The 459,750-nt window shown below is 41.2% G+C and overlaps 8 protein-coding genes across 20 annotated transcripts; 3 read left to right on the top strand and 5 right to left on the bottom strand.

Annotated features, from left to right (window-relative positions):
• Nucleotides 1-1,833: 1,833 nt before the first annotated feature.
• Nucleotides 1,834-28,656, top strand: LOC141740971 (uncharacterized). The gene is made up of 14 exons (XM_074580630.1): nucleotides 1,834-2,151; nucleotides 5,245-5,364; nucleotides 6,318-6,437; nucleotides 7,528-7,647; nucleotides 13,029-13,151; nucleotides 14,219-14,301; nucleotides 15,510-15,635; nucleotides 16,485-16,530; nucleotides 17,707-17,840; nucleotides 21,857-21,985; nucleotides 23,693-23,807; nucleotides 24,794-24,928; nucleotides 26,188-26,313; nucleotides 27,195-28,656. The coding sequence occupies exons 1-14, from the start codon at nucleotides 1,926-1,928 to the stop codon at nucleotides 27,314-27,316; spliced, it is 1,725 nt and encodes a 574-aa protein (XP_074436731.1). The 5' UTR covers nucleotides 1,834-1,925; the 3' UTR covers nucleotides 27,317-28,656.
• A 2,610-nt stretch (nucleotides 28,657-31,266) lies between these two features.
• On the bottom strand, nucleotides 31,267-150,780 carry MAP7 (microtubule associated protein 7). Of its 10 annotated transcripts, none has more exons than XM_074580625.1 (18): nucleotides 150,468-150,780; nucleotides 83,884-83,952; nucleotides 78,502-78,579; nucleotides 66,571-66,734; nucleotides 65,609-65,720; nucleotides 62,067-62,177; nucleotides 56,475-56,588; nucleotides 52,933-53,081; nucleotides 50,897-51,012; nucleotides 50,215-50,495; nucleotides 46,360-46,537; nucleotides 44,261-44,456; nucleotides 42,633-42,734; nucleotides 42,295-42,345; nucleotides 42,149-42,206; nucleotides 39,593-39,731; nucleotides 32,760-32,986; nucleotides 31,267-32,072 (listed from the first exon to the last, which is right to left on the bottom strand). In XM_074580625.1, the coding sequence occupies exons 1-18, from the start codon at nucleotides 150,511-150,513 to the stop codon at nucleotides 32,062-32,064; spliced, it is 2,202 nt and encodes a 733-aa protein (XP_074436726.1). In that variant the 5' UTR covers nucleotides 150,514-150,780; the 3' UTR covers nucleotides 31,267-32,061. The 10 variants fall into 10 exon arrangements, with proteins under 10 accessions (XP_074436726.1, XP_074436727.1, XP_074436730.1 ...); XM_074580626.1 differs by having other exon boundaries at nucleotides 46,360-46,534; XM_074580629.1 differs by having other exon boundaries at nucleotides 39,593-39,695; nucleotides 46,360-46,534.
• Nucleotides 150,781-153,362: 2,582 nt separating this feature from the next.
• On the bottom strand, nucleotides 153,363-259,955 carry MAP3K5 (mitogen-activated protein kinase kinase kinase 5). The gene is made up of 30 exons (XM_074580618.1): nucleotides 259,194-259,955; nucleotides 226,399-226,538; nucleotides 223,594-223,617; nucleotides 214,112-214,305; nucleotides 213,674-213,842; nucleotides 212,541-212,647; nucleotides 209,862-210,032; nucleotides 204,800-204,912; nucleotides 198,125-198,284; nucleotides 195,827-195,980; nucleotides 192,782-192,889; nucleotides 187,527-187,576; nucleotides 182,393-182,488; nucleotides 180,952-181,033; nucleotides 178,863-178,996; nucleotides 175,093-175,220; nucleotides 174,152-174,288; nucleotides 173,398-173,503; nucleotides 172,300-172,457; nucleotides 171,636-171,813; nucleotides 170,837-170,857; nucleotides 169,591-169,768; nucleotides 169,322-169,490; nucleotides 166,151-166,336; nucleotides 162,440-162,545; nucleotides 159,833-160,076; nucleotides 156,941-157,053; nucleotides 155,929-156,041; nucleotides 154,987-155,063; nucleotides 153,363-154,156 (listed from the first exon to the last, which is right to left on the bottom strand). Exons 1-30 carry the CDS (start codon nucleotides 259,600-259,602, stop codon nucleotides 154,096-154,098), a joined length of 4,086 nt encoding a protein of 1,361 aa, XP_074436719.1. The 5' UTR covers nucleotides 259,603-259,955; the 3' UTR covers nucleotides 153,363-154,095.
• A 5,835-nt stretch (nucleotides 259,956-265,790) lies between these two features.
• Nucleotides 265,791-311,006, top strand: PEX7 (peroxisomal biogenesis factor 7). Its single transcript, XM_074580617.1, has 10 exons — nucleotides 265,791-266,299; nucleotides 267,923-267,980; nucleotides 269,498-269,648; nucleotides 274,100-274,177; nucleotides 274,482-274,590; nucleotides 284,344-284,450; nucleotides 284,853-284,966; nucleotides 288,222-288,277; nucleotides 298,703-298,802; nucleotides 310,369-311,006. The coding sequence occupies exons 1-10, from the start codon at nucleotides 266,167-266,169 to the stop codon at nucleotides 310,435-310,437; spliced, it is 975 nt and encodes a 324-aa protein (XP_074436718.1). The 5' UTR covers nucleotides 265,791-266,166; the 3' UTR covers nucleotides 310,438-311,006.
• A 6,951-nt stretch (nucleotides 311,007-317,957) lies between these two features.
• On the top strand, nucleotides 317,958-323,131 carry SLC35D3 (solute carrier family 35 member D3). The gene is made up of 2 exons (XM_074578288.1): nucleotides 317,958-318,393; nucleotides 319,588-323,131. Exons 1-2 carry the CDS (start codon nucleotides 317,958-317,960, stop codon nucleotides 320,415-320,417), a joined length of 1,266 nt encoding a protein of 421 aa, XP_074434389.1. The 3' UTR covers nucleotides 320,418-323,131.
• A 33,458-nt stretch (nucleotides 323,132-356,589) lies between these two features.
• On the bottom strand, nucleotides 356,590-382,651 carry IL20RA (interleukin 20 receptor subunit alpha). Of its 2 annotated transcripts, none has more exons than XM_074578286.1 (7): nucleotides 381,798-382,651; nucleotides 366,950-367,079; nucleotides 364,918-365,096; nucleotides 364,061-364,236; nucleotides 362,330-362,474; nucleotides 361,641-361,780; nucleotides 356,590-359,120 (listed from the first exon to the last, which is right to left on the bottom strand). In XM_074578286.1, the coding sequence occupies exons 1-7, from the start codon at nucleotides 381,880-381,882 to the stop codon at nucleotides 358,185-358,187; spliced, it is 1,791 nt and encodes a 596-aa protein (XP_074434387.1). In that variant the 5' UTR covers nucleotides 381,883-382,651; the 3' UTR covers nucleotides 356,590-358,184. The 2 variants fall into 2 exon arrangements, with proteins under 2 accessions (XP_074434387.1, XP_074434388.1); XM_074578287.1 differs by having other exon boundaries at nucleotides 366,950-367,048.
• A 27,786-nt stretch (nucleotides 382,652-410,437) lies between these two features.
• IL22RA2 (interleukin 22 receptor subunit alpha 2) lies at nucleotides 410,438-415,801 on the bottom strand. The gene is made up of 6 exons (XM_074578284.1): nucleotides 415,705-415,801; nucleotides 414,609-414,759; nucleotides 413,616-413,794; nucleotides 412,213-412,382; nucleotides 411,592-411,770; nucleotides 410,438-410,514 (listed from the first exon to the last, which is right to left on the bottom strand). Exons 1-5 carry the CDS (start codon nucleotides 415,799-415,801, stop codon nucleotides 411,615-411,617), a joined length of 753 nt encoding a protein of 250 aa, XP_074434385.1. The 3' UTR covers nucleotides 410,438-410,514; nucleotides 411,592-411,614.
• A 6,626-nt stretch (nucleotides 415,802-422,427) lies between these two features.
• Nucleotides 422,428-452,418, bottom strand: IFNGR1 (interferon gamma receptor 1). 3 transcript variants are annotated; one of them, XM_074580615.1, is made up of 8 exons: nucleotides 452,310-452,418; nucleotides 452,124-452,279; nucleotides 440,789-440,903; nucleotides 439,426-439,598; nucleotides 437,859-438,019; nucleotides 436,955-437,132; nucleotides 435,969-436,087; nucleotides 424,728-426,224 (listed from the first exon to the last, which is right to left on the bottom strand). In XM_074580615.1, exons 2-8 carry the CDS (start codon nucleotides 452,206-452,208, stop codon nucleotides 425,727-425,729), a joined length of 1,329 nt encoding a protein of 442 aa, XP_074436716.1. In that variant the 5' UTR covers nucleotides 452,209-452,279; nucleotides 452,310-452,418; the 3' UTR covers nucleotides 424,728-425,726. The 3 variants fall into 3 exon arrangements, with proteins under 3 accessions (XP_074436715.1, XP_074436716.1, XP_074436717.1); XM_074580614.1 differs by having other exon boundaries at nucleotides 422,428-426,224; nucleotides 452,124-452,353; XM_074580616.1 differs by lacking the exon at nucleotides 424,728-426,224 and adding an exon at nucleotides 428,519-429,610 and having other exon boundaries at nucleotides 452,124-452,339.
• Between the last annotated feature and the right edge of the window lie 7,332 nt (nucleotides 452,419-459,750).

Genomic DNA, 459,750 nt, shown 5'->3' with positions numbered 1-459,750 from the left:
ATCAGGTCTGGTGCATTTCTTTGAACTCCCGTTTATTTCAAATAGAGTTACAAGAGCTCAGCACCTTTGAAACTTGTTTTTTAAACCATTTTGGGAATATCTTCTTTATAGATACATAGCAAAGCTGTTTTAATGTTTGTAATACATTTTGAAATGCTTAATAAGAACATGTTACAGAAATGCAGTCATTACTAACAAGTGTCTCATTGAAACATCCCTGTTTTTTCTCATCTCAGTGCAGTACAGTTCAAATTACCTTCTATAGACAGGACAGAGCAAGAGACAGAAAGCACATGCGATGAGTTCCCGGGGATCTGTCACCCCACTGCTTTTAGGATGGAAGCTGAAGGGTGGAAGATCACGAGCAAAAGGCGAAGAGCAAGTGGTCATCCCAGCCTAAACCACAACAGATGGCAGAAGCAGAACCTGATGATCACATGGGTTCCCTGTGCTTTAGAAGATCCCTGCTGAAAGGATCCAGAAGACAGGGTGAGAAAACAGGCATATTAGCCTCACTTTTGGCAGTATTAAGAAGCCAGACAGAGATCAAAACTCATTGGGCTTGCAGAGCTGGTCAAGCAAGTAGCCAGAAAAATCAGAGTCTTGGTTTTTGGTAATGGATTGCTTTGTGTAATAGAGGTCTCATACCTTTTGGTTTATGGGTGTAGGTGGGTTTATCTGTGCCACGTGGTATTTGTATTTAGGAAAATTACATCATATGTAAGTAAGAGAAGAAATCGCAGTAGCTGGACAGACCAGTGAGATTTGTGTGAGCCTGTTCATCGGTGTTTGGAGATGGACGCAGAGGAAAGGGTTGATTTTCAAGCATGATTTATTTAGGAACTTCAGATCTATTAAAGGACAGTGAGGCTAAAACTTACCAATAAATGTATCAAATGCAACGGTTAGAATAAATCCATCAAATCCATGGATAAAGAGAAGTTAATAAAAGTGATCAACACTCAGCACACCAGTTCCTACTGGTTTCCTAATGAAGGTGATCTTGAATCAAACCAGATTTTACTGGAAACCTCAAGAATATTACAAATGTCACTTCATGCTACATTAATTAGACCAAGTTCATTTGTAAAGCTGTTCAACCAAGGGTGAGCACATGCACCCGATTGGTGAATTAAGCAAAAGGATGGAGCAAAAGAACAGCTGTTTTTGACTTTTGCTACCTTTTTCTGCATGAAAACTGCACATGACTTTTGCATCTTCCCATTGCTAGCTCATCCAGGCCACTCTGCAGGATTTGCCTGACAGGAAGAAAATATAATTCTAAATTCCACTGTATTTTTTTTTTAGTTTTGCAAAGTCTCAGTTGACTGAGTTATGAGCTGTTTGCCCAGCAGGACCTTTGTTCTGGTCTGTGCTTCAGGAAAAACTGGAAAAACCTGTTCGCGTGCTCCCTTTTTTTTTTTTTTTTTTTTTGGTCCTCCTCTCCCATTGGCAGCTGCGGCTTGAACACATGCAGACAAGGTGGTGCCTACCTTTCATGTGGAAAACTGCTATACAAAAACTGAGGTTGCTTTTTCCATTATCCCAGAGCTTTTCTAGCCTCATGAAGGCTTTGGTGGCTGCTCCAGGAATTAAACTCTGTTTGTTCTCCACAAAATGAGTTTCGGTCATCATTTTCTTCAAGCAAAAGGAAGGTGTTTGTATGTGGCTCCTGTCCAGCCTTTTAAATAACATTTTGTAGACTCTGGGAGATCTGCAGAAACCAGCCTTCTCATGCAGTGTAGCTTTTTGGATGCAGGAGTTTGTCTGCTTTACAGCAGCTGCACACAGTGTAGCGTTAACATCTGTAAGGCAGGACAAACACTGAGGCAGCAAGCTAGTACAAAACGTGGACAAGTTGAGAAGAAACTCTTCTTTCCATCTCCTTCCTTTTCCTCTTGCTTTGTGCTGCTGTTGGAACAAGAATGGGTCAACTGTGTGGACGATGCATGCAGCTGCTGCAGGGCTTCGTGGCCTTTGTTCAGAGGATGTCCTCCGAGTTGGTGCACTGTATCAAGGAATGCTTGACTCTGATAAGCAAATGCTGCTGCTTAAAACAAAACAGTTCTAAAGTCAGACAGCTGTACAAGCCCATCCTGCAACCTCATGAGAGGGTGACAGCACAGGAGTTTCTGCAGCACATTGAGGCAGGTAAGAGGGCTTGTTTTTTTTCTAAAGGGTTGTGAAAGAACAAGGAGATTTGTTTGTGGGTTGAAAACAGATTGCTGCCTGAACTGCTCTGGTGTGGCATGGACCAGCTTGGTGATGTAGGAAAGGCCAGAGCTACAGAGCTTTGTGTATGGGACACCATACATGGGACATTCTTTGTGTATGGGACACAGTTGCGTAACAGTTGGATCTACATAGAAATGTTCAGTCACTTTGTTGCTCTGCCATCACTGTTAATATATAATGCATGTAAATATGTTTCATAAAAGTGAGTCCTTCTAGTAATTGAAGTTATGTTTTTCAAGTCAGTCACTGAGATCACAAAGCTGGAAACAGGCTGTACCAATACTGGATGCTACATGAGTGCCGAGCTGTGAGCAGGCAAATGGCAGTGTGGTCCTGGCTGAGTTGTGCACATCCACGCTGGCCGGCTGCAGAACACCTGGACTTGCACTGAGGGTGTCTGGGCTGTACATGGAGAAGGTCAAAGTCACACTGGAACAAGCACTGTTGCGCTCCCAGGACTTCTCAGATTCCAAGCAACTGGTCTGCCTAGATGCTTTTGTGCAAACTTTTTAGACACAAGGCTTGAACACAGTCATGGGATTCTGCTTGAATCAAAGTAGATCCATAACTCTTTGTGTATCTCCTCTGCTTTACAGGCTGCCTCCCTAATTCAACTGTTTATCTACTCATGATGTCCTCTCTGTCCGGTCCTAGGATACGACAATATCACTAGGAAAACTTTTATTTTGCTCCTGCAGTCACAGAATATCCTCTTGGATGAGTGTGTTTTGTCTGTTGGCCAACCTAAAATCATTTCTTGTCTCAGGCTTGGGCAGGGGTTGTTGCTTGTTTGGTTTTGCGTTGTCTCACAGCTAATTGGCTATATTGCTTTAAGTTTAACAACCTTGGGCTAAAGCTACTACACAAAATTGCATAGCCTTCTACTTTCATTTGTGGGAAGGGTGTGGAACACAAACTACTATTTCCTTGCTTGCCTTTTTAGGGACATAAAACCGTCTTGTCAGGGGGGCCAGGAGACACATTTTTCAAACAGTCAACACTGTTTGAAATGATCTGTCATGGAACAACCTTTGGAATAATTGCTATGACGCTGGTTGTTGGGAACATACGTGAATTAGCTGCAGCTGGTATTAGCTGGTGTCATCATGCTATGAATGTGGCTAAATTCTGAAGTCTATATCTAGAACAGGACCAGACATTTCAGGTTGACGTACAGTGGTCCAGGGCTGAACTTTTTCTTCCGAAGGCTAGCATGCTCCTGACTGTATCAGAGACTGTCTTGGCAGTATCCCAATTCAGTTGGTGGATCAGGTGCAATGAAGTGGTGGTCTGGAAAAAATGGTGAGGCCCTTAGCACCCACTGGTGCTTCCTGAAAAGAATAAGTGTATATTTTCTTGAGAAATCCTTTCCTCTCTCAGCTGGGTCTTCAAAAGGCCGATCTGTCTTGGATCCTCAGGAACTGGGATACAGCAGCAGTGAGCCCAGAGCTTCTGTGACAGCAGTGCACAGATGGCGATGTGTGCTCTCAGGGAGGTCCCCATGTCTGTGAGCGGAGATACACAGCACTCAGAAAGAAGAACCAAAGTTAATTCTTTGAGTGGCCAGCTCCTTCCGCCAAGACATGTGGAGGCAGGGAAGCCTCACAAAGAGAACCAAGACACATGCCTCTTTAGCGCCTGCTTGTGTATTTTATTCCTAGATGGAAAAAGCCCATCCTCAGTTCTGGACAAATTATAACAAGCAGGGAGCCAACATTTGGACAGTTTGGGTGCAATGAGAGATTTCATGGTTGATCATCATACTCAGCTGTTAGCTAGGGCAGCAAATGCTTGATATTATAAGCAGGTGAAGATTTTGAGTGGCTTCTGCTTTATCAGTTCCAAACAAAAACACACAGATGTGTGGGAGATTCAGATAGTCAGTGTGAACGGAACAGGATTAAAACACGTGATTTTTGTTTTTTCTCTAAAACCTTGCACACACTGGCTAGTCCTTCCTTTGTGTGTATTGTTAATTATTAAAAAAAAAAAAAGATATTTATATGAAGCAGTTCTGTGAAGCCCACTTACCTAATCCTGAAGGTAGGAGTTTGCTACTTTTGACATGTCAGCACCTTTTATGGGTTGAGATGCTGTCTGTTGAGATGAGTTTTGCACTGGCATGAAACCTCACACCCCTCACATCCCTCTCATCTCTTTATCCAATGGGAGATAAAGTACCTAGATTGTGTTCATAGAGATATTTCAATCTTTAATGCACTGCTTCAATCTATTGTCTGAAAGTATAATTGTGCGCTCCACCAGTCAATTTATACTACATTACCTTTTCAACAGTTTATACTATTGAGCAGTTGTTCGATGGCCCATTTTTTGGTTGGTTTTTTTCGTGTCTGCTGCTCCATTCAACACATTAGAAGTACATTATGGAGTGACTTACAGAAGTCATGCATGACTGCTACTGCTTGATAGCTATTGCTGAACATCTGGTTTATTCATAGGGGAACTATCATATTCGAGAACAGGTAGACTCATGCTAGAAATTTGAGCCTGAGGCAAACCCATTTGCAATCTATGTTGCTATTCCCTGAAATCTTCCATTGCAATACCCAGGACAGGAAACACAGTGAACTTAAAATGTAGTAAATTAAAAATATATACTCTTTCTCTAGCTCATAACTAAGAACACCATGTTCAGTAGATATATTTTAACAAAGATCTTCTATGAATCAGGAAAAAATAAAGATTTTTTTGGAGAACCAGAACACCTGCATTTATATTGGATAGCATAAAAGTGTCTACAGGTTATAATTTATCTTGCTTCCAATCACTAGTTTTGTGAGCTTCACAAGAGCCATTGCCAAGGACAGGTTATTCCAGATTCATTTATTGCTTCTGCTCATGGAAACATGAACGAGGATAGATGGGATCTATGGAGTGTTGCAGTACAAAAATCCTTTTGTGTTTGGTTGACTGTAAATTTTAATTACTTTTTGTAAACTAACCCTTTTAAGGTATAGTTGAGTCTGTGCTGTCATTGTACATCTTCAGGTTTTGAAATGTCACCACTTGGAAAGGACCCTCTGGAAGCCTTGAGGACCTTAGCCTTTTCAGAAAACCCAGGTTTACAGCAGTCTGCTGCCCTCTATTACTTGCATATGAGTCAGCACAGTAAGTTATCTCAGCACATTAGAAAATTTTCATGTAATTATAAATAAAAGTATTTTTTTGAACTGTGAAACTCCCTTTGATTCATGAATCAAAGTTCTTTTTTTTTCTTTCATGCTGTGTTGTTTGTTAAGGAAAATGGAAATGCTGTCATTGCCTTGTAGGCAGAGTTATTCTGGGTTTTGCTGAGAGGAGGTATCTCTCATTAGATATATAATTGTAATATTTATGGAATTGTAATAATTCTGGAAAAACTCAGCAGAACCCAAAGTAGAGTCAATGTACACCGAGTTTCGTGAGAGCAATTTAGTCAAAACTATGGTGGAAGGAAACGGACATAGTGATCATTTAAGGTTTTATATTACATAATTTTTTGGAAGAGGACAAACCCCTAGAGGCCAGATTGTAGTGGAAGTTTATGAAGGAAATGTTCTTCTTTGTCCCAACTATTCCATGGGAGCACTTGGCTCCTGAAGTAATTTGTAAACAGTTAGAAGTCAGCCTAGATATGCCAAATAAGCTTCCAGCAAGAGTTTGAATCATACAAAAAGGTAGAAATACCAGCAACAAGCAGTCTGTGATTTATTTATTTATTTGTTTGTTTTAAATTTACTTCAAGGATAATATTCTGGCACTCGGCTTGGTAGCTTTATCCCATGTATTTTTTTGCTGGTTAAAAAGCATGGATAGCCACAACATGAGGACCTGCTATGAGGTGGAATGACTTGTTTGGTAGTGACACATATTGCTTCCCTTCCCATGATGTTTTTGAAGTACTTGATTATTCAAAACCTTTTCTGGAAACTTGCTCTGTTTTGCTGGTAGCAATGGAATTTAAATGAAGGGGAATATCACTCAGCCTATGTATGGTAGCACCTGAGGCTTAAGACCAACAAGATCAAAATATGACTGCGGTGAACGATGAGACTCCTGAATATTTCCTCTCATTCCTGCAGTGAACACCCCCCTGCCTGTGGAGCATCTGGAACCCTTCTATGCCTTATTACGGTCTGCTGACCTGGAGGTGCAGCAGATGTCTTCCTTGTCCCTTGTCAGCTTCTTGCTGGAAGGAAATAGTGAGTAATTTACAACGCATCTCTGTTCGGGTGAAAAAGTATCTCTGCAGCCAGACTCAGACAGGAGGAGGGCACATCTACACACCCAGGTCTACACAAATCCAAATTCCATTTTTTGTGTTCCTGATAGGAGAGGTGTGAGTCTTTTTCTGTCTGCAAGTCGCACAGATTCTGGTGGCACCAGGATGTGTCAGATCCCTCCAGCTAGATTGTATCATGTGTCAAGAGATCTTGGATCTGTGTGCAAAGGCTGATAAATTATTCCCAGACTGATGTGGGAACAGATACACTATTCTCATTCTTGTATTGAGAGCCCGCTACTTACTCACCCTTTCAAGCAACAGATACAGCTCTCAGAAATAAACACTGCGTATGAGAGAGTGCTCATTTTCTTGTTATTTATTAACTGGACCTTGGTCTTAAATTGCAGATTTAAAAAAAAATCAAAACGTTTAATAGAATTCACTTTCTTCTGTAGCTGACAGGGCAAATGTAATTGAGATAGGATCTGGGAGCTGCAGATGAAAAACTTCCCAGTAAGTTTATGTTGATAGAGAGGGCATGAGCACCCCACACCTCATCAATGGAGTCCTTGTTGCATCTACTACTGTGCTCCCTGGCACCTGGGCCACAACAGGTATTCCATCATGCTATCCCATTACAGCAGAAGACAGAGTCAGTCTTCAATGACTGAGCTTTTTTATCATGGCGCTATTTACAAGTAAAAAATAATATTTAAAGGGTAGACTTCAGAAGAAAAAGAGGGAGCAGCTGATTAAATTGTGAACCTATTGGAAAGCTGCAGTTGCACTTTCCAAAATGAACCTTATGTTTGAAAACAGAATTGCTGGCAGAAATATTTGGGACCTTCTGAACTAGAACCTTTGAACATCTCTTACACAAGTCTGAAGAGGAATCAAGCAAATAAAGCTCAGAACTGAGAGTGCTTTTCAGGCTGTTGCCACCTTAGGTCTGTTTTGCATAATCATAATATAGACCCCCAAAGCAGTCAAAGGACAACATATTCTTTTTACGAAGGCATTAACTGTTTACTTTCTGTTTGTCCATTTGTTCTTGAATTTATGAATAGTTGACAAAGAATTAGTTGTCCAAATGGGTTTACTTGAGCCAATTCTGGATCTCCTTGAGTCAGAGGATCCCACTGTCCAGTGTAATTCCTGTGCCTGCATCATGACTTTGGCTGTTTCAGGTGAGTGTGCTGTTCTTTCCCTTTATCCTCTGCAGTGAATTCATCCAACCCTTACATTGTATTTCAAGGTGAAACAACCTATTTGCAATTGGTTTGAGAGTCATAAGATGCAGCAGCAAATTTTGGTATTCCTACATCATAAATTCAACTTCTTAAGATTCCAGTTAAGATCTTTTTCTCAGTGTTTTTGATCTTCATTCTCTTATGATTAAAAACCTTCTTATTTCCAACTTAGATATATTCATGACCAGCTTATCTTAATTAGTGTCTACATTGGCTTGTGCTTCAGTAGTTCTCCCTCTCTGATTTCTCTGCTGATGACCCTCCTTCTCCTTCATTTTAGTAGAGTGAAAAAGCCAAGCTCGTTTAAGACTCCTCTTGTAAGCGAGGCTCTCCATTCATCTTCATAGCTCTTCTGGTTGTAAATTATATGTTCCAGAAATGGAACATAGTAATTGCATCTGCGTTTTTGTGATACCACAGACCTCAGACATTGTTACAGTCCCGAGATGTACATAAATGCTGCAGGAGTTCCATTTTGAATTAATCTCTTCTGAAAGAGAGGTCACCAGAAATGTGCAGTATTTCATCTGAGGTCTCATCTGTGTCTTTTATTGTGGCATCCAGGGAAGTATGTTTTGTGGTACATCTCATGATAATACCTGGGGTTTTTTTTTGTGATTGCATCATGGTGATGTTGTTATCCCACAGCTGACTTAATCACTCAGTCTTTCTCCTCTGCTGCTATTTCCAGCCGACAAGGATTAGTTAGGGGTCTGCAACAAATGTTTCCAAGTGCATGTCCCTGCGCTATAAGGTTTCATTCTGTTCCTGTTGCTTCAGTCTTTTAACTTCTCTGTTATTTTTAAAATATTCCAGTCTACCACCCCATTGACAGTGCTGCACTCACACCTTTGTATCAACTTTCTGGTTCAAAACCAACAACAGAGCAGTCCCTGTGGAATTCCACTTCCAGATGGTCATTCCCATTCAGTAAAACCTGCTGCCAGCTTGCTTTTAGTCATTTCCTTATCCCCCATGCACTGCTTGCATTTATCACTGTCTTCTCTTGCTTAACTATGCATATTTCATATCATGATATAGATATTTTCCTGGCATCCAGGCAGATAAGCTCAACCACAGTTAGGAAAAGAAAGGTTATCAGGTTAGTCTGGCTTATTCTACCTTTCGCAAATTGTGTGATTCTGCCATACGAATTGTATAAAGCCCTGTATAAAAGCCATGAATAATATGTATTTCCCTTTCTCTAGTGCTTATTCCACCAGCTTCCCTCTCCAGCATGGGAAGTTGCAATCAGATCTCCCAGAGGGCTGGGAGAAGCATGGTGAAAGTGTTACTTCCTCATTAAAGTATTTATGTTGCAAAGGAGGAGTGGACAAGCAGGATCCAACAACATGAAAGTGCTGATTTACGTTTTATCCCATCTTTTATTTATCTGCAGGTTTTGAAATACTTTGCCCTTTGAAACCCTTTTTAAGAATTGCATACTATTATGGTGAGGTTTAAAACTCTGTATATTACATTACTTTGTGTAGAATGCAAATTGCCTCATTTAAATGTCTAAATTAGGCATGGCATCACTAAAATTTTAGGTGCTTGGCTCTAGGAGGGCTTTCTTTGTGCATGGTCAGTGGAGTTATGTACCTGGAGATCTACAGAGGGGTATCTGTTTTAAGCTGTTTTAAGCAGCCCACAGAGAAAGCGACTTCTTTGGTCACCTAAGGTTGTTCCTTAGTCTGAAAGGCACTCTGGCCCTCCTAGATGTCTCTGTCTTTAATCTGCAGTATAGTGAACCCTGAGCCACTCCAGCTCCAGTCCACCTTCACTCTCTGTTGAGGGTGATCATGTAATGCCATTGCAGACTCCCCTAAGCGTCAGTGTACTTCTGAGCACAAGTAGTTCGAATTAAGCACTCAAGGAACTTCCAAACTACATAGGAAGGTATCTGCTGAACATAGAGGTAGGTAGTCCTGCAAGTGCGTAGGCTGGGATGCTGTCTGGGATTTAGATCAGTTTTGAGGCTCTCTGTCCCAGTTTAACTGGCATTTAGACCGACTGGACCCATTTATTTCTTTTTCAGACTATGTTTAGCTACCACAGCAAAGAAACTAAAGCAAGAGGCAATCCTCTAGAGTTTATTTTAATTTTAACTTGCAGGCTGTGATATCTTAAAGGGCCTACTTGGGAAAAGGAATCTGTTCAACCATGTCCTTGAAGTAAGCCATTCATGCTTCAGAGTGATTTAAAAAAAAACAATTATGGAAGCACAAGCAAATTAGGAAGATCCTTTGGATAGCTTTAAGGTGACTAAAATTCCAAATCCAAGAATGGTAATGTGTCTTAACTCTGCTGCAATAAACATCCAAGACTGTGTACAGAGTGAAGCTGTTTAGCAATGTGACTGCAAGGGATATGTAAGCTGGGTTGTCTGGTACTTACCCACTGCAATAGGGAGCCAAAACCAAAAACAGCAAAGAAACCCATTCAGATGAAAAGTAATTGAAGGTCAGTTTGTTCCAACACTAGCATTTGTCCACGCAGCAAGAGGACACATACATGTTTGCAGTTATCTGCAGCTTTTCAATCTGTGGGTAAAAGTAACCGGTTCTGGGACAAGAACTCTTCTCGGAGTACGTAGGAACAGAACTAAACATTCACAGCAAGGGTTTAAGGAGGCATGAACATCGGCATTAAGGTAAACAGGGAAGATGCACTGAGCGCAGTGCACATTCAAAGTTGTACTGACAGGAGAATTTTCAAGCACACAAATGTCAGAGAGCAGAAAGAAAGAATTTATAAATCCAGGTTTCAAGGTGAGTTATTCAAACCCAGCTTGAGTACATGTAATTGATTTCCCCACTTTAGAGTAGCATCTGAATATGTGGTTCCCTTCTAAAAGCACTAAAAGGGCGTCAGTGATTGCTATGTCATCAGTGGGGGGATTGCATTACTTAGATAAACAGATGGTCCAGCAGAGAAACATAGTCTAGCCTGCCACATCTCTTACAGAGGTGACAGTACAGTTACACATCTTGGTGTGATAGGTATCTCCATCCATTCTGATAAAGTTGACAAAACAGATAGTGTTCAGCCACATTATCTGACGAAAACTAGAATGAAAATGCAGCAAAGGATAAGGGAAAATGACATATATAAAAATAAATCCAGCAAACCCACAATAATGAGCAGTAACAAAGATTGCAGAGAACTTTGTCAGCTAGTGACTGACCCAAGGGAAAATAATCAAAAAAGTAATTTATTTTGGTCACAGAGGTTTCCATCGTGTGGGTACCTGTTGTGGTCTCTCCACCCTCCCACCATGAGAGCAGGTGCTCCAATCCTTCCCAGGCAGGATTGGGGTGCCTGGGTCTCCATGTGCCACCTCCCTCCGAAGCAGGCTGTGAGAGCTCATCCTGCCACTGTAGGCTTCCAGCGTTGACCACTACATCTGAGAACTCAGGTAGAAAAATTGTTTGAGCTGTTATGGATGTGAAGCCTTTCCAGATCAAGCCAGTTATGTTTCTTTAAGGAAGAAAAACCTTTGAAGCACCCAATGGCTCATATTCTGTCATATTTTGCCCAAGTTTTGTCTGAACGTTTGTAATCCCTTTGCCCAAATGTGAGGTTCTCTTCCACATTCAGAAGCATTCATGGAGTGTATTGTGTGAAAGAATGAAGGAAGCAGCAATATCTGAATTCTCAATCTTTTTACCTCTCTTCTTTACTCAACTAATTAGAGTTTACATCACAGCAGCCTGGTTTCCATCAGTTGGAGCTGCACAAAAGAATTTCTGCTTCTGCTGAGGGAAACAAAAGAACAATATGCAGGCAGATTAGATTGGAGAAAGGCTTGCCTACAAAATTGGCCAGAAAATTTCACCAGAATAACAGCTTCTCACGTGGAAAAGTTATTTTTAAATACATGACTCTTCCCAGAACAATTATTTTGCTCAAAAAGGAGAGTATTTTTTTTTTCAGAATAAAGGGTATTTCCTTGAATATAAAATATTCATATGAAGGCAGAAAGGGACTTGTCCTGGAATACTAAACTGTACTGGCTGAACTTGAATAGATATCCTGGGTTATCTATGTGAGTCAGTTCCGTGGTAAAGGTAGGCTCCAGGTATAGAAATAATGTCATTGTTCTGTTAACTCTCTGAGTTAGTTGGCACCTGAAGAGTTGATCTTATCCAAATACCTTCACATTTCTTGCTTCTTCTGCTTCATGTTTCTCTCCGCAAACTCCCAGAGACTGGCCATTGTTTAAACTGTCTAGAACTGTAAATGAAGAAATACTCAACAAAAACTCCTGTGGTTTTCAGTTGCAGTTTGGCTCATATAAACTATGAAAGATTTAGACTATAGATTTTGTGTAGATATAAATAAGACAGTAAAGGGGAGAGAACCGTAGCTATCTGAGTGTGGCAGCAGGTTATTTGTTGCAAATGTTTTGATGGCCTCATGGTAGAGGGGTAGGGAAGAGCATAATGGAAGGATTCTCTTCTATACGGCACAGCCGAGGCTACCTTCAATAAATTCAAAACAAAAGGAGTAGAACTAAAAGCAGATTATTTTTTTTCTAAATTGTATTATATTTTATAGCACAGTATAACTTTATCATATGTAGTATGTATATATATATACACACAGTATATAAATATGTTATATAGTATTTTATAGTATATAACTAATTTTATAGCATTATTTAAGTATTATAGTTATTTCCCCCCCCAGTTCTTCATCTATGAGTCTTAAGGGACTCTGCAGATCTTTTTTGAATTCTCCATGTACTCCAGGATGTTAAATACAACTGTACGACTTAATACACTGACATGTAAGGACAGAGAAGAAACATTTTTTCAAATTCCAGTGGTTAAGTCAAATTCTGTCTTTAGAAACCTCTGCATTGTTTGTAGCTATCAAAGGAGTGACACAGGCACATTTAAAGGAAGAAATTGGCCCTGAATATACCCTGCTAAATTAATTCAGTCTTAATCTACAGTTAATTATGTAGGATTTGGTTGGGACACTGTGAATAGCTTGATCAGATATACCAAGGGTACAAGGCAAGTGCGATACCTTGCTAACCTGTTTAAGAGGAGTTACGGTCCTTTTATTGTAATCATCCCAGACAAAAAACCAAAAGCATTGAACCAGCTGTGATCATGAATTAGTTTCTTTCCCATTGAGCTCTTGGAATTTTTAACAAGTTCCTTTGAGCATGCAGAAAAATTTTTATATATACTAAAGAATCAGAGAGGTGAACACCAAGGAAATCTAGTCCTGCTAGTTCTCCTGCTCCTGGCTTACAGTAAGATGGCAATGTCTTCTCTCTTTCTTTCTCTGGTTCTTTTCTCTAGAGTCCAACCGAGAGGCTATTGGCGCAGCTCAAGGAGTTACACCCCTACTGTCTCTTGCCAATTCCTATGATCCTAGAGTCCAACAAAATGCAGTTGGTGCTATTCTCAACCTCACACAATCAGGTACCTTCTGACTAATGATTTATCTAAGATTGCTGAAAGAATATTTCTCACTGATAAAAAAATAATTCAAAAGGGTTAGGGCAAGAATAAAAGCGTATCTGAGCAATAAATTATTTCCTTTGCATATGGCACTCATGTTGATACCATAGGCTGATGATTTAAGTTTGGCCTCTCTTTAGCTAATATAGGCTCTTTTTTGCCTGGTGCTGAAATAGGAAGGCTTGATTTTCAACCCCAAGGGGCTAATGTACAAGCACTTAAATCATCAGTCAAAGAAACAGAGAAAGAATAATCATTTGTTACAGAAATAACTTAATCTAAAAAGTTAGCAGCACATTTAGCACTTTGAAGCAATCTTAGAAGTTTATCCAACAAGGACAAGCTCTAGGAACGTTTGATTTGTATCCCTAGCTTGGTGTTGGAAGATGCAAAATACAACTATTATGGCCCAGACATTAAAGGCTCCTGGGATATCTGCCAACAGCTCTAGCAAAAGCAATATTGGGTGCTCTGCAATAATATGTGCAGTACTGAACATTAACTCTGCAACAAACCAGCATTAAATCTCATCTATCTAGATGACAGCATTATCCCACACAGCTAAATGATACAGTCATGAGCAATGTCTTTTAACTCTATATGGTGGAAGCGAATGGTTGGCAAGGACTTCTACAGTTGGCTATTACAATTCTGTCGCTTCTGTTACGATTCAGAATTTTTTAATTTTTTTTTTTAACACAGAAATCATGGTGAATATCGTACCTGAGGTTTTTCAGCTTCTCCAGTGATTCAGATCCTCAGAACAGTCTTTAGCATAAAACCAGCAAAGGCTTAATCGATCACAGAGCCTGATAGTCATTTTGCTAAAATGTCTGTGTACTGCTATATTGCACAAACTCTAAATTATACACTCTCCAGTCACACAGGTTGGCATATATTTGGACAACCTCACCACTTTCTAGAATCCAGTGATTGTGCAGATTCCTTTTGAATGGTGCCTCCAGATGAGAGGGAGGGAAGGGAAAAGACAAGCTAACAGCGCTTTTTCTTTTTTTTTTAAATGGCAGAGAAAATCCAACAGGTCCTATGCAAGGAAGGAGCCCTACCAGTTCTTGCTTTGCTGCTGGAATCTCCTGACTCAGAAGTGCAGGTATGGCTCAAACAGGTCAGATTTTTAAATAGTAACAGTGTGACTGTAAGGAGAGCACAAACCACAGCGCCTGTAAATAAAAAGGCAGAGAGGAGGGAAGGTTGCTCTAGAGAATACGGGAAACACCTGACAGCATCTTGGTGAAACTCAGTCAGATAATGTATATTCAAACCACTCAATTTGTTTAGCTCCACAGAAGAAAGTTTATGACACAGAAGGGCATCTGCCAGCAAACACCAACACATGCACACAGTTGTTATGTCGTTACCTTCCTGTGTCTTTCAGATCATCAGAAAAGTTGCAGATAAGCCTCTCCTCTTGTTTTTTTTTGCATCCTAACTTTGATCTTCCACTCTAAGCAATTTTGCTAAGTGTTCTGAGCAGGCGTAATTTGCAAAGATTGTTTTCTTCTTATTGTAAATGTCTGGGAAATCTCCCTTTTTTATGTCTACCACAGACACCTCTGTGATTCTGCATACTTAACAGAGAGCTGGTGTTGGTTCAAAAGTACGCTAATGAAAAACTATGAATCAGAGTTGTAAACCTTAAAATCCACTAGTTCATTCATTCGGTCCTCTGAGTAGTACAGGATTGTTTCCTCCATCAATTTTGTTATCTCTATTCAATCTCTTTTAAATGTCTGAAGTGATGGAGCCTCTGGAATTGCTTTCTCATCATCAGCTTTCTCTGAGATTCATCTTAAAATTTCCTTCTCTGCAGTTCAACCTGTTTCTTCTAATTATACCTCTTTAGTAATACATGCTTATATATATAATCCTCCCTAGCATTAATGTTTAAATCCTTTGAAAATGATCTCTTGGTATGCTAGGGCAATGACTACATCCAGCCTGAGTAAATCAATGTAAACATATAATACGGGAGATGCAGATGAGCTAACTTATGTGCCAGCAGCAGTGTCGTTGCAGCAGCACAGTGCATTCCTGAATACCCAGGGTCCTAATGGGTTTGTACCACATGCAGTGCCACAGCATGGCTGCTGTTGTAGTGACAGCAGATTATATCACTTCTCCTGGAAGAAGGCCACTCAGGCTGTTGTCACATCTACCCAATAAAACACCCTTAAGATGAAAAAGCACTTTATTTTCATCAGCTCTAAATTTGAGCATTTCTGCAATTTATTTTTATTCTCTTCAACATGTCACCACTGTGACCCTCTCCCTCTCTGCTTTTTTCTTGGTTCTCTGCAGTATTACAGCTGTGCTGCCCTAAGCAACGTGGCAGCCAATGCTCAGCACCATGAAGCCATGCTGAGACCTGGCAACAGATTCCTGCTGCGGACACTCATCTCTCTCCTATCCTCTTCTGTGGACAAGGTAAAGCTCTAGCTTTATCTTTGTGTAAAGGCTTAGCATCAGAGTAGAGCTATAAACTTGGGCATCCAGTTTCAGCCTTGCACAATTTTGCACATCAACTGTACGGGTGCCTATGTGGCATCTTTCCCATGAGAAAAGACACATATGTTAGAAGACACACATGTTTTACAAGGTCAGTGTATGGAGAAAAAGAAGTGAAATCATTAAAGTTGTTCCACAGCCCTGGACACTTTCTTCAGACTAGGATGGCCTGTATTCTTTAAACTTGAAACTATGGGTGTGAAGTGCTCTGTCCAGGCTCTCAACTATCTTTGATCATTGTGGCTGCGACAGAAGGTATCTGGAGCATCTATTATGCTACTATTTTTTTTCTTTTTGGTATCCATAACTTTGACTATATGACTTCAAAGAATAACATCTTCAAAATTTTGCTTTGTTGTGAGCCACACCAAAGAAACTTCAATAAGCTACAGTTCAGGATTTAAAGGGGGAACCTTAAATTCTCTGTAAGAGGGAGGTGAAAAAAAGGCAAATCAAATTAGACAAATTCACTCCCTTTATTTTCCTATACTTTATCTGACATTCCTAAAATAAACCAACATCTGAACCCCATTGGTTCTTCCTCATCAACAGCAGGATCACTGATATTAGAGGAGGTTGAAAAAAATTCATCAAAACTTTGAAAAGAAATCATGTCCCAGACTTTGTTATCTGAAGATAATGTAATAGCTTGCTAGTGTTGTCACATTTATTTTGCGTACGATAGGCAAGAACATGCATTACTGAAACCTCTCTTTTTTTCCCTCTCTCTTTTTCTTTTATTTTTTTTTCCTTCTTTGGCACAAGCAGGTTTCAAGCCAGGCATGTGTTTGCCTAAGAAATTTGGCTACCAGTGGTAAGCAATATATTGGAGATAAACAAACCATACTATTTCTTTTTCTTTCTCTCTCTGCCTTTCAGAGTGAGCACAGTGGGCTGGGAACCTTTCACATTAAAAGCAAAGAGATACACTATTTTGTACATTTTAATTGAATGTTGAGGGAAGAGGGAGGTGCAGATTTACTAACTAAACCAGCCTCACAGCTCCTAGGAAGTGAGGGGAAGTATGTGGACAAAGTGAGAGAGACAGCAAAGTTCTTATGCACAGAACCTTTGCAATTGTATTAAGTTTTTCTCCCTTACGTGTTTCCTAAGCAGTAAACCTGATTAAGACAGAATGTCTCCTGAAATTTCTGCTGAGTGGGGGACCTGCCTTCTCCCAAGGCATGAATCTGTCTGTCATTAAATATAATTTTCTGCCAAGCATTTGTCATCTTCTTAAAAAATCATGTCCCATTAAATGCCCAAGATCCGTTTCTACAGCATACTTGGGAGATGAAAGCAGAGGACTGGCATGCTCAACACTAGAGCCCTAGGGTCCAAGGTAGATTTGTTCATCTACAAAACGTAGAGGTGCTTCATTTTCAAGCAATCACAGTTATAGTGGAGCTGGAAGTAAAGGAACTGCTGTGCTGCTCCCTGACATGGTTGAAAACCCCTGGTTTGCTTGGACTTTTAGGACTGCCGCTCCATCTGCTGGCTGCTCTGGCATTACCTTTAGTGTCCAAAAGCACTCGCTGAGGTTGCAGGGACAAGTGCATAAGCATTGAGTGATGAATAAGGATTCAGCCAGGATGGCTGATCTCTCCCTTGGCTAACCATAACTCTACGGAACAGGTAGTGCTTGGGGAGGTCTTTCTGTCTGTGCAGCAGAAGCTGCCACCTTCTTACCGCACCTTAGCCAACAGAGCACTCAGAAAATTCCCCTCCTTTCTACTCGCTGAGGTTCAGACACAAACCGAAGGGTGCCCAAAGCTACATTCAGCTCTGAAGCCTGTATTAATCCTTTGGCAAGCTGAGCCAGAACAAACTGGGCTTTATTTTTATAACCAAACATTGTTGATCCCATAGAGGTGGGGAGGTCCCCTCTAATTTCATCACTGAGGCAGTCAAATGCTTATGAGTCAGGGCCTGAACATCTCTCCTTGCGGTGCTCTGAAGCTCCCTGACCTCAGTCATTTTCCCAAACCAGCAGACATCCAGGCCGAGATGGTTGCTGAGGATGTCCTGCCCAAGCTGCGCTCTCTCCTGGCATCCCGCAATGAGGATGTGCATCGTGCCTCCATCGCCCTGCTCTGGATACTGTCCCAGCACACACACAACCAGGTAGGGGAGATCATTTCCCAAGGTCAGAGGGGAAAGAGTAGTTCTGGTCCCTGCCCTGGGGTAATGCTCTGTTATGGCAAAACTGCAAACGAAAGGCATTTTGTGAAGGACCGATAGACTCCGTGAGGCTTCACGACCCTTCTCCTTCCCATACAAATTGACAAGGTTTTGTCTACTGCATCTGCACTGTCCCTAACTACCCGAAGAGCCTGTCTGTTGTGGTGAGTGGGATCCAAAGGTTCCCATAGTTAATCAGATTACCTGTAATGGGACCAAGGGGAGTGCACTGGGGGAGATGGGTGTCCGATTCCTTGGATGCACGGATACTACCCTGCACTCCCTGCAACTGCCTATGGTCCCCTCCGGTCCCCGGACTGTAGGTCTCCAGGTGGGTGTAACAAGGGGCAGGAAAAATGCTTAGCACCACGAGACTGCAACCATGGAGGCAGCTGAGGAAGTTATTCCTTGGCTATAGAGCTTCCTCACACATTGAAAAGCAAAGTAATTTAGAGTGTGCACTTAAAATGCATCAGTGCAAAACAAAGTGCAAAAATAGTTTACTTCCTTATATGGACAGTTATTCTAAAATACATTTACATAAGTGTAATACCAATTGAATTAGGATAAAGGCAGAGAGGGAGATTAATAAAATTTGAAATACTGTCTATCTTTACCTAATTCACTAGAACTTTCCTGTCTCCTCATGTCCTTAGTTACATTAGTAATTAAAGGCATCCTTAGGAACATGGACATGAAAGGTTTTTGATAGGTGTCTTAAGCTAACAACAATCTTTTAAGAAAGTCAGTTTGGGCAGTTAAAGCAAAAAAAAAAAAGTGGGAACCTTTCCTGCCACATTGCTTTAAGCAGTAGTAACAGACAATCTGAGGAACCACAGCTGGGCTTAGGTGCTTCTCATGGCTGAAATACACTCCGTCTGATTTGAAATGTCCTCCGGGTACTGCAGGCCTGGTGCCTCACACCTCGGTTGCACGTACACAGCACAGTACGAACCAAATTGCGCCTCCTTTAACTCCGAGACACGATGGGAAAAATGGGTAAGCTCAGCGCCTGGGAAGCAGCAAGTAGAGCACAGAGCTTTTCAAAGGCACCGTGGCTTCACAGGCTTTGTGCTGGCTGCACTGGCACCGAATGTCCTCATTGCCTGTCAAACTGCCTCATGCAGTCAAAACACAATTTGCTCTCAAGGAGCTTACAACTGAAATACATTAAGTTAGTTGGAGGGTATTTACACAGTGAAAACGTTACTCAGTGTGAGGCATTAGGCTGGAACGCTGTGGTGTTTGCTTTTCTTGCCCCCAAACACCATTTAGCCTTTTTGTTCTCCCAGAAAGGAGTATCTGCAGCTCCATTCCTCCCTGATCCTGAAATGTGTCTTTACCAGTGCCTTCAAACCCCCAGCTACAAAGGGCACGGCACGGTGTCAGTGGGAACAGAAAAAAGCACCAGGGGCTCACACTTGTTACACCAGCAGTGAAACAGCCCGTCCTTCATGGGGGACACGGGTCAGCGGCAGGAGGCTGGAGAGGAAAGCATCGCCCTGGAGGGTTTATTCTGCAGTGAGAAGTATCTACATCTCTGCATCTCAAAATTTGTTTTAGTGAGCAAACACGGCTGTCCCTGACTACTGAATGTTGCTGCTTTGTGCGAGCGAGCCCTGGGCACTCTGAGAAGCAGCTGACCTCTCCTTACTCATATCCTGCCTCCCCACCTCCGTGCCTTTTCTGGTCTGTTTTTCAAATCTTTTCAAGGTTTCTTTCTCTAACCCAGGCTGAATTCTCAGTGAGTGAAAGAGGGACTTCTCCATGGGAACAGCTGTTGGAAAACAAACCACCGAACAAAGCTAACCTTTACAACCAAGTCAAGTGATGCTTGAATTATTACAAATACTACCCAGGATACAATAGGGCAGAATTCATCTGCCCTTTCGTTACCATGAAGCAAACCCCTGGGAATGCTTCACAGGAGCTCCTCTCTCTGCTTAAACCCCTGTTTTGTGATCCCCTGGCCAGGCTGTTGACAGTGATTCCCAGCAAGTGCTGGAAAACTTCCCTCTTGCAGGGGGAATTTTATTCAGTTCTCCCAAGGACAGCTCAACCCTGAAACACTAAAGAAAGAGCCAGGCTTTGTGAGAAAACAGCCTTTTAAATCACATTCCTTTGAGCAAGGACCTGGAAGTCAGGGTAGCGGGATCCGTTTACTCCAGATGATGCCACTGACTTTCCACTCCAGGTACAAAATAACTTTGCCTTCCCATCTTGCTACCTGATAAACAGGATAATATTTATCTTGTCAAGAAATCCCTGAAGAAGGGGTACAAGGGCAGCATTACAATTGTAAGCACAGTTGCTGCTGGAATGCTTTTCCTTGCCTTTTTTTTTTTTTTTAACTCTTAGGAGAAGATAGATCAATATCCATCTGAACCACGCAATCCATTTTTACTCAGAGTTTTCTCGTGATTCCCTCGTGCTGTGCAGGATTGAGCCAGAAAACAAAGTCTGGATCCCAGCCATATGCCAGCCAAAAAAGAAGTTCAGGAAAATTTAAAGTACTGTCACTTGGTAACGTAGGTCCTAAATAAACAGAAGAGCTTGGCAGGGAAGTTATTATATATTAGAAAGTTCATTGATAGTCTGTAGACAATTTCTTCCTCCCAGGCTGTAGCAAATCAAATAAGGGTACCATAGCTGATGGAATTAAATAGAAAAGAGGAGACTTGGTCCAAAAGCACAGAAAACAGTCACCAATGGTAATTTAATCGGATTATCTAAAATTATATTTTATCTGCCTTTGAAGAGAAATAAAAATAAAACTAGAGAAAATTTATAGCCATTATCTGCATATAGGATTCTTTAAATGCCCTGAGCTTAGGCATAGCACTGCCCTTTGTATCTGTTTTCTTGTTTCATTTTAGGATTGCTGGTTGTGTCAGTGCTTAAAACGAATGTAAGTGAAGATGTCAGTTGATATTAAAAGAAAATAAGATACACTTTAGCAATTTAACCTAAGTAAAAGAAAGACGCAAGTTAAACTAATCTTTAAAGACATCTGTCTTTCAACGCTGCTTCAGTGATCGTGACATTTCACACGTTTCAGAACTATGTGATTTTTCTCAGCTGTATATAGGACCAATGATTTGTTTTATATCGAATACTCTTGCTAATGTGTCTCAATTTCTAAGTAGCGCAAATAATATAGTTCATTACTAGCAAACATAAGAATGCGTAAAGAACTCAAATTCCTAAGGAAAAGAGACTGAAAGAAGAAACGCTCCCAAGAGGAAATCTTTTGCTTTTAACTGTAGATCTAACCCAAAGCCTGCTGAGATCAGGTTTCTCTTATAAACATCACTGTCCTCTTAATCCATACTGTTATTGAGGAAACTACCTGGGCAGTAATCCAAACTCAGGAGATCCGATTCAATTAGTATTAGTGGCAATTGGAGGAAGACTGCACTAAGGGAGAGAGGGACTCGGTAAAGTCCCTCTAAAATATCCATCAGGCAGCAGAGAAACACGTATAAACTCAGAATATGCTGTTCGGAACATGTTACTAAAGTGATGCTGATCACAAACTGATCTAAACATAGAGTCCATTACTGTAGGTGAGATAAATTGCTGAGGTACTGAAGGACACGCTGCTGCTGCAACTTCACCACGTACTTTTGCCTTTCACACCTATCCTGACCACTTCGCCTTCCAGTCAGGATCACACGTCCTTCCCCTGGCTACCAGCAACCTCTGGGAAGTGTTTGATGCCAACAAAAATAAACTACCAGACCTTAAAACTCCAGCTTTCCGCAGCAAGTGCTCTGTAGATCAGTGCCAGTAAGCAGACCATATTTTAAGAGAAAAAGCACTGGACCCAGCTGCTACACTGTTGGTTTAAATGAGCGGAATAATGCTCTTTCGGCGCTAAGATCTATCTAAAGCTTGCTGCAAATTTGCACTTTGTTGTCTGTACTGGATGTAATTGAGATACTGGTTTCTCTTCTCAGGACACGCTGGCATGTGCTGAGCTAATACAGAGCCTGGGAATGCTACTGTCAGTGCATAAAGCAGACCCTGTGATTGTTGGTCATGCTGCTTGTATCATCAAAAACTTGAGCCTTTCCAAAAACAGACAGGTAGGTAGCCAATTTTTTTCACTGAATTATACCCTGGGAGGTTGCAGTTATGTTTATGTGAAGTCAGCATTACCCACAGAAAGAATTTTTTAATGAAACATATGCCAAGGATACTCCACACAAAATTGCGTGTATGAGTAAAAGGACCTGATGTGCCATAATGAACGTTTGGGGTTTTTTTTTCATATTTTTTCCAATACAATACAAAAACGCTAACAAAAATAAGAAATGTCTAATATCTTCCTACGAGTGATGTGGTTACCTAGTTTGAATGACTGCATCATAGGTATAAAACGTACTTCTAGCAGACATTTCATACTAATTAAAGGAACCATCCAGGAAAATCTGGGGTTTGTTATAAACGTAGCCAAAAGGAAAACTATTTACAATAACTTTTTTTTCACTTGTACTAACTCAGATAAAAATTACATGAATTTTTGATAGTTGTGAAATCAATTTTTGCAGGGAAATAGATTCCCTCAAACCCGAGACCCACAGTAGGAGTAAAAATGGGCCATACTTTCAAAGTTTGCTTTAAAAAAATAACCATATTTGTCACTTAAATTCTGTGGCTTTATTCCGTTATCAGCAGGGAGCTGGTTCACCTTCATAAAGCTTTATAATGTGCCTTGCAATGTGTTTAGCTCTCACTGCACAATGAATCCACAGACAGGAGTGGGAGTGCCAGGTTTCCAGAGTCAATTCTAAGGAACAATCCCTAAAGCACGGAAGAGTCCTTAGCACAAGAGGAAAAAAAAAGTCTTGGTTTTGTGCCAGGAGGACACAGAGTGTGGGAGCTTGAAAGGCAGCAGTCTTGAATCCAGCTTCAACCTCTAAGCAGCAAGTTAAAAAACTGCAATATAAAATAAGCACACAAAAAAAGATAGAGCCTTCTGTTGATAGACACCTTGAGCTCCCTTATGGAAGTGTGAGCAGCTTCCATTATTAGGACCTCCCAGAGAGCTGATGACTTTGTGATTCATCTTCAATAGTAACCAGTCACCTCCAGGTGACTCATCCAGGACTCATTCCTTGGTCTCAGCTGCTTTTAATCCAGGTCAGCACAGGCTAAGTCTCCTACCTGTTTTCAACTCAGTCTCTAAAATACGCATCTCAGTACAGAGACAAGCTGCTCAACACCACTTTTGGCATAGCAGATTCAACCTAAAAGATAAGGGGTACCCAGAAATGTTTAATTCATAACATTTCTCTCCAGAAACAGAACTCACCTTTGCTAGTGAGACGTCATCTCATATTTCTGCAGATCAGAGCATTTCAACACCAGAAAATTTTCAAAGCCCTGGAGACAAATACAAGAACTTGATAAACTTCCACATTTCCCATTGCTTTGCCCTGGAGCACTCAGCTTATTCACCTCTGCAGCAGGACTCGAGCAAATGTCAGCTTAATGTTAACGTAGAGCCTGGTACAGCAGCAATAGGTCAGGAAATTCTTTGAGCTCAGAGTGATCTGTGATCATGAGAACATCGCACAGTCAGAGCAAGCCCTGGGAAATGTCTAAAATCAGGCGATCTCTGAACAGTCCAAGGTGTTTGTCACCCGGTTGTGATAGATCTGGGAGGAGGCACTTCCGTTATTGATGTCTGAGCCCTCAGTATCACTAAGAGTTATTCAGTACTTCTGAAGTCCTCGGACGCCACTAAAACATAATGGAAGTGCTAAACATGAATCTCTTTCTCGCTGCAGAGAATCATTGAGAGCCCATGTGTTGAAGGTCTCCTTCAGACCATGCTTTCTACTGACATTCAAGAAGACTCCCTTCACTATGTGACATCTTGTCTTGCTGAGCTGGCAAAGGAAGGTAAGGAAGCAACCCCGCCATAAATGGCTTAATCTGAGAAGTGTACGTATCCGTTATTAATCCGAATGGGCGGTGAAGCACAGGCAGGCATACAGAACACGCAACCCAGGTCTTTCCCTTTAAATTCACTGGGAGTTTTGTCATAAGCTTCAAGAAGAACAAGATCTGACTCACTGGCAGGAGACATGGGCTCCGTTGTTTGCACTTTTTTTTTGTTGAACTGCTTAAAATTTTTTACTGAAAATTCTTTGTGATGAACTTTATTGCTGTACGTGGCCTGCCTACTTTTATTTGTAATGTCACCCAGTTTCTCCAACTGAATTAATTCCACGACAGCAGAAACTAATATAAGAGGAGGAAAAGGCTAAAATACAAAGTGGCTTTTTCTCCTTAAGTTTATTGCATGTAGATTTTACAAGAGATCCCAAATTAGCACCCGTGGAAGGTACAGTACTCCTCATGGCACAGAGGATCAATGTAAATCTTCCCAGCCTGTCCCAGCTCTGGATATTGCCTGTCAAACATTGCACCTCCTGCATCTCTCGTAACCACCTGGCAATGCAACTGGCAACATGTCGCATTTAATTTTGCAAGAGGTGCCCAGCAGCTGCTGGACAGACTGAGCCCACTAGGCAAGAGTGGACGTCATACGTAAAACGATTCATTCTTTCAGAACACAAACCCAACAAAATAAAAATCCATCAGCCTTTCTGTTGTGAATCAAATCCACGGCCCTATCTTACTGAGAGCATAACCTCAGGACGTGACTCTTTTTTACAATCTAAATGTACTTATTGCACAAATTTGGCACTTATTTTCCTTCTCCAGCTGTGTAAAGGATTTCCTATTTAGGCAGTATGTTTTCTGTCAGACCTCTCACCTTTGTTTCTTTGACACTGGAATTTTATGTTTTCTGTCAGACCTCTCACCTTTGTTTCTTTGACACTGGAATTTCTGTTTACTCTCTTTATCTTTCTGTCTTCCAGAAGGAGCCACGTTACGCATGGTCCAACGGATGGATGAGCCCTTGACAAAGTGCTTGGTGAGACTGGCTGGCCAACTGGAACATACTGAGGCATCCTTTCAAGCTGCCTCCATCATCCAGCACATGACAGGTCACGGTAACTGTCACACAGCATTACCTGTGCTTTCAAAGATATTTATGTCTGTCTGGAGTGAAATGAGCCCTTTCCCAAAGGAGCTAACTGTCAGGCACCAACCAACCTTTAACGTTCCTATAGCATCCTCTAGCTGGTCTCTACAAATCTATTATTTAACATAAAAGTGCCTACAGTCGCCCTTTAAATACACATAAAACGGTGCTTGAGTGCATGAGAAAGCCAAGGGATGAAGATGCATCATAGATGAAAGATCTGGTTCAGGTGTTTGTTGCCTTCTTCAAGCACTGCCATTCTACAGGGCTAGTCTGTAGCCAAGTCTGAGGTCCTTAAAAACAACTTAAGTAGGTAAATGGGATAGTGTAAAACACTCCTTACCAAGAGAAAGGTGAGAACATGTTTGAGATAAGAGGCATCATTGCAGCTTTCTGTTTGGCCCGCCTTCTCAGTGTATACAACGTGATGGCGTTCCCCACAGATAGGAGCAGAGGTTGGGAGAGACAATTGCAAGAGGATGGTTGTGTTCCAAAATTTTAGATTAACTCTGCTCCCTGACCAGCAAGAGGAAAGCCTCTTACTGAACCAAACACTGCTGTTGTAATTCTGGACTAGATTAGCAGGAGCAGTGAAATAAAGTGGCTTTTAAGAATGTAACCTCTATGTTTTTAAGTTTTAGAGAGAATGAAAAGATCATTATTTTTACCTGCAGGAAACAAACAGCTGTATGCCTAATACACTTGTCCCATGCAGCTGAGAGCCTTTAAGACTCGTGTCCTGGTTTGACAAGAAAACGGTGTTCAGGTGATCCTTGCCACGATCTCTGTAAAAGCACATTTAGATTTTAATCCTTGGATGTGAGAGAAACTGAAGTCTATTGTGAATCTCTAATGAGGGAAAATGCAAAGCTCTTTCAATCTGACCATTGAGGAGTTACAGCAGAGCAGACTCTCAGGTAGTGAATAGAGTCCACGAGCATAATGGCTTCATGGATGGGTTAGCATGACAGGCTGATCAGTCTGTAAATCATCACGCACCTCGCACAAGGACCAGCTTCCCAGCGCAGCAGCCCACTCTGTATTTTATTTACCTGAAACAACAGTGATACCGTTAGAGGCCGTAGTACATGGAAGTCCTCTGCCATTCTTTGCAGTAACATTGGTTGTAGCTGAAGTTAAATGAGTCATTAACAATCTTAAATGTTGTTACAAAAATCAGTTTTCAAAAGCTCCTGTTGACCTCCAGTGGTTCTTCCATTTTTGCAGAAAAAATTATGCTTTTGTTGAAGCGCCACGTCAGAGAGATTCAGGCCTACCTCAAGAACTTTCTTGCTCACCGAGAGATCCGCTTTCAGCAGCTGGGCATCTCTACGTTCTGCAGACTGCAAGAAGGTACGTTCTGCCTGCTGGGCCGAGCCGCCAGGGCGCTGCCAGACCCTGCCTGCTCCTGTCACCAGCAAACAGGCACTGCCTTATGCCAGAAGTGACAGTGCCGGGCAACCTCCTGTGGGGACTAGCTCTGCTCACTTCAGCAAACAGAGCAATCTCAAGGGTAGCTGTTACCTTCCCTGTTTTTAAGTAACTAACAGTATCCTATGATGAAGGCAGGGATGGTTTTTTTTGTTTGTGTGTTTGCTTTAAAACTAAAGGCTTTCTGATCAGCGGGGAAACAGGACTTCAGCTACAGATGTTTTTATCCAGTACGAGAATGTTTGGCACCAGAGGCAACCTAAAAACTTGAAATATTAATTTAGTTTCTTTTGATAAAGCAAGCAAACAAGCAAATTGCACGATTAGCTGGTATTAAAGCTGGGAAGTCTCACATCTTTTTCATACTCTAAATTCTGTTTGTTGATTTTTTTTTTTTACATTTTTCGGTAGTTTTTTCGGTTTTGGGTAGAAGTTGAGTACAGATGAGAGTTACAATATGGTAATAAATATATACAGTGTATATCTTTGCATATGTAGAACCAGAGCCAAGACCCTCTTATGTCTTGATATGCACCTGCTGCATAAGGCTGAATTTGGCAACTGAGCTTTAGACACCTGGATCAGGAGAAATCAGCAGCCAACGATCTTGAATGGTCGTAGAAATGAAAACTGAATTTGTATCTGCTTTGTGTGGTAGAAGAATATTGTTCTGCCTTCTCTATACTTTACACTGTAATTAGAACCATCAACTGTATCTAACCTGAAATATAAGCTTTCTAAGCATCTGCATTAAAATACAGGGAAGACCAGCAGGTTGCCTAACACTTGTTTTTCCTGTTCAGATCCAGAATTCTCATTAGCATTCAGAAAAAGCCAAATGGCCAAACTCCTTGAGCAAGTCCGTCAACAAACAGAAGAAACTCAAGAGCTCCTCAGGGCAGCTATTTGCCACGAAGACAGTTAATATTTAAGCCAGGTGGCTTATGAAGACTTAACAGATCCAAGAGCCTGGACTTTCAGAGAAGACAACTGTAGTTACAAGTTTTCCTGCTACTCGCAGTTTCATCATAGAAAAGAGATGTTCCGATGACAAGAATCGGAGCAGGTCAAAAGACAGTCCCCTTGAACACTTTGGCTGGCTGCTTAAGTGTGCTTGAGGACTACAGCTACATTCCTTCCAACAGTTTGGAAAACACCTGATATGCTTGGGTAGCTTCCCATGGTTTGTTTTTTGTTTCCTCACCTCCCCTCTCCAAAAGAACAGCGCTGTATTCCTGAAGTTTTATTCACGTAACAGGCCAATTCTACTGAAGAGCCATCTCTCAAGTACACAGGTTACTCCGCGTTCATCCTTGTTTCTGTTCCACGTCCCTTACTTCAGAGCAGGCTCCAGGGATGTGACTTCAGAAAATAATTGAATTAACATGTAGTATAAAGGTAGCAAACCACTAACAGGTTACTACAGGAAGTAACTGCTGAGGGACAACTCAGAAGTTGCAAGAAATTTGTAAGAAACAAGAATAGGACAAGCCTTAAAGCTGATCCTTGCCTACACTGTAGGCACTGCTCGCCAGCAGAAGAGCAAAGGCACATTGAGGCAGGTAAATGGTGCACAGAGCACATTCAGAAAGTAGCAGCTACCGTGAAAGATTTGGGCGAGATGTGTTTGAATGCTGAAATCTGTATTCTGCAAGTGGTAAATTATTTCCAAAAGTACTTGCAACAGGGAAAAAGTGAACATATTTGGCAAAATTAGGAACTGACCTTATATTTTGATATTGATATTTCATTTTAAATGCACAAAAAAGTAGTAATATGTTTAAATTCAACTAATTTTCTTACGTGTACATAGGATACTGAACAACCTCCCCTTCCCTCTCCTCCAGAGGGAAAGAGTCTGTCTCGCAGACCTTTTAGCCAATCTAAACCATATTTTTCCAGGAAAAAAAAAGTAGCACAGAGCCTTAAAGCAGCACTAGTTTTTTAATGTAGGTTTTAATTCATAAGAGAGTAGTAATCTAATAATCATCATCATCTATTTGTAATCCAGTTCCACCTTTCATCAATACATTTGTTTTTAAATACCAGTATCCTCCTAGAACTCCATATTGAACTGGCTGGAATACTGAAATTTTGGAACCACTCTTAGGGCAAACATCTGCTCCCAGATTGCACAGTTTCTTATGAAAACAGTTCAGAAGAGTTTCCTGTCTTTTGAGGTACTTCTGACCATGGTATAACTCTTACACGCATGTAGAGCTTTAGAGCTGCTATTGGCTACAAACATGGAATAAAAATGAGATTAAAAAAAAATAAAAAAAAATAAAAAAATCGTTCTGTCAACTAAGAGCTCAACATTATATTTTACTGTGGCCCAAATCTCTAAGCTTAGTTTTGGTGCTTGGGGGAGGTATTTTTGTTAATGATTCGTTTTAATAACTGCAAATTCTCTCCAGTAGTACTGTTTGAAAAAACCCCACACTCAAAAGCCTCTCTGCAGCACAGTAAAAAGACCTGTTAAAAAACAGGTCAGACAGAGACTTCAGGTAAAGCAGTGTGGCATTTTCAATATTCATGTGTGACAGGAATTTTCTTTTGAAATCTCATGTGAAAGACCCACGTGCTCAGCTGTGGGCAGTGGAGCTTATTAAAACAGAGGCCTACAGAGAGCTGAACGACACAGCTAGGAACAAAATCAGAAAATCTCAAACTTCGCGCCACCTGCTTGGGTGACTTTAGATCATTTTCCACAACGAAAATCAGTGCAATATTAAGTAACAACATTAGAATCTGTCCTGTATCTGTATTCTTAGGTATTTCATTACAAATATTATTTCAAGGTTTTAGCAAGAAAGAAAACAACAAAGCATTCTTCATCTGGAACGAGGAGATAAGAGACCTGTGAAACAAGCAAAGCTAGTGGTGAATAACATTGTAACGCACTGAACTAATCTCGCTGAACATCCCCCCTGTAAGCATTTATGTTGTGCCGTTAAGATGTGAGCAAGGACTGAGTCCTTCCAGAGGCCAGCCTAGCTGCTCTGGGAGGTTTCTGCTCCCTACCTTCAGAACAGCTGTCTGCCGCTTCTGCAATTGCTGCTTCTACCTCACTGAATAGTTAACTGTGCCTTCCCGTAATACAAACAAGAACAGTTGCAAGAGCCGGCAAAGGAGCTGGCCTTCATTTGATACTGTATTTGATGGTCAGGAACAACATTCAACAGAAGAGAAACAATTTTTCCCTGCATTTAAAGAAATGGGCTTAACCAAAGACTTAAAAGTTTCCATCCTTTTCATGTTTTTTAGTTCTGGTTTTTGTTTTGTTTGGTTTTTGGTTTTTTTTGCGTGTGTTTTGTTTGTTTTTTTTGTTTTGGTTTTTATTTTTTTTTTAATTCATACACCTAGTTCTACTCCCAATTCCCTAGTTTTTTGTTTGCATGTTGGGCCCTTGGCCAGGAGGAAATTTTCTCTCTCATTTGAAGCAAACCTGGAATGAATATAATTATAAATTTGTTTTACTGCAGTCCTGTTCAAAAAACCAACCAACCAAAACACACATGAGAAATGAAGCATGTTCTTCACCTGTGCTGCAAACAGTGAAGCAAGCGTTCTGAAGTCTCACAAACACCAGATCAGCATAATTTATACCCGAGCCTAAATAGATCAAAATCAACATCATTTAAACCTGAGCCTAAAGGAATCGTCAACTTAAAATTGAAGCAAAATCTTACTGGCTTTTTCTTTGCTCTGTTTCTAGCTGCAAATGAGGCTGTATTAATTTTCTAGTAAAGAGGTTAGAGGAAACCTGAAGAAAAGTTTTAAGCAGAGCAGGAGTAGCAAGAAGAGTTTTCCATCACAGATTGACTCCTGCTTCAGCTATGCAAGAAAATGAAAATATAAATAGAAATAAATATTTCAAACAAGTTTTATTTGGTACTTACATGCTATATATAAGTTTAAAGAAAAACTACATACTTTGGACACTTCAAAATATTGTGGCTATGTACACGGAAAACTAAAGAAAGCACAAAAGGAACCCATTTCATTGTACTGTGTCACAAGCTACTATTGAAAGCATTCTGGCTGAATGGCTGTTTTTCCCCTTCCATACATGTTCTGGCAGATGAAGTCTCTTTCATTGCGTTTCCATTGCTTTTATGCCATCTCCTGTATAAGATGAACACTTGGCAGCAGCAGCAAGTAATTTCTTCAAAAAATTCTTCAGCTTTTCTCTCAGAGGATTTCTTCTGCTAGCACAGACTTTCTGCACAGCTTCCTACAGGCCCAGCTCGGCGCTCACTAAAGGCCAGTGCCGGAATCTTAACAGTACGTTCTTTGGTAGCGTGAACTGAAACCCCATAAACCTCCATTTCCCCTAGCCAAGGATCTTCCCACTGACTTCAGTGAGCAATGCATCAAGCCCTGGTTGGCGCTTCAAACTCAAATCAGCTCTACCTGTAACAGCATTGTTTATCGCAGCACAAAAAGGTACAAGATTTTGCAGTTCTGCCCAGCAGCAACCAAAAGTGAGGGATGGAACGATGACAGTAGAAATCAGCATCAAACTAAAAAGAAAGCAACCTGCATTGCTCCTCTTGTCACTCAAACTGTACTGCTTTATAAAAGTCACACACTACATAAAAAGCACAATGACCATTTCCCCTTTGCTCTGAAACGAGCAAAACCAAAAAAATCTCCAAACAAACCTGCTTCATCATCCAAAAAAATCAAATATTTCAGGTTTCACAGTCTTTAGTCTGATAAGGCAAAGGAAAAGTCTTCCATCATTGGGAACAGCAGCAATTTACAGGACTCAGAACAAGGTATTTCCTCGTGAGTGTGTGCGTATGTGTACACACCTTTTATAGTATTGTGAACATGGATGTAACTAAAAAAAAAATCAAGTTTGCAGTATCATTTTAACACATTTTTCTAATTTATTCAATTAAATGATTTATTTCCGTACTGAACAAAATTCATAAATACATCATCTAGGAGAACAATAGGTTTTCCTCTTGTCCATGAAAAAATAACGCTTTCAAATGTTCACATTTTAAAACCTGCCTCGTTTTGTGTTTTTAGAGAAAATGCGAGAAAATCATAGTGACATCTCAATTTACAGAATGTCCCTGTAGGAATTACATTTACAAGAACCTGATACAGAAGCCTATACTTTGCCCCCATAATTAGAGTTCTCTGCAATAATATTTAAACCAACAGGTTTAAATAAAACACCCCATTAACTCTACTTGTAGAGCAACGAGGTATTCATTTTTCAAGTATTAGAACCACAAAGTGTAAAAGATTCTTTGCCAATTTTACAATTATGCCTTCTAAACCAACACCCACCTTTTAAAAAAAGAATCAGTCCCACCACCCAAATCAGCCCATTGCTTTCAGATTCCAGTGTCTTGTGTCTTAAGGAATGCAGAAATATCCATTTACTAACAGAAAAAGCTTGTTGGAAAAAGCCATATTAAGTAATGCACGTGAAGCATGATTTTTCTAGTGATGAAAGCTAATAGAAAGGTGATCCAAGTCTATTCCCATCATTTCTTCTGCTGGTTTTACTAAAGTCCTTCCAAAAAAGATATTCAAGAAATCTTTAAAAAACTGGAGAGAAAAAATAAAACACTCCTTCATAGCATGGAAGAAACTCCACTGACTGCAGAGATGCTCATATCACCTTTGGTCCTTCAGAAGAAACAATCAGATCACTTCTACAACAGAAGGTATCGAAAGTGACAGGTCAGCAAAGAGCAACAACGCTTACTTCAAAATGCTACGCAATTATGCAATTATTTTCTTGTAAGATGATTTTTCCTTACATTTTCTAGCCACGGAAAGAGAAAGTGGCAGTCCAATTTAGTTTGCTAAATTAGTATTTATTTACCTAACATCCTTTAAAAGTTGTGATGTAATTCAGAAAAACCTCATGTGTAGCAAACCATCCCTCAATATTAATGTCAGTGAGAACGTGGTGAGGGAAGTACATCCAGAGTTTTTACAAAGGAGGTAGGTACCAGCTCTCCTGCCACGTGTGCGAATCAGATATTACATGTGCAGAACTGGAACGCAATTGCTGATCGTAAGCCAGGAACAGCAGTTGTCCCTGTTAGCGCTTCTGTTTGAAAGCACAGGGCAAACATTTTCAAGCAACTTCAAATGGCACAAGAGCACAGCGTAACTGAGACCCCCCTCGAACAAAAGATAAGGCCTCGTCATAATTTGCACAGCATCTCTATGTACTTGGCACGTATAGATTTACAGAGAGGAGATACGCTCCTTTCCCCAAATAATATGGTGTTTAAAAACGCTTAAATGAATCAAGTCTCATCAATTTAGAGCTCTAGGTCCTCTGTCAATTACCTCACTTTACAAGCGTTAATGAATCAGGAGAAACCTACCTGCTGTTTGATGTGTTTGAACACTATCTACCTGAGGCAAAAGAGTCCCCTTGTCTTCAAAGGCTAGAATTGGATTCAAAGGAATTTCAGGACTATTGCTTCCGTCATTGTTCATGGCATCCAGCCGGGATGGTTTAGAACCAATAGGCAGGTTTATGATCTCTTCAAAGTTATCATTCTGCATAGACATTCCATTTTCGTTTGCATTTTTCTCTGGATTGAGATTGCTGAAAGAGAAATGGGTATTTCCTCATAGATCTCATCTAGAACAGAAATTTAGTCGTCCTCAAAGTGATATTACAAATGAGAAAGACTGCATTAATCCAGAGCATTCTTTTAGCCTGTAAAAACAAAACTGTGCCTACTGCAGTAGAAAAACTGTTTCTGTATACAAGTACTAGATATGCCTTCTCTCAAATCCATGGGATAGTTGTTACCATTTGGCTACTCTGTACCCAGAACTACAGAGAGCTTTATGGACACTGCAGTTCCGAGAAGTGAGGACAATGGGAAGTAGTAAGAAAAATCCCTGCAGCGCCACCACTGCTATCTTGAGCCATCCACCTAATGGAATTTACAGCCTCTAACACCTTTTTGAGCTCTTGTAGCCTTTGCCATACCCTTCCTCTTATTGCAAGTCAATGTAATTGCCCTTAGATAAGACCACTGTCATTTCTGTTATTCCTTGGATCACCTCCAGCCTCTGGTTTTGCAACAGCCTCTTCTACCTGCCACTCAGCCAGAGAAAAAACTCCCATATGAATGCAGATCTCCTTTCAGCCCCTCCTCCCCTACAAGTTCTTAGGCCTGATTTCCAAGGTGCTACCTGACCCTGCAACTCCTCCCGTTGATCATGCCCAAGCCAAAAGAAACACCTCCCAGCATCCCTCACGTCAATCTGTGCTTTCTTTCCTTTTCTATTTCCCAGCTGACAGAGATGGCTTATGAGCGGTACAAGCACAGACGCACTCTCCAATTACACGTACTCTCCTGAGAAGACGCGTCATCGTGTTGCATGGTGTTGCCCCTCTCCTCCCCTCCCAACCCTTTCGTTATGCCCCGTGTTGTCAAATCCTGCTGTCTTTGCAGACGGCATGCGCTCTCTTGCCAGAGGGGAGAAACTAAGGTGCTACTTTAGCGAGCAGGATGACAGGAATGGGACCACAAGCTCCTCCAGAAGTACTCAACTGACAGTCAACAATCATGTGATCTTTCACTGGTGCTTCTTAAGGCCCTCAACAGTTAGATCCTGACAGCACTGAGTGCCTTATTCCCTGTTCAGACCACATCACGACTGTTCGGGTTGTCTGGAAATGCTTCAGCCTCAAAGGCTCAGATGCAATTTTCCTAGATTTAAACTAGGCTATCAATTTCCTCAGGCCATTTCTGAGCAGGTGGCTTGGTTTCACAGGCTAATTTTCTCCTGACAGTACATTTACTAGTCTTAAATCCCCAAATCTGCTTGTAATTGGCATATGATTTATTTTAATTTGCTGGCTTCTTTGGGTGTCTAACTCTTCACAAACAATAACAGAATTGTTTTACAGTACTTCGCAAGAGACAGAAAATAATCATTGCTCTTTTGAAAGTGGCAACGCTTTATCCCAAGCCCAGATTTCCTGTGAGAGTGACAGGCCGGTTTTTATATCAAGCCTTTCCCAGTTTTTTAAAGCACCGCCAGTTCTTTTTCAGAAAGGCATTCCCCTTTTTTTTTTTTTTCCCATCTGTGGATATGCTGAGCGAATTTCAAAGTGAAAAGTATGTTTCAGTGCACCGAGTTTGAGAGCAGACACAGAAATCCTGCTGGCTGCCTGGGAGAGGTCACAAGTCACGTCACCCTTTTGTGCCAGAGATGCACATCTGTAAGATGAGGAGCAGAATCTGTGAAATGCTTTAGGACTAATAAAACCTGCTCTATAATGTATAGTTATTAAGTTATTATTCCTTACAAGGCTTCCTATTACTTCCTCATCTACTACCACTAACCTTACCAGAGCTAGGATAACGCGGCAAGTTTGATGGATGGGGTAAGAAAGAGGGGGGAGGAGAGCAACTGCTCATTCATAGGGGAGCAAGTTTAGAAGAAATAAAGGGAAAAACAGAACTGTGGAATTAATTCTACTGGACATCTTGGAGGCCATAAGCTCAAAAGATTAGACAAATTCCTAGGAGATTGGTAAACCCTCCAGCTTCTGGTAATTAGCAGCTTAGGGACTACTTGAACCTATGGTTGCATTTGGACCACAATACTTTAGGTAACTCTTCATTGACCAGAGGATCTCCTGGTACTCACCTTTTTTTCCTTTACACTCTCTCCCTAAGTGACTGCTACAGGCCATTAAAGCAAAGAACACAAAGAAGTAATGGATTTTTGATCTGCTACAGCCATTCTTACTGTCTTACGTTACATTCCTGGCAATGTCTAGGTATCCAGCACACTGGAGATATCCTTTTCAGGCATACAATATTGCACGTCTGTCTCTAAGAAATGGGTAATTTTGGCATTTTAACATATTCCATAAGGGTGCTTGTGGCAAGACACCTATATAATAAAAAAATATAAAAATTAAAAAAAAAGCTGCCTGAGTTATTCAGAGTGCACTTCCAAACATAACAGTCTTGCAAGCACCTGAAGGACAGCATTATGGTAGCTGAAAAAAAAAAAAAAAAAAAGCATCTGCGCAGCTTCGCATTTTGAACTGGACGCATCAATACTAACAGGACAGACTAGAGGAAGTTGAGAGAAGAGCAGCTAATGTAATTAAAGGAACTACAACATCCAAAAAGTTAAAAGTGACTGAATATTACATCTCATGTAGATAATTTTAGCTAAAGCTCTGTGTAAACATAATCTATATGTAAAGAGTTTGAAGAGAGTAAAGAAAAAAGACCAGAATTTAGTATGTCTGTCTTTCTGATCACCCATCTGAAATCTACACTGAGTAAGAAAAAAAAATAATACTGATTTGTAGGCCTTTGAAATGTGCCAGAATACTACCACGCCGCACCCGCTATTCCTGACCTGAAGGACAATGCCATGACTTTAGCAGAGATGTCACAGACAGATATTAACAGGGAAATGGACCCCAGACTTTTGGATGATTTAAATAAAGCCGTGTTCATGTTTAATCTGCTGAGACAACAGCACTGAAATCAGCCAGCAATGAGGAGCTGGAGGCCTAAAAAAGGGAAGGCGGCGCTAAAGCAAATTTCGAGTGTGCTGTCCTACAGACCGAGCAATGAACACTACATAAGAATTTGAACTCAGTAACATTCTTTTCCAGGGACAAGATATTGAGACAATCACCTTGTCTAACTGTATATTTCTAACAACTGGTTATCTAATCTATCCAACCCAGCTCCCTTTACAGGGGGATGGAGACACAGATGCGGTGAACCGCTCTCACTGAGGCCCACTGCGGCCCACTGCAGGCATTTATAGAACGCAGCACAGGGGGGAAAAAAAAATAGGGGGAATTACAGGATAAGAATAAGTATCATAAGAAAAATAACGTCAAAACAAACCACTGTACTGAAATAACTTTCTGAGAAGTAGCAGGCAGGATCTAACTTGAGTAAAGAATTAGAAAGCAGAGGAGAAGCAGTAATCTGCAAGTGGGAGATGGATTAGGCAGCTGTACTGGTTATCCAGCTCCTGTCATTGTCTTTCTTCCAGGATTCTACTGTTCGGTAAAGAGTCCAGAAAAAAACCTTGTTGGAATCTTTTATAATTTACAACAGTTTGAAAATACTTTAACATTACATCGTATTTTCAAACTACTGTTTCATATTCATTTTTTCCATTTGTTGGAAAAAAACCAACCCAGAATCTAGCCAGAAGCTAGCATACTGTTAAAAACATTGTAGCATCCATGAACTACCAGTTTTATTGGTAACTGTAGACACTTGACTAACTGGAAAATTTCCATGGTACGCTCCATTTTAAAATATATTTAGTGTTGCCCTTTCCATCATACTACACCTGGATGAGAAGTGTCTCCATTTAAGTTCAATTGTGGGTCTCCTCACCACAGACTTACAGGTCAGATATAAGGTCACTCCCAAGAATTCACTATTCTTCATTAGCATTCAAGCATGAAATTGTTTAACCCAATTTACTTGTGGAGAAGATACTCAGAGCAAGCATAGGTGGCAAAATCAGAACCCTTGCATCACCACGTAGAACTACATACCACAAAAATCATGTTCATGTTCAGACATGTCATTTTAACTCAGACAACTATGAAAAAAGAAATTGTTTTTATGAACCGAGAACTCCTGTAAGATCTATTTGAAAACCTTGAGTGCTAACATGGTAAACCAGCTCAATTCACATGCAAATATATCTGTTTTTTTTTCTTTCACGATGCAAAGTGCAGAAGCTTTAAGCCTAACAAAAATTGATTAAAATTGATTAAAAAAAATTTATTTATTTAAATCACAGGAGTAGGAATACCAATAAAAATTCTGACAAACTTATTAGGTGGGATAGATGATTGTGTCAACCTATCATCTGCAACAAATGTCTATTAATAAAGCTAATAATTGTTGACAACAGATAATGGTAAATAATGCAGCAGATCACAGCCTTTTCATTAGGGCCTATGAAGATCAATTGTTATGATCTTCATGCTAATGAAGTTCCAGTACAACAATGAGATCTGCATTGCTGATCAAAAGCAGCAACAGAGAATGGTGAAATATTTAAATCAATTGCCCTAGCTCCACCAGAATTCTTTCCATTTTTCTCAGTTGCGTTGTATTCGTGACCATGGAAGCAAGCGTGCTATTTCTAACTGAATCCCTGCCACAGAGCCAACACGGGATGGATGACGTGACGGGGGGGGAACAGGGATGAAGGTTCAGCACAGTAAGCAGTCGGGCAACTTCCTACTGAGCCCCCCAGAGTAGAACTCCTTAACTTCACACAAACCTCTAGTAGGCTTCCGAGTCATCCTCCTTCAACACTACGGGTGCAAGGGACAGAGCACCTGCAGTGCCTGGGGAGTGACCCCAAATACAGGTTTCTGGGTTTGGTTGAACACCAACCACTGGTCCTGTTCAAAGACATGCATTCAGGCTAGACCCCAGTGCTGTAGAAAGCAGACTCACTGACCCAATGAAACTTCCCACACTGTAAGAGGAGAACAAGACCGACTGTTGCTCTAGGCCTCCTCTCCTTTACTCCCTCCTCTGGCCTGTACAAGCACATGCCACAAGTTCCCCACGAGTTCAGAAAATCTGGTCAGAAATTGAACTATCTGGTCAGAAATCTGAACTATCTTTCCCTTAAAACATGCTCAAGTCTTTTCCAGACAAAACCCAAATCTTTCTTGGGACTGGAGTGAGGTGCTCACACAAGAGACCACCTCCACCTGTTGCTGTTTTGTGTGCTACGATATCAGGTACATCTAGATGCCAGACAACCACAGCACGTGAGATGCAGTAGCAGCGGTGTTGGCACCTGGGGCTTTCACTACATGTTAAAATCTAAAAGCTACGTATTTCGTACAACAGGTTTTCAGTCTACCGGGGCTAAGTTTACATTGGGATGCTATTAAGCACTTCAGCCTTTGCCTTCCCCGTCAGCGTGGATGTCCCTCTAAAGTAGAGTCCCTCCACACCCAAACTTGGCACACCAGCTTCCCCTGCCACAGCCTTATACACACTTCCTACTTTTGTCGCTCTTCTTCAGTCTCATTTATTCATTCTTCACTTTGTCCATTCCAAGGTTCCTTCCACACGGATTCTAATGCTACATGACAGCATTCATTAGCGCGGCACATTTTGTATTACAAACATCAAGGTGCATGTAAGGCTGCGAGTGATTAACATTTAATAGCTGCCCGAGACAATTATGAGGCAGCTCTGTACAGCTCATCCAGTGTAGCTCAGTACTCAGTGTCACTGACAGACCTTCTCTCAGCAGGAGCATCCTTGTCAGCATGACAGCAGACTAAGATCCCCCAGGCATACGGAGGGACCGAGAGAGGGCAAATTCCTCTGTCAATTAGTGCCAATCACACCCTGAAGCATACCGCCCATTACAGACTGCATGACGGCTTCCCACATTCAAGTTTTTCCCTGCATATTCTGGCACTACCTGCATAAAACATGAAAGGACTAAGGGATTATTTGGCTTTCTGCATTACTAAAATGGAAATAACTGACAGCTCATGCTTATGTAAAAGACTTCACTCGGTTCAACACCGAGGTTTCAAGCATTTCAACAATTTCTCAAAGTCTGAGTGACTTGCTTCATGGCTACAGAGAGCTCCCAATGTTAAATATCTGCCTCCCCAAATTCTCCTTATAGAGGACAAAGATTTTTTTTTTTTTTTTAATGCAAAGCCAAAAATGAGTGGCTTTTTGTCTCACATGAGGGACTTTCGCTTAGTAAGCAAGACTTCCTAATGCTTCAAGCAGTTCAGAAATCCAAACATCTAGGCTGAAAGCATGGTGTTCATTATTCCAAACAAGAAAATTGGCACTGCAAATCCAGAGTGGTTTTTATGAAGCTTAATTCCTGGAAAGGAACAGAAAAAAATTGCCCTCTCCATTAAGTTTCAATTTACATAATAATTGCTGGCAAGCAACAAATTGTTCGAAACACTGCAAAGAACTTGCTGTATTTTTACAAAATTCTTCCCTATCAGTTGGCAAAAGTGCTAAGTGAAAGATGAACACAGGATAAGATAAAAATAAACGGGAAACAAGACAAATTGACCAGCTGTATCTCGTTTTAGTTAATGACTACATGGATCTGAAAACAATTTACTACTCTAGTAACCCTCATCCCCTAAACGCCCTCCAATACCTAGCAGCCTTCTTACCTGTCCATATTTACGGGGGGTTGATGTGAAACAATCACACGCGTGCAGGTGACGGGTTGCCCGTTGTGCGGAGACGGCGCTGCCTGCTGAAGCTGAGGCCCTCCTGCAGATTCCAGGGGAGACGCAGGACTGGTTAGGACTAGAGACAGAAAACAGGTTTTCATAAAACTAAGCCACACCATCAACCTGCAGATTAGGATAAAACATTTCCTACAACAGACAGCACAGTCAAGGCAAGCTACAGTTTTAAAAAATAGAGCTCCCACACACCCCTCCTTCCCCCACCGGGCCTCCTTTGTCAAGGTTTTGAGCACACAAGCCCTGTTTCGGGTCTGAAGTAAATGCCAGAGATTTAAAAGATATAGCTTTACAGACAAGAATAAAGATTTTACAGTGATATACACTATGCCAAGACGTAAGCCAGTGGTCAAAACAGGCTGATCTCTGACAGGGTATTATGCTGGTACTTTTCAAGCAGCAATAGAGAATGGAATAGCAGAACACTGGGACACATCATCATTTCCATACACTGGTCTTTCTTGGTTCCTATGTTGATCACTGGCTGTAACCCAAAAGGAAATCAAGAGGAAAAAAACTCCATGGGAAGGATACTTCTTTCAACAAGTGCTAAATCACTATTATAGATGATGTAAAGAGCAATAAAAAAGTAGAGTATCCTTGTGCCTCATCCAAAGACCGTATGATAGATATTACTGGCCTGTCTTGGGATGTTCTCTTAAAGTACTACAGCCTCCTGCGTTGTACCTACAGTCACACCAATTCACATACAGCTCACTAAAAGGAAGCAATTGCACCCCACCCATACTAGCATCTGTTACCATAATCACAAGGATAATTTAGGATTCATTGGCTTGGACACATTTATCTCTGTTACCCAAAACCTCATCTGAGGAGACTCTCCTTCAGCCGCTCTTGTTTTGCTATGCTCAAAATGCTTGGGCTGAAGTCTTTTACACCAAGTGTCTTAGTCTGATCTTTGGCAAGCTTTTACACAAAAGGTGTTAGCAATACAGGTTTTGGTGCTTCTGCAAGTGGACTAAGAGGAGAATACATTGGCTTTAACGTTTAAAAGAGAAAAGCAGAAGAAAGTTGTTCTGCTTTGGAAAGGGAGAGTTATCTTCTATTTTGAAGCAGAGGCCAAACAAATGACAAAAAGGTGATGGATTTTGTTTCATTGTGTGATTTGACCATTCCCACAAAGGTCTTCTCATATTTTGCCAAACAGTCAGACTGAAAAAAAGGAGAAAAGTCACCATTTGTATATAATCAGAAGTCTGCTAGAGCATAATATGTAAAGTTAGATTTGGCTGAAATATGCCCATTCATTCATACCTTTAACTCAATAGCACATCTAGATAAAGCAAAGCCAAACAGTAGAGCAGTCCTGAAGGTGACAGCAGTTTTCTCTTTATCCAGTCACTCAAGGACTCCAGCTTTCCCTTGGGCTTGGGGAAATGAAGGTCCAAATTCTCATATGCCTTAGGAAACTGTCTTCTACCTCGGGCAGGAAAGCGCTAGCCACAGGTCATAGAGCCATTTATAGTTTCAAGAACTGTTTAAGTGGCTTATAGCACCTTCAACAGTGCTATAACTCCCCCCCCCCCGCAACGCCCCGAGACATGTAAACAAATAGCTTCCAAACAGATGTAATGAAATCTGTGTCAAAACGTTCCCTGGCAGTGCTAATTACAGCATTCACTTTGAACATTAAAAAAAAAAAAAAGGCAGTACGTGCCGCCAGTGCTGTTATTTGTCTCCTACGTTACCCTACGTTACTCAACTCGAAGACAAAAGAGAAATGTGTTATGCTACAATAGGATAAGCCACTTGATAGCTTGATTTCTGTATCTTTAAATACTGCTAATTCTTACTTGATGATTGTTGAATATGAGCTACATTTTATTTTGCTTCCTTCATTGTAAGTATTGAAATCTTATACAAAACTACCTAAAATGACCAGAAAAAAAAAATAAATATAAAGGTAACAGAACAGGAGGGAAGAACAAGAGTGTGGACATGACAGGGAGACTCTAAGCTTTTGTAGGAGCTGAATTTTGAAAGAAACAGAAATTAAGACCAAGTGAATAAGGCAGCAGGTGTGGAAGAGAAATCACAGGGAGATGTTTGGATAACAAACAGTTTGGTTTTGTGACTGAGATGAAATAACCCTTTAAGGAAATGGAGTAAGTCTGCAACAACCGCATCTGTAATACTATGCAAAAGAAACTATAGAATCAGTTTCTTTTGTGATCAGAATTAGAAAACAATTTGTTTCTTTTCACTTAATTACACTTTGTAAGCAACTCCCTCTCGTTAAACAATGTGACAAAGTTGCTAAAACAGCTGACTCATTTAGTAATGGCTAACTACCTACACGGAAAGGCCAAGTAATGTTTGCTAAGACTTCAGTTATACTCCTCTCATGGTTTTCTTTACTGCAGTTAGTGTGCCAAGTTTCAGAACTGTATCTCAAATCATTGTGCTTAGTAGGCATTTATTCACCGGCTGCGCTCAGGGCACAGTTAAACACAATACCTGCTTCTCCAGTAATATTTGCCTTTGATATGTGTCCATTCTGCTGGTCATTGGGTTTCTACAAAGGAAGCACAGCTTTGTAAATTAAGAATGGCACTAAAGTGAAACATGCCCAATATTTACACACGTTAAGTAGCAGCACTGACCTTATCCACAGCTTCTACACGCCTCGTTCTCTTCATGATCTCTTCAAGCCTCTACAATGAAATGTAAAGGGGTAAAATAATGTTTGCCAGCATTAGTTTAAAAATCTCTCTCCCAAACCACAACTGTTTGTCATTTATCAGTTGCATCTGTTTATTGCAAAAAGATGAATTATTTATTCCTGTTGGCAATATTCCCTTCACTTTCACATCAGGCTACACAGATGAAGACCGCAGCTTTTCTGAGCCACATTTATATCATGGATAACTTTCTACAGCTGAGGTGGAAGCAAATTGCCAAGGCAAAACTAATTACAGTTTCTCTGCATGTACTGAGTTACCTTTTTCCTTTCCAAGCGCTCTTGCTCTTCTCTTTGGAAATGCTTTTCGCGTTCTAATCGAATCCGCTCTGCCTCTTCCCTTAGGCGAGCTTCCTCTTCTTTCTGAGTTGATGGTAAAAGAAGTGAAGAATAATTTAATATTTAAGGACAGATTTATACGATATCTGCTTAACTATGCATATCTACAACACCCTGAAAAGACTCTTTTAGGGTCTACAAGTCACCAACGATCTTTTCAGACTGAATTGCATGTTTCTTGATTAATCTCCATGTTTTGCGTATCATTAAGAGATGTGTAACTAAACAACAGACATCATATTTGGTTCTGTGCCTTTTCTGAGGCATGTGGATGAAAGCACACCAGATGATAAACAAGGAATACATTTCCTAACCTTCACCATTAAAACAGCAGCCAGGAAAGTATTCAAGAGATTCATGTTTTGAGTGGTGGATGTTTTTGAGAGTCAAACAAAAGCAGCAGAATGCTTTATTTGGCCAATAGAGTCATTGCTTAATGAGATCAAGAGCAAACAGCCACAAGTATATTTGCACAAGCATTCCATTCCATTCCTAATTAAATGTAACCTTGTCTGGAATATACCGTAGAGAGGCTGGGCTCCCTGACAGTGACAGTGCTGTATGATGGAACTGCTACAACAGTTCATTTGTTAAGGCTGTAACATCCAAAAAAACCTGGCCATGCATTATTTGAGTGCTAAACTGGGGATGTACCCCAGTTTAGCATTTCAAAGAAAGCAGCATACATCTGAAAAAATAAACTGTATCTTCTAAGCTATATTCACTAACACAATCCTTTAAACATTTATTTTCAGAAGCATACATGCAATTATATACCAGAAGAAAAAAACCCAACAAACTAATGTCTACAAGGCAGACTGAAGTGCTGAATTTGGGGGTGAGAAAGTGAGTGCAAAAAGAGCATGTGCGAGAAGAGAAGAATACTATCCAAAATGCTTACCACAGGCACTGCTGAAGCCAGTAAAGCAACATTACGCCCACCAAAAATGAGAGCACTTGAAAAATTGTATTTTGATTTATTTACTTTCATGTCTTTTGAGTAGCTGCTCTGATTTCAGGAGGACTGCAGCAGGTAAAGGTTCTCCTTGGCTTGATTAAAGGGATCAAAACCCACCCCTTCCCACTAGCCCCACACAAAAGCAATATTTGGCATAGGATTAGAAGTCAGCAGTGCTATGTCTCCAATACTCTGAATAGTTAGTTATCTTGGCATCTGAACTTTCTAGAACTGTGGGGACAAAGAGTTCTCTGGTATAACATCACGCATTAAAATCCCCCAATACAACTCTATTGATTTTTTCATCACAATTTATCAGAAACAGGAAAGGATTTGTTCTAAATAAATAAATTCTACAAGGGAGAACCAAAACAAAACAAAACTCAACTCCCTACCACATGTTTTTGCCGAGAAGAAATATCTTTGCTCTTTGAACCACTCTATGGAATGAACTCTGCCACAACCCTATTCGCTTTATACATAGCACTGAAATTTTAGATATCCCTCTAATCTAGGTGCTGCATAAGAGGTGTTGCTTCACCCATTTTGCTGCCAACCAGACCGGCATAGAAATTCCAGGAGGGCACCATACTTGTTTCTGAATGCGCTCCATCTCTTCTTTTTCCTTCTGTTCTCTTTCTTCTGCCTGTCGGCGCAGCCGTTCTTCCTTTTCCCGCTCCTCTTCTGCATTCCTTCGTTTTTTTTCCGCTTCCTGCCTGCGAGCTTCTTCCTCTTCTCGGCGAGCTCTTTCTTCAGCTATCCTCTGTGACAGCTCCTCCTTCTTTTGCCTGCAATCATGAAATGAGCACAAGAAAAATAAGTTAAAAAAGGATGGAAAAACCCCAAATCACCAGATTCCTGACCTAAGAGACCAGCACTGCAGAACACCTGGATAAAGCTTGCACTGCTCTCCCATTCATATAAGCATCAAAACAGCGGAACTGGGTCAAGCCAAGTTGTCTGTTCTGCTTCCAGCAGAGGCCAAAGGTGAAGCCCTACGGAACATAACAACTTTGCAAGGCAATACCAATACTTCTCCAGCATATGCCTGGCTTCCACTGATCTATGACTTGGGTACTTTCTGAATCAGAAACAGTATCATTGACTTTAATGCATCTTGCAAAACACTTCTTTTTGTAATTTGATTTGATCATATTTTGAAATAGCATACATTTTCAGCGCCTACCTTATCTTGTGGCAATAACTTCTGGATTTCAAAAAAAAGTACCTAATTTGGCTCATTTTTGAATGCTACCTCCTAACCTTACTCGATACCCCGTCATCCTTGTGTTATGGGAGTGAATAACTTTTCCCCTTCACCTTTGATGTTACCCAAACTATTTAGGGCTCTGCAGTTCAGCATATCCCCACTCAGAAGTCGAGGGCAGATGGTCTTCCCAGCTGAAGAATCCTCACCTGTTTAGCAGATTTTCATATGGGAGCTGTTCTATACTTGCGATCTTCCTTGATGTCTGCAGTTATTTTCCCAGTTTTACTGAATTTACTATCTCAAAATATATAAAACTCAACATTCAAGAAACGGATTCACGTTGGATAGTTCAGAATGATATTTTCATTTTGTTCTCCTTTTCCAGTAACTCATAACAGTTAATTTATCTTGTTGACCATGACTCACCTGATACTTTCATACACTCAATTCCAAACAAGATTTCTTCCCTCAGAAATAATTACCCCAGAGACCACCACCACATAAATTGTTAGGATTATTTCCTTATATGCATTCCTTTATGCTTGGCAGTATTGCAATTCAGCTTCCATTTTGTATTTCAGCAATACAAGATACATCTAAAACTTCACAACTGCGTTATCTCACCGAAGCCCAGCATTATATCACCAGCCACAACTCCTTTCAAGTTCATTTATGAAAGCGCTGAGCAGAGACTGAAAACTCCTTTCAGTGTGAAAGCTGATTATTCTTTACCTTTTGTTTTCGATCTTTCGGTCCTACTATTTATTCACCATGTTACTCTTATGCCACAGCAGCTTGTTTTCTTTACAACCCTTTTTGAGAGGGACCATGTTGTGAACCTTTTGGAAAGCCAGGCTATTTTAACTAGCTCTGCCTTGTTCCTATGTTCACGATATTGTTAAAGAACTCCAACAAATTGCAGAGCCATGGCATCCCTCTAAAAAGATGTTCAACTTGTGTTATAGCGACAGTCGTAAGCATCCAGATGGGCTACTCATTTTCTAGTAGAAAATGAGATGCAGCATCAGTTACCCTCCCAAATTGTTGGGGGTCTCGATTTTAAATGAGAAAACAAACCACCCCTGGTAGGGATCTTACAATTCAAAGCAAGAGACGTTGTCCCATATCACAAAGTTGAAAATGTCTGACCAGAGTTCTCTAGCTGGAATAAACAAGTATAGCTTTGTTAATCTCTAAACAATGAATCATCAGAGCAAGAATTTGCTCCCTCCTCCTGTCCTATTTTAAAGCACTACTTGGGATAAGTTTTAACCTTACAGATCTGCTTAGGTACGTATGTATTGGTCCTATATAAAAATCACAGCAGGAAGATTTGTTTTCGGGGAGGAACTTTTGGGGAAGTGCCTCCTGCACTTCAGTACTGTGCTTCATGTATCACAATATAACAACAAAATATACACAAGAAGCTGCTAGGAAGCTGCTAAAAACATATCTTCTCCACTCCAGAGGTCTAGAATCACCTTTCAAGCTCTTCTCTCTCCCTCCTTTCTTGCTCCTCCCGTTCCCGCTGCTCACGGGCAAGGCGCCTCTTCTCAGTCAGCAGCCTTGTTGCTTCTTCAGGGTCAGTTGTACCTGCAGAGGTCTTTGTGGGGGCTGGAGAAAGAGCTGGTGGAGCAGGAGATAGGGATGGGCTGGCTGCTAAAACAGAAGGGAAGGAAAACTAGTTTGTACAGACACAGAAGCCAAGACGACACTCTTGAAAGGAACAGAAAATAGTTCCAAATACTCTGTAAAATATTTTCAAGCTTATGTGGTTTTATAAACGATTCAGAGGAGGAACACATTTCTAGATTCTAGGGGTTCATATTCCTTAAGGGAAATTTGTTTTTACAGGATATGTGAAAACAGCTGAATTGAAAGGTTAAGCCAACTTTTCTGCCAAAAGAATAAACGCTGACAGGTGCTCAGCAGGAGTTACGCTCAATCAGCAAGTCCCTACCATCACATCTTAAGTTTGCCCAATTCTATTCAGAGAGCAGAAGTGAACCACTGCAATATTGTATTTTCTTTGTCTGATAGCCTACATCTGAAGAGCAGAGCCAGACTTTTTGGTGACAGGTCAGTCACTTCTGGTGACTTCGTGATCTCAACCATCAACTGTCTGAAGTGATCTGCAATAACTGTAGGACACCAACCTGTGGCAACTCGTGAGACCACAACACAGCTTCTTAACAAGCTTTGCCCCTACTGGTGAACTATGGTTTATGTTCAAATTAAGATTTGAATAGTGCCATCGTATAAATTCTTTACCCAGGCCCAGCTTTGGCCACCTGGTAGAGAAGGTATTACAAGTTTTTCTCAAGTAAAACACGTTCGCATTTTTATAAGTTTGCCTTGCATTTTCTAGCACAGGCACAGAGTGCCTCAAGTTCACTTTTTCCTAGAGGCCAGGGACCGTCACCAACACACAAGCTAACTGAAGGGAGCATTCCCAGGGTAATCACAGCTGGTAATGCAGGCGAACATGGATAGGGAAGACTTTGAACTGTTAATGGAATCAGATTCCAATCCTGGGAAGGTAGATGTAAAATAAGTCATCAGGAACAGGAGATGATTTTAAATCTACATTTAGAATCTACATCCTGATAAATCTACATAAATCTACATCCAGAGCATCTTCAGGAGATGATTTTAAATCTATATTTCTAGTCACCCTTTTGGATGTTACAGCATGTTCCTCACCTCACTAACAACTTCGTAGAGAGGTTTCCTCCCCACTTCCCCCCTCCTACACCCCATCATGTACACAGACTCAAGTTCACCTACTTTGTCTGTGCTGAATGCTCACATCCGCTGACCTCTCTGCTGTCTTCTTCTGTCAAGTGAAAACTATGCAGGTCTTTCTATAACTGCTTCAGGGCTTTCACCTTGAATTCAAACGATACATGTACACCAGTAATTTAAAGAGTGCCAGGGCCTGTTCTCTAGCCCTGGGGGAAGCTGGCACAGTTTAGCCTCAGCCAGAGGCCTCTCTCACATTACCAAAACAGGTATTCAGTCCACCCCTAGGGAACAGTCCAGGCCTGGGCTAATCTCCAAGACATAGCTGGGAACTCAGAAAGTTCTGAGATGGTCAAATATAAAAAGGTATGTCATTTGATCACTACAGATCTTGGGAGCCCTTTAGAGCTATGCTCTTAGTAGCCTTGGGGACAGAAGGTAAGAAAATGTGAGGCCACAATTACAACCTGGTTTAGAAACATACCAGAGCGCCTTTGTAATAGTTAAACAGTGTAAATGACAGAGTTCCTGCACCTCAGCCCTTTTTAATTTACTAACGTGGACCAAGGCAGGGCGGTCACTCTTGAAGGGAGCACAGCTTTGTGCTCAGGTGCTGAAGCTGGCCAGTGGAACAAGTAGCTGTTTAATGCACACCTGCCCTGCTGTCAGCAAAGATGACAACATCTTGCACAGGCACACCCAAAATACCTTTAAAACTTCATTGGCATCCATAAAGTCATGTAAGATTTGCCTGAAAAAGCTTGAATAGCTCCATCAGTGGCCATTACTTGCTGACCTCCTGGAGGAGTTACCTCCTAGCAGGTAGCTGAGCCAGGCAGGTGAAAGGCAGGTTCAGTCAACTGGCAGAAATCAGCTATGTTCACCTGCAACAGAGACCTAGGAGACATCAGCAATGTCCAAATGCTGCACTCACCCCTCTCTAAATTCTTGCATTCAACCAGTGGCTAAGTTTTGGCACTTTGAGCCTCCATCAGCAGTACAAAAGCTGTCCTCTAACCTCACACACAAAATGCTTAGCCTGAGGTCTCAATCTTTGGTCCCGATCGTCACTTCCTCCGGCTTTAGCAAAAGACATCCAATTTGAAGTCCTGCTCACCACTTTGACTATAGTATCCTTCGCTTTCCCCACTCTCCACTACTTGTTGCTTTGCTGTGAATACAGACTACTTCACTTTTGAATATCTTTATCACACATAACCCATTTCCATACTAAGTGATCTTGTCACAAACTCAAGTATTGACTGACTCTGCAAAGAAATCAAGCCTCTCTTCCTCCTGAGCTAAACTGTCAAATAAGCATGATGATGTTCCTCTGGTCCGCACCTTGTACTGGGGAACTACAACTTGTAAACATTTGCAAAGTTATCTCCGTGGTATCCTCAAAATCCTTTTAAAAGGAAGCTTTCTCCTTAAGAGGAAGCAGGCAAAAGGTTATCAGAAGAGCAGTGAAGACACATGCTAACATGGCAATTAGCTCGTATCTTCTTCACATGCCCATGGCCAACAGGTGCATCCATTTATTATAGTGAATCTCTACATTTTTGTGTGGTTGCACCTTGCGTGGTAGGACCTGGGCATCAGGCTGGCACTACTGTAACAGAACTTATTAGTACAAAAGAAATCAATTCACATCAGGTCTTCTCACAGAAGAACAACCCCCAACTACACATCTTGCAGTTAAATGTAGGATTATTAATACTTAAAACTGTTTTCTGAAGGACAATCACTCACTGGGGAATCTATGTCTTTTAAATTCAGAGTCCTAAGTAATCCGTCCTGGGAATCCTAGTGGTCACAATGGCCATTCTGTCCCATCTGCGAGACAGACAGCTTATGCCATATTTAAAATGGACGAAAACCTCTGCTAGAACACTTACATTTTTCATTTTCAGATTTACCTTTTGCCCTTCCTATGCTTTATGATCATTGCTTTATTTTGTGTGTACATCCTTTTTTGCCTTGCTGCTTTCCATGGTTGGTGTGGGGTTTTTTTGTTTGTTGGGTAATATTTTTTTTAAAATAACTCGTTTTCCCTGAAAAGTGTTGCCTATTCCTCTTTACTCTTCTCCTTGATTCTCCTCCGCATTTCACTTTATCCTGGTAATCTCTCCCATGGTGTGGTACTCTTGCAGTATTACAGGTAAGCTGCTCGTGTTATCAGCACAACTGTACTGTGTATGTCTACTAGAGTTATACATTCTCACTGCTCACACTACCTTATGCGATGGCTTCCTGTACCATTAGTCTTCAGATCATTATTATTCTACTTCAACAGTTTGAAAAGAAGCTGTGTTGTGATGTGGGGGGACAAAATCCCAGTCTGAAAGGGCAGAAAAGGGGCTGTGAAGCTCCACCGCGGGAGGCAGGTCTACCTGTTGACTGTTACAAGTAGGAGGGCTTTGACCTGTTTACAGTTTCCTCATAACGCACATACATCTGCAGGAACATTCTGAAAAATTTAGACTAACGCTTGACAGAAAACTACTGAAAGATACACTGTTTCAGAGAAAGACAGGGAAAGAACATGAGAGATGCTCGGACATTCCTTAACCGAAAGGAGAACCTCTCCTTACCTTGAGCGAGCTCTTCCTGGACAGTGAGCTCTTCCTGACTTGCAGATTCTCCAGCACCTGCTGAAGTTCCTTTACTCTCTTCTGTCCTCTCTTCATTGACCTTTTCAGCTTCCTTTTCTGGTCTTTTTTTCTCACTCTCTGGTTTGATCTCTTTTTTGACTGGCCGGATGTTGCCAGGAGAAGGAGGACGTGCCTGAGCAGAGGAAACTTTGGAGGAACCAGGTGGGGAAGTTATCTGCTTGGGTGTGCCAGGCAAAAAAGGCAAAGACTTTGATGCATGCCTGTGTAATCACAAAGAGCGACAATCACTATCAGCCACGGTCTGCTGGACACAACCTACCGATCACCTCTGCAACTACAACAGCCAAAAATAAAATAACTTCTTTATCAAGCAGGACTGCTGGAGCAACTGATTAGCTTTCGTGCAAAATGCTTCTCTTTGCAACCCTCCAGATGCGTGAGCACTGAGCCCAGACAAGAGGGAAGAAACCAGGTAACTTCCTCCTCCTTCCCCTTCCTCAAAGCAGTAGCAACATTTTTCTAAAAGCAGGACTGTCTTTCCTTTGTTGCAGAGAGAAAACATCTTCATCACCAAATAAATTTGCACTGTTTCACATTTAAGTAATAGAACAATCAGAGCTGCCTATAGCTCAACCTCCAGCTAAGCGTGTACTTGGCTTACCAAACTGGAGAGGGAGCTGGTGATCTAGCTTTGGGGTTGGAAGAGAAATGACCTCCTTTAAAACTGGCCGAGAAGCTGGATGACAAATGGCCTCTTTCCTTTTCTTTTTTGTCAGTCTATAGTTCAGCAAACAAAAAGACAAAGTCAAGCCAGAGTCCACACGGCTAAAGAAAGCAAAGCAAGCTCAGTTAAGGATGAGGGGTTGAGGGGCTGAGAAAAGCAGTGCTGAGTCAGTCCTTTCTACAGTCTGTTTTACAAGTTCATTAATATAGTCCCCGTAACCTGCCACCACCTTTGTCAGGAAACATGCATTTGACAACAAGAATCCTTCTTAATCATGCTCGCTACTGTCTTAAGATGTAATGGGCTAATTTGGAGAGGCTTATTTTTACACAGGTAAAAAATTACCTTTTAAGGTTTGATCTTTAAGGATTGCCACACAGTACCCTTCCACTGCTGCCCATAAAACCTGGATTTCATTTAAAGAAAGAACAAAACACTCCTCCCTGCCCCACACTCCTCCCCTAGACTCACACTTAGTCACGGTCCCTATATAGCACAAGCTTTTTGCTTTCATGCTTATATGTAAACACCACAGATGCCCTCAAAGCCCTCAAATGTACAACCATTATCCTATTCTTTTTTTCTTGGATGATTCCACAGTGCATACTTTTTTTGCCATTGATTCTTAATATCAGTAAAGTAAAAAACTGAATTCCTATAAAAGTTTACAGAACAATAAAAGACTTTCCACATCACACAGGCTACTGCAAACAGCTCCTAACTCAGTCAATTTTGTATTAATTGTCTCCTCCACCAAAATGCATCAACCTTTCTTCTTTTTAATTTAAAAAAACCCACACACAAATAAAAAACAACCCACAAACCAAAAACAAAACTCAAAACATTCGCGATGAGAAAGACCCAATAGGTGCCAAACTGATAGTCCCGGAGATTACAATGCACTACGCGCATACTATGAGATTTCTCTACTGATATATCCCAGTGCTGTGCCTTAACTTAAACTTCAATATACTACCATCTGCCTGAAAGACTAAGTACTGGCTATGATTCACGCGACTTTCATTAATACTGCTTCCAACAAGGACGTCAATAGCAGCACTGCCTCTTGATATTTTGCCCATCAGGCCAAATGAAAACGTAAGCACCTCTTACACAATCGTTTGCAGAGATGACTTCACTCTTCTCGCACTCCAAACAAACTCAGGCTGTAGAGCACAAGGCAAAATATAACTACTCTGGTTCAGCAAACAACACCTGAAGTGGAGCTGAGTGCATCCCGTGGGCTTGGAGCACAGTCAACATGAGCTTGGTCTGCCTGCATCACACTGTTCTGATTTTTCTCTGAAAGCTCAGATCGGCCACAGTGCTGCTACCAAATCATTCAGAATGAACGGGTGATCTGTGGGAAGCCTCGCTTACAAACTGTGCTCTTAAACCAAGACCTCTTCCTTCTCAACGAGGAAAACTTTACTAGCCTAGTATCCTAAGAAAGTGAAACTGATGTGACAGTGCTCCGTGTGCTTATGCCTACGGACTTGTGTGAGTGCATGCCTTCCCCTCTCTTTATCCCAGAGGCTCCGCTCAATTTGCTAGAGGCCTCAGATACAAAGTTCTACAGGCTTTGTGAAAACAGCTTCCTGGTAAAAACAGATTCCCCACAGAGGGAAAAGGTGCAACACACCAGCTTGGGCCTTAAAAGGCAGCAAAGAATCCACTTGAGAAGAGAGGACCCACCCTGCCTCTGTGCCTCTTGAGAAGCTAAGGCAGCCACTCTGCAAACACAGGTGTTTTTCTATGCGGATTTTTTTGTGCATAATCAGGCCACATCACCACGTGATAATATTTCAGTTAAAATCCAGCCAATTATGAATCAAATTGGAGGGGGTGGGGACAGCGCGGAGGGGAGGATCAGACTTCGTCAAGTATCCTTGCAACTATTCCTGTCCTGACAAGCAATGCGATCAGGTGGTCATGGCACCGGGCACTAGCTTACCTACAACTGGCATGCTTACCCCTCCGAGATGCATTGTTCTCCTACGTCCAACAGCATCAGTAGAGGCGTAAAGTTTTGCTCGGTCTCCCGGATATCTACAGTTCATGGACTTGTACGACAGAGGACTGATGGGGCTGCAAGATGCTGAACGGGGACAAATGGGGATAACTACGGTGTTGGTTGGTTTTGTTAGTTATTAATTTTAATTACAGAGGAGCATTGGAGAATTGACAGAGGAAAGCCAGCAGGAACAGAAACAGCCGAGAAAGACAGAAAAGAAAGAAGGTATTAATACATAGAGGAATGAGTAATTCTCAAGTCAGAACCAACATTTGACACATTAGCTTGGCCACACATATAGTAATGAGACAATTTCAATAGGCACTCATGTACTTTCCCATTTCTAAACCAATAATTTCTTTTAAATAAGTTAAGAAGTATGCCATATAACTGGCATAGTTAGTAACAATAGAAAGTAACAATTTTCTGGTAAGTTTTTATACAACCGGTGGTTCTGAAAAAGCAGTGGATACAACAACTGGTCTGACTGACAAGCTTAGTATATGCACTGCCATGAGTTTCAGTTACATTCGGAACAGAAAATAATCAAATTAAATCAGATGGCCTATTAATCGGTCTTGGAAGTTGAGGAAAATAAAAGGAGACATACACACAAAGATCAAAACACATTAACAATAAAAACCAGCTTCATCTAGGAAATCAAAATTGCTATTTACAATTTTCAGCAAGTGATGTGTTTTTAAAAATCCCTCATTTAGGAATATTTGAAGACCGTCCATTTAACAACTTTTAATATTTCTTGATAAAGCTAGAATAACAACTGACTCAAATACATTCTCGACTGCAAACTATTTTACACATTACAAAAACTAACAGCAGCAACGGGCTAACAACAACAAATCAACTTGGAAATTAATATTTGTATGAGTAACCAGGATGGCAGTTTTCCTCAGTTTGCACAAGGACAAAGACTATTACCAAATGGCAGTTCATCAGGCATACGGTGTTCCAATTACATATTCAGAGAGAACTGTAACACTACAAAACGTATCATGATGAACTTCTTGAGCAAAGTACTCTTGCGCCTTCTCTTGATTTAACTGAAGGAGAAGACTGGGGAAAACAACGTAATTACTGCAGAGTTTTATTTGCCTGCTCCTGTTTGTCTTTCCTGGGCATTTAATACAGTCTTAGCATAATTATTATTCAGCATGTTACTTGAAGGAAAAGTAGAGCTTCTATATGGTATCTTCCCTATCCTTTTTTTTTTTAATAAAAAAATAAATTTTAAAAAAAATTTAAAAAAAGGGGGAAAAGAAAATTTCTTGCTAAAAAAACCCCCAGCCTCCTTGCCTGTAGATCCCCCTCTCAGCACACTTGAAAGAATGCAGTTCTACATACAGTAGAACAGAACAGCTGCTGTTACAGGAAGAGCTCATAGACTTAACAGTACTAACGCTGCAAATTCTCCTGCACTGAGATTAACATTATGAATAAAGAGAGTCTCGTGTAAGTGTTACAGCAAGGGAATTCATGCTTGCCTTATCATTTATAGGGATTTATATTTAATGAGGTATTTTCAGATGACTGGCTTAAAAAATAAATTTAAAAAAATAAAAAATAAATAAATCAAGAAACAAGAAAACAGGGGGTTTTGTTTGTTTTAAACATCTTATAATCTGTGTGGCTCCCACCCTCTGTGAATTAATTCTCTTGCTGCATGTCAATTATCTGAAGTTGCCACCAAGGATGACATCATAAGCACTAAAAGACAAGCAGTTCATTTTCATTTGCGATGTTGCCAAACAATGCTTTAGGAAGCACTCCCAGTGAATCTTGTACCAACAAGATTACATCTATTCAGAGGAGCTTTTGGAGAGTCCTTTAAACACACATTTTGGTTTTACAGGGTTATTTTAAAAAGATCCAGGTGTACTCTTATGCTGGATGTCCCTAATAGCTCACTTAAAATTTAAGGACGTGAATCCATATTTAATTTGATTTTGATTTTTTGCATTGTAATTTATCTTTACAGCCAAAGGGCAGGGTAATTTTCTAGGGAATAATGACAGGCTGGGATGAGCGGAGTGCTCAGAGCACAGCTGTGAGCCATTACCACCACCTGATCATTAATCTCCAGGAAGTGTCCTGCATGAAGGGATTGCAGTTATTGCTCCTAGAGAATAATACCTGGAAAACAATGAGCAGTTGGATTATTCTTCTGGGTGGTACAGTTCCAGTTAGCATAGGGAAGGCATTCCAGGGGGAATTACCTCAGACTGATGACTGACAAATCAGCCATTTCTGCTATTTGCAATTTTTCTCAATATTCCGCTCAGATTAGAGTTTATTGCACAGCACAAACAATAGGAGTCACAAAAAATAAAAAATCTTCATACTTGCTCCAGTAAAGTAACCACTTACAAAATTAAGTGGTAACCCCTTACAAAATTAAGTCACTGATTTTTCAACTATTCCCTAATGAAGAGCTGAATTTCCAGTATTCTGCTTGGTAGATGATATTAAGCACTCATTTTTAAAACTGCTGTTCGTGAAGAGCAAAAAGGAATTTTGTACATGTTAATTCCACTGTTTGCAGAATATCATCCACATTTTTTCTCCTACGGTGCTACCCTTGTGGAAATGTACTGCAGCCTAATTAGTTATAAGAGTTCTTAAGTGAAAGCTTCTTTAAGAGTAATCTTAGCAGATCTCTATTCCTTCTTACCTTCTACATGCTTTAATTAGAATAAAAATCCTGTCCATATCAGACAGGAAAGACCTGCCTAGACTAGATATTCAGCATGTGCAGCAGCATACTATTGTAATGCTAAAGTCCCTAGTGCATCCTATGATAAGAGGAGAGGCAGCTGTCACCTGCCTAAAACACATGAGAGGCAGGTACAGCCTGGTTGTCTCTGGAATACAGTTTTGCCTATGCTTTAAGTTACCACCTAGCAATATTTTCATATTTCTAGATGTTAATTTTCCCCTTTTGTTAATTTTAGTACATCACAGAGCCGTTCTGGGGTTGGCAGAGTTTACAATTATCGTAACCTCACTAAACCTGCACATTTAACTTCACGTGTATTAAGTCCACTGGACCCAGCGCCTATCTTTCTGCAAGTCGAATTTGTTCCATGTGGGAAGTCTCGTGGTACAGAGTGAAACTATTTTTTGCAGCAAGCAGCTCACAGCCTTAGCATTGGGTGTGCTGAATCAGCTCTTTACAGCATTGTGGGCATTTCCTTAAACAGCCATGGACAGCATGACACTGTCACCCTGTGTGTGTGTTGTATTCATGTATTGCACCTATGACAAGGCAAGAGAAATTCAGAAAGAGGTGGTGAGATAAAGAGACATAGCGAACAAGTGTACAAACAAGTTTTCATGCTGTCACACAATGTAATCACGGACATTCAAGCGCATTCTGGGATGCTACCGTACATTCATAATTAGATCAATAACTTTACAACATCCCACAGGGAATCTGGAAAAATAAGCGTCTGAGACACGAAGGCCCTGTTCTTATAGTTTTACCTGCATCTCCAGACAATGCAGCTGTGCTTTTACTTCGGGCCAGGAATGAGTGAGTGGGCGTCAGAAGCCTGCTAACGATGCTGCTCTCCCATGGACTGAGCTGTAGACGGCGAGCTGAACATGCACCATACAAGCAAGATGTTAGATCAAACTCATCACAAATAACTACATGCTGCAGAAGTATTAGTATTATCTCCTCACTACTACATACCATGAAACTCTTGGCACTGTCCTTCAGAGAACAAAAACATACAATCATTCAGCGTTTTGCATTTTATTCTTACTCCATTTTAGTAGAGGAATTCCTATAGGAACATATATATATATATATATGAACATTTAATTTGTGTTACTGTCTGTGGCATTATGGCAAAGTGTTATCAAAATTCATGTGATATTTTGCACATATGCCACATTCCCTATTAGGAATGATAGGATAACTTCTGTACTAAGAGAGCGGTTGCCACTCCTAAATACAGATTTTGACAGAGATGTTTGTGTCCCAAGCTCTTTCTACACATAAGGTATATAGTCTTGTAGTAACAAGACAGACCAATTAGTAAAACACTTTCCACAGTCTGCCAGCCTAGCAAGAAAAAAACCAAAGATTGCTTACTACTATACAAAGAATGGTGCCAAAGAAAAGAGGTTTTGTCAAAGCATCGCAAAAGGTTACAATGCGCCTCAACTGCAGATACCAAGCCCAGCAGCTACAGTTGTCTCAGTAATACATTAAGGCACAGAATACAGTAAGTACATTTGATCATTAATTCTGTCAAAAATCCTACTAGCGATAATTTTCAATTTAGAACAGCAACAAGAGCCAACTTTTGGCACTGTTAGTCTGTTTTGAAAACACACTACACATTGACCTGCCTGCAATCACTCCCATGCCTTGCTTTTCTCAATATTGCCTAATGCAAATTTAGGTTGTCTTTTTGCCTTGTAAAATTTCTTTACTTTTTAAAAAACACTATTTAAACATTGTTCATGGTGAAGTAGTAACCAAAAGAGCCCTCTAAGTTATTTTTCACATTGGACTAGATGTTTCTTTGACGGTCTGATGCAACAAATTGTATTATAGCATCACAAATTGTATAGCAAAACAAATTGCATTAAGCATCACAAAAAACGTTCAACTAGTTCCCATAGCAGTTCATTGTAATCAGCTTAGACCATAGCAATAATCTTGATGTTGCAAGTGAAATCAAGACTTCTTGCATCTCAGCATTCATTGGCCTTAGTTTGGTGTTTACAGCAACAAAACTGCAGCTTGAATTTATGAGGCTCAGTCTCTAAAACATTCACTGAAACGACTGGCTGTAATAAACCTGAGATTAATTTGCATTTTTAAAGGTAGAGATCCATCACTTTGAATAGCCATAAACGCTGAATCTGTCTTTAATCTACTCCATGCTGAGCCCCATGAAAAGAGGGGCCGATCTCAATCTCATCCTATGAAGATATAATTGCCTAATCTGCCCTCAGTGCTGTTTTTCACTTCTCGAATTGCTCCCCTAAATCCTGCTAACTCAATAAGGGGCATTACTATAGAAATATAGGACTCTCAAACACAGCAGGCTCTCTGGATAAGTGTCCTTACACAATGTACAACTGCCAGAGCTCTTTGTGATTAATGGTTCCATTCTGCACTGGTACAGATTATAGAGAGACACAAAACACCCTACAGAGACCTCCATTACAGCACACACATTATCATTAAGCTTGTAATTTAACAATGAAGAAAAATCACAGAACTGCCATTAAACTGGATGCAATAATGGTAAAATCTTTGCTTCCTTTCTTCTGCAGGCACCATGCTCAGTATGATCACTGTTCAAAGCTACTGTTGCGAGACAACAGATTCTTTTTTTGTGGTCTCAGGCTAGGCGAGGCTCACAGGCATGAGCATGGATGAGTCTGAAGAGACTCTTCCACCGTAGTTTAACACAAAGATCATACAGCTTCAGAAAGCAATCCCTGAAATTTCAGGCCACTAAATCAGTACTATGGATACTATCAGTTTCTTGGAGTTCATCTGTACAGCTGCGGACAGCTGATAAGTAAATGTCACACTGTAACATGGCCCTGTGGGCCAGCCGCAGACCTTACACATAAGGCCCCAGAGATGAAGTAGTCTCAAGAGGACACAGATAAGAGCCTGATGACTTGAAACACTAAGTTTCCATGTCTCACCTATCCCCTGTCATTTACCCCTATGAGCATGGTTTAATACTCTTATCTTTGCCCCTAACACAGGGGAGCTTGTACCCACATCACCTCCTGGAAGCAATTGTGTGCCCACAGCAGCCAGCCAACAGCAGCGAGGCAGCGTCTGGGGGAAAGCTAGCTGATACACACCAACAGTGAGCAAAGAGACACCATCAAAAAATCCACTCTCCATAAAAGCAATGGGCCTGATTCAGAGGTGTCAAAGTAGCTTTGGCCAGGAGCTTGGTGTGAAGTCTCCCTCAATCTCTAAAATGGGTTTAGAGTTCATTTAAATACACCCTGACTTCGCGGATCAAGGTCATCACAAACTGAATTTTCCAAATGCACAGCTCCCTGAAAGCACCATATTTGACACTTTCAATACATACTCTATCAGCATCACCATTAACCTAGAAAAGCCAAATAAGCTTTTGCCCACTGAGTTCCAAGTACAAGAGTACTTGGTACAAGTACACCTAAACGCTTTGAACAACTTAACTTTGGTGTCCAATTCACACTGAAGCACACCTTGTGAACAGAATACAAAACAAAGAGCATCACAAAATAATAAGATTGACTTTGAAACAATGGGGTCAACTTTTTTTCTTGCTCTTTTTGCTTTTAATGCCTTATGGTGATGTTTCCAAGATTTAGTTCTTCAGACCATCTGACAGACAAAGGGAAACGATATTTTTTGTTCTCATGCTGTGTTAGGTTATCATTCTTAGGTCTGTCTGCTCTTTATTTCCACACAGGAAACACATTCCTGATAAGGTTGCTGGTGCGAGAACCCCTATCCCCAGCTACAAGCAGGTTACACAGATCGAAGAAGATCTTTATAGCCTAACTTGTAACAAAGTCCCAGGGAGCTGGCAACAGTGGATTGAATCATCTGTATTTGTCTTCAGGATAGACAAACTGAACACTGTAAAATTGTCTTAGCAGCAGCAGAATAAATTGCAAGTAAGCAAACAGCAGCATCTGATTAAGTTCTAGGAACAGATGGGAGACAGGGATTTAAGAGGTCTCCTGATGAGCACCACAGAGGAGACTCTCACTGGTAACAGTGGTGTGTTGCTCATACAGAGCCACAAACATGGTGAGGAGTAGATGGGGAAAACTACTCCATGCTCAGATTCCCCTTCAACAGGAACCAAGAGTGGAGCCCACAAATTTCTTCTATAAAGGTGGTGGAAAAGGTGATGCAGTGATTGAGACCATCACTTGTTTGCGAGAAAAAGCACTGCAGAGAGGAGGAGGAACACAACTGTGGTGCATGTTTTGCTTTTCAAAACTAAGGAAGTGTGTAACTCATACCTCATCTAAAGTATTATCCACTTGCTAAACTTTCCTTAAAGAGCACAATTACCAAAATTTATTGGTCAACAGCAGCTTTCTCCACCTGAATGTGTGTGTTCATGTTTTGTCAGTTTCAACTACTCAGATCTGTACCATTAACATAAAAGCATAACGAGAGGCCAGTTCTAGCTGCCCAACTGTAGAACTGTGATAAAGAGCCAGATAGCTATACTATACTTGAGTAGGAGTTAACCAGTCTTTTAGGCAATTAGTTAATGAAAACTTTTGTCTTTTGCTGGGGGAAGAAAAAAAAAATAAATAAAAAAATCCTGTCCTTCAAATGGTAAAAAGGTGCTGCTTAACAGAAGGCGTTTTCTTGATGACAGCTATAAGCCACTTAGGGTAAGCTTATCATCCTCATCTCCAGCTCGCTGCTTTGCAGGTAGGAGTATGCATCACAGGCAAAGTGTGATTGGGTGCCCTCTGGAAGGTGAGATAGGGAGCAAACAGTTAGAGCCTTCCTTAAAGCATTTGCCTTAAGATGTCAAGGCCGCCGGAGAGACCAGTAGCACTTCTCCAGATACATGCTCAACTAGATTTAGGTATATGACTTTGCACAAGAAAGCACCTACAGTGTTTGGATTTGCTTTCTGTCTTGGGAGTCTGTGAAAGACATAGGAGACTTCTGAAGAGTTCTGTGCAGTTTTAATGAAAACGCCAAGCAAGGAATGCCTCAACATTTAACGTTTTTGACATGTGGCCGTCACTTGCATATTTCTTTCCCCACCGTTGGGCTGCCTACCGTTCAGCCTAACTTCTCCTGAATTTGAAATGGGTGGCAGAAACTGTCACACAACGAGTTACAGTCCATAAGAGACTATCCTTCATATTTACTGCCTGATGCTGTTTCGCCCCTCCCCCCGCAAGATCCTTCCTCAAAGAAGCATCCCCTGTCAAAGAACAGCAACCACCTGGAAAAATATATATACACGTGAAAAACTAATAAGATTAAAACTGACTGGATTTCAACATTCAGAGCAAAAAATTATTGGAGTTTTGGAATAAATTATTTCCTAATATAATGCTGTATTTTTTTGCAAGTTATCAGACTCTACAGCTAGGTTTGCCCACTAGGATTAACATGGCTCATCAAATCAACCAGATACACATGTACAAGCATGCACGTAAAACACAGCACTTAGTTAAGACACACAAATAATGATGTCTACTGATCAGTTCTGCAACACAATCAAAGTTCCGTTCTAAAAACTGTTTTTGAAAACATGCATTTATCTGGACTGAAATGGGACAGAACTTCTCATTCTCAGTAGAGGACAAAAAGTCCCTACCAAGTACTTTTCTGTAAAGCTCTTTGCACAAGTTATACAAGAGACATTCTTTTCTAAAACTCCTTTAAGCTCAATGCTTCAATCTTATAAATCCTCAGAACAGAGGCAGCAATTCAGCTACATTAATTTTTAAAAGATTGATTGTTTATCATCTGTGCAGAGTCATAAACATCAAAAACATACACTGAAATCAAGCAATCTTTGAAAAGTAACTGGACACAAAAAGTCAATAAACAGACCATATGAAAAATACCCATACCTCTTCAGTAAAAATAATGAGAAATGGTAATAAAATAACTGCTTGAAAGCTTCATGCAACATATTCTTAGATATTCAAGAACTACTACCAAAGAAGAAAGGAAAACAAAATAATGACAAAATGGCCTAACGCAAATAAAAGGTCACACATGGTTGCATGTACTATGGAGCGATGTACTCGTTCAATAGTTGTACCTCATTTACTAAAAACCTGACAGAAGCACTGCTTTTATCATTTGCTAAAGTAAGATTGTTTAGGTAAGTTCTCTTGTTTTAAAAAACAAGAAATATATATTTATTCTCACAGGAAAAAATGTTCAACCATTTACTTTTCACATTTGAAGTCTTTTTGCTCCCACTTAGATGAAGTACAGAAAATGACTTCAGAAGCTTGGTTTATGTGCAAAGTAATACATCAATATAGAACATTCTTTCTTGCTCTTCCTTTTTTTTTTTTTTTCCTTTGAAACTGTACCTCTGTCTGGAGAATTTAGTAATGTTGCAGATGAGGAGGAGAGCCGCTTGTTAATGACTGGATCAACATGTTTCGAAAGGTTCATTGTTGAAACAGATCGCCTGTCTGGATCTAAAACAAATGGAGATAATGCTAATTGACAGCCACATGCAGTAGTGCAAGTTCCTAGCTCGCTAGTGGGAGGAGGAAAACATGACTAAGTCACTCCTGCTCTACCACAAGAACTTTCAAAATAGAATGGACTTCTCAGCAGACGTTGTACAGGCGACTCAAAGACTGGGCACAAAACCATTTAATTGCAGATTCAAATGTCTAAAATTATAGTCTGTTCATTGATTATCATTCAATCAGGTTGCAATCCAAGGACTTAATGGAGGATTTAAAGTGGACACTAGTAGACAAGATGATATTTCCTTGTTCCTTTCAATATTTTCAGAAAAACCTTACTCATGACTTACAACAGAAAGTTTCAGGGAAGGACCAACATGCTTGGTAATGTCAGGTTATTCATAAAAAAACCCCTTAGTACCCAAATAAAAGGTGATATTAGACAGGGCACTGTTACTAGGCAAAAGGTCAATATCGTGACACTACAATGCTGACAGATTATGGGAAGACTAGTGCACAAGGGAAGCAAGCGTAAATACGAAAAGAATTAAATGATTGAGTCAAAAACCACGTAGTTATGTGTAAGTGATAAAATCCCCACCACAGAGTCATTTTCTACCTGCTGTGAATGAAGTTGTAGTTAGTCAATCCAAAACTGCACACAGTTTCGCAGGTAAAAAAAATGAGTCTCTGTGGAAGGCTAGAGACTACTTGTAATGCACATGCTTCGTATATAATACTAAAGGGTCCTATTTTTCTTTTATGTTCTGTACATTTTAGAGCAGTATTACATTATGTGCCTGAGCAACTGCATCTGCACCCTACTGAGGGGTGGTGGTTATTTCAAGAGTGCAGATCGCACACACTTTGTGTACGTGTGTGTGTCACATGAAGATTGCTAGCAATGACAGAAGAGGAAGAACAAGCTGAACAGGCCAGCTACATGATTTCTTTGCTCTAAAAAAACCCAAACAACTACAAAAAACCCTAACAAAGCTACCTGCATCAACTACATGTCCTCCATTGCAAATTTCCATTTGGAAATCTGACATTCGTAAGAGAGGGTCAGTTCTGGAAGAGTCAGTTCTGCTTCCGCTTACATTTTAGCATGTACCGAACCTCAGCGCTACCCAGCAAAGCATTCAACCATGCTGAAATGTAATGAGGCTTGAGCATATGCCTAAATGCTCTGCTGATTCATATTCTCTGTGTGCAAAAATACGTTCACATACTGTTTTGGAAGCAGATACAAACTCAGGACACTGACAGTGTTAAGGAAGATGTTGCTGAAATATTATCTACGATTGTTTATCTATAACAAGTACATCAACATTGTATTTACCTGTTCTGATCTACTGGATTAAAGTATACGCACTGTGTACAAAAAAAATTCATAGAAATACAGCGCATGAAAAATACCTTTACCCTCCCCAGGTCGATGAACTATACAGGAGTCACTATAACCGGTTGGGGTGAAGAAAGATTCTCCCCTACCCCATGCGATTATTTGCTCACTTTGTCTAAGGTTACAACGACTCAGTGAGGGTACAGAAACAGCAAACTGGGTACTGGAAGGGGGATAAAACTCAGGAAAGGATTTTAAGGAGAAACCTAAATGGCTAAGAACAAGACCTCTGTAGGCTGGCAAGATTATCCCACACTGATCTATGGGGTAACACTGAAGTGTGCTGTGTGCGAGTCGGTACTGGAGACAGGATACTCGGGCTTCATGTGGCACAGATCTTTGTCAGAACAGTATTTGCGGGAATGGGATGGGGATTTTGATCTCTTATATCTAACCTATAGCTGAGAGAATGTATAGTATATCAGTATACCAAAAAAGTTTCTGCGTTTGGCATAAAGGGTGTACTGCCTAAAATAGGTTTCTGAAGATGACAAATGACAAAATGAAAAATCACCTCTTGTATTTGGCATGCCAACACTTCTTTTGTGTCCATGAACATTGTTTAAATAAATGAAATTCAGCATGAGGATTTGTGTGTAAGTGTTGGCAATGTGAATCCTATAAACGTAGAATAGGCCAAATGCAATCCATTGCCTGGTAGATTGCCAGTTTCGTTGTTCTAAAAAAATAATTAAAGTATCCACGAGCAACACATCACCCAGTGCAACTGGTTATATTTCTGTGTTCATGTGCAAAATAATTGTAAGTCCTGTGTACATGTAGTATTGGGTCTCCTTGAATTCCAGTAGACAGAATATTATGCTTCATTTCAGAATTGTGCCAAATCTTTAGAGTCAGCCAGTAGTAACTCTCCATAGTAAAAATAAATAATAATGAAAAAATCTGGTACTAACAACAGTTCTAATCTATCAGCATGGTGTTAAGCATGCATTGCAACTACATGAGGGTGGTTTAGTTACTGATGATCTCATTTCCTGAGAACTAGCTATGGGTAAAGGAATCAACAAACCACAGCAATTATGTACCAGGTTTTCTAGCACCACCCAGAGATCTGAAGTGGTGCTCCAGGCCTGCTAAATCGAGAAAGGTGAATGATGATTCAAAAAAATAACCTAGGGACAGAATGCAAGACAATGATTTTTCACAGTAAAGAAAATAAAAATCAAATAAGTTATACAGAGTTAAGCAAAAAAGTAACCTTTTATGAAAAGTAACTGTTTATTGAACTTATTTATGACAAAGATTTCAGAGCATTCTTTTCTAAACCTTTTTTTTTCCTCCTTGATGAAAGGTTGGACACATTGAAATCCACACATTAGAGTAGGAAGGGAATAATTCTAAGTACCACTTGCTGGTGAAAGAAATAAAGGATAAGTGCTCTTTTTTGGGTTCAAGTCATATTTAACAGGGCATATACACATTAACGATTGACAGATTAAGTTAGAGGTAATAATTGGGGGGAAAAAGCATATAGCTAAAATTCACTTAAACTTAATTTGCCCATCTTTACATTTTTCTAGGGAAAAAAAGGGACTTCATCTCCCAAAACATCTGTACCTTGTACAGATAACTTATTACAAAGAACAATTTTTCTTCCTTGTGTCTGTTTTAATCTCTGTATTTGGTCATTTCCACCAGACCTATTTTTTGAGCACAGTACTTAGCATTTGCACACAGTAGCTTGGATCACAAGATTGACACAGCACAAGCACACCCACATATACGCACACAAACAACAGCAAAGCAGCAGAAGCGAGAAGCTGTAGCAAGATAGTTACAGTTAGTCAACTCCTGAAACAAGTTTTAGCTTTTGTTCAGATTTCTTCTTGTTATCTTTTTGCTACGCGAGAATGTCAGAAACATGCCATTGCTAGCAATAATAAGATCAAGAGCAAAGAATTTAAACCAGCATACACTGAATCATCCTTCCTTTTAACAGAAGCAAAGTAAATTCCAGTTAACTGGTAGGGCAGGGAAACTGGCTAGCAAACGAAGCCTCCCTCTTTACCTGTGTTATTAATGCGGTTATGTAGTGCTCCTCCCCAGGACCACCTGTTTTGCTTTTGTTTTGGCTTCTGGCTTCTTTCAATTGTGCGACGTACAACAGCTTCATGTCGTTCCTTAAGTACAACAGGATAATATATTTGCATACTATTGGGTTTTTAAACTTAATCTTCTCATCAAACCCTGCTACCCTCCACATGGACACAACCTAGCAGGCATCTTGGAGTTGTTTTTAAGCTTATGTGCTGCCTACTAAGACACACACTCAGATGAATCATCCTAACTCTAGAACAGGATTAAGCAGTAATTAAGCTATAAATAAGTTAGCTTTATTTAATAAATGTATATTAAATATTTACTGTAATTTTGAAAAGGTAAGATCTGTTTGAGTCCTGCAGAGAAAAAACAGCGGCCCTGTTATGGTAGCCACTACAGAAACACACCCTAAGGCTACTTCACACCTTTTATCTCCCACCTACTAATTACTAGAACCGTGGGAAAGAGGAACCAAAAAACCTACAAGGATGAGCTGACTTTCGTAGAATCACGCTGCATGTAGTTCCCAGCTTAAGTGAGACAAATCAGCCAAGAGCATATTTCCTTACACACTCACTTTCTTAAAGGTTTTGTTAGGGCAACTAATATTTAGCTACCCTTATACTGAATAGCTAAGAATTAACAGACAACCATATAAAACTGACCCAATTTGCATTTTTCTGCATGAGTTTGTGCAGTGCCATATGCTCGAATCCAGACACACTCTACTTAATTCGGTTTGATGCATAAAGGGCACTTCAGAAGCAGTATCTGTGCAAGTAAGGCTTAAAATCCTCTTTCACACACTCTCTCATGCTGACCATGGCTTATGTTGCATCCTTTCCATCAACTCGTAAAGAAACAGTTTGATAGTACCGTATCTTATGGTAAAAGTAAGTTGAAAAGTGTTTTCATGACATTCATTCTTACCTTATCTTCTTCTATTCTCTGCCTTCGCTTTTCTTCTACGGCAGCTCGCCTTCTCTCTTCCTTTAGTCTCTGCTCTTCTAGCTTCTTTCTGCGTTCCTCTAGGTGTTTTTCATAATGTTGCCGGGCTCTCTCTTCTCTTTCTAACCAGATGGATTCTCTTGCAGCTGAGAGAAAAATCAGAAATAAAAATATTAACATACTATACGTGGTGAAATCTTTAATACAATTTGAATAACCAAGCTAAATGGAAAAGCTTTTGAACTAATTTTCTTAAGAAGACATACATAATACCCTACTCTCTCCTCACATATTAAAAGTTGTCTACCCTGGTCACACATTCATTTCATCTCAATTTACTTACTATGAGCTACTGTCAGAAATAGTTATTTGAGCATACAGTTTCTATGTGGAACAAAGGAATTTTCTTAGTTTAAAATACATAAATCCTGAAGTCAGATATATGTGAACACAGCTCTGTTGTACAAACCATTATAATTCTCTGCAATATTTTACTGTAAAGAGAAAGATAATAAAAAGAAAGATAAAACTATTACCACTATATACCTTTAGTGATCAATACATATCTCTTATGACAGAAGCGGCTGGGATGAAAATTCTAGCACCTGGACCATTAGGCTTACCAACAGCTGACCAGAAGGAAACAGGTTACCCACCAAAGAAGTCAGTCTAAAGGTGAGCTTTAATCTGTCCCACTGCTACAGAGCTTCGAACAACATGTTTCAGAAGTGCTAATCAAGACAAACGAGGAAGCACTACACAACACAGATTTTGCTCCCCCATGAGGGTCTGAATTTTCATGAAGGTATTACCTGGAACATGGGCTCAAATTGTAGTCCACATGAAACCACTTACATATAATACCCTGGACCTCTCCCCATTGCTGTCTTAAAAGCTTCAGGTACCAGAAATTTATGCATTCTAAAAAAAACTGTTACTTGCTGTTTAAAAATCCCAGACATTAGATAACTCTGGATGTTCACAAACTGAGCGATGGAAGTGCAGGAACAGATGCATGTGAAGGTCGCAAGACAAACATCATTGAAAATCACATTAGAAAACCATACACAGAAGGAGCTCATTGATAACACAGCAGCAACAGGGAGCCAGGACAGCAAAGTGTCAAGGGAGAGAAAAAGAGAGGAAAAAAAAAAAAGAGAGGAAAAAAAGAGAAAAAAGAGAGCCTATTGTTATAATCACAGCAACTCCAGCCTTCAATTAGCAGAGATATTTGTGTTGACACAACCACATACCAACATCAAAAAACCCAAATGCTTCTAGGTGTTCAGAGCAGACATTGCACTCACTTCTTAGATCACTAGGACTCATCTTCACCAAACTGCTCATCTGCACTTTCCTGCCTACTCAACCAAATCCCACGTCGCCTAATAAAGCACTTAGATTGCACTGTAAACCTTATGTACTTGCATATGCAGTCTCACAAAAAGTCTCTACCCTGAGTAGACCAGTTATATGTAGAGTACCTCCCTTAAGAAAACAGCTCTCTACCATTTCAGATGTCAAATACTTTGCCGAGAAATGCAGAGAGCGTGTTGAGCTTTGCTGTGGTATGCAAACCATATGAGAGATGTTTGTTCAGCAGCTACAAGCAACCATAAGACGCTCTCTTTGCAAGATGGGTGAAAGCTAAACAAAATGTTTGCAGGAAATTTAACTATCATAGCTAGAATACTTACAACAAGAAGGAACAGTACAGTTGCTTAGATAATTACTGACAATAGGTGTGAGACGTGACACCTACAAATATGAAATACTAATGCAAGAGTCACCGGAAAATTTACGGCGATGCTTCTCTATGCTGACTTAGTTAAGTGACTTGAGAGAAAAATGTGAACTGCAGATTAAGGCAAAAAATAGCAGAATATGGCAGAAAAAGCAGCTTCCAGGCCAACTGAAATCTGCAAAGGCTCCTTCTGAAGTCTTACAACATAACAAAGTAGGGCCAAAATTGCTGTTCCAAACGCAAGACTAATTTGTAAACAACATGCACCTTCTGCCCTTTCTTGGGAGCCAATAGCTAACCAAGAGAACGGATGGACAGAGAGATGACTCTCACTATGGCCTACCCTTCTCCTGGGACTACAAGACCCCTCACGATGCTGTCTTTCTATTGCCCAGGTCCAGAGAAGACTGAGCAAGGGCCCTTAAGACTGAGCCCACCTTTTCCAACAATTTGGATTACATCCTGAACAACAGAAGCGTAAGACATGTCACCTCTGAGGTACCATCCCCTCTCTTTTTGTCTTTGCCTTCTGCTTAACAATCCGGCTTCGCTAACCAATGCCTTGGGCAGAACCACTGTCAGCCTGTCACCAGAAAGGTAGTTTTGCAAAAGCTTGCTCTTCCTATTAGCTTCTGCCCAGTTGGATTGCAGAATAGGGTCAGCCCAAGAATAGGCAGCCACGTCAGTGAACTGTACTGTTCTTTCCACTTACTCTATGTGCGTTTGTCTTGTTTCCTTCAGCAGATGAGGATAACGTTCTCTAAAAGCAGCAACTCAGTTAATTTCAACCAACAACTTTTTCAAAAAGAGAAAATATACTTATCTTTAACACCATCTAAAAACTGGCAAAATACATTTCTGAAGTGCTTACACTTAAAGGGAAAAAGAATAAAGGGTATCATTACTTTTTGAATTCTGCACTGCAAATATTTCACGTTAACTCCTTTCTCCTCAATCTTTGATAAAAATTTCAGACAAAGTTAATACTTATTATTACAGGATAGGACCACTTCAGATCTCCCTATTCAAAACAGACACATTTAAAAATTGTATTAACTTTTACCCATTTTGGCAAGGTTTCATGACCATTTTCACCGAAGTGCGGGCTGACACCAAGACGAGCAGCCTTTGCCCTCCTCTAGGCCCTCCTCCCCATGCTGACAATGTTGCTCATGAGACTGAGATCAGATGGACCAAGGAAACAATCTGGTTAAAACCACATTGCTTCCATGCTTTTTTTCTTCCCATACTTTTAGCTGCAACTGGTGCTAGTGGAGATTGATCAGCCTGGGCCGATGGATAAGCAGACACGCTGCTGAGGGGGTTTAGGGGGTTCTGGAACCAGAGGAAGCCTCGGGGCAGACACAGGACTGCTGGGCAGTGCAGCACGGGCTGCCTGAGCTCTCCTGAAGCGAGACAGGGCTCCATAGTTTGCTGAATTTGACAGCAGGTCAGTGAACTACATGCAGAGAAGCTGATTTGATTTTGTTCAATATATTCATTAATGACCTAGATGAGGGGACAGAGTGTATCCTCAGCAAGTTTGCTGATGATACCAAGCTGGGAGGGGTGGCCGACACTCCAGAGGGCCGTGCTGCCATCCAGCGTGACCTGGACAGGCTGGAGAGCTGGGCAGAGAAGAACCAAATGAGGTTCAACAAAAGCAAGTGTAGGGTCCTGCACCTGGGAAGGAAGAATGCCAAACACCAGTATATGTTAGGGGCGGACATGCTGGGAAGCAGCTCTGAGGAGAAGGACCTGGGGGTCCTGGTAGACAGCAAATTATCCATGAGCCAGCAGTGTGCCCTTGTCGCCAAGAAGGCCAATGGCATCCTGGGCTGCATAGGGAAGACTGTGGCCAGTAGGTCGAGGGAGGTCATTCTCCCCCTCTACTCTGCACTGGTGAGGCCACAACTGGAGTACTGTGTCCAGTTTTGGGCTCCCCAGTTCAAGAGGGACAGGGAACTACTGGAGCGAGTCCAGCGTAGGGCAACCAAGATGATTATGGGACTGGAGCACCTCCCTTATGAGGAAAGGCTGAAAGAGCTGGGACTCTTCAGCCTAGAGAAGAGAAGGTTGAGGGGAGACCTGATTAATGTTTACAAGTACCTAAAAGGGTGGGTTGAAGGAGGATGGTGACAGACTCTTTTCAGTGGTTCCCAGTGACAGGACAAGGGGCAATGGGCACAAGTTGGAACATAGGAAGTTCCATTCAAATACACGGAAAAACTTCTTTATGGTTAGGGTGACAGAGCACTGGAAGAGGCTGCCCAGGGAGGCTGTGGAGTCCCCTTCTCTGGAGATTTTCAAGACCCGCCTGGATGCAGCCCTGAGGGATGTGCTTTAGGTAATCCTGCTTTAGCAGGGGAGTTGGACTAGATGATCTCTAGAGGTCCCTTCCAACTCTGAAGATTCCGTGATTCCACCTTGTTGACACCAGACTCATTCAAACCCACCCTACACCTTTTTCCTCAAATAATTGTTCATTAGAGCTATACTGCAGTAATGCTAAATAACTGCTAAATACCATTCCTGGGGCATATGGTATTACTTTCTCGTTCTGTAGAATTGCTTCCTGTGAAGCTTCACCTGCTAGTTTTCATCTTCAGAATTGTCTCCTATTTGAGTTTACTGTTATGTTTCATTTCTGATACAGAAATGTTTAGAGGGTTTGTTTCAGTTCTGAGGACAGCATTGCACAGATACATAGAGATGCAGAGCTTGTAATACTTTAAAACAGTATATGATTTTATGGATTTATTTTATTCTAAAATGCACAAGCTATAACAATTAGATTTAATTTACAATCTTTATTACTTGTCTGTGTGCAGATGTCACGGAAATAGATCTTGAAAAAAACCGAGAATCATTCCCTACCCTCCTCTTAAAAGAGGGAAGTCTGGAGTCCATTTCATTTATTGCATGCAAAATTTGCATATTTGGTCTTTGTTATAAACTTTAGATTCCCTAGCTAACCATTAAAAAGTGGAACCAAGTTGTTCCCTTATGCAATATCATATGTTTGCAATCTAAGTTAGCCCTACCTTCACATAGGAAATGCTCTAGTTAGAGTCTTACAGCGTCCTGTCACCATGGTGCTACACAAATGAATTAAAAAAAAAAAAAGTAAGAGTACACAAACACTGTTACACAGACCCCGAACACACTAAGTAACCCAAACAATGTAGTTGTTCAAAACTAGAATTCAATCAAACCATTTTGCAGAGGGTTTGAAACATCCATTCTCTTAGAAAAAGCTAAGAGCACCTAAGGAGCTTAGTAGCACATATCTGATGAAAGTCCATCTAGCTGCAGCATGCTGGCTTTTACTCAATACTCACTTACGTACATACTCTAATGATCACATCAAGACAAGCTGCTGCTGTGAGCCAAAAGACTTCCACAGATCATCTGGATCTTTTGTGCCTGGAATCTGCTTACAATGGCAACCCAGCACAAAAAGCCTCTGGTTTTCTACTAAAAATAAAGCACTTTCTTGGAGGATACAAAAAACGAAGAAAAGCAAAGAATAAAAAAACACCACACAATTTTCTTAACTGATGTTACTGGAATATTAGTTTGCCTATAAAAGCCATAGAGATTGTTTGTTCTTTCTGCCATTAATGTAAATGGTTAGACCTCTTTGGGGCATTATTTGTGGTGGTTTCCATAGGCTTCAGCCTGTCATGTTTTTTAGAAAAAGGAATGAAAATAGTATATTTGAACCTCCAAAACTAAATTTAGGAAGAGAAAGGCTGAAAACACTTTTATGCTTTGGTATGTAAAAGAATTAACTTTCACATGCACTCTCACTACTGGGAAGACAATCAGAATGCTAAACCTCTGGAGAGAACACCAATCTTCAACTTCTGCTCCTCAAGAGAAGGGATGATAAAAATCACACTTCTTGGTAAGGGAAGACAGCTGAATAACAGAAATACATATTAGTGATGGATTACCAAGGCAAATAGAAGTGTTAGGCTGGAATAAATTCTAACAAAAGAAATTTATCTGATTTCAAACAAATATAAAAGCTGTGTCTTTCCATCACCTTTAATTTACAGCCAAAAGGCAGCAGAAAATATACACCCATTTTAACATGAGGAAGCTACTAATTTTATGCTTGGACCAAGCATTTAACTAGTACATAAACGCATGATTTACGATACATCTGTTTTCTGAGAAAAAGTGTAATATCTATTTTCATGAATTTAACTTTTTCCACAGATAGAGAAATAATCTTTCCTGCTTTTAAGTTTTAATTTTTTAAATTCATACATTTTTCTCTTATTAGGGAGTCAAAGGAGAAGACGTCCTTCTTTTTCGCTGCTTCCTGTAGGCACTACTGGCATTCTTACATGAACTAATGTGCTCAGTTTTCACCATCTACAAGGTAGGTACATACAGTGACATAATTAATGACCTTATGGTGATATCCTTCAGGAAAAATATAAAGTTTAAAATAACATCTTTTTATTTCATTCTCATGCCCCTGTTTATAAATTTGCAGAAACTTTTTTTCTGCTACCCCAGACACAGTGTAACAAATTGTAGTCTAGGGTAAAAATTGAAGTTTACTCAAGGGTTAAAAAAGCCTTGCCTAGGGTAAAAATTAGGGATATTAAGCCCTATTCTGAGTACATAGGTGGGCTTCTAGAGCACAACGAGCTGTGTTTCATACCACACAAATACATCAAATGCGTGCTGATAGAAGGATTCAGCAGATGAGCCTACAGGAAATAGATGATACCTCTAAAAAGTCTGATCAACTGGGAAGTGCAGCCGATTTGCAGGATGTGGAAGGAGAAAATAACCCACTTTCATGAAGGCTCCTCCAGAAGCTATGCTAAGAGCTATGCCTGGTGCTGAGCCAATGCTGGACTCCAGTACAGGTATGGTCCAACACAAAGGCTTTGTCTTGGTGGTGAGCATTACCAACTTTGTATTCCTCTCCCTCGTAATAACACACATTGCCTGATAATATGTGAGACTCATTCAAAGAAAGCTTGGTCATTGTTCAAATAGTACACCTGCATGGTGAAAGCTTAAATGACATAGGAACATTTACATTAAAGCTGAAAAATACAAAGAAAAGTCACAACCAGCCCGTTGCTCTACCTCGTTACTTTGTACAATCTATAAATTTGAACACAGTCATGTGATACAAGGACACAAAATTAAAGCATAAAAACAAGATTTAAAAATTGAGCCCTGGACATGTCATTAACACTTCTGCTCGTTTGCAAACTACTAATGCTAGATTATATTACAAAGCAACATAATAACGGCTATACTTCTGGCACCTCTGAAGTAACAGAGCAAAAGAATAAAAAGGTCAATCAAGAAAGAAACATTCCAATATTAAGAGACACATAAGACTTGAAGCCATTCAGCTTTACATTAGAATTAACTAATTTAATCTGGGAGATGTTAACTGCCAACCATACATGTTTCTTTTGTGGAATTCATTTTGTAGCTTCTTTCGCCAGTCACGCACACAGACAGAGAGCCATTCTTTGCAGGGGTTTTAGGCTGTCAGGGAAGAGGGAGCGTGCTTTAAGTGTCAAAGCCTCTCTTTTCTGTTTATCCATGTGGAGCAAGGGGAGGTCCCCCCAGCTCCTCTTTTGCCGTCCCTTCTGCTGTCTCTCGCTTTAGTCCTTTTCCTTCTGGTTTCCTGCCTACCTAAAGGCAGATCAGTCTAGCACCGCCCTTTCTCAATCTGCCTTGTGCGTCCACCTTGGACAGACAGCTTACCTGAATAAAGATCCTATAGCCTTTGTCAGTCTTCCCAGCCTTTATTTTTCTGACTTTACAGCACTGACCTCAGCCATAGCTTTCTCATCTGTCGTTTCACCTTTCCTCACTGCCAGCTCCGCAACGAGACTGTGATCGCCTCCTTGCTGCATTAGCAGAAAAATGGATCAGTGATGCTTTAACCGTACCTAAAAATGGGGACGTTCCATTAGGCCATAGAAACGGCTGACTGAATGAATTAAAAGGTGAACTTCAGAGCTGTAATTAAAGCTGAAGTTAGATTCTCTAAGCCAACCTTTTGCCAGAAACCATGCTGAGGGACATTTAGCACAGAAAATTTTAAACTAATCTTCCTTAAAAAAAATGTTTTCTTGTCTTATAAAACCTTCTGACACTCAAGTCCTCTGAGAACATCCCAAAATGATTCATACGCTAGGTTCACTGATTTCCAGTTTCTGTGGGGCTTCCGACTGCAGAAATGTCAGATAAAGGTCTGTCCCCAACTGCCAGAGAACAGAATAAGCCAGAAGGAATTTTCACTGACAGAAAAAAATTGTAACTTCTATTAATGTGATGTTTTGCCAATGATCGCTTTCAAATGGGAGAGGAATTTGTATCATAATGTGATCTTCAAAATACTATTTTAATACTTACACATTGTAAGAATTAAGAATTTAATGGATTTAGTCAACCTGAAACTCACACACACTCTAAAGAACTAAGATTAATAACGCATTTCCTTAAATGAAGAGTTAAGTCAGAGGGCGGGATTACTATCTTTTGTTCACAATGCCAGAAACTAAATGAGCCATGTGTCCTTGTCAGGACCATCACTCTGATAAAAAAAGGTCAATCTTCAAGCAGGATTAGTGTAGATAAAACATGCGCAGATGTAAGACTTAAAATGGTTTTCTCAAGTATCAGGGACTGAGATACTGTGAAGTGAAAAACAAGAAATCCCCAGCTCTTCCTCTTTGCTAGGCCACTACCTAAGGCTATGTGAACGAAACCCATTTTAAAATCCCCATAACTTTCCCTGTTGAAAAACACATTTTGATTTTTCTTTCCAGTTATGGAGAACCAGGTCGATGCCATCTACCATGTTTGTTTTCACAAACAACTCAGTTCTGACATGCGTCTCTCACACAGCCTCCAGTGCCAGAGGCGGCTGGTCAGCCTGACACACGCGAGAGAACCCTAGTCTGAGCTGGAGCCAGAAGTGTGACAGCTCCCTTCGCTCTGTCCTCTAAGAACAGCCCCATTTGAGAGCTATCACCCTCACCTACCACCGCCTCTCTTGGCATTCCTGTCTTGCACGACGCAAGAGCGTTGGTCTCACACAGAGAGATCTGATATTCATATTTGGAGGACAGACGTTAACTGCCTGCATAGGCACTGTGGGAAAGAGTACTAGCAGAAACAGCACAAAATGAAAATGCGATTACTAAAGATCAAGTGACACATTGGAAGCATTATTGATGGCATCAAGTAAAGATTACCCTAACAACCCTTTAAAGGTCTGAATGCACATATCAACAAGTAATACACGCATTAGCAAATGGTCAGGGGAATAAAAAACTGGAAGCACAGCTGCTAAGCAATTCCTTTATTTCTGTCCACGTGAAAAAGCAAGTCTAAGAGAATAAAGCTAAAACCCCCCAACCTGATACAACTCATTAGTCATGGAAAACATAAGTTGCACAGAAACACACCCCCCTGCCCCAAAGAATTCATCTTTCAGAAGTGCTGGTATGGAATTTCAAAAGCAATGCCTTTCCTACGGTGAAGGAATTAAAAAAACCCTCCTGCTTGCTAGGGGGATTAGCCAAAATAACATACATGTCCCCATGTGCCTTCTACATTTTCTAAAAGTTCCAAAACTAGACATGAATATACAGAGGTGAAAGGGGCATTTTTGCAGAAGCCTTTTCATTCTTTTCAATTAGGTAGCATAACATGATCCTCAAGAAACAGCAGATAGCGACAGTCCCACCACACATACGCTACATGTAGCCAGACAATAAAAATGACAGCACTCATCTTTTCTACTCTTTAAACTCTCATTAAAGAGAGGTAGACACCCAAGCACCCAAGCGTGTTAAGTAAAATAAGACTGCCAAATTACCATTGCCAGGTGCAAGCAAATCCTCAAGAGTGCAGAGCACATACTGACCCATTATACCACAATGAAAGCCACATCTATCACAGCACAGTGGAACTTGAAAAATTAAAGCTTGAGAGTAAACTAAAGGGCGGGGGGGGGGGGGGGGGGAACAAGTCTTAAATCAACCCTTCTGTAGCATCAGGATATTGCCCAATAAAGGAATATAATCATTATTAAACTGATACCCCCCATGATCTCAACAGAAGGTTTGAAAAACTTAATTTTCATGAAAAGATAAATAGTGTGAACTCCTGCCTTTCAAGCTGCTGAAAGTACAAAACAAAATTGTTACAGATTACTACCGGCTCTACACTTACAGAACTGAACACTCTTTTTTTTGGCAGCAGAGAATAATTTCACTTGAAGTATGACTGTAATTTTCAACTTTGTCTTAAAAAAGAAGCCTTTGCTAAACTTGACAGATCCTCTGGATCAAAAGGAGAGGAATGAAGTTTAAATCCAACTTAATTCTAAAAAAAAAAATAAATAAAAAATTCTTTCCTTCGGTTGCTTTACTGTTGCATGACTGATGTCCCAGTTTTAACAAAATCCAACTCTAATTTTCATCAAGACACATTTATGTAATGACATTATACAACTTGATGTTTAAGATAGACAGCTTAGGCATTTCTTTGCTATGGATCACATGACATGAATGACTGATTATCTAGGTTCTGCATTAAAAAAAAAAAGAAGCTTAGATGCCATTGTAAAAGTCATTGCTTTGCTGTACTGGAACACAAATCTCAAGAGACAGCTCCTAAATCATAATGTTGGAAGACAAATATACAGATGAAAGTACAACGCGACTTTCAATTTTCTTGTTAGTTCAAAATAATTCTTCATGCAAGAACACACAATACACTCGTACATCACAAGGACATGCAGAACTCTCCCATTAAGGAATGAAGGATTCCACGTCAACCTAAAAACACCCTACAGTTTGATGCTGCTTTTAAAATAAGTCACACAAAATGACACATTTCTCAACAGAAGTCGTGTCCTTCCAGTAACAGATACTCATTTACCAATAGCCAGAAAAATCAGAGGTCAGGAAAACTTAAAGAAAGCATCTCTCTCTGCACTTGAGTAAAGCATTGTTACTATACAAGGATCAAACCTGAAAAAGAATAAAATCAAGACATGGAAGTATCATCTATGACAGATTAATTCAAAAGGGCCAGTAACCTTCATTTGGTCTGGAACCCGAAGAAACTAAGGCTATGCATACCACCAACCTCAACTGCAGAAGCAGCTTTTTAGGGATTGGCAAACATCCTGTCATGTTATCCCCTTAAACAAGCCCAAACCAAAGCTTTCTTTTCCTCCTCCAAAGTAACCCTAGTGGTTCACGCACAGCCAGTGCAATAAGGTGCTGTAAAGAAGAAAGGATACTAATGCATATACTGTCTGGAGTTATGATATAGTTCTATAAACTTACAGAAGCTAGAAAACAGAAATAAAGAACTTCTGTTTCTCAAGCCATAAGAACAATGCGGCATCTAAAAAAATCAGTGTGAACGTGTAAAAATAAGAAGAAATACTTCTGGTCCCTAACCTCCCAATTGCCACAGAATGTTGTGGCAGCCAAACATATAGTTTTCAGAAAGCCATCAATTTGGCTTTGCATAATTCTGTAATCCTCACTACCACACTCAGTATACTGTCTATCGCTAGCCACTTAAGTAACCTTCACCTTCCCTATTCACTTGAATCGTGTTATGTGTGCTCATGCACAGGTGACATTTTGTAAGATACTGAGCACATCTATTTGACACCTACTAAAGATTTCACCTGACAAAAATTCAAGTTTATGTAGAAAAATTCAAACCGTACATTGGCAACATATTCTGCAACTCTATTTTATGGCAATAAAGGATGCCTTCAACACATTAAGAAGTCTAATCTTAACTGGTAAAAAAAAAATAAAAATCTAAAACTTGAAAATTCCATTTACGTCAGTGAAGCTTCCTTGAATGATTTCAGAAATCAACCCATTTTTCATTCATATTCACAAAAGTAAGTAATAGGTATGCAACAGGTATAGCAATGATGAATCCCAAGACGTGCTGAATTAAGATCTACTTTAAAGATGTAATAGTGTATCTAGAATTACATTACTGCATATCTAGCACAAACAGTTTGCTGAATGCTCCTAAAAGCAAACTGGCAAAAACACTGCATGCAGATGATAGTCTACTAAAAAATAATAAAAAACCAAACAATAAAAAGCAAACAGAGTAGGACTTACCTAGCTGTTTTTCTCGTTCTTCTCTCCGTTCTCTAGCAAGCCGTTGCCTGTCATCAACCTTTAGTATTGTTGGATGATCTGAAAACGGAGGGAGGGGGAAAAATATTAGATATATAGCATAAAATCAAATAGTGACACAGACAAGCTTTTAGGGTAATGACCATTAAACAGCTCTAGTTATTCTACTTTCAAAATAGATCGCGTTTCCAGAAATCCATCTTATGAGAAAGAGATGAAACAATAAAAAAAAAGAATGTTTTCTAATTATCAATATGTAAAAACACTCCTAAAGAATGGATCAAGTTGTAACTCTGAATTCCAAGCTTGACTACTGCCTGTGAAAACCCAGGAAGAAGTTCTGTTTTGTTTCCGAGCCTGTAACAACTCGATTGCTTGAGAGCACTCTGACAAAATACTGTCTGTTGTTCCATAACCTCTCTCCAAAATGTATCCACAGGAAATCCTATTATAACGCAACACCCTCTTCCCACCAGTACTGCCTCAAAAAACCAACAAGCTCTATTTCAGGAGACTGAAGAAGCTCAATATCCAAGCAAAACAGGTTGGATCAAAACACTGTAGCAGTTCTGGTTGAGCTTCTGAAGACAGCGTGATACCGATCTCCACAGATGTTTGTGTGTTCAACACTCTGGTGAACACGTTAAGACAGTACATCACATGCGTAGACTGGTATAATACCAGATAGTTTCCTCAAGTATCCTTGTAGATTAAAAGTTAGCTATACAATTTCTGCAAAAATATGTGCAACTGGCCACTTGGATCACAGCAGTAAGACTAAGAATAATATAAAAAAAAAAATATCTGTGTCACAGCCCAGGCTTGACTATAGAAATTCAGGGTTGGTTGGAAAAACATCACTTAGTGAGTTCTCTGGAAAACAACAAAATGCTAATCAGCTAGCATCCTACTTCCAGCCTCAGCAGTGGAGCTGTTCCAGACAAAAAGGGAACAAAATCCAAGTTCATCTCAGCACGCTGCCAAAACTAATTTCCTACTCATCCTTAGCCTGTTCTGTTAAACCTGGAAAGCTGTTCATTTTATGCTTTTCAACAAGCACTGAAAAAACCTGCTTTGAATAAAAACACGAGTAAACAAAAAACTCCTCAGAAATATCAAAAAGAGTTCTGGTTATAAAGAAACGGTCTCACTTATTTCAGTATTGAGGGGAAGTCAGTTTTAAAAGTATTTTAAGATAAAGAACTACCTAAAATACTGTCACCATGGAAGTGCACCTAAAAACAAGACAACAGATCCTTTTCAGTATTCAGCGTGAATGAACAAGTAAGCAATTTGTAAAAACATGTAAAGCCAGCCTATTTGTGTATAGACTGCATGCCTATGAAGAAAGTTACTAGCAAAACAATACAATAGGTCATAAAAATAAGGCTAAAGATATTTGCAAAAATAAATCCCTGAAGCGAGGATGTGCCAGACAGATTTTGAATAGTTATATGAATTAGACAAAAAAACCCCAAACAGTAATGCGCATTTTGTACTCTAACAGAAGTTTCTGCATCAGGATGACAGGATTTCTTGGATGAAAGAGTTCACTGACAACTCGCTTCACTTTCATTGTTCCTGAACTCTCGTCAGTGAAAAACTATCATCTCAACAACGGTCAGAGACTACAGCCCCAATTACTGGCATTAATGGTGATGCCAAGTAAGAGCTGCAAGGAGGAAAAGCATTGCATAGCTGGTAGGAAGAAGAACACTCAAACATGAGAGCCCCAATGAAAGGTGCAACAAGTGAACAAGTCACCAGCAAAGACAAAGGTAACCCAGCACACGGTTACAGATCAAACCATTAATGTTGGTTGAATAGCACACAGTGCTGCCGTTTATGAAACTATGCCTAGCCACAGATTTGTCCAATGTACAGTGTAGATTAACATCTGGCTGATGTTAAAGAGTGTGCTGACTTGCATGCAGCCTCTTTAGCATGCAGACACAGGTCAAAAGGGTAATAATATTCTTTCTCTCTCATGGCTGGCACATGAGATTCACAAAACATGAATTTCTATAGCATGAGTAATTAGTGCTAGTGGAATAATGCACAGTCAATATGAATTCCCTTGGAAAACAAGGATTCCCTTCAAGGGCTGTCAGCCAAGTCAATGTAACACCGAGCTGACAGAGAATGATGAGACACTGGGGAATAACATAAAATCCTGCTTCTTTCAGAATGTACTATTCTCCTTCCAGCTTTTTTTTCCTTTCTTGAGAGGAGAGATTTCCCTATTGGGGAGAAGCAGGAATTCTTCAAAGAGGCAGGAGGGTTACATGGACAGGCAAACTGAAAAGGCCTCCCTTAAGAATTCCTAATTATAAGCAACGGAAGGAATAAAATACATTTTTAAAGCTGCCCTCTGCCATTCTTTTTGAAGATATCCAATTATTTTTCTATATCACACACCTGATAGTGTTCACACATGCACACAGCCTCTCTCCCAACACTCCAGGATACTAGAACAATCCTAAAGAAGTCACATTAAGTTGCAGGCTATGCAGACTGTAAGCATGTCTTCAGTAACAAGCTATTTTGCATACATTTAGGAGCACAAAGAACAAAATCAATATTGGCACAAAGACGGGGCTAACACCTTTGTAGCAGACCAGCACAGCCTTTGCTCTGCTAGAAAGAAGCTGGAGCATACGTTACTGGTGAAAATCTTACGCTGTTAATTAAAATGTCTTTTCTAAGCCTTGAAAATGATTCTTCATAGTTTGGCTACAAGCCCAACCTCCAACAATTACATTCTGAATCCAGCTGATCTGCTGACAGCCCCAGTACACAGCTTCAAATTGTGGCAAAACAAGAAAGTTCACTGGACCTGCTCCCCATTTATTTTATTTCTCATGTCTCTGTTCATTAACAACCCGCCAGGCAAATACCTGGGGACTGGCATTTCTTCTTATTCAGTAGGAATACCAGGACAAACACACAAGGTACTTTGTACTCTCTCTCGTTCATATTCATCATCAGGCAATAGCTTTAACTTACTGCACAAGAAGATGGGAAATGTGTCCTTTGCAACAAATCCTGCAAGAACTTGCCAGTTCTTACAGAAATAATTGATAACTGGGCATATGCAAAGCCTTAGAGAGACGCACATGCTGCTGTAGAAGCTGCAGTCTGGTTATGATGCATTGTGTGTGATCTCACACTCAGCAATCGATTTCATTATATTTACATAACATACAAACGCTTAATATTATGCCCGAGAGGGATGTTTGGAGATTAAATAAGCTATAGTTCTATACAGGGGAAATTAATTTTGTACTAATTGCTGGAAATTAAGCCTCTATACTACATATGAAAACAGTATTTTTCACGAACTTACAACACTTACTGTGAGTTCAAAATAATTTTTAAGAATTTACTAGTTCATCTAAAAGAGCTTAGAAGCCATGAACGGTATTTTACAGGCATTCAGCACTGCGATGTCAATCATTTTTGGTCCCTAATTATATTAGCAAAACTAAATGCAAGGTTTTCAAGCCTTCTATGTGATTAATACCCACTGAACTCTTAAGCACTGTTGACATTTGTAGAAATTAGGTTTTAATTTTGCTAAATGAGTAATTGTCGTATATACTTAACTACATATGGCCACTTTCTGTGGCTCAGGTAACTATCAGCTGCACTCAGTGTGACTTCAAGAGTCCAACTACTACTATTCTTCAGTTCCATCTATAATCCTCTCAATCTCTTCTCACAAATGTCTGTTTCCCTTCTGCCCTTGACTCCAAAGGTGCTAATTTCTGGCACTAAAGAAACTGAAAGGGATGTCAAGCAGAAAACAACAGCCAGTTTGTATTGTTAGTTCACAGGGGTGCTGTGGGGAGAAAGAAACGTAAGCCACAGTGCTATTTGAAAAGATGCATTACTTGAATGTCAAACTCTCTTCCCTTTGTCTACCTCTGTTTGCACTGTCATGCACGCATTTGGAGCTACCTTGGACTCCTAATATTTGTTCATCCTGTAGACACAGTGTTAAAAGTGACAGCTGTCACTCCTACTGCAAACTCTTTGGTTTGGTTTTTGACAAAAACACTGCTTGACATAAAATTCATAGGTAGCCTAAAGAAAAACAAAACAAAAAAACAATGACAAAAACCCCCAAACAAAAACCACAAAGCACCAGCTCTCAGGAACATTTTCTTCAGCACGGACTCTCACCAGCTGGGCGCAGGGCTAAACTCTGCACATGTCCCTGTGCCCTCCCTCCCTCCAGCCCCAGGAATTTTGCATTCCTTTCTACACACCAGCATAGATGAAGGGAACATAGGAGTAGCTAGGACATTCTCCTTAGAAATGAAAACTGGGGTTGAATGACTCCGGGATAAAGTAGATATTGAATGCTGTCCAACGCCAAGAGTTCTGTTTTTGCTGTGGAAGGGAGTAATGTTATCTCCATTCTCTCCCCTCTTTTTCCCACTGCCTTTCTGATTGAGAGCAGCCAAGAATGCTGCGTTTTGTGCTGGACTCAGCACTGCCTGCCAGAGCATGTGAGGTGAGATCTCAACACAGCACCGGGACTGCTTCCCCCTGGGGACATCAGCCAAAGGTACCCAAGTTTGGGGACAGAGAAGAGTCTGTCAGTACAAAACAGCCACTGAGCTGCCTGACTGTCAAGCAGTTGAAAAGGGTGTGCTTACTGTGTGCCTAGTCCTCAGCGACACAAGCACCTATGCTTTCTCAGGCGTCTATACAAGATTATTATTGATTGCATATTTTAAGCTTGGGTACCTGAATTGCAATACAGGCAGAATTTAGATATTTAAGTGCTCTTCTGCATCTTGGTCTAAGCATGCAAGTGGAACTGACTCTTGGCATCAAGGACTACATTAAGCATTTTAGTACACAGACTTTCAACAACGTAAGAGAACAGTGAATTAAATCCACACAATGTACCAATCAGGTACGGTGAAATAATGACAAACATCTGCTCACTGCATAGAGTATATTACAGAATATGGCATGCTTTGTGATAAGTGAAGAAATGACTGAACAGAAGCACATTTATATAAAGCTGCAAATCCTTGCCTGCAGCAGGTAATTCTCATGAAAGCACATTTGCAAATACAGTAGCTTCTGTTGCCTTATCTTACGTCCCAGCCCTCATTCCTAAACTATACTGAAAGTAGATTTTTTTCAGTTTTTCTTCTTTGCAAACAATCAGAGATTCCAGCCTAACTAAATATGAAATATCAGTATCTCACTGATACCAGTTTTGACCGAAACAGTGAGAGAGGTAGAAGAGCACGAAACATTTCAAAAGTTCCTAAGACAACAACTGTTTTTCATACACCATTGAGGCAGACACTATTATAACATGAAGCATGTGGAATGACGTACCTGGTTTAGTTCCGGTGTTGCTTTGTCCTGAAGTGACTTTCTTGTCTTGTATTTTAGACCCTTCGGCTGCTAAAATAAGGAAAAAAGGAAAGCGATTAATTAATCATATTACTAAACATCAGCTCAACCACTCTTTTATAATGCAACTTAAGTGTCACTGAATTCCCTTTAAAACCAGAGTGTTCTGAAATGCCACTTTAATACCACTCTATACCATTTTGCATAGGAAAAAAAACCTGCAGGTTACACAGAAAACATTGAAGCCACAATACAAGTTTCCCATTCAAGTTGAGGAAAGAACCACAAGAAGATTCTATTTCAACAATGCTGGTTTTAATAAGGTCTATGATTTTTTTTTCCATGCTATGCTAATGCTGTACACGTAGCAAATTTTTCCTCTTCCTTCTCAGTGATGCTTTGGAAAAAACTACTTCCAAAGAACAGCAGCCTTTATTTTTTTTTTTATTTTTTTTAAATTTAATTTCCATTGGAGGAAGCTGAATTAATCACACTGATAATAGCAAGTTAGTGGAATAACAGAATGAAACTGCAGAGTGACTTTGAAGAAGCAAACATCCAAACACATTGCAATGTTTGGATGCAATGAGGAAACTATTGCTAAAGGTGACTTGCAGATCCTGGCTTTCTAAAGGTATGGTACAAGATACGGGTAAAAACCTCATAGACTCTTTACAAATTATTAACACACTCATTATGCAGAACTGAAGAGAGGACAATTTATGACCTGAATGAAATCTAATAGAGGAGATGATCCCATTATTTTCAATAGACTTTTGATCAGATCCTGTCAGTCGAGAAAGAGATAATTTTGTGGTTCTGAGTGCCCTTTCAATAACCCTTTATAAAGAAAACCCAAAAGATTCATTATTATACTTCAAATCACAACCATATCTGTGGCTCAGCATCTATTTATAATTAAAAGCCAAGTCAGGAAATTGGATTCCATGATTTTCTCAGGTTACTAATCTTCGTTTCCAGCAGTTCCACTATAGGAGTGTTTGAGTCCAGAAAACAGCAATCTGGGAAGACTCTAAAGACAAATAGTAAGAATTCTAAGAACCCTTCCACAAATAGCTAGAAAGTTTTTGTGAGCAAGGATAAAGAGACAGTTGTATCAATAAAGCTTAGGGGAGGGGAAAAAAAAAAAAAACAACACACATGCCACAATTCATTTAAATTAAAATATCACTAGACATTAAAGTTGGGGAAAAAAATAATACTCCAGCTTTAAACAGGCATTACTGTATTAGACCCACTTTAGAAAACATACTTTTAAAAGTTTTTTTTCAGAAGGCTGCAAGCAATTTCTTACGCTTGTCAGCTTTAACAATACACACTCAAGCCTTAGTGCCTCAGTGAGTTCATTCCTTTCATTGCCTGACAAAAGTCTGTTTTCCCCCCTTTTTCCCTTCCATAGGCATGTTCCAGGATGAACATAAAGGATAAAAGGTAGCAGAAGGAGCCTATGTGACACTTACTGTAGTCCCTTTTTGCAGGGAGGAAGCAGGTGAGTGAAATAGAAAATCGCATTGATCAAATGTTTAGTGCTCATAAGCAAAGTTTTGCTGAGAGCATTGTTCAAAAATCACATCATCTCAGCACAAAAAAAAAAAATCATGTGGGAAATTTTAAATAATTGTCAAAAAACACACTCCCCTCCCTGATGACTGTATTGATCACTCTTGTGATCAATAGAAGAAACTACTGTTGAACCTAACAAATGTTGATTCCAAATCACAATAAGAATTGTCACACCTTAAAGGCAGCCCTATAAAAGATTTTAGTATTTTGCCATTTTAAAGGCCTCATACAAAGGATTAGTTTACTCTATAGGTAGATGGACTGATTTTTGGCAAGATAATCTGAGCAACACTGAACACTTGAACCTCCAGGCTTTGTAGAATCTATCATTATCAGTGTCCCAAATGGGTAATACTAAGCCTGGAAAAAAGTGTTTTATTCACCAGAGTAAGTGCATTTAAACTCTTTATATCTTACTACTACCTTAACTTGGGGGGGGAGCCAGGGGGCAGGTAGAACAGACTTTCCTCCTGCCTGAATCAGCCATTTAGAACTTTCTCAGAAAAATTCCTGCTGTAACACACGGGGAACCTACATCATGATTCCCATCAGCCTGGCCTGGGACATCACATAGAAGAGGAAACTGTTATAAAAGTGTAAGAAATAGTTTCTGAGCATTAGTGAGAGCACTGATGTTCCGATAGCTTCAGCAGAAGCTTCTTTGCATATCTTATACAGTGCACGTGCATTATTTTCTTCAAGCATTGCACCATGGGATTATGCAATGGATTTAAATGTCATCCAGATAATATGCTTGTAACAGAGCCTAGGTACAAAAAGTAATACTTTCTTCCATATTTCCTCTTGTCTGACATTTCCTTGGAATATTTTGTTTGAATACACATTCATATGACCACCCATATAACAAGTGATGGAGAAAAGAACAGATGGCACAATCATGAGTTTTAATGATGCTGGGTATCAAATAAGAATTGGCACAAGTATCTAGTGTAGGTGTGCTCCCACATAAAACACCTCTTGCTCTAAGATACAAACAGATTAATCAGACAACTAAACATCTAAAATCCAAACCTAAATATTGACAATACTGGTTCCAGCAAGACTCAATAACCTAACACATGCCAGAAGAGACATCATTCAACTACCTAAAACTTGCTCTGCTGCTTATCTTGAACCGCTATCTTTGCATGGAAGGAATAAAAGTTGCATAAAGAAGTGTTAGAAATGAGAGGATATTTTTCTGTGAAGCATTCTGGAAACTCAAAAGGCTGAAGACAGCCTGGGTAAGAGTGTAGATATATTGGGGAAGACAATCACAGAATCAGAGTTGTTGAGGCTGGAAGGGATCTCTGGAGATCATCTAGTTCATCCCCTCTGCTCAAAGTTGGGTTGCCTTGAGCAGGCCATGCCCGCTTGGGTTTTCAATATCTCTAAGGATGGAGACTCCACAACCGCTCTGAGCCACCTGTGCCAGTCTTTGACCACTCTTCACAGTGGACAAGTTGTTCTTATGTCGGAACAGTAGTTTCTGTACTGCAGTTTTGTGCCCATCATCTCCTGTGTTGTCACTGTGCTATGAAGAGAAGCCTGGCTCTTTTATTCAACCCCATCAGGTATTTTCTGGTATGTGGTTCTACTGATGGTTGTGGAGTTTTTTTTCTTCTAGTGTTTTTGATGTTGATGAAACACTAAGTGATTTGCCCAGAGCTACACAAGAACCACACTGCCCACCCATCCCAATTGAAAGACAGATCATACAGATAAACACCCCAACCCAACCTTCCACAGAAAAGCTGTAAAGAGCTGCACCACCCCACCTTCACTTTGCAAGGACCTGTTTCAGTGAATGGTCTTCCAACAGCCATCCACAAATGAATTCTCTGAACCAGGATGCTCTGGTCAGTTATTAAACTTTTCTCTTTGGCCTTCCTCCCCAGGTGAGAATCTAACATCCATCCTGCATAGAAATCGTCCACTGACTAAAGCACTGGCAGAATCAAAACCTTGTTTTCTTTCTAAACACATCTATGCAACGTTGTATTATGGTTGGAAGCTCCTCCCCACACCATTTTTTAAAGTTAATAGTAATTTTAAAATTGAGCTGGATTATCCATCTTCAGCTATGCCTGTTAAGTGCTCAGTAACTGGGTAGCAGCTGATGGTGATAGAGGATTGGCCTGATGAAAGGATTGCTCTGAACTTTCTACTTTTATTGACTAAAGCCACATCCCTACTACCATATAATCACAACTGTATGCTCAACATTATCTAGCATGTCATCCAAAGTCACTGATGTAAAAACCTGCAGCAGCTCACTACAGGTTAGCAAAACTCCAATTTGCCATGAGATGAACTTTGACAAAGCTGCTTCAAATTTACGGAATAATCTGCTCCAGCTGCCAGAAATACAGATTCTGTAAAAAAGTCACATACTTTCTCCCCTTAATTTTCAACCAGTTCTCCCTCCCTCCCTTCACCACACACTTCTCCTCTAGTGTTAGTTACACAGCCTTGCATGAAATACCTAACTGCAACTGTGTAAAAGTAAATTTACCTAAGCAATAAAAGCCCAGACACACATCTATTAGATGATTTTAAGATATGTGCAACCATTAATTGCTTAAAAGGACAGAACAGTGTAGGACTTCAAATTTAAGGCAGCTTTTGGGGATTAAAATACAAGTGTGAAACAATAATGTGAACAATACAGGTTCTTTGTCAATACGAGTTAAATACCTGGGTTAAAATGGATTTTGTGTTGCCTAAATACTTAAGTATATACTTCTATCAAGTACCTAACTGAATCAGAGAAAAAAAATGGAAAGAATACAGACTAAGTTACCGTATCTTCATTTTGTAATAGTAAATAAAGAAATGTCACATGTGAAATTTTATCACTTTAGGTCATTCACTTGTGAATTTAGAAGAATCAAAGGATCATTTAGGTTGGAAAACACCTTTAGGATCACTGAGTACAACCATTAACCTAGCACTGACAAAACCACCATTAAACCATGCCCTTAAGCACCACATCTCCATGTCTTTAAATACCTCCAGGGATGGTGACTCCATCACTTCCCTGGGCAGCCTGTTCCCATGTTTGAAAACCCTTTCGGTGAACAAATTATTCCCAATAGCCATCCTAAACCTCCCCTGGTGCAACTTGAGGCTGTTTCCTCTTGTCCTGTCGCCTGTTACTTGGGAGAAGAGACCGACCCCCACCTCACTACACCCACCTTTCAGGTAGCTGTAGAGAGCAATAACGTCTCCCCCCTCAGCCTCCTTTTCTCCACGCTAAACCACCCCAGCTCCCTCAGACACTCCTCGTAAGAATTGTGCTCCAGACCCCTCACCAACTTCCTTGCCCTTCTCTGGACACGCTCCAGCACCTCAGTGTCTTTCTTGTCATGAGGGGCCCAAAAGGGAACACAGTACTGGAGGTGGGGCCCCACCAGTGCTGAGTACCGGGGGATGATCACTTCCCTAGTCCCGGATGATGTTGGCCTTCTTGGCCACCTGGACACTCTGCTGGCTCATATTCAGCCGGCTGTTGACCAACACCCCCAGGTCCTTTTCCACCAGGCAGCTCTCCAGACTCTCTTCCCCAAGCCTGTTGCTGCATGGGGTTGTTGAGACCCAGGTGTAGGACCCGGCACTTGGCCTTGTTGAACTTCATGCCATTGGCCTCAGCCCATCGATCCAGCCTGTGCAGATCCCTCTGTGGAGCCTTCCTACCCTCAAGCAGATCAATGCTCCCGCTCAACTTGGTGATGCCTGCAGCCTTACTGAGGGTGCACACAATCCCCTCACCCAGGTTGTTGATAAAGATATTAAACAGAACTGGCCCTGTACTGAGCCCTAGGGGACACCATTTGTGACTGGCCGCCAACTGGATTTAACCCCATTCACCACCACTCTTTGGGCCTGGCCATTCAGCCAGTTTTTTACCCAGCAAAGAGTACACCTGTCCAAGCCATGAGCAGCCAGTTTCTTCTGGAGAATGCTGTGAGAAAGGGTGTTAAAGGCTTTACTAAAGTCCAGGTAAAACAACATCTACAGCCTTTCCCTCATCCACTAAGCAGGTCACCTTGTCACAGAAGGAGATCAGGTTAGTCAAGACCTACCTGCCTTTCATAAACCTAAGAAGTTACATCTGCAAGATAAACTGCAGGACTACATCTCCAAAGCAACACAAAGGGTTCTGCTGCCATCCTGATATGTTCACTACATTTTTGTATTTTGGTCTTTTAAGGATGTAGCATGGTCTATAATAAGACCCTGAACGGGAATCAGAGCTACTTAGCTCCTCTCTCCCAGCTCTGCCGTTACTATATGACACAGTACAAAACAAAAAACTAGACCTCATTTTCTCTGTCTGGAAGGGGAGAAAAAAGGGAGAAAAAAATTCAGTATGTACTGCTACCAAATACATATGCATTTGTAAATACTGAGCTGTAAATTAAAGCCAGTTGCAGCAGCACAGAGTTCAGTATTTAAACATTCCAGAGGCAGGGCTGAAAGAAAAGGATGCATAAGGCTGACCCGTGCTAGGGAAGATCTCTGTAGGTTTAGCTTTTAATTTTACCTTGAACTAGTAAGTAGTTTTACCTTGCCAGTAAGAAAGTTAACTCTATCCCAGATGAAACCATGACACAAGACAAGTGCAAAACTGGGAGGTTATTCCTCAAAAAGCAGATTTGTGATGAAAATTAATTCTATTTACAAATCTATTATCAGTTACGATATGCCTACGTGTTCACATTCAGACAGGTTCAATCAATGCTTCTATTACCAGGATGAGTACAAGCTTCAGAAAGTTTTTCTACTAAGCAATTTCATACAGGATGACAATTTACCCCATTTCTCATACAGCCATTATAATTACACTCAGTCACTTCCCACAGAGGCTAAGATTCCCTGTCCCAAGTACTTGTACCAAAGCTTACTTTCTAAAAGGGAAAAAACCCCACATTTTATAACAGCAAGAAGTACTTAAAAAAAAGCTGTTCCATGGTCAGTATCAGTCAGACAGACCATAAGGTTATTAAAAGTCATTTTTTCTAAGGTGTTTCTTTTGAAGTAAAGAAACACCAGCTCTCTCCAGCTTCTCCAAAAAAGGTCTTTGTGAGCAGAAATAAAAATTACTAGCAGTGGGAAGCAAAACAAGTGCAAAGAGAAATTCTATCTTAAAAGATGCAAAGCTGAGGAAAAATCTCATAGGAAACCTTGAAAAAGGAGGAAACTATAAACTTTTAGTGCTTCTTTACCTGCCAGGAAGCTCTGGTCAAAGGAGACTAGCCTGAGAGACTAAGCAAGACAGCACATCTAAGGGGAAAAGCCTGACTGAGACACCCTGGGAAGGTGCCCTGGAAAACAGGAGGAACATTTGCCCAGACCCTGGAAAAATCACAGAATCCCAAGGAAACACTGAGCTGGGAAGTGCCACACTGGCATTTTGACAGTTTTTTTCAAAAACACAAGAGCTGTGCAGATTACAAGCATTTGCTCTTCAGACCGTGACAAATCAAGTGCGTGTCTGCACAACATGGACCAGCTATCCCCAGTGAGGTGCATGGTAAACCGGAGCCCCCACAGCAAGGCTGGAGACCTGGAAAGATGATGTTAAAGCTCTGTTCAGTTGAGGTAGGACATAATCAGTGGGAGGGAGCGCTTGGGGACCACAAGCAAAAAACGCTTACTGCAGGGGGGTTGGACTAGATGGCCTTTAAAGGTCCCTTCCAACCCAACAAGTTCTATGATTCTATGGTGCTCGGACCCATGTCAGAGCCCCCACAGGACTGCACCCTAGAAAATATCTGAAAAGGGGAAGTATACAAGGGCTGCACAACTGTGGATGGGAGCACATGCACAGGCAAGCCTAAGGCATGCATGCAGACATCTCCATGTGCCTGACAGTTCAGATACGCCTCCGGGTAAAGGGGGCACTGAGCAGCAAAGAGGAAATAGTGTCTTCCAGTTTCTTGTTCTAATTCCACAAGTGAGAGACAGAAGTACTGAAAAACAGCCAGGAGAAAAAAAGAAATAGCTAGAACAGAAGAGGAGGGACTAAGGGAACAAAAATGACAAAAATCTAGCAATTCTGTCCCTGTCACTTGTCAGCTAATCCCCCAGTTAGACTGAACAGCTACTTAACTGTCAAAGAGTGCCAGAGGGTGTGTGTTGGGAGACAGGTAAGGCATCAGAAGTGACAACTGGAACAAACTAGTGCCTCATTCAAAAAGTGTTGCCACTATGTAGCAGAGGAAACCCTGTCTTAAAGTGGGAAATTTAGAACAGAGTTAACTGAGAACTGATATATTCTTTACTCCTTAGCATCCAGTTCCGCTATCACCGATTACTTCCTTGTGAACAGTACTCCAAAAACAAACCAACCCCTCCACTCTTTGGTTCACATGCTTATTTTATATAGCATCTTATGCTTGATATGCACAATGTAAAAAGCATAGTTTGAACTAGTCAGAATTAAGCAGAGAACAGAACCTCCTAGGACTGTATAAGCAAGCATGAAGAAGTGGGGCTAGTCTAGGCAGTTTTATCTACCCACCGGGAACAGTGGCTGACTAGCAAGTCAATCAAATCAGAGGTATTGCTCTGCTGGGTGGGCTGAAAAAGTTTATTAGCTTAGATGCAGAATGACATTAAGACCGAAATCCCGAATACCTGACTTGGAATAAGAGTCTAAGCATTCAGCAACTGTCTGTTCTATTCTAAAGCAACAGCATTGAACTTTAAGACTAAAGAGCAAGTTTGGGTGTGAAATTTTCTCTAATGGTAAAATTGAAGTGTTTACCCTACTAACAAATTCATGTGAGCTGTGATCCAGGGGCTGGATACAGGGAAAACAAAGTTCAACACAAATAAAAGTTTTCCCACTGCTTGTAACTTTTGCCTCTTCTTACATCCATAGCTTATGAATAAGACTTTGGCAATATGTACACATGTAAAAGCTACGCCCCATATTTACAGTAAAATATATCTTGCAAATCTTTATAATTTCGTCTTGTTTGCATTATCAATAGTGTCCATACATATACTTAGACAAACAACATAGAATCGCCTAGGTTGGAAGGGACCTTTAAGATCATCAAGTCCAACCATTAACCTAACACTGACAAAACCACCATTAAACCATGCCCTTAAGCACCACATCAGCCCATCTTTTAAATACCTCCAGGGACGGTGATTCAACCACTTCCCTGGGCAGCCTGTTCCCATGTTTGATAACCCTTTCGGTGAACAAATTTTTCCCAATAGCCATCCTAAACCTCCCCTGGTGCAACTTGAGGCTGTTTCCTCTTGTCCTGTCGCCTGTTACTTGGGAGAAGAGACCGACCCCCACCTCACTACACCCTCCTTTCAGGTAGCTGTAGAGAGCAATAACGTCTCCCCCCTCAGCCTCCTTTTCTCCACGCTAAACCACCCCAGCTCCCTCAGACACTCCTCGTAAGAATTGTGCTCCAGACCCCTCACGTGCTCTGGACACGCTCCAGCACCTCAGTGTCTTTCTTGTCATGAGGGGCCCAAAAGGGAACACAGTACTGGAGGTGGGGCCTCACCAGTGCTGAGTACCGGGGGATGATCACTTCCCTAGTCCCGGATGATGTTGGCCTTCTTGGCCACCTGGACACTTTGCTGGCTCATATTCAGCCGGCTGTTGACCAACACCCCCAGGTCCTTTTCCACCAGGCAGCTCTCCAGACTCTCTTCCCCAAGCCGGTTGCTGCATGGGGTTGTTGAGACCCAGGTGTAGGACCCGGCACTTGGCCTTGTTGAACTTCATGCCATTGGCCTCAGCCCATCGATCCAGCCTGTGCAGATCCCTCTGTGGAGCCTTCCTACCCTCAAGCAGATCAATGCTCCCGCTCAACTTGGTGATGCCTGCAGCCTTACTGAGGGTGCACACAATCCCCTCATCCAGGTTGTTGATAAAGATATTAAAAAGAACTGGCCCTGTACTGAGCCCTGGACACCACTTGCTACCGGCTGCCAACCGGATTTAACTCCATTCACCACCACTCTTTGGGACCAACCATCCAGACATTTTTTTTACCCAGCAAAGGGTACACCCGTCCCAGCCACGAGCAGCCAGTTTCTTCTGGAGAATGCTGTGGGAAACGGTGTCAGTTTTATGCTAAGTAATATTTTGTGCTGTTTTTTGCTCTAGAGTTAAGTACCACATTCATTCCATACTTGCACTCCACACTTAATCCGTCACTTGTATTTTCAGATTGGAAGCGTGGGAACAAAGGACAACAATCTCTCCAGAGATAAATATGTCTGAAAGTCCTATGTCTGGCCAAAAATTACCAAGATGCATGCAGCTCAGCTGAGAGATAAAAAGAAAAAAACCAAGCAGCTGGATGTCTAATATTAAAATCTTCAGAGTAAGTCAGGAAAAAGTTATGTTCCACTCTCCTCTTCAGAAATGTGGGAGGCAATAAGTCTTTAAAGAAAAAACCCACATGTGCACTTGTTAAAGACCATAGCTTTCACAAAATCCATCTGTCAATAACAACTCTGAAACTAACACTCAAGAGGGGCTTGGGAGAAGCAGTCTCACAATCTGTTCTAGCACAGCCGGAGACAATATTTTCTGGCATTGCTGCACTGTACTGGAAGTCGGACTGACCTTGGACAGACCAACTTCCTTACACTGCTGCTTCTACCAGCTGTGTCTGGGCTGAGTCAAGGCTACTCCTTGCTTTCATTTATTCGCTGTGTAAGCACACTCTGGAGCCCTAATCTTGTTCAGGACCTGATGTGCTTTTTTTAATAAGATTGTTATAAAACAGTCCTTTGAGTGTACCAAAACTACCCCGCAACCAGCGCTAGCTTTGCTTTTGTAAGCTCTTATGCAAACACATAACAGTTATCAGAGGAAAGTCCTTCAAAATGAGATAGCAAGAAAATTCTTACTTTGAACTAACACGTTACAATACAACCCTGCTGCGAAGCATGGAGATGGATCAAGCAGAGACACTCAAACACAAAAGCTTGAACACAAAACCAAACCACCTCCTTCTCTCATCACTGAAATTCATTTCTACGTAGTGCTCAGAGCAGTCATGTTAGAGATGTTTACTCTGACACCTGAACCTTGCAGGAACACAGGAACTAAGCATCAGCATTTTATTAATATAAAACATCTCCTCTGCAACAACAATTTCAAACTTCCCTTCCCTGAAGGAAGTAAAAGATGGTGGTTTGTGTGTTGCTGCTGGCCTCCAAAGAGCAAGTAGCCTGCCAGCAGTCAGCTTCTATCCACAGACCATTCTGAAGCAAACTTCATCCCTTAAAAATCTTGCTGCAGGGACCTTTCTGTGCAGTGGATGTGCTGTCCTGGTAGCCAGCAGATGCCCCCTGAGCAGCTGCTGAGGTCAGGCGCGAACCAGCACAGTACAAAACCTCTGCTCTCAGTCACTATGGACAAAGAGCTTCCTGACTTCTCCAGGAAGGCTCAGGGACTGATTCAGTGCTGGGGCTGAGCTCAGAAATCAAGATTTTTTTTTTAGCACAACAGGATGGGAAAGCAAGGGAAACATCTGGGGATGGGAGGACTGCAGGACAGAGACAGGTTGTGGGAGGGACAAGGAGAGGATTCAGATAGGATCTCTTAGCCTTTGGAGACATAAATTTCACATTTTTTTCCCCTCCAGTCTTCAGGATTCAGATAGGAAGGGAGGCCTGCATGACATTAATGTGCATTTTGGAGCAACTTGGTCACAAGAGATGTGTGCTTTTTAGGGAAGGGGGGAAGCAAGACACTGACAGTGCACTAGCTTTATTTCAGGTTAATCCTTTTGGGGAAGAGCATGCAGGTAGGAACAGAACTGAAGCATCAGGATGGAAAGCCTATGCTGTGCACACTTACTGTCAAACACCCTCCCCTCCACCCAGAAAAACCCAAGCCCTCTTAAAAGCCCTGGTTTAAATGGTTCATAAAAAGACACTGGAAAGATTTTCCTAACAGAGCTACCACTTTGGAAGAAAAACAGAAGCACATCCAAACCAATACCCTCAGGCTTCTTAAATGCTTCGGAAAACTGATAGCAGAACAGGTATGGTTATGCCATTAGAGCTCCAATCAAAACCCTTTTGTAACAAGACGTTCTAATTAGAAACACTAATAAAATTATTTAAAAGAGATTTACAAGGTTCTGCCCAATACTATATCAGTGAGGCAGTAAGAATGGCAATGCACATGAATTCCCTAAAAGGCTTAGATCTACTGAACTCTAGTGATTTAAAACCAAGATCTAGATTTCCATTTTAAAAGAATAGAGAGGTGTGCCTAATTTTGGTTAGACGTCAACAACCTAGATTCTCTTGTTAAGGGAAGTAGGTCAAAGGAACTGTTGAGGGAACTAGGGTGAAGCAAAGAGTACTTGCAGACTATAGACTGGTTTGCTATTTTTAGTACAGGTAACACAAGTCTTCGCAATTTCAGATATAAACTTTTTGAAATTTCCATCTTTAGCAAATGTAAAATGCTTATTCTTTTAAAGTCTAAATAGCAGTACTTACAGAGTACATTTGCAAGTTAGAGTTTTGATGCACAAGAGTGACAGGGTATCTGTGTTGCGTTTCTAGTCACTGAAACAGTAAAGCAAAGAAAAATTCCTGTCTTATTTAAACACACCTATGAATTAATTTTTCATTAAAATATTTTAAATTCTTAGAAGCTTGAACCTGAAGTACATATTTTCACACTTCCAACACCGTGGAACTTAAAGGTCTAGTTTGCAAATATAAATACATTAAGAGACACCAATTAAGAGACCATCCCAGTTCTTTCTGGTCTGGCACTTATCACACAAGTCTACCACCAGACTTGCCATACAAAGCACTGTTACTGATGTTCTTCATCTCTGGTGTCCTGTGTGAGCTAAGTAGAAACGAAAACTCACCAGCATTAGTGTTTAATACTCATAGAATAGTATAGAAGTTACCATTGTTTTCATCATATTGCAGACTAGGAAGATAAACAGATGATTTAAAATTGCCACAGCTAATTCAGCACTAAACTGTAAAACACTAAAAACAGAAGCATAACTAGATTTCTTTGGAAACAATCCACAGACATAAAACTGGATGACGGAAATAACTACAAGGGCCACTTTTTTTTTAGATTAAAATTGTGTAACTACTCTATTGGGAAATGCATATTTATAAAAGATTACTTTTGGCTGACGATGCTGGCTTTAAAACACATTGCATCCTAAAATATTAAATAAAGTAGGAGAACATTCCAAATTGAATGCCTTTGTAGGGACAGCCCTTCTGCTGCTTAGAGTCTCTTAAAGTTGATAAAAGAAACACAATAACTGTAACAGCATTTACAAAAAAAAAGCTGACACATTATTTCCTCTGGATAATTATATTGCATCATTACACTGCAATATAAAACAACGATGTTGACATAAAAGGACCACTGGAAAAAAGATCCTTGTTATGTGCTGAAAAAGCCTGTGATATGAAGCAGTGGTTCTGCATCTTATCAGGCAGCTGGCAAGCTCCGCCAGATACAGATAAGAAACACAAAAAGAAGCTTTTTAATTACATTTCACCAAAATAAAAGCTAAAATGCTACCACCTGAGGGCATGCATGGCAACGTCACCTCCCGACTCCACACATTTTGTGCTGTGCAACCTGTCTTAGGCCGCGTGCTCCTCAAACACCAAGACTGGGCAATATGCAACCTGCAGTGATTTATTTGTGAGCCCATTGCTCAAGGGCGAAACACTTTCAGTGAAGGTGCAAGAGTACTACCTGCCTCTCCTCCTCAGACTTCCAACTGCTGCAGGCATTTGTGACCACAATATCAGACAGATCCTCACATCCAGGATCTGTGTCAGTGTATTGTTGTAATAGTTGCACATAGAAGGTCACCTCAGAGATTATGAAATGGAGCACCTGTACATTTTTCTAGATGAAAAACATTTCTGGACTTCAACTAGAGACCTTGCTCCAAACTGTGAGGTAATTCCTGTAAGTATTTCCAAGTCACGATGATGCTTATACCTACCACTGAGAACCGGATAATTAGGCACAGACTAGCCTGCGTTCAGTATCACACTGATCCCAAGGTCAGATCACTTGAGCTGGGGAGAGCAACTTGAGTATTCATTATTTGATGTCCTTGTTCAGAGGGCACAACGATCAAAGCATATTGCAGCCTTTGAGTTCTAGAAAAACACAGATAGCAACTCCAGTAAAGTAAATATGGGGATGGAGAGAAGGGGAAAATGAATACTCTGCTATACATTGCTCTATTAAGCAATTTGATCTTGAGATCTTAACATTCTTAAAAACAAAGCAATCTCTTTGGTCTCAGCTTTGCAGTAAGAGAAGGTCATGTTCCCCCCCCCGCCCCCCGACAAAAAAAATAAAACAAAAACATTCTTTTGATGCAATATGTATTTTTAACTAAAATTAATATTTCATAAAACGAGCAATATCTACTGATTAATTCAGGAGACTCCCACAAGCTCGTGGACCAACACAGTGCTTTCTTCCTGCCATCCCACTGACATTCACAAGCCATCACATCCCTGCTGAGCTCAGCGCATACCCATGCTTTCCTCTGTGCTTTCAACTCTTCCCAAATTTGTTCAGGCTGCACTAGTCTGACAGGACTTAATGCCACATCCACCGAGGTTCATAGCTACCATCCCAGTGACTTCACGTTTAAGACAGAGAACAGGCCTGTAACAGTGCTACTTCTGCCATGGCAACATACTGATCACTCAAAAGCAAAGCACAACTGTTTTTCTGCCTCATTAATCTCTTTCTATAGAAACAGAGTCATCCTGTTGCCATATGGGGACATCCCCATATGCGCATACCATGTTCAGGTGCAGGTGCCCTAGGTAAGAACAAACACTTGTTATCTTTACTGACATCTCAGTCTGCTGAGCTTTGCTCTTGACAGGTGAGGTTTAGACCATGGAAGCCAGATGAGTCTTTGGAACCGCTTTTTTTCTCTATACGGAGTAAACTCAGATAGGTACAGGCTTTCTGGACATTATATAGAAAAGACAGATTTCAGCAGCTTATTTTTCTGCTTTAATAATCCTTCTCTGCTGTGTGTATAACTGCAGGGATACTCTGAATTCTAGGGTGTTTCTAGCATTCTCCCCCCTGCCCCAAGAAGGGCTGCAAGAGTTTTAAAGAGGCAAAAAAACATGCAAAAGTGAAGTGATATGAACTTTGTAAGGAGAAGAAAGCTCAAAAATAGGACTATTCCCCCTCAAAGCCTTCTTTCTAGGTAAGTTACTCTGCACTGTCACCTTACATAACTATTCAAGTGAGACCTACAACACAGCTCTCCCACTGCATTACTTTCAGGACACTGACCAACTCCTTGACCTTCTCATTACCCCCAACCACTTTCTTTCCACAGAGCTTCTACCAGTAACACAGCAGCTCTCACTGGAGTCCAAGTTACTAGCCTGCCACATGAAGGACAATTCCCTCACTTCCCATCCCTGTTAAAAGACACCTACAATAAAGCTTAAGAGATTTCCATTATCCAAGATTTCTGCTTTCAATTACTTTAAACTCAGCATCTCTGTATCAACTGAACTAAGTGGACTCCTGGCCTTCATCCCGTAATTGCTTTAAACCATCTTCAGTCTCATCCTATTGCTTCAATGAAGAAAACTGGGTTGCAAAAGAAATTCTGCTGAATTACTTTATTTGTAATATAAGTAAATAATTACTTATTTACTTAATAAATGGGGGCCCATCGCAAGAAGAGAAATAGGATAACTTCAACCTAGCCTATAGATTTAGCAGCTATTTTCATCCTAGTCAGCAATAGGAGAAATACATTTGCAAAAACAAACAAGTAAGTGACTTAAGACTGAGATTGCCCTGCACAGGCCCTGACAACTGCCTTTAGTGAGATCTTATCAAATATTTTACCAAAGAATCAGTAAAAATAAGGATGTTCAAAACACAAGAAGGGAGGATGTGGGGGGAAAAAAAAGCAGTAGTACTGTTTAACACTAACAGTCTAAGGCATTTAGTGCTCTATGCAAAGGAGCATGGGGTAAAATTGACTATAATTGGCTATAGAAGCTGCAGAGATTTCTGCAAGATGCAACTTCTTAAATAATGAAGTACCATGACCTTGTTTGCTGAGGAAAGAGTTCATTACCGTGTGGATTTCATTCTCCTGCCTCAGCACCCGAAGCTAACTGAATGTAGGAGAGCCTCGTCCACACCAGACTCCAAACACAGGAGCTCATCTTGGCTGAAAAGCCAAGTTAAACATTATGCTGAGATAGCTGCGCTGCTCCTGGCACCTAATTATCTTCACACAATACCACATTAGGCCACTTAGATTTATGCCTGGGACATCTGCTGGGATTTCTCTTCCAGAGAGGGGTAAATTCTAGACCACCTGCAGCTTAGTGGGACCAATACAAGTAATGTAGGTAATTGTTTCACCGCTGCAGGGTTTCCTGGGCGAAGCTCTGCAGCTCACAAATTTTGCAGAGATGTTCAGAGTCCTCCTTCCAGCCTTAGAAGCATAAAACATGAATAATGCCTGCCAGTCGCTATAGCAACAACAACCTCTCAACTAAAGTCAGCAGGAAGATTCAGAGAAGCCATGCTTTGTTTATATAACCTACTCTGTGCAGACAATTATTTCTGAAACAGTTAAAACTACAAAGACTGTATGCTGTTATTTAGCAGTTAAGTTCCTAGATGCACACATTCAAGCCATTACTCTAATCGAGAGTACACTTGCCTGAGGAAAACAAGCAGTTTTCTGCTAGCCTGCCTCTACCTCGCTAGAAGGGATGCTGTAACCACTTAGAGCAAGTGCAACACTCCATTTTCTAATTCTTCTCCCATTCTTCATATAAAAGATATATCCTATTACTGTAAACTAAATAAAACAAGCATTTAATGTGGTGCAAAGTGCATATATTCAGAAAGAGTGAAGCAAAAAGGAATGTTTCCTACCATTGCTGGGCAGGGAACAAAGCTGAAACACTGACTTAAGAAAATATATTTCTGTTGCATGACTTATCCTTAGTTACTTCAATCACTGTAAAAAATAAAAACCGTGCCAGGACGACACTGTCATATTCAAGGAGGCACAAGACAAATAGTTACTACCAGCCAAGAGCTCAACTAAATTCTCAAGACACCATTTGTTGGAAAACTTATGTTTCAAAGTGAACATCACAGGAAACTCGAAAATGCTATTTTCAATTCAGGGACCAGTTCTTTACTGATATCCAGCTGCCAGGAAACAGGACTTCCTGGCGAGTAAGGTATTGCTTGGTATAAGGGCAGCAGACCCTAATAGCTAATTACAACACTGCATATGCAGAACTGAGGCTGCACAAACAACCTTAATTATTTCTGAGTTCCATATCTTTAGAAAAACTATATAAATGACTATGTGTTTAGAAAGGCAAAGTTATATATTTGAACAGGAAGGTACTCACATACAATCTTTAAATAACACCAACATTTACTTTTAAAGTCTCTTTAATATGAATACATCAAATGGTTACTAGAGCTCTTTGGCCTTCATTTTATAAGAATAATTCATCAGTTCAGGTACACGAGCAAAACCAAAGTATATTTTTTTCCCTAGGGATCTTAGGCTGAGTGTCACACCACTAAAATGGGGAGCTTATCTCTATATGCTGCCAGCCCCCCACTCTTCCATCCCCCCACCACCATGTGCATAAGCTTTTAAGAAAAGCAAAACTTCTTTCTCTATAGAATCTCCATGGGCAGTTGATTTCTCTTAGGCACAGCCACAGACTACTCTACTGTAAGCACAAACATTTGCCCTATGTCCAGTACTATGGCAACTCTTTATACATCATAAAAACCAAAAATCATTCCAAGTCCATGCAGGTTTTCATTTAGTTCCTCAAGCATTGATGTCGTTGGCTTTCCAAGCACTTGCTTGTTAGCTCTCTTGGTGATTGCATTGCCTGACTGCCATAACTCGCAGCTCTTAGCCTTTGGAGACATAAATTTCACATTTTTTTCCTCTCCAGTCTTCAGGGAAACCTTTTGTTTCCGACTAACTTTTATTTTAAGCAAGTTCCATGATTTCAAAACCAGTCTGAGAGGATCCAGTTGTATTCAGGTTTTAACCCCTGAAAATTAAGTCTTCTAGAGAAATAACGTAAGTAACAACAGGTTGCTACAGAAAATGAATCAAAAATAACATTTCTTAGTCTACCTTTCTAACAGGAGCAACAAAAATCTTACCTTACCTCATCCCATTGCTTTCATAGTCTGATATACATAGGTAGTCTGTCTATCCACCAAATCAAACAGGGTGTTAAAAAACCCCTGTTATTGGCATTGCATTTGGTGCCTTGGTTACCTGAGGAAAATCCACCATGATGCTGGTTGGATTGTGTCTAACAGACAGAACAAAGAATAGGATAAGCGTTAAACACTTTGCTTTGTTCCTTATCATTTTCTACGTTTTTTATTCTATTTTTTAAATGTTTTATAAGGATGACATGACAGAATATGTAATGTAAAACATCTGACTATGCACTGCATCATGTCATAATCAAAATAAAGCTATTTATTCTTATTCAAGAATAAAAACCAAACCTCTAAGTTATTTTAAGCCAAAACCCTTAAATGTTCAGTATTTTGCAACAAATGCCTCTCACTGTTGATACAATGATTTGTGCAAGTCTTAGTATTTGGACTAATGTTTCTAGTAACTGAACTACAAACTGTTTCAAATCCCAGAAAGTTTTTAGACACTGACCTAGAAGAAAGTTGCAGTGAAGTTTCCACTAAGTTGTATCTTTACAACTTTAGGTATGCAGTACTGCTGAGGCAGATCAAAGCCTCACTGTTGTTTAGACTTGCTAATGAGAGGGCTATTAACTTCCAAGAGCACAATCACATGCTTAATTATTTGATAGTATGTACATGCATAGGTTACGTTGAACCAAGTTGCATGGGCAAGTTTCACTCTGAGATTTCCTAACTTTTCAGTACTTGAACTTGGAACCTTAAAAGTTAACAAGAAGCTTGCATTATGTCCTGACATGTACCAGTCATCACCTAAAATTAAAAAACATACAAGCATAAAAAATAGGTAACTTTACACACCACCACCATCCCTCACCCACCAACCCCCCATTATTAAATCAGTTCAAAAAATCTGGGTGCTGTATTCTCTGGGATAACAGAATTGATTTGGCAAACTTACCACCCTGCCACTAGGTGGGGAGAACAATGTGTTTTGCCAATATTTTCCATTCCTTTCCACCAGCTGCACTCCCGTTCCTCTTTTCCCTATTGAATCGCATCCTTTGCTCCTTTCCTGATCTTACATCCCCCTCCGCAGCTCCTCAGGCACTGCCTCAGCCTCCTTCTCTTGTTCCTGAACCTGCTTACCCTGCAACTCTCTTCTCTTGCCTTTCTACTTTTTACCCTTGTAGTTTTCTGGCCAGCATTGTTCCAACCCAAATGCCACCTCCTCCCCCCCACATCTCTCTAGTGGCATCAGGTCACTTTTCCTGCACTCCCAGCAGCAGGTACCTGGGCAGCACAGGAGGAGCGGACACCTCTATGCCAGCAGTCGATGTGCCTGGTGCCAAAGCAGCCTGCAGAGACTGGAAGCAGCCAGGGAAAGAAAGTCCCGCTCAGCCCTGGGAGCTCCAGGGAGGAGCGTGCTCATTCATTCCACGGGGATGGCAAATCACGCAAACGCTGATGAGCCCGAAGTGACTGAGAGGAAAGGCTGCTGCCTCAGTTCAGCCAAAAAACCTGGATAGAAATATAGCACTCCAATGCTGACTGCATCCCCGTCAGGCATGAGCTGTCACTATTTTATGCGGCTAATTTGGATGGCTGTTCATAGGAAGAGAATGAGGTGTAGCTCTAAAACCAAATTCATACCATTCTCAGTTTCAAATCTTTCCTTTAAAGCATAGTGGTCTTAAGCCATCCTTATGAGACTGAAATTATGGGTTTTTTTTTTTCAAGGTGCAAAAGTCCCCATTACTCCCCATGTCTCATTCTTCAGCAATTGGTCCATTTGCTGAAGATGAACAAAATAAAAAAAGAAGGGAGAGAACCTGGCAAAAGAGAAGCAGAGGCCAAACCATTTAAATCTAGCAAAGTTATAAAGAGACTGAAACAAGGCTCTTTTAATGGGAAATGTTATGCAACCTTAATTATTTGCCATCTGCCTTGTAAAATTCAAATCAAGCGTGAGAAGGATAAAATTCTCACTTGGGGTTATTTTATTATGCAAAACATTTTGGTTTTACAACAACATCACTGAAATGCTTCATGGAATTACAGCTCTCTAATTCACAGTGGCTTCCTCTTTATTGTGGATGGAGAAAAAGAATTTACACCTCTAAGCCACATACTTCATTGTAGCAACCTAACAATGACAGACTGGTATCAACAAAAAATGAAACAAATACCACTCTCTATGATAGCAGAACTAAACATTTAATTTCGTGAAGGGTGTTTGAATTCACCCCCCGAAGCAATGAGAACACGTTAGCGATATTTTACCTAGTAGTTGGGTCCCTGCCTTTAAAGTTTTAAATGTTTCACAAGGATTGCTAGACTAAAATATAGTATACCATGTATAACTCTAGAACTTTTTATAGAACATGTTCTTGGTGCCGATTCTTTTGTTTGGTCAACCAAAATAGAGAAAAACTGGACTGTCAAGTGTAAGTGTTTGTTGCGTGTGACTTAACTATGTCACTGCAATAATTCAAAATCCAACCTATTGCTCTGTAATGTACACTAAATATTCCACTTCAACACAGAAAAAAACCAAGCATCATATAAAAATATATACATTACATAAATGGTGCAAAAAAGAGAAGAGGGATGAACAACATAACGTTGAAATCATAGTATCTGACTCCACACAATAATGCATTGTTTGCCATGTTTGAGTCATATTTCTGAGAAAACAGGCAGCCTGTGCCAATGCCTGGTAGCCAGTGGTAACAGGTCAAGTAACTTCAGAGAAGGTGACCAGGCTTCCCCTCTTTGTCCTTAATATGGGAGGTGGGGATGGAAAAGTGCTCAAGACTGTTTCACCTTCAGGCAAGTCCTTCCAGCACTGTCCTCCAGCCCCACCCTTTGCCCACGGAGACTGAGGTGGAGAGGCTGGTTGCCAGAGTCATTACTTAATGACAATACATTTCTTGCATGCAACCTCCAAATGGAACTGTCTCCATACCAATAATGCAGTGGTTCTCACAAATTACGTTCAGTATCCCCACACAGACAATTTCCCTGTTTGACTAAATACTTTAAAGTTTTTACTCAAGTGGGAGACAGACACCAGGTCTGGTTACACAGAACTCAGGGCCACATAAATCAGTTACTGCTGGCAGCAGGACAGGTACTAACTGCTTCCTGGGTTCCCTGTATTGCACCGGTGGAAATTATTTTTAAGGATGCAAATGGCCTTACCAACAAGGCTATTCTTTGAGCCTTGCCCTTTTGATTGCCATTCCACAGAGAGACAGAGACTCATCGAGCCTGCTTAAATCCTTCATAAAAGTATTTTCTATCACAAAGGGCTATAATACAGACTCAAAATGACCAACTCATTGAGATTAAACACTAGCAGACTCCCACTAGAATCTCAGGCAGGGCTCCTGTAATTAATGGACTCTTACCAATTTCAAACAGCTCCAGATCAAGGTATTAGTGCTTTCCATCATTCTTCCAGTCTTCCACAATAAACCAAAGCTAGAATAATTTTCTATGCTGTTTCACTTGAGAGCAGAGCATTACTTCCTCCCAATCATGCTCCATAAATCTACTTACACAGTCCCTGTCTTCCAGATGACCACCAGGTTGTAGTTGCTCATATCCTATCGTTCAGTCAAACTCCCATTTCTGTATGCATATCAGTTGCACTATCCAACCAGACTTGAACACCTGTGCTGCGAGTAAAAAAATTATTTCTTCCAGAGCAGACATCCTATGTTGCCACTTTATCTCAGGACATCCCTTCTTGGCAAACTCACGTCTCATCCATTTCATGTACGAGAGCACAGTATTTTCCACAGGTCTGGGCAGTCAGTAGCTCATCACTAGTGAGGTTCCATGCTACAAAAAGATTAAAACTCTGTGGAATGTGACTAAAATAACATAATGCACGTACACCCTACTGGTTTGTCTTCATTCACACAATATATGTTTCATAGTCGATCACTTTGAAACAGTCACACAGAGTACTGCTGTGTGAGAGAGACCACCTTGCTCCACAGCCCCTTGATCAGCAGTCAGGCAGCTCCAGAAAAGCTTTGTCCATACTCTGGACAATTAGGATTCACATCACAGCTACACAATAGAGGACACAGTAACAAGATGCATGCACTCTGTTTCTGTCCAAGACACTTTAAAACATTGGTTCCAAGAACCGGGGTGCCAGCTAACTTACTTTCATTAGTGCTTACCTACTGCTGTGCCAGCTTTGCAATTAAAAACCAAACACCAAAACAAACTTGTCAGCACTTTTTACTCCCAGCAAGCATTTCTCTTGCTTTTAATAGAACATCAATGCCAGAAGCTGATGCAACTAGATACAAACTCTCTGCAAAACCAAGGTTTGCAAGACAGCAGTTTAAAGGTGCCCTCAACCTTTACATCATTCAAGAGTTCTCATCTGTGAGTAGCAGGTCCTGCAGAGCACGTCCCCTAGTCAGTTCAGTGATCACCTGGATCAAGAATTGTTCTGGAATGTATTGAACTCATCTCCTGGTTTTTAGCACCCAGCTGCACCGCCCTTCCAGAAGGGTGATTGAGACACACATACGACTACAGCCTGTGACTGTCACACTCTCTCCAGCTGCCTAAAGGCACCAGCATCAGCTTAGTCAGGAGGTCTGCAGCACACGTTGACTACAGCAGCATCTGTGCTCCTTACCCACAAGATCTCTGCTGGCTTGTCACCTGCCCAAGGCAAAGCTCCAATCAATCAAGCTATTCCTTTACATAGAGCACAACCCCTCCTCCTTACCTGTCCACCCTATTTTTTCCCCCTTTTTTTACCCAGTAAATTTGTAACATTCACACAGCTTTAAAAACTGTCAGATCTTCAAGCACAGAGATCTTTGCTTGGCATTTCTACGCCGCCTTGAACAACAGGACCTGATTCCAGACAGGACTACACCCGTGCCACCATGCTAAGCCGGATAGAAAGGGCTGAATCACCCCCCATTTTTGAAGTTCCAAAAGTTACTAACAAAACCCAAACCCATGCATTTTCAAACTACATATAATTAATAGTTATTATTGTCACAGTGAACTGATACTTATACCTGCATAATTAGCAGTAAGTAGTCCTAGCTGTCATCTCCTGCTACCCTCCTCCAAATTAAGAGCAGTCTGTGTTTAGCTATGCCAGTTAAACCTCTTGCTATTGCTACATCTAGATAAGGAAGCAACTATAAGTAAGCGATATTAACTTAATTAATTTGAGATCGTAGGGAGAAAATAGATTAATCTTCACCCTATATAAAATTTTTTATTTTGATGACACTAACAGTCTCACAAAGCAGGGAGATTTGATCCTGAGTTGGGAGTTAAAAAATTTTGCAACCTGTTTTCCTGAATCAAAGTCTCCCTGATTTCTGTTGACAAATAACATGAAATAATACTATGAATTAAGGCAATCCATCTTCTTCCCTGACTTCCCCAAAATTAATAAGATTATTTTATTTTTGGTAGAAGACTAGACCTATGCAATTACACTTTGCTAAAGTTAAGCAATTTGTTTCCAGTTGCGCGATGTACATTACTTCATTCTTGTCCCCACAGTTGTGCTCATTATGTACTGGAATAAAGTAATAAAGGGCAAAACAATATCATACCACCTTAAAAGAACAGAAGTTCTAGTTAGAAGGCAGACCCTGTTTGGAAGAAATTCAGGTAGTATACTGAGTTACACATGCCAGTGAATATGACTATTTGAGAAGATAAATCCAATAATATTGTAAAAATAAAAAAATATTCGGGGGGTTTACATGATCTTCCCCTTGGAAGAATTAATGTTATATTTACATGACATGAATTTGTGATGCTCTGAGATCTGTGCTAGAACAATAATCTTCCGTGGATGTTCCAAGGAAATCTCTTAAAGACATGGTAGTGAGTCATTTGGCCTGGAGCTAATGAACACTATGACTAGCTTTGGAAACTGTTCTTCCTCAACATCTAATCTGGGATTAGATATTGTAATGATTAAGAGGCTGTAAGCAACCTGGGAGAAGGACACTGTACTCCAAGTAGTCCACACATCATGCGGTGCTACCGTGAGTCAGGCTATGTGACATATTCAGTAGGAAGCTAAATAGCTTATATATTTACATATGTTTAAAACTTCTCTGCATAGTAGCAGCAATCAAAGCTCCTACCCTGCAAGCACTTCCTCCTATACATAAGCTTAGATCTGCGGCCCTTCTTGAAGCCAAGAGATCTTTACCCATAAATTCAAGCATATTCAGAGTCTTCATCAGAGCTGGATCTGAACTCACTGGGGAATCCCAGTGCGTCTGACAAAACAGGAAAGTGAGGTAAGTCACAGGGACAGACAGAACAGATAACAACTATAGCCTCCTCCGAGCTAGTTACAAATCAGAAAGAACTATAGTAGTTCAGTGTAAACAAAATGTCTCTTCAATTTCAATAATATCATCCAGAAAGCCTTGAATGTGTACCAAATTCACTAGTGTGAAAAACTTGTTAAAACAAGTTTTATGAGAGCTTAAGTTTTTTAAGCACATAAAACATTGGACAAATAATCAATTATAGTGTAACAGGTACACTTTTCAAATTTATTCATAAAACTACTTTCAAAACTATCTTGTATTGTTTTTAACAGATACATTGCACGGCTGATGAGATCTGAAGCTCACTGCATTCCATGGATCATTAACTATTAACAATTCCTACCATGAAACATTCTGGATACAAAGTGCCCAAAATATTCCATCCCATCCCTTAACTCAGGATGCCGCTCATCCTACCATGAAGATATGACACCCCTTCCTCTGCAGCTGCAGTAGCCAGAGGCAGATCTGGCTGTTCCTGCTAAGAGGTGGCCAACCAGCCAACTGCGTGTAATCCAACACCACCAAAAGGCAACACACCACCAAAACTCACTGTAACACAGCAGGCAGTCCAGGTTGTCATGCTCCATCCTACCCTTAAAAGCAAATGGTTGAAAATATTTGCATTTATATTCCTCTCCCTCCTTTTGTCTAAGCCATGCAAGTGACCTGAAGTAATAAGTGTGGGCTGATTAATCGCTGTATGTGTTCTCTTCTGCAGAGCTGAAAGGTCAGTTGGGGTAAAAGCAAAGGGTGACATGACGTACAATACTAAACACTCCTGTTTTTAATCAGCCACCTTGTTCAATGAACCACACACAAACCAAGAAAGAGTTCTTTTCACTACATGCGCTCAGGCTTAAAAGGACCAGCTGAGAAACAGTTGCTGAACTACTAACTCTGAAGATGGAGAAAAAGCCTTATGTGGGCCTCCCCTCCCCAAGGCTAAGCACTTAATGGCGTATTAAAAGTGTACACATCTTAGTGCAGATTTCTAAGGATTTCTCCACATTTACATAACAGCTGGCAGTTCCCTCCTCTGTGGCTGGGTTTTTTTTTTTTTGGTTGGTTGATTTCCCCCCCCCCCCAGTCTTCATAAAACCATGTGCAACAGTGTACTTGCCTTTACAATTTTGTTTGTGGAGATGTCCAACTGCATCTTCTCTTATTAACTGCTACAGATCATAGAATTGCCTAGGTTGGAAAACGTTAGTACGCTGCCAGGTATGAGGCCAGAGATGTAACAAATCACAGCAACCATCACAAAGTGCTTTAATTTGAGATAACATTTAAGAAATATGATTTCAGTACTTTCTGTACTGTATTTCCTTATACTGTTCTATAGAAATGTTGTAAAGAAACACTGCTGTATTTCTTTAGTATTGAAGTGTAGACAAATCTACAGTGTATGTTTTCCAGAAGCACTTCATGTTATGGTCATTGTGGACTAGCTGAAGACGAAGCACAATGAGAATCGAGTAGGGAACACCGAGTTAAATAAGAAAATTCAAGAATTTCAACCAACAAACAAGAAGTATCTTGTTCTCCTACTCAAGTGACCCTCCTTGTTTTCACAAGGTAGAGAAAATTTACTGTGAAGAGCTTCAGCTCCAGCAATCTCTAACAGAGTCCCCAAAGTCCCAAAAGCTAGCACTGAATCCATTTCTAGTTTTGCTGTCAATAATATCATATTCTGTCTTTCCACAAAACTAACTAGAGAGTGAGTAAGAGAGCTTTGAATCTGTCAAGATGATTACAGACATGAGTTTTTCAAGGTACATAATTATCAAATTCTTAAATCACTTATTTCAGAGGCTGTAACAAGAGAAGGCATGTAGGCAGGCAAAACTGTGTAGATTAAGCAATGTAAATGCCATTTAAGAGAGCTGGAGAAAGGAAAGGAAATCATGCAATCCCTCTGCATTTAGCACGTGGAGCCCTGGGCCCATTCACCACATGCTGAGGAAAAGCCTTTCTAAGGGGAAAAAAAAACATGTAGAAAGCAGAGGTCAGGCTTGGGAAGAGGAAAAGAGAGGGTCAAATTTCTTTGTGCTGTTTCCTGCCCTTTGCACATCCTTCTCCATGCCCAGGAGACAGGAGTAGCAGTCTTTAACAAAAAAAAAAAAAAAAAAAAAAAAAAAAGGGCAGATGTTGATGCTAATACACACTTCATACCACACCAGCCCTGAGAGGTTCTGTGGCCATTGCAGCACTCAGCTGCAAGGCTGAAGCAGTGAGGAAAGATCCTGATAAATATAACCTCTATTTCCATGTCTTATTTTTATTTTACAGGTGCTTCTATTATTGCAAATATACACATTTCACCATGACTAGACAGAATAGGTAAAATGTGTTTTTTCCAAGACAGATGAACAGGCTTCATAAATCATGGGTGCACCACCTGCTCCAGGCTGACAAACTGAACAAGGTCACACTAGCACACTTAACGCTCTACATCATGCACAAGTTTGCAGGCCCCTGGGAGTCTGGGGACACAACTTCATTAGGCAAAAAAGAGCTTGCTAACACTGGCTGCAAGGCTTGGGGGACCAACTCTCACTTGGCCACTCTGTGAAAGCCGCAGAAAGTACAGAAAAAGCTTGAGACTCATCGAGCGCTTGGAGTGCCACAGCTTCATTTACAGGTGTGCTGTAGTCCTATGAAATATCACCTTTGCTTCCATGTATGCATTCAAGCTATTAAGGTCTGCAAGATTAAGAGCCACATTTGCATTTCATACAGCTGAGGGAAAGACTTGATTATGATTGAATTAGACAAAGTTGCTAGAGTGCCCCCTCCAAATCTGTCCTCGTAAGACAAGCAGTACCCCTCTGCCTCTGTGTAAGCATAGGTTAAAGCAGCAGAGATGTTGTATTTATCATGGCACAAAACAGCACACTTCAGCAGAAATACACTATTTTCCCCAGCTAAAAGCACACAAATAATTGGTGGCTGCAACAGTACCAAGTTATTTCACAATAACCTAGTTTCTGAACTACTCATCTGGCAGGCCCAGCAGCAATACTTCTTGTTCAGGACATTCCTAATGGATGTAACACATTCAAACCTCCTACTCCCTGTCCCAATATCCTTCTTAACACGCTTGTTGCTTGTTCTGCAGTTCAATGCAGTAGTCCAGCTGAAACAGCATTAAGAAACTGAGAATAGGGGCATGTCACCAAGCTGAAGTGCTCCCTCAGTAAAGTGAGCAGAGTGCGGTGAAAAACCTGTCACATCACCAGCTTTTTAAAGATTAAATCTAGCATGTGCCAACATGCCTAACAGCAACCTGTCACTGAAGTCCAGAGAAACTCAGCTTCTTGAGTGACTGCATCTTCAAGATCAGCTCTCACCTCCTACATGCCCTGTTAAGAATTGCCCAGAGTTATCCTAAATTTTATCAGGAAGCAGAAACACTTCCAGAATACTAAGACATATTTTCATATGGTCTCACTAAGAAGATGCCATATTTTAATGTCATCAATAAACTAGCTATTTATATGCTTGCTGTCTTTTCCAAGTGCTATTTGCGGGTATTAGTGCTCTTAGTTTATTGCTCTAAAGTAGGCTTTGCAATAAGAGCCTTAGAAACACCAGATACTTTGAGCAACCAGCTTCAAGGACTTCTTCAGCTTTCAGTGAAGAATTTCTCTGACATTTCTTGAAAATCTTCCATATTCTCGTATACATTCTGTCCTTCAACTTGCTAGGAAGGACCTACATGAGTTACGATAACTAGGGGCGCATAAGGAAGGTTGGAATGCATCTCCAGAGACGCGCTTCACCACCCCACAGTTCACATCCTTTCTTTAGCTGCTACCAAGCTACATAAGATTTCTCAATCTGTCAATACACAATTTCAGCCCCTTGAGTGCTGCAGTTTGTAACAAAATTGAGTGGAGAAGGCAGGCGCAGATGCTTGAGTACTCCTGCAGGAACTGATGGCAGAGAACACCAGTGTTGCACGTGCATCCTCTGAGTAGCTGGGCAGTACCCACTGAGGCTATAACTAGGTCTGTGCTCTTCCTGTCACTGCTGAACAGAATATATTCCCTTGAAATGTACATATTTTATCCACAAATAGTAGAAGAGTCAGAATAGGTTCTTGTATTTGCTAAGTTTAAATACATTTTGGTGCAAATGAGTTGCTAACCTGAGGAAAGACTGTTACTTCTGCCTCTAGTTGGCTCAAATTAATTTCTGGTGAACTGCTGGAATTCACCAGGGATAAGTTTTAGCTACTGAGTAACTTAACTGTAAAAAATTAAACACGTGTCAACGCTTTAACCTTCCACTCATCTGCCTCCTTTTACCATTAAAAAAGTGCTGTAAACAAGCACACTGAAATAGTATGCCTTTCTTCCATTTATCAACAGCTATATTAAATTATTTCCAGTTATCTGGACAGGAACACCAATGCTTTGTCACCATCTCTTAAAGACACTACTGTAGTTCTATAGATTAAAAAGCCAGCTGTCCTGCTAAAAAAAAAAAAAAAAAAAGCATGCTTTAGACAAAGACCAACATCATCCTTCTCACCTCAGTCCTGTCCCTGGGTTATCCTTACATACAGTTAAAACAAAAACTTCCATTGGAATCAGGTAGCTCAAATATTTAAAGGATTTGAAGTTAAAGAATTTAACTTCCTATCTTTCTTTACTCACAGAGGAAAAGTTTGGGAAGCGTTAGTTAACACCAACTTCCATATTCCGATACAGCCTGGAAAAAGATATGGTATAATGCATAAAGTAAAAGAAATAAAACTAACAGACAACTCAATATCTGGAGAGACTCCACAGTTCCCTGCAGCTTATTTAAAAAAAGGAAAAAAAAAACCCAAAACAACAAACAAAACCAAACCAACCAAACAAAAAAAAAAACACCAAAAAACATCCACCCCACCCCCAAAAAACAAAACCAACAAAAAACCAAACAAAACCCCACCCACAGCTCTGAAAGAGGTTTTTCACCTCCAAATTCAGTGATGCATCCCTGTGTCGTGACATTGGTTTCAGCACCAGGTAAAAGTCCAAATCCTAGCGTGGGATTTTAACTCACTGTAGCCATCTGTTTCAAGAGGATTATATGGATTTTTTTGAAGTGCTGGACACATTAAAAATAGCAGAGAGTCATTTCAAATGCTTTTTCAGCTACCTTGTGTTAAAAATATCACCTAAGCTTGGAAGTCAAAGCTACACGACCCTATAAATCTGCTGTGTCTATTGATGTCCTCTGACATCTTAAAAAATCCAAAACCCATAATACGGTAAAAGTAGAAGTAGCAACCGTATATAAAAATCTCCACATTTGTTTCTCATGACTAAAGGAAGCATGCATAATCATTAGTTAAGTCTCAGCTATCCTCAGGCTTTCATTTAATAGAATAATTACAATTTCCAAAATGGTACAACTTAAAACACCGTGCTATTTTTTTTTTTTTTGACAACTCAATGCTGAAGTTTTCCAAAGAACATTTCTTACCAAATCTCAAAGTCTCATTCTGCTTCACACATTTACTGCATGCTTTCAGAGAACAAGCTGCATAGTCATTTCATGCAGGTGAATAAATGTCTTTTTCCAAGACGTTTTGTTGCTGGGCAACATGACTATTTCAAATCTTTTATCGCTTAGAAAAAAAGACACCGGAATTTTGGTTCTTTTACTTCAGATACCCGAAACAGATGTGCTTTCCGTCTGACCTAGGACTTACTCTGCATACATGACAAGCAGCAATTCAGCAACTGCTCCGTTCGCATTCTGATCTATGGATTTTTATATTTTTTTTTTTGGCTTTTTGCTCAAGGAATCTGCACACCTTTTTGTAGACAAAAAAAGAGACTGAAGGAAAGAAGCATTATCATTCTCAATAACTGAACAACCTATTTGATCAAATGGGAATATATGATGGGCTTCTCATCCTAGTAACATCCCACCTCCCTAACCATAAGCAGGAAGGACACAAGCGAAGTTATACTTCATTACATGACCCCTAGTTTTGAAAAGTCATAACAAACAGCCAAACCTTCTATTTCATAGGAATGGCATCTTTCTGTTAATACAGATCTGCTTTGCAACTAGGCCAGGAGGGCTGGGAAGACAAGTACTTAGCAGACATTTCTATAAGCAAAAGCTACTCCAAGCCTCCTCCCCCTCCCTTTGCATCATTTTGCACAGCCTTGGCCTCTGCTTTTGTTTCCCATTGACAAATGCTGGTCATTGAATGCACATTTTAAAAACTCTAGCAGCTCTGATTTTGTAACACTGTTTACAAGTATATGACAGCACTGGACAACAGCAAGAGAAGTCTAAGAACCTCACTTTGTAGTATTTTCCTCATTATAAGAACTGTATATTATTCTTTTATACTAAAATAGCCCCAAAATATAGGAATTTCCTGTTTGGTAATTCAATCATTATGTTTGTTTATTTTTAAAAATAACCAATTAAAGAAATTATATCAACATAAATTATAACAGCCTAAATGTTTGCCTTGTTTTCTATCAATTCATTCAATCAAGGCCTTATAACGAAACGCTGCCTCTGTTCATATCCTCCAATAATGTTTTTCTTATTACATTATACTTCCATTTCTACTTTGCAACATTATCTGATAGCTGCAGAATTCCACTGCTTTTGCAGCCAATATTAATAATTCAGATTAATTAAATTTCCAAAGGCTTTGGCAATGATACAACAGATTCAAGCAACAGCCTTTCACATCTGAAGTTAAAATTATGTTTGAAATTACAGTGAGGTAGGTGGTCTCACCTTACTTCCACTGCTTGTTCCCCTCACAATTACTCCATAGCTCAGCATCCCCTTCCTTCCTCTCCCTAAATCCTCCACTCCCAAGAGAAAAAGCCTGCAATCTGAGCTCAATAATAAAAAAGGGAGAAATTCTTGTAACCATCGGGGAAAATATTAAAGTGTGCACGTACAGTAGTAAGTCATCAGATAGAGCTAGCAGTCCTTTATTTCCAGGATCACTAAGTTTCACTTGCCCCACTTAAATAATATATTCAAAATACCCAGATCATTTATTGCTGTAACTTTACAACATGATTTGGAGATTAAAGAACTTTCTACTCAGTCCACTTACAGAACAATTCCAGTATGATAGCCGTGATTTAAGCAAATGGCAGTTGCAGACATCAAATCGCGCAACACTTCCTAGGATCTCTGATCGTGCACGGAGTGCAGCTCAGAGGCAGCCCTGTGCTGGGGCTGGGCTCTCTGGAATTGCACTGTGTGATGGGCAAGCACCTCTCCATCACTGCTGTGTGCCAGGGCAGGCACCACAACATCAGGCAACATCTGGAGGTGCTGACCCCTCAGTTTGCAGAGTAATGTCTGGCTTCCACCCCTCCACATTAGCTCTAGAGCCTGACGTGCCAGACACCAATTGTCAAAAGAAAAAACACTGCTGCAGCTGGCATCTGGGATACAGAAGATGGAGAAAAGCCACATCTCTGTACAGGGACTGTGAGCTGCCAACACCATAAGGGGAAATAAGGGTCAAGTGAGGGTGTTGCACATACAAAGCATGATAGCATCAAGCTACTATTCAATATCAGGCTACTTCCAGGTATGTTAATGAGCACTTATAGCAAAGAAAAAAGCATTCATTACTTCAGAGATAGTTCATAGCAAACAAAAAGGACACCCATACAGCATAACCCAAAGTTTACAGAGTAAACATAGCAAACAACCACTAAAGAGAAAAACAGGCATGCTGAATGACAAAATGAGACAGCAAAAGAGCATCTTCATCAGAAAGATTTTTTTTTTTTTTTAACAATTTTTGCTGGGTTTAGTCACCAGAAAATAAATTAAGTGGAGGTAGACGGGAAAACACAAAATAATATTCTTATTTTCATGCTCTGCATGTACAAATTTGAATAACTAAAGAGATTAAGAGCTACAAAAAGCTCCACTAATTCCCCATTTGGGGAATAACTCCTCACACAGAACTTTCACACCACAGAACATCTTACTCCAGTTGTCTGGTCTAGGGTGGATGAAGGAAAGAAAGCATTCTGATATCAAAGTTGCTAAAATGCAACAACCCAATTCCAAAAGTAGTAGCTGTTTTAGCAACTGCAGTCCCCAGTTTATGTAAAAGATTTCATTACAGACAAACAGGCCCTTTTCTGTTCTGCACATTACCATCCTCAGTTTCCATCAGTCTCGCAAATTTGAAGTTAAAACTAATTAGACTGAATGATGTTGTGAGCAAGTAGACACTATATATCAAGAGTATGGCTACTTACAACGAAGAGGTCAACTTAAATAAGTTAAATAAGAAATCTGGTGTTTTGGAAAACAATCAATAGTGAATTACTTCAATAGCAGATACTGAAGAAAGATAAAATCTTCAATTTGACAATGTACCCTAAAAAAAATAAAATCAGAAGACTTGTGTACTCACAGATTACTCTTTTGCAACCCCTTGCATCACGTTATACTCCTTACAATTAATTAGAAAGTGAAAATACAAAGGAAAAACACACTACATGCATCCCATGGCTAGAGATAATAGTGGTTTCCATTTAAAAATTTTAATCGGGAAGCCATTTAGAAGGATTATGTCTGGAAATATGAAGAGCAAGGTGCTTACCTATTTCATCCATTATATTCTGTACTGTACACTCATTTGCATTGCAGAGGTCTACTGTGAATCCATAACATGATCCATCTCACCCCATATGCATTACTTCAGTCTCCCATCCTACATTTAAAAAATTCAGGCCAGCAATTATGCAAACCCTGAGTAGAAAGGAGGTGGTGTCACAGAAGGAAAAGGTGCAGCTTCAGAAAGCCTCAAAAATGCATGCCATCAAAATATCCTTTTGAGGTCAAATCTGACCCGCTCTCACCATTCTGGCCCAACATCTGATGATCAAAATGGAGTTTGTCACATCCACAGCATCCTGAGATTATATGCAAGGATAGGGAGGGGGAGAAGTCCGCCAAGCACTTCCCCGTGCTCTGCGTCAATAGATTTGGGCTTAGCCTGTGTTAAGCAGCTCAAGCCACCGGTTATTGGTGCTGGCAGCTGTCTACCACACTGCCCCACTTCCTATTTCAAAACACACCGCCCGGGAGGGAGGGAGGGAGGCAGGCCGGCCTTGGTCACTCAGCTCCAACCTGCCTCCAAATAAAACAGAGAAGTAGGACAGTAGGGCCTCCATGTTTGCCTTGGACAGTCCTTCAATAGTTTCACACACACCCTTTTCAAATGGCTTAGTACAAACATCGGTTACAGCAATACTGAAAAAGAAAACAAACCCCAACAACATGCATTTCAAGATAAAAAACTAAACTGAGATGGGACCTTGGTTTTAGTGAATGATTTTTGCCCATATGCATAAGCAGATTTTTTTTCTTAGGTACTTCCAAGATTTTAGTATTGGATATACTATTCAGCATTTTAGCATTTCCTGGACATCAGGTAATTCTTGACATGTTTCTATCGGCTTGATAAAAAATAAGCCTCTTCAACAAGCACATTATAGTCATTAATGTCAACACTTTGCCCAATATCATGGTAAATCAGTTACTAGCAGATTAACAGCAACTGCTATATTACTTCCTCCATCCTCAGAAAAAAAAAAGCTAATAGTGCATTCAATCCAGACTTTCAGAAATACCTGCACTATAGTGTCACATTTTCTATGTCACGTTTTACTTTGCATTGTAAGATATAAAACACATCTGTGTAACACGCCCAAACATAATTCCCCTCTGAAATTCCCTCATTACAAATTTTCTTACAAAATAATTAAAATCAGAATTGTCACACCAACAAGATCTGGCATTGCCAGACTTCTCATTTCAATACCAAGATTTTATAAACACTCTGGTTCTATAATAACAATAATTTATTAAGCCATAACAATTACTCTACTCATGTGTGGTACACAAGGGCCTCCCACACCCACTCCACATGCTGGCCAATCCACACAAGCTTAAAAAGGCCCACAGAAGTCAAAGCTCTGTCCTGTCACCACTGTGAAACCTGCACTGAAATTTAAAAAGCAGCCGTCTGGCCATGATATGGTCAGGGAGCCTGGGAGAGTGGGATCGAGCATCTGGTCCCACCAGAGCCTTCCCATATAACCATAGTAACAATAACCCCACTTAACCTCTCACAACTTGCATCTATATCTTTAGATGAAAACATTTCTATTCTCAGCTCTTTTTAGCATCTCTTTTATTCGAATTATCAGTTCTGATGCAAACATTCTCCTCCAGCCCCACAACTGGGCCCAAATTTTTGCTGGGGGACCTGGCGACCCTGAGGTTGAAGCAATAACTAAGGCTTCTTAAGCTCTTCCTGTCAAATTGTGAGCCTGAAGCAACTAGGTTTTATGGACTATTAGGGAGGTAGATTGCTAAACACTGTGTAGTTTGAGTTGCAAACTTAAAACAGACTGTAAGCATTAATTATCTTTGATTACAAATACTAAAGATTAATTATCATTAATTAATTCTATCATCCTTGTTCAGATGATGAGCAGGTAACTTGCTCTGCAAGTGGTCCCCTTGAGGTACAAGCACATAAAGTATGGAAAACACACAAACAAAACCAAACCCAAGCTCATTCAGAACATGTCCAAAACCACACCATTGACACTCACTGTAAAACAGAATTAAAAACCTAAGGAAAGAACAGGTTAAACTAACCTCCCCCCTCCGCTACAATGGTTCTAAAAATAAAAAGCAGTGTTTGTGTATTCTGATACATTCACATTGCAGTTGAGATCACACGGCCCGAGGAGGTAAAAGCTATTCTGTCACTGACATGTAGGGTAAATTAACTTGCTAATTCACTTTCTAATGCACAGTCCACTGAGCATACAATTACATTAAAAAAGGAAAATGAAAACTCATGCAGTCAAGCATATTAAATTTGTATGGGTCATAACATTATACAAAACATTTTTTAAAAAACACTGATAAATACACATTTTATTTTTTTTTTAAACCAAACCACATCATTCACCCTTAAATCAGGCACACGCACAGCATGTACACGCAGAGCATATGCCATCCTTCTCTCGTACTGCCAGACAAAAGCTACACGGCCAAAAATAGCCACACCGTGCTAGAGCTGCTGCAGAATGCCCTAGATACATTCAGGCCATGAAGACTGAGCAGCCCTGCCGCAAGGAAGGGTTAGGCGCCAACCTTCATAATAGGCCAGGGCTGAAAAGAGGGAGGAAGATGAATTGCCATCCTTGCAGTTAATTTTTAATAAACACGATTTAGCTGAGTGTAAAAGGGAGAGTCATCTGAAAGCTGGAATGCACGTGTATACACACAAAACACAACAAGAAAAGGGTGTATTAAAATACTTGCTACATGTTTTCTATGAAAAGGTCAGGTAGAGAAAAAAGGTGCTTTTTTTAAAAAAAAAATAATTTTGAAATACTTTACAGAGTAGACTTTACAAGAGTACAGTCCCAAACTTTGATAGATATTCCCTCCTATTTGGTTTCTCAATTATTTTTTAAATGTGGTTTCTTTCTACTCTCCTCTTTCTGCAGAGATGAGGAAAAGAGAACTGTTGATGTTTTTTATAGATCAGACAAAACACCGTAAGCTGGAAGACCTAAACAAGTAAAGATCAGCATGTCAAGTGTTTAGAGGGATCAAAGATTGTTCACAGCTCAGTGTGCCAGACAGACCCCCTCAAATCCCTCGTCAAATTTCACAGTTTATCTTTCTCCATCATCCCAACTTGACATTCAGCGCATTAGAAGGGGGCATCTTGAAGCAAAGGAGTGTTACAGCACTTCAATAACAAACACAAACCACACTTATCCATGATAAAGTAGATAGCTGTAAGTAATGTAAGGTGTTAAGTGAACTAACAAGCTAGTGATAACCAAGAGTCATCTTTCTAAACTTCAGCCATTTCCTTTCAACAGATTTTTGATACACTGGAACAATGACAAATGTATGTTTCTCAGTAAAATACTGAGAGTGACTAGAGCTAACGTACTTTAATCTCTGCAGTGGAGAGGACGGTGGTTTGTCTTTCTAATGCTGTCCTCCAAGCTACCTCTGAGGAAGAAAGCTCAGTCTGACTGAAGAGATCGTTGCCAATATCAACTGACCGAGACAAAATGGATTTCCCCAGATTAGCAGAGGATTGCCCTACACTGGCAGAGGCAAGGCTTCACCTTCAGCCAGATAAGCAGCAGAAAAAACAGGAGCCATCTCCACTCATGCCCTGCACCCTAACTGGCTTGATTCTGCAGGTGAGCCTTGTTACAGTGCCTGTGAACCACCTGGCATCTGAAAAAGCACACTTACTGCCAGCTTGTTCCTATCACTCAAGACGACACCCTTCTTCCCCCCCGCCCCCCACCCCCGAGATCAATGCGGTGGGGAGCAGAAGGGATGGAGATGCCTCTTTAGCAAAGACAGACTTGGAGTCCCACATGTTAAAGTTCAGTCATCAGCCTTTATAAAGTATAAACACTAGCCTACATCATCACAGTCCTTACAAAATGAGTAACATGATAGCAGTACAGTATTTCTAGTGAGCAAGCTACTGTTATAGCTTGATGTTTAACTTTCTAGACCTATTTCTATGAAGGTTCAGCACAGAAAACATTGAACAGAAAAGAGAAAGAAAAGGAAATAATTCAAGTGGCAGGCAAAGGCAAGACTTGGTGCTCCTGTCACTCTCCATTTCCAACATGGCGATCGTATGCCTAAAGTATGTAAAAGGAGCAAGCTGCTTCTGCTCTAATCTGTCTTCACGAACAGGCAGAGAGCTTGGGGAAAAAATGCAAGTGCCAGAAAAACAAAGAACCCCTGAAAAATTCAAGGATATACTCTGCTACCTATCCTAAGAAGGAAAACTTAGGCAGGTTGGCACTTAATAATATTAAAATTGCCCAAAAAGGGTATAATTCAGTGCTGTCAAACAGCAGTAGAAAAACAGTTTTGGGGGAAGTTTCGTCATCAGTTATATTCCCTGGACTTACCTCTGCTTCATTGTGGCTTTCATTACATTGACCACTGACAGGGAACATGACCCTAAATTTTAATATTAAAAGAGGAATCCACTGCTACAAAAGTTTTTCCAAGTCTTAACAAAGACTTTCACTCCATCTCCTTTTAAAGGAGTATAAAAGGATCTACAAACAGTATCTTAAAAACATTGTAAATGTAGGAAAATGTCCATGTGAAGCTTTCATCATATGTCAGTCTACTAAATCAGAAGACACCGATATATACGTACATATATAGATACTATATATAGCTTAGTATTTAGGAACTTGGCTCCCCAGCCTCCGAGTCAGACACATTTGTGAGAACTGTATAATCCTGTGGAATTAACTGCAAGTAGCAGTGGCACTCGTTCCTTTGTGTCTATAAATGTCTCTATAATAAAATTAACTCATCAGTTATTTATCATATATGTACAGAGTTATTCAATTTTTTTCCCCATTCTTTACATGTCAAAACATAAATGGATGTTTTTCATTGCTTCTTTTTTGGTAGCCTGGATGCAACCACATTTATGGGACTGAAAACTCTTCTGACAAGACTTATGTTTCCACTGTACATTCAATGTCCTCATTAAATTCTTTTAAGTACATTAACAGAAAAAGCTCTTGAAAATCTGAAAAAGTAGTCACTTCCTTTTTTCCCCCCATCCCCTCATAGCAGTAATAACACAACCTACATTTTTTTTCTGAAGAAATCAATATTCACTGTGGTATAAGAATACGCAAAAGTCAGGGCTCCTTGACTGGACTATTGGCTTTGCTTCTGGCCCACTGTGTGAGCTCTGTACTTCCTTCATCCTGTTCCCTAAGAAAAAGTTTAATGCTTTGGTAAAAGTCTCCTTTCTCTGTATCATGCAGGACTTCAAGTGCAAGCACAGGGCGATGCCCTCACACTCAAGAGCAATCTAGTATATAAACACCAAAGAGAACAAGTAAATAACAGCGTTGGTACTCTGAGAGCAGATCTCTCATGTTGAAAACACTCCCCAAACTCCAAAGAGCATTTGCTGAAAACAGCTGAGCGCGACGGCTTAAACCCAAGAAGAACAATGTAAAGATCCCTTCTGCCCTTTTTTAAAGTTTAATCACTTCCACCGCTGTCCTGGAACAACCTGCGAAAGACAAAGTGTAGCCAGAAGAAGGGAACAGCAGGGTAATTGGCTGGCAGCTGAGAGATACCAGAAGTGCTCCGCAGTTCCCATTCCAGGAAGAAGAACAACACATCTTTCTTCGAGTCCTCATGAGCCATTTGCCAGTAAAAAGGCCTGTATGTGACCCAGGTAGTCCAAGAAGTTTCATTATATGCTGAAGAAAGCCCTCTATGCCCAACAATGTGCAGAACAATCTTTATTTTTAACCCATAATTACACATTTAATTACACAGTCTTAGCGAAGGAACTTGCTTCAACTATGCTGTTATGAGTCTTTGGATCCCAGCTTGGTTTCAAGCATTTCTATAGCAAAGTCTTAAATAATTGCAAACATTTGGATTTTTTAGGCCTATATCCTATATATCCCTATGTTGTTTGTTTGTTTGTTTTAAATCAGCTATTTTGATTAATAATATGATTATGAGGGAATTAACTCAAGTCTGAGATTTGCTTCCCTTCTACCCAGCGTGCTAGAGGAGGAGAGAACTTGGAGAGTTATGCCACACATTTATGTCCCTAAGCAATGATGTCTGATACACTCTTTTCAGTAGGAGGCTGTCAGGAGAGTCATGGCTTCCTCTGTTGGGCAAAAATAGGCAAGTTTCAGTTAGAAGAAGTTAGCGTTAAGCAGCAGTGTATGTAGGCTTCATTAATAAGAATGAAAATAGGCAGAATCCATAAGCTTGAAGGGCCATGATTCAGTTAAGTAATGTTAAGAAAAGAAAAATATTTATATTTCTATTTTTGACCATCATTTTGGAGTTCCTACAAATGCAGGCTACAGCAGCTAACACTGGTTTCACTGAGATGTTATTACTGGAAAGACACATGAACTTCAGCTAACGGTTCAGGGGGTAGTCCATTTTCCTTAGGAAACGCAGACATTTTCCAAAATAGTGTTTTAGTGTAGCGTCACAAAATGTTATACGTGTAACTACCGTACTGTATAAATCTATCCTTTTGAAATGTTATCCATTCACTTCTGTTATAAGCACATCTGTATCTAGATGTGACTACACACCTACACATCTTTTCTGCAAAAACTGTGAGGAATTGCATCTTGCAGGCTGGTGGAGCTTTCCTCCAAGCTATTCCCTTTTCTCCTAGTGAACAAAATGCCGGGGAAAGAACAATCCCTTCTGCATTTAGCTAAGCTGTATGTTTGGCAACTCTTAGAGGAAACAGCTCTGAACTAAGGAATTTAGTGAAGATTTAGAAAACAGAGCCACACTATCAAACACAGCAATTAGTGGAACAGTGAATAGAGCCTGAAGAACCATAGAGCAGTTAAGTATTTGATTCAGTAGTGAGAGAAGGTACCTCATTACTCCCCAAAGTGTTATTTCAGGCAGTTCATAAGCTGCAGCCAAAGCCTAGTCTTAAAGCAGCAGCCTCATTAGCAGAAGTTAAAGTACTTGCCACAAAAAAAAAAAAACAACAAAAAAACCCAAAAAAACCCAACAAACCAAACCAAAAAAAAACCCCAAACCCCCAAAAGCCTCCAAAGCTAGCCAATAGCTTTTGGAACCAGTACGCTATTAAATTCTTCAGACTTCAGAGACTACACATGAAAGAACTGAGTGTGCCGCTAAAGGCTTTTTTGTGATACTATCTCTAAGGCACAGGCTAACTGCATCGGTACAGTCCCTTCTAGCTTTTGTGTTTGAAAGTGCTGACTTTATACACACTCAATAACTTTCACGATTCACCATTAAGCAATGCAGCAAATTGACAGTATGGCTGCAAAACAATCTCGACATTTACTGCCAATAGCACAAGAACAAACCCGATGAATCTGGGCCTAGTCCAGCAGGGTGTCTCTCCAGTTCTTGTAAATGCATCTTTGATCTTCGGGAAACTGAAGCACAAAAGAAGTCAGAAGAGCTAGATGGCACACACAAACAGACCCTACTCCAAGTAAGCAGACAGTGCAATCTTCTGGGAAGCACGGTTAAGTAACCGTTTCACCAAGGAAACGTAAAGTGTGAAAAAGCAAGATTTCCAGAATAAAAAAATACAATTAAAGTAGAAATAAACTGTCTTCTTCATAACACCTTTCTTCCGAATGCCAAACACTCTTAACCTATCTTCCCACCAAACCCTACAGAGCCCTGTTGTCTGACGAGTAGCAGGCTGGGTGCTTCAGGACTGAAGCCCTTTGTTTTTCCATACAAGCAATACCAGGCTGCCTGCGGTCCTGCCAGCCTGCCCCAGCCCTGACCGAGGGGAGTAATTATTCCACTGCAAAATTATAAGACTTTTTGAAGTTCTACTATTTTGAGATATGACTGAATGTGACAGCAGGATGTACTGATCCATTATTAATTCAGAAGATAAACAGATCTGGGATTCAAAGGCTGATGAGAAACTTGCACCAATTTCTTCAAGGCAGCTTCAGGTATTACAGCTATATCTATCCTTGGAAGTTTTCTCATTCTTTGAAACGGATACTGTATGGTTATTTCTTTCAAGCAAGAATTAGACCACTAATTGTTTACTTGCAAAATGCCGTTCAGTTCAATAAAGCCACAGAGATCCAGAACAGGACAGTAAGTGCTTTCCGTCCATTACCGAGAGAAAAAGAGAAGTGCTCTAAGCCTGAAAACAGGAGGTCAAATTCACTACTTTGTCATTTACTCTGATACAGAAGAATTACAACTAGGACAAAGTCGGCCAGCCTTTTTAATGGTTTTGCACAAGTCTCATCATGCATCTTCTTGCCAAACACGCTTCTTTAACATTCCCCATGCATAGCACCTTTTCTTATGACAGACTGTGCTCTGCATTACCCCATGAGTTACAACAACATAGGACAGGATTACAGTAGTGCAAAACATTTCCAGCTCTGAAAAGAGCAAACCATTCAGTTGCAACAATCCCATGCAAGTAAAAACTTTAAGGTCAATAAGCTTTGTTTTTCCTCATATACTTTTTAAATTCTCAATTTCTACTCCTATTCAGAGAGGGCTTTATTAAAAGACCTTTGGAAGAGGTTTTAAAGACTATGGCAAAGGAACGCACGTGAAGACTAGCTTTTCAGTGCTCATAAACTGAAGTACTTAAGTCCTTTCAATAGGTGGGCTCCAACTGACGGCACAGGACATCTTTCCAGCTGTGAAAGGAAAGATGTCCCAAAATTCAGCATTCGTCTATTTGTAGAGTTAACTACTGCAGGCAATCATCTAGCAGGGTTTTTCCCACTCTCTTAGAAAGTACTTGACTTAACAGAGCAAGAACAGGATCTAGAATCACTGTCTGCAAGCTTTGTGTTTCATTCTGCCAAAGCTTGCAATGCAATCTATAGTGTAACCTCTTCCCACACTCCAGCTGGCATTAGTAATCTGCCTACATCTGTATTCGTTTAGACATTAGTCCTTTTAAAAAAAAAAAAAAAAAAAGAGAGAGACCCCCATCTATCCCATAGATAAGTGTTCCTACTTTGTTTACTTGGGGGTGGGGGAATGCCTTAGCAATACTTACCGATTTTCTTTCTAAAATGATCAGATTTCAAGTACTCTAATATTTTTCACTGATGCCTTGCAATACACGTCTATTGTAGTATGTGGGTGAAGGGTAGAAGCCTATTTGCGTAAGGCCAGATGGAGGGAGAAAGGCTTCTCTTCATGTCAAAAAAGTCAGCTTTCACCTTACTTTCACCCTAAGCACTTCACCACAGCACTGCTTCCTACTTTGCCACAGAGGCTGGGATTAGAAACATTGCTGCAGTAGCAATCCTTGCTTGTAGAAAGCTTTGGGGATCAGCTGACATTAAGACATCCCCCAAAAGGTACCCACACAGACAGTGGCAGCACTCAGACAAACACCACTGATGAAAAAAAGTTTAACCCCTATACTTCACCAAAAATCACAAGCCACACTATAATATGTTATAATGCCTTACCTGGGCGGGACAGAGAACAGAAATACTTTAAAATTTGTGACTTGTTATTTGTGATTTCCTAGGATGACTGAGCAGCACTGTATCTGCAACATTTACCAAACTGTTTAAAAGACTAACAACTGATGTAGCGAACATCTCATCAAGTCCATGAACAGGCAATCCAATGCAGTGATGGCAGACCTGCACTGCAAATCACCCTGGCAGGCAATCTCCATTGCCGCCTGCTTTGCCACCAGTACCTCAGCACAAACAGCTTTTGGATCTGCTGGCACACAAAAGGCAGAGCTCAGTGGAACACAACCAATATGCTATGCAAGCAGCCCATTAAAACAGCCCAACTCTGCAAGCATCAGTGCCTGAGCAGCTCTGACCAGCTGCAACTCATGCTAACCCTTCCCAACTGGGTCACAGAGTAGAGCATGGGGGAAACAGCAGAAAAGTCGCCAATGATGATTTACATAAGCCTCAATGCTCCCCTTACTCAGCAGTGAGTTGTATCCAACACAAATTAACTCTCTTTCAGCAGAAAGTCCCAATTATTCTGGAAGGCACGTAGGACATCAACATTACCCTTCCTTATTTTCCTGATTGTCTTTTCCCCCCCTTTAAAAAACAAGGTATAACACATAACCCAGCATTGCAGTACTTTACAGCAGCACAAAATAAAGGTGTTTGGCAGGTGGCTTCAGCATTTAGAATTGCATGGCAGTGTGTTATATAACAGGAAAGCCAGAGCTCATTAGATTTTCCCATTTAAAGATCCATGACCGCAATAAAGAGTGAAAGTTTAAACATGTGCAGTGATTTCACAACATCTTTTAATGCCTGCAAGTAGCAAAGTCTCCTCAAAAGGTTTATAGGCAAAACATTTTGCTATCATTTTGTAAAAAAGAATTTTGTGATATATATCCACCTCACAAACACATATGTACATGTTTTACTACATATGAAACCCTTTTGGACTATATAATTAACACTGTTTTAATTTAAAGAACATTCAAGCAAAAGCTCAATCAATCAAACAAGCTGAGATAAACGAAAGGGAGAACATGCTGTGCAAAGAATGGGAAGTAGGTGCACTGTTGCTCAGTCACAAGTAATTAGAGTCTCACTGGCTGGCAGTTTTTCCAGAGTAACATTCAATAATCCCTACACAGCCTGAAATATTTGAGTCAGACAGGAAAGCTCTCATTATAATCGCTATTGTCAGGATGTCCTATGAAAACAAGTTTCCCCTGCCCAGAAAGAGAACCAGAGATTGTTCCTGTAAATGTTACTAGACATGATATTTATCACCAGTTATTCTCTAAATCACAAGACTTTTCATGTGAAAAGGCAGTCCTTGCAATACAGGTCTTGGAAGGGCTGTTAACCAATAACTGGTTTTCCAATAACCAGCGTCAGAAGACACTTGCTTTAAAACTAAAAACCAAACCTTCCTCAAGTGAGGAACATGTTTACATGTCTCCATGTTTACACTGTTATATCTTCTCTTGACTTGTGACTCTCGCTCAATCCCAGCCTCCTATCTCAGTGCACTTTCACACTACACTCCAAAATGAGCAGGTCAGGTCGGATATTCTGTGGCAGAGAACTGGTGGAGAACAGAGAAGGACAAAGGCTTTAAAAATAAGTAAGTGGACCCTCACACAGGCACACATTACAAAAGGTTTTGTAACCAAGAAGAAAAATTCAAAATCTTACTTTGAATTACAGCTGTTGGATCTTGCTTAATCTACAGAACATCCCGTTTATTAGTATGCAGTAACGACTTCAACTATTCTACTGTATCACTATAAGAAATATCTTGGCTCTCTTTAAGGACTGATAAAACAGATGTCACCAACATCACAAACACAAAAGTAAAACTTCCCCTCAGGTTGCTCCCTAGCTTGTTTCTTTCTAAAGCCATGTTAGCTTACATGGTTCCAAGAGCAGGTGCCTGCTTATGCGCCTCGCTGGTTGCAATGTGTCAGACCACACTCTTAGAAGCCACAACAAGGGCAAGCAGGAGTTAAAGGTAACAAACAGATGAGGGTAGCCTCTCTCACTAACACAGACCCCCTTAAAGCTTTTGGTAACTTACTAGGTCAAGTTTACAAGGCCATATTGTGGTTCCCTCCCCTACTTCAAGAAAAAAACAAAACCAAAACCCCAAAAAACCCAAAATCCTAACCAACCAAACAAAAACACAGGTGAAAGCACCTCTGCCTGAGAACTCCATTAAATACTGGCCTGCAGACTTCCACATTTCATCAGCAGAACCATTTACCTTGATTTATTGCAAAGAGCTACAACCATCTTAGTGCTAAGAGCTTGCTACTGGCAATTATCTAGATCTTTTTGATAAGAAGTCCTAGGATAAGTTTAAGAAAACTCCATAATCAGAGCCTAGAGTATAAAGAGAAAGACCAAAGAATGGCACTTCCTCAAAATTTAAGCTAAATCTTCACTGAGTGTTAAAGGGAACTGCTACCAGCAGCAAAATACGCTGAACTCCTGTTAACAGCCAGGCAATGGCAGGTCCTGTTTGCAGAGCTAAGATGAGCATAAATCACCTCTGAAAACCTTGGGGTCAGGAGCCTATTCAGAACTCCCAACACATTGTAATCAGAGATGCCATCTTCATTTCTCAGGAGAGGAAGATCAAACCGTCATACTGTCCCCTTCAGTATTTCAGCACTGGAATGTTGCTCATCACCTGGATGCCACAAACAGGTGAAATCTGTAAGGACAGCGATTAAACAAAAGTCTAACAGAAAAAGGAGGCATCCATAAGCATCACCATCACATGAACAACACAGTCTTCACTGCACTGCTTTCCCGTGCTCTGCATGTTATCGACTGTATTTATTTTAAACATATAACAGTGAAAAGCCAAGCTATTCTGCAAACAATCTTCAATGACACCGAGCATCTGAAACGTGGGTTACAGCAGCAATCCAGGTAACTCACAGGGACAGTGAGGCTCACAGAAACTCCCTGAAACAAACCAGTTGACAGCTGTGCTCCTTCAACTTGGTGAAGAAAAACCCTGGCACAACAGTAAATAAATACATTATGGAATATTTCATAAAAGACAGATTGGAAGTGTAAGGACATACCAAATGCTGATAAACCCAGGCACAAAGACAAGCACAAGCTGCTTGGTCTGCAGCCTGGTTTTATTGCCAATACCTTGCTCAGCAGCTGGTTGTTGCTGTCCTTTTCTGGTTGCAGATGGCAGTTGCAATCTGCTTTTTCTTTACCCCTTTGCCCTCTTGTTTTGCAGTTCAGACTGCAACTAAACACAGCAGTTTAACACAGCCAGATGACTGTAGAAGGTTGTCTTGGATTTTTTTTTGTTTGTGTTTTTGTTTTGTTTTGGTTTTCTTGTGTTTTTTGGGTTTTTTTGGGTTTTTTTGTTGGTTTTTTTTTTTTTTTTTCCTTTGCTGCAGGGAAGCGGAGAGTGAGGTAAACATGTTTTCGTTTTTTCTACTGAAAGGGAATGCACACAAAATGTGAAAGTAGCATTGTCCAGAGTTTGTGTGGACTGCATGTCCAAGATGGGGAACACATTCCTCATTGAAATAGCTATTACAATTACAAAAGAACGACAGGCAAGAAGGTTCAGCAGTTTATTTTCCACCATACTGCCACTGCTGCACTCAGAAGTATAAACAAGTGCAAACTCCACTGATGTAACACCTCTGTGTCTTCAAAAACAGCTCAGACATATTTCATCTCATTCATGCTGTCTTAGCATACAAGCCAAAATTCAGTATTGTAATTTTCATCGGTGCATTAGTCAGCATGCAGGCAATGAGGAAACTGACTTTGAAAAAGGAAAAAAAAAAAACAAAAGCTAGAATTGGCTGCGTAAAAGGATGATTCCTCACGTCAAGGGTGGGTAACTGGATAAACCTGCATTTCCAAAACAGCTTTCTGAAAAGCTCTCTGAAGCAGAATTGAGAAACAGGATAGCTTTGTACACTGAGATACAACAGCGTGAACGAAGTTCTGTCAGCACTTCTGTAATAAACCTTACCTATGCGTGAGTTTAAAATGAAGCTGAAAAAGACCTGGAATTCAACAACAGAAAACCCAAGCCTCTTCAGCACACTTAACAGCATGTTTTAGGATTTTATGAGATTTTAGGTCCAGGACCTTTCACTGGACTTTCAACTAGTCAGATTGCCTCTGCCCACGACATCAGCATTATGATCATATTCACATCAATTAAATTAGAATTTAGGCATCCTGCAGAAATGTTTTGGTTCTGTATGTTACTTCCTCACTCCTTTTCCTCATTGTCCCCCAGCACACAGACAATAAAAATTCTTCTTAACATTTTCTATGTCAGCCACTATCCTCAGATCCTTCAGGAGGCATCCCCATTCCTGATAAGGAAAGAGAGCATGTTTCTAGCACAGCATACCATGCAATAGGAGGTGACTATGGCACTAGGCTGCAGTTCTGAAGACAGAACTCCATCAGCCGGAGTATTTCCTGACTGCAGGGGTCTGCAGCGGCACCAGCCTCATTCCACAACCCTCCCTCCAATGTTAAACAAAAAAAAAATAAATCAGCAGCAGATCACAGAAGAGATCTGTGAGCAGTTGCACTTGGCATGCCAGATTGTGGAAAGACAGCTGTTCCTATGTCTGCTTCAGATGTAAGAGGAAGACCCAGAAGAAAGTTGACTTTAAAAAAAAAAAAAAAAAAAAATCAACCTCCATGTGAAGGACTAGGCCGATTAGTAGGCATGATTGGAGGTTCAGACTGTAGCGGTATTAAACAAGAAAGTTAGACTGAAGAGCAGGTGGCCAGTGACCAAACTACAAATTCAGTCCGTAAGTACGTTGAGTCCCTTCTGGGTCTTCGAGCATGTTGAGTATTTCTCCTGTGTTGTTGAGGTTTTTTTGGTAACTCTCAACTCCTAAGCAAACTGACAGTTTGCCTCCTCTTCCAAACTGATAGTAAATCTGGCCTCCAACACACACTACTGAAAACCACTTACTGAGATTAAGGACGAGTTGTAATTCCACAACTATGACTTCTAACAGGAAACTCCTGGCTTTCTCTGAAGCCAGCTGTATAGACACTAATACCAGAAAAGGAAGAGTGCTTCATCTAACTGGGTTTTTATTCATAAGTGAAGGACATCAACTGGAAGATTTCTATGATTTGGAATCTCTGCTACTTTCCATATTTTGCTTCCCACCAGTCTCAGCATATGCCTGTGCTCCATTTGCTCAAACTCTTGATTCCAAACCCAGCTTCCTGTTGTTGACATCTGCACAGATAAACTCTATAACTCCAATCTACAGAAGCATAGCTAATCCCAGAGAAAAACTGTGTTGCTTCTACAGAGCTAACAAGGAAAAGTAGGTTTCAACAGATCTCAAACAACTAGAAGATAATCTATTTGCCCAGCATTGATAAAAGAGAACAAAAACTTCAATGGACTTTAATCTGGCAAACAATTAGACTGAGAGAATCTTGTACTATCATCCCATTGAAGCTACAGAAGGTATTATTCTAGTTCAAAGTAACTCAAGAGTTCCCCAGCACGGACAAACACACAGGGCAGCTACAGGTCTGTGTCAGTACTGACATAGCAGTTCAGCTTTCCACCGGCACAGCCTGCCCCAAACCCCTTGTCTTCCCCTCTAGTACAGGGACACAGATTCTACTTTCTGGAGAGACCTGCATCCACGTTAAGATGCAGTGACCTGCTTACTGGAACTTTGTTTTTCTAGCCATTACCAGCAAGTTAATCATTTAAACGAGAAAGTGAAGTTAACATCCAAGTGCTTCTCCTCTGAAACTGCTGGTATAAAAAGAAAATTTAAACAACATGCATGCTATCCCTAGTCATTCCTACCTTGAGCCTGCCTAAGCAGTTATGCTACATCTGTACATACAGATCACTAAGATGGGGTTTGAGACAATTTGGATATTCAATGGCTGTCATAGTCAAACCTATAAATCAATGAGATGGGAGTTTTGTGTAGAATTTGGTAAACGTGATTCCACTCCTCTGAAAAATACTTTGCCTTAGGCAACAAGATGCGAAAGCTCAAATTTCAGAGTACTCCCTAATTTCATTTCTGATGTTTCATCTGCATTTTTATTTACTTATTAAACACTGCCCATAGCCTCCCTCACCTTCATTATACAGATTTGACCCACAGATGTCAGCATCTACTCATACCATGCTTCAACTCAATGCAGGTGCAACTCATATGTACGAGTTTTGAGTAGCGCATGGCTGCAAAAACAGTGCACTGTGAGATTCACCTTTAGTGACTGAACATAGTTCATTAAAATAGAGCAAATTGCATCAATCATTGTGGCATTTGTTCTCCTGGCACATTACTGTTGTGGCCTGAGGTTGAGTAGACTGGGTTAAATAATTCCTCAACATGGCTTAAAAAACACAAGTTCTGAAGAGACTTCTGATAACAATAAAAAAAACTCTTTTGAGAAGCTTTCACTTGGAACTCTTAATTCTCAGATACCAGAAAAACAAGTTCTCCAGTTGTAATATACAGATTTAATTTAAAGAAGCAGGGGGGGGTGGGGAAGCACAAGTACTCTTAGTTGAGTAAGCAAAGAACGTACATGTGTGAGTTCGTGCAGAAAGAAAAATGATGTACTCCCACCAATTAAGCTCATCATCAGCACTTGCTCATGGCCAGAAGCAACACTCTAGGCCAGTGATCATTAATTTCTCTGGGGTTCGATATAACAAGCAAAAGGTCTTCTCTTAAATATAAAGCCAGACTTCTATGTACCTGGATACAAAGGCAATGTTGAAGGAGTGAAAGCATACAGCAGTTTCTGAGCAAGCTTGCAAATAGCAGCAAGACTGCCAAGACACTTGGCAAGACCACAATCACAAAAACATCAGGGGTTCTATCTGCAACATATTTCTTTTATTTCTTTTAAAATATGTGCTTGGCTATTGCCTCATTTTTCCACTGCAAAACGAGAACATGGTATGAACCAGGCAGGTGTAACACGGTACAGATAGGGCATAGAAGTCCGTTTCTTCTTGCTGTCATCTTATTCCAATGGCATATTACTATACAAAGCCCTTGAAATAGTATTAATTGCATATTTTCAGGAAAAAAGAATGCAACAAGATCTCAGAGAATTTCAAGATCCTTGGACAGATCTACCACTTTCCAGGTTTCTCTCTCTCACATAAGAAATGACCATAAGCCTACATTTTCTGCGTGGTTGGCATCATATTCCCAATTCAAGGTTTCTAAAGCCACTACTTTTACAGTGGTAACAGTGAATAAGGAAGAAACTCCGCTGCTTGCTATCAGTCTTTCATGAGTGGTGTTTCTTATTACATAAAGCTTTCTTGAGAATTGTCTAAATTAAATTGAACTCCAGCCTTTTTGCAACTGCAACAAGCATTCTGTCCTGCAAGTACAGTAACCAAATACTGCACCCTGTTCTCACATGGACAGCTCTGATGAATACTATGTTATCATTTATGTCTTGGTTGGAATAACCCTGTTTACTTACAACAGTTACTTTGCAAAATTCAATCTTTTCCCTAATTGGGATAAGCCTCAATTCACATGCCAAGTTAACCTGAATTCCTTTTAACAAATATCTTAAAGTCTATCAATGTTGTACTTTTTTGGACTTTTGCCATCCACATACTCAATGTCAAGTATGCTCCCTGAGCACATGAATACAGCACAGGCTGTTCCCCCCACCCCCGCCCCAAAAAAAAAAAAAAAAAAAAAAAAGAGTTGACAAAAATATATGAACACAATCCTCCATAATCAGCACTGGAAGCCTCTTCTCAGAGCTGAGCTAGAAGTGTAAAATGATTCTTACCCAGCATAGATAAGCTCTCAGTAATCCCAGCACACACTTCGATGAACAGACTGGGTTACAACGCAAACCAAGTCCTCAGACCTGGGACGCTCACTCTCAAAGCCAGAGGGACTGAACAAATCAGATTTGCTCCACTGGTCTGCAGACATATTCCCTGCTAACCCTGAGACTTCCAGCACATTCTCTTTGCTTTACTGCAAATAAATTACTTCCTGTTAGGATGTCTTTGCCTTTATTACAAATAAATTGTTTTATGCTATCCAGCACCTACAGCTATGGATGGTGGAATCCTACAGAGGAGACAGCTTTGTAGTAGCTTCCTGAAAAAAAACAACCACAACTTCCTTCTGCACCCCCAACAGCTGCAAATTAGGTAGTGAATATAGGGATTTTTTTAAGACTGTACCTCCCAGATACTTTGGCAGTTGGTCTTAAATAAGCGTTCAGAAAAATCACAGATACTTTTGGATCCCTCTTCTTCTGGCCTTGGCCAGCAGAAAGAAAGAGGAAGTGTAGAGGAACGTTAGCAGATCTCACTGGAAGGTGCAGGATGACAAACCACATTGTCCAGGTTCTCAGCCCTGCCCTTTTACACAACCAGCACTGTAATAAGAATTGGTGCCTTTCCCTCCTTCCACCCACTCTTTCCCCTAACTTTGCCTCAAATGCAGATGGGCACGACAATACTACCAACAGCCATGAAAACCTCCAATACTTGATTTTGGTGAGCCTTTAACAGCTGCTCACTGTCCTGCCCAAACCAAACCGGAGGTCAGCCTACCAATAAGCGTTAAGAGGTCCCACTGGGAGAACCACCATCTCAGGCAGTTTTGCTGGTTTAAAGCGTGGAGGAAGCCAGAGACCAAGCTGTCATTCTGGATCCAGCCGGAGGCACAGACTCCGCAGCGTGGGATAAGATTACACTTCCACACCCCATGCAGTACCTGTTTTGTAGGTATACAGTTTCAGTTTCCAGGACTATCAGTTTAATGCCCTTGAAAACGGCAAATTACCTTTTCTTTCAGGTATCTTAAGTTTGTGTTTGGGTATAGGCACACAGCTACAAAGTAACAACTGAATTAAAAGTTAGACAGTCTAAGTTTAATAAGGAATATCTATTTCCTCAATACATACAAAACACCAAGACTAAGCACATTAACAGTCGTGTTAGAAGAAATCTCCCTCATCTCTCTGGATGAACAAATCTTACATCTGAAATGAGCATTACACAAAAACGTTATCATCCACAAAACAGTAGCAAAATCTGCTGGTAATCACAGACATTACTGCCATGCACCAAAGGACTGGAAAAAGCCCTTTTCTTGTTTTCAAGATGACAAAGAATCAGTGTTACTGTTCAGAGACGTAAAGCATATATGTCTAGCTTTGTATTAGCAGCAATACTCGCTCAGCAGAGTAGAGGTACACTGCCTTGAGCAGTTTTAAATAAGCAAGCAGGTGAAGGATTCCATTGTTAGGTTAGTTGAGACTTCTTTTCATTCATTTGACATAATTCATAAGGTAGTTATTTCAGTTATGACTTATTCATATTTCTAATCCAGAAATATGAGCACTATTTTTCTATACTCTTCAAATGATAATTTTAGAAACAGAACATTATCAATAGTTTGAGAAGTATTCCCCTCCCCTCCAAGAGGAAGGACAGGAGGCATCACTTAGAAATTTCATAAAATTGAGTAAAAGTTATTAAGACTACATCCAGGGTGCATAAAATCAACAAGGCAGGGGAGGGAAATACTAAGGCTAATTGAATTGCTTATGCCTGAATTCAAAGAACGGCTGAGGCTAAATTTCACACAGGATGAATACCTTTAATTAAACACTGATCTACGTGGATATATCTTTGTGATTTACATGAAGAACAACATTCACAAACTATCTTCAGTCACAGAAACAATATTTGTTTTACAACACAAGCTTTAAGGGAACATTGAAGCTGTTAGGCATGTAGTTCTGTGTCTGATCTACCTGGTTTCTTCGCAGATATAGTTGCAGAACTGCTAGAAAACTGGTGAGTAAAACCAAAAGCAATTCAAGTGCAAAATAAGCTTCTGTAAACCCATACACATTGTATTCGAAGAGTGCACTACATAGCAAAAGTCTGTTATGTTGTAACGGGAGAGCAGAATAAAGGATGTTAATAAAACTAAAAAAGGCAGTTCAAAGTAATTTTTATTTGCACTGTTCTACTATGCAACAGCTGGGCTTCAAGACCCTGCAATAGCGGGTGCTATAAAGACATGTTTACAAAAATGCAGGCTTCATCCCAAAGACAAGAGGACGAAAGGAAGTTAAAAGTTAGTGAAAAAGCAGAGAATACAATTCACGTCAAAGGAAAGGCAGTATCAGGAGCACGTGGCTACAAAAATCACTGCAGGCTTTTAATATCTCCAGGTTAGAAAAAAAATCCTTGACAAACATTTTCATTTCATTATTTGTTTACACAGGAGGAAAAAACTCATTGCCTACCAAGACTTCTCAGATTACAATACAGACAGACAAAGACAAGAAAAGAAATGTCTGGTATCAAAATCAATTTGCAGAAAATCTCACAAATGTTAGCCACTTTATGTTCCACATAAATATTTGTTTCCCAGATGACAAAAACAACTCTCATACAAACTCTAATCAAGTCTTAGTATTCTAAGAAGACCTGAGCTACAAAAATGACAGTTACTTTAAAGCTTGTGATAATATTTGAATATTCTTAATGGAGGAACAAGGTGCTTTATTACTTTGGAGTGTTGTACGTATTAAAGGCCTCTTGTGTTTTGAACTGCTGCACAAAGACAGGTCCAGCACGATCATAGAAACTGCAGATGAAGACAACATGTAGCCCACCTCCCATGAAGACAACACTTAGTATGTGCTAGGGGTGGGGGAAAGAAAAAAGAAACAGCTCAGGAGCTGCAGGTGCTTGCTGAACAAGCAGGACAGGTAAAGAACTAAGACGAAGCAAACACTGTAAAGTAGCAACAGAACAACAGACTCCAAAAGACTCAAGGAAGCCTCACACGGGTCAATCACACATCTAACGTTTCTGCTCAGAGCTGCACTGGAGTGGCTTCTTAGTACTGGGAAAGTAAAGGGAGACCACCATCCTTAATACATGCATACTTCATGATAAGGCATTCCAGCTCTAACCCATCTAACCACTGATAATGTATTCAAATGTACAAAAAGGTAAATAACTACGTCTATCAGTATGTAAATGGTGTTCTACAGACAGTATGAGCCATTTTAAGCATTTACGAAATGAAAAACAAGTGAGTATACTTCCAAAATATTTTGTACAGCCTCCTATATTATTTCTCACTAGGAACTTTCAAGGTAAGCCACCAAATTTTTATCTTATTAAAACCACATGCACTTGTTAATTTGCTATCTGTGCTCATGTGCACATTTGTCTACTTACATTTCACGGCAACAAGAGAAAAAAAGGAATAATCAGGAATAGAATCTTAGTTATAACAAGAGAGGCAAAGGATAAGCACATCTGTATAACTGCTGCAAGTAGAGAACACTAGGTAAGTCAACAAGAACTTTTACCCTGGGAAACTATCAGTGTCACTGAACAAAACCTGGAAAATTATTGCTTCTTAGCTTTGTGGACTGTTGACTCTGGAAGTCATCCAGTGGGTGATAAAGGAAAGTAATATGCTTCTTAAAACATTAAAAACTCAATAACCTCACACTAGAGTTTGCATCTCCATTTTATATGGGCAGTTTCAAACATGCAGAAGAGCAGGTAACTATGTACACAAGACCCTAACACGTTAGGCACGTTAACAATGACTAGCTATATATATTTTATCACAATGCTGAAATCTGTCAGGTTCTTTACTATTCTGAGAAAAAAAGTACAAGCTGCAAACTCAAAAAATCTTGAGTTCTGAATTTGTTTGTAACAGCTACCAAGCTACCTTCTTCTTTCAAGAAAAAGAAAATAACCAGTTAGCTGTAAATGATTCAGCTCTAATAAATATACATACTATAAATTTGCTATTTAAATGCTTGCTATGCTAGCCTCTCCTCTTACATGGTAGAATGTTAACATCTGAAATTTGAAACACTCTCTTGAGACTACAAACTAACATTCGTTTTGTAAACAAAAAATCTGGTACAATTTTTTCCCCCAAATACGACCACAGAACGGAGTGCTCACATAAATGGAATCACTTGATCACAAAAAAGAATAAAAATTCTAATGATCAAACTTAAAATTCTAGTCACAATTGTAAGGTGTAGGATCCCTGCCAGACCAACAGAATTAAAACACTAGGATCCATGTGGAAAATATTAATTACATGATATAAGATAAACAGTGGCTACAAAGGCTTGACAGACCCCTGTCATAAATCAATGGCCATCAGCATCCTTCCACCACCACCACTCACTTAGGTTAAACACCATAAATATTTTTCTTTAGCAGTTACAATTTGATGGGATTTGTTTGTTGTTTCTTTTTTTTATTTTGTCAGACTTACCAAAGTCAGCGTATTTGAACACTGTGTATTTTTCTATACTATGCCAAAGGTGTGCTGCCCCTTATGCACACGAATGGAAGTATAGCTAATTTTACATTGTCTTTGGCAAAGCTGTCTTCTGTAACAGGCTGGTATTGCATTCTGCAAGCCTGCAATCACCTTTTTTTAAAAGGAGTGTTTATCCAGACTGTACATGGAAATCAAAGAAAACATACAGAAACTCACTGATATATTTCTCATGCAGGACCCTTATCCCTACTGGAAAAAAATGGGGTTGATAACTAAAAAGTATTTTTTCTTCATATCCAAAGCAGATGATTGCATAACAATCCAGGAGATTTAAATACAGACACTTATCATGCCCAGTGCATTTGTGGGTGCCAGTGTGCATTGCCAAACTGCACCAATCACTTACAGACTCTCTACAGCATGCAGAAGAGCTAATAAAACATTGTGCCTGCTGTGCAGCATATTCTACACACAGCCCTGATCGCGCTGCAGAACCGCCACATACCTTTCAGTCTTTTGGAATTCACGTTCTTTTGCTGCTCATCCTCTTCGTTAATGGTGAATAAACCCAGGGGATTTGGCCTGGCACTTTTCTTCAATCTCTCTTGTCGGAGGGCAGTAGTTGAACCAGGCATGCTGATGTTGCCTCTTGCTTATTAAAAAAAATAAGTAAGAAACTGCAGCCCCTGCTTAGCCGCTAGCTGCAACGCTGCCTGTTCATTTGAGCACTTGTAATAGATCCCCTATGGATAAGCAGTATGCAAACAGCTGACAAATACCAACATCCAGTCGGCCGCGAAAGGCTTGCAGCCTTTCCCCACCTTCAAGAAAAGCCCTAATTAAAGGCACATCGGTTTGGATGCTGCTCTTCGCTGCCTTAACCTGTTCAATCAGATCCCAGCCCACAGCTCCAGGTTCCTTGCTGCAGCACCTTTTCCCCTGCAACCCTCTTCCAGCTAACAGCACACTAAAATATTCAGCACGCCACACAAGAGGAGAAAATATGATACGCCGCTGTTAACAGTTGCCCTGACAACACTGACACATCCTAATCAAAGGGGTTCTGTGAGTGTTGTCTCCTCAGCTGCAGCAAGCCGGCCTCAGGAACGCCGTCTCCCGCACGCTTGTGGAGAGCTGGGAGCGCCTGGGTGAGCAGGGGCTGGTCCTTCCTCCTCGCAGGGTGGCAGGAGGATGGAGCTCTGCTTGCACAAGCAGATGAGCACGGAGGGGAAAGAAGCCTGGAAGGCTCCAGGCATGAACCTGCATTTCGCCAGCTGCTCTGTTTATTCATGTTTAGAAATTTTAGCCTAATCTAAAATAAAAACAATGATGACGAGTCTTCTTCCATATATGCATGTGTTAATCACCTTCCTATGTAGTGCATACCTTTCGCATTAGGAATGCATACACCCACAATTATAGGCAGGTGTTGGAACATTCTTTTCTATGTGTGAGAACTCAAAAATCAGGATTTATAGCTTATATAGACAACATAGGACAATGAAAGGACTTTGGGAGTGAATATGCTGTATCACACCATTAGTTTTACAGCACCAATCATTAACATTCACTTTGCAAAATTAACAAAATGCAAACAACCGGGATGGTTTTAATTAGTTGGATTTCCTTCATATGCTGTCATTCTGGGTTTTCTTTAGCCATTTACAACAGAGCACTTGCTCACAAGGTTTGCAATCTGCACGTTCCATCCTTCACAGCTCCAAATGCCACTATACAACATGCTGGATGTTTTACCTGTGAGACCTTAATGTTCTTTCTCTTCCACCTTTCTAATTCAATGTGTGCTCACATTTCAAAATGCTACTGAAGAAAAACTTTAAGCTAGAACATCTCTATAATGTTAAAATTACAGGATTTTCCCCACTTCGGATTTTTTTTTTTTTTAAAGAGAAACTTGATGTAACACGATCATGTGCCACAAGATGGCACAGACATTAGTTGACAAGTCTGCAGGTGGCTCATATTGAAAATGCAAGATTACACAGACGTATATGATCACCTCAATGACACGGGTAAAATGATACCAAAGAAGAGAGGTCAGAGTTTATGACAGTCAACATGATACATTTCACAGTGGCCTGGGATGCTCTTTACAGAGGAGTCCGGGATTGTGCTCAGCTAGCAGGACAGCTCTGTCCTCACACACTTCAGGATGTGTGAGATCAGCCAGGAAGCCAGTGGATGGAGAAGAACACAGCACCACCTGAAGGCTCAGTTGGACCATTCTTCCTTCTTCTCTAGCATGGGCACAAGACACCCACAAACCAGAAGTATTCTACAGGAGAGCAGCAGTTCTGAACCAAGCCCACAGCCCACCTCTGGTAGGTATTTCCTCCTGGCTCCGTCCTGCTGCTCAGCTACACCTTGGACTCTCTGGGCGTACACGGAAGCAATACATGATGACATTTATCTACGGTTAAAGACGCTTTGTAATAAAGGGTGTGGACAAAAAAAAAAAGTAAGAAAAAAAAGCTCTAACACAAGCTGTTCTTTAGCTCAGCAATTCGCCTTATGGGGTGTATACAGGCTACTACATTGTCCTCTAAGAGAAGCAGCCCCATTCCTCAAATCCCATCCACTTAATGCCTACCACAATCCACTAATCTACCGATACAATCACAGTTCAGCTCTTACCCATGGGTGAGACTCTCAAAAGATGGAATGAGGGCAAATGTGTATCTTAAGGGCACTAGATAATTTTTGTTTTTTCCTTTTTACATCACTTTCAAATGCATTATCAGTTAAACCACTACACTTAAACACACCCACTTTCACCCACTGGATTCTATAGGTATTATTATCTGCACAATACATTATCTGATATGCAACAGTCTTAAACAGCAGTTTGAACAAAGCCTATTAGGATAATTATATTGTGATGTGGGAAATGTAAATACTTATAACAACGTGCTAATTGATGTTTCTGCTTTAACATCATGTATTAAGGCTTGATATCTCTACCTATGAAATGAAAAACAAGTTGAAGCCAGCCACCAGAACAGTCACCATGATACCCACGTGCAGTGTACTATGGGTACTCTGATAATTTTCAATGGCTGAACTCTAGATTTGCTATCTTCTTTCATTCACAGGATTGTTTCAGTCCCTGTAAACTATCCAAACATTACAGGAAGCTCATTACTGTGATTTAGATTATAATGACTTGCACATTATAAGTTCATGTTCTACAGCTACTGTCTTGTGAAGCATTCTGCTTCACTGCAGTAAATTTTTTTCCTCTTTCGGGGGCCTGGGGGAGGAAGACAAAAGGCACTACTCAACACAAGTTAGCTAACTAACAGAAAGGAAAAACTTTGTGAAGACAAGACAATTTGTATCTTTCACAAGAGCTGGCAGGCTGTGATAACTAGGACTGTCTATGTTTTTTTAAAAAAAAAAAACAAACAAAAAACCAAACACAACCAAACACTTGATGTAACAGTAACTGGAAGACATCTTGTATCATTAGGCATGTCAGGTTACATTATAGAAACTCAAACCAACTTAATGCAGAATCATATACAATTGCAAAAGGGACAAAATTTATAGACAATTTGCCTATGAAAAGCCCTGCAAACAGAAGCACTAATAAGATATTGCTGAATCACAACACACAGATTTTTCCTCCCGCTTCACAAGACACCTGTTGTATGTTCACCACACTACATTTTATAGGAATTTCATGTCTTTCTCCTGCTATTTTCTTAGCATAAGAGCAGTTAAATTGCTATTTTAAAGGAACACCGTACACAAAGAGCAAGCAACCAAGAAAGGCAGGGTTTGTCTGGGGAATCTCCCCCCAGAACAACACTGAAAAGCAACAAAAAAACCCACCACCCAACCCCTCAACACTTCCAGGTCTCAATCTGGAAGCTCTCAATCTTAACATGCACAAAAATTTACTGTTTGCCATTATTGTGAATCACAGATATGACCATTCATTGAATAGACGACTAGTTAATCTTCACAGTGTTCAAGCTTCCAAATATTTCCTTCTTGGGAAGAAAGATCAGGAAAATCAAGGTACAGTTAAAAGCTCCCATCCTGTTCTGCAGAAACAGTAAAACAAAAATTTTCAACGTACCTGCCCATCAAAACACATAATCATATTTTGTATGGACATTTTCAATGTTACGCATTTATGTCAAAAGCTTTTTTAACAACTCATTTAAAAATATATAATATAGACAGTGCTAGGTCATAGTCTATCTTGAGTCAGAGGGGACCCATAAGGATCATCAAGTCCAACTCCCTACTCCTCCCAGGACAACGTCGGAATATATGGAGACTAACTAAACTCCAAACTCTATCTCTCCCCAGTTTCCTTCAGGAGGTTCATCTCTGCGCATTTACTTTCTACTTCACTAGGTTTTAATCAGGCCAAAAGAACCAAGAAAGTAGAGCCTTTTTTTCCCCCATCCCCTCATGTGGGAAAATAGCTATTTACTCAGCATCAAAGGACTCGAAACCTTCTTTTAAATGCCATGTAAATCTAGGACAGAGAGAAATAGCCACAAAAAGACAAACAGGATTCCCGCCTGCCCTGCAGTTTAAAAAAAAAAAAAGTTAAGTTGGAAGTAGCAAAAGTAGACACTATATCATAAAAAATGCTTGCTTCCATTAAGCCAACCACTGTCTCAAACATCATGCACATCTAATTTTTTCCACTGCTGCTCTTGTATTGTAGCTTCCTTCTACCTTATTCTCTAAAAAGGACAAAGAATAACCTCATCTTTACAGAGGTTTCTAAGTTTTTCTTCAAAGGTCTCCAAGGCCTCACTTTTATATACACGATAATAAAGGACTGGCAGATTATTTTTACAGCAGATTAATTTTTTTAAACAACTTCAGTATTCAGTGTGTAAACATCTGATATAATAATTGATTTCTTCTTTCCACCTTCTTGGAAGGAAAAAAAGGCCCCTTACATTAATCAGTAAGATTGAATATAAAATGCTAGAGAATAAGGGAAATCTTCATCTTTTTAACTAATGAGAATCCTGCTGTCAAGAGCATAGATGCACTCTGAATATCTTTAAATAAGCAATGAGTTGACTCACTTCTAAAAGTTGAGGCCATAAAACCACAGTAGTTTCATGAACTTATTCTTCATTCATCCATTCAATTAGGTGGTTCAACTCAAGAAAGAGCAGAACCATTCAGCCTTTCTAAGCAAACATCCACTTAAATATGTGCTGGGAGAAAGAGAGTGGAGCAGCAGTGGATTAAGATTCTTCAGAAAACAAACTTGGAAAGGCACATTTGGCTCTTTTCACCTTTCTCTCCTGGAGTTTGAACAAACATGTCTTTATTCTGGTTTCGTATCTCAGTATTTCCCTTTCCAATAAACTGAATTCAGAATTATTATCCATATCTGCCTAAGAGACAATGAATTTTAAATAAGCTAGGTCCAGAAATGAAAAGCAGACACCAGGTCTTTATTTTCCTATCAATTATCCTGACTACTTTGGCTTACCCATTTTTATGGGTCCCATCATATGTGCTGCAAAGACTGAGCACATTCTAGATACTACTTTGATCAGAACAGTAAGATGACCTATTCTTCAGCCACAGAACTGTAGGTGCTAAGAGCAGCCATGGCAATCTTCTCATGTGATTATGGGAGACCTGCTTCTCCAGTCCCCACCACATCCCTACCCAACGCACTTCCGGTGAATCACAGGCAGGCAGCTGTGCCAGCAAGACCCTGAAGCAGGGGGCAGCTCCACCAGGAAACACGCCTCCGCACATCTGCTCAGGCACAGAAGGCTTCTCTTAGATGTGACTTCTTCCCAGTTTCATCTCAGACATGCACAGTGCCACACACTGGACCGAGGGACGTTAAGACTCCTCAGAAGTGACCAAAGAGAAGGTAAGCATTAACTCTTTTCCCCTCCGTCAATTAAAACTGAACGTACGTGCATGCATGCCCAAGCATAGGGAAATTGAGGAGAAGGCTGGGAGCCCTGCCCTGTTCTGACTCAAACTCAGTCATCAAAGCAGAAGACATATGAACGTGGAGGCAAGAGTCTCATCATCCACAAACACTTTGAACACATACACACCAATAAAACAATCAAATACGAGACGTACATTAACAAGTCTTGTTACATTTTTAATTAAATGGATTTGCATAGTATGACTAATTATAAAAATTGCACAATGCATACCATGATGAATAAAAATATATTAGATCATTCTTAGCCAACACTTTTTTTTTATATATAACAGAATGATATTGGATCAGGCCCTATAGTAGAACATACCATTTAACTTCAGCCAATGCTGAGTTAAATAACTAAAGGCAGTGAGGAACAGGATCTTCACAGGGCTATAGGAAACAGGAATTCAGAAGAAGACAGAAGTCAAAGCCATTTACCCTACTAACTAACAGCCTGGGCCATGTTGCCACTGCTTCTCCTGTAAAAAGAGCTTATTTTTTAAATACCTAGTTTGTATACATGTCAACAGAACCACACGCTTGTAAAGAACTCAAAATTAAGAGCACTTATGTACTTAACTAAGCTTTTTGGTAAAAGCGTGAACATACTTCAAAGAAAAGGCACTAAGCTTTTTCATAGAAATGTGAACATACTTGAAAGAAAAGGCAATATGCCAAGACCAAATAAAAATTTTCTCCAGTGTTGTATTACTGGCAGTATCTGATGGATGGAATCCTGTGAACTACTTCATGCTGTGTTAATTAGCAGTGCTCTCCTGATATCTTACTTGCCAACATGTTTCTTAGAAGGTTACCAAGAAGTCCGGGCTTTTGGATTCCATTAACTTTAAGGGAGAATACGTTAGAGTATCAGACACAAACAAAAGAAATATTTGGAGACATCAGTACTTTATTTCTTCCCTCCATAATCTAGTCTTACAGTGACTAGCATTTTGGAGCATAAATCATGCCATCACTTACATCTCTGAAGAATCTCAAAGTCAACAGGAGTCAGAGTTGCTAATTCTGTCCATTTGACTAGTAAGGCAGCCTACCCCCCATACATTAACTTAATAGACAATTTAGGGTCGTTTTCCTTGAACTCTGACAGATCTCCTAGGATATATTATTTTCATGTTTTCTCCAAGGCCACAAAGGGTATAAATACACCTTCTATTTATTTTAATGAAAGCAAAGATTGATTTTAATGAAAGCAAATACGGCATGACTTCAGAATCAATACTCAGGAACTGCTGCAGAATTAAATCTGAACCAGTTTAACAAATGCACCATCTTCTCATGGTCTTTTTCACCTTAAACATGTATAATATGCACATAGCCAGTTCTGCCACAGTTCCTAGCAGGCCACTGCATTTGTTTAACAGAAGTCACATACAGGGGATCTCCTTCCTGAAGGAAAGGTGGGTATGCAAAGAGAGTTACCACAACAGCATTAGCAGCATGCTGTGGCTTGTATTGTGGGTCTAGACGTACGCACATTTTTTCAAATGGAAAAGAAAGTATGTTGTTGCAAGATTATACAGTATTTACATAATTGAGGCAATTTTTGCATATTTAATTACCTTTAATACCACAAATAATTTTCAGCTGTAAAGTATTAAACTTGTTTATCTGTGATAGTAATACACCAGCCATCATACAAATAAAATGGCAGACATCTGAGATTGCTGTAAATTTACAATTTTTACAGTTTGAAATAGCACATACAAAGGAACATCCATTTTCAAAATGAAGCCCAAGCGAAATGCCAATGCATACTACTTTAGCTAGATTAGTAGAAACTCTCTTCCCATAGGGAAAGTAGCACATAAGCCAACTGCTCCAGCATCATTTAACAGGCTTGATTTTTCATGAACTCTGGAGGTTTTTTGGTGGCAGTGTTTGGTTTTGGGGTTTTTGGTTTTATTTTTTGTAGTTAGGGGTTTTTTTTGTTGGTTTTGTGTTTGTTGGTTTTTTTTCTTCACACCCCCCCCCCTTCTTTTATACTAGCAGTGCTGGGAGTAGGTGGGTGGATAAAAACAGCCTGACTCACATTACACAACATGCATATAAAAAGGCTTGTTCAAACTTTTCCACAGTGTGTAGCCCTTGCACAAATATTACCAATGAAAGATACCAAGGAAGTACTTTAGCAGCTTTCTAAGTCTGAGGGATGGCTTCTATAAGGATTTTAACCCTCTCAATCCACACTTTAAAATTTAATTTAGTTGTATCATTTTCATTCTACAAGCTACTGATAAATCAGAGTCTCTCTGCATTCAGAGCTAAAGTACTGACTCAGAAAATTGTCAATGAAGAACCAGTTAAGTAATTGTAAGATCTGGTTTGAATAGGTTTTAATCAGAGAGGGTTGGCAATAAAAGAATTACAGGTCTTCAACCCAACTTATATAGTAAAAGATAGGAAATATTCACAACAGTGCTGATGTTTAAATAATTATGGATGGAAATTAGAGTACTCCAACAACATACACACTTCCAATGTTTATAAGCATATACTATCACAGCAATAAAACATTTTGCTTCAAATAGCCGTTACCTTTATGATGCCTTGCCCTCTCATAACCAGGGTGTAAGTTATGAGGCGGAGCAAAGCACACTTGCCGAAGCTGGGGTGACTCTGGGGCCGTACAGCACACACAGAGCGCGGAGCCAGGCTCTGTCCCTGTACCCCCATCCATGTCATCGTTGTGTCTCCCCCCTCCCTGGGTGCCGGTAGCTGGGCACATGCTGCAGGAGGGACACCCCCTTTCCCCCCCCGCCTGGTGGCGGCTTGCTCCCACACTGAGACAGGAACACTGGTACCTCCCCTGGGAGGTTGCGGGAACCCTCTGTGCCAGGCAGGGATAACACCTGTGTGTCAGAATACCTCATAAATAAATCCTCTCCAGGAAAACACTTCTTCACTGCTGGGAAGGAGATGTGGCGAGTCAGGCAGCATTCTAGCCCCCCACCTACTGTATGCCTTCTGTACCTTTGTGTTTTCCCCTATAATTTATCTATTTGTTTAAAAGAAAATAATAAACCAATAAGCTAAAACTTGATTTATTCTCAGATGGAGAAAATACCAGGAGATAAACAAGCGATAGATGAAAAGTCTCACCAGCTGTTACAGAGAGAACACCTCAGTGTTCAGTGTTAACAAACTACCTGACACTGACATCATTTAAAGTGCAGACTTGCTTTGCTGTAAAAATAACAGAATAATATTAAACTCACTTAGAAGAGAACACTAACTAGAAGAGTATGCAGAGTCATTACATTTGCAACATACCAAGCATATTGCTCTCTCTGGCCTCCCAGCCCTAAGCAAATTGTTACTTGCACATAGGCCTGGACAAAGTGTCCCAACGCGTGAGAGGGGATGTCTCACAGGCAGAGACACTGCGGTGTTCACGGGTTGGCAGCCACACAATGAGGTGCTTCAGAAGCTTCTCTGGTATTCCCCACAAGAGGGCTCCTCTCATCTCAGGAATCACAGAAAAGCTTGTTAGCACTACAAGGTGCTCATGTAACTATGATTAAAATATTTCAACTGGTATAAGTTAGTGTACCCCCTTAGCATTATACTCATTTTGCCATCTAGGCATTTATGAATGGCAGAGGGAAAAAAAAACCACAAACAACCCTCACCCTGGTAATTAAGCTGTTCACTTGAAGAAAGCTAGTTAAGTGCAGCAGACCATCTGCCCAACAATAAAAATAAAAACACTTGTAACATCCCTCTGCAAAGTCCTGGTGGTGGTGTTAAAGCTTTCCCCAAGATCAGCTCTGAAAGTCTGTATATCAAGCCACAGGAGGAAAAAAAATACCAAACACACACCACAACACACAGAGCTATTTAGCTTGTTTGTTTTGGTTTTTAAACAGGAGCAATAAGTCAACCAGTAGGTAATTTCACCAAACCAGGATGGGAGGTTGACTTTCCCGAGGAGCCGGATCCAGACACGGGTGTTCCGCTTGCAGAGCAGAGTGCAGCTGAAGCCATTTGCACAGCGTTCCCTGGGCGCACACATCTTCTCGCTCACGGATGGACCAAAGAAACAGTTCCCTGACATGCTACAAGGGTGTTCCTGTTTGTGAACACCTGGAAAGCAGCCCCTGTGATAACTCAGAGACCTAGAAGAACCTCAACAGACAACAAATAGCTTCACAGAAGTTTAACTCTGATATTTCACACATGACCAAGTTTTGAATGAACTTTGACAGCACAAAGCAATTTAAACTCAAAATACTCAACAATTCATGCAAGCAGATCCACCTCCCGTCTACAAATGTGTCCTAATGAGTAAAAGTTCAACACAGTAACATGAAGCTGCAAAGCAAACTCAGAATAAGTCTAGGCACATAAGTCCTTTTAAAACTATATGTATGTAAAATATGTATCACCTGGCAGCTTGTCTCCAGTTTTGGTAAATGATTAAGAAAAGACTGCTAATACAATTTAAGAAAAAAAAATAATCACATCAACAATGTGCTGTAGAGAACTTGAAGAGTTTGTTGAATGTGGCTTTAGACAACCAGTTCTTCCTGTGGCAAGTGGAGTTAATGTTGTTGCAAACTCTGAAACACATAGGATAACAGTGGCGCATTCTTTCTGAAGGTGAGCTTTGGAGTGATGGCTGGGAGTGATTTGTAGAAAGGTTTTCTGAGAAAAAGCGCTATCCTTCTAGAAAGACAGCATTTGGATGGGTCTGCCCACAGTTGTTGCTTGTGACTGCATGCCCACGTTATATAAAACATGTATTAAAAATATTATACTGTGGAAACACAGTTAATTAACCAACAGCCATATGGCCTATTCATATGCTGTTTTGATGAAAAGCCTCACTCTGTGACTCAGAGATAAACTTGGATGTATGTTAGAGAAGCGAAGGACTGGCAAAGGGTGAGCGGCATTGTACTGTGGAAGGAGGGGAAAAAAAAAAGAGAGGGCTGAGGGCTGGAGTCAGGCTTCACAGTCCAGCAAGCAGCACTCCCAGTCAACATTGCCAAAAAGGCCACCCCTCCACTGCCTGCAAAAGCAAACAGCATCTGCGCCTACAACAGCGATACAGCGGCCGATCCGCTTGCGTAAGCCAAAAAATCTCCTCCCTGCACCCTCCTCGCCCTTAGGGCGAAATAAAAGCGGTTTTAAATGCTCTTGCAGCGTAGACCCCTCCTTAAAGGGGATGTAAAGACAGCTCCCTGTTTGCCCTATAGGAAATACGGGCTCGCAGATGCCCATCGCTTGCACGTTTTTAAGGCGCAGCCAAAACCCCGGGCTCCAGCGGGGCGCAGGCCCCGGCTACCAGGTACCTTACCCCCGTACCTCAACCCCTCCTCCCTCGCCGGGGCGCACCTCGCCCCCGTTCCCGTTAGCCGGGCGCTGCAGGTATTCGCATGAACTGCGGCAGCTCGCCACTACCCTCAGCTCCCCTTCAAAACCCGCAGCCCGCCGGCCGCCCCCGCCAGCCCCATCCCCGCCGGTCGGGCCGGGCCGGACCCGGCCTCCCCCACGTCAGCCCCGTCGCGGCGGAGGCGCCCGGCAGCGCACCGAGCCCCACAAGCCAAGGGTTTCGGAACAACGAACGGTGCCCCGGGGCACGACGGCGCCCACCCGCCGACGTCCCTCCGCGGGTCCCGGAGCTGAGGGGTCTCGCCATTACGGTGGGGCAACGGCCCGGACGCGCCGCCCCCACCGGCACGGCAGGGCTCTGCCCGCCGCCCGAGCGGGCCGCAGCGCCCCGGCCTGGGGCCGCCCCTCCGGGTCGGGTCTGCAGGCGGCGATTCGCGGTGGATGAGGCCCGGGGGAAGGGAGGAAAGCCCCCTCAAAGCCCGGCGCACCGGCGGCCCCGCACCTGTTGCGAGGGGAGGCCGCCGACGGGCCCCGCTGCACTCCCTCCCCTCACGGTCCGCCCGCAGCCGGCCGGGAGCGCAGGGGCGCCCGCGGCCGCCCCCCCAACCGCCAGCAGCGCCTCACCTGCGGGGCGCCGGCACCCGCCGCTCCTGCCCGCGGCCTCCGCCATGTCTCCTCCTCGCCAAGCGCGGCTGCTCCGCCCCGCGGATCCGCGGCCCCGGGCAGGTGAGAGCGCCACGTCCCCCCCTTCCCCGCCGGCGGCGGGATCTGCCCGGCAGCAGGTGAGGGCGGGCCCAGCGCCCGCCGGCGGGGAAGGGCCGCCCCTCACGGGCACCGGAGCCCGCCGCCCTCAGCGCGGGGCTGAGGCGATGCCCAGCCTGACCGCACAGCCGCTGCCCCCTCTCCTCTATATACCGGCATTTCCCCAGCTGTATATATATTTTTTTCCTCAGAGGGGCTCCCGCCGCATTGGCGCAGCTCATTTGGGTACCTGCGCGGAGAGAAACAACAGGTGTTGGGGATGATTACCAATTAATTCCCCGCCGGTGTCTCGACAGCAGGTGGGAGGTGTGGTGGCCACCTCACAAGCCCAGGCAGTGTGCTGCATCGTTTGGGTAAGAGCTGTACTGCTGTAGCCTTGTTATTATGGCACACACTTTTAAACAGATGGGTATGTACCCCAAGCTGCCTGCGATGCCTTGCTTCCAAAAAATGGCTCTGTGAAGAGTTGTCAGTGTATCAACTGACAACAGTTGATTGTCCTTTCTGTACAGGTCACAGTCCTGTTACCTTACCTGTGAGTTCAACTAAACTTGCCCTAAACTGCTTGCCGTAACTGTTTCTCTTAAAATTGTTCTAGGTCTGGATTAAAACATCATTTAATTTTGCATCTGCTCACAGTAGTACCAATCATCAAAGCTACAGTTGAAAGAGGGTGAATGAATGTGAGAACTCATGGTACGCCGCCGCAGCACACGTGCAGGCAAACAGATGGAGAGGTGCAGCTCCCTCGCTCTGGACAAAGCAAACTTCCGCCACCACCGTGCAGAACATCCTCCTTTTGCAAACAGTTAAGTTCAGGGCGTGAGGTCGTCTTCCAGGGGAAGGGAGGATGAATGTTTTGTTGCACTAGGAGCCATCTGTGCTCTAAAACAGAAGGAGCTGGGCCTTGGGTGACAAACGTGCCCTGTGGTTTGTGGGCAGGAGAGTGTTTGTGATACAAGAACAGGCTAGGCTCTACGCTGAAAGGTCCAAGAGACTCCAAAACCAGCACTGACTTGGTCAAGTTTTCACTTCTGCATTCTGCCTGGCTCTCTTAATTGAGGTGCAAAGGCGTCTCTCGTTCAATCTGGGCCCTGGATTACAACACTACACTAGGCGAGGACCAAGAGGTTTTCCAAGATCAAAGGGAGTGGTGTGTCCTATAGTCAAAAGGTTGCCCTTGTCAAAATCCTGCACTAAAATTTAACATGTCCTTACAACTTAATCTCATATCCCTCACTTGTGGTCCATGTAGGCATCCACCAGCATATCCAGGGAACCAGACTGAGGAATCCCAGGCTGACCTGTCTGACACACCCTGTCCCAAAATGTTTCTCCACATTCTGTCCAAGGTTATAAAAAATAACGTGTCTGGCACAATCTATATGAAGTAGCCTGAAGTGGGGATATTACATAAGTTTTTGTGCACAGATCTGGTACACGGACAGATAAGCTGTGCTGTTCAGGGACCCACATTCAGACCAGTTCATGATCTCTCAAGTAGCTTAAGTGTACATGGCCCAGCCTAAGCACGCATCAGACTTGATACAGTCTTACAGTGGAGGATACAGAACTGATTGCTGAGCAGCTCTGCAGAAGCTGGTGAGGCCAGGAGTGAACTACGGGAATTAATTCCCAGCCAGTGCCAGGCTGGGTCTCATGGAGACATTACAATGATTCCTCGATCACACTCCCTTCTATTACACATAGCTGGCATTACTGAGCACCCTGAGTCATAGAGAACAGACTGCACACTTTCAAAGTATCAACACACAATTAAGGCAATGCAATTACATTCTGGTCTAGTCATGCTGCATGAAATCTGAGGTTTTCAAACTGTAGTCGTGGACTGATAAAGGATCATGTTTCAGACAAAAATCAAATTAGGGGAGTTCATTGTCTTAGGGTCAGCTTTTCCATGGGTACTTGGCTTTGGATTTTGCCAAGTCAATCTCCACCACTGGTCTTTCCAGTGCTTAAAACCACCTTTGAAATTTTACTGTTTTCTGCTGTAGTAACAGTAGAAATTTTTAAACAGTAGCTATGTTTCTCCTGAAATGGTAGTTACATTTTTGGAATGGTTTGATTCTGTGCCCAAACTTCACTGGAACCATCTTCAGAGTAAAAAAGCCTGACTAAAATTATTTAATGTTCTTTGTTTAGCCTATTTTTTTAATAAATAATTGTTGGTCTTTAGTCAGCAAAAATTATTACATACATGTTAGGACAAAATGTTTATGTTCAGAAAAAAATATTTAATTTTCTTTGAAAATACTTGCTAGACCTCAAAAACAGAGGGCATAAGCTGTTCACTGAGTACCAAAGCTTATGAAGGAAGCAGCAGCTTCTGTCCAGGCAAGTCTTACGCACAGTGCAAGTTTTTGCAGCTGCCCCATAAGAATCTGATGGTACCCAGTGCTAGAATGATGGAATCAGCATGAGAGTGGATGGACAGGGAATATCCACCATCCTTTTTCATTTTATGTGAGAAAAGTCAGACTGCATAAACAAAGCTGAAGAAAATAACAGGCCACGATGACTATTCAGTGCATGGAGGCTGGATATTAATTTCTCAAGTCAAGTAGAGCAACCAGAGAAGAATTTTGTTTGCCCCTAGATTGCCAGTACGGGACTTAGGCTGAAGAGGAAAACTGAGAAAATATTCAATGCTATGATTATCAAACTCAAATCACAGTAACTTTAACATGTGTCAGAAAGGTTCCCTTGATACTCAGTATGATTTTTTTCTTTTTTTTTATTCCAATATTTTCCAGTTCCACACCTTTATTATTTTAAAAGTCCAAAAATATAGGAAAAAGTAAGTCTTAGGTTCTTTTTATTTTCAACTGTGTATGTCAGAGATAGCTTTAGAACAAGCTAACATTACTGTGGTTCAGGTGTATGCAACTGGTACAGTTCAGTAGTACATAAACAACTCTAAAACAAACGCACCATAGAACTTAAATTACCAAAAATAAACAATATTAAACTATGTAGGGCAGTAGGTAAAAACAATTACCTGTAGGTCTTCACACTAAAAGAAAAATATCTAATTATGATTGAAATTATGAAGTTCTACTACAGATTATTGAGATATATTACAAAGAAAAAGAAACTTGAGAAGCTGTTGTCACATTTTGGTTTTGTTCCAGTGATGTACAGTCACATGAAATCTTACATCAGTTTTTCATGAAATTAACATCTGGTTACTTTAACTACAGTATTTCATGAGTTTATCATGTTTTTTGGTAGTTTTTTTTTAATTTTTGAAAAACTTGCATGTAAAAACATTTAAAGTAAAATAATGTTGCAGGTTGTTTACAGATTCCTTATGGATTGTAGGAGTAAAAGCAGTCAGGAAGCTGCAGTGTTTTCAACATTGGTAAACAAATACTGGATTAAAGTGCAACAGTCCTTCTGACAGCACACCTGCTCTGTGCTGAAAGGAAAACTTTTCCTCTCTGCAGAGAAGCGAAGAAAAATTTCAGTGTCAGGCGTGTTTCTCTCTAAAGTCAGTGATGGCCTTCCAGAGAGTGCATAGCATTCCTCCTCTGTAAAGAAAAATCATAAAGATGCTCAGGTACAAAGATACTCTTCTAGCCTGAAAGCATTCCAATTTAGGTGCCTTCTGATTTTCTTGCTCTGGTTTTGACCAATGAAATTCAGTGGGAAGGCTGATCAAAGGTGAAATTCAACATGCGATACACAAATAGGGAACAGAGTCCTTTTCTGATTACAGTATGGGGCAATGTTTCTACTTTTCAGATGCCTGCTTTCTGGAACTCAGACTTCTGGTCCAAAGGACTTGCATAACTCACAGCAGACTTCCAACATTATAAAAGTGTCAGTTACAAAAATCTTACCACCTGCCACTTTTTAAAATTTTTATTTAGTTATTTATTTTTAAACTGACAGAGCACACACACAGTGTTTAATAACTTCTATTGTTTCTACCTAAACTTGGTTCTGCAGTGACCCACACACCTGGCATGATTAGGTAAAATATAGTGTTAGTTGCAGTCCATAAGCAGTATTTCTGAAGTTTGATGATGATGATAAACTACAGGAAGTTTTGCTATCTCTACCTTTTAAAATAAAAACAAGGCTCTAATGGGATATCCGGTGTCTACATATGTAAGGTAAAAGCTTTACTTTAAAATTTTCCCTTTGCTTTCCTTTACCAGAAAAGCTCATTTTAAAATTAAAACAGTATCAGTTGTTTATCAGGAATGCATCAGTATACGAAGACATACTGGAAAGTGTTACTTATTTTAAATTAATACTGCACAATCCAATAAATAGAAGCTTAGCATCAGTTATTTTCACTTGTAACAAAACACAACCCCTGCTCAGCACAGTTCATTTAACTGTGAACAATTACCTCAGTCTCAAACATTTCAGATCATCTCGTGTAACATAACAGAGGACGTCCATTAATGTATAGTCTTCAGCCAAGAACTAAAAAAAAAATAAATTGAAATGAACATTTTGTTAGAAATATAATCTAACTTTCTTATACTGTCTGCCCTTAAAAATAGAAGTTTATGTTTAGAAGAAACCTAAAATTGGGCCAAAATGTGGTACATGTAACAGGTTGATCCCATTGTTTCTAGAAATATGGTGGAACTACTTAATTAGCATACCAGGCACAAAGGTGTAATGCTTTTACAGCTACTCAAAACTTTTGCCAACTGGCATTTCTATTGTTATTACGGATATCTCAGAGTCACAGACTTCAGTGAACACAAATTAGGGCATAATTAATACCACATTTCATCCACGAGGAAATTAAAAACAGTTAAGACCTACGTTTTCAAAAGTGGCATGTAAATTTGATGCACTTGAATTTTGAGGAACCTTTGATCTGATCTGTAGGAGTGATAACTACATGCAGGTTTTCCTAAGTCATCTGAAATTCTGAGAAGCTCAACACCTCTAAAATTATATAATTTGCTGCAGAGCAGACTGATCTACTTCAGGAGATTTCATTTCAACACAGTTAGCTATGGGTGAACATGTACCCTGTATCCAGGGTATAATCAGCAGTGACTGCTGCAACGTGTAAAGAACACTGAAAAATTATGAACCAAAGCAATACTGACTATTTACCACAACATTTTATTCCCTTATTCCTAATCTGATATAGGGATTACTAACAATAATGTATTTTTATGAAGGCCTTTGTATTCATGGCTTTTTCCTATCCTTTGAAAACAAATTAATCTCTCAAAATCTGCTAAAGCAATTGAAGAGGTTTGGTATCTTCTTGCATTGAGTCACAAAACAGTACTGCAACTGTGTCAGAGAACAGAATCATTGCTACCTTGTTTATCGTGGCCTCATCAGCTCCTTGAACGCTCAGCCAGTTTATAAGATCAGTGTCTTCAGTCCCTGTGCCAGTGGAATGACGATGACACACAGACAATCCAGGAATATCTAGAACAAGCATTTTTGAGATAAGGTTTTGTGTTGCCAAAGCAACCTCTTCTCGTTTTTGATTGCTGAAGCACTTTCTTCAGTGAGCTTTCCTTTGAAGCTTAGAATACCAGTATCCCCATAAATAAAGATAAGTGTGTGCTTTGGGAATTGACATTTAATTCCACTTTATTGACAATTATACACCAATTACTCTACTTGGTTAGAGATAAAGTACTGGGAACATTGATACAGATATGTTTTCTGTCCTCTTCAGAAAATGACTTTACTAGTACAAGGCACGTCAATTTCAATGTAACTGTTTCTACACTAAGGCTGTTGCACCAATTTAACTAAACTGTTCAGTGTAACTCATATAATCGGTGCGTAGGCAATGCCTTAGATTGAGGACCAGCTGCTTTGGGAAAGCAACACTTCTCTGAAGCACATTACACCAAAACATCAAACTGCATTATCACTTCCACCTTCTTCAGGGCAGATACGCATCAAACTCAGTTTCCCTCAGTAAGCTTTAAGTTGTATTTACATGTCACTGATTAAATCCTCTTGAACTTTCAGTGTAACAATTGGAACAGTCTGTAATTCAAAGAACACATACCTAAACATACTAGATTATCCTCTTTAGAAATAATATTTATTCTGTAGGATATGAGCCTTGTACTATTCCATATAATCACAGTCAAAAATATTTAAATCATACTGTTCCTTGTACTGTGATTAACAAATTCAGTAATTTGTTTTCACAACGTACATTCTTACTTCAAAGCAAAACCTACCAGGAGCAGCATAATAAAGCATCTTTGCTGAGACTAGCTCAATAAAACAAACAGAAGTTTAGCTGCCGCTGTCTTCATCTGTACCCAGTATGAAACTTTTCTTTGAAAACTTTTCTCACTTACCTATTGGCTGCGACCTAAGCCGTAGGTTTCTGATCTCTTGATCTTTTTCTTCTATAGCTTGATGTAAGAGGACTTGAAATTCTCTCTCCTTTTGAACCAACTCCTCCAATAACCTGTGAAGTAATGGGAAGGAAGTACACATTTCCTTAAGTACTACACTTAAACTGGAAACCACCTTGACAGAGAGACAAGGACAGACTTCTTCAGCTTTCATAGGAATAGATTTATTATGACCTATATCAAGACATAAACATTCACTGGTTCCTAAATCTATAGCTCTTAAAAAGCCAAAGAGCCCCAAACACACCAGCCTCCCTATACACATCCACCCACTAAACAGGTGGTATGGTACAAAATTTCAGTGAAATTTCTACAGACAGCATTCTGTTTTAAACAAAACTGTGTAACTGAGAAGAACAAATATCAATGTTTTTCATAAACCAAGGTCTAAACTCTGCAACATAATCCTTTGTAAGGAAAAATGCCAGTTCACATCTCTCCAGCAGACATTTTCAAAGGTATGGCAAGCGTGAAGCTGTGATGAAAATGTAGTGAAAGCTTATGGTTGCATTTCTTAAATGTGGAAAGTATGTTCTTATCCACAAAAGGGATGTTCCTTCTTCACGTACTAGGCACTACCCTCCTCCTTCTATATGAAGACTGAGAAAGGAGGAGGCAAACTACCTTGTGTCCTCTCCTAAGCAATTACTTTTGAGAATGTCAAGCAGAAACAAACTGGAACCCATGTCTGTCTTCCTTCATAACACAAATGCAGAGAGAAACCCAGAGAGATTCAGTGGTCAGCATGTTTCAAACCAATCAAAGGAAAATAATCAGAATACAATGGAAAATTAGTACGTGAATCTGCTGCAATTCGTCATTTTAGAAAAGCGTTCTAGTAAAAAGGAGGACTTGTGAACTGTATGTATTCAGGAACTCGGTCAGAGAAATTGGACATGGAGAACACACTCATAAACCTATCATTGATGTTTGACTCTTAGGAAGTTCTGCCTTGAAAGACTTGCAGCACCTTCATCCCTTCCTTGAAGCCTTTGTCAGCCTGAGAACTATGCAATAACTGGTCCATTTTAGTATGATTTTCTTTCCTTTTTTTATTTTTAATTTTATTTATTTATGCCAGTTGAGCACTGCAATTTTTTTCTGGGACACTGAAGGAAAGGGACATTCTGGAATTCATCTAGAGAATGTGCCACATAAACACCTTACCTGTCTTTGCACAGAAGCATCTCATATGGTTGATTTGTAAAAACATCTAGCCCTACTTTTAGCTTGCACGCAGGCCTGCGAGCAGCACAGTTGCATTTGAGTGCTTCCACACCTGAGCTAACAATTCTTAACAAGTCCACCCTGCAGGTGAACGGAGCTGCTTTGTGCCTCTGCACACCCACAGCTTGGTTGATCTCAGTGCAGATTGATATTTCATCCAGACAAATGTGCAGTCACCTTTCAGTTAATTTATTCCTCCTCTATCCATTCTGGTTGAAAAAGGCCTTCAGGGCCAATCAAATAATCCACTATTTTCTGCTGATAATTCCTTGCTGCTTGTGCCAATAAAGCTTTAATTAATACTTAAACAACTGTCCATATTATTTACCTCAAAATTTCTGCATGAATGACAGGATGTGATTATTTGACCAATTTGCATTTGAGAAATTTACAAAAGCAAAGTGCTAAAAACCAGTACCTCTACCAACTGATCACTTCTGATGCTACTCCCCATCATAAACTTGGGAAGTGAGCCAATCTGAATTATTTATGTATGTATTTGAAGTGTATCAATAAGGCCATCAATATATTTCTCAGTGGTCGTGGTCATCACAAGCAAAAAAAATAATTTTAACTTAAAAACTCAAAAATACTGATCCCTTATTAAAAATAGCACTGTCTAATGAATTACTCTAATTAGGTCAAAATTCTTGGACACATCTGAAAGTAAAGTGCCATTTAGTATTTTAATTTAAATTGGAACAATAACTACAAAGAATGTTCTAGCAGCATAACAACTGTCTTATTGAAGATATGTTCTTCTCTTTCTATCAGGGTCATATTCAAAATTTACTGAGGTCAGTAGGAAATTCAATGTCACAAATCAGATGCTGCAAAAGCTAAAATATCTACTTTAAACAGACTATCTGGTATGTTTTAATGAAAATAAAATTACATAGAAAATTATTTGGATAAAATAATGGAGACAGAGATTTGTCTCTGACATTTCTTAAACAAACAAAAAACGCAAAAGAACCACTTCTCGGGTTTAAAGTAGAATACGTGTATTTCTGTGAAAAAAATCCAATATCTGAATTTCTGGCTTATTTCTTCTTTTAAACAACACACCTATTTTTCCCATCTTTCTCTGATTAACATGATTTATTTAATAAAAAGGTAATGCTTGCTGGTAAGCACAGATCCTGCTGCAGAGAATTCTGTGTGCAAATCTGAAGCAGTTTCCTTGTGGAGTTCATGTACGGCTGTCAACTAGCTTGAGTTCATTACCCAAGAATAACTATAGAAAGGAACAGCAAGTTCTACCCTAATGGAAACAAAACATAACACAACACCATTCATCAGCCATACAGAGCATATGAAGGAGAGAAAAAGCAGAAGCTTGGCAGCAGGCTCAATTTTTTCAGACCTTCCTTTAAAGGGCACCTGAAACCAAGACTGACCTTGACTTGCATCACTATTGTTCTGAAATGAATAAAACTAACGTAAGTGATCAGTCACAGCTAAACCATGACCATCATTTAAATAAACAGCTTGCAGTACTGTGGAATTTTGATACTATGACTAGTATTCTAGCACATATAGTTTAAAAGCAAAACAATACATGCTGTCACAAGTAGGCTAGTGTCCCCTGATGTCCAGACTTACCTGTTTGTCTCTAATTTTAGCCTGCCCAGCTGGACGCTCAGTGATCTATGAGCAGCCTGGGAGTCATGGGATACGGTAGAGCTGAGTGTGCTTACACCTGAGGTAGCTACCGCATCTTCCATGACAATGCAAGGCTGTTGGATTGTTTGATTCTGAGGCTGTTCATCTTGATCTTCTTCAACTTCTATATCATCTTGATCTGCTGTGTCACTTTCAGATGCAAGACTAAAATGTGGCCTCAATTCTATTAGTAGCAGTAAAATATAAGCATAAGAAAAAAAACATTAAAGGTGTTAAACATTAAAACAAAAGCAGATCTAAGTGACTATTTACAGATCATTCTACAGCTTTCATTAAACCAGACCTGAAATTTCTGTAGCAAGAGAACAGATATTTTCTGGGTGTTTAAGACAACTCAGAGCATATCAGCATCTTAGTTTATGCTGATTATTATTCAGCCTATCAAATGTTCAAAAGCTCTAAAACCCCCAAAATCTGGATTAATATGATTCCAGCTTCGGCTAGCATTTCATGTCACATTGTGCTGAAGTACTACGTGCAGCAGAAGTACTTTCTTTTCCTCATTCTCAGTGGTTTGTAATTTCTTATGTGTCTGACCTGAAATGCTTTATTAAACAAATAACCATTATTTCTCTTCTATCCAGCTATTCCTGTTGTTGCTATTCTGGCATATTTAGCATTCTCTCATTATAAGAATACCATGTCTACCAAAAAATTGTATCCAAAGATATAGAGAGGAAATAACAAACAGACCCTTTCCCGACAATTAAAAGCAGCACACTTCCCCTCTACTTATCAGAGAGAACACTGCATATTTTGTAATGATGCGCATCCACAAAGATGTGGATGCAAAGCTATACCTGTACTCTGATTTCTGTTATTAAGTGTTTAAATTACCTACCAGAGCTTTTCAGGTATGCAAGATATGTATACAAGATCTTGTAATCCTACAAAACCTATTATTGCAACAACATCTGTTTGTTAATTCTAACTATTTAATATAAATCTTTCTTCCTTCCTTCCTTCAATTGTGGCTTCTGACTGCTGAGCACTCCCTTTAGTCTCCTCACCAGAACATATTTTTTTTTCTGAATCACGCTTGGTTTTTGTCCTTTCTGCTGAAGAACTAACAAGTACATTTCTCTTCTTTACAAAAGAGACATTTGTTCCTTGATCCATTTTGTCTCTTCATTTCAATGCTATATACCTTTTTCAAGGTTGAACATACTAAGATGAACAGAGCTGTGCTTCCTCTAAACTAAAGAAAGCAGTTTTATTACATAGCAGTTACCCAAATATTGCTAGGCCGGTATGTCTGAATTTGCTTTGAACTTCCGCATCACACTAATAAGTTCATTTTGCCATTGTTCACCACCAGGCAGTAGAACTATACAACATCTACTTCTTACTACTCCTAAAACATCGCATAACTTTTAGAAGCGTTAAGGCTAGAGATAAATATTCACATCGTTCTTAAAAGGAAAAAAAAGAGCCAAAGGCAAGGGGAAGCAACCAGAAGCAGGGTAAGGCAATTAGGGAAGAGGCAGATGATCAGTGCCTGAAAGCAGTAGCAGGGCACAGAGGCTTTTGTTCAAGCTTGACCATGTACAATTAAAACGGATACTGAGCTGTATGGGGAAGAACAGTCTACTAAGGAGGAATTCTGCAGTACTCCTATTATACAACAATAAAGTAAATGCCTGTTAAAAGTGTTTGTCATTCTAATCTAAGGACAGGTTTTCCTTATGACTCAAAAGTAATACAGAAACCCTATTTATGCCTTGCTAGTTATGCTGGGGATATGGAAAATACCGAGCAGAACAGGAAGAGCTGTAACTTTTGTCAGAATGTTCAGATCCCCTTGTTGATAATTTAAGACTTAACCTACTGCAGAAAACAGGAAAATAAGGATTCTGACTTCAGACTTAAAGCATTAAATCATATATTTGAAAGTTTCACCATTAATTCCAGTGGAGGGAACAGGAGAATCGGAAGCTTAGAAGTTAAAAGAAGCAGCAGCGAAACTAACTCTGAAAATAGCTAGAGTAATAACAGAATGGAATAGTTTCTTCTACACAGATTCCTTCCCTCAGCTAAGCTGTGCATTCTACTTCCACAACATTCAAAATATAATATTCAAACTGCAGCCATGGCAGATTTTTTTTTTCCTTCCCCCCACCGCTTTGGACAGCTTCTGACCAGGAGCCAGAGAGACTTCTGAGTGCTCCAAAAAGCATACCTTTAATCTGCATTTTGTAAAACACCTTCCAAAAATCGGCATGTGCTGGCAAGTGGTCTGTCCTTTGGATTTCAAGAGGCAGCATTGTGCACCTCAAAAAATTAGGCCCCAGAGCACCTTAGCCTACTACTGCTCACTGTGTTGCAGAATTGTTTAGATTACGCATCTTGGAAAGGTGCTTTCCAAAATAACTTGGACAATACACTGATTAGAGTTGCGAAACAGTGAACAGGAAGAAGGCCACTGCTGGTTTCAAAATCTTAAGAGAAGCATCATAATTACAGCTCTAAAGCACGTTTAAAGAGATCAGCTAACAAATATTTGCTAAGTATTAAGAAATTACTCACCTGGGACCAGAATAGTAATAGCAGTCTGCACAGCTTTTCTGATTATGCTGTCCAATGCAAACATCCAATGTGGCTTGATGTTATGATTTCGGAGAACTTTATTGACCTAGCAACAAAGAATTCAATTCAGATATTATATCCCCCCACAACTTAAAACTATAATGTATGTCAGCATTACATAAAGTGTTTGAAATTATAGATGCTGTATCAACGCAGGTGATTAAAACTATTTCACATTGTCGTTAAATGAAGAAAATAGCAACATTGCCAACTGTCACCATTTTTGTACAAGTCGTGCAATGTTTTGTATTTTTTATCAAGTACTACTTCCTGTGTTAGGTGATTTTTGATGGCTGCGATACTGAAGTTTACTTAACCTTCATAAGCGTGGAGAGAAACTTAAAAAGAATGCGAGCAAAACAAACACCAAGGACCATATTATGAAACACTTGCAACTTAAGCTAATTAATCGTGTTATTTTTTGTCATCATTTTCACCTCTTTTCTCTGAGCAATACTTATCTATTTAAAGTACAATTATAGGTAATATTAAAGAATTAATGTAATGCTGCTTCTTCTTGATTCAGAAAATAGTTAATTTAAATAGTCAGGGGACTTCATTTGTATCCTGTGTCATTTTGTCTTTCCTTCTACTTTTTATTTCATACATTAAGATATTTTTCTACACTGTGTTGCTCCTAATTCCCTACAGGCTTGCTTTCAAACCACTTTTAGCAATATTCCCAGGTGCCTCTATGGATGCTCCATACCATTTGCAAGGATGTCTCTACCTTGGGGAAACTGTTTTCCAACTCCCAAATGACAGGGAAGAAAGCAAGTGGGGTGATAGTGTGAAACACCTAGCCACAGTAAGCAGCAATAGCACAAAATAGACTTGGTGCTGTTTTCCAGGGATGGAAGCAGTCCAAAGCATCAGACTCCATAGGAGCAGACTCGAGAAGTTGCGGGAAGAAACAAATATAACTGCATTTAGAAAATGATGAAGTTACTCAAAGCCTTAGGGAAAAAAAAAAAAAGTAGCAACTACTCATTACTAAAAAATGTGTCAAGAACATACTTTGCTCTTAGGTCTTCCTAAAAAAGGGATTAGTTTAATTCTCTCACATTGTGATAACTTCTCTGTAAAAGGTGATGGAAGTTACACAAATGATAGCTTTAGAAGACGTGTAAAAGTTAATAAATGTTATTAATCACATTATTTTCACTGCCCCAAAGCAACAGCATTCAGTCATGCAGGTACCTGTACTGGGTTTGGCTGGGATAGAGTTAATTTTCATTACAGCAGCCCACATGGTGCTATGTTTCAGAGGGGTGACTACAACAGCCTCGATAACACACCCATGTTTTAGCTATTGCTGAGCAGAGCTCACACAGTGTTGAGGCATTCTCTGTTTTGTACGCTGCCCCAGCAGCGGGGTGGCTGGGGGTGGACTAAAGGCTGGAAGGGGACATGGCCAGCACAGCTGACTCCAACTGCCCTAAGAGATACTCCCTTCCATAGAATGTCATGCTCAGCAATAAAACTAGGGGGGTAGTTTTTCCAAAGGAGCCATTGCTCAGGGACCGGCTGGGCATTAGTCTACTAGTGGTGACTGCTTCTGCGTCACTTACGAGGTTTGAGGTTGGGTTTTTTCCCCCTTCACTTATTAAACAGTCTTTATCTTGACCACAAGTTTTTGCACTTTTTGCCCTTCTGATTCTCTCCCCCACCCCGCCGGGAGGGAGTAAGTGCGCGAATGGGCAGGGAGGGGCTTTGTTGTACGCGCCAGCCAGGGTCAACCCACCACAGTACCTCTGTCTCCCTCAGTTCTCTTGCCAATGGCCACGAGGTGGCACTTGGACACTGTGCTTGGACCTGGAGAGCTGTCGGCAGCGCCAGGGAGCCTGCCCTGTGCCCAGCACCTGGGCAGCAGCTGCCTAAGGGCCCCAAAGGCTTGCCCACAGCCCTCCCAGGCAGCGCAGCTCCTGCCATACTGACTCCTACCAAAACACTGACACACGTTTAGCTAAGTGCAGCCTATTTAAGTACTGGAGAAGCACAATGTCACTTTGTCAAGAACACAACAATCCACAGTAATGTGATTTAGCTATTTACATTACAGCACAAAACTACTTCTCTTGCTTGCTCTGATTCGATTATTAAACATTGTTACCCAAGATTACCTTATTAAGTCCTGAGAACAAGGGAACTACTTTCCCTCGCTTTTAGCAATATCCCAGTCTCTGCAGTATCTGAGGTCTTGATACTGATCTGGATTTCAGTGTTCTACTACAGAAATCTAACACGTGTCCAAAATAATTAACACTGGGCACATATAGAGCAAAGTTTTTCTTTGAACTTTCTGTGGGTTATCTTAGTTAAATAATAGAAAGATAGTAATGAAAGATACATTTATCAGTTAAAAAGCAGCAATTTGTAATGACTAAGTTAGCAGAAGAGGGTAAAAATTCTCTGGAAAAGAACATGACAGTCAATTACCAGTGAACAACTGATGCCCAGCAACATTTCTATCAGAAAATCAAACCAGATATTTGTACTTCCTCCCCGCCCCCCATTTTTTTCTTGACCTTGTATGTTTGATTTTTTTCTTCCACGTGTCAAAACAATATTAATATGAGGCCAAATAGAAAGGAAAGCTGAAGTGTAGTCAAAGTGAAGACTCAAAGAGAAAACTTTGTTTTGTGGAAACCTCTCTTTTAAAGAGTTGCTTCACACACTAGGGTTTTTTTCATAAACAGCATCTAATTCTTGTCAGTGTAGTCTATGCAACAGTTTACATGCTATGCAATCCCTTCCTGACAGCTCTTTTACTTGTCAGAGTGCCCCAGGTTTCAATGTTAACACAATCATCCACCTCAAATGCCTTCTTGGATTGTCATTTCATTTTTACTACATGACTTCAGTCTGGACAAGTGATGCCCAGCACAGCTGTACCCTCCCATGCTGGTTATCAGTCTTAAGCATTAAACCTAATTGCTTGTGAACTGACATTTAAATATATAGCTTAAGAAGAAAAAACATTTGCTTTTGGTAAACTATCTATTTAAAGGATATCCATGTGTGTGCTTGCTCACTGGAGGAAATCATAAATTTGCACTAATTATTGATAGAAAAGTAACCTTTTTCCCTCCTTCTTATCCTGCTTATTATAAATTGAAATGAAAATGTCTAGTTTGGCAGAAATTTGCTGCTAACCAAAAATACTAGAATAAGAACTCAATACAATATTACAAGGTAGACAGACTACTATTGGAGGCATAGGGTGGTTTAATGTATCAGTTTATAAGAGAACTCAAGATCAAAAGATACGCATTTGCATAGGATAAGCCTGACATTCAGTGTTGATCTTATTTACCAAAAAACCCTCCACAATGAGATTTTTTAAAAAGGCTTTGCTGCATTAGTATTATGACGTAATGTTCACACAACTATGCTGTACCTTCTAGATTTTTAAATCAGCAAAATCTCAACAGTTGTGTTCAGGGTCTGTGTCCTGCCAGAGGATCACATGGCAACCCAACCGAGTCACAGCTGTGGGCTGGGGTTTTGTTATTACAGGTTCAAAGCCTTCAAATATTATTGTTTCAGTAACTCTGGATGGAAGTTAAGGAAGTTCTGTTTGCTTCTGGTTTCTAGCTTCTTACTTTAGCAGTTTCATGCACAAAGTTCTTAGTAAAAATGACTACTTACAGCATCTTGAAAACCAAACAGCACGAGCTGCACTTGACTGATACCATGGCTGTCAAAGTCTAACTCCAGTTTCAGTTTTGAAAGAGTGTTTGCGATGATTTTACGATCAGTGGACCGCACAAACTCTCTGAGGCTGGAAACGAGCGTTGTGATATGTTCCCATTTTAGCTTGGGTTCTTCGGCTCCCTGGTAGAAGAGAGAGGAAAAGAAATAGTTTTGATAGCCGTCTTTTGAAACGTACACACAGAGGGACTTTAGCGAGCGACATCAGCTGGCAATACAGATTTTTCAGAAATGCTACTGCTATAGTTAAGAGGAAGGTATAGGTCAGATAACAGTAGCAGTGTAACTACAGCAGCACAGAGCTCTACTGCTGAGCTCCCTGGTAATGCAGATTACCTGACGACCAAGTCGTTGACTTCATTTTAAATCAGTTGCTGAAGTATATGTGCGCACTATAGTTTGCATGTCTTATTGTACAGGAGGGAAAAGATATGAATAAATATACTGTGCACCGAATACTACAAATTACTCTTCATTACAAACAAACACGTGCTTCTAATTTCAGAGTCCCTCAGAGACAAAATGCAAAGTCCCACAGCGGCATTTTAAAGAAGGGATTAGTCCAAGTTACACAATAGGCTCAGAAAGCGACTAGTTCTTTCCCACATAATTTCCCTTGATACAGAACTTCTCCACTTACCTATTCGTAGAGCAGGTTTACAAATCTCTCACCTTTCTAGTATAAATATTAATATGCTTATTTTTTAAAAGCTTTTGTGGTTTTGCATGAGCTACAAAAGTAGCAAAAAGCTCAAAAGCATTCATCAGAACATCAGTGTAAGTAAGTAGGAACTAGAGGACTGTATTTACTCTGTAAAGTTATGCGAACTGAATGCAAATTTCAATTCCAAATCTTAGAATTAAGCCAGAGATAGAAAACCATACTAGTTGTTCAACATGAAGTATTAGATGCTTATTCTGAAGGAAGTTAAGTAATTATTTATATAGACTATAGATATCTAACATTGATTTCCATAACAGAAAGATATACGGTATCTAGTTCTGTTGTATTTTCCAGTTTTATGCCATGAACATTACGGTTGGCCAAACACCAAGAAGTCTGTTTGCCAATAATATTGAGGTTTTAACTATAGTTAATTAATTATGATCCAGATGAAACAAAGACAATTTGATTATTTGAGAGAGAGAGAAACTAAAAAAAAGAAGCAGCTCTAGAGCAGTCAAAAGTTCCACTGACTAAAGCACCCATCTCTGAGGTAAGAGATCCTAGCCTCTCATCCTGATCCGCTTTGATTTGGAGAATTCACCTGATGATTGCCTATAATGAAGTGGATCCCTCACTCTGTCCTGCAGTAGCTGATCTCCTTTTTGTCTAAACAACTAAAAAGACATTGGGGCAGATAGGTGGACACACAATACACTGTAGCCCTGGACTAGAAGATCCAAGTCCATCAAGATATGCTGGCGACAGGGCAACCAGTATGGCTCCCTAATAAGGAATAGTGACCTACTTTGGGAAGGTCGTTCTCCTCCCCTAACCCCCACACCCACAGACTTTTTTGAAATTGTTCTTATGAAAAGTTTTTGTGAAGGGAAAAACCCTATCAAAGCCTACATCCTGATGAGGCCTAACAAGCAAGTCAGGCTTCCATCTATTGGTAACTTCTTGCATTTTAGCAGGACATAACAAGAAGCCAACTCAACTTCCCCTGAACTGCAGTTACTACCACTTTCTGGTGGCTTAAGTAAGTTTCCTGCTCTTTGACCAGGATCCCCCTTTTGAGGGAGAAAATGGTGTTTGGGAGTCACAGTTCTGTATCCTCTTGAAGGGCAGATAGTCCCATGCACGTGTGCTTTGAATTCTTTGGCTCTACAACTCCGTCTCTGCTCCTATCTTGGGCTGTTCCAGCTCCAGCTGAGGAAGCCATGAAACACAAAGTACCCTCTCTGGATCTTGTGATTCAGTTTCAGCCTCTCACAATCACTGATTATTCCTTTCATGCACATGCTAACAACTGTGTCTGTTATAGCAACACTCTAGCAAAGCACAGATCACAGGCATCTCTCTTATTGCCTTCTATTTTAACACTTTCTATAGTTACCAGGACAACCGTGGGTTCCCCGCCTCCCCCCACCAACAGTTAGAAGTTCTTTTTATTGGTATGGCAGCAATTTCCAATTACATTAACTGTAGTACATGCAAAAGAATCATATTGGTTTGCATCAGCTTCTAAACAGTACTATCTTTAGAAGATGAGTTGTCACATTTTATACAAATATGTTTTAGACCAGCAATACTTAGCCTTGAGAATGAGGTGAGTCAATTAAGTACTAACACACATTACAAACAAGAACAAAAAAATCATGTCATCCAATTACAGTGTTGCAACATTTAGCAGTGTGGTGATGACCCGTAATTTATTCAGTGTCATCCTGAACTGATACATCATCATGAATCATCCCCACAAAGGAGTGCCAAAAGGTCATTCTGCAATTATTTTGTTGTTTGCCGTAGCTCCCACTGTTACTCCACCTTCCCTCCCCTCCATATGTGCTCCCAACTACTGTGAGGAATAGCTGTAATTTATGCTCTCCCTAGCCCCCTCTTTCCCCTTTTACGGCTCTTGGCTAGAAGGCAATGGTGTACCGGTCAGCCACATTTTTTTCTACGCAGTAACTTAACATAAGGCCAGTGCAGGCCAAAAGACCTAAACCTCTCTCCATCAAAACAGTCAGCCAGAAAATGGAAGTCTAAAAGTGGGGCACAGTAATCACCTCCTGGGGATGACCTATCTCACATGAGTTGACCTGACAGCCTCGTTAGTCCCAGTTGAAAAGCACTGGCAAAATACAATCTCATGAAAACATGTTTTTCTGTTGCCTGGTCAGCAATAATATCCAGGTATACAAATAGTATTTCCAAACAACACAGAAGGCATATGCAATGCAGCATAAACAATTTTAAACCTATTTTAACAGCCCCAATAAAACAATAAACAATGAAAGGTTACATGGCGTATGCTTTCTAGTTTAAGCAAACTTTATTTTTTTAATTGCTTTACTATGTGTAATTTCAAAAATTCCAGGTAATTGCAGATAAGTCTTCAAATTCCATAAAATTTTTGCTGCCTTCTGAAATTACTTTACCTGAGCCAAAGCTTCCATCAAGTTCCTCACCACCTTCTCTTGGTCCTCAGTTAATATCCTGTGGAGGGTAGCTCTCCTTTCACTATCCTTCTTCAGCATGAAAAACCCAGAATCTTTCTCTTCAGGTGAAGGAGGTGCACTGTGATCCTCAAAATGTTCATCTGGGATGCTGCATGAAAGACACTCAGTGAAAAGAAACTTTATAACAACCACCCCAATGCACACTTTCCTAATCTACTGTGTAACATAAATGCCAGATAGCTCTTTACCTCAGAAAAAGGGACCGGATTCCCTTCCCATCTTTTTCTCCACAGGATTTGGCTCTTGTTTTGAAAGAGAATGGATCAATTTTTAATTCTGTGTCAGGTGACACAGAACCATATTCACTGCTGCTACTTGTATCTTCCACCAGAACAGGGACAGGTAAGGATATACTCCGAAGATACTCTGTTTGTATAGGAATATTCAGAAATTAGGATGTAATAGTGCCATCACAGTTCTGAAGTGAAAAGGTTATTCTTTCAGAGGAAACAGAATCCAGTCTTCCCCCACACCAATACAAAATAGTAAAAACAAAATTGGCAAAAAATTCCTAAAGCTTATTCTTCTGGAATAGGGTTACCTTGCAGTTATGTTTTTATTCAAAAGCTTCCTGAGATACAGAAATGCTGGGCTCTTTGCAAGTTCATTTACAGAACCTTCACCACTGGAGTGAATGTGCATCTCATATCATCAATATGCACTTTCAGCAGTAACAAAATGTTTCCACAGGGTAAGCACCTTCCAAAATGTCAATTTCATGAGTGTACATAAATATGTATTTGTATATACAATACATGAATGTATATATACTATAACACATAAGATACATTTCTTTATCAGATTATTTTATACAAGTTTAATTAGTTCATAGTCTTTAATTAATAATAAACATACATGTTAAGTCAGAACTTTTGTTTTTAAATCCAGAGCACACATTACTGCAGCAAGAAACTATTCATACCTACTTCACATGCGTACATTTCAAAGTGTACTTTGATAGCAACTCAGCATGAAGGTAAGGATGTGTTTGTTCAGTTTCCCTGGCCCGCCCCCGCAGTTCATTTCTTGAAAGAGAAGAGTATCCTGTACCCAGGCCTGACAAGGGGTTTCATGCATTCCATTTTTTTCAGTTGTAGAATTTAGCCTAATAAAAATCTGTGTTACCTTTCTCCACAAACCTTGACTCTATTGCTACTACAAAACAGCCGTTCAGTTTCCTGTTCAGATTTCCACTAAATGGCCCAATGTATTACCCACCTGCCTAGACAATTAAGCCATAGTCTGGCAGGATAACAAATCGTAGTTTAAATTTGCACCATGAATTAGAGGTTCCTAACAGAGAAAGGTCACTTATTTTCATAATTGCGCGCACTTCTCTTTGCAGCATTTTAGTGTGACAAATTGTACCAGAATAAGTGATAGCCACAGGGTCTACACAGTTATGTTTTGATAGAGAAGTACGTTAAAACTCACCGTTTGTGTTAGCTGAAAGAACTGTGGGAGAAACACCAAAAAAAAAGAAAGTTAAATGTGCTGAAATTAACAGAAAATAAGCACAGTCTAAAGAATAACTTCCCTTTTTTATAGACTACACAGACTCTCCTGTCTGTAATCTTTAAAAGCATAATTTATTGCTATTTAAAGTTAATTTTTATCTGGAAACCACTTTAAAAGTGATCATCCAATGCCATCTCCTTTACCTCGTATTTTTATTTCATTTTAGGTATCATGCTAAAAAGGTACAGAAAACATATGTATATATGCACACACATAGAATATGTCATTGATACTATCAAAACTCCTTTCTTACTTTCCATAATTTAGAACGCTGCAGGAAATGAGTCCATGAAACAAAAATAATGCCATGCATGCGCATTTTCTATGGGACAAAGATTATTTTGCTCACGTAGGAAACTCCCCTGAGGCTCAATAGCATGTTCTAACCTTACACAAAATGTACTCCATGCAAACATCCTTTGAATGAAAACATACGCAAATTAAAAAAAAAAAACACAACCGTAAAAGTTGCACGAAACCATAAACAGACTTTTAGAAACCTTATTAGAAATATTTATATAAATCACCTCTGTGACAATATAACAGAATTCTGCTACAACAGTGTTTCTGCAGCAAGCTGCTGGACCAGAAGGTTACAACTGAATGTTCACTGGGATGGGATCTGATGTGTTCATCTTAAAGACTAAATCACCAGTTGCAGGAAACAGTATCATCATCAAGAGAAAAATTCCAGATTGAGTTTAGTAATGCTTACCTGAGAGCTTTGATGGGGTCTTTCTTTTTTTGCTTGAAACCTTCAAGAATTCATCTATAAGTAGCTCATGAGCAAAAGCTCGTTTATCAGGATCTGGTTCAAAGCAACGCAATATGAAAGCCTTGGCTTCTGCAGACATGGATTCAGGAATCTCTGGGTGTATTTTAAACATTCCCACCTGAGACAAATAAAGGGAGAAACAATGGCCTACACTGTTCTTTTCCCAAACATTGAACAGCATCAAAAAAGTGTTTAGATAATAGAAGTCATATATTGTTCTCAAGTTTTTATATTCTCTTTCTGTAACTAGTTTATTAATTCAGAGAAAAAAACCCTAACTATTACAAGCTGTATAAACAATTACATTAAAAAAAACCCACAATTGCAAGTAGAGCCTCTCACAAAGCAGAATGCTTCTCTTTTCTTTTTTTTTTCCTTTTAACACTCAGGCTGCTGAATAGCTGCTATTGCTCCATTACTCTCTTCAAAACTACACAGCACTCCCACTCAGCTGAATCAGCTCATGCTTCTTAACATCCTCACTAACCAAGCATTTCCTTTATCTTCTTTTCCTGCAATCTCTTATTCTAACTTCTCCAAAGCAGTCATAAGATTTCCTGTGTTTACAAATACCGGTCTGAGTCGTACAAGGAAGATGTCTGACCTTAAACATAGCTGCTTGTGGTTCTCCCAGTTCGTAAAACGGGGGCTTCCCTGTAGCCATCTCAATGATCGTGCATCCCAAGGACCAGATGTCTGCAGCCTTCCCATAGCCACGCGGTCCTTTGTCTATGATTTCCGGTGCCATATACTGAAGGGTACCTGTTTAAAACACACTCATTTTTTTATTTAGGTGCACTGATGATGCAAATAGATAGCTACAGGGTAAGAGGAACAAAATCCTTGGGGTGTGAGCAATATTGGGAAATTTAAAAAAATACTCTATTATTCAAAATTCAAAAATTTCCATATGCATTCTACATGACACTCAAAATATTAAAAAATATTACTTGTGCTAAAAGCATCCGATATCATCTAGTGATCTAACGATATAACTTTTCAAAGTCAATGACAATCATTAAGAGGTTTCAATGAGCTTTGGATCAGACATAACTTTAATTTACTGTATTACAGGTTAAGATTAAAATAAGGAAGATCACTCTAAATTGCACACAGAGAGGAAAAGGAAGTGAAACCTGAAATCTGAATCTAAAACAGCAGGTGATATGAACGCTTTTTCTGAATCAACCCGAAACATTATTCTGCAGAAATGGAAGAGCAGAGGATGGAATTAAAATAACAGTCACTTCTCATTTGCCATAATTATTTAATGCAGTGCCACTGCATGATTTAACATCCAAACCAAATTATCAAGCAGAATGAGGATCAAGTTAATGACAGGCTCCGTAGATAAGCAATTTTGCAGATGAAGCCAGGATGTCCAAGCCAGTCACAAAAGAAAAAAGCTAGCCTTCTATTATCAAGATGAAAAAGCCATGCACACAGAAGAGACAGACTCAAATACAACACAGGAAAGACACAGCTCTTCTGCTGGAGAGGACTTTCGTGTCTCAAGTGGAACTTCCAAAACAGCATTCTCTTTGAACAGTGCGTACAAACACAGTGTATAGCGTGTAAAAAATAGTTATTCTTGCAGCAACCTTTCATACTGATTTGAAGTCAATGAAAGTTCAGCAGCTGTGGATTCTGACCCTACACGCACAGTTCGAGTGAGGAAAGAGTCTCTGCTCTGGGAACATACCAGTGAAAGTTTCAGTACATGGGTTGATTCCTGCAAGTCTCTTTGAAGTTCCAAAGTCCGAAATCTTTAACACTCCGCTGTACGTGTTGATAAGTACATTATCACCCTGAGGAACAGAACATTCAGAGCAATTATTTTTTTCTGCTGACTCTTCATCTAAGACTTCTTGCATAGCCTGTTTCTACAATGCACTCTTTAATAAGTAACAATTACCTCCTAAGGCCCTTAAGAGGGAAGATGAAAGAGGAATCAATAGTGTTCTTGCCTTATGTAATCCCGTTATCAGAAACTTCATCTCAAAGAGAACTTCCCCTACTGTAGGAATTCAGTTAAAGATTACTAAGAGACAGAAAAACGTGTGCTTTTTAGCCTTTTTCTTTTTTTTTTTTCATCTGCAATCTCCTTGGAAAAGAACCTGCCAATAACCCGATCCACCATCTTCTTCACTTCTGATAAGCTTTTATGAAAGTTCAATCATGTCACAGAAAACAGGAATAAAAATATCTACTTCATAAAAAATATTCACTTTATCACATCTTAAGTGGGTATGTGTCAATTCTTCTAAAAGAAAAAAATATTTTATTGGTGCAAATTCAAATTAACAATGGTTCACATACCTAATCCAGAGTTCAGAATATCAGGGAGGGTATGTGAAAACGAAGAACATCCAGAAAAATGTTTTTAAATTACAGGACAAATAAATGATTATGCAGTTACATAACACTTTCAGGCTTAATTCTCTGTGAATTCTTACCTTTATGTCTCGATGCACTATTTGATTATCATGGAGGTATTTTAATCCTTCAAGAATCTGCTTGGTATAAAAGCCGATTGTCTGCTCATTATTTTTTAATGGTCCCCATTTTGATCGTAGAAGAGCAGAAAGGCTGCCTATAATTTTGGAGAGCAAAAAAGTGAGAGTGAAAATCTAATTAAATTTTGCCTTCTCCCACAGAGGAAAAAGAAAAAAAAAAAAAAGTAACAACAAACATCAATCCCAAACCAAGTGTAGGCACCCCTTCTATAACCAAAGGCCTCTCCAGGAGAATGCTTACTTGCATCATCACTGGCTGCAGTAATTAAAAAAAGTCTCAGTGCCTCCACTGAGCTGCATCAGATACTGGTGGGTTCTGATCCTCAAGCAGCCAGATCAGAACCCATTTAATCAATGTGCTCATGTCTCTCCTGTGCCTGGAGAGCAGCTGCCCCAGAGGAATGTTGTAAAAGAGTGAAAAAAGGTGGATGCACATACACCAGCTCAACAGTTTCTCAAAACGCTAAACTCTAGAAGTGGGATTTTTGTTCCGTCTGGCTGCTGTGAGTTCTTTGGTCTCAAACAGAAGTAACGATCACCAATTGCCATTCTCTTGTGTTAGGTACCTGAGGAGGGATCAGCCATCTGAGACTAGCTAAAGTCCTTCTAGTAGGATAACCACAGATCATTGCTGATCTGTAGGTAGAAGGAGCTCGCCTGCCACAGCAATGATCTGAGCTGTATCCGCAGCACGTCCTACCTAAATACTGCACGAGAGGACTCAAGCACCTTGAAGACACGGTTTTGCCCATTAATTTAGGAAGGAGATACTAATTACATTTGCATAAAATATATCTTGTTGCAGTGCTATAAGTTTTATGCTTTAAAAATGTTAAAAAACAAACCAAGCAACCACCTAACCAGTCTCCCCCACAACTTACCGCCTGGCACCTGTTCCATGAATATCTTAATGAAGCCATTCTCACTAAGAGAACCTAAATACTGGACAATGTTCTTATGTTTGAGATGCTTATGCAAAGCTATTTCTTCATGCAGAGGTTGCGAGTACCTGGAAAGAAAAGCAGCAGTTTATTCAATATTGACTTTCGGAAAGAAAGTCTTGTGTTTACTGTAGCGGCTGAAGTTCTATTTTAGGTCCTATGAAACACGTTTACACTGAAAATGACTACGTGTTAGATGCATTTAGCAACAGTGGTTGTGACAACCACATACTAAAAAATTATGTAATCATATATAAATACACATAACACACATAAAATTTATATAATATTCTGTATACACACACAAAACCACAAAACGTTGTAAGTGTACATGGACAGACTGAGCAAAACAAAAGTTGTGGAAAAATATCTCCTCTCCAGCCTAATTCAAAGAGAATGAACAGTTGGGCAAGCAGTTGGAGTCAGACTAGTGCCAAAGTGAACTAGTAAACCAGAAAGTTGGTGTATAATTAAAATCACCTCAATAATGAAAACAAATCACCACTTACATTTTAATTAATTAAAGTAGAAGTCTTGTCTGAAAGCAAGAGCGGATAGCTAGCAGAGTAAGAAAAAGGAATAATTTCATGGGGGAATATCCAGAAGAACTGATCAAAACAATTTTATCAAATGTTGTCCAAGATAAAATATTTTTCAGAGATGTAAGCTTTTCAGCAGTCTTTTTGCCAAGAAGGTTTCTGGAGTCTGGATCCTTCTCCAGTGTGGAACACCACCACAGCTCGGCAGCTGATATGCTCCCTAGACCAGGCCTAATGCTCTTCTTTCAACTATAGGCGAGTTGCAGGTCAGATGCCAGATTCTGTGTATTGTCTGGCAAAACGTAGACAATATGCTGAGAGCCTGGTGGCTATTTTCACTAAAGGACTACCATCTGCAGCCAGATTCTCAGGGCAGCTGAATAGATGAAGGACACAGACCTCCTTCCATCAGTCCAGATACAAGAAGGAGCTGCAGAGTCTTGAGCAAGTGGAGAACATATTCAGCTGCTTATACTGCGGGAGTACTAAACATCGCTGCAAACTCAACCTTGCAGCTATTTGCCACCAAAAGGAAAAGTTTTACCGCCATCTTCGTCTTCATGAGGTTGCTCTCAGCATAGACCTCACACCAACACTGGTACATTCTCATCCCCTAATGAACTGGGAAAAAACTTTTATTTTATCTATTTATTGGGAGGAGGGGTAGCTTCCTGCTGTTTCAAGTCCAGGAGTTAGCTCTCCCTGGAGCCAGCGGAGTGCCTGTGCCAGGAATGCAATCAAAGCACAAATGCAACTGAAGTTGTTAGGAGAAAAGTGCCTGTGAGCTCCACTCCCTTTTGGGGTAGGGAGCTCACTCTAACAACAGCATCCAGCTACAAGTGGAGGGGGGAAAAAAAACGCAAACCATTAAAAAACGGGCATCTGAAAACCCCTGTGGAAAACAACTTTGCAGAAAACAAGGAAAGTATTTGGTTAATGAAAAGTGTGATTATGCAACTCCGAGTCTATTTACTAAAACCTAATTTGAGTTTTGGCTTGCCTCTCCACACATGACTATAAAGATTCTGACTATGCTGTTAGTCATTCAGAAATGCAAAATCATCAGAGATTATATTCCTGAGTTATACTAATGGGATATTCGTTCAGAACAGCAGCAGCAAGACAATTACAATTCTTCCCCCTGCACTTTTAAACTGCAAAGTTAATTGAGTCTTGAGCAACTAAAATAATTTAGCTAATAAAATAAAGCTGCAAGAAAATTCTCCAGTAGGATGAAGCATTTATTATTTTAGAACTTAGTCATTAGGAGACTTTAAATGGTTCGAAGAAAGACAAATTCTAAGTCCTAGAACGCTAGATCTTATTATCTACCTAAGATGATTTTACTTTAACTTGGAAAGTTGATACAGCCACTGATACTATTTTGTAGTACCATAGTACTATTTTGCATTTGAGGGCAACAGCATTGCAGGAATGTTTCCTTTTCTTTCTGAACGTGTCGCTGTAGTCTAACATTTCCTAACAGTTAAGTACATTATTCAGTAGCTTATATTTAACATACGGCAGTGTCAAAGACTCGCTACTTTTTGCACAGAAATCATGGCATTTCTGGTCATGCTCTGACTGAGCATTTAATTATTTCTTACAAATTCAAAAGACGGTCATTTTCACTTTGAAAATGCTAAGAATTAACTTCAGAGATTAATCCTTTTCTTTCTATAGACTTCTTTCAAAGTGCTAAAAGATCAGGTTATAAGTAATCAGAAATTAATTAATAACTTTTTCTTACGTTGCCATTAAAAGAGTAATACTTGAAATTTGTCCTGGAAGCCTGCAAATATTTTTTGAAGTCTAGACGAAAGACTAACAGCCTCCTGATAATCTCTTTTCCAGTATGCTTTGCACACTGAATCTGAAACCTTTTCCGTTCAAAATTTTTAAAAAATGTGTATTGGAGAAGAAAAATCTGGAAATTTTTTTTCCTTTAGAGTAGTTACTGGTCTGTTCAGACTATCTTTCTATCAACCACAGTTCTTACAAACAACACATTTCTTCTAAGTACATACAAAACTTGCAACCCTATTTTGAGCCAAAAGATTGTTTTATGTAACGAGGCCATACTTTCTGCAGTTAAATTTGCAATAACAATATAGAAGATGGAAGGATTCCTTTTCCATAATCTACGTTCTAGTATCTTTAAAATGTGAGTATGGAGAAATTATTAGACCACAGACTTCTCCATATCGAACAGCCAATATACATGGATTCAAAGAGATTTAGGAGGATTCATTTTTTAAACATCAAAGAAAAGAACGACTAAGTGGGGACAGAATAACTGAAGGAAGGCCCACAAGAGACCCATGAAAAAGAAACTGAGCTAGGACACCAGGTGGCATTACTGACCTTCCAGTCTGTAAATCACACAAAGAAAACTTTATGAGAGTTATCAAACAGTATCCTGTCAACATCTAGGCTCCAATACAATTTAAATAACACTACTTGATGCTGGATAGGTTGTAGAGAATAATACTCCTTTTCCACAAACGGTGGGTTTTACTCCCAGGGACATACATTCTAGGTAAAAGTGAGAAGAGTAATAGCCACTGTGGTGGGTTAGAATAGCCTCCTTTATCTACTGTTTTGAATACTAGCACTCTCTAAGATGACTGCTTTGTAGGGACGGGTAAAACCAGCTTCCTTCCTGATATTCATTGTAGATTGAGCACTGCACAAACAAGGATACAGTTATTTCCTCCTACAGAGGGGCTTCATAGTAAATGATGCACAAACAGGAAAGGAAAATGTTTTCACCAACAATTCTGGCTCAGAATTTTAAAGAACTCCACAAATCATGAAATTCAATAGTTCTTTATAAAAGACATGCCTGAGCGTGTCTAAGTAGATAGGGTTTATCACTAGGTGTTTGAGTGAGATACTGTACTCCACCAATACTTCTTTTGGAAAGAAAAGGTATTATAAACTACTAGTACCAAACTCAGTAAGCATCTAAATTCTCAGTTGTGATGATAATCTATTTCGCAACTTGGAAACGTCTAGTTACAAAGATAGGGAACACGATTATACCCAACAGACAGGTAATTTATTGGCAGCTTGGTAGAAGAGATACTCCTTAATCAGCAAACTGGTTGATCACATTACCGATGAAATTACGTAATGCACAAACTTTGGAATCAGCCACAGTTACTATACCTGCTGTCTCTCTCTGGGATTTCTTTAATAGCAATTCTGACTTGATTGCTCAAATCTCGTCCAGCATATACAATGCCGTAAGTTCCTTTCCCCAGAATGACTCGCTCGCCATTTTCATCATATTCATAATCATACTGCAAAGCAAACAACAACATGAAATGAAACAGAGGGGTAAGATTTATTCCACCTGACCCCGTGCTCATAACTAAGGCATCTAGGAGGCTAATTGCTTTCTGCAGACCATGGAGAAGGAAAGAAAAACACTTCAAGAAGACAATTTGGATACTGTGCAGACATGCCTATATCTCTCCACTGACTGTACAGGAAGCGCTGGCTTCTAAGGTATCCATTTCACAGGTAAGTGCATAAAGCTAAACTAGCCTCTACCCGTTGTGAGTAGTTACGCTTGCATGTCTTACTCAACAGCATCTGCAATTCTGCTGGCAGGTGCTGCAAAAACAAGAGAAGACGACAGAGGGCACCCTGCACCAAACGGAGAACTTCGGCTCCCACACAGACATAAAAAGCAAGGCAGGATACACTTAATTTGTTCCAGATGCTCTCCTCACCTGACCATGTCTTCCAAAACCAGCACAACCTCAATTTTGCCAGTGCCAGGTCAGCCAGCAGCGTGTGGCAATGGAGGTCAGTCACGATTGCAGTATATTAAGCATGGTTTCGGCTGAATTTGAATTTCAAAGAGTTTAAGGCCAGTCCAGAAACAGTCATTATACAGATTATTTGATCTAGCTTCTTGTGTAACACAGACATGTAATTTCACACGCTCACTCCCATGCTAAACCCAGTATTTTATGTCTAGATAAAGTACTTTTTTATTTTCCTCCAAATAAAGACTGCTATCTTTCTAATGAAAGAGAGGGTCCACTACTTTTAGTACTTTGTTTCAACAATTAATTACTGTCACGGTGAAGTCATGCCTCAATTCAGATTTCTTTGGCGTTACTATTTCATTTAGTTTTTCTTCAACAGATTAAAGAGACCATTAGCACATTGTAATTTTCCCTGTAAAAATACTTACCCACTGTAATCAAGTCACCCACTGCTTTCTTTTTGCTAAAATAAACAAATTAGGCACCCTAAGGTTCTCATTATAGGGTATTTTTCTATCCCACAAGTCACTCTAGTGGTTTCTTTGTCCCATCTTTGATTTCAGATTTATTACAAAATGCCAACATCAGAACTGGGACAGAGGGCTGTCTGTATTCATTATGCAGCGCTGACTCTCTCAGTCAGTTCTGGATGTCTTTAGAGCTTCGGGACACCAGATTTTCATGTGATAGGACATAGGCTTAGGTATTCTTTCCTGTTCCCTGCCACCTAAAAGAAAGCCTAAATACCGTAAATACTGCATTGCAGCTGATGGCCCTGTACTCGCTTTTGAACTCTGTGTTATGTTCAGGGAGAAAGCCAAGGTGAGAATACAGCGTGTAATTGCATACCCAGGCAAGCTATAACTTAGCTAGGAGGGGTGGCAGCAGACGTAGGGCACCCTAAGGTTCAGTGTGAGTTAGTGGGCTAAGGGTATAAACAGACCCCCAGCAGCACCAACATCACCATCTGATTTGAACTTGACGTTCATTGCTGTGCTGCCTACAGATGGCAACTAGCAAGGACAAATCTTCCCCTACAACAAGGATATCCTTGCTTGTGGTGCAGACGACCTGCCAATAATGTAAGTGCCCATGATTCCAGTGATGCATGAAACAGGCAACAAGCAGTCTTTAAAATTTAAACAGATGCTAATTCTGCCTGACTATGATTACACTCTGAAGGAACTGGTACAAAAGTCACTCTGTAATAAGCATGACTGGAGAATTCCAGAGTTTAGTACCTTCTCAAGTGAGTACGCTATCTGAAATACAAGAAATTTAGCTATGCTCCTTATAAAAACTACATGAGGACCATTAAAAAGAATGATTAATCTATAAACAGTCAAGGACAAAATTTTGTAAACAATAACTTGCCTGACTTCTTCCAGAGAAGGGATGAGTAATTTACTCCCTTCAGTGAAATGCTACAATAGAAGCTCAAAATTATGTTGGGGGGAAAAAAAAAATAGTAAAAATACCTCTAGAGAGTCTCCATCACATTCCCCTTCCTCTGTAGTCTTCCCTATTTCTTCAGTGATACTGTTCACCATGTCAAAAAACCTGTTAAAAGGAGAAAAAAAAAAATCAAATACACACTTGAGACAGTATGGTGACAAAGAGAACACTTCTCTAAAGTAATGAATGAACCAGAAGAGGACTTAAGTATAGTAAGTATAACTCAGTGCAAACGTTTGTTTGTCAGCAAAAAGAAAAAGAAATTGTTTACATGGAGAATTAACAGTCAAAATCTGCAGTTCTCATACTTTTTACGTCATCCTTTTATATGTGCAAGACACCAATGGTGCCTGAAATTACTAACGGAATTCATATTTCAAAATCTATGTATCAGGAGAAATTCTCATCCTATATCACCATTTCTTTACGTCCAATGAAAGCACTGAAGCATCTTGAGAAGTGCCTAGAAGAAGCCTTGCCCACATTTGGAGGAATTTTTTGTGGTGCGGCAAGGCTAGCTTCAAGTTTTTGCTTGAATGAAAGGGTCTATTTTACAACTTCCCATTAAAAAAAAATATTACTATTACTATGACACATGACTTCTACTCCTTTGAAAGAATGCAAGTACAAATACCATGTCATGCTAAGGTATTGCTTATTCTTCTAAGTATTCAGATATGAAGGGGAATGAACATGGTAAAAGAACCGATATGAAACAGAATGGATGAGAGAACAAGCTAGGGACTGGGCTGGGAGGTGGCCACAACCATTAATATAGAGTACTGCCGTGCTTTTTTGTAAAGTTGTAGCCTTTTTTAGCATAAAAAGACATGAAATTTCCTCTGGAAATGCCTTCCGGACTACAGCCCTCAAGCATACAGAGCAGAAGCACAGCTTAGAGAAACTGAGACACCCCAAATTTTGTGAAACAAACCTTTGCCAAGTTTCCTGAAGGGATACTGGTACAATCTTACTTAAGGAAACATCGTGATGATAATGCAAAGGAAATCAAGTATGCTTCTTTGTAATCGTAAATAAAATTTTAGTTACAATAGAAGAGAAATTTTGACCAGACCTTGTTGTTACTCCAAATGTTCCCACTTCAGAAGCCCATTTTAAGTTTAGGATGCTTTCTTGGATGGGGGGAAAAAAAAAAACACTTGTAGTAAGCCTTAATATGATAAGTATTAGAGAAGTAATCCCACAAAGTGTGTAAAAAAATAAAATTAAATTTGTAATCATATTTGTTCCTAATGTTTGTCTGAGTTTGCGCTTTGACCCTTCAAAGCTGATAAATCTCTAGGGTACTGTAGTACTAAGCTTTTGCATGAAAGATAGTGATCACTGAGGATGCTCAGATCGACTTTCACCATAGTTCTGAAACAGTCAGTCCCTGTTGCGCATGCAGACACCATCTACCCCATGACAGGTTGTGTTTTTTCTGAAATAACAACAGTGACACACCTTCTGCAGTGAAGTTCTGTGCAGAAGTAGATTTGAAAGTCATCTGAGTTGTGCAGCACGTATAGGAAACAGCATCGTTCTTCAAACTTCGAAATGCTGAAAGAACAGCCAAGCAGAACACGTTATTGGAAAAATGCATTTGGACTTCTACTGGCTATATCAAACCACACAGATCAACCCATTTAATATGGGAAAGGATGAGATTAAACCTAAGCCACCATAGTTCTTCCTTAATGTAAAATTACACTCTTGTGTTGTCCAAAGTTCACATTATGCTCTTTGCTATCATTCAGCTTGCCCCCCTAGTTCACACATTGCCCAAGAAAGAGTAGGAGCAAAGAAGTTAATAGCATTATTTCATTGACCTGAGTCATTTTTGTCTTCAGTGCATTTAGGTAAGGCCCTTAATTTCCCACTCCTGCAGCCAGGATGAAACATCCTTTCAAGATCACATTAGAAAGCTGGACTTTGAACTCAAAGCATGAGTTCCTCCTGCTTTAGAAACCAGCCACGGTTCAATCCTGAACACAAAAAATTCTAATCGGTTCCTTGTGAACTGGTACATTGATAATATGTTGGAAAAATATTTTAAAATTAAGTCAGCATCAAAAAATTAAGTGAATGACTTTACCACCCTTGCCCACCTACGCTTTTCTTCAGTTTTGGTTTTATCTGCTGTAACAGGAGAACAAAGATACTGAAGAAATACGTATGCTATTCTTATGGATGCATAGATGTCCCAACAGAAGACCAGAGGAGGTGCAAACTCTGGTACAGTTGTCAGTTTTCTACCCCAAGTAGGCTGCAGCTCTTGCAAATATATTAATTCACTAGAACTGTTTTATATGCTTGTCATTACTGTGCTCCTTATAGAAAACATTAAACATTATTTGAAATAGTTCTTTCCATAACTTTTTCACATGTTGAGTGCCAGGTGTCAAGCTGATGCAGGAGCACTGATTGTTACTATATTAGATGAGGAGAAAAAGACGGCTAGAGGTGTTACAAGGGAATATAACGCAGTGTTTAAGAAACGAAGACAAACTCATTATCCTTATTAACACTGTTAAGATACTGGACAAAATCCATAGTCCTAGTGACATCAATCTATTTTAGCTGTATCAAGATAGCCATCATGTTTTAAATTAATTTATAGCAGAATAAAGTAGAATGATATTCTATGTGCCAAAAGACTGATTATTTGATTAATGTCACAGTTTTTCTTGAAATATCAGGAAATACTTGTAGTTTTCAACCTTTAATGGGTGTCTAAGGTTGCTTAACTGCTTCCTTTTATGATTCCTCTATTGTACAGCCCTGTAACTCTCTTTACACGAGCTGGGGGGCCTGCCTTTCATAAAGCTACTTATGTGAAGAGCAAACTTCATTATAAGAATATTTGTCTTTGGGTGTGGTGACTCATTTACTTTTATGTTAGGAGAAATTCAGAAGAGCTATGCAATGCCCACATCTGGGAAGACAGTCACTGTCCCCAGTTTATAAACTAACCTTTAACTCAAGTTTCTCAAGCATATAGGTAAATTCTCCAGATATAGAATAACTGATATTAACAGAATTACTCATTCATTTCAGGTTCCATGTGAGTTTAAACATTTTACTGAATAAACTGTCAGTTTAAACCTGACATGCACAGAAGCCACTGACTAACACAGCAGTGAATAAAAGGGTAAGAATGTGGAGTGTACACAGAGGGCAGGCAGATTCATAAATATTTAAGGCCTTTAAGCAAGCATTTACATTGCTTATATGTTGCTTTCCTCCCTGAAAAAAAAAGTTGTTCAAATGAAAAAAGGAAGACTGAAAAACACCAGGTTATAAAAAGAGAGGGGATAATTTGCTCAGGAAATGCCTCATTCTGACAGTTCCTGAGCACCTGTAGGACCCACTGACTTCTACAACAGCAGAATTGGGGTGAATTTGCAAAACTCCGAAGACAAACAGGGAAGCACGGCGTAGCGTGGCCCTTGTGCCCAGCTCGAGTGCATCCAGAACTCCCCTTAGTCCATAAGAAATAAATACTGCAAATGCTGTTAACTACTGCTTACTAATACTTCCAGATGAAGCAGCAGATAAAACAGTTGAGCATTGGCAGCAACCACAGAAAAGCAGCTCCGTGGAACTTGTCTGTTTGCTAGAAGTGCGGCAGTACAGACACCTCCCACTGTCATAATTAAGTGGTCTGATGAGATTCCAAGCTCCAAGAACTTGGCATGGAAGATGAGCACCCTCATTGTCCATTCTCAAGCTATGAAGAATACTGCATGCAGATCTGAATCCAACTTTCTAACACTATATTCATCGGCACGACCTTGGAGGTACTCTCCCATGGAAACAACACAAGCAGCAGTTATTTCATAATCCAAGGCTTGTTTTGAACACTGAGAAAAAGCCAACTTGTAGTCTAGCAACTTCATTTTACTGCTTTATTTTTTATTCCTAAATTGGAAAAATAAAGATGGCATCTTCTTGCTTGTATGATGTCAGCTCTGCAGAACACCAGGGACTTCTGGACACCCTAAGATGCAAAGCACCTTGGGGTAGCAGCCACGTTCCAAAAGCTCTGATGAAGCCTTCGAGATTAACAGCGCTTTTTGGCCCAATTCAATAATAAACATTTGTGTTTAAGGGGTCACAAAGGCATATGACAAAAGCAGAGTTATGTACATCGGCGCACAATCCACTAATCAATGGGGTTTTTAAGCTAAACCCAATTACTACGCCTCCCTGCATACACAGTGTGATTTAGCACTGTGCTGCTCAGAGAGCTCCATACACTTTCCAAATCCCCTTGCAAGTCTTGAGACCTGAACTATTACTCATGAAATAAGATGCTGATTACACAGGCTGATACACAGCACGCAGAGGGGACCCCTCAGTCACTTCCTTGAAGCATTTACCAAAAACATTAGCCATGTCAATGCTAGATGTCTCTTCAGACCTGCCGTCTCCTTATGTAATGCAGTAAATATTTATGGAGGCCTCTGTACATGATCTTGGAGCCTTTCTCAACAAAGACCTGCCTTGTACGTTGAGGCTGCACTTCTGAAGCTGGCTCTTACTAGTCTAGAAAGGCTGAGAATCCTCATAAAGCTGGGAACTCCCCATTCCTAGACCGCTTTAAGTCTAGCAGCTTCAAAGGAGCCAAGAATAGTCTTAATACAAAAATAGATTAGAAGCAGGCCTGGTTCCGAAGGCTGTTCCACTCCAAAGAATACCTGCCTTCAGAAAACAAGAAAAAAAACTGAAAAACACTGAAAATTTAAGTGATCAGAAACTTGCATATATTTGAAAGAAGGGAAGGGAGAAAAAAAAAAAAGGCTTATGCTTGCATAAGATAAAGATTTCCCCCTGCAGCTCCTCATGGAGGCAGCCAGAGTTTTCTAAGAATTCACAGTGACTCTTGGCTCACTGTAAAGTCTCCCAAGTTGCTTTGGACATCTGTCCAGATGAACAGATTGGAAATTTAATTGACAAATTAAATGACAACTGACAGTTTAAATAACAAATGCAGGAGGGTACACCAGACACAGTACTGACCATAGCATGGTTTAATAAGGAGGACAGGAACATAAAAAAAAAAAAAAAAAAAAGAGGACAATAAAGAAATCCTTTTTTTCCTCTTTTTTTAGAAACATACAAAAACATACTGTAACCAAAACCCAAACCAGACTAAACTAAGCGTATCATTGCAATTTTTTGCCTAAAATAAGCTGAATCCCACAGGACTTGAATTTTTGTGCCTATTGATAGTTTGTTTTTTTAAGTCACTTTTTGGAAGGAGAAAGAATCATCCATCTGTGCAAAACGTCCTGCAGACATAGCAACAGCTTTGTGTGTATGGAACAGTTATTATTAGAACAGAGCAACGACTATTTTTAAAAACTGTAAGATTTCTGGACTGCTTTTTTTTTTTTTTTTAATTACATAAAAGCAAACACCAAAGTGGTAAATTGCAGGTTGCCAAAGTATAGATAAATCCTAGGGGGGAAAAAAAAAAAAAGAGAGACTAAGATGAAGAATTGATCCAAAGAGGTCACAGCAGTGGTGAAACCCTACTTTCTTACTATCAGAAGATATCAATTGCAAGGCTGGACCCTGCCAAATAGGATGCACACTACGTTCAACCTTGGCTAGCAGAGCAGAGCAGACCCACAGGCTCGGATTTGGCTGTCCTCTACTGGCAATATGGCACACAATCCAGTAAAGAATTCCCCCTAGATAAGTCTCCCTAGTAGACAGAAAACATTTTGCTGAAATCAAGCAAATAGACGGCAAAGTTTCCCCTGTTGTGCCCTGTCCCAAAGAGGGAAGTGTGCTGAAGAAAAGAGAGGCAACCTTGAGCGTATAACATTGTTCTCTTCTAATCCAGTCAAGCCAGTCCTGCACGTGTCATTCCTGTTCCTGTGATGTATTAATCCATGTTAACCTACTCCACGTGAATCTTTGGGAGGTTAGGAGGGGTTGTTTTTTTCTTTTTTTGTTCTTCTTCTTCTATTGACTCCCTTTTCTGTTCTCTCAAACAATCTTCAATTTTTCACTTTGTGGTCTAACTACCACTCTGTGTTGACAGACTCCTCTCCTTACGGGCCTTCTCTGAAACAATTTTGCTGCCATATCCATAAACAGACACAGAAACAAAACCACCCCAAATGTACACACTCACACCCCAGAACTGGTAATCAATTAGGATATTCCAAGACACCCTGATCTGGTCAGTTCTTCATATCCTCCCGCTCTGCACCCACATGTTACTTTCTGGCTTACATATTCTGTGTACCAGGCAGCTCCTGGCTGTGACAGAACTTGGGTAAAATGACATGAAACATTGGCAGTTACTTTAAGTAAGTGAATACCATTTTCTAGAAAATATTAGTTCTTTAATTCAACGGGCTAGGTTTGCTAATTTTTACATAATGAACTCTGCAAGCAGTCATTTCTGAATCCGGACTAGGATTCCTGGGGCTTCACTTAGAGCAGGGCACCCGGGAAAGTGCCCGCAATACTCTGCTCCAGCTCTGCCTCTGTTACTCCACCAAGGTCCACAGCAGCAGCTTCACACAATACTCATTCAATTGCTCTCTTCTTTTCAAAACATGAAAGGGAAACAACTTACCTTACTCCCCTGATAGAAGCAGCACTGAAGTTCCACTCGTGGATACCTTTCTGTAACAGACAGAAAAAAATAAATAAATCATTTTTATGAATGAAGCACCAGTAGGCGTATCTTCTAGACTGAAACTGAAGAGACGGAAAGAGAAACACTTGAATCACACCAGCCTATTACCTTTTAACAGTTATTTTTCAGGGCTTTTTTTTTTTTTTTTTCACCCAAAACCAGAACAACAGAAGTTTTGGGTTGTTTCTTTGCCGTTTACTGTGCAAACACAATATACAATGTACATTTTAGAAAGCATGCAAAACAGAAGGGCTGCCAGTATAGCCTGGTCTGGGTACTGAACTTGGGGTCACACGCGACCATCTAGGAAGTGTGCGGGGGAGTGGGGGGAAATTCCACTTCTGAGAATAAGAAGAGGCTGCTCTTCACGCTCAATGCCCTGGTGCGTGGGAAGAGCAGGCGGAGAGAGCTACAAGCAGGAAGTCAGATGCTGGAGAGAAAAGTGGGAAATTCTTAAAAAGTAGGAGGAATTGCTCAGGGAAGGAGCAAATCTGAAGGCCAAGTGTCCAAAGAAACAGAAAGGAGGCTATTTCCCTAGGAATCCAGAAGAGAGCAGTAAGAATGTACTGAAACGCCTAAGAGCTGCCGGAGTAATAAACAAGGCTGGAAGAAAGAAGCCACCCTATGAAAACACAAAGGGCCAGGCCTCACTTACTGTCACGTCTTTGAAATTCACATCTGTCACATTCAGCAGAACTGAGTTCTCTCTGTAGGCAGTCATAGTGCCCGATGTTTATGTTCTAATAAAACTTTACTGTAAGAAACAGAAGCCTTTTGTATCTTCTAATGAAAACATTCTCCTTTCAGGAAAAGGTGGAACTAAACCACCTCGAATTCCTGGCGACCTTGGGATCCCACCACAATAAGCAATGTATTTGAAGAATCTCTGCTTTCTAGAGTTTTGGCATTTTAGTGACCTAAGCAATTAAAAGGCACAGAGACATTTCTTGCTGAGAGGTAATTTACAGCATAAGGGCACAGCACCAAACACAATCAAATGTATTCCAAAAGAAGACAGGAAAATGCATAGCTTATAAAACATTTCATGACTAGTGAAATGTACAGAAGTCAGAACAGATACACTGCCAAAATAGTTGCACAATGTGCAGGAAATGATAGAGGAAATTATTCTCCCAGCTATAACAGCTTTCTATAAGGCTTTCTACACCAATTTTCTCCTCCTCTGTAATTCTTTCCTTCCTGCTCAGATGGCATTAAAGGTTGTGATGCTAATATAAAATGCCTAACACAACGTACCAAAAATACAAGCAAACATCTTTCTTGAAGCACAAGCTTCACGCTATTATAATTGTAAAATACAGAGCGGTAATACCAGTATCTCCTCAATGTTAAATGGAGAGAAGGGTTTGTGCGGCGGGGTACAGGGACAGGAGAATAGCCTGATATTAAGAAAATGTGGGATTCCATCTTCAAGTGGAGGTACTAACTGATGCTGGTATGAAGCGTTCATGAAACTGCTATTCGAGTTGCCTGGTTCTCTTGCACAAAGAAAGATCACAAACTCAATCCCTCTGCTAATACAGAGGATGTATCTGCCCTGTCTTTTACTCCTCCCTCTATATACAAACTCTGCTACTTCCCAGTTTTCCATGCTTGGAAACTCTCTTCAGAGCTTAGCTATTGGTACGTGTCCAATTCCCACTATTGGGAATAATCTAAAATCTCACTAAGTTAAAATGTACGTCTTGACAGGCATAAATTCTCAAGAAGCATAACAAGAAGCCTAAGTATTGTGGGTTTTACCTGTCACCTATGTGCAACTAATTTCTCACAGATTCATACATCTTTTATTTACCACACGAAGTTCTCGGGCAATGAAATAACAGAAAAGTGACGTCCCTCATGATCTTGCCAAGTTTTGAATACATTGGAGTAAATACGTCAGGCACGCTATCCAAATTCAGCATCTGTTCTTTGGTTAGGCAAAAAAACCACCAAGCACCCAAAACAAAACTCAAACTGGATTCAGAAGCCAAGGCGAAACAGAGACAGGCTGTTTACTTCAAACTTGCAAACAGCGCTGCTGCAGTCCTCTAACCCCGTGCGAAAAGGGCTGCTAGAATTAGGGAGCTGCAAGGCAAAGGTAACGTGCATTAATACAAAACATAACGCTATCTGATTTTTATAGGCATTTGGTTATGTTAAACTTAGTATTATTAAGGGCATAAATGTTAAGATACGCTGCTAAAAAAGCCACGGAACAGGAAGAGGCCACATTATTTATCCTGGTATTGACTGTCATTTGCCCATTTATTACAAAATTGCTGGCTGCAGGCTCCACTGAGTTCCAGTTTGGATTCAAAATGGAAATTCGGTTTCTTTGTGCATGAAAGGAAGTTCATACACTTTGTAACTCACAATTATTATTCTCAAAGCACTGATTGAATTTTGGCAAATCAGTAGAACAGTGAATTTATGAGCCAAAATGAACTGGAATCCGAAGTGTGAGCTGGTAAAGCTCTGACAGACTGATGGTAGGTAGATTGAAATCAGATAGTTGAAGAAGTTTCCAAACCCAGCTGTCTAACCTGCCCTTGCAGTAGGGATAGGTGGTCTCTGCTTGTTAATCAGCCCCTAAAATGCCTGTTTTCAGCCTAGTAAGGATCAAAGTAAGAGTCCTCCTCTTTGCAGTGGGCTGACAGATAATACATCAATTTCCTTAACAAAATCTCTAATCAAAGACAAATATTATACTGGTCATAGTCAACTGAAAAGGAAGCTGGTGTCTCCAAATTTTTCTAGTCCCTTTTCTCCCTATACAGTTTCTGATGGATTCTAGGGACGTCAACAGACTTGCAACAGCAGACTATAATTGTACAGCTGAAGAGAGAACTACCAAATTGCCCACTGCATTCTTTTGATGGGCATTACGGCTCGCAGGGCAAGGATGCCTGCACTGAGTATCGATCAGGTCCTGGGCTACTCACTAAGCTCACCACGGTAAGGATTCTGGTTAGAGCAAAAGTACTAGGGAGTGCATTTAAAACTGACTTTGTCTAATGCTACTGATTAACACTAGAGCAGCAAAAATAGGAAAATAGCATCTGCAGAAAATACAGAGATACACTCCCCAAATCAGGAAAGGGGAGGGGCGGTGGAGAAAAAGAGGTACAACATACTATAAAGAAACTTTAAAAAGGGAATAACAAAATTACAATAATGGAAAATACTACAAAGCACAGGTTACAAACTCCGCAAAGCCAAATTACCTCTCTACTGAACACCGAACAGGTACAGACTAATACATCCAAGTCCTTCTCCCAGTCACAGGATGACTGGGCAGCCAAGTGACACAGCTATGAAGAAGGCCGTTGCTGAAAGTATCAAGCAAAATATCCCAGCAGCTAAAAGATACGTGAATGTATCATGAAATACCATTTTTGGACTATAAGTGTGCATGCTCAAGTAAGGTAACTCAAACTGGAACATACGAAGTCATGGCAATGAGATACCATGTGCGGCCAGTACACCAAGCCTACTTGTTTTGCCTAAAAAAACCCCTAATACTAAGAGATATTAGGATTCTCCTTAAAAATATTGTAAGGTAAACATCAGAAAGGAACCACTTAACATAAACACTGTGTTAGCAAAAGAACAAATGAGTACGAAATGGCAACAAACATTCACACTGAAACCGTCAACTGTAAAACCTACCCTAGTATTCAGACAGAGCTTGATCACTTCATGCAAAACATGATATGGCCAAGAGTGTCTGCAACAGGGCTGAACAGGACTCAATAGCCCAGAAAATTCTTATTGTACTACAGATAAGCCACTTAACAGAATGGAAAGTATTGTTTGGAGGTGAACTACATGCGCACAAAAAAGAGCCTACAAAACCCAAAGGATTATGCATGTACAAGTAGTTTCTAAATAGACTAAATTCCGAACACAGAAATACTTTCAGAACAGATACATTACAATAGCAAGGTTTACTCTGTAGTACTGGTAAATCATTATTTACTGTGTGACAAATTTTCATTTTGTTCAAGAATGGCATAAATTTATTTTTTACATTATTCCCAGAAGCTGAGCCTACTTGGAAGAACATCAGCCAGAATAAATCACAAATAAACAGAAATTCACTGGTCTAGGTAAACATTTCAGCTTGTCCTCTAAATATGCTATTTCAGCCACTGTCCATTTACATTTTCTCATGAACTCACAACAGAAATTCTACGCAGTACAAGCCTCACGTATTCTGCGAGCAAAAGATGTTTCTCCTTTAACAGACTACAGGTACAAAGGCTGAAGGACGCATCACCTGAAAAAGAGGTGTTCACCGTCCTATCCTGCAGGCAAACAAAATGCTGCCACGGAAGGACAAACAGTGCTAGTTCTTACAAATGGCACCATCTCCAGTGTTGTGCCTCCAGCTGAGTCACCCTCCATTCACGCTTCATCTACTCCCCCCACGTTTCCATGCTCCCGTCCTTCTCCGAGGTTCTACGATGTCCTCCCTGTCTTCACTCTTACCAACACTTTACTTCCTGAGCGTCCCAGAATGCAACAACATTCAAGGCTTTCCTTTCCCCTTGCATCCCTGGATTTTCTAAGCTCCTTTCCAAATACGCCTGACTACCTCACACCTTGGCTTATGGACTTCCCAGATTTTTCAATTTCTAGACCTGCTGAGCATCTATCTGTCTTTTTGCCAAATACTTCTTTGGCTTTTGATTGATTTTGCTCCTATTATAAGACACCAGTCTCAATTGCTTTCATAGGAGTATTTACCACCACTGACAAGAAATACCGCAAGGGAGAAGATAGTTTTGTTTGTATAAGCAATTCTATGCTACATTATTTGTACGATGACAGTGTATTGCAAATTACTGATGAAATCTTAAGCAACAGACCTGTTGTATATGATACACTGGTTTAAAACAACCAGAAAGAAGACGCAAGCTATTTTAAAAAAAAGATGGAGACAAAAGATCCATTGATCAACAGGACAAACAAAGAAAAAATTAAGAATGCCATATTAAATAAAAAAATTTTAAAAATGCACGGCAACATATCTCCACAGCATCTTCCTGTGCATTACTAAAACACTTTTCTCCTTTGCAGAATCCATGACTAGATGCAACTGTGTACGTGTTATATGCCTTGTGTACCATGCATACTTTTAAATTGTGAAAAAAGTTACAACTACAGACAATGTCACGATATACCTTGTCATCAGGCAGCACGTGCCAGATAGATACAGTCTTCTCCTCGGCTTCACTGTTGATGGAGAGATATGAGGGCTGATAGATTTTTGTTGGTTCTAATATTAAAACCTTGTCGGAAAAAAAAATAATTAAGAGTTAGTACAAAATATGTAGAACTTTAAAAAGTATTAAAATCTGTTAAAACTATTTCTATAGTCATACTATATCAGGAAAATAGGGGAAACAGAACAAAAAGTAAAATTTTAGCACCTGGGCTAGTTTAGTATGGCTGACTTAAGATAAAAAAAAAAGCCAAGTTTAATTGAGTTTTTTATATAATGCTATTATGTGTCAATTGGTAGCACATATCATAATTTTCCAAGTGATTTCTCTGACAACTATCAGATCTTGCAATCTTTCTGTCACAATTCATTCTCTTGCAATGCCGTTCAAGAACGTCCATCTCCCATGTGGACAGGACTCATGGTATACCTTTACCATCTTTTGGTAGAAGCGCATTTGGGTAAATCAGAAAAACACATCAACCTAGAGTTAGACTGAACTGCTTTTGATTTAGACCACTGTGAACTGTAGCCACCAGAGCAAATGATTTTCTCAAAAGCAACAAGCACCACTGCAACAGCCTGACAGCTAAAGATTATAGAAAATTTCCTGGAATAAGTGAAACAAAAACTAGAATCGTTATGTAAAAGAGATGGGATGCAATGCAGCAAGATTTAGTCTAACATAACCACTTAGTAAATGAAGCCAGCCACTCTGCCACTTTAATAATGTTCTGCCAGAATTAATTCCAGATCTTTAAAGTTTCCAGCATGCTTTATAGGAAAAAGACAAAGTTTGGATATTTGAAAAAGTGTGGTTTCTCATTAGAACTATTTATTTTAGATTTTCAGTGGTTAAAATCTGATGTATAAAGCTCCAAATCTATATTGGCTGTGTTGAAGGTATTCTCATTCTTCAGAATGTAAAGTATTGACATTAAATCAAGAAAAAGCTACTCTCTTCCACTGCAGCATGTGTACGAAGATTTCTAGCCCTCAGTGTTTAGCTGAAAGACATTTATAACGTAGGACTAAGTTAAAGATGGTTAATAAACTGATAACCTCCTTCCTTTCTTCTGTCCTTCCCCCTCCCATAAAAGCTCCAATCAAACATCATCTTCAAAATATCCAAGGTATAGAATTTCTCATTTGAAAATTTTTGGAGTTCACAGAACTGCTTTAGGAAATAATGACTGACCAGGCCAACTTGGTCTACATCTATTTTAAAAAAAAATACATAAACACTTAAGCAGAAAGTCTTGGAAAGAGCCATGGCTTAGAGTCGAATCTAAGCCACGTCACCTCCTACAGAGTCAATGAGCACACGGATACGCTGGAAGAAGTGAAAGGCCAAATTTTAAAAAAGTACCTTAGCATTTAACTCTGTAAATGATAACCAATGGGATTTCAAATGTGTCGCTTGGCATCTCCAGACACTTACAATTTCTAAAACCTGGTTAAGACCATTTCACAAATCAGGGTGTTTAGCCTACAGCAAGTTACCTGCACGCTGTGTCATTTCTTCCCTCTGAAGGCCGAAAAAAGGATGATAACACTGATGCTACGAGATAAGAGAGTAACTGACAGCTCAGCTAGTACTGATGGACAGTGAAGTCCTTAAGTTCAAGTTCCCCTTATTCACAATAAGGAAATCTGAAAATAACTTATTTTGGATTAAATTATTTGCAAGAATCTGGAAGAAGGGAGTGAAAAGGAAGTTACTATGTTTCATTTTGTTGCCTTGCTGAAAGGTGGGATTTTCGTTCTGAACAGGCACAAATGGCATTTTTGTATTATGAGAGATCATGCCTGTCTGTCTGCAACACCAGAACAGTTTCCTGTACAACACAATCAAACTATGTGGTTACTGAGTTTATCTTTTGGCTCATACTATCGCAACGATCAGTTTCAGTTTGTCTCTTAATAAAAATCCAACTCATTTGACTTGGAAAGTTTTATAAGTCAGAGCCTACTTTAAGTATCTAACTGTGCCATTTCATCATCCAAAAAGAACATGGCCTTGTCTTTTAAAAAAACCCAGAGGATTCAAAATATTTTTTGCTTCCCTGCAAAAGTTTACGCCAATTCTCCTCAGAGAAGGAGAACCAGACTCTCTAGGGAGTCTCATGTTGCTTTCATTTTACTGCCTCAAGCTGTTGCTGTTCAACACGAGAGTCTTCCTTACAGTTTATTATCCCATCCACGCACGGAAGCCAAAAGAACCGTACAAAACAGCCAGTACGCACTTCAAGTATCTGGGAGACAATAGCAACTGCTATTTAAAACAAAATAATGGTTAGCTAAAAGGAATAGCCAAGACATTATTTCCCATACACGTATAGTTAATATATACAGGGAACAAAGATCTTTTGACACTATACTTTCAGGACACTGTACAACACCAGAGTATCTAGAAACAAATTTCAGCAAAGTATTTGTGGAACAAATCAGAAAAGTATATCTATGCTTATAGCGCAATGTTGTTGAAATACATTGTCTAGTAGCTGGCACAATAGATTTCTGACTGCTTGGGCTGATTTTTAACCTCTAACAGAGCACAGGCGTAATTGGCAGTAGGGTATGTAAAGACTGCTGAGCTAGAAAGAGACTGAAATTATGTCTATTTTCTTCAAAACAGAATATGGTTAGTATAGTATAGCCTGGACTACAAGGCAAAGGTTTGCTTTAGAAGTATACTTTGTATACTTCATATACTTAGTAGTTTGGTGGCAAACGCTAAATAGCAAAGTTCTGTCTTGACTTTTTTCCTCATTACTTTCACGTGGAATGCACTGTGCAACCCCATTGTAGACATATGCAATCAATTAAAACCAACCTAATACGGAGGCTAAATAAATTTCTTCCGGACAAGCAGTTTATTGTCTGGCAACCTAAAAACAAGCAGTGTTTTGTGTTCATTTCCTTCGTGTCACGATTTATTGGGGAAAAAAAAGCAACCACCACCGAACAACAAAAACCACCTGAATGACAAACAACCACTTACTGGAAATCGAACAACAGACACATCTGTCTTTGTGGCTTCAACAAGAAAGTCCATCCAGAAGTCCACAAGTTCCTGTTTGGCCGTATGTTGTTCTGGAGTCAGTTTCTTAAAATGCTGATATATCAAAATAGTCTCTACAATAGACTTCAGGTACCTGTGATCATGCAAGCATACACAGATAGTAAATTTAATACAGTTTGTAAGTAATAACATCTCTACCTTTAATCACAACTGAAGCATTCACCATTGCAACACGAGGGCAGCCGGTAAGATTTTGGTTCTCTAGGATTGCTTTTAGTAATAGCAATTCCCCATTTAGAACTGGAAGCGTAGCTGGTATATTAGTAACCTGAAATATAAATGAGCGCTAGGACACTCCTTCCTGCATATATTCCTGATCCCATATCCTGTCTCCTATCCTAAACCATGAAAGCTTCATGAAATAGCTAAATCCTCTACCTATGGATCGAACTGAAACCATGTCAAACTTGTTTCAGTGGCGACCACCCTCAAATAAAAACCCAGGTGAAGAGTCCACTAGTTTAACTTTCTACACTGTTCTGTCTTCTGTATTGTATCCGCACGGGCAATTGTTTAACACAGATTTTTAAAACATGACGCTTGTGGAATTGATTGTCCTAGAAAGAGGAGAACAGCTACGCTAAGCGGCCTTTTGGCACTGCTAGGGAAGGACAAGAGAAGTGCCGAATGTCTCCCCTAACCGCGGCTCGTCCCTCTCTCCACTGTTCTACTTTCTGGGGCTGATTCATGGGGCTCCTCACAAAATATAGCTTTCTCTTGGCATTTCTGACAAAAAGTTGTAAACATAGCCTTTTGCAACTTTTATTAATACTGTAGCAATGAGATATACATGCTTAAAGAGGATTTATCACAGGTACCACCATTAGACTATTCAGACTATTCACAGAAGCTTTGTTTCCAGGCTTATGACAAGAAGGCATAATGTAAACTCAGAGGGCCTTTTGGGAGCAGCTGCACAGCTGTGCATTTTCCAATCATCCTTCTTAGGCCATGGGGATATCTGGCTTAAGGTACTGCATCTACTCCCCTTTGCACCAAGTGGGCTTTGCTGAACAACAGGCAATAGACTGGGAAGGAACTGCTCACAGGAGAAATCCTTCCTGGAGCACAAATGAACACGCTGTATTTGCAGAGTTTAATCCACAGCCTTAAACCCTAAAGGCACCGGGACATAAAATCCTGACAACCAGGCATTCATAAACTCCAGAAAACTCTACCAGGAGACTTCCAGAGAATGCTACCCAGCTTCTCAGTAAGATATGCACATAGTAAAAATGGAAAACCTTGCAGATAAATACACTGCTAACAGCACTTATAAAATATTTGGTCAGAAAATCAGAGTTCTTAATTTGGACAGCTTTCTATATTCGATATAGGAGTTTAGCACTTCCATATTTTAGCCTACATACATACATGTATCTCAGCTTTTAGAGACACTTTCTAGCTTTTATAAAAACAAAAATACATAGGCTGCGACATATGCACTCTTTCAGTTGGTAGAGTGACAACTTTTTTAGTCAGAAAGGGGTCTTGGCTCACCCCAGCTAACAGGATCCCAGCCCTTGATGAGTAGGTGACTGGTCCTTACTTTCTACTTATATCCAAAGCAGGATATAGGTGCCGGGAGCCTGCTGTCAGAGGACACATCTCTTGGCCTTCGCATACAGATGCTGCATTTACAGGGTTGTCTTCAACCCCAGATTTATAACCTTTCTGCTAATTGGACTTTAATCTGCCTTCTTCTCAATCCTGATGAGATGGAACTTGCACCATACAGCTCGTTTGCATCCAGGCTCCTAAACCAGCTGGTGTATGCAATAACCATCACAGTATTCCAAGGTACATCCATGCCTCTCTAGCCAAGCTGTCTGCACTCCCCAAAAAATTCAGGCAGTTACAACTAAACCCACATGCCACTACTGCTTCTCTTCAGCAATGTAAGCGCTGAAGTACGGTGCCTCCAAGCAACTCCTCCTTTCCCCCTTGCCCTCCAGAAGAGCCTGGAGCCAACAGTGAATCTGCTCTTCTCAGACATCAACCTAAAGACCCACATCAAATCTATTCCTGAATAAGGGCAAAAGGGGAAGAAAGTCACTTGTCTGGGTAAAAGTGCAGTAAAACAATGCACAGACAACAAAATCTGTTAAAAAAACAAAACCAATCTCCTGTCAGCTAAATACGACGCCAAACGTGAAAGCTGAAGGAGTCCAATATTTTAATATAAAACAATGTACATGATCTCGTTTATCACCTTACCATGCTGGTGCCTTTAGCTTAAACAGCTTTTCTGAAGCCTGGATCACTCTTATATGGTCATTAGCCAACATACTGGCCCCCAAGAAAGATCCCACTTCCCAATAGCTCTGCAGTTTCTCCAAGCTCCCCTTTTTACCAAGCAGGCTGCTGATCTTTACTCCTGTAGTAAAAAGAATAATAGGTCACAGAAATGTATTAATGCAGTTTTACAAAAATAACCATTTCCCCGAGTTGAAATCTATTAATTGCTTAAATTACTGTAGCCTCTCCATGTCAATAAAGTAAGATAGAAATCATACTTACCAGTTAATGTTATAGGCTTTCCAAACACCCTAAGTGGTACCAGTTTTTTTTTTCCCCTCCCCCTCTTCCTAAAGGCTTCTCAAGAAAGGAACTTTAAGACATCGCTGTCAGGACAAGGCCACAGTCAGATTACCTACGTTCTTGCATGGACCTCATCTGTAAAGGTAAATTGGGGCCTTAGGCTACACAACATAGCTGTAAAAACTTAACAGATGCTGAATAAGGCACCTATTATGTTTTTTTCTGCTTTGTGTTTTTTGATTTACAAGCCCCAAGCCCCAAACTTACCTTTATAGACAAGGTCCCATGCAGAAGGAACAGATGATCCACTGGGCTTCTTCCAGCAGTGATGTTCTTTTAACAAGCCGCAAGTCCTACCCCAATGAAAGACATCTATTAATATTCATAAGTCCCTCAGCAACTCAAGGCTATGGAGAGCCTCAGGTTTTATTTTGACTTGCTAAGTTTTCTGAGAATGACAAGTTTCCCTGTGGCCTTCAGGATGATTTTTAGTTTGTATTAGCTGCTACATATTTATAGCTAACATGAGATATGCTACACCATCCCCCACAAATAAAACCATTTGCAGCCTTGAAGACAAGCCTCTTCACAGCATAGTCTTTTATTCACTTTTCCCACACTACTCCACTATGACAGTTTCCCCTCCCACATCACCTTCCATTGTCCTTGATATTAAGGCTGAGTATTCGCAAGAAATTTCAATGCAACTGTTGATCTTCATTTCTCCTTAACCTTCCTTAAGTAGCTGGCAGACTAAACGGCATGCTGGAAGCAGCAATAAATCTTATCAAAACAGATATCATTACATTAGCCACACTTCAGCCTACAAAATTCATCTTGTTTTCTCATGTTGTTCACATTTTTATATCACCAACAATAGTTTTTAAAATGTGAAATAGTATCCAAGTCGTCTATAGCCTGTTACACATCTATATTTCACACTTTGTGCTCTCTTGCTAACAAGAAATTGTCATGCTTGAGCAACATACAGAACCAAATAATACTTAAATCATACCAAATCATATCATCATTTGTTTGCTTCTTGGGAAAAAAGTTTGTTTAGTTATTCCCAAAGAGAAAAAAATGCAACAGGTTTCACAAAATATCTCAGCTCTACCTGAAACATGATGCAGTGTACATCACCTCCAGCAACTTCACAACGTACAGTGGTGACCGTCTCTACGTATATCACCTCCGCAAGGCTTAAAGGCTTAAAGCCAAGGTGCTATCTACACACACATTGTCAAGAGGATTGCTTGAGGATGTACACCTACGCTTGTCGATGTAGGACAGAAAGAGGGAATTTGTGTTTAACTTGTTCAACTTCCGCAGGGTTCTAGAAACCAAAACCTACCTGTTATCCACACAACACAGCAAACAGAAAAAATTCATCTCCGCCAGGACCCTAGAGTAACACTACTCAGCAATACCCTCAAAGGTTGAAGGGCTCTGCTAGAATGCCTAAAATACCCGCATGCGCATGATAGGAACGTACAAGAGCAGACAGACACCTACGAACTTCCACGGGCTTTGAATGTGACCTCATCACAAGGGAAGTAAGGAATTGGTATCACAGGAATATATAGATCATTTCAAATGTGTATACCTTTGCTGGGAGGAAGGGGAAAGGGAGCAATTTAGCTTTGCGGAGGGTCTTTGCTGAGCACCGGGCGATGGCACTCACAGTTGCAGTGACCGCCGGCAAGCTATCACAAGCTACTTGTCATAGTGAGCAGCAGCACTGGTCTCTGGTTGACGGGTTTGCTTCATTGCGCCTGCAGGAACCTATCCATCACACCCCTCCAGTGCTCCAGAGGTGCAAACAGAGCCAAAGCTGGTACAAACTGAGTGTGTGGTTTTGATGAAAAGTACAACGCATGGGGAGAGGGACTGAGATTACTGGTGTGGCAGGGAGAAGTGTTTGTTAGGAGGGTAAGACTGGCAATAGCAAGGATTTTGAGTTCCAGCTCACGCAATAAGAGAGAGCTATAGGATGATGGTGGGAGGAAGGATGAATGTGTAGCAGCAATGACATCTGAGGACACCAAGTTTGGGCATCAATACTGTTACCTAGCCTGGATGAACTGGAAGTTTTACCCGAGTATTCTGTGAAGTGAATCCTATTACCTTAGAGAAGACAACATCAGCCTCTCATCAATTTCTTCTGAGAAAGACGAGGTCACTCAGTGCTAAAACTCACTCTACTTTGCTGACCTTCCTCTACAAAGCTCACCCACAAACTCACTTATCACCAAAAGGTAAGTTGGAAAAACGCAGTTCCAGTGTGGAGACATTAGCAATAGGTTCAAAAGACTACAAACTCTAATTTATAGAGGTGGGTTTTTTTGGTTTGGTTTTGTTTTCCAGTGGGTTTTATCTTTTTTGGGGGGTGGAGGAATTAAAAAAAAAAAACATCTGAACAACTTTCTATGCAAACATGCAAAGTGAACACCTTCACGAATTTCACTGAGTTTCTGGTCTCCTTGTATAATTTCTCTTCTCTGGTTTATTTTGATTTCACTATCTTTAGAAGTTTTTTTGAGAGTATAAGAAAATCCAGTCAGAGTCAAGAAATTCTCTCTTTCCATTATAAACTTGGCATTGACAGAGGGAGAAAAAAAAAAAAGCAGCAGCTGAATTCCAGTTATTTTATCAAAAATATTTTGCCTTAAAAATAAATGAGCCAAAATAGAGGAACCATTAATGCCAGAAAAGCCATTGTTTTTGTAATGCCAAGAATATACCCACAGCTTGTGAAGAACATAAGATACAGTAAGTAGATATTACCAGTTAAATATTACTATGAAGGCTTTATAAATAAACTGCTTTCCTTGCTCAAATATTGACAGAACCATTCATATTGCAGGATCCTTTGTGCATCAAAGTTGTGCAGCCTGCAGAGATCATTACTGTCAACGCAAAGCACCGCATTTCTGTTTTGGTCTCAAAGTTCGGCAATTTTGTACAGTTCAGAAAACAGAAGGAGGATTTTCATTAATGCTTCACACGATCATTTAGTTGCGAACTATTATCTGACAAGTAGAGGAAGGAATGTTTAGAAGGCAAATTTTCTGATCTGATGCAAATTGGTAAAAATTCTCCCGAATACTGGGCTTCCTCTTAGTTTTACTGGAGTTATTACATTATTGCCAACGTAATCAGATACGCATCTTCTAATTACAGCCTCATGCATCCTCTGAAGTGCTATTAGGGACCATATCTTCCCTTAGCCTTTCCCAACCGACCAATATCATTTCCATATAACCTGGACTGAACTTCAACCAGTTTGCTCTCGCTTCTCTCCTCATCTCCCACCAGAAGACAGACTTCCTCTAATTTCTACGTGCAACTGATAATGTCGTGGGTAGACACCAAACTGAAAGCACTGCCACCGGGCAAATCTAACTACTGCTAATGAATGGTCTTGTACACACAGATCTAAACAAGAGGTGACATCAAAAGAATGACATACATGTAAGAAACTCTTGGGACAGGAAAAAAAAAAATCAAAACATTTTCCCACACAACCTCTGTGGTTTTGCTTATTTTTTTTTCTAAAACATTAGCGTTAGCCCAAGACAAAGAAAATACTAAATTATCCTCAGAATCTAGCACAACTCAAGCCAGCTGACAAACCTTATTGTACAAAGAAAAATGTCAGGTCTTGCACCTGGGAAAACATAATCCAGGAGTGTAGCACTGGCTGGGATCTACCCAGCTGGGGAGCAACTCTGTGGAAAGGGACATGGAGAACCTCAAGCTCAATATGAGTGAACACTGTGCTGCTGTGGCAAAGAAAACCATCAGGATACTGGGTTGCATCTACAAGGGCATCACCAGCAGAGATAAAGAAGTCATTACTCCACTCTATTCCACGCTTGTCAGGCCACATCTGGAATACTGTGTTCAGTTTTGGTCCCCACCACACAAAAAAGATGTGGACAGGCTGGAGACGGTCCAGAGAAGGGCCACCAAGATGATCAAAGGACTGGGAATCCTGTCATATGAGGAAAGGCTGACAGAACTGGGTTTGTTCAGCCTTGAGAAAAAAAGGCTTAGGGGAGACCTTATCACCACGTTGCAGTATTTAAAGGGGGGCTACAAAGAAGATGGAGAATACCTTTTTACAAGGAGTCACATGGAAAAGACGAAGGATAATGGGTACAAGTTACTCCAGGGGAGATTCCAAAAGGAACACAAAAGGACACAAAAGGAAAATTTTTCATGCTGAGAACAATCAGCCATTGGAATAATCTTCCCAGGGAAGTGGTGGATTCCCCAACATTGGGCACTTCTAAGACTCAGCTGGAAAGGGTGCTGGGCCATCTTCTCTAGACCATGCTTTTGCCAAGAACAGTTGAGCCAGATGATCCTTGGAAGCCCTTCCAACCTCATATTCTATGTTTCTATGAACAATGACCACAGTCTTGTCAACAAGAAATTCAGGACCAATGATGCACAATAGGTCTATATTATTATACATGTATTTGAAAGCTTATTTCAAAATAGCTAAGTCAGTAAAGTATTTTGACAATATTTCCCATAACAAAATAAGAAAGACAGACACCAGTAGATAACAGAAGGAGGTTGCTGTATCAAGGGTTTTCAGCATACACCAAGTAAATGTTTACATAAGAGAGAGGCAAACCAACAGCTCAACAAAACTCCACCACCTTCCACCAAACAGCTACTGGATATTTCTCCACTAAATCATTCATCAGCCATGGATGGAACCTTAAATAACAAGGAACCTTAATTTCTGTAATCTTCTCCATACAAACAGTAAGGAAAACAACACTGGACAAACTCACCAGATGATACCAAACATCTGATCCCTACAAATAACACTCAGATTTCATCAGTACAATTAATTTGTCCAAATCTAGTTGGCTGCAGCGTGTGTGCAATTGAGAAGTTTCTTTAAAACGGAAGGATTCAAATTAAACTACACAATAAATATGGCCCACCTTCGCCAAACTATCTAATTTAAAACTGGGCCAGCTCAGTGAATATTTGCAAATGCTATGTAGAAAGCAAAACACAGATTTTTACCTCCTACACTGGCAAGAGAATTCAAATTTCAGGTTAGGAGATGACAGTATTCTATCCGACCCAAAAAGCAAAGTCTCACCCACTCACAGAAGGGCAAACACAGTAGTTGGGGCATCTCTACACAGCCTGTCACATCCAAATGAATACCTTCATTCACACCAGAGAATTTCAATTTCACTTCCATTATCTATGTGAAAGTAACCATCTCATTCTGACCTTCACACCCAAAAACCTTCTCTATCCAGAAAATTACTTACAGACACGCAGTGCACACCTGACTAGATTCTAAACTAGAGCCATGGCTGATTACAGACACATTCCGCGGAGCGAAAAACGTTGTTACTTTCTCACTGGACAACTTCCTCAGGAGACAGAAGGATAAAAAAAAAAAAAAAAAAAGACTTTACAATAAGCAAGAATTATACGAATTCATGGAGAAAAACACCAGTTGCAAACGTGTTACTACATTTTACAACATTCAGTGCTTTCTCTCATACCTTTCCTGAAAGTACTACTGACTAATCTTGACTTTGCACTCTCCTCAAATCCAGCAAAATCACCAGAAAAAAAAAAAAAATCACAAACAAAATGGACACCTTAATTCTTCTTTCTTAAGCAAGAAATTCCTTATGACGAGGATGGTGAGGCATTGGACCAGGTTGCCCAGGGAAGTTGTGCATGCCCCATTGTTGGAAGTGTTGAAGGTCAGGTTGAGCAACCTGATCTAGTGAAAGATGTCCCTGCCCACAGCAGGGGGCTTGGACTAGATGGTCTTTAAAAGGTCCCTTCCAACCCAAACCACTCTGTGATTCTATGAATATAGACATTTGGGAAACCTCAAAGACGGCATTGGAAGAGAAACAGTCTTCTCTCAGCCCATCGCAAGCTCAGGAGAAGTTCATTTTCCCCACTCTTAGGATGGACTTTTTGTCCATATTCCCTCCAGTTCTACAGGGATTTTTGTTTGTTTGTTTGTTTTAAAGAATGCTAGCTGGAACTGGATTTCCCCTTCAGGTGTTCCTGTTTCACACAAACGATACCATCGCAAAGAAGGGCTGTCAGTTTTCACTGAGCTCTGGTAACCAGTTAAGACCTTGAAACTGGAACCAGGTCTTCAATGACAGCACTCACCCAACAATCAGGTGGGATCAGCGGTGGTGAGGGAGACCAACTGAAATATTCACATGGTCACTATCAAAGCATTCGTATACAACCATCAGACTTTTCCCCTATGACAGTGGGTGGTGTCATACTTTCACTAGAATGTGATTTCACTGTGAATTTGCAAGCTATAATTACCAACTTTCCGCAGCTCAAAAGAAGTATCAAAGCAATGTCCAGCTGCCAGGAGGAGTACTGCATAATTAATTCCTGACTGTAATGTTGGCTCGGACTCAAACGCCTTCTTGAACCTAGAAAAAACAAATATACAAGTTTACTTTCTAAATAATGCGATCTAACAGGGACATAATTATACTTTTAGGTACTTTAAGTGCTTATCTTCTGTTTACACAGCAAGAATCCATGGAAGCAAAAAATATTTTACTGTTTTCCACACATGCTTTGTGGTTATTTTTAGGAGTCCGTTATTTATACATCCTCCTCCCATTTCCTTTCCCCTCACACAACAAGCACAGACCCTACTCGTCCATACCAGTAAAGTTATAGTATCTTACTAGATTTCCAATTTTCTTTGAGATTAAAGAAAAAAAATTACTATCAGCTTGTAACAGTCCTGTTTCACAGCTATAATTATTAGTAAACTCATTAGTTTACTTTTAAATATATGAATTTTCACTGACCGGAAACTTTAGATTCTATTGTGGATCTGCTACAGTGACATACAAGCACATCAAAATGCATAAGCACAAAAGCGAGTGATACAAGAACATACTTCGCATTTAGCTACGATTTCAGCTGCTCCAAATTTTGTTCTTTACTGGGTGTCTCATTGACATTGTCCTTATGAGTCTACTCACAGGAAAAAGGACTATATCAGACTTTATTTTCCTCAAGGCAAAGTGAGCAAGCAAGAGGAACAGCAGTGGTATTCACCTAGCCTAAATCTTAAAAGAAGTCAAGGGGCTTCACACAAACACAGCACACGCTTTCCTCAGGCTAACAATGCCAGCTGTGGTGACAACAGCAACAGCAGATCTGCAGTGCTTTAAACTTGTTCTACCGAATAAAAACATGTTTGGTTGCATGTATACATACACATGCACCCAGGTCTGTAAGGAGGAGGCGAACCAGAATACCATATGTGAGTTAAGGAGCACAGCAGATTCGGTCAGCACAACTCCACTACGGTAAAAGAAATGGAGTTTAAAATGACTTTCAAAAGGATGGGAAAAAGCCAGACAGACAAATGGACACCATAAAAAAAAGTTACGCAGGTTGTGAGATTAATACATAAGGAAGGAAAGAAAAATAATCTGTGCAAAACCAAAGGATTTGGCTTCCAGACCACACTTTGACATGTAAGAAAGCTAAAACATTTTGATCCTACCAGGACAAAAATATGTCTGGTTTTTAATTTTGTTTTTCAGTTTTGTTTGGTGATTTTCCTGCTTTAATGATTTAGGACTTTGAATCCTTTAACATAAGTTCTGCTTATGTTAAAACAGGCTCCTCTTCAATCTGCTACATATATACTCTTTCTATACTCCAGTTACGCACCTCCAAAGAACTTAACCATGAGACAAGAGTTTAGTCCTCTAAAAAAAGCATGATGAGCAGAGAAGACTCAATTAATTCTTTTCTTTAATCATCTGCCTTTCCTCTTGTACTGTGCGTTACAACAAAACAAGGATGAAAGTACATACAAACCACTTTCACTCACTTAAAAAAAGCCCAAAACCAACCCACAACAAAAAACCAAACCCCATAAAAACCTGCCAACCAAACAGGACAACACTTTAATTGATTCTAAGCATATATAGCTAGAAGAGACCGGTTGGCTGGCATAATCTGTTTGGAGACAGTGATGTTGAGAACTGGATTCCCTTTTTTGGTTTGGAGATCTTTCATGCTGGAATCCTCATGCAATATCAGGAAAAGGAGAGAGGAAAGACTGACAGAAGAAAAAACCTTGAAAATAAGTATTTTTGTTCCAATACAAGAGACTATACTTTCACTTTTTTGTTTTGCCCCCAAATGCTGAATTTCTGGCATGACTGTCACAATTTCTCTAGTTCTCAGACAGATATGTATAAACCTTCAAAATTTAAAGATAAAATAAGCATCTCTCATGCGTATCAACAGGTGGGCACAGTTGTGCTGTAAACAGTGCTAATCATACAGGCAAAGGAGGTGGAGATGAGCTTAAGTTTGCAAAATAGTTGCTGCTTGCAGAAGCACTGGTGAAACAGCCCCAAAAAACCCTCTTTCTTAAATATGTTACCACAGAGGTGCCACCCGCGTTGCTGATGTGCTCAGTTTTGGCCATCAGAGCTGGCTGGAGTGGGCTGTGTCTGACATAGGGCAGCTCCTCCTCTCTTGTCAGAGGCCACCCCTGCAGTCCCTCTGCTGCCAGGACCTTGCCACCTACCCCCAAGTAGACCAGATGGGACTTCATGGGAAAATTTGTTCCTGGGTTCTGCCTTTCCTTTCCAAATTGCTTCCAAATCTCCCTTTCCGACAGCAGAAATTCATTCTTCTAGACATCTTTACATGCCATTCACACCAAGAAATACTAGTATCTTGGACCTCTGTAGTCCTATTTACCTCTCCTAAATTGATACAACCAAAAGTCTCATTTTATACATGGTGTGATCCTGTGCTGACGTTCTTAAACTGGCCTTATATCCACATAGCCTGGACAGGAAAAATTTACCGACAAAAAAATAAAAATAAAAAACCACCACCTGTAATAATTAATTTTGAACAGATGAAAATACTCGTGGTTTCCCAAACAACTCACAAGTCACGTCTGTTGACTGAATTGACTTAAATTCAAATGGCGCAATTGCTGTACATCGTCATGCCCCAAATATCACTGGAGGAACCTGTGCAGGATCGTAGAAAGGCAGTAAGGTTTAAAAGTCTGCCTATAAAGTAGAGGTTGGCTTAGCTGATGCGATTATAAGTGCCATCAAGAAATTGAAAGCTGACATTTTGGAAAACGTTGCAGTGCAGACACTGAATCAGGGAGGCAGCAGTGAAAAGATTTGAGTAAAGACTTGATAGCTTTGGTAAGTCTGATTTACACTGTCAGTATGCAACAAGAAAGTGACAGTTAATAATTAATCTTTCATCTCTTCTCTCATATTTATATGAAAGATGTCTTTTATTCTGCTTTTTAATTGTCAGGAAAGCACACTGCCTGCCTATCTGGGTTGGTTTTTTGGGCGTTTTTTTTCTTTTGGAATAGACCAAGTACCTTGACATCACATCACTAGTTGTTGCAAAACCAATTCTTCAGTTCTGCTGCCAAATTCTCATTATCTTATGCAATTCACTATACTTCTCCTACATCCTTATTTCTCTAAGATTGAGATAATAACCTTTATCTCAACATAAAGTAACGCTATCGTGGAGGCATTGTTCCCGCACACACCTTCCCTTGTTGTGGCCTGCTGTAGCGCTGGAGTAGCTCTGCTCCTTCCCAAGAGCCTTCTGATGAGGTATGAGTCAACCCTTCAGCCACGTCAAGCCTGCTGTGTGACTAACTCTAGAATCCAAATCAATATCCAGCATAAAGTACAAACCCAAGGCAACTGGCCCATCCGGGATAGCTTCCGGCCAAACTCCACCTCGACCCCATCGAGATCACATTGTTCCATGTCAGCACGGAGCGGTCTCTATTGGCTCTTACCTGCCAGAGACTTCAGGGATTATTTGGGGGCTGGCCAGTCAGCATCCCACCCTGCTGCAGGAGCTGCTGGCCTTTCCCAAACTGGAATGCCTGACTGCAATCACTTCCCCTCCTCAAATGTATGAACACCATGATTGCTAAGATGCATCTATTAAAAGCCTGTTAAAACGCCTACATGAAATATCCTAGAAGTAATTACCACTACTGTACATATAATTGTTCCTAGCTCAATTATGTTTGAAACTCTCAAAGTTTATCTGTTCATAAGGCACTATGAATGAGGAAAAAGCAAGATGCACAACAGCAAAAGTGATTTCTATTTATTCTATTTAGCCTGTGATAATGCCTAGTATTTGTATACAGGACTACTGTTTTCTTTTTATATTAGTTCACGACATTAGCAAAACATATTTTTTTAAAACAGAATATTTAAAGTTTGTTATGGGTTTTGCCTTAGTGGAAATAAGTTTTTTTTTTTAATCCAAAATTATGAAGGGGGGGATGACGACGACAATATGCTGCTGCATTCCTATTATTTCAACATCTTTAAAAAATCCAGTAAGCATTACAAAACTGTAAAGCATGACCACCAATTATAAACTGTACTTCTATTCTGAGGCCATAAATGGTAAACAATTATATCTTATCTTTTACCAAAGACAGTTCTAATCTGAAGTTTACTGAAAACAAGTGATAAATGACGAAGGGAGAAGAAAGCTTTCCATTCTAAGCATTTACTTCAACAGGCAGCTGACAAGCACAAGACCAGAACTAGGATCTGATGTGCAGGACACAAACACAGATTGTCTGTTTTCTCATCCAAATCATAACGGAGAAAAACAGCTCATCCTGACTGAAGTCTTGGATGGTGTCCAGTGCCTTCATTTTTTAGCCTATTCCATATAACAGTGTTCTAGTGCACTACAAAAGCAATAAAAAAACACGATACTTGCCCCTAAAATTAAGATATGAATTTGTCTAGCCTATCACATGCTGCTTTGACTACCTATGGTACTGTAGCCCACTGCACTATGCATATACTATATGGTGACGATGGGGTGATAAAACTTTTGCCAGCGTGAGTTTGGAACAGCCATATTGCTTGTGAGCACAGAAGCCAAAAAAAGACAGAGCGGTACATCCTAAGCATCAGTGCAGAGTTGAACCTCAGCACCTTTAAGCCTAGCTAGCTATCGTCTATCAGACTGCAGATATGCCAACTGCTTCACGGATGACTATTGTCTGGACAGGATTCCTAAGATTAATAAAAAGGAGACTTCACGTTTGGGAAAAGGGAGGAAAATACACTCCGATGAGAGCTACCTAAAATTCCAAGTCTCTGAGGCGCTTCAAGAACTTCGCAGAACCAGATCTGTGAATAACTTAAATCTCTCATTCTTAACAAATAAGTAAAGATTAGAAGACTCAGTGTATCCCTTAAGGATGCCAAACATTTGGAATGAAAACCAGCTGAAATATATTGTTGTTTAAGGAATATTTTCCCAAAGCTAACAAAAGGACATAGAGCAGGAAAACAGCGCTTACCAGAACGTCCCTTTGTCCCTGCTTTCGGTATCTATGAACCCAGATTCCAAAAACATGTCCTTGTAAATTCGACCAACCAGGCAGTACATATCTGAAGCTACTTGGTCTTCCTGTTCTACCAGGGGAATCATAATTTCTAGAGCTTTCTGTCTGTCTCCAGGCAGATTTCGCCTATTAAAAAACAAAAATTTTGATTAAAAACCCCAATAAAGTTAACAGGAAATAAAGTTATCAAGAAATAATTTTTCATGACCGTGTTTGAATATATATATGTATGACTTCATGCCTTTAAAATGTGCTTCCAGACACAATGGGCTATATTATACATACATGCTCCCCCCCTTCTTTTTTTTCTTTTCTTAATATCAAGGGACACCTTTATAAAAGCCCCAAACATGTTTTCTCTCTCTCTCATGAAGCACCAGCTAGAGCAAAGCACTACCAACAGCAACAAGAGCCTCAAGAGCATTTTTCAGAAAGATCCTGTGTTACTTTCTTACAAACCAGGGAGATATGAACCTCTGTTTCATAGCTAATGTTTCTTTCATAGTAATTCATGCTTTAAAGGAAAAAAGATTCTGTCTTGTGTTTGTGATTGTTTTTTTTAAATATACATTTTGAATGTGAAGCAAAAAAGCCCCAAAAGCACAAACCAGTCTGAATTCCCATGATAGGGAAGGTTAGGAAGTGAAGCCAATAAGGTAAAATTAATGAAAGTACTTCAGACAAATAAACCACATAATTGCAAGCATTAGACACTTTCTGGTGACTCACAGTTTGGATACATACATCATTTAGTATCAAGACTTTAGAATTTTTTATGTATTTGTGTACTGAACAAGCAAATGACTTCTTTCTCAGCAAAAACTATTCTCCAGTGGTTTGGGAGAATATTATATTCTTTCAGAGAAATTGCTTGTAATATTTGAGTGGCTACAATTTGAATTGAGGGGAATATATAAAAATGGTTTTGTATCTGGCTTGCAAGCTTTGCACTGAAGAAGGCTGCAAGACAAGGCTGTGTCGGACAGAAAAAAAAAAACACATCAAAAGCCACTGCCATATTAAAGCAGACACTACTACTTGATCAGAGTTTCAGTAATAGAGATTTTTCTTCCTCCTCTACCAGAACATATCAAAGTTTTGATGCATCTGCAGAGGCAGTGTCAGTGTCAAACCTGAGAGATCAGAGCACGTGTCCTCTAAGTGATACCTGAGCTCGTGAGCTCTGAGCTCCTCTGTGCAGCTCCATGAGGGCGCGATGTGGAAGAAAAGGTTTAAGTCAAACACAATGGGTAACACAGGATGAAGAAGTACTTACATCATAACAAAAATAATGAAGAAAACAGAGCAACAGCACTTGTTTAAGCAGACAGTGTAAACCGCTTCCCTGAGCAAAAAGACCAAATAGAGTGTGCAAGCCTACATGCTGGGCCAACCTCTATTGGTGTCTCACCCTGATGAGAAATACAAAGTGAAACTCAGTGCTGTCTCTTCCCAACCTTCAGACCAGTCAAGTTCTAACAAATTCAGAAAAGTCCCCTCAGACTAGAGAGCCGCAGTGGGCTCCTCAAGTACTTCTAGAATGGCACAGCAAGGCTGGTGCACTCATTTGAGAGGGACAAGTGCTCCCAGTCCCAGGTCCCGAGAGAAATCAAGTGCTCCTGGCTGAGCAAGTAACAGGCTCCTTCAGCTCTGTGTTATTTTGGTTCCCCTGCCAATTGATCACTTGCCCAGTTGTTGAAGGTTTGCTTCCTTTTGTTTTCTCTTCTCATATTGACCACGTAAGTAAAGCAACAAGGGTAAGTCTGCAGCTTTATGTTTTTCGGCTGACTTCCATAACAGAAGGGCAATTGTCAGAACGGAGTTTCAGGTGGATAACTATTCCACATCTTGTATCAACTACCACTAATCCAGATCAAACCAATAGCTAGCTGAACTTAATGAGAACAAAACCGGTAAGGCATAATGTGTTGTAATATGAGCCATTTACACCTTGCCGGTCTCCAGAGATAGAGGTCCCTATGCTTCTTTCTACTTACTCCTCCATCATCAGTGCCCTCACACACTTTCTGGATTTAGGTCAGACTAATCCTGACTAATTGAGCCGCTCCATCCTTCCGTACTAGTGACCTGGATTAGAAGCAAGACAGACAGTGTCTTCCACAATAAACATTCAGATCTGCAGAGTATTCCAGACATGCCTTAGCTCAGGAAACATCCTGTATATTCCCACCAAGGAGAAAGCTACAATTAGCCCAAGTAATTCTTTCTTGGCATACACTGAAGCACGAACATTTTCATGGCTGTCATGGATTCCAGTTGAAGGCACGATGCAGAGAAGCAAGAGAGAGGAAAATCTGATCTGAACTCCTATGGAGGTACTGTGTAGACCTTTCGTATGACAGAAACCCTCAAAGGCTAGATCTTACAGTCACATCTATAAAAACAGACCTTTCAGTCTGCAAGAAGCCCCAGTAGAACCAATGAAGTATAAGGATCTTCCTGAAAAGATGATATTGTAGTCTTGCAGGTTTTTCAGTGCCCCAGTGAACTAGCCAAATCCTGTTTTCAAAGGTGACTTTTTTTAGCAAATGGTGACCTTGAGGTCTAAATAACTTGTTTAAACTCCAAGTTCTGATTTAATGTTCAACAGGAGAAGGAAGGGTAGATTCTTACCTGTTCAGAGCAAATGCATAATGAAGCCTCACATGGTGGTGGGAAGCCAAGTCAAAAGTAGGCAGTTTTTCTAAAGTTTTCACCAGTTTCACAATGGAATCGTAATCCTTCCAAAAGAAGGGAATAATGAAGTTTTAGGTGCCTATACTGAGGTATGCCTATATAAACTCCTCTTTGAACTAAGCACCTCTCATTTCATACTAAGAAGTATTTTCGGTTCATTGAAAGTTTTATGGATTTCAGTTTCTTCAGTCTCAAACCGTAAATAGGCTGGCACTCATCAGAAATGTGAACATGCACAGTATTTAGCAGGGAAACACAATTTTGGTCTCCCGTACTGCTTCAGTGTGGACCCACGGAAGTTTTAGTACATCTATTTCATGATGAAAGTTAGCTTCAGGGGCTGAACACGTATCAGAGTTCATATTGTACAGACATTACAATGCTAACTGCCTCTGAATTAAGGCATCCCAAAACTCTGAAGTAGGCATGAGACACAAAAACAAAATTAGAAAGTCTCTCAATATCACAATTTTTAAAGTAGCTTACTCACTGATATATTAAAAAAAAAAAAAAAAAACAAAACAAAACAAAAACCAAACAACCAAAAAAACCAAAAACACAACCAAAAAACAATCCCAAAGAAAACCAAAACCAAACCACTTCAAAATCTTTAAGGAGCAATAGTTGAAATTATGTATAACAAAATAAGTAATTACTATCACCATTCCAGAAGCTGAAATGCATATGAAAATGCTATGTTTCCATGAGAAATGTCACAAGCATGGTGACAAATAATACATATACATGTCAATAGCAGAATGCTACCATAGCCTTTACGGGCAGTTCATCACATAGTAATGCTGAGACAGAGAACAGTTATTATATGTTGTGCACGTTTTAGGTGCTGCTATAAAATAACACCACTTTTCTGCTATGTAAATGCACACTATAAGCAGTGTAATTACAAATTAAAGTAAAAAGCACCAGTGAAGATACTGTAGAAGATTTTTACTAGCATGCATTATTCACATAGTTTGTTGGCAGATCTGTGCAAAATACACTAAAACTTTCACTGAGAATGTGATTTAATTTACTATGTTTAAGATGACCTTAGAGCACTGTATTCGTACCTGGATGTCTCTGTAGGACAGCAGCAAGTTTATGACAATGTCAGCAGACAAGACTTCAACATTATCCACCCGCTGTCGAATCCTTGCCAGCTCTGCTGCAAGCTCTTTGCCCGTGTAGAGGGTACGGGCCTTCCTGATGTCGTTCAGAATGGATTCCCGGAAATACTGGCTGGAGAGGAACAACTTCATGTCAGCAATCTGGAACAGGTCCCTCGCATTTGTTTTTCTGACCCTGCAGCTCACCCACAACGTGTATGTGGAACACACATTTATTGATAGAGCAGTGTCAGTGGAGAGATTTGGTCAAGCCAAATGATTCATTATCGATTTGACTCAACCGAAGGCAAAACATGGCATCGCCCTGAAGCAAGAGTCTGACATTTATATTGCCAGCAGGAACATATGAATTTTACACAGGGGTACAAAAAGACAACTCACCTTGAACTGGCCTGTGCCACCTTCAAGAGCTGAATAAATCGATCCACCAGAGGTAAGCATATCGGCCCAAGCAGAGACTCAAAACTGGGCTGCATCAGTTCTGTTAGTCCCTTCATAAAACTGCTATCACAGCAGTACACCTTGTTATGTGGAGTTATCATATAAGGGACAAATATGTAGTTACCAGTGCACATCTGTAGGGAAACAAGGGCCAATATTTAGGGCAGTTATGGCTTGACAAGCCTAAGCATAAAACAATTGCATATACTATCTGCAGAACTTCACCCGTTAAAGTCAAAGGGAGATCCGCTGCTTACTTCAGCCAAACCAAGATTTTACTGATGAAGCCTACGTAAATTCAGTTTTCATCTCAAATATGATCTACATCTGAAACGTATTCTTTCAGATTCCTGAACCGCTTCTTGTAAGATGAGTCTTTTCAGAAGCATCACGTTGACCTCGAAATAGCCATTGGCTCAACAGCGAAACCTTTTTGAGGGCACACCCCAGTCACCCCAAGGCAGCAGGTGGACTCAAGTGAAGGTGACGTACACTCTTTTCAAGGTGACGGATGTTCAGAAGAGAGCAAGCACTCTGCAATTTAGTATAGTTAGGCTCACAGATGTTGAAAACAGTAACAACAAGCTAGGTGCCTCACAACAGGAAAACTGTAGAGGAAAACTAATCCTCATATGAACTCAAATAGTTTAGCATAACAAAAACAAATTAAATTCCCTGCCACATAGCAAACCTACCTGGCCAGTGGGACTTAAAACCACACTTATTTCAGAATAATCACTTATGGAATGTCTTAGCATTGCCGAACTGTATTGATTTCTATATATCAATGTATGAGAGATACTTTGCAAAAAAAAAAAAAAAAAAAAAAATCATTTATCTTCCTGGAAAGAGGGAGGCAAGATGTCTGGTGGTATGTGTGTGAGTACAAATTTATGCACATAGAAAGCTTGCTGGATATTTGTGGTTCTGAAGGGTCTTAACTATGAGACAGCACACCATCAAAATCAGGAGTTGTGCTGTTTGGTTTTCAAAGCTCAGAGTCCACTCTGAAGTAGCCAGCAGCCCACGAAGAAAAGCCCTAAGAAGCAATTCTTGAGAGCCCCTAAATCACTTCCGAAGTTAATTACTTTCTGGTCAGCTTCTTCTGCTCTCCCAGAAGACAACACAGCAATGAGAACGTCACCTCAGAGACTCTCCTGACAAGCTGAGCTCCATGCATTGAGAAATCAGTGACTGAATAGTTCTCAAGCTGTGTGCTTAAAACATGCATTTTAACATGCATTATTAGATTTTAAAAACATGGAAGGATTGAGGTACTCTAGTCTATATAAATGTATGAGTACAGATATGTCAGTAAACATATGTTTGTGTACAGATCAGAGATTGACTATGAATAGTACAGGAATTGCTTTTTTTTATTTTTTAATTATACTTATCACACTATGACACTATAAGACCTCGCTATAAAGGCAATGCCATCCCCACTTCTGAGGGGTATAGACAAACTGTGTAAAATTTAAAAGTAATTGATGCAGGCATTTACATGAGGTCCACTGAGCTCAACTAACCCAGAACTCGGTTGGAGATTACTGCATATGCAGACTTGCACAAGGATGAATTTAGCCTTCCTCCCCCAACAACTGTAAATTATTACAGCTGAATAGCTAGGACACATTTTTCTGTGCGTGAGCGTAGCAATTACAAAGGAAACTTGAGAACTGAGAAGTGTATGACAATATTTTTAACAAGCAATTAAGGAGTGTGATGCTAGAACCCCAAACTGCTCGTCTTTACAATGGAGAACTGAATGGACACTTCTGCTCAGGAATATGCTAGCATGTAAGGCGATCACACACTTTCAAGAGCGAACGGATGAACCCTTGACCCTACTGAAACCTATCAGGCCCCACAGTAAAAAGCAGAGAGGAAATTATGAATTTGCTGGAACTGGTTTCAGCAATTACAGGACAAAGGTGGGCAGTGACTGGCACAGGAGCCACTATTAAGCATAGGCAGACTATTCTCCAACTTGCCTTTTTTAAATAAAGGAGAAAAAGGTTGGGAAGTAGGAGCCAAGAGAAAGGGTGAAGTAGCTACAGAAATCCTGGGGCAAGCATTTTACTTCCTAATGTTTATTCAGTACATTAAAAATAAATTCAAGACTGCTTGCAGGAAGGCCTGCTCAGACCTCTGGCACACTGTTTCCAAAGCTCGAGTCTTAATTAAAAAAAATCGGCTCCGAAAAAGGATGTTACCAGCTTTTCAAATCCACAGAACCCTAAGTTTATCCCGGCATAATGGCCAGGGCACCTACAGAAACAGTCCTGAAGTCTTCATAAGTAATCCTTCGAGCAGGAAAACTACCCTTCCTGCAGAGGCCAAGTGCCTGAGTCCATTACTGAGCAAGAGCTCTTACAAACTGATCCCAAGTGCACCTTCTGTAGGAACGTGCATCTGTTCAGCGCAACATCTATTTCAGTGGAACAAGAGAGCCAGAAAAAATTAGTTTACATGCATTTTTCCTGTTACCTGAGGTGGGGGGGAAAAGCAGATTATATTATAGAGCCTGCTATAGAAGACAGGCAGACCCAGTAGCCTTTGGGAGTGGTGGAAAAGGAAGAACTTAATGGTAAAAGACAGGAGAAACCACTGGCAAACATGGGAAGAAAACAGACGAAAATAAAATTAGTTTACAGTTGTTCAGAAGGACCCCAGGGTTCTCAGGGAATTGTCTCATCTTGATCCTTGGTGGCAAGTAGTGTGGGAACACAGTGGCCTTTCCCTCAGCCAGGGCATTAATTTGATTGTTAACTTAAGCTAGACAGTTATGTTTTGTGGGGAGCTCTGTATCTCTGAAACCTCTCCAGTTTGGTTGAAATTCATCAGACAAACAGGCAGATACAGAAAGAGGGTGGAGGATGAAAAAACAGTACAAGCTTTTAACTTTCATTTCCTTAGGAAGCAGGCTTTTAAAAAAAAAATAGAAAAAAAACCCACATGCAGTAAAGTTAAGAAATAGTTACCTCGATTTCACTTTCCTAGCTAAAGAATACATTAGATATTTAACAGCTGAACCTGACAAAGGCAGACACGCAGAAGCACTGGCGACAAAAGAAAAAAACCAAACCACCTACAATCAGAAGTTATATATTATTTACTAAAGGTGGTGGTGGAAGAAAGATAAGATAACAATGACAGCAAGACCGCTTTTGTATAATGAAGTCTGTCTCCCACTGTGGAGAAACATATTTTATCATCATCACAAATTCTAACTACAAAGAGCCCAAGCCCGACTGCATTTGGGCAACGATTGGGATGGGAGACCAAGAGGACCAGGCTGTGGGGGCAGCAGCTGAGGAGCTGCTCCACTGTCAGACAGCTCTAAACCCTTTTCCCCAAAGCAGAGTGCATGACTTGCTTCTTTCCCTCATTCCCAGACTACACAACCACTGTCTCAGCTCTTTTACTTCCTTCCTCACCTTTCTTTGTCAAAATATAAGCTACACTAACCTTGGTCAGAAAGGCTCAGGTGGTCTTTCTGACACACACTTCCTATCTGCTCACACACTGCTTTACATTTTGACTTAGTGCACATGATTCCACTTGGAAGTTTAAACATATTCCACCCATCCTATTAAAATCTGCCCCATAACACTCCCCCCCAACTCTGATCTCACAACCTCTGATATTCTTTCCTGACTTCACTTTATATTCTAAGTTTGCTGAGCACTCAAGACAAAATTGTTGTTTTCCTTTGATTCATTCCTCTGACTTGTCATACCATGTACAATGAAAGTAACAGAATCAAGCCATTCAAGAAAAATGGGCAATTTTTGAAGGAGTAACACCTTAAACCCAATTGCAGTATTCTCAGTTACGTCAAAACCCTTTAAAAAAACATGAGTAGCATAACGGGGCTTCAAAAATGGGTGGAATAGACCCTTTCACTCAACAACAGGTGCTAGAATTTTCATTTCCCAACCCTCTTTCATTATAAATCCTGCATTATTTGAGATTCAAAAGCTCAAATTACACTAATGAAAGTTACAAGGTGATTGCAGGCCACCTGAGTTGTAACCTGGAAGGCATTACTGAAAACACCACGGGCTGGGACAGGCCGTGAGTGTGCACGCAGATAGTTACTATGGTTCAGCCTGATGCACAAGAACTCAGGACATTAGATAAGGTAAGCTTGGCCTGAGCTCTCAGATCAGCTGAACTGGTTATATCTCGGAGAAACAAACATACGTATCTTTGAAGGCTTTGGGCCAGCACACTCAGTACCTGGCAACATCAGGCCACCTTCTGAAAGACTATCTGTGTCATAGACCATTTCATCAAATCACTCAGACTAATCAGAAGGCAGAAGTACTGGCTGGAGCCATAAACGCTTACCACAAAGTGACATTTGTAATTAATTTTTGCAAACGTTTTAATTGGTTTGTATTTTTCTAATTTCCCTTTACTTACTGTGCAAAACTAAACAATTCCAAAGCATGTTCAATTTCAGTTTAAATACAGCCGTGTGATTGTCTTAATAGCTCTACCATTAGAGAATTGAAGACTGCGCTGCTCCTAGCTAGACCTACTGGTCACTGCAACATTAAGCACTTCCTTCTTGTTTGATAACCTGTCTCAGCTTCTGAAAAGAAATTAATACAGCACCTATTTGTATTCAAGAGATAATAAACATGTGTGGCATATAGTTATATGTTAATGATCGTAGTAAGAATATAAATCAGCAATTCTTTCAATATCCTCCTCTAATACATAACTGTTACTTGTAAAAGGGGCAGCCTTTAGGGAATTCAGTTTGGAGACCAAGTCTTCCTAGAAAGAGCATCATGCAATAAGATGATCACTATTCTCTGCCCCACAAATACATCTGACATAGTACAGAAGATTTTTCCCTGAAAGTTGTACATATTAAGATGACACGGTGCTATACAAATGAGCATTGGAGTTCTGCTCAATTAGTTCTCAGATCTTGAATTTTACTTCCAAAGGAGAGAGAAAATCTGCAAAACCCCAGGGAGCCAGTGATGTGCAGCCCTCTCGGCTCCCTAAGGCTCTTCGCTAACACTGCTCTGTTGGAATCATTTAACACTCAAATATCCACCAACAGAAGAAAGCTGCCTTCAAAGACAAGAAGTGTCAAAGAAAACAAAAATCCCCCGAAACAAAACCATGATGTTTTACTCAAGGATGGGAGCATCTAGCAGAATTCCATCTACTTGCCTAAGCTTCAGGTCAGCATCCCATTTAACTTTTAAAAATAAACAACCAAATAAATATAAAAATCAGTTGAGGTAATAAAAATAGCCAGTATTTCTCACAGTAGGAACTGTTCTTCCTGCCGACTCTCCTCCAATTAAGATCAGCTTTTTTGCATTTCTGCTACTAGTTCTTCTGAGAAATATCTGCTCCTTTCAATTCTTCTCATGAGATTTTTCTTAAAGGTAATTCTCTGACTGCACATGGTGTTACATGTAGCAGATGGCAAAATCCTAAACCAAGTTATTAAATCGATTCCCTCCATCCCCCAAACACACAGTAAATCAACATGTGCTGATGTTTTAATGAATACAGACTCAGTTTGGGTTTATTTCAAATCCCACTCACACAAATGACAGCCCTGCTATTGATTTGAAAAGGAACATAAGCAAGCCTCACACCTCAAATGAACTGAAGCACAGAGACTGGGTCTACTCTTTTAAACATTTCCCATTTTCTTTGGGAATACATGTTTTCTTTATATGCCCAGCAATAAGGTTCTATTGCAGCCATGCCAGATCCTAAACGCCTGTTGAAAACCATCATACACTCTATGTGGTTCTTTCATCATATCTGCACAGGAAAAAACGTTCTAGCTTTTCTCAAGGAAAGTATGTGCCAAATATATGAGTTAAAGAATTCAAAAAATGAAAGAACGAGCAAGAGATAGTGATGTATCATAAATAACAATAAATACCACAGACGTCATTATCAACGAAATATTTACTGAAGGTTGCTACATAGCATTCTCACATACTTGGATACCAAAAATCGAACTGCCCCAAATTATTTGTCAGCTGGGTGAGGAGTATTAAAAATATTTCCCCCTATTTCCACAGTGAAAGAGACCCCTAGCTAGACACATCCCATGGGATTTACAGTCTTTTAGCAGTACCTAAACGGAGGGTCCAAGCTTGCAGCCGCCTCTGGCACCCCTCATCCAGGGTCGCTCATTCTCCCACTCTCGCTGAAGGAGCGCCACACCAAACTGTCTCCCAAGCTACACCTTAAACAGGAGGCAGTTCGGAAGGGCTGTGGAAAAGCAGCGACATTTACAATCTCTCATCCCTCTGAGTGTCAGGAAAGGAAAACACTAATAGGAGTCCCCAGCCATACAACATTAACCCTGTTGCTTAAGTGCCTGCGAGGCAGCTGCCCGGCAGAATGGGTCCCGTGGCCTCCCCACCGCCCTCCTCATCCGGCCAGCAGCTGGACTATGGTCTCACACCCTGGGCAGGTCCCAAGGCTATCTGTCACCCCAACCTGGTGCGAGCAAGCAGCCCCAAGGGAAAGGTGACCACTGCGCCCAGGTGTTACTTACTGCAGTTGGTTGCAAACCATATGTATAATGCACGCACATTAAACTTCCTCAGATTCAGCAAGAAGTGAAATTTAAAAAAAAAAAACCAAAATAAATTGAATAACTGGCTGTTTTGAACCTGACCTGCAGCTTTTCTCCAAAGTTGGTGAGATTCAAACCGGGGAGAATTAGGATGAAATAAAAACTGGTGAGCTAAAACAAGTAAAGTACAGCCACAAACAGTAACCTTTATACCAACATCTCCTTGTGACTGAAACTCTTTACCAGTCATTTCCAGAATGCCTCTGCTGCTTGGCTGACCTCAAAAATCAGATAACAGCAAAAACTAAACTTAAGCTTTCAAAGTAACTCCCTCCTGTCGAAGTATCGCTCCCTGTAAAAATGTATGGTTTTGGTATTACTGCAACATTTGGAAAAGCTCCAACTAAATAGCAATAAAACCCCATATAACAGGAAATGACCCTATGTTATCTTGCGCTGCTCTGCCCTGACAGGCTCCAGGCAGCTTATCCTCGCTATGCAACATTCTATTGACTATTATTAGGAAGCACAAAAACCCAGTCAGAACAAAGAACAAAACAGTTGGTAATGGATTTTTTCTTTTTTTTTTTTTTTTCACTCCGCACTAGTTTTAGGGATACAAGGTTCAGGAAAAGCAAACACAAGGCATTTCAGTTAGACAGATATATATAGATGCACACACACACGTACTTGTTTTGCGGCCTTTTTAATCCCCTGGTACCAGGGATACCATTGTCCTGTTACGGCTGATGTTTGCGTGCTATTAAAAAACAAGTTCTAGAACAGCAGGACTAAACTCCTGGTTTATTCATATGTGAATTTCATTTTTTCATATTTGCAACCTTCACATAATCAGTTGTATGACTATTTTTGGTGAGGGTGGGCATCACAGCCACAGCCTCTCAAAACCAGCACCTTTATCATACCAATTTATTCAAGAGTCTTACAATTTATGAAGAAACACGATTTTCATGAAGCAGGAATTATATTCAATAGTTAGGCATGCACCAACGCTATGAAAAGCCTACTTCCAGGTAATTTGGCTGACATCATGCCAAAAAATGAGGAAAACGGAGGAAAAAAAATCAGTTGCAGAGATGCTAAGCCAGTTTTACTGACTTCCCTGTTCTAATCCCTGGGAAAATACTTCCTCCTAGAAAAGATGTTATGTGGGTGTGCTTGAAAACATCTGAGACTCTCAAGGAACACTCTTTTTGTGGCACACATTGAAACATTTCTAAAAGTGCTAAATGACAGTTTCACAGCCACCTCTCCAAATTTAAATGGAAAACAGAACAATCCTTTCTCAAACAGATGAAGGCCAAGTTATCATACCTCTCCTTGAGCTTCAGGGACTGTCACTTAAAAATAGGACAAGATGACAACATGTCCCCTTTATTCTACTCTACCAGCCATCTCCTGCTGGTTTCCTGCTAACAGAGCTCTTACCCCTACCCTCCCAGGGACATTACATTAGTCACACGTCATTCTCCCTAGATCCTGGGCCACCAGAGCAAAAATACAGCATGCAATACATTCATTTACACTTTTATTAAAGAAAGGCGAGAGATTTTTAGTCTAGCACGTCATTCACAGCATTCTGTGAGTCTCTGAAAAGCACTTTTTAAGAGTTCTACAGAAACTCTATTAAAAAGCCTCTATATAAAAAAACCCCAACCACCAAACAAACAAAACCCAACCAACCAACCAAAAAAAAAAACAACACAATCTTAAAATGCAGCATTAGGGCCAACGCTTGCACTGGTTTTGAAGACATCTTTAGAAACTCTACCAGTAATAGTAGATAACTGCATCTTTTTCAAAGAATCATGTTTCATACTAGCAGAAAAGTCAGCACTTAATCCATTAATTGCACTGTTAAATAAAAAAGTAAAACCAGGAATACTGCAGTTTTTATGGCAGTTTTAACACTGTGGGAAATAAAACCTCACCAATTTCTAAAATTAAATACTTCGTACGCCCCTTAGAAAAGTTTATTCAAATACATGGAATTGTACAGCACACACATAGCACCTCAGGATATCTACACACCACTGCCTAACCACTATAAAATTATATCTTAGCATATATGGCTACCAGTAAGTCCCGAAGGGAAGCCAAGAACAACTCAACATGCCAGATATATATTCTGACGTGACTGGCCCAGCTGCTCCAGAGCAAACCGCACAGAGAAAGCCGTGCTCTCACTCCCAGGTCTCTGCCTCCCTTGAACTTGGGAGTGAAAAAGGGAAGGGGGATTTGCAAGGCCAACCTCAGAAAGCAGAGGGATGCCAAGGTGCAGAAACCTACAGTTTAATGACTGGCAGTCACAGACAGACTACGGGGATCTGCGCTGCACTGGGACTAACAGCCTCCAAGACTTAACTTCCAGAAATAAATACACACACACTCGCTCTTTATAAATATATATATTTTCATAGCTGTAGCCATGGGTTTCTAAAATGAGCATCAGTTTCCAAATAACTCTCCTTTTCAATAGAGTATTTTTTAAAAACACTAAAGAACACTGTACAGAAAAAGGCAACAGAAAAAAAAAACCAAAATGACAGATGTAAATATTATGTGAAAAAATATGACAGACAAGTAAAGGCAGCAAGGAAAATACCACTGATAGATGGAGGCAAGGTAAAAAGTGAGCCTGGAACCTAGCAACAAAGTGATATACACAGATTTGCTGCTAGGATTTCCAGAATTCTGCATCTAACTCTGCAAAATACAGTAGGAGAGTGTTAAAGGATTCAAGTAGAAACAAGATAAACAACATTACATAGAACACAAGTTTGGAATGCCTAGAATTCAACAGGCACCCAGAAATCATACTTACATTATTCTTCTGGCAAATAATTTCCTGGAATGAAAAAGAAGAAAAAAAAATAATGTTGATAGCACTGCACAACTATTAGAAAAGATATCTGATCAGTATGACTTGCTAATATTAACATTTACACACACATGACAGGAAAAGGCTGGTTGGCAGATGTTTTCTATGCCTGTCAAATCAATATAAATCAAATATTGTCTCAGGAGACACAAAATTACTATGGAACCAAGTAAATACATACATCCTATAGATATACATAGGATTATATGTATGTATTATATATACGTATATACAGATGCGCACATATACATACCCCTCCCTATATTAATTTTCCTAAAGGGATGCTGCCCAAAAGTTGACTGTTAATACACATCTACTCATACTTGAGAAGTTAAAAGTAGGAAGTAACATTCTGCTGCCAGCAGAAGAAACAGTGAAGAAGGGTAAGTGCAGTATTTCTATGAGGTTTTAAAATATTCCAAAACTGGTTGAAATTCATGTTGCTCTAATAAGTCTGATGCAAAGAATGTATCTTCACAGTTCAAACGTAAAGTTTCAGAGAACAAGAAGCTAGAGCACACACGGATGGAAAAAGCTGGTTCTTGCACACCAGTGTGGGTGGTACAGCCCAAGTGTGAACCACTTGTGGACACTGACCTTGCTTTCAGGAAGATTTGTCAGTAATTTCTGATCGCAGCAACTGATAACCCTGCCAGATTTATCAGGCAGCATTGCTACACCCGTGCTGCTGGGACTGCTGAGCATCTTCACCTACACCACAGCATTAAAAACCACACACAGTGCCAAACGAAGGCACCTCATACTTTCCACGTTGCATAAGTCAGGCTTCCATAAAACCACTCTTCCCCCTCTTGAGGGGGCATATTTCACACACTACTGTTGCTAGCTTTCCAAGCGTGGGACATAAACATCTCCCCTGGCACAGGCAGGGACATCCTTCACTAGATCGGGTTGCTCAAAGCCCCATCCAGCCTGACCTGGATCTTCATACAGAGGAACATTCCACCAGCAAGGTTTTACCTACATTGCTTTGTATCCCAGTTACCATGTGCTGCAGTTTTGCATTTCTTACATTTTCATGATCATTTTTAGTTTTTGAATTCACCACCTTCTCTATACAAGGTTAAAACCGCAGTGACACTCCCGCATTGCTTCTACTCTGTCTGATGGCTGGACCTAAGACAGGAACAAACATTGCCTCAGAAGATGCCCGGGCACGCCCATAACTACTTTTTTCAGGCAGTTACTAAATATTACAGAAAGGGTCTTGCTCTTCGATGACTTTCCTGCAAACAGACAAAAGCAGAAACATGGGCCCAGCTCAAAGCTAAAGGAAACTGAAGACAGTCTTCCAGTGGGCACTGTTCCAGTGGCAACTGGGACATCCAAGTCTCCCTGCGCAGAAATGGGCTTCCACCGACGTCAGTGGGAACCCTGCACACAACCCGTTTGCAAATCCAGCTCCTAAACTAGTAAAAAGTTCCCTTAATTGCCCAAGGAAGCCTGGTGCCTCATTCTAAGCGATTTTCAGTAGGAGTTGGGTATTTGGCTCCTTACTCAGTACAATGAAATTCTGCTCTGCTTATACTGTAGATCATTGTACTGGCACAATTGAATTCAATCCACAGATAGGTCTTTTGTCATTAGCAGCTTTATTTTTAGGGCTTTTATCCGGATACTCTTTGTTTTGCAAAAAGAAAGGAAATAATTGGATTGCAAGCAGTCCAGTTGGCCAAGAAAATCTGGAGGGAAGAAGAGGGGGAAGAAACTGAGTTACTCCAGGTATGTTCCTCCCAATAGAGGGCCAAGCTGCAAATAATGGTACAGAATCAAAACCAAATATCCTGCACTAGCCAGACGCAGTAGAAGCAAACCCTTCCTGAGAGGCGGCAGTGCCCAGATTGCAGCCTGACTCACCAAGCTGCTTACTAAAATGCTTCTTTTCAGCAATGCCTAGAATGGAAGTGCAATAGCATAAACCACCTCCTGATCAGAGCCAATGCATCTGAGGGAGGGGAAGTAACTGAAAAGACTGCCATCCAAGTTGTCTGCCCTCCCCCATCCCCACTGAAGTTGGTAAGCCTTTAGTAGAGTTAGCAGGAGGAAGCAAGTATCAACCCCTTGGCTGATACAATTCACAGCCCCATAGATTATCTGAAACCACCATCTTGCCTTAAACCAACCTACCGTACTGTGAACTGTGGCCCTGAGAACCAGGCACAAGTTTTGTTTTTACTAATTCTACTACCCTGATGGTAATCTCCAGCACAGCAATCCTGCAGGTACCTGATGCCAACAGCTGTAACTCAGCCAGACGCACCAGAGACCAACTGGGGCCCCACCAGGTTTGGCCACAAAGCTGCTAACTTTACACGGGAGCTAAAACTTAAGAATTATTTTGCCGCCCCCTACACACTACTGTTCTCCACCATTGTTATTACTGTAACAATTTACCCCAAACACCAGTAATTCCCTTGAATGATAAAACCACTTATTTCATTTCTCATCTGAAATTTCTCAGACCTCTGTTTCCATAAAAAGCCGTTTAACACCTAGGTATTTAACTGACCATGATAAGGTCATCTAAATCTTTCTCTAGGGAAAAGTAAACTGAGTTTTTCAGCGCTTCACTGTGGCCTTGTTTTCCAGGCCTCAGGATATTTTTGACACACTTTTGTGAACCACAAGCAGCATCTGTATTTCCTACGAAAACAGACAACCCATTTCAGGAGTTGGACCGACTGCGACTTCCGCCCTAACACACCATGTTTTTCCATCGAAAAGTACCTTCAGGGACTGCAGAGACTCCGCATTTGTGTCACAGTAGAGGATGATGTTGTTAGCCATGCTGAAGCTCTCCCTGACTCCCAGGTGGTAGAAGAGAGACGGCTGACGGAAGGCATCACTCATCTCTACGACAGCAATATCTGCGGAAAGAAAGGAAAAATTGTCAACGCCACACGTTTCTGACAGCCAAATACTTCTACACCATATCTCTTCAAACAATTTGCTTCGATAAGAAGATTTTAAGTAGGAAATAAGACATTTAGAGGGATTTCCCCATTTTAGCTGTTACAACTGAATTTTGAATATAGTCAGCAGGATGTGGTTTAATTTTTTCTCATTTCTTTCTTCCTTCCTTCCTCCCCCCTTTTTTTTCTTTAAATGAGACCTTCATTTCCTCAGGTAAAAAGGGGTAAAACATCGCTAATCAAGAAAAGGCAAAAAGTTCATTTAGTGCCTTGCAGAACAAGATTTGTTTGGTTAATTGATGACCTCATGGAAAAAAAGAAAAAAAATTACATTTGAGATGTATTTTCACACTCTGTGCAAAATGTAATAAAAAATCATGCAATATGTATACATCGCTGTATCTAGTATATAGATTCTGTACTAGAACTTTGAAAGAAAACAGCTGTAAATTGAAAAAATGGCAAAAGTAAAGGTCCAATGTAAACTACCATTCAGATCTATTTTGAATCATAGAGAAAGACCAGACAGAAAAGGACTGGGTACAGCAGAAGAGAAGGAAAGAAGTCAATATGTAAAGCCATAGAAATCCCCATATAAGAAAGAATTTTATTGTTTGGAAAATTCTGTTCAAAATAAATTTTACCTGCCTGAATAAAATTAAGCACATATACAGATGCTAACAGAACAAGGAATATAGTCCACAAATTCTCTTATAACGTGTGTTTCACTTGCCCAGATTCACACCAATGTAAAAGTAAAATAAGAGGCAGTTACAAGTGTCATCAGAAATAATTAAGCTTCTATTATATCCGGCAGCATATTTCCACTGAAAAAGGCTTGCGGGATCAAGAGAGCAAACCAGGAAAAATTACTCATCTCCACCTCTCCCGCAGACACCCTTCTGTCTTTTCACCCAATTCATTTTTTTCTGTTCTTTCAGAAAAAAAAAAAAATAAATTAAGTGAAATGTACTTCTGTGAATAGTAGAACAAAAAAAAAGTAGCCTGGTTTCCAGCATCTCTCCCTGCTTTCTCCTACCTGCAGATGCTTTTATGACAGAAATAAACAGATAGCAAGACAAGCCCTGTATGCAAAAAGCTTTCATACCCTCAAGTTTCTCTACTCTAACTGATCTAATAAGACATTCTACCTCCAACCACAACTTTTCATCTTGCCTATTTACATAGATGATTAAAACAGCAATGAAGATATTCAATGAAAGATAAGCCTCGTGGTCACGCTCTCAACTGGGAAGGCAGTACGCGTTATCTCTTCACGTTGTTGAAAAGTAACATCTTTGAGACATCTGCTCTTCAGTCATACTTTACTGTAACTGGCCTACAGGCTTAGAAATTATGAAAAAGCTGAAGAAAGGACAGATACACACAGGGGGATGACCAGACAACATTTGCCTATAAGAGCTTAGGCTCTTCAAGAAACAAGATTAAAAGAGAGGAGACTAACATGGTATTAAAAAAAAAAAAAAATCCCTTAAAAATCGAATATTAAATTATGTTTTCTAAAAGTTTCATAATTTGTGTTCTAAAAATCTCCCTCTGTCCAATTTCACATAAATATTTGCAGTGTGGATTCCATCAAATACATTTTATTGAAATAAAAAATGCAGTGCATTGCTAAGACCATACTTACGCTGACTTTCATTGATTTTAGGAAACTGAGACATCCCAAAAAGCAAACAAGAGTGACGATACTGCTACTATATTTTGTTTGGGTGAGACTAGGGCTTGTTTGTTTATTTTCTCTAGGATGTTGCCCTAATACAAGCTCTATTTTTAACTACTCTTATTCATATAGAAGTCTAACCTTGAGCAACTGTAAATCTATGGTACATTTCTGTTACACTGAACAGGAGGAAAATTTGCACAACTTGCCATAATTTAATTCTCAGATCTTGCAAGGTAACGTGCTCTCACTAGAGTTGCAAAACTAAGATTAAAAGAGAAATATTACTTAAAAAAGAAAAATAAAGTGATAGAGCCTGATCAAAGTTAGAAACAGAAAATGCTTGAGAAATCGTAAGTTAAAATGGCAAGTTCCCAGGACCATGAAGGACAGAATAACTCTTAAAAAAGACAAAATTATATACATGTGTGTGTATATATTACTGTCAAGATCAGCTGGCCAAATCATAGAATGGTTTGGGTTGGAAGGGACCTTAAAGATCATCTAGTTCCAAATGCCCTACCATGGGCAGGGACAACTCCCACTAGACCAGGCTGCTCAAAGCCCCATCCAGCCTGGCCTTGAACACTTCCAGGGATGGGGCATCCACAACTTCTCTGTGATTGTGTTAAATCCATTTAATACAATCTTACTTAGGGCCACACTGTAAGAAATATTCTTGGGTCCTGTCTTATCCCTATCATAGCAACACAAAAAAAACCCAAACAAAAGCCTTGAGTTACTTAAAAAGAGGATGGAAGGGCCACAAGAATAAGGAAACATCTGTAAGAAAAATTACACAAAGGAATTGGTATAAACTCTGTTGTGATACTCGTATTTCTTATGCAACTAAAGAGGATCTCTTTCCTTTACATGTTAAGACTTCTTTTAAATCCAAGCCTTCTCAATAATCTCATTTGATAAAGCAGTATCTTCCTTAGAAAAGGTCCAACTTCTGTGAAGTTTTCCTTCTCGCTCTAGCAGTTAGGTGTTTTAAGATGAACTTGCTCATTCATGATGAGATCAGATTTTGTCTATCCAATAAAAAGTCCTATACCCTAAACCAGCTCATCTGACAGACCCATTTCTCACTATCTTCTTTCACAACATCAGGAGATAAACTCCTCTGACCAAAGGAGGGATCAGCATATGGAGCACTGGTCAGAACTTCAGAAGTCAAACACAGAAGCTCATAAAATGAAAGCTCATAGGAAAAGGGTAGCGGTAATGATTCCTATAAAGCGCCTGAAATGTACAGTCAAGTGCACTATAAAGCAGCTAAATACTATATTCAGCTACGCAAGATATGATTAGAAGTTTAGTGAAGCTGAGCAAGACTTGATGGTTTTCAATACAAATCTAAGTCAAGTAAACATATATTGAAATGCTCACTAGTTTGGAAGAGCCAGGATTTAGCTAAGCCCACAAGAATTATTTGGTCATCAATACATATGCTGCCAGAATCCTATTTATCGGGCTCTCACTCTTGTTTCCCGCAGATGAAATTAATCTAATAGCCTGCTGTAATGAAAGATACATTTTTCCATTCACTGGAAAATACAATTTCTTAAGGCAAAATGGTATTTCAATAAAGATGGAAGAATTATCTCTACAGTTACACAGGAATAAACCCTCCTTATCCAAGTATTTGCAGTTTCAGTTGCAAGGAAAGCAAAACAAAAATTGACCAAGCATGGGAACCAGAGAAGAGTCCTCTCAACACCTAAGCCCTCAGGAGGAAGCACTCTGAAGAGCAGGGACTGACAATTCACTCCAAATGCTCTTGTACATCTTCTATGTTGCAGCAAAGGAAGTCTGTTCAGGCTCCAGAAGACTAATGAGCAGGGTGGGTGTGGAGGAACATTGTGCAAAACAGGAGCAAGAGACAGGGAAGCAGAAAAACTGTAATTCTTGCAACCCCACAGGTTGCGGGAAAGAATAAATTTTATCCCTTACTTTGGTTGCAGCACAAGATGGAATTTCACTTTCTCTGCCTCATGATAGTGGGCCTGGTTACAGATCACTGATACTATTTAAAGAAAACAGGGTTAGTATGGTCTTTGCCTTTGCTAGTCATCTTTGACATTATGCCTAAAGTCTTATAATAAATCTTACAGTAAGTTCTTGTGTCTTGCTAGTTTACGAACAAAAAAGTAAGTCTAGCCATAACTTTCTCTCCCATCTCCTTAAACAAGTGGCATGCCTACACAGATGTGACCAAAACGTATCATAAGCAGGAAACTAAAGCTTAGCTCTGGCCTAGGTAGCAGAAGCAGCATAAATACAGCACCAGGCAGTTCCGTCATCTCTTGGTGTCCATTTCCTAAACCACCCTGAGCTCTACCTGCCTACTGACAGCAACCAAGGTACCTGTGATGAAGCTGCCTACCTACACATGAGCTGGGTAACCACACTCGAACAAGCTGCAGACGTAGCAACAACCACCAAGCAGTCACACTCTATGTTATTAGGCTAACTAACATCTATACCAATAATAGCTTGAAACACACCGTCACACATTCAAGAGAACGAAATACCACTACACTGTGAATCGGCTTCTTATTAGCCTGGGAAAGCAGATTCATGGGATGGAGTTGGAGGCAGTCAACTTGACCCTTCTTGCCTGAGAAGTAGTAGAAGCTCAAGGACGTGCCTCTGTGAAGCCTGACACATATTACAACTGTGTTACCAACAATTCTCACCTACAGCGTAAACCCACTCAGTTCCTTTTAAACTATGCGTGCAAAGACTGAGAACTTCAGATATAAAATCTCTACTAGTTAACCTTTCTTAAGAAATGGTACAAATTTAAGATTATACATGATAACATGGTCAAGAAGGGTAGGTGTCCATTGGTGGATATAAAGCCCTTTGCTCTTGGCTACTGCCAATGCCTTTAGTCACCAAGAAAGCGACAAATGAAATGCAGTGGTCAAAGTTCATCACCTACTCATTGTTTAAAATGTAACAGGGCAAAGAAGAATGTTTAAACAAATGCTCTGAGATATCATACATGCACACCCTACTTTCTCATACTACCTGCTTACTACAGTGCTGCCAGGAAAAAATAGAGAGTACAAACAAAGCAGCTATAAAATTAATGAATGTTTATATTTGCTATTATCTTCTGATTAATTGGTATTAAACACACAGCCATTGCCTTACATTCATTGTCTCACAATTAATCAGCACAAAAGGAAAGCTGATAACGGCAACTTCTGAGACAGACTAATATTTACGGTTCTTTTCCACCTTGAGACAAAACTTATTCAGTGCCAGTCTGAACACTAAGCGCTTTTCATACTGCAGTAGCAGCTCTCCATTCAGCATCATAATGATATTTTCGACAAGCCATTTGCTATTGGGTAAGCTTTCAGAAACAAGCAAACAACATCCTTATCTACTTCAGCTTCTGCATGGTTTGCTACACTTGGCACGGATATCTTCCTCTTTACCCAGAGACTGCCCCGCACGAGGTAGGAAACCTGCTTTGGAAATCCCAGCACCACGCCAGTATGGTTTGGTATTTCTGGTTCAACCATGCAAACCACAGTGTCACTGACTTGTCAGCACCACTGGAATCAGACATTTCCCGTCAAGAGTGTCTCATACGTCTCCAAGACCGGAAACAATTGTTGTTTAGGTGAGGACACCTAAACACAGGGGAATGGCTGACCTCCCAGGAAACCCGTCCAGCTGAGCCAGTCTGTTGGGAGAGGCTAGCCAAAAAAAACCCTTTAGATATGGGGAAGGAAAAGCAGGTAATGACCGTACGGGTGAGTTAAATGTGCCATGTACTAGAGAAAAAGCACAGTTTTTGTAGAAGCTCCAATTGATGTGCAAAGTATGCTCAAGGGCACTAAGACAGAGACACGTGATGGACACATGCTAGTTCTTATCTAGCATAAAACATTATGATTCAGGATCCTTATAGTGATCCTGACTCAAGTGGTCTCATTTTTCTGAAATAGAAGCAGAGATTCTGATCACTGAAGTACAAACCGGCGCCAATCCTGCAGTGTACTCCAAGGGAAATTTCTGAGCACACATTCCCAGCAGATGCAACACAAGCCCAGCAGACTGGTGGGTGTCCCCTTCTGAATGCTGCGTAGCACAAAGTAGAGACAGAAGTAATTAGAGCACCTAATGCTTACCCCAAAAGCAACAAGTTACCTTCAAATACAACAGTACCATATTACCCTCATGCTGGTATTCAGCCCACCGCTCCCTGAGCAGCTAAACTGAGAATTCTGAGAGCTCTGAATTTCAAAGTGAACTTCTACACCTAGACCCATAAGCAAAAGGTATGATTTCACTTCAGATAAACTCTTTGAAGAGCTAACTGTTACTGTTAGGGGTGGTCCTGACCCTCCCCCACGTGTCTGTATCAGATCTAGCGTGGTTAATACCCAATGAGGCAAGTGAGTAAGTCTATCTGTTGGCTTGTTGGGCCGGGGGGAGTGCACAGGATCAGTTGCCCCCTGGCTCAGTTAGATGATCTCACTTTCCACCCACACAATCACTAGGTCCTATACAGAGAAGGCACCAGACACCCACAATATCTGCAGGGATGCAAAAGAATACCTCCTGAATTCTGCTTAAGATTGAGAGTCACGTATTGTTCCAGTGGTAAGGAAATTTTATCCTCCATACAGACATGGATGCAACACCCACTTGTTCAGGAACACCAGATATAACACCATCACAGGAGGAAGAGTTCCTTGAGGCACAATAGAGAAAACAAATAAACACACCACCCCTACCCCCCAAATCCACCTCATTACAGATACAAATTAAGCCTCTATACCCATACTGACAGACTCTGTATATGACCCCATTTAGATCTCTGGGAATCTGCTCAATAACAAAAATAAATTAGTTAATCACTTAAAAAGCAACCTTTCCTCTTTTTAAAACATTGCTAGTTGCTGATTTCTTGATAGATAAGGTAAGAGAGAAGAACTACTTAAGGATGACAGTGTGGCACAAAAGCAAATATGAGATGCCCCTGTATAAATTTAAACCAGAAATCACGATGTTCTGGAGCACCTCCCCAAATGTTTAACTGATCAGTGGTGTTTGCTCTGCTGTTGCATAGGAGCACTGCAAAACTTGCGCTCTCTCCCACAATACATCAAGGTGCTTCTTAGAAAAACCTGTGCGAATCGATTCCTGCCAACTTTTGTAGCTAATTGGTTCAGATCGTTCTCATCAAACCAAGTGCAGGACTTCACCGAGCAGAACCATCCAGACAAGGAGGAGAAAAAACCCAACCGATTGTTTTTTTTCTTTTTTACAACAATAGCGTTCTAGACTGAGAGCCTCCGAGTGAAACCCTGGCCTTGGTGACTGCACTTCAAGTACGTGAAGGGAAAAAAACTTCTTGCTTCTGTAATCCAAGGCTGATGGGAGCAAAGCAGAAGGTACTTACTGGAATAAAACAGCAGAAGCTGGCAACTAACTGGTAACACAAAGAAAGTTCATACCGATGGTTAGAAAAGGCATGAAAAGGGGAAAAAACGCACATGACAAACATAAAACGGGAGTGTGTAGGGATTAATACAGCAAACTACATGGCACAATCTAAATGACTATATCAATGATCTGAAGACAACTGGAACAATACAGAGAGACTTTCTGCTGAAGGGAAAAAAAAGAAAGCTTGAGATTCAAAAAATCCACTCTCTCTTGGCTGAAGACAAAAGACTGTAACATTATCACATGATTCCAACCCCCAACAACTGAAAAAAAACAAAACCCCACTCTCAGCTTTATGCACGTGGGAGGAACTCAGGATTAGGCAAGAATAAAAGATGACAAGCAAACAAAGAGCCATTTATTTAAAAATAACCTTAATATGTTCAGGCTCACTGCATCTGTATCAATCCCAGTGAAACAGGCTCCCTACTGCCAAGAACACCAAATAATAAATATTATCTCAACTCCAAACTTTGCATCAGAAAAAAACTCAGAGCTCAAAGAGGTAACTAATGAGGCTCAGCTGAAGGCATGAGCACATTGCAGGGACAGTAAGTGTAAGGACCTGTACCAAGTGTTAATGTGTTTTTAAACAATCTACAAACACAACAGCAAAAAAAGTCATGGAAAACAAGGCAAACTGTAGCAACTCAGTACTTCTACATTTAGAAGTTTTGTCCTGAGGATCCATATCATTGCAATTTTTTTTTTCAATGAAGACCAATCACGTTTGGTTTGGAAGGGACCTCTAAAGGTCATCCAGTCCAACCCCCCTGCAATGAGCAGGGACATCTTCAGCTAGATCAGGTTGCTCAGAGCCCCATCCAACCTGACCCTGAGTGCTTCCAGGGACGGCACATCTACCACCTGTCTGGGCAACCTGTGCCAGTGTCTCACCACCCTCATTGTAAAACATTTCTTCCTTATATCTAGTCTAAATCTACCCTCTTTTAGTTTAAAACCATTGTCCTTTGTAATATCACAGAAGGCCCTGCTAAAAAGTTTTACCCCATCTTTCTTATAAGCCCCCTTTAAGTACCGAAAGACCAAGCACTCCTTTGGCCTGGACAAGATCTTAAGCAGACAAAAAAACACAAAGAAATAAATAAACAAGAGATGTGATGGTATCTGTTGATTATTTTGGTTTATGTTTTCAAATTAAGTGCCTTTAAGATAAGAGAGGAAGGACTGATTATTCTTTCTCTGAAGAAGTGACTGAGACTACCCAAGAAGAAAGTACTTGTGGGACCACCGCTGTACCGACAGAAGAGCTCAGAAGAGTCCCACAAAAAGCAAACAGCCAAGCCTCAGAGGTGACAGAAAGATTTCCTAAAGTCTAAAGGAACTGTAGAGAGTTTGCCACAGCTCCAAAGGCGCAGAGCCACCTGAAGGACAGGAAGGGCAGGAGGAAAGTTGATCAAAAGTTCTTTTTATTTCTGTTTATTCTGTTCTGTTTATTTCTGCCTTAGTGACCTGAAGCTTTCTCCACCTAAGAGAAGTATTCTAGCTTTTATTCTAATAAAATCTGACTATTTTCATTTATAACATGGTTATATATTTGGCTTCTTTGAGCAGCTCACTGAGACAAGAATGTCCAGGCAGATCCACCTCCAAGTTTCAAAAAACAACTCTGGTTTTTCATTGCAGCAGCTAGAGGAATCAGATCAAAGCTCTGTTTAGCTCAGTATCTCCTCTCTGCCAGAAGCCAGCAATCACTTTTGTAGAGACTGTAAGAATGGGGCAAATAAAGACTGACCTTTCTCAGTCAGCAATCCAGTGACATTTTCAGAGAACTTTTGAGCTAACTAGAAAGCTGAAGAGCAACAACTAATATAGCGCTTAATATTGTGTGAATAATTAGAGTTGCTTTTCTTCCTATGCATTACTTTGCATTCACTATCACTGAACTTTAGCTGTCCTTTACCTGCTCATTTGCCTGCTATCTTAAGACCTTCTGCAATTTTTTACAACCATTTTTTTATAGTTTTGACTAGCCTGCACATCAGCAAATATTGCCATCCTGCTGTTCACCAGCAGGAAGTTTCCAGATCAGCCATGAATCCTCTGAAAAGCCCAATTCACAAAGAAAGTACAGAGCAATACTTTCACCAGCACATTTTCCTACTGGCAACCTTGCTTCATTGCAAAATTGATCTTCTGTTCCATTCCTTTAAGAACCCATTCATCTGAAGAGAGTAAAGATGTCATCTCCAATTATTTTGTCTCTTTAAGAGTTTTCGGTCAGGTATTCCACCAAAAGCTTTTTGACATTCCAATGTATTGTCTTGAATGGACCACCTTTAAGTACAGTCTCGCCAAAGAAGTGTGATTTCCCTCTACAAAAAAGCCATGTCAACTCTTCCCTACTGCCAGATTTTATCCACATGTCTATGCAATGTATTTTTGATTTCTATTTTCAGCCCATTTGTCTATCTCCCTTTCCTGTGCTGCCAACATCAACTAAAGTTGGAAGTCATGCACCATAATTAACAGCTTAGCTTGTTTCAGTTGGAGGTCTTTGAGAACTTTTGAGTCATCATCACCTAGTTCCCATGAGTTGTTACTGTTCATTTTAAAACAACTCCTCCTGGCAATTTGTATCTGAGGCAGGTCCTCACCTTATCCCTTTAAAGAAAGTCTTTCTTAAGATCACAGCAGGAAAGATGCATCTTTCTAAAGTCCTCCTTTTCTATCTTGACTGCATAAGATCCTTACCTTGCTCCCTGTTGGTGAAGCATTCAAGAATGCTTTTTTTGTAGTCTATCTTCAGCAAGTATTGCTAAAACTCTTCTGGAAACTGTCTTACTAAGGCTTACATTTATTTTGCCATAGTTCATAGTTTTTTTTAACTTGTTTCCTCATCTGGACAGAAGTTCTCCTTTCAAAGGGCATCATTCCATTCCTTCATCCTCTTGGCAGTGCCACCTTCTGTGGGTTACTTTAAAATTTCTTTTAACATGTAGCATGCATTTTCTGGAAGCAATTTGCCTTAAGATATCTTCATGCTATCTGAAAGTTTCTCCTCTTTTTAGTTACTCCTTTCAATTTCTTGCTAAGAAGCTTGCTTATTTTTACACAAGCTCTGGTAGAAATGTGATCTGCACCAAGCCAAAATAACAGGCTAAGACAGGCTGAGGCAGACTGTGTAGACCCTTCTGAAGATGGCCAGAGCCATGCCCATTAAGCTGCTGAAAAAACAAACCCAGAAGTGTTCCTAATATGAAGACGCAAAATTTTTTCTTACAACATTATTTTCAAGCCATGGGAGTTAACATTTCCCAATCCAGCGATACCAAAAATGGTTTAAAGACAGAAGATTCATGAGCAGCAAGCACAGATTGAAAAATAAATACATAGTATTTCAGGAATATGATGAACAGCAGCTGGAAGGCCTGGACAAAATGGGGATCTTCCCAGGCTTCTGAAAATTTGGAAGCAGAAATATTTGAAGAGATGTAAACAAAGACATTTGTTAAATGTCTTCACTTAGTCAAGAAAATATTTCTGTCCTAATAAGAAAATATCTCTCATAAATACTACAGTATTTGAGAATTTTAGGTCCCAAGTCTCATCATAACCAAAGGTACAAAGTACGTCTACCATCGCTGGTTCTCACCACTCTCTCCACAAAAATCTCTATGTTGCAGCATTTTCAATACTACGTCTGGTGTTTTCCCAGGAACAGAAAGACACAGAAAAAACTAAATTTCCAAGGGCTTAGGATTCTCATGTGTCATGTTTTCTGATAGAAAATACCATCACATCTTAAAAAAATGCATGAATCTTTATTCATTAGGCTTGATCCAGAAAGAAGTACGTTCTTAGTAGCTCTGCTGCAAAGTAATCGTAACAATTCATATTCTGTTAAAAAAAACTGATATGAGAAGTCTCATCTAAAGTATCTGATCATTAACTATTGAGCTGGCAATATGCTGTGTTGCTTAAACTTAAGGCTGGATCCAGGACTTAGGAATTTAAACTGCTCACTCCTACGTTTTGCAGTTGTCTCTTGAACATTTTAAGATAAACTCCAAGTTCTGTGAAAACCACACAGTTTTTTCTTATAGGATGAGAGTATTTACCCATGATTCACTGTCAAACTGCAGCACAATATCACAAGTGCAAAGTCATACTTACATTCCCGAGTTGTAGGTCAATATGGCTAGAATTTGTTTATGGCACCCATTTGGGAAGCACCCTGAAGGACAGGAGGGAAACTTGGTCTGAAGTGAGACTGACAACATTCAATAAACGTGAGAATTTATTATCCCCCTATGCTTAAGGGTGCTGAAATAAAAGGTAAAACTGTCTAGACAGCATACAGGAAAAAAGGAAAAATATTATTATATTTTGCATATACTAGCAGTCACAGAACAAAGGAGCCAGCACTGTAGGCTACTGCAAAAAACCCCCACATTCTGTACTGTGTAAAGGGGAGGTTCATATGAAAAACACAAGATGTTATAATTCTCCTCTACCTGGCACTCATAAGGCATGGAATACTGTGCACAATCTGGGGCATAATTGAAAGAAGAAAGTCAAACTGGCAAAGTATCTAGAAGAAAGGAACAAAACATGAGAGTGATGACAGATCTAAAGACACACGATTAAGGAGGAATTACTGAACACACCAGAGTTGTTTCATCCATAAGGAAAAAAAAAATTATTGCTGTACACGTCGTATGTCCTCACTGCATAAAATGTTGCTGCCAAGCAGAATCATAGAATGGCTAGAGTTGGAAGGGACCTTAAAGACCATCTAGTTCCAACCCCCCTGCCATGGGCAGGGACACCTCCCACTAGACCAGGCTGCTCAAAGTCCCATCCAGCCTGGCCTTGAACACTTCCAGGGGTGGGGCATCCACAGCTTCTCTGGGCAACCTGTTAGAGCGTCTCAGCAATTGTCTTCTCTGTGTTTATGAACAATAAAAGAACAATAGGACTAAATAAAAATTTACTTTAAATTAAAACATAGAATAACATTGTAGTAGTTTGTTCTTTATTTGTTGGGTTTTTTTAAACATCTCTTAAAATGCGTTTGCATCCAAAGTAAAGGAGATTTAGAACAGATTTTGGGAAAAAACTGGCTATCTTTAAAGGCAACAGTGTCCACGCAAGGTTTAGGGGAGGTTGAAGACTCCTTGCTACTGGAAATTTCCAATAACAGATTGGATTCCTCATGGTGGGGTGGAGTCATCAATACCTGATCCATCCCTGGAGTTCAAGGTGGATTAGTGACTCCATGGACTCACTGCCAACCCTACATTCTTCTATGATTTGCATTGCCCGTTTCATATTTGCAAACCACACTATTCTCATTTAACAAAAAACATACTGCACTGCTGGCTCTGACTTCACACGATTAGGACACCAACTTTTTCAGTTTTCTTCATGCTTAAAATGCATTCATAGCAACGTAATGATGCTAAAATCAGATAGAATAGGAATGCTTTTATGCCAATATCTACCCTGCAGGCATTCCAAACAGTCTGTATACACAGGTCTGATGTAGAACATCTTGATTATATATCAGAGGAGCTTTCACGGAATATAGAAATTAATATAGAAGCAGACAACAAACAGCTCCAGCAGCCCAAGACCTCTTTTTATTTACTCTTTACAAGAAAATGCTGTTATCTGGATCAGATGGATGAAAATGGGTAAAGAAACCCCTTTCAACCTTCTGTGAAAGGAAAAGACAAAATGGAAAATTTCCTTTGAGGATGCTCAACCGCACTATTATTTGTTTCAGCTCAGAAAGCAAATTGCACAAGAGTAAAACAAGATGTTCCATGGAAAGCGCTCCTTTTACTCCAGCACGTTCTAGATGTCTCTCACGTACTTTCAGTGTTTTTGCACAAATTAAGCGTTGCATAATACCTCCACACACACACATCCCAACCAAAAGAAGTTCCTAGAAGCACCTTCTATAAAAATCTTCCTCATGTGCCCAAGTTATAGGAGTTGTAATGAAGGATGTTGCCTTCAGAAGTACTCCGTATTAATCAAACTTTCTTCCACTCAAGTCAAAGGTAGTAACTGAAGGGCAAAGGCATTAAGTTACCAATAAGAACTTTTTAAAATAAACCACCCCCATCCCACTTGCAGAAAATTGTCCAAAATATCCAGAGAGCCACAATTAGTTTGTATCCTTTACTAACATCAGCTACATCAACAGAAACTATTTTTCACTGCTTTTATCCACCTCCAAACAGGCACCACTTTAACCACAACAAGTAAAACATAGTTGTCAGAAACCCGACTGTGAAAAACATGTGCTAAAGTATCCCTAGGGATATCCCCACCATTACAGAGACAGGTCACCAAGAGGAAATCAAGTTAAGATAAGCTTCATTTCACCAGAAACCAGGTTGCCTCAAGTACCTACGAGGTCTCAGCACATCCTAGGGAGGTCCTCTCGGATACACTCATCAGTGGATCCTAGTCCCCCTCCTCCTGATTCTACTCTATAGGTCTCAATTCCAGATTGCTGGAATTCATGCTTCAAAACACATCAGCTTAAACACTGAAATCCCTGGCTTCACTTTGAAGGTGATACACAAATTAAAGATGCAGAACTACTGCCAAAGAAAAGCATCCTGACAGGAGAGCTCTTGGAGCTCCTCTGTGATGAAGCTAAGGAGGCCAGCCAGGTGGCCACACAACAGTGCACAAAAAACACATCCCAAAGCTAACCTGGCACTACACTTATGGACAGTTTTCCTGCTATTTCAGATGCCAGTGTAAACCAGTGTGCTTCTGTGAGTCGGTTTATGTTAGCTGATGACCTTGTCCACCTGGCATTAAATAGATCAGCCTTGTTCATCATCATCATTTGCATCTACTTCTGGAAAACATATACAATTTCAATTATTTTGCAAATTAGTTAAAAAAATTTCCATCATCTGTCAACAAACTGTGTCAGTTTGGTCTTAAGGGTAGCAGCATTAAGTCAGATCAAAAAGTCCACCTAGTCCAGTACCCCTACCACTGCCAACAGCAGTTATTAGGGAAAAGAAAAGAAACAGAGCAACTGCAGAACCACCTGGTACATAGAATCACAGAATCTGTTGGGTTGGAAGCGACCTTTAAAGGTCATCTCGTCCAACCCCCCTGCAGTAAGCAGGGACATCTTCAACTAGATCAGGTTGCTCAGAGCCTCATCAAGCCTGGCCTTGAATGTCTCCAGGGATGGGGCCTCCACATCTCTCTGGGCAACCTGTTCAGAGTCTCACCACCCTCATTGGAAAGGACTTCTTCCTGATGTCTAATCTAAATCTACCCTGCTCTAGTTTAAAACCATTGACCCTCATCCTATCACTACATGCCCTTGCAAACAGCCCCTCCCCAGCTTTCTTGTAGGGCCCCTTCAGGTACTGGAAGATCACTATAAGGTCTCCGTGGAGCCTTCTCTTCTCCAGGCTGAACAACCGCAACTCTCTCAGCCTGTCTTCATAGAAATTCAAAACCCCAAACAGCTCCTAAGTCATTTCATGTGTCCACCACGCATAATAGGTCTCAGCAAACCCATCCCTCATGAATTATAGTCCTTTTGAAGACTATTTAACTATGTCCTTGTATGGAAAAGTGCTTCCTTTAGCTTCTTCTAAAGTTGCTTGCAGACAAGAGCTAGAAGGCCAAAATTTAAAAATGAGTAATTGTTCCTTAATCATACATTCCTTCTCATTCCTGATTTTAAATTATGTCACCTTTGCCTTTGTTTTCCTTCTGAAGAGACCGTATCTATTCAGTCTCCATCTGCATAGAAACAATTCCATGAATACTTCTGACAATCCTTTTTTCCATTGTCTGTGTCCTCCACTAAGTTACAAATCCAGTTTTTGAAATGAGATGAGCAGAGATGCATACAATAATAAAGATATGACACATCACACATTTATACAAGTGACTTTTCTAGTTCTTCCTCTGTTTCTTTCCTAGTAACTCCTGATGTTTTGATTTATTTATTACTCCCAGGAGGTTTTCAGAAATTTAGTCACAATACCTCTAACCTCTGTTAAGCATCCTAACAGATTAAAAAATAAGTATTTTGTGTCTCTGCCTATTCATTTGCTTTTAAAATCAGTCTAGTGACCATGCTGGCCAATGTTTCTCAAAACAACCCCCTATAAACACTAGTTTATCAATTGCGTCATTGCTCACGGGTTTCCAGGTAGCAAAGCATGTTCTTTCCCTACAGGCAAAACAATAAATTCACCATCTGTAGCACATGGATTTATTGTGCTTTATTGTCTACATGCAATGTCCTAAATATTCATTATTTAAATTCAAAAGATTATTTCTAATTTTTCCTACTCATCTGCACCTTACAAAGCCTATTTATGTCCCATTTCAAAGAAACCTTGAAAAGCAGAAAGACACATCAGTATCTGCGCCCACCTCTCATATACCTTACCCATTACTAGCTCTTCCTTTTAAAAGAAAAAATTAAAATTGGAAAAAAAAACCACACGAAAACAAGAGAAAACACCATCACTTTCTATCATCAACAAAGGCAAGCTACAGAATTACAGTTAAGTTGCTTTTTCCACTTAACACTAGTACTAAAGGCTTCACGAGTCAAACATGACTTGAAAGCAGGTAGGACAACCCTCCCAGGGTTTGGTGAGACCTTACTGATGCGGAAGTCTTAAGCATGAATTTTGCATGCAGCCCTCCTTGCAATTTAGCAGGAAAAAATCTGAACCCTTTGTACCACCTGCAGCACTCAGCCACACAAATCAATTTACTTCAGTCAGCACAGGGAAAGTGCAGAGTAAACACCTGATTAAACTTAGTTTGAGAGATCCCCTGGGCTCCACCAAAAACACTGCATAAAAGTATCTACTTCACACAGAAAAGAAATTCTCATATTTAAAGATGAGACTATAGTTTGGAGTATTCAGAAATTAAAAAAACAACCCTCTATCAGAATCTGACATACATCACTGACACAGCACGTGGCACTATTACTTAATTCACAAAAGATCTAGACGGAATCAGCGTCCCACTTCGCAAAGTGCATCCACAGCATGGATTTAAGTAATCTTGCCCTGTGACACAAAAGCCTCGACTCTTTTTAAATATTTAAAGTGCCTTGTTAGAAGCTAACAAGGACGAGGAGTTTATCTCCAGCAGAAAGGAGCAAAGTTGCAGCCTCGTGTACACTTGCAGACGTACAAGTTTGATTATAGTGCAAGTAGTATTGCTAGTTGCAAGAAAGTTTGGAATGGCTGTTTGTTTGTAAATCTCATCTCTCACTGGCGCTTGAGGATGATAATTACAAAAGTTTTGGATAAAATAAAATAAAATAAAATAAAATAAAATAAAATAAAATAAAATAAAATAAAATAAAATAAAATAAAATAAAATAAAATAAAATAAAATAAAATAAAATAAAATAAAATAAAATAAAATAAAATAAAATAAAATAAAATAAAATACCCTCATCTAGGAAAAACTAAAAAACCTGAAATTTTGAGACCGTTAGGCTTACAAAATCTAAATTAATTTAGAAGACATACTTGAAGCTGAAATATACTAGTTTTTCGTGCAAGTTGTGATCCTGATCCAGCTTCTTAATTTAGGTACCCAGTGCACGATCACTGAATGCTTGGAACTGGTGGCATAGAAGCTTTATTAGACCCAGAGCATCTTTAAGTTCAGACAGACACAGATTCATCCAGGCTGCTTTATTCACCTTCAGATTATCTTCCTTTTACATAAACCAACTTTGAAATTGATTTCAGAATTTGAGATATGACTCCCTGCTTTAGCCAAGCGGAGCACAGATCCACAGATCCCATAGCTACCCCTCATGTTTCAAGCCTGTCATTACCCTGACAGGGCGAGAGTATCAGCAAAGGGGAGAGGAGGAGGTACGTGCCTTACTCTTACCGAGGAGGAAGAAAATACCTGCCTGTGCGCACAGAGAAAGTTAACTTAGTATTTAATTTCCTGGATTTTCACAGTCAAATTTCCTGAGAAGCAACTATTAATTTGCAAACCAGCACAGAAAATACTATATACCTAAAGTGACTACTGGTCTCACGACCGCACCATCTGACTCTGCCCAGCCTCACAAGTAACCGCACTATTGCATCCCGCAGCAGAAAACGGATATGACTCATCTGAGTTAAATTCTTAACGCTTGACATGATGGCTGCTAATTGCTGCAAAAGGAGATTAAACAGGTCTGATAAGCAGGTCCGCATTTGGCTTTGTCAATGGTAACTCCAGGTGGCCTGCAATAGCTATGATTTCATTCTCATTCAATTCAGTTTTACAGCAAAAAGAATTGCCTTGACTTACTGTTGCTTTGTCACTGTCTGTATGAATACACAAATGGACAAACTTTACTTTCAAAGACAAACCATCAAATACATACGATTCCAGCACTAAAAGCTGCTTTTATTTTGCCACGACACTGATTTAGAATTACTGCAATACAGTCTAATATCCAGCCATTCTGTAAGAGTTTTTAAAACTTTTCTTCTGATTTGATGTTAAGGATCATAGATGTTCTCAACTTCCTAAAAGAAATGAGTCATATCTAAATCAACAATGATCACAGCAGCAGCACGTCTAATCTAGCCGGCAGCTCACAAACTCTGAGGAAACCTGAATTGTCTCCTCAGCTCCAGCTACAGTCCACTGCCAAACCTCAGGCAAGTTACTTTACTCTCTGTCCCTTTGGTTTCACTATCCTTAAAATGATACGCTTGCTGTTCGTTCCCTCTATTAAGTGCTTCAGGATCTATAGCTGAAGTCCACAAGCAGACGCATCACCCACATACAGGAACCATCAGCATCGTAGCTGGTAGAAGCAACTTTGAGATAAAACACATGAAGGACTGTTAAGTGTTGAATTTGATTCTGAAGTATCGATACATGGACATTCACCAACCTAGTACAATACTGAATGCCATGTTTAGAAAGAAAAAATACTGTTCTGGTACTGATTTTTGAAACAGATCTAGCACTATTGCTACAAATGAAGCTATACATTTTGTATTTTTGCATAAGAACAAGGACCAAAAGAAGAGGAACACAGCCAAATATTTTATTTGAGAAAACAGGCTAAAAACCAATCTATCACTTAGATTTCTTGAACCACAGCAGACAGAGAAAACCCATGCTAGGTAGACCACAACTGAACCAAGGAAATTATCCTAGAAGAAGCTTATGAATTCGTCAATTCCAACTAGCTAAATCAGTGGTCCCAGAGGAAGTTTGATGACTGGCTTAGGTTAGTAGAGCCAAAATGGTAGGAATGACCATTTGCATATTTAAAGAGATGATTTTATCAATCTTATCTTTCTAGTCCTGCTGTATTCTATGTACTGGTAAAAATGTTTTCATTCCAAATAACTTCTGGAATTCAATTAGTATTCCAAGTGTCCCAGTACCAATTAACTAAAATAACTCAGTATGCAAGATCTAACTGCAAGATTCAATGTAGGCTTCAAGCTCCATTCAAGCTGAAGTGATGAACTGGTAGGATAACAAGTCATTTCTGCTAAATATAGAATTCTTTTTTTCCTACAACAATTACTGATATGAATAGGAAAGCTACACAGATGCAAGTCTTTGAATAATTGCCAGCAAAATAGATGTTCAGCTTTACACAAACTAAATAACCAACACAGCTGGTAAGAAATGCATCTCAGTTCGCATTGGTACAGTAGTAACACTTGAATTCTCAGGCTTCAGCCCCTTCTTCAATTTCTAAAGAGGAGAAAGAGAATCATTTAGGATTAAGAAGCATTAGAGACACTGACAAAAAAGAAAAAAAAAGGTGACAACAGCCACCACCTATTCACACATTCGTTTTGAGCATGGTAACCCCTCTTTCACTGTAAGGAATACTGAGATTTGTCCAAAAATACCTGGATACAAAGGCCAGCACATTAAACCATGAAACCTAGGAACCAATTTTGCCAGCATTGAACAAATGACTTAAAATAGCATAAGTCCAAATTAAGCTCCTGAAGCTTCATTTGTTTCTTTCAGTGTCAACCTTCATTTTCCACACTGAAAGCTTTTCAGTATAATTGCAGTAATGCAGAGCAGTTATATTATGCTGAAATTCATCACTGAAACATATTATATCTTTTATCAAAGCAGGAGCTGAGAGGTGCTCTCTCAGTTATGCCTTGCAGTTGGACTGAAAGTCCAAAGGTACTAAAGCAGAAAATAAAATTTTTACATCATATTCAGTTATGACTTTTTGGATGTTACATGCAGATACAAAGGAAATGATGATTCATGCTGGAAAAGATGCACAAATGCTGTACTTGCAATCTAGTTCTAGAAGGTGTTTTTTGGAAAGATTCCTTGTCAACAGACAGCACATATTAAGCATATTATTTGCTTGATGACTCCTGAGGCCTAAGACTTGCCATAGCTACCCACTGCCTTCATTCAGTTTAAGGGCTCCAAGAAAGACTGTGAATTTGGAAACTAAGATAGCTGCTGGAATTTTGCATTCACAGATGCAATATCTTTAACCCACCTCCCTGAATGGATATGGCACTGCCAACGCTGCACGTCCCCAGCTGTCAGTGCAAGCTTCAAATCTCTTCAAAGGAGCACACTTGTTACACCTAAACTAGGAAAAAAACAGTAAAGCAATGATGATTGATTAAACATGCCCCAGGCCCCACTTCTGCATGAGGACCAATCATGGAATCACCTAGGTTGGAAGGGACCTTTAAGATCATTAAGCCCAACCATCAGCCTAACACTGCCAAAACCACCACTAAACCATGTTCCTCAGCACTATGTCTACCCGTCTTTTAAATACCTCCAGGGATGATGATTCAACCACTTCCCTGGGCCACCTGTTAAATCCAGGACCAAGTGGCATGGAATGGCTTACGTTCATATTAAAGACCCCTAGCCCCAGGTTGCTCCCTTCAGGCTCACCGAAGTTCACGCTACTGAGACCGTACTAGCTGTCCCAGGCCAAAAGCATGCCAGGAGCAGTAAAAACTTAACAGCACAGGCAACTGAGCTCTGGTATCCACGAATGTTCTCATTTGCTGCAGAGATGCAGTCATAAATTTCAATTTGAGTGGCAGAATCTTTGAACTTTCAGTTGATGAGGCATCCTGAAGTTTTTTTCCAAACCAGAGCAAAACCCAAACAATGTTTTCAAACCTTCCCGTGAACTAAAAGTTTCTGAAAAACATCAGGCTGAGAGCACAAACAGCTGGCACGGCTGACATGAAATAGACTCCTTTGCTACCCTTGCCGGAAGAGGAAAGGATATGAGGCAACCCACAACCAGACAGGATCAAGAATAATATGAAACCACACCTTTTCATATCTCAACCCTGGTTGCTGCAGTCCTGCTTTTGGTCCGTCCTCTGGACCGCGTGGCTCAGCTCTGAGACCTTACCCAACAGAAAGCTAACCAGAAACACATAGAGGGTGAGTTAGCAATCAGGTCGGCTCACGTAAGGATCTGAACGCTGAAAGCAGCATCAGGGAGAAGCGTGTTAGTCCAGTTTTTCATCTGCTTCAGCTGCCATGGGACTGCACCTCAAAGAGATACATACAATACACTCAACTCTTCCAGCAGGCCAACTTATTTGAGACGAAGTGCACACAAAAATGTATTTTATTATCTTCTTCCCCTTCTTAGCACTGCAGGTAGGGGGAAAGAGGGAGCAGTATACTCTTAGCAAGAGGATAATTCTCTTTTCTGATAGTGATGTGCACATTGCAGTGATTGTAACCTTACTTGTATTTATTTATTTATCAGCACTAAAGATTATTTGAAAACGCGCTGTGTCAGCTAGGCCTTTAGTGTTGGAAGCCTGAGCTTCTACTACAAAAGTACAGCTAGAAATTACTACAGCAGTAGCTCTAAATCAATAGCTTCAATCCATAACAGATAAGGAATAAGTCATTTCTTATGAATTGAATTAAATCCCGAAGACGGGCACCTGCCAGTTTGCAACCAACCACAGCAAAAACTGAAATCCACTGAGGCTTGGGCAGTCTGCCTACTGGGAAATTTTTCCACTGGAGCTACTATTAAAGTACTTGAACAGGGAAGAAACAGAGACAAAATATCAGGTTGTCAACACACTGATCATTCAAAGCAGAGACACTTCTGGGACACCGCAGAAAACAGACCAAAACGCAAGCAGTTAAGCAACAAAAGGGACTGGACGTTTTCCAGTTACACACCCATCTGGCAGGGTTTGCTACAGAAACTCTTGCTTTAGATTAGTCCATTTTCCTAGCACTTTTATTGCATTTTGGCCTTCTTGCATCAGCTGGAAAAGGGAGATCATGGGTTCTGGTAACAGAATTACTGGCAAGAATCCTTATTTTCTTGCTTCTTTTGCAGAACACTTTCAGAATGCATACTTTTAACACTTTCTCCATTTTCCTCAAAATTGTGAAATACATCCAAGTGCGCTGAGGTATTTGAACCAAGTTAAAACTACTTCGTGCTTAATGGCCTCCACAAACTTTTGTTGTTATTAAGCCTCAAAGAAATAAGTGCATCTGAGTAAAGCTTCAATATGAGCTCTTCGAGTGGCAGCTAAATCCAGCCCATGAGACACTCGATAACTCATCTGCAGAGAGTTTTGCCGTATACCCCAAGACTGGTCCAGCACAAAGCTGCCAGCACATCTGGGCTGGGCTGCACCATGTAGTCTCCACGCTGCCCAGTGCTGCCCACATAGGGTCCAGCCTAGGAGAAGGCTTGTCCAGAACCCAGCATACACCACCCGTCCTCAGCTCGAACCCAGGCCAGAGGGCTTCCTCCCTCACGCAGAGAGGTTCAGGAAATGCTTTCTCTCTTCAGCTACAGCCATGGATTCAGCAAGGCTGTGTGAAGTTCAGACCTCACCACCGGAGATGGCCTTCTACAGCTGCTTCAGGGTACCCACGTGCTGCCCTTGGACTGTGAGAAGTAGTAAAAGAGGAAAAAAAACAAACAAAAAAACCCCAAAACAGTTATCTGCTCACTCTGATCTAGGGGTAGGAGGGAACATAATCCCTCAAGAACAGTGCAGAAGTGGGCAGCACGGCAAGATCCCAGCACTTCCTCAAAGATAACAGCGTTGGCCACATCAGCCTGCTCTCACGACAAGGGTAATGACTTTTTTCCCATCCTCCCCTTAGAGCTGCAACACTAGAGAACACGCTCCTTCTCCCCTTTACCAGCACCCTTTAAAAAAAAAAAAAAATCCTGCTTTGTACAGCAATGCTGTAACTATACAGGATATTTTGGAAGTGCCCCTTTTTTCTGGTTTGTCCTGTGATCTCTCCTATGCTTCATTTGTGCAACACTTGCTATCCCCAGAGTTGTTACTCCTGGTTAATAAATCAGGAAAATTCCCAAATTCAACAACAACCCTGAAAGACATAAAAGGAACAAAAACTCCAGCAGAAATAAAAGGAAACTAGAAGCACCAAGGTTTTGAGTTACACAGTCTCAAAATAAAAAAATAAACAAATCTTTAAGAAGTCCTGCTCCTCTCTTAATTAGCATACACTCATAAAAAAGAGTTGCAGAAGGTAGAGTCACACAGGCTTCACAGTCTTGAAATGTAAATAATACACAAATATTGAGTGAATTAATCAGGGAAGTTTACAGTTGCAGAAGGTAGAGTCACACAGGCTTCACAGTCTTGAAATGTAAACAATATACAAATATTGAGTGAATTAATCAGGGAAGTTTACCCCCTTAAATGAGTTTAATCATCATAAGCAAACAAAACAGTTTCTGCACAGCAGTTTCCCCGATTTGCAAGGTCACTGAAAACCCTCGTTGAGAGACTACTTGCTAAGAGACTCCAAGTATCATACGAAGTATATTTATTATTATATGAAGTACCATCAGAGTTCAGCTCTGCAGAAAACAAAAATTGAAACTGACCTCAAGGAAACAGAGAGCATAAATAAACAGGACTTCAGTTTATTTACACAGGTAACAACCACTTCTTTTCTAGTGAAAGTGATGGGGACAGTGTCACTAAGCATTTTGCAATTGCACTTGACCCAGGAATGGAGACGGTGTTCAGAACTGACCAAATTCCGCTCCTAAGGAGACTTGGAAGCATTCCCAGTTCTTCACTCCAACCGCCTGGCAAAAACTTCTCATTTCCAACTGTGATCTGGAAGACAAGGTTCGTGCAGGAGACAAATAGCTTCTGCCCTTCTCCACAGATGCCACATGTCGCTTCCACTGATAGCACAAGCTGCATAGAGCGAGTGAAGACAGGATGGAGCATGCAAACAAAAACCTGGCTTTCACCAGCATGCCACATTATTGCCAGCATTTGGAAGCAGAACTAGTGGTCAACACATATACATTCAGATTAAAGTCAATCCACTTTCATATGAATCACCCATAAGGTTCCTGGAGGAAGGCTAAGAAACCTTATCTTAGATACTGCATTGAAAGGCAGTCATAAACCAATAAAACACAAAATTAGGGCATACATCTAGCATGTTTCCCCTCAGATACATTTTTCTAGATGGAAAAAACAGTATTGTCATGCTTTTAAAAGCGTGTGTGGCTGTAAAAATCATATTGAAATTGGAGCAGTGGAAGTAAGAGCTTTTAATCTTATGGGTGTGCCTCTACAGTGGAGTTAAATGAAGCACTTTGCTACTGTGTCAACATAACTGGATAAATTTATCCCAAGAACAAGGGGCCCTGTTTCAGAACCATAAATGAATTCCAACAGCAGTACAAGTGTTCTTTTCCTCTCCATACATCATTGAGTCTTCCTTGTTCACACCCAGGGCTTTCTGTGCCACAGTCAGAAGACTGATTCGGGCACTCTTGCACGTTGCAGAACACACTTCTGTTGGAAGCCCTTAAGTCCATGGGAAGGTGCTGAAGGACTTTAAACTCTTAACAATTATTTAACCTGCATCTATCTTCACACTTCACAGACTGCAGGTTTCAGTCTATGGTCCCTCGTAAGCCAGAAAGATTATACTGAAAGCAGCATTATACCTGTACCAGACAGGTACTGTGTGGAGGTAAAGAAGATCAGATAAAACTCTCTGCAAGAGCTGCGGATAACTCTTCTGTTGAGACATCACTGAAGAGCTGTCTTCACCACTGAAAGCACCAGCTGCTTACTCACCCAGAGTACACTCTCTGCAAGAGACATCCACTGATGCCATCAGCAAGCAAGTCCCAGAGCAACTCATTTACTTTATTACAGTAAGGGAGAAACGCAAAGCCAGATTTTTACAAGGGTATCTAGTTCCTAAATCAAAAGACACATTTCTCGTGGGATTTGAAAGAGTGATGATTCCCACTGACTTCAAATGACTCAGTCTGTGGAAAATCTTTAAGCCCCGTGCTGCATCTAAATGCATCCCAAAAGTTATGAATAAAGGCGGACACAATTTAGAAGTGAATTCAACTCTGGCATTACGTTGTTAGTAGTTGATGAGCAGCTCCTCATAACTGAAAGAAGTACAATATCTGCTCCAGTCAAGGAATAAATTTGGTCTCAGAGGAAAAACGTAATATACACTAAAAAGAAGCAGCCTGTGTTTGCGTGTCAAACTCAGCCTGAGGTTCATTTTCTCTTGGAATACAAACAATTACAAACAACTTACAGAAATCTACCCATCACCAATTACCAGAAAATTCCCCAATTGCCAAAAGAGATGCTGCTGTCATCTGTCACATACACGTTGTGCTGTACAAAACAACTTCACTGACTGCTTCATAGGTCTATCTCATTCTGACAAACGCTGCACTTCTGAGTGTGTCTGTATCACTGAGTATAAACCCTCAGAGAGGCCATACAAAACAAGCAGTGGGAGACTACAGTGGACATTCAGGGACGATCTAAAGCAGGGAGCCTGTGATGAGAGATGAGAATCCCAGCAATAACTTCCATTTTATTAACCACAAACCTGTAAAACCTCTATCATTGTTGAGCCACTGAGTTTTTCAGTTTCTTTGGGTATAACTTAAAAATATAACTTGTAAGTTTGTTACCTATGCATGCAGATAGAGCAGTGCTAAATAGCAACTGTTCCAAAGGGCTGGGGAAAAAAACAGGAACAAGTTTTAAATGACTAGCCCTACAGAACGCGCTTAAAACTCAGCTCGTCTCTACTGAGAGACAAAAGAAACTGAAACTTTCACTTGCTTAACAATTTTATTTAAGACCGTAACAGATGGGAAAATTTACTGAGAATAATGGTTCTAAATTATGTATTAAGGCCTTTTCTATTCTTCACTTGATCCTTTAGGCTTTAACACAATTTGTTTCATTCCGTTGTCACTTGCTACATATACAGTTGTTTGTATGGTGCTTCTTTACTCTAGGAAGCGACTAAAAAGAGAAGTCAAATTCTTATCATGACTGGGGTAAGTTCAAGAGTTATTTCTGCATGACACATCCTGTTCAGGGCTACAGAAATGCAAACTGCAGAAAAATCAGTCATATGCTTTCTTCTGCATTACTCTCAAAAAGCATTTATCTAGCTCCATTCAGCCTTCTCTCCACTGGGGAATATACTTCCGTGATGTCTGCTCATACGGATGCCTCACGATGAGTTTTATATCTTTACTGTATTTTAGGAGACCCTAATAATTTCACAGCTTGCATTTCTCCTGCCACTTCAAATACTATGCAGCACCCAGTATTTGAAAACTAGCTCTAACACCCTGATGCACTTAACAGAGAAGGTAACATTTCAAAAGCCTGTAACTTCCAATAATCCAACAAAAGCCTGGATGTGGACTATCTGTCCAGGTGTCTCACTGGTATCACTGGGAGATTTGGTGAATAGGCACTGTAAAAGCATACCCTTAATGTTATTTACATTATAGAAATGGCTGGAAATTCACACTGGCATCAGGGTTTCTGTGCCCAGGGCACCTATGCAAGATGCTCTACAAGTGTATCGGCGGGGGGTGAAGCCCAAGGAAGCTCTTGCTGCACAGCAGAGCTACAAATTGCTATGACGGGCTCTCTTTCAAACTTAGTCACTGGCCTAGGTCTCACAGCCCACATACATCCACTCCATACACACCCTCCATGCATCTGCTGTGCTCCTCCTACTTCATACAGAAACTGATGGGAGAGCAGTCTTCCAGTCACCTGTTGACTGATGGAAGTTATGCATACAGTACCAATATTGGAATTTGGTTATAAAATTTATATCTGGTCCAGCCATGGAAGTATTTGCAAATACGTTGTTTCAAATTCCAAAGTTTCCTTATAAATTCAGAAGTTCTCCACTAGCACTAACTATGAATAAACAAAAGAAACTTTATACCAGGATCGTATTTTTTTTCCAGATTCCTCCTCATCATAATTTTTCTTGTAGATATAAATCACATTCAGGTGCTTCAGAATGAAATATTGTTTTACATTGAAGATGTGCCATGCATTTGTTTTAGGCTTCTAATGCTGCCTTCTAATAGAGTCTGGAATCAATATCTAGAGTCAAAACGAGCTTTATAACCCACCCCACTTAAATGTAACAACATAAGCATCAGACACAAAGACTCTATACTCATAATACCTCACATCCTGACATGTCTATCTTGAAAGTACGGCTACAATCATCAACTCCATTCTGCACAGCATCTGCATTATTAAATTACTCAGCATTTCTTCCTCCAACTCACCGCTTGCAACATAGAGCTGCTGAAATGCAAAGCTCTTTCAACATGAGTTCCACTGACAGTGGGACTAGACTTTTTTTTTTTTTTTAGTAGTTGCTCTTGACTCTGAAATTGGAGAAGATTGGGATAATTTCTTCTGCTACATTAACAAGAACTACCATTTGGAACAGGGATTCTCCAGTCATGACACTATAGAAACAGTAGCAGTGATTCAGCAGCACCTGGTGGAATGGGGGGGAGGGTGGTGTCAAAATAGTAAAATAAGTGATGGATGCGAATGATGCATAATCACAGAAAGCATGTGCAGTATTTCAAGTGTCTGACAAAACTCTGATAGTGACAGGGAAAAAATAATAATCAGGAAATACAGAGAAAAAGGTGGTAAAACCACCTAATCGTTCTGAGAGACGATGTGGAGTAGAATAAAGCTTGCAGTTACTCTCTTTCTGGCAGTGTTGGGTTTTTTTGCTCCTACAAACACAACTAATACAGTAGGAAGCACACCACTTCTTAACACAGAAAACATTTACATCAACTCCTAGAATCAAGAATACCACCTCTTTCAGGTTTAACAGGAGAGTCTGCATTTGTGTGTCACAATCACAGAACTTCCAGGAAACTTATATAAAGGCATAAATGACTTCAAAAAACAATTCAGCATCACAGAATTTGGCATGTTTAGAGAAAAACAGGAAGAAACGGCAAGGATGCAGTTGAGCCCTGGTACCGCTTTACTGCGTTTCTCTGTGCCTGTAAATGTTTATAAAGGCAAAATCCACAAATGTTCTGTAAAGTCTGCAGAAACAATTTAGGCACAGAACATCTTCCAAGCAAAGTTCACCTTCACATAAGTGACTGCACCGGCTTTCTGAAGATTTTGTCACTGTATGCCAAGACTCTCCCCGAACACATCGCACAATATGTTTCTAAGCCCTGTAAGCTGATGCTGACAAGTTCTAGCTCAAGCCTGCATGAATTCTAAGAGCAATGATGCTCAATTCCAGAAACAAAGATAAGAGACTAGACGTATTTTATTATCCGTTATTCCATTAACTCTATTTTAATCAATCATTGCTGTTCGGGGAATTACGTGAATAGCCCCACACAACAGTGTTAGTACAGAATATTATCCTAAGTGCCATTGATTTATGGAACTTGAGCATAAGAAGCTGAAGAAAAGAAAATTCTCCAATATAAGACAACATTAAAGTTACAAGGAGAGATTTGTACGACAAGCACATCAGTCAAGCTGTTAAACTTGAGAACCATCCTAAAACAAGTGACTGTACAGATCAGACAGATTAGAAAACCCAGATCCTCCTCAGTCACTGTGTGATCTTTCTGATCTTCCATCAGTCCCTCTGAGATTGTACACAAAAAGTCAGAATGATTGATGCTGTGCTTCTGACAAATTACCATTCTTCCAAAAAAATAACTTTAATTCTGTACCTTAATCTTGTAAGGCAGAAAAGCAGGAGGAACACACACCTGAAAACACTAAACGAATGATCCCTCTATCCACGCACTGAAAGTCAACACATGTTTCTCAAAAAGATGGTGCAAGGTACTCCAGAACAAGACAAATTTCTGATAAAGTTTCTCTCTAACTCCTTAAGGTGTGTCAAAATATGAGATTACTAACCTCTTCAAGAAGAAAGAGCACAACTTTCACCTTAGAGTACTGTACTCTACAAGTCATTCCAAAAACCTCTCTTTATTAGTTATCCCAGTTTTGACACTTGTACACCACTTGTCTTGCTAGTCAACTGAGTGCCCACCCCTAACTTACTCTGCCCTTTAAAATCAATACAATTTAAAAGTAAATTCCAAATTACAAGTCAAATGAGACATTTCTTTAATTGACAAAAAACTGCCTAATCCTAAAAGCCCGTGTAAAGAAATTACCTTGACTCAGAGCACCTCCTTCTCATGAAGAACTGACCAAGAATACCGATTCATGGGGTTTTTTTTCCTTCTACAGTACTTTTAGCTTTTTTCTTTTTCTAAAACACCCTGCTCAGCTAGTCCTTGATGCACTTGTGAAACACAAAATGACTGTGTAAAGATCTGCACAGAAAGCAAATCATCCTATTTTCAATTGCCTAAAAAAAGATGGGAAAGAAAAAAAAAAAAAAGAATGCTTACCTAAGCCAAAAAAACTCTAAGTACTCTATATTCATTTATGAGTCAGTTTTCAAAAGGAACTGAGCAACTAAAGAAAAAAAACCCAATCAACATAATACGCAGATCTGGTCATTATAATGTGGTGAAAATACCATTTAATTACAAATATCAACGCTTATAGTAACTTTTATAATACCACGGCTATCTACTGCACTGTAGAAAGGTTCCCCTGCTGTATTTTGGCATGTCTCTATTTGCCTGACTCTTTAAACACTCCTGAACTGTTTAGAAATTAAGCCGTATTTAAGAGACCTGCAAGTCACCTGAGCAGCTCAATACAACTGGAGAAAAATAAAAAGGAAGAAAAACTCTTAAGTATCCTCTTCATGAAGGAAAAAAGTCATTGAGACAGCTGATCAAACCCAGATATATCGAGTTTTGCAAGAAATTAGAGTTTTCTCTCCTCACCTTACTGTCTATTTAAGTGGAGTAAAATGTGATAAATGTCGAAATCTCTATTTTTGTCAGACGCTTTTCCAACAGTTTCCAGGGCTGATTTGACACTCACTTCTCAAGAAGCAATTTTTTTTTTTTTTGCTGAAATCAAGCAGAGTTTAAACCGTCCAAACAGAAACGCTACAATAGGCTCATTCTTCATGTTTGGTGCTTGAATTGTTCAGTTATACATAGCTGAGACCTACTCACTAATCATATGCATTGCTAATTATGTCTCAGCATTTAAGGACCATCAGTTGACTGAAGCTGGCAGAAGAAGATTATTAGCAGGCTAATCTACATTTAGAGCGGATGATGAGTATTTACATCTGAGATTAGATTTTATTTAATACCCCTTGAAGTTCTCTTTGAAGCAGGGAAAGGCATGAAGTGAACCTACTGAGAGATCACCAAGAGTTCAGACTATGTCATACAAAGCAGAAACAAGATATTAAAAAGGGAAGTCTTGATGATGGACAGATACGTTATACTGTAGCGCCCACCTCTGCCCCCCCAATCACAGTTGATTTATACGCATAACAAGAATTGAGACATTTATTGTTTTATTTCAAATACGGTTATAAACTCGATTTTCCAAGCTTTTATGAAATCACATCACTCCTTACTCTAACTTAGCTGCCCTTTACACTGGGTCCAGTTAAGCTTGATACCTTGAATAAGGCCAATTAACCATCACTTAATTTGAAAGTACTGTTACCGCTAATTTCTTCTTTGACATTCAGTCATGATGTACTATTTTTTCATACACTGCATTTTTTAAATAACGTAGTGTGCAGACATTCTTTATCAATATTATTAATACCATCTTTGATCACTGAAAGCACACGGCAAGAGGGAGAACAAGAAGGGGAATAGGGAAGGAGTTTAGGTCACCTACAAATGCTCTGCACCACCACCCTGTTAAAGCAATTAAAAAAAATTTTAAAAATCCATGCAATAGTTACACCCTCCATGACCGTATTGGTTTTGTTCTCTACACTGCTCCCCATTTTCATTCTTCAGCTTACACAGCTTCTACTCTTTAATGCTGTTCTGTTCCTAACCTGAGACTCTTTTTTTCACTAGCTTGAAGTTTCTGGAGAAAAACTAATTCTTAAAAACATTTGGAGAGAGAGTACATAAAATGCAGCAGGAATGAAGAAACATGTATGAAAACTCACAGATCCTTCTAGACCTAAGTTCAGCCTTAGAGCCAGCAGCACAGTGTAGTTTTGTGACCGCAGCTGGTTTATGACTGGTCAGCTCAGAGTACAGGTCAGTACAGAGCATACGTGGAACAGACACAAACTTCTACGTCCTGCTCTCTTCGGTCCCGGAGCTGGATGTTTCTCTCCTAGTTCTGTTCTTTACATGTTTACAGGCTTTGCTACTAAAGCAGAATGGCAAAGCATTTTTCCTGTTTTGCAATACTTTGATTAAATTCCCACAGCCAAACAGTACTGAAAGAAAAAGTAATGTTTTCGCATTTACGCAGTTTGCTCAAAAGCCATTGAAATAAGCAAATTATATTACATAAGTGTGCAGTTATGTAGCACTATATGCCAGACGCCTACTGCCAGAATTAAAAGGGGCCCACTTCAAGTCAAGTCTCCCGTTACAAGAACGGCCTCCGTGAACCACCAAGAGCCCGCCTATTGTGCAGCTCAAAGTCTAAAAATTAACCAACGCAAGAGGCACAAAACCACGACAGATAATTCAACTCCGGGAGCCTCGCTATGTGACAGCTTCCACAGCAGAACCAAAAGAGACTCTCAGGTTTCACCTGTCCTGGAAAGAAGAGATGTGAGGGTGCTTGAAATCTGAAGTTCCTCTTATCCATATGTGGCGAGTATAGGATCTACAGCTCTATGGCCTTCCTATTCCCACCTGTGAGGGCAGCTCCTCTGACTTCTGAGAACATCACCTCTAATCACACAGCTCTGCAAGAGGCACAAGGAATAAGCCGCGACTGCATGCTTCAGAAATCACCCACCTCGCTGAACTGAAAGCAGCGGCACAGCTTGCTGAGTTTCCAAGAGATGACACGCATCTGCATGTCTGTGCTGAAGAGTCTTTTGTGGAAACTGGCTACAATGCAGCCAGGAGGGTTTTTTTCGTTTGTTTGGTTTTGGTTTATTTCTTCCTCTTCCCCCCTCCTCAGGAGAGGAGGAAACTATAATAACAGTCAAAACTTTTTAAATGCTTATTTCTTGCACATATTTCACATACACAAAAATCATACCGCACAATAAGCTTAAAATTATAGGTAAGGTGAATTTCCTGCTTCTGATTCTTTTTAAGGCAAAAAGACATTAATTCAGTACGCTAATTTTAGTTTTATGAAGTCTTTACAAGTCTAGAAAGTAGTCTTTTTTTATCCTACATTCACGCCATGTATCTGCCAATAAAAAAAGATGGGGGGAAGTTTTCTGTTATTATTTTTAAAAATGGGGCCAGGTAAATCATAACACACAACCTCGGCTCACCACACCTCTCCCAGTGAAGGTATGACAATTTTATTGCCGGGAAAGCTGGCAAGTGGGGGGTGAGAGGATGCAGCGAGGGCATTCATGCCAACTAACCGGATGGGTGCGCGCAGCTCTTTGTTCAAGCCCATCCCTCATAAATGTTTTATGCGACCAGTATCCAGAAGCACAAACTGCCAAGCCCAAACACACAGAGCGTCCCAGATACTGGGTCAGCCCAAAGAAATTGTTTGGCTGGTGCCAGATCTGCTTTCCAAAACTCCCGGGGCCCCTCAGTTCCTGCCTGTTCCAGCCACAGCTCAGCGTGTCAGTAAGAAACTTGCATCCCTGCACTTTGCTGTGGGACTGGGAGAGAAAAACAGCCAGGTCATATTTAATCCACAGGTAAAAAGCCACAAGTTGCTGATTCACAGCACGCTTGCTGACAGGGAGTTTCTTCTCCAAAACACACTAGCGGCGGTGCGGGGAGGGACGGGGACGGACGGGACCCAGACAAAAACAGGCTCTGACGCACTTTTGCCACCCCACGTACCCGCCCGAAGGCTGTCACCGAAGCCCGGGGGAGCGCAGCGCCCGGAGGGTTCCGTGGCCGGAGCCGACCCCGCGGGGGCGGGGAAGGGCCGTGCCTGCTGCCGGGGCGACCCGGGCCAAGGGAGGCGAGGGCGAGCCCGGGCCGAGCCGTTCCCGCCGCCGGTCGCTCTCACCTGCGTTGTAGAAGCGGTCCAGCACCGCCGTCTCGCCGAAGTCCAGCTTGCCGAAGTGGAGGGTCTCCAGGGCGGCCCCCACCACCTCGCACGCCTCCCGCAGGCTCTGCAGGGCGCCGCTCTCCGCCGCCAGCAGCGGCCCCTGGCTCGCCTCGTTGATCACGTAGGTGACGGCCGTCCGCCGTCCGCCACCCTTAGCCCGCGACGCGACGCCCGGGCAGGCACCGGCGGCGGTCCCGTCCTCAGCCCAGAGGGTGCCGGGCGGCGGCGCGGCCAAGTCGGGCAGGAGGCTGCGGGCGCCGGCCTCGGCCCCCTGCGCCCGCCTGCCCAGCGCCTCCTCGCCGGGGGGGCCGGCGTCGGGAGGGCTGGGCACCGGCAAGCTGATGATCCCCTCGCCGCTGTCACTCATCCCGGCGTGGGGGCAGCCGCCGCCGCCGTGGCGCGTCCCGGGCTCTGGTGTACCGGCTGGGGTTAGGCGGATGCCATGCTGCGCCGCCCGCCCCGGAACCGTCCCGCCGAGCTGCTGGAGGGGTGAGGCGGCCGGGGTGAAGCGAGGAGTTCCCCCTCGGGCGCTAGCGGAGGCTGCCGGAGGCGGGCAGACAAGCACAGCCTCCTTCGGTGTCTGCCGCCGGCACCATGGCGCGCCGCTCCCTTCTCCCCCGCACCTGCAGGGACTACCCGGCGAGGCGAGCCGACCCCCGGCAGCCCGGCCCCTCCTTCTTCCCGCCGCCGCCGCCCCAGGGGAACCTCCGGCCGCTTACGCCCCCCGGGCGAAATTACTGGGCCGCGGGGAGGATCCACTTGTGGGACCGATCGCTCTCCGGCGCCCCCGCCTCGGCCCAGCGGCGGCCGGCGGGGCGGAGCCAGCGCTGGGACACGCCCCCGGCACGCCCCCCGGGCGGGAGTGGCCACGCCCCCTCGGCGCTCCCACCGCCCTCTTCCCCCTGCCCAGGGCGTGGGAGTGGGGGGGTCCCGCGTGGGAGTTTCCCGCCGGGAAAACTGCCCCTGTGTGTTGATTAAATTACATCGGCTTCTTTCATTCGCCTGGAATTTGCCCGTCCGGACCCCTTGAGTGCTTGGTAATTAAGCAAAATGTTTCTTCGCGGGAAAGGAGATGAGTCGGAGCCAGGAGCGGGCAGCCAGGAGCGGCGCTGAGACGGTGGTGTGGCGGCCACCCACGCGAGGACGAGACCCTTTGACATTTGAAATAATGCATAACGTGAAGGGTGAACATCCCAAACTCTCAGATCGTTTGCAGGCCAAGAGCGAAGCTCTAAGGAAACTCGAAATGGATTTGGAAAGGAAAAGGGCGTTGAGACTTCTGCAGTCTGCTTTTGAACAGAAGTCCTATGAAACTGGATGATTTATTCAATGTTTTGTAGTTTTATGAGGGGTTTCTATGAAATAGGTAAAGGAAAAAAGGAGCGAAAACAGTACATATTTATAGTTACGTTTATGTATGATATCAACATGTCCATCCTGTTAAAATTGATCTCATTAAGGCTAATCAACTTGTTGGCACAAAGCCTGCTCCCGTATCTCATTGTTTTCCATGACTTCTGTAGACAGAGGATCAATTTGGGAATAATTAGAAAAATTAGTCACTGCAGCACCTTCAGTAGCTGTGTTTGTTTTTGCGTTGAGCAGTCCCCGTCTTTCGACGAGATATGCCTGGCATTTGCTTCTGCTGATAAGGAATGGGTAAATGGGGTGGGAAGATGACGAGCAAACTAAAGACTAATTTACAGAGAAAAGTTAATATTTGCTAATCTGACAGATACAGTAGGTTATTGTTTCTTGCTCCAGTCTGAATAGCAATCTGTGTTTTTTCTAAATAACGTCGTTTTCTACAAAATGCAGAATCAGTGTTAATCCATTCAGCTCTGCAGTTACATCACCTTGCAGGAAGCAAGAACAATATGTCTCTGTTGTGCTGAAGAACAGCCCGTGTTTGTCAAGCGCAGAAGGAAGTCTCAGGCTGGAAGGGGACGGAAGCAGCACGCGATTCCACTTAGCGTGACTGACTTGTGAGCCTTGCTTCGTTATTAGCACCATGTCTATTCCACGTTCAAGTTAGTTTTTCTATTGATTTGGCTGGGAGTGAAGTTGGGCCCTAAACCGGCAAAAAAAAATAATCAAAATGCTGTTGAAATTGGAATAACAAACACAAATTGCCCATGTTTTTATAAAGTGAAAACATATCTTTTACTCTGCTAACTCTTCGAAGTGAGAGATCAGACATTCAGGAGCTCCTGCGTTTAGGAGATAATAATTCAAAGGATTGTTTTAAAACCAAAATAACACCCCATTTGTTATGAGAAGTACTCTTACCTTCTTCACTTGTTTCTCAAGTGCTGTAAAATTAACATCTTTAGCACCAGATGGTTTATATATAATCACGATTCAGTATCGCCCTGTTCCGTCTCTGATTTTTTTAATGACAAAAAGTTGTAACAAGCAGTTAGCTGTGAATTTGTTGAAAGAACGACCCTCTCTTCATTATATTTTTTTTACAGCTATACATCACTGGCCTCTAGGTTTAACCATAATTATAATTTTAACACCCAAGATTTTGCCAACTTTATTAATTGCAAATATAAATGCAGTTTTTGATGAGTGACAAACAGCATATGACAGATGCCCCAGGCTGCATTTAGTCACTCAAACTAGTGTAAACAAGATCCAAGACCAAAAAAGTTAGTTCCAGTGTATCCTGATTTATAGAGATGAGATTTAAAACATATGTGCATTTAACATAACTCCAAATTACATTTTTCATGTATTACGGCCATCAGTGTCCATTAGAGGGAGAAAAATGATTCTAGACTTATCTGCATTTTGAATTTTGTTTATGGTAGTGCTGATGGAATTGATAGAATGGACTGAAATTCATCGCTATAGATATTGGGTTTAAAACAGATGCTAAATTTCATCCATACTTTAAGGCATCCTTATTTAACCACAGGATAATACATAGGAAAGAGAGGTTAGAGATACACCATGAACTCTTCACTGATAAGAAGGACAAAGAAGTTTGCAGGAGTAAAGTCCAGTATGTTTCAATTGTAAAGAAAGTTGCAGATACAAAAATCCAAATTAGATATTGAAAGTACATAAACTAGTGCAATTTCTATAAGCTTTAGACCAGAACTCTCACAAACAGTAGAAATTTTTAAACTGAAATGAAAAACTTGTTTCTAAAAACTGTCCTAAAAAGTTAGACTAGTATATCACTTGTAAACACTCAGAAGCAGCCTTTAAGTTCAAAAAAGAGAGGGCAGTATTTTCTTATGAGGCAATTGGCTGCCAATCTTTAAGATGAGGCACATCTGTGATTACACTGAACATTTAAGCAATATTTAAGTACAAAGAGGCTGGTAAATAGAGCTGGTGGCCATTCTGTAGGGATGCAGCTGATCATGGAACAGTAATAACATGAGGAATCCGCTTACCAAATTATGGCATGGTGCACATAAATCGCAGTCCGCAAAAACTGACGGAGCAATGTGGATACATCCTTGGGGTTGGATATTTCATCAGTCAGAACTGTCCTTGGAGCACGGTGAAGAATGTGCACTGTTCTTGCTTCATACCCTTTTTCCCCACAACAACTCTTATGCTTCTTTCTAAATCTCCTCGTCTAAATCTTCCTCTGCTCCAGCATCTTTCCCTCCTCTTGCTTCTTTTGTTCTTCAGTGGCCAGCCCAGCCCAAACCATGACACTTCCAGAAAAGTCTCCATGCTAACTGCGTCTTCCTTCCCACCTCCACAACCCTCACTTTCCCTGTATGAGGGGAACCTTTTCCCTTTGCATTCGTTCCTGCAACGCACTTGGTTACTTTCCTTTATTTTCAGCGTTGCCAGTTTTGCAATCTTCTCATGAACCTTGGGACACTAAATGTTTTTTCTTCAAGCTTCAACTCATACCGCTTTATGACTGTACAGGAATTTCAGCTGGAAACAACGGTTTCTATTATTCAATAAACATTCGCTGTTGTAGAAGAAAATCTTCATAGCATGAAGCCTAATGAATGGCTCAATAGCTACAAGACAGGAAAAAGTTTACTGCAGTCCATGAGTATTTTCAGTGTTTTAAGCTACCTGTCCTTGCACATGAGGGAATAGCTCATAATCTACTTTCTCTGGTAGAAAAGCTTCTTTCTTAACTTCTTTAAGTACTCAGACTAGAGCCTTCCTGATAACTGTTTGTGCTGACCAGTAAGATTTTTTTTCAGGACTTGTGTATACAGCAGTGATGGTTACCAGCTCAACTCGCACCTAAGCCAGATGTCAGCCAGCGAGCTGAGGAAATGAGGGACATGGCGTTTGTGACAGGACAGAGCTCATTGGACTGAAAGGGTGGTGAACTGGATGTGGAGAGGCCGCTGTAAGCATCTCAACTACCTATCCTAATGCCAACGAGGGGTATGACTGTGAGCTCAGCTCAGAGGAGTGACTGCAGCATAAATATAGCCTAAAAGTTGCATGCTAAGCAACTTCCGTTTATTTTTAATTCATTGAAGCGATGCTAGGACAGGAAAAAAATAATGCCAGCGCAGCTGGGGAATTTTTTCCTAAAGCTGTGGGCTCTCAGTTTTCACGTGGAATGTGGCTGCCATCTACCGCTACAGGTGGGGAACGTCCCTTCGGTGTCAGCTGGTGGGAAGAGCTGGCTGGTAGAGGCTGGTGGACCATCGGGTTTCAATAGCTGCGTACACAAATGCAACAATAATTGGTGGTCCTTAATCTTTCTTGAATTTCCTCATCTGTCCAGGGGTTGAGGAGGAAACACAGTTATGTTTAGCAGCTTTGTTTGTTGGGCCCTTCTCTCTTTGTAAAATAGCTTTCCTTTCTTTAGTTATTCTCTCTGCCTTGAAATCTTCCTATGCAAATACTTTCACTTGCCGTATTACATTGCTTCCTACTCCTAAGAATCTTCAAAACCTGAATTCACAAGCTTGTCTGTGAAAAAAAAAATTGTTTTGGGAACTAGTTCTTCTCTCTTGTAACCTTTTATCCACTTCTTGATCTTTATGTCCACGAAAATTATTTTAATCTGTCTTTAAAACAAAGCTGGGCCACTGATAAGGACTGCTTCCTGCTTGCATAACTTCTTTATGGAATTTCACTGATTACAAAAGATCAGCGAGATTTGAAAATGCACTCGATGAAAACTTTCCAATACTCGGATATATCAGTGATAAATTTTCCATAGAGTAACTGAACTTTAGACCATCAAGCACTTGCCTGACAACACCTTGCAAAGGGCCATGTCCAAATTTACTTAGTGCACCATGCAGTGGCTATGTATCTTTTCAAATGCTGTTATTGACATCCCAGTCACAAAGGGCAACTACTTTAAAAACATTTGCTCAGAAAACTGTCTTGTAACTTGCATTTTGAAAAGATACATTGATTTTAAAAGATTCCACTGAGGTTAAAATTGGTGGAATTTGGCCTGGAGCAGCCAATTCAGTAAGGTATTCCTTTGGCCTAGGGTTAAGAAAATCTGATGTCATATGGTGTCTGCCAGTAAATTAAACCTATAAACTGCCAGTTGTGAGGCTTTGGGAGCTGCTGTGGTAATCAATAGGATACATTAAATTGAGCTTCACTTGCTCTGAATTTGGATTGATTTTATTCTAAAATCCTGGAGGCTGTTTGATAAACTTATTTGTTTTCACTTTTACCACAAGATGAAAGAATTAGTAGAACTGCCTAATTCAGCGATCTGCATTTGAGTACCAGTTAAAGGAATTAGACATTTTGTGTGGCTTTACAGTAGATTTTGTAGTCAAGGTTTAGTTTTAAATATGAGGCTGAGTAGCAGGAGTACGTAACTATCCTCCAAGCTCCATGAGGTAACCTTGATTAAATAATCTAATTCACCTTTGCTGTGTAAAATAATACTTTTGCATTTTTGTCTCTACACACATAGATGGGTCATTATCACTGATTAGGGTAGTGTGTGTTCAACTGGAATAATCTCTATGTCTGCATTTGAAACTCCTGTATATCACACACAGGATAGAATACAACAAAAGCTGCAGCTGCTGCTCTGCCAAAATACTTATTTTCTAAGCCTGATAACCTTCCTTTCAAAGGCAAAATTTCCACTGACTTAAACAGAAGTTGTCACGGGTGTTAAGAAAACTTGAGTTTGTTCCCAAAAGGAATTCCATAAAGCATAACTGCATCACAAGAAGAATGGTAAAATATATAGATCTATTCAAGAAATTAGAGAAAGAAATAGCTTAGAAGGGCTTTTTAAAAGGAAAAATGACAGGTAACATAGTTGTACTGTGATTGAAACATCTCATGTATTGAAGCTGATGCACACACAAAGAGCTGATGTACGTCTTACATTGCATATAAAATAACAGATTGTCTTTTTTTTAGTTTGGAAGTGATCTCTTTCCCACCAGGTTATTTTGCAGAATTGTTTATTGTAAGAAACGGGCAGCGAGTGTTCAGCGGCCTGGTCTGGGCCAGATGACCTTTAATTACTAATCACACTGTGGTACGTATGAATGCCCAACACTACGAAGTGATAAATTCCTCAGTAAGCCCTCCTTACAGCTTCCCTCTGAAGAGGTCAGAGGACAAGGCCACACCGGAGGGTTAAACTACGGAGGCCCAAGGCTGCAGCTGCCACCTCCACAAAGCCGCTCCGAGCTGGGGGGGAGGGGGCGGCTGGCGCAGCGAGGCAGAGCGGGACGGCCACCTAGGGCCAGCAGCAATTCCCCTGGGGCCTCTGCGACGCCAGCGGTACCCTCTCAGGCAGACCCTGCCGAGGGACCGGGGCACCCCACCACTCCGACCGCGTCCCACGCCGCCCTCTGCCATCCCCAAAGATGGCGGCGGCGCCTCAGCTTCAGCACCGCCCGCCGGGCGCGCCGCTTCCGGTGGGGCCCTGCGAGCGGCGGGAGTGCAGCGGCACCTCCGTGCCTCGGCCTCGGCCCGGGCGGGGGCCATGGGCACGGCGGGCGGCGGCGGTGGTGCCGGTGCCTTGCGGCTGCCCGGGCTGCACGGCTACGCGGTGGAGTTCTCGCCCTACTGGCCGGGACGCGTGGCCTGTGCCGCCGCGCAGTACTACGGCATCGCAGGTGCGGGCGGGGCCTCGGTGGCGGCGGCGAGGTGGGAGAGGGTAACCGTTAACGTACGTTGCCAGTGGCAGCTCCTGAGGGGGGCTCCCTCGTGGATGAAAATCGGGGCGTCCGGACCGTCAGTCCGTGTTTGTAAAAAGCGCTTTGGGATTTCCCTTCCCGTTGCTTTTGTTTTGCTTGGGTACAGCGTCTCTGTGGCGCTCTGGTGAGACCCCACCTGGAGCGCTGCGTCCAGCTCGGGGACCCTCAGCACTGGAAAGACATGGACCTGTTGGAGCAGGTCCAGGGGAGGGCCACAGAGATGATGAGAGGGCTGGAGGACCTCTGCTGTGAGGACAGGCTGAGAGAGTTGGGGTTGTTGTCTGGAGAAGAGAAGGCTCCAGGGAGACCTTATAGCGGCCTTTCAGTACCTTAAGGGGGCTACAGGAAAGATGGGGAGGAATTTTTGACAAGGCATGTAGCGATAGGATGAGTGGTAATGGCTTCAAACTGGAACAGGGTAGATTTGTATTAGGTATCAGGAAGAAATTTTTCACTCTGAGGGTGGTGAGACACTGGAACAGGTTGCCCAGGGAAGCTGTGGCTGCCCCATCCTTGGAAGTGTTCCAGGCCAGGCTGGATGGGGCTTTGAGCAGCCTGGTCTAGTGGGAGGTGTCCCTGCCCATGGCAGGGGGGTTGGAACTAGATGATCTTTAAGGTCCCTTCCAATCGAAGCCATTCTATGATTCTGTGATTCCCCCTGAGCAGGATGGGGTGAGTGGCAGAGCAGGTCGCCAGCCTGGGGCTCGCCTCAAGCCCCCAACCTGTGCGTCCTCCAGCAGCGCATAAAAACACAGTCCTGCTGCTTCGGTTGTGTTTTTCACAAGAGCTTCTGAGAGGAGAACTAATTTTATAGGGTTGAGAATAAACATAGTAGTAGAGACGTACACAATGTGGATGAAATATCTGAAAATATTTTTTCCATAAAATGTTAACTGTTCTAGTCACAGTCGCTGAATGTCCAGACAGGCCTTGGCGACTCCGCCATCCCACTGAAGAGGCAGTCTTTTCTCAGCACGGGGACTTTTTTTATTTTCAGTGGGAGTATTCCTTCTGAAAGTGTTCATTTTGAGTAAAGTTTCTAAATGTGTAATTATTCTGACAATATTCCAGTTATATGGGAAAGCACTACCCATGTGTGTTTTCTCAGAACTGAATTATTTGTTTCGTTTCTGGTGAGCTGTGTTTGTATTACTACATTCAGGGGCAAAAAATGCGTTATGTCTGCTGTGTTATCAAAAAGAGAAAATGGAACCCTGTGCTGATATGTTTGTAATGTGAGGCTCATGGGGAAAATGCACTTTTATGCTTTATAAGTGAGTTGTTTCTTTTCTAACCTCACCTACGGGTATCCTGGGGTGAAAAAAAAACCGAAACAAAACCAATCTGATGTAAATGAATTACAGTTTTAGAGAACGTGAGACAACAAGATGTTTATTTATGCAATTAATTGTTTTGCCTCTTAAAGTTCAGATGCCCTTTGTACACTGTAGCTACCTCAGAACCACAGTAGTTTTCTTTGGCATGGGGCAACTAGTTGTGATTTAGTTCATACTATTTTTATATTTATTTGTTTTATTTTAGGTTGTGGAACTCTGGTAGTGCTGGAACAAAATGAAACTGGGATTGTTCTGCTCAGGAGGTAACATAGGTTTATGTTTGGGTTTTTTTGCAAGAGAAAAACTTACTATCTATCTGTGAGTAAAGACACATCCAAAATATTTTGGGTTATTGTTAGCAGTAAAAAGCATTGTATGCATGCTGTAGTATCTACTGAATATATGTCTTTGTATTTCCATACACATGAAAGTATTTGTATTTCCATACAAATGATGTTTACCTTGCATAGGTTTTGTTATAGGAAGTAATCTGGATTGCACCTTTCTGTAGCGTAAACCGTTTTATAGAAAACAGACAATGTAAATTACAAGCAACCTCTCTGCCCTAGTTTGAAATTAAAACGTTTAGCTTTTTAGCAACAGTGCATTGCCACCTAAATTTATGCCCTTATGATTGACTTATGCAGAAGATAGAGCAGGAAGCTGCCTAAAGTCATGGAGGTCCTTCCTAGGATATGCAATATTCTAAGGGTTTGAGAGGAGTTTGGTTTGTGTTTTGGGTGGGAGAAGAAAGGTTAGGAAGGAGGGGGTTTAATACTTGACCATCATTGACATAGAATTTTTTTAAAGAAAGCTTTGAAACAGCAATTGTTTAGATTAAGAGGGCTGAAACAGAAATGCTTGACAAATAGTTAATCATATTCAGAGAAAGTCTTCTTAATTCATAGTTATAAAGCAAGACTCTTTAAAGCTGTACAACACTCTGTTAGTCCTGCTAGGTGCTCTGGTTTTGTACTGTTCATTTCTATGATTCCAGTAACTCCACTTATTCTGTGGTAGAAAGTCCTGTAACTTCCTGAGCCATAAGCTGTATCATTTTCTCTATTGAAACATTCTTTGTGCGTGCCATTCCCTCATCATTACTGCAGGGTGCCATGAAATTTAACTAGAGCTTAGGTGAACCTTCAGTGAAAAGGGGGTGAATAAATTCATATTTGCCATCAGATAACAGCATTGTCATTGACAGTTGTTGCAGAGCAACTCATATATGGTATCAGATCCCATATGATGAATCGTTGGTGTGTTGAAAACCCTTTTAAGGGACCGTAGAGATCTTTAATATGTTCATGACTGTCTTTCCATTGGTTTTTCGTTGTGGTTCAGCTTCCTAATGGTGTTGTGAATTGGACAGAGCTCTCGCAACACAAACAGTTTTATTTATTTGTTTATCACAGCTGGTACAGGCAAAGGGCTCCTGCCTCTGTAGCAACGCCCTGCAGGAACCAGAGATCAGACTGAGGCATATAGTACCTCTCTCTCTGTCTGCCTGACAAGTTTAAGACTGAAATCAGATTTCATTTTCTGTGTGTGGAAGGTCCTTGGCTCATTTACTTAATCAGCCTATTTGGGCATACAGTTGTAAAAGCTGACATTATAACAAGTTACTTGTAAGGAGATTTACTGGAAACTCAAATATATGAAAATGCTATTTAGATTGGTAAAGAGGGTGGTTTAAAGAAATACTGTCTTTGCATGTAACTAGTCCAGACTTTTATGTTGTGCTTTCTCACGGACAAATATCTTCATTGTTCCGATTTAGTTTTGACTGGAATGATGGCCTGTTTGATGTGACCTGGAGTGAGAATAATGAACATGTGTTGATCACTTCTAGCGGAGATGGATCTCTGCAAATCTGGGATGCAGCTAAAGCCAAAGGTCCGCTGCAAGTCTATAAAGAGCACACTCAGGAGGTAAACCAAGCAAACTTGAACAATTTAATGGACAATCTAATGTTTGAATTAGTAAAAGATTTGTATGTGGACTTATAATCAAAAGGGGGTTTCATTGTCTATTTTTTAACTTTGTTTGAGCCTGTGGTTTGAATTTATAGCTTAACATTATTTTTAATATAAAGTGAATTATCTATTGTACATATCTGTATGTACATTCATATGCTGTAGTAGGTACTGCTTAATTACATAAATTAATATATTCAGAAATAGCGTTTGTGGTTTCTTATAGGGTAGGTAGTCATTGTGTAGTATAAAAGTATTGCAGTCATTCTATGATTTTTAGAGAGCATTATTGGATAGGTCTAAATCAGACAGCTGATGTATATGGCAGTGTTATTCTTGAAGGTATAAAGTGGTACAAATTAGTCAGGTCCTTAGGACTTCTGTCATACCTGGGAACTACTTATCCTTTTCCATTCTAGCATCTGTGAGAGCCTACTCAAATAACGGTAGCCAACTATTGGGACAGCATGTATTTTTTTAGCCTTGGTTTGATATCGTTGCATTTGATTTTCTTAAAATCCCGGTTTATTTATGCAGTGCAATAATGGTAGAGAACAATGTTATGTTCATAAATGTAATTGCATATTTTTAAAGACGTTTATGCTTTAGTATATTTATCTTTCACCAAGTGATTTTTCTACCTTTTTTTTTTTTTCCTCTGTGCTTTTCTTCTAACTCTCTACTCACTTCTGTCAAGTCTTTGAAGTTTAGATGCAGTCAGTTTTAGCCTGGATTATTGGTGCTTTATCTAAATGACAAATCTGAATAAAATAACGTAGTGGATATGTAGTCAATATAAAATGATGGAAGAAATCAGTTTTTTATTCACAAAGACCTCAAGATTTTTTCAGATATGAAGCACAAAGCTGAGTGACTGCAGCTACATGACAGTGTCTTCTGTACCTTATTTCTTTGTAATTTTGCTACTTTGGTTTAATACATATACTACGTAAATAAAGAATTTTAAGAGATGAGTTTGTAGTTGTGATAAGGATTTCATGATAGTATTCAAAGGCTGATGGTAGTAACAGAAAGATGTAGGCGAAGCATAATACCAGAATTGGGGTTTTTTTTGTCTCTGTCATTTCTTCATTGAAATTCTGTCCATAAGTTTATTTTAGTTCTGCTATGCCATCTGTTGTTTGTGAAGTAAACGTTTCTGTGTCCAAGTCTTAGTTTAGCAGGTAGCATGGGGAGATGGACGCATTCAGCCATGAGTTAGAAAGACAGTACAGAAAACATGGGCTGAGTGTTTATTGTGAGATACAAAAGGTTGTATTGATTCTTTATAAACATGCATTAAGATGATAGATCTCAGAGGGAATATACGTAATAGTTTGTGGTAGACACTGACAGACAGTGCTCTTTAAAATTATTGACTGCCTTCCTAATCCTTAATCCCTGTTTGACATTTCTGACGACAATTTTGTCACTGCATTTTATAATATTTCTAATGCAAGATTGACAGGGATCTATTTCTTGTTTTCTAAATGAGATCATTGTCTCTCTTCAAAAAGAATATGCATTTTTAATTTTAAAGTGCATCTTCATTATCGAAGGACAATGAGTTTTATTCCAGCACTAACCAACTGCTGAATCTCATGCATAAATTAGACTAATTTACTTTGGTTTTAATAAAGTCTCACTGGACTGTGAGACAATAGAATGCTTGAATTAAATTTGTCTTGTAAAGCGAGCCTGAGCATTTATTTGGAACTATTTTTTATGTTTTTACATCTTTTTTTTATCATATTTTCATCTTGCCTGAGGCATTTCTTGCTGCTGTTTAGGCATAAACTAGTATTAATGTATTTTATGGTTGAAGATAAAGTACCAAAAGATTAACAACTAAGGTTTATGCTGTGTTATTAGTCTTTCCCTCCCAGTTGCTCAACACAGCTTCTGTTGAAGCATCTGTTGATTTATGTTGGATGATATCATGAAAAGGAAAGAAGAATAAAAGTGAACGTTACTGGGTTCTCCACACCTCCTACTTTTTATTGTGTTCCTATTACCTGGACCTGTCACATGCCAAATAGAAAATAGCTCTTGCTTTTTCTGAGCCTGTTGTCTGTTCTGTTTGTAACTCTTGACTGAAGGAGAATTTGCCCAGGTCCCGTTGCCTCTGATGCTGCCACAGGGTGCTGGGCAGCCCCAACCATGTCTACCATATGTACACAGGTCCGTGTTACAATGTGTTCAATAGATCCATGTGCTGATAGCTTGCGAGTGAGCTGTAAGCCATATGTGCGCTTTGCCTTATCTGTGCAGTAGATCTGATACATCACAAATATGTGGGGCGTAGCTGAATTGTGTGACACAGGTGCATATGTCTCTCTGGAAAATCTTGGACATCAATATGAGAGCCAAACACTTCAACTGAGCTGACTTCATAGGGCTGTTGTGTGAAAGAGGCATACTATGTAGGGATACATTTAGGGGAATTTCCAAACAGCAACAGTTTAGGAGTTGAACACAGATTAAGGGGGAAGGAGAGAGGCTAATGTTTGTGAGAACCTCAGGAGCCGCTTCAGAGAACCGTGATGTCTTCTGTTCTTAAAATATGAGCAGGTACTTGTGTGTCTCCTTTGTTATTATTTTAGTAGGAGGAGTAAGGTTGAAAGGGAGGATGTTTTAATGAGCTGTAATACTGGCAGTTAGCTAACAAAAGTAGAAAAGCCAAGAGGTAAAGAAATGGTTTGTAAAAACAAACAAAAGAATTACATCTCAGTTTGTTATTTGGCTTTCGTCAAGTACTGTCTTAGTGTCTTGTACATTTGGATTATAAACTCCTGAAGAAAGGGAGCTAGCACAAAATGGTGCCAGAGCGATATGCCTTTCAGTATATGGGAAGCAGGACATTGTAAAATAAAAAAGGGAAGTTGCAGATAACGCATATTGTTTTTCTGTGGGCAGTGGTTGCCTTCCACTTATGGGGAAATAAGCAAATAGATGAAAAACAGTTTATTTAAGAAGCATCTAGCATAGCTTGAAATATTTCTTAGGAAGGAAAATGCTCAGAAGTAGCTAAAAAATACCTTGATTTCCTTTCTTATACATGACACTTTCCATAGAAGACTTTGGCTTTTGCTGGATTTTTTTCCAGTCCAGCTTCTCTTTTTCTCTTGTCTGGCAACACAGGTCCAAAAATTTTCACCTTCAAAACAGGGTTGCTGTCATTTAATGCACAATTCCATTTATTCAAGACAAACACAGCATCTAGTATATTGACTTGCAGATTAGATCCAATGCTGTGCTAGAACTAGATTGTCTCAGCTGAAGTACAAATCCTCGGTGGTTAGTGGCCCAACTGTTGAGAGCAGTGCCACCTACTACTGGTAGGTAGTGGCCACATTTCTGAGAAGTGTTATGTAAGATCTGATTGGGTCAGGAGGTGTAGCAAATAAACTGTTTCGGCTAATATTTATCCACTTTAGCACTGAAATAGTTCATGTCCCACTGCAGCTTATTGAGCCATTTTGGTGAGAGGTAAAACTAGACAGAATAGAATGCACTGTCCATCACGTAGATAAAGACATAGTGCATTCGAAGATGGAAGTTGTGTATGTTGTTGAGGCTTTCAGATTTGAAGATTTGAAGTAATTTGAAGAACTGCCTTAGAGCATTTGTTTTTGCTGAGGCAGCAGAGCTGAGAAATCAGCTGTGAAGGATGAAGTTAAGGTATCCTCTGTCAAGGTGGGGACCAACGTTAGAATAAACTGTCAAAGAGGAAGCTTATTTCAACCGCACAGTGAAAAGCAACTTCTTCGTAGCTGAAATGATTAGTTATGAGGGAAGTTGAGTTTTTAATTTTATTTTATTTGTTTGAGGATACGAATAGTAAAAAAAGAGTGTCATAGAACCTGGAAAAGATGAAGATTGGGAGTATTTTATAGCATGGATTTCTTTTGAGGATTGGATATCATAAAAAAGCATGTACTGTTAGTCAGCTAACACCTGAAAGTCAACTCCGTAGCTCTGAAGAGAGACGGCATTTACATTGCTAACAATTAGAAACTGCAGATGTTTGAGTAAAATTGGATCAGAGATAAGAAATCAATCTGAATTATGGCTTTTTACAGTGGTAGAAACTTTTAGTGATGGTGGGTATAGGTCGATTTTGTTATAACTTCTCCCCCCCACTCCCATTTTGGCCCATTTTTACTTTTTTTTTGATACTTTTATGAGCCTATATGTACTTTAATGCCAGACTGAGATGTTAAATTTAATTTTTGTTCAGGTAAATGGCATTGTTGGCAGCTTTGTGGTGCCTGACTTGTGTAGTTTTTTAGCTGTTTATGATAGAATCTGCAAATACAAGTCTATTTCAGGAAACTTTGGCTAACTAGGGTCTCAAGCTTGTATTCTAATGCTCTTTCTAAACTAGGTTGTTATATCATTTATAGGCATATAGTGTTGACTGGAGCCAAACTAGAGGAGAGCAGCTAGTGGTGTCTGGTTCATGGGATCAAACAGCCAAGCTGGTATGTTGTTTTTTTGCTGAAGGTGAAAAATGTGATTTGTTTTGGATCTGATGGTTCTTTGTGTTAAGAAACAGCATTGATTCACTTTCCCCCTTTATTTTTACACTGAGGCTGAAATTCTGTTTAACTGAGATGTTGCTTTATCAGTGGATATCAGTTTAAGTATATAAATATTTTTCATGATACATGGTAAAAATAAGTTCCTGTGGTCCTTTCTGTATGTATAAAGCTTTTTTTTATATATGAAACCTTTTCCTTTCTTATTGAATGTGTACCTCAACAGTTTTCTCTTTACTTTATTCAGTGGGATCCAGCTGTGGGGAAGTCATTATGCACTTTTAAAGGCCACGAAGGGGTCATTTACAGCACTATATGGTCTCCACACATCCCAGGTTGTTTTGCATCTGCCTCAGGTAAAGGGGTTCTCACAATAAAAAAAAACCTTGTACGTTATTGGATTAGTTCAGCACTTTGTCCAGTAGATGGTAGTGTGTGTCATGCATAAAAACAGAAGAAGGAAAGATAAACTTATTGCTGCAGCTGGATTTGTAAGTTCTGTTGCAATCTGTAAATCATCCTCTTGGCCGTTTATACAGGGATCAGCAGTTTTCTAGCAGTCACTTCAGTGACCTTGTGGCAATTTTTTCTGTTATTTTATGTAGCTGTCTTCTATTCACCTCACTCTTCTTGTTGACAACTAAATCATATTCTATGCTTTATTTTGTCTTCTGGTTTATGTTTTTGTTCAAATTATCTCAAGTGTCAGTAAACTGTTAGCTCTGTGAGAAACATAATTCCCATTGAACTGTTCTGTGTGCTGCTGTACGTCTCTGTGCCTTGTTCTTTGGGAAAGGTAATCATCAATTTTACTTTTCTGCTTTGTCCAGTGCTATGAAGCTTGCTAGTCAATTCAGTCATAATTGAGTTGGGTGCACCTAGAGGCAAAGAGACTGTATGGTGAGATGGCAGTGTTTTCCAAGCACTGCTTCTCCTCCAGAGGCACAAGGAGAGCTCTGGAGTGAGACCTGGAGCCTGACCATGGACTAACTGGGCGAGGGGTGCTGTGAGCCACAGAGTTTGCTTGGGAAATAGAGGGGCAGTAAGATGCTGCCTTAATACAGATATTGGTAGGTTAACTCCAGTGGCTTAAATTTCTCTAGTTTCAAGTCTGTTTTACTTCTGTACTGATTTAAATAGAAATTGTTTAGCTCTTATATCAAGAGGGTAAGCAAGTATAAATATGTTTTCCTGTTACTGAAATTAAAGCGAGACACTGAGTACACACAGATACTGGTCTTCCCTATTCCATGGGAAGTTTGATGAAAATGTACACATGGCTTTCATAAAATTTCAGTCTGGCTGTCTCCATCTGACTTTGCTTGCGGAGTTGTACTAGGATGACTAGCAAGTTACATGTATGTCTTCTAACGTAGCAGTGCTTGGAAGCCAGGTGCTGCTGTACAGATACTTCCAACTTATTTGAAGATTCATTGAGGTAACACTTAGTGAGGTACCTATCTAATAGGATGTAGAGAAATTTACAGGATCAAATCCTGTACGCTGTATGAACAGTTCTACTGAAATGCAGCTATATACTACAGAAGGCTAGCTAAGTACCGTTTGGTCAAAGGTAAGTGGGGGAAACAGTGCTTAGTTGCTTAGTGTTTTTTGCAAATTCTAGGGGATGCCATGATCTTTTTAAAGACCTGCTCAGAAGCCTCCCCTCCATGGCAGTCTTACTCATAGAAAATTTTTGACATTCTAGATGAACAAAAGGGCTTTACTGATCCACCTAGTTGTTTCAAATTTGATTCTCTAGGCCATCAAGCCAAACTCTCTTCTAATACATTGACACTTGAACAATTTTAGGAAACATTGATTGTTAGATGCTGTGTGTGGTGGTACTTAAATTGGGTACAGCAACATACAGTTGATCTGTTCTTTGAGTGACTCAGTGGGTGCAGCTGTTGTTTTAGTCAGAACTTCCACTAAAGAGCTGCTATTCTTTTGTGAATTTTACTTTGACTCTTGAAAGGGCCTAACATATACTGCTGGATCTTGAAGCTAATTGCAGTCAGTTTTCAGTAATTGATGACTCTATAGTATATTATAGGAAAAACAACATGCACAAAAGACACAGTATTTTTCTTCTGTAAGTACTACTCAGGTGTGAAATAAAATCTTATAGTGTAGTGCTAGGTGTAGAATCATTAGGTAAGAGAAAATGATGTCTTCAAAATGATGGTGAACTTTCTTACGGTTTCTGAAATAAAGCATCTAGTGTGCTGCTAAACGAAATAACTTTGAACCAAAGATCTTGCATAGAAATCATGACATAGGTATGTGGAAAAGATTTCTTTGTTTGCTTTTGGTTTTAGTTTACATTGGAATTTTCCTGTGGTTTGATTAAATTACTTCACTACAGAAGATACGTATTGGGAGTTTTTTCTTTGGTCAGCAGGGTTGCGGGTAGTAGAAGTACTCATGACCCTCTAGCTCTGGGTATAAATGCCATTTCCTTATTGTAAGAAAGGCATATCACACTGTTTATGTTCAGAGAGCAACTTCACTGTTTAGTGTTTAGTGGCATTCTACTGTCAGTCAAGATATATGATGAAAGTCAAGTGGAACTGTTCAGGGAGCTGGACCTCCTCATTTGAAACTTGCTATGATCCATGCACTTTATAAGGATGACAGAAAATTATGTGACAGAAGGCTTAATTTCACTGATGACTGATCTTCTATTGAGCTAAAGTTGGAGCTGGAGAAAAACTGCAATCTCAACTCGATAGTACTCTGCAGAATTTACAGCTTTTCCCTTCTTTGATACACTTGCTGGAAGCGTTGACCTGAAGTTTTGTGGTCTCTTCTTTGCAACTTTGTGTTGTCTTGAAAATTAGTAGCTGAAAATGTGTCCGGAGGGAAACTTTTTGAAGGGTATTGTTGAAGGATATTGAAACATTCTCTTTTTGAAGGAGACAGCGCTGTTCTAGGATTGTGGTGTCTTCATGTGTATTCTTTCTCCCTTGCCCCTCCTGTCCCCTTTCTCTTATCCCACCTCGCACATACCCACTCACAACCACGTACTTAGTCATATCTTAATAGTATATCGTCTTAGCAATTCAGACCAGAAATGAACTGTTTTCATGTTGCAGCATCTCCATCTTGCATCTGTTAGTAAAATAAGTTAGGTATGTTGTTAACTATAGATTGGAAGAAATGTTGGTCTCAAAATGCTTCTGATTTAAGTAAAGCAACGCACTTTTAAAATTTTTTTTCTTTTTATTTTAAAGAAAATAAGCAAGAGGGAAGGAGGTTTAGGAACCTTTTGCATGCCTCACCTCTGCCCTTTTTCTGCCTTTATTTGAATCCACATAAATGCCAGCAGAAGTTTAATTTCTACTTAACTGATTAGTTTTGAACATTGAAAACAGAAAACAAGGCACAACTGTTAGCCACAGTAAAATAGCTGCTCAGAAGGACTGTTATGTGCCTAGACAACTTTTCCCTGATGCTAATAAGGTTAAATCTTTGCTTTTGGAATATGACTTTTTTTCAAACTGTTACGAGACTAGAAAAAGAATATGAGTGAAGAAAATGAGAAACTTAAGACTGCAATATAAAGCAGTTCAAAAAGAATTTGATACTAAGTGTGGTTATTTTGCTTCATTAAGGCTCCGATCAGAATACATACAGGAAAACTTAAGTTTGTCTGCAGTGGACAATAAAATGCAATTGAATTACAGAAGATAAATATGTCTGATGCTTCAGTTAAATTAGCTTTTATTCAGCATCTAATACACTTCCATTTAACATTTCCAGGGATGTGTGAGGTACTTTATAATGCTATTGTCTTCATGTGCAATCACTTGTAGTCTCAAAAAGTAAGTAAATGGCTTATCTCTTTTTGTTTGGAATTAGGAGTTAATAGTGACAGAACAAACTGTTAATTCTGTATGTGTAAATAACTGCTGTTGTGATGTCAGTAACAATTTCTGAGCTGATAAGATAAGCGGGATGTTCAGCTGTACGTGGGGCACCAAACCAGAGCCCTGGTAAATGTCTGCCTTTCACTGAAAAAACAGTGATGTGGAAAATGTCATTAAAGAAGTGACATAAATGTTTAACAGCATCTTCATGGCTAAAAGGGTTTAATGAGTCATTGTGTCATTTGCCCAGAAGGTATCTTGGTTGGGGTTTTTGGGTTTTTTTTTCACCCAGAGAGCAAATTGGTGAGAAGCACATAAAGAACGTGCTAAATGCATGCAACATTAGTATATGGTCAAACATAAATCTGTTCTACTAAACGATTCTCCATAACTGCAGAGCAATAGGCCCTGCAAGCAGGGTGGTTTATAAAGAAAAGTACCAACTGCTTTTATTGCCCTTTAAATTTAAGAGTGGGAAATAATTAATGAGTACCATTTTACCCTTGTCTGCCTAACAGTAGTATTCTTTGATACAGGTACGACACTTGCAATAGGATTTGGCAAAGCTCAGATTTAGAATGACTGGTAGCTTTTATCTTAGCTACTGGGACCTCAGTTTTAATGCTGTGTTCATTTTTAAATCATTACTGTGATCTTAAGCATCTTAAATCATGAATAAGGGAAAGAATTGTTTCTTAAACCTTCAAGATAATGTCTGTATTCATCATTATTTAGATCAATTAATTGTATTCTTTACTCAAAGACTTATTTTTCAGAATGAAAGCCCAAGGTGAAAAATTTTGTCGTACCACAACAAGGTGTGATCATTTCTGAGAAATTTTCATTATGTTGACAGAAGTGTTGGGGAACTGTAGCTTTGCTGACTTACAAATAAACTTGTAAATCCCACCTACACTCTTTGTAAACCCTCGCATTTGGTGCTCGACTTTAAGGTTAAAATTAAAAGATACTGTTTATCTCATATTCTGTTTTATTGCCAGCCCTGACATAGTGAGTTGCCTTTTAAAAAGTTTGTTTTCTTGGCTACTGGTCTCTTAGTGACAAATGTGTGTGGTTAAGGGCTTGTCAAGCTGTAGTTTCATAAATCAGTCTGGCATGTAGACTTTGCACACCTTTCTGTGTTTAGTATCCAAATTGTGAAAGAAAACTAAAACCAAATTATTTTGCATGAAAGAATGAGCTGGGGAAGGTGTACATCTACTAAGAGGATGGTTACTGAATTAGCTGGAGAGGAATAGCCTTGAGTGCAGCTCCTCAATAAAGAGGTGTTTTCCATGTATAAGTTCCTCGACCAAATTTGGGGCCGTCAGGTCTTTGACTTCAACTTTCTGAAGCTTCAGCTCTACATTTCTGCTTCAGAAGTAGCACAGGGCAAAACGACGAGCTGTTGGGGAGTGGGGCTTGCAGACAAGTGATTCCAAAGATGTTTGTGTTTGTTCAGGTTCCTAAAAAAATGAAGGAAATAATCTTCTGTTCTGCTATGGCAGTGGTTTGTCATGAGATCCAAATACTAGAGGTTTATATTCCATTAGTTTGTGTGTGGTGTGTGTCCACTATTGCTTCTTATGGATTTTTTCCTGGTTATTTGCTTGTTGAATGTGCTAGAAGAAGTGTGTCATCATGAAGAAGGTTCAAGGATTTGCAAAACTTAGTCATTTTTGGAATCTAAATCCTTGAGGGATGAAAGAATGAGAGGCTTCAACTTACTGCATGGTACAAATCAAGTGTCTAGAGAGCAAACTGACTACAGAGTTACCGTGTTTTGTTGCAGTTTGGCTAAACTGCAGTTTATGCTAGAAGGTATTAAAAATATAATTTACTTGCTTGCTTTGTTGTGTCCAATCTATGTAATGAAGTGAGGTGGGTGTTTCATTTGCAGTCTATTGCTTCAAGACATACCAGCACAGTATTGAATCCATCCAAGTCTTGTGTTCTTTAAGCTTTACTAAATCAACCTCTAATGTGCAAGCTGAAATATTTTTCAGGAAATGAGTTTGTCCCTCAATTTATAGTGTGTGCTGACCATAGTGAAGTATTGTGTGCAGCACAACCTAGAGTAGGAATCACTTTCAGGTTATAATATTTTATATTAGAATCTCATTGTAAAGTAATGGTTAGTATTGATAAGAATGCAGTAACAGGTTTTTTACAGTGAATTAATATGTATTGGGTCATTTGGGTTAGAGTTATGTAGCTAGCCAATATTGCCATTTGCTAAAGAATGGTTTAATAACAAGTCATAAATGAGGTCAACTTTGAAATAAAAAATTTGTCCCAAGATTTGTGTTTATCATCTTGTAAAACACTGAAATAAAAGCTTTTTTTAAAAACAATTTACTCTTTTCAGAAAAAGACTCTGTTGAGGTCTTCTCTGAAATAACTTAAAGCTCTTTTGATTTTTAGCTTTACAGCATTTTGTATCAGACCAAAAAATTACCAGTTGGAAAGTATGTTTCCACTCTTAATTATGTTTACTTGATATCTGGGCTATTCTACATGGAAATAGATTTTGTGCATTCAGAAGAGTCCTGTTGGATGATTTAAATCAAGCTGTTATTTGTGTCACCCTATTTTTGTCTCTTTGTATGGAATCTCATTAGCTTTCTTAATCATGTTCTATGTTCACTTATGCTATCTATGATAGAAACGGACAGCATGATCATTTTAACATGCCTAAAAAGGTTGGTTTTGAGAGTCATGAGATTTGTGTTCTGCTCTTTATTCTCCCACAGATTTTCTATGGGATTCTGGCTAAATAATGTAATCTGGTTTAGTATTTAAAAAATACATACAAGTAAGCAAGTAATGTTAACTTTTAATCATTCAATGGCACTGCAGAAGTACTTACATTAATTGAGATTTCTTTGATGTTACACCATATATGCCAATATTTGTGTCTCATGCTGAATTATTTTCCTAAGTAAATTAGAGATACATTATTTGTTTTTGTTTTTGTTTTTTTTCTCTTGATGAGAGAACAGTGTCAGAAAATCAGATTTCTTGCTTTAGAACTTAAAAACCAGATTCATCTTTTTAAGTAGAACTTCAAGCTAACAGTACTTTGGTTCTTGAAAAACATTGTGTCTGTCCTGGTTAGAATCCTTTTTGCCTTCAGATAGTGTTTAAGGTTTCTTGGATTTTTATTAATCTCCCAAATACTTAGCTATTTTTTAGAGTTGATGTTGTACCTCTGCAGTGTCTGGCAATGATTGCCTAGCTGATTTTTGTCACAGGATTTAGGAGATTATGATTTATGGATTTGAGTAAAATATATCTATGAGTAAAACACCAGCATAAAACCTACGTGAAATTTAAATCTTAAATAAACCGTATCTTTTCACTATCATACATTGTTGTTCACATTAGCAGTCTTTATCCCATGTATGGGCATGATGTACTTGTAGATTAGCATCTCTTCCAAAAATTTTGAATAGATGAGTATATATTGTGTAGTTCTAATGATTAGTCCAAGATTTCACAAATATTCATTAAAATGAAAGAAAGCAAGTACAATATACAAACAAATCTCAAATCATAATTATCTAACAGACCAGCAAAAATCTGTTACCATAGAGAAATTGCTTATTACAAAAATAGAAATATTTTGTGGGGGAAATGTTGGCCACTTTTGTGGTTGCTTACTTTGGGATGCCAACTGGAAGTGGCTGTTAGTGAATATGATTGTACTAGGGGTGCTTTACTTGTACTTTTTATTAGCCTACTTCTGATTTACCATATGGAAGAAATGCATCCTTTGTAATGCAGATTTGAAGGAATCATGGAAATTCCAAATTTTTTAACAGCAATTTTTGTTGAAATGAAATGTAAAAAAAAAAAATGTATATATATATATGTTGTGAGGTCATGGAAAGATGTTTGAGGTTAAAAAAAAAAGTTTGTTAAAATGTGTAATGTGTCAGGATTACACTGTTTATGGGCTTTTTTTTCCTTTAGTAATCTGATTCTCCTAATTACAGCTTAAATGGAAAAATTGGATTTGCCTTTGGCTTTAATTCAGTCTGTTCTATTCACAGGAAGGTTCGCTTGCATGTTACTCCATTAAAAACATTTCACAAATAGTGCCAGCCAGAATTAATAACGGCTAAGTCTAGCATTTTTAAAGAAATGAGGAGAAAAAAAAAAAAAAAAAGAAAGGGAAAATAACTCTTATACTCGTGCATCAGCATTTTCTATTAAAAAAGAAATAATTGGGGCAATTGTATACTTAGTGTCAAAATTGTTATTGGCTGAGTAACTTACTTTTCCAAATGTTTTTGGCCCTCATAATGCTGCTGTGGCCCATCTCTGTAGCAGTTCATTCTAGTTCACCTGCATTTATATATTTATTTGCTTGGGGAAAATGATCCTGTCTGCAGTGAAATATGTGTTTCCCCTTCAAATCTGTGTTATCTGATTAAATTAAAATGAAAGCTTTTTAAGAAGTCTATTATAATATCTCTGAAAGACTTAAGACTCAAACTGAAATCTGTACTCTGCAGGCAAGCAGATTAGCAAGACTAATGGTGGGTGGATGGGTATACTACCTTTTTATTTTGCCAAGACCCTGCTGGTCATGTTTCTTCCTCTCCATATGCTGCCCTGTTTTTAAAAGCACTGTAGTGATGCTTGGGGCTTCAGCTGACTGCAGGGTGCCATTGCCAGGAGTGCTGTACATATACTGGGCAACAGTCTTGCTCTTGACAGTATTAAAATAGGTGAAGGGAGTGAAAATAGTGAGAAATCATGTTTTGTGCCCACATTAAAGGTAGGGAATTTATCCACCAAGCCATCAGAACAAAGCTTCCCGTGATCTGTGTAGTACCACAGTCATAAGGCCAGTCTTGTGTCACGTAGTGGAGCCAAGCTCTCTCTAGCTTCATTTTTGTATTCACACTTTCCAAACATTTTATGTCGTCTTGTAAAGTCTACAGGGTCTGGTAGTTCGTGCAATAGGGATATTGTTGTTGTGGCTTTAGGGATGGTTTTGTTTGAACTGCAGCCAGTTTCTTGAAAAGAGCTATGATTTTGTGTGCCCAGCTGTATATTTTAAGGCCAGTGACCAACTGGGCACTAAAACCATCAAAATGCTTGTATCTAAAGAGCATAAAAATCATAATTATTGATGATAACCAATTTGAGGTTTTCCAGAAGTGTTTCTGGTAAAGAAACATTAGTAATTTCTTCAGTAGGAAGGTTAAACAGTGGGTTTTTTTAATTTAGGTAGTATTGATACATGCTTTCTGTAGAAATCACGGGTGTTTGGATACAGCTTCTAGTGATTTCATTTGGCTCTTGAACGGACACAGGCATAATAATGAATTCTAATTAATTTTTCTCTCTCTGTAAACAGATAAGCTGGAGGATCCATTTGTCCTGATGCAAAGCTAAATATTCAGGGTTAATGAGAGAATGACAGTTAAAAAAAAATGACAAGCATGATTGTCTTGTCAGCTGATGCAGTTTTCCATGTCTTTGTAAGTTGTTAGGAACTGAATTTGTAAGAAGGGTATACACAAATACTGAAGATCTTTGAGGGTAGAAGACAGTTTATGGCTGGAGGTAGAGAGAGGCTCGGGTGATTCCCAGCTCTGAAGTTAAGCTGGACTCCCTTTGCTTTCTGAAGACCTCTGCGTGTGCGTGTGCTCTGAGGTTAAAGCAGACGTTGCCTTTAGTATGTGTTACAGCAGACTGACTTTACCTTCCGATATTTCAATAAATGGGAGTAACTATGCAGGTTTTGCACATGACAAGTACAGGTAATGAGAATTAGATTTTCCTTTCATTGAAAGAATCTGGAGTTAAGTTATATTTTAAATACTGTTTACTTTTCTGCATGCCAGAAGCATGTGTCTATGTACTTTTTCTCAGCTGGCTCGCAGAGAAAGTATTTTCATGATTTGGTCTTCTAAGTCCATTTTAAAATGGACCTTAAGCTCCTAGTTTAATTAAATGTTATTTAATTATTTTACCCCATATCCTTTTTGTTTGTTTGTTTTGGTTTTTTTTCTAATGAAAGAGCAATAATAAGTTCTGATTCCTTTTGTGCATCAGTCTGACCGCTGTGTCTATAATGTGCTTGCTTTATTTGGCGTGAGTATCCTCATACAATAGTTTGTATTTTATACAGCTAAGAAACAGTTGTCTACTAAGTACCAGTAGATTAACTGCATCTCATAACTGATTCAACAATGTTGAATCAATTTCTCTTTGTTTCAGGTGATCAGACTTTAAGAATTTGGGATGTGAAAGCCCCAGGAGTCAAACTTGTGATACCGGCCCACCAGGCTGAGATCTTGAGCTGTGACTGGTGCAAATATGATGAGGTAAAAACCTGTTCATCCAACTGTTTTCCTAAATGAACCACTCTCATTAAATAGTGTGGTTTTTTTACTGCAACATTAATGCATCTTCTCTTTATGGAAACATGTCTAGTTGCTTTTTTGCTCTCATTCACTACTACATCTTCAGAAGAGCATTGTTCCAACACATGGACAGCCCAGGTACATCAGAGGTTTTGCTTATTCTTTTGCACAGTGGACAGAATAGTCCATAGTGGAGAAACAGTTTGTATTTCTCTGTTCTCTTTAATTTACACACTGGAGACCTCATTTATGATTTATTCAGCTGTATTGTTTGATTTATATAACTGTTGTAGCCAATACATGCATCACTGCAATTTAATAATTAAATTGTCCTGATATATCTGTGTTTTATCAAATCATCAGAACTTGCTGGTAACTGGTGCAGTTGACTGTAGCTTGAAAGGCTGGGATTTGCGGAACATCCGGCAACCAGTGTTCGTCTTGCTTGGTCATACCTATGCTATCAGAAGAGTAAAAGTAAGTTGCACTTTATTCCCCATTGAACACCACTGAATTGTTACACAAATTTTCCTGTAAAGCAGTAATATTTTATATTATCTAATAACTATGAAAAAACCAACAGGTGTTGAAGATTTTAGGTGATGACGTTACTGTTCTTGGAAACCTTCAGTTTAGCACTGTAAAACATTTTGATGTTCAGCAGGTTGCTGGGATTTCAAAGTAAATGACATCTTCAGAGTCAATATATTTCCATGAGGAGTGTTCGAGAGCTTGAGAGAGGTTTGGGAGGTTTACTTCAGCTAAGTTATATGGGAAATTTGCGATAGAGAAAATGCTTTCCCTTATTTGTTTGTTGGTTTGTTTTTTTTAATGGTGCTATGCCTTTTTCTTTCTATACAAAGGGTCAATATTCACATAAGGCAAGATATAGAACTCGTGAATATATATTTTTGTGTGTACAAAGAAAATGTTAATATGTTCAAACACATTTTGAAACTTCATGCACAAAAGGCTACAGATTGGATCTGTGTCTACTAGATACCCATCGATAGGAATTTGTTCTAGATGCATGATAACATTTTTTTTTCGTATCAGTCAGTGTTTATTTTTTTTTATATTAGTCAGATAATACCTAATCTTTTTAAAGCCTTTCAGGAATGGATATGTTTATTAATATTTTCTAGGAAGTCTGAACTGGCAGAAGAAAATTATCCTGGGTCAGTATTTTGCTTCATGTGCCCTTGGAGTTTTTAATGTGTTTCTAACAATTTTGAAAGTTACTGTGCTTAGGCTGTAATTTGTCAGAAAAGGGTGTGACTCGGGGAGTGATTCCATATCACAAATCCTATTTGTGGCCAGGAAAACTCCTGCTCCTCCTTATCCCAGCTACCCTTGCCTGCTGTCCCCACTGGTGGTGGCTGTAGAGTCATGCTTTTGCATAGGCAGGCATGTCATCAGGTTCATGGATAGCAGCTGGTCGCTAAACAGATACTGGAAGAGATTTTCTTAAAATGCCTTGAAATGGTTATTAGCAGTTGGCCAGCAGTAGAACTTCCTTTGCACCAACCCCTCAGATCAGTTCGCTAAATGGCTTTAAGGAGATGGTGGGGAGGCTGCATATGCTTACATAGGCAAAGGAGAGGTATGTGAGTACATGACTTCTGTTCCATCTTAGCAGGCTTTTATAGCTTCCATTTCAAGATAGACATGGTCCTTGTGGACATAAGATATGAGAATGTGGGCCAGCACTTGGCGTTGGTGCAGCTTATCTATGCTTGTGTGGTATAACTCACCAGTCACACTAAATGCAGAGAGAAGCCAGGATGCTACCTAAATAGAGGCAGCTGTCTCACTGATGTCCCTTCCCCTACATTGTGCTGACACTAGCAATTATAAAGCTTTGCAGTAAGCTGGCTCAGCTGATTACTCTGACTGAAAATCCTGTCCCTAAAAGTGACTAGTTTCTGTCTGGATCGCTAAGCTGTCTCAATTTGTCACTCAACCACACAATTGCAAGCCCTGACACAAAGGAGGGGGACAAGAGCACACAGCCTGAAATGGAAAGCAAAGAGAAGGACGAGTCTTGGCAGCAATGCACTCTTAAATGAGCTTAAACCAACCATGAAATCACACTCTTCAGTTTTCTGTCTTTTGTATTCTGTTCACTTATTCAGGGTTGTGTTGACTCTCAAATCTGAGGCTGGCAAGAAATTCTACACAACACAATACTGTCAGGATTCCTGCAGATTTCTTGTGGTCTTTTACTGCAGTACCAGACACTGAGGTTGTCTGGAGCCCTGTTCCAGAGATTTTGACATTGGTGCATTTGACTGTCTCATATTCTTAGCTGGCTTCAATCTCTTATGCTGAAATGTAGTTACAGTTTTTGAGTTTACCTAAAAAGATATTTGGATCTGTGAAATATTGGGGGTCAGGCTGGATGACATGTTGGTCTCTTCTGTCTATATACAACTCTTCAGATTCTGAAACTGTAGTATCATACAGTTAAGAAGAACAGAATTACACAAAATCTTTCAATTTATATGTGTAGCACTCTGCTAAGTATTTTGATAAATTTTGCGTAGATAAGTTTCTAGGATACTTAAGGTTAATGACAAAGCTTCTCAGCTTTGAAAAAATGTTTTTGTTTCATTGGAAACTATGTGGACAAAGATACAAAGGGGGACATGTGGGAAATGTGCCATTGGTTTTTGCTGCACATCAGACTTCTTCCCCATTTATATTCCTGAGGTGCAGAAGAAAAAGATGTTTAGTTGTGACTGGTTTTTTTGCTCCAGAAAAATTGTTGGAAATTTGGGGAGGTTAAAGTTCAAGCACGTACATCCCTCAATTCTGCTACAGTAAGGAGAACTCAGTCAGCAGAGTTCAGCAGGCAACAACATACACTGCTCTCTTGGCAACTTGGGCAGTTGTGGCAATAGCCCGGTTTTAACTTTTGACTTTGTAGTAGCCGTGAATAATATTGGAAGTCTTGCAGGAAGAATCTTACCAATGAACCATGATGTGGGGGACCTGCATTTCAGACTGAAGTTACATCAAAGGCTTGTGTATTTCCTGTTGAGAAATACAGACCTTAAAATAGTTGGAAACTGAGGGTTGCGAAAAAGCTGGAGCTGAGGTGGACAAATTTTGCCTAACTGCATCCATATTGCTGCAGTTCTTAGACCTCTCTGCAAGAGTCTGTAGAATAATGTGTCCCATAAAATACCCTGCAGGAGAGGGGGAAATTATGAAGTGACATTATACTCCCTTCAGTTTTTCAACTTACCACCAATTTTCCTATTTCTGTAAATAATTTCAAAATTTTAGGACATGGAATTGATGACAGTAATATATCTTACATTCTCTACAGTACGGCACAATTTTTCTCTCTCATAAAATAATGAACTGGTCACATAGCTTTTCTGAAACTTGCTTTATGTAATAAGATGATACTCAGCTTGTCAGCCAAAAGCAGAATTTAATCACTTTTTATATGACTTTCTTAAAACTTCTTAACTTTACAGCAGAGTTGTTTTGCACTGCTTGAATGAATTCAAACCAAACCAGGATCTCATAGAGCATTCCTTGTAATTAGAAGCATGGCAAGGAAATGTGTTGAAGTAGTCTGTTTTGTTGCAGCATGATGTGTTACCTACCAAGACAGTTTAAATAGTTAAACTTTGGTAACTTTCTGCTTGTAAGTCAATGTTCACAATGTTGCTCACAATGTTTTTACTTTAAAAGTTGTTCTGTTTTGTTTTCTTGCAGTTTTCACCATTCCATGCAACCTTATTGGCCTCTTGCTCCTATGATTTTACTGTGAGGTATAGTTGTCTTTTTTTATTGGATAAAAATGGAAAGATAATCTATTTTAATGTGGCTTGCAATAGAAAACAGTTCTAGAGTGGACATACTAGAAGTGCAATTAATGTTGCTATTGGATGTTTTCTCTATTCGTAAGCTATGTTGAAAATGCATGGGTTCTTCACTTACAGGCTAGCTCATTCACTCTTCTGAATGATATGTGCTCTGACAGATGCTTTCTGTAATCCTTTTCACATCATTCTGCTGAATGTAGCTTCTTCTGGCTATGATAGTGTCTGATAAGAAGGTAATAACCTCTTAAATGAATGTAGATGGATGACTTTGTATGTTTCTGTGACATATTTTTATTTAAGCTTTTTATGTACAAAGCTTTTGTCCTCTCAGTATCTGAGGAAGCTTCAGTATTGTTCCACAGTGTGTGTGCTGAAGCTTTTTAGACAGTACTTCTGCAAGTTCCCCTGGCTGCCCAATATATCTGATACTGCTGAGGATTTTATAATGCAGCTGATTAAAAGTCCTAAAGAAGTTTGACTTCACATTAGGACTTCTCTAAGATACACAGTGTTGTAAGTCAATACACTATGAAGTACGTTTCTGAATATTTCAATCACATTCTTTGATCTACATTTTAATTTTATAACATGGACTGAATATAGCAGGCAGTACATTTACAAATGGGAGAAGCCCTCTTGTCTCCACAAGTGACTGCAAAGTTATTCCACTTGCCCAGATCATCCCGATTAATGTCACTCGTTGTGTCCTAAGTGGTCTGACGCTAGACACAGAAAGGTGCCGTTTCCTAAGGGACACCTTAGGAAATGGTCAGTGCCTGTATGTCTTTCTAAATCATACATCTGCATAGTCTTGTGACATAACATCATATAAAGTTGCATCATGAAGTTAGTGTGTTAAGCATTGTAGGAACTGTGTATATTTTCAAAACTTATACTGTAAGAGTGGTATAGCTGGAATACTCTGTTTTCATCCCAGCTCTTGGTCGTAGCTGCCAGAACACAGCTAACAGAAAGAAACAGGCAGGGGTGCGAAGGGGTTCCGAAGCTCTGCTACAGATAGTGTGGGACTGCTTGAGACTATACAGTAAGAATGGTGATGTTCCACAGGGAGACAGTTGCTGGAGCAGGTGTCCTTGGTACATGTGAGTCCTTGATAGCAGTAGAGAGGATGTTGCCTTCCAGGTTTTAGGCTGCACGGAGTGTCTGGTGCCTCTTCCTGGGGTTGGGGGTGATGGTGGCCTTACCTGTGGGAGGTGTGTTCTCTTTGAGGTAGTGAGGTGAAGGAGCTGCAGGAGGAGATAAGCAGACTGTATACCATCGTGGATAGTGAACACAAGATTGACAGGGTCTTCACAGATATCCTTAAGAGGTAAGAGCCCAAATCACACAGTGCAAGGAAGGAGGGACAGTTAGAGATTGTTCTTCAAGCAGTAGAGGATAAAGATTCCCATGATGGGGGAGGCTGGAAACTTGTGATTTCTGGCAACACAAGTTGGAGTTAAAGAATAGATTTAGGCCCTGGAAATGTGTGAGCAAGAGCAAGCTCAGTCCGGGGAGGTGTCAGAGTCAGCTGAGCCTGAATCAAGTGTCTGCACCGAAAGAAAAATGTGCATCATCACTGGAGACTGCCTCCTGTTGCATTGCCTCTTCAAGCATGTCTGCCAATCCAACTTAATGTCCTGGAAGGTTTTGTTGCCTCCCTTGAGCTGAGGGATACCGAGGACACTGTGGAGAGACTGCTAGAGTTTGTCCAGATTCAGAACACTGCCTTTTCCCGCTTACCTGTATGGGTTCTCATGTTACCGAAAGAGGTGAACATTAACATACCAAGAGCAGCTACATGGCATTGGGGTCCAGATGGTGTTTTCCTCGGTCCTGACAATGAAGGCAAAAGGTTCAGGTAGGAAAAGACATCTCTGTCAAGTCAACACTTGTTTGCATAGCTGGTGTCACAAGCAGGGCTTTAACTCTCACAACCAACCACGGGGTCCTCTTTTAGGTGACTGGGTACTGTGAGACAGCATAAGATCTTTCTGACGAAGTAGGGCAAGAGCGTCTTTGCCAATAGGCTTGGTAACCCAGTGAGGAGTGTTTTAAACTACAGATATCAGGGCAGAGTGACCATAACCTGAAGTGGAAGCATGAGGATCAGAGAATAGTGTGGGGAATAGGATAGTGCCAGAGACTTTTGCCCTTTCCCTGTGAAAGCAGCCTGACACCTGTATATGGCAGTGGAGACAAATGGGGAATTAAAGTCCATGTGCGGTGGCAGAGCTGTGGCCTCTTGGGGATTATAGAGGGCTGGTGGGACCGCTCGCAAGACTGGAGTGCTGCAATGGATAAAGGCTCCTCAGGAAAGAGGGGCTAGGAAGGCGAGATGGTGATAATGGTAAATCCATGAATTTAGCAGTCCAGTCACTCCCTTAAATTTCAGTCCCTGCATGGGCTTGTTCTTTTCAAACATTGTGCCTTTCCCTTGTAGATTAGAACTGGATGGTGAGTTTATATAATACTCCTGCCCACCCATAAGCATGTCATTATTTCGGTAAAGGACTTAAGTGCTTGAGAACCTTTCCTAAGTTTATGTTAATTGTTATTTTTTTGCTTACTGTAATAATGGGTAGTGCCTTGCCAGTGATGTCCACTGTCATGCCTCAGTGCCAGGAGCCTGACAGTGTAAGCACTGTGATGTCCATATGTATATAACTCCCTAAGCTGCTGTACCAGCATTCTGTCTTATATAAAGTGCTTAATTTTATTTATGTTTAAAATGCAATTCTCACAGGATACTGCACAGTAGTCTGTGTAAGGTTACTTAGGCAATCTTACTTAACATCCCTTACTGATGCAGTGCCAGCTGGTTGGCAGTGTATCGTTTCTCAAAAGGCTTCTAGATCTAAAATAAAAAGTGGTAATTGATTTCTTCCATTGGCCTTGTCTGAGCAATAAGACTAATAATCAGCATGCTGATGCATTGAAGTGACTTGATGGTGTTGTCATGTTCTTCCCGTTTTTGACACCAACTATATATCCTTCAAGTTTGGCACTAATGCGCTTCATGCAGTACTTGAAATCTAGTGCAGTTTCAGCTCTGACATTTTCATATGTGGAAACTGTCAGTAAAGATGAGGAGAGCTCCTAGCTTATATCCCAGGGTGTCTGTAAATGCAGACCCTGGGGACCTTTTCACAAAATGCCACTCTAGGCATTATTCTTCTGTCCAAACAATTACTTGTGGCTAGAGACAGAGTGCAGGGATGAAGAGATGAAATACAGGTATTATTTTTTTTTGCAATTTTCTAAAACTATAAGTTGCTGGGTTTGGTATGAGTGAACAAACAACAGAGAAGGCCAGGTGAAAGCCTGGAAAAGGTGGTACAAACCAAATATTCTGTATAATGGAGGGAACTTGTTAACACAACACTTTGGGAACATCTCTTTTAAAGAATATAATATGATGACTATGTTGTACCTCTGCCACATGTGCTGTACTGTCATTTACAGGAAGGAATGCAGCTCACAGTAAAAAGTAGAGTTCCCTTATAAATGTTCGGAGTTTGACTGTATGCACCATGCGCTCCACATGCACGTATGTGCACACATGCCCTCATGTATGCGCATGCATATACACATACATGACTATATATGCAGATATACATACATTTCAATTTAAGAACAAAAATACTTAATAAATATATAACAGGTGGAAGAAAAGTAGGGATTCCAGTACTTGATATTCATTTTGGATCTTGTTGAATCTGCTCAAGGCCTGTAACTTTTTAGCCACATTTGATACCAATTCATAGAACGTCATGGTATGTCACTCCTTTTAACATTGATACAAGTAATGTTATTTTAATAGCAACTTAGTTATGGTGTTGGTTTTTTTATTTCCTTTAACTTTTCTGTTTGAAGCTCAGAATTGTTTGTAAGCATTAGTAGATAACTTGATACAGCATAGCTTACTGTTTAAGCTCTTAGCTGTTACTATATCTTAAATGGTACTGAAGCATTATAGTTTAACCAAAGCAAATCTTAGATAAGATTACCAAACTGCCATGAAAGGGGCAGGGTTTTTGTTTGTTTCAGGTAGAACAGCTAGTTTGGCATGTAATTACACCTGGCTATCAAAAAGCAAAAAAAATGGTAGTTTGAAAGGAAAGTTAACAATACTTAGCTTCATCCTTTGCAAATAATATAATAATTGCATGTGTGCATTGTAGTCAAGCTATTGAAAAGAAAACTAGTTCATGTGACAACTGGGGGCTAAGAAAAAGAAGGTGTAGACTTGAACTTGAGTTTTTACATACTTGGGTATGATGATTTAGATTTAATCCCCGTCTAGTAAAGGCTGCATTGAGACAAATTTTTTCTGTACCATTTCCTTATTATTTGGAAAAGTTCAGGAAAAATGTAGGTTAATTAAAGAGCAGTTTTAACACAAGTGAATCATTAAAATGCCAGGAAATGCACAAAGTACTGTAACATTTCCAGGACTTATTTAGGTCTGCATGCATGTTCTTAAACCTTATCTCTATATAAATTCAGTTTGAAAGAACGTCAGTGTCATCTCTTACTGGAATCACTGTTTTATATTTTTGGACTCTCTTCAGTATAAAAAAAACACCTTGGTGCATTAGGCACAGACAGTGCTCACCAAAATCTAAACAGAAAATCTGATAAATTATAGAACCTCATTAAGCTGGTATCAGGCCAGATCTTGAATTGTATTCACAGAAGCTTGTCTCTGAGGCAAAAAGGTGATTTTTGTTGAAAGTTGTGCTATACTGGACATCATCTCTGCAAGACGCTTTAAGGTGAACCACTGTCTCCAGTTCTCCATTGCTATGTACAAGTTCAGTAACTTGGATCACAAAGAAGTCTTAAGAACTTTTGGAATAATGCTGCTCATAAAAGGAACTGGTTTTCACTTTGGTTAATTATCCTTGTTGTCTTTTTTTGTCTCTTTTTTCTTTTTTTTTCTACAAGGTGAAAAGGTGGGTGTTTGCTCATTTGCTCTCTTTTCTTTTTTTTTTCCCCAAATAGAAAGTGTCTTCTCGCTGATCAAAATGCTTGTCATTAGTGATTCCCAGTGTGAAACTGAAAACTCTGCACTAGAAGAACCTGTTAACTTGAATATCTCGGTTGATGATAGCTCCTGCATCATTATAAAAAGTCTTCTTGATACTCAGAGCTTTGGGCATTACATCTGATGAAACTAACAATTCAAAACTGATTGTACTTTACAATTATGATTTAACTGTTGTAACTATAGAGTTAGTCAAAATCATTCATACACCAGTGTGAAGCATATCTGTTCTCCTGCATGTTTGCTTTTTTGGATTAAAACAAGAATTACGATTTCATGGTGAATATTTTGACATATAAATGAGGGTCCAGGTTCTCGTATTTTTATAATTTACTGGCATTTTTCTGCCTGCATATGCTAGTTTTCTTTGAAATAAGTAGTATGAGATGGAATTTCTCCTAAAACTATAGAAGTGTTGGCCACAGGAGCTACTCATCAAATGATTCAACCTGACAAATAGATTAATATTTTTTATCTATGAAAACAAATTTTCTGGTGCTATGAATAACAATAATGTTGTTGGAAGAATATAGCAAAGAGATATCTGTATTTTTTTCTTGTTCAGTTCTCTTAATAAACAGGTCTGTGTAAGTGTTAAATACTCTTATATAATAATATACATAAAAGTATGTAATTTATATATATAACTTGACACACGTTAAATATAAATGTTCAAGTATTTATACTTGAATATTTAACTATGGCAGCATCTGAATATTTTTTCACATGGAAAGTGCATCTTTTTCTTCTAAATAACCCCTTTTTACTTTTTGGTTGTGAAACTATCTATTATTTCTCAGTTTCTCATACAAATACATTTATATCTTTCTCCACAAAATGTATCCTGTCTGTCTGAAAGGCAAAGTTAGGATTTTTTTGTGGACAGATGAAGAAGCAGAAGTATTGAGAGAGACCACACGTACCTACAGTATTACCTGTACGTTGGTGACAGCCATTTCTGTATTTCTCAGTCATCGGACTTACCCATTTTTAGCGAACCGACCTTTCCCAGTGCTTGATGGAGAATGTGTCATGTGTCAAAGCGAACTGAAGCTCTAGTCTAGAATTATGATACTAAAAAACGACGAATACCTAGCAGCTCTGATGAGATGATATATGTTCCTAAGTCAGGGGTTTGCATCCCCTTTTAGTTAATTCGTGGTTTGGGAGGGGAGCAAGGAGTAAGCTGGATAACTTTACTGTCATAACTACACTTAAGTTATGTGTATCAGCAGCAATGAAATTGGTACTCATGTACACCAGCCAGCCCATATAGGCTCGTGTCTTCATCCTTAAAGATTAGCGTAGCACATGATGCTGCATCTTGGGCTGCACCTTGCATTGATTTAAGCTAAAAGTACTAGAGAAGGCATGTACTTGCATAAATAGAGTTTCTCACTTGCATTTCTTAAATCAGATTGAACTTTTTAGTGACAAGAAATATCTTCATTTTGTGAGCATGCTGTGTTTTTCAGGGCACTTTATTTCTGGTTTAGGATCTTTGGTTGATACCTCAATAGAATGATGATATAAATATGTTCTCAGGTTGGCTTTAAGTCCATAATGATCATGAGAGTTATTCTCAAACCATTGTTCGGAGGAAAGTATTAAAGTTACTGTAACTTTTGCAAATTTGAAGTTCTTCAAAAGCAGAAGGGATATTATGAAGGCTAGTAACTTGTTGTTTTCAAAAGCTACTCCGGTGTATTGTGGCAGAAGAACTGAAACAAACATAATACAATCTGCCATTTGGCCTTATAGAAAGATGTTTGTACGGGATTTCATTTTCAGAACATCAGATCACATGTGTAATGAGAAAAAACCAGTGGTGCATATGCAGTTCTATTAGAGTCAAGTCATAAATGTGTAGGTGATGTGCATTGTTTTCCCATACAGTACATGGAAAGTGAACTAAGAAGTTAGCATTTCAGCAAGAACTACTTCAAAATAAAGAGTGTAAGTTGAGTCCTTAGAGAGGAACTATGCTACTGGAGGAAACTCAAAAGTAAAACCTATTTCAGAATTACTTTTCTGGATCCTCTTCTGTTTGATTTGGCTCTCAAGCAATTCTTCCTCATTTCTTTGATGCTTATGGAAGATAATACTTTGAAAAAAGGCTTTTTTCTATACCTGAGCTGCTTCATAATGTTGGTACTTTACTTGAACTGTAACGAAATAATCTCTTAAGGATATTATTGTGGAATAATTAGATGTCCCCAGTTAATGCCTGAAGTAACAACATTGCTCTGATTGGCTTGGATCCAAAAGGAGCTTGACGCTAAGTTCTGCTCAAACATAAGTTTTTTTTATCTAGTTTGCAGGAAGAACTTGTCCTCTTCTATTTGAAACCTAAGAGCAGTAGTAAAGCTTTCATGCATAAATAATTTTATTTTTTTTTTTTTTTGTTCCCCAGAAGGAAACAGGCTTGAGGACTTCTGTTCTAACAGCTTCCATCTGTACATTTTCCCTGAATCATTTCCTGAAGTAACTTTTGAACCTATTGAAAACTTAATTAGATTTGACAGGAAAGTTGTAGTCTAAATTTCCTAAGTTTGTACAAATTTACTGGAAACTCATGAGCATACAAGAGAGCGAAATCCAAAGTATTACCTTGTGGAAGGCAAAAGATGTAGCATGAATTCACCACCTGTCTAATCTGCTTTCTCATCTGCTAGCTCCTCTGTGTGCAGGAACAGGCTGCCACAACACATGCATTGTACTGCCTTGTACAGACACTGGAACCTGAAATGGTACTTGCTGCCTTTCTCTTCACAGCCAGTGGTGAAGGCGCAGGGGCAGGAGGTAAGGGTAGAGTGGGGAGGAGGACATGGTAGGACATAGGTAGGAAACACGATATTGGGAGTTGATAAAAGTGCTTTGGTAAGGGAGCACAGGAGATGTATGTAGCAAGACAGACCTCCATGATATTGCCATGGGTGGTACAAAATAGAAAATCCATAGGATGACAGGCTTTTTCCCTTCATGTAATGGCTTGTTTAGAATAAGCAGTTCACTTGCAATGTACATGCAGCTTATGAATTGCATGTGAAGTACATGTAAAACAAATAAGGCACTATCAAGAAATGAGGGAAGAGGTGTACTTTCAACAGTTCCAGTGAAAAGAGGTTTAAGAAAATGCACTCATGTAGGTTACAGGGTGTCTGTGTCAGTACAGGTATGACTGCAGCTGTGAGTGCTAGTTTTAATGTACATAATATGGGTAAAAATGGCAGTTCTGTCTTAGTGGCACAACTCTGATTGTACAGGCTGTACAACCTGTACGCTTAAAAGCGTATGTGTTTGTCTGGCCCACTGTTGAAGTTCATGCTGCCAACTGTGTAGATATACCTGTAGGTACAGTAACGCAAGCATGCCTCTTTGCGCTGTGAATGCATCTTCATTTTACTGTACAGCTATCCTGCTGGGGTAAACACCGTCTTAGAAAACCTGCGTTGCGCTTTCATTCTTCAGAACACGATGGAAGTTCACTCTGAACAAAATATTGTTGTCACCATGCTAGTCTTGGAAGCTGGGCTATAGATAGTGTTTTTCGCTTCAGGCTGTGGAGTTGTTTGAGAGCCATCATTAACTTACCATCAATGATTCTCAGTCTTGAGGCTCCACATTTTTTGGGGACTTTCACTAGTAATTATTTTTATATCAAAAAATCACAGGTCACAGTCAGTCTGTGGAACTTAGTTCAAGTTGCAGTACTCTTAAACGCTGTACTGCTGACATTTTGCAAACATAACTCCATGCAGTAAACACCAAACTGTCCTACTGTTTTTAAAATGGATTTGAAAGTCTTTTCTAAGTTTTTGTTCACGTAGATCTGAAGTTGTCACCTTTAACCTTAGTTTTCAGTTATGAACATCTGTCTTTCAGGAGTTAGCAGAGAGCTAACGTGGTAAGGAAGGCTACCACTCTTACTTAGAAACAACAAAACTTGTTTCCTTACTTTCTTATGAACAAATGTGGGAGGATGAAAATGCTGAGATGGTCTTTTGCTCCTCTGTCCCGCAAAATAAGTTGTTTATCTTAGATCTCAGGTACTAGGAAAAAGTTAAGAGGGTTGTTGCTATGGCATAGCCATTGTGCTGATACCAGTCTGCTCATTTATGAAGGAAATAACATCTACACGTTAAACAAACTGACCCTGCTGGCTCCAGTGTTTGCTATTTTACCTGAATTGGTTTGAACATACAGTGCTTTCAGTGTCATTGGTTTGATAATGAACTGTTCTTATTAAGTATTGTCACTTTCCCCAATAGGAGTAAGGCAAAGAGACCTCTGTGGTTGTTGCAGTAGTAAAGCATGTGATTGACCACTGTGGGAAAATTTGAGCTGTAGAAAACTCAATTACATCTGCTAGTCCACAAAATGTGCTGTGTTTTGCAGCCTATGGACTTCTCTAAGCAGTATTTACAGGACAAAAAAGAAACCGACGTTTTTCTTTTGTGCCGTCATATGGTGTTTTCCCAGTGTGTTATTAACTGAAAGTTCTATTCCTGAATCCTTTTTTCACGACTGAGATTTCTTGTACCATATTTTCATCCCATTTTCTCTTATACCTCTCTCATCCTTGCTCTTAACTGCACTGGTGAACATTGCATACAATGCGGGGGGAGTAGCTGAGAGAAGTAGAGCACTTCAGAAATCTATTTTCCAATCATTCTCTCAACCAAGCCTGGAAAGGGAAGTTTCTTTTTGAAGTACGAATTAGTGGAATTAACTGCATAATGCAACTGATCTTTGCAGTACAATTTTATTATTAAATTATAATATTAAATTCTGTTTCACAGGAACACAATCTCAAATTTGAGACTGGGAATGACCAATATCTCTCTATATATCTTATATATAATTTTCAGTAAATAAAGACCCCATAGTGAACAATGCCAAAACCTGAGAAAAAGTCATAAATTGTGTTCATGTTTTTCAGGGATAAAATTAGCCAGCCATCAAGAAATATAACAAAAGTATTCTAGCCTACATTTTGTTCTGTTTTAATAATGTCCCAATGACTGCTCTTTGGTGCCAACTTTGATCTCAGTTTCTGCAACAGGAGACGAAGATGGTTTTGCCCACTGAGGTTTAATTTATGCAAATCAGCAGATGGCTTTGCAGGAATATGATTTGTTATGTTTCCTAAGTGGATGAGTTTGCTTTTTTAAATACCCTGGCAGCAACAGATTTGTCAATATCTTGCATTATTTTTTTGAAATGGCCTTTCAATTACTTTAATTGTGGTTTGTTTGATTTTGATTTTTTTTTTTTCCTCCTCCCTCTCTCTCCCCCTCCCTCCCTCGTTCTCTCTATAGATTCTGGGACTTTTCCAAGCCTAACCCTTTGCTGGAAACAGTCGAGCATCATACTGAATTTACATGTGGACTAGATTTAAGTCTTCACAACCGTGGTCAGGTAAGAACTGGGATGAATTTACGTTTCACTTGCCTATTATAGCCAGTGTGGTCATGGCTGGTCTGCAGGACTCAGATCCTGAATAAGAGCCACCAAATTGCAGGAAGCTTCTGGAAGTGAGTCTGGCTGATTGCTTATTAAATAAACCTCACTTCAGGTCCATATTTATTTATAAAACAGTTACTTGCGTTGGGCAGGAGAGGAGGGCAGGACAGACAGAATTGCAAAATCTGATAGCTGAAAGCCACGGTGAGCTCAGGGAAAATGAGGTAGTTTTGTTTCAGAAGGAAGAGTAATAGAGAAGGGCCTAGAATGCCAAGCTGAGATGCAGAGCTTTCTTCCATCTACGCAGAGTGGCAAGCTAAACATTGATAGTGTCACACACAATACCTAGACCTGATTTTTCATAATATTTGGACTACTAGAAGAGGCTTAATATGTAGTTAGAATTCTAAAACCCTCAGCTATTGACGTGAATGAGGGGAACCCATTTTATCCGGGACACTTACTTCTGTACTGGTTTCAGCAGGATTCTCCTCTACTGCTGTTGCTACAGTTGTTTCTGTTTTACAAACGGGATTGTTGTTTGTAGTATGAACTGTTTTTCCATGCAAAAAGGCAGAGATATGAAAGCTAATTATTTGCTTTAAAATGCATAGTTTTTAAGCCTATAGTTTTCACACAGAAATTACTGTCACTGAGTTAACTGTAACTAATACACTATTTAACGTGCCACAGATATCATTTGCATGTAGATTCCTTTCTAATTCACAGTGAAATTAATTTTTTACCCCAGATAAAAATGACTTGTAACATCTGTGATGAAATTCTGTTTGGACAAAGCAGATAAAACCATTGTAATTTCTGCTACTGATAAAAGGACACAGGAGGAAGATGTAAGTTTGGCAAAATACTTAGCTTAATGTACGTGGAACCATTCTAGCCAAACACTAGCTTGAAGAGTTTCCTGCCTGGTTGCTTGTTCCCTTAATTCTGTTGCCTCAGAGACGCTGCCAGTAACTGTTCATTAGGCCATGCTGTGAACCACACAGGGGAATTCGTAAGCCTGAAAAAAAAAATTCTGAAGTTTCAGGTTATTTTTCATCAAGGCAAGGCAAGAATACCTTAAAGACCAGTTGCTGGGAATTAAAACTTCATCCCAAGTGAGTGCATAGGTACAATTCTGGCTGAATTGGGTCCAGAGGGAGCAGCAAGCGTACTGTAGTACATTAGGGCCTTACAGTGTTACATCACTGCATGCTCTGAGCCCAGTTCAGCTTCCCATGAAGTTGATGTGGGTTTTGCCACGGATCTGAATGGGACAAGAAGACTTTTCTTCATTTTTTTATTGAAGATGTGATTACATCTTGGTTATAAGCCAGTTGCAGGGAGCCCTGTGTGTTACAGGATGGGTCTCAGTGGATGGTGTTTCTGACTGTCTGGCTAGATATGACTTCTTTTTGTATGATTTATCTATCTGTCAGACTTGCAGTTGCTGCTATGTGGATGTTCTTTCTTCTGTAGCTGCAACGTATGGAATAGCCTTCTTGGAACAAGGCCTAGTAAATGCTCATTAAGGATAGATAATGAATTGAAAGCAAACAGCTACACATGCACTTGTATGTTAGAAAAAGGAAAATGATGGTGTGCATACCCATCTACATTAGGGCATTCGTGCATCCAGGTATTTTTTTTCCAGGCAGAAATTTGCAAGTCCTATGTTGGACTTAATGCATAAAATCTGTAAATCTGGGGTATGTATCCAAGATATACTGCATGCTGATGTGCCTTCCAGACAGAAGTTTGTCATCTGCAACAGCTTTAATATTCCTCTGTGGTTTTTTTTTTTTCTATTGAGTTGATTTAATGTGTTTTCAGGGTTGGAGATCACAGCAATGCAAAATGTAGGCATTCTGGTTTTTAAAAGAAACTTAAAATCCTGTGAGAGAATTAAACTGTAACTACAAGATAAAGAATGAACACTTATGGAATAGTTGCTTCCAGTGTGAGTACTTGCAGCCTTTCACTGGCTTCTCCATTGGTCAAACAAAGATTATTTGCTTACATTTTATGCTGCTGTTCCCAATATGTAGGTTGCCTTCATGTCTGCTCTCTATCGAGACCTGATAATGAGCCCCACTCCTTGTTGTTCTTCGTGCATTTATCTGATTTGTCATTTTCACTGTGTGCTTTATGAGGAGTTACGATCTGAGATTTGAACTGCTTCTCTCTTCCATGCATGCAGGACATTTTATTCATAATGGACAACCTTTTCATTTATAGTCAGATTAAGTACCATTCTAGTTATTAACCTTTGCTTTCATTGTTAATGATATTTTTGTTGTCTAGCCAGATGATATTTTCTTTGGCTGTGCCAAATGAACTTGAATATTTTTGAAGTATCTTTTACATGTCAAGAAAAATACAGTCTGTAGTTTTGAAAAAGTGTTAAAAATAGATACTGCGATTAAGTATCTGATCTGGGAATTACAAGACATTCCTGTGGAACTGATTGAGCTGTGAATAAAATCCACAGCCAGAGAGTAGGTACATGCGGGCAAGCTGGTTCTTGTAGTGTCCTACTAGGGCGAGACAACATGTGAGAGAGAGATCTGATCATAAGGAATGGATTCCAGGCTGTGAAGGTAAATATAAGCTAGATGAAACAGAAAACTTTCTTGTGCTTCATTAAGATTCTGGTATCTGTTTTGCGGTATCTGCCTCTACATAAAGTAAGCATTTGTTGAAAGCTTTGCATTTTAATAAAATCAACTGTTGTTTGGTCTGGGTTGTTGCTTTTTTTTTTCATCATAATGTTAGTGTCAGGTTCACAGCAATTTAAGACAACTAGCAAACAAACATTGAGGTGCATAGAAAAATGTGCGTTTTGCAGTGCAAAACATAGACAGAAATGGTCCTCATGATATTCAGGGTATTTCTCTGTAAACTACAATTGTTGATGTGAGAGCTTGCAAGGCAGGGCATCTAGGAGAAAATACTCCCAACTCCAGCTTTCAGCCAAAGTAGCTTTGGCACACACAAGAACAGTGACAAGACCCTAAGCACCAAGTGTCTTTTAAATTTGTAATGGTGTACAGTATTAAGAACTGAACAAATCCATTGACCTTGTCATCAGTATTAAGAGATGCAGTTTTTTAAACCAGACATAATAGTTCCTTCCAAAGTTTGGCAATAAGAAAAATAATTAAAGCTTGCTCCTTTCTATATACAGTAGATAGGCATAGGATGTATATAGAGAATATGAAAATGGTAATCAGCTATGTGCTATTCCTCGCTGAGGACTGATAATGCTGGACCATAAATTGAAATTGTAGTCTGTAGCTCATCAGATTTCTTATTTTTCTCCTGATATTTACTTTCCCTGTATGCGATCTGTGAATGTTCTGATGAGTTAATACGATAGTCCTTTAAGCCTAGCTCCTACTTGGATTTTGCTGTGTTTACGTACAGCATGTAAGCATGAACCTAAGTTCTTTTGGTATCATTTGCGCAGCTTTATTTAAAAGCAGCCTTTTTCTTATGCTGTATGTTGAATGTGATACGGCAGTCATTAATTAATTTTGACTGTCTTTTAGGCAATCCATCCATGACACAAAGTACAGATACTGTGAACATTCACTTCTTGTCTTGATTCTGAAATGGTTTCAATAAGGGTATAAAGAATACCAAATACCCAACTCTTTCCGTTGTAGTGCTAAAGGCGTATTTTGCTTAACAGAAATGGAAGAAAGTCTGAAGCTCTGAATTTTGTCTGAAAACCTTTCTCAGCCTACACCTCATGTCTGTTCTGCACTCTGTAAAGCAGCCAGTGGAAAGTACAAATTAATGCTTTCTGTTGAGCCAGGCTTTCTATCTTGCTGCTGAGAACGGGATTAAGTATTTAACAAGAATCGGAGAGGAATCTTTCAATTTCTCTGTACTTTTACACTAAGAACAATGACATTCCTAAATTGCAAGTATACGTGATTTTCAACGTAAGTGATGGCAAGTGATGCAGTGGCTTAGAATACTTGATACATGAAGAGCACATTATACATCTGTGACATGCCAAATCAGAACAGGACTTCAACAATATACAATACTGAGGTGCTCCCTTTGGAAATTAAAATTGTTCTGCAGCAAATGAGAATAAACCCAATGTCAGTTCTCTACTCCAAAATCATGAATAGAATCATGGAATAGTTTGTGTTGCAAGGGGCCTTTAAAGGTAATGTGTTATCCGAATGGATGTTAAAGTCTAGGTTTTACAATAACTTAGTACAACACAAATAGTGATCACTTACGATTTTCTTTTGCTGTGGTTGTGTGTGTTTGGGTGGTAATTATACTACAAATGACCAGTTAGCTGTCTAAATACCTGTTTGTGTCAACATGGTTTGGGAGGCAAACTTGTTTTCTCTAGCCCTCTGTATGGCTTCACCTCCTTGTGTAAATATTCCCCCCGCAGAGCAGATTAGTTCACATAAAGCTGGTTTCTCTTATTTCTTCAGAGCACCTGGAGCTGTGGGACGTATCAATGTAACAAAGGGCCTGGCCACAATTGTTCTGTATTGCATTTGGAGATGCTGATAGTTCATATGGCAATACACGCACATGATACCAAGTAGTGTGGAGACAGTGATAATACCAGTGTTGTACCCATGAAACCAGTCTTGTGCTCTGTGTTACACTGTCATTGTGATCCAGCTTCCCCAAGCCTCCACTTTCTTCTCCATAAAGCTGCGGGGTATCACCAGCATGTTGTGCCATGCCACAGTCTGCTCCTTTCTTCCAACTGACCAGAGACATGCAGAACTGAGCAGACGTGCCTGCTTTGTAGCATTGGTCTGTTGATCCTGTGAAATGTGGTTGTACTGATGGTATCGTGACTTTTCTTATGGCATCAGTATCACTACAATTTTAAAAGTTGTAATTTCTTACAAGCTAGAGGGCAGTCATAGCCAAACTGTGTACTGCATCCCCTGAAGGTAACTGAAATGTAGTTCTAAATTCTTCCAGCTTTATGGAGACATTTTTGATCAGCTGTAAAGTTTTGATGTGCACGTTTGTTCTGCTGCCTGTTTTCTATCTGCAGCTTGTGCAATGTGCCACGTTAGCTATGCCAACACAGCAAGTAGGAGAACAGACAGAAGAGTGGCTGCTGAAGTTGGCTTAACCAGTATAGCCAAATATAAATGCAGAAGATGTCTTTATTGAAGCTGTTGTGCTATGTATTTTGCTGTTCATTTAAATTAATCATACGCCTTCAACAGGCCCAGAAATGTTGACTATTTCATATAAAAGTAGTTACATCTTGTGGAAATGTACAGAAAAGCAGAGACTTTTTGATCACTTGCTCTTATCTTTTACGCTTAATTGCCAAGGAACTGATAGCTTCCACCCAGCTGTTGTGGCTATCACACTGCTATAATTGTATTCGTATCTGTACTTCTTTTTAATCTTTCCTTATGGTCCTTCTCCAGGATGCTACTAAAGTTATGTCGTTAGCGATCCTTTGAGATGAAAAGATCCTACAGCATCTGTTCTTTTACTTAATTTCAGAGTGTATTTTTGCATGAAAAGATTAGATTTAACCAACTGCAAATGTTAGACCAATTCGAACTCCTTTACAGAGTTGGAGGGGTGAAAGGGAGGTAAATTCTTACTGGTGCTTATTATGCGTCTTTCCCAAACTGTTAAAATTAAACTTTCACTGCATAAATCAAAGCTAGCCGTTCATGAGTAATGGTCACTTTTTGCCATTATCAGCCAAAGTGTCATCTGAAAGTGTTTGGAAAGGTTGCTGTCAGGCATTGCAATTCTGTAAAAGCTGCAATGTCAGCTTATTGAGAGGACAATATACTTTAATTTTGATTCTGAAGTACTGGGAAGAGGTGGGAGGCAGCAGTTTCTTACTCAATATATGCGTTGCCTGTGCGTTGTATTTGATTCAGTGGTTTACAAATACTTTCTACTTCTGAGAGTGTCATCTTTTCGTCAGCGTAGTGGATTTTGTTTCTTTTCTGCCTGATCAATACATCTGTTTGAGAAGTGCCAGTGAATGGCACTAAGTGAAACTCAATAGAAGACAACAGGATTTTGCGGCTGTTACTGAAAGCATTGTTTGGCTTATGATTATATTCCAAAAGGAAGGAGTGTAACTGAACTCGGGGCTCAAGGATGAGTTTGAAGATTGGACAGGGGCATTAGAAAACACAGTTTCACTGCATGTAAATTGACTGCATTTGGGGTCAGTGAGGTTAGTATCAGCACACAAAGGCATTTTTCAGTTCCAGCGTATCTGCTACAGAACTTATGATTGACTTTACCGATTAAAAACAGTTCTTGAAAGACTGGGGAAATGGCTTTCCCCTTATCTGTAGAGCACAGAGAAATTGCTATAAATACTGTGGGAAATCCAAGGATTTCTCTCTAACCTGCAGCTCACATCTCAATTTCCTTTACATCTTAGTGATGAAATGCACCCTCAGAAGACTTGCATTTAGAAATGTGCAGCATGACTACCAAGTCATCTTCCTGTTGCCCATGTCTGAGCAACGAAACAAATGTTGAGGCAGCTCCCTGTTTTTCAGATCAGTTCTTTGTCACATATCTTTGCAATCTGAAAAGTAGTGCCTCTCAAGTCTTCTATCTTTTATTTTTTCTCTCCTTAAGAAAGAAATGGATTTCTTAAGCAGTATTTGGAACACCTGTTTCTGATTACTGTAGTTTGAACCTAGATCTTCATAAGAACTTCTGGTCCAGGGTTTGTTTTATTCTGTCTTGACTGGAAAAAATAATTAAATTAATGTGTGTTTTTTCAAAAGTAAAATAAAAAAATCAATGGTGTTATTGCACATTGAAAATGAAAAGTTTTCATTTACAAACTCCCATCACTTTCACGGTTGTGTAAAGGTGCAGTTTCTGCAGTTCACCCCAGCAACTGTTGACTGAACAAAAGGCCACACTAGTGGTTCGGATTTTCTATTACAAATTAGGTATTGAATGTATTTAAACTCATGCATGATCCATTACGCATTTAACCAATCAATTTTAATGTACCTGTATCTTTTTAAATGGCCCCGATCAAAAGAATGTAGTACTAAAATAGAAGTACCTTCTACTCACTTTTTTCTAGTGCATGAAGTGTGAATGTGGGCTAAGGCCAAAACTCTTCTGGTCTGGAAGGGGAATATGAGGAATGATCACCTGTGAAAGTAAATCTGATGAGTAACAAACCTAATAGCTTGCTTTATCTCCGCTTAATCTCCATCCCACATGCTTACAGAGGATGCTCAAGACCCCTCAAAAATACCTGATAATGATATAAATAAACCATTAAATTCTGTATGAAAAGACACAGAAGATAAGAAACTACGAGAGGAAGGGAAACACAACATTAATGGAAGTGAAGAACTGAATCCTTTTTCCACTGTCTCTTCTACAGAAAAAAAGACGGGTCTTATTGGTTTTATTTGAAAATGGGATGGGATGGAGAGAAGCTGAGAAGAGAAATGGGTCACTCTCAGACACATTTGTGTATTATCCTATGATTTATTATGAGCACTCTGGAAGCTGAGTGGCACCCAGATACTTCTGGAAATACTAATGTAGAGAGAACTGTACTTTCTTCTGATTAAACCCTGTCATAAAGGGGTTACTGAACCCGAATTTTCTAGTCATTCTTTAGAATGTATTTAATCTTGGTTAGGGCTTGGGGGTTTATTATGCCTTGAAATATTGAAACAAGTTAGTAGCTAACTTGGGAGATTTCTCTTGTTTTCTTGCTGCTTCTGAACAGTAAAGAGGCAGAAGGTCATGCAGGTAATTGCACTAGACTGAATGGTTTGCCCTCAGGTGCTGGAAAAGGTCTAAGCCTATTGCAAAGCAAGATGATTGTGATGCATAGCAAACAGAGGGCCTGTCAGGGGAGTAAATCAGTTAGTGAGTCAATGGAAATGGCTTTGATAAATGAATGGATGTCAATATTAAATCAATTGGTGGGAAACATTGTTATCCTCTGGAACAAGGATAAACACTTCAATAAAATACAGGATAGCTGTTTCATTTGAGTTAAACTATGATTTTCTAGTCAAGCAATCAGCTTCCTGTGATGACTGCAGTTTTTTGTTTGTTTGCTTGCGTTTTGGCTTTACTTGAAGGGAAATACAGTGATCCCCATTTTACGTGCTTCAAATAGACTTAAATCTCTACTGGCAGATAACTTGGCATGATGTTTATTGTGCAGTAATAACAGTACAGTACCCCAGCATAGATACTAGTGCTGCAACTTTGCTACTGACACAAAAGCATTAGAGACAAGTAATAAACGTCATTTTGTTAGACTGCCTTTGTCCTGTATAGTTTAGTTAAAATTACCAGGTTTTGAATGCTTTTTCTAGTTGCATTATTTCTTGATGTAACTTACCAGTCAGTGTAACGTAGAGTATTCCTCATTTACAGTTAAGATCTAGTTATTCTCCTTTTCCCTGCAATTTCTGGTAGTTAAAAGTTGCTATAGTAGAATTTTATTCTATGGTTACCAGAGCAATTTGGTATTCAGAAATGATAATGAAAATTGCATAGCATATGGGTGTCCAAAATATTCAATAGTATAAGGATACTACAATTTATACAGTTTTTTGCAACTGAAATAAACTGTCTTCTACTCTGCATGCCAGTTTAAAAAAAAGTAAAATATGTAAATAATGCACCCTCTAAATACTGAAATCAGTGAGGTTTGTTTCAATCTGGGAGTAAAACTTGTACCCAAGACAGTGAAGACATTTTCACAGAAAGTCAAACCTCCGTGCCTTTGTGTTCCTAATGGTGAAGACTTCTATCAGATATGTAAATAATGCGTGAGTCCATTTTCAGTTTTCCTTTGTCCTTCATCCTATCACAGGAAGATTTTCTCCACCTGTTAGTAACATCATCTCATTGATCAAAATATAAACTCTAGGAAGTTGCAGCTTTTTTTTAATGCCATATTTATTTACTGTGGTGTGCTGGATCAGCCCTCATCCCAATGGAATTCCTGCTGCTATTTTAAAATTTAAATTAAGTAGCATTAAGTTTTTCAAAAAATGGCTAAAACAATGGCTGAAGTGCTTTAAAGTATGTATTAAAAATGTTCAAATGTCACATGAGAACTGACATTTCTAAATACTTTTAAAGCATTTACATTCAATATCCTATGTTCCCTTTTTCTGGGGAAAGGCATACAGTGGTCATAAGACCATTCTATAAGACAGGTCATAAGAAAAAAGGCAAAATGAAAGGAGAAGACATTTTGTAAATGGATGCAGTAGCTGCATGAACAGGCACTTCTCGTTATCCCAGCGTTCATTTTAGTCATTTGTATTTGAGGCAGTGACAATCTATGAGATACTGCGAAGGGGCTGGTAGCAGCTGTCCCTCAGTTAATGCTGGCTGCCATGCTGTTAGCTTGCAATTGTCCCCTTTCTCTTACAGTCGTGGCTGTATTTTGGTGGAAGTATTATGGAGAAATGGAAGAGCTATTGCATTTTGTAATGCTATTCCTTGCTATAGTGTCCCAGGTTCCCGTACATACCCACTTGCTCTTCTTTGCATGTGTATTTTCATCAAGGTTTCTGATGTCAGTATTCCATTATAGATTTCCTGCTGTACAGGAGAACTGGATACACCATTATTTGCTGTAGCATTTATTTTCCTTTTGTTTGCCGGTTGTGTTTTCATCTTTCATGTGCTATCATTAAGTCAATGAGTTGGGCAAATTACTGCAAGTGATCCTTTTCAGAGCCCCTTTTCATATCCCCTGTTTATTTTTAGTGTTGCTAGATTAAATGGTTCTGTAACTATATTTGTTCAGAGGCTACTTCAGGGATGCTAATTATATTGATAACAGGTGGGAATTCCCATGGGATTTTTTCCAGATGCTGTCTCTGTTTCTTGTTTCTTTATGAAAGTAGAAAGTGTTGCCTATAGAAAAACAGATACTGATCCAGAGCTGTGGAGGATGTTAAAAAAAAAAAAAAAGTGTTTTATATGATTGCCAGTTTCTACATAGTGTTTAGTGGAGAACTCAAATTTTCTTTTTGGTATGATTTGGGGGACTGCAATGCAGCTGAACATTATATTACACAAAGCTCTATTATGTCGTATGAATAGACAGACACTTTGTCAAGAGATTTTTTTGATCCATTTAGATGTATGTGGAAAGCACTTCAAATAACTAAGTAGAACCAGCTAAGGAAGCAATAAAAATGAATAATAGTCCAGTATAGTAAACACAAAATGGGCTAATTATAGTCTGAAATCAAATATTGAAGTTGGATTTCCAAATTTTTAGTGTGCAGCTGTTCATTCTGGCTCTAGAAGAGAACAGGAATTGCAGTCTGCAGCAGAAGGAAGCTTGTTGTGCAGAGGATCCAATACTGTATCCTTTGTGATCCCAACTGGAAAGGACATTATAAAGATAATGCAAGATGGATTTAGCCAGATTTACTGGCATATATTTATTGGGCTCATCAGCTTTTTCTCATGAGCTCTCCTCTTTCTTCTTCCCTTTGCCTTAGTTCTTGTCCCCCACAATATTTTTTGTGAATATATATTATAGGTCATCTACTTGAGTAATTGTCAGTGTGGTTAACCCTTTCACTTTGTTACAAACACTGAAGTGCGTAATGAAATAATTTTCAAACTTAAAGCATTCTGTAGTCATCTTCTGTGGAATCTGATTATTTATTAAAATCTTTTAATACTATAGAATTTGGTTAACCTTCTGCTTATGTGATTTTTAGGTTCAAACCTGCATCTAGAATAGATCTTGGGATTTGCAAATCAGAAAAGTTTCAGTTATATTGGAATCGGTGGCTGTGTTTATAAGATGCCATTGGCACAAGTGGTATCACATCTCATCAGACTAGTGGGGTCTAGGTAGTGCTTGAAGCAACAGCACCCCCAGTACTCAGTGCTCAGCAAGTAGACATCTGTTTTCTGAACACTAGACAATCTCATAGCTTAACAGTGTGAGACTGAGGTTCTGCCTTCATTCTTCAAGAAACTTCCTGCATCATTTTTGTCAACTTCTTTATTTCTCCATTCCTCAGCTCTCCATTAGGAAAACGTCTATAATAACTTTCCCTACCTGCAAATGTAAGAAAGTTGGTCAGATTTGATCATGGAGGGTTTAGATATAAAAGGGTCCTGAGACCTCGCGAAGAGAAGAAACACCACAAGGTTTGGACTTTTGTGTGTCCTTCCTTCATCTCATTCTCAGTTACTTTCGTTCTTTAGCCTATTTGAAACAATCAATTGAAACCCAAAGGTTTCCCTGCTTTCCTCATGGGAGGATGAAAAATAGGAAATTGTGAATTTTCATGGACCTTAGTTAAGACAAAGTTTAAAAAAAAAAAACCCAAAACAAAATCAACTGCATTATTATATAATTTTGAAGCATTGTAAATCAGAGTACCAAACAACACTAACTCCACAATATGCCTTAATTTCTTCTAAGTTCCTTCGTTTTTTTGTAAAAATTACATTTATTGAGGGATCTAAATAGATTTTGTTTGCTTTGTAGGTGGTGGACTGTGCTTGGGACGAACTAGTCAAGATTTATACTCCATCATGTCTGGCAGTTCCTGTCTAGAGAGAAAGTGAAGGAGATCTGACGCACCAGGAACCTTTCTCTCTTCCCCCATGAGCAGACTTGCGCTAAAGTGTCAACCGTGTCACTAATCTTAGTGTTTCTTTTTAAGTAAAAGACTACTTGAACGGAGTGTTGTGCACTTCAGCATGTGGAGACTTTAGGGTTTGGTTTATTGTACAGGTAGTACTTGAGCCAGCAAAATGTTCAGCAGCTACTTAATGGCCGAAGAGTGACCGTAGCAGATCTGAGCTGGTGTCTTCAGAGTAGAATCACCAACACAGTTTTGTGATCTGTCTGGCTAATGTTGAGAGCAGAGGCTTCTTGATGAGAGCAGATCAAGTCTTCTTGATCCTTATAAAGAATAAAAGTAACTGGCAGTGTATTTTGAAATAATGTCACTGTAAAAAAGAGAAGAGTGGCTTTTCACTATAAAATGCTGTAATGTCGATCTGAGGTTTGTATCGCTCAGATGCATTTATATTTATATGTTTTACCATGACTCACATTGCATTATTTTCTTGTGCAATATGATCACTACTCTTGATAGACAGTAAATGTCATAGTTTATAGCCAACTGATTTGTTTGACCTTTTTGATTGCAGCTTCACAAAGATGGTAAAGATTGTTTTCATACATTTTTTCCCTTAGATCTCCTTGAGTAAAACAGTTGATGAAGTCATGCAGAAAGATACACTGATGATAGAGAAAACACTTAGGAAAAAATGAAATATATGCAACACTAATTGCATCACAATCCTCAAGATTTAGAGATAGGACAACCATATCTTTTATTAGGCTTGTCTTCTGTTTCCACTTAGAAAGTTTTTCCAAGAGATAAGAAGAGGAATGTGGTCATATATTCAGTGTTTCTGGACCTCTGACAACCTGGACAAAGTAGGAGCTGATGTGCAGACCAGTTGCACCTAGATACTTGCAGATTAACTGCATGGCATCAGCGTAGAGGTCCAGTGTGGCCAAGCTATTATACTTACAAGAACACATCCAACGTGTTACAGGTATGTTGAGTACTTTGCATGCCCAGTTTGACTCCTCAGCTGACATGCTGGTATTTTCATCTGAGTTTTTCTGGGGCAAGTAGAAGTTTTTATGCTTCTCCAGTCTTCCTTGAATACTCTTTCAGGATGCAACTGTGGTAGTCCTGTGGTTCTCATTGGTGTATGTTAGACTTCTGTCCTGGTTTCCTGCTAGCCAATTTTACATTAATTTTTTTTTTCCTTCTTAAAGCTGTCTCCTTTCTGGCGTTACTCCATATCAACAAACTTTACCATCAAAAGACACTTTGCAGGTCAGGTCTCTGCAGAGCTTTGGTTGGGTTTTCATAGTCTCCTGGTAATGAATGCTGTACACTTCTAGGTTGCACAACTTGTATATCAAGCAATAGCAGACACTGCCAGATCTGCTGGATGCTTTGAAGAAATGAAAGAAAGAATTCAGCAGAGCTGAGACCTGCAACTTGCAAGGAAAGAATGATTGTGCTATCTTGGAGAAAGAGCCAGGGAACTAGCAGGTAGCCACAGGGAGATACGCATATATTGATTTGGTGTTAGGGCAAGACAGAAAGAAACCCTCTTCTGCAACACGAGAATTTGGATCCTGATAGGATCTTATATTTTTCTGTGTCGGTGCAAACTGACCCCAGAATGCCATCTTCTTGAGCTGAATTATTAACAAAAAGTAGATTTTCTTTTTCCGACAGTGTGTTGCACCAAATTCCACATGTTACTGCACTTTAATTCTTTGTGCTGAGGAATGATGCAACAATAAAGCTGTGCTGCATACAGCTTTCAGCAACACCATGGGCCATAAAATCTAATTTTAGACATTAAAATTGATTATTTCAACTTTAATAGTTACTCCACTCTGCTGCTTTATCTCCCTTTTCTGTTTAGACTACAAGTTACTTGTCTAAGTGAATGGAACATTTTGGTGGTGGGTATGTATTTTATATCCTTGTTTCTGGGCGAAAGGAGGGGGATATTCCAGAATGCTGCTATAGCCTATGAGTTGGAAGGGCAAATTTGGAAAACCTAGCACAGAAGGAAGTGGGAGGAAGGAATTCTGAACATGCACGTTCAACACATGGGTTAAACCTTTTCTTAACTGCCTTCTCTCCCTTCGTGTCCTGAGCTGAGGGTTGTTGCATCCAGATTTAATACTCTTGAAAAATGAGTGCATCCAGAAGATGGACATAGTAAACAAAAACTGTGGCCTTTAGTCTTCCTGCGTGATCTTTGAATGGAGAGAATGTGCTGTAACATTTCTGCACTGTAACAGAACAACCGAGATGGCAATAGTTGTTGCTGTTTCTTAATTCTCAGGGAACGTTTGCTATAATTGTTTTAAAGAAACACTTCTTTAAAGAAGTGTTTAAGTTTTAAAGAAACACTTACTTTATTGCTAATACTAGCAATACTAGCTTCTGATCTTTTTGTCATTTACTGAAAGAGACCTTTAACGGCCACAATCTTGAAGATGTAATGTGTTCTACTTTTAAACTTGCTCCTGTGGAAGATTTTGTTTTATGGAACCAATAGATTTCTCCTTGGTTCAAGAAACATACTGATTAATCATGTTCTAAAGGAATGGATTTGCTGATCTACAATGCTATTAAATTAATTGCACACAGTATCTTTGGCTACATTCTTGTATTCACTTCCCCAATTAAGAAACGTTGATCAAAAAGTAAATGCAGTGAAAAACAGAGTATGTTATAAGTAAAGAGATTGTAATCGTGGTTTATGTCTTGAATGAATACTGGGTGACAGTTGCATTTTTCCTCTGTACTTTTGGTGACCATACTTTAGGCAACTTTGCCTAGCTGTATGTCCCATCAGGTCTGCACTTTGATAGAGGAAAGCTATTTTAAATCATTCTTTGTGTCTGCTTGTGCAGGCTGCATGTCAGTGATGCAGTGATGTCTCTCTTCTAGCCAAGTACAGTGCTGGCCTCAAGTTTTGCTGCAGAGGCTTGGGTGTACTAAGCCTCCCAGTAGCGCTGCTCAGCTTTGGATGTGCTCAGGGCATGTGAGGGGGAATGGATACAAGTCTGCACAAGGCTTCCTCTATATACCTCATGGTTGCATTAGACCCTAATTAGGAAAAACTGTCCATTAAATATTGTATATAGATCTTCACCATTTTCAGCCAAGAAACCATTTTTAAAAAGATGCCCTTAGGAATTTGACACCAATGTGCTCCATGTGGGTTTTTTTTTTTCTGTTACCTATGTCATTGTACCTAGGTGAAATGTAGAGCTGAGCATAATTTGCACCAAAGGATTAAAGCATCATAATCATCTCATTACTGTAAGGAACCACAGAGCTATTCATAACCATGATCTGTGCCCCACCGCTAGGTCAGCATTTAGTAACGGAGTCAACTTATGAACAGAGCACCCACTGCTGTCTCTGGACACGAGAACAGATAGTGTGAGGGAAGTACTTTCACTGCAGTGTCATCTCAAATGACGTTGCTTTATCCAATTCCTTCCCAGTGAAGTGCAGAACTTGTCTTTTCTGAGAGTAGTACTGGGCCTGGCCTGAATCCGTGTTGAAAAAAGGGATGGTTTGGCAAGGGTTAGCACCTTCCTTTGCTGTGCATAGACAAGACTAAAATTAGGGGTACCGTGAGAGATGTTGCAAGAGAAACTGGCCTTGCCACACAGGTGAGTTCCAAGTGATAGGATATGGTGTTTGGGACATGGGGGCTTGAGTTCCCAAATTTAGTGTTAGTGTGACTGTGTGCAGTTCTGGGCCCCACAATTTCATAAGGATGCAAAGGTCCTTGAATGCATCCAGAGGAGGGAAACAAAGCTGGTGAAAGGGCTGGAAGGAATGTCCTGTGAGGAGCAGCTGAGGACTTGGGGCTTATCTAGTTTGGAGAAAAGGATGCTGAGGGGTGACCTACAGCTTCCTGAGGAGGGGGAGTGGAGAGGGAGATGCTGAGCTCTTCTCCCTGGTATCCAGTGACAGGTCGCTTGGGAACAGTGCAAAGCTGCACTGGGGGAGGTCTAGACTGGACATCGGGAAGCATTTCTTTACTGAGAGGGTGATCAAACACTGGAACAGGCTTCCTAGAGAGACAGTGTTTCTGTTTCAATCGGGAGTGTTTGGCCCCCAATGCAGACTTGCAGCCTGATCCTCTGCAATGTCAGAGACTCTCTTCTCTAGTGATAATTTCACTGGTGAGGGGACAAAATGGTTTCTTCCAGAGGTTACGCTTAAGTGGAGTCCCAATTACTGCAGTATTTCCAGAAAGCATAATTAGATATTTTTTTTTCCATTTGCACTTATTTGGTAGAAGGCTTTTTTTCCTCCCATGTGCAAGCATTGTCACAGTGATCCACACGTTCCTTTAAATTGTGCTGCGTGGGCTTGGGATGAGTCCAAAGGGAGGCTGGAGTTAAGTGCATCGGCACAGTTCTTCAGTGGGCTTTGAAGCCAAACTTGGTCTCCAGTAAGTTTAAATGAGAGTTTCAACCTTTAAACCTTTATATGCCTTAATATTTCAGGCCACTTAACTGTGAGTTTACATTTTATGCTGCTGAAGTGGGTGAAGGCCCCCGAGGTGGAGTGCCCCATGACTCCAGGGAGGTGACCACAACTGGCACGTCATTTTGCCTGAAAACTTCTGGGGTTTGGTGCATGCTTTCTTCCCACCCTGACTTAGCACAGATGAAACTTCCAAGTATCCTGATTGCATCCATGGCTTTTGTGACTGAGGTAACCTGAGAAATTCAGATAGGTATTACTCTCACCTTTTAAAAGGAGGCATCCACACATAGTCCCGGGGTGGTTTTTTTCAGTGTTTTAATATTTCAATCGGTGGAGTTTTTAATCAATAGAAATGTACTCAAATATTATTAAAACTAAAGATTTCCATGTAAGAAGAAGATGAAAATACAACTGCCTTGGTAAGAACCAGAGAGAGAATGAAATGGAAACTGTCATGGAAAATAATTAGGGAATGCTTAAAGTCAAAAGGGAAAAAGCCAATTTAAAATGATAACTATCAGGAGAATCCCCCCATAGATTCTGTAAAGATGAAGAAGGAGGAAAAGCGAGGCTGCAGCTTTGAGTCAGGTGAGTATTACAGTGGTCCTCACAAAGTCAGTCTTGTTCTTGCATTAATGTCAGGCTCTGTAATGCGAGTGGGGAAAGGAAGGAAGGTGAGAAAAGGCCAAGCAAGAAAGAGGGAGTGAGAACAGCAGCCTGATAAAAAATGAATAAATTGAAGACTGAAAAATAACAGCCTTGCCTCTGCTGAGAAATAGTCTTCATCCAGGAACACGTCACAAAGTAGAAGGCAGCGCTGCTGTGCCTGCATCAGTCACGGGCAGAGTGACAGCGGCTGCTGGCATGGATGGTGGCGTTGAAGTGCAAGGTGGACTCACACTCAGCTCCCAGCTTCTGGAAGCAGACTGCAAGTTAGAGTTCCAAACATCGCTTCTGTCTCCATCCACACATTTACCCCAAAGGCTGATAGAAAAGAAGTTCCTTTAGTTTTTGCTTAGAGAATATTATTTCTCTTGTGGTTCACCTCTGCTGTTTAATTTCAGTGGTGCACATGGTTTCCTTTCCCTCATTACCAATTTTCAGCTTCAAACACTCATACCTTAATGTGTACCTCTGTCGTTTCATTTTATAAACCTTGCCCTCCCTCCTTGCCCTACCAGCTCCACTGCTAGTTGTAGCCCGGGGAATATGTAACACATCCCCTTTGGTGCGACTGATCCTCTTGACCACTGAGAGCCCCTTCACTGCAGCCAGCAACAGCCCTGGGCACATGCAGCTTCTCGTGGCTCAGATGAAGAGCCCAGGCTGCGGGTCCCCTGTGTTTTTCCTGCCACTCCTCCCTACCAGCGTGGTCATTTCGTGCCCCTTGCTTGCCTGGCAGTCCTCGCGCCTGCCCTGCTCCGAGAGCTGCTGGCATCAGCATTCCTTTCCTGCCATTGCTACAGGTCTCACCGAGCTGCATAAGGGCTCCTGGTGCAATGACTGGGAAGAAGTATAGCTGGCTTTGGAAGCTGGCCTTGTCTAGACGGCAGTTCAGCCTATGGACTGAACTGTAACATTTTTCTGCAGAAATCTCACAGAAAATAGCTGTGCCTTTTTAATGCTGCTGAAAGGCATGCTGTGCTAAAGTCCGTACAAGCCTACCAGAACTGACAGTCCTTGTCAGGATTTGGTCCGCTCTTTTTACTGTAAGTCTTCCAAAAACAAGCTTTGGGTGTCAAGCGTGCCATTTTCCCCCAAGCTGGCTCTTCCTAATACCGTTCCTGTGGAGAGGGAGGAGGCTGGTTTTGCTTAAAATTTGCTTAAAGAATAAAGAATAACTTTGCTAATCTTGTATTGATGGGTGAAAGGTAGTCTGCTAGTGAGAGAGACCTATCATGTGTGAAGACAGAAGGCTCAAGATTATAAGGCAGCTCCAAATAAAAGTACAGTTTTTCATTCCCTTGCGTTGCCTGCCGGTGCAGGAGCTGGCAGAGGGCTGGCTGGCGAGAGCTGCTTTTGCGGCTCCTCAAGAGTCGAGGTGACTTATTGCAGTCTCCCGTTAAAAACCTTCACCTGCCAAGTCGAGAGAAAGGATGAGCTTATTTGAACTTGACCAGGCTTTAAAATGTCACTTTCGAAGACTCTGTGTGGTTACCAATTTTTAGTGACTTTCCAAGGAAAGCCCCCCCCCGCCCCCGCTACAAACAGGTTCTCCCTGCTTTCTCAGCAGCGGTTCCCGTTTCGCTTCCCCCGCCCGAGAAGGGGCTTCCTTTGGCGACCCGGAGGGGGACCCCAACGGGAGGAAGCGGGATGCTGCAGGTGGGATGCCGCCGGTAGGCTCGATGGATGCTTTTTCCCTGGGAAGCCGTAAGCTTTTGGGGAGAGAAAAGCAGTACTGCCCAGGGGGGTGGCCTTGCACCGACCTCCCCGCTCCGGGAGATGTGGGGTTTCCTACGGGTCTCCCACGTTAGTGTCGGGTCGGGCCGGTCGCGCTCCGCCGCGATGCTGCGGGCGCCCCGCGTTCATCCCCCGGGCTGAAAGCACCGCGCTGCCGCCGCCTGTCCGTTCACCCCCGTCCCCCCCCACCCCGCGCTGCGGTCCTCCGTGGGGTTTGGAAGGGTTTGCGGGCGACGGGGAGGGGGGCTTCCCACCCCTCGCTGAGCCGGGGCGTGCTCCGGGGAACACCGCGGGGCGAGTCTGGGGGGACACTGGGGGCAGCGGTGTGGGGGGGACACCGAAGCCGGCGGCGGGGAGGGGACAGGAGGGGCAGGGAGGCGGGGGGGACACATCGGGGGCGGCGCGGTGGGGACATTCCGGGGGCGACGCGGGGGGAGGGGGGGGGGGGGGACACACGACACGTCGGGGGCGGCCGCCCTACCGGGAGCGCGTCCTGCCTCCGCCCGCCCCCTGCCTCCCTCCGTCCCGTCCCCCCGCCGCCGCCGCCGCGGCGGGTGGCCGGGCGGCAGTGCCGCGGGCCCCGGCGGCGGGTCCGTGCGTGGGGAGGATGGTCCGGTGGCGGGGCCGGGCGCGGGGCGTCGCGGTGGCGGTGGCGCACGGGCTGTGCTCGGGCTCGCTGAACATCCTGCTGAAGTTCCTGCTGGCCCGCTACCACTTCGCCTTCCTGACGCTGCTGCAGTGCCTCAGCAGCGCGGCGGCGGCGCTGGGGCTGGAGGCGCTGCGGCGGCGGGGGCTGGCGGCGCTGCCGCCCTTCGGGCCCCGCCTGGCGCGCCCCTTCGCCGCCGTGGCCGCCCTGGCCACCCTGCAGTCCACCCTCACCCTCTGGTCGCTGCGCGGCCTCAGCCTCCCCATGTACGTCGTCTTCAAGCGCTGCCTGCCCCTCGTCACCCTCCTCACCGGCGCCCTGGTGCTCCGCGACGGCATGCCCTCGCCCGGCGTCCTCGTCGCCGTCCTCATCACCACCTGCGGAGCCGCGCTGGCCGGTGAGTGCGACCGCCAAGCCGCCGGAGGGACGGGACGGGGCGGGCGGCCGCGCCGCGCCGCGGGGCTCCCCGACGGCCGCGCCTCTTCTCCATCGGCAGCCCCCGCCGCTCCCGCTGGGCTCCGGGACGGGACGGGGCGGGCAGCGGCAGCGCGGGGGGGAAAGGAGCGAGGGTACGGGTGGCCGTGCAACCCCGGGACGGGGGCAGCCGCGGCCCCCGCTGTGTCAGGCGGAACCGCACGGGGGCAGGTGCGACCTTGCGGGGTGGATGCAGCCCCGCCGTGACGGCTACGATCTTGCAGGGCTCAGTGCAACCTCAGGGAGGTGGGTGCGTCCTTGTGGGGGTCGGTGCAGCTCTGTAGGGGTCGGTGCAACCTTATTGCAACCCTGTTAGTGAAGCTGCAACCCTGTAGAGGGAGGTGTGGTCTTATGGGAGGTGGGTGCAGCCTTACAGGGGTAGATGTACTCTTCTGGGGGCAACTTGCAAGCCCATGGGGGTAACCGCAGCCCTCCTGGGGTAAGTGCAGTCTTACAGGGGTAGGAGCAACCTTTGGTGTCAGCTGCAACCCCATGGGGCCAGGGGCCCTACTTGTGTTGATTTCCAGCCGAGGTGTAGGTGGGGTGGGAAGCAAAGCTGGCTCTGTGTGGCCTGGCAACGCTCCTGGGTTGGGGGCTGCCCCAGGGAACGGAGCACACACACATGGTGAATAGTTTGATCTGCAAAGAAGCCTGACCGGGGGCTCCGCAGGGAGGCTCTCGCTGTGAGGGCCCCACATCGCTTGGCCTTGCTGGGGGTGCGGGAGGGCAGAAGGAAGGCTAGGGGGCTGGGGGACAAGCAGACCGGCCAGCCGGAGCTGATGTGTGCCTGCCCTGTTGCTGTGTGTATGTGCGATTTCAGCTGCAAAGCTCCTGTAATGTCTTCATAAAAGGGAGAATGCAATGTGATTTTGGCTGCAGGGTTTAGGGGGAAGGCAGAGGACATTCAATAGCTTTGCAGCATTCAAAAAAAAAAAAGAAGAGGTATATCTGTTGGGAGGTAAGTGTGTCCAGCCTCGGGACAAGCATGACAAATCCTAGGAGTTATGTTAAGGGCACTGATACTTTTTCCTAAATATCCCCCCAGCCCAAAACTTTGCTCTCTTTCTGTCTCACATGCAAAAACCATGCTTGTTTCCTTCTGTGACTCTCCCGACAGGAGCTGGTGACCTGACAGGGGATGCTATGGGCTATGTGACAGGCGTGCTGGCCGTGCTGATACACGCTGCCTACCTGGTGCTCATTCAGAAGACCAGTGTAGATAGTGAATACGGACCCCTGACAGCTCAGTACGCCATCGCTGTTTCGGCCACCCCTTTTCTCATCATCTGCTCCTTTGCCAGCATGGATTCCATCAATGTCTGGTCCTTCCCAGGCTGGAAGGACCCTGCCATGGTATGCATCTTTATCGCTTGCGTCCTGATTAGCTGTGCCATGAACTTTACCACCCTTCACTGCACTTACATTAACTCGGCTGTGACCACCAGCTTCGTAGGGGTGGTGAAGAGCATAGCAACCATCACGGTGGGCATGGTGGCGTTCAATGATGTGGAGCCCACAAAGTTATTTATAGCCGGTGTTGTGGTCAACACCTTGGGGTCTGTCATTTACTGTGTGGCCAAATACATTGAGACCAGACGGCAGAGCAATTATGAGGACCTGGAGAAAGAAGCTAGAGAAGAGGAGGGGAAAAGGCAGGCTGGGGACCAAGCACTGTTTGCAATGGAGGCGATTTCCCAGGAGAAGGGAGATGGGGAAGCAGCAGTGGAAGGATCAGCCACGGGGGACAGCCGGACCGGAGAGGAAGAGAAGGACGGCACTGAGAAACCTGCCAAGGGACTGGCAGTCCAGGGGAAAGCCACAGGCACACAAGAAGTGAACAGGAGCTCGCTGAAGGATGCCTATCTTGGAGTATGGAGGTTGGTGAGGGGTGCTAATTATATAAAGAAGGATTATTTGATAGAAAATGAAGAGCTACCAAACCCTTAAAAAGCAGGTTTGAAAACCTATTGCTTGAGGACAGACACCTGGTTCTCTGTACAGGGGGGAAGGCAGAGCATACATTTCCACATCAATGCTGACAGATCCAAATCACATAGGATGACTTTACCTCATTGTCAAAAAGCAACAGGTCAGAGTTTGCTCATGCTTTGGGCTTGCTTTCAGCTGCTTTCAATACATCAGTTTAGACCCACCACAGCTAAAGGTGCCGAGTCCTCTGCTGTGGCCACAGAGAGAGTTGGGTGATGGGAAGTCAGGGGGTGCTTGCCCAGCAGCCTGGGCCATGGGGGACATCAGTACCATGACTTAGTCAGCAGTGCCGGTGACAGGGCACTGGCCTGTAGCTTAGCTTGTGTCTGGAGCCTTGTGATTTTAACACCATTCAGAGGCTCTGTCAATGTGCTTCCGTATCTCTGTTCGTCCAATTATAGGTACTCTTTATAAATATATTCCTACAATATATAAGCTCTTATTATTAGTATTAACTATACTTTTATGTGCTCCTCTGCGTCAGTACAATTGCAACAGAGCTAGAGGTTGTGCCACTTCAATTATATTGGTGTGAAATCACCCTCTTAACTGAAGAATTGAAACTCTCCGATTCTGTGGCCAGGCTGGACCTCGGACCTGGTTTACATTGGGTGGTTTGTCTCTTCAGTAGAAATAGTTTTGTGTTAGGGTGGTGTACATGAGAGCAGAACCAGATCTGAGCTTTTGAGAAGCTTTGGTTAGAAAAAGAAGGATGTTTTTCTATGAGCTTTAACTACATGTAGCATTGGGAATATTAGCTTGACCCAAATGAAGGAGTTTGGAAATGTTAGTATGTATTAATTTGATTCGGGAGGGCTATAAAAAAATTAGGGAAAAAGCATGTGCCTTGTGCTATCCCCTCCTTGTACCCTAAAGTCGGGGGAAGCAGAGCCTGGACTGGAACCTAGGTGTCCTCTCCATCTCTCTCTTCCAGAAGCACAGACTGATAGCCAAATTGGGGACACCATCTCTCTGGGCTTCCCAGGGCTGCTTTTGTGGGACAGTTTTGCTGTATCCTGGCCACATGTTGGGACATGGCTTTGTGCGTATCAGCCCTCCCTGTCCCCGTGCTGGGGTGTGCAGTGGAAGAAAGGGCAGGCAGGCAGGGAGCTGCAGTGTGCTCCGGCAGGTCCCGCAGCCGAGCGCTCGCAGGCACTAAGATGTCGGTGGCTTTGGTGGAACCTGCTCCCCTGTGCCCAGACCGTCCCCACGGGCTGCGAGGGGCAGAGCTGCCTCTCCCCCCTGGCCGTTGAGCAATCCCATGGGAAGTGGGAAGCAGGTGCTCCAGCAGGGCCTCTACTGAATATACTGGTATTTTGTACCATATATGTTTAACGGGAAAAGCTGGGGAAACAGGCATTTGAGTACTTCTTAGCCCGGGGACACCCTTTCAGGAGGCAGGGGTCCTTGGGTCAAACCTTTGCTCAGAACCAGGCAGAGAAGGGATTTGACTGTGAGTCTTCCTCATCCCAAAAGGGTGCCCCAGCCATTGGGCCATCTTGACCACAGGCTAAAACACATTGTTATAATCTCCTGAAAAAATGAACCAAGTTTGTTGTTGTTGTTGTTGTTTCTATTATTATTATTATTATTATTATTATTATTATTTATTAAGCCACTGAACTGAAAATCAGTTATTCCCACAGCCCTAATCAAGCAGTGCCTAGCCCAATGCCTTCTCAAGCCAAGCAGGCAGCATTAGCCTCGCAGCACGTTCAGCACTGAAATCCAAAATGAGCAATTTCCCCAGCAGGGAATATTTGCAAAACCGATCTCTAGGGGAGCTTTAGATTCTTGTCAATAAATGCAGGCAGAGGCATCGGGTGCGACATTACGTTTTTTGAGTGAGTGCAGAAGTCGGGTGACCTGGCATCACCCATGAATTTTGAAACAGATGGCTATAAAGGCATTCAGGCTAAAAGCCTGTAGCTGCTGAGCTGGGGGGACGGGGCACGGAGATCTCTGTACATCACACATTATGTATAGCTTGTGAGTATCGAGAGATTCTGGCTGTATGCCAAAATACGTCGTTTACTTCCTGCTCAAGCTCCACACAGCATCTTTTGCAAAAAAAAGCACTATTTTCTGTTTCTAGGCTAATATCATAGGATTTTTGTTAGTTTTTCAAATGCATCCTAAAGAAGTTTGTGCCTATGACTTCCAGTTGCTGTATTACTAAACTCGTTGATACTGAACTTCACTGTAGTCGTACGGATGGATGAAGAGAAGCCCACATTTCTGATCTGTCCTCACTGTGCTCAGTGTTTTCTGTCCACAAGAAATGTGGATCTTCTTACCACCTGGATGCCAGTCTTAGATCCTGTAGCGCACACTCCGTGTTTGGCACGTGCTGTAGAAAGCTGTCCCCCCCGGACCCTTGTTGCAGGACTTTTTCCTGGGGGAGTTCAGTGTTTTGCTGCTTACTGTTGTTGAAGTATTAGTAGAAACTTGCAGAAATTCGAACAGTTTTGACTCTTAAAAAAGCTGCTGTTACGATGTTGTACGTTTGCATGTGTGGTTGAAATGTGATTATATTGCGTTCTGTTTATACCTGTAAATTCCCTAAATTAAAATGGGAATTTGGCAAATGCAATCCACTTTTTCAGTAAAAGAGACTGTCGCACAATAAAATAAAAATACTGCCTCGTGCTGAGGTATTTTAATAGCATTGGCGGAAGACTGCAGAATGAGATGTGGGAATAAAATGCGTTGCTTTCCAAAAGCCTTCTGGTTTTCTTATTGTTGCTACTCCGGGGTGCTCATTTTTGGTTCATTTATAGTTATTCTTGTGCCTTTATACCGTCCAAGTTTCCTCAGCATGTGACCACACACTATAAATACTGTCACGGACAGAGGGCCTGAGGACAGACAAAGGAACACAAGAACCTGAAGTGGCCGAGTCCTCTGTACAGCTTGAAGTATCTGTGGTTCTCAGCAGTGATTTCTCTGGTTACGTATTTAAGATGATTTAGTGTCACTAGTGTAACTGCTGTAACTTTAAAATACATAAAAATAAGATGCTCCTTATTAAGAGTTATATTATAAAATCATTGCATTATTAAAGGACTTAATACTGATTTTATTTTACAATGTTAAGTATTTGTATTACCAGCTATGTCACGTGGCAACCCTAGGAGATGACTTAAGCGTTAGTTTTTACCTGTTTGCTTTGGGTGAAAAGTATGTAGCGTGCCCGTGGCTGGAACTGGGTTGTGCCAGACACTGAGGCTGGTGATTATGGCAGAATTCATCTTAGAGCTCCACACAAATGTGCCCGGGGGACAGTTTAGAGAAAGAAACTGTCCTTGTTCCAGGATAATGAATGAACCTGGTGCACAATGACTGCTTTGAGAATAAACATTAGTTTCAGTGACAACACAAGTAACACCTGCTCTAGCACTACCATGCACGCACGCACATGCACACACACGCACACAAATACACATGCAACAGGAAAATGAAAGCCAGACTGGCTGTCTTTTCTAAAACACATTATTTTCTCAAAGAAATTAAAGAGGGGCCAGGGCATTTGGAGGCAGGGTGTGCCAAATTTCTAAGGGTAAGTAAAAAATTTGCATACATCACTGACAAACTGATCCTGCATTTACCATCCCTTCCAGAAGGAAAAGAAGAGCAACCTACAAAAAAACCCAGGTGAGAGTGAAAGAAATTTCACAGTTTATTAAGCAACACTCCACAGCCTGGTGTCTGTCCAGGGATAGTTTATTGCCAGTGCTTAACAGCCTCCTGTAATTTGATTACGTCTGTTTGCTGCAGGCAAAGGCTTCAGTAGGCAGAAAGGTGCAAGCGCTTCAGCTCTGGTCTCTAAATTAACATTTGAACATTTTGCTGCTTGCCCTGGTTAAGGTTTAACACCACAGAGTCCCGTCTCCTTTCCCTCTCTGCCCGTGCCTGTATAATTTCATGTATTGCTTTGAGGGGTTTTCTGTGTTTTTTTAACCTGAAGCCTCTAAGTGCAGTGCAGGCAATCAACTCTGCCTCTCAATTAGCTGCTATATTCATGCTTCAGTAGCTTGTTGGAGGTCATCGGGAAGCTTCTCACTTCAACCCCTCTCCCGTCGGGAACTGATGAGTGTGCACATGCCCTCCTTTTCTCTTCCCTTGTTCCTGCTGTGTTTACCAAATCTTGTTTCCAGTGTCCAGCCTGAAAACATCTGCCAGTGGCGGAGGACTTGCCGCAGAGGCTTCTGACATATTATTATTGTTATTTTCTTTTTTTTTCTAAAAGGGCAGGGAGGGGATGGACCAGCGGGATCGTGTGTGTCCAGATTGCTCCTCGCTACCTTTCTGCACGTTTCTGCACACCCGCTCCCTGCGTACCCGCTCCCAATATAGCTCAGCCGTGGCTGCCTACCAGCTTCTTGTGGAGCTGGGCCAGGGCTGCCCACCAGTATCCCACAGAGCTGGTCTGTGCGCAGGGCAGACGGAGTGAGGGCCCCCTCTCTGCCAGCCGGCCAGCACCGAAATCTCCTGGTCCTGCACACTGGTGTGGGTATTTGTTATCCACGTAAAACCAGGAGAATTTTTTTCACAGTAAAAGCATTTTGAGTAATAAAGCTATAAACCCTAAAAGGGTTGCCACCATTATTGCTGTTGAGCCAGGCTCATTTTTATTATAGGTGGAGACTAAAAGCCTGCCACGCTTTAATGCTGGACGTTGTGTTTGAATAGGAAAGAGCCCACACCTGAGATGGAGAGAACATGAAAACACTGCTCAAAGAAGTACATGGGATTTGGATTAGGATGGATGTGGAAAATATGAGGGTTACAAATCAGGATGGATGGGGAAAATACGAGAGTTTGCAGAAAAGCGAAATGTTTCAGTTCGTATCCATCTCTTACACCCACACGCCTGGGGAGCTGAAAGCCAGCCCCTCCACCACATTTCAGTTTGTCACTGGTCTTACACGGAAAGAAATAGTAACGGTACCAGGGCTAAAGAGTGTGGTGAATCTGCAGTGAACGCACTTGAATTTGGGGCCCTGGAAGAGGGATACACATGAAGGAGAGAGGCAGAGTGAATGTCCTGGCTGGGGGGAAGACAGGTGGATGTGCTCTTTGTGGCCCTTTTCTTACTGGACAGATACAAGAAATTCTGCTCTGGGCACATTAATTTTGTTGATCAGTTGGTCCTTTATCAAATAAGAGCAATGTCACTTTTGTTCTCAAAATTACACCTTTTTTTTTTTGTTAGGTGCTATTAATTTTGTTCCTGACACAACAAGACAGATTTCAACAATTCTTTAACAGAATTTAGGATTTATCTAAAAAAGGGCAATAGCTGCTAAGGTCAGAGTCTGTTTCTTACCTGTCATGGGAGGGTGTCAAATGAGAGACAATAATGAGCTGGAACTGGTCATGATAGAGAATCAGTCAGGTTTACCGGCTGCTGTAAATATTGAGTATCAATTAATAAATAGAAATAGCTACAGGGTTCTGTATATATCACCATTAATTCCTTGCGTCTTGAATTGGCCTAATTCTCTTAAGTGAATTTTCAGAGTATCTCTGTAAACCTGTCCTTATGGTCTGTCCAATTCCAAACCGTGTACGATTGGTTAAAATGTAAAATATGGATTTTTCCCTTCTGGTTATCACACCACTAGCCAACCTGGGCTTGGAAGGGGAGAGAGGTTCCCTCTGTGGATGTGCCTTCTTGAGTGAGTGAACATTCAGTGGCACAGAAAAGGTCCAATAATGTACGTTATTACAAACATATGAAAAGTGGCAAAATATGTCCTTATCACAATTTTACAGGAAAAAAATTCTATTTCCTCAAGCATAGTGGCTGACAGGTCACTTGGTCTGAATATTCATTGAACACCGGAAAGCCGATGCACACACAACGCACCACAACTGACAGTGCCCGGTCACACAATTTTGGCCCTGAGATTTGCGATATTTTCAAAACCAAAAGAAACTGGGATGCATTTGCCTGGCACCATGGAAGAAATTGCTTAACTTAGGAAAGTTGGGGTGCAGGACTCTGTGAGGAGCTCCTCTCCGAAGAAGCACCACTGCCAAGCCAGCAGCATATTTCGAGGATTACTGAGACAAGGCTGGACTTTCAAAATTGCTCAACTGTTTTGTTTGGGTTTTTTTTTATTAATAACAGTTAAGCATCAGCAGAATAGTGTGTAATATCTGGCCGTGTCCTGGGGTGCCTTCTGGGTGCTGAACTCTTCTGAACCGCTCAAATGTTGCAGTGGCCCGATCAAACCAGGGCTAACTGTGCTGCATCCAGCTCTGCCATCCAACACAACCAGCGCAGTTTCTTTTTCCTTTTGGAGGATCTAATTAGCAATGATTAAGTATACTTGTATGCTCATAAAGGTCTTTTGTACAATCAGCTGCTCCAAGCTGATTGTCCAAGCAGATCCAAGCACCATTCAATGTTGCAGTTCAGGAAAGGTACTAAGCAATAGCTAGCTACAGAAGAGCAGTCTTGGTTTCATGGGTATGTGTCACGTGAAATTTGTTCCCTCTGGTTTACTATATTTTCCTTTAAGACATGGAAGATGAAAACAACAGCCAGCACTGGCTTTTCAACAGAAGCTTTTGAAGGAGGAGTTCGAGTTATTTGGTATCCAAGCTTTAGACTTTCCCCAGCTTTATCTACTTCAGCGCCTTTCCTCAAAACGTGCAAATTTGGATCTTGACTGAGCTTTAGTGTTGATTTGGCACCATTCTTTTTTTATTTTATTCTCTTTCTGCCAACTTTAGCTCTGCCTGTCTCTCTGTGACTGGTCGGGTAGGGCAAAATGTGGTTCCAGGCCTGGCACACACCCTGTGAATCCTCGTCAGGGAAATCAAAGCGGCAGCCAGCAGACAAAAAGCATCAGATCCCACTCTCCTGGACAAAGACAAGGACATGCTGTTCTGTGATTGAGCTCCATTACTGATTTATAGTGATTTATACTCATCATGAACAAGCACAGTGAGTAAGGCCTTCAGAGTCAAGGCGGCTTCACTGCATCCCTGCATTTAAAGCGTGGGTTGAAACTGGAGATTATTTCTTGGTGGGGCTCCTCTTGGTGCATTGTATAGGTCCAACGTGCTGGCATGTAAATTGGCAAACTTTGAAGACTCGGGCTGCTATGTGAACGCAGATTCCTACGTGGGAACAGACTGGGAGCAGTCACTGCAACACCTTCCAGATTGCCATCGTGGATGCTCTGATTCAGTAGTCCTCGCCTTTCTACAAAAACATGTAAGCTTATGTTTATTTTGTGCCTTGACGGAGCCTTTGTTCAGTAGGACTTGAACATAAATGAAAGCATTTTGCTACATTAGGGGCTCAGTAGTGGCTGGTGTTTCACCTCCCCAACCTGAGGAGAGGTTTAGAAGTGGGTTTGGGGGTTAATTCTCTATCTGTGCTTGAGGAGCTAATGCTCGCAATTCCAGCAATGCAAAGTCAAAGAAACACCCCTTCCACCCAAAATCTATTTGCTCACATGGCTATGGCAGGGCAACTGATGGTAAAATCGCCTGCTGCAGGAAAAGGGGGATTTTTTCGGCTCAGCGTGTGCCATTGGGTTGGGAGGCACAGCCGTGCCACCAGGGAAGGGCCACCAGCTGCCAGGGCTGCGCCGGCACCCTTGAACAAGCACAGCTGTAACTGCCTGGGAGAGCAGCTCTTGCCACTGATGCTGCGCAGGTGAGTGTTCTCCTGTGGGGCCAGGGCTACGAAGATGATGAGGGGACTGGAACCTCTCTCTTATGAAGAAAGGCTGAGGGACTTGGGTCTTTTTAGTCTGGAAACAAAACGACTGAGGGGGGATCTTATCAACGCTTATAAATACTTAAAGGGTGGGTGTCAGGAGGATGGGGCCAGGCTCTTTTCAGTGGTGCCCAGGGACAGGACAAGGGGTAACAGGCACAAACTTGAGCATAGGAAGTTCCACCTAAACATGAGGAGGAACTTCTTTCCTTTGAGGGTGGCAGAGCACTGGAACAGGCTGCCCAGAGAGGTGGTGGAGTCTCCAACTCTGGAGACATTCAAAACCCACCTGGACGCGTTCCTGTGCAACCTGCTCTAGGGGACCCTGCTCTGGCAGGGGGGTTGGACTGGATGATCTCCAGAGTTGGAGACTCTGTGATTCTGTGGGTTTTCCCCTTTCCTGAAACACCTCAGGGGGAGCTGGCTCATGGCAGCTCCCTCGGCCCCCTCCAAGTCCGGGGCAGCGGCTCAGCTCAGGTGTTCAGTGGCATCACGGCAAGGGAGGGGAATAGCACAAATTTTACATGAGCAATCCAGGCAGGCTATTATCGGAGCAGAAATGGTTCCTTTATTATATTACTTTTTTTTTTTTCCCCAGTCACAGCTCCCTCTATATTTCTGAAAGGAAAAATGCAAACCCACTATGAGTTTTTTTTATAAGAAAATATTTATTTAAGAAGCAAGTTCCTGCAGGCAAACCAGCACTGTCTGAGCTTGCAAAATAATTCAGTGTATGGAATGGATTAGGTTGGTGGCTGCCTTATTTTCATTGCCTTCAAAGTGGCTGGGAAAACAAAGATGTAAAAGTAAGGACCGTAATAAAGAATGAGCTCCGTAAAGCATCTTTGCTACAGCGAACCATCAAACCCATTTGAGAACGCCAGAGATTTAGCATTATTCTTGAGCTGACTTGACAAAGAAATCTGGCATCTTTGCAGTTGAGCCTTAGAATAAAAAAATGCCATAAATTCAATCTCCTGCAAGATAAGGAGCAGCCAGCTGATTCCCAGGGTGCAGGCGGCACTGATAAGCCCCCGCTATCAGTGCACTCTGCTGCGATGGGATATTTAATTTAGGTGAGTGCCTTTCCAGTATTAGGGTGCATGAGGTCTGACTGTGGGTGACTGCCAGTAGAGACACACAAGATCAACTTTGCAATTTCACACAGAAAACTGCTCTGATTATAACAAAAACACTAACCTTGAGTAATAATATAAGAGTATTATAAGCCATCAAGAAAGACGGAAAGCAAATAAAGGGAAGCAAAAAAACTGGAGTCTCATGGACACATTCCCAAAGATTTACAGTGCTGTTGCTAGGCATTTTTCAGTCAGAATAATGACCAATTTGAGTACTAATGAGATGGACATAGATAATTTGGACTACAATAAATCCAGCCTCACTATCTGATCCAAATGTGGGTGCAGGGAGCCCACGAGGTGCTTCAGCAGGAGCTACCTGGGTCTGATCCATCAGCATCCTAGTGCACCACAGCAGCCGGTTGGAGCAGGCCACATCCATGGCCCGCGGGGACTTGGGAAGCTGGAAATAAACACGTCTGCTGCCTCTTTCTGTCCAAGGATGCCTTTATGTATCCAGCTGAAATTTAGAACTTCACAACCATTTCAGGTCGATGGTCCTGTTTGTTGCCCTCTTTCCTTCGGGGGCAAATCTCTCCCCACCCACATATTTTTTGTGACAATGTCTAAATTGGCATTCACATTGCAGTATTACCAGAAAAAAAAGAAAGCCAGAAGTGCTGATTATTTTTTTTTTTCAGACCTTGGCCTTCAGGCTAATTTAGTCATCTTTGTTTCTGCTAACTTGCTTTCTGAAAGACTGGTGAGGGTTTGGGTGAGCTGCCCTCTTTGTTTTTGGTCTGATATGTGAGATAAAGATTAGATGATCTGCCAAAACTAGCATTTTTGTTACACCAGTTGTGACAGGAGACGCTGTGTTCCAGGGCTGGTGTGTACATTTAAATAAAGGCCATTAAGCTTGGATTGTAGCCAGGTCTTCCCTTGCTGGACCCTTTTCAGCTGTAAACATAATTGTGCTCCCTCTGAAATTGTGCTGTCACTTGCTTTTGCAAGAGGAGGCATGAGTATTTGGGAGTTTCATCCATTGATTTGTACTGTGGGTTAATTCTGTAGGTTTGGTGAGATCAATGTGCTTCAACAAAAGTAAAAAGCCTTTTCTCTTCTGCTACACTGGCACGGTCCCATAACGCCAATGAAATTGATTGGGAAGAAGTTGGTTCAGGACCAATAGTTCCCCCATGAGCTGTAAGCATCTCTCCTGGTCAGGAAACGATGCACATGAAGCTGCAGAGTTCTCTGCTGTGACAGCAGAGAGGAGCATAAAAAAGCTCCTGTGAGGGGAGTATGATTTATGATACTTTTGCCATGGGGGCTGCTGAGGTGTTGCTCAGGATTTTTGCCTTGGTACGATTTCCCATGTTGTGGAGCCGTTTCCTATGGGAATTGTTGTCTACTTGCATTTAGGGATGTCGAATGGAGACCTTTTTACTGACTATTTTTTCTCTCAGTGCTAAACAGCTTGCTGTCATTTTGTCATTAGTTAAGGTTTTCACACTACTCCCTGTGTCCAACTACAATCTCTATGCTGGGAGATACCTGCCTCTTGATTTTAGATGCAGTCTGCAAATTGTGAATCCTGGCAAAATTCAGAGGTGAGGAATGTCCGATGCAGGAAATGGGGATGAACTCAGTGGGGGCTAAAAACTCCATCAATGACAGACCCACTTGAGGAGATAACTGTCTGCCTCCTCCTGCCAGCTGCCCATCGGCAGGCTCCCCATCTCAGTCACAGGCTTCCTTGCAGCAGGTCCTGAATAAACAGTGTATGGCACTGGGGGGATGAAACCTTCAATGCGTGGTGGGGAAAGAAAAACCATAACTTTAAAAACAAAAGTAAATTTCTGAAGTTTTAATTTTTTTATTAAATATTTACTAAAATGAGCAATTACTTATGCACTAAAATTAGCTTCCCTATTTGCATTGCAGCTATGCCTTGACATCCTGATGTATTACTACTGAGCTAGATACACCCTGTGAATTCCTGGACATTGTTATGCACTGGTAGAAGCCGTGTGAGCATTACACCCTGAGCTGCAAACAACCCTGACCTGCTCGGCTTTCCACATTACCTGACGCACCGTGCAGCTGCAGATTTATCTGTCCTCTCTGTTACTACTCCTGCATGGTGATCAACAACAAATAAAACACACATGGGTAAAAGGATGCAGAAAGGGGCTGTCCTGCATTGGCAGGAGGAAGATGGTCATAACATTTCTGTAATTCTAGAAATGTTTGTGATTACAGAAATTACAGAAATCTACAATTCCTGTTAGACCTTAGATCAGTGAAGCTGTTCTGCATTAGCATCCAGTAAGCTCAGCAGACCTTGGGTAGCGTGGTTTTGTACAGTAATGTTTGCTTCAGCTATCCGAGTGATCCTTTGGGTGACTGCATGTAGCTGTTAGCTCTGTCTACAACGGCAAGGGGCTAAACCCGCTAAATAATGCAATCCATGGACTGGCTTTAAGGGCTTCTTTTCCTTGTCTGATCCCTGCTAAGAAAGCCCACTGGTACAGAACTGTTCATTGGTTGAATTAATTTTGACTTGGTGGTTTGGTACCTTCAAAGTGAAGGACAGGACATGGAAAGCTAACAGACTAAAGGCAGAGCATTACTACTGGCATTAATTGGAATTAATTGGCTGCAAGTAGGAGCATCTCAAATTAAAATGACTGCCAGTTGAAGGTCTGAAATGGTTAATCTTTAGTATAGTTAAAAGACACATTCTTCATGGTTCTGCTGCATTTCACGCTGTCAAATCTTGGGCTTGTCTTGCACCATTTGCGCTTCTGGCTGTATCTACGCTGCAAGTGGTGCAGAGTGATTGTGTCTGTGTTATATGACTATTCAGTGCCACCAAGGGCAGATTGGCCTTGTCCACATGTGGCCCTGATTTTTCTGTGGGTCTCACTGCCCTCAGGTATAACTATCATTTTTATTGTGGCTTTTTTCCAAGGAGAATTAGCTGATATGAGGACTGTAGCTCTGGGTTCAAAACAAATAGAAATGCCCTTCACATAGGAGGTGGTAAACTGGTGGCACTTGCTGACAAAGCCTGTAGTGGAAGCTAATAGTTTGCTTTACAACATAGGTACATGGAAGAGAACTCCACAGAGGGTTAATAAATATAGAAAACCACACATAGATCAGGAAGTCCTTTGAGATGGAAATAAGTTGAGTCTGCGAGAGTATTCAGAGGATGTACCATGCACAGCCTCCTGTTCTCATCTCCGGCACCTGCTTATGGCACTGCTAAAGATGGGATACCAGGGAAGATGGACCATTGGTTTGACCCAGTACGGTCATTTGTATGTTTTCTCTAATGCCTTCTCTAGAAGAAAACCTGTAAAGGTTTCCTCAAGATATCCTTCACCTTCACAGGTCTTAGAAAAATCTGTCCTCCAGCAATTTACTTCCTTCTGCCCTTGATCCTTATTTTAATAACTGTGCTTTCCTGCTGCTAATTTCTTTGTTGCAGTCTCTGGCCTGGTTTTATCCTCTGCTGTGCCAAAATAGTGACTCAGCATGGCTAGAAGGAAAGAAAGATCCTTGCAAAGGCTGCTGAGTTCAGGTGAAAAAGTTCACCAGCACTGACTGGTTTCGAGTGTATGCCTTGCTGGAATCCCCCACCTCCTCAGCTATTAAACTCCACAGTAATCACAAACAGACATATGATGTTTATAATTATTATGGGCAGCGCCCACTTACACCATATTCCTAAGAGAATACCTCATAAGTGAATGAGGTACCTGCTCCAATCCCCTCAAGGAGCTACTAGACAATCCCCAGTTTACAAGTACAACATCAAGCTATGTCAATAGATAGTCATCAAAACTCCATTTTACTACTCCCACCCATCATGTCTACAAAACACTTAACTGGAACTGGGATAATGACTTGCTGTGCAACACTGAGCGGTGGCTTGCAGCTGTAGGACATAATGGTCTTATATGCTTGCCCTTTGTTGTATCCACCATTTGTTTTCAGCTTCCACATCCTTTGCAGGCACCAGCTCTTTGCATTGCAGGATGGAAGAGGTGTGCTAGGGCTTCAGGGTACTTTGTGACACAAAGAATACTCAAAAGTTGCTCAAAATCATGATCTGGATGATGGATCTAGCTGGATCTGATGTGTGGCAGCAGAGGACAGTTTTAAAACAGCAAAATCCTATAGCAAATTTTACATATGTAAGCTTTTAATAACAGCATAACCCAGAGACAGATGCCTCCAATACTCTGTAAGTTCCGATGCCTAGACTTTTGAAGGCCTAAAATCAACAGAGAAGAACCTCAATCTAGCCAGGCTTAAGGCTGTACTAAATCAAAACTTCCTTCATTGTCCTTCTGCTCTGGTTTTCCCTAGTGATGAGCCTGTGCTTGATGACTCAAAGATGGTTTGGTCTCCAGTAAGGCACACGCAGCCCAGTACCAATCTACAAGTACTTAATTTTCAGAAATTTCCTAGCTGGCGAGGCCTGTTTGCTGACGCAGCAGCAGAAAAGGTGTATGTGCCATGGGCTGTAGATGAATGTTCAGGCATCAAATTTATGCTGTGGGTGTTCAGCACAGGAGTATGTCATCCGGATAAGCAACGGCCATGTGTATGTGCAGAAGGTAACCAGAGGCATGGCTCTAGACTGAAAGATGCTCCTGCAGTCAACCATGGCTGACTGAAATCTGTAACTGCATCTCTAAAACAATCCCAAGAGTGCAATAGTGAAATGTTTCCATTGATTTTTATGCTTAACATTTTAATTTGAAGACTAACACTTGATCTGATTTGAAATGACTGGATTCAATGACAATTTGATTCGCATGGCTGGAAGATCTGTTAAAGCACTAAAAGCCAAACACATGCAAGGCTGAACCTTCCAAAGGCACAAGACAAACAGTGGCACAAAGACACGTGGCCACGGATGGCAAAACTTGATTTTAATTGCTCTTCCCCCTGTGGAGCTCTCCACCCCTACATTAAGGTGACCAGCCCCTCCCAGGGGCCAAAGCTACGTATATATGCTGAGTAGATGAGATGCAGGCTTTCCTGAGCTATGTGTAGTCAACAGGGTTGCAAAAAGCAGTGTGGGGGCAGTCAGGTGTTGCACCTAAGGCCTGATCTCAGGAGCTGAACCCTGCACCAGCCAGCTCAGAGCTCAACAGTTGTCTCCTGTGCCTCGGAGAGAGCTGAAACGGTCACAGTCACCGTGGTAATTTTCTAACTGCTGCAGCAAGGAGACCAGAGCCCACCCAAGACCATGCCAACACATGCTCCTTTGGTGCAGGGAGCAGAAAGGTTTGTAGGTTGTTTCAGCAGACGAGTAGGTACCTGTTCCCACTGGGACCCCTTGTTCTGGTCCCTTTCCTGGAGGATCTCCGCTCGTTCAGCTCCTCATCTCTGTGTGTCCGCCCAAATTAGATTCTCTACTACAGTGCTCACCAAAGAGCGAGGTGATGGGGGAACCTGGTCTGGGTCTTACTGGCAATGGTCGGATGTAGAGGTGGAAACTGGTAGTAGGACTGAAGTGCTGGTGGTGGCCTGACTGAAGGGTTTTGTGTTTGGCCAGTGGCAGAAGATTCAATAGCTGTGGACTCCAGATACAGGCAGCGGCTGAGGACTATTTCTGTAAACACCTGGACACACGTGTGTGTGTGTTTATCCTTGGGCACGTAGCTTTTATTTTTTCCATATGCTTCTGCAGTAAATGCACAAAGGTTTAATTTTATAAAGCAATTGACACAACACCAAGTGGATTATACCAGCTTTATGCAGTGGAAGGATTCAGGAATAATTCAGTCTTGTGAACTGAAAGAATTTAGAATTTGCATCCCAGAAGTATCTAGAGGACACAGGCAAAATCAGGTCCCTATTGTGTTAGTCTCTGATTATACAAGAGATGGTCTCTGCCCAAAGACTTTGCAATCAAAATAAACTGTTGAGCGATCCTCTGCAATTGTATGTGCTACTAGACGATAAAACTGCAAGTGCGTAATAAAATTGCTCACAGTTCACAAACCTGTCAGGGCAGATAGACAGCATTGCCTCATCTAATACGGGTTTCCATCTGTGGGTAACCTCTTATTAGGAAAATACATTATGCAATATTCCTTAACAATTCCTAATAGCTTGTGTCTGAAGAGAGGAAGATGAACTAATGAAGAGAGCTCACAGGTGTAGAAGTGAGATAAAGAAGGTGCAGCGAGTCCTCCTGTAGAGCAGCTGCCCGGATGCTCTTTTCCTCTTTAAAGAAAAGACCTCTGAGCCCATGGTGTATTGTATTATTTGCAGCGAAAAGCTCAGCCGAGCTGTCACTTGGGATCGTACTGTCTGGCGTTCTGTAAGCATGAGCTGAGCCTACATATTGCAGATGGAAAATGTTGCTGCTACCTCTGACACCACTGTTCACTCTTCAGTAGACAAAAAAAAAATTCTGCCTCTGACTGTAAACCCAAGTAAGACAGAATAAAGTGGTGGTGGTGGTGGTTTAACACTGTTTCTTGCTTTAGAAAAATACTCCTGCCTGTCAAGTTGGGCACGTATGAGCATCACTTACTGTAGAAGATAAATGGAGTGTGAGTGGTAAACAGCTTTTCTTACTTGCTTCTTGTTTGGGTAATGGGAGTTTCACAGATGACTCCAATGGGACCAAACAGACCAATAGTCATTAGTCATTTGAAAAATTCCCGCTGAATTTCGTACTGTTACAAAAGATTTTAAAGGCATTTCAGTAGTAAGTATTAGTCTATGGTATATTTTTGTACTATGAATCCTGTGTGTTTTGGAGGCTCTCTACTAACTACTTTTTGCAGATTATATTTCTGTGGTAACATAACAAAGAGCGAGCAGTTACAGGATGCAGGGGACACAGGTTAGTCCTCATTAACTATACAAAAATTACCAAATGGCAAACTTCAAGCTATGGACAAATTACTGCTGGCAACAAGCGAACAAAAGACCTGAAATACCTTGTCAATGGTGATCTTCAAATGCACTGCTCTGTTTAGCAGGTCCTGGCTGGCAGCATGAGTCCCCGACTCCCACGCTTTGGCACCCATCCCTGCCCCCAGCCACCTGCAGGCCCGCGTCCTTCCTCGGGGGCAGAGGACTCCACCAGGCAACAGGCAGCCTCGAAACCAGGCACTGCCATTCCCAAAGCCTTCTGCAGGGCTTTGAAGTTCTTGTTCTTCCTCTGTAAAAATGGGTTGTGACACTCCTGGGTTGGTCCGCTCTGGGGATTAGTGTATGAGTTACTCTCAATAACTCCTTATTGTTCTTGGGAAGATTATCTAAAGTACAGATTGCCCCAGGTGCAGAGACACCTGAGGTAGCTGTGTGTGACAGCACGGGATTACTTGGACTGGTTTACATGGGTGCATCACCATGTGAACAGAGCCGCACTGCTCCTGAGCTGCCCCACTCACACACATGCCTGGCCCTGAACGCCCTGGTGAGGCAGCTTTCTGTGCCTCTGTGAGGTTTTGTCTTTTTTTTTCTTTTTTAAACCAGGCTATCTACTATTTCTGGTAACAGAGAGCATGCTGTGGGACCTATAGAAGTAGCTACCCAGACATCTGTGACAGCGTCCCTGCTGTCCTTGCCACTGACAACTGCTTCTACAGCGTGGAACCACATACCCTCCAGAAGCAAGTGAAGATGGATGTGAGCACCATATGCCGTAGATAAAAAGTGATTGAGAAGACTGTGTAGTAAGTGTCAGAAAGTTGCAAAAGAACGGGGAAAACAAAGTTTGTCTTCCTCAGAGATTCCCTATGTGGTCCTCAGTCTGGGGCCATCCATGAGAGAGGAAAAACCCCTCAGTAGGTTCAGGCTTCAGGCTACTATTTCCCTGTCCTTTAGAGCCAGAGGGTTTGGGAATTTGAAGTTTGGAGCTGGAGCCCTCATGGGGGGGCTTGCATTTCGTGAGAGGCAGCAGATGGTTGCCCTGTGCCCAGGAAAGCGGCAGCAGCAGCAGCATCGCTCTGGCAAAGCCCAGCACAGCAAATTCTTTTCTTCAGATCCTGCTGTTGCTGCCGTGTTGTGCAGCAAACAGAGCTCCTGCCTCACCCCATCCCTTCCCAAAGTAACAAGCATGGCAAAGGCCTGAAATATGTTGAACAGCAAGTAGCTCTCCCACTTAATCTGATATTTGCTGTAATACACCGCATCGCATTCCAGTGCTGAGCTCCAGCCTCAGATTTTCCTACGTCCTCTACAGCTTTTCCAGTCTCTGATCCTTCCTGAGTGTTTATGTGAAACCACTTGTGATTTCTCGAACAATGTGTCTCTGCAAAAGAATAGGCTCCAACAAATCAAAAAAAGTTCTGCACTCTAAAAATAAAACAAAATTTTAAAAGGGCTATAAAAAACTGAGTCATTGACTGGATCCGGATGATCTACATGAAAGAGAGAACAATATTCAATTTGTCTAAAACCCCAAGTTCTTCTCAAAAGGCGCTATAGAAAACTGTTCAGAAGCATAATGTAAATTAGAAGGCCACCAACACAGTTCATACTTGAATGACACTAATTCACACAGGATGCAGCAAATACGGCATAACTACAGCACCACTATTTATTTTTTTTATACCACCAAAGCCTTTCTTTCCTTTGAAGACGGGTAATTGTAAGGAATACAGTACTTTCGACTTCCTATGTGGAATTATTCTCCCCGGTCTCTCTATGTTGTATTAACTACAAATGATTAAAGCTGGCCTCCTGCCCCTTTGGTTGTTTTTTAGAGACTGTCAGTGTCTCCGATGGGCTGATGTTACGTAGCAGAAGATTCTGCGTATGAACATAAAAGCACTCTATTTATCTTCAAAGAGAAAATCAATTGAGAAGTCTTGACGGATATCTTGATTATTTGGGCTTCTCTGAAAAAGGGATTGCTTTTATTTAAGTAAATTTTAAAAAGGAAGTAAACTCAAAGCAAAATGCGAATTACTGGTATTATTGTCTCTGCAGGACTGCTGCCATGTCCGCATCCTCAGTCTACCTATGGTGTTCATACCTTCTGAAAATTGGTGAATCTTGAGCCATTGATTCAAAGTAACATCAGGCTCTTTACAGCAATCTGAAATTGTTCCAGGGAGCCTGGGCAGTACCAGCTTGATCTTCCGGGGCACTTGTTTGTAGCTTGTCCTCCCAGGAACAGACCCCCAACTTTCTAGCAGCTCCATGAGGAAAAAGATGCTAGCACCATAATTCGGTCTTTCTGATGCACAGCACAGAAACTAAGAGGACTGTGTTGAGGCTCCATGGCCAAGTGCTAGAGCAAGGTGAACGCTGTTTCTGGGCCTCAAATGCCCGTTAGTGGCATCACTCTAGCAGAAGGGGGAAACACTTGTTGTAGAAGAGGTATCCTACCCATCACCGTATGTGCGGCATTGCCGCTTCCCTGGCTTCACAGCCTCATGGCCTGGCACTACACTCTCCGCCTTGCAAGGGCAGCAGGATGTGGAGGATTGCTGTCGGCACCCATTTTTCAGCACAATGGCAACAAAATGTTCCCGCTCATTTAGAGGACTTATGCTTGCACTTGACCATGCAGGATATAAGGAGATGGCCCCAAATGTGCACGAAACATATTAATTATAGACCACAGCCAACTGTGGGAACTTCACACATACATAATGGAAAGTCTGAAGAACTGGAAGCAAAATTTGGCTTTTATTTGATCTGACTGAAGCATTATTCTACTCTAACACTATTTTTGATCCTGCAGAAGGGCCATTGTGATTAGCCTCTCAGAGACTTTGTTGAGTCTCTGTCCTCTGGTTTATAAACATGAACCTATAACTGCCAAGGATATCTAGGGTCATTTTGGTCCAGTCTTTAATATAATCCCCTTCACTGATTTATGAATCTCCTAAAAATGGCCATGTTTGAGCCCTTTGCTGCTATGGAAAGGCCATTCCAGAGCTTTAACTCTCCAGTAGTGAGAAACTTTGTTCTCATTTCTATCCTATTTCTTTTTTCTGTGATTGCATGGTCTGTTTCCAAATCATGGATCGCAATTTATAGTTTAGCATATCCATCCCCATGAGACATTTTGGCTATGTTCTCCTACTTGTCATATTCTACATCACCTTCACTAATAACAGCTAAAGCAAAGGTTTCCCACCATCCTTGGATTATCCTTGAGTTTATGCCTGTTTGTTCAATTCCTTCTACTCTCTTGAACTGTAATAGTATGGGATATTTTCTTATATGGTTGCTATTAATCCTGCTTCCCTGAGACAACTTTTGCTGTGGAACGTCTTTGTCTTCTATGATTCCTATTGTTTGTTGAAAGAAAGACACACTTTGTTGAAAATATTTCTTCAACAGCTGGAGGTATGGGGTGTGTGGAACTGGGGTATTTAAATGGTGGAAAAGATAGATAGGTTCAGATTAGGCAACACCTGAGTCTTGGCAGGAGGTATATTTCGATTACGTCTGAGTCTGACTGGGATCCAGAAATTTATTTTTTTAATTCCCCCCTGACTCCCCCCCAAATCTTCCTAAGGGCTTTATCAATTTGTCTGTTCTCACAGACACTGACAGGTCTGATCTCCCCTTAAATTGTGTGCTAGCTGCTGTGTTCTCCTACAGGATATACAGACGAGTTGCCATTCTTTCCATTGTAGGTAGCATTTACATTTACAAGTAAAATAGATAACCAGTACTGAGAGCGGAGACAAAAATAGATGATTTCCCAGTTCTAACAAGAAATGACACAGTTGTTTCCTCTTGTGTTCTTCAAGAGAGACGGAAAGTTTTCCTCCTTGAATTGCTATATAACCTCAAAAGGTCCCGGTGTATGAAGCGTTCAAATTGGTACAGATTTGGATCCCTCCTTGGGCAGAGGAAGGGCTTAAATTCTGCGACCCACTTCCTGGGAGTGGGGCTCCAGGGGATCCAACCTTTCAAACATACCGGTGATACGATTACCACCCAGTGATCCTGCTTAGGAGAAGACTGAGCCCTTCTTGCTTTGAACACCTGTTTTCAGAAGGTATTTCAGGGCTCAGGATATCAAGCGCGGAGCTTCCTTTACACCTAGCACAAGGTGCTGACATCCCAGAAAGGCTTGAGATTTCCCCTTGCACACTCCTGTTTGGTGACTTGGCTTGCTGACTTAAGATGGGCTCTCTGCCTTGAGCACTGTTTGCTTTGGTGCCTCCTGAGACATCTAACTGTCCCTATTCCTTAAATAGCCACTCCAGGCACCAAATCAGAGCTTGGAGTCCAGTCTGTGGTGAATTCCTGCACTTAAGATCTTTATTGGATTTTACTTTGCTCTCACTTTTTCTTAGAAAATTGAGAAATACAAATCTCAGAAATTATGAGAAAATAGTGAGAACTCACTGCATGTGGAATTATTAAAAATCTCAGGCTACATCTCTGCTATCTAGAAAGAGGAAGACAACCCTCAAAACGGAGAGGAACCTGGTGGGGAGCTTCTAGACAGACAGATAAAAAGGGCTTCAGTATGTGTCCCCTCATGGGAGCTGCTCTCCCAGACTTATGCGCAAACACCCTGGGGGCTTCTCCTGAGAGAGGGGAGAGGCTGAGAGAGTTGGGGTTGTTCAGCCTGGAGAAGGCCCCAGGAAGACCTTATCGCAGCCTTTCAATGCTTAAAGGGGGCTTATAAGAAAGATTGGGGCAGACTTTTTAGCAGGGCCTGTTGCAACAGGAACAAGGGGTAATGGTTTTAAACTAAAAGAGGGAAGATTCAGACTACATATAAGGAAGAAATTTTTTACAATGCGCGTGGTGAAACAGGGGAGCAGGTTTCCCAGAGAGGTGGTTGGTGCCCCATCCCTGGAAACGTTCAAGGTCAGGTTAGATGGGGCTCTGAGCAACCTGATCTAGTTGAAGATGTCCCTGCTCATTGTAGGGGGGTTGGACTGAAAGACCTTTAGAAGTCCCTTCCAAACCAAACCATTCTGTGATTCCATGATTCTTGCCTTTCCATGTGTTCTTCAGCCAGCCTGTCGGTGATTATTTTGTGGGATTTATGGCAGAGATGGTGGCTGGTAAAGGATATGCTGCATTTAATCTACTTTCCTTTCCAAAATCCTGCTGATGTGAGGACATTTGTCACAGATTCCTCTCTCTGAGAAGAATAAAGAGAAAAATAACCCCTTCCAAGGCTCTTTCAAACCTAGGCATGCTCATGCAATTAAAATACCTGCCATAGGGACACTATACTTCGTTTCGTTTGGAGGATACACAACAGAGCTGGCTTGAGCTGAATACTTTCTGAGCAGATAATGGAGCTGTTTTCACCATTGGAGAGAGGAAGATCTAAGCAACGTGTGTGTTTCTCCAATGTGATGTAAAGTGGAAAACCTAACTACTGATAGTTTCTTCAGATAGCTCCAGAATTTAAAGAATGTTAATCCTAGAGGATTAGTCCCTAACCAGGTCAGGTAATTGCTAGAACCTGCCTGGTAAAATGGCTGTGGTTTCATCCTCACCTAGTAGTCGCCTTTCTTTACCGAACTAAGTGCAGATGTGTGGCAATGGCTGTATTTCACCCACGCTGTGTGAAATCAGTCCTCTGCAGTCCCTACTGGACACAGATGGGGACATTGCGTCTAACATCACTTGATGAGAATCAAGCAATTGAAAGATCCAGTAAGTCCTGCAATACTCGCATGCAGCAGGTGCCCTTCGTTACTGCACAGCTTTACGAACTTTTAAAGTGCTGAAGTATAGAATCATAGAATCATAGAATTGCTGAGGTTGGAAGGGACCTTTAAGATCATCAAGTCCAACCATTAACCTACCCTGACAAAAAACCACTTCTAAACCATGTCCCTAAGTACCACATCTACCCTTTTTTTAAACACCTCCAGGGATGGTGAATCCACCACCTCCCTGGCAGCCTATTCCAATGTTTAATAACCCTTTCAGTGAAAAAATGTTTCCTAATATCCAATGTAAACCTCCCCTGACGTAACTTGAATCCGTTTCCTCTTGTCCTATCACTTGTCACCAGGGAGAAGAGGTCAGCCCCCATCTCTCTACAACCTCCTTTCAGGTAGTTGTAGAGGGTGATAAGGTCTCCCCTCAGCCTCCTCTTCTCCAGGCTAAACAACCCCAGCTCCCTCAGTTGTTCCTCATAAGGTTTGTCCTCCAGACCCCTCACCAGCTTTGTAGCCCTTCTCTGGACACGTTCCAACACCTCAATGTCCTTGTAGTGAGGGGCCCAAAACTGAATGCAGTACTCGAGGTGGGGTCTCACCAGTGCCGAGTACAGGGGGATGATCACTTCCCTAGTCCGGCTCACCACACTATTCCTGATACAGGCTAGGATGCTGTTGGCCTTCTTGGCCACCTGGGCACACTGCTGGCTCATAGTCAGCTGGCCATCCACCAGCACTCCCAGCTCCTTTTCTGCTGGGCAGCTTTCAAGCCACTCCGCCCCAATCCTGTAGCGCTGCATGGGGTTGTTGTGACCCAAGTGCAGGACCCGGCACTTGGCCTTGTTGAACCTCATACCATTGGCTTCAGCCCATCGGTCCAGCCTGTCCAGATCCCTCTGCAGAACCAACCTACCCTCAAGCAGTTCAACACGCCCGCCCAGCTTAGTGTCATCTGCGAACTTACTGAGGGTGCATTCGATCCCTTCATCCAGATCATTGATAAAGATATTAAAGAGAACGGGCCCCAGCACCGAGCCCTGGGGGACACCACTTGTGACCGGACACCAACTGGATTTAACTCCATTTACCACCACTCCCTGGGCATGGCTATCTAGCCAGTTTTTTACCCAGCGCAGAGTACACCTGTCCAGGCCATGAGCAGCCAGTTTCTCCAGGAGAATGCTGTGGGAAACGGTGTCAAAAGCTTTGCAAAAACCCAGGTAGACAACATCCAAATTTGAAGTGTTAAACAATACACAAGAAACACATACCTGCGGAGCTGGGGGGGGGAGAAAACGTGCTAATTTTTTTTTTTTTTCCGCCCAGTCGATGGGTTGTCCTGCAGAAGGAGAGGTACCGGTACCCATACCCCTACCTCGACCGGCACCGGCACCGCCGCCACCGCCAGGTGGCGCCAGGCGGTCGGGGTCGCTTGTCGCCGATAAGCGGCGTTTCGAGGGTGGTGGGCTCCGGGGGGTGATGGTCCGAGGAAATACGCGTTTTGGGGTTGGGTGGCTTTTTTTTTTTAAATCCTCGTGTCTTAAAAGCATAAAGGGATGAGGAAACCTCTCTGTTCAAGTTCAAAGAAAAAGACTGTCTGGTGGCAAAGGGTTGCCAATGGCATACATTTTAGACAGGCAGCAGAAGCCGTGATTGTCCCTGCCTGGGCATCTTAAGCAAGCTAAATATAAATAAATTTTGGGTACATGCTAAAAGATCACTGTAACTTTGTTGGCTGATAGGCAGCTGAATATGGGCCAGCTGTGTGCCCAGGTGTCCCAGAAGGCCAACAGCATCCAGCCAACATATCAGAAACAGCGTGGCCAGCAGGACTAGGGAAGTGACCGTCTCCCTATACTCAGCACTGATGAGGCCCCACCTTGAATATTGTGTCCAGTTTTGGGCCCCTCACTACAAGAAAGACATTGAGGTGCTAGACCACATCCAGAGAAGGGCAACAAAGCTGTTGAGGGGTCTGGAGCACAAGTCTTATGAGGAGCAGCTGAGGGAACTGGGGTTATTTAGCCTGGAGAAAAGGAGATTGAGGGCAGAACTTATCGCTCTCTACAACTACCTGAAAGGAGGGTGTAGAGAGGTGGGGGGTCGGTCTCTTCTCACAAGTAACAACAAGCAATAGAACAAGAGGAAACCGTCTCACATTATGCCAAAAGAGGCTTATATTGGATATTAGGAAAAACGTCTTCATCAAAAGGGTTATCAGACATTGGAACAGGCTGCCCGTGGAAGTGTTGTAATCTGGGATCTGTTTTAGTGGTGGTTTTGTCAGTGTTAGGTTGGTGGTTGGACTCGATGATCTTAAAGGTCCTTTCCAGCCTAGACGATTCTATGATTCTATGATTAAAATTTGATCAAGGGTAACATTCTCCAATAAGGTACCAAGTGCTTAAGCAGAAAATATATTGAAACTCTTGTAGGTGTCTTTAAAAAAAAATGCAAAGGAAACTCATGATCATTTCCCACCCACCTGCAGGAGCTCCGCAAGGCAAGCACAGGATGGCAGAAGCCACCCAACAGGCATTTCTGAGTGTCCCGGCTGAGGCCTGGAGGGGACAAGGGGCTTGAGGAGCCCGATGGATTTCAGTGTACTAACCCACTTCCAAATAGCTGGCATTAACAGAGTACTGCAATGGAAAAAGCTGTCGCCCCACCTAAAAGCTTGTTAACAGCCTGGCTTGCAGGAGCGTGGATCCCATGGACAGTTTATTTACTTGTTGGTTTAGCCAGGCAAGTCCAGCTGCCAATTACCTGGCTTAAAACTTCTCTTGAGTGTGGGGAAGGGAAGGTGCTGACAAGCCTGGAGGCAGCTTCTCACCTAGGTACCAAAAAGCAGAGGGAAAAAGGTTTGCGAGGAGTTCTTGTGGAGCCCTGGGGTCATCTATGCCAGGTCTGTGAAGGTGTTTGAGTCCGGATGTATATTAGACGTGTGTTCTTATGAGGTTTTCAGGCTTTCCTGTAAAACTGTTAATATGGCAGTAAAGAGTCATGAAACTTTCCAGAACCCTCAATCGGCACCTCTCTGTGTGCTGTGCCACATTTAGCAGGCATTCACATAAAAAGACCTCTTCCAGAAGTCCTGGGTGACATGATTTGCCTTTTCTCCATGGGAAAGGTTTGTAGCTGAGGATGTATCTTTATTACACTGACAAGCAGAGTAGGGAAAAGTATAAAGCCTTGTGTGCAGAGAAGCCTGTCTTTCAGTCCTTTGGTGTTACCTATTCCGCAAGTGCAGAAATAGTCCTGCCAGTTCTGAATTCATAAGTTACAAAGCAAAATGCATTTCAGAGATACCCATGCCAGAGACGTGACTGTTTGGTGACTAGGACCATTAAAAGTATTGCTGTAAAAAGATGCTGGGCTAGCTAGTCTTGCAGAAAGGGTGTAGGTAGGGCAGGTGAGCTGGCTGTCCTGGGTCTGCACCCCTGCTTTGAGCTGTGTTGTTTGGTATTTGTCCCTGGAAGAGTTTCTAACAGGTCTGTACTGGTTTTGGCTGGGATGGGGTTAATTTTCTTCATAGCACCTGGGATGGTGCTGTGTTGCTGATAACACAGGCATGTTTTAGTTCTTGCTGTTTCACGCCACCACCCCAGCAACTGGGCTGGGGGTGCACAAGAGGCTGGGAGGGGACACAGCTGGGACAGCTGACCCCAACTGGCCAAAGGAATATTCCATACCATATGGCACTGTGCTCGGCAATATAAGCACAGGGAAAGGAGGAGGAAGGAGGGGACGTTCATGGTTGTGGTGTTTGTCTTCCCAAGTAACCATTACGCATGATGGAGCCCTGCTTTCCTGGAGATGGCTGAACATCTGCCTGCTGATGGAAAGTATTGAGTGAATTCCTTATTCTGCTTTGCTTGCGTGCACAGTTTTGTTTTCCCTATTAAACTCTCTTTATCTCGGCTCACAAGTTTTCTCACTTTTACCCTTCTGATTCTCCCCCTACCCCACTGGGGGCGTGCTGAGCGTGCAGCTGGGGGGCACTGAGCTGCTGGCTGGGGTTAGCCCACAACAAGGTCTCATAAGTGCAAAACCTCAGACAGCACAGAGAAAAAAAATAAAAAGGAAGAGAAAAAAAACGCATAGAAACAAATGTATTTAGGAAAATGACAGACAGCACGTCTTGGCTGCTCTGCTTTCTGCTTTTGAAATACTGAAACATACAGCAGATGAGAAAAAAAATCTTTCCTTTACCTTCACCCCTGCTTGAGATGCAAGAATGCCCTTGTTCTGCATGGGGCAGTGTGAGCAGAGGCCCCCGGCTTGGTACTGCGGCCGAACTGGTAGGTGCTCATACACTTCTCTTCCCACCCAGCTGCCAAAAGATGAGTCTCCTCGCTGAAAGAAATACCAATGTCTGTCTTCAGTCTCCAGTTTCTGCTGGCCTGCTTGCGGATGGATGAACTTGTGGGTGTACAGCTGGATGAATGCGTCTGAGGTTGATGAATGCCTCAGCAGTGCTGACGAGATGTTTCCTGGAGAGGAAAATTCCTGGCAATGTTGGATACTTCATAGATAAAACTACCCAGCTAGTTAAACCAACTAAAACTATTTAGCTAGAGACACTAATTTTGATGAATGGAAATCAGAGAAGATTATAAGCAGCCCTTGAGATTAGATGCAAAACCATGAGCCAGCCTTCCAGAAGAGGTGTCATTTGGAAATGAATATGAATGTGTGGATGAAAGCAAATCCAGGCAGTGTGTGTGCTCACTTGTGGTTAGCTACAGAGTCAACACTGCTCCAGGTTTATGCAGTAGCCTCAGTTACGTATCACACTTATGCTCCTTCAGAGCAGCCTGTCTGGTTTAGCCTTCTAACATTACTGTATGTTGTAATGTATTCATCTGAGAGACATCCATTTGATTTACATTTTTAGATATTGAAATAGCATGTGGATTTCACCCACTGCAAGTTTTTGTCTCTAGGTGTGCTCATTACACACTGGAAGGTTCATGTTGAATCTTCTACTCTGCCGTTTTGTCCTTTTTATATTACAGAAAAGATGCAGAGGAGATGAGATGGGTCTGAACTGTGCTCTGAAGCTCTTACAACCTGGATAGATATGGAGTAGCTGAGAAAAAAGGGAATGAAAAGTGGGGTTCAGCATAAGTCAGTATGACCAAAGTCTCAGCCACCTGCGCTCCTTGAAACTCTGTGACTGATGAGTGTCTGGCTCTCTACTTCCTCCTGCACTGCTGGCAACAGCTTTAAAATGTCAAAAAGCTGCAGCGGATTTAGTCCATCCATTTTGTGATTTTAACTTCCTATTCTGTTTGTGAACAGCTTTTCACTCAATGCGCAACGTCCCTGGGTGTGCTGGCACCGCTCAGCAGCTGTTGCGTGGGAAGACTCAAGCATCCCTGGTTTCTTTAATGTACAAAGTGCTTGGGATATCCTCCCTCCCTCTGAGAAAGAGAGGGCTTTGGGAAAGTGGGGATGTCTCCTCATCTCGAGGTGTTCACGGATCTGGAGCCAGACTCCTAGGTGCTGACCTGGCCTCCCGACTCAGTAGTGACACATTTCTGCCAAGCAGCTTTCGTGGTTTAGAGAATGAATCAAAGGATTTCCCCTGCAGCTCCTGGGGTTTGTTGTAAGAAGTTGCAATGTGTTTTGGCAGCCAAAACTCTAGTTTCCTTCACTTCTCTGGCTGAACGAAAACTGCCCGAGGCAGAAACTGAGTCCCTGCCTGTATTGCATGAGGCAGACCAAAGCTGAGAGAGGTTTGGGGAGCTTTCTAAATAATAAACATGGAGTAACAGAGGCAGAAGTAGAAACAGGAAAAAATAATTTGGTTTGCCTGAAGTCCTAGTGAAGAGTGTTGCAAGACTGAGGATTAAATACTAAATCACAGTCCTGGATAGGAACTGCTATCAGTTTTCCATCCCTAACTGAAGACATTTGTCCATGTTGACATTTCTACCATGCTTGTTGCTACGAGATTTCTATTTTTAATAAATAAAATTCAGACTACCTAGTTCAGGTGCTTAGTTTAACTGAATTTCAACCGTGAACACTGGCTTTTGATGTTTCTTTGCTACTAGGGGCACTGGAGAGGCCACTGGATCATGGAGTAACAAGATTACCTTGATGAGACTGTTAGGACAAGGTCCTTCCCAGCTAAGTCAGTGTGAAATCTCATGTGCTCTCTTGCAGAAGAGACAAAAACAAGTAGTAATCAAATCAGACTGAAAGAAACCTAGCCATCTGCCCTGTGTCATGGTGACCAGAAATCAAAAGATAAGCAAATTTACAAACCTAGTCTCAATGTGGTTGCTTGTTTTGGTCTTTATATATATTTCCAGGGAACTCTGATGGCCTCACTATAGCAGATAGCTTCCTGATAAATGCTAACGAAGTTATGAGGAACAGATCTGCCTTCTTACTAATGAAAAACATAACAGTAAAAAGCTAGGGAAAACAAGCCACAACTGGTCCATCCACTTAATGGATTTTGACTATTGTCATTTACTGGAATATTTGGCTTTGGATCAGTAGGAGCCTTGAAGATGCATGTTTCATCTCTGTCAAGCAATTAAAACATTAATTTTTAAGGGAGCCAGTAGTAACATGACCTGATCACTGCACAAACTACAGATGATGGGTGGGATGGTTTCGCTTTTACAGCATGGACTTCAACACAATCACAGGTCTTAAGAAGGCACCTAGTAATGGGAAACTCTGCATTGCTGAATGCCACAGAAATGTCAGGAAAATTGTCAGTATTAGAGAATGCTCCAGGCATTCAGAATAAAATCTTCAGTTCCCATTTTCTATCTTCATTGGATCTTCTATCAAACGTAGAACCACCCCCCCACACACACTTTCATGGAAGAAGGTGGAGTTTCTTTTCCAAATGCTCCAGTTGCGGAGGATTTTGGGTGCTGACCACGCTGCCTTTCAGACTCTCCAGCCCTGGCAGAAGTGATGGATCAATCTCTCTCACTTTTCTCGTAGTGCTGAGAAGGAAGCTGGCAATTTGGCAATGGCTTCTAAATGTCCTGCTCGCTTGGCTGGCCAGGATGGACACTGGAGCTGAGAGAAGCACTGAAATACCAAGATTTTGCTGAGATTTCCTTGGAGGTTAACTAGGAAAAGAAAACAAAATTGGTATTAACCTTAACAGAACTGAGCAAACATAGCATGGCACAAGCAACAGGGTGAAACATCTACTGCTATAATAGTGTACCGCTGCCAGGAGAATGAAAAAAATAGAGCATATAGTAGTCAGACCTAAGGCCGGCTGGAACGTAATGTCGTACAGCCATTCTGCTCTAGAGGGAAGCTGTGGGTTGGCTCCTCTTTTTCACTTCATCTTGGGTCAGTTTATTTTTATTAATGGTATTGATATGACCTTGGAAAACGGGAGTATTTTTTACTCTATAAGGATACCCTGCATTTTGAAAAATAAAAGGTTTTGAGAAACATGCTTAGATCAAACTTGTATTGATTATGGAAATGTTTATATCAAAGATAATGTGTAAGTGGGGTAGAACTGATCTCTCCTGAGGCCTGTTTATGAGAAATTTATTAGTTTGGCATAATGGAAGTAAGAGTCTTTTCTCTTTGTCACACAAATCAGTTGTGTTGACTAATTGGGTAAAAGGTGATAGTCTTGCCGCACCTCCCTGTGTTGGACTGGAATGTGTTTACAGAGACCTGGGACCGTTTTGACAAGGGCTGTGAGGTTGGGTAGTTCTGACACCTGCGTTTTTGATAAACTAGGAGTAGAATTGTACCAAAAGACCGTGACGAAATATTTGTGATGGCAATGAGAAATTAAGGATGTTGCAAATACAGGAAGGACACAAATGGAAGTAAATTAATGTTTAACTAGTGGTGTAAGGTACACCAAAGGTATTGTGGACCATCCATCAATAGATGAATAGAGTAGATGGTTTGGAGTTTTCTTCAGGTTCATGCCCACATTCATGTTTTAAAACCCATGGTATCTGTTTGCCGACAAACCTCTGCTTCCTTAGTGAGCAGGAGACTGAGAGAAAGGAGGAGAAGTCAGATTTCCTAGCACTACCACTATTGTTCCCTGGAAATATCTTTGCTTGTAATCCTCACAGAAATATTTTGAGTGCCAGCTTCAGGCAGAGGCTAAACTTGTAGGTATAATTATTTTGGAGCCCTTTGCCAAATGCTTTCATTACTGCATATTGAGAATCCCAGTAGGTCAGTGCTGGGATGTAGGCACTCCTATTTCCAGGTGGCAACAAGTTTCTGCCAAAAAGAAGAGGGTAGAAAGCTCCTGCCATTCCCCTAGGGCAGGCACAGGGCTTCTCTGCTCATCTCCTGCATGGTTAAATTCCTGATTCAGTAGAAAACAACCCTTAAAAAGCTTTTACTATTTTCCTTTGCTCTTTGGCAACGCACACCATCTTTACCGCAACCAACTGCACTGCCTGACATTAATTTTGCTGGTGATCCCTGAACGATTGCTGACTATCCCATTCCAACTGATAACTGCTGCCCTACTCTCAGGCTGCTTCTTGGCTACTGCTTAAAAACGTGAGGCCCAGGAAAACAGGGGATGGGAGCAAAAGAGAGAACAGCATTGAGCAGCAGAGCAGACTGTTACCCATGCTTTTCCACGCCTAAAAAATATGGGGAGGGTGCGTGTTAAAATTTCTGTTTGACCAGGAAAGCACTGTGAAGTTTACTAAAATTTATATTATGTCTTTATGGAGCTGGTAGTTATTCAGGGCTTAAAAGACCAGGAGCCTGGAAGCTGGCACAAGTAGTGAAGGACATGACTGAGAAAACTGAACACTGGTGGAGACAACCCTGTTCCAGCTCAGACAGGAGGTTTTCATGAAGAGTACCACTTCCCTCAACCCGTGCCTCACCTGAGGCCAAGAGTGAAGGAGAGGTGTAGGAGCACCTCTCCGATCAATAGCTTGACTGCGTAGTGGGACTTCTCTTTGCTGTTTGGGTTGATGCAGCTTGCTGTAGAGCGTTGCATTGGTTAGCAAAGCTCACTGATATAAAACAGGAGCAGTTCATTTGATTCTTACCCTGCTCCTTGGCAAGATCAACTGTATCTAAACCACCCCTGACTGACGTTTCTCTAATTTTCTCTTGATTCTTAAAGACTGTCCACTCTTCCCAGGCTATCTACTCCACTGGTCTACTGTCCTTCTTGGAAGAAAGCAATACTACAAAACAGACAATCAATCATCCATCAAAACACCGTTAATGTCAGCATTAATGAGGTGGTGGGACAGAATGTCCCGGGGTCAGTCGGGAGCGCACCCCACTCAGCACATCAGACATTAATGCCACATTAAGATGGCTGCATGGCATCGCTTGTTACCTTGTTACATAGCATCTCTGTGGAAAAAGACCTGGGAGTCCTGGTGGTCAACAGGATGACCGTGAGCCAGCAATGTGCTCTTGTGGCCAAGAAGACCAACGGCATCCTGGGGTGCATCAAGAAGAGTGTGGCCAGCAGGTCGAGGGAGGTCATCCTCCCCCTCTACTCTGCCTTGGTGAGGCCGCACCTGGAGTGCTGTGTCCAGTTCTGGGCTCCCCTGTTCAAGAGGGACAGGGAACTGCTGGAGAGGGTGCAGCAGAGAGATACCAAGATGATGAGGGGACTGGAACACCTCTCTTATGAAGAAAGGCTGAGGGATTTGGGTCTCTTCAGTCTGGAAAAAAGACGACTGAGGGGGGATCTTATCAACACTTATAAATACTTAAAGGGTGGGTGTCGGGAGGATGGGGCCAGGCTCTTTTCAGTGGTGCCCAGCGACAGAACAAGAGGTAATGGGCACAAACTTGAACATAGGAAATTACATCTAAACATGAGGAGGAACTTTATTTTGACATGGCAGAGCACTGGAACAGGCTGCCCAGAGAGGTCTCTGTCTCTGGAGACATACATAACCCGCCTGGACATGTTCCTGTGCAACCTGCTCTAGTTGACCCTGCTCTGGCAGGGGGATTGGAATAGATGATCTCCAGAGGTCCCTTCCAACCCTACCATTCTGTGATTCTGTGATTCACGAGAGAGTAGTTTTCCTGGATCAATTTGGCTGACTTTGCCCTGTGGGTCAGGTTTGCCAGAACTCCGATGTTTTTGTTGGTCATCTCTGGACTCTGCAGCTGGTTCACATACTAAATTGTCACCTTAAAATTTGACTTTCTTAATTCAAGCCCACTGTGTATGTGTAAAACCTTACACATCCAACAACTCAGAGTAACCTCCACTATGGTGACATACTGGTGAGGGGAACTGTGGCCTTAGCAGTTAATGCATGACACTGGGGAAGGAGGGGGATCTGTGCTTTCTTCTCTCCTGCCCTATAGCTCACATTTACTGTATGATGGTTTTCAAGCCATTTTAGCCTTTCCCTGTACCAGTTTCCCTGTCTGTAAAACTGGAATAGCAACTCTTCTTTCTGTATAGTTAATGACTGTAAAACATTTGGAGGGCCTGAAATATGAACAGAAATAAAAGTCAAGGCCAGAATTAAAGTACACAAATGATGTATTGAAGTGCTGACTTTCCTAATCCATAACAGTCAAAATGCTTAAATCTTTTGACCTATTTCTGTCACACTGCAAAGGCCCAGGTATTTTTTGGAGTTCCCTGCTTATTTCAAATACGGGGTCCTGTTGAAGGTTTTCCTCCACTCCCAGCTTGCAATGACATGAGAATTTAGAAACCCAAAGCAATGTACTGCCCTGATGCTGGGCCAAGCTGCTGTCAGTCTGCCGACTCACTTTGGATAGCTGGAAGACGTTATTTCTTAATGCCAGTTTTTGGAAGGCAGAGCTGACGATGCGTGTTTACGGCACAGGCTGCTGCTGCTGCTAAAGCCAGTACCTGCGTGAGTTACTGTGAAATGAGAAGAGTTTCTGGCACTATGGAAGTCACTGCAGCAATTTCAGATCCTATCAGACAGCGTTTGCTGAAGCTGCTGGCAGAGATGAGGAGGAGCGGTAGCTTTCTACTTTGGTGAATAACTCCTTGTAACTTTGACAAGGCAGCGAGTAAGGCAGAATGAGATCTAGGAGGCTGTCTTGCAAGTGATACGGAATTAGCTGTTCCCTTTCTGCAGGTTTCTCAGCCTACAGAGGCCTTACAGGGTCATAAAGGGCAGTGGCAAGTAACGTGCATTCAGAGCAGGAACACTGTGAATGAAAAACGTTGCTGCAATGCAACGTTTTTCCTGTTCCCCCAGGAAAAAATGGATGCAAAAGCTGAGAGCTGTGCGTGTCTTCTCTCAGTGAGAGAGGGTTTTCATAGCTATGTGGTGCTAAGGACCCCGTCCTCTTCTTAAAACCTAACTTAGTCCAGGAAAATCTGTCTCAGCTAAACTGATTCTGGAGGTTTCAAAAAACGGAAGTCTGTACTTTTTGTTCTCTTTTTTTTTTGTACCAGAAAGGGAAAAGACAGTGAGAAATTAAGGAGACCAGCTTAGTGTCATTGCCGGTACAAATTACCAAAAATCTTTATGGTTTCTAGGTGACACTAAACATGAAAATGACTTCCTACACTTACTGCTATGTGATCCTGGGCTGATGAAGCTTGAAACCTATATGCAAAACCAAAGCAGAAAAATCTTGACTTGTTGCTGTGTCTTCCTTTTATGGAGAACACTGGTATTTTGAATGGACAATGGGAGATAGCTAAACAGGTTTAGATCTTTGACTTTACAATGTCATGTCAGACATAGAAGCTGCAATTGTTTAAAAATATAGTGCTTGGAATAACTATTTTTTAACTCCACTGTATAGGAGAGACAACATTTCTTATTTAAAGGGGAAAAAAATTAATCAGTTTTAAGACTTGACAGTGTATGAGCATTATCATACCATTTGGCATATTCCAGGCAAGAAATGTCACCCATCTGTTAGCATTATTGTTGAGGAAGGACATGCTTGTTTGAAATACCTTACAGGCATTGGAGAATTTTCACAGCCCTTGGTAAATAGTCAATTGTCCTTGTTTTAAAATGTTTGAACCATGCTGCTGTTCTTTTTTTTTTCCTTCCTTTACATTCCAATAATTTCATCCGGTTAAGCCTGTATTTGCAGGTTAGACCTTGTGGAAGTCATGACTTAACTCTCTTCTGATAAACTTTGATAGATTTTGTAAGTCCCAAATTCAGAAATTCATTCCTCTTTAGGGAAGTGCTAAAGCATAAGCTTAACTTAAAATTTCATTTGAAATCAGTAGAAATTGAGCGTGTTTCTGTGCAGTCATTTATTAATAATGTAATTTGAAGTATTTCCTTGTTCAGGATGTTTTCATACTGTGCATTTTCTAGACCCCAAGAATGTTTTTTAGAGCTCTTGCTGGACCTACCTTAATATCGATAGGAAAATCTGTGCTAGCTGATGTTAGCTACTCTTTCCAGAGCCTACCTGTCCTAACCACTGCACTACCAGTGTGTTGCAAATTACTGGAACATCACAGATGCTAATGCACTTCTGGCACCTCCAAAATGCACCTACTTACACTCCACCCATATCAGGCCATTCCAAGAACTCTTTCTGATCCCACTTTCGCAGAGAACATCCTCATTTCAGCCTTGTCCAGCCACCCATGCTCCTTCAGTGCGCCTCTGGCGAGTTGATCGGAGAGCCCCGTGAAGTTCAGGCAATCCAGCTGCTTGCATCTAATGGCTGTGTAATTTGATTTTCCTTCTAACAATTTGATCATTTCCCTAGGCTTCACGTTACAGGTTATCCTGCATCGCGCATTCCTCACCTGGCCAACTTCATGCACTGGGCGGGAGCTCCTGCTCCAGCTGCGGTCCTTATCACGCCAGGCACACAGCTCGTACTGCACTTTTGCCTGCTGTATTTGGACTTTTCCCTCTGCTCGTTCGCATTGTGCAGTAGTTTTTCCAGGGCTGCTGTAAGTCAGACCATGGGTATCCTGCACTCAGCTGCCTGTTTCAGTCTCTCCTCCAAGAACCCTGTCACTCACTCTAAGTTGTAGGCAGCAAAACCACACTTACAATTTATAGTTCCTTTTCCAAAACTGTGTGTGCCCACACCTAACTATCAGTTTCATCACCATTAGATCTCACTTTGATAGCCAGGCTTCCTGTTTTTCAAGCTTGAAAGAGCATTGCTTTAGCAATAGTAGTATTTGCCTTCTATCTTTATGGCTTGGCTTATTTTGTAAACTGGATGCTGTATTTCCAGTAGCGGTCACATCAGCCCTGCAGACACAGGTGAAATTCTATTTCCATTGCCCTTGTAATCAAGAAATACACATCCTTTTGTCTTCAACATACTGCTACTTAGTTCTATTAATCTCCCACATCATTTTCAAAATCATTGATTTCAAAAGCTACGAGTAGCCTTATGTTTGAGTAGAGTCCATAGTCTTTGCTTCTACATATATGACCTTGCTTTTGGCTGCATTAAGTCTATTACATGTGGCTAACCAAAGTTTAATAAAGTGTAATAAAAACTAGGAACATGTCAGTTCTCTTACTGCTTGGATTTTCCATGTAATTAATAGTTGTCCCTTGTCTGAAATCTTGTAGGTAGAATTACAATTTTCCATGGAAGTATTTTGCTCCTTGCTGTTTGGCTTGCTGAAGGTACCATTTCTCATCAGTTTCATTTGTTTAATATAATTAGAAGATTTTAAGGCAAAATATGAGTAACTTTGAGGATAATAAAAACACCATCAACAATTTACTGGTATTATATTGATAGAAATTGGTATAATTTTTTCTGCCTCATCAGTTCCAGGACTCGACTAGCTAACCTGAAAAATTATTTTGCATATAAAACAAAGTTCTTAGCTTAATTTACTTTTTTTTTTCCCCTGGCTATTTTTTTTCTGTGATCATCCTGAGAACATTTTGAAAGTATATCATATAAAGATGAAGAAGGATTGTTTGCATAATCCAGTATCAGCTCTGAATTTAATGCAAATTCAGATCAAAAGGAAGCAACACTGAAAGTGTGGCAAACTCCTATTACAAATATTTTGGTCCAAAAATACATAAATTTATGATGAAAATGCACCTTTGCAAGAATTTCATTATCTTGTACCCTGATCACAAGTAATGTTAAGTAGGAAGGTGATACCTTTTCAAGTACAAGAGAGGACATAAATGCTATACAACATAACTGTAACTGAAAAGTGAAAAAAACAATGGGATAAGATGCTGAGAAAGGAGATTACAGTGACCAAAGAACTGAATGAAGTGAGATTCTATGGTTTAGTTACTAAGTTTTCAAATTTTAGTCAGCAGTGACTTGATTACCATATGTTAAGTGTCCTTACATGCAGTAACTGTTGGGGCAAGGCTTGTTTATCTAACCAAAAAAGAAGCAGCAGACACCACCAGCAGGCAAGTAAATCCAGGAGAAATACAAACCAAAAATAAGGGATACCTTCCTCTTCTAGGAAGGTTGGTTGGCAGCTGCACCAAACTGTTGAGGGAGCCGGAGCATCCTCATCCTTCCACATGGAAGATACACACTAAACACAAGTGATTGGTCTTAGGGCAGCAGTAACTGGGTAAAATTCAACAGACTACAGAAAAAAGTAGATAATTGTTTCCTACCTATGAGTTAGAGGCCCCACATCACAAAAAACAAGTAAGAGATTATGCACTAAGAGTTTAGTTAAGAAGTCTTTAAGAAATATTGGGAAAGATTTTGGATGGCTTAAATGAGGCTGGCAGTAGTAGAAATGTTGTCATTTTCACATTTCCAACTATTTTCTTCTTTCACACTGAGCTATAACAAATGCATTGATGTAAGTATTTAGGTATAACATTGCTACATGATCTATAACTTTATTATAAAAGCAGTTGAGGGCATATTTTACATCAGATAAGGAGTCACCAACATGAAATATTTTACTGTCATTTCTGGTTTGAAAGTCCATGACTACAATTGAAATATTTCAGAGGATGAATAGTCACAGAAAATACCAAGGTCATGCAACAAAAACAGTACCTGAGAGAAGAGATACTGGTAAAAGTCTTCCTTCAAAAATACACCTAACCATATACCTAGTTTGGAGGGTACAAGTTTTAAACACCATAGAAAAGTTTTTTCTCTTTTTTTTTTTTTTTTTTTTTTTTTTTTTTGCTTCTCCTCTTCAAAAACATTACTGTTGTTTTTTTTTGGTATTCACAAAAAGGTCCATTAAGTAGAAAAGTGACAGATAGGCTTTGAAAAGAAAAATATAATCTACCTTAGTAAATAATTTCTAAAATACCCTGCAATTTTACTATCCTAAATAAATATCACATAACATGGAGAAAAAGTGAACTTGTGTTGAAAGTCCCTGTCAGGAGATCAGATAATAAAAGAAAGCCCACAGGTACACCTTCCGGGTCTGCCATAGCAAGTGGGACGTGTCTGCAGAAGCAGCAGTGTGTCTGGGTCAGACTTCGCCGTCTGAGCTAGTCACGCCAGCCCGCCATTAAAGTCATGGAAGAAGAACAGATGCTTGCAGGACATGAGTCACAGAGATGGGGCACTGCGAGTGTCTAAGGCTGAGTGAGACACGGTCCATCCAGTAAGATTACAGGCATTTCACTGGATCCCTCTGTGCCACATTTTCCCCCAGTTCAAAATATGACTAATGCTGCTTTCTTCCCCCTTGCGCCTGTTGAGCCTGTAGGCAAATCTGCTACGACAATTGTTGCTGGTTGCAGATCTGCGTGGCACAGTATGGACGGGACCCCGCGCGTCACGCAGGTCTTTCAACAGAAATACGTAAGAATTCCATTAAGTAGAAGAATGTTTCTAAGGCAGAAACAAAATATATACTGGAATGCCCTTAACTTCCACAAAAGTCAGCTCAAACCATCGCATGTAGCAGGAGTGAGACCTAGAAAAGACTGCATTGTGTCAAGATACATGAAATAGCCCAGAAAAATGTCATATTGTTGCTTTTTATTTGCCAAAAATAACTGCTTCCAAATGCTGATCTTTTTTTGATAGAAATTACAGTGTGAAAATCCTAACAGCATCCTCTGTAAAAATATGTATTTTTTAAAAAATTAGATAATCTCATAGCCATCATATTTTACCCAAGGGGTTTACGATGGGAGTTGAAATTACTTGTAACGTGTTTGGAAACTGTTATAAATAACATACCATGAATAAGTTGTTCAACTGTGATGGTTTCAAAAACTTCAGTACATTAAGATGTGTTTGCTCTACTGAGTCCATCGCTCTCTTTGGCAAATGAAACAAGATTTTGCATTTTAGAATATTTTAGAAAAATTACTGTTCAGTCTTCCATTTCTACGTGCAGTCCCCATTGTTCCTTGAATTGCAGGAGATACATTTCTTGGTCCTCTGATGATTTATTTACCTCTTTCTCAAACAGTCTGGACAAAATTCCATCTTCGTCAGGACCATCACACGTGAATACTGTTTCACACACCTCATTTTCAACACTGGACAAGGTAGGAATATACAGTCTTCCAGTGTGAGGATCCCAATCTACTAATATGGTCTGTCCACCCTCTTTCTCCATGAGGCCCTGTGCTATTTGTTCCAGCTGAGGATAGGATGTCTGCCCAGATTTTTCAGTATTCAAGTCCACCAAGTTGATACGGGTCTCAGCTGGCAGTACATCTGCTGCATCAACCATCTTCAAATGAAGTTCCTCTATTTTCTCTCCCAAACAAGGGTCTGTTGCCCTCACCTCTAGTTGGGGGCAATACGGCTGTCCTGTTTTCACGTTAAACAAGTCCCCCCAAACAATCTGTGGCTCACCTAGTAGTCCCTTGGAAGCAGAGGTCTTCTCTTTCAAACAGAGGTCTTCTAGTTTCTGCTCAGGACTGAAGTCTTCAGCCCTTACATCATGTTCATATTCCACAGTCTCTGCATTTTTGCGTCTCAAAGTATTCTTTGTTCCAGTCTGGCCATAAGATGGCCAGTTCCCAGTTTGGTCCCCTTCTGCTAAAATATCCTCTTTGAGCGAAATCTCTTCATGTGAAATATCAAGCAAGTGTTTTGTTTCCAGCACTTCTGTTGAAGGCAAATCCTTCCCTTCAGTGCTATTGTAAACAGTGTAGTAATGGGGACTTCTCCTTTCTGAGAGATTATTGGATTCCTGAGATGGCTTATACTCATCCACGTTAAGAGTGATAAGGTTTACAACTATTTTTTCACATGGTATGAAAACCTTTTCCTTGCATTTGTCAGTGTAGTGCCATACCTGGAAAGCAAAAAATATATTGATTTGAGTGAAATATAATAAAGAAAACATCTTGCTGCTTCTCATACTGTCATGTATTTTTAAAATATAAGGCTAGGCTAGACCTTATTAGGAGGTTATTTCAATTCAGGGAAGAAGGAAGTTCACAGTATAAACCTGCAGGAGTGTCAATATCCTCCACTTTTTTTATTCTATCCGAAGTAAAACTATATTATGACCAGCTCTAATATCCTTTTTCTCATCTTCCCCACCTCAAAATAATGGTTAGAACAATTTTGTCAAACTCTGGTTTTGCTTCCACCAGCACAAACTCAAGTGACTTTGAAGAAAACATCGAAGTCGTCCTTGGGTCACAGATTACAGAATCTATTCCACTCTTTTTAAACAGTGAAGAGGAAATGCAGTCAAACCCACATCCCACAGGCAGAGTCAGGTACCGTGTTAAGGTACAGCTTACAGAGAATCAAATAGTATCAGGCTTCTTTTCAGAGAGGAAGCTATACAGAAGGTTGAAGTTCAGTGTATGGAGCCTGCACCACGCGGTCTGTCAGAGGCTGCTTTTGTGACTCCGTGAAAAACCATCTAGTTAAACAATAGGAATCTTTCTGAAATGAGTAATATTTCAAACAGGAATAAATACTGTATAAGCAGTCACTGAAGAAAAGTGCCATAGAGAAACAACATCCAGAAACTGCACCTCAGTGCTTTCAAGCTTGAATGGAAGACTAAGACCACTAATCGATGTACCAGGTAGTCTGAAAGCTCCCCCAGGTCAGAAGTGCTGCACCAAAACAAACTGCTTATTCCACCTCCCCCTGACCGCACGGGGTGCCCATGTGGAATAGTCTGTAGGTTGGGAAAGCCAAAGAGCATCATTAAAATACCACATCTATATTCATTTGCTACCTTAACATCAATTGAATCCAGAGGTGGAGAAATAAAATTGAAGCTTCAAGGTGGTCATAAAATATTGCAATGGACATTAAAACCACCCCCAACATACTAATTATATATTTAGTAGAGAAAAAACTCCTGGAGTTCAAGTTTAGTCTGCATTAATTTTTCACTATGCGGCCTTTTACGTTCATGGACTGTAAAGAGCTCTGTTCTGATAGATTTCCAAGGCAGACCAAGCTATATCCACCTTCCATGCCCTGCATCCCAGTATAAAGAATAAGACAGAGAAAGATTTTTTACCTGGGCCTGTAGTGACAGTGGGTAACAGTTTCAAATTGAAAGAAGGTAGGCTTAGATTGGATATAAGGAAGAAAGTCTTTACTGTGAGGGTGGTGAGGCACTGGAACAGGTTGCCCAGGGAAGTTGGGGATGCCCCATCCCTGGAAGTGTTCAAAGTCAGGTAGGATGGGGCTTTGAGCAGCCTGGTCTAGTGAAAGATGTCCCTGCCCAGGGCAGGGTGGCTGGACTAGATGATCTTTGAAGGTCCCTTCCAATGCAAACTCTGTGATTCCACGATTCTGTGATAAAGTTGATGCCTCGTCAGGTGCAGGAGATGTCTCTGTGCACATCTGAACACACTGCAGCAGTAACTGCTCTACTCCTCCTGAACCCACAGTCCCTCTGTGAACATTTTTCCTATCACCTCTGCGCTGCTCTAGATTTCTTCAGAAAGATCAGCGTGTTGAAACCAATTGCCTTATACCTCCCATCCCACGGTGTCATGCAGATTGGATTAACATCAAAGTGTTCATTTATTACTGTAATTGCATGTTTATGCTTGAGCAACTTGTTTAGAGATAACTGTGAGAAAGCTCTGCTGGGCTCATGAGCTGGAAACCAATAGTCTTTCTTGGACTCTATGTGTTCTTTCTGAAAATTAACAAACTTCGCAGCTCTAAGAAACTTGCAAACATTTTTACATAGAAAGTGTATTTTGGTTGTGTAAATAACAGAATGTGTTTGTTGGTACATTTTTGTCTGTTAGGAAACAGTGCAGTATTTGAAAGCATTCTTGAAATCCAGGTTAAATTATCTGTATGATGCACATGTGCTAAACCCTTCACAATCACAATGAAATGGTAAAATGTGGTAATACCCAGCAATAGTCCAAGAAAATATCATGGGGTTTCTGCACTGCCTAATTATCTTCTGATTTCAACGAAATAATAACTTTTCTTCAATGAATCTCTACTGTGCTTCTTCCTAGATCAATTTAGGAAGTGCTGACTTCCTAACAGAATTTGCCTCAGTGCACCTCAGACCTTGCTTATGGCAATGACTCTTCCCAAACCAACAGCTCTGTTCTGATCCTCATCAGCTCCGGTCTTCTTTTCGGATCTGGGCATCTTCTTAGAAACACTTGCTAACTTGAGTTATTACTCTGTTTTTCTTGCATTTAATAACCCCGAATGTGATGTTCTTTTCTTGATCTGAGTGGCAACTAGAGCTCTTATTTGCAATTAGCCATGGTTTCCTCCCAGCTGACTTGGAGCCGTGGAAAATGCACAGCTCTCCTGTGCGTGCCAAGGTTGGCAGCGACCTCCTGCAACAGAGAACACTTACCAGGTTTGTTGGATGTTTCTGTTTGCTGACGTGAATATACCTGTGCACACAATAGCACGTCATTGAAATAGAAAGGACGGCAAGCATGATAGGCAGAACATATCCAAATACGATTGTTATAGTCTCATCTGTCGTTTTATCTGTTAACAAAACAAAAGTTCTCATTGTCCTGAGCAACTTTTTAATGCATTCAGATAGTAATGTGCATTCACAACAGTGCTTGTTGAATATAGGATGCAAATGTTTTAGATAAACAAGGAATTTGCAGGAAAATTTTAAAAATTACTTTTGAGCTACAGGACAAATCTTTATTATAAATTAAGTTCTCAAAAGAAGTAATGATCCTTCCCTCAGGTTCCCATTTTGCTAACTTCTGCCTTCTGAGACTGACCCAGCTCTGCCACTCTTAGACCTTATTCAAGGACAAAAATTATTCTCCATTCACTAAGACTCAAAGAATGCAGATCCTTTTCTTCAGAGATACTGTTGAACCTTGCAGTCAGTAGACACCAGCGATGTTTTATTAAAGGCAAAGATTTCTTCCATCAGTACAAATGCACAGAGAAGGGAGAAACAATGCTAGCTTTTCACTCTCTGAATGGATACCTGAAAAACTTACAAACTCACTCACTGTGGGTTTTTTTTTCTAATTTGCTGCTTCTTTTTGTAATTTGCCAGCTTACACATACCTTTCAAAGTAGCAATGCAATATTCTTTAGAGAACCCACTGTGCAAAAGTGGTGTGGTGACATGTATCTGTGCACTGACGCAATAAGCCGTTCCAGGTTCTAACCAGGGCACAACCAAGGTGTTGTTGCTGACGGAGAACCACCACTGGAAAACATAAAAATGGATATTTTTTTTTCTCTTTTAACTCCTCACTTACAGAAAGGTATACATAAAATATACCACAAGCACACAAATTTTCTGGAAAGAATAATTATACGATACGAACCACCACTGTGTCCTTTTTTTCCTGAATACAATTAGGTCACGTCCTCTCTGAATATTTTATCTTCCATCCAATCATTCTTTTACCACTACTAAACAATTTCATGCTTTATATGAAGCAGGACTGTGTACTACCACTAGCCCATATTCTCATGGTGATGTTGCAGTAGAGCTAAAGCTTCACTCCAGCCCTGCCCGGACGCCTAGGCCAATAAAAGGCACAAGGTACAGTTCCACAAAATCTTTCAAATTGGGATGTTCTGGTAAAGTTAGGTGCCTTAGAATAATGGGTGTTATGTAGACCTTGGAATCCAAGGTAAAGTAATTGCTCTGTGTCAAGCACCTTTATTAAAAAAAAACAAAACAAAACAAAAACAACCCAACCCCCAAACAAAAAACCCACTGTATACCTCTAATTGCTAATCTTGGCATTTTAATATCCCCTTTCACAAAAGGTGACATTTTTGGTGTTAAAGTTTCTGTCTCTTTTCCGGAAATTCAGAGGTCTGCCAGGCACAGATTATGCCTGGAGAAAGGGAACAGAAGAATAAATGTTTTTGTAACTGACACTGAACTCTTCCTCATCTACTGTGTTTATGCTGGGAACTACTACTTGATAATTAAATGTAAATCTGCAGAGACAGACAAATGAAGATGTTCAAGGATGCACTTTGTCACGATGTATTACGAGTATTGCCAGGAGCCTAGCTGGCTGGGGAGCAGCTCTGCCAAGAGGACTGGGGACAGGCAGTAAGCTGAACGTGAGCCAGCAACGTGCCCTCACAGCAAAGGAAGTCAACAGCAGCCTGGGCTGGGTTAAGAGAAGAGGGAACAGAAGGAAGGGAGGAATTATCCCCCTCCATTCAGCATTCATGAGACCACGTCTGTGACCAGTTTTGTTCCCCTCAATACAGAAAAGTCCAACAATCTGGAGTGGGTTTAGTAGATGATCACCAAGACGGTTGGGGCAGGAGCAATTGCCCTGTGAGGGGAGGCTGAAGGACTGGCGTTTGTTCCACTTGGGGAAGAAGAGATGGCTTCAGGGGAACCTAACAGCAGCCCTCAAGGATGACCCAGGGAGGTCATCACGAAGACAGAGCCAGGCTCTTCACAGTGCTCAATAGCGGGAGGATGAGAGACAATGGACGTAAGTTCAAAAAGAGAGGTTCAGACTGGACATAAAGAAACATGTTTTCCCTAAGAGGAAAGTCAAGCAGTGGAAACAGGTTCTGCAGTCTCTGTCCTTGGAGGTTTTCAGGATCCAACTGGAAAAACCCTGAGCAATCTGGTCTGAGCTCACAGCTGATCCTGCTTTGAACAGGACTTTGGACTAGAGACCTCCTGAGCTCCCTTCCAATCTGAATGATGCCACAATTCCTATGAGGCTATTTCGATCCTTGCTGTGACAAACTGCATTTCAGTAAGCACAGATTTAACCATTGCATTTCTACAGCCTTGTCAAAGCTTACCCGCTTCTTTGTTTTTTTGTTGAGGACAGACACGTTGTATTGCAGGCCAGGATACACTTGAAGCAGAGATACGGATTCTTCCTCAGGACTTCTCTTCCACTTCTCAGGAGCAGTCAGAAAGATTGAAATAGATTTCTCAGTAGAAGATACACTTACCACGGGTGGGCCAATTTTTGCTGGAAAAATGAAGATGTACAAAAAGCAGTTAAATGCAGCAGAGGTACACTGATTTGACCATGTAGTTTCTTAAAAGTGGATGATATGATTTATTTTTTTTTGGTGGATTCTCAGTAGGACTTTGAACAATTCATTTATATTGCTAGAAAATTATTTTATCAGATAGCTAAGAGGATCTTTACAGTGAGAAGGGGAACACTGACTTGGAATTTTGCCTAGGAAATACTGTGACTTCGCAGGATAAACAACCTTGAAACTCAATTTATATATTTGCTAAAATAAGCTAAATTACTGGTATGTTCTCAGATTATCTGGCACAGATAAGAGACATTGTGCTGTAGAATACGATTACTGCTTGGTTTAATAGACACTTTTCAAAATCAGAGTTCTTTATACTGTGCATGTGCCACAACTTTTATTTGCCTTGAGTAAAGCTTTACCATAGCATAACACAGTATTCAGTATATATAAGACCGTTTATGCAACACATATATCCAAATTCTAATATGATTATTTCAATTACTTCTGCCAAAAGCATAAATGTGAAACAACTGCAAAAAAAAGAAATCTAACCTCATGTTAAAATTAAAATACCATATACTGTGAAGGCACATGCAGTCTGAGAATACAGTATTAATGAAGGCCATTGAACATCTGGCTGTGTGATTAGCTTTCCTTACTGTCTGTAAGAGGGTTGAATCGCGTGGTCTCCATCCAGTCAGAGCACATCCCATTTAGGAAGGCTTTAACGCTTGCGTAGTATTGTTCTTCATAGTCATAGGTCTCATCGGAGAGGTCACACCATGTTCTGTTGATATTCCTGCATTCTGGCTTTCTAATCCATTTGCCAACACCGTATCTATATTGAAAAAGAAAGAGAAAGGAGCTGTACAAAAGCTATTGCCATGATATTAGTCACCTGATAATATAGCACAGAAACTGATATTGCGGCTGATAAAAACAGTTTGCTTGTTTTGCAGAAATCTCCAATTCCAAGTAATTCTCAGTCAGCTGAGATAAAACATAAGATTTCTCCAAGGTTTTAATGAAAAATAAATCAGAGTAGGTCCAATCCAGAAGAGGCCCTATGGAACTAATTGGGATGTTACCGATACCAATCTGAGTCCAGTTTTGCTTACACAGACCAGAGATCTCTCAGTCTCCACAGGTTTAGTTTAAACACAGGATAATGAAGTCAGGATAACTGAGATAGAGAGTTCTGTCAAAGTGGTCAGTGGCTCATCCTGGTGTGTGGAGACAGATGATGCTCAGGGTCTCCAAGATGAGTGGATTGGAGCCTACTCATCACTCACAGTTACTTCTTTTTCTTATTTAAAAGAAAGATTCCATTGGAATACAATGGACTTCAAAAGCTTTCTAGTTGAAAAAGGGGCATACACTTGCCACGAACAATGCCTCAGAACTGACCAGCTCTTATACACTAGCAGAAGAAATCAAGGTTTCCTTGGAAAATTCCTGTCTGTATTTTCTCAGAAGCTCCTGCTCCTCAAATTCACATTATGCGGAAAAGAATTCCCCTTTGGCTGCTAATTAGTAAGGGCATGTGGCAGCTTCTACGTAACTGTAGCACAGTATCATTCATGAGCGTTTTCCACCTAGCTCAAGGCATTGCTTTCCTAGACAGGTAGAAGCACACATGAATATTTTTGTCTTCAGTGTGAGAGATGGCCGTACCTATGACTACCGACTCTTCTGTGGACCAGCTGACCCTGCAGAGCCAGTGCAGCTAGTGTTTTCTGAGCATTTTACCTTCTACACAATTATCATTCATTCCTGAATTACTGAGCACTCTCCCCGTTTCTAGGAGGTGACCTATGTCGTTCTGTTAGCACAGTGAGCAAGATCTGGTCAAAAATGGTTGCAGTGTCTGACTACAGAAGCAACTCCTTGCTTTTTTTAGTAGCCAGTACAAGTTACAGGAAAGTTCTGAGATATAAATTTGTTTTACTGTCATGAAAAAATTACTAGACCGAGGGAAGTGTTCGTATTAGAGGTGAAGAATGGGAGCATTACCTCATACATGACTACGCTGCTATGCCTACTTATAAGCTAAACTTCCAGCACTGTCCTGCAGAATGACCTAGTGCTCCCTCAGTGGCAGTAAAGGAAACAGATCCTGGTCCTCACTGAAATTCCTTGATATCCTACAAAGGTGTAGATCTTGAAAATAGAAGGGCCTGCTTCCAATCACATTACTTGTTTTTCTACAATACTTGATAACTTCAGTGGATTTTCTTCTAGACTAGAGAGGCTTGCAGGATCAGAAGAAATCTGTGGGAGCTGGGTCTGTTTGAAAAGACCAACAGAACTCTGGGTGCTGTTAATATTCTATTAAATACTACATCTCCGGATCTGTTTAAACGGGTACGAAAGGCTAATGCCAATCTACAGCACAGTCGTTCTTCATTATTCTGTCTCATTTCTCAGGAATGCCCCTGAAAGCTTCCATGTTGCATCCTACACATCTTTAATAGGAAGAAAGTCTCCCTACAATTTTTTTTTTAACTGGATCTGAAGTAAGCAGTACCAGATGTAAAAGTTAAAAACCACATTGCTTAAGTCTAACCCACATTTTAGTTCTCCATTCTTTACTTTTTAGCAGCCCTGTCTTGCATAAAGATTTTTTTAAAATTATTATTTAAAATGATAAAATAAAAGTCAGTGGGGGATAAAATAAACAAGCCAACTTACACTGAATACTTCACCTTGTAGAGTACTCCATCTCCTGTGCCTTCTGGTGCTGACCAGTGAAGAACATTCTTCATGTTTATAGATTCAAAATGGACATTCCTAGGGTTGGGCAAAGAACAATACAACTCTCCTGAGAAAGAAAATAAGAAAGGAACAACATACACTAAGAATCTGCAAATACATATGCTTCCAAGTTACCCCCAAAAGACACTTATTTTTAAGTATGCCACAAAATTCTACATACTGCCTTTCTTATCATGAAAGGCACGAGGTTGTTGGCTATGGAAATAAATTTTGTTTCAAAAGTGTCCCTAGCTAGCGCAGACCCAAATTCCGTCTGTATGAACATGTTTTTTCTCTAGCAAAAATGGCTTTGTCATTTGTGACAGACATTGCCATGAAAATATCCAGGGACTGGAAGCTAAAGCTAGAAAAGTCTGGCCTAGAAGAGACACATATTTTTAAAATTGTACAGGTCTTTGAATATCAGAACAATTTAACACTGGAAATTGTAAAAATATCTTTAACGCTTTGGTAGAATTCTTGTTGTAGCTTAGTGTACTTTTAAATATCAAACCAGGTATTTTTAAAAAGACAGGTGGAGTCTACTGCCAACACAGCTTTACTAACAGAAGTATGACTTCTCCAGAAGAAGAAGAGAAGTATGTTGATTCTCCAGAAAGTCAAAAGCGAACACCTACTGTTAGGTCATTCATCTAAATTGCTGTTCATTGCACCAGCTTTTGAAATGAATGAACAAACAAGTCTGGGGGTTTCACGTTTTCCTAATACACACTCCTAATCTAATAAATTTAATGGAGATGCTCACATTGCTAAATTGTTTGCAAAACAGAGGCCCATGGGCCCAGGGGCAGAATCCCAAGCTCCAAGTTGTGACTCAATCCCCAGCATCTCCTGCCACAAGAGCTGTGCCCATGGGAGCAACCCTGAGACCAGCCCTGGAGCTGCAGCAGCTGGGAAAGAGCTTCTCATTGCGAGTGTGGCCACCAGAGCATAATGGGGAAGAGAAAAAGTCACTCGGTGATTCTTCAGGACTTTTCAAAACCTTTTAAGGTCTTCCTCCAGAGATGCAATTCTAGTTCTTAAGATAACAAAAAGGGACGAAGAAAGGGGAAAATAAAGCATATTAACACAAACAGCGGGAACCTGTCTGAACGAATAGTCCTTGACCTTTGTTACCTCTGCCAGCAGACCTTAAGGATTTTTTTTTTTATAGTATATTTCACTATTACTAGAGCAATAGTGTTCATCCTCCTGTATATGTTAACATATAGTTGCTTTTGTAAGCAAAAGTCAACACCATTTTCCTGATTAACCTGCCAACTTCTAGTGTCTTTGAGACAAGCAGTAAAAGCTTTTCTCTTCAATACATTTACCAAAGCAATCTCCTTGCAATTCTGTAGAGACCTATTACTTTAAACTGTCTTGGTGGAAACTCTGGGTTTTCAAAGCCTTTAAATGTATATTAATGTTCAAAACAAACTCCGATATATCCCTGCATCGTTATCTTCAGATCATAGAGCTATTTACGGAGGGTATTTCTAATGTTGCTCTCTTTTATCTCTAGCACTTAAGCTAGTCTTCAGTGGCTTTCGAATTTTTTTCTATTCAGAGAACAAGTTGCATCGGGTATAGTCCTTAGGGCAATCTTATTTATTTATAAAAAGTATGTAGAAAGTCCCACTTCCTTGAACACTTGGACAGAGAAATGCCCAGTGACAGTCATCTGGTAAGAGCTCAAACTATAGACTCAGATGTAATGAAATAAAAAAGTGTCAGATGCCAGAGGATGTGAAAGCAGCAGAAGACGACCTCCAGCAATCTGCTTTACTCTAACATTTGCTTCCAAGGGGGAGATACAGAACCTAGAAAATAAAAGGTTTTGATTTCCCCTAAAATAAATGTCCTTTGCAACTGTTTCAGGTGAAACTAATCCAAACGTAAATATGAAGCTGCCCAAGAAAGCCAAGAAAACAGCGTAAAATTTACAAGATCTGTTCAGCAAAACAGAGAAGCTCCTAAACCACTAATGTGCATGCTACTAAGAACAACAACCCAAGACCAGCATTACATGGACTACGAGAAATCATCCATGCATCAAGTTTCATTCTTTGTACCACATCCCAGCACCAAAGGGTATGAGACTACAGGAAACCCATCCACTGCATAATCAACAACTGTGAATAAGAGATTAAAAAAATAAAAATAAAATCAGTTGTCACAAAAACCTGCCAAAGCCCTCAGAAAGGCAACCAGGCAATCCGTGTAGAAAGGGAAGGAGGGCCTGAGGCACAAACAATCTTTTGCTCCAATTCCCAAGTAGGAGGAAATACAACGTAGGTATTTTCTTAGATTGCTGGGAATCAAAGCCATAAAAGGCTTCTCATTAAAAAACAATGAGGAAAAACTAAAATGCCCAACATGAAGAGATTTAAGAGTAAAACAGAGTCTGAGGGAGAATACAGTATATACTGCATGGTCCAAAGACCTCTGGAGGAAAGATTTAAAAAATTCTAGCCCTTAAACAGCAACAGATGAGGAAGAGATCTGTTGCCTCTGGTGACAGGCTCTGAGCAAGGCATCTACTTTGCCGTGGTCATAAAGGAAAGAGGAAGAGAAGCTCTTCCACAGGTTGTTTTATCTTTCTAGTTAGGATGGACCAGACTGGGTGCATCTCTCTCCCTTCAGTGGAGATGGTGGTCAAGACCATCAGCCTTGATCTCCGCTTCCTTGGCAGTCAAACTTACCAGAGATGCACTGTCCAGGGATGAGTGGCGAGGAATGCTGTAAGTCTTCAAATGAGAAGGATAATCTATCCTCCATGTCCACCACGAACAAGGAGGAAAAGGAACGGAGTTCGGTTTCAACAAGAAAGGAGGCATTGGGAGTAACCCCTTGTGGGAAGTGGAGCGCCTTGTGAGGAAGGATCACCTAGGAGGGCTGCTGGATGCGTCAGAGTGCAGATTAGAAAAACATCTACCAGCAATGACACTAATTTAGCTGATTCTGCCTAGGAGCAGTGGGATGGGCTGGGTGATCTCTTATGGTCACTGCCAGCCCCATTTTCATTGGCCTTCTTACACTATCCAATAAATCTGGCTTCTTACTGTGTAGTAATAAATAAATTCGGCAGGGGTACTACTGAACCAGGTACAGGACAGCTAAAAATGTTCCGAACAGCTCACTTTTCACACCTTTTTTTCTTTAAAAGTTTTTAAAATGTGTAATGCTTATCAGGCTAATCCATAGTCACCAAATTGAACTGGCTGGAGGCAGCCAGCTCATCACAGACAAGGGAACTTACTTCCACTGGTTTTCTGAGTAGTTTTTGTTTGCCTGCACCTTTCAACATTTATCCATCCTTGTGCAAAAACAGTTATATTCCTTGAGCACAGTTTAAAGTAGCAAGTAGCCTGTTACATCAAAATATTTTTAAACTAGTAACACGTAAAAGTACTTTTTTATCCTTTTTTTTTTTTTTAAATTTCCCTCCACCCAGTGTGGTTTCTGCTGTGGTAAATGAAGTTTCAAAACAGAAACACTGACTGCAGCAGATGAGCCAATCTCAGCACGCAGAACCCACAGACCGTATCTTTACAAGATCTAAAGCATTACAACACTGCCTGCGTGCTCCACGTGCCCCCAGCTCAGTGTGATTTGAAAGGCAGAGGGACTGAGACCGTTAACTTTCCATTAGCTGCAAAAGCAGAGATTTGGTTTCTATTTCTGGTCTTGCCCCTTTAGTAAAGGCTTCTGTTTGCCCTTACGACAAATCATGCAAGTTTTTTATTCCTCAATTCTGCATCTGTCAAATAAGAATAAAACTACCATAGAACAGAATCACAGAATGGTTTAGGTTGGGAGGGACCTTAAAGATCAACTAGTTCCAAGCCCCCTGCCATGGGCAGGGACACCTCCCACTAGACCAGGCTGCTCAAAGCCCCATCCAGCCTGGCCTTGAACACTTCCAGGGATGGGGCATCCACAACTTCTCTGGGCAACCTGTTCCAGTGCCTCACCACCCTCATAGTGAAAAATTTCTTCCTGATATCCAATCTAAATCTACCCTCTTCCAGTTTGAAGCCATTACCCCCGTCCTATCACTCATTCCATACCCCACTATTTCTCCAGGAAGAGTTAAGAATAAACTCCTTCATGTCTATTCGACACTCAACAGCATCAGGAGGCATGCATAGAAAACAGATCATACATAGAGCTTGTATGTTCCATGGTTATCAGTCAGGAAAGGAGTCCAGTATGTGCATCAGCTGCTTATTTCAGTATCTTGTCTTTAAACACAATATATCCAGTTATATTCTGATTTTATTTCCATTAACCGATATTAATGGCATGGGTGTCCCATGGAGAATTTTCATTTCGTACTAGCCTTCGTGAAAGCCGAAATTGGTCATACATGTTGCTTTGCTAGGTTTAGTCTGTCTCAACAACAGTCTGGAATGGCTGTCATCACTTCCCAGTATAACAAAGTCATTGTATTTCTTGCATGGAAAAATGCGGAGCCCTTATTACTGTCTTTGGAAATGCTGTAAATCAAACCTCGAGTAATATCATTCTTTACATCTTCATGACTCTACACACCTGGACTGGAAAGATAGTAATAATATAGGCTCGCAAACTTCACCACCACAACGAAGAGCCAAGTCCTGATCTTAGAACAAGCTATTGCGAGACTCTCCAAAATAGACATGACTTAGCCTGAAAACACCTTCACGTGTGAGCGAAAAAACCCACTGACGTCAGTGAGATTATTCACATGAGTGAAGGACTGCGTGGCAGGTGCCTCATCTTCTCTTTATGAAAGTGTCTGCTGGGTTAAAAAACCTGGTCAGTTTTAATCACGTAGAGTTCCCTGCCAGGCGTGTGCCTTGCTTGAGTCGGTGCTATTCAAAACTTAGTTTTCCATATCTATCTATCCACACACACATACACACACGCACGCATACATACAAATATAAATACTCCTTTTCCATGTTGCAACTATTATCCGTTCAGCGTATCTGCTTTTTATCTGCTAGGAAGCACCACAGCCTAACTCAGTGTCAAACAGCTGTGTTTAACCTCAATGCTACAGAACAAACACAGCTGCAACTACCTGCGCCCTCTCGCTATAGACAGATTTGTTAACTTTTCACTTGAGTTAGGTAACCTAGCAGCTGCAAAGCATAAAAATACGTAAATACCTAAAAATACTGATTTTTTGGGTTTTTTTTTTTTTCAGTACACTGGCTATAGTTCCGGGTGGGGAGAAGGCAGGTGAGCCACTGAAGGCTGACGTGTTGGCACAGAAATTCCTCCTGTGTAAGCACTGTTGTTGACTGCACTGCTCTCACGCAGAGCAATCATCTGCTGTATTTTACTGTGGCATGGCTACAAGGGTGAAAACACCAAATTATCCAATAAAATAAAACGACAAAGGAGGTCACAGTGCTTCTTTAGACAGCTGTAAGATATAATTTAAGACAGTGAGTGACATGGAAAGCATTCAGACAGAAAGGTGAGCCTCAGTGCAACACAGCTTTTGCCATTAGCTACACCAGTAAAACCGACTCCTCCCCTATGGCCCTCTCAGAGTTTAAACGAGGAACTCCTTTCCTGAGAACGACCGAGACTTTGGCTTTAATTGCTGCTGTACTTTCTTATACGAAAGCGGCCCCCGAGAGCACTGAAGTGGCTCCTTTGTGCTGGGCGCTGAATTTATGGGCAACGCCACAGGCACTCCCCCTGCCTCGCCATTTGCAGGCGCCACTTCAAGGCCACGGATCTAACCCCCGCTTACACACCTCGCTGAGAGGGCGGCCTTTCAAACAGGCTGAGTCCCCGATTCAGCTTTTCCCACTGGGAGCTTAGACCCAGCAGCAGAGCCTCAAGCAACTTAAGAGCAACCTACGCACCGAACATTCACTTCTGGCATTGCTGTAAGCCATTTGCCCTTTCTTTAGTCTTTCTGTTCAACTTTGGGTGACTTCCAGCAAATTCCTGCGAAACCTCGCTTGCTCCTTCTATGCTGCTGCTCTTCATTTTTTACGGAATTTTCGATCTCTTCTTCTTCCAGCTCATCTGTTTCAATGGTTATGTCCTTCTCAGTGAAAAATATTCCCTCAAACACACGCCTAAGCGTAACATAAAAATGGTCACACTCGGTCAGAACAAATGTCCATTTAGCATCGTGTTTGGTGGCACTCGCTAGCAGAGGGTTGGAGACGTCTTTTCTGGCACATCTACAGCCTCACGCGAGCTGGCACTGGCCATGCAGCAACGCGAGGGAGCACACCAAGTGGTAAACAGGGGAACAGAGCCAAAACTGGAGATCAGAGGTTGCAGAGAGGAAGGGAAACCCAGCAAAGCCAGGAATACGCATTAGCAAGTGTCATAACCTGATATTAGTCATCTTAGCGACAATTTAAACAAATGAGTTAACTTTTTTTAAATTAAGTGGGCTTGAAAGTTTTTCCTCTATACTGACTCTTTTAGACTCGAACTCAACAGGCTGGATAACGAGGAGGAGGACTCATTACAGCTTAGCTGCCTTTCTCCTGGTGGATTGCTGGAGCTCTGTGACCGCTGCGTATGAAGCCGGGCTAGTGAAACCCTTTGACTCGAGCAGCGCTGGTGGGAATGTGGGGAGGAGCACGGAGGTGATTTCCTGTTCAAGTCATAACAGCGTTCGAGAGCAAACCACAAGGCACACTCTTGCCCTCCCAGAAGAGGAGCCCGTCGCTCCCTCCTCAGAAGGGGCACAGGGGAGAGAAAGGTGGGGACAGAAACGGAGTTGTAAGACTAAATGTAGGCCAGGCGGTGAAGCAGACAGAAAAGCACAAGAGAAGGACAAGACCGGGGCACGTGGGTTTTGTTTTTGAAGAAACAGGCGGGCTACCAGTGCAAACAGGTGAACCCGAGGAGGTCATTTGGGGAAAGAGCGCGAGTGGAAATACAGACTGAAGAATGGGAGAGATGCAGAGGGGGAACTGAAGCTGCGGCTTGCCCTGACATGCTCTCCTCCTCCATGCGAAGCCTTGCGTTTATTTATCTAAACCGTGTCCTAACTTATAAAAACACCCCTACAGAGAATATTGGTCAAAGAACATTTCAGACTCAGTCCAGAAAGACCCAACTTCAGAAAGGAGGAGAAAGTCTTCCCAGTCCATTGAAGGCTTGCTAGGAGACAACTGGAGAGGCCCATGGCAGCTGAACATCCATTCCTTTTTGCTAACTTGCACAACAGAAACGAAATAAACTGAATTTTCTTCCCACTGTGTTGAAGGTTTACAAGAGTCCTCATACTACCTAACCATGTCCTGCTGCAAAAACCTTTCCTTGAGGCACTCCAACAGGAGAAAGTTATTGTAGGTATGCTTTCTATTAGTCCTGAGGGATCAATACTGGCCTGAAACAAGATGAGTGCAATTCAAGGTGTGCTTGTCTAAAATTACTCACAACCCCTTCAAGGCTTTCAGAGTCATCAATCCATCAGAGGTGTTTTGTGTTTGGTCTGTTTTCTTGTTTTGTTTTTGTTTGTTTTGTTGTTTTTTTTAAATTATCAAATTGAAGGAGTTTTTGTTAAACTTGGAATGCAAAAACATTTTTTGTCATGAAGAACTAAATTAATTTCAAAAGCCCGCTGTTGGCACAATTTCATGACGGAATAGCTGCTTTTTAAAACAGATGTTTTGAAGTTTTACAATATATTAAAAATAGCCCAAATTTAATAGTCCAGCATTAAAATAGTCCAAAAATAGTCCAGCATTTAATTTTGAGGAGTTACATGTTTGACGTTACCAATTTATTATTGCTTAGGTCCATCACAACCCAACGGCCAAGAAAACGAAAGCTTAACTAGAATACCTCTGACATCTTACATTTGGTTTTCAAAATACCCGAGGCTTAAGTAAGCTTTCTGCTTGAAATATTGTAAATATTATGCTGTGTGACAGTTATCAGCTGAATCCTGACACACCACATTTTGGAACACTCCTAATCCATCCTTACATAAAATATCTATTTTTTTACACATAAACTGAGCAAAAAATTAGTTTTGGCCTTCATCATTTGGTGCTGGCCAATATCTATTAGGCAACAACAATATACAATTAGAACTGACAGCATTATATTTATTGCCAAACAGGTGTTGCTTCTTGCTCTCTGACCTACTGATGGCTTGCCTAGAGAAGGGATTTTGTTCTTCTTGGAGTCCAAACTAATGTAATCAGTGAAATCCCCTCTTTTGAATCCACGTTTTCCCTTGGACAGGAGACTGTGTTGTTAAAGGAGGATGAGCACTTGCCTTCATTTCTGAGGGAAGGGCAATCCTCAAAAGGTGCAAGTCAGTCACCACCTTCTGCATCCAAGCTCTGAGAAGAAGGACCAACACTCCTAGCGATGCTGCGATGGCTTGTCTCTCGCAGGCAATCGGGCTGATGGGGTCACACTGCCACCCCTGTCTGAACGACCATGAAGGAAGGGCCTATTTCCAGTCCCCAGACAGTGCCTGCAAACGGCGAGAGGCCATTTCAAGCTGACCCCGTGGGACAACCAGCGTGGCTCTAGGTTTGGTCTCTTGCACGGTGATGGAGACCAGCCGGTGATACCCCAGCAGATATGAGTGTCTCTGCTACTCAAAGCTCTCTCAAAATTATTTTTCCCTCTTGCGCCCTGCATTTACGATTTATGCTGCTCCCCACAGATGATCAAGGATATGAGTGCCTTTGGGAAGCAACTGCTTGTAGAGAACTCGCGAGAAATTAAGGTTTCCTGGGGTACCCACCCATTTCTGTTGCTCTCCTGTCAGGTGCAGGCTGGCGTGTTTTGAGGCACCGTATGACTGTTCAGTGTCCCACAGTAATTTCAGATGCGAACAAGTCAGTGTCTAATTATAGGTTTAGTAGTATTTTTACTATCTTTCCTGTACTCAACAGGCATTTTTTGTTAAAACCACCAGTCATGATTTTTAGACTCATTTACCCGCCTATAGATTTTGCTGTACAGAGGAAGTTATGCAGCACTATCACCTACGTCTCTTACACTAAGTTACAAAAGACTGCCTCAGAAATGGCGTTGAAGGCAGCAACATGCCCAGCTGGATCCAAGGAACATTGACATTCAAGGGAACGGCCAACACGCTTTGATGGGCTCAGGAGGAGCCTGACCACCCCCTGGGCTGACAGAGAAGCTACCTCTCGGTCATGTTTGAGCTACTGCAAGTTGATTTAACTCAGACTGCTCCTGTGTCTGTCTGCTGCCTTCTTACAGTGGGGAAAAAGCCCTGTCAGCAATTACATGTGCCTCAGTCAGTTTTCAGTGCTTCTGAGCCACATCCTCTACTTTACTATTTTGACTACAGTACCCACCAACAGCAGGATATTGATGTACTTTTGGAAAAGAGAAGGAAAGCCCAGAGAAGTGAAGTCTTGTGCAAAGCAGATGCAATAATAAATACTAGCTCAACTGCTCCCTCCAGCCTTTAAGAAACCAGTAGGAAATAAATTAATCCCATTTTCACCTAAAAGCTGTAATAACCACTCGTGTGCGTTTTTATGCGCTGAGTGCGATTAAGATCAAACGCATAAATCTTAGTAGCAGCATGTAAGATCCTTGCACTTCCTGAAGCAACATTCTTCTTCTCTTATTCTCTTTGGACACATTCCTGCTCCCATCACAGAAATGGGAGTGGAAAATGGAAGGCTGAAAAACAGCTAAGCTATTGGGTAAGATTTAACTCAAGGTGCTGGGGTATAAAGAAGGGAAGAAGAGACTACAGTCTTCCTTCTGTCCCTTCATTGACCTTAAAATACTCTGGCAGAAGCTAGGCAGACAGGAAAAGTACTCTATTTTCAATGAGAAAGAGATGTAGCTAATTTAATCTCTTCATATGTAAACTGTCCCATACCTCCAGTCCTAAAACTTGTTTCCTTTTCTTTATGATTTACCTAGTTTTACTTTAGTGTTTTCAAGATAGGATGACCTGTGGATAAAAACCTGCAAGTTGCTGGTACGCCAAGTATAAAGCACAGATTTGTACATCTGTTAAACACAGCTCTCTAATAAAAGCTCTCTCTCATTTTTGTCTGGAGGTGGGCCTGACTTCCAGAATTCAGGCTCTTACAAAGCTAAGCTTCTTAAAATATGGGAGATCTTGATTGGCTCATAAAGTGTGAATTTTCTTTCTCTTAGCTATTAATCCTGTCGTTGTGGATAATCAACACCACTTCTTGGAGAGAAATCAATCAGCAGAAATCAATCTGCACAAGCCACAACTATAAAAACAAACATAAACTGGAACCACACGCACAAATGACTTGAGTAATCCTAACCACTTGCTTCTTTTCGAATTAAGAGCGTAAAGGCCACTGGAGAACAACAACCACGGAAGGATAAGGTTATCAGCTACAATGGAGAACCTGAATGTTCACACGGGGAACTGTAATGCACATCTAAGTTCTGGACTTTTTAACGACAAATCTGAACAGCGTTCGGAGTTTCTCTATAGAATGAACTACCTCCTTTAACCATTTCTATTCCTCCTCTAACCATTTCTATTAACAGGCAATAAGAATTTGTCGAGTTGTGGAAATCATAAGCAAAGCCAACCACCAGGGCACAGATCAGTCCTGCTGAGTATATAGATATATACTAGGTAATTCAAATTACTACATGCACAACATTGTCATGTTTTCTAAGAGTTCAAAAATCATTATATTTTACAATATTTTTCCCCACTGTTTTTCTCATCTCTACTGTTGCGTGAACATATTTTTTCTTCTTTGAATCATTTACCTAATCAAAGAAGACAATTTTCTGTGAGTTCTTACTGCATTTCAGTTATGTACAGCCATCCATTCAAGTGAAATCTATATATTTTCCAGGACAAAGACATCAAGAGTATATCCACAGGGCAATTAGCCTGTTTAATAGGTGCACACTGCATGCCATATATATGAAATAATCTGATGTTTCAGTTTGCTATTTAACACTTTAGCTAATACTGGCTGTGTCGACGCCAAGAGACCAGCCTGTTCTCAGACCCATAATGTACCTTAAATCGCCTTGTGTCAATACCTAAACATGTCAGCACTGTTTGACTTGGAGACAAGCATTTAACTTCTGTCCTTCACAAATTATGACTGGTGCTCAAAGACCATGTATTCATGCAGGAATAAAAGTGGCTGTTCAGGCTTTGTTTCTGTCAAAATAAACTGAGCAAGTCACTTTTGCTGTCCCAGTTTTCAGGCGGGGTGAATTGCAAACAGCAGTCTCTCCCCTCCTCTTGAATCCAGGAGCAGCATCCACACAGGGACTTCTAGTTTTTAAAGTACCGTGTGTATGCTGACAGCAGGAAGCCTTCTCAATGATTCACTGTGGGTATGTGAGAAGGAAAGGACGTGGATTATTAGCACTGGAATACTGCCTGCCTTCTGGGTAGTTTTAACATGATAAAATCTGTCTGGGCATCAGTGTGGTCCCTGAACTCCAGCTCAGCGGCATAACTGCAAAGCCCATACCGTGATCCCTTTTATCTTTTTATTCTGTATTTCCCAGAACAACATCTTGATCAAAAGGGATGTTTTGTACATTTCAACATTCTAGTAACTGTGAAAGAAAACGTACTGAAATTTGCTTAAAGGGAGGCCTGAAGCTGCTTCTCAAAATATAGATCTATTTATCAGTAAAAATATGACAAAGAGGAAGATGAAAGACAAGGACATTAAATCAGGTGTGTCAATGCAGACCACGCAACTTATGCAACTATTAGAAAACACTAAAAGAGGGAAGCTTTCAAGGTCCCATCATAAGAAATGTATTTGCTGTAGCCACATACCAACTCCAGCAGAATCTAAGGCTACCACTACGTTAGTGAATAATGCACCAATATGAGCAAGTCTGTTCTATGACAATGTTTGCATTGAGAAAATATTGTCTACGCTACACACATTTCAGGCCTTCTTTTAACAATGGACTAGCTCTACTTGCATTAGATATGCTGATGGAGCAGATCTTCCAGGGCAGCTCCATCCATAAGAAATGCAGTTCCAAGACTGCGTCACAATACAGAGAAAAGCACAGTAAGTGAAATGATTGAGAGATTTGCTTCCAAATCACATGCCTTACCTGAACAAAAATAGTAAACATTCCTTAAATATATCAAAATGCTTCTATTTTTGCAGTACAGCATTCAGGCTCATTTCCCTTTCTTGAGAATAAATATATATTGTAGTACCCCTTGCATTCTTTCTTCTGTATAGATCTATAAGACAGAGACTGGACTTTACGGGCCAGAAATTCAAAGGCTTCTCTAACTGCAGAAGAATGTAGTTAGAGAAACCCCCACTAAGAGTATGGCGAAAGATTTAAGATGGAGCTTGGTAAATTAATAGATTGACATTCTACTACTACAAAATTCAGGATGTTCCTTCCAATACTTACTAGTCTCTTGCAAAAATTGCTAAACTCTCCCATGTGGTAAAGAGGAACACATTACATTTCTTGATCCTGTTGATTAAATAATGAATTTTCCTTTTTTTTTTCCATTTACCTTTCCATTTTGCTTTTTCTGTGCTTTTTCATTTGTTCTAGAGTACAGATTTTTAAACAGCGAGTGAAACACCAATTTACAAAAATTCCACTGAAGTGCTGCGACGAGCGAAATTTTTGTCCTGTGCAAAACCAGGTACCGCTCAGATGGCCTGTTAGGTGGGCACAGGTCATTGGACAGCAGTGACCTAGAACAGAACGCAGTCAGAGACTGCTGAAACAGTAAGTGTCATCAAGTAAGGATAAAGTTGTACCCACTAACACACCACAGGGAAAACAAAAGACGTTCTGAAAAGGTCCAACTATAAGTTCGCATTTAAATGCTGCTGCCACAGACTTCAGAAAAGGAACTCAACAAGAGATCCCAAAGGGGCAGGCACAGCACAGATCCCATAGATGCAAGAATTGTAGTCTGGGAAGTCCTGCTGTGAAGCTGCTTTCTGTGGCACTTGGGCCCAGGAGGAATCTGTTCCTATTCCAGCATCAGATCAAACCTTCAGGGTAACTGCCGTATTTTCTGGTTTGCATCTGCTCTACACTGGCAACCCAAGCTTCTTCTCTTGGAGGAAAGTACCCAAAAGGGACTCCTCTGCCTATCACTTCACTTCGGAGAAAGAGCAGGAGCACTGCTATGACAGTTCTGCACCTCGTATAATTTTTCCCATTATTAGCAAAATCCTGATCGGATGAATTAAAACAACTTTTACTGTCCCACCGTGAAAGAGGTGAAAATGGAAACTCTAAGCCTTCAGTGAAAGGCACAGCTCTCCCATCCCTGCTGGTATTGCTGACTGTCAACAAAAACCTGAAATTATGTCCAGCTAAAACCTCAGGAATGTGCAAACAGATTCCCTTCTCCCTCAAACCATTAGACAAAACCAATGTAACTCCCTTGAGTTTTTCTAAACCTTCTTTGGAAGCAAACACAGTATTAATCAAATTTTATTTATTTTTTTTTTAAAGGGCAACTGAATGCCAGTTATACAGATTTTCCAAGACATTTGCACTGATGATCAGCATATTTAAATAAGACGTGGTCAGTTACCTAAAAAGAAGCTGCCCTTGGTACCTCTGAAAGCCACTAAAAAATCACTGATGCGTAACGGAGAAGTTTGTCAAAAGAGTTAGTTGAGACATGGCACTTAGTGCTACTCAAGAGCATTCAGAGTCTGAAGAACACTCCTTACTGCCGCCCAGCTCGCACAGGATCTGGAAGTTTTGCTGTGGAGTTAAATAGGAACAGACTCTGTCCTTATGTATTCAGCTTTGGAGGCAACATTTGCAGCTGAGAACAAGAGCACGAAGATGGAGTAGGTTTCTCAGATCTACGAATCTCTGCAATGCCTTGCTTGGTGTTATACTTGAGAGACATAAAAAAAGAATTTGTGTGACGCTTTTTAACAGCAGCAGGGCACCCACCATACACACACATTCCACAGCTCCGGTTTACATGCACTTGGCAACATCCTTGCCCGTGCCGGGGCCAGTTTGCTCTCTGAGCTGCTCCCACAGCCCACTCCAGCTGCCACCTTTTCTGCTCCCTCTGTCTCCTTGTGTTTGGATGTCTGTCTGTCACCGGAGGAGCACTCCGGTTTACAGGCAGGAGAAGGGAATCAGAGGCACTCAGGACACCAGCATACGAGCTGAATATCTCTGCCAAAAACCCATCCTGCCTTTTGTTTCAATCTGTCTCTTGACTGCTCAGGTAAGACTCCTGGGGATGGTGACTGTCAAGCACAAAGGAAAACACAAACAGCAAAGATATTTGGGGAATTATCCCGACGCATACAACAAGAACTATCTCAAGAGCACGCTATCAACTTACACCAGAAAGCAAATTAACAGAAAGCTTTGTAAACTCTAATTCCAGCGTAACTATGGAGAAAAGAACAAAACGAAGCAACATTACAGAAATACCCAGTCCTCTTCTTCCAGTTAAGCACCGGCGGCCAGAAAAAAACGAACATTAAATAAAGGCACTGCTGTCTAACGCGAACGGCACACAGCGCCCCAGCCCCGGCCCGACCGGCGGCGGCACAAGCCGCCTCCCGGGCCGCCTCCGCCCGGCCGCAGGCAGAGGGGCCCCGGCTCGGCTCGGCTCGGCTCGGCCCCGCTCGGGGCGACGAGCCCTCGGGGCCGGGCTAGCTCTGCCGGGACAACCGAGCGCAGAAACGACCCCGGGGAGCCGCGGTGCCGGGGGGTTCCGGCTCCCACCCGCGTCCCGGGGAGGGATGCGCATCCCCGGAGGGGACCGGGACGGTCGGGCAGCGCCGCCACCTACCTGCGTGCGCCGCGGGGGGCGGCGGCAGGAGCAGCGGCAGCACCAGCAGCCAGGCCGCCCCCCGCTGCGGCCGGCCGGCGCCCATGGGGGCTCACATCGCCCAGCCCCGGGGCACCGGCTCCCCAGCGCCGCCGCCGCGCAGGTGGAAGGAACCGGCGGGCAGGACGCGCAGGGCAGGGGAGGGGACGGGAGGGGAGGAGGAGAGAGAGGAGGAGCCAGGAGGGGGGGCTCCCACGGAAGCGGGCGGGGGGCTGCGGGGCGGCGCGGGGCGCTGCGCAGTGCCGGGGACGCTCCCACGGAGGCGGGCCGGGGGCTGTGTGGGGCCGGTGGGTCCCGCCTGGGCGGATGGTGGTTGTCGCCCGCCCCGGCGTGGCGCCGTCTCCACGCGGAGGGACGTCTTCTGCTGCACCCCTTCGCTGATGAGTAACTCTCCCTCGAAGCCACCATGAGATGTGGGTGGGATGTTGTTATACCTCTTTTTCTTTCTTTTTCCTTTTTTTTTTTTCAGAGGAAGCTGAAGGCCAACGTGCTACATCTTGGGGTGTTCAGGTGTCTGATTTCTCCCATTAGTTCACATTAAACAGTCTGTTTGAACACAGGGAAGCGCCATGGAGTCTCCATCCTTGGAGATATTAAAAATCCAACTGGTCATAAAGCTGAGCACCCTGTGCTCCACCTGACCCTGGTTGGACTAAAGGGTCTGCCGAGGTGGATTCCCACCTCAGTGACTCTGGGATTATAAGAAATAACATGTTTTGTTTGCAAATGGAGCTCTCACTGAGTTTGTGTGGAGCTGCTAAGTGCAACTGTCAGGGCAGAAGGAGGTGGGGGAACCTGAAAGGGAGTATGCTCTGCTCAAGGCGTGATACAGACTGAATACTTGGGGAGGCTCTAGCAGTTGGGAGTGCCATGACATGGGCCCTTCTCCTTCCCCCAAATGGACCCTTGCCAGCTCCTTTCCTGTCAGCTGGCCTTTTTGCTGTCCTCACAGTTATTTTGTCTCCCTTCCATTTTACACCCCCGCCACCCTGGCACCCATTTGCCAGTTTTCAGTTTCTCCATCCTTTTGTCGCCAGTTACCTCCCTGCCGTTTCCCTCAGGCTTTTCTATGAGCAAGAGCTGACTGCTGCATATCAATCTGCTTTGAAGTGATGGTCAGTGTGCGTTCTGAAAAGGTACTTCTTTGATAAAAGATCACACTGCTTTTTCTAACTGGAAATTTTTCCACATTCAGTTGAAACGTCTCAAACTCCTGTGGGTAAACATTGTTGGTATTTTAAGCAGAAGTGGGAGGAGAAGTGGGAGGAAGGGTTTTTTATTCCCCTGCCCTTGTTCTTGGAAATATCCCAGCTGATTTGGCTTAAAGCCTGAGCCTTCAGCCTAGCTTCTAGACTGGAATCCTTGTCATAAGCGGTTAAAGAAGTCTGTCAGTGTTATGAAGAGTCAAACTATCCCCTGAATTTCAGTGTCTCCTTTTCCATTTTCTTTTTCGTCTTGAAGAAAAAAAACCCCACCATTTTTATATCTTTGCTTCCTGCCAGAGTTTGGCACTGCCCATATGCTCTGCCATCACCTCTGGCTGCCTCTACCACCCGTGACAGTGGAGCTTTGTTTCCATCGTAATTTTGTCTTTTTCTTCTCTAACTCCATTTTTTCTCCCTCTAAATTAAAGGATATATGTAACAAATTAATGATGGAAAAATCTAATTTTAGCGCGACGGTGTCTCTCTCATTTACATCACAGCAAACTTGCATTAGCCCATAACTTCTGTAGATTTACTCCAGACCAATTGTAGAAGAGAGTGGTTAAGAGCAGAATTTAACTGCTCTCCAAAGTGGCTAAGAGACTGAATTGGTTCAATAATCTTTTCTTTATTATAAAATAATAGTTCAAGAAGTGAAGTTATTTATACAATGGAAAAAGTCACAAGTCCATTTAGGATTATGCACCAGTTAATTTTGAAAAAAAAAAAAAATTCCAGTCCTTGATATGTTGATTTATACTCCCTTTTAGCTGTTGGGGCTATGAGATGGTGTAGGGATTAGCTCCTGCCTGTGTCAAACGAGCATGGGAAAGAGATGATAATCTTTCCTGATAAGAAGCTGTGGCACAGGTGTTGAGGAGCAGCTTGCTTCTCCAAGGAACTTGCTGGCAGGCTTGGGGTGTTTCTTTGCTTCTTCACCTGACCTCCTTAGCCCCTGAAGCCCAGCAGGAAGGAGGAGATGCTGAGGGTGATAACCAGCCCGAAGGCATCAGTCTGGGTCTGCAAGGGTCTTTTTTTTTCTTATTTTTCTTCTTTTCTCTGATCATGAGAGACGCAACTGAAATCAAGTCATAGTTGGGCTTTTCAGCAATGTCCCTCTCATTCTGACTACTGCTCATGTTTCCAAGAAATATGTTTATTTTATGGAACAGTACACGTGTACATGAATACACACAGCTTTTGGCTTCAACGCTGTCTTTAATCCTACACTCCTTTCTCAGTCTAAGTTGCTGTTGCCTTGCGTTGGAAATTTGCCTGCATGAGGCATGCAGTGTCTGGCCTTCTGTTTGTGCCAGATGATGGTGATATATTGACTACACTTGGGTGGTGACTATCATTGGGTGTGTTAACGGGCGAAAAGTGAGGTAGGTGGACTGCATAGATATTGCTACAGATGTTGTTTATTGTCCACAAGCAATAGAAAACCCTGTTTGGACAAAAGAGATTTTGATTTTAGTCTAGAACATCAGGCTGCTGATGTAGCCCCATGGATCTGCGCCCACTATCAGTGAAGAAAGAACTTTTCTAAGACTTTTCCTCCCACCAGCAAACAGAGAGATTGCCTCAGAAAATGAGAGCCCACGCTTTACTCTCTAAATATTTTAACTCAGGAGTGTAAATAAAAGGCTTGTTTCAGTGCAGATAGCATCAGACGTTGCCGAATGTACTCATAAAGAACAACACGAGCACTAGGAAGGAACTGGAAAGTTCAGAGATGTGGCCGCGTTCCAATCGAGTTTTGCAAAACCAATCTTTCTATGGAAATACTTAAATTGTTGTAATTAAACATGCAGGGAGGCTGCCCTGGGCAATTTTTAAATTATACATGTAAAAGACAAACTTACACTGTTACTCACAACACATTTCAGGGAATTCCTGCCTTTGCATTAGTTTAATAAGACAGTAGAAGCTTAGTATTCTTCAGTGAAACTTACTTAAATAAGAAGTGCTTGAAAATATTAAAAGATGCTCTCAGCCTTAGGTTTTGAAATCCACATGTAGAACTGAGGAAGGCATTGTTTGTGTTTTGTGCTCGCTATCGGAAGAGACCTGTGTGCCTTGTGCATCCTGAACGCCCGCCACCTTGCAGTCATGACTAAGAGGTTTTTTTGGTTTAACCAATTGATTTAGGGTTAGATTGGGATGCTTTTGTTCTGATAACGTGCAGTTTAATGCCTTTCATGTTTGCAACCTCCTTTGCCGACTCACCAGTTCTGCCATCTTGAATCTTTATTCTGCCAGCCAGGTTAAAATTCGGGCACAGGCTACTGGGTTTTTGCTGGTGCAATCAAAAGGCAATTCCTTCAGCTCAGCAGAAGGTAAATGGGAAAGTGTATCTTTTGCTAGACCCAGGTATTTGCTACTTTGCCAGTAAGTGCCTCTGATACCGTCCACATCAATGGGCAGCCTGCCCAATTGCTAGCTTTGCGGCCGTCCACGCTGTTGTTTAAAAAATTGTAACAAGAAAGTATCCAGAGGAAAATACAAACAGAACTCATTCACGTGCGATTCTTCCTTTCTGATTATGAAAGAAACACATACTTAGGAAACAATAAGTTAAATAACATTTTTTCCTTCCCTAATATGCGAATCTATCAGAGCTTTCAAAGAGAAAGCTGCAGAGGGAAAGATAAAATGGTTGTGTTAGTGAAGAGAGTTTTGAGTGACGACTCATGTTCCTCCAGGCAGAGTTTATAGGTTATTCCTCACGCTACTAGTTTCAGTGTAACAACAGTTATTCATCTTCCCCCATAAAGTATTTCTTGTGAAAGAGATTCTTCATCATCTTGTTTCCTAACATATTTTTGTCACTCACTTACTATAAAAGATTATATAAACATTCATTATTTCCTAGGTATACAAAACAGCACAGTTATTTGCAGTAAAAGGCTTAAGAAAAGGATCAGATGTTTGTATTTCACTAAGAACTTGGGTAAGAGATCAACAGATCTCATTTAAACAGTGTTCTTCTCCAGAACTTTGGAAAGAGAAACATCTCAGAAAGTCCTGCTATTGCTCACAGTGAGTTGAAACACCTGAAAAATTGCTTTTTGCATCTTCCTTTGCTCTTAGTAGGTTGATTGACTAAACAAAATAAGTATTCTTAAGCTCATAAGTAAAACAAATCAGCGTCAATCAAAAGTCATTCTTATACACAGCTGTAATTAGAAATACACCTTTACAGAGCACTCCCTGAAGCACAAGCTCAGGTGCCTGAGATTAACACATGTTCTAAACCCTGTGGAACTTCTGCAAATGCTTTGCCTCTTGCCTCTTACAAGCTGCTGCTAAAAAAATGCAAGCTTGACCAAAGAAAAAGTTCTGATATCCAAGATCCAGCATGTGCGTAGATGCTTTGCATATAGGCTCCCTTCAGTGAAAAGGATGGAAATGGAGCTATACCTCCTTGTCCACCCCTGTCCCCTTCCACAGCAGCCAGAGTGGCAGCTCTATCTGTGCCAGATGGGATGGTCCCACCTGCAGCTGACCCCCATCTCCCTTGTGTCATGGCTGAACTGAAGCGAGTCTTCCTCAGGAGACTATCTTGACTGTTTCAGGTCAGTGCAGAGACAGCTATACATACACTCTGTTCTGGATTTTATTGACAAGGAAATCCCAAAGTAGAAGTCTTCTCCCAGCAAAATCCCTCAGACTACCGAATCTACCATGATAGCAATAACCCCTATAAACATAAACTCTGTATTGTGAGGACTAACAGACCAGGAAAGCATGGTAAGCCTTCCAGTGACCACACTTGCTAATACCTTTACCAGAGTTGTTCCCTGTCTCTAATTCAACTAAGACGCCTAATTATGATTCACCATCATATTATATCAGGTGTCATACGTAGGAGGATATGGCATGTGAACTTGACTTGACTCCCATCTACTGATATTACCAAAACCCATAAAGTTAAGCCATTGATAAGGGAAGTGAAAATCATTCTTCCACCCTCCAAAGTCACAGCTGCAGAGCTATTTTGAACGGTGTATTTACGAATGCTGATTTGCATAGTCCAGACAGCAGGCCCAAGCACTGACCACAGCCAAGAGCCCTCCTGCTGTTTTGTAAAACCAAATCCAAGGTGAGTTCACTGAGACGGAAAAATCTAACCTAGACAGAGAAGTAATAATCATAACAGCAGTATCCCCAACTGAGGTTGACCCAGGGCGCTCACTGAAGCACGAAGAGCTCTGAGAAATGTTTGAGCCCAACAGTGTGCAATATGAAGTGTGTCCCTGAGTTAACATCCTCTGCTGGTGGAAATCCATTAATGCCTCCTCAAGAGGAAAAAACTTGACATCCCTCTTGAAGAGACTTAATTTGTCCTTTCCCCAGAATATCAGAAGGTTGCACCCAAGGATTACGTGGGATCAAAAGCAGCCTGAATGGTTTGACCGTGAATTGCATATCACTCTGCTGTCTCTTGGGGAGAGGTTAGTAGAGGAAAACAATGATTCAGTAAGTCATTTGTATGCATAGGTCTTACTGAGCTGGTCAAGCCATTTTATTTCTCTCATTCCCTTCTCTTTATTAATTTACTGGATAATTAAGCAGTACGGTGAGACACAGCAAGATAAATCCTGCTGTGCAAAGTAGAACGGACCTAGCATGGCTCCCAGGAGGTCTCTCAGGAACATTCAGAAAACTGGGATCATGGTACGCTAAAAAATGTGCCTGTCCTGCAAAACAGACTTCTTAACTTGTTTATCAGAAACATTTTTAACCTTAAGATATAGCCTTGTAGAACAGAAATGAGTCTAGGAAACACCTGAAATAGGAGGGAAACGTATTCCTGTCTGGATCCTCAGCCTATAACCTGCCCTTCATACTATGGCACCTGGCCTAGGAACTGCAGACAGGTTTCTCAGCTACGTCCCCTGCTGCTATGTGTATCATCCCTAGCCTGAGAAGTAAAAGAATGATGCAATCTCAGCTGGGTTTAGGTCAGACATCTGTATTTGTGAGCTTACTCTATGTTCACAAATTATTTTGGAGCAGCTGCAGGCTTTTTAAGGCTGATTATTTGGGGCACTACCTTATTTGGATGCTTACCATGCCTGAGCTTTAAAAAGACTGATTTTCAGTCACCTGTTCAACTGTTCATGTTTTGACAACAACACCTGTTTTAGATGTCTTCCTAAAATGGAGGCCTCCAATTCACTTTGGAAGATCTTCTTGTGATTAGTGCCCTTGCTCAGGCAGCTGGAATGCCACATAGAATTATTAATGTAGGTGCCCACAGACATGTCTTAAGAATCGGAGAAGCCTGAATCTGGATAACTTATATTGTCAGGGCTTTTATCACATGTGCAATAAGACCACGTGCAGGGCAAGGTTCACTGCATGTGTGTAGATTGAAAGGCCATCACACAAGTAGGCACTTTTTTTCACTTAATTTTACTTAAAGTGTGCCTGCTCTGGGGAGCACCTTTCAGAGCATGGCTTAACTTGGCCTGGTTAGCCCAGGCAGCGCTGCCATCTAGGAATTACAAGTGCAAAAATATGGGCATACTCAAGAAACCATGAATAAAGAAGCCACGCTTTTAAAGATTTCACCATAATGTAATCAACGCAGATGTTATATTACTGTTACATCCCCTTGGGAACAAAGTGGAAACCATCCCATTCAAAGTGATGCCGATGTGTTATGATAATATAACAAAGAAAAAGGAAAACATTGCAAATACTTAATTAATCATAAGAGACGGTTGAAACACTCATTCAAATGAATGGAGAAAGCTTAGTTCCATATAAATAATGAATGGCTTCTCTTGTATTGAACTCCTGAAAGAGATGGCAAGTAAGTAAGAGGGAGTGTTGTCACCGTAGCAGAGTTTTGTTAAGGAAGGAGAACACTGGAGAGATGCCTGAAGGTAGGGTTTTGTCCTGAAGGGGAGGAAGAGTGGTTCCAAGTGGAGCAGGAGCACGCACAGCTGATATGACGTGGTACTTCCCGTCAGCTGCTTTGAGCTACGGTACGCACCTGAAACACAGTTGTTGGCATTAAAGGGTAGTTGGATGCTGTTTGATACAGGAGGTGCCATGGCTGGCTGCTGCACAGCACCTTACTTGAGTCAGTGGGGTTTGATGGTTTGTGGTAAAAGTTTGAGGGTGCCTGAGACTCAGTAGAGGCAGAAGACCTTTGGCACTGCAGTGTTGAGGACTGCTGTATCACAGAGAGCAATTCAGGAGGGTGGACTTCCCCCTCTGAGTGAGTGGCAATGTGGTGGGTACCCAAACAGAGGTTCACAGCAGCTGGAGAAGGCCCTAGGAGGTGGGCTGATGGGTTTGCCGTGGGTGCTGAGTGCCTCTGCACCATGAGTCTGGCCTCTCTCAGGGTTAGGGGTGAGCTGTGCATTTCCATTCTGCAGGTACACTGAGGCCAGACCGCTCAGGTTAATGGTCAATAAAACATTGACCATTGAAACATACACATCCTCCTGAGAACTTCTGGCACCTGCACAGACATTCCTTCCTGGGTAAAGAAATTTAAGTCCCCCACATCTTAAGTGGATGCTGTCCTTCCAGGGTCAGGTGGTAAAGGCAGTTATTGCCACCATTTCCATGTTCAACTGAACTCAGCATGAAGTGTCACAGAATCAGAAGTGTTGGTTGAAAGAGTTAGATCATAGAATCATAGAGTCATTTAGTTTGGAGAAGACCTTTAAGATTGTCTAGTCCAACTGTTAACCTAACACTGCCAAGTCTCCACCACTAAACCATATAATCCACCCTCCTGCCTTGGCATGGTCCAGCTTCCCAGGTTTGGCATGGTTTGAACACACTTGGTTGCCTGGGCTCCCCCTGAGCACACATTCCCAATAGTCTTGGGTAAGAAACCTGTGCTTGAGCATCACCTGGCACAACTGGACAGCTTCAAATGTCGTCATCCTGTACAAGTCAGGCAGACTCATTTTTCTGGCTTGTTTTCCTGAATCTACACTGCTCCTTGGTCACCAGGTGGGGGGTTTGGCTGGCCAGCGGACAGCTGTAGTTGGAAGTAAGTATGAATGAACATGTGCAGAGGAAACTGTGGTGGGTTATTCATGAGGACAGCAGGAAAAAGGAGAGATTGGAAAGGATGTTGGAGTATTGTCCTGGGCTGGAACAGGGCTACCAGGAGGAGGGTTTCCTGCATTACTGTGGCAAAAAAGAACGGGGGACACTCTGAGGTGTCCCAGCATCATCTGGAGGATGTAAAAGAAGAGGTAACAACGTGTTTTGTGCTGGTTCCTACAAAGTGTGATATGAAGCCAAGTACGCTGATGGCTACCCATCCTACAACGTTGACTTTCTGAGCTTACTGTCTAAGTCCAGCCTGCTTTTGCTGTGTATGGAGGTAATAGGAGGGTAGCACATTTAAAATAGATGACTCTTAATTGGTCTATAGTTTTAATAAATGTATTTCTTGGATTTTTCCTTCATGTTTAATTTTCTTCACCATCAAACTACCCAACTTGAATAAGGCTTTGTCTCCAATATCCCAGTAATGCTTTGGATCCAGTTTAAGGAGGTGATTTGCCATCTTTTATCTGGTGAAATCCCTTGTGAAGCCTGCAGTGGGATATCTCAGGACAGTCACACCCATGACCATGTTTCTTAGGAACAGGACGTGACACACTGCTTCTTGAAGACAGCTGCTAATTTGCAAAGGTATTGTCAACGATCATAGGCATCTTACTATGAACAAACAAGGGAATTAAAATAAATTAATAGATGATGAATTAATAGTCTGCATTCTACTGCCACTGCATGCAATAATTGTTACTATGATGCAAGCAAGTCCCTTGAAACCCATGGAAGTGACGTGTCATTTTAAAGCTCACAGAGGCAGCAACACAGTGAATATGTGCATATGGAGAAATTTAACACTGCAAGAGTTTAATGAGACTACCAATTAGAAATTAGGCATATGAGTCACAGCCCTGTTTTTCAGAGGCTAAAGGATGAGTTTGCATTTATTGTAGTAACCGCAATAACCTAAGTAGAAATTTTGCTTCCATTATAGTTCAGAAAATGAGCAAATCTCATAGCTTCTGAATAAAGTTTCTGTTGATTTTATCTTCTCTGCTTAACTCCAGTATCAGACTGTTAACCTTTGAAATCAAGTTTTTACAAGTATTTTGCTGCTGTAGGAAACTGAAAGAAGAAACAAATAGCCTATGAAGAAGCCATAATGGTATAATTTTGAAACCATTAGCTGTAACTCAGACTGTTAACTTCTGAAGGAAACAAGCATTATTGCTTCTTGATTTCCATGCAAAGTTAAAGAAATTGATATGACCACAGAAATGCTTCATAGCGTGAATACTTGAGTCATTGTAAATTCTATTAAATCTGTTTTTTAAAATGTGAACAATGAAACTGCAACTTCTGCATTTATCAACATCAATGTCATATAACACACATGAGAACACCTTAGCTTTAGAAAAAAAAGCACTGAATTTATATTTGCTACAAAAATCTCAAAGATTTTAGAGATAAATTTTATTAGGGTTTGCTTACTATACCAGCTCTAATAAAAAAAAAAAAAGAATAGAAGAATATCTGTATTCATTGCCCTAGAGCAGTGTTACTTAGGGAAGTTGTACTCAAAAGGCATCAGCTTACATTTAAAATGAAATACTAAGCAAAGAGGAAATACACAGTCAAAGCTGAAGTTGTGACTCTGAGTAAGATTAGTCTCAAAATTAATGTCCAATTAGCCAATTGATGAGGATATGCAAGCCTTTTGCAGGCCTCAGTAGCGTCCTGACAAATAGATGGCAGCATTCATCTCAACAAAAGGCAAGAATTACCTAAATGTAGAGCATGGATTTGTGGTCTAAGCCAGCTGCTCTTTTCTGTTATGATGTGAAGAATTACCCTTTCATTTGTTTTTCATTTTTGCCTTTCCACATAGAAGATCCTTTGTTTTGAGACTAATAAGCCTCCTGCTCTTACCAGCTTACACGCCAGCTTGACAATTATTCCTGATTTCTGCTGGACTTGCTGAAAGCCAGCGGATGTTGTTGAGTTCACACCTGCCTAACGGTGTGCATTCGACTTTATAACAAAGCGGTTTTTCCTGTTACCTGCTCTGCCACCACAGACTATTTCTAAGCTTCTGCAGCTGTTTGGTGCTCAGCTCATGTGGAGTTCGCACGCGTGGCTCTTTCTCAGGGCAAAGGTTTGCAGGAAACCAGTCCAGGAAGAAGTCTTGAAACTCTTCCTGGTGATCCCCCATTATGCTGTTTTATTAATGACTTTCATCCCATAAAATATTTATTTAGCTGAAAGTGGAAATGTAGTTAAAGATCTTTTATAAGGGCACATCAGGACTCCCTCGTTTGCTTTTTCTCTAGAAGGGTCATGCCATGATGGTTCCTCCACCTGTACTTTTTTCTTGGATGGAACCTCTTTCTCAGACAGAAGGAGTCTTAGAGTAAGGGTTCGAATCTCTCACCTTCCTCAGATAGATATGTCTTCTCAGGATGGGCTTCTAGCATACAAGATTTTTTTTCTATCAGTACTCTTGCTTCTTTCCCTCTCCTTCTGAAATGGCCAAATGAACTAAAAAATTTACCTAAGTAGCAACTGGATGTCACCGCTTTCTCATAATATCTATTGCGCCTTTTTACTGCAATGTCGTAACTCTTGCGGGCTGCCAACGACCCCGTAACGTGAGCTTAAGTCAGGGCAGACTGAGAGATACTGCATCCCTAGCAATGAGGTCCTGGGGGGCTCACTTTGAAATTAAACCAAAGTAATTTTCAATATGGAATTGTTTTATTGTGTGGGTGCATCTGCACATAAACTTTACATTGGGTTCTGAACAGCATATAAAGGCTTGCAAGAGATAAATTAGACTAAGTATAGCACTCATCATTAATCAGGGTACTAAACAAGCATGAGCGCTAGAAAATGAACACAGCTGCCCCTTCATTTATCTTGCCGTCAGAAGGTAATGCTCCTACAGAGATCAGCTCAGAAGTGGTGGCTTAGGGTCTTTTGTGTCTCTCAGCTTGCAGAGACTATATATGCTCATATATAATAAATACCTATCTATGTTACATGCATATATGTTTGTATATACACAGACAAATATATCATACACATACCAGTACCATTTTTGTATCGGTGTGTGTATATTGATGTATGTGTTCTCAATAGTCCTAAATTGTAGTTTTGAGCTGAAAAGTGAGAGATATGCTTGTTTATTTCATAGGAAAAATGTTTACTACTTATGTCAGTTCTCACTGAGTATTCTGACTCAGTAAGGGGAATTTTGGCTACGGTCTTACTCTGGGGTTATCTTCTGTGATAACTTTCATCAATTTACCCCACCGACATGAAGATATAGGTGTAGCTGATATGGTAAATCATTAGCTTTTCATTCCAGAGTGAATATGTGATGCTGGAAGTAATAAAACCTTTTTTTTTTTTTCCTCATTTGCTTTGTGGGAAAACCGTACAAGTGAAGTACAAGCTACTGGAAGTCTGCAAGTGTTATTTTTATAGTAACTTCTCTGTGTCAAAGGATATTTTGAAGACAAGCTAACCAATGGCTAGGCAGACACTCAGTTTATAGGGTGACAGACTCCAGTGGCTGGTCTTAGTCTGACCTTTTGCATGAAAGCAATAAATCAACTAGCCTTCCATGTCTCTCGTATTGTCCCGAGCTCTTGGGAAAAGGATGATTGAATAGGAAGAATTAGTGCTGCTGCAGAGGATTTAGCATAATGGATAGATCATTAACCTTTTAAGTCTGATATCTTGGCTTCTGCGCTGGCCTACCATGGCTGCTTCAAGTAAGCAAAAAACTCCAAACATAGCAGGTATGGTTTGTGCAGGGAAGGGGAAAGATTTCCCAGGCCGGAGTCATGAGAACGGGTTGTCTGTGATGCCGGGTGGCACCGTGGCCACAGTGGGACAGCGGTATGAAGTACGCAGGTCTCAGCAACATAGACAGGGACGTGGCAGATGTACGTCCTCAGTGCAGTGGCTTACTCCACACCGCATGGCCAGAGCTGTGCACTCGCTGTGACCCGTGGTGAATTATGCTTTCCCATGGTGGCATCTAGACCTACACCCGAGGTATCTGAGATACCTATAGCAATGTGCTGATGGGAATATGGAGCTCTGTATGGACTGCAATACTCAGGTTGTTAGGTTTTTTTGGCATTTTCATGACTACCTGCAGCTTCCAAAATGTCTGAAGATCAGCTTAAGAGTGGGCACTTAAACAGTGATGAAGAACCTGCATTCATTTTGACTGCAGTGTTGACTGCAGTCTTTAGTTCATTTAAACAAGGATATGTACTTCAGGTGTGCAATTTGCTGTACCTCAGCCAAGAACTTGCAGGAGAAAAATACATCACCACTTAAAAGGACAGAAGTATTAATATGCAGCACTCTGGTAGCTGTTAATATTAGATACTCAGGTTACCATGCCCTGGAGTATCCAGGTACAGGTAGATACGACGTATGTTACAGGCCGATGTGAAGTCTCTTTTGCAGTGGCCACTGGAGACCATGCAGGATACCCTCAGCACCTAAAATGTACTTGCTGCCCTGATTTAGGTAACTACATCCTTCCTGAATGTGTGTTTTCAGTGGAGTACTATTAAAATTGGGATTAAATGTTGGAATTAAATGAAACTTCTAGTCTCCTGTGTGATGTTTGGTCTGAAAGAGGCTGCTCAAAGGTACAACTCCAATTCCATTTGATTTAAACTTGCCTTATAGGATGTGTTTCAACACTTGAAAACCTATGTCAGAGGTTTCAGCTTGAAAGAGCTTCCCACAAGAGAAAACAGCAAGGTGTAGACAAAGCTAGATGGGTGATGCATAATCAGATCAACCCCATAAGTACCCACCAGCTAAACATGATCTTAATTTCTGGTAATTTTTATGAGCCCACACTGAAAGCATGTGCCCATAGTGTAGTTCATCTCTACAAAATCCTAGATTTTTTAGTCCAGGAGCTTTAATTCGTGTATTAACAACACCCCACACTGATCATTACAATGCTTTCTGTGTCGTCTTGCCATCTGCCTACAGAGAGAAATTACAGTCCCATTGCATTGTACTCTTGGGACCATGCTAAAATGTAACAAAATACCTGAGGAGTTTTCTGCTTGGTTGATGCTGTTATGTTTTCTCAAATAACGATAAAGGTAGTGAGCATGTCAGTCTGAGTCGACTAACACCTCACATTCACAGTCTCATGGAAATGGCGTTGTTGCGATATTTTGTACTTCCTCCTTTCTTACTGCATGTTACTGACAAGCAGCGATAGCACAAGAGATAGCAGCTACAGGCTGACCTTGAGGGAACTGAGAACAGACATAAACTGGTTTCCAGCTGGGTTGACACCTCCTTCCAGCAAATCACATGGCAGAGTGGGGAATTTACAGAAGGACCAAAGTTGGAGACGGACTGGGCTGCCAAGACTGCCTACTTCAGAGGGCATCAAGTATCCAGTCAGCTACTTGGCTGCCTGGATTGTGTGCTTGTTCACAAAACTCTTTAAAAAACCTCTGGGCATACACTAGATAGAGGTTTCTCTTAAAAATTGGCTTATTCATGTCTAACCCTGCCCTCCTGCTGTTCTATTATTATTGCCTTTATATGGTCCCCTGAGCTTTGTTATCATCAAACAGCAGGTATACCGTCACTTGCCCATCACCTGACAAATCTCACCTCAAGAAACCTTCAGTGATAGGTACTATTTGTGTGCTACACTCAAGTCATGGCCTTACTGCTCAGGTTTTGCTACTGCGGAAAAGTTTTTATCAGTTTTACTAATAGTAAAAAACCAAATTGTTTAAATAGCAGAGAGCATCATAGGCACACGAGTTTCTACCAGTTATCTTCTGTCACTGGCAAGTGTATTCATACTGTAAGAAGTTTCACCCTTGGGAAATTAGATTTTCAGCTTCTACGTCTGCTTTGTGGACTGCTAATGCCAGAGTAGCTGGGGAGGAGTCGAGGACCTAAGTTAGTCACATAAATAAAACCGAAAAAAAAGTCAGACTGTAGACTTAGCTACATGGGGAAACTTGATAGCTTTAACATTCACAGGTCACCCGCTGAAACTTCCTCCCCTGGACAAGGTGTGAGTGTCAAGAAACCAGAGGACTGTCACATTGTCGCTCGCCGAGGTCTGCAGTCGGCCAGGCAGCGGGGATGTCCGCTGGGCTCCCCCTTCCGAGGAGATGCAGAAGTTCAAGAGGAACCCGAGGCTTTCTGCCTCTCCAGGTTTCTTTGGCAAGATCGTCGATACTGTATCTAATCGCCAGGTTTGAAATACTCACAGAGTTTTCAAGGCAGGTTCTCATTTTCAAGCATTGAAGTGATAAGTTTTTCAAGCTAACACTTACACGTATCCATATTGCAGATCGCAGGATGCTCTCACGTGGTCTGCTTTAGAGCGGTGGTGGGGTGGGTTGTCTCCTCTAGGTACACCTAGCCTTCTCCTGTCTGCGTCCTGCGGAGGCTTGCTAGTCAGCACGCGGCTTGTCTAAACCTTCATCTAAAAAAACCTGCACTTTTTCCAGGGCTCCATGGGGGAGGGAGACGAGTAGGATTCACTCATTGCAACATTCAGCGTTGTAAAATTTAGTTTGTAGGCATTGTGCCTAGTGCAGTGCACAGTCTCAGGTGAAGTGCCTAACTTGCTGGGGAAAACACAGGAAATTAACACAGGAAATGCCATCTTAACATGAGGAGGAACTTCTTTTCTTTGAGGGTGGCAGAGCACTGGAACAGGCTGCCCAGAGAGGTGGTGGAGTCTCCAACTCTGGAGATATTCAAAACCCGCCTGGATGCGTTCCTGTGCAACCTGATCTAGGGGACCCTGCTCTGGCAGGGGGGTTGGACTAGATGATCTCTGAAGGTCCCTTCCAACCTCTACCATTCTGTGATTCTGTGATTCTGTGAAAAGTCTCACTGGTGTTACCGTCTCATATTGCCATACTCCGATGCTGGAATTGTTATGTGTCTTGCCCCTGACTATATTCTGGCCTATTAGTACTCCCTGACTGCCACTTTCTTGCCCTGCCCTTCTCTTCCTGGCATGCTGGAGAGCCTGGAAGGAGCCAGAAGCTGCCCCTGAAGCAAGCTGTTGATGGGAAGGGCAACACCACAGGGCCAGGAGCCCATGGATGCTGGTGGGACGCTGCTGCTCCCCTACAGGTGCAGCCTCTAGCACAGCCCGAGAGGAGCTGCTGCACTGCTGCCGGCTCACCCCTTCGCGGCTACTTGGGTGGTAAAGTTGGGTATCACCAAAAATCAGGCTACTGGCACTGCGGCATGTGTCAGGTGGGCTGCCCCGGTCCCTGCTGGGGTCCCTCCAGCCGGGGGCAGCCCATGCATGCAGCGGCTGAGTGCGGTCCTCAGGGTTGTGGGCAGTGAGTCGAACAGAGCAAGAGGGTGGCATCAGGCTGTGCTCACCAGGGAGCTGTATGTTGCCTGGGATGGCTTCCTCCAGTCTCTGCAGTAACATAAAATAACAAAATAATTACTAGCGCAAGGAAGCAGCAGACGCGCTGGGCTGTGAAAGAGCTTTTTTCAAATTTTTCACCTCTGGCCAGGGAAATTGTAAGTATATTAAAAAAATACTGATTTAAACCCTCTCACCTCATGGGTACTTTGACTGTTTTACGAGTAATGCTTTTTATTTTTCTTGTGAGTAATCTTTGAGCCAATTGGTATTTGTATCTGTGTTTATTCTGACAACTGACATTTATAGGAGAGAAAAGAGAATTATGCACTGCACAGTGGTAGGGATGTGAAAAGACTTTGTCAGGTGCCAGCAACCGTTGAAAAATTATTCCTTTTATTATAGGTAATAATACCACATGTGGTTCACCTCCAGAAAACATTCCCTCAGTAGGCAGAACAGGCATTGCCTGCTCATTTCTGTATACGTCAGGTTTCCTACAGAAATAGTCACAGCTCTTCTGTAGCTGTATGCTCCCCTGTGCCTGAGGAGCCAAGGACTGTGTGAGGTAACAGTGAGTAGCAAAACTAAATTCACTTCAACATGAAGTTCAGCAGAGTCAAAACTGCAGTTCACTTACTACATAATAGTGCCATTGGTAGCAATCTGTTTTTAATTACAAGAAAGGTTAAAAACTCAGGACATAGCAGTGGTTAAAACATCTCTACCTGTAGATCAAGGATCCACATTTTTGCTGACCTGAGAAGTAAATGAGTGGGCATTTTCTGCTGAAGCAGGAAACATACTTTTTTGTGCAGTGAAAATGTTTTGCTGCTTGTTTAGTGTTTTCTTCCAAATAGCAAAAAAAAGGATGTGTCTTTAGTCATGCAGGCTGGACTCAGAGAAGGGAGCATGATTTCTTCTGCTGAGTCAGCTGTTCTGTAGCTTTCTGCATCTTTTGAAACGCAGCATGTCAGAATGGATATTTCCCCTTAAAATGACTTGGCGCTTGTGAGTCAGGCCGGCCTTTAACCGCTGAGTCTGTTGACCATGATATAAACTCTGTCATTATTTTTACTGCAAAGGAAGACTTGAGTTCAAATTTGGCATTCATGTATTATTTTGATAATTATTTTTGAGTGATAGGCAGTGTCACAGCAGTCTAGTATCTGAGATCCTCAGAGCAGAGAAAACAAGGTCCAGGTCCCTGTGCTGCCTATAATCTTTCTGTGTAATCTTATCAAATCCCTTAGTTCAAAGGTGGTTGGGTACCTGTATATCTTAACACCTCTGAATATCTTTATAGACCGGATTAGAGCCCTTCCCTATTTCACAGGGATACTGCAAAGATAAATATATTACAGGTTTTAAGGCACTCTGAAACTAGGGGTATTTAGGTGAGTAATTCCCATTGAAGTCAATGGTGTCTCAATAGTGTTCTTCACTGGAAGAAAAAGAAACATGTTTCTTTTTACCTAGGATATATGAGCTCTGCTAGCTGGCTTGCTGTTTAAATGACTGTGGTCTCCGTGGTCATACAAAGTCCAGTACCTGAAGGGGGCCTATAAGAAAGCTGGGGAGGGGCTGTTTGCAAGGGCATGTAGCGATAGGACGAGGGACAATGGTTTAGATTAGGGTAGGTCAAAGGGTAAGTTTAGATTAGACATGAGGAAGAAGTTCTTTACAAAGAGGGTGGTGAGACACTGGAACAGGTTGCCCAGAGAGGTGGTGGAGGTCCCATCCCTGTAGACATTCAAGGCCAGGCTTGATGAGGCTCTGAGCAACCTGATCTAGTTGAAGATGTCCATGCTTACTGCAGGGGGGTTGGACTAGATGACCTTTAAAGGTCCCTTCCAACCCAACACATTCTATGTAATTCTATGTAATTCGATGTTTGAAACTTGTCTCATAGCCCAGAAAGAAGGTTACAACTGTCGCTGTGCACCAAGTAATTCTGTGGAAGTCTTCCAGCTTGTGCAACTGATGGCATGGTGGAACTGTGTTTGGTCAACCTTGGTTCACATCAACCTTTACCCATGTACCACAACTGCTGTCTGGTTAACATGAGTTGTAGCTCTCTGGCAGTGACTGATTCTTGTTATTCCGTGGACTGAAAGGGTTCTAAGTCCATGCTAGAGGAAAAAATTAGTACCAGAAGTCATTAGAGGGAGGTGACAATACTTTATTATGAATGGCCTAGGGCATTTGTTGGGAAGACAAAAGTGGGGGGGGGAAAGGGGCAGTTCCACCCAGTGACAAAATTACATTGCGAAAGAGAGGTACACAGTGACCATGCTTACAATATGCTTTTTCTTATTTGAAGAAGCTGAAATTGCTAAAACTGCAATTCTGAGCTCTGCAGGCTCTAGTGGTCCTGCCTGACTGCCTGTCACCATGGTCAAGGGGACGTTCAGTCCAGACAGCTTATTAATTGCCAAAGTTCTGGGAATTATTTTGTCTGCATGCTCTTTTTCCTCTGAAAACGTCATGTCTCAAGGCACAACTTGTGCCTGAACTTCTTTCCCAAAGCATCAACGATATGTGAAAGATTATTCAACTGAGTCATTCAGGGACAATTATTTGGAAAACAAAGAGCTTTCTGGCTGGCTGAAAGCTCAGAGGTTGGAGGCCTCCAGATGCACAGCTATGCACAACTACAGCTGTGCGGAGTGTAGGCTTTTCAGCTCTGGGTTCAAAGACAGGGAGGCAATCTGCTCCGCCTCTCCGTAACTGAACGGGACTTTTCACTATGCTAAGATGTGGAAATGACTCAGTTGTTCCAGATACCATGGTTGGAAGCATTGGGAGGATCCAGTCATGAGGTCTTGCTTAGGTATCTTCTCAGGTTTCTTGTCCCTGTCCTCACTCTGGCACTGAGGACCCCAGACTTTTCTCTGTTCCTTAACCAGAGTGGGAGCGTACCAGGGTAGCTCATGGTCACGGAAGCGATTAAGGCATTGCATTACTTGTTTCTTGCCACAATATGTCAGTATAGTTCCATGTATGGTTCAGCCAGACTGTTCTCTTTCTAGTTTCCTAGCTTATTTAGAAAAAGTTGCTTTGGGATTTGGGATTTTGCTGTTGTTCTTTGCAGCTTTGGGTTTTTTTTTGATCTGTGGAGAAATAGCTGTGCACACTGAGTAGAAATGTACATCTTCTGAGAAAATGAAAGCAGACCTGTTTCGGGAACAAAAAACCTACTTGAATTTGTTTCGTTCTTAGTTTTTGAAATGCTTTTCTTTAAACAAATAAAGGGAGTGCAAACATTAATTAAAGCTTCAGTTCTGAAAGTCACTTTTCCAGGCACAGCGCATGGCAAGCTGTACAACCTTAGCAAATACAAAGAAATTATACCCCTGACTGTGATTGGATTTTTTTTTCCTTGTATTTTGAAATTAGGAACATCTTTACCAAGCAATTCTGATTTTTCTATGGCAGTGAAACATTCACATCTGCTGTCTTTATGCAGACCATGGCTAAGATGCTGTCTCTAAGCAAGTGAATGCAGATGGCCTGTGTCATGGCATGAAGTTAGCCGTCGGATTGTGAAAGCCGGTTCAGATTTTGGCACAGCCTAGAGCAAGCAAAGAGTCTGTGCCTACTTGTGCTCCACAGACTCTCTGCAATAGCTGCAATACAACCCCAGACCCATCCACACCCATTGTGTCCAGTACCACTAGTACCTAGTCAGTCCTTACCTAGAAGCTGTTCTTGCCACATGAGTAAATTGCTCGTGAGGGTTAAGTATGCAGCCCCCTGAGTAATGATGGCCAACACAAGATGGCCAAGAGGGAATAGTGAACCTCTCATTCTTTTCTTCTACTTGACCATTAAGAAACTGTTAATAGGTCTGGGAAATTCTGTGTTCTCCATATCCCTAGGACTTGTACTCACTGGACTGGCTGACTTCCTCTCAGTGAGCTTGTCCACATTGCTCTCCAGTCAACTGAAGTGCTTCAAGACTGGTAGGGACATAATTTGCAGAAGGCCTTGATGAGTCCCTCAAAACGCATTTCTACTTAAGAAATATTATTATTATAGTATATTCATTAATAAAGGCAGCTAGTTTCTGTGTTCTGTTGTGCCTGCTTGCAGGTTGCCATCTGGGTAACGTGGGTGTAATGTCTTCTGGTCCCCCAACCATTGGTTTGTCACACTTCAGTCTTTAGCTTGCTCAAGTTTTGAAATTCATTAGAAATACTGGCGGTGGCGTTTGGCTTGCAAACCTGAAACAGATGATTTTAATCTTGATTGTTTATGGAATTACACCCTATTCTGCACTTTTCAGTTTGCCGCATGCAAGCCTCAGTAAGCCGTCTGGACCCCTGTGATTACATAGCAGAAGTTGTTTCTGTGGTTTTCTTCTTTTCTAGCCAGCGCAGCAAGGAAATGAGGTGTTGTGAGGTGAAATTTAGGAAACTTGCACAAAGTGAGCAGGAGCAGAGCCCCTGCAGCAGGGAAGAGGCCTGACCCGAGGTGGGGGAGAGTCTTTGGTTTCATGTCAATGTAACGCTCATATGTCAGTCTCTGTTAGTGAAATCACAGGGGTGTCATTAACAAGAAGCAGAGGCTGATTGGAGCGGCCTCATCTTCTGATGTGAGCGTTCCTCGTAGGACTGAAGGCTGTACAGAGCAACGTCCTCTTTCTTGCTTTCTGCCTCGGGTCATGGGCGTATTCTGTCTTCCAGGAAGGGTTATTGCTTTCAGAGAAATAGCGCCTCACTGAAAGCCATCCCAATGGTTACTGACTAGAGTATAAGCTCTGACTGGATGTGTTAGGTAAAGATTGATCAGGGCTGTCAAGGAAAATTTGCATTCCGGTCCTACTCTAGGAAATTTAGACGTGGCATTGGAAATCTAACAGCCTGGAAAATGAAGGACATGGGCTTCTCTCCACAGAGAAAAGAAACTTGTATTGTTTTTTCACTTGAAAAACATCATTTTATGAAAGATATTTTAAGAAGTGTTTTTTTCTTTCAGTAAAATTCCAGTTTTTCGTTAGAAACATTTGCCTAGAATGGTTTACATTGATCCTATTCATATGCAGCACAGGGGGTTATTGAAAATCATTGAAGCTTCTCTGCTATTCAGTTTGCCCTCCCCTGTTTAGCTTATTTCACCACTTTATCCCACAACACAACTGGCTATCATTGGACCTTGGCAGGTCATGTTTCTGGCCACAGCTCACCAGGTCTTGGGTTCAATGATGTACAGCCCCTTCCTTTGATCGTGTTGATGGCCTAGCTCTAAAATGTTACTGCTCCTTCTTTATCTGGAAGTAGCAGGGGTTTTTTTGCTGTAATGGTCAGTCGTGGTAAAATGAACAACATAGTGTTCCTTTAGATGGCTGCTGGTAATATGAGTTGGTGCTTTCAGCTGTCTTTAATACACAGTAGGTATAAACATTAGGGAAAAAAATATTTTGTAGTCTAAGCCATTTTGGCCAGCTTTACTCCAATGTGTCACAGCTACTGTTTACAGACGCCAAAGGAGAGCACAGCTGCAGCAACTCTTACTTGTTTGTGGCTCTTTGCTTCTTTTTTGAGGTGGTAGCACAGCCTACAGCGCAAGGAGGCACATGCCTGGAATATATACAATAATGGATCTCCCTGTGTCTCCCAGGTAGACTTCCTAGTCTTGGGAATGTCCTGCTGAGCTCTTCCCATTGCTTTGGCTTGATCCCAGCGTCTTCTGTTTCAAAATTTGAGAATTCCAAGTACATTACATTTTGTGTCATTGTGTCTCCTATTATTTCTAGAAGTCTATGTTTTTGTGGCAAACACCATTAAGGAGCAACTTTGCAAGAGATGGTAGCCTTGTGTGCTCAGGAAGGGCATTATGATACATCTTGTGCAGCTGAAAACTTTTAACTTATTTAATCCTATTCTGTACTTTTGGTCTATTTTTTCATGGTATTTATCAAAGTGGAGCAATATTTCAGCAGGTGAGAGAATCAGCTTCAAGAAGATACTCAGAATGAACGTGCCATAAAGCTGTACCAAACCAGAATCTCATTCAGTTTCTGCAGTCTCTTCACATTCAGTTTTCTGAGTTTCATTCTTCTTGGTCCTCAAAGTCTTCCACAAGGGTCTTGCACAAGACCATTCAAATGTGCAAGTCATCATTTCAATGCAAAGGGAAGGCCTTTGGCATTAGAAAGGCTAAGGCATGCAAGACACTCTGCAACTCCAACGTACACACCAAGATTTTCTCAACTGTGTTCCATCCCCATGAATAGATTTTCTCTTCGGCTTTATTAATGTAGCCCTACAAATCATATACACATGACTTCAGGGTCCAGCTTATACCTGGTAATTATCCCATTAGTATATTGCAGTAGCATTTCACTAACTGGGGTAGAGTTTCAGTCACCCAAGCATAGATGTCTAGTGCACGTCTGTGGGACGTCCCCTCATGACTTCAGCTGCTACTCCGTGGAGGTGTGGATCTCTTGCAGATAGATCACTTGCTGTATCTGCCAATCATGTGTGAATGCTGTGGAAACTCAGAGGTATCTTAAACGTTGAGTCATCTATGCTGAGATGACTGAGTCCCATAGACACTGTGTCTATGCTTACTTCTTGAACAGTTGCAATGACTAAGCCTTTCCAGTAATTGGTGCTGTTTCTTCCACTGATAAATTTATCTCCAGCTTTTGAAATCCTCTTGGTAATGGCTGTTTGCCCTCTCAGATTGCTGCTGAAATAGCTGAAATGGTCTCTCTGAGCAGAACACATAAACGTTGTGCCCTTATATCTTCTTCTTAGCTATGTACATGTATAAAATAATTTTGCTCCGTAGAAATATAGCAGTCCTTTTCCAAGGCAGAAACTGTTTAGTGTCTGTGCCAGCAGCTGTACTGTGTTGCTGGCCAAATCACTTTGCTCGTATTTCGTAAGCTTGTTGAAATACACGTTTCTGCTCTAATGCTGCAGGCTCTTTTGTTCCCAGCCCCTCTCTGTGGCTATTTTGTCTTCTCTCCTCGTATTAGTTGCTCTGCTGCTCAGCAGACCCTTTCTAATTCTTCAGAGCTTAAGTTGGCCTTTTCCAGCAATTTCTTCCCCAGGCTTGTCTCTCTGATTCTCAATCCGCTCAAGGCATGATTAGTAACTTCACAGACCCTTTGAAAGTGTTTAAGTTTAATATAATGGAGACAACCCTATTGTTTTTCTTTTTGCTGATGTCTTTTAGGAGCTTTATTCTTCCCAATATAAGAATTTATAGTGAGAATTCAGCCCAGAACTAGGAGCTTTTAGCCCAGTCCTGTAACAATCAAGTGCTTGTCAGCTGTTAAACAAACCCAGTGTCCCATAACAAGCAATGTTAAAAAATACTTGTCTGCCATTACAAAATGAAAAACAAGAGCTTATAGCTATTTCTTGGAAATCGGTATGGTTTGCGTGAGTTCTTACCCCCAGAAAAGCTGTGTCAGAATGACATTGCCTGAAATAAATTAATTTAACGACAATTTTCCAATTGCTCTATTGTTGTTATAGCAATTAGCACAATGGCTCTTCATTGTCATCCTGTTCCAGTGTTTAAAAGTAAGGACATCTCTGAAGAGCCTGGTCCTCAGAGTGTGATATTATTGGGCTGCGTTTGGTCGATATTGAAGGTATTTAAGAAACTCAGCACCAGGTCCCCACTGCCTTAGAAAAAAGCACAATATTAAAAAAATTAAAGTTTTTAGTGGGTCTTCAGTATTTACCTCAGATGATAGAACCTTTTCAGGAATTCCCCTTTTGAACTTTCCTTGTGAGCATCAGGGCTCGAGCTTCCCAGTTTTCCCCATTGTAAGCCAAAACTATGACAGCAATGACTGCTTGAGCTGGGCCTTCAGTGGACTTAACATGTAAGACTTGCAATTAAATGGCCAGTGATGTCACCATTTGTGGAATTATATTTTCAAGTTTTTTTTCTCTTTGGAAGCACTTTATAAAAGATTCTGAAAGCAAGTTGCAAAGGAGATTCCTGACGATGGACACCAGTGTCATTTACTTCCCTCCAATTCTCTACAGAAGTACCCTTGTTTTGTGCCTTGAGTCCTTTGTGGCAAATTAAACCTCAGGAGTTTGGGTTTTACTTTCTTCTTTCTTCTTTTTTTCTTGTCAGACAGATTTTACAGATTAGTATCCTTGATCATTGTAGCAAACATTGAAAACATAGAAAATCCACAGAAACCCCCACCTATTTATGATTAATTCCCTGCAGTTTGATATCCCTATTTGATAACGTCTGATAGATCTGTGGCAAAAGCCAATGTCATTTCACAATAGCACCCCACCCCGGGGCCATGACAGCCGTTCTTAGCTGAGATCAAGTCATGCAAGCAAATAAACCCCAAGTCCACATCTGATTAGAGCAGATATATGGGAGGTATGAACAGGACTGGCCAGATGCTAGACCATATGATAAACACCGAGGATCATGGCATCACATAAAACCAGGCATTTATATGGTACAGCTGGCTATGCATAATCTTCTCCTAATTTATAAGGCTGAAGCATCTGGTCCATTGCTGTTGCTCTATCAGCTTTTCCGGAGCCCTGTTCTTGAATTTCTGGTAGCTGGATACTGCTATTCTGAGTGCCAGTGGAATGGGAAGTTAAAGGCATTTACAGTGGGACATAAGCTCTTACTCCATTCGACAGATAAGATAAGGTAAGATAATGTTCAGCCATGGTCATTGTGTGAGCCATGCTGGCAGGACGCAGGAGCAACCACAAACCACGGATGAAAGGCAAAGTACAAATTTAATCTCAATACCTCACAGACTGGGGAATCACTGAAGCAACCCCCGGGCAGAGGCACACAAGCAGGGATGTGGGCACCGCGGCACAAGGGAGAGTTCTTGTTAGCAAGACTCCTTGGCAGCGGAAGAGTCCTTGTTAGTAGGAGTGCGCGCATGGATTCCCTGTTCTTGTTGGTATTTATAAGGTTCAAACAGGCATCAAACAGTGAGCACTTCCTCACTGTGCTTTGATCTTCTTCCACAACAGGCCAGGATTCTCAAGTGGCTAGATAAGGTATCCCTGAGCCCATCACAGACTTACGTTATCTAAGTGCAAGTGTTTTCCTTGCAAGCACCTGAGACTGAATAACAATTAGTGTGATATATGTGCTTTCCAGCACCCCAGGTGCAGGTCCCTTGAGCGTGTTTACAATTCTCCTCGCCAAACTTCCGTTGCTTTCCCACAGTCATGAAAGAAAGAAGGGTAGGCCCTTGTAGGATGGGCTCCGCTTCCCACGAAGATCAATAGTTGCAAACTCTAAAAGGCATAATATCTGTTTCTCATCGTCAGGACCCTCAGTCGTGACACAAGGACTTGGCCAGATGAGGCCATTGCGACAGGCTCTGCCCATGACTGCAGACATCCCCTGGTGACACCTCAGGAGTGGGCTGACAGAATGGGCTGCACAGTCCTACTCTTGTGGCACTGCTTAGTCTTCCCCTCCCAGTGCCATAGCCCTCGGAGCCAGCATTTATTTCTCTCTTTCCTGAAACAGAAGCTGCCGTTTGGCATGTTGTTAGAAAATGCCTGCTCTGTAAGTGACTAAAAAAACCCAAGAAAAGGGTGTTTTCAGCTGGGCCTTGCAAACTTCTGGTCAGAAGGAGTCAGGCTGGTGATGTGAGGGTGTCCTGCGCTGAGTGGTGTGCACGTGCCCTAACTGCCCTGGAGCCACGTGCCACCCCAGGAAGCTCTGGAGAGGTGGCCCCACAGCAGATGTTCTCTTTGTGTCCAGAAGGAGGAAGGGTAAGGAGGGCCAGAGCTCACTTTTCCAGGTATTTCCAAACTGCAAGAAAACCCCAGCTGTAGTTTAGAGCCTGGAAGAGTTCTTCCTCCGTTCCCCCCTCACGGAGACGTAAACGGCATTGCAGCAATACAGAGTAAGGCACAATGAAGCTGTTTTTAAAAACTACAGCATTATCAATGCTTATCCAGAAGCCGTGGGTGCAGATCACCCAGCTGGTACATGCTAGAGCAAAGTACCTCTCCTTGCAGGATCCCCATCCTGCGAGCCTAGTGGAGCATGTCTTGGGAACAGGCCACTACTGCTGGCTGCGGAGAAAACTCACAGCACCAGTCATTTTACCAGACCCTTCCCCAGTACAATTACATGTCAGAGCAGAGCTGAAAGGAAATTTGCATTCAAATGGAAAGAGAAAATTGGCTTTTGCAGAATATCATGGGGTTGGCAACAATAAATCCCGGTGCCGTCAGAATGGAAATGAGTCGTTCCTGCAACTCTTGCGCTGCTTTCTGGAAACCCGCGTTGTTGCTGAGGAAGTGAAATCTGGTTAGCAAACATAACAGCGCAAGACTTCTTCAGACCTTTTATTGTTTTTCCCAGTATAGGTGCTGCACATTTTGTATAATTTTAGCAAATTGAAAAACTTTCAGGTTTCCAACATTTCCGTAGACCCATAGCATGGCAGCTGCTATATTTCTAGTCAGGTCTGAACGCTGCAGGCACCCTTATGGCTCTGCTGCTTCTTTTTTCAAGTGTCTTCTTTAAGATCTGAGAGCCCTAAACAGTTTCGTCCTCTGCATCTGACATAGGTACAGCATCCAGCATTGTCAGAGTCTGTTCCCTGTCCAGGGTTAGTAGATGTTACCTTAATAAAGCTTTACCCTTGTGTAACAGCAGCAACATAAGTTGCCTTAAGGAAAGAAGTGAATTTGAGAAGAACTCGAATTACTGTAGATACTGTTTTCAGGCTGTGACAACCCACGAGTGGATGAAGTCACCACTGCTGAAATATAAGACAGGCTATTTCTTAATAGTTTGCCTGAATGGTTTCATTGTCGTTCTGCCCAGTGCAAGAGGGGTGGCGGGGCAATGATGGATCTTAGACTTCTCAAGGTGCTAGGTACTATACAGAGAGTTAATAAGTTCCGTTTCCCAAAGAAACTTACCTAAATTAAGAAACTGTGTGATACAGGTGGGGTAAAATAATTGGAAGAAATGGAAGAGGAGGAAAAAGGGAAACATGGTGAAGGAAACCTGGTTTTATGGAGTAGACGTGGACGCAGCTGGATGCCTGCAAATCTAGTCATTCAAATATATCACGTGTTAGAGTCAGACAGTGGAAATATTTAATATGTAATGCGCTTTTTCATTTTGATGAATGCCAGAGTGACCAGCATTCACTTACTTAAACACAGCCTCCTCCCAGGTGCCTACTGCCAGCATCCTGGTGCAGCTCTCAGCGGTGCTGCCTCCAGGTGAGGTGTTAGCGACAGACCATGAAAAGTGCTTTGGATGTGCCAAGTGCCAGGTGCTGCACTTGGGCCACAACAACGCCATGCATCGCTACAGGCTTAGCGAAGTGTGGCTGGAGAGGTGCCTGGCAGAAAAGGACCAGGGGGTTCTAATTGACAAGCGGCTGAACATGAGCCAGCAGTGTGCCCAGGTGGCCCAGAGGGCCAATGGCATCCTGGCTTGTATTAGAAATAGTGTGACCAGCAGAAGGAGGGAGGTGATTGTCCCCCTGTACTCAGCACCGGTGAGGCCACACCTTGAGTATTGTGTCCAGTTTTGGGCACCTCAATACAAGAGAGATGTCGAGGTGCTGGAGCGAGTGCAGAGGAGGGCAACGAAGCCGGTGAAGGGCCTGCAGAATAAATCCTATGAGGAGCGACTGAAGGAGCTGGGACTGTTTAGTTTGAGGAAGAGGAGGCTGAGGGGAGACCTCATCGCTCTCTACAACTACTTGAAAGGACACTGTAGCGAGGTTGGTGCTGGTCTCTTCTCACAGGTAACTAGCGATAGAACAAGAAGGAATGGGTTCAAGCTGCAGCAGGGTAGGTTTAGGCTGGACATTAGGAAAAAATTCTTCACAGAAAGAGTGGTCAGACACTGGAATAGGCTGCCCAGGGAGGTGGTGGAGTCACCATCCCTGGATGTGTTTAAGACTCATTTAGATGTGGTGTTAAGGGATATGGTGTAAGCGAGAACTTTGTAGAGTGGAGTTGATGGTTGGACTCGATGATCCCAACGGTCTTTTCCAACCTAAATGATTCTGTGATTCTATGTTTCTATGTGGCTTAAGTGAACTCAAGGTCTGTTATTTAAACTGAACCGATCCACCTTTGTGTACGTGAATTAAGGGAAAAGTGGATAGTGATCATGTAGCAGGGAGCTCCATTTTCCCCAGGGCTTTCTTTGCCCTCCTGTGTCTGGCCCACTCTTACCTCGTCTCGTTTAATATGCAATAACAGAATGCAGTTAAGTATTAAGATTCTGATTAGTTACAGAACTTGCAGATGTAGAAAAGCCACTCTACCTCTCCATTTCGGGGTGCCTTAGTGTATATATACTCAGACCTTGCCCGGGAAATCTTTTCACTTATGAGATGAAGACTTGTAGGAGTAAAATCATTAGAAACCCCAGGGGATGGCCAGCATCCATTAGTCATTTACTGTGAAATGGTTGAAATAGAGATCTTTTCCATTTAACTGTCTGTCATTGACTGAAAGCCAGCATCTTTTCCGTTTCAGTTTAAACGAGCTCCTGCCTAATCATATACTGGTTTCACTATCAGAAACGTTATGTTGAGGGCACTATGAAGGCATTGGGAGTGTGGAGTATGCACGCTATACAGTTCTTATTTTAAAGAGAGGACGCTTTTTTCGTCTTCTGTTGCAACCTTTGTTGTAGAAGAAATAAAATATCTGAAACATCTATTTTATAAATTGTATTTTAATTCCAAGGCTTAAAATAGAAGTCCCCTAGAAACAATCATAAGGGTATTTTCACAAGAGCTTTTTGCTTTCTTTTGTATTACAGTACATGACTATTTGCTTTCTAAATGCAAATATATACCATTTTAAATTGTAATATAGGACATACAAAGTATCCTTGGCCTTTGTAGCCTAAAATGATTATGATGAATCTGATAATTGAATGCAGCAAAGTTTCATTTAAAAAGCATCCAAGTATGCATTCCAGGTGTAAACCACGTATGTCGATTTACAGCTGAATCTGTGATGGGAGGCATCTTCCACCACTATTCCTGTAACTGGGAAGAGAAAGAGAATTGCCACCAGAGTGCACATTTAAGGCAGACGGTATTCAATTTAGCTGAAAATGCAACTCATGCCATTTGCCTGCATCCCTCCTGTACCTCTGCAGGTTGTTCAGCAGTCTAGCTCTAACCTGAGCTTCCAGCTTTTTACAGTACTGGGAAAGCAAGCAAAAATGCAGGAAAATCACCAAGAAACCATCTCAATCCTTAGCCTAAACCCACTGACCAATTCTCAAGAGAGACCAACGCATCATATTATGAAGCAGAAGAAAGAAAATCTTTTACAGTTAGAGCACCAAGCTAAGAACAGAAGCACAGGTTCAAACTTTGATGCTTTTCCAGTTTTCCCATTACCCCTAGAAAGGACCTAAATCTGAGCTTGCTAAGGCTAACGACACTGAAGTCAGCTTTGGCTTAGGTCTTTAAACACTCCGTGCCTTGGCACCTGCAAGGCAGGATCGATAGTAAATCTCTCTGCTAGGCATATGATATGTGAAGATCAGCTAGTGATTGATGTAAGTAAACAAAACAGATTTTTCAGACCAGGTAATTGAGGTAACTCTTGCATTTTGGCCTATGGAAACCCACGAAATTTGATAACTGATTTCACATTACACCTGAATAACGGCCATGAAAAGAGGACAGGCCCATTTGAATTCAATACATCAGATAAATCCCTGAACAGAACTGCAGAGCTTGCAGCAGAATTGCATGTTAGTGAAGTTGGAGGTCGCTCGTCTGCCTAGTTAATTATTTCTTGACAGCAATAAAAACTGCTGAAAGCAATACTATTTATAACTGTTTAAAGAAAGGGAAGAGGGAGGTGTTTCTGAGGACCATGCCAGCATGTAAATAATTATCCATACTCTTCCTCTAATCTCCTTGGCTGCATCATTCTCAGCTGGTGTGAAACTAGCTGAGATGATGTAAGACCTCTGGCTAATATTGTCGTATGGGATGGCTGGTTTTATGCCACACCTTTTTTTTTTCTCCTTTTGGAGAGTATCTGCCTTTGGTGAGGGGATAGCTCTTGACTTCCAGAGTCATCTCCAGTTTGAGCTGGTGACTTACCTGTTGGGGAGGTGCCAGCCCTGTCACTGCAGCACGGTGCACTGCCTGCTGCTGTAGGCGCTGCTGCGGTCCAGCATCGGCACGTACGTTTTAGCCACAATGCAGTAGCTGACCCCGGGCCTCAAATCTTCTATTTTAATAACCTTGTCTTTTCCTTCGTACACCAGGACTCTGTGTTGCTTCAGAATGGAGTAAAAACAGCCAGTCAAGCACATTGCCCTAGCAAGTGTGGCTGTGACTCAAGTTTGATAAGGCTGGAGGACACAGAGCAGCACGTGGACTTGCACGAAGTCAATAACATTAATAATTTATTTATGATTTTTAAAGAAAATTCCCCCTGAAATTCCGCTCCTGTCCCAGTCTGGTTTGTTTTTTTTTTTTTAATCTAGGCCTTAGAGTATAAAATACTAAGTTGATGGGAAAGAATAAGGGCAGGAATTGCAACTTGATTCAATCAAATTCAATTCCTGAAAAACAAGCCTACTTTGTTTTCAAATACTTACACAGTCGTCGATGCCACCACAATCCCAGAAGACTATTTCAACTGTAAAACAAGAATGATGTGCCCATACTTTCCTGGCTTTTCAATAGTAAAGGATTTATGCTTGAATATGCACTTACCTCGTCTAGCAAGTTGTTAATTATGAAGACTTGATATAGCAGATCATAATAATTTGTCATTGGTATCTTGCTGCCTCTCTTCCTTTTATAAGGAGAACGTGGAGCCTGGAGCTTTAGTATTATGGATGTGTCGTTATGAACCACAGTTACTGTCGGAGGTCCTATCATAGCTAAGGAAAAACATCAAAGCCATGAAAAAAATCACAGTTTGTTAATAATGTTTCACAGACCACAGTTTGAATTCTTTCAATGATTTATTGTTCTTGTTACTAACATTATATTATGCTGTATTTACTGTTGAAGTGCCACTTTGTAAATCCTTACTTCTTGGTGGTTATTGCTCGGGACATTTTGGGGGTGACGTTCCCCATGTTTGTAAATCTATTTTTGAGCCAAACTCTTCGATATCTCTCAGAGCTGCACGTTGCTGACTGCAGGCTTGTCAAGCAAAATGCTTTGGATTCTTTGCCCTGATTTTCTTTTCTTTTCCCGTGTTTATCTGTGTGCTTGGACTGCATAAAACAGCTATTTGAACCCTTTTCAGTTACGTCAAGGATGAGCTTCAATCCTTACTTTCAAAATTTTTTGCAGTCCGCTTGGTTAAACCCAGCTATGGGTCCAAACTAGGCAGCAGCTGCCCCGTGTGTCTCTCCAGGAGGACGAGGTGGCACAGGGCAAGACGGGCTGCTGCTGCTGCTGCAAGGTGCGGCTTTATGTCAAAGCTTCTGGTTTCTTCTGTACAAGAGGCTCAAGGTAGTTTGCACCTCAGGACTGTGAAGTGACCTGCACTGATGCTCACAATTCAATTTTGCATTGACCGGTGAGGGAAAACTGGTTAATTTACGGGGAATTTGCTGGTAGGTACACTGGTATTGCTCAGTGTTTTGACAGTCCTACAATTTCTGACATACTATGGCATTATAATGACTCTGCTAACTAAAAGTTTTTCTTATGTCCCATCTAATTACATTGCAGTCAGGAAAACACATAAATGTGAGAAGATTGGTGGCCACACGGCTCTCAGTTCTCTTCTCCCTGTTCCCCTCAAGCAGAGGATGTTTCCTTCTTTTCCACCTTGTGCCCAGTCCTTCCAGCAGCACCAAAACCGGCTGAAAATAATTTTTATAGTTCCATGCTTTGGGGTCCTTAAAGGGAGCCGATCATTTCTGATCCTCTAAAGAGATAAGCGGCTACTTATCCATAATTGGTTGGCAACCAAGTGTGGGGAAAAGTATTTTATCACAACCCTTTGCATGAGAGCTATTGACTTGCAACTTCTTTTGGTACAGCTTTGTAGCTAGAAAAGGATTACTCATGTTTGCAAATTGTGAGCGAAAATGATGTATTCCACACCACAGAAAATCCAATTTCTTTCTCAGACAGACCCATATGTTGGTACCTACTTTCTCGCCAGGGAGTGAATCTGCAGCTGAGGCTCCAGTCGGAATAGACGCCAGCTGACGCGGCTTTCACTCTGCCATAATAAGGCTCTTGAATGTCAGAGGTCTCATTCGTTAGGTCACAGACATGGTTTCGAATCCCCCAGCAGTCATCTTTGTTTTGCCATGTGCTCTGCCCATACCTATGGAGAAAGAGGAGGAAGGATGTAAGCTTTAGCTATTGCCAACCGGTTCTCTACAGATTTTTAAACTTCCTTTTTAACTCAGCGGTACTGACAGGCGTTTTGCCATGGAAATTAACTGTCTTCTTCAACTTGATGGTGGGGAAGATTGATTTCATGGGCGTTTGGGAGCTACGGGTTTCTGTCTTTTCTGAAAGAAACCCAAAGTGAAAGAAACATGGGTCACCAGCCCTGTAGGAAGCCACTGCACACTTGCCCCTCAGGAGAGGCTTTGGCTTAGCCAGTGCATTTAATGATGGGCAGAACTCTGTTTTCCACCAAATAATTTCCTAAAGGTGATTTCAGGTGCTCACCAGGGACAGGAGCATACCTCCTCCGAGGACCAGCCCCTAGCGCTGCCTCAAGCTTGCCGCGTGAAGCACCCTGCAGCACTGCTGTGGGCAAAGTGGGCCACTGAATCACCTTCAATGCCCTATTGCAGAAGCACCTGACCTAGCTAGACCTGCTTCAGGCAGGCGGTTGGACCCGGTGGCCTCCAGAAGTCCCTGGCAAACTACATTTTTCTGCAACTCTACGGTGCAGTGAGGGTGCAGAAGGTCTTGCTGGAGGTGCTTGTTCCCTGCCTGCCTCCGGCTGCCTCAGCTGCCCCTTATGGGCTATTGAGAAGTGCAGAAACAACCCAGAGCTGGCAGCCGAGCAGGACGTGGCAGTTGCCCAGACGTGGTGACAACATCCCCTGTCAGCCGAGAAATCCCTTTCACATGCAGGGATGGGCCCCAGCCCAGCGGGAGCCTGGAGTTCCCCCGGTACTTACACTTTATACTGCACAAAGTAAACCGTGTCTCTCGCCTCTCTGGCTCTCCCAGGCTGCCAATGCAAAGTGTTGTTGAAGTTTAACGAACGGAACTCTACCTTCTGTGGCTTAATCGAAGCTTGCAGGTCTGGGTTTTCCAAAACTAAAATCGCTGCAAATAATAAGGACTGATAACATAACGTGTTTGTCACAGACATGCTCCGCTGTACTTAAATCGGGAGGGAGGGGGAGGGGGGGCAGTATTGCTACAGCTCATTTGTTTTTATGACTAGCAGACTGCAGGGAAATTAAATTTTCTGGATCTCATGTTAAAAACTTCCCAGATCTAGTAGTTACAGAACAAACACGCTTAGTATTATGAAAGGAACACTTTTATGTGGTTTGGTTTTGGGTTTTGTTTTGTTGTTTGGTTTTTTTTTCTTTCATTTTTCCTTAGTGAGTTTACTGTGGTGAAAGATGCCTGATGGACATCCCAGGAAACAAACCCTTCGGATCAGTTCACAGAGCCTGCAGTAAGCAACCACATCAGTATTTAAACTTGAGTGCTCTTTCCTCCACATCTCAACTTTAACCTGCAGGGATTATAGCTGTTTTAACAGTTGCCACAACCATGTTTATCAGCTCTTGCCTAATAAAATATAACCCGAGATTCCCTCCTTTTCCAATCGGAACTTCTGTATAAAGCTGCCTGACAATTTTCAAGATAATCTGTTTTCAAACTGCAATGGTTACAGATGACAGAATCAGTTAACAACCTCTCTGAAGCATCCAAATCCTAACAATTTTCTGAGTTTTGTGACCCAGGTGACTCACTATTAATGAAGCTTTACCCCTGGCTTATCACAGAATCACGTAAGACTTGTATTAGTTGAACTGAAACTGATAACACAGCTATGAATAAATTTAATGGGCAGCATGCTTCTTTTAGCTGCATTTCAGAAACTTCAAAGACAAGATTACAGACTAATTTGGAAATGACAGGACTTTTGAAACCCACCAAAAGATTCAGAGATTTCTTGACTCATCCAGAGACTCAAAACAGACCCAGCGCCCCCTCCCCCCGTAGGAAAAGAAAGAGCAGAAAGCCTTTACTTACTGGCTGTCTCATCCTGAAGCAGGTGCACCAGTAAGCAGAGGGAGGAAAGCGTGATGCCCCTCATGCTTACGAGAGCAGCTCCATGACTGAAGAGCATCTCTCTTCCTCTTGGGCATGTCTTATGAGGAAGTAATTATTAAACACTCCAGAGTTCCCCTTATTTTCAGCGGTTTCCAAAATCCCCGGTTTGGCTTTGCTTTAATTTATCTGAAAGACATATGAGTTACTCTAAATTAAACATAAGCAATTGTTCTTGGCAGCTGTGGTCACTCTGAAGTTTGGAACTAATTATGAAGCAAACCAGTGTGAAAAAAGGTCCTTTTTTTTTTAGGCTTTTATTCCCAAGTGATGTCTGGCAATATTGCTTTATCCCATAAATCTGTCACACAAGCTTGTTGCTTGCCATGCTAAGTTATTTATTTATTTGTTTGTTTGTTTGGTTTTCATCTCACTAATCACTCACAGCTGAAGAACACAAGAAAATTTTCTGCAAACATGTAAAAGACCTACCCGTGGCACGTCATCTGTTTTGGTGGCCTGTCTTTGGGTCGAACGCGAGCAGAGGGAGTTTGCAGGGATGTTTGCGGCGGGGCGTCATCTAGGCCTGTAGCATCGGACGAACGAGGGGCCGTGACACCGCCGCCGGCCGTGCTCCGGGGCAGCGCATCCACAGCGCGCCGGCTGCTGGAGAAAGAGATGCTGGGATGCCGCGGGGCAGCCGCGGCACTGGCGGCCTCTTGGCAGGCACCGGGGAGGTGAGCCCAGCCCATTGGGACAAAGTGCCACTCTGCGTTGGACTTTCAGACTGCCAGGAGTCATACGTCCCGACTGGTGCGGGTGTGCCGCAAGGCTGCCTGCACAAATATTGCCGTTTGTCCTCCGAATCCTGCCTTTTGGGATACACGCATCCGTGCGAGCATCCTGCCAGCCTGACCACAGGGCTGGGGATGCCGGGGCTCCCCGGCGGAAGGGATCTCGCCTTGTGTTTGTGAATGCTTTAATGCCGTGTGTGTGCCTGCCTCGTGGGAGCCAGGTTTCGTGCTCCTGGGACGTATGGAAAGCTCAGCTGAGTCGGTTGCTGGCAGCAAACGTGGTGCCGCTGGAGGCGGCTGGGAGTCTGCTGCTCCTCCTCCCAGCCTTGCCCCTTGCTCTTCCACCCCCCCGAAAGCTCCCTGACGCTGACATCCACGTGCACTCCTGGGCAAAAGTCAGGATGTCTTCTCCTTTTGCAAGCCCACCTCGACAAGCAAGAATAGAAAAGCCAAATTCTGTATGACGCAGAGCTGTGTCACGTCGCCCACTGAAAAAATAATTGGTGTGAAGACTGCCTGTCTGCAGAAACAAAGATTTGCCCGATAATCATCTTTGCTTTGGGAAAAGGTGTAAGCAAAACACCTGTTAGGTCAAAAAAGTTCAGGCTCCGGTTCAAATTAAGGTTTTTTTTATTTAAAGGCATTTGTTTATACTTGGCAGATCAGACAACTTCTAATCAAGAAGCTGCCCTCAGTCATGTTCATGGGCTCAGACCCTCAGTTCAGCTGATGAGCTCTACCTCATTGGCAAAGCACCGAATCTGCAGCAGATGTACGAAAACTCTAGATGCACAGCTTTGAATAACTATCTGGTTAACCCAATTAAGGGAATTAAAGAACTGAGAAGAAATGCAGAAAAGAAAAACAAACCAGAATGGAGGCAGAAGGCAGAAAGGCCACCCTGCTGTTATTGTCTGGGAATTTTTTATCTATCCATTTCCCAAACACATTTTCAACATCCAATGACCTTTAAGTAGTTCCCCACACCAAATGCAATTAGTATTTCATCATATTATAAAAGCTCAAGTGCGGGAAGGGGGAACTTTTCTAAAGCAATCACCGGCCTGAATTGTCATCAAAGTTTAATCACACTTGTCACAGGTTGTGTATTTGCTTACTTGAATTGTACCAACACACCTTCCTGTACCCCGCATTACAGCCCATTGCCAGGAGCTGAAGCGTGGAGCTTTGCCAAAATGGCTTGTGATGGCGGTTCCTCCTACCAAGGCAGAGCCGAGAGCCAGCCCGCCCGGCGCCAGCGGGTTTCGCTCAAAAAAGGCTCTCTGCCGTGTGGTGAAACGGGGAAAGGAACGCTTATTCCGCAGAAAAACTTGGGGTTTCCTGCGCGCTGCACTCGGATAGCGCTTTATCTGCGACTGGGCTTGGCGCTCTGAAGTAATCCGTAACTCTTCACCCCATTTTTTGTGAGTATCGAAACGGCTGCTGGTAATCCCCGGACGATTAGCATCCGTAATGTTGTGCTACTCATCAACTTCAGTCGTGCCTCTTCAGCGATTTCTGTGATAAAAACAGTCAAACAAGTACCAGCTACACACACACATATACAGACACACACATACAGACACGTCTTGAGTCTCATAGAATAGATGTGTAGTACATTTTAAAAAGTAAACAATTGAGGAGCACTACAGGATGACGTGCACTGCAATGCTATTTAAAATGTGAATGAGAACTTTTAAAAAACATTTTTGTTTAAGAATACCCTGAACAGTATTTTATGAAGAAATGGAAAACGAAAATGTGTCACTTTCCCCAGCGGAGTCCACATAAGTAGTTACACTACTAATTCATCCTAGCTTCCACTGAAGTGTCTTTTTGATCCAAACCTTTGTGAAACTGTAGTGCTGCTGTTGCTGTGAACCAACATAGAACCGTGGGCATGAGAACTTCTTCCCTTCCCAGAATAAAAACCTGTCTGAATGCTGGGTGAACAAATTTCTTTCTCTTAAGGACTGAATATTGCTACACAGAGGTAAAAGTCAAGTACATTCTTGCTGGCAGTGGCTTGACTCATCCAATCTGATAGAACCACCTCATTGGTTTCGTTTTTTTCTTTCTTTTTCCCTTGAAGGAGCCGTTTCCCATTCGTAAGAGGAGAAGAAGGGTCCTGCAGCACCCCCTTTGGCTTTTCGGATGTGAGCGTCTGATATTTGCAGTGGATGTGGGGTTGGGTTTTGCTTAAACACCTGGATGAGGGTGTGGGAAGATGAAGGAAGGGGAGAAACTCCCGAAGCACACAGAGAATAGTTCTAGTACCTGGCGGAGGCCAGACAAGCCTCTCTCATTTCACACAAACTGACAATAACAGAAGAGTGGTTCAGATTATTCTGGACCCAAAGACCATTCTCAATTGGAGCTGTAGTTTTCAGTCTCTTCCCCTTCTAAGCAACCAGCATGGACTCACAGAAGAACCTGTCTTGGAAGGGGCTCTGGATGCCGTGCAGTCCAGCCTAATGCTCGCAGCAGGGCTAATGGCAGTGTTATCCCACGCTTAACCATTTCCAGTGTGAGTTTTCCTCCCATATATCTAAGTGGGATTCCCCCGCTGCGACTTCTGACAGCTGCTTTTTTGTCTTTTCATTGGAGGCCTCGGAGAAAAGTCTGTCTTTTCTTGCGAATGTTTATATGGTTGGCAACTGCCATTAGATCCCCTCCCTGGCCATCTCCTCTCCCAGTGGGAGGGCCCCAGCTCTCTCAGCCTCTTCTGGCATGTCACGTGTGGCTGGATGACCATTCACCTGCTCAGCAGGGACTGGGAAAATGAATCACTACACACGCACACACAAAAAAAAAAAAAAAAAAGAAAAAAGAAGAAAGAAAAAAGAAGAAAAACCCCACAGTAAGGCAGGAGGGACTTTTTGAATATTTTTTTTCCCTGCCCTTCAGGGAAGAGGCATTGCATCACACTGGTTCTTACAGAGAAGTTTTGGAGGAAGCCAGGCTGACTTTCACTGCGCAGTGCGTGCCTTCACTGCTGCCCGCCCACAGGTACAAACTGTTCAGCTCTCACTGTTATAGGGCTTGGGTCAACATTTTAAAGATTATGGTTTGAAATTCCTGATGCTGTAGCTGCACCTTGACAGTGAGACATCTGAATGTAAAAAAGATGATCTGCTGAAGGCTCGCTGTGTCGAAAGTCATTATTTGCACATACAATATTCATTTAACGATGTGCAAGACACTTGAGTTGCACCAGAAAGTTAGTAACCAACACTAATGTTCATTAGGAACTGTAGGTAACAACAACCCCCAAATTAGCTCAAAGCCTTTTATTTAAATGACAAGTTTCTTTAAAATTGTCAGTTTTTCTAATTTGCAGAGACATATGATTATTTTTTTTTCTATCCCTAAGGAGTGCTGTAGCTTGTTTAAACTTGAGAAAAGACACGTTTTTCTTTAGGTTGCGGGTCCCTCACCAAACCATCTACAGACAAAAACCCACCAGCTCAGAGACACGTGGAATAAATACTCCGTAATTTGTTGGTTTTGCTTAGGTAATTCTTAATGGCATAGGAAAGGTGCCAGATGACCCCTTAGCCAGCAGAAACCCCAGATAAGCCTGGAAAGGTACAAAACCCAAACATTGCTCATGCTTTCTTGGTCCACCTACTAAAGTAAAGAAAGGAAGGCTCAAAGCAAAGTGCCGACGCTCGCTCTCTCCGCCACCAGAAGCAGCGGAGGCAACGCCTGAAATATTACCCGCGTGGGGAGGGCGACGACCTGCGCGTTCATTTTTTTGTAGGCGGTGGCTGGAAGTCTGCGTGCCTGATCACAGCGGGCCTGTGCAGACCACAGACAGCCCCGGGCTGACTCATCAGGAGGTAGCACGAGAAGGGCGAGAGGCTGTGGGAAGAGGCGGAAGGAACTGGGATGCCTGCTTCCGCGGCTGTCATCAAGGCTCAGGCTGCTGCAGGAGGAGAGAATGGTTCTGGGTAGCTGCTTTGGGCAATAAAACTGGGAAAGGTGCAAGCTCCAGAGATTTTCCTGGCCAAGGGAAAAAAAGAAAAAGAAGAAAAGAAAAGAAAAAAAGAAAAAGAAGAAAAGAAAAAAGAAAACGAAACTGCCTTTCACTCACCTCTTCTGCAAGTAGAAGTTTGTAAGCATCACACTTTCCGGTTCTGTGGTTGTCTTTCGAATTCTCAGTACCATCTATTACCCAAGGAGTGGGAACTCTAGAACAGGACTCTATTCTAACAACAATCTTCACCACCGCCATCTCCAAATTACTACTGAATTTGTAAACATACTGTCATTTTACAAGTTTTTGTTGTTTGTTTGTCCTTTTTTTTTAAGTACAACATCTCAGATCTTGTGTGGATACAATCTCCTGGCATTCAGGACTTGGCGCGCTGAGCTTTTCAGGACAGACTCCTCCACGCTCAGCGCAGCTGGTTTTCACACTTCTCAAATGTGCGAGTTTCAAGCTTACTGCAATGTCACCATTTAACCAGAAAATTTAGATCACCCTGCGATACTTACTTGCCAAAAAGCTTTGTTGCATATTTTCTTACAGGAAATTAAATTTGGCACCTCTCAAATAAAATTGCTGGTTTTGCTGCATACCCTGAAGCAGTCGATAAAATCACTCAGTAATTAGTGACCCAAATCCACAGAAAGTTCCAGTTTCTATTCAGACTGGGGGGGTGTGTGCGTGAGGAACAGGTACTGTACTAATGCCTGATATAAGGCCAGCCGGATTCCTAGGACGAACCCAGGTGGAAGGTGGGACTGAGGAACGGCAAAGGTGCTGACACCGCCCTCTAGCCATTCAGGCAAGCTTTTGCAGCCTGCCCTTACCTGTTCAAATTTATTTCACTTTTAACCACATTCGCAGCAGGTTGCAATTGTGGCTGTTGTTGTCACAGGCCTCAGCTCTAATGAATGTGGTCGCAAAAAGCACACAACGGTTCTTACCTTCTGGGATGGGACCGCACATCCTCCACCCTTCCTACAATCAACGATTATTAACTTAAAAAAACCAAACAAACCCACCCCAAAACACTCAAAACCCCAAAACGTAACAGAGAACAGTCACACCTAGAATGAAAACACCGTGTATTAGATTTTTTCTTTTCACTCTGTATTTTCAATCTGAAAGGATCCCACGTACTCTTTGTGGAAGGGTATTTTTGAAGGAGCATAATTTGCATAAACAACCTTTCAGAGGCTGTGCTCCTCAAGAGGTGTCAGCACAGGAAAAAGCACACGTGTTGCAAATATTTGGCAACTGGAGGATTAACTCTGCAGAACACGCAACGACCTGGCGGGCAGCACCGCCTGGTCTGCCTGATCATCATTTGCTCTGCGTCTACTGCATTTCTTCTTTTAACCTGTGGCTGCACAGTAGAACGTAAGACTTCTTTGCCCCCAAATAAGAAGAAAAAGGTGAGCACACACTTTTGTCTTTGAGATTTTTTTTAATTCAACGTAAAAACATTTAGAATTTACAGTATTTACAAGTCATTTAGTTACAAATTTCAGACAAGAACCAAAGTATGTTCAGCAGGCCCATTATGGATAATTACGTTTCTAAAGCCAGGAGGACTCGCATTATAAAATACTTTCTAGTAGGGGTAAAGAACTCTTTAGAATAAATTGCCTGATGGGGTTGTGGAGTCTTTAGACAAACACGCAGGAGGAGTGATGCAGTTCTGGGGAGAAGAATGAACCATAGACCCCTGGAGGTCCAACCTAGCCCAATGATCGCATCCATTTGGAGAATATAGAAATTGTATTAATAACCAAGGGCTTCATAGTTAAAGGACTGTTTTTTTTAAAACCACACTAAAGAAATCTATGCAGCTCACTTATTTTATAAGATGAAAGTTGCTTTGTGTTTGGTTTGTTGTTTTGTGGGGTTGTTTGTTTTTAGACATGCTGAAACTATTAATTGAACCAAGTACAACAACTCTTCTTTATTAATACTAAACTGTTTACATGGCACCACTTCAGAGCAACTGGTTATTTCTAGCCTCGAGAAAAACAGCTCTTCTCATGCAAGTTTCTCTTCCTGCAATGTTAACTAGTGAAGGACTACATACAAATACGCACATCTGTTCTAAGCAACTAGGACGCTACAAGATGTCTTATTTCTACAGATGGCAGTAGATTTGACAAGAGTTAGGTTTTTAAACTACATTATTGATTTATGTGGAAAAAACATAAAAGCAGAACATCCGGTGCTTCTGTGCCAGCGTGCAGTATTACCACAAAACTTCATTCTTAATTGCTGATCTGATAATAAAAAGTTACAATGTCCATCCAAAATCAAGAACTAAAGAACTTAGAAAAGTTGTCAGGTATTAGGCCAAAGTTTTGTGATGCAATTTCTCATACACAGGATACAATGTTTTGGAGTCTCGTATTCCATCATCTCCCAAATCACCTTTTAGGAGACAGGAAGGGAGGAATGTGAGTGGTGGTGACAAAGTAAAGTGACCTGAAACAGCTCGAAGTAGTGAAACCTTCTGTGCATGTCATATTGGATACCTGATACATCTGTAAAAGGCACGAATATGAAATGATGTTGAACGTGTAAATGTTAGGCACTGATATCCTGTGTCAAGGTGCTACGCATGAATATCCAGAAGCTTGAACAAACTACTTCTTCATCACAAGAATAAAAATTTATTAATTTAAACTAATTTAGTAGTTAAGTGAAAATGCATGGATAAATACTACCTGACACCTCCCCAACCACATGGCTCAGATATTTGGTATTAGAGTAGTGCAAAAGCAAGGCTAATTAGCCGTAACTGGTAAGGCATTTCCACGTTCCCTGTCCCAAGAAGTCCTCACACTGCAGGCTGCTGAACTGTATCCTAGCAGAAATGTCATCGTGAACTTGCCCTGTTTTTAGGCTCTCTCCTAACACCACCGCTAGCAACTGCTAGAATCAAGACTGGGGAAAATAGAGCTTAATGACCCAGGGAACACATTCTCGTCTCAATGTGGTCTCATGTTTTCAGCTAGTCACAGCTACTAAGAGAAACTGGTGCTTTGCGCACCTTTAAACTTCTTTACTTCACACCTGCAAGTTGGCCTGACCAATTTAAACACCTAAACTATCCCCATGGTACTGGATACTTGTTAAGTACACAGCGCACAGAGGACATACCTGCAAGGATGGTGATAATTCAGTAGCTTTTGTAATTACACTTCTGAATTTTTCACAAATAAATCCCTAACACATTTAACTCCGCGATAGTTACAAGAAGAGGTCAGTTGTGTGCACATATATATCTATATCTAGGTATGCTGTATAGCACAAAGCACTCAGGCTCCTGCGCCTGATTTTCAGCTTACAGAGTAAGCGTGTCTTTCCATGCTATGTAACTACCCCCCCGCCAAGAGAGTTATTTTCTGCACTTCTGCAAAGCTGGTATCTACACACCAGTGGATGCTAAGCAGTTAGTCACGAGCATTGCCTTCTAGGAACTCAACCCAGAACGTGACATTGAAGAAGTTACCAGGGGGTCTCCCTACATTTGAACATAATGCAGACTTGAATCAAAGCCAGCTAATGCATACTGAAATCCTTCTAGTTGGGCTAGGACACCATAACTACAAAATTCACCTGTTTGATTTGGCTTTTCCTAAAGTTATCAAAACCCTGCTAACAGATCTGTTATCTTCCCATGAGTAGAGAATAGAAAAATAGCTATTGTGTTTAAATCATTGGGAATTGAGTATGTACCGCTGTGGTTAATGTCTGATATCTGCAGGAATGGAAGCAGTCCAGAAACTGCTGTATAAACAAACTTTATCTTAGGAATACTCATGCCACTGAGAAATGTAAGGACAGAAGTACTATGATATTGCTTTTCCTTTAAATCACCTTCTATAACATGCAAACATTTCTGATAATCCTACAAAAAATATCTTTTAAAACAAAGACACAATTTTGTATAAATGCACCACCTTGTGTCTGTAAAACATACTTTTTTTCCCTGAACTAAGCTTCATTAAGAATTATTGTAAGCATTTCCCACAAACAGGAAATACCGATGAAGACTTGGCTAAAGGGAAATAACTGGATTGCAGGCATTAGACTCAGAAGTTTTTAAATATAAAAAAAATAAAATCCTTACCCTTTGGTTTTCAAAACTACAATCTCATGCTACAAAATTCAGAGGCCTGTCAGGTGACAGTAAGTTCTGAACCACAACTTACCACACTACTTTTCTATTGTCTTGAAATATATTTTTAGAGGGAGATAACATGTATAGTTCTATTAAAAAAAAAAAAATCACACTGTTCTAAGAATTAGCATAAAAATGCTCTGGAGGAAAACAGGCTTTTGAATTTTGAAAACATTTTCTGAAGAATTTGTGCAACCACCCAATATACACTTTTCTTCCAATGATGATCAGCCAGCATGCTAATACAGGAATTATCCAGAATGTGACATGGTTACACAATGTATCCAGGTGATCCAAATGTATGCAGCTATACACAAATAACAGCACTTTTAGAAACAGCTTCTTTAGTCACAAGACATGTTACAAAGGAAAAAGTCTATCACATACTCACTGAAATGTATAAAGTAAGTACATACTTCTAGTTGCAGAGAAGACTATAAATAAGTGTGTTTTGGCCATGAAACCAAATTCTTAAGATATACAGGAAAAGGTTATAGGCATATTCTTACCTGAAAGAAATAGTAGCATTTCATTTAATACAAAAATACTCTTAAAGAAGGAAAAAAAAACAAGCAGGAGAACACCTCCAATAAAGGCAAAAACTCTCAAATATTTCTTGCACGTCTCTACTGTAACCAAGTGAAGGACTTCGTAAGCATAATGTTCATCAAATTAATTTTGAAAAAGATTTGACATAGAAGGGAATAATGACATAGCTGCTGTTTTAAACTCCTTCATGAAGTCTGTTCTCCATAGACTACTGTTAAAAAAGCAGAGGGCTATTTCAAATAGGAAATCGTGATTTATGTCATATACACAAACACGTCTAAAAGTAGTTATTATGAAATTTCCCCCCACTTTTTATGCTGTTCTCAGCACTACTTTCAGTCCCATTTCAGGATCCCACTGTACTAAGTTGTGTACTGGTTACTCTGGTTGGATCAGAACAAGTACAACTTGTAGATGTTCATAATATAACCCAGACTTTCCAAAGTCTTCAGTAATGCTGTTCTTCCTGAGTTCTGCTTAAACACTTCAGCTATCCTTGTTAGTCAGTTGGTCTGTAAGCAATCACAGGCTGTTCTTCACCAACATCTATCAACATATCTAATGGAACATGAGGCTTGTCATAGCCAGAAAACTTGAGGCTGCTGCTTGGAATGACTGTTTGTTGTATTTCTGTGTCAGAAACCTCTGGACCTGAAGAATTAATGCATATATCCATTTGGCTGTGGTCAGAAATGAAATAACTGTCCTTTACTTTGCGATTCTGTTCATCATCAGAAGACACCTCTTCTGTGCTTTCCTGCACAGACACCTCTTCTGCTTTGGCTGGTGCCTCTGGGGGAGGAACAGAAGATGCTCCTTCACTGGAATTCTCACAACTAACAGCTTCTTCTTGTGGCTCCACCTCCAGTGAGGTTACTTCATCATTATTCACTGGCGATGCTGACTGGCCTGGCACAAAGCTTATTACAGATACGTATTTTGGCTCCGATTTTGATTCTAGAATGCTGTCTGTGTTCAGGTTTCTTATCACACTGACCTTAAATGGAAAAAAAAAATCACTTTTAGTTCTACATAATCTACTAAATTATTTGCTTTATCTTCTGTCAAAGTTTAGAGGTTAAAACATAAAAAGATACAAGTTCATAACACAATTTTAATGTCATTATAACCAATCCCAACAGAAGTTAGTAAATTTACAATTTGGCAAGGTCACTAGCCTATATCTGTTACTTCAACTGTTTAATACCATTATGCAAGATCTTAAAAATGCTTTCTATGTGCAAACACATTTGCAAGGACCAAATAATCCATTTCACGTCACCCACTGTATTTTAAGTCATTTGAAGTTTGCAACATGGGAGGAGAACAGGAAAGGAAGAAAAAGCTGTAATACTCTTCAACCATCTGGGGAAATCTTTCATACTTTATAGCTAATGAGCAGAACTTGCAATGTCTGTAATATTTTGTGGCAACTGTCCCAACTGGGAGAGAAGTGAACTTGGGAAAGAGATCTTTAAAATGATACGAGAATGTTTATGCATACCCAGTAGTCACATCTATGCTGAAGTCTTCCTAGTTATTTCACCTGTGCCACTAAGCACTCCCTCAATGTTGCAACAAACGTCAATATTTTACTTTTAAACCCCTCCACAGGAAGAACATATAAATTCCTTCGATGGCCAGGCTCCAGATTTTTTTAAAGGATTATGACATGCCTGCAGGCTGTTTAGATTCTTCTGATTTGGTTTTTTAGAAGGTGTTTTCAAGAATAGATATGAAAAACAAAGTAGGGTAAATTTCCATCTGCATGATGGTGTTCTCTAAAGCTAACAGAAAGCATAGAGAGAAAAGGTTACTCAATTTATAGTGTCCTTTTCCGAATTTTGTAATTCATTATATATGTGTATTGCAGACTATCAAGTACTACAGATAGGCCAATTTCTCAATAAAATCATAGGATCATAGAAAGTTTGGGTTGAAAAGGACCTTTAAAGATCATCTAGTCCAACACTCCTGCAATGAGCAGGGACATCTGCAATTAGATCAGGCTGCTCAGAGCCCTGTCCAACCTGACCTTGAATGTTTTCAAGGATGGGGCATCTACCACCTCTCTGGGCAACCTGTGCCAGGGTTTCACCATCCTCAGCGTAAAAGTTTCCTTCTTATATCTAGTCTAAATCTTCCCTCTTTTAGTTTAAAGCCATTACCCCTTGTCCTATCACAACAGGCCCTGATAAAAAGTTTGTCCCCATCTTTCCCATAGCCCTCTTTAAGTACTGAAAGACCACAATAAGGTCTCCCCAGAGCCTTTTCTTTTCCAGTCTGAACAACCCAAACTCTCTCAGCCTGTCCTCACAAGAGAGGTGCTCCAGCCCTCTGATCCTTTTCGTGGCCCTCCTCTGGACCTGCTCCAACAGGTCCATGTCTTTCCTGTGCCATGGACTCCAGAGCAGGATGCAGCACTCCAGGTAGGGTCTCACCAGAGCAGAGTGGTAGAATCACTTCCTTCAACATGCTGGCCACGCTTCCTTTGATGCAGCCCAGGATATGGTTGGCTGCCTGGGCTGCAAATGCCCAGTGTCAGCTCATGTACAGCTTTTCATCCACCAGTACCCCCAAGTCTTTCTCGGCACGGTGACTCTCAATCCCTTCATCCCCCAGCCTGTATTGATACTGGGGGTTGCCCCAACCCAGGTGCAGGGCCCTGCACTTGCCCTTGTTGAAGCTCATGAGGTTCACACAGGCGCACTTCTCGAGCTTATCCGGGTCCCTTTGGATGACATGCCATCCCTCATGTGTGTCAACCACACCACTCAGCTTGGCATCATCCACAAACTTGCTGGGGTGCACTTGATCCCACTCTCTATGTCATTGATGAAGATATTAAACAGTACTGGTCCTAATACGGACCCCTGAGGAGCACCAATTGTCACCGATCTCCATCTGGACACTGAGCCATTGACCACTATCCTCTGGATGCAACCATCCAACCAATTCCTCATCCAACAAACAGCGCACCCATAAAATCCATACCTCTTCAACTGAGAAAGGATGTTGTGGGGGACCACGTCAAAGGCCTTACAGAAGTCCAGATGACATCCATAGCTCTTCCCTTGTCCACTGATGTAGTCACTCCATCACAGAAGGCCACTAGGTTGGTCAGGCAGGACTTGCCCTTAGTAAAGCCATACTGGCTATCTTGAATCACCTCCCTGTCCTCTATGTGCCTTAGCATAGCTTCTAGGAGGATCTGTTCCATGGCCTTTCCCAGGCACAGAGGTGAGGCTGACAGGGCAGCAGTTCCCAGGGTCCTCCTTTCTATCTTTTTTTAAATGGGTGCAATGTTTCCCTTTTTCCAGTCACCGGGGGCTTCACCTGACTGCTGCGACTTTTCAAATATCAAGGAGAGTGGCTTGGCAACTACAGCAGCCAATTCCATCAGGACTCTGGGATGCACCTCGTCAGATCCCGTAGACTTCTGTATGTTCAGGTTCCTCAGGTGGTCATGAACCTGATCTTCTCTTACAGTGGGAGGGACTTTGCTCACCCCGTCCCTGCCTTGTGGTCCATCCACTCGAGAGGCAAAGGAAGAGAGGTTGCCAGTGAAGACTGAGGCAAAAAATTTGCTGAGTAACAGCCTTCTCCTTGTCCATTATTACCAGTTTGCCAGTCGTGCTCATTGGCGAGGGAGGCGCACACTTTCTTTGACCTTCCTTTTCTGGGTGACATACCTGTAGAAGCCCTTCTTATTATCCTTTGCATCCCTTGCTGAGTTCAGCTCCAGCTGTGTCTTGGCATTCCTATGCCACCTCTATACAACTGGGTAGTGTCCCAATACTTTTCCCAGAATACCTGTCCCTGCTTCCACTGCCTGTGCATTGCTTTCTTGCCCTTTTGTTTGACCAGCAGGTCTTGACTCAGACATGCCAGTCTCTTGCCCTCCTTTCCCGATTTCTTACACCTGGGGATAGAGAGCTCTTGTGCTCTGTGGAAAGCATCCTTAAAGATCTGTCAACTCTGTTCTGCTCTCTTGCCCCAGAGGGCAGTTTCCCACGGGGTCCTTTTGACTGACTCCTTGAACAGCTGGAAGTTTGCTTTCCTAAAATTCAGGGTCCTGACTTTACTCTTTGCCTGACCCATATCCTTCAGGACTGCAAACTCCACCAGTGCATGATCACTGCAGCCCAGGCTGCCCCCAATGTTGATGTCACCAATTAGCTCACTTACATTGGTGACCATTAGGTCCAGTATCACAGCTCCTCTGATAGGGTTGTCTATTACCTGGCTTAAGTTGTTACCCTCCATGCACTCCACGAGTGTCCTGGATTGCCTACAGCTCACCATGCTATTTTTCCAGGAGAAGTCAGGGTGGTTGAAGTTCCCCAGGAGGACGAGAGCCTGCAAGCGCGATGCCTCCTCTAGCTGGAATAAGAAGGTTTTGTCAATAGGCTCCCCTTGATCATGAGGCCTGTAGCAGTCACCAGCCACAAGGTTCCCTTTGTCGCTTTGGTTTCTGGTTCCTACCCATATGCTTTCAACCTGTTCGCGGCTATTCTTCAGAGACAGCTCTTCACACTCTACCCATTTCTCTATGTAGAGAGCAATGCTTACGCCCCTCCAACCTCACCTGTCCCTTCTGAAGAGCCTGAAGTCATTGATAGCTGCGCTCCAGTCATGGAATTTGTCTAACCAGGTTTCAGTAATGGCAACTAGGTTGTAGCTTTCTAGCAGCACAGTGGCTTCCAACTCCTCCTGTTTGTTGCCAATGCTGTCTGCATTGGTGTAGAGGCACTTCAGCTGGGCTGTTGGCTGTGTCACCCTCTTAGAGAAACACCCCTTAATCCCTTTGTGGTATTTCACTGGTGTATTCCTCTTGGATCCTATTACTTCAGGAGCCCCTGGCTCATCTCTGTATGACAACTGTGCTGCAGTGTAGCCAGCACACCTCAGAACAACATGTACACAATCACTGTTTTCTGAGATAGTTTGTAAGAAAATAATCTGACTGAAAATACAGGTTGAGGCAAATTTGGAAGAAAGGGATGTAGGTAGGAGGAGAAAAAGAATGCTGTCTAAGAAGAGCTACAAATAGGCAAAAAGAACCTCTCAGTCTGTATTAGTGTAAGAACCAAGAGCGCCACCAAAACCAGATGATCAAATCTGACTGTGCCTTTCAAGAATCTTCCTTGACCAGAAGGATGTAAAGCTGTATCTTTACATTCATACCTTCAGAGTGTGCTGACTATGAAAAACTTGCCTTCATCTCTCACTTCAGCTTCATATCATTCCCCTCAGTTGTCCTGATATAGGTTGATGGTAATGTGGTTTATGCTGGAACAATGAAACTACTGGATTTTAAAAATAAAAACCAAACAAAAAAACCCCAACAACAAACACCACCACAAAGCAAACAAACACTCCCTGGAGAGAGTTAATTTGTAATCTAAGTGAGTTTTACAAACAGCTGTGTTAGCACCACTAAGGCAAGATGATCCCCTTGGGAATCAAGGGCTGTCCCTGGAAAAGTAGTAAAAAGAGCATTAAGGTGGCTCCTGACACTAAGAATACACCACACTACAACCTAGCTGCCATTCAGCCATCATTCTCTCTAGATGTTCATTTTTTGTTATGTGGAAACAGTCAGAATATGATATGAAGAATATTCAGAGTACTTTCCATAAGTATCTATAAAAATCACCTGTTCATAATGAGGAAATGCTTAAAAGATAGTTGCAGAAACCAGAATACAATCAATAATGCGTAGATAGTGAAAATGTTACAAATAGCTGGTAGGATTAACATACCTTTTGAAAACCCATTTATACAGATACATGAAAAGATACTGGATACTTAAGCTATACACCAACACTGACCTTGAAAGAACCAGCATCTGTAGATTTTTTGGGGTAGCAAAAATCTGATTCCAACAGTCACACATTAAGTGACAGGAGAATAAAATTGTCTGTGTAAAATGGAATACTTGAGGAATGTGAATTAAAACAAAATGCTATACTATGACTATGGCTGCATTTACAACTTCCCATCTCTCCCTGTGCTAGTACATCCTACACTAAAGTTAAAACCAAAACCCAACAAGATCTCATTTCTGTCGTTTTAGGATTTTCACATGGCTCTAAAAATCATAGTGTTAAAATGTGTTAAGGGAACACTTTGTACTATACACAGATGCTGCATTTCACAGTGCCAGCTGGCAACACTTAGAGATAGACCCGAAGGATTAAACAAGTACTCTCTATACAATTACATCCAAGACTTTCTTTCTTCAAAAAGGAAAAGACGTTTTTCTTGTGGCAAGATGGTGCAAAGACACTCCTATTCCCATCCACGAAAGAAGGAAGCCATCAGAAGAAAAAATTCTTGTGGGTTTCCTGGTACCAAAGGTTCTTTAAGAGTCACTGAGTCATGACTACAAGACAATTTAGCAATTCATGCGGTTACTTCTAGCTTCAAAGAGAAGAACCACAGCTTGCTACACTAACTATAATGCTATTCAAAGCATCTCAAGTAACAAGGGTAATTAAGATATGGTTGCTATTTGATGAAAAGTATTTACTGTAAGTTAATATTTTCCCTTTGTGTATATTATCTAATACTAGCAAACTGACTGCCTGTGAGCTTAAGCTGGATGTCAGCAGTATTTCCTGGCATGTACAGGTGCTCAAATATCTTCCTGTCTCCAATGATAGCACCTGAGCTTTCAGGTCTTTCACTACCTCAATAGACTAGGGAGATACACCGGTGGAAACCAGGCTCAAGGATACATATAAATAACATATCCCAAGGAATCCATAACAGTTAAGGTAATCAACGCTTCCTTTCTTAACTTTCTTTTCTAAGGGCTTGTCCACCTATGAATTCCCAGTAATTTTCAGGTGCACATTTTCTGGAGAAGAGTTTGAGAAGTCCATTTCAAATCTTATTAGGACCTTGAAAAAATCTGCATGGCCTTTGCATGGTTCCACAACAAATTAATGCTGTGTAAATGTATAAAGGGAAGACTGCTTAACTGCTCTACAGATGATCACAGGAAAAAAAAAAAAACAAACCATCCTCACTAAAGCTAACAAAGCAGCTTCTCTCTTATAAGATGACAATTATTTGTGGCAAATACCAGTCAAAATTTACAGGAACAAGTACAATTCCTCTGAATCAAAAATATATGTTGTATAACCAAAAAAAAGCCAGAGTCACAAAGAAAATTAAGTGTTTTGTGAATATCCGTTAAGTGTTCTACAATTATAGTGAGAGAACAAAGCCTTGTCACTGCTGTCAGGCTCAGAAAAAGCACCAGCAGACAGCAGAAAAGTTGACTTAAGTTTGAGCTACAAATCAAAATTGATGCTTTTCAATGAATCTTTCTCTCACAGAGTGGGTGTTTTCTATCCACTAAAATATTTGCCAGCATTTAAAGATAAGAGGCACTGAAAAAAAAAAAAGAGACAGTGAAGTGAAAGCAGACAGAGATGCCCAGAGTATTAGTAAATTAAGGCCAGGCTCCTTTTAAAGTGGATAAGCCCTTATCACAAATCTTACAACAAAACTGTAGTACAGGATAAATCACACACAGGACAAATTGGAAAGACTAAAGACGGTGGGTGGAAGGAGACAGCCTCTTGAAATACTTTTAATGAGAGAAATTAAGGAAAATGAACGGCTCTAACTACAGGTGGACTGCTGAAACATCAGATTCCTGTGATCCAGCAGAAGACTAGCATGATGAAGTCTTATGAAGGAATCTGTCCCGTTTCACTAGATGAATATTCCTGGTAGGATTCTACTATGACTAATGATGTTTAAAACATGTAAATGAACATTTTCTCTAATAAAGGTAATCCTTTGTTAGTTGTACAGCAAGTTGCACTGTGGAAGTAGGACCTGTACATGACTGATGTTATTTTTGGGAGTCACAAACAGCACCGAAAAGACAATATAAAAGCTCTTGAGATCTAAATGGCAATAGATTTTTTTTCCTTTTCTTTGGGTACGTGAGACTCTCAGCAAAGACAGCTGCTTGATGGTTACTCTTTCTTATTTTTCCTTCTGTTGGAGAATTCCAACTTGCTGAAAGTCACTCAAATGATGTTTTAGCATCTACCTAAAGCTGACAGGAAGCAGATCACTGGAAGGCAGCAGTGCAAAGGTAGGACACCTCACCCAGCCTTTTAACAGGTGGAAAATCTCCCTAGATGATTCATTTCCAAACAAGCTCAGGTGAAGCACAATGGTCATAACCAGTACAGAAAGAAGTATTTATCACACATTCAAAGGTCAATGACAGGCTCTTAGCTCCGAGAAGTCTACAGGGGCAAGTTTAATAATATGAAGCTATCATACATATAATTTACATTGTTTATTAATTACTTAAACTGAGTAATTATAAAAATAATCAATAATTAATCATGTTATTAATTATTCATTTTACATTCACACATTATTGGAGATATTTGTGATGTGTAAATGTGGGGCTTAGGGGAATGGTTTAGTGGTGGACTTGGCAGTGCTAGGTGTTGGTTGGACTTGATGATCTTAACAGTCTTTTCCAACCTAAACAACTCTATGATTATTCTTATCACCTGTACTGAAGCTAAGCTTGTGAGCTTTGCAATTTATATCTTTCACTAGAGACTTCAATGGAAATCAACAGAATCAAAGAGTACCCTGAGTTGCAAGGGATCCACGAGGACCACGGAGTCCAACTCCTGACCCCGGGCAACCTGGAAGTTAAACCATACATCTAAGAGCATGGTCCAAATGCTTCTTGAACACTGACAGGTTCGAGGTCGTAACCACTTCCCTGGGGAACTTGTCTTAGTGCTTGACCACACAGGTAACAATATTTATAAATAGTTACAGGTTTCATTCAGCTCCTTAGCAACAAAGTATGATGCAGAATGTGAACCAGACTGTGGTACGCTGGAGGTTAAGAATCACAAGATAACATACAGCCCTGTAAACTGAGAATATGGGCACACAAATGAGTTTCTTCAAGGTGAGGTAAAGTGTGATCTTGGAGGATGCATCAGGAAGCTCACAGGAGTTAAGGAGCACACAACCTATTTGTGTGATATTCTTTTTCCTGATCCCTTAGATGCGATATCACAGTAGTACTGGGAAGCCAGAATAACTATGGATCCATTGAGCATAGCACTGTCATTCTGGATGAGCTGACTTTTTCTATAATGAACAATCTTCACAAAAATTACTGTGCATATGTAGGACATGTTAGGTATTCAGACAGTTACATACTGGTGTGAAGATGAAAAAAAAATCTGCAGTGTCTCACTTTTTCTATAGGCTTCTGTGTTTTGATATTGGAGTCTAGCTGCAAATTCCGTCAGACAGGTTTCTCTCATGATTTTTTTAAAGTTTACAGTGTGAATGGCTATCTCTGAACTAGTGTCACGGCTCCATCACCTTCCATGGAAAGAAACAGGCATTTTAGAGAATGTTTTGTCTGACCAGAAGTGCATATTATTTTAGAATGAGATTAATCATCTTGTGCTGCACAAATTGATGGATTAGATTACTGCTTACTACAAAGGGACCTAGCTAGCATCGCTGGCTTGGATATCTATGCTTAATCAGAGCAATCTCACCTCCTAATATTCTATTGAAAAAAGAGAAGGCTCCAGGGGGATCTTAGGCATTGAGCTACCCCTGCACTATGAAGGAGTCACTTCTAAGGGTTTTGAAGAACATGGAATTGAAGATCATTGCTTCTCCTCTCGAGAAGTCTTATGACACTTCCTGCATCTGCTGAGAGGATACACTCTTGATATGATTCCCATTTACCACTGCCTCACATAGCAGTTCTTGAAAGCTGTTTCAACTGCTACTGATCGATCAGTTGCTGTGACTAATGAGACACCAGGAGGACATTATAACAATACTTGTCAGATACTCTGCCTCTTGTCTGATGTGGAAGCAAGGAGCGCTGATGCTGTTTAAGGAACATCCACTCCGTTTCCTCCTAAGGATGGCTACAGAGAGCTTTCTAAGATGCAGCAGCTGATGACCCCTCTTACCCATGACTGCTTAGTGTGAGAACAAATTTCCTCTAGCTGTTCTTCCTTCTCCTACAGCACTATTACTCCACCCCTCCCCTTACTCTGCACATCGCTTTAAGAACATTGTAGCCCTTAGCAGTATCACAGTATTACCATGTAATGATGGAATCTTAGAGGTGCCCAGTGACAGGACAAAAGGAAATGGGCACAAACTGAAACATTTGGAATTTTATCTGAATCTAAGAAAATAATTTTTAGTGTGAGGGTGATTAAACACTGGAAAAAGTTTCCCAGACTAGTTGTGGAATCTCCTTCCTTGGAGGCATTCAAAACCCAACTGGATAAAGTCCCAAGCAACCTGCTAACGCTGACCTCATTTGAGCAAAAAGGGTTGGACTAGATGATCTCAAAAAGTCTCTTCTAACCTCAGTGATTCTGTGTCTCTGCTACTAGAATGAATACAAATCTGTCTCTGGACACACACATTGAGTTTTTAAGAACTAAGCTTTCAAACTAGACCAACTACTGCTACTTCAGTTAAAAAGACATTGAAGTCTAGTCCTAAAACAAATACAAGGCGTCTGTTTGCCGAGGCTGTCAGAATATTAGACTGGTATAAAACCTAAACATCTATGAGACCATGGTAAAAAATAAAAAAATTTAAAAAAGAGACAGGCATAAAGATGTTATAGTTATAAAAGTCACCTAGTTGGATATTAAAAATCTGACACAGATAAGAAGCCTGAACTTACCAAAGACTTAGGCAGCTTTATGTTCTTCTTCCTTAGTTTCTTGCAGCCACAACATACTGTCAACATTATACTCAGGCTCAGAATAACAACAACACATGGAATGAAGATATATTGTGTGCCTAAAAAGTTAGAGCAAAATCTGTTAGGAAGTTTGGAAAAATAAACCACTGCTATATCATTTAGAATAACTCCAAAAACTGTAAGAGCTCAGAATACTTAGCTGTAATGTGTGAATTTGTCAGTTTATCACCTTTTTTCACTCAAGAAAACTTAATTTATAAAGCATTATATCAAGTAAATAAAAATTAGAATATAGAAGATTTTCAACTTACATAAACACAATGATGTTTTTATAGAGGTAAGGAATTGTATAACTGATTTTTTTGTTCCTTAGAGATGACAGACGGGGATGAAATGATTTGTATGTTTTCTATGAGATAGCATATGAACTGACAGAATAATTACACATAGTCTATGTATAATAAAATTAAAATCTTCCAAAACATAGAATTGTTAACCATTACTTGTAAGATTCCACTAGTCTGACTCTCCTTAATGTCCTCCCCCTCAATCATACCACTGCACTTGTGCACAAAAGAACACACACAACTGCTTCTAGCTATTTTCTCTCTTTTCTCTAGTGAAGTTTTGGGCTATAATGAAGTAACATTAAGAAGTTTGTAAGAGGTCATCAGAGATATAAAGTCGGGTCACTAGCTGCCTTTGTTCTCTTTAATTTAATACCAATGAAGCATGAAAAGCACCCCAAAAGAGTCAGGATTACTTGAAAATAATACATGATCTTTAAAGGTCTTTAGAACTGTGAAAGTGCATTTGCAAAAGAATGACTATGCTTTCCCTTTTTTTTGTATTCTCCCACAGACATCCAAGTCCTCCCATGGCTATATCAGAACTTGAATACTTAGCTAGAAGAGATCTCTCGTCAGAGTCAGTATGTTCTTATTAAAGTTTTAGAATCCTCTTACTCAATGTCTGCTTGAGAGGAACATAAATGCAGTTTTCTTCTGATGGGGCGCCAAACATCAGATCGTCGTAGAAACTTCCCTTTGCTGAAACACAGTAAGTGGAACCTGGAGCAGTAATTGGGATGTTGAGGCTACATTTATACATCGTACAGTTATCTCCAGGGAACACTTCCTTACTCTGCAAAAAATGAAAGTCACATTATATCATTTGACTCAATACAACAACATAAATGTTACAGTACCTTCCAACACTTCCAAAACTGTTAAAATACTATTAGATGTGGCTCCTACATCATCTATATGCCTTACAAATGTGATGCGAACTTCAGCTATCAGCTTATGAGCTACCTTACGATGTTATACTTGATCAGACCATGGTGCTTGCAGCTAAAGTTTGTGCTGCTCATAGACTATATTTGCATTCCTAGTTCACTTACAAAACTTGTACATGGATGCATATGAAAAAGTAACTGTAAATAAACACACCTACTATTATTTTCCTCAAGTTCACCTTCCATGGTTGTTAAATAAAGTGGTATCAATATCTTGAAATGTAACCTTCTTAAATGAAAGGTCTATCTAGACAAGTAAAAGGGGCACAAGTAAAGTTTCAGCATGTATTTAGAAACAATAGCACAGTTATCATGTAACTCTATCTTGTTTACAGCTAATGCAGTAATCTCATTTTTGTTATAAACATCCATTTGGACAACTAAAACTCAGACCTTCCAGTCACGTATCTCACTGTGACGCACTTGACATTTTAGGGCTTCAGTAGTCCTATGTTATGTTCAACTATTTTCTTGCTATCTGTTGGCTCTGCGTGTCACAGGAGTGAACCCCTTGTTTATGCGTTTAAGGTAAACAAGAATTTTTAATTTGAAGTTTTCACTTTGGAACTTACCTGATTTTTCTTATCCCAAAAAGTCACCATGTACTTGAGCTGTAAGTAAGTTTCTTCCATCCAAGGAAGAAGCTCCACAGATGGGAATGCAGGATGGTAAACATCAACCATGATTTTATCACCGTGCCTTGAGAGATTTAGTTTTGGTGGTCCTATTTTTCCTGCAACATATCGCACCTTTGCAATTAGGCCAAAGCTTTTAACATAACATATGCTCTCTATTGTTAGCTTTCCAAAGTTCATCGGAGATTTGAGAAGAATGACACGTTTATTTCACTGGTGTTAATATTGCACAGCTGCGAGACTTAGAAGTGACAGAGGCATTTGGATACATTCATGAATATGCTTCTAAAATGGAGACAGAGATTGTCCGTGCAGAATTTCACTGTTAAGCAATCCAACTTTCCTATACATAAGCTATAAAAATTCAGTTCACTGACAAAAGAAAAAACTAACAAAGCAATTAAACATATATATGTGAACAAGAACAGAACACAAAATACTGCTGACTAGATCCCACCATAAATTGCACTCAGATAAAAACGATACTGTACTGAAACAAAGGCTATCTGAAAAATCAAAATAAATCGTTATCTTGAGCAACAGTACTTTGGAAGCCTGATTTCCCATGGCAATGGCATCGAATGATCTGACTGAACATACAAGTTTCTTGTTCAATGGGACAATGATTTTGTCTCCCTCCTCCATACATGGATGCCAATCTTCCGCAAACTGTCAAACTCAGCATCATTACCATGGCTTCTGCCCCTTTGTCAAACACTAGAAACCAGCCACTGATTACAACTCATGGGCGTATTGGGTGGGGAGGGAATCATAGTGGAAAACAAAGAGGGACTCCACTTCTTCAGCTCCAGCAATGCAGAAATCCAGCTCTATCTAAAGCATAGCCCAAGTCAGGGAGAATCTCATGGGCAATGTCCTGCCTGAAAGCTATATGTTGAGACTGGAGCAAGTACAAGAGGAAGTGTCTCGGTCTTTCCTGACTCTGTTGTGCCTGCTTTGCACTGCCCACGCAATGCTCAGGGCTGGCCTGGAGTCTAGACACGCAATTTCCTTTTACAACATTGATGTGAAAAACTGATTTCTCCTGAGAGCCCAAAGGATTTATACAAAGAACAAGTAACTGTTAGTTATCCAGCTGCAGCAGACTTCCATAGCTTCTACACAGTATCTAGACACCCAAAGCTGTCAGTAGGTGGAAGTATAAGGTCCACAGCTTCCAGTGGCAGTCTCCTACCTTAAACTGATGTCTAAGACACCAGGCAAGAATATGGAAAGGATGCGCAGAGTGCACCATCAGCGTTTTAAACTTGCCTTTAAAAGTTTTGAAAAAAATGTTCAGGTACCACAGTGACAGGGCTAACAAGTCCCTACTGAGGCAGAACTACAGACATTCCTACTGAACAACCATCATGCTTCATTTCATCTTGGAGTCCTGACTTTATAATATTCCCAAATGAAACACAATACTACTGCAAAAAGGATAATTACTAACTTTTTAAATTTTGGGAAAAAACTACAAGGTTTAGTTTATGATAGAACTTACCACGCTTTTGCAAAATAAACTCATCTGTCTCAACATAGTCAGACTGTTGTGACCCAACAACAGCTTTAACTCGAAGCCAGTGAGAGGCAAAAGGATCATCTATTTCCCTTGAGACATCACAAAAATGAGCCGAAATGTTCACACAAGTTGAGACGATCTTATAGGAACCCAGACTGTAAAACAGATCAAGTAATAGTTATTACAATTTCAATTGCACAATATTGTACAATACACTGCTGTACTGGGCTTGTGTGGCAAGGTTTTGGTAGCAGGAGGAGCTATAGGGGTGGCTTCTGTGAGAAGATGCTAGAAGCTTCCTTATGTCTGACAGAGCCAATGCCAGCCAGTTCCAAGACAGACGCACCACTGGCCAAGGCTGAGCCACTCAGTGACAGCGGTAGCACCTCTGTAATAACATATTTAAGAAGGGGGAAAAAAAAACCCAAAACCTGTGTAATTGCAGCCAGAGAGAAGAGTAAGAATACGAAAGAAACAACTCTGCAGACACCAAGTTCAGTGAAGAAGGAGCAGGAGGCAGTGCTCTAGGCACCAGAACAGAGATTCTCCTGCAGCCCATGGAGGTCTACGGTGGAGCAGATATCCACCTGCAGCCTATGGAGGATCCTACACTGGCGCAGGTGGATGCCGGAAGGAGGCTGCGACCCTATAGGAAGCCCGCAATGGAGCGGAATCCTGGCAGGACGTGTGGCCCAGTGGACAGAGGAACCCATGCTGGAGCAGGTTTGCTGGCAGGACTTGTGACCCATGGGGGACCCACGCTGGAGCAGTTTGCTCCTGGAAGACTTCACCCCGTGGAAGGGACTCCATGCTGGAGCATGTGTGAGGAGCTGAAGAGTGTGAGGGGTCCTTCCACTGAGGAAGAAGGAGCAGCAGAAACAACATGTGATGAACTGACCACAACCACTATTCCCCTTTCCCCTGTCCAGCTGAGGGGAGTGATAGAGTGGCTTTGGTGGGCACCTGGCATCCAGACAGGGTCAACCCACCACAACTGCCTGTGACAAAACATCTGTGAGGGTGACCAAGCACTGGCACGTGTTGCCCAGGGAGGCTGTGGAGTCTCCATCCCTGGAGATATTCAAAAGCCATCTGGACATGATCCTGGGCAACCAGCTCTAGGTGAACCTACTTGAGCAGGGGGGTTGGACCAGATGACCTCCAGAGGTCCCTGACAACCTTAACCATCCTGTTATTTGACAAGTTTTGCCTTAATTTATACTTAGGCAACTTTCACCCTACATGACTTCACCACGTAGAAACAAAGCATTTAGCATGGACTGACTGCTTTTATATGCTTCTAAGAATATCAGGTACAGGAAATGACAAAAGAATAAGAACTTACTTGTAAGGTTTGATTTCCACAATAAAGTGAGGAGTTTCAGACGTAGATGGATACTGCCAATGCAAGGTAGTTTTGAAATTTTCCGATGTTACTTGGATCCCTGTTGGTGAAGGCACTAGAAGAAATAGAACAATTGCATTTTGATAAACAGACTTAGTCAAACTTAAGAACAGCCAAATATATTTCTAGGTTATCAGGAAAAGACAACAAGCTAGAAATGACAGGAAAAGACAGACATAAAAATCATAAATACTGCCCTCCAAATGGACTAGTTTGTCACCAGTATGGACACAGGAGCCCTGCAAGCTGTTCTGTTATTCTTCTCTCCTATAGAGACAGCTTTCTTCCTGTTTACTAACCCATGCCCATATCAGGTTCATAAGCTGTGATGATTATATCCCTATGTTGGTATTATACAGATATAGCAGCAAGACAGATAGTATGAATTTACTAAAGTTAGAGGAGATTAGTCCAGCTCCTGTAGATTTCTCTTGCTCTTCAGAAACCGAAGGGGGGCTGGAAGGATACCAAACCTGCAGTATTAGGGTCTGTGCTCCAGGTGAGTCCTACTGAATCCTACTGTCTCCTGACTCAGCCTTGCAAAAGAAAACAGGCCTGCTTGGAAAAGCCTGGATTACACATGAATTTCTGACAATCCCATTTTACCACTCCAGCAGTATTTTTAGAAAGCTGTGATGATAATAATAAATTACTAAAATTTGTAAGGAATTCAAACACCGAAGCTGTAATGTAGTTTTATATACAGGAAAGCATTCAAAGGACATTTAATAAACAATATCAGAGGTAGCGTAGTAAGCAATGCAAAAACAAAAAGCAGCATCGATAGTTTCCTCATACAGCAAGCTTCTATCCTAAGCACCGACGGTGACAGTAATATTGGGTGAGCAGCTGCAGGGGAAGGAAAGTTACATGATCCTATAACTATTGAAGGGCTGTCACATGGCATTCAAGAGAAGAAAAAGGACACTCAACCAATTTGATTTTAATTGCTGCTACTCAACTTCTCAATGACTGGTTTGGATCCTTAATATTCTATTAATATAATTTTTGTGACAGAACCCATATTTGACCTGCTCTAGACTACTGCTTGTTCACAAAGCAAGTGCTGCAACTTCAATCTGTGATACATTGAGGGAAAGGAAACAATTTTCACATCTTGAGAACAAGACCACAAAGATAACACTCTGCAGAAAGTAACACCGGCTGAGATACACTATTAACCACGAAGACTTGACACACGTAACATACATCACTCTGCAAACGGTGCTGTGGTTTAGTTACGTTTAATATGTACAAAAGTGGTATTTCAGTTATTGGAAAAAGAACACAATCATCACATTCTCAACCACAAGAAAAAAAGGTGACAAGTTGACCGAAGAGGTGTCAAAGCACACAAATGTTACTTCAAATAGTTTTAAGGCATGGTGTAGTCTTACAAAATTTTACTTTTATGTACTATTATACAAATAAAACTATGCTTAACAAAAGAGTGGAAAATGAAATCCCAGAACATATTTGAACAGCCACTAGAAGCTTCATGGCTTTTAATTATGCAATTATATACCACTCTGCTTTCTCCTCCCTCATTCTTCCTTCCATCTCCACATTTTTGTTTTATTTTGGACATAGATAGGGTTGCTATCCTGGATTTCAAGAACACAAACTTTAAGCTACTCAGGGAGCTACTTAGCACTGTCCCCCGGGAATCTGCTTGTAAGGGCTTAGGGACCCATGAACGCTGGCCAGCTTTTAAGCAGCACAGGAGCAGGCAATCCCATGGTGGCATAAGTTAAGCAAGCAGCACATACCGGTGTGGCTGAACAGGGAACTCCTTGTGGAGCTCGGGAGGTAAGAGAAATTGTATGGTATCTGGAAGCAAGGTCAGGCTTCACAGGAAGATTAGAGAGTCATGGTTTGCAGGGAGAAGACACAAAAGGCCAAAGCTGAACTAAAGTTGAAACTAGACAGTGCCATTTCAGATAACAAGAGCAGCTTTTTAAAATATGTTAATAGCAAGTGGAGGGCTAAGGAAAACATTGGACCAGTACTTGTTGAAGACAGTCACCTGACTAATCGGGATGAAGAAAAAGCAGTGGCATTCAATGGAGTTTTTTTGCCTAGTACTGATAGACCTTGGTACACCTGGTCTGTCCCAGGCCCCAAGTGGACCCCAAGTGCCAGATCAGTGACCTACTATTTATGGACACTGAAATTGTAAGGGGACAGCTGTATCAGCTGAATGTTCACAAGTTCATGGGGTCTGATGGGATTCACGCCAGAGCACTTCTGAAGGAGATAGCAGGTGTTACAGTAGGACCTCTCTTGATCACCTAACAAAGGTCTAGGGAGGTCCCTGCTGACTGGAAGCTAGCCAAGACTATTCCAGTTTCCAAGGCAGCCACGAGGGAAGACCCAGGAAACTACAGACCTGTTAGTCTAACCTCAGTACCTGAAAAAATTAGGGAGAAGACCATACCGGGTGCTACTGAAAGACATTTAAAGAACAATACAATCAATATTGTATCAATACAATACAGGCACAGTCAACATGGGTTCACAAAGGGAAAGTCCTGTTTAATTTAATATCCTTCTACGATATGGTCACCCACCGAGTGGATGAAGGGAAGGTGGTGGATGTAGTTTTTCTAAATTTTAGTAAGGCTTTTGATACTGTCCCTCACACCACTCTTCAGGAAAAATTGTCCAACTGTGAAGGCAGCAAGTACCTGGTGCTCTGGGTGAAGAACTGCCTGAATGGCAGGGCTCCAAGGGTTGTAGTGAATGGGGGTGCACCTGGGTGGCAACCGGTCACCAGCGGTGTTCCTCCGGGCTCAATTCCAGGGTCTGTTCTGTTCAGTATTTTTACCAATGATCTGGATGCAGGAGTTGAATGCACCATTAGCAAATTTGCCAATGATACTAAACTGTGAGGTGCCGTTGACTCTCTGAAGGCCTTGCAGAGGGATCTAAATAGACTGGAACACTGGGCAATGATTAACGGGATGAAATTTAACAAGTCCAAACGCTGGATTCTGCACCTGGGATGGAGTAATGCTGGGCACAAGTATAAATTGGGAGAAGAGTGGCACGGAAATGTAATGCTCTGAAGTAGTTGTGAATGCTGAGTGACCCACTAAGTAGATTCTTTTTAGTTCTAGTCAATCCTCCATAGCTCCATGAAAGACTACTCAACCTAATCCTTCGCTCTTCCATCCAGAGATGACTTTTAATGTGCTCCAGTTCTGAGACTACAAAGGAACTAGCAGGAAACAAGCTTTCCTTACAAAAAGACAACTGCCCTCACAAACTATACCCCCATATAAACCACTTTACCAGCCATGAGGAACGTCACCACCAAACACGTCAAGATCTCTGACTGCACTACAAGTTTGCCTTGATCACTTAGAGGAACGAGTTTACACGTGCCGTCAGCTCATCCTTTTCGTCCTCACTTTTAACAACTTCGCTTTCAGTGATCAAGTTAGTCAAAGACTATCCCCCTCTCTGATCTTTCACTCCATATCCTCAAGACAGACCTAAAGGACACCTTTCAGCATGAGCTGAGAAGCTAAAAGTCATAACTCTACTTACAAAAAAAAGTCAGTAAAGAAATAGGTTTATAGCACACCTCTTCTCACCCCATTAACCTCCCCATGTTTCACAGGCCAAGAATTATCTCCCTCTCTTTTTCTAAGGGATGACATGTTTTACTCCTTCTACCACTTCCCTTATTCTTGTCACCAGACATCTTGTCTCTCAAGTGGTCTAACTGATATGTACTAAAGTAAAACGTAAATTGTTCTCAGCTTGTGTTTATTTTTGAGGTTTGCTGGTTCTACTTTAAAGCCAAAGAAAGCCTGAAAGATCATCTCCCTTCTCTAATTACACTGATTGTTTTAATGGAAGACTAGATCTACCTTCGAACCTTGCCTAATCAATTTGAGTGACTGTCGTGGTTTCGCCTCAGACGGCAACAAAGAGCCACGTGCCGCTCGCTCGGGCCTTCCCGATACAGGCAGAATCAGAAGAAAAGGCAAGACTCTTGGGTTGAGACAAAGGCAGTTTAACAGCACAGCAAAGGGAACAGGCAAACAACACCACTAACACGGACAGAGGCGTATACAAACACGATTACAGAACCGCCGCTCCCCGCCCGGACCCGGGACGCCCCCGCCCGCTCCCAGCGGCGACTTCCTGCCCCCTCCCCCGGCAGCTGAGGGCGGGCATGGCTCACATGGCATGGGATACCAGGGAAAACTAACCCTATCCCCGCCGGAACCAGGACAGTGGCCAAGGACCTCACTCTTCCGGTCATTTAGTAATAATACACAGAAACTTAGCGCAAGTGACAGCAGCTTAAGATGCAGAAGCGAGTGCTCAGCATTGCAACAGTTCAGACCGAAGGTCCTCAAAACGGGCACGGAAAATAGATTAGCTTGCAATCACCCATGGAAAGTTTACTTTTAATGCCTTGGTCAGACAATTCTAGTCCCTTTTTTTCAGGTTTGTTATGTCCCCTGCATGCCCCTCCCCAATCAATCAAATGGTCTTAATTGTCCAGCTCGCAGCCCCTTGACTCAGGCTGTCTATCTGACTTCTAATGGTTTCTCCTCCAGACAGCGCAGAGACAGAGCCTTGAGACACCCCAGCCTCAATTCATTCCAGCATCAAGACTACAGACCGCAGAGAAAATTGCAGATTTTCAAAGTGCTAACATCTGATCTTCACAGATGTTAGTTCTGCATCTTGCCAGTTAAAATGCCGTAATACTGTATGTGAATGCTGTTTTACTTAACCCATAATGAAGCATTCATTTTTTAAACATGTTATACCCTGTTCTGCATTGTTCAGCAGGCACAACTGGAGGAAGATGATAGTGGCTAGTGCTGCAATTTTAAACATAAACCTTCTAATTTATAATAAACATAAATGCAGCAACACTCAAGGTGCAAATTCTAACAGTGAGAAACTACGCGTGGAAAAAGTGAGAAGAAAATTGATCAGCAAATCATGTCGTGATGTACGATACAGGACTTTATCAAGTTCTAGTTCGCCTCCAGTTCAAATGCAGTGATTTCCATCTGCAGTTTGCTCCATTCACCCTGCCTTGTCAGGCCGCAATCCTGGCTGCCAGAAAGGCAACAGAGATATCAGCAAGAATTTTTTCCACAGGAATTGAACTGTGTATGTGTGTTGTGGAACAACATAAGAGGAACTTTAGACAGCAGTTCTATGTCCACAGAATAAAGGAATAAAAGACAAAGGCAGGCCAGTCAGGTTTAACTTTTTTTAAGAGTGCTAGAGGAAATTAAGCATGCTAATGATTTTGAGGATAAAGAACTGGAATGTTGGAAAGCAAAGGTAGGAGTAAGGTAGGGGTAAAAGCAAACACAAGCATGACCACAGGGGACCTAGAAGTTAAGCATTTAATAGAGAACAGACATGGGAATGCAACTGCACAGTTTATCTCAGCAGACTCATGCCTGCACGGGTTTGTAACCAACATACATAAATATTCACATTTCTGAGTTATTTGGTCAAATACAAACAATCCAGACCAACTATAGCTCCCATACTGGTGGCTAAGACCACAGCAGGTGCGACTAGTGTGGTGTGTATGTATATCTATAATCAAATATGTTCTCAATGTGCAATTACCTTAACAAATGTATTTAAGTTTTGGAAACATTCACATCTCCAGCAAACTTGCATAGCAGACAGGAAGGAAATACACGTGGGAGGAAATTAAAAACCAAATGTCACCAAAAGACACTTTTTTTACTGCAAATATCTGCTGCTTGGTTTCAGGCTGATAAGAAATAAGGGTGTTTTTTTCAAAGTAACAGGAACAACTGCACCTAGTTGCATCTTCTAAGACTAAGGAAGATAACTCACAGAAATAATCCACTAGTTGCACACAATGTATGATACAGTTCTGCTTCAAAAGCATCCATCAAACCAGAAAATGCTTGCTTGTACCTACAAGACAAGTCTAACTTGTCTTGTTTTGTACATTCACTTCCCCAGGTCAAAAACACCCCACTGCACATCTTCCACAATCTCAGCAGGGTCAGACACACGCAAACTGAGAAAGATTTGTATACTGCTTGAAATTAGACTATGTTGTTCACTATGTAAATGCTCCTGAACAATACTACCTATGGAAAGCACTCGTGAAACACAAGCTTGGAGCAGCTATATATTCAATAAAATCTATTTTTAAAGCATATACAGAAGGACTTGGTTGTTTTTTTAATATATGTTGATGCCCTGCCTGTTCATTGAGCCTCAGCAATGCGTTGTCCAACAGCAAAACTTAAATCAATGAACTGGAGAATGGGACATTTCAGAGACGTAAAAATGAGACAGCCTGCATACTGATGTTTGTATCTTGTGCAACACCACAGTTCCTTCTCTCATTCTGGCAGAGGCCACAAGGCATTACTGTACACACAGAGACTGTTCACGGAAGCGCAATTTAACTGGAAGTGCAATACTATAACAAAACAGGGCCTGATGAGTCCACAATGCAGACTCTATAGCACAGCTATCTGAGGCACCAATGGCTTAAAGAACCACAGAGTTCACTCAATTTGCATGTGCCTATTAAACATCATTTAGGCACTGAAATACAGGTTGAAAGCTTAAAAAGGCAAACTGTGGAAAAAAAAAAAACCCAACTAAGTAAAAACATCTTTTGAAAGTCTACTGCTTTTCTGGATTTCCATGAAAAACAAACAAATCCTTATAATCCCTACGTGACACATCATAGGAAAACAGTTTTAAGCCATTTCAATAGGCCAAGAGGGACGACAGTTTGAACTTTGCTGTGGACTCATGCCAAGTGTGTAACTCGTCATTTAGCCTGTTAAAAGACAGACAGATACAATGCTAATAGATCAGTCCCTTCTGGGACCCTGACTGGGAAAACGGTGTGCCTTCCTTACACCAGCCCTGTGCTCCCTCTGAGCTCATGTATCCACTTTAACTGCACCCAGGAAGGGTAGCAGCTTTGGTGACTTCACAAACGCAAAAAAGTGATGCTCCTTAGCTTTCACCACCACTGGGAGACACGGGAAAAAAAGATCAGATAAATCTGCACTACTTGAGAATGCTTCCGCAGGACTCTGCAGAATGGAAAAACAAAGAAAAAAGAAAAAAAATAAAGGCGGCAAAAAGGCAGCCAATACCCTGAAAAATGGATGCAGAGAGTAATAAGTCTGTGCTAAGGGTGAAAAATAGCACATAAAAAGAATTTAATCTGGTCCTGAAAAGCTGCATTTCCTTCTAGAATGGTCCTCTTTAATCATTTAGAGCCTTACTTCAATCTGTTCTGAATCAAACAAAATCAGCCTGTATTAAAGCAGTGTACAGGCACCTGGGAGCTAGAAGAGAGCTAGAGGAACTGCAGGACAGAATTTCAGCAGGAAGGGGTCGGCATTCAGCACAGGCTTCAAGAGCACCGAGCATGTGCCACGGGGAGAAATGGGAAGTGACTGCCAGAGAGAGGGCTCCATCCACTGCCGCGGGGGCAGCACACCCAGCTTAGAATCCATCCATCTCTACCCTGCGCTCCTGGCAGGCCAGGCAATAAAGACAAACAGCCCAGTTCCTGCTCTTGCCAGACTGCTGGAGGGGAGGCTGGCTTCAGCAGGGAGCTCGACAGACCGGCAAACACCAAGCAGCAAGGTGCTTAAGAATTTTGTTCCTGCTAACCGCCCGGCCTTCTTCTAAGTGACAGCAGCCACATAGCATACGTGGAAGGGTTTGCATGTGCTTGCCTTTAGCTGCTTTCATTCATCCCTCCAAAAGAAACCCAGGACATGCATGTCTCTTGTAATGCTGCTCCTATAGCTCGATGGTACTTCCTTAACAAAGTTATTAAAAACAAGCTTAAATTAGTGCATGTAACAGCAATTCCATGCAGAATGTTCTACCAGAAGTTCTCAAAAGATCCTACATTCAAAAAGGAAACTGCACTCAATTTACAAATGAAGGAAGTACATAAACCAGGGGTAAAATTTAAAACCATTAATTTTTTAAATATTTAGTGAAATGAACTTAAATTATTTCACAGGAATCAGGAATAAACACTATACACAGTATTTAGTGCATTTTTACAGCTTCTATTTACAACAGGTTTTTACTTTCTTAGGGCTCACAGTTTTGACATTGTTCCATGGAGCTTTTAAAATCATTTATGATAAAAATCTCCACAAGGTGGTACGCTGTAATAAGAGGAGTGGCAGACCTAGATCATCATCTTCAGAAAAATACAGTAAGTTGGACAAGATAGACATTTTAAGAACTGCTGTAATAACAGAAACTAAATATTGTGTTATCTATTTTATGACCATTCTTCCCTTTTGTTATAGCTGAGAAGTCATTATAATAGACGATATCTAAATACAACACTTTCTATCATCAGCAATTCATTTTTCTTTGCAGCTGGACAGACAACTGCTATGACTGCCAATAATCTGAACCACAAAAGAACAAATCAAGACTACCAAGATCATCACACACAACAGAAAGTCAGCTGCAAAAATGAAGTACACACATCTCCTTGGAAATCTGGCTTTCAATGTGCAAGAAGCACATGAACTACTGTCAGTGCCTCCAAATCTTCTACTACGATAATCTTGACTAGGGAGCTCCTCTTCCAGGATACTTAAACGCAGACTGAGAGTTCCCATCAGCAAGTGCCCAGTTCCTCTGATGAGTCACAGGCCCACCTATGCAGACACGATACACACCCAGCTGTAGGAAACATAGGGGGTGTTCAGCTATCCAGACAACTGTTGTTCGGTTGTCTGGCTCTTCTAAGGAAAACTGTGTCCTACTAGCGAAGATGATCAGGTATTTCCTCATTACACAGTGGGCCTTGAGGTATGTACACTGGCATGCTGAAAACCCTACTAAGACTTAAGAAAAAAAAATAATCAATGTATCATTGCAAAGGAAAGCATTATAAACATGCTTCAGAACTCCCCTTCTACTTTCATCCTTCCACTGTAAGCCAGCACGTCTGCTTCCACCAATGTAATAATGAAGTAAGGACATGGTATTAGTCTGTCACTACAGATGCAACCAGCATTTTCATTCAGCTAATACACATCAATATCTATTAGAATTCCCTTCATCATGTTTTTGTTCACTAAAAATCTAGGGTTTTGCTTAAATGATGAAGCCTCTGAAGGGTACGGTTATAGAGGCTGCGGCCAACCCGAGTGCAAGTCACCAGGAAAGCTCTGCTTTTGTTTTCAAAGCACAGAATCACAGACTTGTAAGGGCTGGAACGGACCTCTGGGGATCATCTAGTCCAACCCCCCTGTCAGAGCAGGGTCACCTAGAGCAGGTTGCACAGGAACGCATCCAGGCAGGTTCTGAATGTCTCCAGAGACCTAACTCAGAAGTATATTCTGCTCCTTTCACCTGAGGGTTTGCTGCACTCACATGCAGAGAAATGAGCTTTTTGCTTCTAGGCAGCTTGGCACATCAGCTACACCACTGCACTGTAGTCTTACACGGAGCTAACTGTTCTGCTGGTCTTGGCTGGATTACAGCAGGTTTTTTTTTTACAACAAGTGATTTACCGGTATTGTATTTTTACCTTAAAATTGCTAAATACAATGTAAAAGTAGCATATTTTATTAGCAATAAAAGCATGCCCTTAGAAGGGGTGAAGTCAAACCTTGAAAGACAGTATTTAACATACCAATCCTCCTTACAGCTAAAATGTGAAAAAAAAGGAGCTTCCCTGACCCACCAAGTCAAACAAACCGGACACTCCAGTTGTAAACTACCAAGGGACAAGTCAGCACGCAGATTACCATTTTTACTATTCCTAGTCCACACCAGGTAAACCTAAACAGTCTTCCAAACTTCCAAGTGGTGTAGCCCATCCCCAGGGGCAACTGAGTTCAGTCATTCCACCTGGGGATGGATCTAAACTGCATGAAGTCCCACTGAAACCGCACTATGCAGTTGCAGAATCCAAGGAGCCTGGAGACATAAACAGTGTTTCTGTCACCAACTGCAAGCAGCATTTTAGGTAAATGGATTTTTTTTGGCAAAGCCCAGGAGAGTACTGCTACATTTATGTAATGTGTGGACATACTTCCTATTTCAAGCCCTTTCATCAAGCTCACAATATTGTTAAAAACAAAACACACATTCTCTTTTGACCTGAGCAATTAGACAGCAGCCTCAGGTTTTAATAAGCTGTTCCAGTCTGAAGTGAAACTTGTAAACCAAACTTGAGTACTTCTTTCATGATTTACTTGCAATGACTCTGCCCAAACAGAGCCAAAACTCTGTTCTTTGCTGGCAGGCCACCCCTCCTCCCCACCAGCGCTCGGCTGAAAGGTGCCCCCACACCTTGGTCAAGGTCATGATCCCGGTGCCTTGTTTGGACTGCCTGGTCGCGCGCTCTCCTTCTTTGCTGTGAAATTCCCAGTTTCTCTGCTTTTTCTGACAAACACATTTATAAGGCACAGTGAGGCAGGCCTGTTCTAGGCCCACCCCTGATCTCGCTTTACGTGACAAAATGCACAAACGCCCAAGGTTTAGATTGGATATTAGGAAAAGTTTCTTCACTGAAAGGGTTATCAAGCATTGGAACAGGCTGCCCAGCGAAGCGGCGGAGTCGCCATCCCCGGAGATATTCAAAAGACATGTAGATGTGATGCCGAGGGACATGGTTCAGTGGTAACTTGGCAGCGCTGGGTTAACGGTTGGACTTGATGATCTTAAAGGTCTTTTCCAACCTACACGCTTCCGTGATTCTGTGGCTGATATAGCCACCTTACCGTAAAGGACGGTCACCATTAATTACAGGTGCGGTAACATCAGGGGTTACACCCGTAACAATCACCCGTCAGCAGAGTGACGCTCCCACACGCGCCGACGGCGCTGTGTCACCAGAACTGATTTGCATGTCAGTAAGTCGCTTCCACGGCAAGGCTTGACTCCGAGAGCCGAGAGGCAGCTCTGCCGGCACCGGCTCGCCCCGGCGGGGCAGCCCGGCACAGCCCCCGGCGGACGGGGGGAGGCTGAACAAAGCGGGACGCGGTTCCCTGCCCGCCGGCCGGCCGCTTCTCGCTCCCCAGCCGGCAAAGTGGGACCCGCCGCTTCCCCTCCATCTCCCGGCGGGGAGGGCGGCGGCAAGGACGCGGCGCCGGGGGCCCCACGGCGGCTCCCGGTCACGAACGGCTCCAGGAGCCTCCGACAGTTCCGGGCCCGCCGCCCCCCCTCAAGCCTGCCCGCCCGTCCGCCCGCCCGCCCGTCCCATCCCGTCCCCCCGTCCCGTTACCTGCGGGCGGCTGCTCCCCGCGGGAGGCCTCGCTCCGGCCGGCTGCCACCACGGCAAAGGTCAGGAGGGCCCGAAGCACCTGCATGGCGCCCGGCGGCGGTTGGCGGGGGGAGGTGGAACCGCCCCGACTCGTACTCCTCCACCGCGCTCCGCTCCACCGCGCTCCGCTCCGCTCCGCTCCGCTCCGCTCCCCTCGCCTCGCCTCGCCTCAGCTCCGGCGCCTGCGCGCTGCGCTCTCGGCGGCCACGGCCGGGAAGGAGCTGGCGGGTCCCGCCCCCGGCAGGGAGGACGGACGGGCGGGCGGTGTCGGGTCGGGAGGAAGCCCGGCGGGTCACTGCCGGGCGGCCGGAGGCGGGGGAGCGGAGGCCTGAGGGGCGGGGCGCCGGCAGTGGGGGCGCCGGCAGTGGGGGCGCCGACCCGGCGGGGACCTGAGGCCTGAGGGGCCGGGCGGTGGCAGTGGGGATGTTCGCCTGCGCGATCCCCTGGCTCTTAATTTTGTGTTCTGTTTTTGTTTTAAGTGCCGATACGGAGTGATAGCCTGCCAGCCCCAGCCGCTGAAAAAGCATCGTCCTCCTTCTTGATATTTTGGGCCTTCCGCTCTCCCCTCATTTCTTAAAAAACGCAAAGCGTTCATCTTGTGGAGTATTTCAGAAACAGTACTTTGAATTCACACATGTAGAGGGCTCCTAATTTATGCTGAGAGGTGGATTTTATTCTTTCTTGCAGGTAACCTGAATGTATACGCACTGTAAAAAAAAAAAAAACATCATGAAGTGCTGCCAAGCACAATGGAGACGGCAGCTTTTTCTGCCCTCCTGCTCCGACGTCTCCCACCCAGAGTCCCAATGCCAGATAATTCTGCACCTTAACCATTCAACCTTGAGGCCACCATGGGCCAGATGAGAAAGATACAGAAGAAACCTCCCCAGCTGTAAGGAGGATATAGCAGCCTTTTAAGCTCGTGTCAGAGATTCTGCAAATAACTGTTTTTCCAGACCTAAAATGGAGGCAGCTTGAGGGATGCTGCACACCCACGCTTCTTCCCAGGCTTTCAAAGAGACAGAAAGGAAGAAACAGAGCTACTTGCCAGAGACATTATGCTTCCCCTTTGTCTTGCCTCACTTGGAAAAGTAATTTAAACTGCTCCCTTGCCTTTATTTCCTGTCCCAAACTTGGTCCCGCTTCCTGGAGAATGGTGTGGAGGAATTGCTTTTCTTGCTACCTGCCATTTGCATTTGCAAAACCGAGGAGACAGCATGATCTGCTGCACAGGAGGGAATGAGTGAGCGAGGAGAGGGGAGATTGCAAGCCAGCGCTGGATGCTGAAGAAAATACCCCACTGGTACGGTCTCAGAAATGGTGTCCCCACAGGTGATGAGGTGGTGCTGTGGGGTGTAGTGTCAGCATGGGTTAGAGAGCCAACATCTCCTCCCAGCTGCACTAAGGCTGACGAAAATGGATCGTGAAGCAATGCTTACGTTATGTAGCAACACTACATTCAGAGGCTGACCTTTGTGCTTCATGAGAGCGCAGTCATGAGCCTCACAACCAACAAGTACATAACTGTCTTGATTGAAATATTGGCTGCTCACTGGCATGTGGATTTTAACTTCCTGAATGGTGGCATGCTTTCATAATATTTTTTAACATATAATGCTTTTTCTAGCACATAATGGTAGGATGAGAGGAAACGGCCTCAAGTTGCACCAGGGGAGGTTTAGATTGGATATTAGGGAAAATTTCTTCACCAAAAGGGTTGTCAAGCACTGGAACAGGCTGCCCAGGGAAGTGGTTGAGTGACCATCCCTGGAGGTATTTAAAAGACGTGCAGATGTGGTGCTGAGGGACATAGTTTAGTGGTGAACTTGGCAGTATTATGTTAACATTTGGACTTCATGATCTTAAGGGTCTTTTCCAACCTACATGATTCTATGATTCTAAGGTTGAAATGGTATTTTACACAAAAGTAAGCAAAAACAAGGAATCACCAGCCCTGGATAGAGGTTAGATATTCTGACAGTCATATCAAGGGCTGACAGTGTGCCTTAGGTAGATGTGACATCAGCAGAGCTTAGGAAGGTAAGAGTTTTTTTATGACAATACTGTACAGAGTTGACGGAAGATTATGAAAGGTGAAAACAAAGAATAAAAGTTAAGTCAGCTCTCTACAGAGAAATTAATGAAATGTAATTTCAGTTATGAGAGCTGTCCCCGGCACACCTTCTGCGTGTGCCACCAGAACCCGTGTAGACAGCTTCTGGCAGGGGCTGCTCTCACTGTGCAGCCAGCGGAGTCCCTCCCTACCAAAACTTACTAAAATTTTTCCTTGTCTTGAATTGTTACACGTCGTAAAAGAAAACAAAAAATTTGGCCATTGTCATGTGAAGTATTTTGTGACTTCCTCCTTTGCACTCACTTCCACGCTCAGCCCAAGTGGTGGTCACATGCCTCTCTGTGAGAAAGCTCTTGACAAGATAAACAACTTCTCACATTGTGGGACAAGTTTCCGCAGCCTTTTGCTTGCTTGTTTGTTTGCTTGTTTGTTTTTTAGCTGTCAGTTCCTTTTGTCACAGAGTTCTTATGCCAGACTTCATGTGCATGTGCAGTAGCGCTCCTTGGGGTTTTGCTGTCCTTGCAGAAATAGGTACAGGATCTTCAACTTGTCTGAAATGCCTACTCCTCTGATTCATCATGGCAGTCACTGCAGTTTCCTACATGCTTTCTCACAAACCAGTCTATGTTCCGGACCTTCAGAGTTTTGGCTTTGAAATACTGATCAAGAAACTAAGGTAGATACAGTATCAGTGTGGGAAGGAGTTTGGAGCCCGTATGAGGCTGTGTAAGAACACTCTTAGGAAAGGCATGTTTCAAAGGTAGAGCCACCTTTTGTTCAAATGCTATTACAAAGAGAAATCACAGACACAAAGAAGTTATCTCTAAACAGAGCTTTCCCCCAGCGATTAAAAGCACCAGCTGTGTTCACCACTGCCCCCAAAAATTAAAAACAGTGCTCATTAGTGATCATTTAGCTTCTATACATCCCTTGAATCTGTCAGGAAGTTCAGTGATCTTCTCATACAGACTTAGGTTAAAAATACATTTTGATCTTTCAGGAGTGTGGCTCCTAACTCTCTAGAAGTCATTTCAAATTTTTGCCCATTTTGATTCTCCTCAGTTAGCCATTCTTTCCAAATCCACGGTTCCAGGTATCAGAGAACTGACGCAAGGAGACCTGAAGCAGTCTAAGCTGTGCTCTTATCAGAGACTTCTATCACTTGTTCCCAAAATGAAAGAAAATGGTCCACTACCCAGGAAATTACCTATATCCTAGGACTGAAACTCTTTTGAATGTGCATGCTGTGTATCCTGTAATTACTCTTGCACTGAAACCTGAAGGAAATAGATAAAAAAGCCCCATGGAAATCATGGTATCACCAAATGCTGTTACTGGTCTAGCAGCAGCTGACTCGGGTGGTGACCTCTCCAGTAGAGCAGCAGCAGCAGCAGTAAACACTACTTAGAAGCTGACCACCAAATCAAAGACAACAGGTTTATTTGAGCCTGAGGAAGGTACCTGCCTGAATCGTAAGGTAAAAGAAAACAGAGTGGTAGCAAGGATAGAAGAAGATGGGATTGTGAGATTATGATCAAGTCTCTAAAAAGCTGCAGTGTTTTCAGTGTGACACCTGCTGTAGCTGCCACATTGGCAGATGACCTCTCATGCTCTGTTACTTGTGTTTGTCTAATGCATGTGTGACTTGATATGCATCCTGAGATAAAGCTAGCGTAATGGACAGTAATGCAGACCAGCTTCTGCATGACAGCTCGTCCGCTTTCAGGCTCGGAGAGGTCCCTGATGGTTTGGGACGGAAAGGAGAGTCATTAACCTTCATCAGTAAAAGGAGAGGGCCTAAGTTTAGTTGGAGCTTTGAATGAGGTAAAAGAAGGAAAACCAGGAGCTTCTTACTTTCTTAAATATATTTGAACATTCTGAAACCCTTAACAAAAGAAAAAGCTAGAGACAATTACTGCATTTGGGACATGGGTGGTTTGTTTTGTGGGTTTTTTTTTCTGTTTGGTTTGTGTGTTTTTTTCTCCTAATGCTGTAGTCTTTTGTGCATTATACATGAAGTTATAGTGCAACCCTTTACTGTGTGTTAGTGTAGTTGCTGGTCACATCCCCAGATACAGGTCTGAGTAAAAGGCTAACCATTTTGCTTGGCAAAAATAGCACTGTTACAGAAATGAGATTAGTCTACTCTTTTGGTTAAGAGGTAAGGAAGGGATATCTAAGTGTTTCCTTCCCTGAGCACGGGAAAGAAAAGCACGATAAACAAAATCATGGTGCAGACAAAAGCTCTGTGCAATGCCTTTGTGAACTTCTGTATGTTTACATCTGGCTTAGACCTCGTAAAAGTTCAATTGTAGACCAGAGAGATTGTATCCTCTATAACTTTCTGGAAAACAGTGCCATTAATCTGGGTGCAAAAATGTCTTCTGATAAAGAGTTCCGCCTCATAAAACAGGCTAGCACATTAATCAGAAGCAGCACATTAATCTCAGAAGAAAAAATGTTGGGTCCTTCGGCTGCCTTCAGTAATCCAATGTCTCTGTCTGATGGGGAACATGCCATGTAAAATAATCGCCAAACATTAGCTATGTTTTAGAGATACTGCATATAGTGCCTTTAAAGACATATAATTATTCTATTATGCAAATCAATCTTACACAGACCACACTTGTTTGACAGACTACTGGGGACAAACTAAAGAATGGAAATTGCCTGTTTTGTTGAATGTTATGAATTTCTAAAAAGCATTTTAATGGCATGAACAAAGTATCACAATAGGAGATACTGAAATTCTGCATGATGCCTAGTGATTAAAAATTCATAGCAGAACCATCATGTATAGTCAGGATAAGCATTAATCAATGCAATCCAAATTAAGTGTTGTTTCTTGTAACTCTATGCGGGGACTATTCAAAAGCAGAATGGAATTATAAATAATGAGGAGGTCTGAGGATGGACACAGATACTTTCAACAATACGTGTAATACAAAATAAGATATTTTATGAGAAAAAAAGGAAGAATATTTAACATTTGCAGCGTCTTTCCAAATGTAGCAACAATGCTTTTTTACCTTAACCCTTTGTTAGATATAATTTGTTGGTTTTATGCTTCTGCTGTTAAAAAAGAACTACAGCACATTTGATAAATTAGTGGTGGGTCAGGAAACTGGCACATGACCTGAATCCAGAACAAACACTTGGTCTTTATTCTATACAATAATTTATTGTGTTCGGAAACTTGCTGTTATTGAGCTGTGTGCTAATTAAGAAGACTGTGGGCAATGGTATCACTTTTTTTTTTGGTCAGTTATCAGTTGGAAGTATGTTGAATTCAGCAGAGACAGGGAAATATCAATTCCATCATTTGAGGAAACAGATAGATGCCTTCTGCAGCACTGCACTGGGCTGCTCACCACTGTCCCAAGGGGACAAATACAGCCAGTAACAGGTGCTGAAAGGAGCTACTCTGATCAACAGTTGAAAGCACGTATCCTCTCTTCTGAGAAGAGGCTAAAAATGCTTGTCTTGTCTAGTCTGGTAAAAGAAAAGGCTGAAAGGGCAACTTCTCCTCTCTATAAACAGGTTCAAGCATGATTCACGATTCAAGCAGTCTCAGGTATCTAAACCAAAAGGTGAAATTTACACAAAATCACAAAGTAGAAAAAGTTCCTGTCTGAATTAAGGCTGAAAACTAGAAGGTGGTTTCTAATTTTCACAAGGTTAGAGCTTGGAACAGTTTCCTGGTGAGATTAATGTGAATAAAAATTTGGTTAGTTTTAATAAAGGATATGATCATTTAAGAAAGAAATTACTTAACAAGACTACCTGCTATAGCAGTGAAAAGTACTCTGGTAATCTATCTGGATTACTAGTGAACTAAAGAATGTATGAAAATATTAGCTGCTGAGAATATTTTATTTTAGAGTGTATTTTTCTTGTGAAGTATATTATTTATATCCTCTCAACCTTTTTTTTAAGATTTTGTAGGACAAAAATCAAACCATACCCCCATAGAGAAAAAATCTTGTGTCAGAACTTTGAAATAGTACTGCCAAAAGCAGAATAAAACCTGGTGAAAGGAGAAAAAACTCCACTCGATTTCATAAGGAATCTTTCTGATTTCTACTGGCCATGGGTTTCATTTGTAATCATATCGAAACAAAATGCCCGGCAGAGCCACACACAGACTAGGCAGTTCAAAGATCTGCCACAATACTGACCATAATAAGATTAATAAATTAATGCATACATCCACTGTATCAACTTCAGTCTAAGAAATCAGTTGTTGAAAACAAAAATGTCAAGAATGTTTTAGATTTTGTAAGACTAAATTAATTCACTTTCATAGTACATGAGACTGGTGTGTAACGAACTTACATAGCACACTGTAGAACGTAAGTATAGTATAATGATATGCAACAAACAGGCAGCTAACCAACCAATTAGTAGTTTGTGTGATTCTGTTTTCCTGAACTTTTCTACAGTTCTTTATGTTTTCCCTGAAAAGCAGCATGAAACATTGGTGATTTTCTTTTACTGGGAGGAGGGCCATATACAGCCAAGGAGTTCAAAATCACCCCTAAGCCAGGAAACAAGGAGGATCTCTGAAATGATGTGTAAAGATAAAATCAGATAAAAACATTTCACTTAAAAGTGTAAAACTGTCAGGAACATACAGGTACGGTTTGTCCAGATTATACAGGTATCGTTTTTTTAGTGCCTTTTCTCTGAACTACTGATGTTTAATTGTAAATAATCAGTTTTGCAGGAAAGGCAGTGGGAGATAGAGATCACAGAGGGCCGTGTGTGTGCTGCATATTTAAGAAAACCCGGCTGTGATAGGCAAAACCACTATGTCTGCATTTCAGTGCAAATAGAATGATCTTGAAAACCATGTTGAAGAGCAGCTGACCACACACATGGACTATTTCACAATTTGGTTCCCTAACCATTCTGTTCCCAAAGCAAAAGAGAATGCTGTTGTTTGGGCAAATCTTTGAACCTACATTGTTCGTGTGTTGGAGACAAAACTACCTACAATTACATCAGAAAATCACGTGCAGCTCTCTGTTCTCATCCAAAGCATCTATTTTTTATGGAAGTCAAGCAGGAAGAATAAAAAAAAAGTTCTTCAGACATCTTAGATAAGAAGTGGACCTTTGAGCTTTGTTTCAGTACGAGTATTCAGTATATGGGTGTGTACATCCGTAAAAACACTTGCAGATCCACAAGCATACAGAACAGATGATTGTAGAAAAGCAATTATTCTTGGCCTGATGATCTTAATTAGGGTAGTTATTTTCTACTCTCTCTATAACCATCCAATGAATAAAAAGGGAAGATGAACACAGAAAAATTGCAAGTCAGATGCACAAATCGCTAGTTCCTCCTGCTGTCTGGAAGGGATGCAAGGTGTTAAGGGATGTTAAGAGAGTGATCGCCTCCTCCAGATAATACCTTGGCTTCAAAAGCACCCACAGCTAGGGCTCACATAAAATACGGACAGCAAAGTGTCCCCCTCTGGGGCTGACAAAGGCGGAAGGTGACTAGTGCAGG

This window comes from Larus michahellis, chromosome 3, assembly GCF_964199755.1.
Source record: "Larus michahellis chromosome 3, bLarMic1.1, whole genome shotgun sequence".
NCBI lineage: Eukaryota > Metazoa > Chordata > Aves > Charadriiformes > Laridae > Larus > Larus michahellis.
This window is presented reverse-complemented; position numbering and strand designations above follow the sequence as displayed.

What these genes read in the sequence shown, in the direction of transcription:
- LOC141740971 (XM_074580630.1), top strand. Translation starts at nt 1,926, where the DNA reads ATGGGTCAACTGTGTGGACGATGCATGCAGCTGCTGCAGGGCTTCGTG. An exon ending in CTTCTTGCTGGAAGGAAATA is followed by an intron (nt 6,438 to 7,527) that starts GTGAGTAATTTA and finishes ATTTATGAATAG; the next exon opens with TTGACAAAGAATTAGTTGTC. An exon ending in GCCTTTCCAAAAACAGACAG is followed by an intron (nt 21,986 to 23,692) that starts GTAGGTAGCCAA and finishes TTCTCGCTGCAG; the next exon opens with AGAATCATTGAGAGCCCATG.
- MAP7 (XM_074580619.1), bottom strand. Translation starts at nt 139,158, where the DNA reads ATGCCTGGTTCAACTACTGCCCTCCGACAAGAGAGATTGAAGAAAAGT. An exon ending in AGAGAATAGAAGAAGATAAG is followed by an intron (nt 65,721 to 66,570) that starts GTAAGAATGAAT and finishes GTTGTACTTAAG; the next exon opens with GAACGACATGAAGCTGTTGT. An exon ending in CCCCCCGTAAATATGGACAG is followed by an intron (nt 32,987 to 39,592) that starts GTAAGAAGGCTG and finishes TTTCTCTTTCAG; the next exon opens with CAATCTCAATCCAGAGAAAA.
- MAP3K5 (XM_074580618.1), bottom strand. Translation starts at nt 259,602, where the DNA reads ATGAGTGACAGCGGCGAGGGGATCATCAGCTTGCCGGTGCCCAGCCCT. An exon ending in ACGTGCTGCCTGATGACAAG is followed by an intron (nt 187,577 to 192,781) that starts GTATATCGTGAC and finishes TGTCTGTTACAG; the next exon opens with AAAGGTATCCACGAGTGGAA. An exon ending in TATTACTATTCTGGTCCCAG is followed by an intron (nt 160,077 to 162,439) that starts GTGAGTAATTTC and finishes TGCTACTAATAG; the next exon opens with AATTGAGGCCACATTTTAGT.
- PEX7 (XM_074580617.1), top strand. Translation starts at nt 266,167, where the DNA reads ATGGGCACGGCGGGCGGCGGCGGTGGTGCCGGTGCCTTGCGGCTGCCC. An exon ending in GGGATTGTTCTGCTCAGGAG is followed by an intron (nt 267,981 to 269,497) that starts GTAACATAGGTT and finishes GTTCCGATTTAG; the next exon opens with TTTTGACTGGAATGATGGCC. An exon ending in ATAAAGAGCACACTCAGGAG is followed by an intron (nt 269,649 to 274,099) that starts GTAAACCAAGCA and finishes TATCATTTATAG; the next exon opens with GCATATAGTGTTGACTGGAG.
- SLC35D3 (XM_074578288.1), top strand. Translation starts at nt 317,958, where the DNA reads ATGGTCCGGTGGCGGGGCCGGGCGCGGGGCGTCGCGGTGGCGGTGGCG. An exon ending in CTGCGGAGCCGCGCTGGCCG is followed by an intron (nt 318,394 to 319,587) that starts GTGAGTGCGACC and finishes CTCTCCCGACAG; the next exon opens with GAGCTGGTGACCTGACAGGG.
- IL20RA (XM_074578286.1), bottom strand. Translation starts at nt 381,882, where the DNA reads ATGGGCGCCGGCCGGCCGCAGCGGGGGGCGGCCTGGCTGCTGGTGCTG. An exon ending in ACAAAAAAACAAAGAAGCGG is followed by an intron (nt 362,475 to 364,060) that starts GTAAGCTTTGAC and finishes TATGTTTTCCAG; the next exon opens with TGGTGGTTCTCCGTCAGCAA. An exon ending in TTGCATTGCTACTTTGAAAG is followed by an intron (nt 361,781 to 362,329) that starts GTATGTGTAAGC and finishes TTTTGTTAACAG; the next exon opens with ATAAAACGACAGATGAGACT.
- IL22RA2 (XM_074578284.1), bottom strand. Translation starts at nt 415,801, where the DNA reads ATGCTCTTCAGTCATGGAGCTGCTCTCGTAAGCATGAGGGGCATCACG. An exon ending in ATTCACTCCCTGGCGAGAAA is followed by an intron (nt 412,383 to 413,615) that starts GTAGGTACCAAC and finishes GTTTTTCCTTAG; the next exon opens with CTATGATAGGACCTCCGACA. An exon ending in TTAACAACTTGCTAGACGAG is followed by an intron (nt 411,771 to 412,212) that starts GTAAGTGCATAT and finishes TCCATTCTGAAG; the next exon opens with CAACACAGAGTCCTGGTGTA.
- IFNGR1 (XM_074580615.1), bottom strand. Translation starts at nt 452,208, where the DNA reads ATGCAGGTGCTTCGGGCCCTCCTGACCTTTGCCGTGGTGGCAGCCGGC. An exon ending in GTGGAAATCAAACCTTACAA is followed by an intron (nt 439,599 to 440,788) that starts GTAAGTTCTTAT and finishes TCTGTTTTACAG; the next exon opens with TCTGGGTTCCTATAAGATCG. An exon ending in TTTGGGATAAGAAAAATCAG is followed by an intron (nt 437,133 to 437,858) that starts GTAAGTTCCAAA and finishes CATTTTTTGCAG; the next exon opens with AGTAAGGAAGTGTTCCCTGG.